The sequence below is a fragment of the Saccopteryx bilineata genome, chromosome 2, assembly GCF_036850765.1.
Source record: "Saccopteryx bilineata isolate mSacBil1 chromosome 2, mSacBil1_pri_phased_curated, whole genome shotgun sequence".
NCBI classification, from domain to species: Eukaryota; Metazoa; Chordata; class Mammalia; order Chiroptera; family Emballonuridae; genus Saccopteryx; species Saccopteryx bilineata.
This window is the reverse complement of record NC_089491.1, coordinates 384,218,495-384,730,232: the sequence shown is the minus strand read 5'-3', so window position 1 is coordinate 384,730,232 and position 511,738 is coordinate 384,218,495. Positions and strand designations below refer to the sequence as shown.

Sequence of the window (511,738 nt, the reverse complement as noted above, 5' to 3'; positions counted from 1 at the left end):
GGGATATAGCAGTGAATAAAGCAAAGTCCTTTTTCCATGGAGCTTAGGATCTAGTTGAAGGAGATGGAAAATAACTAGTAGATTTATATGTTAAGTGGTGAAAAATGCTACACATATATCACAGCAAGGAGGAAGAGGTTGGGTGAGGTTTCTACCTTATATAAAATGGTCAGGGAAGTCCTCTCTAGTAAGGTGAGCAGAGACTGAATAAAGTGAGGGAAGAAGTTCTTGGTGGCTTAGAGTCAGAGCATTCCAGGAAGTGGGAACAGTAAGTGCAAAGGCCCTGAGGCAGAATCATTGTCATCACACTCCAGCAAGGGCAAGGAGGCCAGTGTGGCCTGAGTGAAGTGAATATAAGGGTAAGGCAAGATCATGCGCACTCCTGTAGATCACTATACTCTATTCCTACTGAGAAAGGAAACCTTTGAAGTTTTCAGCAAAGAAGTGACATGACTTGACTTTTGTTATAAAAGACTCTATCTGCCGTTATGTGGAAATATCAACAGGGGAACATGGGTAGAAACTAGGAGACCAGCCAGGAGTTGCAAGTGGCTAGACGGGAGGTAGCCATGGAGAATTCAAGAAGCAGTCAGGTTCTGGACACATCTTGAAGGAAGAACTGGATTTGCTGATGGCCCGATGTAGGGCATGAAAGAGAGGCAATGAGGATGACCACAGTGTTTGACCTGAGCAACCGAAGTATGAGGTTGCCGTTTACTTGGGTGGGAAAGAGGGAGACGGGGGAATCAGAGCTCCATCTGGACATGCCAGATAGACAGCGGTAGGACCTCCAAGTGGAGATGGAGAAGAGGCTGCTGGACGTGCAAGTTCAGGGAGAGGAGGAGCTAGAGACATCAATGTGGGCTTCTGTGTATTGCAGTTAAAGTGTGGGACTGGTGGAAGTCATCTAGAGCAGGGGTCCCCAAACTTTTTACACAGGGGGCCAGTTCACTGTCCCTCAGACTGTTGGAGGGCCGGACTATAAAAAAACAAACAAACTATGAACAAATCCCTATGCACACTGCACATATCTTATTTTAAAGTAAAAAAACAAAACAGGAACAAATACAATATTTAAAATAAAGAACAAGTAAATTTAAATCAACAAACTGACCAGTATTTCAATGGGAACTATGAGCCTGCTTTTGGCTAATGAGATGGTCAATGTGCTCCTCTCACTGACCACCAATGAAAGAGATGCTCCTTCCGGAAGTGCGGCGGGGGCCGGATAAATGGCCTCAGGGGGCCACATGCGGCCCGCGGGCCGTAGTTTGGGGACCCCTGATCTAGAGAGTAATCTGGCCACTGAACCCAGGACATCCCAGCATTTAGAGCAGCGGTTCTCAACCTGTCGCGACCCACAGGTTGAGAACCGCTGATTTAGAAACTGAGAAGATGAGCATCCGGTCAAAGGTGACTGAGGAGGACTGGCCACAAAGGTAGGAGAAGAACCAGGGGTGGGTGTGAGAAAGAAAGTTTTCCAAGGGGGACGGAGTGGGCCATCAGCTCTGTCAGTGATGCTAGTGGTTGCAGTGGTGAGGGCTGAGAATGGACCGTCGGATGAGCTGTGTGCAGGTCACTGGTAACCATGACAAGAAGGGTAACAGTGGTGAGCACAGACACCCGATTGAGGGGGTCCAGGAGCTAACGAGCTAACGGGAGAGCAAGTGGAGTAGCTAAGCATATTTCAAGAAGTTTGGCTATATAGAGAAGGGAAGAAATTTGAAGTGAGGGATGTGGAGTCATTTAAAAAAAATTTTAAATTAAATTATATTATATTTATTGATTTCAGGCGAAGGGAGAGAGAGACAGAAACATTGATCTGTTCCTGTATGTGCCCTGACTGGGGATCGAACCAGCAATCTGCATATCAAGACAATGTTCAGCTGAGCTAGCGGCCAGGGCTGCTGCTGCTACTTCTCCTTTTTTTTTTTTTTTAGTGGGAGACGTTTCAGCATGTTTCTAGTTAATAGATGTGATCCAGCAAAGTGGGAAAGATTGACAGTGCAGGCCGGAACCTCCCCCACAGAACTCTCCTCCTTGCCTGTACTGCACAGCTTGGAGCATTGATCAATGCGCTTGGTAATTGCTTGTGGTTGATGTTTCTGTGAATGTCTCTGGCTTTTATTTCCCCTTTAGGCAAAGTTGTTTCTCTCAAATATGCCCATAGAACTGGATGAGATCCATTTAATGATGAAAATGCTTTGGAAGAAAAAAAAGACAAATCCCCTGACTTTTGTCCGTGAGACCTTGTCAGTATTCTCTTACCGCTCAGTTGTAGAGGTGCCAGCCGAATCAATAGTGACGGTTATTATTATTGAAAGCTTGCGCTGTTTTACATGAATTATCTCCTCAAAGCATCTCTGTGATACCCATCCTATTGATGGTCTCCCTTTAATGCTGAAGAAACCGAAGCTTCAGAGGTTAAGCCATATATACGCTCAGGCTCTGGCAAGCAATGCGTTGTGGAAGCAGATTTGGAACCAGAGCCCACACAATTTTTTTTTTCTTAATTGATCCAATTAAGGAACAAAAGAAGAGCGAGCGTGGGTTCTGGTTCACAAAGAGACGGAAAGAGAGAGAAGTATCGATTTTGTTGTTCTGCCTAGTTTGCACACTCATTGGTTGCTTCCTGTATGCGCCCTCACCGGGGATGGAACCTGCAACCTTGGTGGTTCCAGATGACGCTCTAACCGACTGAGCTAGCCGGCCAAGGCCCAAGATCCCATGCTCTTAACTGTGCCACCCAAGAGAACTGCCCCGCTCTCCAGAGGGACGCCACAGGCGGAGGTGGGCGCATCCTCCTACAGCCAAGTCCGCGGTGCCGCCTCTCTGTGGATGGCCCGCTCCGCCCGGGCGCAGCCCTGCCCGGCGCGGGCGCTCTCCCAGCCACCGGCTGCGCGACACCGGCTGGGCTTGGGCAGCAGGGGGCGCTGTCCCGTCACTAGAGACGGACGAGCCCGCCGCAGCTCCACACCGCCGAGGTGCAGGGAGGAAAAACAGGACTCCTATTTCACCGTCCTGGGTTCTGGGCTTTCCCCTCTGTGGCGCCCTTCTCATCAGAGCTGATCGCTGCTGCCCTTAGCAAAGCCATTTCATGGGAGCGGGAAGAACTTCTTTATAGAGGTTCGCAGAAAACCTCTGCGGTGGGGAGGGGCCCCGGGGAAGTGGGGGTGGGGGACAGAAGAGGGAGATGCTGGCCCTGGGCTAGCGGGTATTGATATTAAAATAGTGGGGCAGAGGGGAAGGGACCAGCAAGCTGAGGCCCTCAGCTCTGCCCTGGAGTCCAGCTCTCGGTGTCCAGCCCAGCGCCGGGACTCGTGTGCATCTGGTGCTTGGCAGGCACTCAACAAACACCAGCTTTCTTTCTCGAGTCCCCTTCTGAGATCCCAACCAACAGAACCTCTGAATTACGAATTCCCAGCTGGGAAAAAGAGTCCTATGTCTGCAAGGATGCAACAAAGAAAGGGAAGCACCTCCTGTGACTTTGAAGTGAGTGTCACAGGAAGAAGGGCAACGAGGGAGCAGGTGCTATTAACCCTTCCCAGCCCTCCTTTGAAGACCCCGTTGGCCATTTGCTGCTCTGATGGCAGAGGAGCAGCGGGCCCGGGGGAGGGCCAGTGTCAAAAAGGAAGCCATGTGGTGGGCGCCTGAACCCCGGCGCCACCGCAGCTGTCAGCTGCACGTGACTGCGCCTGCCGGGACCAGAGGCGCCCCAGGCCGCAGTGGGCGGGCGGGGACACAGCTGCTCGCCCTGGGAGCCGAGCTCCTTAGCCTTCTCTGGGAACCACTTAACCTTCTCTGGGACCCACAAGCCCGGACCAGGGAGCGAAAATGAGAGGGAGGGGAAGCAACCGGATACCCCACTTCTTAAATTGATTCCAGATTTGGCTTGGCTGCGTGCGGCCCCTTTGCCCCCATGCTTACTGAAGAAGCTGTGGGTGGCAGGAAGCAACCAGTGTTCTGGCATCGCCCCAAACACAAATCTAGCCCTTGATCTGGCAGCACCAGCTTACCCCCTTCCTCACAACTTGCTCAGAATCAGAGGAGCCACACTTTCGGGGCATAGACAGTAGACAGTCCCTCCCCTTTGTCCCAGAGCTGTTCTGATCTGTTTAGAGCTACAGATCATTCTATCTGGCCCCAGCCAAGCATGGCTGTGCTTTCTGTGGGCTAAACCTAAAGAAGCTCAAAATTCAAACGTGTGACAATTAAGTAGCAATGGCTTCCCGAAGAGAGCAACAGAGCAGAGACTAGAGGAAGCAGCTCCCCCTCAAGGGGCTTGTAATCTGGTTGGAGATGTGAGATGCAAACACGGGGGAAGTGCAGGACGGGGACAGTGTAAGGGCTTCAACTGCAGTAGAAGAGATGTCGCAGGTCCCTACATGATTAATTACCAGGTGAATGGCTCTGACAGTATTGCTCTCCTGGCTGGGGAGAGACAGAGCGCTGCAGCCCCGGTGGTGTGGTAGGGAGGGGCCACACCCACTGGGGCAGGTGGGAGGAGGCAGGCAGGTGGCAGGCTGGCTTTGAGTTATTTCTTGAAGGCTGAGTATATCAGCTGTTACTCAGAGAAGTCGTGCTTCTTTTCAGCTTTGGAAAAGATAGAGGACTAACCATCCTTTCTAGACAAGTGCCCGATTCCAGGGCACTGCTTCTCACATCTTCAGGATGCTCAGAAAATACAATTTGACAAATAAGAATGACCTTGTATGAGCTCCTGTTATGTATGAGCCAATCATTACATAGGGCACATTAAAAAAATTATTTCTGATATTTGCAACCACACTCACTGGAAGATCTTCTCCTACTCCAATACACAGAGCAAACAGGGCTCAGAAAATGTAGGTATCCTGCCCAAGGTCTTGGGATTAAACCAGAGCTAAGCTAAACCTCAGGATCTGAGGCCGATTCTCTCTAATTCTAAAACCCAGGAGCTGCGGTTTGCAGAAGGGACCCAGTTGGTAGCTGTTTTCTGAGGAGTTTCCCATATAAGTGCCTAATTGCCTGTCTTCAAGAAGACGTGGGCTTGGAAACTGAAAACACTGCGTGGATTGGGGACCCAGCTGGGGTATTTTCCCCTGCCTTTATTTAGGATAAGGGAAGAGGAGCCCAAGCAGATATTGTTACTGCTAAGAGAAAACAGAACCGGAGGGAGGTTTCCGAACTGGCAGAGGGTCTGAGCCAGAGGGAAACAGTCAGAAGGCAGGGAAACGGGCATGGACTCTTCTTCACCCTCACCTCATGCCTCCTGTCCACCCTGACTCTGTCTTCCTGCCCTCTCAGCCGACACCCTCGGAGGTGATGCCGATGAACCCGACTCCGGTTCCAGGAGGAAACTGGAAACCTCGGTCCTCGGAGTGGGGAGAGGTCAGCCCTCCAAGCCCCTTCCTGCCAGGTTCTCAGGGGCAGGGAGGGGGCAGGGGAGGTTGGCACCCAGGCACGCTGCCTACACAGAGCATCCCTCTGACCCCGCACTTGGGTAGAGTCAAATCTCTCCCCTCCCTCTGTTTTGCTTTCCTGACTCCAGAAACGGGGTGATTAACTCCCAGCTAGCTCCTCCTCTCTGCTCCTGGGGAATCTCAGGTCCACTTGGTTCACAACGAACCTTTCAGAAGACTCTCTTGTTTAAGATGATATACATGTTCCCTGTTATGAAATCAAAACCAACACATTCTAGAAAAAAATATACATGCATAAAGAAGAGAAACACGAATAATCCACTCCTCCAAAGATGACTACTGTGACATTTGGGTATGCCCAGGTGGTAATGTTACATTTTTTGACTATTGAGCCTTTTTTTTTCACAACTGCTTTCTTTTTAAATTCTTTTTATTTATTTATTCATTTTAGAGAAGAGAGAGAGAGAAAGAGAGAGAGAGAGAGAGAGAGAGAGAGAGAGAAGGATCAACTCCCATATGTGCCTTGACTTGGCAAGCCTGGGGTTTTGAACCTGCGACCTCAGCATTCCAGGTCGACGCTTTATCCACTGCGCCACCACAGGTCAGGCCTGGCTATAGAACTTTGAGGAAATTACACTCAACTTTGTGTACTATTCAGTTACTTAGATTTCCCCTGGATAACTTATAAATTTCTTTGTGAATGTTATTTTAATTACTATATAATATCCTATCATATGAGTGTATCCTAATTTATTTAACTTCAATATGACTGGCAAAACGGCTCTAGCTTTTTGCTACTCTCTGTCATAGCACAATGGACATATTTGTGCATGGAGCTTTTTGACATTTTAGTTTATAGCCTTAGGATGAATTCCCAGAAGTAGAATTAGAGGCCAAAAGTACAAACATATTTAAGGCTCTTGATGTCTTTTTTTTCCAAATTGCTTTCCAAAAAGGTTATATTAACTTATACTTTATTAGGAGTCTATAAAAGTGTTAACCATGTCACACTCTTTCCAGCAATCAATATACTCTGTGAAAAATTAGTTTTTAACTACACAAGGCTGTTCTCCTTGCAAAACAAAAATGTAACAGGATCAGGCTGATTTGACCTTGTCTTTGACCATATCCTCCCTCTGGTTTCTCCTCCTCTCTGCGTCGATCCTCAGTGCCAGCTGCTGGCCTGAAGGTCTTCCCGGTCTTTTCTGTAATCAGTGTGCTATTTGATTACATGCACCTGCTAAGATCTTCAAAAATCTGTTCCTTTCCCCTCCAGGAGCGGAGGTTGGCGAACCTTTGCTGTGCAGGGCCAGCGAGGAAGCAGTTTGGGCTCGCAGGCCACAGAGTGTCTGCTGCTGCTACTCCGCTCTGCTGTGGTAGAGCAAAGGCAGCCGCAGACAATATGTGGGGGAATGAGCATGGCCTTGTGCCAATAATACTTTATTGAAACAGCCGTTAGGCTGGATTTGGCTTGCAGGCTTTAGTCACTGACCCCTGTCCTAGATTGTAAATTCCTTGGAGCAAGAGTCAGGCAGATGTCCTGTATCCCTGGAATGGGGTTCTGCACAGTTAAGGGCTTGAGGATGCTGAGGTGGGAGGGTTAACGTTTTCAACATTGAACTTGAGGCTCTAGATGGTAGAAAGGACGGGAGTTGTCATTCCGCGTGACCTCCTCTGTACTCTCTGCACCTCAGCCTTTCTTGTGGGAAGAGGGAGAGGAAAATGAAGGGGCATTTCGAAGGCTCTTGAGTTCCTCTGGCCCTGGGAGTGGGAAGTTAAAGAGATGTACTGCGTGCAACCTTTCTTCACTCTCCTACCCTTTAGCTGAGCCCAAGCCCAATTCCTCCTCTGTGGTTTGACGGGCCAGCTACCTACCAGGTGGGATAGCAGTCAGCGGTCGATAATGTAACAACTGGTAGAGGAATAGCAATAGCCAGCATTTGGTGTGACTTAGCAAGCATGAACCAGAGCGCTGTAAGTTCTGCACAATCAATAATGGGACTGCCAATGATGTGGTCACTACTGTGGTTACCCCACTGTATAGATGAGGACAGGGGAGGACAGAGACTGGGTGACTTACCAAGGCTCTCACAGCCGGCGATTAGTGGAGCAAGGGGTTTGCTCCTGTGGCATCTGATTCCAGCACCTTCTCTCTAGACCATGTTCTGACCACCCCTGTAGCAGACCCTCCCATTTGCCGGCTGAACATCAATTCTACTCTTCTTCCCTAGTGTGAGGGCCATGGACAACAGTCCACCTGACAAGCTAGTTTCCCGTCTCCCGTGCAGCTGCCTGTGGTCAGTTAGATGTAAGTGGAAGCTCTTTGGCTATTTCTCTTTCCTGCTGCTTAGAATGCAAACATGATGGCTGGTGCTCCAGCAGCCGTGGTGAAGCCACCTCACAGATTGAAGCCACATGCTGAGGATGGCAGGACAGAAGCCTGGGAGAGCCTGGACACCACCAGATCAGCTCTGGGATGCCCAGTTCTGGAGTCTTCCCCTCCTTTCCTCCCCCTCTCCCCCTCCCTCCCTTCCTTCCTTCCCAACATGAGAGTATAAGTCTCTCTTACTCATCACGTCTCTCTTACAGAAAGATAAATGCAGTTCCTAAGTGTCAAAGCCTGGAGAAGTCTGTAGTTTTCAGGTCCGGTGACACACGGAGATTTGCTAAAAGGAGTCCATCTGGCAGGACCCAAACACATGCCTCTAGCCCATTCTCCAAGTCCAGAGTCATCAGATGTGATGGGACGAATGATCAGAGTAGGTGCCAGGGGTTGAACAGGACTGGCACCCAGGCTGCGGGAGGAGGTGCGCTAGAAGGGGGAGAAGAAAGAGCCCCTGGTTGGAGGGAAGGGTTTTCCTTGCCAACTTGGAGGGGTAGCCACACAAGGCCAAGAGCTGAGGCTGAAGGAGGGGACCCCAAGTTGTCTATTGATTCTAAGCAGGTCAGACGACACCCCCTGGGCCTGAGACAAGGGGCTGTTGTTTATGTGTTCCAGGTCCGCGTGGGCTGGCTGGCCACCAGGAACACGGCACCCTCCGTCCTTCCACTGTCCAGCCCACTAACAGGCTGCAGTTTGGTGGAAATGAAATCCGACCTGACCCAGCCTGAGGCCCAGCTGAGGAACATCCGTGCCCTCAGAGACGTGGTTCCGATCCATGTTGTATCAGAAGTGGGAAGCCTGAGGCTCAGGCGCTCAGAGTCAAGGCCATCGGGGGCCAGGTATGGGGGGCGAGGGTGAGGGTATCAGTAAGCCCACTCCACCAGTGGACACAGGCGCACTGGACGGTGTGTTTCCCCACGTAGACGAAGAGGAGGAGAAGTGGCCTGCACTGTGCGGCTAACCTTGAAAGAAAGCCGCTGACTGAGGTCACACACTTCACCCCGTCCCCCGACAGACGCGGCACTTCCCAATTTTCCCTCCCACGCCTCCCTATCAAGATCATCTGTAGATTCCCCTCCGCTGGGCGCACTGGCTGCAGAGATAATGTAGGTATTTCCAGGCAGCCCGGAGCAGGACAGATAAGGGAGGAGAGCTGGGGAGACTTGATCGAGTGACCAAGATAAATGTCCTGTACTGCAGGAAATCGAAATGCAAAAATATAGGATGGGGAACGTCTGAAATATTTAAAGAGCGAGAGAAGAACGGGCCCTCTGAGCCTCACCCCTTCATCGCCCGAGCTCCTGAATATTGCAAAAGATAATAGGGTGGAGAAAGTCCCGGAATAGAAACTGGCCATTAAGGGAGACAAAAATGACAGCGTTGGCTTACAAATGGGGTTATAATTAAGAAAGGAGGAGGAAGAAGAGGGGTGTGGGGTTTGATTCTTCACCTCTGGCCTCACTTAGGTTATGTCTCAGAGACAAGGCTTCCCTGGGTTGTGGTTTCTGCCGCCGAGAGGCCTTCGTCCTGCCCTTCCTCTCTGAGGACCCCCGACGGAGGCCAGAGCTGCAGCATTCTTGGTGGATGGGCACGAGGAGTGTATTGGTTAGAAGCAAGGTTTGGTTGCTGCCACCCAGAGGCCCCGGCCCAGGGGTACTTGTGTAACTTACATAAGGTAAACGTTGACTTCTCTGTGATGTCACAGTTTGAGGTGAGCCTTCAGTACAGTCAGAGGGACCCGAGGTCCTGCCAGCAGGCCTTAGTTTTGTCTACATGGTTGAGGCTGGGCATGCCTGGCTCCAGCGGCAGGGAAAGAGGGCGTAGAGGGGGCACACTCATGTGCCCCAAGGCTCAGGCTAGGATGTGGCACCCCTCAAGAGTGGAGTGGCTAGGGTGCAGGTGGGCAGCAGTGTCTGGTGGGAGGTGGCCGTCAGTCTCGGGCCTGGCCTTCTTCCCTCTGTCACGGATGTCGCTGGCTGAGTTTATTCCTCAGCGTCTCGAGGAGGGGGTCTGGCGGCAGAAGCATTCTTGGCAAAGGTGTGGCGGCCCCTCCTCCCCGTCTCCTTGCGGGTGATCAGCCCCCAGCCATCCTTGCACCAGACTGGGCTGCAGGAGGCCAAAATGCTCATTTCCACTAACTATGGATGAGAAGCATCATCTTTGTAGAAGGTCTTCCTTTTATCCCCCCCAAAGAGAATGAAATCTAGGCTGGGAGGAGGCCAATCAAACCACCGGCACCTAGCAGAGGGGTGGGACTTGCAGGCTGCAGGAACTTGCAGTCAAGAGCACCGAGCCCCTCCCGATCAGCAGCAAGGGGAGTGTGTCTCTCCTGGGCTGGAGACAGGGCCAGTGGTTCCATGTACTGGGCCCCGTCAGCCAGGAGCCAGCCTGGGCTGATGGCCGGCCATGGGCAACCTCTGGGAGCCAGTGGCTTTGGACCAGTGTTAAGATCTGTTCCCCAGGGTGCCGCCTCCACAATCTATATGAGTCTGTTGCCAGGAGTTGGCCGCTGGGTTTCAGTCTTCTCTCTCTTTTTTTTAAATTTAATTTTATTTATTTTTTGGTATTTTTCTGAAGCTGGAAACAGGGAGACAGTCAGACAGACTCCCGCATGCACCCAACCGGGATCCACCTGGCATGCCCACCAGGGGGTGATGCTCTGCCCATCCGGGGTGTCGCTCTGTCGCGACCAGAGCCACTCTAGTGCCTGGGGCAGAGGCCAAGGAGCCATCCCCAGCGCCCGGGCCATCTTTGCTCCAATGGAGCCTCGGCTGCGGGAGGGGAAGAGAGAGACAGAGAGGAAGGAAAGGGGGAGGGGTGGAGAAGCAGATGGGCGCTTCTCCTGTGTGCCCTGGACGGGAATCGAACCCGGGACTTCCGCACGCCAGGCCGATGCTCTACCACTGAGCCAACCGGCCAGGGCCAAGTCCTCTCTCTTTTTAAGGATAAAAATCTATGCATAAAATGCCAAGACAAGTGATTCAGAGGGCACAGTCTAACTTATGTATTTTTTTCCCTCAGATCATCCACTTGTCATTTGTTGAAACAACAAAACTATTTTCTTTCTTTAGACATGAAACCTGGCCTCAGAAACCTTGACTCACAATCAGGAGAGCTGGGCTGTCCTGGGGTCTCTATGCTGCAAGCAGTTCCCTCCTCGAAGTCTCTCTCCAGCATAACCTGGGAGCGGGCTGCACGGGCCTTGCTCGGGAATTTGCACGAAAGAGTATGTTTATGGCGGAAGAATACTCTCAACAGTCTAAAAATGCCAGCTGGCCTGACCTGTGGTGGCGCAGTGGATAAAGCATCGACCTGGATGCTGAGGTCGCAGGTTCGAAATCCCAGACTTGCCTGGTCAAGGCACATACGAGAAACGACTATAAGTTGATGCTTCCTGCTCCTCCCCACCCTGCCTTTCTCTCCCTCTGATATAAGTAAGTAAATAAATGAAATTATAAAAATGCCTGCTGCTCTGACTCTGCACCTGGTTCAGGGTGGCTCATGTATTCTCAGAGCCTGTTTCTTCGCTTGTTTCTGTTGAAACTACAGTCTTATTTAGATCCAAACCCTTGGAGGAAGCTACTTCCCAAGTTCCCAGAGCCCCCCTCCTCCCCTGCTGGTCAACCGGGCCCTTGTCAGGCAGCCTTCTCACTGATCTCAGCACTCCGAGACTTAGAGGGGAGAGCTCTTTCCTTTCTTTTTAAAAAAATACAGTTTTGTTTTTTTTTTTTTTTTTTTTTTTTACAGAGGCAGAGATAGACAGGGACAGACAGACAGGAACGGAGAGAGATGAGAAGCATCAATCATCAGTTTCTCGTTGCACGTTGCAACTTCTTAGTTGTTCATTGATTGCTTTCTCACATGTGCCTTGACCGCGGGCCTTCAGCAGACCGAGTAACCCCCTGCTGGAGCCAGCGACCTTGGGTCTAAGCTGGTGAGCTCTTTGCTCAAACCAGATGAGCCCGCACTCAAGCTGGCGATCTCAGGGTCTCGAACCTGGGTTCTTCCGCATCCCAGTCCGACGCTCTATCCAGTGCGCCACCACCTGGTCAGGCTAGAGTTTATTTTTGACTCTCTGTCTAGGTCATGCAAGGTCAATATAAAAAATTGGGAAACACGAGGAAGCAGGTGATTGAATGGATCGAGCTTGCAGGGCCCGTAGGAAGCAGCTTTTTCCTCCCTGCGCTGGTCCAGCACGCCGGCTCTGTGGGTTCGCCTCCCCTGTCTCTTGCTTTTGGGTTACTCCCAGGTATTCATGAAGAGTCTCCTTTCCTCAGGGAATAAATGTCAAGTCCTGTCTCATCTCAGACTCTCATGCTATTTGCAACTTCTCCCTCCCTGAGCTTGGCCGGTGGGCTCTGGGGTGTGGGCTGCCCCTTCTCTGTTTCCTCCCTTGTTCTTCTCCTCCCCCACTTGGCAGGCTCCTCCACTTCAGCCAGTGTGGGAGAAGGGTGGGGGTGGGGTTAAGGGGCCTGCTAGGTCTTGGTTGACTGGAACAGATGGTCCTCTGGTGTTCCCTGGGTGTGTTTCTCTTTGGGGGGGGGTCTTTGGAAACACCCGCTTCCCAGAGACCAGAGTCAAACGTCAACTCACATCTCAGAAAGCATCTCGAAAGGCCGAAGCTGGCAGTCTGTGTGCAGGCATGGTCATCCAACAGGGAGGTCTTACGGCAGGGACAGACCGTGGAAGCCGGCAAAGGAGATGGGCGGTCTTGGCCCACACGGGAGACTGTTCCTGTTGAGCCCAGGCTGGAGGTGGAGTATACGGGCAGGGTGTTTGAAAGGGGCCAGGCTGGGATGGACAGCATGCTGCTTTTCTCATGGGCCCTAGCCGCTAATGGTGACTCTTGCCGATCTCATCGAGGTCATTGTCTTCGTTGTTGCCATGATTATCGTTATCATCATTAACAATAGCACCCTCAAACAAGGGGAACAATGAGTTTCTTTGTGCAATTAAGAGACTCCTGGGAGGACCACCTAGACCAGTGGTCCCCAACCTTTTTTGGGCCACGGACCGGTTTAATGTCAGAAAATATTTTCACGGACCGGCTTTAGGGTGGGACGTATAAATGTATCTTGTGACTGAGACAAGCATCAAGAGTGAGTCTTAGACGGATGTAACAGAGGAAATCTGGTCATTTTTAAAAAATAAAACATTGTTCAGACTTAAATATAAATAACACGGAAATAATGTAAGTTATTTATTCTTTCTCTGCGGACCGGTACCAAATGGCCCACGGACTGGTACTGGTCTGCGGCCTGGGGGTTGAGGACCACTGACCTAGACTACATTTGACTGTTCCTTACTCTCTTCCTCTTGTTTTCTAGGGAGAACATTCTAGGCTCCAACTACTCTGCCATATGTTCTCTTCCGAAGACAGAGTGGCTGGAGCTGTCATTCCTGTTAGTCCTCGGGGTAGGGTTACCTTACCCCTCTTCTCCACCCCCTCTCCTGTAAACGGGAGGAAATAACACGTGAACCCAATACAGCATCATTTATAAGCCCAACTCACATTTTGCTCATTGCTCAAAAGGCAGAAATGCCTCTCTCTTCCTGCGTTGCCTTCTTAAAATTTTCAACTCACTTGATCAGGTCGATTAGGATTCCCCAAACTTTGAGCCTTAGGTAGGTAGCGACAAAGCCCCAACTTTCTGGAGATGTTAGTGCTCTCAGTTCAGAATTTTTCCTTTCTCTTTTTTCACCCAAACGGTCCAGGGGACAGACAGAGTGGGGATAGGTTAGGAAAGAGAGAGATCAATCTAAAATGCAGACCCTGACGGCTAATGGCCTTTAGGTGGCCAAGAACGGGTAAACAGATTTAGCTCACTGATTCAACATATTAATTGTTTGTTAACCTTTGCATAACCTTTAGGAAGCCTCTGAACGTGTGGATTTGAAACCCAGAGTACACTGGAGGTATTCCCACGGCACAACCCACTTTTGCAAGGTGTTAAAACTCATTAATTTTCTGTTGGAGCTAGGCAGGAAAGGAGGGTTTGGGGGACCAAAGAGTACCAAATAGAAAACTAATCAAGCAAGTTAATGCATGCAGAAGGCCCTCTCCCAGGCTTGCAGAAATATCCATTTGTTACCTATATAAGCTATAATTACACAAAATGCAAGCGACCGAGAGATGGAGTGTGATTTAAGGGTTGAGAGAGCAAACATAATAACAATAGCGTAATACTAATAGCCAGTCATCACTCTAATAATGTTGGCCCCCGGCTAATGCCCTTGTTTAGGGATCTCTGAGCATGTGAGCCACATTAATTAATCCTCTAGCTGCACGGGAGTGAGGGTTGTTCAGAACCATTACCCCTCTCCCCTCGGGTGGAGAGGAGGACATCAGAGCTGGGAAGAGGTTGTGAACTCAACTCCCCACCTCACTCCCCTGCCCCCAGGGCCCTGGAAAGCTCCGAGCTGGACAGGATCTGCCAGCCCAGCGTCAGGCCACGGTGCTGGTTCCGTGGAGCTTGGATGAGAAGAATGAATCACTGATGGTCTGTCTTGTAGTAATGGAATCCTTCATCTATTCACCTAATGCTCTTCAGGTTAAGAGCAACCCTAAGAGGCCCTCATGGTCCGCAGTCGCCAAACTTTCTCCAAAGGCCATTGGCTGCCTGTCCTTTAGGCCCTGGAGAAACAGATTGCTGTTGTTTGGATCCCCTGGGCTTCTCAATGTGACACCCGAGACTGTCTTTTTCTCTTCCAATCTAAGTCCTACAAACTGCAATCTTTTTATTTTTTTTTTAGTGCGTGTGAGAGACAGAGACAGAGAGTGGGACAGATACAGACAGACAGGGAAAGGAGAGAGATGAGGAGCATCAATTCTTCATTGCAGCACCTTAGTTGTTCATTGACTACTTTCTCATATGTGCCTTGATGGGGGGAGGGGTCCAGCCGAGCCTGTGACCCCTTACTCAAGCCAGTGACCTTGGGGCTCAAGCCAGCGACCCCAGCAACCTTGGGCTTCAAGCCAGCGACTTTGGGCTTTAAGCCAGCAACCTTTGGGCTCAGGCCAGCAACCATGGGGTCATGTTCAAGCCAGCAACCCTGCACTCAAGCTGGTGAGCCCATTCAGGGAGGGCAGGAGTGGGAAGCATCAACCAGGCAAGCCCAGGGTTTTGAACCGGCAACCTCAGCATTCCTGGTTGACGCTTTACCCCTGCGCTGCTGCAGGTCGGGCACCAGCTGCAATCTAATTTGGTCTTCATTAGCCCCTCCTCCTCAATTGCCTTGAGGCTGCAATTCCTCTCCCCACAAGGCAAGAAGTGGTATTCATACTTCATACTCTCATTTCCCTAAAGTTAACTGCTATATAATTAGCAATCATCAGGTTGTTTTTTATTGGCGATGGACATTTGGAGTCCGCACCACGTGATCTGGCTTCCAGTGAGGTCTCTGTTGTGTCAGATCAGCTCCATAACCCTCTCTAGTTGGTCATTCATCTTGATGAAAACCGTGCTTTTCTGAATGAGCCAACAAGGGCTTGGGCCACTTGCCTCGTGCGGATGGCCTGAGAGGGCCCCAGAGCCCCTTCCCGGCAGAAGCACTGTCCCCAGTCCCCTCCCCCTGTGGCCTTCTCTCCCTTCCTGCGCCTCCACGCAACACCTTTCATCAGTTTCCCGAAACCTGGTTCAGTCCTCTTTAGCTGCGTGACTTTGCATATATTTCTTATCCTCTTTCTGCCTCCTGCAAGACAAAGTGTTTGGACAAAATGGTTTCTAAGGTTGCTTTCAGGACACAGATTAAGAGGTAAGATGATACCTTTGTCCGGCCGTCAGGGCTCTGCTGTAGCGGCCTCACTCCCCTTAGAAGAGGTGGGATCTGGACTCGCACACAGAGTCCTCCGGACTGGCAGCAGCCACACGGCCTCCGCGTGGGGGCCACTCAGCGCTGCGTCCTGTAAACATCAGCACCTACCCCCCCTTTCCCTGCCCAGCTGGCTCCCAGGGTCCCCTTGAGCGTCCCTCTGCAGGATGACCTTGACCAACAGAAATGGTGGGGAGACATCAGCTTCTTAAAGGGTCCGCCCTGCCCCTTGGTTAGAAGCCAAAACAAACTAACAGCAACAACTAAGAGTGAAAAACGAAAGAGAAAACGAAGGAACCCACCTTACACAGAAAACACCGTTCCTTTTGCCTACACCCTCCAGAGGTAACCCTGCTTTGTGCATCAATGTGCACATATTTGCTCATGCACCCATATTTAGGTATTTATGGGGCTTTTTGCTATTACTGTTTTTCAACCAGTCTTTTTTCTTTTAACAATATGTGTTAAAGATCTTTCCACATCAGTAGGTGAAGATTCTCTTCACTGTTTTTAAATAATTACAGAGCATCCCACTGTAGGGATGTACCATTGATTTCCCTAAGGACAGATATTTAAGGCTGATTCTCCTTTTTTTTTATCATGAGCCTTGTTGCCATGCACACCCACACCACCCACGTCACATACATCTGTCATATTGCCATGGGGTCAGTTCCAGGGATCCTGGATCAAAGGGTGTGGACATTAACATTTTGACCAATGTGGACACATTGTTTTGAAAGAGCCTGTTCCCCCTCCCTCCCTCCAAGGGAGAATGCCTGTTTCCCCGCATCTTCACCAAACTTCTCTGTCTTTGTCTCCATCCCTTCTCCCACCCCATTCTTCTGCCTTACACCATCGCACCTTGAATTTCCTGTTATCCAGCCTTGGTGACTCTGATGTAGTCTTAGAGTGAGGTTGTCCCCTACAATGCAATCTGGAGACATCGCCGGCAACCACTGTTTAATATTATCGGGACCCTGCTGTGTGCTGAGCCCACACAGCAGCCCAGACCCTTGGGAAGAAAACATGCGGTGATTTGAAAGGCAGAAATTACTTAATAAAAAGTGACAGCCCCATCAGAGGCCACAGAGGTGCCACTGTTTCCCTGGGTGTCTGTATGTTCCCGGTGAAGCAGGTGGGAGGGGGCCCCCCTCGGAGAAGCCACATTAACATAGCAGCTGGTCTTCCTACACCATGTCTGCGCAGCCCCGAAGCAGGAGCTCATCACTTTTCGGTCTCTGGGCAATTGAATTGCACCAGGAAGCCCTGTATCTTTATATCAGCCCTCTAATAACGGGGGTGGGGGCAGGGGTGGCTACGGAGAGCCCACATCTGTGGTTAATTGGCAAAGTTATCACCTTTCTTCAGAGGCCAAACGTCCAGTACATTTCCAATTTCTCTCCTCTTGCCAAGGCTGGAAACCACCGGCTTTGTCTCCTGCCCGCACCTCTGGAATTAAATGTCATTTGCAAAGCCTGTAATTGCTTGAAGACACAGTTGCTTCTTTTTGTCCTCCCCAGACCGTGATACCTTTAACCCAGCCCACCCCCACCCCCCGCCCCGCAGACTTTTGTTTCCCCGAGTCCCACCCCAGGGCCTGTCAGATTATATTTTTTATTGCATGGAGACAAAAAGCCATCTGGAGCTCCCGCTCTCTGCTGTCAGTGGGCTGCCGTTCCCAGGGTCTCCTGCCAGGCTCCCCGATTAGGAGTCACCCCCCACCGGCCCGCTCTCTTTATTCCCCCCTTGCCTCTGCCCCTCCCCAGCTCTGGTGCCTGGTCCCCTATCGCTGGGATCGGCTACCTCGTCTTGGCGGAACAATGTGGGCTGTCAGCTCGTATTAAGCGTGTGGGGGGAAACGCCACAATTTCAGGGGACTGAAAGCTTACAGACTCTGCATTTAGTTCTACGAGCCCGAGTTTCTCTCCTGGTTGCTAATACACTTATTTTAGGCCTCATCTACTCCTCTTTCTTTTCCTCTCGGTCCCAAACCTAGTTAACACGAGCCTTTGTAAGGACGCGGGCATCAAGGACACAGCACAGAAACCGATGAGGTAAACTCCTCTCTCCTTGGCTCCTGCAGCCCAGCAGGGAACAGATCTGTGCGTGGAGGGGTGGGGTGGGAGTGGGGGTGGGGATGTGGGGTTAGGTGAGGGTGAGAAGGGAGGCCACCACCCCTCCCCCAGGCAGGTCAGGGCACCAGGAATTACATTTACACTTTAGGGTGCCTGTGTTGGGATTGCAGGGTGAGAACCCAAGGCCCGGTGACCTCTGGCATCCCAGTGCACAGAGAGAGACTCCCAGTAGGGTGCAGAGGCCTCTGCTTATAAGAGGGACTTTGTCACACCTGTCAGAATGGCTATCATCAATAAATCGCTAAACAGCAAGTGTTGGCAAGAATGTGGAGAAAGGGAACCCTAGTGCACTGCTGGTGGGATTGTAAATTGGTGCAGCCACTGTGGAAAATAGTACGGAGTCACCTCAAAATATTAGAAGTAAAACTACCATATGATATGAGCCAGCAACCTCACTTCTGGGTATTTATCCAAAGAAATGCAAAACACTAATTTGAAAAGATATATGTGTTCTTATGTTCATAACAGTCTTATTTACAATAGTCAACATATGGAGGCAACCTAAGTGCCTATCAATAGATGAGTGGATAACGAAGTTGTCATACATATATACAATGGAATATTACTCAGCCATAAAAAAGAATAAAATCTTAACATTTGCAGCAACATGGCTGGACCTAGAAAGTATTATGCTGAGTGAAATAAATCAGAGAGAGAAAGACAAATATCATATGATTTCACTTATATGTGGAATAAAAAAATATTTGACTAAAACAGAAACAAACTCTTAGATATGGAGAGCAAATTGACGGTTGTCAGCTGGTAGGGGAGCTGCAAGATGGGTGAAGAAAGGGAGAGAGTAAGATGTACAAATTGCCAGTTATAAAAAATGTATAGGAAATATAGTCCATATTATTTTAATAACTACGTATGGAGTCAGATGTGTACTAGATTTATCGGGGGGGTCACTTTGTAAGCTATTTAACTATCTATTCACTATGTTGTATACCTGAAACTAATATTGTACGTCAACTGTAACTTAAACACTAAAAGCAAAACAGTGACTCTGTTAGGCAGAAGGGAGGTTTTGCCCTACGATGGGATTGGGTGCAGGCATGGCTGCCAGGCTGGTCCCGGAAGAGCAGTGACAAGGCCACATGGCCAGTAGTTAGGAACTAGGCATCACTCTTTCACATGAGGGCTCTGCCCCTTGGGAACCAGGTGGTGTCGGGCAACAGGCTGGCTTCTTAGCGTTCTCAGCTAGGATAGTAATCTACTATCTCATGGGGTGGATGTGAGGATGGAGTGAGATACTGGTGCAGAGCTTTAAACAGCATGCTTAGTTTATAGTAAATGCTCAGTAAATATCGGCTGCCACGATTATCTCTAATTCAGGCTTTAGAGTCCGGGCATGTCGCTTCTCCGTTCCTACTTGGCGGTGGTGTCTTTTATCTTTGCACTCTTGGGGTAGATGGGAACTCTCCCCCAGAGCAGGAAAAACGGTATGACCCCTCTAGGACGTCGTCTAAAGCCCAGCACTTCACTCGACACCGGATGCCTAGGGAGGCACCGTGCCCTCCTTCCCCTCAGTGGATTGCTTCGGATGGTGGAAGGCTGTAGAAAGGTCAACAAACCCAGGGTCACGTGCCTAAACTGAAATTCAGCCAGGTCTCCAACCTCAGAATCCAGACTCGCTCCAGGAGCGTGGAAACTCTTATTTAAACACGTCAACAGTTGGCCTTTAGAACAGAAGCCCTAACAGAAGCATTAAGCATGAATGTATTCACTGTTCTCTCCTCTCACTGGAAAATGAACCTGAATTTGTCTCTGAGCTGAGTCATCCCAGAAGCTCACAAGGGTCCATATGAGTCACTCAGGGCGCCTGTCCAGGAATAACCCTGCCTTGTCCTCCTGTGAGCAGAAGTTCTATTTCTCCAGGGAAAACAGAAGCTCACAGCCTCCCAGTGCATACATATTTCTGTTTAATTCTCACAAAGTCCCAGGAAGTAGGTTTTATTACCCTCATTTCACATGTGAATAACCGGGGACTCAGAGAGTTTAAGAAACTAGCCCACGGCCTGGGAGCCAAGTGAGGAATAAAGGTCCATCTCCAAATCTATCTAGCACCAACTTTGGGCCTTCCATACAACACCAACCCCTCCAGCCATCTTGAATTAATCACCGAATGAAGACAGAGGGGACACCTGTCGGGTTTTGTCGGAGTTAATGCATCCAAGGGTTCAACTTTCACAAATGATCAACAGACAGGACCGTACACCACAGCGTCTTTGAGATTGACTTTGAGATTCAGCCTCTCACTAATGATCCCAGACTGCCCTGGGGAACAATCCTTTTAAAAAATGAGGCTGGTTGCAAACTTGCCTGGACACACACGGCCCGAGTTGTCTCACAAATCTTTCCGTAATGAGCACAGGAGTGGAGATCTTCTGCGAAGTCGACTATGCTGACGTTGAGGAGCTATTTGGGAGCCTGAAGGCTTATATGGCTTTGCTTTAAGCCCATTTATAGAGGAAACTTTTCTTATTTCCAATGAGGTCACCGTAGAAAAACGAAATGGTTGGCACAGGCCTATGGAAGTGGTCAAAAGCGAACCGTAGGTAGGAACGCATAGATTTTCTGTCCCACTGCAGAGAAGAGGCGCTTTGCCGTCTGTATACTTCGGTTTTTTCTCTCTCTAACATTAGACAATCAAACTAGCACGGTTTCTAAGGTTCTTTCCAGACTCAACGTCCTATAATGTTGTGCCTCAACACCAGGCACCATTGTGGATAAAATAAGATATGATTACATATTCTTTTTTTTTTTGCATTTTTCTGAAGCTGGAAACAGGGAGAGACAGTCAGACAGACTCCTGCATGCGCCCGACCGGGATCCACCCGGCACGCTCACCAGGGGCGAAGCTCTGCCCACCAGGGGGCGATGCTCTGCCCATCCTGGGCGTCGCCATGTTGCGACCAGAGCCACTCTAGCGCCTGAGGCAGAGGCCACAGAGCCATCCCCAGCGCCCGGGCCATCTTTGCTCCAATGGAGCCTTGGCTGCAGGAGGGGAAGAGAGAGACAGAGAGGAAGGCGCGGCGGAGGGGTGGAGAAGCAAATGGGCGCTTCTCCTGTGTGCCCTGGCCGGGAATCGAACCCGGGTCCTCCGCACGCTAGGCCGACGCTCTACCGCTGAGCCAACCGGCCAGGGCCATGATTACATATTCTAACAATAGCAGCAACAATTCACAGAGCCCTTGCCCTGTGGCAAGCTCTGTCCTTTGCCACTTCTAATCTTCACAGCAACCTCCTGAGAGAGACTTTATTATCATTCCCATTTTAAAAATGAGAAAACTGAGGCCCAGAGAAGTTGAGGAACTTGCTCGAGGTCACACAGCTAATAAGTGGCAGAACCAGGATTTGAAATGGGTAGTTTGGCTCCGAGCCCCAGGTTTTTGCTTTGGTCAAGCGGGCAATACACCCACACTGACCTCACAGCTCTCTCTGGCCTGCTGCCCCCAACCTGTAGCACCTACACAGTTAATCCCTCAGAGCTGGTTAGTCGGGCAGAAAAATTAAGTGACTACATTATCAAAGACATGGCAGCAGCCTCGTTCAGTCCCTTCTGTGATTTCAAGGTGAAGTTGTGGGTCGAGGCACTCCTCTTAATTCTAACCCCTTGTATTGGCCGTGAGTGACTATATCTGCTAATTGGTCCCTACGTGTTCACATATTCAGGGGTAAGGCAGAGCCCTGGTTTGGGAGTCTGAAGAACCAGGCTCTCCAACTGGCTCTGCCTCTAACCAGCTGTGTGACCTCTGCAGTTACAGCCTCTCTGGGCCTCCCAGTTCTTACTTGTATTGAGGCTAGTCGAGCAGATCTGTTTCCCACATCCCAAGTGTGGGGGTCAAATAGGCACAGCACTCTTTTTTTTTTTATTGGAATGAATTGCCAACACTCAGAATAGAGATTATTCACATAAAAGATCTAGGTCTCCTTGATCTCATGAGAAAGAGGAAGTTCTGGTGAATTGGCACGCCCCTCCCCACGCGGCAGTGGGCAGGGGCGGGCCTTGTTGCGCTGTGGGCGGGACTGTGCGCCTTCCAAACAGACGCGCCCTCAGCCTAGTTCCCTGCTTCCCTTTTTTTAATTGGTCTCCCGAGGCCTCTGGGTTTGAAGCCCCTGGGATCCACAGCAGCAAGGCCCTGTCCCATCCAACGTGGCCCAGTGTTTCACGTGCTCACCTGGTTTCTACCCTTCCAAGGGCTGGACCACGCCCCCTCCCCTCTGAGTCCCTGTAGCAGCCACACGGGGTGAGCTAGGCAGTTGTTCAGTGACCAGTGTGCGGCAGGATTGGGAGACATGGGGGCAGTTGTCTGCTTTGTGCGGCCGTGCCCTGGCTGGGTGTTTGTTTGTTTTAATTATTATTATTTCAGTTTCTCTAATGACTCAAATAAATCTTTTAGCTCAAATTTATTGGGGTGACATTGCTTAATAAAATCACATAGGTTTGGTTGTTTTGCTTGGTGTTGTTTGCTTGGCAGAAAGTGAGGAGAAGAGATTCTTTTTCATTCTTTTTCAGCACCAGGGCTCAACTTGCCTGTCTCGGAAATGGGGGCAGCTGCCCAGGCTGTGGCCAGACCTGGGGTCAGGCACCACAGTGCCTGGTTCTTTTCACACCGTCCCCTGGTCCTCAGGGATTAATTGTCGTCAGATGCAACGTATTTCTAATCCTTTCAGCCTCCGTTTAAAACCTTCTGCTTTATTTTTACTTTTTTTTGATAGAGTCACTGAGGATTTATTTTTTTCTTTATGGATTTACCAATGATTGTCCAGTCTGACAAATTGGATTCTCAGAGCCGATTCTTTGGAGAAAAGGGTGCTGTGTGACAAGACAAGAGACGGCTCATCCTCGAATCAGGAGGATAAATAAAAAAATAAAAGCCAGCCCATTCTCTGGCTTCCCTGTGACTCAAAGGGTGTCTCAGTTGTCACTGATAATCTAATCTTTCTATGATAGGTGAGGAACAGGACAATGACGACCCAGCCAGGCTGTGGGTGTGATAGGCTTCTGATTAATAGGACTGTTCAATAAGCCCCTAGCCCCCAGGAAGATGATTAATGACATTTGATGTGAACTCTGACCCCCCTCAGCAAGAACAGAGGGAGGAAAGGGAGCTGATCAGACTGGCTGGTATGTCCTGCAGAAGCTGATTGATTCCTGAAGGCTTTGTTGCTATGTGTGTGGGGGAGAATGGGGGGGGCCCTGGCACCCTCGCTGCCGTTTCTGGGCCCTGATAAGAGCCCTGGCCCAGCAGCGCTTTATCGTGAGCACCTCACCTAGGGACCAGCCTTTTAATTGCTCCCAAAACACTGTGTCTCAGAAGCAATGCTGTCTGGGCCTTGATCAACCTCTGCTGACCTGTCACCCCCACCCATGAGATCATGCTGACCCTTCCCCACCCCGAGTGCCCTGAATCAAAGCAAGGAGGCTTGAAAAGCCAGGCCTGTAAGCCATCCTTTCTACTCTGTCTCCTGGACGGGCCTAGCGTGGTTTAGAGTCACCGGGCTTATGGCAAAGACGCGTTTCTGTGGCTGGCAGGGAGGGCACCGAGTGAGGTAGGCATCTGAAAGGTTGGCAGTCCACACTCAGGGAGTGGGAGGAGACAGCCTCCTTGGCCCCACGGCGTGGTTGCAAGCCTACCTCAGTCTTAGCAACTTTTGGGTCTTCTTTGCTTAGCTCTGCAGATTCACTTCCCAAAATGTCTCCCCTGAGTAAGACGGCTATAAGATAGCTTTAAAGGTTTCCAATTTTGGCCTTTTCTGGCTTCACTGCTTACCCCAACTCGCATGTCCTTAGTAACAACCCTATGTCACTGTCCTACTGAGGGGGACTATTTGGTGTCTAGGCCTTGGTGGTCATAATGACCAAATGGTTATAGCCAAGAAAACTATCAATCAAGAGGTGAGTTGAAGGAGTGTGCAGGCCACTGGCCACCTGAGAGCTGGCAGTGTGTCTGCTGACAGGTGTGAGCAGACCCAGCGAGAGGTGAGCCCACCACAAAACCAGCGGAGGCGGGAGCCAGAGGCACAGGGGACCCTGACCAGAAGAGGCAAGGCAGGACTTGAGGACCACCCTCACTTTCTGACGATTCACTTCAAAACCCCTGGATGCCTTTCCACGTGCTGCCTTTGGTTTCTAGACCCTCAGCCATCCCCGGGAGCAACTCACTGGCCAATGGGTCAGTGTGGGCAACGTCACCAGCTTGGATCCTTTATCGGAAGTGGTGCAAGTGTTAAACTATATTCTGGCATTCTGGCCCTTATCTGATAAAGATGAGTGGGAGATGGACAGGAGGAGGCTACCACTGCAGAGCTCACACCTAATCCACCAGGGCAACGGCGAGCCCTGGTCAGCAGGCCAGGGCTCGTGGCTCTCTCCGCTCAAAGGGATAGTGCGCCTTACCCCCCCCCCCCCGCCAGGTGCGGGGAGCACCGCAGTCATGGCAGGGATTATTATTATTTCTTTATTTTTAGTAAGTCATTATTATTATTATTATGTTAACAAAGATCGGATGCTATATTTTTAAAATATTTTATTTATTCATTTTAGAGAGGAGAAAGTGAGAGAGAAAAAGAAAGGGGAGGAGCAGGAAGCATCAGCTCCCCTATGTGCCTTGACCAGGTATCCTCAGGGTCTCGAACCGGCAGCCTCAGCGTTCCAGGTTGACGCTCCATCCACTGCGCCACCACAGGCCATGCGGTGAGTCATTATTAATACTGTGATGCTTACTGCATACCCATTGGACAGTGTGCTCAATTGTGAAGAATAACAAAATTCAAGAGCACGTGGAAGACACTAGAAAGTAGTCAAAAGAGGAAGTGTAATTGAGCATGTATACTTTCTTCCTCCGCCGAGAATGGCCCCCCCTTGCAACGTGAGGTTCAGTTTCTGCCTGCTGGACTCTCCCCGGGGTTCTGAGTAACTCAGTATGTGGTGAGGTGGGGCACTACCTGGAGTCTAAGAGGCCAGGGAAGAGCCTCCCGGGGCGGGGGGTAGGGAGCCCGAGCAGCCAGGCCTCCCCTCTGCCTCTCCTCCCGGCCTCCCCTCTGCCTCCCTCCCGGCCTCCCCTCTGCCTCTCCTCCCGGCCTCCCCTCTGCCTCCCTCCCAGCCTCCCCTCGGCTTCTCCTCCCGGCCTCCCCTCGGCCTCTCCTCCCGGCCTCCCCTCTGCCTCTCCTCCCGGCCTCCCCTCTGCCTCTCCTCCCGGCCTCCCCTCTGCCTCCCTCCCGGCCTCCCCTCGGCTTCTCCTCCCAGCCTCCCCTCGGCCTCTCCTCCCGGCCCACCACCATACCGTGTGGTGTCTGATGAGTGGGTACTGATGGAGGGACGGAGGGTACAAGCGCTCACCCAGGACCACTGGGTCACAGGCACTGACATCCATTTCCGTCCTTCACTGCCCAGCCTGCCGAGTTCACTCCTGCCCTGAACGCTCCCTCCCTCCCGTCACCACATTACTATTTAATAACGGGCCAGGGCCTGACCTGTGCTGGCGCAGTGGATAAAGCGTCGACCTGGAACGCTGAGGTCACCAGTTTGAGAGCCTGGGCTTGCCTGGTCAAGGCACATATGGGAGTTGATGCTTCCTGCTCCTCTTCCTCCTCCTCTCTCTCTCTTTCTTACTCTATCTCCTCCCTGAAATGAATTTAAAAAAAAACCCAAAACAAACAAACAAAAAACAGGCCAGTAAACCTGACCAAAGCATTCAACTGATGCAAGTTTACCTGGGGAAGGAACTAGGCAGGAAGGAGAAAAATTACCAAAGGTGAGAAGACATACTGCTTTATTTTTCAAGTGATAAAAAAAGCGGGTCTGATATGGATTAAGTGTAAAGTCTCATCCAGAAGTTTTTGAGATCTGGTATTAGTCAGGGAGTCTCAGGTATTGATTAGCTCACTGATTCTTAAATGTTGGCAGTCGTCAGAGTCATCTGATAGGCTTGTTAAAGCACCACCTGGACCTGACCTGTGGTGGCGCAGTGGTTAAAGCGTTGACCTGGAACACTGAGGTCGCCGGTTCGAAACCCTGGGCTTGCCTGGTCAAGGCTCATACAACAAGCAATCAATGAAGAGCTAAAGTGAAGCAACTATGAGCTGATACTTCTCGCTCCCGCCCTGCTCTCTGTAAAATCAATCAATAAAACTTTAAGCAAACAAATCAACTGCTAGACCAGAGAGTTTGCATTTCTAACACGTTTCCAGGTGAGGCTTGCCGCTGGTCCCAAGATTACCCTTGGAGAACCATTGGATTAGCTAGGTTGGTGGGGAGCATCAGAATGGTTTAATGATTTGGGTTGCTTGTTAAAAAGACCCTAGATTAGGCCCTGGCTGGTTGGCTCAGCGGTAGAGCGTCGGCCTGGCATGCGGGGGACCCGGGTTCGATTCCCGGCCAGGGCACATAGGAGAAGCGCCTATTTGCTTCTCCACCCCCCCCCCCCCCTTTCTCTCTGTCTCTCTCTTCCCCTCCCGCAGCCAAGGCTCCATTGGAGCAAAGATGGCCCGGGCGCTGGGGATGGCTCCTTGGCCTCTGCCCCAGGCACTAGAGTGGCTCTGGTCGCAGCAGAGCAACGCCCCGGAGGGGCAGAGCATCGCCCCCTGGTGGGCGTACCGGGTGGATCCCGGTCGGGTGCATGCGGGAGTCTGTCTGACTGTCTCTCCCCGTTTCCAGCTTCAGGGGGGGGGGGGGGAAAGACCCTAGATCAGTTTGAGATTTCATGTAGTGACTCTGTGATGTCATTCAAAATGGTGGCTCTTTTTATCTGATTGTTCATCTTTAGCACGGCTGAATTTTTATCCTTAGATTTGTTGCGTTGTGATTACAGAACGGCTGCCACCCTTCCAGCTATAATGTTCTTTCGTGACTACATCCAAGGCATAAAAAGAGGCAGATTTCTCTCTCTCTCTTTCTCTCTCTCTCTCTCTCCCCCTTGCACCCTCTCTCTTCCTGTTTGTCTCACTCTTTTATATAATATGTAATATCTTCCCATAACTCTTCCCTTTACAACTCAGTGAAGTCGATTACCTGAGCAACAGGGAATGGAATCACTGAATGCACCCAGGTTCACCACCTGGGGCTGGGGGCGGGTCCGCCTTCCCGAGCGTGTTACTGCCTGATCAAAACAGGACCAACTCTATGACCCCAGGAAGGAAGGAATGTTATTGGGCAGAGACGAGTAATGCCTACCTGAGCTATGGGGATTTGTCCTGGATTTCAGAGACTGTCCTCACTTTAAAACGGAAAGTCTAACATCCCAGGGACCCCCTTGGTTTGGGGCAAATCAGTGGATTGGTCACCCTAACTGCAGTCTCCTAAGACCTTCTGAATTAGAACCACTTGAGGGTGACATCCAGATCTTAAAAATGATTTTTAAGTCTCTCCCAAGATGATTTATAATGTATGCCAAAGAAAACCATTGGGCTTCAGTTTTCATAGAGTCAAAACAGGGGGTTCAAGGTTGACAGCTCCCCAGCTAACCTCAGAACAAGAGGACATTCCAGATGGAGGGATATAGGTGTGACTCCAGAGATCAAGCCTTGAGGGGCTGGGGTCTTCCAATTCCACCCCCAGCCTGCTCCTTGTCCCCACCACCACAGGGGACAGTCTAGCTTAGCGTCCTCTACTCTGGGTGGTACTGAGCCCTGCACTCACCTGCGTCAGGCCCCTAAGCACAGAACCTGTGCTGCTGGACTTGCTGGGCTGTCGCCACGGGAGGTCCCAAGTTCTCTGAGGACAGAGACTCCAACCAAAGTGTTTTCTATCCTCAGCATCAAGCGCCATGCTGGCTCATCTTAATCATTTGATAAATGTGTGTTGGATACACGAATGAGTGCATGAATGAATGGATGAATGAGTGAATGAACAGGGAGGCTGCGCTCTTGAATAAAAACATAAACTCTGGCCACTGGAGCCCAAACCAACCCTTGTAGCAGCCAAGTGCCCAGAGCCTAGAAACCGCCCCACCTCTTCAGTGAGCGGCAGGACCCTGCGCAGGGAGGGGTGTGGGGTCGTGCTCCCCCGCAGGCCCTGGATGACTGTACCCTGTGTCCCCGGCCCAGGCTTCCCAGGCTTCCGTGGGAAGCTGTGTGCGTCCCCTCAGCACGGTGCTGGGTAACTTTCCGATGGTTGGAGATCATTACTCATCATTAGGAGTCCTGGTGTCTGGAGTTTTCCAGATGATCAAAGCTTCCCCGTCTGGAGCCGCCAGGCAGGCCCTGGTGTCTATCTCCAGTAATCCCCGGGCCTCGCCTCACCAGGCAGACAGTTAAGTAACCCAGGAAGAAGGGGATTTGGTTTTTAAACTCGCATAGTTCAGCTTGACACCTCGACACGCAGGCAGTGGCTCTGGCTCTGTTCCTGGCGAGAGGGATGCGGTTGGAGGGGGCGGCAGCTTGTCTCGTGGGGGGGGGACTTTAGAGCTGGTGGGTGCCCTTCCGCCCTGCTCTCCCCGGGAGGGCGGAGAGCAGGAGAGCCAGCCGCCTCCACCACACGGGCACCCATCGCCCAGCCCGCAGCTCTGTCCCCTCTGCTCAGACACCAGCCTCCAGGTTCTCTGCCCCCGCCCCTGCTTCCCCAGAACAGGAGCTCCCCCTGGGGCTCTGACTGGGCCCTGGTGTCTGGTTGGGCTCCGAGTTCAATCTGCCTCCCCAAACTCGTCAGCACTCCCCAAAATCTGTGTCATTGCACGGAAAATGTGTCACAGGTCTGAACTCCCGAGTTCTCATGTTTCAGTAAAAACCATGAATTCCTTCAAAGATGGAGAACAAGGATGCTTAAAAGAATTGCCTTTTCTGATTTTAAGAAAAGGTTGGGATGATAAACTTCGGCCTATCGTTTTTCTGATTTGACCTTTGTGCAAAAACACTTTCCCTCCCCCTCGCCCCCCCCCCCCCCCCCGAGATAAAGCAACCCCGCCTCCCGGTCCACATAGAAGGCGGTCTGAAGGAAGAGCAGAGAGCAGCCTTGGGGGTGGGGGGGCTCATTAGTCTTGGCAATAGCAATGGCTTTGCTAAAGAGTTGATATAAATATCCAGGTACCGGCTTCATGATGGGTCATTGAAGAAAATTAGTGTTGAGAGTTGAATAGAATATTCCAACTGCCGTGATGCCAGGCCCTTTTTGGCCTGCTCTTGGGGTCGCTGTGCTGGCCGTGGGCTTGCGTGGGTGTTCTGGCCCGGCTACGTTCCGGGCCGGAGCTGGCGGAGGAGCTGGGTGGACGTCACCGTGCTCTCCCTGCACTGGGGAAGCCTCCTGGCACAGCCTAGGCCCCCAGGGGTGTCTCGTGGTGGGGCTGCCTGCACGGCTCCTGTCCACCGACTGCTCCCGTGTCTTCAGAGCCACCCCCACCGGGATGTTTTACATATTTTAATTAAAGTGCCGCTCTGGGCTGGCAGGGCCTCCGATGGATGGCTCTCGGCCGAGTTGCACGGGTGGCAGTGGTGTGAAACACAGCATCCGATGTTGCGCCCCTGCTTTCCAGAATGCTTTGGCTGTCACCCGGGGGGTGTGTCCACTCAGGTTCCAGGAAGGGAGGCCAACCGGCAGCTGGTGGGCGGGTGGCGGGTGCATCAGGGGTGGCCAAGGCGGGGCCCAGGGATGGGGGCCGATCTCAGGTAGGAGAGCGATTCCCACAAACCAGCTGGCTGGCGGGCTGTGGACGAGTCCTGTTCTTGCAGACACACAGCTCCGTGGACACCCCTTATCAGTGTCAAATTATGATAAATGGCGACGGGGAAAGTTGCTGGGTGGCAGCTGCCGCCTCACGGAGGGAAGGAGGTATTTTTAGGACTCTGCCTTGGGGCCCTGGCTCTGGGTTAATTAATCACAGTGAGCAGCACCGAGTTTGGTTCGTGATCCTGGTGCCCCCCCCCCTCATCACAGCCTTGTCCCCATTCCCCAGACTGGAATACCAGCTGCAGGGGTGGTGGACATGCACAGCTAGAGTAGCGCTTGATAGCGCACTGGGGACACACTGAGGGTACCATCCCACGAGCCCCACGGCCTGGGGCCCTGCACCTCCCCCTTCTCCCCTCCGCCTTCCACCTTCCGGTTGCTTCCAGACTTCTGGGCCTGTTCCTGCCTCAAGGCCGCTCTGCTTGCTGTTCCCTTTGGAGCACTAACCTGGGCTGTCTTCACCGTTCCCGTCTCACCCCAGATGCCCTCGCCTCGCAAAGGTTTTCCTGAGCGCCCCTCCCCCAGGCTCTCCATCACCTCGTCCTGTGTATTTCCTCCAGAGCACTGAGACGAGCCCAACCCACCTCCTCTGCCGATTGCTTTACTTTCTTGTGTCTCCTTCTGCTGAAATGCCAGCGGCTTGAGAACAGGGTCCTCTCTGTCTCGTTCGCTGTCTTACATCCCCGTGGCTCAGTGTACACGGGGCAGGTGCTCCAAGAATGTCTTTGAATATGCGACCGGATGGATGGATGAGTGGGAGGCCGGAGGGGGGCACCTCCATGGGCTTGGATTTGAAGATGCAGTGTGGCAGGATTGCTCTTGTTGGTAGGGGCACATCTGGGGAGACACAGGCTGTGGAGCATCCTCCCCCAGGCCCAGGGGATTCTGGGAAGACACTATGCTGGGTAGGGCCAAACACCACTTTCTCTGCTTTGGAAATATCCAACTACACACTCTTTGGTGTTGGTGAGAAATTGCTTTGAATTCTGAGTGGTTTTTTCCGCCCATGATTTTCTTCTTGGATATGGAGAGAAATAGACCGTTTTAAGGAACTCCTAGAAGGCTCTGCTTGAAAGCTGACATTAGTGGTTCGTTTTTGGAGATTAAGCACGGTCCTTTTGCTGTGTTCTCTCTTCAGATAACAACTCTTCTTTGTGGAGGCCGCAGCTGGCTGCCTGTCTCTCCTGCTTGCTTGGGAGCAGAACCCCACTTTGGTAGTCACATTGGGAGGCCCAGCTCAGGCCCAGCAGGGGCCCCATGATTAGTCCTAGCCAACGATGGGACCTCCAGCCCCCTGCCAGTACTTGGGTCAGAAATGGGACCGTGAATGTGATTCTCACGGGATGCGAGGAGCTTTGGAGGGTTCCCCTCACTTTTGAAGAGGTACGTGAAGGAGCACACATATGCCATGTCCCTTTTCTTGATCCTAAAAAGGATCAAGGTTTATTTCACAGGCAGAGGCATGGGCAGGGGGCACATGACAGGAGTTGGGGAGGGGTGCAGACCCACGTGGACAGGAATGTCCCCAAGCTGGGACCTCCTAAAACATGCCTCCCTCCTGAAACCCTTCCCACTCAGATTGACTCTAGTTCTCAGGGGTGGGGTCTGGATCTCTGCGGGGTTGACATCTCCCTCTCGTCCCTCCACTATTCTGAGACACGGGGACCCCGTGAACTGTGGAAGTAGACCAGGGACAGAGAAAAACGCTCCGGACAGGGCCCCACAGGTGCCTTGCCACGAGAGATCAGAATTCCTGTTTCTTAACACCCCGAAGAGAATGAATAGTTTGCTGTCTTTCCCGGGATACAGGGAAGGAAATCTGTAAGGAAGGCACAGGCCTGGATGATGACCCTTCTAGGAGGTGAACGTTCAGAGCACGTGCCCAGCGGCGAGTTGCCCCCACTGAGAACACTGGGAAGGCTCAGGAGCCCCGAGCTCGGGGTCTGCTGTAGACAGAGGACCATCTGCTCTCAATCCCGGCCGGGGCTCAGGGGAACACGGGCCTCTCCAGCCAGTTCCGAAGAGGAATGAACTGAAACCTCATAAAAGAAGCACCAGGGAAAATAAGAAATCACTATTTCTGTTCGTGTGTTTTCTTTCTTTTTTTAAATTTTTTTACAGAGACAGAGAGAGACTCAGAGAGAGGGATAGATAGGGATAGACAAACAGGAACGGAGAGAGATGAGAAGCATCAATCATCAGTTTCTCATTGCGACACCTTAGTTGTTCATTGATTGCTTTCTCATATGTGCCTTGACCGCGGGCCTTCAGCAGACCAAGTAACCGCCTGCTTGAGCCAGTGACCTTAGACTTCAAGGCAGTGACCCTTAGGCTCAAACCAGCAACCATGGGATCATTTAGATTAGTGGTCCCCAACCCCCGGGGCCGCGGACCTGTACCGGTTCGTGGGCCATTTGGTACCAGTCCACAGAGAAAGAATAAATAACTTACATTATTTCCGTTTTATTTATATTTAAGTCTGAATGATGTTTTATTTTAAAAAAAATGACCAGATTCCCTCTGTGACATCCGTCAAAGACTCACTCTTGATGCTTGTCTCGTAAGTTCAACAATTATATTTAAAAATACCACAGCCCTGGCCGGTTGGCTCAGCGGTAGAGCGTCGGCCTAGCGTGCGGAGGACCCGGGTTCGATTCCTGGCCAGGGCACACAGGAGAAGCGCCCATTTGCTTCTCCACCCCTCCGCCGCGCTTTCCTCTCTGTCTCTCTCTTCCCCTCCCGCAGCCGAGGCTCCATTGGAGCAAAGACGGCCCGGGCGCTGGGGATGGCTCTGTGGCCTCTGCCTCAGGCGCTAGAGTGGCTCTGGTCGCAACATGGCGACACCCAGGATGGGCAGAGCATCGCCCCTGGTGGGCGTGCCGGGTGGATCCCGGTCGGGCGCATGCGGGAGTCTGTCTGACTGTCTCTCCCTGTTTCCAGCTTCAGAAAAATGAAAAAAATAAAATAAAATAAATAAATAAAAAAAATAAAATAAAAATACCACAGTTTTTACGCAGGTCGCATAATTTTATTTTGTGCATTTATCCGTCCCACCCTAAAGGCCGGTCCGTGGCCCCAAAATGGTTGGGGACCACTGATGTAGATGATCCCACGCTCAAGTCGTCAATCCTGTGTTCAAGCTGCTGAGCCCGTGCTCAAGCCGTGACCTTGGGGTTTCAAACTTGGGACCTCAGCGTCCCAGCTTGATGCTCTCACCACTGAGACCACTGGTCAGGTCAGGCTGCTATTACTTTTTAAGTTATGCTTATTTCTTTCATAGCTTTGGTTATGACTTCCGGCATTCACAGAGAACCAGTAAGTGTGTGTGTGTGAGCGCGCACACGCGGGGGGGGGGGGGGAGAGGGAGAGAGAGAGAGAGAGAGAGAGAGAGGCACTCAAAGAATGACAGAAACCATAAGAGACACAATTTTTTCTTTCACTGATTCAAAAAATATTTATTGGACCTGCGCACACACCCTAATTAACGCACCACAAGCCCGCAGGATTACTTCGAGTAATCCAGTTCCCATCCGGATCTTAGTCTGGGAATATGGAAGGTGCTGTTTCCGTTCAGACCAGTAGGTGTCATCATGTCAGAAGGAAAGACAGGGGGAGCCGCCTACAAACATAATGTCTATTTCTTCTAGTTTTCTAAGTGCCATTATGGGCAGGCCACCAGGCAGGACACTTGAGGGTACATAGGACGAGACATGCACAGTCCTCATGGACCTTACTGCGTCATCATGGGGTGGGAGGGGTGGCGGTGGACCTGAAAGGCCAGGTCCTCGGTCATAAAGGAGGGAGAAGGCGTTAAGTGCCCCAGGAGAGGTTCGGAAGGACTGCGTGGCGTGGATCTTAGACTATCAGAGACCTCGGAGACGTTGTCTCCCACCTTCTCCCATTACAGCGGAGGGAACAGGCTCAGTGGGGGGAGGGGAGGTGACCAGTGGCCCCACAGCAATTCCAGACACCAGATCTCCTGACTCCTGCAATAGTTCTCTTCCCACCAAGCATTCGGTTTCAATATTTAGAGTTGTTATCCCACCTTGAGATTCAAAAGTACACCTTAGTTTAGCCATAGACCCCCCTGCAAAGTGCCTTTTCTGATGCCCACGGCAGGGCACTCTAGGAAGTTCAATTGGCACCTCGGAGAAGGCAGCTGCCTTCATCACGGGCCCTGTGGTTCCAGAGTCGTCCCAACAGGCTCAGGAGGGCTGACTGTGCGCGCCTCTTCCCAGAGACATCCTGTCGGTAGCTTGAAATAAGCCGCGTTGGAAGTATTTACGCTATGAAAATCAGCAACAGCTATAAATCAGAGCTTTTCCTTTTTTCCCTCCCAGTGAGCTGCACACCACTGAACTAGTGTCCCAACTCTGTCGGTAAGGAGACCGGAGCTCACGGAGGTGAGGTAAATCTGCCAAAGAGACACAGCTCGTGGGTGGCAGAGCTGAGACCCCAGCCCAGGTGGTTGGATGCTAGAGTGCTCAGAGGTGGCGGGGTCAGGAGGACTAGGAGCCATCTGGCTGTGAAGGTCTAGGTTGACCCCATGTTCCTCATGTGGATGCTGGTGTGAGTGCCGCCCCAGGCTGGTGTCATGAACCTGATGGCAACTTTGGGACAAAAACCAGTTTGCACGAAATAGTGACCAGTCCAGCATTGGATGAACTGGATTCCAGGCACAGTGTTGGAGAGATGTTTAGAGTTGGAGGCCAGAAGAGAAGTCTGGGCAAGAGATTGAGCTCTGCTACGTAGAGGTTTGTTCTGGACTAAACCAGACGGAGGTCGGCTAGAAACATTTTCTTTTCTTCGAGTAATCAGATAAGTGTGAGATTCATCCCTGCATATATATGTCTCTTCTCATCTGTCAACATTCAGATGTGGTCTGGCAGGGCAGGGAATGGGGGACCCATCACTCCTGCTCACACTTGTTTCCCCGGTCCTGGTGCACAGTGAGCACTCGATGAATACTTAGAGAATAAACAAGTGTGACCTGATTTCACCCTGCACAGCCTGAGCCTGCACTGCTGGGACCACACATCAAAACCTCAGTACATTTCTTGCAGCTTCTAAGATTGTCGAGAATTCTGACATCATTATAAGAGTATGGATTGGATCAGAAATTACTTTTTTATAGCATTTTAGAGCTAGAAGTGGGATTAGGTATTATCTCTTATGATATATTTTTAATAGATTTTATTTACTGATTTTTAGAGAGAGAAAGAAAGGAAGCAGAATCAGGAAGCATCAATTCATAGTAGTAGTTGCTTCTTGTATGAGCCTTGATCGGGTAATTATGCCTGTGGTTTCAAACCAGGGACTCGGCATTCCAGGTCGGTGTCTTATCCACTGCGCTATGACAGTCAGGCTTTTACGATATTTTTGCTTCACCAATGAGGTACTGAAGCCCAGAAACCATGCCGAGACCCTCCAGGCCCCCTGCCAGTGGGGGAGGTCACCCAACCTCGGGGCCAGCAAGTCCGGCCTGGCCTGCTCTGGGCCTCAGCTTGTCTCTCAGGTTAAAGGAGAGATCGAGCTCTGGTTCTGGATGGGTAATGAGTTGATCAAACGATCAGAATCTACATCTCAGGAGCGACAGTTAGATACCTATACTTTTTGGATAGATAAGCAGACAAAGCTCTGAAAACCAATCAAGTGGACTAAAGTATGCAAATGAACGGATTGTGGTTTTTCTTCCTGATTGGCTGAAGAGGCCCTGATGTCACAATACATAGGTTTCCCCACTCCAGATGATTGTCTCTAGTCTGTACCCACCCCTCACCCCACCCCGCCCCACCCCGGCCCCAGAGAAAACCTGGCTGACCTGGCTTAGTGCCTTCCCTTTGTCCCAACAGGAAGAAAGACTATGGAACCACTCTACCAGGCGGGGTCCATTCTCATGAAGGTGAACACCTTACAAGGGAAGAAGATGGTGGAGAGTGGCCTCCAGTCCGGGGACTTTTCCCTCCCTGCGTCGGGTCCCTCCGGCCTCCTGCCTCCACCTGACTTGGAGATCCTGCAGCAGAAGGTGGCCGCCGTGCAGCGGGAGCTGGAGGACTTTAAGAACGAGGCCTCGAAGGCCATCCATTGCCTGGAGGACGCCTTCTGTAAGATGAACGCGGCCATGGCGCAGCAGGAGGAGCAGGCGGCCCGGGTGAAGCAGCGGCTGAGGGAGGAGGAGGACCGGGGCATCGTGCGGAACAAGGTCCTCACCTTCCTGCTGCCCCGTGAGAAGCAGCTCCGGGAGCACTGCCGGCGGCTGGAGGGCATCTTGCTGGGCAGGAGCCGCCAGGCACCCAGCCTCCCCAGGAAGGTCCGGAGGAACTGACGCCTCCGCCTCCGGGGGGAGGAGCCACGCTTCCCACTCAACAGCCAATAGATTTTTTTCAGTGGGTTTCAATGGAAACCCTAAGTGCCTCTATCCTTGGGACACCCTTCCCCCATTCCTATTGCTTTCCTTCCACCCAAATAACACCTTGCTGAGAGGCGAAAAGACCCGGTACGTTCTTTCCATGAAGCTCTGTTTATCCAGCATCGCCAAAGAAGGAGGGGCCCCACCATACACAGACACCAGTAACGTTCACCTTTAATGGTTTTCCTGCTTGTAATGGTAACAGTGCTCAAATGTATCACTTTTTTTTTTTTTTTTTAACTCTTCTTAAACTGATTGTGTTGTACAGATTTACCTTTTAATGCCTCAAGGCTCTCGTGGTTTGTTACTCAGGGCATGGTCTCCTGAGAGGGCTCAGCCGTTCGCCCTGGCACCGAATGGTCTCAGGTTGCCTTAGTTTTGCTGTTCTTGCTTTCTCCCAGCTCGCTTTTCTGTCTACTCGGACTGTTAGGCAGTCACCTCTCACTTTTCTTGGTGCCTTTGTCCAACTTGACCTCCTCTCCAGTTAGTCTGCAGACTGTCCAATCAGATCGACAGAGCTTATTAGGGCCCCAAAGGGCGGAGTCACACGAGCTCAGGGCACTGAAGTCACAGCACTTAGAGCAGGGGTCCCCAAACTTTTTACACAGGAGGCCAGTTCACTGTCCCTCAGACCGTTGGAGGGCCGGACTATAAAAAAAAACTATGAACAAATCCCTATGCACACTGCACATATCTTATTTTAAAGTAAAAAAAAAACAAAAACAAAATGGGAACAAATACAATATTTAAAATAAAGAACAAATAAATTTAAATCAACAAACTGACCAGTATTTCAATGGGAACTTTGCTCCTCTCACTGACCACCAATGAAAGAGGTGCCCCTTCCGGAAGTGCGGCGGGGGCCGGATAAATGGCCTCAGGGGGCTGCATGCGGCCCGCGGGCCGTAGTTTGGGGACCCCTGACTTAGAGGGTGGGGTTGTGAATAGTGAATCTGATCTCCACGTCTGACCCATGGAGCAGACATCGTTCCAGTGCTACATCGTCCACTCTCAGAATCTCTCTGAGCAAGATTTGAACACCTGGAACCCCCAAGGTGAACTTCACAAAAGGACCGTGCGACCCATCGTTAGTTGCATATCCCTCTATCAACCACCTCCTTGAAGGGCTGCATCCCTATTCTAAATTTAGGCCATTTCTCCCATCCAAGTACTAACCAGGCCCGACCCTGCTTAGCTTCCGAGATCAGACGAGATCGGGTGCGTTCAGGGTGGTATGGCTGTAGACTAAACTAATTTAGGCCATTTCTACTTTGGAAGATTTAGCCGAAGTGGTAATAATAAAACTACTAATATTACTAATATTATTACTACTGCTGCTACTACTGCTAATACTAGGTTACAGTTATCAAGAATACGATACAAGCCCTGGCCGGTTGGCTCAGCGGTAGAGCGTCGGCCTAGCGTGCGGAGGACCCGGGTTCGATTCCCGGCCAGGGCACACAGGAGAAGCGCCCATTTGCTTCTCCACCCCTCCGCCGCGCTTTCCTCTCTGTCTCTCTCTTCCCCTCCCGCAGCCAAGGCTCCATTGGAGCAAAGATGGCCCGGGCGCTGGGGATGGCTCTGTGGCCTCTGCCCCAGGCGCTACAGTGGCTCTGGTCGCAACATGGCAACGCCCAGGATGGGCAGAGCATCGCCCCCTGGTGGGCAGAGCGTCGCCCCTGGTGGGCGTGCCGGGTGGATCCCGGTCGGGCGCATGCGGGAGTCTGTCTGACTGTCTCTCCCCGTTTCCAGCTTCAGAAAAATGAAAAAAAAAAAAAAAAAAAAAAAGAATACGATACATTCTAGGTGCCGGGCTTGGCTCTTTGAAGGTAGGTTCTATTATAACCTTCACTTTAGGATTCTGAGAAAACTAAAAGCTCAGAGAGGCTAAGCAACTCGCCCAAGGTCACACAGCTGATAAATGGTAAGAGTTGAGATTTGAACCTAGGAATGTCTAACTTCAGAGGCTGTGCTCTTCACCATGATGTAGTATTTCTGGAAGCCTTATGAATGTCTGCTAAATATTACCCGAGTAGATAAAACATTAGCATGCTGAATTGCTGAGATGAGTTCCGGCAGAAGGAATTGCTTATTGTGTGTGTATGATTCCTAAACCTTAAACCTTGTAGGGGATGCCTGTGTATGTGTTTACAAATGTACCTTCGGAGGAGAAATTTTTTGGCCAACTATAAGAAGAGGTTCACAAAATCACCTGTCCTGTGCAGAGGAAACTGGACCTCATGCTGATTCATGTAGGAAGGACTTGTGTCTACTGCAGGCCCAGCATGGAATGACGGCCCAGACATGGCGGTGTTCATGGGAATTGGGAGAAGAGAGGCACTGTCTTGTGATTGGTGTGCCCCAGGCCACACCTGGAGTGGTCAGGTGCTTAGTTCTGGGCCAACATTTTAGAGGGTCCTAGACAGCATGCCCAGAGGGTATGGGCAAGCCAGGGAATCCTGAGGAGGGGGCGTGACCAAATCCTGGAGACCTTGGCCGAGGTGTTTGATGGGAAACCAGATCATGACCTTCCAAACACTGGAAGGCCTGGTTGTGCTTGGGGTTTGAGAGACGGACTAATGTCACCCTTCTTTTCCCCACCTCCATTAGGAACCAGCTGAAGAATAAACACAAGAGCCAGGAAAATGGCAACAGAATATCACCATTATTGCCCATAAAGCTGCTTGAGAAGGAGTTAGAATCTGTGAGCCACGTGGGCTTGCTAAGACTCACCCCTGAACCTGATGCAGTCTCCAGGAACAGGTGCGGGCAGTGATAGACAGCTGTTTCCATAAACCAGAGAGTGTGACTTCCCTACTGAGGGACAGCTCAAGAGAGACGAAGGGGTGAGCTATGTAAGGGCTGATCTTTCCTGCAAACCCACCAGAAAGTCACTCCCATTTCTGGGATCAGGAGTGAGTGAGGGGAAGGAGAACTCGTGATGCCGCTTGAATGGCGGTCCCTCAATAATGAAAGAAGAATGAGAAAGAAAGGTCCGCTCCCAAGGATTAAGAAAGAGGGTTAGCCTGACCAGGCAGTGGCGTAGTGGATAGAGTGTCGGACTGGGACGCAGAGGGCCCAGGTTCGAAACCCCGAGGTCGCTGGCTTGAGCGCAGGCTCATCTAGCTTGAGTGCGGGGTTGCTGGCTGTAGTGTGAGATCATAGACATGATGACCCCATGATCGCTGGCTTGAACCCAAGGTTGCTGGCTTGAGCAAGGGGTCACTCACTCTGCTGTAGTGCCCCCCTCATCAAGGTTCACATGAGAAAGCAGTCAGTGAACAACTAAGGAGTTGCAATGAAGGCTTGATGCTTCTCATCTCTCTCCCTTCCTGTCTGTCTATCTTTGTCCCCTGCTTCTCTCTGTCAGAAAGAAAGAAAGAAAGAGAGAAAGAAAGAGAGAGAGAGAGAGAAAGAAAGAAAGAGAAAGGAAGAGTGTCAGACTGAAGCCACATAATTCTATAGGGTAGTGTCAGCAACAAAAGATGGATGCTCGCGGGGCCGCGGTAAGAAACAGAAACAACACTGGTGCTTCTTCCGCGTCTGTGCAGTAAAGGGCTGACTCAGCAAGAGTGGGACGTTCAAATCCTACACGTTTCAAAGGGAGGCCCGGCTCCTGACCAACTCCTGGGAGACAGCCTCTAAGCCCTTGCAATATGCTGCCGGATGAGAGGGTCTTGGTTAACCCGGGGCGTGGGCCAAGCCAGAGAGTTTATTCTAACCATGTGATCTATGGTGGGGAGGCTGGGCCAGCCTGTATCAGTGTGACCTCTGGAGGGGCCGGAGACTGCGGAACTAAGGTCGGCCACGGAGGTGCTCTGTGCCCAGTTATATAAACCACCAGTAAAAACCCTGGACACCAAGACTCGGGTGGGCTTCCCTGGCTGATGGCACTTCATACGTGTTGTCATGCCTTGTTGTTGGAGAAGTTAAAGCATTGTCCCGACGAGACGGCTGGCAGCTTGTGCCTGGTCCCTCCTGGACGCTTTCCTCTGCCCCTTTTTCCCTTTCGCTGATCTTAGCCTGCAGCCTTCAGCTGGAAGAAACTAATCCTGTAAACAACAGCTGTTCTCAGTCTCTGAGCAGTTCTAGTGAATCACAATGTTTGAGGATGGTCCTGGGGACCTGTGATGTGGTGTCAGATGCACTTGACCTTTCACCCTTACTGTTCTCATAGTAACCGGTGAGCTAGGCACGATTATCCCCGTGACATGTGAAGAAACCAAGGCACAGAAAGGTTCAGTAACTTGCCTAGGAGTACACAGCAAGACTCCACAGCTCCCTCTCCTGGCCACCACCATCACCAAAGGAAGGGACTTGTCATGATAGGCTGGCCTCCTTTGCTTCAAGGCCCCATGGGGGTGACCCCAAGGCCCTCCAGTTTCTAGGAGGTGAGTCATCTTGCATGGATGATGATGAGGAGGAGGCGCTGGAGGAAGAGGCAAGAACCTTGAAAATTTCCTGTCTTGGCGAGCTCAGGTGCGCACCGTCCAGGCTGGGTTAGACCAGTGTCTTACCTGGAGACAGGGAGGAAGTCTAAGTGTCTCCTCAGCGGCAGGGCTTCGAGCTTCCTTCCTCTCTTCCGTCAAGGGCTTTTCGCTGCAAGCCCCAGGACACCTGTTTTGCTGACTTCTTTGAGGAGTGTTCTTTTTCACATAACCAGACATCTGAAGCGGAGGGTGGGTTCAGTCAACAGTGATGTGGCTCTGGTTTGGTTTATCTGTGATCCTCTTTCCTCCCTCCCTCACCACGTCCCCCAAGGGTCACATGATGATGGCTGCAGGAGTCCCAAAATGTGTCATTGCTCCGTGACTTCCTAAGCTAAAAAGAAGTGGCAGGCCTAAACCCTTTTCCAGAACCCCCCAGTAGAGTTCTCTGACACCTCCTTGGACAGACCTGCCTTGCTTGCCCACCCTAAACTAATCAAGAGCAAAGAAAAGAGCGATGGTCATAACTCAGCCCCTGGGCTGGGCACCTCAGTTACCCAAGATCTGAACAAAATCAAGGTCCCATTAGTGAAGTTGCCTGTTGGGAAGTAACTAACCCCAATACCACAACCTCAGTCTTAGCTTTTCTACTCAATTGCTACCAAGGGCCAGGTAGAAGGGAGCTCTGGGGGACAGCATGGCAGTGTGAGAAGCTGACACTGTGCTGCAGGAAGCATGGACTTAGATCTGGGAACTGAGGAGGTGGGCTGGGTGAGGTGTGGAGTGAATTTGGTGCTATGGGTGCAAGTCACCTTCACCTGCCCCATACCCAGGCTTCAACCTTGAAGGCTTCAGATGACCCAGATGGTGCCAGGGAGATTTTGTAACCTCTCAGTCCTTAAAATAGGCAGCCACTCTTAGAGAGGCTGCATGTCACCATCTAGACTGACCAACTAGTCCTGGTTTAACAAACTGTCTCTGAAAACTGGAAGTCCCGTCTGCCAGGAACCCTCAGAGTCCAGGGCAACTGGCATTAGACATAAACCACCTGGTGATGGCCCAGGTGAGGCTCTTAGCAGAAGGAAGAGCAGGAAGCATGGACGGTGGTAGCCCTCTCTGCCAGGCCGGTGCATCTGAGTGCCAACCAGAGGCGGCTGGCCCGCCCGTTCTGGGGCAGGAGTAGCTTACCCTTGACTCTGTTTCTCCTCTCCACCTTCAGGTCCTTGTCCACTGCGTCAAATTGGCCAGGAGATTTGAGAGCTAGGCCTTTCTGGGCGAGGTTTGAGAGCCATGTGTGGACAGCGGGGATTTCTGATTAGATCACATCTCACAGCTGAGACCCTATCCTCATCGTGGAGGACAGAGGACTCCATGGTCAATTAAAGAGCCCAAGAAGGGACAGCTTTTTGTAGCTTTGGAAGATGAGGTGCCCATTCCAACTCTTCTCTTGCCAACAGTGAACAATAAAACTGAGCAGCCCGACTGCTCACTTTCTTTGAAAGTCTAAGGCAAAGAGAAGGCAAAATAAACAGATGGTCCCCGCCCCGCCTCCCGTCAATAACCACAGTTCGCAAAGGTTTTCTCCAAGCTGCCACGCTCCACTGGCTCCTCTGAGCACTGCCTGCAGTCAGAAGGATGCCGAGATCTTAGACACATGGGTCCCTCGTGGGGCAACCACGGTGGCCACGGAGCGCTCCCTGGAACCCCATGTCTTACTCTGCTATGGGCTGGGCCGCCTGGGTGAGCAGCAAGGTGGCGGAGGGGCAGGAAAGCCAAGCACGGGGTACCCGGTGCAGGGAACACCGAACCTCAGCTGCCGTAACTCAGGCTTACCTTTTCTGCTGGCCTGACACCCAGGGCCGGAAAGCAAGCTCAGGGACGGCGTGGCTGGGGCTGGGTGGAGCTGGCGGGGTGGGTGGGGAGCGAAGGTTTGGGCCTCTTTCCACGCAGCACTGCCTCCCGATCTGATCCCATCCATTTAGTGATCCCCGAAGTGCCGAAGGCAGCAAGCCTCGGGCATCTTCCCCGACACTCACCAGGTGTCGGTCTTTCCTTGATTTTCCCTGGGAAAACAGTCTGGCAGTGTCTCAACCCACTGGACAGAGAGTTGCCATGTGACTCAGCATTTCTACTCCCAGGGGTAAACCCAAGAGAATCAAAAACACATGTCCACGCAAAGCTTGTACATGAAGCTTCTTAGCGTTATTCATAGTAGCCCCAAAGTGGAACAACCCGAATGTCAATCGACTGACTGATCAAGGATAAATAAAATGTGGTATATTCATACAATGGGATGTTATTTGGCAGTAAAGAAAAAAAAAGAATAAAATACTAATCATGCTACAATATACAATATTAGGCTAAGAGAAAGAAGCCAGTCGTAAAAGGCCACATAGTGTATGATACGACTTCTCCGCAATGTCCAGAACAGGCACATCTGTAGAGACAGAACACAGATCAGTGGGTGCGCAGGGCTGGGCCTGGGGTGGGAGAAGTAAGGAGAGTGAGTGCTAATGGGTGAGAAGTTTCTTTTTGAAGTGACACCAGTGTTCTAAAATTACTGTGCACTTTAGGTAAATTGTATGCTATGGGAACTATATCACAATAAAGGCACTTAAAAAGTGGAAGTTCAAATACACAATGGGGGAATAAACAAACAATGTTACAATTTATGATTTAACCCCCCTTGAATACTAAGAGCTACAAAGCAAGACTGAGTTTGTGTTGAATTGTTTTTAGTTTATGGTCATTCTGGAGACACGTGGGCCCCAGAGTTTATTTGGGTCAGATGGGTCAAAAGTGTCTGGCGCGTATTAGGCGTACCATAAATGATCATTGAATCAAAACTGTAAGTAAGGCACGAAAAGTTGTGGTCAGTGACCTTGATTGACCTCCACCATCTCTAAGAAGTCTGCAGAGAGTGGCAGCTGGTGTAAGACATTCTTTCGTGCCCCACTGTGTGCCGGACTCCCCTCTCCAGGGCACAGGTGATAGAGCCACTGGAGGGACATCAGGGCCTAGGCCTCCCTCCCGGCCCGAATGACATCTCTGATGGGGTAAGTAAGAGCAGCATCAGGAACATACTGCTCAAAGTGCTCTGGATAGCTGTCATGTGACAAGGAGGTGAGTCAGAGGTCGTAGGCTTCTCAGGTCTCTTGGCTGATGTGCCCTTCTAGAGGCTGCACTCTGGTGAGATCTCTTAGTTGACCTCATCTCACCTCTTTCCTTTCGGGTTCCTTTCAACAGCAGGAGAGAGCAGAGGATCGGCACTTAGTCTCTGCGGACAAACGGGCCTGGTTTAAGGACCAGGTCGGCCGCTCAGTTTCCCTGTGGTGGAGGAATGGGCTTTACCCCCTCACGGCACTGGCCAATAGACGTACATGTGATAGAGGGAAATGTTTCATAATTCTGAGCTGTCAACATTGTTGTGCTAGCCTCATGTGGTTATTGAGAATTTGAGATGCAGCTAGTGGGATTTAAAAACTGAATTTTAGCGCTGGCCAGTGGCTCAGTGGATAGAGCGACACCCTGACTTTCAGACATCCATCATCCTAGGAAAGGTTCTCAAAGATGCTCTGTCAGTCTGGGGTGACAAGGAGACCAAGACTTGGAGAAGGGAGAGAAGCTGGCTCTGGTGTCCTTGGCTTGTCTGTCACCATCCCGGATGGTTATCGCTTCAAGAGGGCCATGGCTCTATTTCTGGGTATGACAGTTCTGGTGGAGTCAAACTTGTCTCTACTAAATAAATTAGATCTCTCCAGGGCAGATCAATATTTAATGTGGGGTTTAAAAAGACCAACTCAGGAAATGAGTTTAAAAGTGGAGAATTTGCCTTAGGTGGCAATTTCTGAAATACAGTGGTATCAGGGGACAGATTATTCAAACCCAAGACATGGATAATATAAAAACAGTTGAACAAGCCGGGTTCTGCTTCCTGGGCACCGGTGACTCTGAATCCTTCAGTTTTCTGTGTGCTACTCACAGAGGTATGTGTCAAGTCGGAAGAGACCATATGCTATGAAAGCATCTCCTCCAGTGATGGCTAACACCTCCAGCTGCTTCAGCCCTCACCTGTGGCAGACCTTACTAATCAATCCCAGCTTTTTCCACCTTGAGTTAGTTGCAGATTCATACTTTTTTCCTAAATACTGTACCATACTCTAGGTAGTCAACATCTATCAGCCGGAGTGCACTTGATGTGAAATTTGTTTTCCCACCTCATCTAGTCCAATTTTTCATTTAACAGAAGAGAAGCTCAAGGTTACACAGTGAATTAGGGGCTGATCTAGGACCATGGCCCAAGTTCTCTTGCTCCTAACACATAACTTACTGCCCCCCCCCACATGAATGCATTAGAGGTTGGAGATTTATTTTATTTTGAGAGAGAGAGAGAGAGAGAGGGAGAGAGAGAGAGAGAGAAACAGAGACAGAGACAGGAAGGGAGAGAGATGAAAAGTATCAATTTGTAGTTGTGTCACTTTAGTTGCTCATTGATTGCTTTCTCATACATGCCTTGACTGGGGGGCTCCAGCCAAGCCAGTGACCCCTTGCTCAAGCTGGCGATCTTGGGCTTCAAGCCAGTGACCTTTGGACTCAAGCCAGTGACCATGTGCTCAAGCTGGTAAGCCTGCGTTCAAGCCAGATGAGCCCGGAGACCTCCAGGTTTGGAACCTGGGATCTCAGTGCCCCAGATCGGTGCTCTATCTACTGTGCTACCACCAGGGAGGCCACCAGGGATTCTTTTACTGTCCTTTCCGTGAGCAACATGGAGCTTTCCTTGAGTGACTTTGAATGCTTTGTTCTAGAGATAAAATTATGGAATTTCACATCTAGTGAGCAGCTTAGAGATTATCTATTTGAACTTATTCCACCAAGGGGAAAATAAAAATCAGAGAGGTTAAGTGGCTGGTCTAAAGCACACAGCTGGTGGCTCTCTTCTTGACATCAGTAATACACACTCCAATCCTAGTGCTCTATTTTTGAGGCTTGGACAAATTGTTCACATGTTCTAACTTACATTTTCCAGTTAGAATCTCAATACCTAAGAGCTGCAGAAGATACGTGTTTTAAGAAATGCACAACATCTATTTTTGATATATTTAATGTTTTCATAAAAAACCCTCAGCTTTACTTTTCTAATAATAGTTTGTTTGTACAGTGTAGGGAATACAGTCAATAATTTCAGAATAACTATGTATGGAGTCAGATGGTTACTAGTCTTATTGTGATGGCCCCTTTGTAAGGTATATAAATGTCTTAGTTTTTAAATTTTATTTATTTATTTATTCATTTTTTAGAGAGAGAGAGAGAAGAGGGTGGAGCAAGAAACATCAACTCCCATATGTGCCTTGACCAGGCAAGCCCAGGGTTTCAAACCAGTGACCTTAGTGTTCCAGGTCAATGCTTTATCCCTTGCGCCACCACAGGTTGGGCCATAAATGTCTAATCATTACATTGTATACTTGAAACTAATATAATACTATATGTCAGCTTTAATTAAAAAAATAATAATAATAGCTTGAAAAGCCCTGGAAAATAGGAACGATAAGGATAGAACTAGCCTTAATATATATCAAACATTCTATACAACAGGGGTCCCCAAACTACGGCCCGCAGGCCGCATGCGGCCCCCTGAGGCCATTTATCTGGCCCCCGCCGCACTTCCGGAAGGGGCACCTCTTTCATTGGTGGTCAGTGAGAGGAGCATAGTTCCCATTGAAATACTGGTCAGTTTGTTGATTTAAATTTACTTGTTCTTTATTTTAAATATTGTATTTGTTCCCATTTTGTTTTTTTACTTTAAAATAAGATATGTGCAGTGGGCATAAGGATTTGTTCATTGTTTTTTTTATAGTCCAGCCCTCCAACAGTCTGAGGGACAGTGAACTGGCCCCCTGTGTAAAAAGTTTGGGGACCCCTGCTATACAATCTCCATAAATAAAACAACGTGGTGCTGGAGCGTAAACAGACCGAGAGGAATAGAAGGTTCAGAAACAGGCCCAAGTACACATGAAAATACAGAATAGGATAAAGATGACGTCTCAAGCCTCTGTGAAAATGATGGACTCTTAAATAAATGGTGTTGGGGCAAATAGAAAGAGATATTTTGTTTGATACAAAAATTGGTTTGTATCCCCTAAATCAATAATAACTGGGACCCTAGATTTATGCTGGGCCATAGAAAGGGTCCATTTGGTATGAAAATCTTTTAAATGATTTTTTGGAAATGATGGTTTCTAAGATAGGAAAGAGATGGTCTTTGCCCGGGGTGGAGGGGCAAGTCAAAATTTAATGCGACTTTGGTGGCGTCTACTTCCTCATCCATAACATGGCAATAGTGAGTCCTGTCCCCCCAGCTGCACAGGCAGATGGTAAAGGTCAAATGGGATCACGTCTGGAAAGGAGGTTTGAAAAGTAAGGGATTATTGTGACAGGCAAAGGGGAAGGAGCCGGCAGATAGAGGTTCTCCGGGGTGGGGGGGTGGGGGGGAGATGCCGCCTTGGCATCGGAACACTGGCAAGAATTTTCATGCCCTCATTATACTAGGTGCTCCTGTCAGATTTAAAACCAGCCTCTGCTTCATTGCCCGAGACGCTGTGATATTTTAGGAATGGCAGTCCACGCTGAAAAAGGTCGCTTTCCTGAATTTGCTACTGGGTATTATTTTTATGACACCGTTTTGTTATCCAACTTCAAAATATACATCATATTTATATTGCCTCTGCTAAGCATATATTTTTATTTTATTGCTTACCATGTGGGTGACATTTGGTTATTGAATGTCTGGAGAATTGGACCCGGTGGTTGTGTTTTTTTGTGTATGTGTGTTTTTATTCTTTCGTGAGTGCCTGCTCTGATGTATTAATCTGTACAAAAGGAATGAGACAGGGAACATAAGCATTCACGCACACACGCACACACACACACTATAATCACATTGCCATTTTATCTCACTTTGTGGGTGTGTGGCTACATTTATAAGAGCAGACAGATCTGAAATAGGGGGTCTGAACTGATTCAGGTGGGGAGCAATGAAACCGGCAGCCTCCTGGGAGTCGGTTAAGGGAGGGAGGGAGAGAGCTTTTTGTTTTCTGTTTGTGAAGGACACACCAGGCAAGGAGCAACGATGGAGCCATTGTGAGTCTGAGCTGAAAGGGACCCTGGAGACATATTTATATGTCTATAAAAATATAGACATGTGTTTTATAGATATTTTATATCTTATATATCCGTATATCTATTCAGCACTTCACATAATTCCTGATCTTGGGCTCAATAGATGGTTATTGAATCAGGGAACAAAAAAAAATGGCTATAGAAACCATTTATTGAGATTGTATTCTGTGCAAGATACATTACATTACATGCATTCTCTTAACCTCCTAGCATCCTGCAAAGTCATTTCATCATCTCCATTCAAAAAATAAAGGAAATTGGGCTCCTCAAAAAGTTAAACATAGGACCCAACCTGTGGTGGCGCAGTGGATAAAATGTTGGCCTGGAACACTGAGGTCGCCAGTTCGAAACCTTAGGCTTGCCTGGTCAAGGCACATATGGGAGTTGAAGCTTCCTGCCCCTCTTCCCTTCTCTCTCTCTCTCTCTCCTCTTTAAAATTAATAAATAAAATCTTAAAAAAAAAAAGTTAAACCTATAGGATTGTCATATGACCCAGCATTTTCACTCCAGAGGAATTGAAAGCAGCTGCTCAAACAAATATAATATTTCTACAGGAATGTGACAGCAACAGTACTCACAGTAACCGAGAGGGACATGTCTCACATGTCCATCAACAGATGTGTGGATAAACAAATTGTGTTCCAGTCATACACTGGAATATTATTCAGCCACAAAGAGGAACAAAGTGCTGATACATACTACAACATGAATGTACCGTGGAAACATTGTAAGTCAAAGAAGCCAGACACAGAAGATCATCTTCCCTCCATATGAAATGTACAGAATAGGGAAAAATCCATAGAAACAGAAAGCAGATTAGTGGTTATCAGGGGTTAGAGGTGGAGTAGGTGAGGAATGATTCCTTAATGGATATGGGGTTTTATTTTGGGGGTAATGAAAATGTTTTGAAGCCAGATAGAGGTAATGATTGCACAACACTGTGAATGTTCTAAATGCCACTGAATTGTTTACTTAAAATGGTTAATTTTATGTTATGTGAATTTCACTTCAATTTAGGGAAAAAAAGGAAACTCAGTTTAGAGGGTGTGGTAGATGGATTATATTGGCAATCCTAATCACTCTCCTCCCTGCGTTCACACCATCTGCCCTGTAAGTTTATCGGCCTCTTCCATTCTGACTCTGGTCTTGGAGAAATGACTCTTTGGCCAATTGACGGAAGCAAATTTAATGGAGAGGCTTAGAAAAGCCCACATGTGTTTTTTACTCACTGTGTTGGACTTAAACCCCGCCATGAGAACAAGCCTGGACTAGCCTTCTAGGGGCTGAGAGACCATGTGGAGTAGATCGAAGTTCTCCCAGCCAAGGTCATCCTACACCAGCCAGCCCCCAGCCACCCTGCTAGCTGCCTGTAGATCATGTCTGACCTCGGCCAAGATCAACCAAGCCTGGCTCACATCAGCAGAACCACCAGACTACTCATAGAGTCATGAGAAATAATAACCGATTGTTGTGAAGTCAGTTAAGTTTTGAAGTGGCTTGTTTTATAGTAATTGCTAACAGATACAGAGAGGTTGCAGAACTTGCCTGAGGTCTCACACCTTGTAAGAAAAGGCAGCACTGATTCCAAAAAATGGTTCTAAAGGCACTGTTCTACTCACTGTCACTTCATTTTACAAGTGAAGAAAAGAGACTCAGAAAGGTTGAGGGGAGAAGGAGATAAATGCATTACCTGGGGGAGGTGGTGAGAGTCATCCTTCTCTGTCTTTGCCCATGAAGGGTTAGCACGTGTAAGCCCTCCCAGCCTGTACCTAACACCAGTGGTCCCCAACCTTTTTTGGGCCACGGACCGGTTTAATGTCAGAAAATATTTTCACGGACCGGCCTTTAGGGTGGGATGGATAAACGTATCACGTGACCGAGACAAGCGTCAAGAGTGAGTCTTAGACGGATGTCACAGAGGGAATCTGGTCCTTTTTTAAAAATAAAACATCGTTCAGACTTAAATATAACTAAAACGGAAATAATGTAAGTTATCAATATTTATTCTTTCTCTGCAGACCAGTACCAAATGGCCCACGAACCAGTACCGGTCCGCGGCCGGGGGTTGGGGGCCACTGCCCTAACACCATACACACATCACGCCTCAAGCCCCAACTCAACATTGCAGGAAGGTATTGAAATGCTAGTGTCGGTTTCCAAGTTGTGTTTCAAGCGATATCTGTAAATTTCCGTCCGGTTTTGGCAAGGCTGCTGTCCTGCCCTGCCTGGCCGCGGGCATGGCCTCGCTGGCAGAAGAAGTAGACAGATCGCTTTGCTCTGCGCTGTTCTTCTCTCTGAAGGCACTGCTCTGGCGTTATCATGGATCTTTAGAAGATGTTAATTTTATGAAGCAGTGAGTCGCTAGGATGATGGTCACCTGACCAGCTGTAGCGGCAGGGTCTCGGGAGGGGGACTTACGTCTCACACAGGCCACATGAGTCAGTGTGCCAGGGTCAAGATTTTCAGTGTGGTGCTATTCTCTGACAACCCTCTCATACAAAGAGAATGCTTAAATGATTAGTTTACCTCCCCCCTCAAAGAAATGATTCCTCTTGCAGGAAGAGAGGCCACACTGAGCTACATCATCAAGTGCTAAGGGAGGCAGGGCAAGGAGAGGGGAGGATTTCATGGGCTGGGATGAAGGAAGAGGATTTTCAGGGGGTCCAGCAGAGTCACATCTGAGCTGCAGGGTAAAAAGGGAGTAGATGGGAGAATGAATGGGCTTCTGAATTGTGTTGTTGGGGTCTATGGATGTGAGTCTTCTTCAATGAGTCAAGAAAGGCACCGAACTGTGTCCTTGGTCAGACAGTGCCCTGAGATTGAGCGCTGTGAGCCCGAACTGTGTAAGAGTCACATCAGGCGTGGGATAGAGGCCACTGTGAGCTGGACAGGATAAGTGGAAAGCCTGCATCCAGTTCACACTCAGGCCGTCATCCCGGTCACCTGGATTTGGGAAGATCCTATGAGGATTGCCCTCCCACCACCGGCCTATATCAGCAGGGCCCCACCCATTCCCAGGACTCTGTGCTCTCCTAACCGGCATTTCCAAAGCCGAGATCCCAGGTCCCAGGGCTTAGCAGCTGAGAAAACTAGGAGTCTGGCTTTACCTTGATGGGGAGGCCTGAGCCTCAGTTCTCCATTCCTGTGGCGGCTGCTTTGCCACCAGGATGGGGCTCTGCTGGGCTCAGTCTCACCGGCATGGGCACAGGCTCATGGAGAACCTGGGCTGAGCATTGAAGCCAGAAATGGAAACAGAAAGGACTTTCTCTTCCTTCATTATCATGTACCATGCTGGTCACCACGTACCCAGTGCCACCCATCCGTCACTGCTCTGTACCGTACACCAGATTACACAGGTGTACCACGTACCACATCCACCACAGATCATGTGCTACAACACAGCGCATCCTATACTTAACACACCACACAGCACATATCAAATACATGGCCCACACAGCACGCACGCAGCTCACACAGTTTAACACATTACACACAAACTAACCCGTACTTGTACTACCTGTGAACCCTGAGGTTAAAAAAAGACACTTGCTAAGAAGGGTTCCTGGTGGCTAACTGGACTCATCTGTTGCGACGCCGAGCCTAGCGGCCATTTCCCTGACAGCACCGGGGCCTGACCAGTGAGCTGCGCTGCACGGAGAAGGGGCACTGAGCTCCCGCCTCCCCCTCCCTGCAGAAGGCCAAGGTGGGTCCAGCTGTTTGGCCTGGCAAGAGGACGGTGACCTTTTTCTCAGTGTCTGGTGGCCAAGGACAGTGGCTGATACCACTTCCTCTTGCCACCTATCTGCGGGTCAAGAGGCAGGTTGGGTCCTGGCTCTACCAATGTCATTGGATGCCCTTGAGTAAGTCCTTTCTCCTCTGTCAGCAAGGGGGTACGACTCAATGGTCTGAGATGTTGTGATTAGAGTTTGTTCCATTGCCACTTGGGATGGGGAGTTCTGCTCAGAACTGGATAAAGCAGTCCCCTTCCTGGATGCTCAGTCTCACCGACTGAAGGCAGAGCAGCCCTGGTCTGCAGCCCCTGGTGCATTGCATCATAGTGCAGTGCTCTGCTGGGTTTCCGCCTCCTCCCCCCAGGCTGCCAGCTGTGCAGATCAAGCCCTGTCACTGCCCTAAGACCCCAGGCTCAGGAGACTCTGCTTTTCCACCATCCTGACCCCCAGCCAGCTCCTCTCAGCATCCCCTGGTGTTCCATGGAGAGCTCCTGCTTTGGGGACAAACAGCCAGCAGCTCCTTTGGTCTGGCTAAGCTAAGGATGGCTGAGACAGGTGGCAGCCCCCCCCCCCCCCCCCCCCCCCCCGCTGCAAACAGATGTGATCAAGCCATCAGTCTGTCTTTTTATTTTTTCTTAATCAATCCCCATGACAAATGGGTCTATGAAGGAGGACAGCCTCCCCCAGGCATTCTGTACCTCAGTCAGGACAACAGAAGGAGCTGGGGTTCATAAAATTATAATGCGCCATTTGAGCATATTTCCTAGTAACTGGACCCTCGGGCAGAAAGAAGGTGCCCAAGCCTTTCCTTCCATTAGTGGAGGCGGCTTAACCCTTCACCCCAAGTGCAGATGGAGTTGTTGCCTTCTCATGGGGCCAGGAGCAGGTTTGTGTGCTCAGCGTACTAGAGGGAATTTGGGGGTGGTACATTAGAAGAAGTGTGTGCAGCACTTGGTCATTGGGGAAACTCTGGGCTTTGACACACCTTCACCTCCAGTGGCTGTGTGACCTAACTTCTCTGGGCCTTCGTTTCCTTGTCTGTAAAATAGAAGTTGTAATGCTTGTTCTTTTGGCCACGAGTCATAAGCAAGATGAAGAATGTGAAACCTGGCACAGAGGGTGCTCAGTGAAACTGGAGCCAACACATCATGTGGGACCTTCCTGTGTGCATGGGCTGAGGAGGAGATCGGGAGCTGTCCCTTTGTCCTGACCACAAGTGAAAAGCTGAACAAACCAGAAATCAACAACTCTTAGATCTATCACAGAATTGAGGTCACTGGGAAAACCACTGCACCCCCCAAATGGGAAAGAGAGACAGGCAGATATAGAGAATCACAACTTGAGCAGAAACCTTGGAGCAGAGAGGTCCATAAAAGACATGCTGGGTAAGAAGGTTTGAGGTGTAATTGACAAATTGCTAGAGGCTTGGTGTGGACATGCCAGAGGGCTGGAAACTCCAAGGGGACCCAGCCATAAGGGCCCCACACTTTTATGAGTTTTGCCTCTAGGAGCTCTACCAAGTTCTTACAGTAAAGATGAGAAAAAACTTCCCCTCTTGCTTCCTGCAGGGGGAGGGGAAAGGGAACCATGTGGAACTACTTTAAAGCGCTCTGTTCTTCTTAACAATACCTGCCCTCAAGAGAAACTAGTTAACCAGAGCCTGAGCTGCTGGGGTTTTATCAGAGTCCAAGGGACCTGGGGAAAAAGAAATACCCAATTCAGCCCACTCTAGCCTTCCTGTCCCACCTAAGAGGGTGAAAAAAATTGAGGAGTACTTGTGAAGGTCAGGGCACAGGCTCACTCAACGACGGAGACCTAACCCTAGGGTATAAAGCACTCCCCCACCCCCCACCTCACTCCACTAAGGGTCTAGATGCACAGACCGGCTCCGTCCTTCTCACCATCCTGAAGCAAAAGCAGTCTTCCCCGCTGCCCAGATGAAGAAGCTGAGGCTCACAGGGGTGAAGGAACCGCCCAGGCTTCCATCACTAGCAGAGTGGGAAGCAGGACTTAGGTCCGACCATGACCCACAAGGAAGCTCTTGCACTTGCCCTTCAACCCCATTTGCTCTTGTCCCGAAGCATCTTACGGCTGAAACTTTGCTCTTTTCCCAAACCAGGTGGACACTCTGGCCACATTGGTAATCCAAAGTAGTTACCTCGCATGGCTTCGGGAAGCCACCGTGGGCAATCTAGTGGCCTTTGGGCACTGTTGTTGGAAAGGAGCTCATATGGCAGGTCGCACGCTATGCCTTACCAAGTCACATCTTCCCCAGGGAGCTGATGTCTCTCTCATTCCAAGTCCCTGAAGGGCCTAACCCTACTTCCTTCTGGACATCCAGCCCAAGACCCATGGGCTAAGGATGTGAAGACGCCCAACGGGACACAGGTCTCACGTGAGCTGCCTGGAGCCACGCCTGAGCCCCAGCCCTCCCTGCTGTCAGCATCTCATCAGGCCAACCTGCTGGGACAGATGCAAGAACACCCCTTCTCCTGGACCCCGATGCTGACCCCTCCAGGGCTCAAGGACAGCCGGTCTCCATGATGTGCCCTTTGTTGAATCCACCCAGAAACAACTTGTGTTTCCTGGCGGAAGCAAAGGGAAAAAACTCCAGGCCTTCCACCTGCTTATCTGGGGACAAGCATAAGGAGAGAGCGTGGGGACTGAGTGTGCAGGCTCTGCTATGGGGCAATCTGGATTCAAGTCCTGGATCCAGCTGCGTGACCTCGAACGCGCTCTCTGGCCTTGGGTTTTCCTTCTGAAAGGTGAAGGTGATAATTGTAACCGTCTCACAGGGGCTGCTGTGAGGAGGGGTTAGTTAGTGGGGCGGCTTGTCCAGAACCTCAACGCCTGGCACCTGGGGGTGATTAAACAAACTCTTAGCATCATTTTGGCCAGGAGCTTCCTTTCTGTGGGATCTTTTCAAATAAAAAGGAGTCGATAATAAAGCAATAATCATGGGTCTCCCTGTCCCACCCACGCTCCGCCCGGTGACCTTGAGCCAGTCACTTGGCCTCTCTGGGATCACGGAGCTTCTCTGCGAGTGGGAATGGCCTCTTTGATGGCTGTCCCACCCTGTCACAGGAGCGAGCTCATTGGCCGGGCCTGGGGGGTGGGGGAGGGCAGGGAGCACACTGAGCCCTCGGGAGGCAGTACCCTGCCACAATTCAAGATATTACTGTTTGTGAGTTTGAAATTTCCTGACAGACAGAACGAGCCATCTGAGGCGAGTTTCATTTCCGTAGCTGTCCGGCTCGGTCATCTCTTGGGGACAGTGCCTGAGTGACAAGCTATAATTAAAGCCTCAGCGTCAAGTCCAAGTCAGAGAAGGACAGTCTCTCAGTCCAGCCGTCCGCGTGACTTTGGGGGCCGCTCCCGGTTGCTTTGTCTGTCTGCTAGAGCGGGCAGCCCCGTCCTTGTGACCTTTACCGACCTGGCAGGAGGCCCCACCCACCTGCCCGTTGCCTAGAAACCTGTGATGCTGCATGGATGGTCTCTGGGACCCCACGGAGGCCTCTGTGCTGAGGTCCTGGGAGGCCACCTGCAGGGGGGGCACCGGGGCAGACTCCACCCCAAGAGCTCAGGCAATCTGCAGTGGACAGTGAGGCTTGGACCCGGGGACAGGCTTACTCTCCGGTGCTGTCTGCCTGTGCCTCTGGGCCATGCAGGGGATGGGGGTGCCACTAGACAGAAGCCCCCTCTCTCTATAACCGGAAGGCCCTGCAAGTTGACCCTGTCTATCTCCACGAGCGTCCGGCCTCTGATTCCCTTTTCTCAGGGCACTTCCTCCTGGACATTGTTTCTCTGTCTCTCCGAGGTCTTACTCTTTCATTTGTTCACCGCATATTTCGTGGGGGACCTTCGTTGTGCCCTGGAAATAGTGAACAAGACAGTCGTTCCCACAAGGTGCCAGGAGGGGGCAGCCGTGAGTGTGTGGAGAAGGGCAGCTCAAAGCCGGGCCTCCCAGAGCCTGCTGGGTGGGGCAACAGGGCAGCCACCTCCCCCGACTCCTGCTCGGTGTACTGCCCTGTAGTCAGGCTTCCTGCCGAGGGCCTACTCCCAGGGGCTTCCCAGCCCAGAGGGAATGGTCCAGGCTGTCCGGCCCAATGGACCAGGATCCTACCGGTGTCCTCCTTCCCAGGCCATCTTGTCCGCTGGCCTGTTTCTGATCTCTCTGCTCATTCCGTGGCAAGGAAGCAATATTCCTAGTTAACACCGGGGACAGCGAGGTGTAGAATGAGGCAGGGTGAGGAGGTGGCCCTGACCGCTGTGCCTCAGGCTAATCACAAGTGTATCCTTCTCCCGGGCAGTTATTGTATTTTGCACATGTTAATACTCCTGTCCATTTTCATGCAACTGTGGTCACCTCGTGAAACCAGAAGGTCCCCAAAGAGCAGAAACTGTTATTTCCACTTCTGTAGGGTTCTCCCTGAACTAGCCTGCGGTCGGGGTCTGTGCCGGAAAAGGTGGGGGGCTCCAGTTCCTCCTCACTCCATCCCCCATCCTCCCAGACCCAGGCAGCTGACTGTGGGCGTCAAAGGGCATCGCCCTCACTCAGCCCTGGGCTCCTTTGTAGGTTAGGCGGTTGGGAGACACTAGGGGAGACTTGAAGGGTGGGATAGAGGGAGGTTCTCAGGGCACTTATTGGCCACGCTCCCTCCTTGAGGGACAGTGCGGCGTAGTTGCTGGGTCACCACATCCATCAGGCAGCCCCTGTTTGTTTATTGGGTCCTATCCCGCGGGCCTTAGAGGCTTAGGGGTGCCGACGATTGTGGCCTCAGTGTTGTACTTCCTGCAGCTGCTGTAACAAAATTCCACCAGGTTTGCTGTAACAAACCAGGTGGCTGGAAACAACTGAAGTTTATTCTCTTCTAGCTCTGGAAGCTCGAACCCCGAAACAAAGTGATGCCTGGGCCAGGCTCGGCCTGGAACCGGAGAGAGCCTGTCCCTCCCTCCTGTAGCTTCCGGTGCTCTGTCTGCAAGCCCTGGTGGTCCTGGGCTGCATCCTAGCGGTGCTCTGTCTGCAAGCCCTGGTGGTCCTGGGCTGCATCCTAGCGGTGCTCTGTCTGCAAGCCCTGGTGGTCCTGGGCTCACGGTGCTGTATCAGCAAGCCCTGGTGGTCCTGGGCTCACGGTGCTCTGTCGGCAAGCCCTGGTGGTCCTGGGCTCACAGTGCTCTGTTGGCAAGCCCTGGTGGTCCTGGGCTGCGTCCTAGCGCCGCCGTCTCTGCCTCCACGGCGCAGGCTGCTCTCCCCTCGTGTCTGTGTCTCTTTTCTTCTGATCAGGACACCAGTCGAATTGGATAAAAGGCCTGCCCTTCTCCAGTATGACCTCATCTTTACTAATTGCATCGGCAATGACCTATTAACAAAAAAGGCTATGTTCTGAGGGTCTGGAGGATTTTGGGCTTCAACATATGATCTCTGGGGACACGGTTCAACCCATAACCCTCTGGGTTGCTTCCCGGTCCGTAGTTGTCGGTTCCTCAGCCCCGCCCCTAGTCTTTACAGAGTCCTTTCATTGACTCCTCTCCCATGACCCCTTTGAGCACCTGGGTGCTATTTGTTTCCCGCTCTGAAACGGATCCCAGCTTTGACCCTCACTATCTGTGTGACCTTGGGCAAGACATGCAACCTCTCTGAGCCTCTAAAGGGGACATAACTTTCATACCTGTTCTACCTGCTTCTCTGTGTTGCTGAAAGCTCTTGGCAAACCACAAGGGCCCATAGCACTGACTGGGATCATTACCCTCCTTTGTTTGTTGCAAGGCACTGTTGGGAAAGGGCTCTGTCTAGATTGCTCTCTTCTATCTGAGCTGAACCTAGTACCACGTACCAATACATGCTGAATAAATGCTTCTTGATGACATCAATGACACATCTTGCTCCTCCTGGCCCAGCCTTGAGAGACTGAACTCCGAGCTGTTCCCTGAATACAACTCATCCAGGGCCGGTTTCTTCGGGTGCTTTTGATTTGGACGTTGGCTGAACCCTGACATCGCAGGCTCCTCCATCACCAGTCCTTGGAGGAGCCAGCGTCCCCCGGAGTGGAGCCCTTACTCTTAGTGTGACAGCTATTGTATCCAGGCTGCAGGGAAACAGATATTTTCAGACGGGAGTGTCAGCCGGGGTCAGTTTCCCTGCTCTCACTCGCCGCCGCCAGGAAGAGAGAGGTTTCAGCTGTCCGGCGGGAGCCCATCAGTCGCTCCCGACAGCACTTAATCAGGCGAAGGAGCCCTCACCGCGGTGTTTCAGCGAGAGATACTATATTCTTGTCCACACTCAACAAATAATTTCGGGTGGGAGTTTCAAGCCTGCAAATAAGATTGCGTGTCTCTTTTCAAGTGTTTAGATCCCGACGGTAGTGGACGGGCCTTCCTCTCAAGTTTGAGTGTCTCCCACGTCTCTTTCCCACAGAACTCTCCTCTTGCCCAAAGCTGTTTTCATTCATTCATTCAACAAACACTCACCGAGCCCCTCTGGATGGCAGGCGTCTGTTAGGGGTTAAGGGCCGTCCTATCCAGGGGAGGGGTTTACGAATTCCAGTGCCACGTGAGAAGCACTCGAGCTGAGGTAGGTATCTAGGAGGAGGTAGGAGTGGCCAGCTCTCCCCAAGGGGTAGGTGGAGGGCCGATTCTCCACAAGGATGGACAGCTCAGGTGGGTGAGGGGGAGTGAGATGTGCCAGGAAGACGTAACGGCAGAGTCATAGAAGTAGGAAGGAACCACCAGAATGCTGAATGATTTAATAGGTGGGAAGTGGGAGGAGTTAAGGCTGGGGAGATAGAGGGCTCAACTCTGAAGAACCTTGTAAACTTGGTAGAGTAGAAGCTCTCTGAAGGCAAGCCTCTGGCCTGCCTCGCGTGGGGCTTCTGATTTGGACGTCAGCTGAACCCTGACATCAGGGTTTCCCCTGCACTCAGAACAGGGTCTGAACGTGGGAGACAGGAAACATTCACTGAACAAATAAAGGAGTTGTCAGTGTCTGACAAGGAGGCTGACGCTGAACCAATCCCTCCGTCACCCCACCTCCATCTCCCCATTCTCCAGTGTAAATAAATAGCTTTCAAGATTTCCATCAGTCATTCAGGAAAATTCATTTTCCTTGGCTGGTACCCAGGGCTTTATTTACTGAACCTGTCTCCCATCCCCTACTCCAGCTGGACGTCGGGAGCTGGTAAAACCCCCGGACAGCAGACAGGGGCCAAATCCGGCCCACCCCCTCTGCCGGAGGCGTTTCTATCGGATCACAGCCTCGTCCGTTAATTTACATATTGGTTGCCGCTGCTTTTCTTCTACAAGGCAGAGCTGAGTGAGTGGTTGCAGTGGAGACCTTCTGACCCACCAAGCTGAAATTATTTACTCTCTGGCCCTTTGAAGAAAAAAATTTGTGGACACCTGTGTTCTAGCTCTGTCTCCTAGAGGATCTCAGGGGGGAAAAATTGTATTGCTCTTCTAAATTGCTGCTTTCAAATATTTGAAGAACATCAGCATGTTCCTTTCCTCCCAAATTCTCTCTCCAGGCAAACTCTTCAAGTCACTGGGGCTCAGTGGTGGCCAGCGGGGGAGGGCAGAGAGGAGAGGGGGCCGTGGATGGCAGCCTCTTCATCATCCTGGTCGGGTCAGGTTTAGTCTGTGAGCCTAGCGCTCCACGTGTGACCATGTCTGGGCGGTAGAAGCACTTGGCCACGTGCATTCATCAAGATGCTTACAGGGAGAGCATGGCAGCACACAGAAGGGGCTTAAACAAATAGAGAAATGAAGCATCGCCCAAGGAGAAATCCTAAGATGGTGATGTTAGGTAGGGTTTGTTCAGCGGTTTGGTACAGTCATCAATGACCCGAGGCACTTCCATTTCTCCGCCCTTTACCCTCCACATTTGGGTGGTTTTCTAATGCTAGACTCCTCACGGTGCCCGGATGACTGCTGAAGCTCCAGACATCACATGCTGACAATCCTTATATGCAGAAGAGGGACAGGGGCTTCCGTTTCTAGGCCTTCTTTTAAAGAAAGAGGACAACTCTACCAAAATCTCCCCTGGCATACTTGCCCCCATGTCCCAACCAGAGCTGGACAATGTGCCATTTTCAAAACCATTACTGGCGAAGAGAAAGGAATCACTGCGATTAGCTTAAGTTAATCAAGATCCGCCCTCCCCCGCCCTGCCCCGCCCCTGCTACCCCCGACACCTCAGGGCCCGGGAAGGATAAAGCATTAACCTTAGAGACAGGAAGACCTGAATTCAAATTCTGTCTTCATTGCTTTGTAACTTGACTCCAGTAATTTAATATGAATTACTTAAAAGCTTGATATTAAACATTTAATTACTAATAACATTACTGATCCTCGGTTTCCCCGTCTGTAAAATGAGGATCAGCGATAGTGCCCACCCCACAGAAATGGTGTGCAACCATTGAAAGCATCTAGCACAGGTCCTGGTACACCAATAAATGCTTTCTCTTCTTCCTTCCTTCTGCTGATCCTGACCGCTAACCTTGCCGTGCTGGCTCCAACCGAGCTTTTTTTCTGCGTTTAAGCCCTGGGTCGCATGTCTGATGTTTATGAAACATTTAAAATAAACAAACAAACAAACAAACCTAAATGCAGGCATTTACATTTTATCCCTTTCCATGTTTTCAGCCCATTATTTCAACCTGTCAAGATATTACTGAATCTCAACGCTGCCATCCTATCTATCAACAATCCCTCCGGCTTTGTGTCAAGTGACAAACTTGAGAAGCTCATCTTCTGTTCGGCCTCATCCAAGTTGCAGAAAACGGCGCGGCGGCAGACAAAGTCCAGGGCTGAGCCGCGGGGTGTTGGCGGAGATGCCCGCGGGGCTGGCCCTGGGGCTCGGGCGGCTTCCACAGAGCCTCTGCCGGCTGGTGGGCCACACTCCGCCTGCTTACTCGGGGCCTCCGAGGCTTCGACAAATGTCTGACTCCAGTTACCGCATCGCATCCTTTGTCAAAAGCACCCCCTCATCCCCGCTGTCCTTGTTGTCCCCTCAGGACAGCAGATTTGGCCTGCCCGGCTCAGCCATGGTGAACTCAATGCTGCTCTGTCCGTAAGTCCTTCCACTCAGGAGTTCGCCGGGGATTGTCTTTAAACCTGCCGGCCTGTCCTTCCTGGGATTTAAAGTTTTGTTTCGTTTTTAACAAACCAGGATGTGGCTGTCAGGAACCCGGTGTTTCTTCGCTCTCTGTAATCCCTCCGAGAAGCCCGCCGGGGGCTCTGCTCGTTCTTGAAGTTCCTGCTTTGGACCCACGTGTCTGGACAACCAAGCTCCCACGGGACCGGATTCACTGTGGCCGAACAAATGCTGAACCCCGCCAGCTGCCTTCCCTGTCCTTCCCACTCTTGTCTCTGCCTGCCTGCCTCCCGCCCTTCCTCTCTCTCTCGCTTTCACTTCCTCCCTTCCTCCCCCTCTCTTTATTTCGTGAAATAAAATGTTTAGATTTTTTCCAGTATAGTATAATAAATACATATGTAAATATGTATTACATATATTTGTAGAAAATTTAGAAAATATCCACCTGTGAGATCTTATCCGATTTACAATTTAGTGCTCCCCGTCCCCATTTTCTAGGCATAGTGTGTTTGTTTTAGATCATGATAGGCATGATAATAGAATTAAAATAGATTGTATAGATATTTTGACATATTCTATGCCACAGTTTTCCTAATGTAGAGGAAACAGATGAAAAAGTAGTATGGGCTTTCAGTAGAAAATGTGTGACCTGTTTAAGCAACACTGAATTCTGTTGTTTTCACTTAGCGCGACAGCATACATTTTCCAGGATCTTACAGACTGCGGAGGGGTTTTGACGACTTTGTAGGGGTTCACAGGTTAGATGCCACCGAGCTGCTTAAACAGTCCTCTGGCCGGGCTCCTCCTTGACCTTGTTCCCGGTTTCTTGTTAACACCAAAATCTTTGTGCGTACCCCTATTTTTTTCTGTTTCTGCTTACTTTCTTTGCATAAAATCCCAGGAATGGGTCAATTCTCTTGTAACCGTGTTGGTTTGGCCCCTTTGGGTCTGAGAACCCTCCTCTATGGCAACTATTTCGTCACAAAAGAGTTGAGGTGCTGTGCTTTCTCTCTCCTAACTGGCTCCATCGCACCCTCTGCTCTGAGCTGGCAGAGTCTTCTTGCTCCCGTGTTGCTCAGAAGCTTCCTGGGTTGTGGACACATGGCTTTTGCATGTTTTCAAGCGTTCCTGACTCAAGTCTAGGTCCGTCCTCGTCCTTCTGATTTTATCCTCCATGAGACCTGTGCCAATAGGTCCTGTGAAGGCAGACGCCATCCTTTTCCTGTTTATTCCCAGAATTTCTCTTGCCAAAGCAAACAAAAATCTCACGAGTTTTCCAGAGACGACTCGGGGAGATGAAAGCTAATTGGAGGGCTCTCTAGCCCTGCCTCCTCTCACGGTGACTTTGTAACCTCAGGGGGAAGGTGATGCTGGGGAACCGTCCACGTGAGCCCAAAGCTAACCAGCTTGAGCCCAACGTTTGCTGGTGTGAATAGCCCACGGTTGCTGGCCTGAACAAAGGGACACTAGCTTAGCCCTGGTCAAGGCACCTTACGAGAAGCGATCAACGCACAACTAAAGTGAAAGCAACTAGGAGCTGGTGCTTCTCACCCTCTCTGTCCTTTCCTGTCTCTCTCGCCCTCTCTTAAAAAGAAGGAGAAGGAGAAGAAAGGGAGAAGGAGTAGCACGGCTCTCAGGTCCCCGTTGGAGGCTGCCCCCGGCCCCAAGACTCAGGAGGCAGACCATGCTCTGTACTGTAGACTCTCGGGGTGTTCACAGACCGGTTGGTTACCAGCCAGACGGCATTCTTCCTGGCTCGGCCTGGGCTCCCGGGCAGGACAGAAGGTAAAACGGAAACATAGGGAAGGCCAGCAGGTCTTGGTGGGGCTCTGGTAGAGGGGAAATGAGGAAGGAGGGGCGGTAAAAGGGAAATAAGGGACACCGACAGCGACCTACAGGAGAACATGGCGGACACCCCCTGGCCGCAAGAACTGCCCGCAAGAACTGCCCGCACCGGGTGGTGGCAGGGGAGCCGCGGCACCCGCCTGAGCTCTCACCTGGGCTCTGCCCGCCACCTGACTCCAGGCACATCCTTCCTTTCTCCAACCTTCAGTTTCCCCATCCCTTTGCAATGAGGAGGGCAGCGATGAGGAGGCTGGACCCGACAATCTGCAAAGCTCCCTCCAGCCCCATCTTGGGGTCTCCCATGCCTGGCAGTCCCCTCTCTCATGGCCGTGGGGGACAGCCTCCAACCTTACCAGGCCTGCAGTGACGGCTTCGGGACCAGCACCTCATTCCTGCGAGGAACTACCTATTACACGGGGCCGCTCTCTACCAAGCTGGGGCTCCGGCAGCTTTATTATAAGTTTATTACATGCTAATTCAAGCAAATAAATTTGCCCCAGCTGTGAAGCAGAGGAGATTAATAACCTCAAAGATTACTTTGCTGCTTTGATGAGTTTCTTGAGCAGAGTATATTTAGGAAGAACAACTAGATTAGTCAAAACCCCCTTTAATTATTAGCGACACTGTGCAAACGACTTTATATGACTGGAATACCAACTACTTAACTCCCCGACCTTCGTATTCAAAATAAACACATCTTATTATAGCAACATGCCTTCGAGTTCACCCACCATGGCAACTGCTGGCCGAGGACCTGGCAATGGGACGGCTGGCGTGTGGACACCATTAAAGGGGTGGGGATGACCGCCTTAAAGGTATATACATCCCCTTATTCCTATTTTCACCTTGAGCTGGCTCTGGGTATCCTGGAACTAGAAGAATCCGTTCTCAAATGAGAGGAAGCGACTTGCTCAAAGTCATGCAGTGAATTAGCCACATGGCCTCTCTGGCTTTGCCACCTGGGACTTCCACTCCAGAATCAACTCTGTGACAAGAGGCTGGTCTGCCTCTGGTGGAAATGGCGAAGGTGACCAAATCCAAGTCCACGGACACTCTTACCCCTCACTCTGGCTCAGCTCAGTGGTGCCTTGGTTTGGCCCCTCTGAGGACTCTTCCTCCACGAAGCCTTAGGCTGCTTGGAAATCCCACCTCCGCAGGGTCAGCGAATGAAGGGTAGAGGAGTCATTCAAGCAGGGGTGCTGGCATCTCTTGCCAGGGAAGGGGAAGAGTGCCCCTTATGTTGACCCCCTCCTGTACAGCAAACTCAGCACAAGTCCCAACCCTGAATTCCAACAGAGCTCATGAAGGAAGCTCTCTATCCCCGTGTCTTCTGGATGGAGAGACTCAGGAAGCTTCAGCAGCTTGCCCTGAAATGCTCACCCCCCACTTGCCTGCCTGGAACACACTCCCCGGTCTCCCCTGGCCCGACTCCTGCGTCACCAGCCCCCACCAGCCTCCAGCACTGGGTGCACTCCACGGTGCTGATTTGCTTATGATTTTTGTGTTATTTGATTGCCCTTTAAAAGCGAAAACTGAGTGTTTTTATCTTCGTGTCCTGCGTCATTTGGCAGAGAGCCTGGTCTCTAGTAAGCGCTCAACCAACATGGACAAAGACTTGAAATTGTTCTGGATAATCTTGGTCACGTGGACACTCTATGCAGTGACATCTGTCCCACGTTGGACCCTTCCAACTGATAGCTTAGAAAAAAAATAGCCGTAGTTCCCTGATTCTATTCAACAAGATTGTGTTCAACAAAAATTGTAGGGGTAAAAAAAAAAGTTTAATATATCAATAGAAAAGAACTAAAGAAAAGAGATAAACATATCTTTCAATCAAGTGTAGAAACAAAACTCAAATTCATACAAGATCTGTTTGACTATGTAAAATTATATGTATCTATTTTTAATAGGCTGAGTGTAATAGGTTCCTTTCCCATATTGTGTCTACATGTATTACTGGCCAACCACCTGCTTTCATCCCAAGCTTACAAAATATCACCAGATGAAAAATTTACTGGCAGAAATGCTTGGGTTAGTATATGCTGCTTTGGCTTATTATTTAGAGAATGTAGCAGAGACAGACTTCCCCCGCCTCAATATTTTATCTTCCCCTTCCCCTAGTTAATGGGAACCAAAATTTCTAGCTGAGCACCTGCTTTCTAGAATAATGTGACATTTCTCAATTTTCCATCAGCTAAATGGTCAATGAGATAGAAAATGGAAGTTGTGTGTGCAATTCTGGGTCTTGTCCTTAATGACAATTGGCCTTGTCTCCCGTCCCCTTCTTGCTGGCTGGCGCGGGACAGGTGGGAGGTGGCGACGATGGCAGCTCAGCAGGGGGTGTCAGAGCCTCACCAGGGTGAGAAGAGAGTGTCCACACGGCAGGGGCATCCAGGCAGGGTACAGGGGAGAGGATTATGGGCTGCAGGAGCCTGAGAGGGCAGACGAGGGCACCTACCTGGGGTAAATGGACAATGACCGCTAATGGGTATGGGGTCTCTGTTTGGGGTGATAAAAATAATCTCAAATTGGCTGTGTTGATCGTTATACAACTCTACGGAGATACTAAAAACCTTTAAATTATACCCTTTAAATTAAGTGGGTGAATTGTATGGCATATGAATTATATTTCAATAAAACTGTTCCCGAGCCTGACCTGTGGTGGCGCAGTGGATGGAGCATAGAACTGGAGCACTGAGGTCGCTGGTTCAAGACCCTGGGCTGGCCTGGTCAAGGCACGTGTGGGAGTTGATGCTTCCTGCTCCTGCCCCCTTTCTCTCTGTCTCTCTCACTTTCTAAAATGAACAAATAAAATATTAAAACAACAACAACAACAAAACTGTTACCGAAATAAATAAATGAGAAAAAGAGCAAACTGCGCCTGTATGATTCATTAACATATAAACTCTAGTATAATCTTAATCTGGTGAGATCTGTTTGGGAAAGAAAATAAGCCTTCCACCAAATTCCTTTAAATTCAATGCCTATTTGTTGAGTGCCTACGAAAAGTAGAGTTTTTTAAAAGTGAAAAGTAACCAGGCTCCGTGCTAGGAGTTTGAAATTTAGAAAGAGGAGCTCAGATGGTCAGCAGTTTTACCACTGCAGCCGTCTGCTGCCATGGAAGGGCGCACGGGCCGGTGCCCAGGACAGGGGCGCCCCCCCTCCCCGCCCCAGGCTTTCCTGGAGGCCAGGATGCAGAGCTGAGGGGAGGGGGCTGGGAAGGGTTCGCGGGGTGGAAGAGAGCACTGCGGGATGTTACGAGCAGACGGAGCAACCTGAGCCACAGAACACAGACCAGGCAGTGCACGATGTGTTTGGGAAACTGTGAGGAGGTGGTGGGAGGGGTGGGCGGGCGGGCAGGCACCCACAGTGGAGGCCCTCACGTGCCAAGGGCCAGGGAGGCCTTGAGTGGGCAGAATCCAGCTGGTGCGCAGGAAGACAGCAGAAGGTCACCTGCAGCTTCCGGAATGCTCAAGGGAGAAGGGAACTAGAGGACAGTTGGCGGCGCCCACTGGAACGGAGGAGCAGGACGCAGCCCCCTAGACCGTCCATCCCTCTCGGGGTTAACTGGGCCCGGCTGGGCTCCCAGGCCCCAAGGCTTCTCTGTCACTGTAGATCACTCCGCAGAAGTGGGCTCACCAGCTTGGTTCCCTGGAGTCTGGCTGTCGCTTGATTCCCCTGGAAGCCAGCTGCTGTGCGGTGGGGGGCAGGGGGGGGCAGAGCAGGGCTGTGAGCACTGACAGCCTTTGTGCGGACCTCATGTCCCTCCCTGCTCCAGATGGCGGTGCCAGCCCCTCCCTGAACGAAGGACAGACTCTGAAGCTGTCAGGCCCGGTTGGCTCACCTTGGAGACCCCTGGGAGTCAGTAGGGGAATATGGGAGGCAAAAAAAATAATAAAATAAAGGGCCCTTTGATTCCTTGCAGGAGCGCGGCTCAGTGTCTCGTGTCAGGAGAGGCGGTGGAGGCGAGAGCAAAGGGGGGCAGCGGGAGCTTGGATTTTGGGACCACCCAGTGGAAGATTCGGAAAAATACTTACCTTCCATGCCCTTTCTTCCTCACACAAAGCCTGTGGGGCTATAGAAAAATCTACCCTGCCTGGGGTATAGTTGGTGGCATAATTCCTAATTAACAGAAGGAGCAGCTGAGCTGGCACAGAGAGGTTAAGAAACTTGCCCAAGGTCACAAAGCTAGCTTTAGACCCAGGAATGCCTGGTTTCAAAGGCTGCGTGGTGCAGGGTATGAGACAGGACAGACTCCAAGAACCTCACGACTCTGCAGAAAGCAGGGAGGGGTCACGGGAATTCTGAAACCATCAGCGGGCCCTGGACCCGTCCGGAGATGCTTCAGAGCCGGTGGACCTGAGCTCCACCCCCGGGAGGGGCTGAAAGGCCTGGTGGTCCATTCACCCATTCATTCTATACGTGTTTATTCGGGGCCTGTCATGTGTCAGCAACTGTTCCCAGCTGGCCTGCATACGTGCAGGGTTCTAGGTGCTGGGGACACAAACTTGAGTAAGTTGTACCCGCCACCCGCCTTGAGCCTGGGGGGGAAGCAGACATGTCACCCCCAAATGCAAGGTGCACTGCTCCAAATGAGAGGACACGTGAGGTGGGGGGGCTCCCCTAGGGAGGTGGGTGGACCTCACAAGCAGGCATGCAGGGTCACACACCTGGTTTCTTTAGCTCCCCAAGACTGGACCTTTCTCTGCTCTTACACTGAGCACACAAACCGGACGGATGATTCCAGAGGGCCAGCTCATTGACATCATCCAGGACGACGTGGGAGGCCAGACTAAACCAGACGGTTGCCTGGCACGTTTTCAATCAGAACTAGGGGAGCTGGATGGAGCAAATGTTCAACTGCATCAAGTAGGGGGTTTGATGCACCTGTCTCTCAGCAGGGAAGGTGAGAGCGTGGGCGGAGAATGCTGGAAAGCCAGGGGCTCACAGCCTTGTACCAGCATCACCTTGCAGACGCCCTGCCCCAGGCTGCAACACCTGAAGCTAATTGTTTAAGAGTCCTCTTCTCAGGAGAGGAAGAGTGGCCCCTAGACTCCCCTCGGTTCTACGCTTCATGACTAAGTGATGCTTCTCCCTGCCCACTCTGCATCTTATAATTTAACTTCTCAAGAGGGATCTTGATTCTCTCACTTGTCAGCTCTCCAGGCAAGCCTTACAATGGCTCATCCTCAAATCAACACTCCCCATAACCAATTCATCAAAGACCGGCTTCACCGCACTCACCCAATCTGCCCGTCCGCACGCATTGCTTCGGTGCGGTCTTTACCGCCATTCTTGGTGGAAGAAGACTGTTGCACACCGGGTGCTCGACAGACTGAGCGTGGTTTTCATGACACGCTCTGCAGCCCCACGGGGAGGTGAGACCTACCCACAGAGCTTTCCATCAGTCCTGACTACACATTCCTTCCTTGTGCCTCTAACCGTGTGGCCCAGATGCCCTCCTCCTGCTCCAAATGTCCCCACCGCAGAGGACATCTCGCAACTGGCTCTCATGGAAGTAGCACCTTTGTTGCAAGTTTGAAGTCAAACTCTGACAAGTGGTTGCAGCCAGCTCATGTGAGAAGTTGCTTTCCCTTCCACCTGGTGGGTGGGCAGGCTCCACAGGGCTGCGGGGGGCCCAGCTCCAGGGTTCTCGGGCCCCAGGACTCCTCTCACCAGCGATGTGTGTGAATGGGCAAATTGGGTAAATGTGGTGAAATCGGTCTTGGATGAATTGCTTATGGTGATTCTATTCAAATTTTCTTTTACTAGAGAGAGAGAGCAGGGTGGGCTTCTTAGATCTCACCACAACCTGAGGCAGGTGCTGTTAATCTCATTTCACACACACACACACACACACACACACACACACACTTCACAATCATGGTGGCTGCCCACAAACATTCTCCACTTTCTCTTGAATTCAGCTCTGTGAGTGTTTGCCTTTCCCCTCCCCCCTCGCCTTCCATGTCTGTTCATTACTCTTTTACCTATTAAAGGGGATCATGTCCTATTAAAGGGGATCATGTCTTGGGCTCTTGGGTCTTTCTTGGGCGGGACAAGTCTCCCTGTTGCTCCAAATTTGCACAACTACGACAGAAACCTGCAAAGACCACTTTCTCCTGGGGGGGGTGTGTGTGGGAGCAGCCAGGGGTCAGGGAGAAAGGCTGACTCTTCATAAGGTCTTCAGTAACAGTGACGACATCTACGTCAGGCCAGACGTCTGACTACGCTTACACAGGCCCCCGGATCCACGGGGCTCTCACAGAAACGCCCATGTGTCCTGTTTCCCATAATGTCCTTCACCTAATTCTTTTATGGGCACTTTTATACTTCTTCAATATCAAGTTACGATATTCATAACCACGACTCTGATTAGTGCAGGACTTCAAAGTGCCTTTTGAATCATTAAAGAAAGATTAAATTACATTCAGGATGGTTTCAGCATTAAGTGTAGCTGAGCTAATTCAGAGTCTCTGAAAACTGGTAATATAATAAATTGCAACATTACACAGGCTGGAGTATTCAGATTCAACCCACCCAAAAGCTCAACTGAGCTAGGCCACTCCGGCTAGTCCATGAGTCCATAGAAACTCATAAACACAGGCACATCCCAGTAGGAAGCAGAGCTGATGTCCAACAGGGTTTACTTCGTAAATCTCCTGGAAATTCAGACAGCTGTCAATGCTGTTTGCCAACGTTGTAAGTGATGCTCTCAGAATCACTGCCATTTATCTGGGCTGGGCCACGGACAGGGTCATTTGGTTAATGCAGGATTCCATCTTCATTGCTTTGTAACTAGTTTTTAATCAGTGATGATTGCTGAGCTGGGATGCTGCGGGCCGGCTTGCCTGCCACCCTCCTCAGAGAGGGCCCATTGATAGGTCACAGCAATTAAACAGAGGCCTGCAAGAGGGGTGGCAAGGGCAGTAGGAGGTACCCAGGCTGCTGGGTACAGCCTACAGCTCTTTCCCTTCCCTGGGGGTTCTCCCTGGTCCTCATTCACCTTTGGAGGGTTGGTGGAGGACAGCTGCAGACGAAGGATGCATGCCGTCAAAGAAGCATCTATTTCAACTGTTGCTTTCTTCTTGCCCATCAATTTCCTCTCCCTGGAGGAAGAGGAAATGACCAGTCTAGCCGCTCTGAAATCGATTCTGATCATCAGCGAAGAATGGACTGGCTAACTGGCAATGATAAGAATCTCGGGGAGCCTGACAGGCGGTGGAGCAGTGGATAGAGCGTTGACCTGGGACACTGAGGTCCGAGGTTTGAAACCTCAAGGTCGCCGGCTTGGGCGCAGGCTCATCCGGCTTGAGCACGGGGTAACCGACTTGAGTGTGGGATCACAGACATGATCCCATGGTCGCTGGCTTGAGCCCAAAAGTCGCTGGCTTTAGCAAGGGGTCATTGGCTTGGCTAGAGCCCCTTGGTCAAGACACGTATGTGAAAGCAATTAATGAACTAAATCAAGGTGCCGCAACTACAAGTTGATGCTTCTCATCTCTTTCCCTTCCTTTCTCTCTCTCCTGCAAAAAAAAAAAAAAAAAAAAAAAAAAAAAAAAAGAAAAAAAGAATCTTGGGGAAAGAATCTTCTTAGTATTTTAGGCCTTCATACCTGAGGCAGAGAAAGCTTGGCACATGGACATATTTCTTAGACTTAAGGGAGAGAGATAACAAGACATTCAGAAAACAACCGACAGTCATTGCTTCCCGTTAGGAGACTCTGGAAGGGAGGGTGGCGTGAGGAAGTGGGAAAGCTCTTACCAGGCTCCTCTGAGTGGGCACTCTCAAAGGATCCTGACGGGGAAGAGAGGGTGGCTGCCCCTCACGACTCCTCCGGGGCGGCTGAACAAGCTTTCCAACAACAACCAAAACACCAGTTTAGCAGCAAGATGTGAGCACCCTTTTCCTCACAGCAACATAATGCCTTCTGCCAGACTGATGATGAGTGTTGCTGCAATTCTTATTTCCCACTTTCTTTGTGAATTTGAGCAGATGCTGCTTGTTTGGGGTTTGTAAACCGTTGAGAGATTTTAAGAAAGTCTGCAGCATGAGCCAAGACAGGACGTTTGTATGGAAATGTCACTGGAAGTGGATTGGGGTGGGCTGTATTTGGTTTTCCCTTTCTGCCTTTCTTTCTTTTTTTTTATTGGAATCTCTTGAAATTTCCAGGAATATAATCATATCTTTGTTTTGTCCTCCCGATGTTTAGATGATTTGTCTTACTGCTTTCTCTAGAACCTCTGAGATGATATTAAAGATTAATAGTGATATCAGCACCCCTACAAGTTCCTTATTTTAATTAAAATAGGTTTTGTGTTTAAGTATGTATTCAATAGAATATTCGCTGTTGGGTTTGGTAGTCTTTATTATATTGTATGTAATTGTTTTCTGTTTCAACTTTCCATGGTTTTATTAGGAATAACTGATGTATTTTCAAATACTTTGTGAGCATCTACTGTTGTGATCATGTTTTTCCCCTTCTTTAGTTTACTAATATCACAGTTTATGTTGATACATTTCTTGATATTAAAATATCTTGGATTTTTGGAATAAACCCTGCTTTGTCACATTACCTTATATACTTTTGATACCTTACTAGATTATCTTTGCTAAAATTGTATTTTGGATTTTTGCATCTGAACTCATAAGTCTATAGATGTATCTTTTGTCTTATTTCTGTATTGAGTTTTGACATTAAGGCTATGTTAGCTTTATTAGACAGACAGAGAGCTTTCCATATTTTTCTATCTCCTGGAATAATTTAAATCACGTTGGAATTAACAGATAAAACTCATTTATAAACCCATTTGCACCCAGTCTATTATTTTTATATTAAATCTTTAATTACCCTTTCAATATCTTTTGTGATTGTAAGTTTATTCTGGTTTTGACTTCTTACCAGTTTTGGTAATTTCTATTTGCTAGAAAATTCTCTGATTCCTCTGAATTTTGACTTGTTGCCATTGAGTATTAATTCTTTTCTTTCTGTTACTCGTGATTATGTCTCCTTTCTTGTTCCTTATAATGTATTTTTGTTCTTCCTCCATCTTCCTGTATTAGGGGTGATTTGTCTATTTTTTTAGTCTTTGTAAAAAAGTCCAATTTCTGCCCTGGCCAGTTGGTTACAGCATTGTCCCGATATACCAAGGTCATGGGTTCGATTCCCTGTCGTGGTGCATCTGAGAATCAACTAGTAAATGTGGGTAGGTGGAACAAATCTCTGTTTTTCTCTCCCTCCCCCTCTCTAAAATCAATAAAAAAATTTTAAAAATCCAGCTTCTATCAATTTCTTCTTTCTAATTTAGGTGCTGTTTGATACCTTAAGATGAATAGTATGTTCTTTTGGTGAAAAAAATTTTTTTCCACTGAAGGCATTTAAAGCTATGCATTTTCCTCAGAGTAAAACTTTTGCCATATGTTACAGGTTCATGTATGACATGTGCCTTTTGTTGCTTCTAGACAGTTTGTATTTTTTCAACTTTCCCTTCTGATCCAAGAATGTACAGAATTGTTTCTTAATTTCTGTGTAGTTATAATGGCTATAGACACATCTTAAGTGTTTCTAATTCTATTGATTATGATAACAGAATATGGATGACAAAATTGCTACTTCTTTCAATCCATCAAATACTGTTGCTGTTATTCAGTACTTAATCATTAATAATTAATATTACTTATTTTTGCCAAGTATTAGATTATTTTTTGTGTATGTTCATGGCTATACAAGAAAAAATACACGCTACGTATTTAAAGATCCTGTGTGTAGTCTGATGATCACTTATTAGTTACGTTATTTAATTCCTGCCCTTTTTTTGGTCTATTAAATATGTCTAGTTCTGAGAGAAGTGTTTTCAAGTCTCCATAATTGTATTTTAATTGTTTTTAAGTTCTCCTCAACATTCCAGTAGTTTTTTATTTAAATGTTAAGCTCTGTTAATTGAGGCATAGGGTTTATCATCTCTCTATTCTTGTCATTACAGAACAGCCTATTGAGTGCTTTTAAGGTTCAATTCTACCCTATCTGATCCTGACACTGGAATCGTTTCCCTTGGTCTGTTTTCTCTTTGCCATCCCCTTATTGTCAGCCTTATCACTTACGTATGCTTCCATAACAACACATAACTGAGCTGTGTTTTCTCTAAACACCTCTCTGTTTTATAATGGTAGAAAATTCTATCTGTTCCTATTTAGATAATGATGGGTCCCCTTGATAGCATTCCTTCATTCCTATTAATACTTTGCTTAGTATGCTCTGTTTATCTTAATGCTGTTCTTTCTTTCCTTTTCTTAGTTTTTGCCGATATTCCCTCCTTTTTCTGTTTCTCCTAGGAAGTTTGGTTTCTCTCTAGATTGATGTATTTCCGCCTCTTTGTGTACATTTTGTTGTCTTAGGTGAGCACTTAGGTTATATCAACCCCCCCCCCCCCCAGCCCCAACCAGGCACACTCAACCATGATGCTGACATTTGTCACCAGGCTTGAACCCAGGGCCAGGGTGTCCTGGAGTTGTGACCTCAGATTTTACCATTTAGCAGTGGTACACAGGCAGACTCTCTGCTCTCCTTGAACATGAAATTGGAGACAGTCCCACGTCCCACATCCCACGTAGGACTGACTGGACCCTGTGTGTGTGATGCGTCTAGCATATAGCTGATGCTCCTGTTGCCCACTGTCTCCTTGAGCTTCCGGAATGGTTCTGGGCCTCAAGTTCCTCGGGGCTGAGCAATCAGGACGGAGCGGATGGAGACGACCTTCTTCAAGCCTCGGACTCACTCCCCGCAGAACTCCGGGAAGGAATCCTTCTGGTCAGCTCTCGCGGGCCTCTCATCTCCACGGGGCGGCAGGGCCTGAGCTCCCTTGTCCTCGGGCCTCTCATCTCCACGGGCGGCAGGGCCTGAGCTCCCTTGTCCTTGGGCCTCTCATCTCCAGGGGGCGGCAGGGCCTGAGCTCCCTTGTCCTCGGGCCTCTCATCTCCAGGGGGCGGCAGGGCCTGAGCTCCCTTGACCTCGGGCCTCTCATCTCCAGGGGGCGGCAGGGCCTGAGCTCCCTTGTCCTCGGGCCTCTCATCTCCAGGGGGCGGCAGGGCCTGAGCTCCCTTGACCTCGGGCCTCTCATCTCCACGGGGCGGCAGGGCCTGAGCTCCCTTGTCCTTGGGCCTCTCATCTCCACGGGGCGGCAGGGCCTAAGCTCCCTTGTCCTCGGTCAAGGTGAGCACACACTGTCACGTGTGGATGCTCTGCCTGGGGACACACGGGACGGGAGCCTGAAACCCAGTTCTCCTGTCTCCAGACTCAGATAAAGGCAGACACCTCCCAACTTCCCCTCTCGGCCCTACGTGTAGCGCCAGTGCCCATAAGACAAAACCGGCTAAGCAGGGGACAAGAGAGAGGACGGGAGAGCCCAGGACGTGCCCTGGGCCCAGGGCTGTACCCACGGACACCTTCGGCCCGCCCCGCCCCGCCCCTTACACACCCCTCAGCCTGGCTCTTTGTCTCCAGGGCCTCCAAGTCGAGGAATCCCTCTGGTTCAGAGAATGGCTTGACAGCTGTTACACCCCCGGGTCTTGGGACTTGTCCTCAACGCACTGTGTCTCAATTCTCTTTTCTCACTTACTTGAGAGCCGGAAGATGGAAATACCATAGACAATGTATTTCTACACCTTTGACTTTGCGATTCTACAAAATTCTTTCCATCAGGCAAAACTTCAACCCTTTGAGTAGTATGAACGTTCAAGTACGTCTCGTGCCTCCTGACCATCCAGAGTGTGACCATACATGTACATTAAAAAAAGGCAAATGTGTGTTCTTCTTGTTTCTATAAATTGGTTATCAAACAAACATGATTTTAAGTTAATAAAACTGTAACTAGAACTAAATTCATTATAAAAAAACAAAAACCAACTCACTCCCGGGGGTCAGTGAGCATGAAAAACACTCACTAATCAAAGAGTTCAACTCCTTGAGGGTAAAGGCAGGGGGTTTCCTGATGCCCATTCAGACCCCCTACCCAAGGGTCACGGACTTGGCTGGATGGCTTCTCCCACAGGCTGTGGGTCACTAGAAAGGCCAGTACCCTGAGGGCCACTTAGCTCTGTCGGCACCCTTTGGCCACCTGGGTCCTGTGATCTCTCAGGACCTTTGGTGTGTGTCCTGGCCTTGCTCTCGTCACTTCATAAAAACAGCCCCATTTGCTCTCTGGGGATAGGGAAAGAGCTGGTTCTCTGCTGGAGGCCTTGCAACCATCATTCCGACTGAGGGGTGAGGAGACGCAGGTGTTATTGTGACCCCCTCAAACCAAACACAGCCCTCCCCAACTTGGGAGTGAAAGAACATCAAACAGCACTGTTCAAAACAGTTTATTTTCTTTTATTTTTATTTTTTTGTCAGACAAACACATTGATTTCTGGACCACAGTAGAGGATGGAAACCTTTCACAAACTTATTTATTTGAAAATACAAATATAAAATTATACTTTCCACATCTGTGATGTGAGAGACTGCCATCCACATAGTATTTTTTTTTTTTTACAACAGGGCTTTAAGAAAGCCACACACAAAGACCTGAAAGATGCTTGAGAGATATATATAGATAGATACATATATATGTATATATATATAAAAAAAATACTCACTACCAAAGTTGTCATCAGTTTCATACTAAAGTATAAAAGTAAGGGTGAGGTCAGCCACAGTGCTAGGGAAAGTTTTATTTAGATACATTTATGTCCACATGAAACGCTTAGACTTGCATCCTATTACATATGGAATTCCGAGTTTACAACACACCATGAACGGCAGATTGGCTAGTCCACGCTACGCAAGAGGACACTTAGAGGTTCCACACGGGATGGCACGGTATGTACAGATACAGGAGCAGAGCGCCTTCTCGGGCAGGCCCCGGAGCTTCGCGGCTCAGGCCCCACCCCTCCCTCCGCCATGTGCCCCTGCCTCCCGGGAATAACAATCCTGTCCCAGACACTTGTCCTGATTAGTTCCGATCGCCGAGTGTTGGGATTAAGGTCGCTCCCCCAGAGGGGTGGGTTTTATTCATATTTCTTGGTGGTTTAGATTACTCACTTATTTCAGTTGAAAAAAAAAAAGGAAAGGAAAGGAAAGGAAAGGAAAAGAAAACAAACATATTACAGTATTAAAGTATTGCTTAACATGCAGCTTTGGGTAGTGTCTGTTGTGCTCAGGTCCGGGCTGAGCTGACCCCTGCTGCTTTTCTGCTTAGGGCGAGGGCGAGGGGAAGCCGCGAGGGGTCCCTCCTCCCTGTGCTTGGCCTGTGCCTGTCCTGCTCTCCCTTGCCTTCGCCTTCCCTTCCTTGGAAGGTGGACCGACAGGTGAAGCACATTCAAGAAAAAGAAAACTCCTCCCCTCCCCGCCCCGCCCCGCCCAGTCTCCTTCTGTCTCTGCTTGCCTCTCCCAACCAATAAAGAGAAGTATGAGTTAGTGTTTCTTCTGTAAACAATTTCATATGCACTATAATACAGAAAGCATGGCTGACCGTCAGTAAGAAACGTAGGAAACTATATTGCCTTAGTTTGGGTGATGCCGCAGTGAGTGAATGGCAGGCTGAAGCGGTGTGGTGGCTACGTCCCTAGCCCTCGTTTGCACTAAAGATCAAAACAGGTTTTGTTTTTCTATTTGGAACCCAAGCAAATCTTTTTTTTTTTTCCCTTCAAAATCCCCAAATGAAAAACAATGAAAAAAAACAAAACAAAATAACCCCCCCCCCAAATATAAACAAAATGGAAAACAAAAACAGAACACCTTTCAGGTCATTAGAACCAACAATTACCCAATGATTTTTATACTAGTCTAGCAAGATGTGTGTAACATGCACTGGCTGTGCATTGCTGTGCGGTGACACGTTGAGTCGACAGCAATAGAGCCATGCTACCTTAAAGTCCAAGCTACAAGTTCAAATTAGGATGAAGGTCATGAAGGGCAGAAACGCAAAGGCCCATCCGGCTTCGTTTGACTCAAGCCAATGAGCGACGGGGACAGAGTGAGAGGCTGTCTGGTGTTTCCAGTGGGCACGAGGAAGGCCACGGACCAGGTGTGCGGCGAGACCGCCTGGAGAGGAGACCAACAGGGTGGTCGTCCCCGCCCACTCCACTCCCAGGTAGGACCAGGAATGGGCCCAGGAGCGAATGCCCCTCACTCTCCTCTGCTTGGGAGGAGAGGAGTTTGGGGGTCCCAGGCAGATGGATCTGGAAGCCAGAAAGTCACCCGGCAGCTTGTTCTTATGATTCCGGGGAAAAGCCATCAGCCAAGAGGGTTTCTCCCCCAGGGAAGGCAAAAGATGGCCCCCGTGTTCGCCAATGAGCTTAACTGAAACGAAGACAGGGCTGAACATCAGTGCGAACATGATTCACAGAAATCTTTTGAAATGGACTTCTAGATGAGTGGGGGTGGGGTGGGGGGGACTAACGTGAACTTTAACCTAGGTAGCCACATGAAAACATATCAGATTTCCACGAGATTTGTGCTATGGGCTACTGGGTCTCTTCAAAAGGTATTATAAACATCTAAAACATATTCACACAGATTATCAATTTCTTCTGAGCATTCTTAAAAAAATATTTTTTTTTCTCTTAGTAAAATCATTTTAATATACCATGCCTCCCTCTTTTAAAAAATAAATTAAAAAAATCCAGTTTTGCATATCTAGCATTAGCATTTAAGGTAGTATGGCACACCCCTTTACAGTCTGGGGGGGTGGGTGGGAGTCTGCAGAATGCCGTCGAATCTGCCGGCATGGGAACATCGTGAGACCTTGGGTTAGTGGAAACCACATCAGATCAGCAAAAGATAAAATTAAAACTTGAAATTGAAAGAAAAAAATGAAAAGGAAAAAACTGCCCCAAAATTATTAGCATTTTTTTTCCATAAATAAGAGAAAGTTCTATCCTTACTGGTCCTAAATCTGAATAACTATGTCTAAATTTTTAAACCTTAATTACGTTATACCTATCAATATGTACTAGAAGAAAGAGGAGAAAAAAAGTCACTACACTAGTACCAGAACAGCACGCTTACAAGATAGCCATTTTATACATTATTAACAGACAGTGATCAACAAAGGAGTCTTCTATGAGGTGACGAGGGCACAGAGGAGGGCAGGGTAGTACAGTACATCACCAACGTGGACGAAACAGTAATTAAATTCCCTAGTCTAGACACGGAATTTCTGGGAATTTACTGTCGCTTTTTTTTCTTTTTCTTTTCTTTTTTTTAAAATAAAATGTCTATGTTGTTATTTTATTACTTGAACAAGTTTGGAGATTTTTAAAAGCACCCAGCTTTTTACTTCACTTGGTTGTTTGGAAAAAACAAAAAAAAAAAAGAAAAAACAAAAAAAAAAATCTCTCACCAAACAACCTAGTATTTTATTGGAAAATCAAAAAACATGATTATTTTTAAATGTTGCTGTTTAATTAGAATTGAAAAAGGCTTTTTTTTTCTTTCTTGCTGAGTTAGCATTTTGGAGCCTTTTGTTTGAAGATGCATTTGCCCTACCAGGTCCGTGAATGTCTACATTAGTCTACTTCGTTAGTAAAATTTATAAAAATAGGAGTGCAGCAGCTCTTTATAATAAATGTCGCATTCAGTGTCTCATACTGGCTGTGCCTTAAGTACCAAATTTATAAACGTAACAATTTAAAAAATATTAATAAAACGGCAATATCACATTTTAAAAAAGAAAAAATATATATCCACACTACAATATGTTTTAATGCCATCTATTGAGTTGTACTTCTATAGTTGCTATTGCCGACCTATTACCAATATTTAAAAAAAAAAGTTAAATTAAAAAATATCCTTCATCATAAGTATCTTTCCCCAACTGAGGACCATATATTATAACAGCCAAATGTTAACATGTGCAAACAGGAAATTGTCAGTTTTTCCCACCAGTCACAGTGCAGCGATGTTTATACTTTTTATTTTTAAAATTCTGTTTACATCTACAATAAATTAAAAAAAAAATTCTTCCATAGCCTCTCTGGTGATACTTGCAGCACTGAGGTATTAAAAATAATATATAAACCAAAAGGTTGCTTTCCTAATTTGTAAATAGAAAGTGAATGGAGAAGGTTTTGTTAATGCAGGTTCACCCATTCCTGGCCTACGGGCCCCCAGAGCCGGGGGACGCAGGCGAAGGACAGGGGGAGAAGAGAGGCAAAGTGTCCAAGGGACCTTTGGAGGTGCTGAAATGATGGGACAATAGAAAATGGTCAAATATTTAAAAATTAAGACTGAAAAAGGATGTCTCAACACCCTTTCCCCACCCAAGCCAAACAGGTGTGCTTTGAAACTTTAAATATGTTAAATATTAAAATTGTAGCTTTGTATTTGTTTCTTAAAAAAGTCTTGGGAAAAGCGGTTTCTCATATTTTAAATAAAAACCTAGCTAGACGGTAACACTTGAAGCTGTGCACAGACGAGAGGTTAATATGCTGGTACGATACTAACAGAGCCTTGGGTCTCTCCCACAGACAGACAGACAGAAGGAGCTACACAGTGTTCTAACTCTCCCCGGGGTCGCCCTGGCCGCCCGGCTTTCCTCGTCTGGGCCACGGACTCGGCTCGCTTCCTGCTCCCTTCCCTCCTCCTCCCCCACAGATCATCAACTGCCTGGGGCCGACTCCCTCACAAAAATATTTTTGATTCTCTCTTTCTTAATAGTTTCTATGTAGTTAAGGGAATTGTATTTACAACATTTCTTTCTTTTTTTTTTCTTTTTTTTTTTTAGAATTCACCATTTCAAAAAACCTTATAATATCACCTCTTTCAACAGAAAAAAAAAAGAAGCACTTATAGAAAAGGAGGACACTCGAAACAGGGTCGTCCTTACCTTATTGCCGAAAATAGAGATACTCGGGTTAACAAAGAGACATCACAGAAAAGAACTGCCCTAGTCTGTTAGTAGCCTACTACATCTCACTTCTCGCACAACGCAGAGGAGAAAGCGACGCCCGCCTCCCTCCACACTTCGCAGCTGCGCGTCCCCTGCGCCCGGGCTGCGCCTGGAAAGTCGTACAGTCTCAGCACTGGTACCAGAACATTGAGAGTCACATTCCCATCTCAGCATCCTTCACAAGTGAGAACAGAATCAAAACAAGCAAAAAAAAAAACAAATTTCTTTTAAAGGAAAAAAAATATATAATACCTTAATATAACAATTATACTATGGTTAGCTTTTAACTAGATATTAAAGCTATATGACTACTGGACTAAGTCAAAATCACTACTAAATGTGATTCAAAGAGATTTAAAAGGAGAAGGGGCAAGAGAGAAGAGGAAGGGGGACCATCAAGAAAAACAAAAACAAAACAGAAGAAAACCAAAATCATGGGTTATATACACAGTTAAAAGCTGTTGTCTTATATTACAGCAGATTTGTGAGATGATGAGATGTAGTCAACCCTCGATCCGAAGTGAGCCATCTCTGGTAGGGATGGGGAGGGAGGCCGGTGGGGGTCCAGGTCTGATGACATCACCTAAACAAAGGGCCGCTCAGAAACTTCGCCCAGTCTTGCCTGGACATCCAGGTATGCTCTGCAGGATACGGAAGGTCAGGACGCCCAGAAAGAGAACATAGAAGTGGGGAATGGGAGGAGAAAGAAGTGTCAGGCAAGTATATGATTTATTCCAACTTGTCAACTCATGCTTTGCAATATGACAACGAGGGGCTACTGAGCATCTTTGATGAAAATGGCCTGGCTGACAGCTTGCTGGGGGCACAGCTTGAAGAACCTGACGCCTACGCCATGCCCGAGACGGGGGCGAGGGCAGCCCCGCAGCTCACTGTGCTGATTTGATCCTGCTGTAGGGTTCCTGAGGCCGTGGCGGGAAATGTGGCCAGCAACCGTAGTCCTGCCGGGCTCTGGCTAGCTCGGTGAGTTGCACGGGGACCGGCAATGCTTTCTCCAGTTAAGCTTATGCTCTCAAGGCCAAAACATTTTTTTTTTTTTAATCTGCTTTTATTAGCTACCCATCAGTGTCGGTCAATAACTGAAAATGCACATTCCCACTAAAAAGAATCATATTGCATACTACAGAGTCAAGGGCAGGGCACTTATTAAAACATGCACAACAAATAACTAGCTTTGGTTACGGGAAATAAAAACAGGCCCAGGAGTCACAGACTGGCTAACTGAGTCTCCCTGAATAGACTGGCAGCCCGGCGCTCGTTTGCAGATGGCTCTAAAGTGTGCGTTTTGGGGCAGCCACGTGACTCAGCTGGCCCACTTAATCCGTGTTGGAGGGGCGTGGGCCCTCCACTCTCTTGGTTATTTCATCCTTCTGTGGAAACTGAGTCACAGAGCTGGATGAGGGAGGATGGGCTGGGAGCAGCCTCGGCCCCCTCCCTGCCCCACAGACAGGTGGCTGTGGTCTTGGAGGGCCGTGGGGCTATGGCCAGAAGCCCGGTGCCACCCTCACTCTCCAGGGAGGGCGGGGGGGACGGAGCATGGCAGCCTCAGCCTCTGGCCTCCCAGGGAATCTGCTGCCCCTGGGGGCTGCTTAATCCCCTCACCATGGGGCTCCACAGAAGGCGGGAGCCACCGTCCACCCCAGAGTCCCCACCGTCCACCTGGCTTGCAGAGGGACCTTCCTCCCCGTGAGGTCCCAGCTCCAGCTTAATTCCTAGCGAGTAGCTCTCCTTCAAACGGTTAGTGGCCTCCAGCTCCAGCCAGCAACAGCTGGGTCAGTGCTCCGAAGGGCAGTGGAGGCAGAGGGTTGGGAGAGGCCACACACGGGTTTATTTGGTTAAGAGAAGTAGTTGGGTTAGTGGAAGTGATTCCTTAGCAGCAACGTTAGAGAAATCCAAAAGAGACTTATGGAGCTCAGCTCAACTGGGTCCCGCTCTACCAGAGACGTGCCCTACGGACCACAAACCAAACTGGAAAACCATCTCCAGCCGGACTTCTCCTGCGTCCCAAGTCACTCTGAGAGTGACAGGCACTCAAGCCTGGGATTTTCTGAGGGGGACCCGTCCCCAGGCGTCACTTTCACCAAAGAGACAGACCCACGTTTCAGCCCCCCAGAGCTAACGTGCTAGGGCGGGATGCACCGCAGCTTCCGCGGGAGGACCCCTCTCGCTTCCTGGTGCTTTCCCCAAGAATGACAGATACTCTCAGGTGAGAATATGAGAGGCTCCCTCACTGACGGCCCCAAGCTCCCCCTCCTCCACTCCACCCCTTCCAGAGCCCCGTCAAAATGATTTTAATATATATATATAATGTTTAATTAACTTGAACCCAGTTTAAAAGGTTAGGAAACTGGCAGGGATCCAAATCCACAGGATGCAGGTGATCGCGTTAATTTAATTTGCTTTTCCAGCGGTAATCTGGATAATTACCGGGAGCTCCTGGCAATAATGCTTTCTTTTTGCTAAAAGATGCAATATGGGTGTTTGACGGCAGGAACCCCCTTGGCTGAGGCCAGAGAGCTCCGGGGAGCCGACAGACCCAGCAGCTCACAAGGTCAGCTCGCAGGACCCTGGGGAGAGGCCGGCTCCTGCCCGACCCCCCCCCCCCAGCTGAGCACAACGCATGATCGCCTTCCAGTTTCCCACACTCTTGACTGCATTTCGAGACAAAGAAAGATGAGGAGTGGGGAAGATGAAGGAATTCAAAGAACCAAACCAAGGAGAAAAAAAAAAAAAAGACCAAAAATAAATAAAAAATAAACAAAAAGGGGCATGATTAAAGCTAGAGAAAGGAATGAAGGATCAAAAGACTGCATTCTTTTTGCCCCCACCCCCGTGAGGAGGGGTCCAGCAAGAGGAGGGAGAGAGATTGGTGTGATGAGCCCAGGGCCGTGCGTCTGGCAGGCACACGCGCGCACGGACACGCCCGCGGGGTGGGGACAGACGGCAGAGAAGGTAATACCTCCGAGTGAGATGGCAACGAAAGCACCTGCTCAATGGTATCCATTTGTAAAGGCCGTTGCAATCAAAGGTCCCTAAAATTGCACAATTGTTAAGGTCATCAGCACGCTATACATGGGAACAGATTGTCACATTCTGGGAAAGGAAATTACGGCTAGGGCTAGACTGTGGTTGCCAGCATGAATATGTAATTCTGAGACACTGTGCTCTGAGGGGCCGGGATGACATCTCCCCGGCTCCTACCTCACCAAGCCCCGCTCCCCCCCCCCCCAGCCTGTCTACGTGCCCGGGGCAGGGTCAATCGAGAGCCAGATTCAGAGGGGTGGGTGGGTGGGTGATGGGAACGGGAGGCTCATGCCCCAAATGAAGGGTGCTGTTGCCCCGAACCCCTGGAGGACAAAGATAACAGTGTCTCCGCCCAGAGTCCCAGCAGCTCCAACTGGGGAGAAAGCAAGCCCCGTGCAGAAAAAACGTGATGCTATGTGGCTGTCTCTGAAAACCTGCACAGCACCCGGGTCCAAAGACCCAGGTTTCCAAGGACAAGTAGGGCCTGTGTTTCTGGGCGCTGAGAATGGAAAGGAGTTGTGTTCTATGTGGTGGCAGACAGTCTCCCAAACGGATGCAGCTCTTCGCTGAATAGTAATGCTCGATCTGGTACTACAGCAGATCCGAGGGGATCTGACTCTCCCACCTACTACTGACTTCAGGGATGTTGGCTGGGGGTTGGGGCTGAACAGGGATGCAGACTGCAGGGGCCAGGGCTGGCAGAGGTGAGTGGCATGTGTGTGTGTGTGTGTGTGTGTGTGTGTGTGTTTTCCAATCCCGGTGCAGGAATCCAGGTGTGTGAGTGTGTGTGTGTGTGTGTGTGTGTGTGAGTGTGCAGGAGTGTGTGTCTGTGTCTGTGTGCGTGCTTCCCAGTCCAGGGGACAGGACTCCAGGGGGACTGGGCCCCAGGCTGCCTGCGCTTGCTCTGTTCCCCCCAGCACAGCCCCTGAGGTGGGGCTCTCCTGACAAGGACAGGGCCTGGGACAGCAGACACTCCCATCTCAGCTCAAAGCCATTGCCCCCAAAACGCGGAGGCTGGCTGGGGCTCAGGTTGGCCGATTTTGTTTCCCAAATGGAAGGACCCGCGCAAGTGAGTGGGCTCAGGCACATTCATGCTCACACACACCGGGAGAGGACAGAACAATACAATCTGAAAACAGCATGCAAATCTGTTAAGCAAATGTCTATGGCCTGGATTAGTCAGATTATAGAGCCACAGAGCATTACAAATATCAAATGCATCTGGCCTTGGGGGGCAGGGCACAGCTAAAGAATGCAAATAGGAACTTACTTGGTACCTGGAAGCTAAGAAACATTAGCAGAGGAAACTTCCCGGGCGGGCGGGCTTGTACCCACACCGTGTCCCAGGCACCGGCACCTGCCACTGGGCCTTAGGCGGGGGGACTCGACCTACTAAGGTTGCTACCCTGAGGTGGGGGTCTTCAGCTCTGAGGTCCCGGCCCACATGACAGTCTCCAGAGGGCAGAAATCAAGGACCAGGGCTGATCCTGAGAACCTACTACCTGCCACCAGGTGACATATCCTATCACCATTCATTCCCACCATCTTTTGAGAGAGGCATACTTATTCTTTGTTTTGCAAAATAAGTGACGGGCTATATAAGTGGCTCAAGGCTGCGTGGGCTGAAGGTGACGGGGCAGGTGCTCTGAAACGGACCTGCCACGCCCCTTCCACTCCATCACGTGGCCTGGCCCACAGGAGCTCAGGTAACATCTAAAGGGAGGAGCTTCAACCCTAGGTCACTGAAATGAACTGGAGGGGGACCCACCGCCCTCTCCTTGGCTCCCAACTCAGGGCTCTACCCACGCACCCTCCCCACAGGCCACAGAAAAGGGGCAAGAAGGAGGCAGAAGGGCGAGGGAAGGCAGATACTTACAGCTATGCCGTGGCTGAAGCCGGAGCCCGGCTGCGGGCTGGCCGCGCTTATGTAATTCCCCACTCCGGAGTCCTGGCTGGCAGGGCCGTAGAGATCGGCGACAGGTCCTGGGCTGTTGGCCCCCGGGAAGCCTCCGGGCCGCGCCGGGTTGGAGCCTGCCGGGGAAGCGGGCGCGCCAAAATTCGGTTGAGCACTGTAGCTATTCAGGACTGGTGTGCAGAGAATAGAGCTGGGTATGAGGCCAGAAGCCAGGCATGCACCGGTCATTACAAGCCAAACACTCGAGAAAAAACAGCTGAGGCCCAACTTCTAACACTCAACCAAGGCCATGCGAAAACATCAGCAGGGACTCAAGAATACTCAGCCCAGGCTACTACTAAGAAGCTCGGAGCTCCAAAAAATATAGAGAATAAAAAAACAACCATTCAACACACTACGGCAACCGACCAGAGGTGCCTCACTGCCCACCAAGTTATCACAATAGAAATAGAGATATATATGGAAGAGAGAGAGAGAGAGAGAGAGAGGTTTCTGTTCACATCTGGATTGATGCTCATGCAGTCTTGTCTAGATCTGGGCACGTTGAGACAGCATTCACATCCCATGCAAACTACAAAGGAACTAGTTTTAGACTACACATTGTGTTAATATTGATATTAAAACGTGACAGGAAACAAAGCAATTTGTGTCTAGGAAAAAAATCTTTAGGGAGGGGATTTTTGATTTTTTTTTTGTTTTACTTTTTCTTGTTTGTTTTTGGATCCATTAAATGACCAAATTTTTTTTTTAAAGATAAAAAAGATCTCCATTCTCCAGCCCCCTCCCCACCATCCCCCCTCCCCCACTGGCTACTTCCTCCCTCCCCACCCTTCCCATTGAAACCCCTGTATGAAAGTCGTCCACACTGAACGTGGTCGGAGGATGGGATATGTCATGGAAAATTTGGGCATCTTAACAGAACCGTAATGATGGTGGCTGAGGGTTCCCTCCTGGGGTGGAGAGCAGGGGATGGAGGGAGGGGATGGGGGGGGTGGAAAATCTGGAGGCGGGGCCGAAGCGGGGTGAATGCTGATGAAGTTCTACAGGACACCCACACACTCACCTCCTGCAGTAGAAGAAAAGGGGGATTTAAACTTTTTTCCCCTTTTGTTAAAAAAAAAAAAGACAAAGAAGTATGAATGCAGAGCATACCGACTGAACCAATTTATCTTAAAGCACATCTGACCGAAAATGCCTGCTTTGGATATAAACTCCAGACTGAGAAAAAGAGCTAGGAATGTACCTTTGCTACGAGTGGGGACTTCACGCCCACTGATTCCCAGAGTGGTGGGGGAGGGGCATCAGGAGGAGACACAGTCTGGGCCCCACCTTTCTCCTCCCCAAATTGCGTCATTCCCTTCCTACTGAGAGCCACAGCTGTGAACCAGGTGAATTTTGTCTCGTCTTCATTTCCCACTTAATTGCAAAAGTAAGTCCTCACTGATTTTTAAAACTCAAGGTGAGTCTGGGGCCGACCACTTCTGGGCTACAGCTAACCACCTGTCTCGAAGAAATCGAGCATCTGGGCGCCATGCACTTCCACGGCTCCGCGGGGCAGCTCCTCGCAACCGTCCTCTCCCATCTGCCCCCCTCTCTGCCCTGTGCCCGGCTGTCCTCGTGGCAGGAGAACACAGACACCTCCTCTCTTGGCCATGGCCGTGCCCTAGGGGCCTGTGGTTGTAGCCCCCCACTTCTGGTGGGCCTTGAAGAGCCAGAGGTGGGTTGATCTTGATCCATTTGTCACTGGGATGGAAGAGACTGACCATGCACCGCGCCAGGATGGTGACAGGTAGGAGACCCAGATGGGCGCAGGGAGATACAAAAGATGCCAAACCCAAGCCCCGCTGGCTCCTGACTCAGCAGAGCAGAGGGGAGCTGCCCCCTGGGATGCCCTCTGGGGCAGGGCGCCCCAAGCAGCCCCTTTGGAAGCTGTAGCAGAGAAATGAATAAACTGGCCGATGAAAAGAACAGGTTAAAGAGGGGGAAAACCTCACAGAAGCTTAGAGGAAATAAGTGGCTGATTCAGGAATGCTCGGGCAGACAAAAGGGACGGGATTTTTGAATATAGAAGATTAAGCTTGCAGATAACACTTGGCCTTTCTTATTCATGGAAGCAAATATCAAGCCGAGATGTTCAAAAGGCAGAATTATCTTGGTCTTAACACACTTTTTTCCTCTGGGCTAGGGAAAATGGAGAGAGCTCAGCCAGGGGACTCCTGGTTCACCCAGGCAGCTGACCCTCTTCCTATGCAAAGGAACTAACAGTGACTAGCCTGTTCTGTTTCAGGGGGTGGGGTGGGGTGGGGCACAGGGGAAGGCAGAGTTTTTGGCTTCCTTCTCCTCTTGGCTCGATGAGGCTCTAGGCCAGGGGTCGGGAATCTTTTTGACTGAGAGAGCCATAAACGCCTCATATTTTAAAATGTAATTCTGTGAGAGCCGTACAACAACCCATGTACTTTACGCATTATCCAATAAAAATTTGGTGTTGTCCCGGAGGACAGCTGTGATTGGCTCCAGCCACCCGCAACCATGAACATGAGCAGTAGGAAATGAATGGATTGTAATACATGAGAATGTTTTATATTTTTAATGTTATTATTTTTTTTATTAAAGATTTGTCTGCGAGCCAGATGCAGCCATCAAAAGAGCCACATCTGGCTCACGAGCCATAGGTTCCCGACCCCTGCTCGAGGAAGACAGCAGGCAGGCCCGCCTATCTAGAAGCCGGGCCGGGCAGAAGGGAGCTTTCGGTCTTAGCTCCTTCCAGCAGGGGGAGCACCACCCCGAGACTCACCCAGCCAGCAGACACAGCCTTGGAGGCAGGAGGCAGCGTGCCCCCAGAAGGATGCTGTCCAGAAAAGCCCCCTCAATACGCTCTGACGACAAGAGGGCTGGTGGCATTCTGCCCATCCCTGGCTACCTCTCCTTGTCCTGTGTGCCCGGGGCCTGGAGCTTAAGAATTGGTCAGCAGGAAATCTGACAGGTAGCTCTTTTTAGGCCTGTATTGCAACCTCCCTGCTTAGTCATCTTCCACCGAAGGACACTAAAAGCACCATGGAAAAGGCACTGTATTAGAATGCAGCTTTAAAGCCCCAAGTCCTCTGTTGTCACAAACATTGCTCCTCACAAACGCCTGAGCCCCAGCTCAGTCACCTGGCAGATATCCCCCAGCCCGGGGCGCAAGCCTGGGCCGCGGGTCCCCACCAGAGGGCGCCGTCGCAGGCAAGAAGCAGCCAGTCTGGGCTGGTCCCCTTGTTCCTGGCTTCTGGGCATGGAGGAGACAGGCCTGTGTTCCAGTCAACAAGTCCCTCTTTCTCTCTCTGGGTGCTGAAGACCCAGATCCCCGAAGGCACGTTAAAGTCCCCAAACAAGCCATCTGGAAACCTATACATCTTTGGAAAGGCTCAGGACAACCAAACCGCTCTGGCTGCTTGGGAGGGCGGAGGGGCCGCCACCGCGCATGCGCACTCACTTCTCAGTGGCTGTTCTTTCTGGGCGGAGGGGGCAGACCTCAGGGGCAATGTGGTTTTCTTTTGGGAAGTTCACACTGAACACTGGCCAGCTCTACAGGAAAGGAAGTTACCTGAGGACCCCCTCTCCCTCCAAGCTACGACGGCAAGGGGAGGGAGGCAGGATGAATGCACAATGCTGAGCTCCTACCCTGAGAGTGGTGCTCTGCAAGTCACCCTCAGTTTTCCGTCTTGATGGAGGGCAGCTTTCCCCAGGCACCGGGATTCCTTGTGAGGGGTCAGACCTGGTCCCATACACCAGAATCAGCTGGGAAAAGGGGATAGCACACCATCCTTAATGGGCAAGGGCTTGCCCCTGCTCAGCGAGGGTGTGTGTGTGTGTAGGGCGGGGTCTCAGTACATGTTGCTGAGTAAATACAGTGCTGAGATTCAGAAAGGGGACATTATGACTCCTGTCTCAGAGGAGGACAACAACAAATGCTGTGCATTTTTTTTTGTAGCGGAAGCTGCGAGTGTTCAGTGACCAAGCCCTGCACCGGTCTTGCGGTTAGGGGCTCACTGTGGGGAGAAGGGTCACTTCTCCATCAGCCGCTCTGCGCAGCACCCAGAGTAGCAGTTTAATCCGGGCAAGTTCCTCATCACCCCTCTGCCCCGCCCACCTGCAGCTCCTGCGCTTTACCCCTGGGGCTGGTCTGCTCAGGGACGCAGCTACAACGCCGAGGGAGGGAGCACTGGACTTGGAGTCAGAAGACCTGAGTGTGACCCCGGCCCCGACCTGGGGTAGCCCTTCACTCGCCCCAGTCCTCCTCTGTGAGTGCTGCCTGCTTTCGGCAGCCTGACTCTCACTGGGGAAAAGAGAAAGCTCTCCGTAACTTGCCAAATTTAGAACAAATACAGCTAGTTTTCAAACACTTGTATATGCAGAGGCCAACAGAGCAGGTACCCTATGTAGATTTAGGAAAATTGGATATAGGAAAATAAGTTCACTTCCCATTCAAATCAGGAGGCAATTTACAAAAGGATCCAATCTGTCCACCTGGTGCATTTAATCAGCTTGGATCTGAAGAAAGGACTCAGGGGGACAGAGAACAGGAAAGCAAGGACACTAAATCTCACTGAAGCCAGCAAGAGGAAATACATTTGAATTAAAGATGGAGGCGTTTTGCATTGAATAAAAGAAGGGACTTCTTACCCATCAAGGATAAAACAAAACAGAAAGAACACCCTGACCCAGTAAAGCCAGGAATCGTGTCCCTGAGACCCTGCTGAAGGTCTGCCCTGCAGGTTTAGACCCTCACCTAGACCCAAAGCTCTGGGCACCTTTGTCCTCAGGCTTTCAAGGCACACAGTCTGCCCAGCTGGGGTCGGAAGGGGCTGCGCTGAGCGGCACTAGCGAAGGGGGCAGGGAGGCCGTGGGAGGCGGCAGTGAGGCTCGGGACAGCCTCGCTTGGTCTAGGAAAGGCAGGGGATCCAGACATTTCTGTGTGACCTCTGAGCGCTGCCGCTGGACCCGAGGCAGAGAGCTAGTGCCTGGGAATGTGCAGGGCGCACCCCTGCGAGGGCACCCCTGGCTCTCAGGCCTAACAAGGGGATGGTGACCGACCCAGAGAAAGGAACTGTTGACCAAGTCCTTTCAAGATGAGCTCAGCCCACATATCTGGGACAAGCCAGGGCCCTGCCAAGTCCCAGCCTTCAACCCAGGTCCTCATTTGGCGAGTCTCACATTTCCCCAAAGGGCAGGGCCAGCCCTGGAGACGTTTCAATAGCCTGCTCTGTGACCGATCTTCTCGGCCTGCAGGGTTTCATCTCAGCAGGAGGCCCTGGTGGCCCCTGGCACTTCACTGGGATGAAGGATGTGTTGCCCAGGGCACCAAGTCCCATTCAGGAGATAATGTGCTGCCAAAATAGAACTCATTATGCGGCATCCAGGGCCAGGCAGCAGGGCGTCTGAGCTGACTGGTGTCACGACCCTATTCCCAACCCCAGCCCCCGTCACAATGGAGAGCAGCGAGCATAAGCCTGTGTGATTTTCTTAGAGGCCAGGGCTGGGTTAATTCACCATACTGGATTTTAGTGGGTTTTTTTTTAAGCATTTAAAAAAATTGCCTGAATAAAGGAATGAGTAAAGGGGCTGGTTGATAGGCTGAGGCCAGAGAAAACAGAGGTCAGAGTCCCTGTTCCCTCCAACACTGACCTCTATGACACTTCTCTCGGCCTTGATTAAAAACTCCGCAGCACAGAGACACTGTCTCTGCGTTAGGAAAGGACTCCTCCAGGCAGGGTGTGGACAGGTGGGGCGCCCTCAGGGTTCTCACGGGACCCTGTTCTCCAAAGCAAGAGCAACCTGCCTCTAACCCCCCACAATTCTGGGCCTCAGTAGACGCTAGATCCAGAATGCCAACAGTGGCGACCTGCATGCGCCCCTTTTTAACACCCAGCCGCTGCTCCTTGCTTGGGGGTCTGACGAAGGGCAGCTGGGCACCCAAGGGCCGTCCCGGGAACAGATCGGGGGCCCCGCCCTGCGGTTTCCCTTAGTGTGCCCTCTGAAGGTCGTACCCGCTATCCGTTCATACAGAGGATCAAATGGGAAAGGTCACCATGAAAAGATGACCTGCTCCTGATAACGGGAGGGGCAACACTCAGCTGTGGGTAGTCACAGCGTGTCTTGAGCAAGGGAGGATTACACCCCAGCAGTCTGCTCGGCCCCCTCGTCCTGGGAACCATTGGCTAACGCTTCCCTTCAAGAGCTTAGCCGGAAGGCAGGAGAGTGGGGAGAGAGGGGGAGAGAGAGAGAGAGGGCTGGCAATTACATCCAACCCGGGAAAACTGTATGACACACTAAATTAAAATCAGATCAGCTCGGAAACCCAGATGCAGGGGACAATCAATTTTTATACACAATCATTTTTAAAGCTCCGATGAAATTCAGTCTAGTTCAGAAAGGAAAGAGAAGAAATCTTTTAAAACAGAGCGAGGATTAAGAGAGTATCGTAATGGTACTATTTCTTTTTCCCTATCTCTAGAAATAGACAAATATGTTACTGAGAGGTACACAGCCCGGTGTCGACAAGTCCTGACACGTGCAGAGATGCGTGGCTTTGTCTTAGATACTGCACAGGACCCAGGGCAAGAGCTTGCTCACCCACGGGGCTGACAGGGAAGTCAGTGTGACATAAATACTGCGAATGCCTGTTGCGACGGTGCCCGTCTTAGAAGACTGCAGTTGGTTTGTTGTCTCGTAACCCAACCTGCCTCAGACAGCTCTGGCTGATGCTGCTGTCTGCCAGTTAACACTGGCATAACTCCAGTGGGGAACTGATGGGCAGTAAACTCAAGGCTTGGGACGAATAACTGCAGAATGGTCCAAGCTTCCGGTCAAATCTCACTCCCCTAAAGAGGTGACCCTGAAGAGGAGGCTCGAAAGCACTCACATCTTGTGTCTGTGGTGACGTTGGAGAGTCACACCACTTCTCCAATCCCTGGGGTGGGGTCAGGAGAAAGGTCCAAACACCCACAGTGGCCCCCCTGAGGAGGGCTTTGTGGTTGGGGGACTATGTACCTTACGTACAGGGACAGAAAACTGTTTCTTCTCTTTCCACCCTGACGCTGCTTTGTCACGGGCCCCGATTGGGGTCTGTGGGTGCGTCTCTCCTCAGAAAGGCCCAGGCCCGGCCGGTTGGGAAGGTGGTGAAGGGAGAGGGGGTTAGCGGTGGGCTGCCACCTGCTCCTGGTATCGGTTCTGGATATGGGGCAGCCGTCAACAGGCCTGGGCCCAGGAAACCAGGCTTTTGTCATGAGGGTGAAGAAGGAACTTTCTGGAGCCATGGTGAGGTCCCCCTTTCTCCCGGATCCCAGGCATCCTGAGGGGCAGACCTTGTTCGCACATGGGTCTAAGGAAGGAAGGAAGGAAGGCAGGGGACAGTGGTGCCCAGGAAAAGCAAGGCCACGATGTGAGGCTGTGAGTCACTGAGGCTTGGGTGACATTTGCTCTGTCAGTGTGAACTGTCTGCTGGTGGCAACAGCGTCACCCGTGAAGGGACCTCAGCAGGCTACGCCCCCTCAGGCCTCAAGTCTCAGAGGTGAGGTGGGGTGTCTGTCTGCCCTCCTGGGTGCGAATGGGCGATTCATTCAACAGTGCCTCCTCCGCCCCACCACTTCACGACTTGAGAGAGCTTGGGAATCCGAGGGGAAACGAAGCTGGAAGACAAATGTTTATGGTTTGGCAGGTGGTGGTGTGACACTCACATCGTGCTGCCTCTTCCCGAGAGTAGCTGGCTTCAGACTCCAAGCCCACACAGGTTAGACCCTGCAAGGAGCAGTGGATGGGGAGACCCCCCAGAAACCACCGGCAGCCATGCACCGCTGTCCCGAGCCGACCAGCAGCTGTGCACCAGCCCCGGGAGGCAGCCCCTGCCTCCGCCACTATGTGTCTACGCAAAGGCGGGTTGGGAGGTGGCGCTAGGCAGCAATGCCAGGGCCTCTGCTTCCTCATCCAGCCTCCCCAGCCTGAGAATCAAAAGGCAGGGAGTGTGGTGCCTACTAGTGACTCCCTTTTTCTCTCCTGAACGGTTTGGTGGCTCCCGAGAACGTCTGGTCAGGTGACTGCCTATGTCCCCGAGGCACATACACCTCTCTATCTCTTCCACAAAGAAACCGCTTTGGTTTCCCCACCTCTGCGCATGCCCAGCCGCCCCGCACAGCCGAGCTCACTCATCTCCGCCCTGCCCACCCCGGCCAGAGGGGCCAGGTCCTTGCTTGTGCCGTGTAAGTGACACTGCCGGCCCAGCTTACGGTTTCCGTACTATGTGCTACTGTTAGGCGAAAACACCATGCAATCCGGCAAGAACTGCCTACCAGACTGGGGTTCCCAGAGATGGGGACGTGAGCGCCCCATGAGACAGGGGACTGTGTCTCTCCCGAGGACCAGACCACCTTCCTCTGTGCCACATCCTGGAGAATGAGGCTGAGCCTCATTTTGATTCCCAGGGCTGCTGGGGTCAAGGGGAGGTGGAGAGGGCACTGGTACGCCTAAGCCCCCACAGGACCCCTCTAGCATGTGAGATCTTTCTGCAACCAGAGGGCTGATCTCAGTCCCGGAAGAGCACTCCATCTGCTGCGAGGAGTCTTGTGGGGAGCAGGAATGCGCTAGGACCCCTAAGTATTTACTGCCAATCACAGTGCGTGGACACGAGCGGCCTGGGCACCAGCGGGGGGGGGGGGGGAGGAAGCCCAAGGGGCCGCCCCTGAGGACCTGTACAAAAAGCTTTCCACTTGAGCACCCTGTCTTTAATGATCATGAAGGCCCAGGAGTTTAATCCATTTTTGATGTAAGCGCTAATAGCTCTGTGTCCTTGAAGTTCAAAGCAGGCGCATACATGTCACTAATTAGCTAAGTGCGGAGCCACTCAGCTCCCTCGCATGTTTCTAATTAGGTCTTTAATAACAAACAAACTCCGACCTTACAAAAAGGCCCCCATTCCTCAGACAGTCAAGGAGATGGCTGCTTCCCTCTTGCCGGTGGATCCTGGGCTGCTAGTTCTGTGAACATGCTTTTCCATTTCAGCCAGATCAGGCGGCCGAGGGAGAGGGGACGAGTCCGTCTCGGAGGACAGAGACCCTTTCAGCCCACCTAGGAGGTGGGGTGGGGGTGTTTCCGGCCTGGCTGGGAAATCCAGGGGCCCCTGGGTTCCAAAGCCTCCAGCTAAGTGTCCCAGACAGGCTTTCCCCTAGGTACCCCTTCCTGAGGGGAGGGTGCTGGTGACAAAGTCACAGAGCTGGTGTGAGGCTCTGTAACTGGCTACGACTTGGCGATACCTGAGCCCGCAGCTGTACTTGCCTGGGGAGCTTTAACTGTGACTGAGGCCTGGGGCCCGCCGCCGAGGGTTTTGATTTGAAGGGTCTGCAGTATGGCCTGGACTCGAGGAGTTTAACAAACTCCCCAGGTGAGTCTAGCGCGCAGCCAAGTTCAAGAGCCTCTGCGTGGACCCGAGTCCCAGAGCTGATGGGCTCAGCAGCAGCAGCTCTCAGCGGGTCCACCTTCCCTAATGAGCCATCCAGAGCCAAACCCTAAAGCTTTAATCAACCACACCCAAGGATGGAAGGCTAAGTGTGGGGTTTGTTGTTGTTGTTTGTTCTTTAACTAATACACAATTTTGGAATTAGTTCTGTCCTTCTCATTGACTTCATGCATTAAAAAAAAAAGAAGAAATAAGAAAAAAGCACGACTGACAGTTTTCCAGTGCATCCCCATCAAATTACCTCATCACTTGAAGTCCCTGGTTTTCTCTCTAGTCACTCCTCTCAGATCTTAAGGTACCAACCCTGCTGCCCCTTTCATCCCCGACGACAAGGGACCAACAGCTTTGGCAACAGAAGCAATGCAGAGCTACAGAACTGAACGGTGCCCTAGTCTGAAATCCCCCCCCCCCCCATCATCAACCTGTTGGTGGCAGAAGCCAGACTGGAACCAAGTCTTCCTACTCTTCCTTCTATGCTCTTACCTTCTCCAGCCCCTTCACCCCCTGAAAGGTGCTTATCATCCTAATCTGACTAATCTGCAGGTGCCCCCCCTCCTGGGAAGGGAAGGGATCTGAGGAAAGCCTCTGTGTCCACCCCCAAAGCCAGGGCACAGGAAGATATGGGCCAATCCCCGAACACTGTGTCACCTTCCAGCACGTCGTTTCCTGGCCTGATTTGTTTCTCTTCAAGCCAGCCCAGAAGGGAGACACCCCAATCTCTGCAGCTACCTCAGCTGAAGGTTTAAATTCCACTTTACATCCATAGAGCTAAATAATCTAGACCCAGAAAAGTCAAATACCATGACCAAGAATACACAGCAAAGCTGGGACGAAGTTTCTTCCACGTTGGCCCATGTTTTCTGGTCTTTCCTTTGAAGGCTGGGTGGCCAATGCCGGACCCCTCCTCCTGGATCAGTGCCCAACTGCCCTCTGACTCCAGGGCATCCTGGGTCCCCTGGAGCTTATAGGCTGAGGTTCTCTTCTTGTCCCCAAGGCCAGAAAAGCCAACCCTCCACAGGTCACAGTCAGAACTAACTTCCAGAAAGAGGGGGCTGAGGAGTCTTTGCCTCCCACAGCGAGCTCTGCCACAGGTACACAGGTTTGCATTAATTGTTTACCACAGACCTGGACAGACGTTTTATTAATATTAATAAGTAACTAGGAACAAAGGGCCCCTTTATTTTTAGCTTTCTCTAATTGCCTAGTAATTACTCATCTACAAAACAAATGAGCCCCTGCTCCTGGTTGCCATGGTACCAGGAGCCCAGCCTCTCTGCAGGACGATTGGCTGAAGAGCCCACTGTTCCCACCTCTGGCTGCACCCTTCCCCATCCATTGGCCCAAAGCAAAGCCCTAGCAACTGTGCAGCCAATCCCCTTCCAGGGCTGGGTTTCCCAGACACCTTCCAAATTCAGTCCTCACAGCTTACAGGAAGGGATGTTGACATCCCTATGGAGAACGTCTGTCCTGTCCAAAGAGGCTCTCCCTTGCTCCATCACCTAATTTCTCTTGGGCAGTGACTTACTTCCTTCAGCCTTGTTTTAGCTAAAGGCTCCTTTCAAATAATTACCTTCAGGCTGGCTCCCTCTTACCTGACCAGGCCTCCTGTGGACCTCCTTTGTCTGAAAAGACTCAGGGACCAAAAGTCAGATCAGAAATGTCAGCCAAAGCCAGACAGAACCATGACGTTAAGTCTGCACAGCAGAAGCAAGTGCAAAAAACACACATGCCTCCTGAGGCCTCGTGTCAATGATTTTGAGTTCTCTCCTCCCCCAAGGACATAGTGAATTGAGTCGATGGCAATGGTGGTTTTTTGAGCGAGTGTATGTTTTAAAAACGCTGAGCTTTGCTCTGGCATCACGGGGCTGGTGTGATGGGGCATCCACTGACAGTGGCCCAGAGCACAGATCTGATGAGATAGATCCAGACTAAAATCCTGTCTCTGCTGCCTCAGACAAGCTACCTAAGCCAGTAGGTAAATCCTTAAAATGGGAACGATAGTGCCCACTTCATAGGGTTCTAAGAATTAAATGGACTAAGGCAGGTGGGGGCTCACCAATAATGCATATAAGCTATTATTAATATATTATCATTATCTTATTAAAATGGACTGGGAAGTGTCTTTAACATTCTACCAACCACTTGCAAGATATCCTTTTCTTAAGGAATCTCCCAGGTGGGTGTGAGTTTTGAGATGCTGGCTGGGACCCTCCTATTCACACTACAGAACGGATTTCACCCAGCTCTCCCATCCTGTCAGATCTAATTCCAGCAGCCAATCACAGCTGTCCAAAAGCATTGTCTGCCCACCTCCAGTTCTTCAGGATCCCAAGGTAGAATGAGGAGACCTTTTTAGTAATGTTAATTAGCATCCAGGAACAAAGGGCTCCTTTATTTTCTGCTTTCTCTAATTGCATAGTAATTACCTATACTTAGAAAGAGGCTGACTTTGCCTCCTGAAGGATTACGCTTTATACTGCTGGGAAGACAGGCACCACTCTGAAATACTGGCAGAACATCTCCCAAGGACTCAAAACCCCACCCTTCCTTCAGGAGAACTCAGCAGTCAGAATGAAGACTGCGGACACAGCTCCTGTTGAAGAGTGAGAACAAACGTGGGGGAGCCCAGGTAGGCTTAATGAGGTATGGCTTCCTGGCAGTCTGAATCAGATTTTAACCAAGGGAGCAAAGACAAGAACAGAGGCAAGTGACCCCGCAGGAAGGGTGAAGCTGTTCAAGGTCACAAGCCCACCTCTGGCCCTGGGATTCCGGCTCAGGCTGTGCTCTGTGGGGCAGCTGCCAGGTTGACATTCCTTAGCTGGTTCCATTCTCATCAAGCTCCACTGCCATAAAGAATACGAACCTCTCTCCCATCAGTACGACAGTATCAACCTGGCTTCCAAGTTTCCTAGAATGCAGCCTGCCTACCTCTTCCTCGTCCACCCTCTGGCCTGCTCATCCCATCGCCACCCTTTGTCCCGAGTTCTCGCACCGAGAGTGTCCTCTCACCTTCCAATCCAAACCCTCCCAGGCCCGCTTCACGCCTCGCCTCCCTTCCGGGCGTCCGGCCTGCTGAGCGCTCTCTGGCCGTGCAAGGAATCCATCTCACTGCAGGCCAGCTCTAAGGTCGACGGTGTGCTGTGTCCTCCCCAAAGACCAGGAGCGTGTTGAAGGCAAAAGCCATGCCCTGGGATTCTACACCCTACTCCACCCCCCCAGTATGATGCTGAGCCCGGGATGAACAGAAGGAGCACTGAGGAGGGCGTGTTAGCTAATGGGAAGAGCAAAAGGTCCGCAGCACCTTACTGGGCTGCTACCTATGAACACTTATGGAGTGTTTGCAATGTACGTGAACTGCCTGTCACAGTGAACCTCCTGCCTTCAGTGGCGCTGATCTGCCCTGGACACTGCCATCAAGGTTTATCTAATACACACAGCTGATGTCGCATCCTGGTTTCACGAGGGCCTCCTGCTTTGGCTCTGCTCAACAATCTGGCTTTATTCCAGCCCCCCACCCCCACCCCGGCCCCAACTGCGTTTTATTCTCCAGCCACGGTGAACTATATGTAGGGGCTTCCAGTTCACACTACTGTTCTGGGTTCTGCTGGCTTTGCCCACGCTGTTCTCCACGGTCCCTTGGGGAGCTCACTGGAAACTCACTCTCCCTTGTGAAACCTTCCCTGACCTCCCAGACAAAGCCGATCACGCCCTCCTCAGTGCTCCTCGGTTACTGGGCTGACGGTGTCACAGTGTGAGCAGCCTCTAGTCTCCACACTAGGCTGAGCGACCCTGGAGGGCAGGGACTGAGCTCGGTATCTGTCTATGAGCTTCTAGGGCGGTGCTGGGCACCCACTGCTTGTCTGTCTGGCATCGTTCTCCCTTTCCCTCCTCTTGGCAAAATTCAGAGTCTCCTTTGGAAAGCCATCCTTCTCCCTGTGTGGCAGCTATTCAGATGAGAGGGGGTAGATCCCATCTTCCGTGGTTAGTTCTGCCTCAGCCAAGCGGCTGGACTTTTTGCTTGAATTCCGGACCATCTGCCCCTCTCCCACCCCTGCTTCTTCTAGACGGTGGTGTGCAGCAGGAAATGGTTGCAGCCATTTTGCCACCATAGGAAAGCCAACATAAAGACAGTGTTGAAGCAAGGAGAATTGTAGAAAAAGAGCCCTGAGCAGCCCATACATGAAGCCCACTCTCCCAAGGAGCTCCCTAGATGTCTGGCAATACATCCCTCCTCATATGTGACCAGGTTGTGCCGGGGTTCTGATATAGCCCAAAGCACTCGGATCCAAAGCCTAGGACACTCCATCCCTCCTCCTGAGCAGGCCCGAGCGTTGGAGGCCAACCAGCTGGAGTTGGGGTGTGTGTGTGTGTGTGTGTGTGCAGAGCACAGATGTGTCACCCACTGAAAGTAATTCCAGTGCTATAGAAGACCGTTAACATTCCCCCACTCCATCCACTTTAGGATTAACTTATACTTAGGTCTGGGCTTCACGGCTTAGTCGCTAATTGCACTGGAGTTGATTTATCAAGTGCACGGTATTTCTATTACAAAATTATTGATTAGAGTTGATGTATTTTATCCTCAATAGGGTTGGTCCAAAAGCCCTTGGAAAATGAATGAAGCTGAGGTCAGTGGCAGGTAGCTTTGCACATTATTATAAATGTACCAGGGTTACTGAAATCCAATGTGGGACTCTTTAAGGGGGAAATCCTGGCTCTCCCAGAAATGAAGATTTTAATGACAAAGTGAAGAACAAGGTGCCCACCCCCAGGACACAAGGCAGTGGACTGGGAGATAATGTGCTCAGAGGAGTCTTCCAGGTAAGTCCGGCTGGTCACAGCAGCTGGTCCTAACGAGTCACAGGTCTGCTCGCCCTCTGGGCTACTGCGCTGACTCTACTCCAGGGACACAGATGTGGTTCTATCCCAGCGAGAGGGCGTCCCCGTGACACTACCCAGAGACGGGCCATCTTGGGGTCAGAGCCCCCAGAGCATGCTTGCTGATAGCACAAGGGAGGCTGGGTGGGGAAGCAGGGGTGCTTCACAGCCCCCCACCCCCCTTCCTGGACACCAGGTCCTGCTGATGGAGGCGCAGCAAAGCCATCTTCAGCAGCGAAGATATTACAGTGATCTATTTTTCTGTTTTTAGTGAAGCCCACAGCGCCAGAAACAATGCCTCGCGGGGAGACAGGGGCTGTCCGGGGAAGGATGTGGGTCCTCCGACTACTGAAGGGAAGGACCGTCATGTGCCTGTACAGTCCTTGGTGCCTGGCACAGAGCCAGCCTTCAATGCATGTTTGTCGAAAACAACACGTGGGTACCTTAAAGCCCACGTTGCAACTGATGCACACAATTCCTGATTCTGCCAGCAGCTGAGGAGTGCGCGGGACACGACCGTGCACTCCCCTTGGCCCTCAACACATGCCAGGCAAAGGATGTCACTGGGGACACCGAGGACCTCGGAGACGGGCGGGCGGGCATGTCTGCTTTGTGAGATCTGCTCTCTTCCCCACAGCATTTTCTCTTATGGTTCAAGTTGAACTATTTATCCCATCTCCCAATTTTGAATTTTACTTTTGCTCATTTTACCTGTCAGATGACAACTAGGATATCCAGCCACAGGTCAGCAAACCCCAGAGCCAGGCCCAGGCTTTCAGCCAGTAGGGGAGATTGCCTGCACTGCCCCTCCGTCTCCACCCTCTTCTGCGCCTCAGCCCGGACTGCAGCTTCCGCAGGGAAGCCTCAAGGTTCCACATCTTCCCTCCGCCACCCCCGCGAAGGCCGACACAGAAGGCACCTCCCAGGTTTCCCTTCCTGGGCCTCGGGCCCCTCATTCTGTGGCCGACTGGCCTGCTCACCTCCAACTCCCTGGTCACCCTGACTGCGCCACCAACTGCCATAGCACCTCTTCTCTCTGTGAAACTACCATTTCACTGTCACTAAACACTCTTGGGGACTTCCTGGACTCTGGCCTCCTGGGCTTCTGTCTCTCATCACAGATTAGGGACATCTCCAAAAGTGCTAAGAGACCTCTGGCACTCCTGTAGGGCTTGTCACCACACAGACAGGGAGGACAGTGTCCCTAAAGACGACCGATGGCATGTGTCCCTGAGCTGAGGGCAAAGGCAGTGGGACCAGGCAGTCTTCCCAGGGAGATGGAAGGAAACGGGGTGTCCTCTCTGACAGTGCGACCCCTCCCCCCGCAGCCATGCCAACAGTCTCCATGGTCATCACTCCCACCCACTGTCCCCATCCCTCCGAGAGCTCATGGAAAGGCTTCCCTTCCCTTCACCCACCGTGAGAACCAGGGCTGACCCTCTCCAGGACCAAGTGCATTTCCTGTGTAGACTGAGGATCTTAAGATCTTCGTGCCTGTCCCTACCATAGCTCATGTCCCCTGCCCCCTGGGACAGGAACCACATAAGCAGGGCTGCCACACGGACCTGGCTCCTTGAAGGTCTGACTGTGAGCGGGCAGAGGAGTGGAGGGTTTGGAGGAGCCTGGCTGGCCGCCCGGAAGAAATGAGAAGAGGTCTGCTGTGTCCAAGGACCGTCCAAGGAAGACAAGAACAAGGAAGAACTTGAAGATTCCCTCCCAAATCTGGTTCCATTCTCTCTCCCTCGAGTTGGACACTATGATAGAGGCCTCAGTTGGGCTGGCTTAGAGCTGAGGGTGGTGACCCGGATCTGGACTGGCAGAGCAGGGAGTGTGAGGGGAGGTGTTGGTGGCTGATGGCGAGAACATGGATCCAAGCCCCTTGGCAACATTGAAAATATGGAGCCCCTTCTCTTCCTGGCACCCCACGCTATCTGGCAGCCAGCCGGCCGAGCCGGGCCGGGCCGGGCTGTGGGAGACCCTGTAATATCAACTCAACAATGCATGTTCTACAACTACGGCTACAGCTACCAGGACATCGACTACAGTGCATGCATTTAGTTCAGTCCCACAGATACATACAGTCTAAGAACAGGCAGGGCGGTGTGAAATGTTTTACTGGACAACAGGTGTTTTGGAGCTGTAACTAATAATAAAACAAATCGAAAACGAAAGTACAAAAAAAAAAAAAGACATTTCTCGAGAGTTGGATATGAGTTTGTTTCTGGAACTGTTTCATCTGAACAAGCAAAAACATGCAAACCAGCTGGTACTAACAGGAAGCTGGACACTGAGAGAGGATTAATAGGTGTGGACAAACCTTCCCGCTGAGCGTGCTCAGAAGAGTGTTTGAGAGGAGGTGTGCAGATCCTAGTGTAAGAGAGGCGGGAAAGTATGCCTCAGAGACTCATCGCAGCCCCAACCAAGCAAGAGAAAAGACAACAGAAAGGTGACTCTCACACTCACCACCACCATCAGGAGCTCATGTCACTACATTGGAATAAAGCTGGCAAGTATAAAGTACAGTAAGGGGTCCTGGCTGGGGCCGGACATGGGCTGGGGGGCGGGGAGGGGGCTCAGAAGCTTTAAGACTGATACACGGACCCGCCCGTAATGCCACCCAGAAATAAAATTGCCTGAAAATCAGAACCACTTCCCTCGCCTATGGAGGGGGTGGGGGGGTGGGGAGTCGTTTGCCAAATGGGATTGAGGTTTGGGTGGGACATGATGGGGCCACTGGAATTGAATGAACACGATCAAAATGAACAAACAAATCTCGACTGAGCACAAGAAAAGATGACATTTCAAACTACCAGGTGAAGGTAAAAGAAAAGTGACCACTGATAGTGAAGTTATCTAGGAGTCGGCAGGGACCTCCCCGGTGGGGTCGCCCGAGCCCTGCGCACCTCAGGTCCTGGGGGACTTAGGCAAAGGCGGGTGGGCTGGCCCAGCGGAGTGGGCGGAGGTGGCTGCAGAGCTCAGGGCCCCCTGGACCTCCTACCCTGACACCGGAGCCCTCACGGATGCGAGTCGCCAACCTGAGCAAAATCGAAGCTGCTTCCACCCCCCCGCGCCCGCGGCAGGCACTTCTGCCTCAGGAAGCTCCCCCAGTCCGTCAAAATGAAAGGAAAACACCTGAACAAAACTGTGGCACTAGACAAAAATGGAAGCCAAGAAAAGGGCCTTCCATCTGATGCCTAGTCCCTGACCCAGGCCTGAGAGCCCCTGGGGAGCAGAGCCGCCTCCCCCACTGCCTTGAGGCACCTGCCCGGCCGGGCGCAGTACCACGGCCCAGGCTGGTACTCCGCAGACTCTCTGGACCGGCTGCACCCTGGAAGGGAAGCTGGCTAAACCCCTGACTCCCTCCAATGGCCAAGGCTGCTGGCTCGGGTCTGGGAGGCGGAAGGCGCACCCCTAGCCCCTGGGAAGGAGCTGGGGTGGGGTGTAGGAGTATAGGGGTGCAGGGGTGCAGGGGCGGGTGAAGGTAGCACCTGACCGTCAGCCCTCAGTGAGCCCGTGCTGGCCTGGGCTGGCGCACAAACCCCAAGTCCGTGTGGCCCTCTCACATTCCAGCCAAAGGGCCACTGAGAGGCCACCACAAACGGGTAGATAATGGGCCCCCTCTGCCAGCCTCAGAGTCCAGAGCGTCTTCTCAAAGAGGGAGGGGTCAGTCCTCACAGGCCAACACTCACAAGAGGTCTTCCTCGACCTTGTAGCCCTGCTCCAGGTCCCAAGGTAGGGAGGGGGCGGGGGCCACCCTGTCTACACACGGGCAGGCGCCTTCCACCCGGGTGGGGTGCTGAGGTGCTGAGGCAGGCGGGCACAGTCTAGCCATCGCCCTCGGGCACAGCCCCAGCCCCTGATCCTGGCCACGCCGTGGGTTCCTGGCTGAGCCTGCACTCTGGAGGGTAACACCTCGGAGCTGAGGGTTTACTCCTGGCTCTAAGCAGGCTGGTGTGGGCAGGTGGTCTGGGGGCACACTCCTGAATAGAATTCACTAACAGTGCAGCGATGAGCATGGCTGACCTAGAATGGCCTGTGGGAGGGAGACTTTGCTCCCGATGGAAATGGCTACAAAGAAAACACCACTGATCCTGGAAAAAAAAAAAAAGTGTGGCTGGAAATGGCTCTGAGCTTTGGGGTTAGGAGTAAGAGGAGATGGGAGGGACTCCCACCTGGCTCGGGGGCCTGCGAGGGGGTGAGGGGGGTGGAAGGGGGCACAGACCACGGGGAGACCACTCTGACTCACAAAGAACCCCATGCTGCTCTTTAAACTTGCCATGAAGTCAGGGAGAATGGGGTGGGGAGAGAGGCAGGGTTAATTTTGGGTTAAAGTTTAGTTTCATAATCCAAGTTATCATAAAGAAAGAAACTGAATGGAGAAAACAAAACCAACAACACTCAAAAATCCCAAGTTTTCTTTTTGTCATCCCAACCCCACCAGGCACAGGTAGGACAAGAGGCTCATCTATAAAGCACTCAAGTTAAAAATCCAAATGGAACAGGGAGGCACGAGGCAGCTGTGTACCCCGTCCCCAGGGAAGGGGGGGCCAAGGAGCACTGGCCGGAGGGTGGGGGAGGCCCCTGGAGCAGGTGGACACTGAGAAAAGGCACCTGGCTCTCCGGACTGACAGGCCAGGCCAGTCTGCGCTGTTCTCTGGCGAGCTGCCCCTTGGCCCCCCCGAGAGTGCCTTGGCCCCTCTGAATAAATCCCCAGTGGCTGACTCGCAGGAGTGGATCCTTTGTAGCTCGAGGCAGTGCCAGTTTGCATGGAACGGATTTTTACTGACGTTTCTAATGGGCCTCACTGTGCCAGTTTCTTGTCACAGAGGGTTTGGGTTTTTGGCATTTGCCCTCTGGGCTTTTAATGCCCCATTGCCTGGTACCCTTGCCAGCACGCCCTTCCCCCGCCCTCCTCGGAGTCCTGTTACACCAAACTGACGGCTCCGCTGGATGCTCCAGCGCCCGGTCCACGGGCTGTGGGGGGAGAGCTGCGACCACGCGCAGGAGGGGCGGCCTCACGCAGCCCGTGGCCGAGGGGGCGGTGGGCAGGGCCTTGCTGGGAGCCCGGGGCAGAGCAGTGAGCATCTGGAGGAGACGGCCACAAAGTGCTCCTGGGGCTGTGACCCGGACGTGCCCCGGCTCCAGCGGACCCCACAGCGCCTCTGGGAGAACGTTCCCACCTCACTTGAGGGGTTCCAGACCTCCTTAAAAGGTTGGATGTGGAGACCCAGGAACCGGGGCAACCTCCTGGGAGAGAAAACCCCGCTTCCCTTGGCAGCCCAGCCGGAGTTCAGGCGCCCTCGGTCTCGGCTAAGAGGGCCTGGGAGGCTGCGGGGACCTCTGGAAGCTGCAGGTTATGCACTGAGGTCAGGGCTGGCTCCACGTTCGGCCTTTGGGAGCTCTGGGGTTTAGCCAGGTCAGCGGGAGCCGAGAGGACTGGTTGGTTGCGCTAAAGCTGGGAACCCATGGATGGGCTCTGAGCTTCCCTTTGACACCTAGACCTTTACTGGCTGGGTCTGAGACCCGAGGAAGGGAGCCTTGTGAACCAGCGAAAGCCAAGGAGGGGACTGATCACAGGTGCCCTGAAGCCAGCTGTCAGGTGAAGGGGCCGTCCAGGTCCAAAAGCAATCCACTTTTCTTTTTGTCAATGACAGAATAATCATCTACCTTTGGTTGGCAGTCTGGTGAGGGACCCCGGCTGGGAGGTGCCCTGGGGGGCAGGGGCTAGCCCGAGCCTCCCTCGTGCCCACCCTCCAGGCTGAGGGACAGACGCAGCCACACAGATCCAACAGGGCCTTTACCTTCCCCTGCGCACTGGGGCATGCCTGGCCGCCGCCTGTCCCATACACCTTCCTACCTGAGCCTCTCGCTGCCGCCACCGCCGCTGCCGCCACGGGTCCATACGCTGCTGCCGGGAAGCCTGGTGGGGAGAGCGGAGCCGCAGTCAAGGAGGGATCCGGAAGGGGCACAGACAGCCCTGACTCCCAGCCACCGCCCCCCCCCCCCACACAACGGACAGGAGGGCTTCTCCAAGGGGGCAACTTTCGGGGGGGGGGCATGGATCAGTGGCTCTCAGGCTTCTGAGAGGCACAGCAGCACCTTAGGGTGTGGTGTTGCTCACGTCTGTCACCCGGAAACTGGTTCTCCTAGGCATACCAGCAAATTCCAGAGGTTATAGGAGGAACCTCTCTCTCTCAAGAGAGACAGCCACCGGGGCTAGCTCTCTGTCACCTCTGCAGTGACACCAGGTAATTCCCCAGGACTCGTCCAGAGCAGGACCAAGCCCGGCCGGGGTGCCTGCAGGAAGTGGTCAGCCCTGAGCCGCAGGCGGGAGGGCGTTGGGATGGGGTAGGCACAGGAAGGGGCCCCTTGGCCAGGAGACAGCTTAACTCGAGCTGTTCTCCAAAGGCGCTGCAGGTTTGCTCGGCCTTCCTAGCCGACTCTGTCCTGTCGGCAGCATCGCTGCCCCAGGCCTACGGGCGAAGCACTCTGGGCGTCAGGCTGACTGCGTGCGCGTGAGGCCAGCTGTGGGCGGGAGTGTGGGACCTCCGTGGGGCGAGCCCTGTGGCTTCGTCTCTCAGGGCTTTAGTCGCCCGAGGCACCGGGGTGGGGACACAGAGCCGGCTCTCCTATCCGAGCTCCGCTGACCCTGATGAAGCCACTCGGCAGGGTCCCCCAGGGGTCTGGACCAAGGCTTATGCTATCTAATAATGCACCGGCGGCCAGTCTATCCCAGCAAGGGGACTAGAAGTCAGAAGGACAAGGTGGCCCAGTGTGGTGGCAGAAGGTCCAGGAAAGGAAGAGGTGGGCTTCCCTGGGCCGCTAACATGTGCACACACAGCCACACACCGGGACACACACAGATACACTTCCACACACATGAAACAAACACCCTCTCCATCCAGGAAGACCCTCGGAGGCCCGACACCATTTCCGATGCCCGTGGTTTCCAAGGACGTGCCAGGGCCAGCAGCATGGAGCCAACGGCCCACCCACTGAGCTTTCCAGGTGAGGACTTCGCACAGGACAGAGGGGAAGACATGCACCACGGGGGGCAGGGAGCAGGGGAGGGAAGAGTGGAGAGAAGAGCAAGTCCCAAACAGAGGGCACTAGAAGCCCACTAAACTCTAAGACTACCGTCCTAGCTACATGGAACTACGGGGGAAGAAGTTCAAAAGGGAACAAGCTACTCTAAGGTCAAGCTAAACTACTTATAATGCCAATGAAAAGAGACATACTTGCATTTAAATATGGTAATAGGGCTGTTGAAGGGGGAAAAAGAAAGATCCAGGTGAAATAAATGTACACGGCGGACCCCGGCCGCTTGGCCTGGGTCTCCAGCTCCCATGAAGACCGCGCATGCGCACACGCCTGGAGGCTGCTCCCGCCCCCAGCCGAACGCCAAGGAAGGGGACTGTCCCACTAAGTCCTCTCCCCATTTCTTCCAGACGGGATCTAGATTTCTGGAGATTTGGGTGCTGGCAGAATGTGCTGAAGGAACATAAGGAAGAAGTCAAGTTATTGCTCCCTGTCCCGAGTCTCAGTGCGCCAGGCTCCCCGCAGGCCCGGGGCAGGGCGGGGCCTGAGGAGGCGGCGGAGGGCAGGTCAGGCTACGCTTTGCAGGCTCTCACCTTCTACCTGAAGCAGGTAGCCTTGGACGCATGACAAGGCGGTGGTGGTGGTGGGACTGTGTGGAGGGGTGAGTTGGGGGGAGGGGAGTTGAGTTAATACAAAGACTTCTAACAAAAGATCTATTTTCTGGAGTTGACAGCATTTTGGACAAAAAAGTCCAAGAGAAAAAAGAAGGGGGAAAAAAACCATATCCAAGAAAATCCATTATCCTGAATCTCAGATAAAGGCTCATGCTAGAGATGGAGCATCCCGGCGCTGAGGGCTGGAATTCAATCTCAACCAGCAAAGCTAGGGGCTATGTGGAGTGACAGGTGAGAGGAGGGCGGGGGTGGGGGTGGGGAGGCGAGAGCCACCCAGCCTGCCCCTTGCAATGAGAGCCGCAGCCGCCACCACTGTCTCTCCTTCTGGCCCACATCCCCAGCTCCTGCCATTCACCTCCGGCCTCACTGGTCACCCCAAATGCCTCTCCAGATGACCTTGCGGATAAGCTCCTGATGCTACTTCCAGGGACATGGGGCTCTCCTTGGTAGCTTGTCGGGGAAGGGTGAGCACAGAACCAGGAAAGGGGTGTGTGTTTGTGGGTCCCTGTGGGGAGCCTGCTCCAGCCAGGAGCTGTCATGAACCAAACAAGCATCGTGACCCTGGCCTAACGCCATCTGATGGAATACAGCCCGCCTCCAGGACAGTAAGAGGGCCCCGAGGACCAGGAGGCCCCAGATCACGGACCCTGGTGGACACATGCTTTCCTGGGCGGGGTCTGGGCGAGCTGGGGGTGCAGGGAGCGCTTTGCAGGCTGGCCTCAGATCCCATTTTCAGCATCTCTCCTGCCCCCCGAGGAGCCAGGGGTCCCCTGTGGCGGGCTGGTTCCCTGTAAACCTCTTCTATTTATTTTTGAAGGGACCGGGTGTCTGGGCTGTCAAGGAGAGAACTGCCCCAGCAGGGGGGTTTAGAGGAGGACCCTGGGAATTAGGGACAAGGTCTGCCAGCAGGGGGGTTTAGAGGAGGACCCTGGGAGTTAGGGATAAGGTCTGCCAGCAGGGGGGTTTAGAGGAGGACCCTGGGAGTTAGGGACAAGGTCTGCCAGCAGGGGGGTTTAGAGGAGGACCCTGGGAATTAGGGACAAGGTCTGCAGGGCTCAGGGCTTCTCGTTGGGCTGAGGCCCAGAGCAAAGCTGCGGCAGAGCCCCCGCATCCATGAGTGCCCACAGCTGCCCAGCACTGCACTGCCCAGAGGGGAGATGACCACCCACTCTGCTGCTGGGAATGTGGAGAGGGGGGTCCCTCTTCAACACAGCCTGTCTGGCCCACACATGAAGGGGCAACCAGGTTTCTCCTGGTGAGGCAAATTAGCACAATAGCTAAGTGCACAGACATGGAGCCCATCTGGGTCCAAATCCTGGCTCAGTCGCTTACTAGCTGTGTGACTTTGGGCAAGTTGCTTAACCTTTCTGTGCCTTAATGTCCCCATCTTTAGAGGAGGTGACGATATTACTGCGGGATTAATAGATGCAAAGTGACAGGGAGTAAACATAAATGAGGTTGAGCTGACATGTTGATAAGGCCTATTAGACCTCTGCCCAGCCATCTGCCCGACCTTCAAGACTGGACTCTCCCCACGCAGAGCTGTTCCACATTCCCCATTCTGGGCCATGTGGTCAGAGGGTCACACGCACACAGGGGACCTTGAATTCCTTACTGATAACAGTGGTCTGTAATCCTTCACCATGACCCAACTTCATGATGCCATTTTAGTGGAGCTAAATTTCCAAAGTTCAAGATAAAACATGTGTTCTTCTGTTCGGCTCGAAGTTTGACCAGGCCAAGAGGGCTGGCATGACCGTAGTGGTCTAATCTTTCCATTTCTTAGCAGTAAATCAGACAGAAAGGAGAAAAATACTCTGCTGATAAAATCTCAGGGCCGGACAGGTCTAGGGTGCCTACCTGGGAACTTAGGTATTAGGAATGTAGTATGCGCCTCCTAATGGGGAACCCTGTATTATTCAGAGATGAAGTATCTGTATACAAAGGAATGAAGCACTAATGGTAGAATTCCTGGCATGGGCAGGTGCGTGCCTTGTAGAGCCTGTCATTGTTCAAGAGCAGTCAGCCCCAAAGACACAATATTTAGAGCCTGGAGCTCCTCTGCCCTTCAAGTGGAACAATGGGAGGCTCGCTGGGTTTGGTGTCAAAGCCTGGCCTCCAGCCTGGCTGCCTCTGCCTTGCTGGGTGACTGGGTCGTCACCTCTCTGGGTCCTGAGCAACCAACCGAGTCCTCCCTCTTGCAAGGACGGAGGGCTGGACGACCTCTAAAGTTCTGTCACCTCGGACCCTGCATGAGCCTATCTTTCTGTGTGAGAAGATGACAAACCCAAGTCCCTCTGTCCCTTGCGTTGGTGCTAGCACACCTCTAGGGTTAGCATCTCACTGAAGTGAAAGGTGTCACCATTCCACGGTCAGCGAATGAGACCCTTTTCTGGACTTCACTGAAAATTAGAAGTCAACGCCAGTTTAGGTTCTTTTGAGGAGGACTTGAGACCACGCCTACCCGTTTCTTTCTGCAGCAATACGGGTGTCTACCTGTCCTAAGCGGGTATATTCATGTGCACATCTTATTTCTCTGGCTGAGTGACAAATTCTCCTAGGGCAGGGGCTGAGTCACATGTCCCACATAGGACAGTCACCCTACCACCCTGTGGAAGGAAAGCCCCCCCCCCGAACAGTGGTGAACGAATCCTTGTGACCAGACCCCTGTGAGAACATCTGCACAGTCCCCATTCAGAGCTGCAGGTCTCTCTTCTGGTGGTGGTGGTGGGGCTTAGCAACCTACAAAGAATCGGGTGGGCCTGTATCTCTTTTTTTTAGTAACCTTTTTTCCAACTTTATTGAGGAACAACCAACAGATACTATATACATTTAAAGTGTACAATGTGGCGACTTGATACCCCCCCCACACACACATTGTGGAGTGATCACTAAGATCAAGATAATTAACACACTCATTACCTCAGTGTCAATTCATTTTTTTAATGGTGAGAATGCTTAAGACCTATGCTCGATAGCTTTCAAGTAAACAATACCATGTTACTAACTATACATGCCACGCTAAACAGAACCCCCTCAGAATTCATTCATGTATAACGGCAAGCTTGTATCCTTCGGCCTGTATCTCCCTGTGTGGAGGCAGAGGATCCCTGATGCAAGGGAGCCTGGGTGCCCTCAGTTTCAGGTAAGACACAGAGAGGGGGGCGCTGTCCTGTCCACCGTGGGGTGTAGGGTCAGGCACCTCTTCCTCGGCGTCCACTCCCCTTCTTGGTCTGAGAAGACGCCACCTGGGATACCCTTTCTGGGGCAGTTACTGCTTGCAGGGACCCTTGGGTGAGTTTGTAGGCCCTCGGTGCTTCTCCCACAAAGAGGAGGTGAGAGAATTCTGGGGTTCTCTATGGCTCCGGCGGGCTGTGACACTGAGGGGGTTTTATGAAACACTCTGGTAATGTGCATTACCGCCCCCAGTGGTCCATTATGAAGGACGATTTTTCCCATGTGGTGCCTGCCGAAAGCACCCCACTGCACTCCCCCCACCAGGGGTTTCTCTCGATGGTCCCCACATTCTTGGCTAAATGCAATGTTGCTTTACTGAGCCGAAATACTCAAAAATAGGCAACCAAAATAAATTGGTCACCCAGAACAGAGAAAACGTGTCCTAGAAGAGTTTAGAAACTCCACTGCCTGCGATCCGGCCGGCCTGGGGCCCTCCCCGCGTCCTGGGCAGGCCTGCCTGCTGTGACAGGGCTGGTTCTTTACACAGGAACTCCCTCGCTTTAGCTTGTGTGCAGAAAGAGAGCGCAGCGGCTGCCAGGCGCTAAGACTGGAAAAAGCCAAATGATACATTTTTGGAGCGCGAGGTCCCAGGGGTTCAGAAAGAAACAGAGGGCACGGAAAGGGACAACTGAAAACCAAAGGGACACAATGATGTGATCAAACTGTAAAAGCAGATATGTGTCCATTTGGGGGAAAACAAAACAAAACAAAACAAAACACTACTGAGTTCCTTACATTCAAAACAGAAATCTGATTTCCACATAGTGTCAGGAGCAAGCCTGGCCTTCACTGAGGACACCGAGGCGCCATTCCTGTGGAGACCCTGGGATGGAGGAGAGAGCTGGGTGCCGCTCCTGGGGTGCAGGAGAGTGTGGGCGGGAAGTGACGGTCACCTGGAGCCTGGCTAGTGTCCCTCTAGTGAGGGAGGCAGAGGAGCCAGTGAGGAGGCCAGCTCTGCCTGGGCCAGGGGGTGGGGGAGGGCCCACAGCTGGGGGCTGGTCCTGGCCCCTCCCTGCTGCTGCAGGGACGCAGAGGTTCCGGCCACGGCAGGAGGAGGGCGCAAAAACTGCCCCCAATACTTTTCAATGTAATTGCTGTTTGGCTTAATTTTTAGATAAGATATCATTCTTTAGACATTTAGATGGGGATAGAGGGAAAAATCTTTGTGGGGTTTTATAATGTTTTGTTGTCAGACAGCCCGTCTGTGGCCCTGGGGTTGTAGAAACGTAGAAACAGGGAGTCTGGGAGCATCCTCTGAAAACAAAAGAAAATTCTAAGAAAGAGGCAAATGCAGACCAAGGGTGCGGGGCCAGAATCCTCCTGACTCGGACGTGGTCAGGGAGCAGCGAGTACATGCTGCCACCATGCCCTGAGGGCCAGTGTGGGGTGAAGCCGGCTCCCCAACACCACGAGGCACCTTGCAGCCTCTGATCTGCTCTGACTGAGGCGGGACAACGGGCCTTGGTCCGGACCGGCCAGGCTCTGGGCCTGGCTCCAGCTCACAGCATGGAGTCGAGGGCTGCAGAGCGAGAGCAGGAGGCCCCAGCTGCCTCCTGGCCCCTTGGAGAGTGAGCGTCCACCACCAGGCCACAGCCCGCACTCCACGCCAACTCCTTAACCCATCCCCAACCCGCCTGCACACTGAAGTCCCCCGGGGAGCTCGAAAAACTCGGTAATGTGCATTACTGAATGATGCACCCCCTCCCCGTGCTGAACCACTCAGTCTGCCGTACAGCCTGGACAGTGGAAACTTTCCAAGCAGCCCCGGGGACGCGGGAAGCGCAGCCGGAGCTGAGCACGCGGCTTTCCGCAGAGGTCCGGGGCTGTCCCGGGAGGCAGGAAGCAGAGCGCTCTCTGGGGACTCGGGCCCAGCAGGCATCCTCTCCTTAGGCCTTTCTACCTCACAACGGAGAGCTGGAGCCGCAGCGCCCGCTCACCTAGGACTTCTGCAGGGAGCTCCGTAACTCGACTTCCTCAGCCCCCTGCCCACGCCACAGACATTTACTGAGTCCCTACCACACCCAGGCACTGTCCTGATCACCGGGCTTATGAACTAGACGCACTGTCTCTGCCTTCACGGAGCTTACAATCACGATTAGCCCCTGGTGACTGGGCTTATGAACTAGACGCACTGTCTCTGCCTTCACAGAGCTTGCAATCACTACTAGCCCCTGGTGACTGGGCTTATGAACTAAACGCACTGTCTCTGCCCTCACGGAACTTGCAATCACTACTAGCCCCTGGTGGGGAAAAGGCAGCCAGCTGGGGATCAGGCTGCACACACCAGCTCCTTGGGAAGGAGGGAGCATCAGTTAATGATCAGCAGTGCCCTGGGCGGCAGGGGAGCCGTGGCTCATTCTGCCAGGGAGAAGGGGTGGGTCTGCCTCAGGCCCACCGCCCGCCCGGGGAGCCAGGTCCCTCCCTGTCTGCTGTGGGGTCTCCTCATGGCTGAGCTAAGACCTGGGTGTGGCTATATTAAATCCTGCAGCAATCAGGTCAGTCCTCAGGGACGCCAGAGCAGAGGAAGTGGCCATTCTAACGAATTCTTTTCTCTGGGACCAAGGAAGCAAAGGGGCCTGACTGGTGGAGGTGCAGTGGGTAAAGCGCTGACCCAGAGGGCTGAAGCAGCCAGCTCGAAGCCCCAAGGTTGCTGGCTCGAGCGCGGGTTTGTCAGCACGGGGGTCACTGGCTCGGCTGGAGCCCCCTGGTCAAGGCACACATGAGAAGCAATCAATGAACAACTAAAGTGATGCAACAACGAGTTGATGCTTCTCATCCTCTCTCTCCCTTCCTGTCTCTCTCTCTTTCACTCTCTCTCTCTCTCAAAAAATAAGCAAATAAATAAAAGGAAGCAGAAGGAAAGGAATGGAGCTGTTCCCTTGACTATGATCTTGACCTAATCCTCAAGAGTTCTCACCACTACAATTCAATTCAGTTAAAAAAAAAATGACCAAGCCAGGCCCTGGCACGTACGCACGACCAAGACTCAGGTCTCTCAACTTGTTTTGTAGTCACTATCCACTGGGTTGGGGGCGGCGACCCGAGAGAGTTCCAGCTTCATGCAGCCTTGGCCCGACCACCCAGAGCCTTGGGGACAGGGCTAGGTTCCTCTGTAGTGCTGGCCAGGGCCCCAGCACTGGCTTCTGGCTCGATGAGGACACTGTCCAGCACCAGTCTCTCCCTCCGGCGAGACCTCAAGGACGAGAACGGCCACAGGGAGTTCACTGCAAAGTCAGCCCTTGCTGGCCTGCCCTGTGATGGCAGTTTGTGGCCCTGGATAACCCAGGAGCACCTGTGTGCCCACAGAACAAACAACTGCCCGTTTCTCTGAGACCAAGACCTTCAAAGTGAAGGGATTCCAGACCGCAACCTCTTAAGAAGACATCAACAAACTATTTTGAGAATTCCTCCTTGCATACAGTACCACCGCTTCTCCCCTACTCCTCATAAAAATGGCAACTTCTGCTTTTGAAACATTCTCCCGCCTACCACCAATGAAGGCAAGGACAAACCACTGGTCTGACTGGTCACTGGTCCTTCCAGAGCCCACTGGTCAGAGAGCTCTGTTCCCCAAATTTCAGATGTTGACTTGCCCGAGAAAGAGTCAACATTCTGATTCCTCCCCAAAGAGGACTCTTGATGAGCCATTTAAGTCTAAATGCTGCTGCAGGGTTCCAAGCGCGAGTCCGACAGTGCCCACCGCTGGGGACCAGGGTGCTCGTGTGCACGAGTGTCTGGTCTCTTGAGCACCCCAGACGTTTTGCTGAAAGACTCCAGGTTCCCACCCACCTTGGCCCCATCTCTAGCTCAGTGAGTAAACTAACACCTGTGCTCTCAAGTTCCCTCCCTGTAGAATGCAGATGCCACCACCTCTGGTCTCCTGAGAGAGGGCGGTCCAGGTGCTGAACGACAGACCCCTGCGGTGCTGGGCATCGCTGGTGGGCCTGGGCGGGTCAGGGAGTCCTGGGAAGGAGCACAGAGTGGTGGGAGAGGTGCTCTGAGTGCTCAGGGCAGACACTATTGACAACCAGCACAGAACTACGGAACATTTTTAACCGCCAGTGGACCACACACATCACTGTACACCAGCCCTGGTGGGCCGGTGAATGGTAGAAACTTGGCGGCTGTTTCCTCACCTATAAAGTCAGATGATGAGAAATGACTCGTGGGCTGAGGATGGTGATGGCAGCTACTGCTTGAGCACTTTCCACGGCCTAGGGACCTGTGTCACCTCGCTGAGCCCTCGCTGCTGCTCTACAAGCAGATTTGCTCGTCCACTGAAGAGGTGAAGGGCTCCAAGGTCCAGAGCGGTAAAAGGAAACTGTACACGACGTGGTTAAAAATGCCATCTCCCGGCCCTGGTCGGTTGGCTCAGTGGTAGAGTGTCAGCCCGGCGTGTGGAAGTCCTGGGTTCGAGTGCCAGCCAGGGCACACAGGAGAAGCGCTCATCTGCTTCTCTACCTTCCCCCTCTCCTTCCTCTCTGTCTCTCTCTTCCCCTCCTGAAGCCAAGGCTCCACTGGAGCAAAGATGGCCTGGGCGCTGAGGATGGCTCCATGGCCTCTGCCTCAGGCACTAGAGTGGCTCTGATTGCAAGGGAGCAATGCCCCAGATGGACAGAGAATCGTCCCCTGGTGGGCATGCCGGGTGGATCCCTATTGGGCGCATGTGGGAGTCTGTCTGACTCCCTCCCCGCTTCTCACTTAGAAAAAATACAAAAAAAAAAAAAAAAAAAAAAAAGGCCATCTCCCAACACTCCTTGGCTGTGCCACCCAAGACAAGTCCCATAGCATCCAGCTCGGCCTCATTCTGCTCCTCTGTAAACACGGTCCATGATGGCTCCTTGTCGGGCCACTGTGAAATTCAACGAGAGGACGCCGCTAGTGCTCAGCGCGGTTAATCTGGCGCTCGGTAACTGCTCAGTAAGTGGAATAACTTTTATTTCTATTTTTATTATTATTGCTCAAGGTAATAACAGTAGCAGAGCTGAGAACTCCCTTCAGTGCCTTCCTATTCTAAAGCCCTATTAATTTACATGACATTTCACATCCAAAGTGCTTTAATAGATAACATTTACAATTCACTGGTGAGTGGTTAGGGTGTATTTTATCGGCAGTGTAAGCTCTAAGTCTGGTGGAGGAATGTGATGGCAGGAGGCGAGAGGTTCTGGGGGCTGGGGAAGGCGTGGCTGGGCCAGCCGGCTGGGCCCTGTGACAGTGGTGACCGCAGGGGCGGACCTGGATGCTGCAGCCCCGGTGCCTGTGCTCAGCAGCTGGCCTTGTGCCGACATGCTGCTCACGGGCTCGTCCAGCACCTCCCAGGTCCCCCAGGAAGGGCACGGCCAGAAGAGCCACTTGGGGTCCTTCCATCCGAGTAGGACCCTGTTTGCTCGTCTGCCCAGCAAGTGCCCTATAATGGCAGCAGTGCGTCTGACTCACCCAGTGACCCCAGCATCTAGAGCAGCGCCTCTGACACAGCAGGTGCTCAATAACTAGGCACTCAGTGAGTCAAGAATGGAGGGGTGGGAGCGGGACAGACAGATGCAAGGGTGGAGGGGGAGGTGCCTCCCCCTACGCTTGGCCTTACCTGAGTCCTGGCACATTCAAGGCTGGAACCAGAGGTCAGATGAAGAAAGCCTGGGGGGGCCTTAGGTGGGCACCACTAAGAGAGCTGCTGGTCTGGTTTCAGGGGTTCCCCTGCAAAATCAGGGGTATGCTGGGCCCAGCCAAACCCCTGCTCAGGCTCGGAGCCGGCAGCGAGACCGACAGGGAGAAGCAGTCTGTGCTCCCCTTGCTCTCTGTGGTCAGTATGTCTGGGCAAGTCTCTCCACCTCCCATGGGCTCGGCTCGGCGGCGTTCACCGAGGCCCCAACAGGGACCAGCCTCCTGTGGCAGGGCGGGGTCGGCACTCCCGGTCCACAGCGCTCGCCCGGGACTCCCTGGGTCTGCGAAGAGGTGGCCTCAGTTTCCCAATGCCACAGTCTGTTGTCTAGCTGCCCCAGCCAAGGTTATATGACAACATCTGCCCAGATGGGGGCCACAGAATCCACAGAGCCGGGAGGGCAAGGGAGAGGAGGCGTGCAATGCTTGCGTGCCGTCAAGCCTGCCTGGCAAACTTCTCTTTGTGCTTCAAAGCCCCGTTCACATGTCGCCCCTTCCTGAAAACTTTCCAGGCAGAGTCAGGGACTCTTCCCTGTGCTCATTCTGCACACCAGGCAGACCACACCGAACGCATCGGGACCCGCGCACGGAGATGCCCCGTCCCCCGCCACGGACACTGGAGGAACGGGGAGCAGAGGAGGTGACTTTGCTGGGTGAGGTCTCAGGGGGCCGTGGGTCCAAGCCGATCTGGACTCAGGGAAAGAGCCTCTGGGATGGACTCCTCTCCATCTTTTCAGACCGAGGACGAGGAGGGCGTGGGGGCCACACCTCTGCCTTCCGGTCCGTCCTCTGCTGTTTGGAGGCACGTGCAGCTCCACCCTCAGGCCTGGCACGGCTGCCTGCCCGCAGTTCCATACACTGAGCAATTTATGTTTTGTTTTTTTTTAAGCTGTGACCTTTCACTTGCTTTTGCTGATGGAAATGAAAACCGAAGGGCTGGAAGAAAGGTGATTACATTCCTGCTGGCAGGCTCACATCGCGAGCCTGGTGGTCGAGACACCCAGAAGGTGTGAAGAGAGTGAGGACAGCAGGGCCACAGCGGCCGGGATCTGGCGAGAGAGCACGTGTGACGTCACGCCTCCCTCACCGCGGGCTGGGCCCTCGGCCGCTGCATGGCTCTACCTCCTGCTGCCCTTTTCCAAAGCACTAGGGCATCCCCGGCCCCAGGGACCCTCTCAGTAACCTGCGAGGAAGGGGCCAGCACAGGACAGGGATCAATAGCCCCATCTGACAAAGGGGGAAACTAAGGCCCGGAGGCGGCCTTCCTCTCCCAGCAAGCGAGGAGCAAGAACGCCATCTCCCGTCTCCCGAAGCCGCGCCGGAAACCGCAGTGTCCTGGGCTTCGGCGCGGGCGCTGAGCGCTTGGTTAGTCACATCTCTCTTCATTTATGCAGGAGGCACAGGAAGCTAATCGAAAGTGAAGCCCGCCATTCCTGTCAATTCAGATCGCTCCGACTCATTTCCGCAAACATTTATTAAATACCTATTGGACAGCACGCTCTGCTTCCATCTGGGGATAGCGTGGGCTCCTGATTTTCCGCGCAGGGGGGGGGGGGGCGGCAGCCCCTCCCGCCCACCCACAGCCCTGACTGTCCTCATGCCTGCCGGATTTGGGGCGTGCTGCCAAACTTTGCTTGTCTGTCTTTTCAAGTAGCAGAGAGCTTTCCCAAGTTTGTCTTTAATATTTCAACAAGAGGATAAGCCCCAAGTGCACACAGGGCCAGCGGGCAGAGGAGTGGGCCGGCCACGGGAGGGGCCGCCTCGTGATCTAAAGGCTGGCCTGGGGTCCAGTCTGCGCAGGGGTCCTCCCTGAGACGGAGCTCTGAGCTGAAGGGCCGTGCAGATGAGAGGGCTGGGGGGGGAGGGGGGGCTGCTGTGTCAGGAGGAGCCCCCAGTCCAAGGGTGCGTTTCGGTTTAAAGCGCGGGGGCACGCAGCTGTGGGCACCTGCAGGCATGGGCCCGCGGTTCTGTCAGCGTTCCTGGAGAGCCACCCGCCTGTCTGGTCGTGGCATTTCAAGATCAGCTTGCCTACAAGTGAGGAGTCAGCCCTCGCTCACCAGGCGGCCTCCGTTCTAAAACCCAAGCAGGAGCAACGAGCCGGGATCGTTGGCCATGCTGGTTTACCATGTCGGGGGGTCTGCCGGGGTTCCCCATGAGGGCATTTCTGGGGCAGAGGGCTGAGAAGAGAGCTCCTTACAAACATAAGCAGGAGCAAAGAGTCCTGCTTATATCTGAGCCACTGGTGCCACAGTTTCACTGCTGTGGTCCTGAAATCGTCCCTGACAAGGTCCCGGGGGCTGTGGAGGGAGGTCCCTCTCCCTCCTGAGTCCTAGGCAACTGGGGAGAGACCAAGGTAGAGCACAGCTCAGGTCTGGCCTCTCCCGAGACGGTGCGGCCCAAGGGGGCCTCTGCCATTTGGGTCGGCTGGAGCAGCAGGTGGACAGGCGGGCTCCGGCGACCAATCCAGGCAGGGTCCTGGGCCTTCGTGCAGCAGCGATCCGCAGGTCTGAACGCTTTACAAACGTCATACACAGACTGAGCGGGCAGGGTGGGCTCGGGTGGCTCAGGACGCAGCCCGTTCCTCAGGCCCAGGGCTGCTTTCCCCAGTCCCCGAGCAAGGCTCACCCTTCCCTTCTAGGAACTCGGGCTCCTCCACTTTGCTGTCCACATTCAAGCTACATCCTTCAGACGGGTCAGGCCACTAGGCCTCGGTCCTCGCTCAGACACCGAACCACCTGAACAAAGCCAAGCTTACCTGGCAGCAGCCCCTCTTGACAAAAGACTACAGGCTTCTCCTGCAGATACCTGGATATCCTCAGTCCACACCCCCTCCCTCTGCGTGAAACGGACGGCCCTCTCTAAGGGCCCACACATCTCCCGGCACCCACGCAACGCCACGACACCGGCAAACGTAAGACAAAGTGTGAGGCCAGAGGGCCCCAGTCCCCGCCCAGGAACCACACAGACATTGCTAACCAATCGCCGCTCCTTTCTGCTGAGCCAGAACTTGGCCTCCAAACCATTCTAAAGCCAGTGCTCTAGGAAGCCAGCGCCTATCAGTCAACATCAGCAGACAGGACCCGTTTCCCATCGCTGAACAGGAAGGACCCCAAACCGGCACTCCGAGAACTAGAGGCACGAGTCTCCCCGCCTGGGACCCGCACCCTGTTGCTCACACGCACGCAGCGTCCTGGGACGGAGGTGTGAGCACTGAGCTGTGGGGACGTCAGCCTGGCAGCCCCAAATACCTGTATCTGAGGACACCCCAGGAACTAAGGCTTGGCCTAGAAACTCAGTGGCGGTCGGGGTTCTATTAACCTTGCATTACCTCTCAGAACTGAAAGACCCCCAAAGGCGACCAGCCAGCCCAAGGCAGGGGTGAGCAAGGCAGAGGGTGAGGAGTGGAGCCAAGAGAGGGTGAGGCTGAGAGGAGAGGGGGTGGGGGTGCAGGAAGAAGGGACATTCTTCTGAACTCATCCTTGTAGTTTCGTTACGGGCTCCTCTCCCTCTCCCAGCCCCTGCTCTGAAACCTGATCACGCTGCTCCTCTACGTACAGTCTGATCTGGCCCTGTCTCACCTTCCACACCCAAGACGCTCCTGCAGGCTCCCCGCACACTGAACTGCTCATAATGCCAGGACCTGCAATCCTCCTCTCAGGTTTGTGGCAGGGACCGCAAAGTGTCCCCTACTACCTATTCCACTCCTCTTCTTTAGTATCAGAATGCTGTTTTCAGCTGGGCACACGGTCACCTGGAATAAAGATATTTCTGAGGCTTTCTTGCAGCTAAAACTGGCCATGTAACTAAGGTCTAACCAATGGGATCTAAGCAGAGTGTGACTTCTATGAAGTGTTATTAAAGGGAAGAGATGTGTTCTTCCGGGTGAGTATCTAATGATTGCAGCTCAAGCAACCTTTTTTTTTTTTTTTTTTTTTTTTAAATGAGAAAGGAGGGGAGATAGTGAGACAGATTCCTACATGTACCCTGACTGGGATCCACCTGGAAACCTCTGTGTAGGGCTGATGCTAGAGTACCAAGCTGCTTTTTAGCACCTGAGGCTGCCACGCTCAGATGGACCCACTGAGCTATCCTCAGTGCCCAGGGCCATGCTCACACCAATCGAGCCACTGGCTGCAGGAGGGAAGAGAGAGAGAAGGGGGAGAGGGAGGAGGGGTAGAAGCAGATGGTTGCTTCTTCTGTGTGACCTGACCAGGAATCCAACCCGGACGCCCATACTCCAGGCTGACCCTCTATCCACTGAGCCACCGGCCAGGGCCACAAGCAACCTTCTTACATCATGAGATGGAGTCTTATGTCAAAGAAGACAGAACAGGAAGATAGGAAAAACCAAGACCTGATACTATGAAGTTCTATACAGCTTCTTTTATGCAAAGAAATAATTTTCTTTTGTTTAAGCATTATTTTGCATTTCCTTCCTCGCTTTTGTATTTTCTTTATTAAAACTGATTCAGTGTCTCAGCATGACATTTCTCTGCCTGAACCATACTCCTGTCCCTTCTTTACTTAGCTAATTCCATGTGACTTTGCAAGGCTCACTCTGGTGTCCCCTTCCCTAGGGGCCATGCCTGGCTGCCCCAGGCTGGACAGGCAGCCCGCCTGTTCCCTGCAAGCCGAGCCAGGTCCCCTCTTTAGCTAGTCACCTGTCCTGTGACGCTCAGTGGGTCCGGTCTTCCCTTGGCTGGACTCTGAGTGTCTTGGAGGAGTGAGTCTAATTCACGTCCAGACTCTGATCATCAGTAAATAAAGACGGAGATGAGGGATGGGGCCTGAGGTTGGGTGAGGAGTCCCAGCAACCCTCTGGCTTCATTTAGAAACCCTGTACTCTTCTTTCAGTGACAAGCAGACCCACCCGCAGGCAGCTCCACTGGGGTGACGAGGAAGGAAACCCACGCTGGAGGGGGGACATGATGGGAACGCCAGGGCCCCGCCTCTAAAACGTCCGGTTGTAGAGCACTTACCAATTTACAAGGCCTGCTCGCCTGTACACACCACCCTACTCAGGTGTAACCACCTCGCTAACCAGGTGCCGTTATCATGATCCCCGGGGCGTGGCTACGTCACCTGCTCAAGGTCGGGGGGCTGTGTGCCTGAGTGAGCCTGGCAGCGAGAGGCTGGGGCCAGCTGCAGCCTGCGCTCTCCAGCCGGGTTAGGACGGCGAGCCATGTGCAAAGCGCTCGTGGGCCGGTGTGCACAAGCACGTGCACGAACTCACACACACCTGGTGTGCAGATGCGAGGGGCTCCAGATGTCCCCCTGGCATTCTCACTCGAGGGCAGGGGTGCTGGCAGCAGAAGGGGCACTGGGGCGAACCATGCAGCTGGCCATGCAGATGCTCTGTGTCTCTGCTCAAGGACACGACCGCCTTGAGCAAGTGCAGGGGACACGAGGAGGGGGGGGGGTGGAGGGGACAGGTGGCAGCCAGGGGGAGTTCGCATGCTTTCAGAAACCACGCTGGGCTGTCCCTGGGCCAGTTATGCGGTGCGTTCACCTCCCCCGGAGCGAGAACAGGACACTGTCAGGCTAAGAGACAGCAGCACACAGCACATCCGTGGTAAACAATTTATTTTTCTACCTCAGTTGCTTACAGGAGGGGGGAAATAAAATGTCATTAGGGAGAAGCACAGATGAACTCTTTACAGAGATGAACGAAATTCACAATGGCTAAAATGTTGGGAGGCAAGCAAACTAGGACAAGTTCACCAAAGCAAAGCAATTCATAGCAGAACAAAGTAAAGAGGAACAAAAAAAAACAAGCCATACAGATTAAAAAAAGAAAACAGCACTCATGAAGAAGCCTGTGGGAAAATAAAAGAACACTAACCAATGATTACATCAAGCATCTTTAATGAGATGCGCAGAGCCACGCAGGGTGTGTCTCAGGACATTGACGTTCACGCGTGGGCGTGCTCACATTGAATGCACCTGATGGGGGCACATGGGTCACTTCTCACAAACGAGGAGTGTGAACCAAGGGGCGACTCTTGAAGGTCCAACTGAGCTGCACCTCACTACTCCAGCAGAGTGGGGGGTTTCAAACAGGGAGGCGAGGGGGTCAGGATCATGGGAAAAGAAAGCTCTTTTGGGGGTGACCATCAGGGGTGCCAACGTAGTCAGGATGGACCCTCTGAGCTCTGCCACCTCCTTCCCCAGTGGGTTAAGAGGCCACCGACGCCAGCAGGCAAGGCCAGGCCAGCCCAGCCCGGGCAGTGGGGGTGAGGAAGGGGCGGCCCAGTCTGGGCTAGTGTCCACTGTGCCTGAGATGCGGCAGCACCCGGGTGACCCCTGTCCCTTCCGGCAGACAGGGCTGCTTATTATTCTGGCAACAGCCACCGAGGGACTGGCCCCAAGACAAAGACAACCAGATGACCTGGAGATCGTTATTCTTCCAGATTATGGAACTGTGTGTGTGTGTGTGTGTGTGTGTGTGTACACATGTTCACTTCCGGTACTGCCCACCACAGGACTCCAAGTCACCCGCCCCCAAACCCTGCGGCCCACCAGCACCAATGAGCCTGTCTGGTGGTTTTTTAAAAAGTAATTTGATGCCTTCTACCTGGATCCCCTGAGGAGGCTCCACCAAGTTTGTGAGAAGTTTCCCCTGGCCCCATTCTGGGGGAGGGGCAGGTGGGAGAGGTGTGGGAGGATGTTCACAGTGCGTACAGGAAGCAAAATGGGAAGGGATTGGGAAATAAACTTATTTTTAAAAAACTCTGTGAAGCAATGAGGACACAAGTCTTTTCCACGAATTAAAAATGCACAAAAGAGCATTCGTTCAAACAAGCAGCTAGGACAGGTCCAGTGGGCACGGCCAGCAGCCGGGGCGGCCCGGCCGGACTGTGGCCTCTCTCTAGTATTGGTAGCAAACCCCAATTGGTTATGCCTCTCTTAAGAGCTAGTTGATAAAAATTATGTCTTGTGAAATCGGCAAATAGTCTGCAAAGTGAAATAAGAACAGAAGTTAACAGATTAAACTGAGAGTCCAGGGGCGGGGAGGGGGGCAAAGAGAGGAGACGGGAGCCACTGATCAGGATCCCAGTGATTTGAGCCCACATTCTGACCTGCGGGGGGCTGGGTAGGGGTGGGGGGTGCGCAGGGACATCGGGGGTGGGGTGGCTGGGAGGGAGGAGTCGTTGCCACAGTGGTTGGTGGCCACCATTCAATCTTCCTAGAAAAGAACTACTCCCCTTCCAGCAATTACCAGAGGCACCCAGCGCTCTTTCCCAAGCACCTCATTTTCAGAGAGCCTGGAGGTGGGCAGTACTCGACTCCTACTGCGTGTCCCAGGAAGGTCACGCGGGTGACAGGGGCTCCACTGGGAGGGACAGCGGTCACCCGTGCAATGAGATGGGTCTTCACAGAAAGAGCCAATTCGGGTGAAGAGGAGGACCCTTGGTCAAGGTTAGATTTTACTCCCGGAAGGGCTGCGTGGTTGGTGAGAAATGAATAACCCCCGCCACTCCCGGGACCTGGGTGTCCTATTTCTGTCAGCTAGCCGTCTCAAACCGTCCCACTAGGAAGCAGTCGGAGAGGGACTGGAGGGAGGGGGAGCGGGATCCACACACGTCACAGGAGACTGGGGGGGACGTGGCGCACGGGGAGCACGTGGGAGAGAAATGCCAGAGAAGAGACATCAGGGCAGGTGGGTGGTGGTGAGACAGCTGCGCCCAGGTCCCCGACTCACAGGACCCCGTGGCATGGGGAGGGGTCGGCAGAGTCAGCCTGACGGGGGTCCCCGACTCTCAGGACCCCGTGGCACGGGGAGGGGTCGGCAGAGTCAGCCTGACGGGGGTCCCCGACTCTCAGGACCCCATGGCACGGGGAGGGGCCGGCAGTCAGCCTGACGGGGGTCCCCGACTCTCAGGACCCCGTGGCACGGGGAGGGGCCGGCAGTGTCAGTCTGACGGGGTCCCCGACTCTCAGGACCCCATGGCATGGGGAGGGGTCGGCAGTCAGCCTGACGGGGGTCCCCGACTCTCAGGACCCCGTGGCACGGGGAGGGGTTGGCAGTCAGTCTGACGGGGGTCCCCGACTCTCAGGACCCTGTGACACGGGGAGGGGTCGGCAGTGTCAGTCTGACGGGGTCCCCGACTCTCAGGACCCTGTGACACGGGGAGGGGTCGGCAGTGTCAGTCTGACGGGGTCCCCGACTCTCAGGACCCCGTGGCACGGGGAGGGGTCAGCAGTCAGCCTGACGGGGGTCCCCGACTCTCAGGACCCCGTGGCACGGGGAGGGGTCAGCAGTCAGCCTGACGGGGTCCCCGACTCTCAGGACCCCGTGGCACGGGGAGGGGTCAGCAGTCAGCCTGACGGGGTCCCCGACTCTCAGGACCCTGTGACACGGGGAGGGGTCGGCAGAGTCAGCCTGACGGGGGTCCCCGACTCTCAGGACCCCGTGGCACGGGGAGGGGTCGGCAGAGTCAGCCTGACGGGGGTCCCCGACTCTCAGGACCCCGTGGCACGGGGAGGGGTCGGCAGAGTCAGCCTGACGGGGGTCCCCGACTCTCAGGACCCCATGGCACGGGGAGGGGCCGGCAGTCAGCCTGACGGGGTCCCCGACTCTCAGGACCCCATGGCACGGGGAGGGGCCGGCAGTCAGCCTGACGGGGTCCCCGACTCTCAGGACCCCATGGCATGGGGAGGGGTCGGCAGTCAGTCTGACGGGGTCCCCGACTCTCAGGACCCCATGGCATGGGGAGGGGCCGGCAGTGTCAGTCTGACGGGGTCCCCGACTCTCAGGACCCCATGGCATGGGGAGGGGTCGGCAGTCAGCCTGACGGGGGTCCCCGACTCTCAGGACCCCGTGGCACGGGGAGGGGTTGGCAGTCAGCCTGACGGGGGTCCCCGACTCTCAGGACCCCATGGCATGGGGAGGGGTCGGCAGTCAGCCTGACGGGGTCCCCGACTCTCAGGACCCTGTGACACGGGGAGGGGTCGGCAGTGTCAGTCTGACGGGGTCCCCCACTCTCAGGACCCTGTGACACGGGGAGGGGTCGGCAGTGTCAGTCTGACGGGGTCCCCGACTCTCAGGACCCCGTGGCACGGGGAGGGGTCAGCAGTCAGTCTGACGGGGGTCCCCGACTCTCAGGACCCCGTGGCACGGGGAGGGGTCAGCAGTCAGTCTGACGGGGGTCCCCGACTCTCAGGACCCCGTGGCACGGGGAGGGGTCAGCAGTCAGCCTGACGGGGTCCCCGACTCTCAGGACCCTGTGACACGGGGAGGGGTCGGCAGTGTCAGTCTGACGGGGGTCCCCGACTCTCAGGACCCCGTGGCACGGGGAGGGGTCGGCAGTCAGCCTGACGGGGGTCCCCGACTCACAGGACCCCGTGGCACGGGGAGGGGTCGGCAGTCAGCCTGACGGGGTCCCCGACTCTCAGGACCCTGTGACACGGGGAGGGGCCGGCAGTGTCAGTCTGACGGGGGTCCCCGACTCTCAGGACCCCGTGGCACGGGGAGGGGCCGGCAGAGTCAGTCTGACGGGGGTCCCCGACTCTCAGGACCCCATGGCATGGGGAGGGGTCGGCAGTCAGCCTGACGGGGGTCCCCGACTCTCAGGACCCCGTGGCACGGGGAGGGGCCGGCAGTCAGCCTGACGGGGGTCCCCGACTCTCAGGACCCCGTGGCACGGGGAGGGGCCGGCAGAGTCAGTCTGACGGGGGTCCCCGACTCTCAGGACCCCATGGCATGGGGAGGGGTCGGCAGTCAGCCTGACGGGGGTCCCCGACTCTCAGGACCCCGTGGCACGGGGAGGGGTCGGCAGTCAGTCTGACGGGGGTCCCCGACTCTCAGGACCCTGTGACACGGGGAGGGGTCGGCAGTGTCAGCCTGACGGGGTCCCCGACTCTCAGGACCCCGTGGCACGGGGAGGGGCCGGCAGAGTCAGTCTGACGGGGGTCCCCGACTCTCAGGACCCCGTGGCACGGGGAGGGGTCGGCAGAGTCAGCCTGACGGGGGTCCCCGACTCTCAGGACCCCGTGGCACGGGGAGGGGTCGGCAGAGTCAGCCTGACGGGGGTCCCCGACTCTCAGGACCCCATGGCACGGGGAGGGGCCGGCAGTCAGCCTGACGGGGTCCCCGACTCTCAGGACCCCATGGCACGGGGAGGGGCCGGCAGTCAGCCTGACGGGGTCCCCGACTCTCAGGACCCCGTGGCACGGGGAGGGGCCGGCAGTCAGTCTGACGGGGTCCCCGACTCTCAGGACCCCATGGCATGGGGAGGGGTCGGCAGTCAGTCTGACGGGGTCCCCGACTCTCAGGACCCCATGGCATGGGGAGGGGCCGGCAGTGTCAGTCTGACGGGGTCCCCGACTCTCAGGACCCCATGGCATGGGGAGGGGTCGGCAGTCAGCCTGACGGGGGTCCCCGACTCTCAGGACCCCGTGGCACGGGGAGGGGTTGGCAGTCAGCCTGACGGGGGTCCCCGACTCTCAGGACCCCATGGCATGGGGAGGGGTCGGCAGTCAGCCTGACGGGGTCCCCGACTCTCAGGACCCTGTGACACGGGGAGGGGTCGGCAGTGTCAGTCTGACGGGGTCCCCGACTCTCAGGACCCTGTGACACGGGGAGGGGTCGGCAGTGTCAGTCTGACGGGGTCCCCGACTCTCAGGACCCCGTGGCACGGGGAGGGGTCAGCAGTCAGTCTGACGGGGGTCCCCGACTCTCAGGACCCCGTGGCACGGGGAGGGGTCAGCAGTCAGTCTGACGGGGGTCCCCGACTCTCAGGACCCCGTGGCACGGGGAGGGGTCAGCAGTCAGCCTGACGGGGTCCCCGACTCTCAGGACCCTGTGACACGGGGAGGGGTCGGCAGTGTCAGTCTGACGGGGGTCCCCGACTCTCAGGACCCCGTGGCACGGGGAGGGGTCGGCAGTCAGCCTGACGGGGGTCCCCGACTCACAGGACCCCGTGGCACGGGGAGGGGTCGGCAGTCAGCCTGACGGGGGTCCCCGACTCTCAGGACCCTGTGACACGGGGAGGGGTCGGCAGTGTCAGTCTGACGGGGGTCCCCGACTCTCAGGACCCCGTGGCACGGGGTGGGGTCGGCAGTCAGCCTGACGGGGGTCCCCGACTCACAGGACCCCGTGGCACGGGGAGGGGTCGGCAGTCAGCCTGACGGGGTCCCCGACTCTCAGGACCCTGTGACACGGGGAGGGGCCGGCAGTGTCAGTCTGACGGGGGTCCCCGACTCTCAGGACCCCGTGGCACGGGGAGGGGCCGGCAGAGTCAGTCTGACGGGGGTCCCCGACTCTCAGGACCCCATGGCATGGGGAGGGGTCGGCAGTCAGCCTGACGGGGGTCCCCGACTCTCAGGACCCCGTGGCACGGGGAGGGGCCGGCAGTCAGCCTGACGGGGGTCCCCGACTCTCAGGACCCCGTGGCACGGGGAGGGGCCGGCAGAGTCAGTCTGACGGGGGTCCCCGACTCTCAGGACCCCATGGCATGGGGAGGGGTCGGCAGTCAGCCTGACGGGGGTCCCCGACTCTCAGGACCCCGTGGCACGGGGAGGGGTCGGCAGTCAGTCTGACGGGGGTCCCCGACTCTCAGGACCCTGTGACACGGGGAGGGGTCGGCAGTCAGCCTGACGGGGTCCCCGACTCTCAGGACCCCGTGGCACGGGGAGGGGTCAGCAGTCAGCCTGACGGGGTAGGTGGAGGACGAAGATGTGGGCCGCCCCCTCTGGGCCACCCCCCTGCACCCCAGCCCTCTCTGCCAGCTCTGTGAGAAACATTCCCGCTGGCACGAGGCTACAGACAGACGCCAGAGCACCGCACAGCCTCCCGCCCCAGGGCCCGGGCTCCAGGACGGGCGAGTCGGGCTCTCCAGGGAGATTCCACATCAGGCGGTCTCGACTGGGGCTTCCCAGGGACTTCCCAGGTGGGTGGTCTAGAACCACACACTGCTGGGGGATGTGCTGGGAACAGACAGGGCCATCTCTGCACAGGGGTTCCTCCAGGGGTCAGCAGGGCACGGACTCTGAACCAGCCTGGCTCCTCCCGGAGGAGGGTGGACGGCTAGGTGCAGCCACTGGGCCACCCCCTTCCTGGCCCGGGGCCATGCCACACCTTGACCCTCTCTGAGAGCGGGTGGCCTCACTCTTGGGGCCACTGAGGGCCACTGGTGAGGAAAAGCTAGAGGCTTCCAGGATTCAAGTGGGATGGGACACGGAGTGTGGTGGCTGAGAAAGAAGAGAACAGCCCTGTCTCGCCATCAGGGAGCTCTGTCTGGAAGTTTTAATGCCTGATTTCTCTCTCATTCAAACCCACAAGATGGTGTTCAACTGTGGGAGCTAGTGACAATGATAAACAGAGGGGCCCTGGGCACAGTCACTTCAAGCCCATGCCACGCCCTTTACCACCGGGGAGCCCATCGCGTTCTCTCAGCTGGTCACTTTTGCATCTTTGTCTCCTTAGGGCAGGTCCCCGAGCCAGGCCAGTGTTCTACCAGACATTCTGTGGGTTGGCTCATGGGACTCTGAGGGAAGGCTCTCCAGGGATGAGACAGGGGCCTTAGCAGGGGGCCCACTTTGTTACCCCCACCCCCACGTTAGGATCCCTGAACTCTGTCCTCCTGGAACTAGTGCTGCACCAAGGGTGCAATGGCAGCCTGGCCGTGGCGAGAGGTGGGCTGCGCCAGGTGCACAGAGTGCTGTCCTTGAGCCAGGACGTGGGAGCCTGTGTGTCTCCTTGTCCTTGGGGAGGAACCTGGAAGGCTTCCCTGAAACAGCCACCAGCCTCGGGGCTGAGAAGGATGGCAAAGGAATGGAGAACAGGAGTGGCAGCACTCCAAGTCTCTCCCTGGGGAGGACAGTGCACACGCGTGTGCACCTGTGTATGTGTGGACTGTGCTCTCCCACCACCATACACTCTTCCTTCACGATCCAGAATGGCATGCCCAGCAGAATTTCCTGTCGTGATGAAAACGTTCTGTGTTCTGTGCTGATGGTAGCCACTAGCCACACGTGGTGACTGAGTAACTGAAATTTTGTTTAAATCTAAATTTTGGTAGCTGCCCAAGGCTGGTGTGATCATACTAGACAGATGGATGCCAGAGGGAGAGTGGGGTGGCACAGCAGGTTCAGGCCATCGGGGCCCAAACCCTGGCCCTGGCCCCGGAACAGGGCTCCCTGCCACTCTGGGCCAAAGCGTCCCCCTCCATAAATGGGGAAAATCTAAAGGAGGCTCGGGCTGAACTGTTCTGGCTACATATGTGCCTGTTGTCCTGCGGAGAGGCCGCGGTCACTGAAGTGGCCACCAGAGTGGCCACCTGCGTAGAGAAGCGGCGGGCGGGCTTCCCGAGGGCAGGCAAGGATGCTCGCTGAGGCCTGCACTCAGCAGGGGAAGCTGCCCAGCCCCAGGGGACGAGGGCACACTCACGGGGAGTCCCCCATCCAACATGCCTCCATCTGGAACTTCTGCTATGCGGCCTCTCCCCTCTATAATCAGAAAGGTGTACCGACCTCAACGAACACTTTGCACAAACCTCCGCTTTATGGAAGACAGAAGTGACACCCAGAGATTTAGAGGAACCTGCCGTGGCCATGGACAGCCAGGACAAGAGCCTACGGATCTGTCACGAGGTGAGGGACCTATCTCTCATAAGGCCTGGCTCTAAGTGTCCCCAATGCCTCCTGGCCTGTCCCCCACATGCCTGTCCTGCCCCACAGCTCAGCCTGAGTCAAACGCCGGGCCCATCGTGCACACAGCACTTACACCGCCCTCCTCAGGGGCTCAGAACACTGTTCTCCTGGCCTGTCCCCCACATGCCTGTCCTGCCCCACAGCTCAGCCTGAGTCAAACGCCAGGCCCATCGTGCACACAGCACTTACACGGCCTCCTCAGGGGCTCAGAACACTGTCCTCCTGGTCTGTCTTGCCCCCTCTGCATCTCAGGCCTGAGGGCCCCAGGCCCCTGGTCTCGGCTGGATGACCACGCAGGAGTGAGACTGCCTGGCGCGCAGCTCCCTACGGAGCCTCCTACCCCAGCCCGAGCCCGACAGGACAACGCTCTGCTCCTCATGCATTCTCCAGGAACCCCAGCTCTTTTCTGCACACGGACACCCCAACACCTCAACAGATTATTGTGTACTCCTGCTTGGCGGGCCCCTCAGGGGAAAAGCCAAGCATCAGAAAAATCTCACTTTCTTTAGTGCCCTTCCCCCATCCTTACAAGATCATGCCTACCCTGTTGCCCACCTCGGGTGGGGGGTCCCACCCTGCTGCCCACCTCGGGTGGGGGGCCCCACCCTGCTGCCCACCTCGGGTGGGGGGCCCCACGCTGCTGCCCACCTCGGGTGGGGGGCCCCACCCTGCTGCCCACCTCGGGTGGGGGGCCCCACCCTCCCACCTACATGGGAGCTGTAGCATCCTGGGCATGTCACCGTGGGCTCTGCCTCGAGCCTCTGATGCCCACACAGAGGGGAGGGAGAATGTAAATATCCCCACTGAAGACGGACAGTGAACCCCAACCCTGACAGCACGCCCAACATACACAGCACGGAGCTGGGGGAGGGGAGGACGGATAAGTAGGGGGGTCAGCAGGCCGGGTGAGAAAGGCGGGGAAAGGAAACCCTGCCTGCCAAGAGTCCAGTCCCCAGTGACAGCCCCCCCACCCCCAGGCTTCAGAGAAGGGAGGGTGAGCAGAGGGAGGGCACCTGCCTCAGTCCCGCCCCTTTCCCCCCAGGAAGCTGCCACTCAAACCAGTGCAACACTTCAGTTAATCACAGACTGAGCTGTGCCCTGATCCTGGAGTGAAGTGGGTTTGAAATTGAGCACCTGCTGTGTTGTTTCTTGAATGGCATATGCATGAGTTGTATTCTCTTTAGGGGCCCCCTCCCGCCACCCCTGTCACCAGCCCACGCACACCCCATGTGTCTGAAGCCTCCAGAGACAAAGGCACTCACCTGGGAACTGGTAGCCGTAGCTGGGAGCAAATCCGGGGTAGCCGCGGCCATAGGTTGCCACAAAGTTGGGGTAGCCTTGAACAGAGAGAAAGTGCACAGTCCTGTTAGTACAGCCTCCGGTCCGGGTGGGGGGCCCAGGGGCCGGGGGGCGGGGCAGGAGAAACGGCCAGAGTTATTTTCTTCCACAAAATGAGAGGCCTCCCCCGAGGGTCTTCACCCTGGGCCTGGGCCACCTCTCTGGCGTGGCTGGGGACGCTGCTGTCAGCCTGCCGATAACTAACCCGTATTTGGGCAGAGACCCCCAAGGCCCTGTGCACTTTTGTGACCTGCAGAGTAAATGCCACGTATTAGCACTAAACACAGGGCCTGGGCCTGGCTCTGACATTTGGAGAGCTCACAGGAATGTGCTTTACCTTAAAGCTATTGACAGTGGGAGATTAAAGTCCTTGCCGGCCCCCTCCCCAGACAGTGGCCAGCAGCGCTGACCCCCCGCCGAGCAGGAGTCCTCAGGGCCCACCGCTCGCGGGGAACCCAGGGCTGACCCTGCGCCTCGGGAACAGCATGGGTCTAACCAGCAAGCCACGATCCACAGGGGTGGGTCCCAGGGGCCACGTCTAAGCACGCACACTCCACAGGGCAGCGGAGGCTGTGGTGTTACAATGTGTACCACAAAGCACAGCCCAGACCCAGCAGCCTCGTGCCACGTGTTCTGACAGGCATTGCATAACAAACATGTATTTTCTAGACACCTGTCTCAGCGAGTAATGTAAGGGGGTGATCAGGTAACTGAGGGGTGCTTGTGAAGGCTGCCGCTGGGCAGGGCACGGGGCGCACAGAATCGGGGGGTGAGGCGGCCTTCTCCCGTCTGTTATGGAAATGCCATTGAGATGTCACCTCAGCTCTCAACCCTCTGTTGTGTCCACTCAGGACATTTGCTCTTTTGGTCCGTACCCCTTGATCCAGGCTACGGAGAAGGTGGGGGCAGCCTCTTGGACTGAACTTCCATTGGCCTAGGAGGCCCATTGCTCCCCCGTTCCCACCCTGCCAGGCTCACATGGGAGTCTCAGTAGAAATGCCACCGGCCAACCTACCACCTGCCCTGCCACCTCTACCAGCCTGACTTTGGCTTTCGCCTGTGAGATGGTTGTTTATTGGCTGCCCAGCACCTGACGGCCCCTTCTCTGGGAGTCCCGGAGAGAGGCTTGCCTCCCACCACGGAAGCAGGAAAGACCTCTGTCCTGTTCTCAGAGCCAGGCAGGCGGGAACCCTGGGAACAGCCAGTGGAAGCCTTCCCGGGATCCACCGCTGGGGCTGGCGGGGCTGAGGAGGAGGGAGCAGTTCGGGATTTACTCTGGTGTTAGCAGCGCAGTCCAGCATCCTGCGGTGGCAACAGCAGCCCCTGACCACCGGGGTTCCTGGTTCCTGCCCGTTCTCCGGCCTTCCTGGCAATTCTGTGTGCTGCCCAAGCCCCTCCAATGGTCTCCCTTGCCGCTCTAGGCAGCCGGAGTTGTTTCTGTTGCTTGCCACCAAAACACTGGTAGAAAACTGCTTTGGGTTTATGAGTCACCATACCCTCCAGCCATGACTCTGTGGTTCTAAACAACCCTTTAAACACCCCTAAACACGGGCTCTGGGGTCTCATTGTCCAGGGACAGGATCATTCATTAAGTTCCATCTTGCGTGCACTCTGGCACCATGAGTTCAAGTTTGCTGGTCTTCCAGCTGCCCATTCATTGAGCTTTCATGCCTCAGTGGTCCAGACACAGGACCCCCCTCCCTCACTTCCCTGCACTTGTTGATGAGTTCATGGCTTCTGCCACCAGCCCAGAACAGGAGCTTGCTGGCCTGGACATCTGATGACCTGGGTTTCAGTCCTATATCTGACCCCAGACCACGCCCGTGGAAGGGGGAAGTTCCCTTTTCTTTGGGAGCCGGAGCCGTGCCCTCTGTAGAAAGCTGTGCGGGTCCCTTGCAGCAACGCTGGGCCCCAGGTCTCAACTGATACCTGCCACGACGCCTCTGCCACACCTCAGCAGAGCCTTTCCAAGTCTGCAGTCACAACCCCTTGGCCCACGGACCTGCTTCCGCCACAGAAGAGTCTTGCCACCTGCTCCTTCCCCGCGCGTTCGCTTCCCAGCTCTCGCCGTCTTGTTGGCAGGAGGCTGCCCAGACGAGACCGTCCGACCTGCAGCTGTGCACTGACCGCTGAGGAGAAGCACTCGGACCAGATGCGGAGAGAAGAGGAACAGAGCGACAGAGACCAGGGACAGAGACCAAGACTTGGTTGCCTGAAGTGGACACACCGTGGTGACTGCTCCCTCTGAATTGATTTCATGGCCAGACAGCTCAGTTCTCTTCTAAACGAATCACCTGCGATCACATCAGATCTCTCGGTACTTGGATTCCTGTACCGTTATTTCAACAATACTGATAAACAGATTCTATGCAAGCAGCCGAATCACTGCCTTCCTCATGATAAATGACTCTTGTCTTCTAACTTCAGGGCCGGGGGGTGGGGGTGGATCTTAAATATTTCAGTGTCAATCTGACAGCAAAGGTGTAAGCCCGTGTCACCTCTGAGACTTCCTGGGTGGTGGGGGATGGACCGCCCAGTCCCCCCTGATTCCGGCCACCAGAACGATTCCATCATCTCTGTTTTCTTCCTGCCATACTCGAGAATCTTCAACAAGAAGGAAGAAGGGCACGGCCAAGTTCACCTTAGTCTGGGGCCTTACTCCTGTCTTCCTGAGGATGTCAACATTGTCCCCTGAACAACAGAGGTGAGAATTTGGCAGCTGCCAGAGGCAGGGGGGGGGGGGTCTTATCTCAACACTCCCCACCCCAATGGCCAAACATCCTCTGGGTCGGGCAGATGAAATCATAAATTTATAATACAACATTACTTCAATTTTCCTCTTCATTTACCGCTGTGCAGCCCAGCTCTGCTCGACCGGCTCCCGGCCCCAGCCGCGTGGGGAAATCGGCTGGCTGCATATCAATCGCACATTACGGGGGACCCACGCGAGGGCTCCGTCAGCCCACATTACGGGGAGGTGACCCAGCCACCACTTCCATTAGCAGCCGGGCCCCTCCCCCACCAGCTGCTGCACAATTTATTTGCTCCAGTACTCTGGACACCTGATCAATCCCACAGTAATTATCTCCTGTCACTAAAGAAAAAGCCCAGCCTTCTGCTTGGCTGGCCACCTCTCCTACAGATAGGTTTTCCACTGGGGGGGGGGTATCAGAAATAAACAACAGAATTTTGAATTTGCCAGTCAGCTTATTTCAGGGCCCGTGCCCTTCGGGGGGGTGCTGCCGGCAGAGTTCTCAGAAGCGTGGTTCTAGATCCTTGCTCTGCCCCGAGAAGATGTCTGCACTCTCGATGGGCACATGACTCATCCGCTCCTGGGCTCCACTGCTCAGCTACTTGGAGGCACGGACAATTGTTCCCACCGGACCCTCGACCTGAAAGAGACCAGGGAACTTGGGGTGTGCAGAGCACGGCCTGGGGCACCACACTGGCTACGAGGTCTGCACACTGAGAACCGGTCCTAGGCAAGATGTCTGCAAAGATGCCCGGCCCCGGGATCTGCCAGAATCACGGGCTCCTCCAGACCAGCGCCGTCCAACTTCACTTTCATTTAAATTACAGACAACAAAGTCTTCCGCCCCTGAGACGCGCGAGCCCCGTCTTCAGTGCTCAACGGCCGGGCAGCTCACGGTTGCCCACCGGGCGGCGCAGACACGGGCCTTCCTGCCACCGCGGGCGGTTCCGGCGGACCCGGTTCTGAGGAGGGAAAGGTGGGGCTGAATCGTCAGTTTCCTCAGTTTACCGGGAAATACTTGAGCAAATGGAGATCTGCCCTGGGAATGACCTCAACAGTTATTTTTGGGAAAGACAAATCCCAGTTGAAATGACAAGAGAGTCCAGCCATGTGGCTCTGAGGTCCAGCCCGTCTCCACTTGGCTTATTTGTGAACGCCAGCGGATTACAGCACCTTGCTCCTTCTCGATCATTTTATTTGGGGGGGGGGAGGCTTTCTTTTCAGGGAACGCCAGGTCAGAATGAGCACGGATAAGAGTGCCTCTGGCTTTTCTTCAGCTGCTCAAGTGTCTCCATTGCTGGGCCCGCAGGGGGAAGCTTTTCAAGGCCTCAGCGACGAGGTCTTTCTCTAGCACCGGTCTCAAACCTGTTAAGTAGTGTGTGCCCAGCGAGGTCGAGAGGGTGAGAGGCAGTCGGGTTGTGTGGCAGAGAAGGCCAAGCGGAATCAGAGACATCAACAATAATCACGTTGGCTTTTATGAAGTCCACTTTCGTTAAAAAAAACCAGAGAGAGTGCGTTGAGCAGGATCACTGTGGGCGCCTCTCGGCCACCGCAAGGCAGGGCAGAGGAGTCCGAGGGCTGCACAAGCCGGACCCTCCTGTTCTCTCCTACGTTCTTTTTCAGGAGGTCCCATTGGGCCGATTATTCTGATTCTGTCAGAGGCTGTGAAAGCTAAAACCAGCTGCAGGATCCCCCAAGGACGTTTGCAGCCACACCAGAGCGACTCAGAAAGAATAACTGTGCATCCGTACGCCCATCAGCCTCCCTTTGATGAGACCCCCACAAGGATGGAGGAATCTTAAAGGATATTTAAAAATCAGTTCCGCAGCTTCCTGGCCACTGACAGACCGGTGTGTCCGCTGTCTCACCAGAACGTCAGCTCCTGAGATTGGAGGCGGCCCCTCCGCTGCAGCCTCAGTGTCTAAAACAGCGCTTGGCCCTCAGCAGGCACTGAGTAAAGATCTGCTGAATGAATGCACTTGAAAACTTCAGTGGAATACACCTCATTTCTAAAAAGCCCTAGAAGTGCCTTTTCTACTCTTTCGACAACAACCAGGAGAAAGTCCAAATCACGGAACTTTTAAAAAATGTTCCGCGTGAGCTGAGGTCACAAGCCACATAGCTGTTGGTAGTGATGGTCACGATTCCAGGAGAGATACGCAGGCCTAGCGCACCGGGGAGGGGGCGGCCCAGGTGACGGATGGGGACATGCCAGGCCATCCTAGCAAAGGGTCAGACTCCTCTCAGTGCTGCCACTTTGGAGGGAAGAAGGTTCCAGTCACAGCACACCAGGTGGCACCCTCCTCGCCCAGAGGCCGGGATGCCAGGGGGCGGAACGAAGGGCAGCCCCGGGCGTTTCTGGCAGGGTCACCCGGGGAGCCTGGGTGGAGACTCCATCCTGACTAGGGGGTCAGCAGGCCAGCCAGACTGGGAGACTCTGCTTGTTCCCCGGGGTCTTGTGCCCGATTCACCTCTTCCGCCGGAACCTAGGGCCGAGCTGGTCCCCGGCTGGGGGCACAGTTGGGGACCTTTGGGAGGCCCATCTCACCAGGTGTCCGGATGGCCTCACCAGAGAGTCTGGGGGATTCGGGAGGCCCCGAGGGCAGCACACGGACTTTTGTTGGGAGGTTAAAACTCAAAGATAATCCAACTCATTGAGCTGGGGGTGCAACCTGAGAAGGAGGCTACAGGTGACCTAGCACAAATCACACCTGCAGGTCTAGCTATGCTCTTCACTGTGGGAGAAGGGGGACCCCGACTGGAAGGGTAGTGGGCACCTGTAATTTGCCCCAGGCCTCCAGTACCAATAGCTCCTGGTTTGAGTACATACTGTATTTTGTTGACCTGAAGACACATTTTTTTCCCACGTTAACATCTCCTGAAAATGGAATTGATCTCACCATCAATGTGTTAAGAAAGCACAAGAGCAGTTTAATTAACAGCACATATTTTTTCTTCCTGAATGGTTCACCAGCTGCAGCAGGGCAGACTTCACGGATACGGCATCGGCTGGGCACAGTGTGGGTTCATCTACCCTCAACCACCCCGTGAAGCGAGGGTCCCCAGCACCCTAGCTATGGTCACTGAAGAACAGAGAGGCTGCCACTTGTTCCAAGTCACAGAGCTGAAGGGGTGAGGAGTCCAGATCTGATTCTGAAGTTGAGCTTTTCCTCCTGGCTTGTGACCTCAGCTCAAGCGGAACATTTTTTAAAAGTTCCGTGATTTGGACTTTCTCCTTGTTGTTGTCGAAAGAGCAGAAAAGGCACTTCTAGGGCTTTTTGGAAATGAGGTGTATTCCACTGAAGTTTTCAAGTGCATTCATTCAGCAGATCTTTACTGAGTGCCTGCTGAGGGCCAAGCGTTGTTTTAGACACTGAGGCACCAAGCCCCCTGGTGGAGGCCGGGTTGACACCATCAATTCTCCCTGGAGCCCTCTGCTTGGTTTGGGGGGGTGCGCCTCTGGGACCTTGAGCAGTCGCATTCTAGGGGTTCTTCCTGGTGGCAGTATCCATGTGGAAGCCTTAAGCAGCCGGGATGAGGGAAGAACTAATATTAACCACAATTAAACTAACAATTACTGCTTTACTGGGGCTCTGGGGCTCAAGGAAGTCACACTTGAGAATCGAAAGGAAGGGGGAAGAGTTAGGACAGAGGAGTCAGCAGCTGGCATTCATCACATGCCCATCCCTCATTGAGCGGGAACCAATCAAATGGCAGCTGGAGAAGCCCAGGGAGTGTTCGGATCTGCACATCACAGCCAGGGTCAAACCCAATCCCTGAGCCACCTGGCCACCCCTCCTCCTCCTCACAGGTGCCCTGGCTGGACCTGCCCCACCCGCCAGGCCAGTCGGCTTTGGGGGCTTCACACTAGGACCCTCACGTCCCAAGCCTGCTCCTTCTGTCTGGATGGCCCTTGATCTACTCATTCTTCTCGTTCTCGCTAAAATGTCACCTCCATAGGAAGGTGCACCCTGATTCCACAAACTAGTTTCTACTCTTCCCGTGCTCTGAAAGCACTCTGTAGCTTTCTCTATTATGATCACTTATGTATCTGCGTCACTGGCTATTAAACATCGTCTCTCACTAGACCATAAGCTCCATGAAGGCAGGGTCCACACCTGTCTCCCAGGGCTAGCCCAGGGCTGGGCACACAGTAGGTATGCAGGGACCCAAGCCATTCAACAAGGCCCCCCCTGCCACGGCTCCCATTCTGAAACCACTGGGTGCCCTCTGTTCAGGGGTTGCGCTTGGGGGGTGGTCTGTGGAGACGTGACCCTGAGCCCTCGCCGGGCATAGCTGCTGGACCATTGCTCTTTGGCAACTGACAAGAATGGACTGGCCTCTCTCCACACCTCTGCTTCTCCCCAAAGAAAATCCAGTTCATTCTTCGTGCAGGCAAAGGGCATCAGCTTAGACTCAGAAAGATGGGGGCAGTCCCTGAATATCTGGATCCTGGAACAGTCTCCCATTTTATGCCCTGAGGCTATAATATAGGTACCAAAAGCCAGCAGGTGGTAATGGGCTCAACTCATTATGGTTTTTAAAAAACTTAACACGCCCAGTGCTTCCTCTGGCCCACAGCACAGGGGAAAGACCAAATAAAAATGATGATGGTTTTAAATGAGAGCCACACAAGTGCCTTACAATCAAGCAAGAAATACTTCTCGTTGATTTCTAAAAACGATAATAATTACCCTCTCACATAGATATAGATTTACTTCCGGTTCTTTAACTTTTCCCATTAACAAATGCATTCTTCTATACCACAGTGTTTAATCACTGTAGTTCTGTGCTATGTTCTGATATCAAACTAGTCTTTCCTCATTTCTTCTTTAAAACATTTTCTACTTTATTCTCAGTGTTTCTTCTTCCAGATAAGTTTTAGAATCATTTGCCTAATTTTTAAAAGAGTGACAATAGGGTTTTTCTTTGAAATTGTTAAGCCCAAAACACTGATTTGAGAATTAGCATCTCAGCCATTTTCAATATTCATGGCATCTCACTCCATTTTAAATTCCTCGAAGTTAACTTTACCTGCCCTTGCTACTTCCTCAGAAAAAAATTATTTTCAAGAATTTATAATACCCTGGAAAGTTTTATAAATTTAAAACTAAGCCAGGAATAATTTCAACAGCAGCAAATCTGAAAATACACAAAGTGCTTATCAAACAATGTAGAAGAGGGACTTTTAGCCAAACCAAATGAAAACCCATTAAAACTAGACACTCATGTGCCTGAATGGGATTTCACCATTAACTACCATTTATCCCATTTAATTAGTATTTTCCCGACACACAATAACTTGCACTAGAATACCGTTCTCTCGCCTTGAAATTTCTAATTATTGTTGCGACCCACACCATTACGCTTCTCCACATCTTTCTCTATCTTTCATGCCATTTAAGCAGCAAGATTTTCAATTATCTACGCAGGACGGACAGAGATACCTTTAAGGAAGGGGCATAATATGCAACTCAATTTCTCTAAAAGCCAGGAGAGATCATTTTTCGTCAAGACAAACACACTTTGTCTTTCATCATCTACTTTTTTTTTTTTTTTGCAAATAAAGAATAAAACAGGCTATTTAAAACATCCATTTAAATGCAAATTTTGATATCCCAAGAGAAAAATGTTAATCATTTAAATAGACAGGATTATCGCCCACCCTTTCCACTTCCCCTCCTCTCTCAAGTTTAAGATGATGTAGCCTTTGTCCACACAAGTTCAGCCAGCCCAGAGTCCTTAGATCCTTAAAAAGTCTCAGTCAGGAGAGAGGGCTGGGGCAGAGGGAGGGACTGACATTTCCCTCTTTTGAAGGAGTACCTCCTATAAGCCAGGCGTGGTACAAAATGATCATTCATCCATCTATCCATGCACCCATCCACCCATCCATCCATCCATCCATCCACCCACCCACCCACCCATCCATCCATCCATCCACCCACCCACCCACCTACCCACCCACTCACCCACTCACCCACTCATCCATCCACCCACCCACTCATCCATCCATCCATCCATCCATCCATCCATCCATCCATCCATTCATCCATCTTCTCTGCTCATTTAATGGTCATAATTTCCCTGCAAGGGAGATTATCATTCTCATTACAGTCAAGGACACTGAGGCTCAGACAGGTAAAGCAGCTTGCCCAGTGGGTAGGTAGCCCAGTTGGGTGTACAGGCTTCCAAAGCCCCAAGTCCATGGTGACTCTGCTGCTCCCCCCCCCCAGACTCACCCAGCATCCCCATGCCAAGCATGAACGCGTCCATGGTGTAAGGCAGCCCCCGGGCCCGGCCTCTTGTCCCAGGTGGGAACATGACTTCTTTCGGCTGAGCTTTCTTACATTCTACCTGTTAAACAGAAAGGCGAACAAATGAGATGCAAATGAATTCCACATAAATGTCAAATGCAGAACTGATCTGGTTACGAGCTGGGTTATTTTTAGCCTTGCTCCTTACTCACTGTAAAAATAGCCGTGCCGAGTAAATGGCCTGCAAAATAAATATTTAAGAAAACACACCACTTGCGCAAATCCTGCTTCAGAAAAACCTACAAGGATGAAATTGGGTTTGGAAGGGCGGCAAGGACGTAAGCTTAAGATACACACATGTGGGTTGGGAGCTCAGACTGTGCGGGAAGTGTGAGCTTGAGAAGGCAGCGTGGCTGTTTGTGGTGTCTATGAATAGTGACAATAGCAATGGGGACAATCCCGTGTGATTGAAGGGCCCTTTGCATATTTACAAATCTCTCCCAGGTTCCCTCAAGTCCATAACTCTTCATGTGGGGGGCCAGCTGATTCCACGTCTTACTAAACAGAGAAGCCAGTTAGTCTTAGCTCCATTTCACAGATGAGAAAACAGCATTAGGAGACCTGTGTGGAGGGTTGTAAACCATGTCCAGGGCTGGGCACACAGTAGGTACGCAGGGACCCAAGCCATTCAACAAGCCCCCCCCCCCCGCCATGGCTCCCATTCTGAAACCACTGGGTGCCCTCTGTTCAGGGGTTGCGCTTGGCGGGGGTGGGGGGTGGTCTGTGGAGACGTGACCCTGAGCCCTCACCGGGCATAGCTGCTGGACCATTGCTCTTTGGCAACTGACAAGAATGGACTGGCAGGGGCAGACCTGGCAGCCGGGTGTTTTAAATGTCTGGGTCAGTAATGCCCCCGTCCCTCTAAGGAAACCTGCCCGGCACACTGCCGAGGGCAACAAGAAGGTTAAACACTGGGTCTGTTTATCTGGATTATTGGTTTCTCATGTTGCACCTGCATCTTCAAGGGGTTGATAGTCGTTCCTTCCTGTCTCCCTTCTGCCTCCAAAGTTCTGTAATCCTATTTCGCTCACACACCCAGACGCCAGTTCTTTAACCACACATACCTATGCCTGTCTGTCTATATCTGTACAGTATAAACAATATAGAGTGCAAACCCCAGGACGTAAGGGCAACGGTCGCCTGCCAACGTCCCCACAGTGTTGCCACTGGCGCTCCTCAGCGCAGGCCCTGTGCGGTGCGTACCTGCCTCCCGTTTACAGACAGTCTGAACGAGCACTGCCGCCAGTCAGCAGCCCTGTCGCTGATGCAGGCGGGATGTCGTGGGTAAGGCAGGGGTGCTCACAGTAGACAAAGTAACTGCATGCCAGCCTCGCGGTGATGGGGTGAGACAAGAGCCGGGCCACACGGTAGAGCAGCCGAGACTCTCTGCAGCTTGACAGGTGCTGAGGATATCGCTCTCGCATAGAAAAGGACCACGGTTCATGGCACGTCCGAGCGAAGAAGAAAAAGTTAAATTGTGTGCAGTATATACTTTGTTTTAAAAGGGACCCACATGGGTTGCCCATTTTGGAGATAGTCTCATCCCAAATACGCTATTAAAAAAAATATTTTGGTGCTTAAGGCTGGGAGAAACTTTAATTACCTCAGATATTAACCCTTCTTTCTTCAAAGTCACTGGATAACAAGTATCACTCTTGTTCTTTAAAGAATGATCACCACACACACACTTTCAAAAAATGGACAAGATGGTTCGCCCTTCATGACTGACAGGCTTAATACAAAGAGTTTTTCAAGATTAAAAGGAAAGTGATGACATCTCGAGAAGAGACGTAGGTGAAGGACTCAGACGGGCAATTCACACACGGCTAATCGAGGAGCCCGCGTCCCATGACGAGACACAGCTTTGCCCGTCAGACTGGGTGTGATAAAAGGGTTATTTGATGTTGCGTCCCCGAGAGCATGGGCAGGCAGAGTGGAAATGGGCACATATTTTCTGGAGAACAACCGGACAAAATGTCAAAGCCACACAGGCTCACAGCCTTTGATCTAATAAATCCGACTTGTCCTATATGTCACCTGAAAGGACATATAGATGAGACCACCGACCACAGCATTAATTATCATTCAAAAAAAGAAAATGTCATTAATGTCCAAGAATGGGGAGTTGTTCAGGCTGAGTTTGGCTCATTCAAGGCGACCGAGAGTACGGATACGGGGAAGCATGTTGATTACCAGATGCCCCGGTACTGGGAAACCCTCAGTCCCGGGCAAACCAAGGTGGTTGGTTGCACACCCTAACTGTAAGCGAGGAGAAAGCCAATCAGAGAGGTTTTGTGGAAAGTAAACAAGGGTATATGTCATATTGGGAAAAAACATGGAAAAGACATAGCAAAGTTGTCTGCGTGACTTTGTTCTATAATTTCCATTGTGCGTTTTGTTATTTTATATCCCCAGTTTTCTTCTTGAAATATTACTGTTGAAAGTAAGGGAGGTGGTGGGAAGAGAAGGTGATTAGAAAGAAATAAATTCACATTTTCCTGTAAGTAGCCTGTGACCTCTGAAAATGGTTCGCCATTCCCTTGACTCAGAAAACCCACAAAATCATGCAAATCAACAGGTTCAAACCTTTGTGTTCACTTTAAGAACACACATGGAACTGTCCAGGGCGTCAAGGATATATTCAAAAAGCCACCAAGTATCTGAAGGATGTCACTTTACAGAAGCAATATATGCCCTTTGTCATTACAATGGTGGAGTTGGTAGGTGTGCGCAGGCCAAACACTAGGACTGGACACAGGGTCGGTGGCTCAGAAAGAGCTCTGAATTCTGGCTGCATGTGTTTAAAGATGCAGAGAGTAAGGCTGAGTAGGGGTTTAGATGTAGATTCTTTGGTCATTGAGCACATCCAGGTGAACAAAGCTCCCAAGATGCGGTGTTAGGACTTACAGAGCTCACGGGCGGATTAATCAGACCGCAGCTCTCCCTGCTGCACGGAGAGGACCTAACTCAGAAGAGCAGGTGGTACCTAAACCAGGTGGGGAGGTTGCACAGAAGAAAAAGACATCCCAGGAGAAACTGAAGAAACATAGACTTATGGCCCGGGAGTAAGTTAAACAAACAAACAAAAAAGACAGGAAGAGAGAAGGAAATTCATCAGAATTGGGTGTACAGATTTGTCCCCCAACCCAGGGGTGACAATTTGCTCCTGGACTCCAGATCCCACCCCCAGGACTCAGAAGCGGGCTGAGAAACCTCAGTGGCAAGAGCCTGCCCAGTGGGAAGATGGGTGTGCCCTGTGGGGGCAGACAGATAACTACCCCACGGTAACATCAGGATCCCAGGCAACCCCGCCGACCAGCTCACTTCCCAACGGCCCTGTCCGTGACAATCCATTGCACTGTCTCAGAAAAACCTGCTACCTGTTTCTAGGCAACGTGATCAATGAAAACTTCAGGTTTATCCTGTTTTCATTTCGGGGACATAAAGGTTAACTGACTGTAATGGGAATATTTTAAACAAACCCACCCACTCGTCATCTCGCTGAGAAGGGCTGGCAGCTCCTTTGCTGTCTTTGCTGGGGCTGTGTGGGCGGCCCCGACTGCGTGGGCTGTCAGCCCTGCTGTGTCCCCAGGAGTGCTCCCCGAGGCCAGGGGCCATGCCGTGTGTACTGTCTGGGGGACCCTGGCACGTCCCAGGCACCTGAGTGATGGAAAGAGGTAGCAGTCGCAATAGGGAGCCTGCCTGGCTGCACGAAAGGCTCCTGGGAAGGTTTCTCAGGACCAGGAGGCCTGGCCGCCCAGCCCCTGGCCCCACGGATGACATCACAGGAAGAAGACACAAGAGGGGAAAGCGGCGTGGCCGCTCTCTGTATCTTGAGATCTCCTAGGGAGCTTGCTGGGTGGCTTGCTGAGGATGCAACGGTGCCCTTGCCGCACCAGCCTGGAAGACGCCTCGTTCGTCGGCCCTGTCGGACTGCTAGGTCTTGGAGCAGGGACCAGGCTCAGCACCTATCTCCTCTGGCTCCCCCGGCCGAGTTCCAGAAGGATCATGGACTGACTCCGTGCTTGTTAGGGTCAAGAAGACCCTGTCTGTTTAATCCAGTGGTGCTGAGGACCTCCCTGCGTCTGGCAAGGTCTAGGCAGCAGGGGAGGCGAAGATGAGGCCTCCACCTCTGAGAACACTCGGTCCATTACCAAGACAGACTCTAGCCTGCTCGCCTAACAGCAAGGCAAGTGCTCAAGCTTCCATCTGCTTCTCATCAGTTCTGGGCCTGTCAGCCTCTGGAGCCTCGAGTTGAGTTAAATAAACCACGTATGGCTCACCCCCACCCCAACCCTCCACTTGCTACCCTCCCAGGGGGCCCCGCAGACACCAGGGAACTTGGCATCAACAACCCGAGTGACAGAACCAAGACGAGGGAGACCCGGCTTGTCTCTGCAGCTGCAGCGACGCACTTGGGTCATCAGGACACACACTGTGTCCCAGTCAGCTGTGCAACCAACTACCCCACACTTAGTGGCTTTAAGCAACAATTTATCATTCTTTCTTGTGGTTCTGGGAGTCGAGTGGGCTCGGCGGGGCCCTTGCTTGCTGTCTCCCATGTATTTGTGGTCAGAGGGGGCTGGGGCTGGAGCCAGAGAGAGTCTGGAGTTGGATGGAGGTCCAGGATGGGTTCTTCCTTCACATGACAGGCAGCTGAGGCTGGTTCGGCTGGGCCTGCCCATGGGGGGCTGGGCACCTGCTCATGGCTTCTCCATGACACCCCGTCTTCTCACAGTTGTGGCAGCTGAGTCCAAGCACGAGTGTTCCAAAGGACACGGCAGAAGCTGCGAGGTTTTAGAGCCCGGTCCTGGGGGGCACACTGGGGGGTGATGTGCGGCTGGGCTAGACTGAGTGTGGTAGGGGAAGACACAGGCGTGAACACTAGGAGGTGTAGAGCACGGGGCCATCTCTGGGGACTCATCACCAACGTGAGATCAGTGAAGAGCCGTGAGCAGACAGGACAGTGGGAAATAGACTCCTCCCGCGCTTGGTGTCCGGCTGGCTGGGCTCCTGGGGCAGAGGGCACTGAGGGCTGCCTTCACTGTGGGCACTCCTCACCCAGCGAGTCTCGTCTGGCTCCCCAGGGCAAAAGCAGCAACCTGGAAGAGGTTCTCCTGGTGATACGACCTCCTGTTCCAGCTGTTTCATACACAGGCGTCCATATTGAGTCAGTGTTCCCACCCTCCTGGGCTGCCGGGGCGGGGGCGGAGTCTGAGGAAGGACCGTCTCCACGTCTTGCTCCGTGAGTGTCCTCAGCCAACATCTCGGACCCCCCACCTCTGCAGCGTCTCACCATGGCTGCCTTTGCTATTGTTTTGGACAGCATGCAGGAAGACCAGTCTGGTTGGCGGGGCAAGAGATTTAGCAGTGCTGGGCAGATAAAACATATTATGCTCACTTTGTTAAAGATGGCGCTGCCCACGTGGAAGCCCATCTCCCAGGTGATGATATTAGTTGCCCTTCCTGCTTGGGATGGGTGTGATTATATTAATGTGTGTTGGGGGCAGGCTGTGGGCAGGCAGGATCCTTGTAGCCTGGGGCTTTGTTTTAGGACTAAACCTTTCCCACCCTTTTTGATGTGGGGTGGTGCAATCCCATCATGTCTCTGATAGTGACTTTTGTATTAGAGACTTCCCTATTTTGTACATTAGATTAAAGGTTTTGATTTCTGCACTTTTATAAAATGGGGGCAGAACGGGAGCTTGCTCTCTTGGTTCCTGAGCTTAGCATTAGAGAGCAGAGCAGAGAAAGGCCACGTGGAGGAGGCCAGGAGAAGCAGCCAAGATGGCGGAGTGTTGAGTGAGAAGCCAGTTTGTGCAGAGTTTGTGCAGGGAGAAGGAAGGAGATGGGGAACAGAGGTGAATAAGTCTGGTGACTAGAAACCTTTGATTCTAGGAAACTCGGTAAGTCAGTAGCTTTGTGAGCACTGAATGTGAGTGGGTTTTGGAGCCCAGTGTGTGTTTTTACTTGCCCGCCAGGTGCAAGCTAGGATTAAAGATGATGGCCCATCAGTTTTTGGCTCCGTTGTTTCTTTACCGACTGTCCGAATCCAATGCAAATCTGCATGGGCCAGGCGGCTGTGATTATGGTGGTCCTGACTACTGGCTTCACACTAGGAAACTCGGATAAGTCAGTGGCTTTGGGAGCCCTGAGTGGAAAGGGAAGTGTTTTCCCACCGTGTGTATTTCTTGCCCGCTGGGTGCAAGCTAGGATTAAAGCTAATGGTCCACCAGTTATTGGCTCTGTTGTTTCATTACCATCTGTCCGAATCAAATGCGAACCTGCATGGGCCAGGTGGCTGTGATGGTGGCCATGGCTACTGGCTTTACAAGCAGGAAATGTCATTTGGGTTTGTGCTTGCAAAAAGCCTCCGGGGATACTTATACCAGTTTCTCACACCTGGAAGACGAGGGCTCCCACTGTCAAGTTTCATGGCTGGCAAAGCCAAGAAGAGGTCCCACACCAGAGGCCAAAGACCAAATCCCCAAAGGTCCTGGGACTAGCTTTAGAATTTCAATCTCTGAATATGCAGCTCTGCTGGGCAGGAGGCCCTGGAGGAGAGGGTGTGGCTTCCTCTGGGCCCCTGGGTGATGGGTTGAGAACAATGACCTCGCAGAGTCCTCTTTAAGGATGTTGCTGAACAAGTCAGAGGCCTGATGTGAGTGTGCACGTGTCTCCTCACCCTCTGTGCTGGCTGCTCGTTGGGGTGGGCGCCTCTTCCCATCACGGTCCAAAGTGACTCAGAGCGACTCAGCAAGGGTTGCGTCTAACTTTCTATTTAGAAATAATGCCACTTATAGAAGAGTTGCCAGGACAGCACAGAGACACCTGTATGCCTTTCCCCAGACCAACCCATTGCTAACATTTGTCACTACTGCTTTGTCACTTGCACACTACAGTATATCTATATCTATGATTTCCCCCTGGAACCATTTAAGAGTGAGTTGCATACATTAGGGTATGCCTTTCCTGAACATAAAGGCACTTTCTTACGTAAGCACAGTAGTTATCAATCTCAGACATTTAACATGCACACCATAGATCTAATTTACCTTCTATAATCTGCTTTGTCCCTGGACCCACTAAACACCCTTTATCACTCTCTATCCACCTTAGAGCGCAGAAAGCTAGGGCCCAGGGATGTCAGACACCTCGTTTGTGGTTGCAGACCCCGTCTCTGGGTGGCAGGGCTGGGTCTGAGTCCACTACTGCCTGGTGCCGTGGCCCACCCTGGGGGAGTGGATCCTTCGCCTGACCCTACAGAGGAATGCTGGGCACTGGCTTTCGGAGGAGGTGCTGGGACTTCTGTGGGGACGCCTTCCCTGCAGCCACTCTGAGTGGCGGCCCCACCCCCGGAGGCCAGCTCCCTGCTGGCACCTTTTGGAAGAGGAAGAGGCTGTCTGAGGAGGTGCTGGGACTTTTGTGGGGACGCCTTCCCTGCAGCCACTCTGAGTGGCGGCCCCACCCACGAGGCCAGCTCCCTGCTGGCACCTTCTGGAAGAGGAAGAGGCTGTCTGAGGAGGCGGCTGAGGTCTGGGAAGTGAAAAGGCTTTTGATATTTTTCCAGGTTTCTACACAAATGGCCCCAGTCAGCATGCCCCAGGGGCTGGGAGGGAAACCAGAGCACGCCCCGTCTGGGGAAACCGAAGCCCTGCACTTGTGGCCTCGATTCACAGCCCAGGACAAGGGGACTCTGTGTGGCCTGAACAGGCCAGTGTTTGCAGGCTTGGTCCTCACCCCGACAGGTCCTGTCAGAAACAGTTCACTCCTCCAGGGAGGGAGGAGCCTGTTTCTAAGGCTCAGATCCGCCAGGCTCAGAGATGGGCTGGACTGGCTGGCTGGTGGGATGGGATGGGGACAGAGGGGGCAGGCAAGTGCCCAGGAGGGTGACTTGTGGCTTCCACGGTGGGCACTGTCCTTCTGTGGAGCTTCTTGAAGACACCCAGGCCTGAGCTGGCTGTGCCCCGTGCTCAGCGACCCTCTGACTCGGGGCTGTTCCTCCCCAGCCAGGATCAGGTGGAGTCCAGACCAACGCTACTTCTCTGAAACCCCACGGTGACCATCCCCTTGTCCACTCGGCCCACACAGGGAAGGGGAGATGGCACTCCAGCGTGAAGATTCCTGGCAGGCAGGAGGGGTCAGCTGCACCCTAGGGACCACCCTTAGCTCCCCGTTAGCCTTGCGCCAGTGCCAGCCCGAGGCCACGCCTTTCTTCCTCCTGCCCACCGCCCTGTGTTGCCCTCTCTGCCAGTCACAGCCTTCCTGGAGACGCAGAGGGCAGGGCCCTTCACGGGGCTCTGGCAGGCCCATAACCGGCATTCGGAGGGATCTGCTCTCAGGGAACCCGCAGAGACAGCCAGCAAGTCCTGCGTGAGGTGAGCGCCTTGGGGAGGAACCCAGGCTCCACTGCCCTCAAGCACAGCGACAGAGCGTGCCAGGAACACCCTGAGTGATGCAATGGAAGATGGGGCGGGGGGCCCCTCGTTCAACAACTGTGAGGAGTTCCAAGCGGGCATCAGCAGAGCAGCACAACGAGGGCCCCGTGAGCGCAGGGCCTGCGCGGCCCTCCAGGCGCATGCCCAGGAGGCCGCCCGCTTGGGACAGATGCTCAGTGAGCTGAAGAAGGAGCTTGTGAGCACCAGGGTGCAGATCAGTGTCCCCAACCCCCGGGCCGCGGACTGGTACCGGTCTGTGGGCCATTTGGTACCAGTCCGCAGAGAAAGAATAAATAACTTTCATTATTTCCATTTTATTTATATATAAGTCTGAATGATGTTTTATTTAAAAAAAAAATGATCAGATTCCCTCTGTTACATCCATCTAAGACTCACTCTTGACACTTGTCTCGGTCACGTGATACATTTATCCGTTCCACCCTAAAGGCCAGTCCATGAAAATATTTTCTGACATTAAACCGGTCCGTGGCCCAAAAAAGGTTGGGGACCACTGGTGCAGATGACAAGCATGCAAACAGCTCGCCCAGAGAGGGCAGGTGGAGGGCAGGCGGGGCCCAGCTCTCCTCCGTGCAGAACTTGCACCGGAGATGGACCTGCCGGGCGTCTCTCTCTGAGCGAGCTCCAGAGAATCAGGTCCCCTCTTTGTGGTTCTAATGTCCATTCCAGGGTCCCCATTCTACTGAGTCATTGTGTTTATTCCTGGCCAGCAGCACTGCTCTGGGGAGGAAGGCACATGTGTGTGTTGAGCACTCCCCATATGCCAGGCACGGTCACAACATCCTCGTGTGTGTGTATGTGTGTGTGTGTGTGTGTGTAAACATATAGAATGGGTAGTATACACACATAATGACATACAGACTCAATGTAGGTAGAACACAGTACCCAACAGAGAAGTCACCATTTTCAAACCTTCATCAATCAACTCATTTCCTCTCAGTTGTCCTAATTAGCCCAGTCACATATAAAGGGAAACTGAGGCTCTGGGAATGATTCGTCAAGGTCACAGAGCCAGGTGTTGACACTGCCAGGAGTCCATCCTGGGTCTCCTGCTTCTAAGCCCCGGTTCCCCAGTGTTGTATGAAAGGAGAGAAGGTTAGCCCCGGTTCCCCGTCGGGCCCTGGTGGGGCTGCTCAGGCCCAGCCCTCACACCCCTTTCCTCTCTCCGGCCTCCAGGCCCACTTGGATGCTCTTTCATCCCAAGGCCGCCCCGATCTTAGCGCCAGAATGACGTCCCCCACACTTCCAGGATGACTTTCTCCGTGTGTCCCTCTGCCCCGTGTTCGGCTAAAATCAGCGAGGGCAGAGGGGAGGAGGTCGCAAGCCAGCACTGTCCGCGTCTCCGGTTTAGCGGGCAGGGCCGGTGCCTTTGGCTCGGGCTCCCCTCAGAGGTGGTCAGATCTGGGGCACGCGCCCACTGACCACAGCCTCCCACCCGGCCCGACGCGGGGGCAGGCGCCTTGGCCTGTCCACCGCCGTCCAGCCCGAAGGCTGAGGCACCTGGCTTTAAATCGCCGCTCCTGACTCTCCTGTGCCTCCATTTTCTCAACCGTAAGACACAGTAACAGAAGGGCCTACCCCACGGGGTGGCAGCGCGCTAACAACTGAGCTGGTGCTGGACAAATGGGGCTGGGTTTGGGTCACTCCTTCCTCTCCCCCACCTGGAGCCTGGGTGAGTGCTTTGCTGGTGATAAAGTCCGTTCATGTCCCTGCAGAAGTAAATCCCAGAGACTGGGGAGCAGAGAGGAAGTGGCTGCCCCCGCCAGCCCAGCAGGCTCCGAGCGGGCGGGGCGGGAGCTCACGCACTGCCCTGCCTCTCCCTAACCTCCCCCACCTGCCGCCAGGTGGGGCCCGGCTTCCTGCCTCCATCAGCAAGGTGCACAGAGGAGCTGCACAGGCTGCACTATTTGGGGAAAAAGCTGATGGTGGCAGCAACAGCTGTTCTCCTTTTCCTCTCCGGGAACCGGCAAGGGCATTTCAAAGTGAGAAGAAACCTCAGCCTCCAGCAGGTGCCCAAATTCTGCCAACAGGCCGGGCGCTTCCCCGGGGCTGGGGTGGGCTTTGTCAGTGACCCTGCCCTGATGGCACCGAACTCAATTTCTCTATTTGAGAGCCAAGGGAAGGTACGGCACCTCCCGGGGAAGCCAGGCAAAGAGCAGCCCAACAGAGACAGGAGGTGCGAGACGGGAGTAGCCTCAGCGGGGTGGCCTGGCACCCCTCCCGTGGCTGGTGCGCAGGGGACAGCACACGGGGAAAAGCCCAGGGTTGAATGAGAAAGATGCTCACTCTCCCCACTCCGACCCCTGCGGTGACCTCCCCAGAACTCAGGAGACTGGGAGGCCCCCTCCTCTCCGGCCACGTCATTCTGCCTAAAGGACAGCAAACATCTTCCCCTGACCACCTGGCCTGGCCTCCCACCACTGCCCGCCCCTTGCCCAGCACACTGACCCCTCTGCCCCATTCCACGGAGCGGGACACGATCACGCGCGTGCCCGCGCACCACGGGGGTGCAGGGGAGAGGCAGGACCGCTCGCTCTCCACGGAGACGCGAGATTCATTTATTAAGTGCCTCACTGGCATTTCTTTTTTTTTTCTCCCCCTGCCTTCATCGTGCTTGTTTAATATTGCATTTGACATTCTCATTTTATAAATGGTAACAGGAGCGGAATGGATGGCTAAAATTAGCTTACGAGCGAGGATGATGCTACAAATAGGAGGGTGAACACAGAAGCCTGTTAAATCCACCCACAGTACTCCCCTCCTCCGCTTCTGGGCTGCTTCCCGACCCAGCTCAGCTTCCGGCTGAGGAGGAGCCGCCGGAGGGAGAGGCTGTGTGCCCAGGCGCCGGGCACTCTGCCAGGTGGCAGTGCCCCATGCTCACCCCAACCTGGGCCCCTGGACTCCGGGGCCGGGCCCAGCTCCGCAGCACTGGGCCCCTGGACTCCGGGGCCGGGCCCAGCTCCGCAGCACTGGGCCCCTGGACTCCGGGGCCGGGCCCAGCTCCGCAGCACTGGGCCCCTGGACTCCGGGGCCGGGCCCAGCTCCGCAGCACTGGGCCCCTGGACTCCGGGGCCGGGCCCAGCTCCGCAGCACTGGGCCCCTGGACTCCGGGGCCGGGCCCAGCTCCGCAGCACTGGGCCCCTGGACTCCGGGGCCGGGCCCAGCTCCGCAGCACTGGGCCTCTGGACTCCGGGGCCGGGCCCAGCTCCGTAGCACTGGGTCCCAGAGGCTGACCCCGGGCTCCCCTGCTGTCTTGTCCTCCTGCGCCCTGCCATCCAGGAGGCCCTTCCAGGGTAAATCCTGGGGTGCCCTGGACTGCAGGCAGCAGGCTTCGCTCTGAGCAGTGGGGTTTTCAGGACCTCCCCCGAGGGTGCTTCAGCTGCAGGGCCTGGGCCAGCCTCCCCGGGACCTCCCATCCGTGCCCCTTGCGCTGCTCTGCGGGCTGAGCCCCTTCCCCTCAACCTGGGACCACCTCCTGGCCACAGCCCAGAGAGTGCCCACCTCACACCTCCCGCCCTGCCCTGGAGACTCGGGTCCCAGGCCTGCTCGGGTCGGCATTTTTACTGACTGGTAATTCGTGCAGAACCATCTCAGCCTGTGATTATGAATTTGTCCAATAAAATGACTAAAAATAACGCCAGTGATGACGATAATAGCGGAAAGACCTATCACTTCCGTAGAGCGTGCTGTGTCCTGGCACAAACCCTTCACGGGTCCTGCACCCCAGCCCTCCCTGGGGAACGGCCGTCATTACCCTTTGGACAGAGGCAGGAGCCCCGAAGCTACAGAACTTGCCCAAGGTCATCAAGTGGCGTCAGGAGTAGCTGCCCGTGGGGTTTGGGGCGCCTTCTGCTGAGAAAGCTCCTTGGGCTGAGCACCCACTCTGAGCGCCCTTCACCCCCATCTTGCCTCACCTCTCCCCCTCCTCAAGGCAGAAGGCCCCAAACCCTCCTGCAGGCTGCTGTCCTAAACCTAAACTCCAGGGTCTGTTGGGGCACCCCTGGCCCCCACAGTCTGCCCCTGACCAGTAAAAAGCAGCCTTAGCAGCGAACCTGGGTGACCTCTCGGCGAGAAGCCCTTCTAGGGGCCCCTGAGGTAAGCGGACCACACCTGCTCTGAGCTCCAGTAGTTTGGGGACAGTCAGAAACTACAGGCTCGTAGGCCAAATCCAGCTGCTGGCTATTTTTGTAAATAAGGATTTTATTTTAATATAGCCACGCCCACTCATTTACATACTATTAGCAGCCACTTTTGCAGCAGAATGGCAGAGCTGAGTGGTTGTGATGGAACGTAGGGCCCCTGAAGCCTAAAATATTCACTATCTGGCCCTTTACAAGGAGTTTACTGGCCTCTAGCTCTAGGCCAAATGGACAAACGTGCAGTCACCAAGGGGGCTTCCTGGAGGTGTGATTCCTTCACAGCTAGGACAGGGAAGGCCAAGACCCCCAGGGCCGGAGACCATACAGGCCCTTCCATAAGCCGCAGAGGGCCCTGGCGGGCGTCCTTTCCACTGGACAGAGGCGGCAGGTGCAGGCAGGTGGGTGCTTCCTGGTCACAGGACAACCACGGGTGGATCTGGGATTCGGGCGTGTTCCAAAGTCCCAGGAGCCTCTAAATGACCCAGACGGCACCAACGGGGAGACAAGGACATTCACAGGTCACTGGAGGATCCACCTCTCAGCCCGGTGATGTGCCCGCAACTCTACAATCAACGCTCCGAGACCCCGCAGCAGCAGGCAAGGTGGGGCCTCCTCAGGGAGGGGACTCCGACTCTGATCGCAGGGGTAGGGGGGGGTGTTGAGAGCCCCAGCCCGGCCTGGGGTCCCGTGACCAGGACGGCAGCGTCTGAGCTCTGAGCTCATGTGCCCCATCTATAAAACGGGACAGTGACCCGTTCCTCAGGACACAAGGAGACTGTGTGTCCTCACAGCTCCGCCACAGTGCCTGGTAAATAACGTCCCCAACAGCTGGATCAGGTGTGGGAAAAGGCTCTACCTGACGTGCTCTTGCCCAGACACCTTTCAAACTGCACCCCAGCTTCTCCCCAGCGAGGCTGACGTCACCTCCCTGACTCCACTTGAGGTGGGGACTGAGCCAGGCCTCTGAGCGAGCCCAGAGCAGGTCTTTGTCAATTCCCGCCTCCCTCCCCACGGCCGCCTCGCTCGCCGCCCGCCTGCCCGCCAGGAGGCCCCTGGGAGGCTTTGCCGGCACTAATCAAGCAAGCGTCCCTGCTGCTCGGAGGCTGCTTCAATCAGGGCGCGCGGCGGGGGGCGTTATTAGCTGTGCCCGCGCCTGGGCTTGCGGAGTGGCCCGAGGTGTCCCTCTCCGGAGGGTCACCACGTGGCTCTGCATGTGCAGGAGTGTTTACTGAGAACGGGCCGTGTCTGTGCTTCACTCTGACCTTTGCCAAGACGCCGGAAGGGGTGGAGCCTTGCCTCTCGTGGGTGCCCCCCACCCCCGCTCGCCAGAACACAGACCCATCGTGGCTAACAGGGACCACCTATACTCAAGCTTAGCCCTTCTCCCCAGCAGGGAATCAGGCCCCGAGTGAGCCCGTGTCCTTCGCTTTCTCTTAGGGGGACACAGAACCACACGGGCCACTGCCTGGGAGGCGGACCAGCCGGATGACCTTCCAGCCTTCCAGCCTGGAGACGGGGAACAGCCCACTGGGTACGAACATCAGCTCTGCTAGCTTTCGGGGCTTGAAAGCCAGTGCCGCCACTCCGTGACCCGGTGGCCCCAGGCAAGTTGCTGAACTTTTCTCTCTGCCTCAACTTACTTATCAGTAGAATGGGGGTAATAATTAGCACCTGCACCAGAGCAGCCGTGATAACACCCAGTAAGAGGAGGTACACAAAGCAAGAAGATCCCAGCAGGGCATGAAGTTAGCACTCACAAGTGCTAGCTGTTCCGGGATCTCTGTGTGGGAGGGCTCCGTGTGGGGTCCTCCTGGCCACCTCCCGGCCCCCACCCTAGAGGTGACCTCCTGCAGGCAGGGCCTACAGGGGTTGGGAGGCAGAGTTCCCATGACCCCAGCTCCCTGAGAGGCACTCAGGCCTGCTGCTGGCTCTCCAGGATGGGGTGGGGATGGGGTCATAGACAGGCTTGAGGGTGAAGGGCCCTCCCTCATTTTTTAAAATGCCCAGGAGACTCACCAACCAAATTAGATGGGAAATGGCTCTGAAAATTATGTGCCTCACGGTCACGGTCCCTCCTCTAAGCCACATTCTTTGTGCGATTATTTATACAGGACATACTGAGTGCCCGCACGGGGTACTGGACTCCCCCGACCACTGGGATTCAGGTCCTATCTCTGGGAGTGGGGTGCCGCCCCCGCCTCTCCGGGGACGAGGAGAGCGTGGGCGGCAGGCACGTCCGGGGGCGGGGCTCTCTGTTCCTGCTGGCTGCACAGGGAGATTGCCGGGTCCCAGGAGATGGGTCTGTCTGTACAGCCTCGCACACGGTCCAGTTTACAAAACACTCCCCCGGACACTGTCACCACCGCCCACGTTTCTACCTGGCAGTCCCGAGCACTCGGAGTCTTTCCAATCTCTCATTGGAATTCTGCCCATTGCACTGTTTCATTTCCTTTTCTTTGGGCCTCAGAAGTAGACACCAGTGTCGCAGAATGCACAGTGGCTCAGGATTCCTCTCCCAACACCCTTCAGAGGACGGGAGTCTGCTGGGGAAGCCCTTTCCACGCTCGGCCTCTGCCCATGGGATGTGCCCGGGCCCAGCAACCCTACCAGGCGGTGGTCACAGGCCGGGCTAGACTCGAGTGCGAGGAGGTGACCCACCAATGCCCTCTCCCTGTGGCTCCAGATTTTCCCTTAGAGCTTGGAAGTGGTGGGGCCGGATAGGTGCTCGCAGGACACCTCTGAAGCCTGTCTATGACCCCACCCCCACCCCACCCCACCCCTTCCTCTTGTACACTTCCAGTTTTTGCTTACCCTCTTAAAGAGCAAGCACCAGCCTCAGATTCGAAAGAGCACAGAAACCCTATGCTGTGAACACAGTTCCCTGCCCCGCCCCAGTTGGCCTCCCCCTGGCTAGAAAAGAGGGTGACGCCTATGAAATGACTGAGGACCACAGCTACCAACTTCTGGCTTCAAGCCAGCCCAGGGCTTTCCTTTCTGGGGCGGAAACTCTTCTTTCTGACGGCCCCCTGCCTCACCTGGGGACTCACTCCCCCACCTCAACAACTGTCTAGTTCAGGGGTCCCCAAACTTTTTACACAGGGGGCCAGTTCACTGTCCCTCAGACCATTGGAGGGCTGGACTATAAAAAAAACTATGAACAAATCCCTGTGCATACTGCACATACCTTATTTTAAAGTAAAAAGACATAACAGGAACAAATACAATATTTAAAATAAAGAACCTGTAAATTTAAAACAACAAACTGACCAATATTTCAATGGGAACTATGCTCCTCTCACTGACCATCAATGAAAGAGGTGCCCCTTCCAGAAGTGCGGCAGGGCCGGATAAATGGCCTCAGGGGGCCGCATGCTGCCCGCGGGCCGTAGTTTGGGGACCCCTGGTCTAGTTCATCCAACAGCCAGTAAGCTCAAGACCCGTGTTCCTTCGCTACCCGCGTGGCCCTGGCGTGGAGCCCCCGGCCCTCGCGTCCCCACTGGAACACTGGAAGGAACAAAGCCCTGTCCCACCTGGGTCTCGGGTTTGTTTCAGAGCCAGTGAAGGGGGACAGGCCACACGTGCGTGTTGGAGGCAGCACACAACGGGGTCTCTTGCCAGCCAGTGCGCGCTGGGTCCTCCCGATGAGCCGGGAAGTCCTGGCAGGACGGGCAGTGGTGTCTGCTGGTGCTCCGGCCCGTCCTCCACCCCCCGCTGCCCAGGGTGCTTGCCTGGGGCCGTCACAGCACACCTGGCCAGGACCAGCACATGCCTGGGCCCCAGGGCGGGGTTCCTTTGAAGCCTCCTGTCTCTCTGGGTTTAAGAGTAGCGATTAGGAACCTCCTGAAAGGGAGAAGAATCAGCTGGGAGGGAGCCTGAGGCGGGCCCCCGTGCAATTCCCACCCAATTATCTGCCCTGCGCCGTCTTCATGCCTGAGCTGCCGCCTCCAACCTAGAGCACGCAAAGAACCGGTATTTTCATTTCAGATGCATGTGATGGCCAGGAACAATACCAACAATATCATTTTAGTGCCCTGGGAAAAAATTAGCAAGTCAAATATCGAATCAGGCCTGTAGCACCACATGCTAAGCAGATTGCTTTGATCTTATCCACACTAAAAGCTCTATTATTAAATTTAAAGTCGGGAACACATATCAGACCAATAGACAATGAATATCTGAATGCATGTTCCCAAAGCAAGGAAGAGTCCGACTAAAGGAAGAAAATATCGAAGTCACAGCTGCGATTAAAACACAAATTAGCCCTCCTTCTTCTATGGGGGCTGGAGGCTCTGCTGGCCAACCGAAATGTTCTGGCTCGGAAGGACCTGCGGCTGGCTCCAGACACAGCTGCCCTGCTCCCATTTTCTGCAACCAGCAAGGAAGGGGTTTCTCCCCCACCTACTCAATTCGAAGGCCAGAGTTTGAGATGGGAAGGCAGGCCAGTGTGTGCCTTCTCTACATGGTCTGGCGCCCTCTGGTGGCCATTTCTCTGGGAAACCTACCTGGCTCCCCAAACTTCAATGATTGCACCTTCCTCTTCTTGTTGAGGGTGCCCCCCACTGCCCCCCAAGAGAAAAGGAGCATTAGAGAGGGAAAGGGAGGGGCAGAAGCAGCTGATCATGAGGATAAAAACTGAACAGTCGACAGGACGTGGAAAATGTTAATCACACAGCAGGGCCCAAAGACAGACATAACTGGGTGGTAACATTCATATCTAGGATAGCCGCCCCCCTCCCCCCCCAGATGCCAAGCTAAGCAGTAAACGCACATCCTAAGCCAGCGTTGGCAAACTCTTCCCTGCCGACCAAATTTGCACCCCTTTCCCCGCCTTTGTACCTCCCAGAGTTAAGAACGGTTTTTTACATTTTTACATGGTAAAAACAAATACTTGACAACACAGGAGAATTACATGAGATTTCCTGGTCAGCGTCCTGCTTGTTCACGTACGTTATGTATGTCTGTGGACACTTTCGCGCCGCGACGACAGGTTGGAGGACCCGTGACAGCCAGGTGTACGGCATGCAAAGCTGAAGATACTATCTATCTGGCCCTTTATTTCTGCGCCCACAGGGCTGGACCCTCTCTCAGCGTCCGGGCCCCTTGCCCACCCTGCAGCGTGGTGACCCAGCGGGAGCCGTCTGCGAGGCAGGGTGTGCAGGTGGGAATGGCGGCGTCACATCGTGGTGCCACTCTCTACAGACTTACCATTTTATTATTGATTTCATGGAAATGAATCTCACAGACTTTCTCCACAACGTCTTCGTTCTCAAACGTGACGAAGCCAAACCCTGAAGGGAGAGGAAAACAAGAACAGAGAGGCAGGGTGAGTCCAGTTCAGGCCGGCCCACGGGGTCTTCCTTGCTGTCCTAGGTGGCGACAGCCTGCTGGTCTGGGAGGGGTGGGGGACGGGCAGACTCCCTGGCTGAGGAAATGACTTCTAATTTGTACGGAGCACCCTTGCTTGCAACAGTGAGGAGAAGTTAGTGATTTTCCCTGCGTGCTGCACGGTTTACATCTGCCCCCAAGCACACAAGGAATCTCCTTGTCTGATATTTACAAGGGCCGAGCTCCGTGGTGGCGGGCGGGCGGCAGCCCAGAGCGCAGGGCCCACAGCGGGCCACGCTGGCCCTTTCCGCACTGGAATGGCCAGCCCTCCGGTCGGCCTCCAGACGGGGGTGGTTATTTGTCCTTTTCTTCCTGAATTACTTCCTCTAATACCTCATCAGGACATCCTGAGGCCTGGAAGAAACTATTAAAAGTTTCAGGCCTCTGTTCTGTGCAGGCATCCTTTTTCTGCTGCGGCTTCAAAGGGGCTCCAGATTTGGGGCAGTTTAAGAGTGTTTGATACCTGCTGTCAGCCTGCCGGCTATCTGTGGCATTTTCTCGGCTGGAGACCGCCTTTGCTGGGCAGCCACGCTGAAGGGTTTTGGCAGGCAACTACAGCTCCGCTCCCCCGGCTTCCCAAGTTCCTCCTGCTACCCTCCGCCCCCTGCTCTCTTCTCTTCCTGCCCCGGGCAAGGTCCTCAGCACGCAGCCCCACCCCTAACGCACGGACCCACGTGTAGGAGGGCACCCTACCCCGGATGAAATGCAGCTGCAATGTCAGTGCCCACGCCACGTGGGAACACAGCAGAGAGAGAGCACAGACAGACCCCAATGGGGACGCGGGGGCCTGGGCTCCCCTTCCCACTTTGCATCTGACTTAGGTGTCATCCGGGAAGTCCCTTCCCCTCTCTGACCCTGGAGTCTTGCACCCATGGATTGCGGTGGCGAGACAGGACACTGGGTCCCACAGTCTAAGTCACAACCCAGGTCAGAATTTGCAAGGCTTTCCGCCATGAGCTGAACGTTTGCGTCCCCACCCTCTCCCAACTTCATATATTGAAATCATAACTCAATGCAATGGTGCTGGGAGGCGGGACGTGGAGGCGGCATTGAGGTCATGATGAGAGAGCCCCTCACGAATGGATTAGTGCCCTGGAAAGGGACCCAAGAGAGCTGGCTTCTCCTCCCTCTGCTCTTCTCTGCCACGGGAGGACACGGCCAGGAAGCCGGCCTTCACCAAGAACCTGACCACGCCGGCACCCTGGTCCTGGACCTCCAGCCTGCAGAGACGTGAGAAACACAGTTCTGCTGTTTCTACGCTTCCCTGTCAGGGGTACCTCACAGCAGCCGCCTGAACGGACTCAGACACTCTCCTCCCCAGAGACGTGACCCGGGACATACCCACCACGAAGATGCAAGTCAGAATGGAGTTTTCTGTATTAAAATAATTAGTGTTTTCTGTTGACAAGTAAACATACAGATGCTTCCATTTCAAGCTCTGCATCTATTTGGGGTCCCAGGAGCCCAAGGTGCAGAGACAACCTCTGACGCCCCCATTTCTCCTGCCACCTTCTAAGGAATAACCGAGAACAGGCAGCTGACACACTGAGTTTCATGTCATCATGGGTCCTGCAGGGTCTAGAAGATTCCTAGGGAAAGAGATGACATGGGCCATTCCCTGCTCTCAATCTTTTATCAGACAGAGAGCCGGGACCACCCTACAAATGACAACTGTGGTCTTAATTATGATATATAACTTACTATCACATACCAGTTACGGGGCCGATGTTCCTAGCCCACACAGTCCAGCCCTTTATAAACACTGGTCAGAACACACTAGGGGGACAGGAGCCTCTGCTGTCAGCGCTCGAAGCCAGCCAGTTTCTCTGTTTCCTGGGAAAGTGGGCCCTCAGACACAATGAGATTGTTTGAAATGAGGTCCAACAAAGATCTCCGACCAGGTGTACACAGCCCCTCTCAACCAGGTCTCTACGGAGAGCGACAGCTTGTCCTCTGGGTTCCCCGTGCATGGTGTCTCCTCCTCTTTGGCCCTTGGTGGCATTTATTATGTGCAGAGTTGGACAGGAGCCACACCCAGAGGCAGTCTCCAAATGATTTCTCTTTGGGCTTTGGTGTGGTGCTCGCCCTTTAAAACCATCAGTTATACCTCTCAGCCAGGCAGGGGCCCCTTCAGCACAGAGTGGGGGTAAGGGGACCTTGCATCATTATGGTTAATCCCTTCCTTCCTGCCTACCCTCCAAGAGCTCATATCCTAGAGGCCCCTCAAGAAGGGACTGAGATGCAGATCCCTTCAAAAGTCCTCGGGGGAGGACAGGTGGCCCAGCAGAGGACGCTGGGACCTGCCAGCACTGGCTTCGGGGAGGAGGGCAGGGCGGGAGCCTTGTGCACTCCGAGCCGCCGGGAGCCCCGACACCCAGACAGTGCCGAGTGGCTGCCGCTGAGTGAGTGCCTGAATGGGCATTTCTCCTCCACCAGGGTCTGAGCATCTTGTTAATCCATCTACGCCCCCGCCTCCCGACTCAGCACTGATTTGGTCCTTACTTCTCCATTTATCGGCTCCCACCTGTGCATGGAGGATGCAGAGGTCAACAAGGCAACGTCCCTTTTAAGCAATTTCCTTCCTAAAAGGCACAAGTCAGATGTTCCCACTCTAGGAGTGCAGCTCCCCTGTACAGACCTCACCTTCCCTCATGACCCTCACTTCCAGCCTGTGGGTTGGTCACTCTGGGTCTCATTTGTCTCTGATGGTCACCTGTCTAGCCTAGACCCCAACCAGGCAACATGTTAATCCCTAAACAAGCCAGGACAGGTCAGTTCTCGGGGGAACCGCACTGCTAATTAGAATGAGTGTAACGGGCTGAACAGAGCCCCGCCCACTGTATCCATGTCCTAACTCCTGGAACCTATAAATATGACCTTATTTAGAAAAAGGTGTTTTGTTTTTTTTCACAAATATAATTAAGGGTCTTCAGAATTAGGGTGGGCCTTAAATCCAAGGACAGGCGTTCTTACAAGAGAAAGGAGAGGCAGACTGGAGACATAAAAGGCACAGGGGGAGAAGTCCACAGGAAGAAGGAGGCAGACACAGGAGTGATGCGGCCACAAGCCAAGGAATGCCAGGGCCACCAGAAGCTGCGGGAGGCAAGGAAGGATTGCCCTAGGACCTTTGGGGACACTATGGCCCCGCTAACACCTTGACTTTAGACTTCCGGTCTCCAGAACTGCGAGAGCATCCATTTTTGTTGCTTTAAGCCACAGAGTTGGTGGTAATTTGTGATGGCGGCCACTGGACACCATACAGCAAAGGTACAGGCTTTGGCTGCCCCTACGTGGGGGGGGGAGTCACCCATGAGCTCCTCAAGCCAGGCCAACGGCTCGATTTGGGTGGAAACAGGAGCATGTGGTTGAATGAACCAAACCCATCTGTGCCATCAGAAGAGAGTGTGAGGCCAGGGCTGGTCAAGGCACCATTCCACGAGCCCAAAGACAGGCCGGTTTAAAGCTGGCTTGCTGCTGAGCACACGAACTTGATCCTGGGTGAGTCAAGTCACCAAGGGGGTCATGGGTTGAGTTCACTGTCATGGACGCTGCTTTTCTGCTGCGACCTATGCCCTCCTGGTCCACCGAGCAGATAAACCACTGTCTGAACGCCAGATGCAATGCCATTGAGGACTCGTGTTGCCCCAACCTCCCCCTCTGTGCCACCACTCAGGGACAGGAAGAGGTGTGACGGGAAGGAGCCAGGAGCCAGAAGTCACAAGGTAGACCGTGCACTGGGCAGGGCAGGGGCAGGACTTGCTGTGTCCTGTGTCCTTTCAAATCCTGACTCTGATCTCCCTGCTGGTCCCTTCCCGAGCCCCATGGGCAGGACTTGCTGTGTCCTGTGTCCTTTCAAATCCTGACTCTGATCTTCCTGCTGGTCCCTTCCTGAGCCCCACAGGATGCAAAACTCGAGAATCACAAAAATGACTTTCCTGATCAAAGGAGAAAGCCTGGATTTCAAGCCTATACACCTTGGAGGCATCACAATTCAGCGATGTCAAGATTCATTCACAGTATTTTAAAGAGCTGTATCATTTCAATATCCCTGTCTGTTTCTCCCAAATAGAGAAAGCAAACTTGGTTATGTCTAAAGTATTTACTTAATCCATTGGGAGAAAGCAAAGAAACAATTATCAATAAACGTTATTCCTTAACATATCATTTTTATCCCACAGGTGCCTTATCATTTACATTGGAATAGTAACTCCATGGTGAACAAAATAAACTGAGGCGTGAAGGACAGTACAATGAAGTCCGAAATTTGGGGAGTGGGTTGGAAAAATCCTTTTTTGGCATCAAAGTATTTTTGAATTTTTTTTTTTTAGAAAGAGAAAGAGACAGACAAGAAGGGAGAGAGAAACACCAACTCATAGTTGCAGCACTTTTTAGTTGTTCATTGATTGCCTTTCATACATGCTATGACCGGGGACTCCAGCAGAGCCACTGAGCCCTTGTTCAAGCAAGCCAGCGACCCCACATTCAAGCTGGATGAGCCCACGCCCACGCCAGTGAACTCGGGGTTTCAAACCTGGGACCTCATCGTCCCAAGTTGATCCTCTATCCATTGCGCCATTACCAGTCATGTTAAAATACTTTAATCGGTGAAGTATATGTAACAAAATTTACCAGTTTAACCATTTTAAGTGTACAGTTTACTACAATATTGTGCAACCATCGCCACCATCCATTTCCAGAGTTTTTTCACCATTCCACACTGAAACTCTGTACTGTTAAGCAGTAACTCTCTGTTCCTTCATCCCTTGGTCCCTGGTAACCTCAGTTCTGCTTCCCGTCTCTACGACTCTGACATCTCTAGGTTCTCACGTAAGTGGATCATACAGTATGTGTCCTTTCGTGCCTGGTTCATTTCACTTAACACAGTGTTTTCAAAGGCATCTCGGTCTGTCGGACCATCTGCTGGGTGTACAGATTCTACGGAGGCCAAGTCTTCCCAACAAGGGGCAGGAAGAACTGGTCAATTTCCTCCCATTTCCCCAAAAGAGAATGCCCCGCAGAGAATTAGAAATGGGACTCAGGCAGGAAAGCCGGTCAGACAAAGGCACAGCAGCCAGGCGGAAGAAATGCACAACTCTTCTCAGTCCAAAGAGGCAAGAACCACACAGTAAGCTGTGTGCCCTCGGAGGGTCCCTCCACCTCTGGGCTTCTAGAAGAAGCAGGCAGAACAACAGGGTAGAGGGTGCATGAGGACTGGGGGTCCTGCTGCCAAGGTGCATCTCTAAGAATGCATGTGCCCCCCAGCCCCTTTGGGCACCTCCCCCCATGAACACCCACACCCTGTGCTCAGTTTCTCCTCTCCCTTGGTCCTAAGGGGCACCATTTCGGGGCTGCAGACCTCCTGTCAGAGGTATTTAAAGTCACTCAAGCTGGGCCCTGGCCAGTTGGTTCAGCAGTAGAGCGTCAGCCCGGTGTGTGGAAGTCCTGGGTTCGATTCCTGGCCAGGGCACACAGGAGAAGCGCCCATCTACTTCTCCACCCTTCCCCCCCTTTTCTCTCTCTCTCTTCCCCTCCCACAGCCAAGCTACATTGCAGCAAAGTTGGCCCAGGTGCTGAGGCTGGCTCCATGGATTCCACCTCAGGCACTAAAATGGCTCTGAATGCAGTGGAGAAACACCCCAGATGGGCAGAGCATCGCCCCCTAGTGGGCATGCTGGGTGGATCCCAGTTGGGCACATGTGGGAGTCTGTCTGACTGCCTCCGCCCCCCCCCCTCACTTCAGAAAAATACAAATAAATAAATAAAGTCACTCAAGCTGCCCTTCAGAGCAGAGCGGAGCCTCAGGACTGACACCCGGGAGTAGCAATGTGAAAGGGCCAAAACTTGGGAGGACAACAGGCTAGTTCACCAAGAAATCTCCTCCCCTGTCACCTGCAAAATGACACCTGCCCAGTCTCTCCTAAAGTCCCTGCCTTATCTGCACCCTGGGCTCCCAAGGGGCTCTGGGAGATGGCAAAAACCGGGACAAAGAAGGTGGCAGGAAGGTTAACCCTACACAAAAAGGGATTTAAACTCGGACATAAATAGGGTAGCATTTAAAAATGAAATACAACAGCATTCTCCTGAATGAAGCTATTATTGGAAACTAACAGTAAGCTCTATTTGATATAAGCATTTAACAGTCAAACCATTCTTCTTTTTATTCAGATGAACAAAACTGAATATTCGTCCCAATAACACAAAGCTAAATATATAAATATATATTAAAAAAAACAACCACCACACACACAGAAGTGAACAGAAATCTGAAAACAAGACACCTCAAAATTAAAATGACCTGCTCCAAACGCAGTCACCGAGGAACCCCCGACAGTTCATTTAACAGAGTTCTTTTTTAGGTCAGGGAGGGAAAGAAGGGAGCGGTCTCCTCCTAGCCTCAAAAATCATTTTCTTCTCTTATCATATAGGTCAATGAACACTAACAGGCGATCGGAGTCGAGCTGAATGCGTCTTCAGTGAAAATCAATGCAAGTCACTCGGTTAATGGGGGGAAAAACAACGCGTGATTGTCGAGTTTTTAGTGAGTTTATCCCATTAGGAATTTAAGGTATGTGGACACAAGTATATTTATAACTCAAGCAACCTCCTTCTCCTGCTAGTAATTCAGTGTCGAGGGGCGTGGCCGTATTTGGAAACTGCTTTCAGTATAAACATGGGAGACCTGGGTTGGGGCGTGGGGAGTACTTTCTGGTTTCATAATGTTTCTCATACATCAGGCATCTGACCGGGTCCCCAAGGCCACCCCGTGAGAGGCAGGGCAGGCTCTGCGTCCTCACTCTGCTTAACTGCTAGTGGTGACACGTGGCCGAGAGCCCAGAGCAGGGCGGCAGGGGCTTTCTTGGGTCGGTAAGTGTTCAAAGACGAATTTGGTGACTCGGTAGCCCGGAGAGGGTCAGAACCCGGGCCATGAAACATGGGGGCCTGTGGGCTTCGTCACTGAGCTGTGGGTCTCCTAATGACATTTCAGCTTGGGCTGCCCCCTCCCCCAACTCCAACTCAGAGCATTACTGCATCACCTCCATGGGCGACAGCGGGTTTGGCAGACTGGTTTCGTGTGCCTGGCTGGGTTTTCCCGGAATCCCGGATGGAGACAGTCTCAGACCCCACCCTGCAAGTCTGTCTGACAAGGAGAGCAGGGGTGAGCAGTACTCACAGGTGCAGAGTGGGAGGGGGTGGCTTCGCCAGCTCTGAATTTGCTCTAAAAGTATAACTCAGAAGATCGATCAGCTTCAAGAAAAAACCCGAGCTGCCTTTCCGAAGGGAACGCGTTCCCGGTTATGGTTTGCCACTTCGGGATGCTCCGTGCACATCACCTGCACGTTAGTGGCATCTTGTCTGCGCTGCCAGTCAAGCTTCCTGGACATTCTCAGACTTTAGCTATTGGGCACGAGGTGGGGCGGCAGTCCCAGCAGCGCCTGCTCCGTTCCCGGTGGTAACGTGGACATTGGCCGATAACAATCTCATTTCCCACCAAGACACGGATGGGAGTCCTTCAGTTATTTCTTTTTAAAAATGTTCTTTCATTCCTTTTTTTTTTTTTCTTTTTAGAGAGAGTGAGACAGAGAGAAGCACTGTTCCACTTTAGTTGTGCCACTGATTGCTTCTCATGTGTGCCCTGACTGGTGCTTGAACTGGTGCCCTCGGGGTTGATCTGTCACCCTCAGGCTCCAGCCGGTGTGACCTCGGCGCTCCTGGACAACACCCGATCCACTCTGCCAGTGGCCGGGGCTCTGTTTAGTTATTGCCCACGTCTGGTATCCTGATGGTGGTTATGTATTCTCAGTTCCCATTCTAATCATCATTTCAAAAAGAGGAAGCTTATCTACATTTCTGGAGCATCCATTCTTTACTCCCCCCCCCCCCCCCCGCACTAGAAATGACCGACCCCGCTTTATAAATGAAGAACTGCAGCCCCGGCGGGAGTCAGCGTTCCACCACGGCCCACCTTCTTCACGGGAAGGGGAGGGAGTTCTAAACCCTCTCCCTCCCAGATTCTAAACTTGCCCCACAACCTGGTTTGGAACCCTGTCCTGTCACATTTTCCTGCAAGAATCTCTGCAGAATGGGGAGCAGCCCCTCATCCTGAGGACCCAGCAGAAGCAGGGCAGGGACAGAGAGGGGTAGGGCTGCTGGTCTGTGTCGCTGAACAGCTTCCCTGCTGCCCGATGGATCCGAGTCCTTCAGCACCACGAGGGCAGCAGAGGGGATACTGGGGCTTCCAGAGACACACAGGAAAGACGGATTTTATAAAGAAAACGACAAGAGCACGTCCTGAGCCAGTCTAGCCTAGGACGGGCACAGGGTGAGTGACTGCTCTTGACGTTCCCAGACTCCAACCACAGTCGTGCCTGCAACGGGGCTGGGTTATCACACATGGTGTCCGAGACCTCTTGCAGGAAACGGGCTGACGAGTCAGCCACTCTGGAGGGAAAAGCAGAGAAGCGCTCACTTCCGTGGCCTTATTTAGAACAAAGAACAAGGCAGACACGCTGACCCGTGATGCACACAGGACACAGCTCAGGGGCTGGTCGGGACAAAGACGCCTGGGCCAGGAGGCCCCCAGAGGCAGACGCTTGCTACTACCCTCGCTGGGGCCCAGCGAAAAAGCCTGTGATGACTCCAGGGTCTGTAGAAGACCACCCTCCCCCCCATTGTAGCATCCTTCTCTCCTCCCCCAAACCTTTCTCCCTCCCTGACTCCTCCTGCCCTGTCCCCTCCGGGGCGCACTGCAGCCCCCCACGGCTTCCTGTCCTGTCCCCTCCGGGGTGCACTGCAGCCCCCCACGGCCTCCTGTCCTGTCCCCTCCGGGGCACACTGCAGCCCCCCACGGCCTCCTGTCCCCTCCGGGGTGCACTGCAGCCCCCCCACGGCCTCCTGTCCCCTCCGGGGTGCACTGCAGCCCCCCACGGCCTCCTGCCCTGTCCCCTCCGGGGCATACTGCAGCCCCCCACGACCTCCTGTCCCCTCCGGGGCGCACTGCAGCCCCCCCACAGCCGGCCGCAGCATTCATGCACCTGCTTCCTCGTTTACACCAGTGGTTTGGCAGCTGGTTGCTGTAAACTATAATAAAATGCCTTTCCAAAAAAATGAAGGAATGTGACCAGACATGCCAGACATCATGATATTAAAGCCGTGTCAATTAATTTCTCCCCCTGCTTGATAAACGAGCCCCATTCCATCTCTTAATAATGAGGAGAGAAACAAGAAAAGTTGACACTTAGTTTAATTTATTTTCTCAACTTGCCTGGTCATATTTCTTTCTGCCTTGCAGAGCTGGCGGGGGCTGTGGGAATTGCAAGTGGCTGGCGCAGGCCAGGCGCAGATCGGTGCAAACTGACGCGGGGCCCCCTTATCCCCACACGCCACTTACTCAGGAAGGGGGAGCGACTCAGCGCCAGCTCACACCTGCGCCTCCCCAGCCACCTACGGGGGGGGGGGGCTGGGGAGAGTTGGGGACAGGGAGGGGAGCAATCTCAGGTGTGTGCAGAATCAGATAACAGACATGACACTATCAGATTTCCAATCTCGTGCAGAGGAACAGCACAAGACCGCATTCCCTAAATTAATATTAAGCTACGTTGGCAGCATTTGCCAGAGGGGAGTCAATTTCTCAGCCGGAAAGGTGCTTTTCTTTCCTTGTCAGCCTGGGGGACGCTCTAGCCACCACCACCCGACCTTGAGATGTGAGCTTCAACCTTCTAAAAGTCAGACACCAACCGTGACCCAGCAAGCGTTTCATTAAGGTCCTAGTTAAAGTCACACGGCCGCCACAGCTTCAGGACCGTTTATGGAGGTCAGACCTTGAACCAGGCTGGGGGGTGATGAGGAGTGCTTCTAAGCCAGTGTTTCTTGGAGGGTGGTATGGCCCTCCCAGGCGGGAGGGGCTCGTTTAAAATGCAGACCCGGGGCTCTGCCTGCCTCCTAGCCTGGGCCATGTGGATCTGGTAAAATAAAGAATCCAGAACATTCCACCCTCATCCACCACAGAGCCTGCTTCCCTCTCACAGGCTCAGAAAAGGTTCAGACTCCAGTTCATACTCAAGCGTAAACGACTGATTCTGTGTTCGCTCCCAGGGGTCTTAGTGGTTTACCTGCATCAAATCCTTCTGCAAAAGCAGTTCAGCTTTACTTTAGAATTCCAAACCTTATTCAGGAGGTGAGAGGCTTTTTTTTTTTTTGAACTGATGGGAGGCACTTCCTGCATCTGTAAAATCAGATGAGGGTACAAAGAGCTCTACAATGGGATGGCGGAATTCTGAAAAATCCACCCAGGAAGGAAGGGGGAGGAGGGTAGAAAGGAAAAGAGAGAGAAAGAAGGAGTGAGCGAAAGAGGTTCAGAGAAGGAGGTGGGGTGGAGGGAGAGAGACTTCCAACCATCCCCAACTATTTTTCTAAGAGAGAAATCTGTCATGAATACTGATCGTGTGATTTGAAAGCGCTGTGGCCGCAGGGAGATGGGTGTCTCATCCCAGACTCTTGTTAACCGAGGGGGAAAAAGCACCTGTGATCCAGGCCAGACAGCCCGAACCTCATTTCATTCCGAGGACGCTCCGTAGCAGTGATTCTGTGAATGACACTTGTCAGGGCAGCAGATTAGTTCGCAAACCTATTTTTTTTTTGGCGTATGGTGTTCCATCTTGGTTGGGGAAAATAGTTCTTGGCGAGAGAGACACACATTACTGCTGTTAAGTGCCAATATAAACTCTGGGATGCGGTGGTAAATTCACCAAATTAAATTGCTAGACAACTGGCTCGGATCAGGACCCCGGCAGAGGGTGCCTGGGCTGACGCGCTTGCCCAGCGGGGCGGAGAAGGCCGAGGTCGTGCGCGCTGCCGGGGCAAGGGCATGAGGACGGGCGCTGCCTCCACGCCATGGAGGGAGCCCGGGGCGGGCACGAGGACGGGCGCTGCCTCCACGCCGCCAGGGGAGCCCGGGGCGGGCACGAGGACGGGCGCTGCCTCCGCGCCGCCAGGGGAGCCCGGGGCGGGCACGAGGACGGGCGCTGCCTCCACGCCGCAGAGGGAGCCCGGGGCGGGCACGAGGACGGGCGCTGCCTCCGCGCCGCCAGGGGAGCCCGGGGCGGGCACAGGACGGGCGCTGCCTCCTCGTCGCCAGGGGAGCCCGGGGCGGGCACGAGGACGGGCGCTGCCTCCATGCCGCCAGGGGAGCCTGGGGCGGGCACGAGGACGGGCGCTGCCTCCACGCCGCAGAGGGAGCCCGGGGCGGGCACGAGGACGGGCGCTGCCTCCACGCCGCCAGGGGAGCCCGGGGCGGGCACGAGGACGGGCGCTGCCTCCACGCCGCCAGGGGAGCCTGGGGCGGGCACGAGGACGGGCGCTGCCTCCACGCCGCAGAGGGAGCCCGGGGCGGGCACGAGGACGGACGCTGCCTCCACGCCGCGGAGGGAGTCCGGGGCGGGCACGAGGACGGACGCTGCCTCAGCGCCGCCAGGGGAGCCAGGGGCGGGCACGAGGACGGACGCTGCCTCAGCGCCGCCAGGGGAGCCAGGGGCGGGCACAGGACGGGCGCTGCCTCCACGCCGCAGAGGGAGCCCGGGGCGGGCAGGAGGACGGGCGCTGCCTCCGCGCCGCCAGGGGAGCCCGGGGCGGGCACGAGGACGGGCGCTGCCTCCACGCCGCAGAGGGAGCCCGGGGCGGGCATGAGGACGGACGCTGCCTCCACGCCGCGGAGGGAGTCCGGGGCGGGCACGAGGACGGACGCTGCCTCAGCGCCGCCAGGGGAGCCCGGGGCGGGCACGAGGACGGGCGCTGCCTCAGCGCCGCCAGGGGAGCCAGGGGCGGGCACGAGGACGGACGCTGCCTCAGCGCCGCCAGGGGAGCCCGGGGCGGGCAGGAGGACGGGCGCTGCCTCCACGCTGCAGAGGGAGCCCGGGGCGGGCAGGAGGACGGACGCTGCCTCCACGCCGCGGAGGGAGTCCGGGGCGGGCACGAGGACGGACGCTGCCTCCACGCCACGGAGAGAGTCCGGGGCGGGCACGAGGACGGGCGCTGCCTCCACGCCACGGAGAGAGTCCGGGGCGGGCACGAGGACGGGCGCTGCCTCCACGCCACGGAGAGAGTCCGGGGCGGGCACGAGGGCGGGCGCTGCCTCCACGCCACGGAGAGAGTCCGGGGCGGGCACGAGGGCGGGCGCTGCCTCCACGCCACGGAGAGAGTCCGGGGCGGGCACGAGGACGGATGCTGCCTCCACGCCACGGAGAGAGTCCGGGGCGGGCACGAGGACGGGCGCTGCCTCCACGCCACGGAGAGAGTCCGGGGCGGGCACGAGGACGGGCGCTGCCTCCACGCCACGGAGAGAGTCCGGGGCGGGCACGAGGACGGGCGCTGCCTCCATGCCACGGAGAGAGTCCGGGGCGGGCACGAGGGCGGGCGCTGCCTCCACGCCACGGAGAGAGCCCGGGGCGGGCACGAGGACGGACGCTGCCTCCACGCCACGGAGAGAGTCCGGGGCGGGCACGAGGACGGGCGCTGCCTCCACGCCGCCGAGGGAGCCTGGGGCGGCCCCGTGGGCTCCGCCAGCAGGAGCGTGTCCTTCAAAGGCTTCTAAACCCTGGGGCTCTCTGAGGTCAGGGGCGACAGGGCACCAGCTGGAAGCCGAACTCTGCAGAGGTGGAAGTTTGGGTTGGGGCCGCCAGACTCTCCCCCAAAAGTGGGTTTCAAACCTGTCACCTTTCCCCAGCTCACCCTCCAGCCCCACCCACGAAGCGAGCATTCTGGAAGGTAAGAGCAAGTTTCAATCGACCTTGGTGGCCCTGCTGAGGTGACGTGCATGCAGGCCTGGACTTTGGAGCCAGAGAGGTCTGGGCTCAAATCCTGCCTTCAGCAGTGACGGGTGTGTGACTCTGAGCAAGTTACCGAACCACTCCGACCTCTGTTACCCTCCTTTGTGGGACACAAGTGACCAAACCAACCTTGCCAGACAGGAGGGTAACTTGCAAACACTTGTGAGGGGTCAGCTGCCCTCTCCCACCCACCAAATGAGACTTCTTTCGGCTTCTCCTCTGCCCCACCCTCCAGGTCCACACTCGCTGACCTCTAGCCTCTGCCTTGAGCCTCACTTATTAAAATGGATTCGACCTGTGTCACAGCAGTTGCCACGGTGCTTTACCCACGCTCACGGTGGGAACAAAGCTGAGGACAGGGAGCAGTAAAATAAGTCACATGGTAAGTCCTATGCAGCCTTGTTACTTAAAAAGACCCTACTGTGCTTCTTTTTGCGTAAAAACAAAACTCATGTCCTGGTCCTTGCGCGTCAGGCCCCGCGCTGGTGAGCAGGTGCGCCATGCTGGCCGTACCCTGACTGCGGATGCTCGGCCAGCAGCCCGACGTCTGCTGCAGTGCGGGCGGTCCGGCTGCTGGTGCAAAGGCCCCGGGGTCCTTCAGGAGGACACCGGAAGACAGAGGGAACCAGAGGGGGAAGGTGGGGAGGCCACAGACCAGAAAACCTGCTCTGCAAGGGAGGGTCGGACGCAACCCAGGGCGGAGCGCGGACCCCACAGGAAAACCACCGCCTCGCCAGCCGCGTCTCAAGACGCCCACTGGCCTCCCCTCTAACAAGTTGTCGGGGAATGGTTACCGGCCTCAGATAAGGTTCCAAAACTCCCATCAAAAAACCACTACTTGGAAGCCGGCTTTCAGCACTGCCACAAATTATATGACTTTTATTATGAGGTATGGTTTCAGAATGGTCCCAGCTGACAGAGCCCTGGCCGGACGCCCACCACACCCGCCACCCCTCCTGTGCTCCCTGCAGGGGGCGGGGCGGTTCTGCTGGCATCTCGGTGACTGCAGCCAGCCTGCCCTGAGTTGGGGGGGCAGAGGGCTGCCAATCGCCCATTGCAATGCCTCTGCTGGAAACATACTTGTTTATTCACCACGGGGGTCTGTGTGGCCCATTTTATTTTACTCCCCCGGGCTGTTAAAGGAACGGTGCCTCACATCTGGAAGCCAGATCTCTCCGAGAAGCTGAGACCAGCAGCTCGGGCTGCCTGGTGGGGGCGGCAGCTCCGCTGACATCTAGCTCCTTGGCTCCCCACACGATGTCCGGGGTGGAGAGGGAGGAAGAGGACAGAGAAGCAGGGGCGGGGGCAGCACAGTCCACAGACTCGTTACTCGGGGTGTTCCAGCTTACTGCAAAGGCAGAGTCTCGGGCCCTGCCCGGACCTCCTGAGCCTGAATCTGCATTTCCTACCAATTCCCCAGGTGATCTTTATGCAAATTAAAAGTTGAGAAGCACTGGTATGAAACAGTGACTCTCAACAGTGATTCTTACATCAGACTCACTTAGAACACATTTCTAAAATACAGATGTCTACGCACCACCCTCAGAACGGAGTCTGGCAGAGGTAACACCTCGGCCCCTGTATGTTTTAAAATCTCCCCAGGGGATTCAGATGTAAGGTGAGGGTTAAGAAACATTGGGGAAAAGAAAAAAAAATATAAAGTCTGATTTTTATGTTTCAGCTATAATAATTTCAGCTTCACTAATATTTAATGTAGAGACTGAATGGCCCTCTTGCCCTTCCGTGCCATCTGTCAGATAGATACTTGTCTCGGACGGTATTTTATAGACCCCTGAAGGAGAAGAGGAAATGCTATGATGGGGGTGCAGGCAGAGGGGCACCTCTTTCATCCACCTGCTGCAGGCACAGCTAGTACCTAGTGTAGATGCATGTGACCAGTAAGTCAATGCACAGATGATGTGACCTGTTTTTCTTTTTTCTTCTTTTTCCAAGTGAGAGGAAGGGAGATAAGAGACACACTCCTGGATGTGCCCTGACCAGGATCCACCTAGCACCCCAGACTGGGGCTGATGCTCTGCCCATCTGAGGCCATCTTCTCAATCGAGCTATTTTAAGTACCTGAGGCTCCATGGAGACATCCTCTGTGTTTGGGTCCGATGCACTCAAACCAATCAAGCCATGGCTGTGGGAGGGGAAGGGGGGGGAGGAGAGGGGGGAGGGGGAGGGGAGAAGCACATGGGCCCTGACTGGGAACCAAACCCAGGCATCCACACGCTGGGTCGATGCTCTACCACTGAGCCAACCAGCCAGGGCCGTGATCTGGCTTTAATTAAAGGAGCCCTCACAAAAGGGGCACTACAAAGAAGACCGAGACTGCAGGTAATATGATACTAATGATACACGCACACGCCACTATCAGGAAAGGTGACCGATTCCTCTTAGCATGACGCACTCAGGCGCACTGTGCCCCCAAACGTGTTCTGACCAGGTGGGGCAAATGTCAGTCAGGTGAGTGGGAAAGAGCCCACTTTTCAACAGAAACTTGTTCTATAAAAGAAATCATTTGAAAACAAAATATTTCTAAAATACGTCTACTGTCCTGTGATTTTGTTGTTTAAATTATACAACTGGGTTATCTACCAAAGCTCCCATATCTGCATACTTTTACAAATTGGAAATAGAACTATAAAACTCAATTTTAAAAAAAATGAACATTTCAGTGGATTTTGAACCCATTTGTTAAAAATATAAAAATGCAATACTCGATTAGTTTGCATGAAAAATTGATTGGCAGCAGGGGACATGGAAGTTTACAAGCAGAATTTTACAAAATCTTTTGCATATTTGGAGGATGGGAATGAAGACTTAGTATCATGACTCAGTCAGCAGAGTGAATGAGCTTCTTCCACTGAGGTCAGTGCATGTCTAAAACCAAGTATCAAAATAAGCTAGACTTAGAATCCAAGCTTTAGAGCTGGATCACAAAGGGTTAAATCAAGATTACAAATAATGTTTTTAAAGAAGTATATTGATAATAGCCATAATGATTGGCTGTTATCAACAAGACAGGTATTAAGTGTTGGAGAGGCTGTGGAGAAAATGGAACCCTCATTCACTGCTGGTAGGAATGTAAACTGGTACAGCCATTATGGAAGACGGTATGGCGGTTCCTCAAAAAATTAAGAACAGAGCCACCATATGACACAGCAATCCCTCTACTGGGTATCTACCCCCAAAACTTGAAAATGTTGGTATGCACAGACACATGCACCCCCATGTTCACTGTGGCACTATTCACAGTGGCCAAGACATGGAAACAACCAAAGTGTCCCTAGGCAGAGGGCTGGATGTGGTACATGTGTACAATGGAATACTACTCAGCCATAAGAAATGATGACATACTGCCATTTATGACAACATGGATGGACCTTGATAACGTTATACTGAGTGAAATAAGTAAATCAGGAAAAGCTAAGAACTCTATGATTTCACACATAGGTGGGATATAAAACTGAGACTCATGGACATAAACAGAGTGGAGTGTTTACCGGGGGAGGGGAATTGGGGGAGGCGAGTAAAGAGGGACAAATACACGGTGACAGAAAGTGATTTGACTTTGGGTGGTGGGCACACAACACAACCAACAGCTCAAATGCCATAGAGATGTTCACCTGAAACCGTGGTACTCTTATTGATCAATGTCACCCCTTACATTTAATTTCTGAATAAAAAAATTTTTTAAAAAGCACATTCAATCGCATTGCTCTCACTAAAAGTATTTTAATTATTAGCAAATAAAAGTCTAAACATGGATTATTTTAAATGTTTTCTACCTAATTGTATTACTATTAATTAGTGCATGTTTTATAATAAACATGATCTATTAACACAGTGTACACATACAGAAATTAAAATTAGATATTTGGGGGGGGGAGCTAAAAAAAATTTTTCCCCCCAGTTAAATTTTTGGAGATTCCTGCTCTGGAAGGAGGTCCTAGCCTCTGGTTCTGAAGCCGTACCTTGGTCACAGAGACTCCTGAAGCCAGAGGAGAGGGTGGCAGTGGGTCCTCAGGACTGCCAATGGTGTGAGCCCTGCCGGCTCCCAAGGAGGGGCCGCTGGGTGGGATGTCCATGAGAGTCAAAGCCAGCCAACTCCAGGGCCTCCTCCCAGGCCGGTGCACAGAGTGATCAGAGGCATTTTGGAGGGTCCAGCCAGCACACTGACCCTCCTGCCCCCTAGATTCTAACGGCAGCAATACCTGAACTCGTCCTGATTCACTTTTCATGGTGTCAGATCTTCATTAAAATTTCACTCTGTTAGCATTCTGAATCCAAACCATTAAGTACATAATTGCTAAAATATGTGTTAAGCGGCGACTTACAAAATGCCGGTTTTATCATATTGTTAATTAACAGAAAAGTGGGATTAATACATTCGCGGGTCCTCAGGAGCACCCAGTTCAAGCTCCGGGCTCTTCAGCAGGTGGGGCGGTGCGAGTGGGCAGCCCTGAACATGGACCACAACGGCAGAAACGCTCTTTGTGGCCCACCCTCTGCCCTCTCCAGGTTCCACGAGCCATGTCCAGGAGGAGAAACCAAGAGACAGGGACTCGAGGTCTGTTCTGCCCAAAGGAACTTATTCTAAGAACTGATGTCACTCTGTGCAACCTATTTCAAAGGCAGGTGTGAAAGGGTTTGCGGGGAAGGGATAGAAAGAGAGCAGGTTCTTGTCACTTGTGCACCACAGGGAAGGTTCCAGTCTTGAGCCGGAGGGTGTGGCTGAAACCCTGGCTGCACTGCATGAGCGGCTGTGTGACGTGGGGCCAGCCATTAACCTCTCTGATCTGTGCCACCTCTGTAAACCTCACAGGGCTGGCTTGCAGATTTGCTGAGATAATGCACACTCCTGTGATCATCCCTGCTCCAGTCTGGAGCTTTTATTTGAGGATTCTGGGCCTAATGCTTGAAATAAGTGGGCTGCCAACTGAGACTTGAAAATAATTTCGATATCAATAAATGGTGTCTGCAGCGGGGGTGGGCTCCAGCAGGGTCTGTCCTGAGGTGCCAAAGCTGAGCAATCTGGAAGTGAATTTGGACTCACCTTGCCATCATCTCCAATGGAAACCGGGTCACAGCCTCCCCAGGCCAGAGGGGTTTACTCAGATCTCTGCCCACCCTTGTCCTGGGAATTACAGAGGTATCCAGGCATGAAATGGACTAAATGTCTTCTCTTTTCCCAGCTGTCCAAATTGCTTTAGCCTGGCCCTATGGTGGTAGTCCCAATTCTCCATGCTTAATAACAGTCGGCTGGGCCGGGCAGAACCGGAGGCCAGCCCTGGAAGCCAGGACCGAGGAGCCACAGCAGACTGGGTGGAACAAGGGGGCAGGCAGGGCTCCCCTGGGATGTCCTGGAAGCTGGGGGCAAGGCAAGGCCGAAGTCAGAGCCAGGGGTCAAGGTGGAGGCCAGGGGCAGGAATACGGGAGCAGCCGGGAAGAGCAAGCAGGGTCTGCCCTAGCCTTCGTCAGCCGACCTCAGCTGGGCAGGAGCCCTCCCGCCCCCGAAGGAGATCAGGGCAGGACCGAGGCGACCTGCGAGTGTGCTCACCTTGCCGGAGTCAGGATACGAAACCCAAAGCTAAGGGGAAAAGCGAAAACTGTCATACACACAGGTCAGCCTCTGCCAGGCGCAAGTGGGAGGGGAGAGAAATCACCTAGTTGCATTTTTTTCCGGAACATTCTTTCAAGGCCCTAGCTGCTTAGTGAATTAAAGGTTTCCTAGGGTGAGGCTGTGGGACTGTGTGGGTTGTCGTTTGTGCACTGAGAATGAAAAACAGCTGGGCTTTGGCTCCAGACACGGGTTATAGAATATAATCCCAGTTCCACAACCGATCAGCCGTGTGATGTCTCTCCGCACCTCAGTTTTCTCATTCATAAAACGGGGATAATAGTCTTGTAAGAGTGTAGAGCCTCTGAACGAAACTAGACAGTGCACACGAAGCCCGGCCCCGTGCTAGCCCTGACCGGCTTCTGGAGCACTCGTGCCCTTCTGGAGATCTGGTTTTCTACTGCGACTGCTGGCCTATGTAACAATCTGACTCTGTGGCTCCAGGAAAGGATGTGAGGGTTCTCGTGCTTTGGGCATCACCTTCCCACTGACCAAACGGGGGCCACGAGGGCAGAGAGTGGCTGCGCCGTGACTCCCCCAGGGGAGAACGGTCCTCAGGGTGGCTTGGCCTGACACCTGACAAAACATTCCCTCCACAGGGGGCCCGGCCCTTCCACTGCCCAGAACAGTGGATGCACCACAGTACACCTCCAGTCCAGGGAAGAAGGCGAGGCCTAGACCTCCACCGGAAGCCACCACTGCGTCCCGCTGTCAACCGCGAGACCCGGCGCCCTCTCATTCCCCGGGGAAGGCAGGCGGGAGACAGGGCCCGACTTGAGCGTCCTGCCAGCCATGTTGTGACCATTCTGCCTCTTGGCTGCCGAGACCCGTAACTTCCATTTATTTGTGTCTGGGGCCTTGAAGAACCGCAGCTGCCATCCCTTCCTAAGTTTATTACCAAATTTCTAAAATATTACATTCTTTATTATATCCAAATTCACTTTATTGCACTTGACAATACAGATAATCACATACCATATGCTCTAATGTTTTGAAACCAATGCATGTTGACAGCGGTTTTTATTCATGATGCATAATTCCATCCCGGGCTCACAATGAGCCCTCTGAGCACCCGGCCTCGTGCTAAGGCTCTTGCCTAATAACAGATTAACAAGACAGCAAGTTTCCGAGACGCAATCCGTTTCCCGCCATTCTCTATTGACAATGGAGGACGTTCCTGCGCGGAGAAGATGGATTTACGGAAGAGAAGGGGCAAACCCCGCCACCACCCACCCGCCCACCGTGCCGTGCCCGGAGGGCTTCTCACGATGTGTTCTTGTTCCAAGCTTATGAAACTTGATATGGAAAAGAGGGATTGGTCTTGTGCCAAGAAGCAAGGCAACTCATCGCTACGGCCCCCACGGCTGGCCCCGAGAGCTCATTAGGAGTCTCTCTTGTTTTGATTCTTGTTTTGCTACAAGCAAATATTTGTTGCTCATCTACCTTGATGAGACCGCCCCCCCCCCCACCTCGTTCCCTTGTCCCAATCCCCCAGGCATCCGTTCTGTTCCCAATTAGCCTCAAGCTCTCCTGGTAACATGAACAGCTGGGGAGGAGCCCCGCGTCCTGGCACCTGTTGGGCAGGAAGGGCCTTCGCAGCTCCTTCCGCAGAGCCCCGTGTCCTACGGCGGCTGACGCAAAGGGGTGGATCATTTGGTGATCCTCTGGCTTTGCCAAGGCGCCCAGAACAAACAATGCCACTTCACGTGTCCCCTAACTAAGAGCTTTCATTGGCTTTGGAGAAAACACTCAAACAACTGTACACCCATTAGATCATGTCAGATGTCGAGGGAAGAGCTTGGACTGTCACCAGCAGAGAATCAACGCAGATTTATAGATCCTCAAAGCATGAATATATAGATCTCCGTCTTCCCCCTGCAGACAGACACGGGGACCAGGGTAGCAGAGGAGGGAGGGACAGCTCCCAGCTCAGCTGCAGACAGACTGGAGTTTCACAATCATTCTCCGGGATGATGGGATTTCTCAACAAGAGGAGGGGGAGCGGGGAGGGAAGGAGGGAAGCTGGGCCTTTTCCTTTGCTGAACGCTTAGCAATTTTTCCGAAGCTTTGCTGTGGAGTCGCGGGGGTGAAGAGATGCCATCGTCCAATGCCTCTGGAGCACTCAGTGACTCGGTGACCGGGGAGGGGGCCGGAGTCGGAAGGGGCAGAAACACAGCCACTCACACGAGAGGCATCTTATTCCGTGTAATCGCTGTGCTCCTTAGTGACTGAAGTGATCACTCTTTTTCATAAACAAAACCAAGTTTCCCTTTGGGCTGACATCAAGACGCCAAGAAAAGCTCTTCCTTTATTTCTTAATCATCTCTAGCAGGCAAGGGGCTCCTCCTACCACCACAGAGGATTCGAGCTGTTCTTCATTCTTTGTGTGCTTTTCCCTGGCTCGTCTAGTACATCTCAAGTATGGAAGTAACTAACTGGTCACCAAACCGGCATCTACTACAGAGACCGGAGCTAAAGGACAGTTTCATAAAGAGCCCTCCTGAGAGATGACTGGGTAGGCAGTCTCTACGGGTCTGGGAACGAGATGGTTTGGGCAGTTCATAATTTAGCAATATATTTTCCGATGGCTTTAGGTGACCCCTGTGTTTTGGTCGTTCGACCCCCGCCGGGATCGCAACCCACAGGTTGAGAACCGCTGGTCTAGGATGAGCCACATTCCTTTCCCACCCGCCTACTTCTTTTCATTGGGTCCTTGTCACTGTCATCGCAGCTACCGTTTATCCTGTATACAAGTATACTGGACCCTTTCATATACATTGTTGCTAATCCTTCTAACCTCAGGGCAGGTAATGTTATCCCAGTTTGATAAATAAAAAACCTGGTGCTCAGTGAAGTCAAGTCACTTGCGTGGCCTCTCTCCATCAGCCCCTGGAAGGGCAACCAGAAGAGACGGAAGGTTCGGTGCTAGCAGAGCTATCCTTGCTGAGTACGTGCGCTCACCTGGGATGCCCTGGGGGTCTGCAGGGATGGGGGACTGACCCCTGACCCCACCCTCATAGGTGGTATCATGTTGAGTGACTCATGTGACATTACAGACTCCGCTTCCCCATCAAGACCTGAGACTCCAGTCTGCACCGTTCACCACCGAGGTCCCCATGCCTAGAACTTGCACTCCATAGAATTTGTCAAGTGAATCTGAAACATGAAAATCCAAGTAACATCCCCCCGACCTGTGCTATCAACGAGATAACGCAGATCACTCTGCACCGAGCGTGACACACCCAGGGACCAATGAGCAGGAGCTCCTGGTTATTATTATTGCTATTACATACTTTTATCATAATACTATGATTGCTGCCCAAGGTTTTTACAGGATCCATGCATTCGCAAAGTACAAACGTAAGCCCGTGTTTTTGCAATACACGGGCAGCAATGCGAGGCGGGAAGGGCAGACGCTGATCAGTGGTCAGGGTCAGCACAGCAGGGGCCGGCACAGACGCGCCCAGAGGCTGCCTGGCATCTCCACAGGGGCGTGTGCAGCCCAAGGAGGGGAGCTCCCGCCCAGGCTCTGTCCCGGGTCACTGTGCCCGCTGGGCTCCTCGGGCCGAGTTTCTAGGCACGTCCACACCTACACGGCCATTCCGGTGACAATGCTCCCGTTACCGCTGCACAGGTCACCTAACGCCTGTGAGTCACAGCCACCTCGGCCAGCTCTCTGCTCAGCTTAGTTAAAAATAGAGTTTACAAGAGAGGCCTAAATCCAGACTCCTCTAAATCGGGGCGGCGGGGGAGCAGGTGCTGCCTAACACGGCGCCGTGCTGACGCACAGGGGTGGCAGCCTCACGGAGCAGCGCCAGCCCTGGGCCACGGAGGGCTCCTTACGCAGAGGGGACCGCGTTCCTGCCGGAGTGCCGGCCCCCTCTGGTTCACGCAGTACTGGGTCAGCACCCGCCTACGTGCCAGGAGGGACCCGAGGCTGAGTCAGCTGTGCTTCAAGGTGACAAATGGGCCCAGACAAGCAAGCATGGAACAACTCTAATTCAGGGCCGAGTTCCTTAAGGAAAAAGGTCAACAGCTTGGTCTCTTAAAGGGCAGCTCCTCAGAAGCTGGAGCTCCGGGACTGGGTCTCCCCAGAACCGGTGGCCAGGCCGGGGCTCCGGAGCTCTGCAGAGCCCTCTGACCCCGGCGGCTTCTAGGGCAGGTCCTCCCTCTTTTCCAGGCTGCTGGTGCCAAATACCAGCTTGCTTAGTAAACCCAACATTTCTGGGACAGGGAGAAGATCAAAATAGTTCTCACAGCTAAACTCACTGGGACGTAAATAGCCTTGCTGATTAAACCTCTGCGTCTTTACCCGAGCCTGTGACGTTCCTCCTCCGTGATGCCGAGCCCTTCACTGCTCCCCAGCCGGCCCAGGCCGAGGGCCAGTCCCGCCGCACACACCCCTTAGGGTCACCGCCTGTCACCGGCTCCAGGCCGCTGTTTGCGCTGTGGGACCGCTGGCCCACGTTCGGCTCCCCACCACCCACCAGAGCAGGGGACCCGCTGGTCGGCCTGATTACACCGCACCCTTCTTTGAGATTCTGGGGAGTAAGGGTGGGGGAGCAGAGGATGAGATGACAGAGGAAAACAGGCCCTTGCAGAGAGGACCGGGGACCCTCTCCGGATGTCAGGGGGCTGAGGCCCACGGCAGCTGTGGAAGGTACTGACTTCCCCGTGAGGTTGAGCCACCCACCTGCAGCTGGAAGAAGACAGAGCGGGCGTGTGTCCACATGGCCCTTCACGTGCCGTTACTGTCACTACGGTCATTGTTTCTCCACTGTCTGTCCCAAACCACTGCTGTCGGTGACTTCCCTCTGTGGGTATAACCACCCAGGGAAGGGTCTCAGAAGGGATTATTATTCCCATTGGAACCCAACAGGAAACTGAGGCACAGACTGGGTGAGCCCTGACATTGGCTACACCGTGAATCAAGTGATAAGGACAAGAAGAGGCGACCCCGGTCTGGCTGGCCAGATACGTGTTGTCCGGAGGCATCTGAGGTTAAGGCAAGGTCAGGAACTGGCCTCCCGGACAAGGCAGGGCAGAGCAGGCCCGGGCCCTGGGCGGGGGCTGGGGGAGGAGGCCGTGTCCCGCAGAGGTGGGGCTCTCCCCTCCTCTCCCTGCGTCCCCTCTCAGTGTCACCGTCAGGCCACTCAGCCCGTGACTCGAGGGAGAAGGTTAACAAGCCACAAAAGCTAGTGGATTGAATCTCCCATGGCCAGGGGCGACCCGTCCCTCCTCCACGGTGACAGGCAGTAAAAAGTTACTGGCAGGGTCCCTGCCGCTGGCTCCTCGGAGCTAAATGATAGAACGATGTCAGGACTTGGCGAGAGCTCGACTCCTAGTTAGTCAGAGCCGCCACAGCTCCAGAAATGAAACACTGCTCAGCATCCTGCCTTCCGCTCCAGAGCTCTGAGCGGGACCAGATACATCAGCGAGGCGGCCAGTTCCAGCTGACTGTGCGTTTCTGCCCGGGTCCTCGCCAGTGCGACAGCAAGCAGGCGGCCACCGGCCACAGCAGGCGAGAGGCCCCGGACCCGCCCTGGGCTCATGCTTCACCCTGACCCACAAGGAAGAGACTGTATCTGCTGCCCTGCCGGCCTGTCCCCTGCCAGCCCCAGATGTCCCGGGGAGGAAAGCTAGGTCAGACGAGTTTTCTCTACCTGCTGACCCGCCGAGGCCATAGAAACCGCACCTTCATGTCGAGTTCGCATCGCAAGCTGCCCGACTCTGGTGCCCTGGACATCCCCATGCGAGCAGGAAGCACTGGGGACCACGCTGGGTCCCCCTTTGTCTGAACTAGGTTGCTTTTGGTTGTTTACCTTTTATTTTTAACTTTTAAAATCTTTATTGATTTTAGAGAGGAAGGAAGGGAGAGTCAGACAGGGAGACGGAGGGAGAGAGACCTTGATTTGTTGTTCCACCCATTCATGCATTCACTGGTTGATTCTTGTCTGTGCCCTGACCGGGGATCAAACCCACAACCTTGGCATGTCGGGACAAATGCTTTTAACCTAGTGGTAGTCAACCTGGTCCCTACCACCCACTAGTGGGCGTTCCAGCTTTCATGGTGGGTGGTAGCAGAGCAACCAAAGTATATATAAATTATTTTTATTTATTCATTTTAGAGATGAGAGAGAGAGAGAGAAAGAGAGAGAGAGAGAGAAGGGGGGAAGGAGCAGGAAGCATCAACTCCCATATGTGCCTTGACCAGGCAAGCCCAGGGTTTTGAACCAGCGACCTCAGTGTTCTAGGTCGATGCTTGATCCACTGCGCCACCACAGGTCAGGCCCAAAGTATATATAAATAAAAAGATTTAACTATAGTAAGTTGTTTTATAAAGATTTATTTTGCCAAACTTAGCGAAAATCTGACATAAAGTACCTGGTAAGTAATTATTATTATATGCTTTAACTTGCTGTAACTCTGCTTTATAAATTTTATAAAGTAAAGTTACTTCCCTACTTTATAAATCACCATTACTGTGGAACCGGTGGATGGTTAGAAAATTTTACTACTAACAGAGATACAAAAGTGGGCAGTAGGTGTAAAAAGGTTGACAACCCCTGCTTTAACCAACCAACTGGTTGGTTGTTTTCTTGATGAACATTCTGAACAAGCATTATGGCCTCATCACTGAGCAGACAAAAATATATGCCCAATTCAACCGCATCTCAAGGACCCGAGACAAGGAGGAAGGGAAGGGGGGTTGCAGAGAGGGGCCTGACTTGGGTGTCCAGGACTGCCCAGGGGTCTCAGTCTAGTCATGGCTCCCATGCTGCCTGCAAAGCCTCGGCCACTTCAGAAACGACGGGGACGCAGACGCAGACGCAGACCCCATCTGTAACTACTCCGCCAGGGAAAACCACTGGCCGGAGTCTGGGGAATTTCTCTCCTGTGACGAATGAGGCTCTGACTGCAGTGAGGGCCAGCCCAGGCTGCACACCCCACTCGCTGGGAGCTGGGGAGCTGGGAAGCTGGGGAACACCCGGCACGCAGCCCCCCGCCCTGACGCTCTGATTTACTGCATCTGAGGTGGGGCCTGGGAGCTGCTACTCCGAGAGCTCCCCAGCGGATTCGAGTTCTAACGTGATTTACAGGGTGTACAGGAGCTTTTCTCATGCAATATTATGTCATCAGCATTCCCACATGTCATTTAAAAACTCCCTGTAACATCGCTTTAATGGATGTGTAATAATCCATCACACGGACGCCCCATAATTTCCTTTCAGTCTGCTCCCGCTTAGTAAGTGTTCCCCCGAGCGCGTCGGCAAGTGGCTTGGGCCCAGACTGAAGACGTCCCCCCGACTCCCCCGGACGGGCCCAGGGCGCACCTCCTCCCCCAGACGGGCCCAGGGCGCACCTCCTCCCCCGGACGGGCCCAGGGCACACCTCCTCCCCCAGACGGGCCCAGGGCGCACCTCCTCCCCATCCGGCTCTTCCCGAAGCGTTGGGCTCCCAGCGGCCCGACGGCATCGCCACTCAGAGACTCGGGGCCGGGCCTCTTGCGCTGCCATCTTGGGGTCCTCCACTGCACCCCAGAATTCTTTACCAGCTGGGTAATCGGACCGTCTCTGCCGGGAGGACCACCGTGTTTCCACGGGGAAGGTATACCCAGAAGGCCCTGAATGAAGGGGGGTGAGGTGCGAAAGTTCCCAGAGGCTCACTGCTTTAGGGCTCACCACCTTCACAGGCATTCTGGAAGCGCCTTTTCACTTAAGACCAGAAATGTGGTCAGGACCTGACTCTACATCTGTTTCTCTGGCTGCTGCTTCCTCTGAGCACCCTGAAGCACCTGCATCTCTCCAGACAGAGGTGTCTTACTGGCCCAGGTGTGCACGAAGCCTTGTTAGGGGTGCCTCAGGCTCAGACCTCCAAATTCAAACTTTGAGACGGATCAGGTCCTGGAGAAGGAGGGGCCGCTTAGAGCATCTCCTGGCTCCTTTCCCAGCCAGAATGTCCAGCTTTCCGAGGACCCGCCAGCGAGACAGCAGACCCCAAGGTTTCGGGCTGGGGCAGAGACGCTCTCCAGCCTCTCCCTGCCCGCTCCAGATGTTCTAGGAAGGAGCAAACACCTGGCAAGCAAACTGGGGCCCACTTCCAATTCTAAGCTACTAGTTCCCCATCAGGGAACTCTCAGGCAAGGCCCTCTGCTTCCCTTTCTGGGAACATCTGGCAAGTAGATGATTAGAAGCACATGCTAACAGTTACTAACATGCTTTCCAGCGAAATCTAAGCTTAGTCCCAGGAGGCCTATCTTCCCTCCTCTCTCTAATCCGCCATCCCACTCCATCCCCCTCCTGGTCCTAGCTTTGCTGAGGTTTACTGCAAAACAGATGTTGCACCTGACCCAGGATCTCCCAGGCACATGGCCAAAAAAAAAAAAGTGTTTTTTTTTTAAACAGCGCCGCAACATGAAACACTCTTCCCAAGTCCAAGACAGCGCGGTATAGGTTCTGTGCTCCGGCCTCCATGACCAGCCAGTTCCAGGTGCGACTCCAACCTTTCCTCTCCCCAATAAACACCCTCCTGGCTCCCCGGCTCCCAGAGGCCAGCCGGGGCGTCGAGCCTGCCATTGCCACTCAGCAGGCACGGCGATAACCAGGCCCCAGCGACTCCCTGTGGTCGCGAGTCTGGGTCAGGTTGAACACGAAGGAATGTGCCGAGAAGGACCCTCCAGGAGTCCCCTCCCTCCTCTCCACACACCGGCTTCAGTTCGCAGGCGTCTGTCAGGGAAGAAAGCCGCCACAGGGAAGAAGGGAAATTAGAGGCTGGAGCTAGATGTGAACAGTTAGGGCTTGAGCCGTTAAAAGCCGCTAAGAAAGTTCTAGAATCAGAATGATTTAACGCCCTCCTGTATGGGGCCCCTGGGAACTTTGTACCCTAAAAGCGAGGGAAACTTGGCTAAGGAGGGGGCAAGACTTGGGGGCCGGGACAGGTCCTCCCGAGCATGTCGTTATCCCACTGCATGGTCTCAGCCTTGGGTCACTGCCTTGTGTCCTATACCACATTATAGATCATCCTGACTCAAACCCCGAAGTCCAAAAGAACAGGAACATGGTGATACGGCAGAGAAACACCTGAAGTTTTTTCCCATCCAGTGGCCCTCGTGAACCCAGACATCCTCCCAGAATGCCTGGGGTGGGGGAGTAACGGGGTGATAGTGACGCACTCTCCCCTCCCCCGAGCAGGGACTCCCCCAGCCGGCTCCTTTGCCTTTCCCTGTGCGCAGCCTGTCTCCCCAGCACGGAAACCCCAAAAGAACACGGGCTTTGGGGGCGATCCCAGAGCCGCCACTCACAGGGAGGCTCCCGACATCTCACCGTGCCCGAGCACCTCCGTCTACAAGACCCGGACGGTGGCACTTCTCTTGCAGGGGTCCAGAAAGGACTCGGGGAAGGTATTGGTTGTAACGCTGGGCACGCAGCAAGGTGCCGGGACCCCTGCTTCGTCCTCCCTTCCCTTCCGACAGAATCTGTTGATCGTAAAGGCTTGTGTGTGTGTGTGTGTGTGGGGGGGTGGCCGTGCAGAAGAGGAACACGCTCATCCCACCCTGTCCTGGCCACTGGGCAGTGGCTCATCCCCGAGGCGCTGGTCTCACCAACGGGAAGGACACCCGCGTGCCAAGGGCTCGGCAAGCCTCGAGAGGAGCCCTTGCCGTCCGGCATCCCCGTGGCACAGCCCTGAAGCAGGAGGCGCGCGCACGCCCTGCCCGGGAGAGGGACTGGCGGCCGCCGGTTCACTGCCGGCAGAGGCAGCTGCTTTTCACAGTAACCCAGCATGGACAGTGCTATGAATGACGCGCGCAAGCTGCCAGCCGGGGACTCATTACAGTCAAGGTACAACACGGCAGCCTGCCAAGCCCCCGGCTTTCACACTCGCTACGCCAGAACATCCACACACAATTTAATTGCATTATAATTTCAAAAGTGCTTTTCAAAGTGGAAAAAGGCATTCCCTGATTAACCAGCGAAGAGCAAAATTGTTTATGAAATTGAATACAAAAAGCTACAGAAATGTAATTGGGTCGTTCTAGCACCTAATTTTCAAGCCATTTTCCCCACTTATTTAATCACGAAATACAAAAGGAGCGACTGAATTGACTTCATACTAATTAGATTACACCCTGCGATACTCCGGGCCTCTATTCCAACCGGTTGATAGTCGTGTTTTCGACGAGAACAAAAATGGTGCCGCAGCTCGGCGGGACAGAACGGCCGGTTCCGAGCAGAACCCTCGGTCCCTTCCGTAACGAGCACCCGTTCCTGGGAGAAACTTCACCCTCCAGGGCATCGCTGGGAAGAACCCTCGGGTCCTTGCTGAGGCTCCCTAAAGAATGGGTTTGAGCGTGCCCCTTCTATTAAATCCTGCCACCTGCCCAGCGGGGTGCAGCTGCCGCGGAGACAGGCAGGGAGAGCCACGTGGCGCCTCTCCTAATTGGCAGCTCCACGCCCTCGGTGCACCTCGAACACTCCCTTTCGTTGCTTTGTAAACTGATGGGGGGCCCCCACCTGGCAGCTGGCAGCCTCACGGACAAGCCCGGCTCCCCCGAGCTCTCTTCTCACCTCTGCCCTGAGCTTTGCGAGCACGGCCACGTCCTCGCTCCCTCGGTTACCGAGCGGATAAAGACATTTTCCTCTCGGAAGGCAAAGCTCTGCTGCATTTTCCGTGTGCGCTGCCCTCTGGAAACACGGGCACAGTGAGGGACGAGGACTTCTGCGCAGGTACGCAGAGCAGCCGCCCTGCCGTCCGGCTCCAGGTGGACAGGGCTCCCGGACGTCTCTCCGGAGACCTTCTCCTCGGGACGTAGGGTACAGCCACCTCGTGGCTTTTTAGGCTCACTTTAAATTTTATTAGGAGCAACATAATTTATTATAGACTCAAATGTACAACATACGTTATCAAGATATCTCAGCACTTCACAGACCATTCAATCAAGATATCTGGGGCCTGGCCAAGAGGAATTAACTGACACAAAGCCTCAAGTACGTATTATTCTGCTGCCTTCGTTTCCACGTGGAAGGCGGGACTTGCTCCCCGGAAAGCAGAGCGTACCCTGTGGGACAGAGCTGTAGCCACGCTCAGCCCGAAGGTCCTCTGTGCCACTTCCTGACTTCTCCAAACGAGGAGAAGCCCCAGAAGGCGGCTCCACTCCGAACCCCATCTGCTGACGTGAGCTCTTCACGCAGCCCCCGGTTTCTCGCGTCTGTGAGGGTGTCTGTGGGGACGTGCCCGAGAGCCCGGCACACGCAGGCGGCTGAGAGACCGAAAGGGGTCTGTGCTGCTATTCGCTCATCCTAAATTGCTACTCTCCCTGGGAAAGTAAACAGATGCGATCCAGGAGGCAACAGAGGTAGCTCACGACTACAGTTAATTTTCATCAAACCCAGGGAGCCGGAGGGAGGGGGGAGTCGCGAGAAGGGGTCCAGGGCCCGAGATGCCTCCCCTCCTCTGCTTTCAAAGCCAGGGTTAGGCACGGCGTCAGCTGCTCTGCGGAGCTGCTCAGACAAAGCCATTCCATCAGCTGCCGTCTGCGGAGTCTGGCCCACGGGCCGGGCGCAGTGCTGGTCCTGGGGGTGTAGCAAAATAGGTCCCCGTCTTCAGAGAGATCCCTGCCTTTAGCAGGAGAGGGACAGGCAAACCTCCCAACACAGAACCACCAGGGCTGTGATGGTGTTGGGACTGTGAGATTGCGGGAAGGCTTCCGGGCAGGTGGTGCCGTCTGTCTGTCCACCATCCCAGCGGACTCCTGCATGGGAAGATGAGGCTTCCAGGCACTAACGGGCCAGAGAAGTGCATTCTGGGTGGAGATAAAGGCAGGTACAAAGTCAGGGTGGTCTGCGTGGTGTGCCGGGAACCAGCACGTAGGACGATGTGGCTTTGGAGCCAGGGGGCGGCACAGGCGAACTACTGTATGAGGAGCCGAACGCCGTGCTCCAATATTCAGCCTTCATCCTACAGAAAATGGGGGCTCCATCGTGATCTCTTCCATCTCCGGAAATGCCATCGTGCTAGATATCCTGAGAAGTATAGCGAGGCAGCACGGGCCCCCTTGGGTGAACAGTGTGTGGGCGTTGGCACGTAACTAACTCTCTGAGTCTCAGTTTCCTCGTCTATCAAAGAAACTCTGCAAGAATCAAGTCAGGCAACTGACCCAAGGCACCTTGGGACAGCTACGTGCTCAGTAAACAGCTGTTGGCAAAGGAGGTGAACCAAGACACAGGACGCGTGGGCAGCACGGTGACCACCAACCCACAGAGACGTGCTGGCACCAGGAGGCTGTGCCCCGTGCTGGTGAGCGGGCGTGCGTGATGGTATGACGCAGCCCCTGCCGTCCCGCGTTCGACCACTTACTGAACGGACGAGCAAATGAAATGAAACAGCATGCAACTTAGCACTAACCACCTACTTACTGAGACTCTGAGTTCTGGAGGCGAGGACCACACTTGGTACCGCTCTGCGCCTCACTGGGCACCGGCTACGAGCCCCCCCTCAGGGCAGAGGCTCTGGCAGTGTGGTCTCCGGAATCCCTCCCAAGACTCAGGGTTCCGACAGAGACTTTCAGTACCCACAAGAGGCTCCACCCTCAGATCCCCATCACCCCCTTCAGTGCAACCTCCGGTGACTTCCCGGCCACCCGGCTTGGACCCACTGAGGCCCCAAACATACCCCAAGCAGTGGAAGAAACCATATATCCAGAAATTCCACAGTAAAAGGTAAATAAAGAAATAAATGAGGCATCGAAGGACACGGGGACAAGGGACTGCAAGTCAAAGCCAACCCAATCTATGATAAGATCAGAGCAGTCACGATACCTGTCACAGGTGACCTTGTAGGCCATGCCTGGCCAATGGCCACCAATATGTTAGCTCCCAGACAATTCTCACTTAATAACTGCTCCGCTCCAGCCTGACCTGGGGTGGTGTGGTGGACAGAGCCCTGACCTGGAATGCTGGGGTTGCCGGTTCAAAGCCCTGGGCTTGCCAGGTCAGGGCTCAATGAGCAGCTCAAGTTAAGCAACTATGCCTTGTGCCTCCCACTCCGCCCCATGGAACCGATAGTTAACTGCTCCACTCCAACCCAGGCTTCTGCGCCCGTTCCAGCAAGAGACCCACAAGCACGCAGCACGGCCCGTGCCCGGGCAGGAGGGGTGGGCAGCAGCGACACGGGGTCTTTGTGTCCTAAGCACAACGGACCAGTTGTACAGCTAGGAGTATGCCCAAGGGTCCCGGCCATATAGGACGTGCTATTCATCGAGCGGCACTGGGGCAATGTGACACACGCTGGGGCAGGCGCCCCGGCCCGCTGTGGCTCAGGTGGGCTGTTCCGCCCAGCGCGTACCAGGCCAGACAATGGGATCATTGCAAACCTCTTAACCACAGCGCCCCTGGAGGGTGGGGGAAGGCCTGGGGGCCGGGAGGGGGGAGCTGAAACCAAAGTGCAAAGCCTCCATTTTGGGGGCTGGGGCCATCTGCACACAGGGGCCTCTGTGTGTGCACATCCCACCAGCAAGTCGCTGTTACTGATACGTCCAGGTCCGAGAGCAGGGCGGTGCAGGCGGAGGGGAGGGCTCAGGAGCACGGCGCTCACTTCCCGGCTTCGCTGCTGCCCGGCCTGGGATCTGGGACAAGAGGCCTCGCTGCTCCCAGCTGTCCCAGCTGTCAAAGGGGTCCTGTCTCCCAGGGCTGTGTGGAAGCCCAACCAGGCAATGCCTGTGATGTGCCCAGCACAGAGTCGCGGTCCCCTAGCGCAGGGCTGGGTTGGAACAACTTCCCATGGGAAACAGCAGGAGGGACCACGAACTCACCAAAGAGAACAAGCGCTGAGACCTGCAGCCTTGGGGCACAAAAACGCCGCACGTACAATTCACAGAGCAAGGCTTAGCTCTCCATCCGTGCGCGCCCCGGGCCCGACCTGCTAGCCACCAGTTTGCCTGACAGCCCCCGGAGTGACTGCATTTCTTGACGTTGGTGAAATAAGAACAGGTGTGTTTTCCTTCCCCAACACCACATTTTTAAAAGACGTCTCTCTTCCATCCTCTGGAAAACTGACCGACATCTGGGGCAGTGGGTGCGTTCCTTTGATCGGAAAGCTGGTGTCATCGTCATCTGCTGTGACAGTGCCGATCTCAGGAGGGACCGCATCACCAGCTTCATACCTCTGCTCAGCTGGAAGAGAGGTCCTGGGGTCCAGGCCACAGGCAAAGCCAGTGGGGACGTGGGCATCCCCTGGCCAGTGTCCGGGGAGGGCTGGCTTGGGTCCAGTAAGTGATGCCTCTTGCTAATGGGAGAATGGGAGATCGTCCCCTCTGGATACAAAGGACCCTTGAGGGGCCGGGGAGGGGTGTGACCTCAGATGTCACCAGACCACAGAAGCTCCTGGGACAGGACCCATTCCCAACCCTGCAGGAATGTGAAAGTGCTTGGCATACAGCAGGGGCTCAGTCACTGCTTGACGGACGGGAAACCGATGCCGCTTGCTGGATACTCCCGCGTGTCGGGTTCTTGATGGGTGTTTCCTCATTTAATCTACAGCAATCACCAGCTAAAGTATCTGCACCCTCATTTTACAGATGGGGAAACTGAGGCTCGGAGAGGCTGAGCAGCTTATACAGACAGTAAGTGGGAAGAACCACCTTGAATTTGACTCCCGGCCTGTCGGATGTCTGTGAACGCTGTAAGTTCACATGATGAACGAGCCTACCCTCTCTGGCCATCAGCTTCCTGAGCTACAAAACGAGGGCCCTGCCAGCAGCCGGTGCCCAGGAGGGCCACTTCCAGGTTCTAAAGTTCCTATCAAACCTGCAGGCTGCCTGCCCTCCCTCCCGGGATCGTGGGTCAAGACAGGGAAGACTATTCTCAGGGTCTCAGGCGTCCAGCGTCCGAGGGCCAGGCTGTGGCGTCCCCACCTTTCTGTCCTCCCCACAGCGCCCCACCCAGGGACACGCCCAGGGGGGCAGAGCAGCACCTAAGCAAAGTGCTTGTACTGCTGCTTGTCTGCAGCTTGGACGAACGCCGTCTGTGTGGGGTGGGGGTGCGGGTGGGAGAGAGCCCGTGATCCACCGGTTTAAGCAGCTCCTGTGGGATTTCCCAGAATCGGCTGCCCAGAGATGGACATGCTGGGCAAAGCGGATAGACTGTGTTTTTCATAAGGCAGGCAGGCAAGAACAAGTGCTTCACCCAGTGCCCTGTCAGGGCCTCCTCCAAAGCGCCCAGCCCGCCCCCACTGGCATCTGGTTCTTCCTGGGCCGTGGGGGCCTCTGCCTCATCGCTCAAGAGCAGACCGTGGAAGAACCAGCGTTTCTGGACTTGGCTCCCCAGCCACGCAGGTAGGGCGGCTGCTCCTCAGGGCTGTGTCCATCCACCCGGCAGGGCGGCGGCTCCCGCGTGGCCCGGAGGGCGGCGGTGGTCTTCCCATCCTCGCACGTCCTGGTTCCCGCGGCACCACCACTGGGGTAGGGCTGGGCTGCCTCCTTCCTGGCGTGCTCAAGAAATAGAACCCCACAACCCACCCGCTGACAGAGATCAGGTAACCAAAACCCCCCTGCCAGGCACACCTGAACCGGTAGGCCTGCTGAGAGCTGTGCAGACCTCGTCTGAATGACACCTCTCTAAGCTCTGGGTGACGCTATCCCATTTTGCAGAGGAAGAGCCTGAGGCCCAGGGAGGCTCTGTAACTTGCCTATGGTGGCTCAGCAGCACGTGATTAGATGCTGGGATTTCTGGAGCCAGGCAGTCTGATAACAGAGTCCTTGCTTTCCCATCACTCTTTTCTCCAAACACGGCTGTTTGGAGCACGTGGGAGGCGGCAGTACACAGAGAGGACACCAGCCATGAAGCAACCGTGCACATCCCTGCCAATCCCCGTGAAGTCTGCTGTAAGTCCCCCCCCCCCCCGGCTTAGGTAGAGGGGTGCAGGACACAAACAGTCTCCCCCCTCACCACTACCCCCAAAGTATTTTTAAAAAGCAAAATTTCCCTCCAAAGACCATCGAGAGAAGCCAGCTGGCAGGGCAAGTTAAGAAGATGTCATTCCGCAACGAATCGCTTCATGTTCCGTAACAGCCTCTCCCGTCCGCTACTGTGTCGGGAGGAACCGAGCAGCCACTGCAACTGTCTCCGCCGCCGCCCCACCGCTGGCCTTCCAGAGTCACACGTGTTTCTACTTTAAAACCCGTTAACACGGTGTGTTCAGAGCGCAGATCCAGGTGGCCGGGGGCCCTCAGGAAACCTGCTTGGCATCTTGCAGAACTGCCTTTGTGGCCCTGCCTTCTCTCCGATCATGGCTGAGGAGTCCCACTGGGAAGGGGGACCGCGCAGGCCTGTGTCCTTGCTCCCACTTTACGGAGCTTCCGCGGGGGTGTGGGGCCGTCTGGGGGAGACGCTGAGCCCCGGCCACGGCGGCCAAACTCTCTCCCGCTGCCCAGCTGCCTCGGCAAGTGGGCAGACACCAGCGGGCGCCAAGCAGAAGCCAAAGGGTGTCGCCTGAGGGGCGGGAGCAGGGACAGGCACGCTCCGGGCTGTCGGCTGTCACCAGCGCGTTGGTCCTGCACGGTCCCTTCAGTTCCCCTCCGCCCAGGGCCTGCATCATCAGCGACCCTTGACCCTGACCGGTTTACCACCCGGGTCCACGTGGCTGTGGCTACAGGCAGGAACACCTGCATGACAACGGGGCCACTGCAGGTCCGGACAAATGAGCTGAGGGAGGCCCCTCGTTGTCAAGAGAGGAAGGGGCGGGACAGGAGAGGGGGAGAGGGGGAGAGGCCAACGGAAAGCACAGCAGGGCTGTTATCTTTTCCCCAACGTCCTTCCTGTTCCCTCAGCCGAACGCTATCTTCGGGGGGCCGTTGTTCAGCCCGAACATCCCCCTCTCCGCAGGTGGGGCAAATAGTCACACTCTGTGGTTCTGCTGATGGACGTGCCCCTTCTGGCCAGTCAGTGACGCTCCTGCTGCGATGTTGGTGTAGACTGGGTAGGGATGAACGCCGCATCAAAGAGCGTCCGCGTTCCTGACCCACGTCAGCCAAGCCCAGGAGACCCGGGAAGGTTCTGTGGCTCAGAAACTCCACAAGGAGATGGTGTGACCGGCAGGCTGGCCTTCGACCTCGGCAGGGCTGCTGGGTTCCTGCTGCTGGGAGGCCTGCTCTGGGGCGGGGCACGTGACAAACAGCGGTGGCTCTCTTCTCAGGAAGGTATGTCACTAGAAGCAGACGGTGAGGAGGTCGTTCAGGTCAGCCTCCCCATCGCTGTGCAACAGGCTGGGTCTTCCCGGCACGCCGGGGGTCCCCAGGAATTCAGGGTTTTGGGGGAGACACCAACACTCCTGCCCCCAAACTTCCTCCAGGACACACGATGCCCCAACGACAGAGCCCAAAGTGGGAACCGACTATCTGCAATTTGTTGGAAAGACACTATTTATAGCTGCAGAGCTTACGTGACTTTTAAAAAAGACTGTAGTCGGGGCCACTTTCAGAGCCCACCCTCCCTCCATGGCAGCGCCGACTGGGTGTCATTACAGAGGCTCCTGACACGCCCTGACCGTAACGGCCAGGGGCTCCTCTTGGTAGTCTGAGCATGTCCTTCTTCCCAGAGCCCTTGTTTAAGTATCTTGTCAGCCCCCCTTGCCAGCAGCAGGCACACTATGCCTCCAGCACGCTCGGATCATGGGTGGGGGGTGACTGTGAAGAATGCCACTCCTCTCTCTTAGCAAAATAAGCCATAAAAACAATAAAAGGGGTGTGTGTGGGAGGGCTGGATTAGCTGCGGTCTGGGGGTCGGAGCAGCACCCGGGGAGACGGCACTTTCTGCAATGCTGACAATCCGCTGACTAGGCTGCCCTGCTCCTGGCCTTGAACGGTGAGAAGAAAGATTCAGCACCCAGGAAAACAGCCCTGCTGTCTCACCCCATTAACTCTGACCGAAACTGGGGCTGCCGCTCTCTCACCGATGGTGGTTCGAAAATCAGGGACTCTGCGCTCCCAAGAGACACTCAGGGTCTCCCTGCTCCCCTTTCCAAACAGCAGAGGCCATGCCTTGCAGGGGGCAGGGCCAGAGGGAACACCCTGCCCAGGGCTGGGGGACCAGCTGACACCACAGGGAGACAGTCTGTCCTTAGTCCTTTGTCCTCCCTGGCAGGGCTCTCCTTTGGTCAGCCAGGCCTCACAGAGTCTACAGGGAGAGAAAGTGACTTAGACGGTGCTGGCATTACTGAATCCATTCCAATCACATTATGCACTAGAGTCAGGAGCTGGAGGAAACGGGACTTGGGCCCAAGGGCAGAGCCTTGAGACTCCTTCATGACACCGTGGGAAGAGCCTGTAGCTTCTCAGTGACTCCCTGTGTTTCTCAGGGACACTCTGGCCTCCTGTTGCCTAGAAAGAGGGGGCACGACACAGTTCACAGTAACGAGGGAGGAATGCACTGGGCAGGCAACTCTTTCTCCCTCTTCAGAGGTGGCCTCTCATGGGAGGTTGCCTGAGCTGCCCCAGGCTTAAGTCAGCCCACTACAACCTGCCGGTTCAGCCTCACGCACGACTCACGCACGACGGGTCTCTCCCCACCGCTGGGCTCCAGCGGCCTGTAAGCAAGACGTCAAGTGAGGTGGGACGCGAGTGTGCACCTGACGTTCTCACTGTGTTCGGCCCTCGGGATGCTATTTATGGGGCACACTCATTATCCCAACTGTGGGGTCCACCCTCCAGCCACTGAACCATCTTGGACAAGTCTCTCCATCGGTGACACAGGGAAATCAAACACTCTATAGACCCACTCTAGAAGATGCCCAAGACAATGAGTATTACCGAACACCAACTAAGCATTACCTACCGTAGGTCTATTAATTTGGGAGGGTAAATGTAGAAGCTAATTTGATTTTTTTTTTTTTTTTTTTGCCATAATAGTACTGCTGGGAAGAGCTCACGCTATTAAAATTGGACAGGTGGAAGGACTCTGTGGTAAAACTCCTTAAAGACACAAGCTAAAGAAACAAAGACTCTCATGAGACACAGATGTGAACCACTCACACCCCTGGAGCAGTGGTGGGATTCAGCCGGTTCGCACCGGTTCAGCAGAACCGATACCTAATTTTTTGTGGAGTTCAGCAAACCGGTTGTTAAAATGTCATTTGTAATCAGGGTTCTCTCTAAGGTGGGCACCTGGGCAGCTGCCCAATGTGAAAATCACAAATTCATATTCCTTACTCTTTTATAACATTCATCCGTGCAACAGCATATTCTAAGCGCCTGTAATCATGTTCATTCTGTCCATAGGTGATAAAAAATTGCAAGTGAGGACACCAATCAAGAAGCAATATGGAAATAGCTTAAATAACAGATTTATTGTTTTTCATGTATTATTTAATATTTTTCATTAATATCTTAAAACTTTATAACAATCTCATTTTGTGTACCTCTTTTATTGTTCTTATTTAAGTATTAAATGCATGAAATAATAAACTACCTTTCGGTATCCTGTTTTTTTATACTTAAAGCAATCATTAGGGCAGAGAATCAATTGTTAGATTATTTGAATGCCATCACTGCATCTGAGTACCTTTTTACCCAGTAGCGCGCCATCAGTCCACCTGGGAGATAGATCGATCATATGACCTTTGTTCCCAGAGGGCCACATGGGACCTGAGCCCGGGACCAGGAGGCCACGCTGTTGCAGGACACCCTGACCTCCCTCCCGATGCTGGGACATGCGTGTTCCGCTTCACTGCCCACGGCCCTTATCTGTCCACCTCAAGGAAGATGTACCCTTGCATTTCTAACTGATGTCTCAAGGAAATAATTAGATGTCACTACTCCAACATTACGTTACAACTTCCCCGCAGATCTGGGAGCAGGGGAAATGAGTTACAGCGAGCAAACCAAGCTAAATACAGTTGGTAATTGAAAAAGCCGCCAAGGAGCTCGGGAGGGGAAAGGAAGCAACTCAGACCTAAACAGATTATCAATCATTTCCTTTTAGGGCAAGCTCCATTGCACCTTAATCAATTGCTATTGCTTCCCAGATTCAATAAGAAAACTGATACTGTGGGGAAGGAGGAGGGGGAAAAAAAAGGTAAATGTTTACCAAATCATTCTTGATGGGTACTGGACAACACCCCACATCCAGCTGCAAGTTTATCATCATAAAAGAAACTGACGAGTAACAAAACTCAGATAACATGTTACCATGATGACCAAGGCTGTCAGTGTCTAAGGCATGGTCTCCAGGAACCACTGGGAGGGACATGCACCGAGTTTAATGGTCACAACAGGATGGGTGGGTCTGACGCTGGGCAGCCCGTCTAGCAGGGTAGCGGGGTTTGAGGTGCAGCTTGAGAAGGGTCGTGTGTAACCTTGGGACCTCTAAGGTCCGAAGTCCCTTGATCTCTAAGGCCTGTGGAACCTGCTGCCACTGTGGATAAACACTCCTCTGGTTAATGAGTGGTGTCCCAGGTACTGGGGACACCAAGAGGAACAGAACATCGTCTCCTCCTTGTGATGTCTCTATTATTACTAAGGGGAGCAGTGAGCAGAGGTTGACAGGGGGATTCTCAGCGGAACCAGGAGAGAGGAAGAGGTACCCGCCCAGACTAGGGAGGGTGCAGGCAGAGCCCTGGAGGCCCTCGGGAGAGTCAGAAAACGTGGATGGGGATTAGTGTGTGCAAAAGCTGAGAGACACCCTGGTGGTCAGGAAACCGCAAGGGCACAGGACATACTAAACAGACACTCAGTCAAGCAATGCCTTGGAGGTCACATGAGGCACTGGGCTGGGAAGCCACCAAACTTGGCATGGTCAGACCCACAGTTCAGAATAATCCGAGTGGGTGAGAGGGGAGGGCCTGCAGGCAGAAGTCTCCAGAGAGAGGCTGCAGGTTCCAGGGATGGATGTGATCGGAGCGTGCAGCAGGCATGGCAGTGGATACAGAGGACAGGGTAATCCAGAGGTGCGTGCACAGACTGGCCAGGTGTGGCAGGGGGCGGGGCCCAGGACTAAGTCCCGGGTTTGGCTCAAGTACCTGGCCACTGCTACCCAGGAGGGGGTGGTCAGTGGGGCAGACTGGGCACCTAAGCCTAGCGACCCTGCCTCCCACAATGCCCTGCTTCTCACTCACAGTCACCAAAATTTAACAAACTATAGAAATGATCCCTGAAAGTATAGTCTTACCAAAATTTAAAAACACACACGAGAAGCATGACCTTCTCCAGAGGAGTTCAACATAGTGCCCAAACGCCACGGAGGGAAGGAACAGGAGAGCCAGTCCTAGGCTCTGGGGAAGTCTTGGAGGGAAGTCTGGGCAGGAGAGCCAGCAGGGGCTGCGGGAGCTAACCACGACTCAGCAATGAAAATCCCAGCAGCAGGTGGAGGGCTGTGAGCAAGGCTAGAAGGTAGGGTTCAGGGGCTGGAAGCCCGGTCTCTACCGCCACTGCTGGTTCAAATCCCAGTTCTGCTCCAGGTTGGCTGCATCCCCACGGCTGATTTCCTCAGTCCCTTAGTTTCTCCACCTGAAAACTGGGCACAATAACAGCTAGGCCTCAGAGGGTCAGTAGGGAGGTGCAGAGAGATAAAACCAGGGAAGTCCTCAGCCAGCGCCCAGGCTACTAAGACTTACTGTAACTATCATTGTCATCGTTGTGATAACTAGAACGAAGGCAGGTGTACAACATTTCCTCATTACCTATCAATAGAAAGGTGGCCGGAGACAGCGTTTTAACACTTCCTGAACAGGGGACTCCCTGCGGAGAAGCAGGCAGAGGGAGGACGGGCTCCCAGGACACTGGCCCCAGCCTGGCCCGAGCAGCCAGCAGCAGCCGGCTCTGAGCCGTGATGCCACTCCCGGCGCCCGGCGGAGGGAGTACTCTGCACGAACAAGGTCCTCCAGCCGTGCGCCGTGAAACTATACATTTACTTGGAGAGCACCGAGGCTAATTACCTTGCCAAGACTCTCTGCATTTTTAAGAACCTTTTTTTGTTCCCCCTCCTTAAACTCTTGATCATAAGCACTCTTGTTAGCAATACTCAGCATCGTTCTTGTTTTGCCCGTTGCCGTGGCAACAAAGCAGTGTTTACCAGCCTTTCCAAGCTGGTACATCTTTATTAGAGCCCGGATCCCGTGAGGAGCAGGAAGCAGTGCAGAGGTTTAAAGACCATTAATCCCCTTAAGCTTTGCAAACCTCTCTAGTTAGGGAGCCCGTGGGGGGGGGGGGAGGTTGAGGTCTCTGCCATGTTCAGGGGCCCTATTCGGGTTGTTAAGCCTCCGTGAAGCACCGAACTGAAAAAAAAAAAAAAATCTTATCTCTGCGGAGCTTCATTTTAAATTTCTTCTCCTCTTGAAAAAGACAAACTTGTGGGCTGTCTGCGCTTCACAGGAAAAGTTTGCTCCCATCCATCAGAGGAGGGCCGTGGGCTCTTTCCGCGCCGCTCTCTCCTGATAAACACGGATTTCAAACACTTATATCTCCTGGCCAGGAGGAGAGATGGCCACAAAGGGCCCGGGCCGGCCACCCGGGCACCCTCCGCTCCATCCCTTCCGTGATGAGAACCGACAGATGATTCCAAGCCTTGACAGATTTCCAGCGTATTAAAAAAAGAAAGAAAGAAAGAAAACCCTCAGAAAGCAGCTTGAGAAAGTGCCCTGTATCTCAGCGGCTCTAGGAAGGTTTTTCAAAGTCAGCACCAGAGCAGAAGAGGAGAAGGAAGAAGAAAGGGTTTCTTTACATCATTTAAAAGCAGTTCAATGTCCCCAATCCCCATCCTACCAAATAAACGTCTCTTTCATCTTTCATCCCAGCCCAGGAAAAAAAAAATTAAAAAAAATCAAGCCCCGGCTCGGGCCCAGGAAGACCTGTGGCCACCTTCTGAAAACTGCACGAGTGAAAGATGACACCAGCATTTCATTCTGGCTTCCAAACAGCTTTCAAACGGGCAGTTTTGAGCTGGACGAGCCCTGGCACCGTCCACGGCCCCCTGTCCAGCGCTCTGTGCCCACCAGTCTGCTTCAATCAGGGCCGCTCGGCTGAGACACAGGAGCCGTTAAGCGCTTGGCCTTGAGGGGCGCATGCCGGCTGCGGGACAGACAACAAAAGGCGACGTTTCCAACCCAGCAATTTCTGAGCCTACTTTCGGTCTACTAGGCAGCTCCCATTATTCCCGAGGGTGCTCAGAATTCTTCAAACAACAAAAACAAAAATGTGTAAGTCATTCAGACCCTTTTCCCTTTCTTTTTTTTTTTTTTTTTTTTTTTTGCGCGATAAGAAGTTCATTCAAAGACCACTATCAGCCTTTCAAAAGAGAAGACACCGCAGACCAAGCTGTGTCCGCACGAAGGAGTTGGGGCGATCGGTGCCGTGACTCCGTGAGTCTAGGTGGTCGGCCCGGCAGTCCTGGGATGACTGAGTTATTTTTACCCCATGCTCCTCTGTCTTTTCTGAAGGCACTTGAGGTGACTTCGAGTTCTCACGCACGTGCAACACTGGACAATATAAACACGAGTAGAGGCTGTGAAAGATGAGCTATCCCAGAATAGTACAATGGTCACCCACGTTGGGGCCAGATCACCCAAAGGCCTATAACTGCTTTTGATTGTGGAAAGGCTGGCAACACCAAGTTCCTCTATGAACCCAAGGAGACACATGAGAGTATCTTTAACCTGGAGTTGTCACTGAGCAGTTGGGCTTAAAACGGACGCTCAGGGCTCAGGGGAGCCCACCAGCCAAGACCTCCGGTGGCCAAGGGAGGACCAGACTGACGACACCTAGTGTCTGGCCCGAGTACTGCAGGCTTAGGCTTGAGAGCACCCAGAGGCAGACCCAGGTGTGGAGGCAGCAGGGCTTTGAGTTCGGGGGCCAGGACAGGCCTCAATGCTCAGACATAAAGCAGACAGAAAGGTAGTTCAAGACCAGTGAACAGGACTCTGAATTTTAATTAAACTGCTCAAACTCCCCCATGGGTAATGCTGGCTATTCCCGGGCATCAGCAATAAAAACCTCAAGGCCAGATAGTGTAAGGAATGGCCTGAGGGTCCAGTGAGAAAGTAGGGGAGGGGATGGACAGAGGCCCAGTGTGTAGCCAGTTCTGGGACAGCAGGAGGAGAGGCCCCCTGAAGGTCACATGCAGGGCCCAGGGCACTCTCCATCAAAGCTCAGCCCCTCTGCAGCACGTGCAGGGGGCGAGCCAGTCCTTTCGGAAGCTGAAGGGTCTAAGGAAGGTCAGGCTGGCTGGCCTAATCCAGATGGTGAGGGAAGAAGGTTGGGGTGGATGGGTTTTAGAAGGGGGCGGACAGACGGACAGACAGGAAGGGAGAGGGATGAGAAGTATCAACTGGTAGTTGCATCACTTTTTTTTTTAGTTGTTCACTGATTGCTTCTCATCCGTGCCTTGACTGGGGGGCTCAAGCCAACGACCATGGGATTGTGTCGGTGATCCCACACACAAGCCAGCAACCCCGCGCTCAAGCTGATGACCCCTGCACTCAGTCCAGACTGAATAAAGCCTGGGCTCAAGCCGGCGACCTCTGAGTTCTGAACCTGGGACCTCAACATCCCAGGTCAACGCTCTACTCGCTGCGCCACCACCGGTCGGGCTGAGCTGCTCTTTTTACAGAAATGGTCAGTGTATACCTCCCAGCCAGCCCTTCCCCCAACGGTGACCACCACTGATTCCAGCGTTGCTGCCTATGGCCACTGTAAATCCTTTCCCTTTCTCCGGAGTCCAACAGGAAGCCTCTCAAGGTCTCGCTGTCAACGTCCCTCCACACCCGGACCTGAAAGCTGACTTCAGCAGCAGGTGGGGAGGGGGGGGTCTGAGAACACGCTTGTGCGTACATGTGTGACCCCAGGGTACATTCAGGATCACCAGACTTAATACAGCAACCAGTTTGCTTTGCACACCTGATTTCTCCCGGTGGCTGATCACCATTTTCTGGTCGAATTGCCACCTCTTGCCAGGCTGCAGACAATACACCTCCTCCACCCACCTGGATTGGCTGCTCCTGGCCCAGCAAGTCCGGCCCCTCCCCCCCCCCCCCTGGCATGCAGCGAGGCTCACCGCCAGGTTAGGAGTCCGTGGCCAATGGTAGGCTCCAGCCCCCCCCCCCAAGTCCAATGTGGTCAGTCCGAGGGAGGACAAACTAGCAGGAGGAATTTAGGATGCAGCCGGGACTGGGAAAGCGAGCCCTGTACACTCAGGTTAAGCCTCGAAAATGGCGGCTTTATTCAGTCTGAGAGATACGATTGTTCTTTTGCTCCTCTACCCACCACCTACAGGCACCCGAAGAAGAGGACTTTGTTCCTTCCCATCCCCTGGCCTGCAGGAGCTTGGCGCTCACCGGAAGTGAGCCATTCTGTAAGTCCCTCACCACTCTGAATAAACCAACAAAAACTCTTACAAAAAAAAAAAAATCAATGGGAGGTCATCCATGTGAACAATAAGCATTCTTTCTCTTTAATCAGTATAATAAAATTTTAATTATGTCTCCCAAGTGCACCCTCCTTCCCCTATCAGTTCCCACTCTGCTTTACTAGAAGAATGGCCGCTGGGACATTCTGGAGGGCGCAGCGGGGGGTGGGAGACGGCTGCCGTGTGGGCGCAATCAGGCCAGAGACGGAAGGGTGCGCGCACGCCGGTGTTCACAGACCTCAGATGTGCCGATTTCCTAACCCTGAGGAAAAAGGTGCCGAATGGCCTCCCTTCCCCAAGGCTGAAGATTTCCAAAATCTCTGTCAGACGTCAAATATCAGAGAGAGGAAAACAAGAGAAGGGCGGAGTGAGAAGAAGGATGAATAAATTTGGATTTCTGCCCAACTTTTGTTTCTGTCCCAAACATTCCTTCTAGAAGAGAAGAGAAGGTAAAAAGAAGAAAAAATATTTAAAGAAAAGAGATAAAAACAGACATCGTGTTCTTTCCGCGTGACCCCCAACACGCCAGCTGCACTTGGCTATTTTAAACAATGGAAAGTACACTGTGTGAGGAACAGCCTGGAAGAGCTGGAGCCCGCACAGTTAGACTCAGGGTTCCGAGCTAACTCGACTTTTAACGTCTCTAAGCACTTTGCAACAAACGAGGAGAAAGAGGAAGAGGCAAGGAGATCCACTGTCCCATGGTCCTGACGGTCGCCCCAAGGAGCTCCCGGCCCAGGCTGGCCTCCAGGCCTTGCCAGCCAGAGTCACCAAATGCAGTTCTAAACACATTTCTGCAAGCCCCCCGCCCCTCCCGCCCCCACAAGGATGGCGCTTAGAGTCTCCAAGCCGAACTCCTTTCTCCGCTCGGTGGGGCCTTGAGCCACAGCTAAAATATCCTTGCCTAGAGCAGCTGCCTTGCTCCTGAGCACAGATGCAGATCCTACCTGGGGGTCAAGGTGCTACTATCAAACAGGAATCCTGGGTTCAAAGCCCATTCTATCCACCTCACACTGGCTGGGTGACCTCTGTCAAGTTACTTAACCTCTCTGGGTATCAATTACCCATTAGGTAAATGGTGTGTCTGGGCAGTAAAACAAAACAAAACTCCGAGAATACACAAAGAAACCTCAGCAGTACCTGTAAGAATGACTACTATCATCATTCATTCATTTACTCAGAAGAATTCACCTTGCCCTTAGTTTTAAAAGGTGAGTGGTTTACTGAGGATGAGGTGAAGGGGAGGTGGAAGGGAACACAAACAGCGATCACAACAGGGGACCCAGGGTGGTGAAACTATTAGAAATAAAGGGAAAACCACGATCCTTTCCTCCACACACAACCTAGACTATTTGCTGGATGAAGCCCATGGCCGGGCCCAGAGGCGGATTTAACGGAGGGTGTATCGGGCGCGCTCCCTGGGCCCCGACTTCTGAAGGGCCCCACAAAACCCCAACGTGACACTTTTTTCTAATGACACCAAGTTTGATTTCATATGTGCAATTTTAACAATAGTACATAATATTTTTTTTATTTATTTAAAAATATAGTTAACATGTATTTTTATTTTCCCCGCCTTTCTTTTTTAACGGGCAGATATTTTCTTCTGTGCCCCGGGGCCTCAACCGTCCTTAATCCCCCTCTGGCCAGGCCCGCGCAAGGAACCCCAGTTGTTGCAAAAAAAGGAGGTGAGTTTGCTTTTCCAGAGCTTTCGTTCTAAATCCCTGCGGGGGAGGGGCCAGGCCCGCATAACCAGCCAGGTCTTAGAGGACACCCCTCACAACAAGGCGCTTAGTATGTGCTCTTTAACAACTCTGTCTTTGGAAAAGTCAGAAGAGCTGGGGTCCCATGCTGGGCAGGCAACTCCCAGAGCTGGAGAGGACAATGACTGTGTGTTCCGATGTCTATTTCAGTGGGAAGCGACTTTTTTCCTCCCTCCCTCCCTCCCCACCCCTCCCTCCCTCCTTCTCTCCCTCACTCACTCTCTCTTTCTTTCTTTCAGCAAACAGGAGACATACGAGGGCAGGAGGCCAATGCGGGCAGCTCCCTGAAAGCACTACTCCCTGGGGCGACCTCGGGGGGGGGGCCCTCTGAGTGAAGGGGGTGAGCACTGACCCAGGGAGCGCTGGGCCCCGCAGCACAGCACTGGGAGGTGCAGTCTGAGAGGGACCCTTCTCCGTCCCCACCCCCACACCCAATGCAGCTGGCCCTCCTGTTTACAGCTCCCCGCATCACAAATCTTTATTTCCTGTCACCCACTGGCCAGAGCTGCCCCCACTCTCCCCGTTTCTCCCAGACAAGTTAATAAGACCGAAGGCTCCCTGGAGGCCAGGAGCCCATGACCATTATCACTGGGAAGCAAGGCAGAAATCCTGACACATCGGAAATGACTCTAAGCCTATTAATTACCCTTTCTTCTGTGGCAGATCTTTTGAAAGAAAGCTTGACGAATCAAAAGGGAGGCAAACACTGCCTCTCCGCCCCTTCTAAGCCCCACTCCCAGCCCAGTAACACAAATTTGATTTCTGCTTTCAACAATTAATTTGTCAGGCTGAACCCAGCCCAGGGAGTCCCACCTATGAGCTGCACGGTTAGGGATAGCAGGGGTGGGCCCATCTCTGTGGGCTGAGTCTGTGAAATCTAAGAGGTCTGGGGGACGGGGGGCAGGGAGGGGTCAGGGCTGAGGGTCCCAGGGACATTCATTCACCAGGAACCCAATCCCTCAAAACATACTCGGAGGAGAACCACACTGGGTCCAAGGAGCACCCACAGGGTCTCTCACTGGTCCTGATACAGTGAGGCTCTGATCCGTGGATGCTGTCCTTTCCGGAACCCTCCAGATGAATCACCGACAGAGAAGCACGGGGCGGGGGTACTGCTGATGCCAGAAAAGCTGGAGTGTTAAGTGTCGAGTCACTTCAGGTTCCATTGTCAACTGTACTGACATTTACTAGGGGTTCCCCCAACCCAACCCCTTCCTTAGTGAGATTTATGCAAAAACAACTAGGTAGGTTATCAGAGACTTGGTTTTTGGTACATTTTTTGTATATCCATCTATGCAACATCACCAAATGGATTCCAGTGGGAACTGAAAACCACTGTCTCCTAAAGTTGTCCCCTTATTATTGGACAGAACCGCCATCCGTCTTGAGCTACCCAATCCAAAGAACCCACAGGGTCAGCCTAATTCCCTCCCCCCATAGCCCCATCCAACCTATCAGAACACCTTATGTCTCATCTCCAAAAACATATTCTGGCCCTGGCCGGTTGGCTCAGCGGTAGAGCATCGGCCTGGCGTGCAGGGGACCCGGGTTCAATTCCCGGCCAGGGCACATAGGAGAAGCGCCCATTTGCTTCTCCACCCCCCCCCCTCCTTCCTCTCTGTCTCTCTCTTCCCCTCCCGCAGCCAAGGCTCCATTGGAGCAAAGATGGCCCGGGCGCTGGGGATGGCTCCTTGGCCTCTGCCCCAGGTGCTAGAGTGGCTCTGGTCGCAACAAAGCAACGCCCCGGAGGGGCAGAGCATCGCCCCCTGGTGGGCAGAGCGTCGCCCCTGGTGGGCGTGCCACGTGGATCCCGGTCGGGCGCATGCGGGAGTCTGTCTGACTGTCTCTCCCCATTTCCAGCTTCAGAAAAATAAAAAAAAATAAAAAATAAATTAAAAAAACCATATTCTGAATCTCACAGCCTCGCTGTCTCACCCAAGTCACCATCAGCACTCACCTGCCCTTTTGTAGCGAGCCTTCCTGCTGCCCCAAGCACAGCCCTGCCATCAGTCCTCAATTCAGGAGCCAGGGGGATCTTTCTAGAGCACACATCATGTGTCTCTGCCCTTCTCATCTACTTCCAGCGGCTCCCGTCCACCGAGCCCTGGCTCACACCCCCTGCGGGACACAGCCCTACCTTCACACCCACTGCCTTCCACCCATCCTTCCAACACAACAGATCTTTTGATTTCTTCAGAACACTTAGCAGGACCTGAAACTGTATGACCGAGGCTTCTTCCCCGCAAAGAAGGAGAGCTCAGGAGGGCTAGGATTGGGTTTGCCGTGTTGCTAGCATTATTTCTAGTGAACAAACAGCTCCTGGTATCCAGGACCTACTGGCCAGAAGACTGGAGCACGAAGCCTAAGGGCCTCAAGTGTGGGGTGTGTCTGCTGGGACAATGGGGTTCACTCGGCCTTGGGCATCTGGAAAAATCCCACCGCGAACACATGGCTGGATCAGCGCGACCCAGCCTGCAACTCTGGAATGCCAGCTGCACTCCGCCCCTCATCGCCTGCCCGCCCCGGCACGGGACGGACCACCTCACTTTGTCCATGTGGGCTCCACCCAGCCTTCCAAGGGCATTTTGGGTTTGAATCTCCACGGCTCGGTTTGATAAAGGCAAGACCACCCCATCCACCAGGGCCCTATCTTTCTGGTACGTTCCCACCATATCTCATTTTAAAACTCAAACAAAAAAAATCTTTAAGCCATTACCCAGGAAATCATCATTAAATCATCTGTTCGGTTTTATTAGTGCTGCTGTAATTAAAGAGAATCATATTTCCGAAATCTTCAGCCGCACTTATCAAAATCCACCCTCCAACCAATCAATTAGTATTACAATAACCGCGGTCCCTTGTTGCCGGCGCCATTAGCATTTTGATTGAATGTCTGTTGGAAAGTGACTGGTAACAGAAGATTGTGTTCAGAAAGTAATGTTTTTTTATTCGTTACCACCGAACCTTGTCTGGTTGTCTCTAGTCTCGACTCAAAAGAGACAAGACAGTTTCCAACCGCAGTCCTTTTTGGTGGCAGAGTGTATTTTCACGAGGTGTGTGATAAATTGGGGACAATGGCAGTGGCGTGGCCAGCTACCCACAGGGGCCTCCCGCTGGCTGTGGCCTCAGCACCTGGCAGCTGTCGGAGCCCTGATGGGGTGACCTGGGTCCCTGCTGCTACACCCTCCTCCACCCCAGTGATCTAGGACAATAAATACCGGGTCTTCACACATGGCACTTCAGAATAAGGCATATGCCAGGGGGCCAGTGGCCACCGTGATTCCTGCAGAAGATCATCATCATTACACACCCCCTTCTCTGCCAGGCAGGAGAAACCTGTTATTCTAACATAATAAGTTCTTCAGTCGTCGTCATCATCATAATAAAAGCACCAGTCAGTGAAGAGATGGGTTAACAAGCTCCATTATGGGGAGAGAATGGCTGTCTTCTCCACATCACAGGAATTAAAGGCAGGAGTTCATTAAATCACTATATTAGAATTTAAATGACCTGCTAATTCAGACAGCTCTATTTACTGATGCCCCCCCCAATCACTGATGCCTTTTGTGGCTAAATGGGGGTCTCCAGAAACACGACGCAGCCTAACAAAAAAAGTTCCCATCACAGCACACACTCCTCCTAGCAGTCGGCCGCCACGGCCTCGGCCTCGGCCTCGCAACCAGAGCGGACGCTGCTCTGACCTTTGACGTGTCCGGAGCTCGGACGGGCCTGTGTTCCCTCCCGCTGTGGACACGGAGGTGGGTAAATGCCATCCAGCCGTCTGTCCGCCCACCGCGTTTCAATCCACAGCAGAGGTGATGCATGAGTCTGGTCTTCCCCTTAGGGTCCCCTTGGCCGCCCAAACCCCCTCACTGTTACTTACACTCGCCCACAGTTCACCGCGCAATAGCAAGGGGCAGCGACAAGTATTGATGAGCCATTAAAAAAAAAGAATTTGGGGTGTGTGTGGGGGGGAAGCACTATACAGTTCCTTTAAAAATCTTTCCTTTCTCCAACCAGCCTTCTTTTTCTCCTCGCAACTTGTTTCTCCCCTGGAGTGAAGTTGTGATAATAGTGCCAGTCAAGTTGTGATAATAGTGTCAGGTAGCAATTTCACTTTTAAAACGCTCTTATCAAGGATTTAAGGTGAAAGATAAGAACAGCCCAGTAAATCATCATAAAGGCGTGTGGTGTGAGGCAGAGTATTTTACACATCAAAACAGTTAACCAAAAGGAAAAGACAAAGACAGGGAAACAAAGTGAGTTCAGGCACCGTCTGCGAGGGGGAGGGCGGAGGCCAGATTAACTAGGGAGAGCAGCCTTCCCATTTCCCGGCTCCCTTTGGTAATGGGCTCGGCTAACGGTCCAATTTCCATTTTAAAATAGGATGTTTTTAGAAGGCCTATGTATTATCAAGCCGTTACACACACCGGGGGCTTTCAGCGAAGGCGTCTGACCTGCAAGCATGTGCTGCTAATATCACTGCTTTATTATTTATCAAATCAATTTCTTCACGGGATGACTGATAGCACGGCCACAGCTGCGCTCCTCTTCCGCCCCCAGCTGCGCCCCCCCCCCCCCCCGGGCAGCAGGTCCGGCTAGGCTGCCTGCGGAGCCCTGCCCCCCACCTTTTCCTAAAGAACCTTATGAAAAAGAGAAATAAGAAGTGAGGGATCCATGGGGTGCCATTTAGGATTCAATCCACTTTGTGGAAGCTGCTATACTAGCCAGGAAAGTTAATACCGCTAATTAGCCAGGCCAGGGCACAAGTCCCTACCGGGGGATTTTAACTAGTTCCACAATAAAGGAACCGCGAACCTCAAGTAAAATAAAATAGATACAAGTACCCACTTTCCTATTTCGATTCTTTATAACAGTGGTCCCCAACCTTTTGTGGGCCATGGACCGGTTTAATGTCAGAAAATATTTTCACGGACCGATCTTTAGGGTGGGATGGATAAATGTATCACGTGACTGAGACAAGCATCAAGAGTGAGTCTTGGCCTGACCTGTGGTGGCGCAGTGGATAAAGCATCGACCTGGAAATGCTGAGGTCGCCGGTTCGAAACCCTGGGCTTGCCTGGTCAAGGCACATATGGGAGTTGATGCTTCCAGCTCCTCCCCACCTTCTCTCTCTCTCTCTGTCTCTCTCTCCTCTCTCTCTTCCTCTCTGTCTCTCTCTCTTCCTTTCTCCTCTCTAAAAATGAATAAATAAAATAAAATAAAAAATTTAAAAAAAAAAAAGAGTGAGTCTTAGACGGATGTAACATAGGGAATCTGGTTATTTTAAAAAAATAAAACATCGTTCAGACTTAAATATAAATAAAACGGAAATAATGTAAGTTATTTATTCTTTCTCTGCGGACCGGTACCAAATGGCCCACGGACTGGTACCGACCCGTGGTCCGGGGGTTGGGGACCACTGCTTTATAACACCTTTGATTGCAGTATGTATTTAAAAGTCAGCCATGGGCCACATCCAATTCAAATGTGTAACACACACACACACACACACACACACAGCTGTGATGTCCATGTGTATGCAACCCAAGAATGACAACAGAGTTGACTCCACATCCCCCCCCCCAAGTCATTAAGGTGTTATCTTAACTTTTTTAATATATGGTCACCAATCTCCTCTGGGGCCCACCCAAAATTTTACAATAAATAAAAACGTGCAACTGGCTGACTTCCCATCTGCTAAGCAAAGATTCAACTGTCCATTCGAAGCTAGTGTTCTAAAACTACATAAAGGGAAATTACCAGGTATTGTTGACACACATTTCTGTCGTAAAACAGGATTAGTATTACAGGCAAAATACAAAGCTGCTTTTGTAAATTTCACCCATTTTTCAAAAGGTAAGATGGCATGAAGGAGGGAGCAAATTAAACTGTAATTTTCAGACTGCGTTTCCTTATTGTCACTCAGAAAAACTGCCAGGTGTTTCCGGAGAGGTTTATGTATAAATATAATAGCTGAATCAGGAAATCTTTCCAGGGCAAATGAATCAACTTAATTAGAAGGAGACGTAAGATGCCAAGCCTAGTGATTTTTGGAAGAAGGGAGGAAACTTAGAAATCTCTAAGTACCCTCCTCCCTCCTACCTGGCCTGACAGCCAAGGACATATAGCACTTTAAACCCTGGTGCAGACAGACCCCTGGCTGAAAAGCACCTCCCCTCCCACCCACAGGCACCCCCGACATCATGGGCTGGAGGTAGGAGCACAGGGCCGATTTTACTTTGAAAGGAACTGATATTTTCAGTCTTTCTTCCAAACCAGCTCTAAAGGACAGCTACGATGACACAAAGGCCTTGTCCCCCTTTTTAAGAAAGTTTGCTGGGTAATCGTTTCTTCTGTAGGTTCTGGAAAGAGACAAGTGTGCCCCAGTCAACTCTGCAGTCTCCAGAGCCCAGAGGCAGCCGCATCTCCGACACCGTCCTCTGGACAAGGCAGGAGCACCCCCACTGGCTACAGTGGGTCTTGGCCGGCCGAGGGGCGCCCACAGCCGAGAGCTGAGATGGGGAGAGCGAGCAGGAACCTGTTTTCAGTCAAATGTGAACAGAGACCAAGGCCAGGAGGACCTGTCTGCCTGCCACCCACCCTCTTATATATTTGAACTACTTCCCCAGCTCTGGGGACACAGATAAGAATCAAATAATCCAAACAAATAACCATCATTAAGAACAGGTGTGCCATGAAGGAAAATGACGCGGGGCCATGAGCACAGGCAGACCACAGATGGAGCTGGCCTAGCCCGCGGGTCTGGGGAGATTTCCCTGGGGAAAGGACATGTACGCACAGGCATGAGTAGCTGGTAAGTAGGAGTTGGCCAGGAGCAAGAGACATGCTGTTCCTGGCAGCCCAAGGAACAGCCTGTGGGGGTGGCCCTGTTCAGGAAATGCCCAGGAGGTCAGTTCGGCTGCAGGGAGCATGAAGGGGTGAAGCTGGAGAGCAGACAGGGGCCGGGCATCAATGGCTCTCGGACCAGACCGGTGCTGACATTCAGGCCTTACCCTAACAGCGGTGGGAAGCTAGCACGGTGTTTCCGGTGGGGGTAACAGGTTCCTCACCAGCACAGAGTTATACCGCTTACTCCCCACGTGGGTCACCAAAGGCCACTGACATGGAGAAGCCACCCCCTCCTGCCTAGTTCTTAAGCACCAGGGCACACGCCAGGGGGCCTGTCTCACTGCCCACACACAGGGCAGGGTCAAAGCCAGCCCGCAGTGTCACCTTGGTGGGTTTTAAAGCCAGAAGGGTCCTGGGAGATCATCAGACCCAGCGGGTCCCAGCCCTGATGGCACATTAGCTTCAGCTGCGGGACACTAACACTTCCCAAAACCGGGGCTCCGTCCCCCAGGTCTCACTTAATTGATCTGGGGTGGGCCCCCGGCACTGGTATGTTTTAAAAACTCCCCAGGTGATTCCAATGTGCACCGAGGGTTGGAAACCGCCGAGGCGTCCAGACCTCTGACGTGACAGCAATCATCCATCTCACGGGTGACTGACGCTGGGCTGTGGGACGACGCATGTGATCCGGACCTTCCCAACCAACCCTGTCACTGAGACCCGAGTTGGCCACAGGAGTTAAGCAGCAATTTGGGTTATGAGGAAAATCTAGGTTTTGACTAAAGGAACAGGGGAAGAGGTGAACTTTGAGGAAGTTCCCGTCTCTGCCTTATTTGTGCAGCTGCTGCCACGGGGCCACACGTGTCTGCCCTCCCGCTAAGGAGATGCTTCTGATGGGCTCTCGGGGTGCCCATATCCCACTCAGCAGGCACGCGGAAACTGGGAGTGAGACAGGAGGGGGCCTGCGGGAGACACACAGAACAGGGCCACTGCTGCTTCTGTGTCTATTCTGGGCCCAGGATGGATGATGTCACCTCCAGCGGCAGTGACAAGCGGGCTCATGAATCACCCACGAACCGGCCTCCGAGATAATAAATCAGATGTCAGCAGTGCGTACTTTGCAAATCTGGTGCAGAGGCGCCAGCTTTGCCCAGGGTGCTGGAACACAGGCACCGGCGCCGGAAACATTCGGAGGGAAGGAGGTGCTTTCAATTATCTCCTGATGCCAAGAAGGGGTGGCACGCTGGGACGAGGTGTCAGATCTGCAGGCAGTGCTCAAAGGCGTGCTGGCTTGGGTCACTGTAAAACCATGGCGGTTGTTTCCGCGTGCTGCCGGGTGTGCCAACCAGACCCGCGGCTCCCGAGGAGCCCATCCACATGGTGCTCCAGCTCTCAATTACTGCTGCGCCCACCGGCCCCTGGCGGCCAGAGGCCCGCACGTGTGACCACGTTGACCCTCAATTGCTTTGATTTAGCTCAGAAACTCACTCTAGGATTGAATTTGGCAAATGTTCCTGCCTGGAAGGGTTTCTGGGACAGCAGAAAGAAATCAAGGAGTCTGTTAGGCGGGTTCAGTGTGTCTGGCTGTTTCCTTCTTCATTTCCAGGGCGGAAGGCGGGGCTGGTATGTAAGGATGGCAAGGTCTGGGTTGTCGTATACATGAGCTCTCCCGATTTCCTTCTCTTTCTTCTCCTTCTTCTTTGCTTCCTCCTCCTCTTATTTTTTTCTTTTCTTTTTGGCCTTATTTTTATTTCCTTAAACAGCTGAGTTAAATGAGCCAACCGGAAACACCGACTGTGGTTGGCACTCTTGGAGCTGGGAGTTTGGACACCTCCTAAATGTACTGGATATTCCCTGGCTCATAAAAAAAAAAATTGACTGGGCTCTGAAAGCTGCTAAATGAACAGTAAAAACCTCAAGAGTTCTTCAAATTTCTCTGGACCAAAAAGTATCTTTAACATCCTAAGGTCCCTGGCTAAATTAGACTTGGTCAAGGCATGAACTAGGTCAGGACTTGGGGGCTGTGTTCTCAGTTGGGAAAAAGGACGTCTCCCTCATTTCCCTCGCACACAGTCTTGCTGAGGAGCAGCTGCGACGTGGACAGGAATGTGTAGGGGGAAGGCCATGCTCGCCCACCGGGACTGCAGGCCAGTGCTGAGCAGGGGGCATGTCCAGTGGACGGCACTGCTTACCCCGGAACAAACGCCACGAACTGGGGGGGCCTAAGACAACAGAAAGGAATTCTCCTCAGTTCCGGAAGTCTGAGATCAAGGTGTTAGCAGGCCCACGTTCCCTCGAAGCTCCTAGGAGAAAACCTGTCCTGTGCCCTTCTCCTAGCTGCTGGTGTTGCCAGCCATCCTAGGATCATACCTGCATAACTCCGATCTCTGCCTCTGTGGTCACATCACAGTCTCCCTGTGTGTCTCTCTTCTCACATCCTCCCTCTTCTTAGAAGGACACCGGTCACACTGGACTAACTTATTCCAGTATGACCTCACCTTAACTTCATTATATTGGCAAAGAACCTATTCCAAATAAGGTCACATCCGGAGAGACCAGAAGGTAGGACTTCAAGATATCTTTTGGGGGAATATAATTCATCCACCCTCCCACCTTGGACCATTTCATCTGCCAACCACCATCTAGAGCGTTAACATTTTCTCCAATGAGCAAGCCTCAGCCTTCATTCCCCAAGGAATGCCAGGAACAGTATTCGTCTTACCAGTAACATTACAGTCGTTGTTATAATAATCAAGTTAAGTTTATGGTCTCCTAAGCACCAGATACTTCCTACAGATGATCTCACTTAAACCTCACAAGTCCGTGGGTTAATATCATTGGCTTCATTTCACAGATGAGAAAACTGAGGTTGTGACAAGTTGTGTGACTTGCCCAAGATCACACAGCCCATTAGCAGTAGCTCTAAAATTTGAACCCAGCAGCGTAACTTTAGACCCAAGCTCGCGCCTGTTGGTCACGTGGCCCAGACACCGCACAGACTTCATGACTCGACGCTGAAGCTGTAAGCAACAGGCCACACTCGCCACATTGTGCGAGGTCCCACATATTTGTTAATCATAACTTGGGTTAGGAAAATGCTCTTAACTTTTTCCTATCGAAGGAAAAAGCACTCTGAACTCCTATAATGATGGGTCTCCCCATCTGACCTCTTGCCCCTCTGGTCTAGAATAAACTCAAGCAAACCAGTTTCTTTTCAGACCCGGGCCAGCCTGGTTGGTCTATTAATAGCACGCTGTCGGGGAGGGGCAGAAACGACTCAGAAAATCCCCATCTATCAAGCTGACTCTCTGTTTATGGAACAAGAAGACAGAGGCGACTCAGAGGCAAAGGACTGTCGGCTGCATCTGCTCACGTCTTGGTTTGGAGCTCCGTGGTCCCTCTGAGGAACAGCTGAGGCAGACTCATAGCCCATTCCCCAAAATCTGAGACACCGCGTGTCGTACTGACCCCATAATTACAACCAGTGTTTAAGAATATTTACATACAATGGCAGAAACAACTTAGAAGTGACAACAGTCACTGTGTTAGGGATGAGGTGACTTAAAAAAAAATTTCCCGTTGATTTCTGAGGGACAGGGAGGGAGGGAGGGAGAGAGAAGCATCAACTCATTGTTCCACTTAGTTGTTCCCTTTAGTTGCGAACTCATTGCTTCTTGTATGTGCCCTGACCAGGGGTCGAACCTGTGACCTCTGGTGTGCCAGGGCGACCCTTTATCCACTGAGCAATCCAGCCAGGGCTAGGATGATATATTTAATACTCGTGTTGTTATATCATTACACTTACAATGAATTTTAAAAGCTTGCAAGAAGAAAGTAAATGTTTGAATAGGTAATAAATCTGCATGCTACAAAAATTCAAAAGGTAAATGAATATGCAATTAAACATTTTCCCGCCTCTTTGTACCTCTGGTCCCTTAATCCTCTCCCCTAGAAGAAGCAAATGCTGTTTTTTATTTGTGTATATTTGCAATCTATGAATATATGCACCTGTGCATAAAACACATCCGAGTACTTACCAGGGCCAGAGCCGTAAGCCTCAGGCTAACCCGGTATCATCATTCCTATTTATAGATGAGAAATCTGAGTCACAGACAGGTAAAGTAACTTGCCAAGGTCACACAGCTATTAAGTCAAGGAGCTTAGATTCAAATACCAGCTGTCTGGCTCCAGACCTCTATGCCATTTAACCCTTTGTTGCCAGTTTTGTGGGTATCCTTTCTGAAACAGACTATGGACATGCAAGCCTGTATTTTGTGTGAGGAGAAGGGAACCTTATTTTTACAGACTAGAGTCTTGAAAATGCAAACAGATTTTAGTCGGCCTAAAGAAGTTAAATCCAAGTGTCTCCTCTAAGTGGGGAGGGAAACAGCTCGGAGGGTGGGGCCAGGTAGCTCGGAGGGCGGGGCCCTGGCCCCTCGCTGTGGACCTTTCCCAAGCGAGGTCGCTGACCTCTCGCAGAGCGGGTGCGCTGCCTCCACGCTGAGCCGCATGGGGCTCCGTGGGGAAGCTGGGCTGTGAAACCAGGTACACCAACTCGAAAACTGCTGCTCTTTCTAGGGCCCCTGCTGTGACACAGCACCAGGTGAGCCCCAGGCTTACAGCAGAAGTTCAAGGTCAGAGCTGCACAGCAACCTGGGATTCTCTAGCAGCCATTAGTCCCAGCAGGAGGCCACCACCCCCGCCTGGTCCCCCTGGGCCACCCTGCCATGGCCCCTCACGATGCCATGATTCTAGGAAAGGGGGTGCTATTAATCAAGCCACCGAGCCAAAGGCTCCTTTCTCCTCAGGCCTCCAACTCTTCTCTCACTGAGATCTTAAAACACCTCGTGAGAGTCAGAGCCTGAGCCTCTGTGGGAACACGGACGAACAAAAGCCTCATTGTCCCTCTCTGCAGAGAATCATTTCTGGGTCAAGGAAGTTGCTGACCCGGGCCCACTCCCTTTCTGCTTCCCTGGGCCACCGCCAGAGGGGAGGCAGGAAGACTTATTAGCTCTCTGCCCTCTCCGTGCCAGGGCTTTTATGCCAGAGGAAAGAAGTTTAAGATTTATACTTGTGCTAAAGAAAATGCACAGCGCCCGGGCTGCCCAATCCCCCTGGGTTCCCAAGCTCCTCAGCGCTGGGCACCCTGTCCCCAGCCCACTGCCCGCGAGCTAAGGGTTCTGTATTCCTCCACATCTACAGAGCAGAGCAGGTGAACAGGAACCAAGCTACTGTGTTGATTAATATCTCAAGAGACAGCTCCGGAATGGGCGCTTCCGGAATTTAGTTAGCTCAGGGAAAAAACCCAGAAAACTTAAAGCGCATTCCTAGCTTTCCTGTCAGAAATAAAATTAAGGTCTCAGATTGATGTCGCCAGGGCTGGGGTATCTACGGGAATCTTTAATGGCCTCCTCTCCATGTTTTCAAATTCACATTCCCTTTCAACCCTGCCCTTTTAATTGGTTATTTGCAAGGTCATGTTTGCACCGATTTCTCGGGAAGGCTCATGGTATTTATTTAATGAGAATATAACACGTGCAGACAGCTCCAGGGATTGGTCTCTGAAAGAGGCTCTGGGTGGGGGCCGTGGCTCTTCACGCCCTCCCCTCCCTCAGCCTCCACTGCTGCCCGTTCCTCACAGACTCCTTGTGGGGTCTGGAAGAGGTCCTGAGATGGGTCAGGTGACAGTCCAGGCCTTGAGGGACATGTGCTGGGGGCAAAGGGGTGAGGCAAGATTACGGCTTCTGCACGAAGCCCCACAAGGACGCGCCCTTGGAGGGCACACAGCACGTCTACCCCACTTAGCCCGCTCGTAGAATGAGAGCGAACGGAAGCACGGAACCTCGGGTTCTGAGAATTTAGTGGCGAGGGAAGAGGCTGACATTCATGTCCTGTGGGACTTGTCAGTTCTTCCTCATTCTAACTCAAGTGTGTCCAACTTCAAGCCTGCACGTGACTGCTTTCCAACAGACTCTCTCCAAGTGCTCCAAAGCAGCAGTTAATGTCCACATCACTGCCAGCCTCCTCCCCCGGTCTCTCCTATCTGAGTGGACTGGAGGAGACTCAATAGTATTGAGTTTCTACCCCATTCCCAGTCTGTCCTAGAGCCTACTGTACCAGTCTCTTTCTTAAATATAATAGATACACTGACAATAGACAACTCTGGGTATCATCACCTAACCCGATTTAGTCATCAACTTACATTAAAGAACCCAAGAACGGCATGCTTGATGGCCACACAGTGTACTGCGGGCCAGATGGAGAGCTCTGGATGGCCAGGACCTTGTTGGTGTTAGTGGTCTACAACGGACCAGGTTTCTTGTCAGCTGGCTTCTCATTCAGGAGCAGAATGGGACCAGTACCAACAACGGGCCCGCTACTGGCTGACAGGTTCCCAACAAACCGCTTACTTCGCCCGTGTCTCAGACTGGGGCTGGGGTGTAACGGTTGCCTACAACCACCAGGAACCAGCGCAGGGACAGGAGCAGATCTGAGAGGTGGGGAAGTAAATGCAAAGGCACAAGCCCCCTGGGGCGGGCGGACCCGGCAATTCTGGCTCCAGACCCCAACCACGGGCACCAGAATTTTGCAAGATGCCCTCTTGGCACAGCAGCACCAGTGTCATCACCAGACCCCGCAAACCCCAATCCTGCTTTCCACCCCATCCAGCGGCCCTTTCCCACCCCGAGGGGGCGCGCCATCTGTCAAACACACCTCTTCCCTCGCACAACGTCCTATCTACAGGTTGTCGAGTCCTACCCCTCCCCCTCGGTCAACAGTCAGAATACTGGGACCCGTTAGGGAGAACAGGAATGCACTGTCTCACATCCCACGCCTGCAAATGAAGCGATGCTGTTTCAGTTTTAATTGAAAGCCTTGGCGAAACTCTTTTCACATGTACTCCCCCACCCCCCGCCATGGGAAATAGGCACCAATACTCAAAAATAATTACGGTGTGACTCTTAATCATTTTAGTGTACATGAAAGAGTCAGTGTGGACTTCAGAAGTCAATTTCAAAAGTGAGTGCCTGGCAGGTAGTCAGGACATTAAGGGCGGTTTTCCTCCTTAGAAAAGCATTATCTCCTATCCCAGTTTCGGCTCCATCTTACTGGCACCGTTTTAATAAATAAACTGATTACACAAATGATGAAGGCCTGCAACTCCAGCCAGCTCCCTTTCGGAGCCGAGAGGTTGTGCAAGGCTCATGCGAGAAGCCAAGCTCTGTCCGCCGTGGAGTCCACCGCCTTGCCTTGTGGCAGCGCGCCCCGCCCCTGGCCACGCGGTCCACCGCTCTGCACTTCCAGCCACCCTAGGAAGGTGGGAGAGGACAGTCTGCGGCTCACAAAACCACTCTAGGGCTGAGGTCAGGACAGCGAGGGGCCCTGTCGGGAGGCCGGGGGCTGTGTCAGAGCTGCTGTTCCTCTCCAAAGCCATTAGCATTGCACTTAATAAGCGCCTGCTAACAGCTGGGAGAGGAGCCATCCATCACACTGATCTTGATTTTTCTCACAGTGTATCCTGTTCCGTTGCCTCGGGCGCCGTTCTGGAGCAAACAGACCCGCTGGGTAATGGAAGCCACAGGAGGGAGAAGGCCCTGTGTCTCCTCTGTCCTCGCCAGACGCCACTCCCTATCCAGCTGACCCTCACCAGGCATCCCATACGCCTCAAAGACACCAGGCTCATTTTCCACGGGGCCCCCGACCACCCCGGTTTCCCCTGAGGGGTGAGACACATGGGGGGACCCAGCAGTGAGGGTTCATGAACCTTGAGCCCTGGGATCCAGGGGAGGGACAGCTGAGGCTCCCTGCGAATGATGCTCGTGGCGGGGCTCCCTCGCCCCAGAGGAGGTGAGTGTGAGAGGTATTTCAGCAACCCGCTTGCCTGCGTTCCATGTGCTCAAACAGGGCTGATGTGGGGAGAGAGGGGACAGAGAGCCAGACCACGGTCCTCCCTCCTTTCCTCTGGCTCTCAACCTCTCAGCCTCTGCCAACCAGAGAGCAAAACAGAGCAGGCAGCACCTTCCGGCTTCACCCCCACTCTGGGATCAATACCTAATGCTGAATCCAAGATCTTATCTGAATTTTGCAAGGATAAAGCAACAAACTCTCCCTGCCCCCCATGATTAAATCCTTTGATGATCAGCCACTATTTTTTCAGGCCACCTCTAATAACTTTCAGAGAGCAAATGAAATGACTCGGAGAAAACTGGGAAGCCACCACTCAGATGACCTCCTGGAAGGCCAGGCAATGAAGTGCTGGGCGGGGCTCAGGAAGCCCCCCCCATCCCCCCCATCCCCCGCCCCGCTTCTACCAGTAGCTCAGCCCTTGCCTGGCTATAAGAACCTGCCAAGGGGCATTCCAGCACCTGACGTGCCTCGGTTTCTCCGCCTGGAAACGGAGGTGCACTGTGGACCACCAGGAAGAGTAGGCGCAAAGGCGGTCTGAGAAAGAAGAGACCCTCAAGCCCTTCACAGCAGCAGCTCTCCTGCTCTACGCCGCTGCCTAGCACAGTGCATGCGGAGTGGCCAAGAGCACCGGGCTCTGGTCAGACAGGCTGGGGGGACTCGGGGCAGGGGGGGTCACCTGTGACTGGCTGTCCTAGATGCAACAGCATGTGCGCATACTGTGCTAAGTACTTGGTATGTAAGTGCTAGTGGACCCACGGGACCACCCTAGTGTGTGCTATGACGGGACACCCAGACCCTCCCCCCTTCAGGGTCCACTGGGAATGCTGCTGGCAGATGCCCCCCCCCCCACTGTGATCCACCCCCCTCCAGGATTTCCTCAATACAAGCCCAGGGCCACATCTGCATCCAATGACTGATCAACATACAGGCATACAGGGGGGCCCTCTCACCCCAACCGGGAGCAGCTCCGCCTCCAGAAGTCCCCAGCGCACAACAGCCAGGCTTCCCCTCTGCCTGCTCCTCCTCGGGAACTCCCTGGATGCTAATCCTCACCTCAGGGACCCAGCCTGTACCTGCTCACCTCCCTCCTCTATTTAGGAAAGTAAAAATTTAATAACAAGAATTAATCTTAGATACTCTCTCTGTTAAAAAGCTAAAAGCCAGAAACATACTTTGGGTCCTGGAGTTCCTTGATCCCAGATTCCGTATTTTTCAGAACAGGAGTTAGGTGTTCAGAGTGGTTATGACAAGTACCGCTCACTAAACATCAAGGGCAGAAGCCCAAAGGGTGTCACTTGGATGAGAGAGGTGGGAAGACTCCACATCCTGGAAGGGCTCACTGTCCCCTGTCCCCCAACTCCTTCCCCACAGTGCCAGCAGAGCCACATGCAGATATAATACAGGAGGGGACACAGGGTGGTGCTTCTGGGAACAGAAACAAACTTCTGGGCTGATGTCACTGAGGGTCACCCTTGTCCCCAAAAGACCAGCAGGGAGGGGATGGGGGCAGGAGGTGGCCACTGTGGGGCAAGGAGTGGAAATTCTGCCCTGACCTCTGTCTCATGATGACAAGTATGGCCTGCAGGGTCCCGTGACCAGGCCAGGCCTGGGCCCGTGCAGTCTCCCCAGAGCAGCAGCTGTCACAGCTCCAAGGACACACAGATGGTTTCCAAAAAGCCTGGGGCTGGGGCTGGGGCAGCGCCCCAGCTGCCTAGCGGGCCTGGGTTGGAGGTTCGCTGCGTGCTGAGTGGGCGCCGTGACAGCACGGAGAGGTCAATAGATGGGGCTCTGTCAGAGGCACACTGGAGGCCCGCCCGCCTGAGAGGTGCCCTCGACTTCTGCCAGCACAGCACTTTCCTCCTGATAAGACAACGGAGCGCAGGGAGCCGCAGGCCACGGGAAGGTTGGGGCAAGGTGGCTGCAGGAGCGCTGCAGTTTCCTGTGCTTATCACCTGAGGCCCATGCACACCCCGACCAGCCAGGGAGCAGGCCCGCCGCCCCGACCAGCCAGGGAGCAGGCCCGCTGCCCCGACCAGCCAGGGAGCAGGCCCGTGCACATCCCGACCAGCCAGGGAGCAGGCCCGCTGCCCCGACCAGCCAGGGAGCAGGCCCGCTGCCCCGACCAGCCAGGGAGCAGGCCCGTGCACATCCCGACCAGCCAGGGAGCAGGCCCGTGCACATCCCGACCAGCCAGGGAGCAGGCCCGCTGCCCCGACCAGCCAGGGAGCAGGCCCGTGCACACCCCGACCAGCCAGGGAGCAGGCCCGTGCACACCCCGACCAGCCAGGGAGCAGGCCCGTGCACATCCCGACCAGCCAGGGAGCAGGCCCGTGCACATCCCGACCAGCCAGGGAGCAGGCCCGCTGCCCCGACCAGCCAGGGAGCAGGCCCGTGCACACCCCGACCAGCCAGGGAGCAGGCCCGTGCACATCCCGACCAGCCAGGGAGCAGGCCCGCTGCCCCGACCAGCCAGGGAGCAGGCCCGTGCACATCCCGACCAGCCAGGGAGCAGGCCCGTGCACATCCCGACCAGCCAGGGAGCAGGCCCGTGCACATCCCGACCAGCCAGGGAGCAGGCCCGTGCACATCCCGACCAGCCAGGGAGCAGGCCCGTGCACATCCCGACCAGCCAGGGAGCAGGCCCGTGCACATCCCGACCAGCCAGGGAGCAGGCCTGTGCACACCCCGACCAGCCAGGGAGCAGGCCCGCTGCTCCGTAGACACGCTGTGCTTCTGCTGCAATGTGTTCTTTTGTTTTTAATTCTTCCCTCCCCTGCCTGCTCTGACTCACTGAAGTGTCACCCAGCTTCAGCACCCAGTTCTGGGCGAAACGCCTCCTCAGCTGCTCAGAGGGGCTGGGAAGGGGGTCCGGACTCCCCCCTGCACAGCCGAGACACGGAGGGAAGGGAGGCAGCGAGGCAGGGCCTTCCTGTCGCCCTGCCTGACACCGTCCCCGCCGCCTCTCTTCTCCGGCCCCAGCAGCTTCAGGCTGGGCCCCGCCGGCTGCACCCACTTCAGCCGTTCTGTGGGGGGGCGGCCTGTGCAGCACACACGGCCCCCATGCTCAGAAGTCCCCACTTTGGGTTGAATACTCTGCTGTCATCTAGAAATTCTTAATAATTACCGAAAAAGACACCCCTGTCCTCTGTCATCTTGTTCTGGATCCATAACTTATGGAAGGGGTCTCTGAGCCTCTACCACAGGGCCCTGGAACTCTGGCAGGGCAGGAGGAAGGTGGCCAGGGCAGTCCTGCGTGGCTGAGGCAGGACCATGCGTGCCCAGGGCCTCTGCCCACTCCCCACCTGCCCAGCCCCCCACAGCCCAACGCCCCCACCTGCCCAGGCCCCCAGCCCCACGCCCCCACCTGCCCAGCCCCCCCATCTGCCCAGCCCCCCCAGCCCCACACCCCCACCTGCCCAGCCCCCCCCAGCCCCACGCCCCCACCTGCCCAGCCCCCCCGTCTGCCCAGCCCCCCCAGCCCCACACCCCCACCTGCCCAGCCCCCCCCAGCCCCACGCCCCCACCTGCCCAGCCCCCCCGTCTGCCCAGCCCCCCCAGCCCCACACCCCCACCTGCCCAGCCCCCCCCCAGCCCCACGCCCCCACCTGCCCAGCCCCCCCCAGCCCCACGCCCCCACCTGCCCTGACTTGGGAGAGAGAGCGATGACACCCGTGCAGCTGCTCTGAGAACTGGGCTCACGACAGGAACCGCTTCCCTCACCCAGTCACAGAGGGACCGCCACCCCATCGCTGCACCCAGCACCTTTGGGAAAAAGGGAAGTGGCGTCACCCACAGCAGGAGGTGACTGGGTTAGAAATAAGGGGAACCTGGTCCCGGCACCTGGGAGCCCAATGCCCCGAGGGTGGCTCCACATCTGTCCATTACTAGACGCTGAGAGTCACCGCCCTCTCAGGTCCCTCAGAGGACAAACCTCTACCCCTGCCCAGCGGTGAGCGTCCGGTGAGATGATTTCATCTCTGCTCCAGCCCAGGCCCTGACACAGAGCGGGAGGTTAAAAAGCCTTTTCATTCACTGATATCCCAAGACAGATGACAACCATGCCGCCTAGGAGCCACCGGGAACCTTCCAGGCTCGCCAGGCTCGCACGTTCTAACACTGAACACCAGACTAGTGCCACGCTCAGGTGGGCCCTGCTCACCCTGGAAATAAACACGGAAAAACATTCTCAACAAACCCGTCCCCATGTGGAGACAACAGAAAGAACAGCATCTGACACCATCAGCACTAGGTTTGAGTATCTGCTCTGACCTTGAAGGTAGGCATTTACCCCTCCTGGTTATCTCATCGACACAATGGAGACGATGACGACAATTTAGTAAGAAGAATAAGAATAAGAAGAGCAGTTCCATCTGCACAGCTGACCATAAGCAATCCTATAGGAAGCACTAATGTCATCCCCATTTTACAGATGAATAAACTGAGGCACAGTGAAGTTACATGATTTTCCCAAAGATACGACAACCCTCCTGAGGCTGCTGAGACGCTGTGATGAGACAATACACGTGGAAACCACAAAGACAGATGCGGCCGGGGTGAGCACACAGGGTGTCTGTGGACATCGCTGTCACTCTCTCGGCTCCCACTCCTGAGCAGTGCAGGGGACACAGGCAGCCATTCTAGACCTGTAAGCTCTTCTTTCCTCCCGTTGCCCCGCCTTACTCCTCACCCACCACCCCCTCCCCAGCCTGCCCCAACATATACACCATCGACACCCCGGTTTTCTGCCCTATTTCCCATTTCCTCCTTTGAGGACGCCATCGATGACGCCTAGGAAGTCGACTCCCACACACACTCAGGGCACCCCCACCTTCTCCCGCCCCTGCCAACAAACGATGCCCACTCCCTCCCTCCCTTTCCCTCAGCCTGCCCGCTCCCAACGGAGAGACAGACAGTCCGCGCTGGGTAACTGCTTCTAATCACAGGTGACAGCAAGAATGTAAACAACGCAAGAAACATCTAAATGCAATCCAAGTGGCAAGGAAACACCGCTCACTGGGCGCCTCTCAGGAACACCGCTTCCTGCCGCCCTGCCTCGGAAGCTCTGCTCATGAAGGCCCCGTGAGTAGGAACCTGGGAATGCCGGAAGCTTCCGGAGGACAGGAGACTAGAATACTGAACCTTAACCTCTGACCCTACTTCCTCTGGGGTGGATTTTTTTTTTCTAGATTCATTCAATTTTCTGCTTAAAGCAATCATTTTAACCTGTTCTTCTTGGAGGGAGGCTGGGGAGACGGAGGTGAGAGGCCCCTTGGAGGATCTGTTCAAAGCTAGGAGTACTCCCCCAAGAAAAGTGCGAACATAAAACATTCTGGATGTCACTGCAAAGGTTCCCAGACCCCGAGCTGAGACCTGTTTTCTGAAGCACGGATGCACTGGAAGAGCACAAGAGAAAATTCGAGTGCAGATGCACGCTAAACATCCCAGAGGCACAAAAGGACATTCATTTCCTAGTCCCCGCCGGCTTCGCGCCTCAAATAAACCTACAGGGCTTTCCTTTAGTTATTTATTTATTTTTCCTGTTTTGGCTCTTCAGATTGACAGTGTGATTCTACACCACCTCCTCCAAAGCAAATTGGGAACTCGACTAAGTAATTACTATGAATAATTTCCCCTTGGCTCACTGAGTGCTGAGGTTTAGCAGGGACTAAGCAAGCCAGGATTAGAAAAGTACATCTGAACTATGTTGGGTGTGGCTGCTTATATGATATAATTCCTTCTGACAAGCCAGAAGGAAATGGTTTTTTGCACTGCTGGGAATCTGGGCTCTTTATGTTAATTGTGACCCTCCATTAATACAGAGCTTCAGCAGAGGGTCAACGCTACCTGCTTAATGCCGGAATAGTCACTGAACCTTTTGTCTGTGGAACTGGGGTGAGAAGCAATGGAGAGCCAGCCTTCGTAAACTGGGGTTCTTACCTCTGTGCCTGTTGGTGGTCTTATCAAACATCAGCATTGCATCCTCAACCTGCAAAACAAAATACAGAAGAGAGCCTGCATTAGGAATTTTAACAAAATTCACACAAAAGAATTATATGCGGAGGGTTTCATTACAGAGGTCACAGTTGCTCATTAAATAGTATTTGAAAATACAAAGACTTAGGGGGAAAAATGACTTGTCTTTTGGTCTTTCTACCTAGCATGATCACAGCTGATATCTGGTATATTTATTTTCTTATATTTTTGGGGTTTTTAAAATTGATAGCTATTTTAATCTAGTTTCAATCATATGCATATGAAATTTTCTCTTGTTCTTTTTGACATATAACACTACAATAATGAAAACGAGTCCCAGATTACTACATTATCTTTTATCCCAGTGTTTTTTTATTATTTTATTATGGTAAAACATAACAATTGCCATCTTCACCATTTTTAAGTCCCCAGTTAGCCCAGGGGTGTCAAATACACCCGCGATGCTGTGCGACCTTCCCCACCATCTGGCTTCTGAGCCCTCCAGCTTGTGGAACTGAAACTCCATACCCACTCAACATCAACCCCCATTCCCTTTGTCCCCTCGGCCACTGGCGAGCACCACCTGCTTCTTGCGCTGTGGCTGTGACTGCTCTGAGCACTTCACCTCCGTAGGATCACGCAGCATTTGTCCTTTTGTGCTTGGCTTCTATCACTTAGCGCGGCGTCCTCGAGGTTCGAACAGACCCCCCTGTGAGCATACACCACATTTATCTTATCACCCGTCCCCTGACGAACACTCAGGTTCGGCTACGGTGCATAACCTGCTATGAGCCTGGGTGTGCAGATACCTTTTCAAGCCCCTGCTTTCTTTTCTTTCGGGTACACACCCAGAAGCGAAATTGCTACATGATATGGCGATTCTATTCTGTAAGACTTTTTTGTGGGACTGCCACACTGCTTCCACACCAGCTGTACCACGTTACATGCACACTGACGGCACATAAGGGCTCTGGTTTCTCCACATCCTGGCTGACACTTCTTTTCTTTCTCTCTCTTTTTTTTTTTAAAGAAACAGTAGTCATCCTAATGGGTGTGAGGTATTGTGAATACTATCTTGATTGCTGCATAATATTTTATAGGCTGAGAAGCTATAGCTTAATTATCCTTATGATGAATATTTAAATTGTTTCTAGTTATAAACAATGGAACTTGAACATCTTGTAACGGGCTGCATTGTGCTCCCCCCCACCCCCATTCACAGGTTGATGTCCTAAGCCCCAGTATCTTGGAATGTGGCTACATTTGAAGACTGGGTCTTTAAAAAGATAACTAAGTAAAAATGAGGTTAATTAGGGTGAGGCCTGATCCAGTACAATCAGTATCCTTTTAAGAAGAGGAAGTCTGCCCTGGCCTGTGGTAGCACTGTGGATAAAGCGTCAACCCAGAATGCTGAGGTTGCCGATTCAAAACCCTGAGGTCACTGGCTCTGAGCACAGGCTTATCAGTGCAGGGTTGCTGGCTTGAGTGGGGGATCGTCCTCATGATCCCAAAGTTCACCAGCTTGAGCCCAAAGGTTACTGGCTTGAGCAAGGAAACACTGGCTTGGCTCCGGTCAAGAGAAGCTCAGTGTCCAGCCAAAGTGAAAGCAACTGTAAGTTGATACTTCTCTCTCTCTCTCTCCTCCTGTCTCTTGGGGAGGATGGAGAAAGAAGGGGAAATCTAGAGACAGTCAGGTACAGGGTGAAGACAGGTGGCCATCTGCAAACCACGAAGGCCTCAGAAGAAACCAACCCTGCCTCGATCTGGGACTCCAGCCTCCAGAATTGTGGGGAAATGCACTTCTGTATTGTAGGCCCTCCCTCTGTGCGACTACATTGATGCAAGGACACTTCTCAGAAACGCCCCAGAGAAGAAAATAGCCAAGGCACCCTCTGCCTCTCCTCCCAGTCCCTTCCCAGGTCTCCCACAGACAGCCCTTTCGGACATTTCTAGCCAAAAGATTTCCGGATTCACACTCTGTTCCCATGGAGAGCTTAAGTAACTCACCCTTACTGAGCTAGACTTGGCTCTGAATTCCACTTTTTAACAAGTTATGATCCAATCCTTGACTTGTTCCACAAGTGCAGATGTTGTCCTAGCCAATCAGCTAGTCACCTGGGGACTCTACCTGGTTTGGCCAGGTGAGCATTCATTTTGTGCCCAAAGCTGGTAGTAAAAATTCCACCGAAGCTATGTGGTTTGTGAGTGGACAAAGGATTGGGCAGAGGGCTCTGTGCCTGGAGCCGTCTCAGTGGGTGTGGGCTGAGGAAGGACCCACTGTTCACCGGAGCTCAAAGGCTCACAGATGAGCTTGGGGTCTGAGCTGAGCAGGCGGGAAAAGAAATCATCGGTTATTCATTCGTCACTCCTCCCAGACAATCACCTCCGATGGGGGGGAGGGGGAGGGGGGAGGACACTGGGTGAAGCAGTACAACTAGAGTTAAAATAGTGCCTCCAGACAAACCAAATCCATTTTTTGCAGATGCTATCAAATATAATAAGGGAAAAAGCAAAGTCAAGGGAAGAATGGAAGAGGGGGTAGGCAAGCCAGGCACAGGCCTTGGAGGGTCTGGCCTCACTTAAAAATCTCTTCTGGAGTCAGGGCCCCATTTTGTTGCTAAGCAACCAAGCCTGAACAAACAGGCTCCTGGGGCCTTTCCCTTCTGGTCCCCATTTCTGAAGTCAGTTACTGGGCGGAAATGGCCTTGCCTGGTGACTGCTCCCCTGGCAGGCACCTCCCTCTCTCTCCTGGGCACCAGGCTGACCGGGGTATGCAATGCTAGTCTGGGGGAAGGATGCCCTCGGCAGACCCATCCCGGGCCGGAGGCGTGACGAGTCCCCCACGCGCCCGCCAAAGCCGTACACAACGCGCCGTCTGTCTCCCGAGTCCCACTCAAGCAAAACCACCAGAAGACCAACGGGTCTGTTTGTACACAGAGCAGTCACAGCTGAGCATATGGTGTTACAGATTCAGACCCTGGGCCTCGATCAGAATTCCGATGCCTGGGGTGTGGGTGGGTGGGGGGCGAAGCCTGCTGGGTATCACCAGGTAAATGTGACATCTGCTTCGCACCCATCTCCATATTTTCTGAGATGTTTGCCAAGTCGTTATTTTGAGCTAGAAACGTCAAACAGTCAGAAAAAGACACCTCCCTTCTGTGTTGGCCATGTTTTGGTACTGAAACTCGGATCCCCTTAGGAAATAAATATTTTGAATTTTTAAAATCATGTATGTTCAACCCCTTTTTCAACAGTGCATAATTGGCTCCCTTCTCTTTCTCCCGAGTCTGGTCAGCTCCTGACGCTGCCCTCCCGACATTCGCGTTTGCTCCACCCTGGTGAGCGACGGGGAGGAGCTGTGTATATTTTTTAGGGCAACCATTGTTGGAAAGAATAGAGCTCTTTCCTCTATAGTCCAGTCGTACAATGGGACCCGCAAAGACCCCCTGAATAGATAAAGTGTCGAGGCGAAAGAAAATTTCTATTAACACTTTACAAAATAAAACATCTAAGAAGTAGCAAGAGAGGAAAGAGAAAGGGGGAAAAATCAATCTGGTAAGTCCCGGCGCTTCGGGGGAGAGAAAACTTTTCACCGATTGCAAAGCACATTAATTCAGAGAAGCCATCAATGCAGTGGAAATCTGGCAGAACAGCAAGAGCCAGGACGGGGGAATTTGAATATACAAAGATTGAATAGAATGAAAAACACGGCCTTACGTACGGGCTGTTTCTCACGGTTCTATGTGAATCAAAACAGAAGTGGCTTGTGGACGTCTGCGTCGCACAGAAATGAGGGCGCAGTCAAGGTAACGGGTATCCAACCCGGGAGCCAGCCAGCCGATACCTCTGTGGGTCTGTCTGACGTCTCTGTCTGTCTGTCTCTCTCACACTCACACATGCACACGAAGCCCAGATGGGTTAGTAGGCTGTACAGAGTCACCACCTTCAGCATGTAGGCCAGGCCTTACTTCAGGTGCTACAAGTATACAGAGACTTGTGGGGCTGGACACTGGTTCTTATGACCTCAGCCCACCAACCCTTAACTTTTGTGAAATGCGTCCTCAAGGGGATACCACCCTTCTTGATCAAGATCAGCACTACTATTCATTTTGGGTTGACAGCACCCTCCTCTGCCTTAAAGATTTCTTTGTACCCAAGTTGGGGGCCCACGGGCCCTGTTGTCTCACGACCCCTGGAGAGAGCGAGGAGAGGAGGTGCCTGGACGTAGGCATACTCTGTCCCCACATCCTGGCACATGCCTCGTCTGTTTTGAGAGGAGAAACTTGTTCCAACCTCGAGATGCGCCTGCTAACGTCAGGCAGGTTGCAAGTGTGGCTCTGACATTCTTGGAGGTGTACCTATGCAAACGACTAAGCCAGAGAAAGTCTGTGGGGCGCCTGGGGCACCCCATCCTGCTCTGAAACACCAGCGTGTCCTGAGCGTGTTTCTGCCTACCGCAAAGTTCAGACGACGCCACAACATCCTCAGAGGTGTGTGCCGGGCAGACGCCACACTGGCGGGTCCATAGTGGGAGCTGTAATGTCCGCTCTATCGCCCTGGGGTGCTGGGCAGGGTTTCTCTAACTTCATCCGCACCAGAATTACCTGGAGAGCTTGTTAAAGCACCCACCCACCCGAGAGTGTCTGATTCAGTAGCATTGGCATTTCTCACAAGCTCCTGGCCCGTGAGCCCACTTTCCACGCTCTAGGAGATGAGAGACAAGGGCAAAGGCCAGAGACCCTGGGCAGAGCCGCTGCTTCCCCTGTGCACACCCTCAGCGCTCAACACAGCGAACAAATTTCTCTTCCAGGGGCAACTGATACACTTCAGCTTGGCGACAGTTCTCCCCTCTTGCTTTCCCATCTCTTGGACGTTTATACTCTAAGGTCCTGAAACAGTGACAGTAAAACCACGATGGAAAAGAGGACAAGAAGAGGGCCTTTTTCATGGAAACCGAGCTGTCCCTCTACCCAACACAGGAAAATTCGGATCCTTCTAACAGATAAGAACCAGCTAATGTCTACATCACTCAGCCAACTTAACCTTGATTAGAAAACCTAGCTAATGTTAACTTTACTTCCTTCTGTGCAACATGTATTTATTAGGCACTCACTGTTTGCAGAGCGTCAGTCTAAGAACAAAGATGAGGCAAATTATATAGATCGCTCATAGACGAATTGCCTTAATGATCTCTCATCCTTGACCCTGTAATTTTACAGTTCCTCTCCCCAAAGAGGCCGAGTTTATCTCCCTATCTGAACTGGACTTGTTACGGCCAATAAAACGAGGTGAACGGAATGGTGTTTCCAGCCTTCCAAGGGACTGCCTATTTCTGCTTGTCCTGTCCTGCACCTCTGCCACCACCAGGGGAGGGGCGTGCCCAGGCTAGCCTGCTGGAGGATGGCAGATGCGTGGAGCAGGGCCACGTCCCCTCAGTTGCCCCAGCTAAAGCCAGCTAGATGGGCTGACAGTTTGTCAACCCCCAAATGTGCAAGTGAGAACAGCCAAGATCAGGAGAGCCACTCCTAGTGGATCTAGACACGTGACATAAACAGCAATGGTCTATCACTGAGGTTTTGTGGCTATTTGTTACACAGCATTTTTATAGCAATTGGTAACTTGTACATGGTCCCTATTCTAAAAACAAAGTGCTTTGAATCTATCAGAAGATACACAGACAGTCTTAGTGATACTAGACAATGAACAAGGGTGGAAGGAGGTAAAATGCAGGACGTGAGCTGGGTGTTCAAGTACCAAGCCCCAAATTCTGAGTGGAATATAGGTGTTACGGTAGGAAGGGACCACTTCTAAATCTCACCCCACCAACACGGTTGGAGACAGAGATCCCAGAAACGCCAAGAGAAATTGGCAATGTGTTCCTCCCTAAAATGAGCACCATGAAAATCAGCAATAATTAGCACTCAAGTCAGTGGGTGAAGCCTCTCTAGTCCTAATTCATTTAATGAATGAGCGAACCCTCTTTATAATGAATCAAAAGATTTATTGTGAGCCAGACATTCTTGCCGGGTGATTTTAGAAGAGTCGCCAGATGGGATTGACCATATCCAGAGGTGAGACTTCAGCCAGCTCATGTGCTCACTGAAGAGGAAACCTTTCATGTCACAAAGCAAAGGACCTCCTGAAAGGCGGGAGCAGAAATTAATTCTGTCTGTCAGGCTGGCTGGCCAGAGACTGGGACCCAAGGATCTTCAGCAAGACCGCTGCCCCTCCTCCTGCCATGGCGGCTCCCCGACTACTCAGGGAGTGAGGGATGCTCATTCGGGAGCAAAGGTGACTTGCTCCCAGGACGCAGGCAGGATCCAGGGACGACCATCATGTCCACCAGGATCTCACTGAGGACAGGCCACCTCCCATCTCTATCGTCTAGTTTCTCATCTTCGAAAGGAAAGAACAGTAGGAGACGGTCCCCCTAAGATCCATCCGTAAAGACTCTACTGAGAATGCTAACACAGGCTACAGAGCCCGCTGGAACCACATCTGGGAACATTAAATTCGCCACCGGTCCTCTGCAAACTCTGCTCTATGAGGACGTCCCAGAGCTTTGCTGTGGCCAACGCACCCTGAGAATTTCCTGCTCCTCTCGGGATACAGATACACATACCCACACACCATACGTATGGAGAACCCAGCAGGAAATGGCACTTCAAATGATCTTTAAATTGTCTGGCCAGACACAAGGAGGGAGAGGAAAAAAGAAAAAAAGAAAAGAAAGAAAAGCAGCTCTTCAAACGCCCCCAGAACAAATGCCCTTGAATTTCACTTCCTGCTCCCACTCAAACGATTCGAGTGTGTTAGTTTAAATAAATGCTCGTAAAAGCGGCAGCATGATACTGTAGCGTGTAGGGCTCCACAGGCCTTACTATGCTCTATAAACTCCAGGCACTAAACTCGCAAGTGTGTAGACGCGTATAAACGAGGAAGGACTGCCCAGGGTACGGAGGCGGCCTCAACGCCCAGGCTGCCTCAGAACGGGGACGGCGCTATTCCCCACTTCTCCCCAACCCATCTGCGGACAGACACAAAATCTGCACCCGCCCCGAAGCCCCGTTATGGTGTCTAGTTTCTAGAAATAAGACTGTTCGGTAGACCCCATCCCCGCTAAGGGTGAGGCTGGTCTATCTTTAATCACTGCCCAAGGGGAGAATGGAGGAGAAGAGGGAGCAAACCGGAAAATCCCATTAGCTCACACCGAAATCTAGATCAGTGGTGGTCAACCTTGACTGCTCGCCGGAATCCCCTGGAGAACTTTTAAAATCCCTGCTGCCGAGGCTCCACCCCCGCCTGTTAAATCAGCACTCTGGAGCAGGGACCCCGGCCGAGGGGTGTCTAAAGCTCCCCAGTGATTCCGGGGTGCGGCCCAAACTGAGAATCCTTGTATTCCATGGCTGGATACTACTGCGTTGAGCCTTTATCACAGCAGAGGTGTGTGGGAATGGGCCCTGAATGATGGGGAATTACATGGGCCAACGGCTGCCTACACATTAACCCTTTATCCCCTGCCAGAAGTCAGGGTCAGTGGGCCCTTCGCTGCATGCTGCATTTGGGGGACTCGCTTCACCTGACCTTGGTCTTAGAATAAGAGAGTCCAAGTTCTGTCCTGGAAGAAGCTCAGAAACTGAACCCAGGACTTCAAGAAAACATAAGGCCCTGGCCGGTTGGCTCAGTGGTAGAGCGTCGGCCTGGCGTGTGGAAGTCCTGGGTTCAATTCCCGGCCAGGGCACACAGGAGAAGCGCCCATCTGCTTCTCCACCCTTCCCCCTCTCCTTTCTCTCTATCTCTCTCTTATCCTCCTGCAGCCAGGGCTCCACTGGAGCAAAGTTGGCCCAGGTGCTGAGGATGGCTCTGTGGCTTCTGCCTCAGGTGCTAGAATGGCTCCAGCTGCAATGGAGCAACGCCCCAGATGGGCAGAGCATCGCCCCCTAGTGGGCATGCCGGGTGGATCCTGGTCCGGGTGCATGTGAGAGTGTGTCCCTCTGCCTTCACAATTCTCACTTCAGAAAAATACAAATAAAAAAGAAAACATAACAAAACCATTGTTTTCCTCTCACCACCACCACCAATGTTTTCACATATATCATTTATCGTTTGGGTCCTCACAATGACCCCAGGAGACAGGGATGGATACAAGTTCTCTGAGCCTCAGTTTCCTTGTTGGTCATTCTGGAGCTGGCCGGGGCTCGGGCTCAGCTGCTGTGTCTCCTGAGTCACAGCTCACCCGGCGAGCCCCTGCTTGCCTTCGCCGTCTGGGGTTCCTGTCACCCCTGCGCTGCAGGCACAGGAGCTGCTCGGCCACCCCGTCTCCGCGCACGTACCCCTGGCAGGAGCTTCTCGGCCACCCCGTCTCCGCGCACGTACCCCTGGAAGGAGCTTCTTGGCCACCCCATCTCCACGCATGTGCCCCTGGGAGACCGCGGTGAGGGCGCTCTCAGAACCGTCGGGTTAGACGCTTCGGTTCTCCACGCCGAGACTCAAACACTGCCAGTGTGCACCCACCTGAACGCTTAGCTATTTTAACTCACGCCCACGCCTTTAATTGAGTAATGGGAAATAGTTTGCTTAGTTTCTTCTCCTGGTTTTTTATTGTAGTAAAATATGTGTAACAAATTTCAGCATTCTTTAGCATATACTTGGGTGCATTGAGTATATTTTCCTAAACTCTTTACAGAAGGCCAGCATAACCCATAGGCCAGACTCTTCTACACGGATTCTTTTTTTTTCTTTTAATTTTTAAAAAATCTTGTGGAGTCATTCCTTTCCCCTATTAAACTTAAGCACCAGTGCTCATCAGATAGCAGTTATCCAGTTAACAAATGGACACCTGTCCATAAGAATCGATGGGTGTGAGGTCTCCAAACAGCCTGATCCTAGAGATGCACACCTGCTCCTTACCTGAAGGCACAGCCTCCTGTTCAGTTTCTGATTCCACAAGTACATATCAGACTCGAAGTTATGAAATGTCTGTATCTGAAATGATTACTGTAATAGCCACCATTTACTGGAGCTTAACAGGCAATTTGCAAAGCTCATTTAATTATCACAATAGCCCTGGGGCTGATACTGTCAGACCCATTAGACAGGGTGGGGCAAAAGGAGGTTGACAGTTGTGAGTACACGAAGCACAGTGTATCCTTGTGTTACTATTTATCAATTAGCGTATTATTTTCCATACGAATAACTGCGAACCTCCTTTTTGCCCCCGCCTCATCTAGGGGAAGAAACTGCGGTCAGGTGACTTGCCTGTGCTCACACACGAAGTAAACGGGTGGAGCCAGGATTTAAAACCAGACCAAGTCCCTCTGTCTTTCTGCTGGTCTCCCTCCAGTATGATCTATTGTTTTGAATCCCTAGGGCTCAGCGTAGTACCACTGTCTCCTAAATGAACCAACCAACAAACATTGCCTTAAAACCCTACCAAGACGTTGAGAGGTGATGGGGTAACCAAGGAGAGAGCATTTATTGCCTCTGGTGGGCTCGCAAGTGGGAATGACTAAAGAGGCAAAGTGGAAAGGAAAATGGAGAGGGCCTTTTCCTTTTAGAAAGATGAACTCTACAAAGCCCAGAGATCACTCGGCTTCTCCACGGTCCCAGAGCAAGCTGGCAGAAGAGGTGGAACTGGCAGACGGGTCCCAGACATGCCCAGGGGTCGGCCCGTGGAAGTCCCTCCTATGTGTGGGCACTCAGAACGCTGAGTGTGTTCCCCTTTCTGGAGTCGCCAGGAAGGCTAGTGAGTGTCTAAGGCACAAAACGCCAGATGCTGTCTCGGGCCACCTGCCCCACCTCTGACAACTGCCTCTCGGAGCCAGCTTAGCCGAGCGCGCCCACAAACATTCTGCACAGGCGCACACACACTCCAGATGTAATTAAGCAGGGAGCTCCACCCAATGCAGTTTGTCTTCCACTGCAAGTGAGTCATACCAAAGGACAGCCACTAACGGAACCAGCCTGTCCTTGGGGGGAGCAGTCCCAGGAGGCTCCATCTCAAAACTGAGCAAGTGAAGTGTACTGTATGGCGGGGGTGAGAGGGTGAGGGTGTGGGGCCCCCTTCCGACTGAGCAGGCCAAGCACCTGCCTGGAGGGTGAGGCAGAAGGCGTGCCCTGGGGATCCCTGAGCAGGGGCTTGAACAGGAGGAAGGTGGTGGGAGAGGGACACCAGGAGAGGCCGGCATGAGCTGCTGGAGGAGAAGCAGTTGGTTCCGGCAGGCTTGACAGCTGTCACATGGAAATGGCATCTGGCCTAACGGCCTCTTGTGTGAAACGCCTTCGAGTGGCGGCTGCTGTGCTCTGGGAATCCACGGCCCATTGACAGCATCGGTTGCGAGCACATGTGCATGTGTGCATGCTCACATGCGTGTGCTGGGTGGGGGGCGGAGGCGGGCTGCCTGATGCGCCTCTCTTCCCCCTCCGGCCCTCCCCCCCCCCCCGGGCCGCCACCTACCCTGAGAAAGGCCCAGCCCGCCAGCTCCAGAGGAGACGGGCGCATCGTCAGTGGAACACTGATGTGCCATAACACTCTCTTGCATTCCCATTAAACAAATACTAAACTGCTAATTGCCAAAATAGATCTCCACGACTCTGACCGAACAGGGAAAGGGTTTATAATTACCAAGTGTGAAAATGTGCAGCCTGTAAATAACCAGCTCATCTGTCCTAATACGCGCTGATATTGATGGGCATGAAATAAACATCAGGACCAAATGGAAAACCATCCACGTCTCCTGTGGCCACTGCAATCTCGAATGGTGACAAGCGTGGCTGCAGCCTCTCCCCGGAGCGGGAAGAGGGGAGAGGGGTTCTGTAGGCCTGGATTTCAATCCCTTGGGCCATTTGCATGTTCTTTCTGCCTGAGAAAAAGGGGGCAGATCGATGGCATGATGTGACGATCGGACGGAAGGCTCGTCTGTACCTCGGAAAGCCCAAAGCCTCGGGAAGGAAACCTGTGGGTGCGTGACCCTCCGGGGCAGCCTCTGTCTGGCCCCCTTTAACAGACTGGCTGGTGAAAATGAAGAGTGAGTGAGCGGGCGAGCTTTGCCAAGGTGTCACATCTATTCATTCAAATGACATTTATTAAGACTCTCTGCCCAACACAGAGTTGGGTGCAGAGCACAGATGAAATCACCTCAGGTTTAGAATGACTCTTGGGCTTTCTGACACCCTCCTGCACAATGTCTCCCTGCCCCCCCACGGCCCCCTGCACTGGGGCGGGAAGCAGCCTCTCTAGCAGGTTCCAGAGCCCACCTGTCCCCTGGTGGGGGAGGGGATGTGCCAGAGGCCAGAGGGACCTCCAGAGCCCCACCTGTCCCCTGGTGGGGGAGGGGATGTGCCCGAGGCCAGAGGGACCTCCAGAGCCCCCGCCCTCCCCTCTCCACCAGCCTGTGATTCTGAGGAACTCAGCCAGGTGTTGGAATGAACGTTGGTAACTGGAGGAGAGAAGGCTCCGGCAGTCTCAGAATCACAGACTCGGGAGTTAGGGAGAAGTGACTCAGAGATCCCTCTCCACTTCCCACCCAGTGCAGGAGTCCCTGCTCCCGGGGCTCCACTTCCCACCCAGTGCAGGAGTCCCTGCTCCCGGGGCTCCTCTGGAGTCCTTCTGGAGCTCCAGAAACTCCGTGTCTCTGCCCCACCCCCTGGATCCAGCTGCTCAGGCCCGACTGCAGCGCAGGCAGCACTTGCGTGCCCGATATAGCAGCTGCCTCTGAGCTGAAGCCCCATTCTGACATACGGCAGGATCCTGTGAACTGCGTGGCATCAGGCACCGGAGTCAGAGAACCAAGCACCACCTACCCCAGGCTTTCCTAACGGGGCTCTAATGAGACCAGAAGAAGCTCCTGCTCCTCCCTTGTAGGGCAACCTGACAGCCAATCTCCTGGGACCCCTGTTCCCTAAAGTCATCCCCAGGGCCCTAGGTCAAAGACCCCACGTGGTGCTCAGTTCATGTCCTGACCCAAAGACCTTATCAAATATCAGCAAAATGAAGGAAGGTCTGAACCACAAACTATTGTTAAAGGAATCCTACTTGGTTACTTTTAAATTCCCAAAGCATCTTTCAGTGATGGCTAACGAAACAGCCGCTGCGAACAAAGCTCAAATGCGGCAACAAGCAAAAGGATTCGGTCACTGGCAGCTACTTCTTCCCAGAGATCATCAAATATCTGAGCTGGAAAGAACCAAAAAGCTGCAAGTCCAGCCCACTTGTTCTGCAGAGGAACCAGCTCTCTGAGATTCCACGGCTCCGGACAAAGTCGGAGCAATCAAGTATAAAGAGTCTGCAGTGGCTCAAAGTCCTGGTTTCAAATCCTGCTCCCACCACTTCCATCTGCACACAATCTCGGGCAGGGCTTTCCAGTGGCTTAGACTCCTTCTGGACAAAAGGGATGATGGTCCCTTTTAACCCTCCCCTCAGCCTTGAGAAGGAGAAGTTATATACAGGAAGGCACTTGCTACGGCCAGTCCACAGCAAACACAGGCGCTCAGCAAACGTCTGTTAGACAGAGTAACGGACTTTGTATCAATTACCACAAATTCCAAGTTGGTGAAACCAGGATGGATGACTGAGGTTCACCCTCATCATGGTACCTTACTTTATGCACTGTGCTGTGCTGTGCTGAGTCGTATGCAGATCTACCATATTTCACAGAGTACGGGGGAAGCAGATCATTCCAGAGTGGAATACTGCTCGCAGCAGAAAGAAACAAACGATTCCCGGTACACAACTTGAATGCGTCTCAGGGGAATTATGCCGACTGAAAACCTCCATCTCAGAGGCTTATTTCATACTGTATAAATTCCATTTCTGTAACATTCTCGAAATGACACAATTATAGCGGGGGAGAACAGATAGGTGGTTGCCAGGGATTGGGGCGGGGGAGGGAGGTGACTATTGCATAAGGAGTTTCTTTTCGGTGTTGGAAAAGCTCTGTGTCCTGACTGCGGTGATGGTCACTTGAGTCTAGACAAAGGATGCAATTTCAAAGAACTGCGCACGCACAAGCCTGCACACACACACATGCCTGCCTGCTAAGAGCGATGACGTACCAGCATCAGCTTTCTGGTTCTCACAATGTGCTAAGAGTCCGGGAGATATTATCATCGTGTGAAACTGGGTGAAGGGTACACAGGAGTTCTTTGTACTTACTATTTTTGACAACTTTTTTTGTGAATCCTACATGATTGAAAAATAAATTTATAATAATAGTTTTTAAAAACCACAAGGGGGCTCATTATTTCAAGAAACTCAGTAGCAATCAGTTTATAGTCCAAATAATCCCGCCCTAATTTCTCTTGATTTGGTTCAGTACGTATAAATAAGCGTCTTTCTAGAGTAGAAGGACACATCCCTTACCGGTGTCTCCTATCCAGCACGGGCACATCATACTCTGAAATATTATTCTGTCCCATGAATATCTGTGTTAGCAGCACCCCCCCCCCCAATCTCATCCTCTTCCCTGGCCCTCAGGAAACCTAACAGGCAGCTCTGCAAACCTGTAGGACCTTGTAGAGTAACCAATACAAAAATGAATGCATAATAAGCGTTTGTTGATTTTTCAGGAAGATTTTTGCAGGATAAAGAAAAAAAAAATCCGATACAATAGAGCTTCAAATCCAGTGATTTCCAACTTTTCTTTTTTAAGCCATCAAGGCCCACCTCTTTCACTGAATTTTTGAAACACAGATCTCATCTATTTTGAGACATTTCATACACCAAACAAACTGTGATTTCTGAAGCATGGAAATGGATTTGTCAAGACATCGTAATTGTAGGCTGGAACTCCTGGCAGCATGGGGTGACCTGGGCAGGGTGGGTTGGGGTACTCTGTCTAAAGCAAGCATTACCTGGACATTTTAGTTGACTCTCATGCTATTTGGGGTGGGGTAACCATGATGACTAATAAGCCGTGGGTTCAAATCCCGCCCCCCACCACTTCCAGCTGCACAGAATCCGGGCAGGGCTTTCCAGGGTGGCTCAGCCTCCTGTGTGCACAAGGGGTGATGGTCCCTGTTAACGTTCCCCTCAGTCAACCTGAAGACCCCACATTCTCTCTGTTGACCCCCAGGTTGGAAACCTCTGGCCTGCTCCCAATGTCAAATCACGACTCACATCTTCGCAAATGAGGACTGACAGGAAAACCAACCCTCCCACATAATCCCCAAGCCACACGACTCCCTAAAGGGGAAAGACGGAAGAGAGAGGGGGAAAAACCCTTCAGAACAAAAGGTACCATTTCAAGCTGCTTCAAGACCCAACAAGCATGTTTTGCTTTCATTTATTTCTATATCAACACCCTGAAGGATAAAGATCTTTCTCATTTCAAGAGCTGTCAATTGGCTTTAGTGCCATGTTTCTCATCTGTTTGCGGTAAAGAGGAATTACAAAGCAGGCAAATGAAATAATGCACTGCAATCTAACATATTTTGGCAATTCAGATTGGGACCAGGGAGAAAAAGGAAATGAAACGAGGCTGACAGGCCACACAGCACACCTGCGTTGCGCCCCACGGGCCAGCCCCTGCCTTCCCTCCACTCACCAACTTTAGGATTTGATGAAGTCTTCAGTTCTTTGCTGAAAAGTGTAGTTTGCTGCACCCTAAGTTTAAAAATCATTTATACAAGTTGCACCACTCATACGATATTTTGCTTTCTGAAGCAGAAAAACCTCTTAGCCGCTAGGACCCTGTCAGGTGCTGTTACTTTAAATACCCCTGGTGAAATGGCACAGAAGGGAGCAGCACGCCCTCCCCCCCACGGACGGACTGCTCTTCCCCAGATAAACTAACAAAGACAAATGCCTGCCACGGGCCAGACTGAGCAGAGCCCCCGCCCCAGAGCGAAGTTAAGGGTTCCATCGCGACAGAGCTTCCATAAGAGGCCCCTCCTCTGCCAGTGACACTCCCCATGAAGATTTTTGCCTAATTCATTTACAATTCTTTTTGTTTTTAATTAAATTGCTCCTCAGCTGCTCAGATCTGTACATTTTTCCCCCCTCCTTTTAAGTTCCAGGGCTGGGATTTTTGCAAGAATGACAAAATTCCCAGGGCCGTGGTGCCCTAGGGGACGTCAGGTGCTTGCTACATGGCACACAGGTACCTTGACCTTGACCGTCACAGGTGAAGCACAGGGGCTGGCCAGAGGTTTGGGGGTCCAGGAGATCAGGGCCCTGTGAGATACTAAAGAGGACGCCCTGTTCCTGGCTCTCCAAGTCCCTTCGCCACCACCACCAGCCTGAAGTCCAACGGAAGCTCGAGAACGAGCCTGTGTGTACGGTACCCTCTTTTGCAGAATCCTGTCTGCCTGTGGACACTATCACCATTTTCCTGCCGACAATGCATGCATCCGCGGTGTTTCCTGGGGCACCTGGCCAGGGACCCCAGCTCGGCTGATGCAACGCATCTCAGCAGTACCGATGAGTGGGAAAGGCCAGAAGCTCTGGGGACAGGCTCCCCGGGCTCAGACTGGCTCTATCACTCACTGGCTGTGTGACCTTAGGCAGGTTACCTAACCTCTCTGTGCTTCCACTACGTACCCTTTAAGTTGGCACTTACCTCCCAGTGCCGTTATGAGCACTAGGAAAGGTTAATTCACATACAGCACTCTGGTAACACGGAAAGCTGAAGAGCTGCCATCCACCATTATTACCACCTCAGCGAGCTGGTCAGGAGAGGCGCCTCACGTGCGCATTATTCCCGGGGCCCTTCCTATTTCAACTGTTAGAGTGTTGACGCCAAGTGGAATTAAAGCTGGTGGAGAGGCTGACTTGACCCGAGCAGGCAGCAGGGAGGACGAGAGGGTGTGCGGGGCTGGCCGCCCTCTCTAGCATCCGTCCAGCCCTCCTTGCCCACGCAGGGGTGGGGGTAGGGCTGTAGTCTGGAAAACCAACCGAGCGAGACCGACAGGCTTGTGCTAGCAGGAGAGCACTTCTGCTGCTCACCACCACGTCTCCACGAGCACCTTCTGCTTCTGAGCTCCGTGGTGAGGACATTAACTCGTGGGGTCACTCCTGCTGCTCCCCGGACCCAAATCTGAAGCCTAATGCTCATGACAATCCTTCGGTGCCCAGAAAGATTCAGTCACACCTGAAGAGGCTGCTTTAGCCGGGTGTCAACAGGTGACAGGAGAGTCAGTGCCAAATCTTCCGTCCTAGGCCACTGACAGCCCTACCAATGGGGATGGTGACTTGCCTTCATTTAAGCACACGAGTAGGTCCTAACGGAGAAAGAAATATGTTTGTCACGGGCAGCGGTGCTGCCTTTAAAGTTCATACATTCTTTTTTTTTAACAATCATTCAGACAACTCATATTTAGTAAATGTCTACTCTATCAGGGACAAAGATTTTAAAATTAGGAAGACTCGGTTCCTGCTCCCGAAGCCCAGGGGACAGACATAATCACCTCACGATATGTGACAAGTGGTCCGAGAGAGGTGTTGTCCCCTGCAGGGTACACACAGACATTCCGTAGTCTTTAATCATTCATCCGTGCCTTCTAGGACTCTGAACACTCATAGTAAAAATGACAGTCACTTGGCCAGAGGAGTTAGACAGTTTGTCATGGAAGCGGCGGGAGAGATTTTAGGCTAAGAGGCACCATGGGCCTGGCGCTGAGCAGCAGGCCTGGGGTGACATCGAAGCCGAGGGAGCAGGTCAGGGAAGTCCCCAGAAAGCCCAGGCTGCCATCAGTGAGGGCCTGGCCCACGTGTGCCGTGGAGGGACAGGGCCTCCATCTGAAGGGGCCGTGCTGGCTTTTCAGAAAGGAACCGAAGGGCCAGGCTGTGCGAGCAACAGAAGTGCCCAACAATAAACGAGTGAATTAAAAAAGCTGTGGTACATTTGCACCCTTAGAATACTACTCGGCCACAAAAAAGAAGGAAATCTCACCTTTTGAGACAGCACGGATGGACCTAGAGGGTAGTGAGCTAAGTGAAATAAGTCAGACAGAGAAAGACAAACACCACATGATTTTACTCATATGTGGAATCTAAAGAACAAAACAAACAAACAAAGTAAAAACAGACTCAGAGAACAGATGGGCAGAGCCAGAGAGGAGGGGGCTGTGGGGGCCTGGGTGAGAGTGGCAGAGGGACTAGGAAGTACAAACTGGTAGTTACAGAACAGTCACAGAGATGTAAGTTATGGCACAGGGACTATTGCCAATAATATCGTATTAACTACAATATGTATGGGGGCCAGGTGGGTACTTGAGATGTTGGGGACCACTCTGTAAAGTATATGATTACCTAACCACTAGGCGTACACCTGAAACTAATGCAGAATACTGACTGCCCACTGCAACTGAAAAAGGAAGGAGGACACAGAATGGAGCCAGAGGGCCCACACTGTCTTTGCCGAAACCAACCTCTCCAAATGGGCTGGGGCAGACCCAACGGGGCCCCGTGGAGGCTGGGGGGCGGGGCTTAGTCCTGCGCTGCCCACAGAGACACACTGGGTCCGAGGCGGAGCTGGGCTTGACTGCACAGCCCCCGAGAGCAGCAGCACCAGGAACAGGAGAACAAGGTGGGAAGGAACCTGCCTCCACAGGACAATGCCAGACCCAGCACGGAGCAGCCCTTGTGGGATAAATGATGTTGTTCTGAGCCAACAAGACTGGAGCCCCAGGGCCTGCAGTGCAAAGGAGTCCCCCACTCCTGCAGGCCGCGCCTCACAGCACACGCGGCTCCCTGCCAAGCCAGTGCCAGCTCAAGGAGCCTTCCCCGTCCCCGGGGTGAGTGGGAGACGGTCCATTCAGCACAGCTGAGTGAGTGCACTACCACTCCACCTATGTTCAGTCCCTTCTCGCTCTGACTGTGTTGACGCGCACGCCTGTCCCACAGATCTCTGTCCTGTGTCTGCACTGACCAGGGTGCGTTCCGACCGGAGGTACGCTCCCTGGGAGAGGAGTCCTGACTTCTCCACTTTCTGGGCTATTCCCAGGGCCCCACTCGGAGGACTCAGGGTGCCATGCTGGCTGACCCCCTTCTGGGGTTACACCAGGAATCAGTGTAAAGCCTGTGTGTGGTGGTGACATCCTCCAAAGGGTCAAGGCTGAGCAATACCCCGGAGTTTCTGGTCACCAAAAAAGGGGGGGGATGCTACAGATACAAGCCTCCGTCCGTTTGCTGGGGGCGGTGGCAGGCACACCCCCACCCCCTCCGGGAGAGCGAGCTGGAGATGGCAGAAGCCAGTACGGCTGACCCCGGGGGATTTAAACGGCCTGCTCCTAATCCAGTTTACATGCTGAGAGCTAGAGCCGGAGGAAAACGCAATGTGCCATAAACCTATTTTTAAAAAGGTATTTCCAGATGCATGTACCTGCCCCAGCCGGCTCCGGCAGCCAGCAGAGCCCGTACGGCTTTTAAAACAGAGACGCGGGTGGAGTCGCTCAGCATTATTTATGACCTCATGCCAGCAAAGCCAGAGCTGATTAGTATCTTGCTATAAAGCATCAGGGTAGGAAGAAGTAGGATGGCTGTGTGGGTGTGGGGTGGGTATGTGTGTGGGGTGTGGGGTGGGTGTGGGTGTGTGTGGGGTGTGTGTGGGTGTGGGGTGTGTGTGGGTGTGGGGTGTGTGTGGGTGTGTGTGAGGTGTGTGTGGGGTGTGTGTGGGTGTGTGTGAGGTGGGTGTGGGGTGTGTGTGGGTGTGGGGTGTGTGTGTGTGGGGTGTGTGTGGCTGTGGGGTGTGTGTGGGTGTGTGTGAGGTGTGTGTGGGTGTGGGGTGTGTGTGGGTGTGTGTGAGGTGGGTGTGGGTGTGGGGTGTGTGTGGGTGTGGGGTGTGTGTGAGGTGGGTGTGGGTGTGGGGTGTGTGTGGGTATGGGGTGTGTGTGGGGTGTAGGGATGGGGCTTCATACAGAAGGCCCCAGAGACCCAGGCACCCTCCCCACCCAGGGCCGTCCACACCAGCCCTCAAAGAGGTCTAAAGAAAACCCCACCAGCCAAGAGGCTGCAAGTCCCATGGGACTGAGCCAGAGGAAGGAGAGAAGCCACAGGGAGCACAGCAGCGGTGCTGTAGCCCAACTTAAGAATGACGGACAACCAGCAAACATGTGGCAGGAACATGTCACCAAGGTACTGTTTCTGCCCCCCATACCCCAGCTGGAGAAGCAAACTGAAATAGACATTTTAAATCAAAGGTCCAAAACTGTGATTGTTGTGGCAAAGTGAGGTGTTGGAACAAGAAGTCGCCATTGGGCCAAATCTCCAGGCATGGCTTCCCGCAGAAGATGCCGTGAAGCTGGGCCTTGAAGGGTGGCAGAGTGAGGGACATCCAGGGAGGACCTCGGGGAGTGTCCGCATGGGGGGGGACTGAGTTAATACTGGTGGGGTTTCACTTGGGTGGACCAGCCTTGGGTGTGGACTTAGAGAAGGAGCAAAGGACAGCAGGGGACCCCAGGGGACCCCAGGGCCTCAGGCTTCCTGGCGTGTGGCCCTGACTCCCATCCGTCCCTCAGTGGGCAGGCACCTGCAGGACTCCGCTCCTGCGCCCTCCCCCTCCGTCCGGCTCCAGAGTAAAGCCTGTCCGCGGAGCCCTCTCTCCACAGCGGGGACTCCTCCCTGCGCCCTCCCCCTCCGTCCGGCTCCAGAGTAAAGCCTGTGCGCGGAGCCCTCTCTCCACAGCGGGGACTCCTCCCTGCGCCCTCACCCTCCGTCCGGCTCCAGAGTAAAGCCTGTCCGCGGAGCCCTCTCTCCACAGCGGGGACTCCTCCCTGCGCCCTCCCCCTCCGTCCGGCTCCAGAGTAAAGCCTGTCCGCGGAGCCCTCTCTCCACAGCGGGGACCCCTCCCTGCGCCCTCCCCCTCCGTCCGGCTCCAGAGTAAAGCCTGTCCGCGGAGCCCTCTCTCCACAGCGGGGACCCCTCCCTGCGCCCTCCCCCTCCGTCCGGCTCCAGAGTAAAGCCTGTCCGCGGAGCCCTCTCTCCACAGCGGGGACCCCTCCCTGCGCCCTCCCCCTCCGTCCGGCTCCAGAGTAAAGCCTGTCCGAGGAGCCCTCGCTCCACAGCGGGGACTCCTCCCTGCGCCCTCCCCCTCCGTCCGGCTCCAGAGTAAAGCCTGTCCGAGGAGCCCTCGCTCCACAGCGGGGACCCCTCCCTCGCGGCCCCATCGGTGACTCCTCAGGCCGCTCGCTTCAGCGAGGTCATTTTCAGGCCTCCACACGCAACAGTCCACACGCAGCACTTCACGTTCCTCTCCCAAGCAGTTTTCTTCTTTTCTTTTTTAACTGAATGCGTTGGGGTGACATCGGTTAATAAAATCAGTCAGGTTTCCGGTGTGCGGTACTTTATTGCATGTTAGTTGTGTGTCCACCGCCCGACGCCTAGTCTCCTTCTGTCGCTGTTTACCCCCCTTCTGACTCTGTCCCTCCCCTGTCTGTAGACATACTGCTGTCTATGTCTATGAGGTGGTTTTTGGTTTTTTTGTGGGTTTTTTTTTTTGCAGTTTTCCAATGTTAGCTCATTAGTCCTCAACACTCTACAGAAGCGGTGCTTCAACCCATTTCTCAGACTGGGAAAACAGAGGCGGGCTGCCCCAGGATGCCTGCCGATGTCTGCAGTGACTTCAAGCCAGTCTGACCCGGGCGTACTCCCGCCTGGACCCTGGACACCGTTTTCCACTGAAGATGACGCTGTGTTCAGGATTTAGGACTCCGTTTGAAAGGGCCAGAGGACAGCGCTGAGGCCGGGGCCACTGAGTGCCACACGTGCGAGAACACAGCTGCTCAGCACTCCCGCCAGCCAGGTGCAGGCCCTTCTCACAGGACATCAGCGGGTGTCCCATGTCTCTTCGGTCTCAGCCACAGCTCAGTGGCCGCGCTGGGCTCATCTGCACAGCGGAGTCGCACCCTTTCTCACGTCACATTAGTCACCCACAGCTGATACCATTTAAAACAACATCACTTTCTGGGACAAAACACGGGCTTCTGGAAGAGCTTTGGCAAAGGGGCTTCTGCCCCGTGTGGTAGCTTCTGTCCTCTCCCTAAAGGAGACACCGCCCCTTCTTCACGGCCAGCATCAAACCCTCCTGGCCCTATCGAGGACCCGACCTTCACTCTTAGATGAATTTTTGCACTCATCACTTCAGAATGAGATTTAAGGTCTTGTCCTTTGAGTGAGCACTTTATTGGCCATTTGTGGAGCAAATGGGTTGCTTTTCCTGGGGCGAGGGTAGGAAAGAATAGGCTGCCAGTGCAGATAGCTCAACTTGTGTGCATTCTCAGAGCGGGGAGTCTGGGGCGTCTGTGCAGACGAGGGCAGCAGCTGAAGGGCAGTGTGGCCCCAGAGTGTGGCCCAGGTGGTGGACACTCCAATCAATGCAGAACCGTATGCCCAGCCCGCTGGGATGGCCTTCTAACCGCCCACAGGGGAGGGAGGGAGGGAGGGAGGGAAGGAGGGAGGGAGGGAGGGAGGGGGGGAGGGTGGATGCAGGAGGCTCCTGAACACAGTCACTGCTGACCGCAGCGGGAGGTCCAGAAGGACAAGTTCTGCTGCCCATGTGCTCACGCTGGGTCATCACTAACTCGTAAATGACCCTGGCCTGGCCCTTTATCTAGCGTCATCTGCTTGATCCGATGCCTAATGCACAGCAAGAATTAAATAAAATATACCCTCTGTCTTAGTGCTTGATAAATGCACACACCAGGATGGACACCAAACGGTCACTGTCCCCTTTGACTTACCGTGAAAGGCCCTGTCTTATCTAAGACTTCAAGTATTTTTTTGAGATTTGGGGGAGGGGAGCTTAGGAGAGGGGAGGAATTCCCTCTAGTCCGTTCCCAAGTCATGCAAGACAACTAGTCTTATTATTTTATAGTCCTGCTGCATTTTGGTCCAAAAACAGCATAATCAATCTTGGCCACAAGTCACTTGGAGCTAAAGCTGGTGATGGTTTCCAAAAATCACATCCACTTTCAAAGGCCAAAGATTTATCACCAGTGAGGATATTCAGAAGAAAATGCCACAGAGTTTGACTATGAGTTCACAGTGAACGCTTTGAAAACGCTCAGAGCAAAGGCGAGATCTTTGGAAGAAGTACACAGACTCCTGCTTTGAAGAGAACACATTGCATTTGTAGGAAAAAGTCCTGTTCTTCATGCTTCTAGTCACTGTGGGGAGGGCGTGGGGGAGGAAGAGAGACAGAGAAATACAGGGGGACACTGTAGAGACACACACACACCCCCACACAGAAATACAGATGGGGGAGACAGAGAGACTAAGAAAGATTGATTCATCACAAAAATCTTGGAAGTGAAATAAAAAAAAGAAATAAGAAAGGATTTTCCTAATACCAAATGAATTACGGATCCGACTGGAAGAAGCCATCCGCCCTCTCATGTACCACGTTAGCGTCCTCAGGAGGTTGGTGAGTCTGGGCTGGGCCCACGCTGGCGTGAAAATCACTGCAGATGCCCCTCCCCGCCCCGACACACACCCTTTCCACGCATTTTGTAGCTGTCAGAAATGCGCCCTCCCCTGCCAGCTGTCCAGGCGAGCCCTCGTGTCCCTTAGCTTGTACACGAGGAGGACCAGAAAAGGTGTTCCCTCAGCAGGCAGGAAAACAAGCTGCGGTTCGGCTCCCCTCTGCTCAAGCAGGCTGAACCCATCCAGATGTTCACGCAGCTTGGGAAAGCGTGGCAGAGCTCCCCCCACCCCCACCCCCCGGGCCAGGAGAAGGCCTCTTCTTGCAGGATGGCTGCTCCTCAAGAACAGTGTAATGACCACTTGAACTCCCAGGGAGCGTGACGTTAGGCACAAACCCACAGAGAGAGTCCCCGCAGCCAAGGAAAGAAGCGAGGCTGGTCCACTCCTCCTGAGACAGCTGGGAAATGGAAGAGGCTGCAAGCACCTTTATCACATCTCTGTGCCTCCAAATACACGACGGAGAACTACAGATTCCTCTCATCTCCCAGAGGCACCATGAAAACCCCACAGGCTCCCCCCACGTCCTCAGGACACTGCCTGTGTCGTTCATCACGAGCGGCTCGGGGCTCGAGCCCAGCACCAGCAGAAGGCCTCTCAAACAGAAGGCCCCCGCGTGGGGCTCGAGCTCCGGACAAGGCTAATTGTCCCGGCAGGTTCACGCTCAGGACAGACCCCGGTGAGCATGTCTCAAAAGAAAACGTCCAACCTCCCCTCGCTGCGGAGATATCGGAGGCTCGCCCACTGTCCTTTTGTAAGTGCCTGCTGGGTACGTGCGGAGATAAGGCGAGTGTTACATTATGATGCTTCCTCATGCATGAAAGTCTATTTTAAAGAGAGTCTGGAGCAAGGGAGGGGCCCTGCAGGACGGGCAGGCGGCCCAAGGAGAGCAGGTTTTACAGGACGGCTGCTTTACTTAGAACGGTCTCCGCCGCAGACCAAAGCCATGCTTTACCTGCAAAGGAAAACTCATTAGAAGTTCCTCTTTGGTTCCGAGTAAGCTGCAGCCTCAGAACTCCAGAGACGCGGCTTTTATTTCCTTATTTGCTTTTCACCTTGTGGCCCCCCCTCCCCAGGGACATATTAATTCTTGAATAAAGATACCACACCCCCTACCCCAAGCCAAGATGCCACCCAACCATACCCAATTAAGTACGAACATGGCATTTGCTTTAAATGTCATTCCGGGTTTTACCTCCCCGTGCATAACCGCGCACAGGCCACAAAGTGGCATGAAGTCTTGTTTGAGAACTCTGCTCGTGAATTCTTTTGGAAAGCAAGGGATATCCGCATAGATTAGGGAATGCCGGTTAACTCTTAATTTATTCAGCTAAATCTGAAGGCCTCACCCCCTTTTTTATTAAATAGGAAAACTCAGGACCCGCTCAAACTCTATCCCTGCGTCCTGCTCACCCGACACCCTCGCTCCCAGGGTTTCTGGCACCACGTGCTCTGCTCCTCCCTCTGTAACTTTCCCGGGCTCCCTTCCTTTTCCGGACCCATAAATCTGCAGGTTGTCGTCCACCCCCACTCTCTCCATCTAAGCCCTTCTCCATGCAAGAATGTAACTTCCACAGTCATCCACCTCTCTGGGGCCCCTCCCATGCCTGGCCCCAGAGAATGCCAGCCTCCCTTCTCCGCATGCAATTGGTTTCCTGCCACGTGGATGTTCTGGGACCCCCCGAACTGACACATCTTAACAAGGATATAGATGCCTCCCTCCCTGGCCCACCACAGCTCCATTTCTACCCGTGGACCCTCACATCCCGTGGGCTGAAAGCCTGGTGCCCATCACTGACCCCTTCCTCTCCCAAAGCCCTGGTCCCGTTCTGTCCTTCCTTCCTTTGATGTCACCTCCAGCCCATCCTTTCTTACTTTTTCAACACCCCTCTGGTTTTCAGGACCCGTCACTGTAAGTCTGGACGTACCACACGATGACCTGGTGATCACTGACAGGTGATCTTGCTCTCCTGCCCTCACTGCCACTCAGTTTGGCCTGATCACTTGTCCTGAAAGACCGCTTGCACCCAGGGCCCCAGGGAAATGCCCAAGCGCTCACAGCCCAATGCCAGCTGGCCTCGGCTCTGCCTGCCAGCCTCACGTCTCTGTCTCCACAGACACATGCCCCCAGGCCCAGTCCCCTGGTGAACCACTCTCGCCCGAATTCCTCCCAGCCTCTTTGCTCGTGGGGACATGGCTTCCTCCACCCTCCAGAGTGGGGAGAACAGAAGAAAGAGCACGAGGAACTCCACGAGGAGGTTCCTTGTGGATGTTTTGAGGCCATGACGGCCGGACGCACAGGCTTGGGAGGGGACGGTGCAAGAGGCAGCAGAGGGCAACACCCCCCGCCCCAGCCACACTGTTCCCACAGCACGAAGCTGAGAAAACAAAGGCTCCTCCCAGGCCATCACAGAGGTCAGGGCCACGGTTCAGGGAAGAGAAAGTTTCAACAGAAGCCTCTGTCCCCAAACCACGAGCAGCACCTTGAGAACAGAAACCACACTGGGTGCCTTCTCTGCCCCTCACCGCAGCGAGGGATCCTGACCCGTCCTGATCGACAGACAGACTGAGGGCCGCTCTGGGGACTGAGCAACTGCTCCGGAACCTTCAAAACCAGGGCTCTGGCTGGTGTGTGGAATGACCTTGGGCTAGTTGACAAATGGACCGCGCCTAATCTGTTATAAAGGAGGGCTCGCAAAACATTTATTTTTTTAATATATGCATTACATGTATATAGCGGGAACTGCCAATGGGCAAAATACGAAAATACAAATCACTATTATTAACATCTTGCTATTTATTTTTCCTAGCTAAATGTCTATGTGTCTGTGTGTAACAACACTTTAATTTTTTTTTAAAAAAAAGGAATTAATAAGGAAATAAAGAATACTTATTAAAGTAATTTGCCAACTCTCATGTCCTAAATTCTTGAGAATTCATCCCCAAGTATGGCAGCTGAATCTAACAAAACCCCCAGTTAGTTTTCTTTGATTTCTTGGACTCACGTTGGTCTTGAAGCACCCCCCACCCCCGAACTGTGATTTATATGACAGCTTGGGAAAAGCCAATTGGGGACAATCAATGGAACAGACGGAGACAGGTCTGGTGAATGTGCATGAATTAATAGGAAAACTCCATTGTAATAGGAACAAGATTCTAATCACTACACCTAATTACAAAGAGGAGTAAATCACTGAAAAAAAAATTAAGTGTCTCATACAGAACAAACAAAGCAATTAGTCATAAACAGAAGCTCAGGGTTTGGCGAGCACGCAGAGCCCAGGACCCAAGCCACCAGCTCACATCTGCTCCGAGGGCCACATCGGGGCGGAGGGTGAGCTGGACGGTCAGAGCTGGGGCAGGGCGGGCGGCAGCCTCCCCATACCCACACGCCACACTCCATGCACACACGGCCCCGTCAGAACTCTGACCCCAGCAGTGACCCACCATCAGGTGCTGGAAGGCTTAAGCCTGGAGCCCAGATTTTTCTGGAAGGCAGAATACGACAGGCAATTTAATAGGACAGAACTACCTCTTCATTCTCTGTCCTATCCCTCAGGCTGTTAATAATAATAATAATAATACTAAACATAAACCCAAGCACAGCAGTTCAGTCTTATTTCACAATTCCTGCATACCCAACACCATGCTAGGCATTTCGCGGTGTGAGCTGGTTTAATGCTCACGTTAGCCCTTCCAGGGAGCTGCTGTTAGCCTCGCCTTCATTTATAAACGAGGAAATGGAGGTCTAGGGGGTTGACCAATTTGGCTAAGTTCCCCCCACCTTGGGAGGAGCAGAGCCTAGATTTAAGGTGTGCAGCGGATTTCCAGGCTCACGCTCTTCAACTCTGTGCCACGTGGCCTGTACAAAATGGCAAAAGACGTCCATCTCTCCAAACTGAGGTCAGGATCGAGGGGCCAACTGTGAGGTGCCTGGTATCCCAGCAGTGTTCACCCTTTATTCTTCCGGCCCCACCCTCTCTCTCTCTCTCTCTCTCACTCACACACACACACCGCCTCCCCTTCCTGGCGGCCCTCCCTGGGGCAGTTCCAAATCCACTCTGCCCAGAACCTCCCTGCCAAACCTCCTTCCTGGTAGGCATGGCGCCTGCGCCTGTAGGGGCAGTTTTCTCGAAGGGTCTGTGGAATAAAGCTTCCAGGAGTCGGGGCCCCCCAGGTCCATCTCGTTGCAGGAAAGCCAGACGCGGGCTCACCCGAACGGTCGTGGCGGTAAATGAATCAGCAAATTCTCACTCAATCATTCCAGAGTTCTTCTCCCAGCCCACCAGAATCTGCGTCGGGTGCTGAGAGATCAGGATCATTTTGGAAGATCAATCTAACCGCCCGGGAGCCCAGGCTGGGGGTGGGCAGCCTGGGGCAGCATCCAAGAGGCCTGACCTGGAGCAGCGGGAGGGGCAGCGGCGAGAAGAGTGAGTCGGGTCCTGGTTGATGGAGCTTCGCCCCTCACCTGAAACTAGATGATACAGCGGGAGCTCCCGGCTGAGCCTGCGAGGCAGTCAACACGGGAGCGTGTTTGCTTCTGACGAGTCTGCAAAGGGGCTCAGGTCAGCACAGCAAACACCCCGTGGCGGCCTCAGTCCAGGCGGCCTCAGTCCAGCCGACCTCTGCGCGGGGCCAGCCCCGGCCAACGCGGACACCAGCAGAGTGGTCGAGGGCATGGGTCCCAGGGTCCCAGAGGCTTGGCTTCACATTCTACCCTCAGGAAGCACAGCAACAGAACCTTCGACAAGCAACAGAACCAGTTCCTTAACTCCTGGAACCCGAGTTAACAGACTGTCTTAAGACGGTGATGAACTGGGACCTGATGGAAGGTACATCTGCACACATGGAAACCGCCAGGCGTTGGTTTCTGATGCTGCATTATTATTATTATTATTATTATTATTATTATTATTATTATTGAGTAGTGTTTTTAAGGGTGCAGCTGAACTTGTCCTTAGTTGAGTGCACTCACCAACAGAACTGACAGGACAGAGCTCGGGGTGACATCTGGCCATCTCACATGCTGACACACCCAGGTGGCCTTCCTTGGCTAACAGGGGTTGCCAAGCACAGGCTGTGCTACCAAGAGGGCATCTGCCCACCCTGCCAACGAGAGGTGAGGTCTCCATCCCATTCCCTTTACTCTAGGTGAGTCTGTGACTCACCTGTGTTCTATGATTTCTAAGGTCAGGTTAGAGAAAGTGAAGCCACTTCTGCCTTGTCCTTTGGAAGACTAAAGGCTGAGGCCCCAGAATGCTGTATAATGAGTTCTGCTGCCCTGAGGCCGCCATGATGTGAGGAAGCCCAAACCAGCTTCCGCAGGGAGACGACACGGAGAAGTCCTGAGACCACACGAAGGGAGCGACCCTGTCAGACCTCCACAAGGGAGCCACTGTCCAACTGCAACCTCAGGAGACCCCCCTCCCCGCCAGAACCAGCAGCCAGCCCTTCCCAAATTCCCAATCCACAGAAGCCACGAGAGATATTACAGTAATTGTTGTCTGAAGCCAGTAAGCTTTGGTGTGATTTGTTATGCACCAACAGATAACTGGAACACCACACATATGAAAACATGCTGTAAAATGATGGGTAAACATTAAGAATGAAAAATGCTATATATAATAAGTCTTATGATCATGTCCTCTTCATGTCTGCCCTTGATTTTGTCTTTGGAGAAATACAGGTGTTAGGGATGGGGGTTAAGGAGAGTGCTTATAGATTTGCCTTTAGCTTCTGAGAAAAAGGGTCCAATCGTCACCAAATGACTGGTGTCAATATGCAAAATGGCACCTCAATTCACGTAGTGGCATCATTTAGAAAACAAAGCTTCTATATACCAATTAAAAAGTGACTTGCAACAGGGGTATTTTCCCCAACAAAGCCAAGGTGATTCTATGCAAAGACCCTGAAAAGCCATGCACCCTGTGTTCCGCGGAGGAGCTGGGTGCCCCCGGTGCAGGAGAAGAACCCGTCTGATCTGCTCAGCGGCAGAGAGGGGAACCCTTCCAGACTGTGTAAGAATGTCGGCCCTGAGTCTGGCCTCCCTCCCCACACTCGGAGCCGGGGTGGGGACATGTGTCCCAGCAGCCACACAAGGAGCGTGCCGGGCTGGCCAGGTGCTCCCCGTTCAAACCACAGCTTCCGTGTTCCCGTCGCTGCAGTTGTTGGGAGCAAATTGAGATCGTAAGGCCGTCAGCGGCCTGGGCGCTCATCAGCTTGACAGATACTTAGCTATTTCATTTAAAAACAAGCAAGAGAACAAGCGTCAGCTGTATTTTTTAATTACTCCTGGATAGGACTGGGAATGCTTTGGCATAATTGGGGTATTGAGATTTTTTTTCCCCTTTGAAGGCCTTGTTGCTTTAAGATAGATCCTGTGTTTATTTTCATTACAACCGCACCACTTCTAAACCGTCTTAGCCGTGGAAGGCAAAGGGCAACGGGCGTTTATTTTCTATCGGGCAGCCGGGGGAGAGGCATCAGGACCAGCTCCGTCCGTCTGCCGTGGACGTGTGTCCTTGGGCATGGAACTCTGCTACTTCAAGTCTCAGTTCTCTTGTTTATAAAATGGAAGATGTGAAGAAAGTCCCACAGGCCTGACCTGTGGTGGCGCAGTGGATAAAGTGTCGACCTGGAACACTGAGGTTGCTGGTTCAAAACGCTGGGCTTGCCTGGTCAAGGCACATATGGGAGTTGATGCTTCCTGCTCCTCCCCCCCTTCTCTCTCTCACTCTATCTCCCCTCTCTAAGATAAGTAAATAAAAATCTAAAAAAAAAAAAAAAAAGAAAAAGAAAAAGAAAGTTCTACATGGTCCTTTGGCTCTAATAAATGTGAGGTCACCCTCCCACTTCCTGTCACCCCGCCCCATGGAGTATAATGTACCACAGACCAGCCATCCTAGTATGGAGAGGATTTCAGGGTTCAGCGCAATGGCTTCCAACCATCTGCGTGTACGCGGTCACCCAGTGCCCCTTGTTCAATGCACAGCCCCAGCCACTCCTCCAGGGTGCACGGTTCAGTAGCTCAGGGGTGGTGCCCGGGAATCTGCGTTTTGGATAGACACGAGTCTGGTTGGAAAACATGCCTTTGGGACTCAGAGGGACCCAGGGTTGTCCTGTTGACTTCCCAGCCACGTACCCCTGAGCGAGGCTTCCCACCTTGCTGGACCTCTCTGTTCCGAGGAAGCACAGCCTCGGAAAGTGACCTGAAGCCCTGTCCACTTCCTGCCTCACCCAGACCCGCCCGTTTTCCACTCTGAAGTGGGGCACCTCACAGAGGCTGTTCACACAGCACCAGAGGGACAGCCTCCCAGAAACAGGTCAGGCAGGAAGAGCTACCTGCCCAGGCCCACTGCCCAGGCCCACTGCAGCACGCTGGCCGTTGAAAACAGCCAAGTAGCTCACGGTGACTAGCAACCCCCGACAGAACGAATTGCAGTCATACACCTGGCAGCTGGAGAATGCCAGGATGAAAGAGGGTCATGGTCCCTCACACAGAGATTTCTACCGCTCACAGGGCCTGCCCTGTTCAGCGCTGAGCGAGCCTGTTCCCATCCCTGGCTCCTCAGACCCGACTCAGCCCCCAGAGGGATACAAATGCCCTGACTGGGCGCCAGAGCCGGGGCAGGGGGCCGCCCAGGACTCCGCTGCCCCAGGCTCTGTCCTCCGGGAGCAGATGGGAAAGCGGTTCACCTGAGCACGCCCACGTGCGGCCAGACAACCCAGGCCAGCCACGCTGGCCTTTGCGACCAAAGGGCTGACCAAGCACATCAGCTCACCTCCTGTGCTCGTCACAACAACGAGGCTCCGGAAGGTGGCAATGGCACTGTGGCTGAGAAAATGTAGTGTGTCTGCCCCTTTGTCACCCTCATGACCAGGGATCCCCAAACTTTTTACACAGGGGGCCAGTTCACTGTCCCTCAGACTGTTGGAGGGCCGGACTATAAAAAAAACTATGAACAAATCCCTATGCACACTACACATATCTTATTTTAAAGTAAAAAAACAAAATGGGAACAAATACAATATTTAAAATAAAGAACAAGTAAATTTAAATCAACAAACTGACCAATATTTCAATGGGAACTATGCTCCTCTCACTGACCACTAATGAAAGAGGTGCCCTTTCAGAAGTGCGGCGGGGGCCGGATAAATGGCCTCAGGGGGCCGCATGTGGCCCGCGGGCCGTAGTTTGGGGACCCCTGCTCATGACCGTTCAACAGGGCCGGGTGGGCAGGGGACCTGCATGGGGGCTGGGGGAAGGCACAGAGGACAGGACTATCTGCCTTGGGACATAGGAGTTCATTAAAACCACCCATCAGAAACATTATAGAACCTGGAAGCACCACACGGCCAGGGATGGCAGAAGGTCTCGGTCTCCGTGGAGCCTAGGACAAGTGGCCAGCGCTGTGCTCAGGAGAAGGGGCGGGAGTCTGGGCAGTCAACGAGTGATTGACAAGCTGGCCCTCCTGCACCTCTACTCTGCTCCAGTAACTACCTCTATTATGCCACAGTGACACGAGCGACAATAATTAAGCCCAGATCTCTGTGGATCGTTCGCAGTGATAATTCCACCTTTGCAATTCAGTTTCAGATAAACCCCTTTTGTTCTGCCTTATAACACCGACTCTAGTATCATTCAAGTATATTAACTGTAGCCTATTACTGTCACAAAAAATGCTCCCTGAGCCATAGCAAAAGACTCCCCAGACAAAACTTTATGTCATGTTAATCCAAGCTTTAATAACTATGAGGATATATAACTGTATTCTAATTGTGCTCTGCGTTCCTGCATACAAAAACAGAAGATATCAAAAATGACAGCCGCAGATCACTTCAAATAAAACACATTAATCCCCCACTCGGGGTGCTGGGATGCTGGGGTGAAGGGTGCGTGTTTAGATGGGGAAGAAGCGGCACAGGACTTCTGAGGGCAGGGAAGACTTTGGGGCTGGCACGGTTCGCCACCAGAAATCAGCGTCACCGGAGGCTGGAGACGGTGGGAAGCAGTCATTGCGCTCGGGGGTAGAGACCAGAGAGTGGCCAGGAGAACAGAGCTGTGCTGGGGAAACAGAGAAGACTAGTGGGACTGACTCAGCAAGGCAGTTATGCGAGTCCCCCGGTCTGGATCCTAAATCAGTGCCTGACCTTAGCCAGGTCATTCCCACGCCCTGAGCCTCCCTCTCCTTCTGAAAGGAGGGCGTGACGTCAGACCTGCGTGTGGATCTGGTACGGCTCCCCCCACCATCCGGGGTCAACGGGACTAACTGATGTAAAACCAGAACCCACTCCAGGTGCCCCCAATCTCCTTTCCCTGCTCTGTGTTGTTCCTCTGAAACGTTATCACTTTCTAGCACGCTATGCGATTTACTTATCACGTTAGTTCTTTATCGTCTGTCTCCCTCCACGTGAAGTCTGGTCTACAGGGCCTGAGCTCCATCCACTCTGTTCACTGATGTGTCCCTGGTGTCCAGGGTGGAGTCCGGCACACAGCGTGTACTCCGTGAATGTTTGCCAAGTGACCGAGTGGCCCTACCCTGAACCAGGTGCGTGGCCCAAGACAAGTTTCTTCAACTCACTGAGACTCCGTTTCCTCAACTGCAAAAAGAGGCAGAACCCCACTTCCCAGTGCTGCTGAGGGGTTAAAGAGCGGGTGCAGAAGCCGCCGGCATGGCGACGGGCACAGCAGGGGCTCTCAAAGCGGGTTAATTTCTAGAGAAATCAAAGTCCCCTCTGAGAGGCCATTTTCACTGCTCAGATCCCAGTCACTGGTCCCCTTCCCCTCACAACATAAGTGGCCTCTAGAACCCCCACTTCCTCTGCTTCTGCAGCCCCCACCTCTCTCCACGTCCATAGATGGGCGACTTTTCTGGCACTTGGGAGAGGACCAAAAAGCACCAGGCAGAGGGGCACTGTTGCTATGGAGACTTCTCGGCACACAAAAAAATCTGAGCCAATCACAATCTTCTTAGCCCTCCAGTTGCCTTCTCTATAAAATCAGGACACTGTCTTTTCATGGATTGCACGAACTGAAGGTGGTGAGGATGAGATGTGACCACGTGGATGAATGTGCTCTGATAAGTAGAATGATGACTCTGTACTTCACCTCTCTGGGCCTAGTTTCCTCATCTGTAAGAAGGGAGATGACCTTAAACCTCACCACCACGTCTCACGGGATGTGCTCTGTGGAGGCCTCTGCGATTTAGAGAGTGACCAGCGGCAGATGGCAAGGGGCCGAGAGCACGCTATTTGTGACGGGAGTGTGGACCTCCAGCGTCAGCTCCTGGGTGCATGCAAACCATTTATCTTCTCCAAAGGACCCGTTTCCTCATCCGGGTAAGGGGGATTCAGCATTCCCTGCTCCACCCACCTCACGGTCCCGGGTGACCACTGGGATGGTGGGTCCTTCCCAGCCAATCACTTTCATAGCCACATGGACACGGCATGAAGATGCCCCCAGGAAAGAGAGAGCAGGGCTACCTCCTCTCTGCCCCTCGGGCAGCTGACGAAGGTTTTACTAAATGTAGCACATAGGAAGATCCAATAGCTAATATGTCTTCCCCCTAGAAGACAGATCTTCAGTCAATTAGAGACTATTTCCCACCTGACCTGTGGTGGGGCAGTGGACAGAGCGTCAACCTGGAATGCTGAGGTCTCCGGTTCGAAACCCCGGGCTTGCCTAGTTAAGGCACATATGGGAGTTGATACTTCCTGCTCCTCCTCCCTTCTCTCTCTTTCTCTCTCTCTCTCTCTAAAATTAAAAAATAAAAAACTCTTTTCCACATAACTTGGCATCTTGAATGAGGGAAGGGACTGAGACAGCAGAGGAAGGGAAACCCCGTCGCCCATATTAGGACAAAGAGTCGTGCCCAGCTGGACCGGGGCTCCACCCTGTGAGCACTGTCCCCAGCTGGACCGGGGCTCTGCCCTGCGAGCACTGTCCCCAGCAGGACCGGGGCTCCGCCCTGCGAGCACTGTCCCCAGCAGGACCGGGGCTCCGCCCTGCGAGCACCGTCCCCAGCAGGACCGGGGCTCCGCCCTGCGAGCACCGTCCCCAGCAGGACCGGGGCTCCGCCCTGCAAGCAGCGTCCCCAGCAGGACCGGGGCTCCGCCCTGCGAGCACCGTCCCCAGCAGGACCGAGCAGGTGCTCCCTGACTGAGACCTGAACCGCCAGCCTCTTTATTGATATTTTTGCTGCATTTAACAACCAAAGAATAAGAGAGTCAGAAGGTGGCAAGTGAGCCCAGTGATTTCATTCATTTCTTTCCTCTTTCTTGGCTATAGATCGACGATGCAACCAGATTTTATCACGAGACAGATCAGAAATCCCCAGTGGATCAGCTATCACTCTCACCTTCCTTCTAACAGATGCAGATGACATCACCGCCGGAACGCCTCCTCCAAACTCCTGAAGACAACCGCCGGGCAGAGTGTGGAGGACTGTGGCTGCTCGCCGCGTCTCCACGGCGCCCACCTGGCTTTCCGAGCCCATCGGCTGGGGCTCAGAACGGTGGTGTGGCTGGGCCAGAGCCCCGGAGTCCAGCTCAGGTGTCCTCCTTCGAAACAGGAGGCTGAGTCTCCACTGTGCCAGCAGGGCCTAAGGAGGGCACCGTTCCTCCACCTGTCCGAGGCTCCCTCCCATTCTAACTTCGGCTCCCCAAAGTGAAAACCAGCAGAACAACAAAGACGCCCCAGAGACGGCCGGGAGGTCCCACAGGCGCGACCACGGTGCCGCTTCCTCAGCGGCGCTGTGATGTGATGTCGTCAATACCTATCAACAAGGATTTCTCTTTTCCCTTGCCTACCCAGCATTGGCTGCCAAAGACTTACGTATCTATCTGAGGACCTGTGTATTGATCAGGTCAAATGTGACCAGGTTTTTATTTCCCGATCTCTTGACCTTCGAGGCTCCCAGAGGGCTGACCGACTACAGTCACGCCGCGGTGAAGGTAAGTGTGGGGAAGGAAGGTGCTCGGTGATTCACGCCGTCCTGGTTTCACTCGTCCGCGAGGAGTCTGTCTCGCAAGTCCCTCTCCCGATACTCGAGGGGATTACCGAGACCCCGACCACGGAGCCGCGTTACGAGAGAAACACAAACAAAAACCTAAAGCAATTCAGATCCCATACATCAGAAATGATCCTTCTCACCTCTGTTAACATGTGAACTCCAGGTGGGAAGCCTGCTTTTGTGTTTTTTTAAAGCTTTAATCACAACAGGGTTAGGTGGTATCAAGAGCAAATTCCAACACTAATACAGTCCTCAGAGGGAGAAAATTAAGTTTTAAAAGAGCAAAATGATGACTTTCAGAGCCATGTTCAGTCTCCTTGTGGGCGTTGTTATAAATTCATCATTCAGAGAGAAAAACAGAGGGAAAGCCACTGGGCTAGAAGGACCAACTGCATGACAAACTGTGGCTTCATATTGCTATCATTAGATCAAGTCCTTTGAAAAACTGCCATCATCATCATCATCATCATCATCACCTTCATCATCATCACCACCACCATCATCATCATCATCACCACCACCACCATCATCACCACTACCACCATCATCATCATCATCATCACCATCACCACCATCATCATCATCACCACCACCACCACCATCATCATCACCACCACCACCATCATCATCATCATCATCACCTTCATCATCATCACCACCACCATCATCATCATCACCACCACCACCATCATCACCACTACCACCATCATCATCATCATCACCATCACCACCATCATCATCATCACCACCACCACCATCATCATCACCACCACCACCATCATCATCATCATCATCACCATCATCATCATCACCACCACCATCATCATCACCACCACCACCATCATCATCATCATCACCATCACCACCATCATCATCACCACCACCACCACCATCATCATCACCACCACCACCATCATCATCATCATCACCATCATCATCATCACCACCACCATCATCACTGCCATCATCATCATCATCACCACCACCATCATCACCATCATCACTACCACCACTATGGTACTTGGGCTTCCTCGGCTGGGATGTTCGGTGATTCCTGAGGGGACCAGCACTGGTTGTCCTCCCTGCCCGCCCCCCACAGCCTTGTAGGAAATGAACTCAGTCCCTCCACTCCTGCCCTCACCCAACACACACCTTCTCTGATGAACTCAAACCCAAATACACCCCGATTTGACTCCCACACTCTCCCAAAGAGCCCCCAAATGGCTAGGACCCTCTGGCTACTGGAGTTCTGTGTCAGGAGATAGGCCATGCCTACACTTAACGGATCCGGGAGTCAAACCTTCAACCCCAGGCTGGCTGTTCTGCCCCAAGCACTCTCCTGGTCTGCTGTGCCGCATCCCTGTGAGTCTGAGTTACTGCTGACGCCAAGGTCAACCTTCCGCTGAAACACAGTGACATGAACGTGATACTCTTAGAACAAACACCCCAGAATCTCAGACTTCCTGCACCCATTCACACCGTGACCCTCTTTCCCCACCTCCCCTGCTAAGCTCTGCGCCCGCACGGGCTCCGACAGAGGCCTCTAGCCAGGTCCTGTTCTGGACAAAGGAAACAGGGAGAAGCAGGCGCACTCCCTCCACAGCAGAATCAAAATAAACTGAATGATGTGGGTGCCTGGCAGGACGACTGGCGAGGTCCCGGGGTTGAGTAAGTCCTTTATCCTGGTGTCTGGACTTCACGGGCTGTGAGCACAAAGGCCCAGGAGGGGCAGGGTGGCTCTTCCATCTGCCCACTCCCCCATCCGGGCCAGGTGCTTGGCTGACGCTGTCTGCATGCACCTCGGCTCCAAGGAGTCTGAGCCATTCTAAGTTACAGGTTCCAAATACTAAGTTGCTGCAGCTGGCTAAGAAGAAGGGGGGGGAGAAAAAGGGGGTGTGGGGGGGTAGGGGGAAGAAATGGAACCAAAAGAAAAGGCAAGACAACACACCCCCTGAAGGCATTTCAGCCACTGAGAACAGTCTGGGAGGCTGGAGTTGGGATATGGGACAAACCAAAATTTTCACCTAAAGGTCTTTCCTGCTGTGACCCACTTCTGCTTGACAGAAACAAAATATCGGGCACCTCACCAAGATCACGGTCACTTCTGGGCCGCTGAGATCTTGAAAGAAGAGCCATGGCATCCATTCCACGCGGCTCCCCTCTGGCAAGGGCCACCTGTTTGCTTGGCACCAGGACTCACGTGTGGCTCCACCTCAACCACTGCCCCTTCAAACTTCTCGCTGGCCTGTACTGACGCCCTCTCTGGGCTTCCCGAGGGTGGTTTCCAAAGGCAGAGGGCTACTTCGGGGTGAGGGGAATTTTAAATGGCCCCCAATTCTCCAGGCTGTAATTAGAGGGTGTCCACAGAACTCTCGCCGAAGCAGACCTGAGAAGCTGAAGACACGGTACGCGCCAAGGGCACGGATTCTGACGTGGTGGCACCCCTAGGACACACGACAAACTTCATCAGGCCTCCACAACAGACCCAAACATATCAGGATTCTGCTGTGGTGGCACCCCTAGGACACACGACAAACTTCATCAGGCCTCCACAACAGACCCAAACATATCAGGATTCTGCCGTGGTGGCCACCCCTAGGACACGCGACAAACTTCATCAGGCCTCCACAACAGACCCAAACATATCAGGTTCAAGAAAACAAAGGGGTGGTCCCTCCGGTGCCCCCAAAGGAAAGCCTGTTGTTAAACATCCAAAGGAAGCCACAGAGAGAACTGGATTTTGAGTGCCATGCATTTATGTCCGTTACTTCATTCATGTCTCCACTGCAGCCTTTCCAGATGAGCTTGAGACCCTCCACTTTGCAGATGAGGAAACTGAGGCTTGGGGAGATGAAACAGCTTGCCCTGGGAAAGCTGCAGCATCCATGATCTTTCTGCCTTGGCTTGCCACCATTAAGGATAGTTCTTGAAGTGGCAGATGAGAGGGCTTTTCCAAAGAAGTTCTTATATCTCTGAGTCTCCTACTAGATAAACTTGTCTGAATCTAAAACAAACACAATTGGTTCCTCGGGTTCCATCCCCAGGGCTTTCCAATCGCCCCCTCTTCATCCTCTGCTCGCCCCAATCCCTTGCCCTTTAAATCGGATAAGCAGACGCATTTCTTGCCTCTGTCCTTCTTACCCACGTCCTGTTTCCCACCAGAAGTTTACCATTTGCAGAATGGAACTCTTACAGAGCAGAGCCAGCAGCCTCTGGGTGTCCCACTCCTGCTGGGTTCATGGCCTCCCTAATGGGAAGCAAAGTTAGAATGGCAGGTGATGGGGGGGGGTAACCGGGGTAAGGACCACACGACGGCTGTCGTCACCAGTGTCCAGCTCTGCTCCAGGCACACCGTGGGCTCTTCGTCGATGAGCTGCTGATCGATAATTAAGAGGAAACTGCAGGTGCTAGGGAAGAGTCACAGGGACGACGGCGCAGAGGATGGAGGAAGAGGGAGTAATGCTGAGGGCGTCTGACCAGGCACTCGAACCACAGTGGTTCTGGGAGAGCCGCCGGGTGGCGCCTGCTGGCTGCACCGGCACGCACACACAGAGGCTCTGTCCACTGGGAGACTGACCGGGCGGGCGTCTCCCTGGCCAATGTGGGGTTCCAAAGCTCGTGCTCAGAATCCCTGAGCCATCTGGCTCAGGCTCGGGGCTGCCTCTTCCCTGCTGGGCAGACCTGCCCTTCTCCTCCGTCCCCACTGCCCTGCCGTCCTCTCCTCCCGCAAGCGCCCGAGAGCACCTGTCCTTGGACCCGCCGAGTCACCTCTCCTTCCCCTGGCTGCTGCTCACCTCTCAGGGCACCTGCTCCTGCAGAAAGTTCCACCAGGCCCCACCGCCAACCCCACACTTGGGTTTCTCACAGACGTGTGGAGCCGGGAAGCTGGGACGGCCCCAGAGAGCTTCTCCAGGCCGCTTGGATGGCTCAGGCTCCCGGGGCCCCGGGGCCCCGGGGCTTGCCCACGGCCACACTGCAGGCAGGCAGCAGAGCTGGGACCTGAACCCAAGGGGCCACACTGCAGGCAGGCAGCAGAGCTGGGGCCTGAACCCAAGGGGCCACACTGCAGGCAGGCAGCAGAGCTGGGGCCTGAACCCAAGGGGCCACACTGCAGGTAAGCAGCAGAGCTGGGGCCTGAACCCAAGGGGCCACACTGCAGGTAAGCAGCAGAGCTGGGGCCTGAACCCAAGGGGCCACACTGCAGGCAGGCAGCAGAGCTGGGACCTGAACCCAAGGCTCTCAATGACGCTTAACAACTCTGAAGATGCACAAACAAGCATGAAGGGGCTGCATCTCTGGGCAAGAATTAGGAGTGAAGACCTCGGGCCATTGCCTGGCTCCGGGCAGCGGGCTCCCTCGCAGACCGCGTGGCCGTGTGGGAAGGGCACTTGGCAGCTCTCTGCCAGCGCGGCTCATCTTCCCTCTCGCCATGTTTGCGCACCGCCAGCTCTAACGTGCAGTCATCTTAGGATCTGAGCACGTTTCTGAGCTGTGTTTCTGGCTCTGAAAGGTGTAACGTATGCGCCACTGCACCCCAAAACACTAATGGGGAGAACAAGTGAGCCCCTAGACCACAAACAGAGCTCCAGAGGCCCCAAGGGCTAGGAGCAAAGGACCTGCCCAGGGAGAGGAAATTTCAACCCTCTGCTAAATACCTTTCACCACTGAACCAAGCTCCTGAGGACGCTGACAGGTGGATGTTCAGGACGCATGGAAGTCTCATCCCCTCCTGGGGCAAGAAAGGGGGAGGTGGCTCGTTCTGTAAGCACGAGTTGCCCCCTGGTTTTCTGCAGCCATCTCAGGGCCACCCCCAGGAGAGATGAGGCGAACTGGGACGAAGACCATCAGGAAAATGAAGGCGGCTGGGCTGCCGCCCTGGGCTTCAAATGGGCCCTCCTCTCTCCCGTTCTCTCCTTCTAGTCCCTCCCGCTCACGCTGCACGGAGGTCGACGATGGCCTCCCAGTCTAGTGACATGGTGAACAGGGAACAAACCCAGTGGAAAATGTATGTGGATGGAGGGAGGGAGACACACAACCAAATTGCCCCGGAGGGGAGGAGGGGGCTGGCCCGGCCTGCAGAGGTCTGCTGGCTGAAGGATGGACGAAGGGGGTGCAGGATAGAAGGAAGAGAGCTCCAAGCAGAGGACACGGCCCAGTTAAAGAGACAAAGGACAGAAAGTGCTTAGGGCATGCAGACTGGTGTGGCCCAAGCTGAGCGTGTGCGAAGGCAGAGTCAGGGAGGGCGGAGTCAGGGAGGGCGGAGTCAGGGAGGGCGCTCCCCGGAGAGGGAGAGCCGTGGAGGGCCCCCTCTGCCACACCCAGGAGCGGGCGTGGCTCGGGAATGAGGGGGCCCTGGAAGGGCGTCAAGCAGGAAAGGACAGCCGGCCCAGCCCAGCCTCTCAGCATCCTCCTCCCGCAGGACGGCGAAGACGGACCAGAGGACCACGCTGAGGTCAAGCGGAGGGTTTTGTCACGGGGAGGAGTCACACAGATGAGTGACGAGGGAACAGCCAATGGCAGAGCAGTTGGAGAGAGGCGACGGTCCAGCAGCGTCTTTAGGAACGGGAAGACTGATGGCTGTAGATGTGGGGGACAGGGAAAAGGGCAGGTCTGGGGAGGCCTCCCAGGCTCCAGATACCACTGAGGGGGAACACACAGGGATAGGATCCGACCCTGCCCCTCACCTGCTTGGAGCACCCTGATGGCTCCCCACCGTGCCATCAGAGCCTTGCAACTTGGCACCAAAGCCTACGGCTATCTGGCTTTGCAGTTCCGAGTTGGTGCCACAGAGCAGTCTTGTTCGTCTCTCACTGCCCTCGTCAGGTGCCCAGCACCTCCCACGCCCCATCCCCCGTCTGCTGAAATGCATCCTGCCCTCATGCCCAGCTCCAGTGTCAGCTCTTCCTCCCCAGCCCTCTGAGAGTATCTACTTCCTTGACTCGGCAAGCAGCCAGTACTCCCCTTGAGCTGTGGTGTCTGCCACCGGCACCCCCACCAGACTGTAAGCTCCCTGCGGGCTAGGCCCGGTTTAGCTCTGCGGTCCTCATGGGCGCTGGACACATTAAGTCCTGAGTCTGGCGGGACACTGAAACATCATGGACAATAAAACGTCTAGGAGCAGAGATGAGGGAGCTCTCTCAAACTGACTCTCATCTCCACACTCAGGATGGGCTGCCACTTACAACCCCCCTCCCCCAGATCTGAATGAGCCAGGCAGCTGGGAATTTGTTTCCTGAAACAGTGGTTTTCAACTGGGGCCCACAAACTGGGGCCGGTCAGCCAGAAATTCTGTTGAAAACCACTGTCCTAAAAGACAACACAGGAGGAGGAGAAAGAAGCAGCCTGCTCACCTAAGAATAAGCTTTCCAAACACACATATGCAAACAGTGGGTTGGACAAAAGTGGGCGATGTGAACCCCATACGTTATTTGCATATAACGTGAAAAATCATTTTCAGGTTTTCTGCAAGAGAGAGGTTACATAAACCCCTCTTCTTCCATCGCCCCAATGGCCCAGACCATCTTCAGAACCCGTTCCGGCAGTCAGAAGGCTGCATGTCGGCCGGGCTTTTGCTTTGTTTCGCCCTTCTCCGTGGAAAGGAGAGAGACACAGCTCATTGGGATGAACTGAGGTGAGAAGAATGCAGTGTCTCTGCTCTAATTCCGCAAGGCTAGAAGAGCCCCTCAGAAACCCACTCCTGGGAGTCATAAGACACATGCGTGTGAACCTGTGATTAGAGGAAGGGTCTTGGGCTGTGGTCTGCTGCGAGAGAAAACACTGCTGCGACATCCTTCCTTTGTCAACAGGACAGCGAGCACGCTAGGCCCAGCCACACGGGTGGGAACAGCAGAGAGGAGTCTGCATGAGGGGAGGAAGCTCACTCCAGAGGCAGACAAGCTGTGCTCTGGCCCACCACCCCCGGGAGGCGACAGAGGGAAGAAGCCTGGTCAGAGGGACGGACCTTCTGTGCCGCCACGCTCTCCCGAGCTCTGAAGGAAGGAAGGTGAGTCTGGTGTGCTCACGTGGCACCAGGGGAGGGGGTGCAAACGTGGAATGGGCTTAGAACACAGTGCAGGCTTTGTTGCCATGACCTCTGAGGCCTCCTCCACCGGGGATACCCTTGCCTCCAAGGCCAGAGAACGAGGGCTGCATGGAGCAGGTGGCATTAGAATTGGGTCTTACAGCCCTGGCCAGCTGGCTCAGTGGTAGAGCATTGACCCACTGTGTGGAAGTCCTGGGTTCAATTCCTGGTCAGGACACACAGGAGAAGTGACCATCTGCTTCTCCACCCCTCCCCCTCCTTTTTTCTCTCTCTTCTTCTCCTGCATCCATGGCTTGATTGGTTCAAGCAAGTTAGCCCCAGGCACTGAGAATGGCTCTCTGGAGCCTCCACTTCAGGCGCTAAAAATAGCTTGGTTGCTGAGCAACAGTCCTAGATGGGCAAATCATTGCCAGTAGGGGGCTTGCCAGGTAGATCTGGGTCAGGCACATGTGGGAATCTGTCTTTCTCTGTCTCCCCCTCCTCTCACTTAAAAAAATTAATTAAAAATAAGAATTGGGTCTTCAAGCAAGGGAAGAAATGGTGAACAATCATGAGCAATCTGGGAGTCACTGGAACAAGTCAGAAGAGCCAGCTGTAGCCCACGGGGGCTGGAAAAGTTGTAACTATAATAGGGAGGGGAGAGAGGAGATCTTCTTCTAAGTAAGGACCATGCTCTCTGAGAAGCCTCACCTCTGTTCAGGAGCCCGTGGGGAACCAGCAAGCATTTTCAAGCAGAGAAATGACACGAACAGTGTTTTTAAGGCACATTTCTCCAATCGCAGTTTGCTGAATAAACCAGGTGAAAGGGAAGTACAGAAAGAGGGCAATAAGTTGGCTACTGAGCCAATCCAAGTAGAACAAACGTACTCAGAATCTGAAATAATCGGGTGAAGGAGCTTATGAAGCTGATGGTACCAGAGCCAGAGAGAGAACTGGAGTGCAGAGGGAGAGGTGGTTGCATTAAAAAAATTAATTTGGGGGGGGGAGGAAAAAAAGCACAGTCCGGGGTACCAGCACAGATGTGGCCCCGTTCACATAACGGAAATGCGGTAGCTGGAAGTGCAGGGCTGGAGCCCTGAGGACAGCTATCATATGGGAAGGGAAGGAGAAGCAACCACCCCTGGAGGCCAGGGACAGTCAGAGAGGCGAGAGGGAGCCAGTGAGACCAGCATCCTGAGAGACGGGCTGGTGGAGGTGACAAGGGTGGGCCAGCCTCAAATCCTGGCTCTGCCACCTACTGAGAGAGACCTTGGGTGAGTTTCTTCCTTCTCTGTAACTCAGTGTCCCCGTAAATAAAACTGGCTCTCAGCTGCAAATGCACCCGTTTATTCTACTCTGGTTTTGAGGCTAGAGCTGGGACGCTGCAAACCACAGACATTTCCTCCTTGCCTCTGGGTCTCTGATGGGCTCTGCCAAAAGGGGGCGCTAGAGCCCCTAGGGCTGGAGGGGGAACAGGGACTTGCCTCTTCCCGTCTGCTGCCTGGGGGCTTCCTGTCGGCTTCCGGTCCCCGTGAGCACCACCCCAGCACTGCTTCTCCACCCGACCAGCAGAAGTGCCATCCTGCACCAGCTGCCGAATCCAGCTTGCAGTGTCTCCTGACACTTGTCCCCTCCCATCCCTTAGGGACAACAGCACCAGGGGCCAAGACCCCCTCCTCGGAGGCCTGCTGTCCTCCTCCTCCAAACATTTCATTTTCAGTCACTCTCAACTCGTCAGTCCTAGAGGTGGTGCCTTAGCACAGTGTTCTCCCCAGCCAACACATCAGCATCACTTGAAAACTTATTAGAAATGCAAATTTTAAGGCCCTACTCCAGACTGATGAATCAAAAACTCTGGAGTGGGGCCCAATAATCTTTGTTTTAATAAACCCTGCAGATGTCTGACACACCCTAACGTTAGCAACCAATGCCTCAGGATTTTCTTTTCACCTTTTTCTCCTATTAACAATTCTTGAACTCTCCCTGCAGAAATAACTGGTGTGGCTTCTGTCCCCTGACTAGACCATAACTCATGCAATGGGGTAATGACACTAATACCTATTATCACTAGTATATTAGGCCACAGAAACCAAAAGCAAACTTAAGAAATGTTATGGTTAATTGAATCAAATATAAAGGGATACTGGGCTGGGTTGTTATTAATGCCTTTTCAAAGCAAAATTTTAAAATTTGATTGAGCGGGGAAAAAAGCCTAACATACACACACAGCCAGACCTTCTTAGAAAAGACTTCCTTCTTAGTCAATTCCTACATGGATGCCATGCAAAACCATCCCATCGATCAAGCTGTCAGAATGAAGTGCAAAATTCTTAATAGTCTCTCACACAAAATGTCCACATGGTCCAATGCATCTGGGGGTCTGGTCCTAACTTGCTCAGCGCAGGCACATTCAGATGGCTTTCAGACGTCCATCTAATGGCACTGCTGTTCACAAACAGGGCACTAATACAAATCATTGGCAGAGCCTCTAGGTGTCAGGGAAGGAAGAGACCACCCAAATCAGCCCACCCAAATCCCCCACGCTTCAGATGAGGATGCTGAGACCCCAGAGATAGAGAGACAGACGCGTCCAAGGTCAAACAGCGACCAATGTCCAGAGGACACTGGTACCAAGTTTCCCCAACCCCCCCTGCACCCAAACTCCCTTCAACTCCATCAAGCAGGAGTGACAGGCTTGGCCGTAGCGTTCTGTTTCATAAATACAGTAATCTCACAAGCAGCAGGAAACCAAACTAGACGGGGAGAGGAGGGCTACAACCGCAGGCTGGGAAGAGCTCGGGAGGCAGCACGACTGTCGGCAGGCAGTTTTCTTTGCCCATCAAAATAATAAATGAAGTCAGGCGTTTACAGTAGTGCGGACGCCAAAGCAACTGTGAGCCCACGGTGTTTTCAGCATCTCAGGAGACAGGCCAGTCACTCCAAGACAATGCATTCTTAATGCGTTCTTAAACAGATTCTGACTCAAACCCTGAGACAATTGGGCCTCTTCCAAGAAGTGTTAGCCTCTGTGAGATATCTCTTTCAGTTCTCTCCAGTAGATCTCCTTGGAATTTGCCAGATAAAGAGGCAATTTATCATGTGGCTGAAGGTTGTACGTATTGCATTATCTGCCTTCCACCAGGACTTGTGTGTGTCTGTGGACGGCCCCTGATTGGGTCGGACGACTGATTCGCCTCCATCTTGAGGTGCCATAGCAACATGAAATCAACAAGGAGAGAACTGTTAAATGAATAATTTACTGATTTCATAAGAACCTGTCTTGCAATTTATAGTTCTATTATCTTTCCTACCCATGTCTTAACTCCTTTGTATAAAAGCTGCAATCAGGCTGAACAACATTTGAGAATCTCATAAGCATATATCTCCCCCTCCCCCGGACTCAACCCAACACGTACAACGGATAGGTTCTGACAGCAGTTAAACTCCTTTGAGCCCAAGTCTTACCACTGCTGCCTCTGCTTCACCCCTTCTACACAGGGATAAAAGTTAGGGAGCAGACAGATGAACTCCAATAAGCTTTATATTTTCAAATGAAACATTTTCCCTCCCTTGGGATATTTGGAGCCAATCAAGGCAGAGTTGAGTGGCATTCAGAAGTATTGTGTCGGAGAAATATCACTGGCTACCATCTACCAGTTGTCACTTTAAAAATTCCCCAAAGAGACCTAGTTACTAGCAAGGAGAGGGAGAAAGCCAAGTGTAGCTTCAATGACAATTGTGGTATTTAAAAAGCTCTTCCAATATCACCAGTGATAGCATTTCAGCGGCACAAGCACATCTTGTCACTCAGCCTCAATTGAAAGAATATTTATGAAGAAGACAAATACAATGAAAGCAGACTTATTTGCTGACTTATTTATTTGGGTGGAATAGGTGAGAGATTATTTTGGCGCTGTGCTTTTCAGCAGAACAGATACACGCTGTTGCAATGCATTACCTGCCACCTGCTTCTCTCCAGCCTCCTGAAGGATGTCACCTCGAGAGGCAGCAGCCTCTCGCCAGGGGCAAAGGCAGGCTTTAGCACCTTGTCACTGAGAAGCCAGCTTCCCCTCAGCCCGCGTGGACTCCAGCCTCGGGGAGATCAATGCAGAAGTGCATAATTATCACGAACCCAGTGGAAGTGGGTCTCCCTCTCCTTCCCCATCACCCTTTCCAGGGAGCCACTGAAATGCTATCAATTTCCTGTTGAATGTCATCCCCGGCCCACCAGTACTCGTGGTCACTGGCGGTCCACAGCCAGCCCTTTCCCTGAGCATGCTGCTGAGGAAGCAGTTCTAGAACTATCTTCAGGATGTTGAGGGCAGGGGCTGAAGTGACCTCCCTGTCGCTCACCCACCACTAAGGAACCTTGCTTCTGTGATGGAGCATGAGCTGGCAAGAAAAGGAACTCAGACAAGTCACTTTTGCAAACTTCATGGCCCCAAGACTAGGACAGTGGGGCCCAAAAGGCAGAATGTGGCATTTCTGAGAACACAGGATTTTTGTGCTAAATCTCTTCTCCTCATCTATTTTTAGTGTGTCGTCACTATGAGCTGAGGTCTGAAACCCGGCCAAGCACAGGCAGAGGTAGGCCTGTTAAGTCCCGATCACGTGACGCAATCTCGAAATTCTGAATATATTACTCAAGGGCTTGAGGTAAGGCAGATCCTCGTGTGAAGGTGACGAGAAACCTCTTCTCCAGCTTCTGAAGCCACGCTGCTGGCTGCAGTCTGACCCCTGGCTGTCTCACAGGGTCCTGTTCACTGGCTTCTGAAATAGTCAGGAAGTTACACTTCTTTTTGGTTTTATTTTGTTTTTTGCTTTCACTAGTTACATTGACAAGTGCTAGTATTACCTCTTTGTATTTGACCTTGCTCGGCTGATATTTAACATAGCCCTTTCTCCCGGCGGCTGGACTTTAGTGAGCTGGTCATCTGAAGTAAAAGGGTTACTGGCATTTCAGTTGTCTGACCCGAGCTTCAATGCTGGTGGGTCCGTGGACACAATACACGACCTCTATAAGCCTCAGTTTACCCATGTGTAAAAAATAGGTTCTCCTTGTCAGGCCAACCATTGAGGATCAAACAGTCACGTGTGCAAAAGGTGCCTGCCCGGCACCTGGTCAGGCTCAGGAATGACAGCTCAGAGGTGGCCACAGGGTCCCTCGCCGGCCTGGTGACACCCCATCACAAAGAACAAACCAAAGTTCTCAGGCTCCGATCAGCGCCGACCTGCCTGGCCCCTTCGCCTCCGTTTCTCCTGCACGTGGGAACCAAAGCTTCTAATCCTCATACTTCGGACGTGTCCTTCCTGCTCTTTTTTTTTGCAGAGGGGGTGGGGTGGGTGGGGGAAATGTTGAATTATCCATTATATACCGTTTGGGGTTAAACCTTAAATGTAAAAATGAGGCAGTGGGGAGGTCCTATGCAGAGCAGGGATGAGGAACAAAACCCATTCTGGAGGAAACAATCTAGTCAGGGTCCCTATCCGGAGAAGAGTGGTTGAGACCAAAGGCCGGGGCTCGGGGGCCTGGGAGGAGCTTGTGCTCCAGGTGGAACTCCCTCCTTATCTCCAGACCCACAGTGCAGGAGAGAAGAGGGCCTGCCTCCCTCCTGCCCAACCCCCACTCACTGGCTTGAGGCTGCAGGACTAATCTCAGGGTGCCCTTTGTCCCTGCTGCCATCAGTTCCCCAATCCCTGGCCAGCTCAGGGCTCCCGGTCACTTTAGAGCAGGGGTCGGGAATCTTTTTGGCTAAAAGAGCCATGAACACCACATATTTTAAAATGTAATTCCACTTGACCAGGCGGTGGCGCAGTGGGTAGAGCATCGGACTGGGATGTGGAAGGACCCAGGTTCGAGACCCTGAGGTCTCCAGCTTGAGCGTGGGCTCATCTGGTTTGAGCAAAGCTCACCAGCTTGGACCCAAGGTCGCTGGCTCAAGCGGTGGGTTGCTCGGTCTGCTGAAGGCCCACAGTCAAGGCACATATGAGAAAGCAATCAATGAACAACTAAGGTGTCGCAACGAAAAAACTAATAATTGATGCTTCTCATCTCTCTGTTCCTGCCTCTCTGTCCCTATCTATCCCTCTCTCTGACTCTCTCTCTGTCTCTGTAAAATAAATAAATAAACAAAAAAATTTAAAAAAAATGTAATTCCGTGAGAGCCATACAACGACCCATGTACGTTAGGCATTATACAATAAAAATTTGGTGTTGTCCCAGAGGACAGCTGTGATTGGCTCCAGCCACCCACACCTATGAACAGGAGCGGTAGGAAATGACTGAATTGTAATACATGAGAATGTTTTATATTTTTAACGTTATTATTTTTTTTATAAAAGATTTGTCTGCGAGCCAGATGCAGCCATCAAAAGAGCCACGTCTGGCTCGCTTGCCATAGGTTGCTGACCCCTGCTTTAGAGGGCTCCCCAGACCAGGCAGTGGTACCCCGGCCCCTGCCCCATGGTGTTTGCCCCCCCCATCCCCATCGGGCACACATGGTCGTCTCCGTGTCTGGGTGGCAGGCAGCCTGTCACCAGAACAGAATTGCATGAGGATGGGGCTCTGTGTGTTTGGTTCAGCAGTGCACCCCAGGGCCGAGGACACCGGAACCCAGCAACTACTGAGTGAACAAAGGAGCAGCAAAGAGACCACGCAGCCCTGCGCTACAGCGTTAGACAGTGGAGTCCTTGCCTGGTTTCTGAAGAGAAGAAATCTGTATTTCAGGGGCGGGAAAAGGGACGAAAGCAACAAGTCACTGGGCTTCCTGCCCCAGGTCAAAACAGGACTGGCCTCCACCGGAACCAGTGCAGGAGCCGGAATGCCTTCCGCCTCCGGGAACAGCACTGTGCCGGCCCAGGGCGGTCGGGCCTCCCGGTGGCCTTCCTCACGTCTCTGGCTCAGGAACACGAGAACGCAGGGCCCCAGTGACATAAGCGCTGGCCTTGAATGGAGCAGCTAGACGTCAGTGAGACCTCCCTCCCTGGGTTCTGGGAGGCAGACCGTGTTAGAACACGTGCTGCAGAGGCCTGTGGCCTTTGCTTTGTTGAGAAAAACTAAAATATTTGACAGTGAATCCTAAAAGCTTCAAAGCCTGTAACTTGAAACAAAACACAAGAATTAAGTAATAAGCAAAGGCTTCTCCATTAGGCAGGGACCTGTACTCTGGTGTTGGGACACAGGTAGGAGCCAACAGGGCGCTGAGGATGCTGGAATCTGGAGCCCACTAGGCACTGTCGGTTCTGACTTGCTGACTCTGATAAATGGACCTTTCTCTCCAGCAGGGGCCAATCTCCCCAGAGCTCAAGGGAGGTCATTTGGATAAGACTTTGCTGGCTCTGGCCTGCCGCCAGTGGGCCCATCACGGACGTGCCTGGGCATGGCATACCCCCTGCTAAGAGGCTTCAGAGCCAGAGAGGAGAGGCCAGTAAAAGCACCTCTGGGTGGGCAGGTCCCCAGGACCAGGCTGGGCAGGTCTGGGCCCCACGCTCTCTACGCACTGAGCCTCCCCCATGCCCCAGCGGCAGGCGGCATCTTTGCAGTGAGGAGAACGGAGCGTGACTGTGGCTCCCTCTGTGCCCAGGCTGCTCTAGGAGGGGTTCCTCTGATGGACTGAAGCCACAACTGTGACAGTCTCTTGCTTTCAAGCCTTTCAAGTGCCTCCCACTTATGATCGCCACATGCTCAGGAGACCAGGAATGGCCCAGGAGAGACGGGGACACCAAGTCCCCAACAGCTACGGAGAGAAAGCTTTCTCCAAGAGCCCGAGGACTCTCAGGGGCTGTTCTGTCAGCAGCCCGCCTCCAGCACCCCCAGCACACAGAGTGGGGCCTCCTCCTGGGACCCTCCCTGGCTGTTGACTCCCCTTGGAGGGGTTGACATCAGAGCCCAAGCAGAAGCCAACCCCGAGGCCGTCCGGGGCTTTGCAGGACTGTGCGCAGCCCGCAGGCCTGGGGTCGGGGGGACCTTAGGAGATGCTCAGGGATGGGCTGCAGTTAACCATGTCTCTGTTCGGTCAAGGCCAGCCTGGCATGGCGCAGGGCTCAAAAGGAACCCCGTTTCTGATCAGCAGTGTCAAGTGTTTGGAGCATCCCGGCTGACTGGCGGTCTGCTTTCTGCGGAACCGCCAGACTGAATCCATTAACGGGCAGCTGTGTCAGGAGAAAGCCCGGCTTGTCAACAGACGCTCCTTCCATGGAGCCCACATACTGCGCTTGTCATTCTGAGTTCGAATAAACAGCCCCCCTTCCCTATCAGCCCCCGCCCCACCACACACACCCGAGGCCACGGGAGTCCCAGTCTCTGCACCTAATAGTCTCAGTTTGGTGGGATTCCTCTGCCCTTCCCCTCGGAGCAAAGTCCCGTATCAAAGACCTGCCGAACTAGTCGAGAGAGCCACCAAACAGCTGACCACATGGGGGTGAGGCCAGGGGGGAAAAAACTTGTTTTTCAGCCTTTAAAGGGGAAGAGGGGAGAACCAGAATTTTCCTTACTTGGCCCCTATGTGACCCCAGAAAAATGACTGAACCTCTCTGCGCCTCAGTTTTCTCATCTGTAAAATGAGAACACTAGCATCTTCTGAGAGCTGGGGGTGGGAGCAGATGAGACCACGCAGCCTGGGCCCTTGCTTGCGACAGCAACCCGGAGAAGGCCCTTGGGGCCTCAGCGCCACGGTGGATGTGGGTTGGCTCCCCGGATCGCTGCCCGGGAGGAACGCCAACCAGGAACCTCCATACTGGGTTGCTAAGTGAGCAAGAAATACAATTCCATTGTGTTTAGCACCAAAATGTGGGGTTTTTAAATAATTTCAGCAGCTAGTGTGACCCTAACTAATACAGGTAGCAAGAAAAACAGCTTCTTGTTTGGGATTTGAACCCAGCTAGGCGACTCGAGGTCCCCCGCCCTTCACTCCTATGAAACAGCTGACCAGCTGGGGCGTCCACCTGTATGAGAGACCCCCTCTGCACCCGCCCTGGCGCCTGCTGGGCTCAGAGGAAGGGGCAGAGAGGTTCTAAATGCTGGGAATGCAGCGAGGGTGCCGAGGAGGTGAAGCCTCTTCCCCTGGCTTCTGCTCAGGGTCCCCAGGAAACACCGGGCTATTAACCAGAGGGAGCTGCTGATACAAATCAGCTTGGAGAGCCCGGGATGTGGTGAGTGGCAGGCACTAACCGTTTGCATGACAAACCTCCTGCAAGATGCGGGCTAAACTGCCCTTTTGTGCCAATTAAAGATTCTCCAGAACACCAAGATTACACACCATTCTGCAGCGCTGACAACAATGAAACAATTTTAAAGGCTATTCAGATCTTCAGTTCACAGCTGACACTGTCGGGAGGGGCAAATCGGCGGCGGCTTTGTTCTCTGTTGATGTTGAGTCTCAAGACTTAACCAAGGATATTTGGGGGAGGCGCGGAGGTGGGCAGGCAGGGGGGTTTCCAATGCATTCTTGGTGTTTTTAAAGGAGAAAAACGAACAGCCTGATGTTCTGCTCTTGTGGCTGTGTGTGTACATAACCGTGGACGCACACGCGTGAGCCGACACGCTCTCTTTCCCACTGGCTCCTCCCCGGGGGCCTTGGAAACGACTCCCCGGGAATCCTGTTCTTTCTAGGGGTCTGCTATACCCTGAGATACGCTGTTATGGGTGGCGCTAGCAGATATTTTTAGCACCAATTAATTGAAACTACAAGGGCAAAGGGCCAGGAGCGGTTCCTCATGTGTTTGTTTTAAAGGCAAATTTCCAAAACAGTGGAAAAAATAAAAAGTCGTAGGGTTTTCAGAGATGAAAACTGTATACAGGCTGTCAGGTAAAACAAAGCAGGTGGCTGACTGTAGGGGCTTATTGGGTCCTGATGAGGAATGACCGGGAGCCCTGCAGAGGGTCACACAAGTTTTCTTCTTCCCGCTCCTGAGTGCATGGACGTGTCCGTGGGACGCACTCACCCGAGGGCCTCCCCATCCGGCCGTCCAGACGCAGGGAGAGAGGCTCTGTTACCAAGCAAGCCCGCGCGGGCACCACCGACCAGGACTCTGTGAAGACGGGGAGGCTCTCCCGCCCTTTGTGATTGGTCCTTTGTCTCCTGGGCACGCAGACGTGCCTGCCGGAGGCTCCCTCCCAGCCGACCACCTTCCAGGCCCCTGCACACGGCAGCAGCTCAGGAAGCAGTTACTGGACATGTGTAGGCAAATTTGGATCAGGCGCCTCAGATTCAAGAGTACATAATGTCATGTCCCCACTCAGAGCAACAGGGTGTGGGGCAGGCACTGGGTAGAAGAAGAACATAGTTTCTAAGCCATGATGTCTAGAGACAGTTTTGATTGGTACGGCAGGGGTGGGGGGGGTTGCTACTGGCATCTAGTGGGTAGAGACCAGGGATGCCACGAAACAGCCCCCGTAACAAGGAACCACCTGGCCCAAAACGGCAGAAACGCAGCAATGGAGAAACTGGCTTCCAGTGAGGCCTGCCTGAGTCGGACAGTCTGCCGCTTGGAAGCTTTGTCATTCGGGGAGGGACCTTTGATGCCCCTGGAGCTTGCCTTTCAGGTCTACAGAACGGGGAGAGGTGCAGCCGGCCTGCAGGAGGGTCGAGGAAGATGCTGAATCAACGACCATTCTAGCACCAAGAAGCCAAGGGCGATCAGGACTGGGATGTGTCTGGAGGCCTCAGAACACACTGCTGTTGGCCCACGGTCAGGGCAGGAGGGAGGGGGCAGCGTGCCCTTGACGCGACCCACCGGCAGATACCGCCAGCCTTGCGTGCGAGCCCTGTATCTCTTCATCTGCCTCTGCCCTGAACTCTATCGCCCGAAGCAAATTCATTCATAAGAGAAACATTTTCCCCATACAGAAGAGGAGGAGGGAGGAAAAAACAAAACCAAGAAAAAAAACAAAACAAAAAAAACCAGTCAAGTCATAATACGTCTGAGTCGGCTCCCATCAGCTGCTTATGATCAAAACCATATTCACAATCTGTCTGCCGGGGCTCAACAGGCTTCCGAGCAGCTCCGGAATGTCAGCCCCAGTGCCAACACCCCCCCCCAACCGCCCCACCCGATGTTGACGAAGAGCCGCTTCCAGAGGGCCAGGGAGAAGGCGCTCCCCCTCAACTCCCCAGGGTGTCTGCCCAGACAGGGGGGTCACAGCTGATTCCAGGAGCATCCAGCCAGCCTCCTGTTCTCAAACGGCCCCTTCCTCCCACGCGTTGGTGGCCAGAGGAAGGTTCCAGAAGAGAGGCCAGTGCACAACCTCTGCCCATACTCTCCCCACAGAAACAATCAGAACTTAGGCCATGGCTGCCAAGCTCCTCCGTCCAATTTGCTGGATATTTTACTCGAGGAGGAGAATTCCCAGAGCCCCCACCCCCCAGCCCCACCAGCGGAAATGCCCCATGTCAGGGAACGTTTGTTTTCATTTCCTTTCGCTGTCAATGAATTCTACTCATGGCTGCGGCTTGGGGCTGGATCCAATCCACACAGAAGCTAACCAGAAGCATTTGTTCCCTGAAATAAATCTCTCTTTGGGGAATGAGTTATATATACATCTGTGTGGGGGGACTCCGCACACGTACTCACACACGCACGTATATTATGCATTACAGACCACGCGCACGGGTGAACGCGCACACAGGCGGCCCGGAGCCTCCGGGAGGCGGGACTATCCGCTGGTTAGCTGCGAGGGACGTTCAGAGAGACCTGGCTCGATGGGAACCGTGGTGATGGACGGTGTCCTGTGAGCAGGAGAAGGTCCACGAAAGCAGCACCCTGTCGCGACGCAAATAAAACAAGACCCACAGCCATGTCGGGCTCAACAGGCCACAGGCTAAGTACTTCGCTCCGGTTCCCTTTCTTCCACCCCACAGTGACCCGAAGACAACAGACATTAGTATTACTGCTACTGAGGAGCAAAGCAAGGCTCAGAGAGATTGAGGGGCTTGCTGGAGGTAATAAGGCAAGGAGGTGGTGGAGCCAGGATTTGAACCCAGATGAGGCAGGTCCCAAGCCCACTTCCCAACCTGAAGACACAGGGAGCCTCTTCCCATGACATTCGACCAGAGGTCTGAAGGCCAGCCCGCTGCGGCTGGGTCATTTGTCTTCTGGGCCACTGGCCTCTCACCACGCCCGCGCTAACGGGGTCCGCAGGGCTTCTCCGGGAACAGCCACCCCGCACTGTGCCGCCTCCACCACAGGCAGGTCCGGCGCCTACGGGCGGAGCACAGAGCTCCGGCCGGGCTCGTGCGAACCGGCTCTCATGCTGGACACTCGTGAGGAGAGGTGACAAGACATTTCAGGAGATGATAATCCTCACCTGATTTGTCTTTTGTGGGCCTCTGTCATTTCTGCGCCCCAGCTTGCTTAAAGCGGGGTCCGCACGTGGGCAGGAGCGAGAAGCCTCGGCTCTGCCCTGAGTTATTCCCCGCCCACCTGCTCTAGGCCCCGGCGGCCTCTGTCCATGAGGCGCACAGCCTTCCAGGAAGCCTGTGCTCCCGCACACGAGTGGCCCTTGGGGCTACGGGAGAGCTAGGAGCTGTGAGGGTGTCTGACCATCTGGACTAGATAAGCCATTTGCTCCCCAGCAGGCCCAGGCGGGCCGGGGGGGGGGGCGGGGGGTCCACAGCTGCATCCCCTCCTGCAGCTGCACACCCTGAGCTCCTGCTCCCTGGCGCGAGTTCCTCATCTGAATAAACAAGAAGCATGCCAGCCTGGCCCACCTCAGGGGTGAGGCAGCACATCAAAGGTGATTTTTATGAGACGCAGGTCATCCTGAGTGCAGCGCTGCACGCAGAAGGCGCTCCATAAATGCCCCGGGTGCACCGGCTGAGTCTACAAGGCCAGCCGCGTCACTGGAGACGCCTTGATGAGCTAAAGGCCACTGCGGAGGTCACCAACCCCAGCGCCTTGCAGGCCAGGCAGGTGGCACCAGTGAGACAGCAGGGTGGCGGTCCCTGGGGTGACTTGCCCAGAGGTGCAGCCACCATGCAGAGCGCCCACTGTGTGGCCCACATGTGCAAACACATCCCGCAGGAGGCCCCTGGCCTCTACTCCAGGCAAGGGCCTCGGAAGCGCCGGCAGCGGCCCCAGGGCAGGGCGAGCAGAGCACAAGCTCGGGAAGGAGAGAAGGACAATGACAGCGTCCCTCCTGCGGTGGTCACTCGGTACCGGGCTCGGCGCGGGGTGCTTCACAGGACTGTTGGGGACCGTGCCGCACGTTAGTCCTCTTCACTGCCCTGTGGCCTGAGTACTGTTAGTAGCCCCATTCTGCAGGTCAGGAAACAGGCACACACACCTGCAGGCGTGGCCTCGTCGCAGAGGCCGGGCTGGGAGCTGAGCCCAGGTCTGGTCCCATGCCCACAGTCCTCACCACCTTGCTCTGCTGCCTTCCAACCACAGGAGCTGCTGGCTGCCGGGCACACTGCCACCCCCGCATCCCCGGGGCCAGCAGGGCTGACCCCACCCCGTACCCCCACCCAGGTTTGGGGGCTCCCTTATTCAGTCTACGAATACTCACTAGGAAGTCATCATCTGCCCAGAGCGGTGCCCGGCACCAGGACAGAAGGGGAACAGGGGCTGCCCTCACGAAGCTTACACTTCCCTGCAGCAGATAGACCAGGGGTTACCGCACAGCGTGGCGGCACTGGAAAGGAGAAAACCCAGGTCAACATGGAACGGATGTGCAGCCAGGCTCTGGGGCAGGGTGGGCTCCCTGGAGGAGGCAGCATCTGAGCTGCATCCTAGAGGATGAAGAAGGGACAGGTGGGAAGAATGTTCTGGACAGAGGGCATGATCTAGCACGGCCCGTTCCGGGAATTGCAAGAGGGTCAGGGTTGGAGGAGCAAAGAGGTCAGGTGGGCCCCACCAGGGGTGGGCCGCTCGTGCTTGTCGGGGCTTTATCCCAGGACCACAAGCAGCAGAATGCAAAATCATACGTGCGCTTTAGAGAGATCCCCGAGCGTGGCCCTGGCCAGGTAGTCAATTGGTTAGAGCATTGTTGGACACATCAAGGTTGCGGATTCGATCCCCAGTCAGGGTGCACACAAGAATCAACCAATGAGGGCATGAATAAATGGAACAACAGGTTGATGCTCCTCTCTCTCCCTCTCTCTCAAATAAATAAATATTTTTTTAAAAGAGAAAAGATTCCTGAGCAGAGCCGGTGGAAGAACAGGCTGGAGATGGGGAGACTGGAGATGTGACACGTCCCACCAGTTTAAAGCAAACCTGTTACCCTGACCCCCTCACATGGGTCCTAGTTTCTCAGCAACTCTTCCCTGTTCCCCAGTCTCCCAGCTCTGGACACAGAGGGTCACAAGCTGGAGCCTAAGATTAAGATAGCTCTAAAGCCGAAGCGTGACCCCTGGGTAAGAACCAACATCTCCTGCAAGCCGCCTCCACCCATTCCTCCCCTCTGACCACGGTCACACGCTCCCCCAGCACCCGAAACCAGCTTGGGCAGACCAGGGACGGCCCCCTTGTCATCTGTGTCTAAGGGTAATGGGAAAAACGGACTGTTTGCTTGGTGTGATAGGGCATGACACTGTTTACGCAGAAATAATAGCCCAGCTGTGATGGAGTCTAAATCTCCATTACAGTGAAAGATTTGAAGGAGTAAAGCAGTTAGAAAAATAATTGGTTTTCTTGTTTAGTTTAAAAATCCTTTATGCTCACAGATCCTGGACTTGGTACCTCCCTTCGGAGGTGCTTTAAGATAGAAAAGGGCAGGCGTGAGCAGGTGAGGCAGACAGTCTAGAGCTTCTGCTTTTCTGGAAGGCTCTTGGGGGCCGACAGGGCCAGAGCTGGTCTGGATGCTGGAGCACAGAGGGTCGGAGCTGGCTCGGTCTCCCGGGGCTGTGGCCAGGCTGAGCACAGCCTCTCCCTGCGGCAGACGTGCCGGGAGCGCCGGTTCTGCACGCTGACTGCAGGGGCGGAGTCTGGGGATTCGGCGCTCAAGGGAGGAGCCATTGCCAAAGGGTCATTTAAAAGAACAACAGGAGAAGGGAGAGAATTAGGGCCCCAACAACGAGAGGTCAGCTAAGGACGCCCCTGAGCTACCTTAGAGTATCTTTCCAGAGTTCGTGAGCCTCAGCTGTTCTCAGAAACGACAGTGCCAAGAAAGACACCCAGGTGAGGTCTGAGAGGTCATGTTCTGAGCACTCACTGTGCTAAACAGATCGCGTCTCCCCCCCCCAGCTCTCGAGGACACCCCAAGGTACTTCAGCCCCAAGGTACTTCAGCAAGCTGTGAGCCTGAACAAGACACGCAGGCTGACGGTGGGAGCCGTCATCTCCTCAGCCCAGGAGTCTCCTCATTTGTTCCTCTAAAGACGGCCGTCCTCCCGTCCCCTGCAACGACACCTGCTACACACACCGCATGGGGCAGGTGCCACCTGCCGGTACCGCGTGTTTAAGGACGCTGTGCATCGCCTATCACATCCTCACAACACTGTTAGATAGAGATGATTTCCCCCATTTTACAGGTGAGGAAACTGAGGCTCCAGAGGTTACACCACTCACCTAAGATCACACAGGTAGCAGGCAGTGGTACCAGGGATTTGAACTTGGCTCCACCTGCCTCTAGCCTGAACTCTCATCCACTATGCTACACCCCTGTGCTTGACACAGCTGCTTTAGTTAACAGATCACAGTGCCAAGGGAGTGGCATTGGCTGGCTGGACCGGAGAGGACGCATGCTCTTCGGCAGGAGACAGCCAGATACCCCAACCGTGGCCAGAGAGTGTCGGTATGTAGGGCCTGCAGGACGAGGGAAATGCCGGATGGTGCTCAGGGTGTGTAAGTGCAACACTACCTTTCCAAGGGGGAAGAGTCTACGAGAATGGCCTTGGGAGGGTCAGCGAGTAGCGGGATCTCTGAGTATTAACGGAGGACAAGATGTTGTAAGGGTTCCTTGGTACCGGCATTCCAGATCACCTCTCCCCGGCTCTAGGAGCAAGCCCAAGGAATGACCTAAATTGAGTACAGCATGAGAAAACAAATACTCAGAGGGAAACTATCCTTCCATCCATCCATCAGTCCATCCATCCACCCATCTATTCATCCTGCATCTCTCCTTCCACCCACCCATCTGTCCTTCCTTCCTTTCATTCATCCATCTCTCTATCCATGCATCTTATCAACTGTCCCTCTACCCATTCATCTGTCCTTCCTTCCATGCTTCCTTCTATCGTCCCCTGTTCTCCTTCCTTCCATTCGTCCATCCATCGCTCTTCTAGCCTCCCTCCCTTCCTTCTATCCATCCAGTACTCATCAAGAGCTCACATGTCCCAGATTCAGTCATCTTTTCCTGGCCCGGGACTTCCAGGAGACCTAGAAAGCATCCCTAGTGGAGAGTTCTTCCAGGAGGAGCACTGCCTGTCCTCAGGGGTGAGGACGGGGTGGAGCTGAGGTTCCTCTAACCTGTGTACCCTCATCCCTCTAAGCTTCTGGCTAGTCAGAGGCCTGACTCCCTCTCTCCCTTCTCAAAGTGAGTAGGGAGGTACTGACGGCCCAGTCCTGTCTGATCTAACGTCTGGAAGAAGATACACAGTGACTCCTCGTATAAGTCACCACTCCCTTTTGCTTACAAGATAATAAACCCTGGCACTGGCCTGTTGGCTCAGCGGTAGAGCGTTGGCTTGGCATGTGGATGTCCGGGTTCGGTTCCCTGTCAAGGCACACAGGAGAAGCAGCTATCTGCTTCTCCACCCCTCCAGCCATGGCTCGAATGGTTTGAGCAAGTTGGCCCTGGGCGCTGAGGATGGGGCTCCATGGTCTCACCTCAGGCGCTAAAATAGCTTGGTTGCAGAGCAATGGAACAGCGGGCCCAGATGGGCAGAGCATCGCCCTGAAGGGGGCTTGCCAGGTGGATCCCTGGTTGGGGTGCATGCGGGAGTCTGTCTCTCTGCCTTCCCACCTCCCACTTAATTAAAAAGAAAAAAGATAACACACCCCTGTGAAAAGAGTTAATAGGATGAAATATCATAGCAGCTAAGATTCATTACACCACAGCCTCTCGTTACACTAAAGGACAAAGGGCACAAAACTCGGATGAATGAAAAAAAGACTTTAGTTTGGTCTGACTTAAGACCAGTATTTCAAATATGACTTATATTTGAAATCTGGACCTCAATGTTGCCAATAGCTACCTTTGAAAAGAAAAATTCAATAAAGAAAAGAGGAGATAAGAGTATAGCGAGAAAAATGCAGACAGTTATGAGTTCAAGACCCTGTGGGACTCTCCTGAATATTTTAAATATCTTTGGGAGGGGGAATGAAAACAGCTTCTCCCAACTTAGCCGGAGAAGGGAGTCTCTTTCTAGTCTGAAAATCCTTTGAGGCAATTCTTTAAATTATTTACCAACTTTTTGATTATATTTTATGGCGGGGTAGGTGGCAGGGGAGGAAGGGAGGGAAAAAAGACAGCCAGGCAGGAAGTAACTGAGAGAAACCCGCGCTGACATTTCCAATATCTGTCTGGAATATTTTGAAAGCTGCCTGTCTGTTTGAAAGCGCACAGTCTCCAGCAACAATGGCCTACTGCCTTCCTACTTCTTAGGTCATATTTGCATACAAAAGACCAGCTGCTGAGCAGCTATTATGCCGTGGAGCCACAGTGGGCCTGGCAGAAGCCAGGTTACTCTGGAGAGCTAAGAACCCACAGAGACCCCATTAAATTTTCAGGAATTGTCAGGCCCTGGCCTTTTTTGAAAGGCCAGTGGGGAGACGTTCCAGTCAGAAGTCTCCCACAGTTGCTGCCACTACATGTTGGGTCCAAATTGGAAAATGAAGAGTGACAGGGCCTCTCTCCCCTAATGAGGGGAGCCGGCCACTCCTGAGGGCCGTGGCCGACCACGCCTTCGCGGGTGGGTGCGCGAGCCCAGGGGAGGAGCTGCTGTGTGTGCACCCACGGCCGGCTCTCTTCAAGGACCAATTTCAGGAGATTTATCCCCGTTGTAAGCCATCAGGTGCCAATATTTCAAATCAACCTTATGAGTCCACAGCCATGAAAGCGCTTGCCACCTAATAGACTTTGGAAACCTTCCACGGGGCTCAGGGCAGCAACGTTCTCTGAAAGCATCGCAATAAAGCCTCAATGTTCTGCCGCACTCTCGGGTCTTAAAAGAAACCGATGTGCTGTTAAGTGCAGCTCGGCTTTCCTGGCCCTTCCGCCCCACAAAGGTAGAGTGGAAAGGGTGGGGTGAGAACAGGCTGAAACCCGGGGGCGGGGTGGGCTCTTGGCATGCTCAGATTTCCCCCCCACACTCGGCATTCCCCACCTCCCAGTCTGCAGCCCCCTGTAAAAGGGAACAGACAACACTTGCCACCCACGGGCTGGGGATCAGGTCTAAGTGACGCGTGTACCGCTCTTAGCCTACCTCCTGGCATGGGGGGACCCTCTGGGCATATGGGCTCCTTCCTCCCTTCCCCCACCCTCCACCCCCACCCGGACCCCTAGGTCCAACACACGTTTAGATCAAGAGTTTACATCACACTCCACGGGAAAGAAACAAAAGGAGCTCCTGAGGAAACCCAGGCGGACGATCTCATTTCCTCTGCCCGAGAAGCAAGCCCAGGAAGCCCGTCGCCACGGAAAGGGGCGTGTGCAAAGCGCCTGGGGACAGCGCTCACCTAAGCAGAACGCCTCCTCCCTGCTTTGATTCAGGTTTTCAAAACAAGTCACCGACTCATGTCTAACAGAAATATGACAGTGACGAAAAGGATCATCATACTATCACATGCCTAAATTTATTCTAGGTGCTTCCATCAAAAAAACAAACAAAACCTTTTTTTTCCAGTCTATGGGAAACAGCAGGCTGGTCCAAGACTGGGGGAGGAGAAGCATCTCGGAGGGTCGGAACAACAGGGACAGAGATCGTCCGCGTGAAGCAAGGACGCCACACTGCTAATGGGGAGGCTGCCGCATGCCTTCACGGACGGTACCTCGGGCCAGGTGCGCCTCTGTCGTTTCTGACACTACAGAGGGACTGCTTTCCACTCAGGACTGAGGACGTTCCAGCAAGGTCAGGCGTCACCCTGCCAAGCTGAGCAGGAGGCTCTGCGGGGTGCCTGCTGGACCAAGCTCAGGAAACGAGGAAGCGACAGGAACAGGCTTTCTCAGGATCCAAAAAGTGTATCAAGGGGGACTGGTGTGGAGGGTGGCCTGCCTGCCCCCGGCCTCTCCTTCCAGCCACGGAGGCTGGCCCACAGCCAGGGGATGAATCAGCTGTCCCCATTCGTCCTTCCTTCCTTCCTTCCCCTTCCTTCCTTCCCCTCCCTCCCTCCAAGAAACAGATTCAGCCATGTCCCTCGCCTTTCTGACTAATGAGGTCTGACCACTTCCAGAACAACAGCCTGTTTCTAACACCCTCCTGAGACAGCTCTGCTCCACCCCAACCTCACGTCTCCCTTACTCACCCGCCCTGCCCAGGCCACAGGGAATCAAGGAGTCACCAACATATTGAGTCCAAAAAAGCGGTTTTTTGGACAGTACATGTTTGTTACACTGAACCAAACTAAACATGCCAGCAGATGAGTTCGTGAAGAGGAAAGGAGAGAAGACACTTTGGGGTTGACAAACAGAAGACGCTCAGGACGTCATCTACTCTCTATGGAGTGCTGCAGTCTAAGCATGCAGGACACGGCAAATAAACGACACGGAGGAAGGGTGGTGGACAGACCGGCGTGGAAGGGGGTGGAATCTGACTGGGTGGAGGGCGTGGGGACCATGGCGTCGGAGCAGCGAGCCCACACTGTGACGCCGACGGAGACGAGGGTGGACAGTGGGCGGACCGCACTGAGAAGGCTCCGGCAGACTGGGCGGAGACACACTGGGACCTCCGCGAAGGCAGTGTTCGTGGAGCGGCGAGGCTGCGGGAGGAGACCGGGTCAGCCGGAGGCCGGGCGCAGACCCTGGGCTGGGGGGTGGTCAGGGTCAGGACCGGAGCCGGCCTCCATGGGCAAGAGACCAAGGTTGAGCGCGGAGTGAGTTCGCAGGCGGGAACAGATGACGGTATGACAGTCAGCTGATTTCTCAAAACCTCGCGCATCCTCTAGGTTTTACTCATGCTGGAAACTCCCCAAGATCAAATTTTTTCAAGTCATCTCAAAACTCTTGCTGTTAAACTCAGACAAAGGTGCTCCCCACTCGGCCGGCCACCCCCGCTCCTACCTACACACACAGTGCTGGGGGCTCCAGCCCTGGCCCACCCCTCTCTCTCATTCTGGACAGAACGCAGTGCATCGTGGGGACCCGAGCAGGCCAGGGTTCCAGCAGAGGGGACAGAGCAGGCAGGCAGGGGTCTGTCCGCAGCCCTCCGGAGCTCAGACCCCTGCTCCACCAAAACGCAAGCAGGGAAGCGGCAGGCCCCAACCCTGAGGCCTCACGGCGCAGGCCGAGGCTGAGCCAGAAGGGAGGCCGCGGGCCGAGGTCCAGCTCGGAGCCCCTCCACACACGTGCACAGGGAAAGAGGGTGGGGGGTCTGGGGTCTGTGTGCTGGTGGGTATGACACCAAGCGACTCATCCCCGCGATTAGCAAGGCAGGCAGGCAGGCAAGCCGCTACCCAGAGGCCTCAGCCACATTACAGGCTTAATGGCCCATAATGCTTGGGGGGCCAACATGCCCCTCTGGTTGAATTTCAACGCGGTGAGCTTTGCACTCTGCATGAATTGATCGCCTTGGAGGAGGAAATGCTTTAAATGATGAGGCTCATTCAGGGGATGCCCCAGCCCTGAGCTGGAATATTCTCTGATCAATAGAAGGAAACTCTGTCTCAAATGCAAGCTCATACAGGCCCACTTTTTTTCCTTCCTGCCCCTACCCACACACCTGCTGCTTGGAACTGAACCCTGGACAGGGGCTTCTTCAACCTCCCAGAAGGAAAGTTTTGTCTGAGAACGGCAGGAGCCTGGTGGCTGCACGGTGAGCTGTTCTGGGCTCAGGAGAGCACGACACTCCCCTCTGTAGACAGTGGGGGAGGGAGCCCCGGTGGGAGCAGGCACACCAGAAGGCATCGTCCGTTTCTGGTAGATGCATGCGACCTGAATATTAATCATGAAGGGCTATGGCGGAGGAGGTGACTCACAGGGGGTATAGAGGGAGAGAGAAAGGTCAAAGGGAACAGAGAGATCGAGAGAACAAGACAGTGCCAAGGCAGGAAGGAGAACACTAGGGAAGAGGAAAAGGCGTTACAGGTAGAATCATGTCCCCCTAAAATTAGTATGTTGAAGTCCTAACCCCCAGCACCACAGAATGTGGCCTTGTTTGGAAACAGGGTCACTGCAGATGTATTTAGCTCAGATGAGGTCACTAAGGTGGGCCCATAATCCAACACGACCGGTGGTGTCCTTATAAAAAGGGCAGATGTGGGCACAGGCCTGCAAACAGGGAGAACGCCACATGAATGTGAAGGCAGAATCAGGGTGATGAGCCCACAAGCCAAGGAGTGTCGAGGGCTGTTGGCAAATCACCGGCAGCTGGGGGAGCGCAGGGAACAGCCTCCTTCCTCACAGCCCTCGGAGGGAACCGGCCCTGCTCAGCCTGGATCTCAGGGACCAGCCTCCTTCCTCACAGCCCTCGGAGGAACCGTTCCTGCTCAGCCTGGATCTCAGGGACCAGCCTCCTTCCTCACAGCCCTCGGAGGAACCGGCCCTGCTCAGCCTGGATCTCAGGGAACAGCCTCCTTCCTCACAGCCCGCGGAGGAACCGGCCCTGCTCAGCCTGGATCTCAGGGACCAGCCTCCTTCCTCACAGCCCGCGGAGGAACCGGCCCTGCTCAGCCTGGATCTCAGGGAACAGCCTCCTTCCTCACAGCCCGCGGAGGAACCGTTCCTGCTCAGCCTGGAGCGCAGGGAACAGCCTCCTTCCTCACAGCCCTCGGAGGAACCGGCCCTGCTCAGCCTGGATCTCAGGGAACAGCCTCCTTCCTCACAGCCCGCGGAGGAACCGTTCCTGCTCAGCCTGGAGCGCAGGGAACAGCCTCCTTCCTCACAGCCCTCGGAGGAACCGGCCCTGCTCAGCCTGGAGCGCAGGGAACAGCCTCCTTCCTCACAGCCCTCGGAGGAACCGTTCCTGCTCAGCCTGGAGCGCAGGGAACAGCCTCCTTCCTCACAGCCCTCGGAGGAACCGGCCCTGCTCAGCCTGGATCTCAGGGACCAGCCTCCTTCCTCACAGCCCTCGGAGGAACCGGCCCTGCTCAGCCTGGAACTCAGGGACCAGCCTCCTTCCTCACAGCCCTCGGAGGAACCGTTCCTGCTCAGCCTGGAGCGCAGGGAACAGCCTCCTTCCTCACAGCCCTCGGAGGAACCGTTCCTGCTCAGCCTGGATCTCAGGGACCAGCCTCCTTCCTCACAGCCCGCGGAGGAACCGGCCCTGCTCAGCCTGGAGCGCAGGGAACAGCCTCCCTCCTCACAGCCCTCGGAGGAACCGGCCCTGCTCAGCCTGGATCTCAGGGAACAGCCTCCTTCCTCACAGCCCTCGGAGGAACCGTTCCTGCTCAGCCTGGATCTCAGGGAACAGCCTCCTTCCTCACAGCCCTCGGAGGAACCGGCCCTGCTCAGCCTGGATCTCAGGGAACAGCCTCCTTCCTCACAGCCCTCGGAGGAACCGTTCCTGCTCAGCCTGGATCTCAGGGAACAGCCTCCTTCCTCACAGCCCGCGGAGGAACCGGCCCTGCTCAGCCTGGATCTCAGGGAACAGCCTCCTTCCTCACAGCCCGCGGAGGAACCGGCCCTGCTCAGCCTGGAGCGCAGGGAACAGCCTCCTTCCTCACAGCCCTCGGAGGAACCGGCCCTGCTCAGCCTGGATCTCAGGGAACAGCCTCCTTCCTCACAGCCCTCGGAGGAACCGGCCCTGCTCAGCCTGGATCTCAGCCCTCTGGCCGGGAGAACTGAGAGGAAGCAAATGTCCCTTGTTGAAGCCACCCAGGTGGTGGACCTAGTCCCAGCAGCCCTGAGACACCCGTCCAGAGGGGAAGGGAAGGGGACAGAGAGTCAGAGGAGGAAGTTGTGCAGCCCCGCCACCTCTTTCTTAAAGTCGACGTGACTGAGTGGGGGCTCACTGCTGCGCCCCGCTGCCCCCAGCTGCGGCCCAGAGGGGCCACTTCCTCGTCCAGCTCTCCACCTGCCTGTCCTCCCAGCCCCTCCACTTCCCTCGGCCAGAGCTACCTCTGCGGAGGATTAATTTTTAATAAATCAGCACTCTGTTTTTCTGTGCTTATTAAAATTTAAGACAATGAGTCATGGAACCTGCAAGGCCGGAGCTGACTAATTACCGCTGCACAGCTGCCTGGGATGACCGTGTGGCCCTGGGGAGCAGGTGGAGAGCTGTCGGCGTGCGGCTCCGCCGGAGGCCGGGGACGCTCGGCCCCCGTGTGATTCGTGCCGTCCGCCGCGCACCAGGGTCAAGGGCAGAGAGCTGTCAGCCGGCCCTGCGGGCTCACGCTCAGGCATCTCGGCCTGTCACCAACCTCAACACTGCAGAGGAAATGAGGGGCTGAGGTAAGGGGGGCTTCAGCCCCTGCCACTGGCCTGCGGGACGTTCAGATACAACTTTTACTGATGCACCCCCAAAAAAAGAGGGGTGCAACCTCTGCAAAGAGAGTCTCGGCGTTGAGTGACACAGTGCACGAGACATGTAGCCCCTGCCACACCTGTCACTCAGCCAGCACACGTCCTGCACTGGCCACCCTCCCTGTGACACACCCTACCAACCCCACCCTCAGACCCAAATGCCCTTCTCTCCCCCCCCTCCCCACCCAAGGGTCCCTCCCCTCCTGAATAAGGGACAAGTTTCCCACTCCAACAGGAGCTCTGAGCCCCGGCTCCAGCCCTGGGCCATCTTTCCTGACCTCCCTTCCGCAGGCGCCGGCAGGCGAACTGCTTCTGGTTCCCCAAACTCTACGCTGTGTCACCTCTCTCAAGGTTTTTTAGGGAGCGGCTCCTTCTATCTGGGACCCCAGCCTCCCCTGTCTATTTGGTGGATCTTATCCTTCCAATCCCTGCTCAGGCCTCCCCTCTGACTTCCCCAAACAAGACTTTCCTCCTGTCTTCTCACAAATGCTTTCTCCACCTCGCACTTGTTTTTATCATGGCACGTGTCACACTGGACTTTAATTACTTTCTCTGCACAACTGTGGCTCAGCAGCACTCCTCAGGGGCACAGGGGTATCTACCCCCAGTACCTAGTGCTCGCTCTGACCCCTGGGACACACACACACACACACACACACACACACCATTCACTAAAATAACTCTAAACTCTAAATCAAGTCTGGGGGTTCCAGCCTAACCAGTCTGCCTTTCCCTGGAGACCATGGGAAACTTATGGACCTGGAGCCAGGAGTCAAAGGGTCAAAGGCCCAGGGCCTTGCATCATTCTGACGTCAGAGGAGCAGAAGTCACAGCAGAGCTCTACCTGCCCGTCACGATGCCCTTTTCTAGAAAAGCCTGACCACGGGCAACAGTCTGCATTATGGCCCCTGGTCCTTTCTTGCCTTCTCTCACCTCACTCCTTCCCCACTCTTGCGCCCCAAAATAAAGCAGGGAGCACTTCAAAAGAAAGTTGACCATGACCCAAGTTGAACACAAAGGTAGTCTTTAAAACGCCATGAGGATGTTTGTGAGACACGTTGAGCCCGAGTCCCCAAACACTGCGAACGGTTTAACTTGTGTGCCACATAAACACCCTGAAACTCCAGTTTTACGTAATGCTCACTCAAGGGGAAGAAAAGCATGAAACGGTATAGCTCTGCCATCGCTAAGCTCTGGCCCAGCTCTTACAGAGGCAGGCATTCTGCTGAGCGACGCTGCCCAACAACCAGTGCCAAGACTGGGCTGGAATCATCCGGCGGCCATTAAAAGGAGCTACCATAGATACCCAAGCAGGCAGCCCACACGCGGCCAAGTGCCCAGCAACCAGCAAGCGGGGCGGGGGTGGGAATGCTCGTATAGTCTCCTCATGGCCTGTAAGGCCTCCCCACACACCAGCCTGGCTCAAGGCAAGGGGCCATGAGACATTACGGGTCCAGTTATTCCCTGGAGTTCTACAGTGGCTCCTCAGAGTTCTGGGCTAAGCAGCCAGGCTTCATTCTGATCACTTAGCAGCGAGGCACAGACACTGTCAGGGTTGAAGTGGGCTCCCTTCCACTCATCCAGGGCTTCCCGATCACAGTCCTTGTATTTCTAGAGATGGCAGCAACAATGAAGCTTTGCCGGCTTCTGGAAGTCAACTGGAAACTGCGCACTGACCCGAATTTCCTCACTTTTAACAAAAGAATGACAACGGCATTGGCCTAAAGCTCTGATGGCCACTGAGAGACTATAATCGTGTGTGTGTGTGTGTGTGTGTTATTAATATTTACAACATATTATAAATTATAACTTATCACATATCATATATATACTATATATCATATAGTACATCATAGCACACATATAAGATTGCATATCTGTGTATATAGATATATACACTGATACATATGAATGTATATATAAAATATAAGTTGATACATTTTTAGTGATACATATTCTATATATGCAATATAATGTCTGATAGATCTACATCAACCTGATATATAAATATATATCTAACTTGAACCTATCGAGTCAAACTTCACCTGACTTCTCAATATTTATTCATTGATTTTTAAGGGAGAAAAATATTCTTTCAGGACCTGGGGTCCATAGGAGAAAACTAATTTTAAAAGACATGAAGACGTTAGAAAACACTGTCTGTCACTTCACAGCTGAGGAATCTGAAGCCCTAAGGGGGGGCATGACCTGGGGAAGTTTCTCAAAGAATGCTCCAAGAGGCATCAGTCCTGTGAGAAGGTCCTTAAAATAAGAGTCTATCTCCGCCTGACTAGAAAACCGGAAGACTCGCGAGCAAAGTAAAGGCTCTGAGAAGTTCTGCATTTAGGGAACATTTATTCAGCAGTGGCTCAATTTATTTACACACAAACATCTTTGGCCCGAGAGTCTTTGTGCCTCCTGACATTTCACACTGCCCTGGGGAAATGTGGCCCTAGGGGGCCATGTCCAGTCTCCCCCATCTAGAATCCAGCTCTGCCCAGAGGAGCGGTGAACTTGGCAGGTGTGGTCAATCTGACCACACATTAAAACTCCAGGCCTTGGAACATGACACAGTGAAACTTCTTGCTCCCCTTCCCTCCCAATAGCCAGGAATTTTCCAAAGGAGTTGCCAATAAAAACACAGGGCCCAGGGTACACGGATGCTGGGCGGGGAAATAGCATGCCTCGTTCCCATCTCAAAGAGTCTTGGAAGGTTCAGGTAAGTCTCCTGCCAAGGGTACTTAAATGGTTGAGAATGACCTAGAAGGCAATCATCTGCCTAAAATAAACCCTGAGATGAAGCAGCCCTGGGAACCGCATCACCCTTCTGCAGCAGAGATCTGCTGACCCACAGGCAGCAGGCCCGGGGTTTAGCCACCAATCCGGTCCTGACCATGGCCCTTGACCAAGGCTATAACTCTGCACGCCCATCTCCAAAACAGGGGGGTCAGCTCGGGTGCTTTCACTCCCTCTTCGAAATGCTGTGCTGCCGGAGGGAGGTGCAGACAGAAGTGCTCCGGACTCAGCCCTCCCCGTCAGTCTGCCCTGCCCGGGGAGCTCCCTGCCAAAGGCAGGAAGTGTTCTTCACCATCTTTGCATCCCCAGGAACGAGCTCAGAAATGTCGATCATTGCTACTGTTACACAGTAGCGGGTGACAGTTTCATTCTGCTGCCTAGAAATCCCTCACCTCTCTGCTGTCGGCTCTGGGGGAGGGTTCGACCAGGGCTTCTCTGCAGGGCAGCTGCGCCCTCTCCACACGCAATAAGGCACGTAATAACAAGCTTCCAGGTGATGTTTCTTCCACCTCTCTCCCCCATTCATCTTCAGAGCTTTGTCCAAAGAGCCCAACGCCCTTTCAGACCTAGACTCGAGCAGAACATCTGCCAATGAGCATCGGGAGAGCCGGGGTGTGTGTGTGCAAGTGACTGTGTGTGTGTCTGTTGGAGAGGGGGCAAATCCAAAAGTTTTCCCAAGGTCACGCGGCAAATCAGCATGTGGCAGGTTCCGCTGAGCACTCCGTGCTGCCCTATTTCTCAGAATCCAAACAGGAGGCCGGGCATGCAGAGCCGCAGCCTGCCCCCACCCCACCCCGTCCTCCACGCTGCCCCAGTTCTCCCGCTGTCTCGGGTCCCCGGTCATCACATCTCCCGAGAACATCTCTGTTTGTTTTGGACTCACTCTACACGAAAACTTAAAACCCTGGGGGGTGGAGGGCGGCGCAGGAGAGGGAACTGCGCTTGTTTAAAGATGATCTCTTTTTAACAGCTGTAATCTTTAATTCATAACGGTCCCATGAACCAGGCCAGCCGCGGACAAGGGCCGGGGGCCATCCCGTTCTTAAGGTTTTTAAACACAAGCGGCTGTACAGGAAGTTACTTTTCACAAAAGCAAAAGAGAAAAACATGCTAATTTATAACCAATGCTTCATCCTCCCCCCCCCCCACTCCTCTCTTCTTTTAAGTCTTGTTATTGTTGCCAAGTGGTCCGACCCCTGACCACAACTCCTCGTGTCTGAGCTGGGAGCAGGGGCTTCATTTCATCATTCGGGAGGGGGACCACAAAACCAGCTTTTGTGCAGTTCCCATAGAGAGAGACAAGTCTCATATGAGTGGCAATAGACAGCTGGCTGCACTCTGAAGGAAAAGGAAGTTCTAACACAGACCCCAGGGCCACATGAAGAGGCGTGAGCGAGAACTCGCAGTCACAAGCAGCTACCACGGCCCTGAACACATGCGAGGTGCGAGGTGCTCCGTGGCAATTTATAAGGCAGGTGGGGAAACCCAGGCTCTCAGAAGGTACTGAAGAGTCTCGAGGTCATGAAACTAAGGCTGACAGGGGCAGGGTTCCAGCCAGGCCGTCTGATGGTCCGGCCTGCGGGAGTGGCGACAGGCAGGGCCGGGACAGAAGATGGGTCACAACTCCCAGATGGAGCCATGCTAGCGACCCCCTCCTGGGCAGGGGGTGCTAGTGTCCAACTCTGCTGCCTTTGCCCAGTGAAGAGTCCAAGAGCCACATGGGCTACTTAGCTATGAAGAACTATTCTATTCTGTGGCCACAGTCCAAAGCTGTAGGCCAAGGCTGAAGTAGATAGATCTCTAAGAAGCTCTGCCATTGGCGGCTCTAAGAAGCAGGCAAGGCCGGCTGAGAGCGTTCAGGACGGCCCTTGAGCACAGGACATGGGTGCACGTGGCCACCCAGTGTCGACATCCTGACACACAAAGGAGGGGTCTCAGCCATCCACAGTTCCTGGTCGTCCCAGAGGCCGGCAAACGTCTTCATCATTGCTCTGTCCGAGGCTCCTGCCACTCAGAAACACACTGAGGGAACATAGTCAAGATCTGAAAAGAACTCCTACAGGGAAGCAGTCCTCTTCACGCAGCTCCAGGGTAGCTGCTTATGTCGCTGAGCGCTACGCCCTGTGAATGAGGGTTCCCTTCCAGGTGCCCGCCAGGCTGCCAGCTGGACAACAGAACACCGGGTCGCACGGCCCTCTCTGCCCAGAGCAGGAACTCACCCAACCAGTGGTGTCTGAGGAGGATGATAAAGGCGTGAGGCCTGGGATCAGACTGAGTCCTGGCTCTGCCAATTTTCAGCTGTGTGACCTCGAACAAGTCACCTAACCTCTCTGTGCCTCCATTTCCTCATGGGTAAGGAGGGAATAAAGGTTGTGGTTCAGAGTAAACAAGTGAATACAGAGGAGTGCCTGGCACAGGGGACCTGCCGACCCAGGTGAGTGGCTATGTCTGCCCGTGCTGCCATTCTGACGTTGAACTTAAGCTTCTTGCTTTGCCTTCTTGACGCTGAGATGGGCAAACGTAATCGAGTGATACCACTGACTCCTCGCCACCTGGCCAGCTTTAGGGATATGGCTTAACCCCAAAGTGCCAGGTTACATGTGGGACCCGTGCTGCCCGACACCTGGACAGCAAGAGCAGAGACAGCGAGCACCACAGAGGGTCACGAGATGCCTTGAACACCAGGAAGGTGGCATCACGGTGATTACGTGCACAGGCGAGAAGCCCTCAGCCGGACAGGGCCGCTTGGCCGGGGGCTAGGCAGGCGGCCCTGGTCCCCTCCGCCACGTGGACGGCCTCTCCACACTGAGGTGAGACCTGCATCCAAACCCACTTCCCACCTCCGCACTGCGTCACCGGGCGGCACACGAGTCTCTCCAGCTCTCCTTTACAAAACACAGACGACGACAGCACCACGCACGTGAGGAGGGCGGGAAAAACGGGCGAGGCAGGAACAGGCGAGGCGGGGCCCAGAGAGCGCTTCACTCAGTACCTGGCACAGTACAGGTGTCGAGTTAAAAAATAAAGGTAGCTATTCTAACTGCAAAACTGAGAGAAATCAGATCAGAACCCTCAGAGACCAGCATTTTCAAATGTCCCTCCCCCCTTTTTTATTTTAAGTCCAGAAAACAGTTCGTGTTTAGCACCCTCATCTACAGAGAAGTGAGCCAATGGATGGAGAGATGGCTGCAGCCACCTGGCTGTCCCCGAGAGCCCGGGACGCACAGGCCAGGGGTCTCTGCCCAGCGTGGGGCACACAGCCTGGAGGCAGAGGTCTGGTTTCTTGGTTCTGCCACTGGTGGGCAAGGCGGTCCTGGGCCAGCTGCATCCCCTCTTTGAGGACGCACAGGGGTCACAGGGTCCCTCAGAGCCGACAGTGTGTGACCTACTCCCCTCTGGAGGAATAGGTCCCTACCCTCCCGGTGAAGAGAAGGAGAGAGTTGCAGGCCACACTGCCCAGAGCCAAGAGGAGGACGGCTGGACCCTGCCAGCCACTTCTGTCCCTCATACCAGCTGGACAAACTTCCGCCACATTTCTGGGGGAGTCACTAACCTGGTTTACCAGGTGCTGGAGTTGGAAGGCCTGATCATGTCGTCTAACCGGAGACTGATGACTGAGAGTGTGGTCAGAGAGCCCGTCTTCCGGCCAGGCGGACGTGAGCACATGGGAGAGCTAGGCTCCAGAGAGGAAAGAAGGGCTATCACTCGTGGTCATGTCCTGGTCAGCGAAGCTTGCGGAAGTCAAGGCTTCGCTGACCAGGACCATTTTCACATCTCCCTGATCCCCCGGGCTTCATGTTTAGGGCTAGAGAGCCAGCTGATGGAGGTGACCGACCGAACCCCATCCCTTCCCTCTTCCCGAGGGGCCCAGGGTGGCCCTGCAGGGCAGCAGCTGTGAAGGGTTTTAAAGACTGCAGCCTTACAGGAGGCGAGCAGGAGGCGGCCCGCCAGACGGCCGCGCCAGCTTCACTGCTGTTCCCGAGTCACACGCCTGCCTCCCGAACCTCCACATCTTCAATCTCCGGGAGCAGCGAAACACCGAAGCGGATTTCTCCGCTGGCCTCACAGCAGAGGTACAAGCAGGTGAGAATGAGATTAGGGACCCATTCTCTGTGCAGGCCCAGCAACAGCTCTGGGGCCTCTGCTCTTGGGAAACAGAAGTGTCTCGCCGTCCAGAGACTCTCGCGAGGCCCAGGCTGATGCCTCTGCCGCAGAAATGTCACGGGCGGGGCAGGATGCAGGCAACTCCTTTCAGAAGGTCTTCCAGAGCCCAGGATGGGCAGAGAGGCCCGCTACTTCAGAATGAACAACCAGTTCTTCGAAGGTGCCTTTCTCAACCACCCTCACTCACGTCTGTGCACGTATTTAGCGAAGGATCTCATTTGTACATTTCAGGACCGGATTCTGTGCCGCAGAGATGAAGGCTTCTCCACGAAACTCCTACCTTCAACGAGTGTCCGTGGGCATGGACACACCCATGCTCACGCATTTACATGCTCACAACCACACAACGGACACTCGTATCCGGCCCAGTGTCAGGCACTCCTGGTGAGAAGACAGTCCGCATGGAAAGGCAGAGCGAGCTCAGGGCTAGAGGCCTGGCCCTCAGTCGCCCCTCAGCACTCGTTCCTTCCAGACACTTACCTGCACCCTCCAGCCTTCCATCTTCCCGATCTTAACCTCGATTATTTTTTTAAGTTGCTTTTTTTTTTTTAATGTTTTGCTTTATTGATCTTAGAGGAAGGGAGAGAGCAGGAAAGAGAGAAGAACACCTGTTTCTGCACGTGCCCTGCCTGGGCATCCAACCGACAACCTCTGCGCTTTGGGACGGTGCTCTAACCCACTGAGCTACCCAGCCAGGGCCTTAACCCTGAGTACTAACAACTAAGAAACCTTCCAGAGTCCGAGGAGAATGAAGAGGGTAGAAATACCACCACTACCTACCTGGCCGTCCAACCCCTACACTGATCCACCCAACCTCCCCCTTCTCCCAACCGAGTCTCAGGAAAGGATAGAGGAAAAGGTGAAAAGTTTGGGGAAAGTGGGAAGCCCGCCCTGGAAGACAAAGCAATCCTCCACTGTTTACTCTGAGTACATAGAAAAGTATACAAACGCACAGGAAAGGCTCTGATGACTGTCCACCAAAGCGAGAGGACCGAGCATGGGTATGGTGTCGGGGGAGGGGTCAGGAAGAGGAGCGACTTGTCCAGGGGACTTCGACTTTTCTAGGGGTTCTCATTTTTCCCAAGGAGACCGTCTTCCTGTATCACTGCCTGTGATTTAACAAAGCTTCTTTTCTTTTCTTTTTTTAACTGGGAAGTGCCATTTCCAATCTCGGCTCTAGGTACAGAAGAAACTGTATCCTTTTCCTCCTCCTCATTTTTTGTTTTAGAGAAGGAAAAGAAAACTCTCTTCCCTTCCAATGTTGAATTTGCTGAAGGTCAAATTCTAGTGCCTATAAACTTCAATAATGTCTCCATAATTTACTATTTTTTTATAGGCTCTATCATTTTTAACGGCAAAAGCCAGTGATTTCTCACTGTTCATTTGCAGCACGGGAGGGGTAAAAGAAAAATCTGTTGTGTCTGATGTGTCTTAGCTAAAGCACTTCATTTTCCTTTCTGGTCAGTACGTAAGCTAAAAATTACCTCTTGCTAATAGAGGCACGTGTCTCTAATGGACATGCAACGTATGCGCCTGTGATCAAGCCCAGGGCAAAGAGAGTAAAATGGAGACAGCTGCCCAGAGCGTGGTCCACGCCATCCGCTCACAGAGGTTTTCTCTACTAAATGTATCTGTGTTTGAGAAACCGCTGGTCTACAAGGTCAGAGATTTCTTAGGTCATCAACCAATTACAAAACTAAATTCCAAGCAATCCAGGTCCTTTATATGTGCGAAGACCATTTGGAGCAGATCTTTTATTCTGGGGCTATAAACCAGGACACGCCTGGGAAGAGAAAAGGAGACTAAGAGCAAGCCTGGCGGTCCAGCCCCCTGGAGAGGGGCCTCACCCAGATCTGGAGCTGGCTGGCTGAGCCCAGCACCCACCCAGGCCTTATGTGTGCCTTCCTATCAATCAAGAATTGTGCTGGGGGACTGGGTGCGTCTTGGCACTTCGTGAAAAGGGCACGGGCCAGGGAGTTAGATATCTGGGGATCAGCCCTAGCTTGGCCTCCAATCAACAACCCAGTGAGGCCCTTGATGGTGACAAAGACTATTTAGTGCTGACTACATAGACACCAGGCAGTGCACAAAGCACCCTGTGTGTGCATGATCTCAGGCGACCCTCTGATTCTCTACTCACTCCTAACCATTATCCCCATTTTGCAGATGAGGAAACCGAGGTTCAGAGCAATTATATAGGGACTAGCCCAAAGTACAAGCTAGTAAGAGGATAATGGCACCATGACAGTTCTCCCTTACACTCTCTAAGTTTCCTTTTCTGCTCCTCACCTGGTTCTGAGGTTCCCAGAGACAACACAAAAGAAATTCCTTATCAAAACAGCCAAGGAGTGCCCGGAAGAGCGGAACGCCCCCTCGTCAAGCCACGAGTCCTTGGAGGTCGATCCAGGAGAACTGTGGCTCTGTTCCGATGATGCTAGAGCCGAACAGGTCACAGATAGCTACCCTGGACCCCACACAGACCCATTCCTCACACTTCCACACAGCCCTCCCTGGGGAATCCGCACGGGATTTTTGTTACTAACAGTTTCGGCAGAAGTCCCGCTTCCCTTCCCGGCGTGGTTCTTACGTGGGTGAGGGGGATGGGAGAAGACACCTGCTCTGCACACCCACGGGCGGGCATCTTGCCAAACGCCGCCTTGCGCTGTCTTCCTGTTCATTCTGCCTCACGGATGACTTTTAAAGCTTTTTAATTGTCCTTAATAGATTACCTACATGTGTGCAATTGTTACAATCGTTTCATTAATTTTTCTCGGCGCATCTAAGCTGTTTATCACAGAAGCGTTAATGAAGGAAAAAAAAGCATGCCAGTCAGGATCTTTCTCACACACTCTGGGCTCGGACAAATGTTTGTGGGGCTGTCTGCCCACACCACAAACGGTTAGGGATGTATTATTTATTTCACCCTAGCCAATCGCCTTTCCGCAAGGCCAGAGGGAGCGTGCCCACAGAGAGCCCCAGAGCCCGCACTGTGGACGCGCAGCGCATGCGGCGCATGGCGCCTGCCTGCCTGCCCCGTGTTGGGTAACTCGTCACCTGATCTCCGTGCTCCCTCGGCTGAAATTGACACTCCGAGTCGTCGGGTGCTCGCAACTTGCCCCACACCAACGAGGAGAGAAATGTCAGTGATATTTCAGGTAACGTGCTACTTGGCATTTGAGGCTTTCAACCAGAAGTAAATTACTGGAGGGTGAGGAGGGTGGATACACCGTGATGGCCAAAAGCGACATTCTGGAAGCCAAGCGTGTAGTCTGAGAACAAGCAGCAGCGAAAGCCGGCTCTTGGGCCCAGCAATCGACAGGGGATTAGTTGGCTTCCCAGGCGCTGGAGCGGAAAGGGGCTGCTGGAAGTGTGGCTCGTAGAACCTGAGCCTGCCCGAGCCACTCCATATACCCGCCATCTGACCACAGGCGTGGTGGCCAGGTCCGCTGGGCCTTCCTCATGTGACCGCAGGAGCCCTGGGCTCAGGCAGAACAGGGACTGGGCCCTCCACAACAGGGCACTCTGTCCAGGGAGAGTCTTTCCAAAGGAGAGAGCATTGAATGTTAAAACTTAAACTCTTGCAGCTGGCATCAGAGTTGTTGAGGCTGACGACTCATCTGCTTGGAGCAAACGGGATTATTTGGACTCGGCTCTTACGAATCAACCCGGCATCAAAGCGTACGTGAGTGCAAATGATACATAAAGGGCAAGCCTGACCCTAGCTCCTCCTCCCAAAAGGCTCATTTCTAGCCACACTGGAGTCTTTGGATTTTCCCTAGCACACTTTTTACCCAAGTGGGTTCTCTTTGTCAGAAAAGTTCTTCCCGTTTTCACATTTCCTATCCAACTCCTACTCATCCTTCAGAGCCCATACTTTTTGTCCCCAGATGGAGCCATGCAGAATCAATGATGCTCCTTCAGCATGTGGATGAATCTCTTTTATAGCCCAGCAGACACTCAAAGAATATTCCCTGAGTTGGATGGGTGGTCAGTCTTTAACTGGTGTTCCTCAGATCCAGAAGGGGGAACCCTGACTGAAGGCACCTCTGCTGGGGCCTAAAAGGCTTGCCTCGGGTGAAAAAGCCGTATTCTCTGTGGTTGTCACCTTTGCCGTGAGAGCAGGGAGCAGAGAACTCCAAACCGGCCATCTGGGCAGGAACAGACAGATCCCTGTCCTTGGATCAGGTCCCTAAACCTCTAGCTTCTCAGTCCACAGAGCACAGATCCTACACCCACCTCTCCAAACTCATCTCCCATCACCCGCTCCCTTGCTCACTGTCCTCCAGCTCCAGCGTCCTCCCTTCTGTTCCCTGAACTCACCAAGATCACCTGCGCCTTGGACACCACGTGGCCCGTGGCCCGTGCCTGAAAACCTCTGTCCTAGGACAGCCCGATGGCCGCAGAGAGGCCTCTCCGCCCACTCTGCCTCAACACACCCCTCACAGCCGCTTCCCTGCTCCCTGGGGCCTCTTCCACCCGACAGTCTGGTATTTCCCTCTTTGTGCTGGTCAGTATCCGTGAGTAAACTGTTCATTCATTTGTTTTCTCGTCTCCAGCCTGACTCCCCATTAGATTACAAACTCCATGAGAGTAAAGGGCCGGCTGTGTCATTCACATCCACATCCCCAATGCCCAGGACAGTGCCTGGCACATGGTAGGCACTCCTAAATACTGGCCTTACAGATGCGTAAAACTCATCTTGCTGCAGAACAAAATCTGGTCCCCTAAGCCCCTAGAAGAAAGGCTCCACATGCAGGAAGACAGCCCAGTCGGCTGAAGGAAGTCTAGGAAGCAGAGACCGGAAATACCGTGGAATGCGGGGAGACACCTCGGGGAACACTGGTAAACACTCAGCAGGAACAAAAACTAGTTGCGCGTTAATATATGCTGCCTCTTCCTTAAACAGCTTATGAACACTATAATTTTCTTCACTAAAACGCTGTAACAGAATCGACTCCCCTAATTACAGATGTGTGTATGCATTATAATCTTTTACACAATTAAACCTACTTAAAAGAATACGTGATTAAATGCCCTCCCCCTGCCCTGTCACGAACCCATCCCTCCCCTAGCCACCACCACCCAGAAACAAACAAATAAACAAATAAAAATGACAGAACAACAACAACAAAGTGCTGAAAATATACGAAGCTGAGTTGCAGACAGACAAAAAGCTCCAGGAAATTGAAATTCGGGCCGACATGGAACTTTGTGGCTCCGGGGGGGGGGGGGGGGGGGGGGGGAGTCAGCTTCCCACTCCAAACCCAGCATCGAAGAGCTCAGCATTGGACCGTGATGTCAAATTAAAGGCCTGCAAGTATCACACAAAATGTCTCACTTCAGGAGCAAACCTCTTCCCTCGCGCTGTTCATCTCCAGACAATAACACACGGTTTGGTGACCGCAAGCTGGCAGCGGCTTTTCTGGGATCATCTCTTGATGTGTTCACAAACGCATTCCTGGCCTGGGGATATTTACCAGGAAGTCGGGGGGCACTCCTCTGGAGCCAGGCAGGTTTAACTGATAAATCTTTCTTTGGGACGCTGGCTGTACATCTCGGGGGGCGGAGGGGACATCCACCATGGAATTTTTATGAAAAACGCCCAGAAGTAAGAGACTCACTCGAGGCTAACGCCTCACTTTTTAAAAATTCAGCATCATGGGGAGCAAGGGGGGCCTGCTGAGGGTTGAAACGGATCCTCCCGTTTCAAGCACTGAATGGGCCCTGAGCACAAAGCCGTGTTATCTGAACCCCTCAAAGGCTGGGGCTTGAAGTGGAGATCAGGCAGGGAGGTTTAATTACAGCCACGGAGGGGACTCGATCCTCTGGGGCCCTCTCATTGCTCCAGATGTGCCTCAAAAAGCCCTCTTTTCTGCCTGGGCCACGTTCAACGCCAGGCTGCACCAGATGTGGATTCTGGAGGGCAAGCCAGGGATAATCAGAACCATCTTCCTGCTCTTCCGGGAACAAAGCTCAGCACAGAAGCAGGGCACCTCGCTGTACGGTCTGGGCACCGTCCAAGGTGCGCTTGTCCGTGCTGAGCGTCCAGAGGGCAGGGCCAAACCGGGCCCTCCAGCGTTGACAGTGTCCTGCAGCAGCCCTGGGAGCTGTGCACGGCAGGCAAAGGACGCCTGGCCAGGTCAGGAATGCTATAGGATCGCTCGAGCCCCTCGAGGCTGTTCTATGACTGAAAAGGAGAGAGTTTTGGGGAAGAAGGAGAAGGCCAGGAGGAATCAGCCGGCCCTCAGGGGGGGGGGGAGTCTCTCTCTCTCTCTCTCTCTCTCTCTCTCCTCTCTCTGTCTCTCACACGCACACGCACACGCACACACAGTGCACCTTGCCAATTCTCTCCCTGGGACTAAGCGGAAGGCAGCTGCAGTTCCTGGAGTGTCCACTAGGGCACCACCAGCCGCCTGGGAGGCACTCACACATCTGCCCTGTTTGTCATGGAGGAAGACAAGAGAGAGGCGATGCTGGGATGTTTCCCTGGGCTCTTGTTCTGCCCTCACAACAGGCCTACTAGGTGGGAACACTCATTATCCCATTTTGCTTCTGAGGAAACTGAGGCTCAGAGAGATGAAATGATTTGCCCAAGACCCAAAGACTCACAGCTACTGAGCCACTGTTCACGGCACACCGCGTGATACAAACCCTGTAAAGGTGCAGCAGCCTAATTCAGAGGGCAGAGAGGAGACATCATTGTAAGTGTCAGCTCAGCCCCTAACTTGCCCTTTGACCTCAGGAACCCTCCTAGCCCCCAATTCTCTGCTCTGCACAAAGGATCGTTGGCCCTTCCAACGTGGTTCCGTGGATCCGGGCGTCACCGAGTTAGTTCCAGGGCCTCCCCACGCCAGCAGCCTGCTAAGCCTGCAGACACTGTCCTCAGGCCCTTGTCAGGTGCCTGGGCTAGGGCGGGCGGTGAAGGGAGGCGGTTCCCCCGGAGCCGGTGCCCAACGCAGCTACCAGGAAGTCTCATCAGTCAGAACCAGCAGCTGCTGCCGCCGCAGACCACATGGCACCCACGGGCTGCACCCGGGACTCTGATCAACCGTGGGGGCGGCTGGGAGCGGGGCAGCCAGGGAACGCGGGGTCCCAGCGCCTCCACGGCTCCTGCGTGGGCTCTCCTCATCCACGGCTCCTGCGTGGGCTCCCCTCGCCCACGGCTCCTGTGTGGCTCTCCTCACCCACGGCCCCTGCGTGGGCTCCCCTCGCCCACGGCTCCTGTGTGGCTCTCCTCACCCACGGCCCCTGCGTGGGCTCCCCTCACCCGCGGCCCCTGCGTGGGCTCCCCTCACCCGCGGCCCCTGCGTGGGCTCCCCTCACCCGCGGCCCCTGCGTGGGCTCCCCTCATCCGCGGCCCCTGCGTGGGCTCCCCTCATCCACGGCCCTTGCGTGGGCTCCCCTCGCCCATGGCCCCTGCGTGGGCTCCCCTCGCCCGCGGCTCCTGCATGAGCTCCCCTCACCCGCGGCTCCTGTGTAGGCTCCCCTCATCCACGGCCCCTGTGTGGCGGCCCCTGTGTGGCTCTCCTCATCCACGGCCCCTGCGTGGGCTCCCCTCATCCACGGCCCCTGCGTGGGCTCCCCTCATCCACGGCCCCTGCGTGGGCTCCCCTCGCCCGCGGCCCCTGCGTGGGCTCCCCTCACCCACGGCTCCTGTGTGGCTCCCCTCACCCACAGCTCCAGCCAGAACGCCCGAGCTCCCTCCCACAGGGCAGGTTCCCTCAGCCCCAGCTATGGGACTGGCTGGGCTCCCTAGTCAGACGTGGGCCCCTGGCATCACCAACCAGGGAGACGGAGAGGTCAGAGGCAGCAGATCGTCTCCACGGGCCCTGAAACCCTGGCCACCCTGTTCTGTCTCCCAGAGCTGGGAAGGAGCCAGTCAGGCAAGATGGTTTGAAAGTCTTCCCCCATCACCGCCTTTCCTCGTCCCCCCAGATTCTAACAAGAGCAATTTTGGTCAGCATTCCAGTGCTCTCCTGTCCTTGGAAGGGTCTGAGCATCAAATTTCCGGCACTGTCTACCAGAGATAGTCCAGGCCCCATGAAAGCTGGCAGGAGACGCCCGTCTATACACCTGTCAGGAAGAAAGGAAGGGACCGTACCCGCCACCCCCACCCACCCGCCAGAGTCCCCTTCCGCGCCAACCCCTCACCCCATGCTCTGGCCGTCCAGGGTCTTTTCAACATTCTCTCTCCCTTTTCAATCAGTCCCATCTTGGGCAACAGAACCTGGACGGTGGGCCGCTTCCCACGAAAAGGAACACACCAAGGAGAGGCCGACAGAACAAGACCCCCAACTCCTCTGGGCCGCAGGGCGGTGGCTGACCGCACAGGCTGCAGAAAACCCTATGGAAGCCGGCGAGCCCCGTGCTGTTTAAGGAATAGAAATGTCCAAACAAAGACCTCTCCAAGTTCTGAGTCTTACAGCAACTCTCCTGCAGGGAAAAAGTTACTCGTGCTCAAAAAGGTTAACGTCTCCAGAAGGCTCATCGAAATAGGAGGTGCGGAAGTACAAGGCCACGAATGTGGGGTAGGGCCCAGGTTCAAAAGCGGAGATGTTAAGGGCCACCGTGGGGGCCGGGGGAGGGGAGGCCTCACTGAGAACCCCCCGCCTCGGCGGGCTCCCTTGGAAGCCGCCGAGCGGTCAGTGGCAGGGATCCAGAAACGAAAGACAGGTGTCCCCTTCGTCCCAGACAGACAACTCTAGAAACACCGGCTGCTGTTGCTGTGGACCTACTGTGGGCCAGGGGACCTGCTAAGTACTTCTCAAGTCCCAACTAGCCAACATTATGCCCCTGACGAAGTTGAAATTACATGAACAAGTTTAAATAACATCGAAAGGAAGGAGGAAAGAGAAGAGAAAAGGAAGAAATAAAAAGAATCAGAGAATAAGAGAAAGGGAGAAAGAGAGCAACCCTGATGGGACAGGTCTCCCAGGAATCACGCAGGGACTAGGTCTCAGAGGACCCCTCCCCCTCCGCTGAGCACGACGGGGCTCTGAGAAGTCCACAGGTGCACCACATCGAATCCTGGGGCTGAGATCCGAGCCAGCCCCATCCTCCGGCAGGTCTGTCTACACGCTGACAGAACCTTTACACTTCCCAACACCACCACCTTCCCGCAGTCGCAGGCACGCCAGCCAGCCCGGCGCAGGCCGCGGGGTGTGAGCAGTGACAGCGCCCGGGGTGCGCAGGGCACGAGGACACTGCCCAAGGGGGGTCTGGACGCCCTGCCTGCCGGACTTCAGGAGAGGCCAGGAGGGAGGCCGGACTTGACCGGTACTCAGAAGCCTCAGGGCTGAAATAAATGCCAAACGTCCTAAGAAGTATCAGCCCCGGGGCCTTGGAGAGGTCGGGCGTCTCTCCTTTAACGCAGACCACTGGTGAGAAGCTCATGCGTGCGTGCCCATCCTCTCTGAGTGGCAGGAGGCCTTCTGGGGGCCCCTCCCCCTCCCTGGTCAGCCATCTTGTGCTCATGAATCACCAGGACCAGGCAAGGGTGTGGGTGGTTCTGCAAACCATCCCCGTCAGTGGAAACAAAATACAAAGACTCTGTCCTCCCGTTCGCGAAGCACCGGCGTCACTGCCTCCTACAAAGGGCCGTGCTGCCTGAGCCTGAGGCTGGAGCCCGCACACACTTCCTTCGGGGCTGTGAGGTCCCCGCCGCCCTGGCAGAACAGCAGGGGGCAGTGTTGTCTGGAGCAAGCTGGCAAGAACCACAGCCCCCAGCCCAGATGGCCCCTGACCTGAGCTTGATCTCTGGGCTCTGCTCCCTCGGTGGTAAAGAGACAAGGTCCAAGCCGATTCCCTCGGAAGACTCCCCACAACCCAAATGCCAGAAACACCAGCTCTCCAGGTAACCACGGCCCCTGTCCTGCAGAGCCTGCGCCCCCACATCCCTCACCCCTCGCCCTGGGCAGCTGGGACGTCAGCACCACACCCCTGGCCCCCCGGCGCATGAACGGACTAGCACACCGAGTCTTGTGCGTGAGCGCCTGCACAGACGGCCATTCATTAAAGTCCTTGGCAACCGTCCAGGTTATAAATAGACCAGCTCATTTTTAAGATGACCGGCTCCTCGGCAAAGTTCTCTGGCCCTTAGCAGCGGTGTGAGCCCTGCCTGCTCTTAACCTCTTTCAGCTGCCGAGTGCTCGACCGAGAGCCCAGTTCCAACCCAGCCCGGCCGGCCAGCACAGCCGTGCACGCACTCGCGTGATGAACCTCGGCTAAGACTGTCTGACAAACAGGGTCTGACTGATGCTGAGTCCAGAGATACAGGGTCCAAAGAGGTCTCGCAAGTCACAGGAACGACAAACACAAAGCTGTTTTAAAAAGAACGAGGGGCACGGCCTCTCGAGGCCAGGCCAGCGCGCGGCAGCGGGACCAGCTGGCTCTCGGGCCCCTTCTCAGACCTCCGTTCGTGCCCGGCGGACCCATCAGCGCCTCCTCAGCTCACAGTTCATAGCGGGCCCGGCCTTCCCACCCTCCCAAGCCCAGTGCAAAGTGCCTTTGTGGCTTCTCAGCTGAAAACACCCAGAGGTGATCTGAGGCTGCAACGACCACCAGCCCTGGGAGACCAGACAGCTGACAGCCTCCTCTCACCACAAGCCATGACCAAGGAGATGCTACTGGTATTGCGTCTTAGCCAGGACAGACCCCTCCCTGGCCCCACCCCAAGCATCGCAGACACCGGTTTACCGTGTGGCTTTAATTACAGGAGCCAACACACGCCTTCCCACAGTTCTTCACTCAACCACATTTATGGTAGCAATCACACATGGCCAACATTTATATTCCAGGGAGCCAGGCATGCAAGGACCCCTTTACTTGCTAGGTTATTATTACAGACTGGATATATGTGCCCCACCCTCCAAATTCACATATTAAAGCCCTAACCCCCACTCTGATGGTATTTGGAGGCAGGGCCTCGGGGAGGTAATTAGGTTTAGATGAGGTCATGAGGGTGGAGCTCCCATGATTTGATTAGCGCCCTTATAATAACAGGAAGACATTGGAGCTGGCTCTCTCTCTCTACCCTGTGAGGACACATCAAAGAAGGTGGCCATCTGTAACTCAGGAAGAGGTTCTTCACCAGAACCCAACTCTGCACCCTGACTTCAGACTTCCAGCCTTCAGAACCACGAGAAATGGATTTCTGTGGTGTAAGCCACCGGTCTAAGATGTTGTGTTATGGCAGCCCAAGCTGCCTAAGGCAGTTGCAACCCTCCAATTTCTCCTCACTGCTTCCACCTCCCTCTCTAGCCCTCCAACACTAAACCAGACTTTGTGCCAGAAATGTATTCACTCACCAGATGCTTAGGAAATGCCCAACATCTGGGCCTTCTCCTGGCTGTGAGCTCCTTCAAGATCAAGACCACCTCACTCCCCAGTGCCTAGAACTTGACCCACCACAGCCACCCTTCAATTTATGAACGAAAGTCACCTCAGGGGAGGTCTCATGGTCCTGGTGAGGAAGGCTGGGTTGGCCTAACTCTTCCCTCCACAACATCCAATCTCTCCCATCCGCCAAGGAGGCGCTTCTGCGCCCCCCCCCCAACACCCTCTGGGTCGGGCCAGGCCAGAGTTGGACTAGAAAACTCCACGTCCCACGTTAAATGCAAATTCTTCTACAGACCTACAGACACCTCTCAGCTCCAGTCTGGAAAATCTCATGAAGAGCACAGGCTTGGTCAGGGCCACCAGACGTCCCCGGAAGAACCAGGGCCTCTCCACGCATCACCGGCAGGAGGGAGGGCTGGGCCTCAAGCTGTGTGTCAGGAAACTGACCTCGAATGTCTACGCACTGACACTGACAACTAACGGACACCTACTGTCTACCTCCACAAGTCTCGAGGGATCAGCTGCCCAGATACACGACTCAATTCTCTAATGGAAAAGCCCACATTCTCGGCCCCCGGAGCGGGATCGGGTTGGGCCTTCCATGGTGGTGACTTATTCTGTCTTCCCTGCTCCTCTGATTGAACCCCTCACTTAACTGGACCCAATTCTAATTCTTCCCCCTAAAATATTCTAATTTCTAATTCCTTGGGGAAGGTGGTATTTTGTTTTCTTAACTGAACTGCGGCTTTCAAAACAGTCCTGACCTTCCTGCTCCCCACCCCCTTGTCACAGAGCAACAGAAATGAAATAGATTCCTGCTATCAGCACTCTGCATCTCTCCGATTATGCCCGGCCACCAGAAGAGCCAGCGCTCTGCTCCACGCCATGAACAGGAACCCTGTTGCTAAATCCAACCCCACAGGCTCAGGAAGGAGGTGATGGAGGAAGAGGGGGTGGCCGAGGGGCACAGGTAACAATTTATGGTCCCCTTGTCACTGTGGTCTTATCTCTGCGGCCAGCCAGCCCCTTCTGAGAAATGGTGCCCGTTACTGAATGCCTGTGAGGGCTACCCCCCGGGGACCCAGCCGTTTGGGACAGGTGGCCCAGCTGGGGAGCGGGGAGCGGGAAGATCCTGCCCTTGGCCAAATCCACCTCTCCTCCGCATGCCACCACCAGGCATCCCGGCTCCAACTGCCTCTGAGAGGGCGGAGCAGGGGGGGAGAGGCTACAGTGAGGGATGAAAGCTGAGGAGTTCAGAGAGGCCCTTCCATGGCCACCCAGTCCGGGTGAGGCCCCCTCTCCCTCTCTGCACTTTCCCCAGAAAGCACCCACGACAATCTGTAACTGCACGTGTGCACACACATGCGTGTGTCTTTCAGTTTCGTGTCAGACTCCCCCACTGTACGAGGTCCCCTGGGACCCAGACCATGACCGCCTTCTTCCCTGCAGTAACAAGCACTCAATAAATATTTATTGACTAAAGAAGTAGAAAAAAGAAACACTTTGCCACAGGTTACTAGAAAACAGGATTTGAACTTATTTTTGGTTGGGCCTCTTGGGGAATCATTTTGGTCCACAGTCCAATGCAGGCAATAAACTACACGAACTTCTAGGGTTCTCATTTTTTCCTTTCCTGGTGCCTCTCATTTTTGACAAGGTCACAGGCCAGGAAAATGTCTCCCTGACCCACTGAAGAGACGCAGACAGAGCCCAGGACAAAAGTTGCAAAGCGGCATTGCAGAAACACTGCTAATTCTACCCAGTAACCCTTGAGAACACCCTTTCCTTCCTCTCCCCCCCCCCCCCCCGATTTCCAGTGCATTCCACCACTGAGCCCTGGTCGCCAGGAACAGCAGTCGCAGGGCCGAGCCCCTCCCTGAGACGGAATTCGAGTGTTGACCTGACTCAAGTGCGTTGTTGGCATCTAACAGGTTTGTCTCTGATGGCCTAGGAGCAAAAGCCCAGAAACTCCATTTATTTATTTCTGCCTCACTTTGTTCCAAAAGTGATTGGAGATGTCTTATAAAAATACCTCTAGCATAATAAAAATACATCAAGATATGAATAAGGATGGGAAATAAATATAAAAGTAAGGTTACTGCCCAAAAGCATGCATCAGAATTGATAAAGGCATTCCCGAGACATGAGCTCCAAACACCTCCCTTCCCAAATTCCGACCTCCACAGGAAGATGGGAAATATGTCTGCTCATATCCAGCAGACACGCTGCCCGCCCTGCGGGCGCCTGGGCTCAGCCTTGGGGAGTCCCCATCAACGCACACACCAGGCTCCAGGCTGCAAGTGCCTCCGATGTCCTTGAAGCCCGTGTCAAACGCTCTCAGCTGGGGAGAGGCGGGTTGCTGGAGCCAACCCAGGAGGAGGGACAGAAAGGGGCAGAGAAACGTTTTCTTCTAAAACCTGGGCATGTCAGCACTCGCCGCTGCTCGCAAAATAAACCCCGTCTGACCTTGGGCAGGACTGAATGCTCTGCTCGGTCCTTCAAAGTCTAAAACGTTTATGACTTTAAGATTCACGGGAGCCAGAGGGGTGGTTATACCGGACAACCACGGGTGATCTTTCACTCACTTCCACGTATGAGCTCGGACTCAGCTCTGAACCTCTGCCCGTTCTCACTCCTCTGCCTCTGGGTGAGGGTGGCTGCCAGCACCCAGGGGCTCCTCTTGTCCCAGCCTTTGAATCTCCCCACTCCCATTCCCGCACCTGCCAACACACACCTCAGCAGAGCAAGGCCCGTGCTGATCTCTGCCCCTGCATTCTCCTAGTAGGTCACCGGCTTTCATTTGTCCAGACTTTTCAGAAAACCCAATACCCAGAACACAAGTACAACAGTTTTTTCCCCCCAGAAAATCTGTACACATACATTCTTCCTCCTTCTGTTATCTGTTCCCAGTTCTTGTCATAACAGGAAATATCTGCTGAGTGCATATCTGTGGCACACCCTGTACTGAGCCCCTTAAGTGAATTCTCTCATTAATCCTCACTACCTCCCAGTAATGCAGTTGCTTTATTATTTTTCCCATCTTACAGATCAGCACACTGAGACTCAGTGAGGTCAAGTTACCTGCTTCAGACCACGCTGGGGCTCTACCCCAGGGTTAGCTCAATCCAGAACTCTTAACCACAACACCATCCATTCGGAACATTTCTCATTTAAAAAAACAATTTTTTTTTACAGATTTTTCAGACATGCATTCATTCCAAGAGCTAGGACGCCACTTGTAGGGCCTTGGGTTCATGGTCCTGCCAGCCGGGCCTCTGAGCCTTATGCGAGGTCCCACAACTTCTCAGAGTTTTCCATTTCCCAAGTGTCTGGTCGAGCCAGTGATCCCCCAGGTCTGCTCAAGCCACACCGTGGTTTCCCTGCGAGCGTGGCCGCTCCTGCACAGATAAACACCACCAGGAGGGACACACGTACCCGTATGCTTTGGACAACTGCATATAAAACATGAACTCTCCACTCAGTCCCATATGAAGAGCAGTGAGGCCACCACCACCACTGACACTGGGGTGTTCCAAAGGAGCCAACCGCCTTTAGCTGCCCCCCACCCCCACCCCGGCGGGGGGGCCCCTTTCACACGTGGGAACGATTTTCTAATGAAGGGATGAGCATGTCGTACTGACTTCAAGTGCAAGAGTGGCCCAGGAGAGGAAGACCATGGAGGAGAGGACCACGAGAAAGAAGTCATAGCACAGAATCCAGGCCAGATCACCTTCGATGCTCCCAGCTCCCCGTCCAGCGTCTACAGGGTAATGTTTAATAACACCGACCCTGAGCCTGACCTGTGGGGGCGCAGTGGATAAAGCGTCAACCTGGAACACTGAGGTTGCCAGTTCAAAACCCTGGGCTTGCTTGGTCAAGGCACATATGGGACTTGATGCTTCATACTCCTCCCCCCTCCTCTCTCTCTCTCTCTCTGTCTCTCTTCTCTAAAATGAATAAATAAATTTTAAAAAAATAAATAAATAACACCGACCCTGCATGGGTCTGTGATTTCGAAGGCTTCCCATGGCACTCAGAACGAAACGCCAACTTCTCTCCGCAGCTCACAAGGCTCTGAGTCACCGGCTGCCTCTTCTCCCCGCTCCGGGATCCAGCACGCTCACAGCCTTCCTTCTGGTTCCTGAACCGCCGAGCTGAATCCTGTCACAGGGCCTTTGCACTGCTGTTCCCTCCGCCAGGAGGGTCAGCGCCCAGACCCGCACACTCTGGGCCCCTTCTACTCAGGCCTCGCTTCGAAGCCATCTTCAGAGAGAAGCCTTCCCTGGCCACCCAATCAAAAGCAGCCCCAAGCATCCCCTCTCTCACGGTACCCCATAATATCTTCTTCTCACAACCTGATATGGTTGCTGTTCATTTGCTTGCCATTGGAACGCCTTCCCCTCAACCATCCACCGAAATGCATACCCTGTTAAAGTAAGAACCTTGTTCGTCTTATACCCCCCACCCCAGGATCTAGTCCAGTGCCTGGCCTGCCGTAGACAGCCAGTAGAAACCCCTGGGAGACAAGGAGGCGGCGTGAACAGCAGCACAAGCCAGGGGCAGGAGGACCGAACGAGACGTGCCCCTCTGGCACTGATCCACTCCAGAGGCAGGTGCCGGGTAGTCATCGCAGTTAACACTTCACAGGGAGGGTCTCATCAGGGAGGGCGGTGCGGCCGGGGGTGGGGACTGGGTACAGGAAGATCTCTGTGGACTCAAAACTGGGGGACCTGGTTTCAAGACACACTGTATGAGGCGTTTCCCACTGCATGAGTCCCTAGAGCTGCAATAGCAAACACTAGTTGTAAGGCAAACCAGAAATAGTACATACTCGCACGGTTCTAGTGCCGGAAGTCCGAGACACAGGTGTCGGCCGGGCTGGGTCCCCCAGAAGGTTCCGAGAAAGAACCTACCCGTGCCTCTCTCGCAGTTTCTGACGGCTCCCGGCAATGCCTGGTGTTCCCTGGATTGTAAACATGGCTGCCATCCCTCTCTGTCCCCCCAGGGAGTTCTCCCTCCGTGCAGGCTTTGTGTCTAAATTTCCCTCTTCGTATGAGGACGCCGGTCATTGCATTAGGGCCCACCCTAATCCCGTGTGGCCTCCTGTTGACTAATTCTACCTGCCCGGACCCTACTTCCAGATCAGGCCACACCTGAGGTTCCAGGTGGACACCCGAGAGGGAGGTGGCGGGGTGGCTTGTGACACCTGTCCCATCGGAAGGGCTGCGTTTGGCGGGAAACAGGGAGTCACCGCAGGCTGGGGAGCCGAGGGCTGCGCGGTGCCGGTGGGGTTCAGGGAAAGCGGGTGCACCACAGATCAGAGCGGGGAGGACCGCGGCGTGAGGACGCACACGCGACTCAGCCCGGCCTGGGCGGGGACAGCGGGCAGGAGGGAGAAGGGGAGAACGAGAAGCCTCTTCACAATGATCCTCCGTTCTGAGGAGTGAGTCAGGAAGAGCTGTCAGGAGCACCCCTGTTCCCCCAGACGGGAATTCTGAGCGGCAGGCCAGCGCGGAGTGGCTGGGACCAGGGTGCGGAGGGGGGAGCACAAGATGGACCCGGAACACCGCGACGGGAGCGCCCAGCGGCCGGGGGTGCGGGCAGAGAGGCGAGGACGGGCCTGGGCTGCAGCTGCAGGGGGAAACTGGAGGCTGACAGGGGGCAGCAGGGCTCCAGCCAGCAGGGACCGAGGGTGTGCACTTCCAGAGGAGGGACCCAGGGAGAGGACAAGGACAGGCCTGGGCTGCAGCTGCAGGGGGAAGCTGGAGAGTGACAGGGGGCAGCAGGGCTCCAGCCAGCAGGGACCGAGGGTGTGCACTTCCAGAGAAGGGACCCAGGGAGAGGACAAGGACAAGGCCTCCCCAGGGCAGACGGCCTGAGTCCAATCTGGAAGGAGCAGCCTCTTCAATGACTGGACATGGCTGTCTCCACCTAAACCCCGCTCGAATGTAGAGACCTCGCAAAAGCACACGGCAGAAACCTGTGAAGGCTGCTCCTGAGGACAGAGCCCCGAGACAGGACGCGGGGGGCGGCCTGGGGGACAGAGCCCCGAGACAGGACGCGGGGGGCGGCCTGGGGGACAGAGCCCCGAGACAGGACGCGGGGGGCGGCCTGGGGGACAGAGCCCCGAGACAGGATGCGGGGGCGGCCTGGGGGACAGAGCCCCGAGACAGGACGCGGGGGGCTGCCTGGGGGACGGAGCCCCGAGACAGGACGTGGGGGGGGCGGCCTGGGGGACAGAGCCCCGAGACAGGACGGGGGGCGGCCTGGGGGACAGAGCCCCGAGACAGGATGGGGGGGCGGCCTGGGGGGACAGAGCCCCGAGACAGGACGGGGGGGCGGCCTGGGGGACGGAGCCCCGAGACAGGACGCGGGGGGCGGCCTGGGGGACGGAGCCCCGAGACAGGACGGGGGGCGGCCTGGGGGACAGAGCCCCGAGACAGGACGGGGGGGCGGCCTGGGGGACGGAGCCCCGAGACAGGACGGGGGGCGGCCTGGGGGACAGAGCCCCGAGACAGGACGCGGGGGGCGGCCGCTGTCCCCCCCCCCCTCCCGGCCCCGCCTGGAGCCCCAGCACCCTCTGCCGCAGAGGCGGAAACCAAGCTCCCTCCAGATGCTAATACCGTGGCTCTCATCCACCAAAGCCACATTAAATGCCTGGTAATTCAATAATTCAATTAAGAAAGCTCAATTTTAAAAAAGAAGGAAAAAAGCTTAATATTTAATGGAAGGGTTATGAAGTACGACACAACTCGGGTGATTAATAGTGACAATTAAAGGCTGAACGTGCTGAGGGGAGAGAAGCACAGCTCAGCGGGAGCACATCTGTGCTACAAGGCTTCAGCACGTCACACCCAGGGACTGAGACGCCTGCTCTCCATACTGCACACCCAGCTGCTCGCCCAGCGGGGCCTGTGCTCCTTGGGGGGCCGGGGGGCTGTGTACAGTTACCTGGCAAACCCACCAGGTGCCACCGGACATGACATGGAGCAGAGCACCAAGTGGGGTCCCTTCCAGCCCCCAACCAATCAGAGCTGGTTTGTTGCGAAGCCAGAACGAGGTCCACTCTGACCCACAGGCCCATCCTCTTTCCATGCAGTTCAGTCTTCCAGCAGGCAGGGAGGGCAGAGAAGAAACGTGATTGGTCAGACAGGGAGAGGGGACAGCTGAGCTCTGACAACCTACCCAGAGGCCTGGCACCTCAGCCTTGTCCTGTCAGGGAGACCCTCACTCCTAGACCACAGGGGCCTCTGGCCTCCGCCCCCCCACCAGGCAGAGGGTTCATGAGAGGATGGGCCCCCACTGACCACACTGTGACACCTGGCCTTGAGGCCCCGAGCCTGGCTTCTTGCCCCAGCAGCTGCCTCTACCTGTCAACTCGAAGAAAGACGTGACGCTCACAGTGCAGGACTCTGGGGCCGATGTCAGCTGTGACCCCCTTCAGATCTAAGGGGACTCCCAGGCCAGGTCGCCGCCTCAGCCCCAAGTGGCTGCTGCCACGCCACAGCCTATGCGTGGCTGCTTCCAACCACAGGCCTCTGATTTCTTCCCCCAGGAGCGCCTGCCTCTGAGCGTCGGGAGAGAGGGACGGGCTGACCCCCCAGTGCAGCCAGGGCCCCCAGGGGAGCCTGTGCCAGTGACAGAGGCCCGGCCTCGGAGGGATCGCCTCCTCACGGGAGGGTCACCCTGTGCCAGTGACAGAGGCCCGGCCTCGTAGGGATCGCCTCTTCACGGGAGAGTCACCCTGTGCCAGTGACAGAGGCCCGGCCTCGGAGGGACCACCTCCTCACAGGAGGGTCACCCTGTGCCAGTGACAGAGGGATCGCCTCCTCACAGGAAGGTCACAGCGAAGAAACCGGGAGGAGACGCGAAGCCAGTGGTTCTCAAAGTGTGCACCAGGGCGCACTGGTTGTGCCCTAGAAGATTTCCAGGTGTGCCCTGTGGCAGGGGTCCCCAACCCACGGTGCCAGTCCGTGGGCCATTTGATACCGGTCGCAGAGACAGAATAAATAACTTACATTATTTCTGTTTTATTTATATTTAAGTCTGAACGATGTTTTATTTTTTAAAAATGACCAGATTTCCTCTGTTACATCCGTCTAAGACTCACTCAACGCTTATCTCGTAAGTTCGACAATTATATGATATTTAAAAATACCACAGTTTTTACACCAGTCACATAATTTTATTTTGTGCATTTATCCATCCCACCCTAAAGGCCAGTCTGTGAAAATATTTTCTGACATTAAACCGGTCCGTGGCCCAAAAAAGGTTGGAGACCACTGCCCTATGGTATTCCAGAGAAATATGTGCCTGTTGGGGACCAAAACACCAACAGGGATTTTGGAGTTTAGATTTTTAGGGGGCAAAGGTGTGCGGAATTGGTTCTAAGCTGACATCTGCCCAACCCCCCACCTCACTTGCCTCATTAGGTTGGAAAAGGCTGTTAAGCTGTGGTGCTGGATGTTTACACTACCCCCCATGTTCCCCAGAAAGACTAGAGGCAAGTTTCTTCTAGCCTTTGTTTGGTGTCAAGTTAAGATGATACATATGGTAGTGGTTTTCTGCACTCAACACAATTAAGAGTAAAAAGAAAGGAGTTCTTCAATGTACTGACGAGGAAAGGAGAGTTCACCTTTCAAATATACGCCCAAACATTGAAGAAATCGCGAGGACACGTCAGGCTCATGTTTCTCATAAACACAAGAATGAAAAAACTTAACATATTTGTGCTGGAACCTGCCGAATTTACTAAATCTTACTAAGAATGTATCTATATATATAAAAAGATAAACTTTCTTGTCATTTATTAATTTTTAACCCCTCTTTTTTTACGAATTCTAAAAAGCATAACAAAAAATGTAACATAAAAATGTTTTTTAATGTCAGAATAAATTTAATTTTGTTGTATTTATTTTGTTTAATTACTATAAAGGCATGCTTGGACTTTATTTTTTTCTTTAATATTTGACTTAATTATTATAACATATTTCTCAGAAATTTGTATATAGTGTGCCTACAATTATTTGTAGGATTTTAAATGCACCCCGACTTCAAAAAGTTTGAGAACCACTGCACTAAAACAACGCCGAAGAGCCTAGTGAGTTGTTATGTCTTAATACGAAGACATCTTCCCCTCCGAGCCGATGGGAGAAAGCCACACCATTCTTGGGGGCACCTGCCGTGGGCCCATGGGGGACAACCTGCAGGTGTGAACGGCCAGAGTCCATGCCGCGGAGTGCAAAGCAGGGTGGGCGGTATCAGTGCTGCCTGGGGCTGGTGGGCTCACAGGTGTCAACCTCTCGACCTTTCACTGACTCAAGCGAGGCCAGTTAGCATTATTATAGCATCGGGGAGGCCAATTCTAATGGGTGAGGAAGCAAAGGCTCCACCCTGCGGTGGAAACTTCTCAGGAAGGCAGTAGGTACCGGGGGTCCTCAAATGCTCCCGCGATGACTGATGAGAGGCGACGTACTGATCTGTGATGTACCAGGGGCTGGGCAGGGACTCTGTGTAAACCTCTCTTTCAAGTCGGCCTGCCGCCATGGGAAGCAGGGCATTCCACTCTCACGTCTCAAAGGGGAGCAACCGAGCGCAGAGGGTTCAAGGAACTTGCCCGAGGTCCCACAGAGCCCCGTGCTGGTCCAGACCCAGGTCTGCCGACCTCAGAGTGTGAGTTCCAACAGGGTGAGGTGAGGAGTGAAGACAGCCAGGCCCAGGGCAGCTCACAGCGACATGCACGGCTGTCATCTCCCCCTTGCAGCCCGCTTTGTGGCAGCACCTCTCCCGGCCCTTGTGGCTTAGCGTCCTCCACCAGCAGGAAAGGGGACTGCCCTTGCCTACCCTCTGATGTTGAATGGGCTTCAGGCACTGGGAGCCTTTCATCTCTAACACTGGAATATAAGCATGGTTTTCAGTGAAAGGCTTTACAACAGATAAAGGTAGAGTAAATGGTGTTTCCATTTGTTTGTGGCTCTTGGAGGAGCCTTCTCCATGTCCCTGAGATGCTAACCAGGGCCAAGTCCAGGAAGAAGGGGTTGGCAGGACTGCCCACCCAGACCCTCTGAACAGCTAACGCCTCTGCACCTTAGCAGCCAGCGACCAGAAGCGCCTCTTGCTCTCAACTCTGACCCCTCCACCCTGCCACCACCACAGCCTTGTCCCACTGCCCCTACTTGTCCCAATGTGGCATAGCCACCTGACAGGTGAGAGGGTGACCCTCAGGGCGGCCAGCACACAGGCCAATGACAGAGGTGAGTGGACACTCAGAGACCTTCCACTCTGAGGAGCAGATAGACAGATGGACTCTACTGAGGGCAGCCTCGAGCCTCTTGCATAGCCAGGTGAGGGGTGAAAGGCTGAAAAAAAATAATAAACCCAGGGGAAACAAGACTGCTGCCTTTAGGGGGTCGACGTGTTAGGTGAAGGCTTCTGAATGAGTGAGTGACCAAATGTCCTGGATCACGGACACGTCTTGTGCTCCACGCACCAGGCATTCGGGGTGCAGAGAAGAACCCATTCCACCAGGTGCACACCCACAGGGGCAGTGCCAGCAGGGTTCTATTAACACCACAGAGAGCCCCAGGCAAAGAGAAAGCAAGCGAGCTGGGTTTGGCTGAAAAAAAGAATTAAAAACAATACTAATTAATTATAATCGCTGATGTGAACTGTTTGCCATTCATGCCTAATTACTGTGCAGCAAAACAATGGTGTTGACCATTAAAAGCACATCACGCTTTTAACTTTGGGGCGAGTTTTCTTCGGTGGCAACAGAATTTTCGATGAATAGGCAAATGTGTGTTCGCGGTTGTCCGCTAACAACTTTCAGACGCTGGAGGAAGTCCCGTTTTCATAAATGATCACGCGTGTGTGACTTAAACGGACGTTGTATGGAGCACTCACTGTGTGTGGGGTCCCCAGCTGCGGCCGTGCATGCTGCTACCCCCTCTGAGGTTCCCAATCCCATCAGATACGTTCCACGACAGCCCCACATGACAGATCAGTTAACTTGCCATTCCAATGTCACACAGTTGGGAAGTCATGGGGCCAAGACCAGCAGCCAGGCCCACCGCCTCCAGTCCGTGTTCATTGCCGATCTGACAGCCGCAGAGCCAACGTACAGAGAGCAGGTCCGGAGGGCGCACAGCACACCACAGAGAACAGCGGCTAGCTCTCAGCGATGAGGCTCTCACACCACAGGGAACAGCGGCTAGCTCTCAGCTCTCAGTGATGAGGCTCTCACACCACAGAGAACAGCGGCTAGCTCTCAGCGATGAGGCTCTCACACCACAGGGAACAGCGGCTAGCTCTCAGCGATGAGGCTCTCACACCACAGAGAACAGCGGCTAGCTCTCAGCGATGAGGCTCTCACACCACAGGGAACAGCGGCTAGCTCTCAGCTCTCAGCGATGAGGCTCTCACACCACAGAGAACAGCGGCTAGCTCTCAGCGATGAGGCTCTCACACCACAGGGAACAGCGGCTAGCTCTCAGCTCTCAGCGATGAGGCTCTCACACCACAGGGAACAGCTGCTAGCTCTCAGCTCTCAGTGATGAGGCTCTCACACCACAGTGAACAGCGGCTAGCTCTCAGCTCTCGGCGATGAGGCTCTCACACCACAGCGAACAGCGGCTAGCTCTCAGGGATGAGGCTCTCACACCACAGAGAACAGCGGCTAGCTCTCAGCTCTCAGTGATGAGGCTCTCACACCACAGGGAACAGCGGCTAGCTCTCAGCTCTCAGTGATGAGGCTCTCACACCACAGGGAACAGCGGCTAGCTCTCAGCTCTCAGCGATGAGGCTCTCACACCGCAGAGAACAGCGGCTAGCTCTCAGCGATGAGGCTCTCACACTGCAGGGAACAGCGGCTAGCTCTCAGCGATGAGGCTCTCACACTGCAGAGAACAGCGGCTAGCTCTCAGCTCTCAGCGATGAGGCTCTCACACCACAGGGAACAGCGGCTAGCTCTCGGCGATGAGGCTCTCACACCACAGGGAACAGCGGCTAGCTCTCAGCTCTCAGTGATGAGGCTCTCACACCACAGGGAACAGCGGCTAGCTCTCAGCTCTCAGCTCTCAGTGATGAGGCTCTCACACCACAGGGAACAGCGGCTAGCTCTCGGCGATGAGGCTCTCACACCACAGGGAACAGCGGCTAGCTCTCAGCGATGAGGCTCTCACACCACAGGGAACAGCGGCTAGCTCTCAGGGATGAGGCTCTCACACCACAGGGAACAGCGGCTAGCTCTCAGCTCTCAGCGATGAGGCTCTCACACCACAGGGAACAGCGGCTAGCTCTCAGGGATGAGGCTCTCACACCGCAGAGAACAGCGGCTAGCTCTCAGCTCTCAGTGATGAGGCTCTCACACCACAGAGAACAGCGGCTAGCTCTCGGCGATGAGGCTCTCACACCACAGCGAACAGCGGCTAGCTCTCAGCTCTCAGCTCTCAGTGATGAGGCTCTCACACCACAGGGAACAGCGGCTAGCTCTCAGCTCTCAGCAATGAGGCTCTCACACCACAGGGAACAGCGGCTAGCTCTCAGCTCTCAGCGAAGAGGCTCTCACACCGCAGTGAACAGCGGCTAGCTCTCAGTTCTCAGCGAAGAGGCTCTCCTTCCTTCTTCTTGCTGGACTACGTCTACGTCATTTTTAAAAATTCTAAAACCAAGCAGGATTTGGGGGGAGGGGTGGAGTACTATTTTGTCAGTTTGGTTTTTTTAGGACTACAACCACAGGTGACGACCATCCCTACCCAGAAGCCGCCTCGGTGGTGGGGAGCGGGAGTCCGGGCACGCAGGCACGAAGGACCCTCGCTGGCCATCCAGACCAACCTTCAGAGCGCCGCAGACGTCCTTGCTATCTGGCCCTGACAGATGGTCCCGACTTCATCACAGCCTCCCGGATGCCAGGAGAGGATGGAAGCTCCAAACACATCCAGCCGGGAAGGAGCTGCCAGCCGATCAGCACAGTAATCGTTCTACGAAAACGCCTTTCCCAGAGTCTGACGGCACACAATCAGCTTTTCTTCCTCTTAGGAGGAGGACAAAAGAACTGAAGTTCATCTCGGAGACAAAACAAAAACAAAAATGAAAACCTTCCGGAATCAAGGCCAGCCTCTCTCCCAGTGATCTCGGAATAATGGCTACTTCTCTGGTGGCTGAAAGGCAGGGCTAACCCAGGACAGCCCAGGTGCCGTCCAGAAGGTCCTGCCCACCTGCAGCCAGGTCTGCAGAAGTCTACCCTGGTCAGACACCGCTCAGAACCAGGACTGGCTGCTCCCGGTTTAAGAAAGAACCAGAGCCCTGGCTGGTTGGTTCAGTGGTAAAGCGTCTGCAGGCGGGTGGAAGTCCTGGGTTCAATTTCTGGTCATAGAACACAGGAGAAGTGACCATCTATTTCTCCACCCCTTCCCTTCCTCCTTCTCTCTCTCTCTCTCTCTTCTTCTCCCATAGCCATGGCTTGATTGGTTTGAGCAAGTTGGCCCCGGGCGCTGAGGATGGCTCCATGTCCTGCCTCAGGTGCTAAAATAGCTCAGGTGCCGACAATGAAGCAACGGCCCCAGATGGACAGAGCATTGCCTTGTTAGGGGGCTTGCTGAGTGGATCCCCATCAGGGTACATGCAGCAGTCTGTCTCTCTGCCTCCCTGCCTCTCACTTACTTAAAAAAATAAAAAAAGAGCCAGAAAGCCTGAGAAAGACCTCAGCAGCGGCACAGGTAAAGCCTGTGTCTAAAGCATTATGTTTAGGTTGGGAGTTTTCTGGACGCTCGATTTCCAGTGCCTAGCTCTGTGCCTGACTGATTCTCAAATACATTCTGAGAGACAAATATGTTATTACTTAAAGAGCAGAGGCCACTCACGATCTAAGAGCAGGAAGAACTGAAGCAAGCAGGGAACGTTTATCGATGGCGAGGCTGGAAGACAAGGGGGAACCGCGTAATTGTGCTTACACGATTAAGCTTCCCGATAAAATAGACAAAACATGAGATTCGAAATTAGAACACCTTGCTTTGAGACCCGGCTTTCTGCTACTCAATTAATTTTGTGTGCCCTTGCAAGAGTGATTAGCATTCTAAATATGGAGACAGGTGACCAATAGTTCCTGATCCTACAACACATGAGAACTTTTTAAAAACAGATGCTTGCGCCCACCCCCATCCTACTATCTGATCCCCAGAGGTGGATGAATGTGTAGTTTTTTAAATGCTCTTAAGTTCATCCCAACCCACAGTAAAATTTAAAAACCACTGACACACATATATCAAACCACTAATATATTTATAAAGTACAGCTATATTTATAGCTAGATCTATACATATTTAAAAACTGTTCAAAATGCCTTAGGTGCCGAGTTCCCCTGCGCAGCTCAAAAGCCAGAATAAGAAAGCACGGGCTCCTCAAGCAGGGAACAAGCTCCCCCTGGAAAGTTCCTCCCTTACACCATGCAGAGCCCCTCAGAACGGGAGTGGGTGCCTGGGGAGGCTGAGATACCTAACCAATCAGACCTGTCAGGACGGTGGCAGGAGAGACGTCCACATGGATTAGGTGGAGAGGGTGAGCTAAATAACTCTTTAATTCAATGTGTTACTAATTAATGGCACCATAAGTGTATTAACCCCTACGTGGTATCTGGCAAGCTACAGATGTTGCCTCGCTTCATTCCTCGCACCCCACCATGAGGAAGGTGGCTGCTGGGGACCTTCCACTCAATGGCGAGGGCACAAGAGAGGAGGGGCCCGTCGCAGCCTCCACTCCGGCCAGGCTGTTCCTCCGGGTCGGTGAGGTTCCCACGCCTTTACCCCCCGCCGGTCCCACCTGAGAGAAGTTGGGAACTTCTCTCCGTCAGAACCCGGCAGGCGGTCACGGAGGTTTCTCCCGGGTGGTCCTGGTGGAGCTGTGGGAGCATCCAGCACTGCGTGCTTTCCCCTTGGATGGGAAGGGTCAGCTTCCTCTTAACTCCTTCCCCACACACTCCTCCCCCGCCCGTGTTTAACTAAACCAGACCTTCACGCCAAGGCTGGAGGGCAGAGGCCGCCATTGGAATGAGGGTTCTGCGGACTCGGGCCTTTCTCTGGAGAAGGCTTTTATGGGCTGCAGATGTGAGAGGTAACGGAGACGGGGAGGCAGCCGGCCGCAGCCCCAGGCCCGCGCTCCTGTCCCCTCACAGCACCACCAGCACCACCGGCGCTGCGCTGAACCCTTTCCGCTCTGTGTGTCGCTCCCGTGAGGACCGGACTTTGTCACCGCGCCATCACCTCGGCACCTAGTCTATCAAAAGCACTCAGCGACCATATATGGAATGAAAGAAATAAATTAAAGTGGGCAAAAGATCAAAAACCTGTCGACAGTGAGGGAAACTTGAATCGCAGAGACCTTCCAACGCTAAAACTTTGTGATTGGAGAAAAGTCACAGAACGAACACTGGGCATCTACTGAGTGCAGGGCACTGTGCCACAGGGGCCGGGGACACAGGGGGCTGGGGGTGCAGGGACCAAGGGCACACACACGGGCAGCCATCTGCCATCCCCACTGAGCTGGAAGGCAAAGATAAACAGGTAACCAGCTGAACCTTTATCTTAAGAGAGCAATGCGAAATTTAAGTAACAATGGTAATGCTTTCGCAAGGCAGGATGGAATTGCCCCATACAGTAAAAGAAAACAAAGTCACCATTTGTCTTCAGCTGTATCCCTTCTAGGACAAAACTGGCCCATGGGCAAGGAGCGGGGTCACAATCCACTAAAGATCACGTGCACGTGACACCCACGTGGAACATTTGCTCTGCCACCATTTTTGTTTCAAGATGACGGCCTGAAACACACTCAATGCTGGGGTCCACCCGAGACCCTGCCGATGTACCCCTTGGCCGCAGTAACTCAAGACTTCAGGGAAGAGACGAGCTATGTAAAGCATTTAAAGGTCCCAGCGAAACAGACTCCTCACCCTTCTCTCTGTCTTTCTTCAATTTTCCAAATGACAAGTTTCAGAGAAATGGAAGTTTTCGGAAGACTCCCATACCACACGCGGAACACCAAAGCCCAGGATCGCGCTCCGAGGGCCCGTCGCGCTGGGGTGGTGTCAGTCAGTGCGCCCGCCCTGGGAAGCGGTCTGGCAACAAACAGCAAACCGTAAAACATGTTATTTATCTCTTTACTGTCAGTTCCTGAAAGCCGAGCTGTTGGGTCAGTCCGGGACAGCGCTGGGCTGCAGCACCACGCCGTCCTAACGATACCGAAAACGAGCGAAACATCCCTCAGCGTTCACATCTCTCAGAGCACATCGAGATCACAGAGACCAGGCAGGCACCGACTCTGACCGCAGAGAGCAGGACGTGGAGATTGCGGAGTCTATAATCATGGGGTCTAGCCTCCTCATGCAACATCAGGGTGGTTGACTCTTTCACGGACGGCACAGAATTTCTGGAGGACCGGCACCGGTCCCTGGACCAGCAGTTGGAAAACACTGGGCTAGAGCGTACTGGGCTAGAGATGTCTCAGACGCCTCGTTGAACGGGAGAAGGCAATCCAGAGAACCACAGAGGAGCCTGTTCTGCACGTGAGCACAACCACGTGTTTATGGTGAGTGTGCGAATGGGTTTCTGAGAAGCCGCGTGCAAAGTGAGCGCGGGTGATCTCAGGGCAACGACACACCAGGGGAGCTTTTACTTCCTTTTTTTTTCTTTAGTTTTTACTTCTTTGTGCGCTTCTGCATGTAACTTTTTCCAGTGTGCCTTCAGCTTTTAAGCAAAATCACAAGGCATTACAGATCATCCAGTTCAGTGCAGAGTGTTGCACTGGCCTCACCACGGATCCTAGCAGCTGCTCCCCCCTGCTCTGGTTCTGGAATATTCCAGAACACCTCCTTGTGACCCAACGGCGAGCCCGGCCCTCCTGTCCTCAAGATGCTAAGTGGGATTGAATGTGAGGCTGATGCCACCCTGCCGCCCTGGGGAGAAATGTGTGCACCAGGCAGCCTGCCTCTGAAACCACTGTCGGTACTTCCTGCGTGTGGCCCTGCCTCCTCAGGGCCGGTCCTGCTGGGTGCCTGGCCTTGCCCAGGAGGAAGAGGGGCCCAGCTGGAGCCCAGGAGCTGAACCTCATGAAATGGCAGAGATCAGGTGTCAGTTCCCAGGCACAGGCTCCAGCACACCCCACAGGCTCTGCCGGGCCCAGTCCTGCCCCTTGGTTCTAAGCCCCACCGCTTCTGAGCATGGGGACGCTGCTGCGAACCTGGAGTCACCGGGAGGGAAGCCAGGGACAGCTGCAGGGGGTGGCGGGGCCCACTGTCCCCCACAAGAGCACTTCCCGGAAGACACAAGAGACCCAGACCCGCAGGCTGGGAACCTCTACAAAGGGGTGTTACTGACCCCCAAGCATCACACCAGGAGGTCAGGAGGCAGATCTGTCTTCCGACTTCTGGGGCTCGGAGAAAGGTCTTCAAAGGCTCCTCAGAAGACTGGGAAGGAGGAAGCCTATACACAGAGCCCCCACTCTGTGCCAGGTACAGGGTCCTCTCAGCAGGCCCACGGCACAGAGAGCAACCCCCACGTAGGAAGCTAAAGCTGAGAGACTGGCTCAAGGGCATGGAGCCACCAGGTAGAATATATCTCTTGATTTTGATCTTTACCCCACAAGACCGCCTTGCATTATCGGAGGGACCACATTTGTCTCCTCCCAAATCACTTAGTCATTCTTGGATCTGAAGAGTTTTATAGAAGATGGCTTCCACACACGGCTCTTTCTTTCCATGTAAAACCGAGCTCTGAGAGAGAACATCCCGAATAGTTCAAGGGTCACGTTGCCCCCCTCCTCCCAGGATCTGTGAGAAGAACTGGCCCTCGACACAACCAGCTGGAGCATCACAGTGACGGCCCCTGCAGGAGATGTAGATAATAAAAATTGAATGCTGCAGCATGAACTTCATACGTACTTGTCCTCTTGGTTTATTCATCAGAAATAATTATCTGTGCTTGCTTTCACAAGAGCACATATTTTATAGGGTACATTAAAATTTAATGGATTTTTAATAATATTGTAACTACCGCAAGAGAAAAACTGGAGAAAGCCACAGCACATGTCTTTGCTGCGTTTTAGTGGTTTGGCCCTAGCGTTGCAAAGGAAGGACTAATTTGGCGTGCAGGCCGGAGAGAACGAAGGCGGGGGAGGAGGGCCAAGGCTGGGCGGGCAGGAAATCGTCACAGCCAACGACCGGACAGCAGCGCTGTGGTCAGGGAGCAAAGCCAAGGAGGAGAAGGGCCGAGTCAGCATGCGACCCTCGACGGTCCATTCTGCTTGGTCTGGCCTAACTCTGGGCAACCTGAGGCCTCAGTTCAGACCCAGAAAGAAACTAGCAACGGTCATGCATAAAACAAGACACTTCAATAGCGGAAACGTCACATGTGGGTCCCAGTCCGTAGAACACAACGCTAGGGCTAGAACAGATGCAAGATGTCGTTTAGTCCGACTTTACAGAAGGGACAGCCAAGGCCCAGAGGAGGCCAGTGCTGCCCACAGCCTCGAGAGAAATTAATCAGTAGGTAGGCTCAAGTTTCTGGGACTTTTCCCACTACTTTGCATGGCCCCGGTTAGAAGCATATATGTAAAACGAACTTTGATGGCAAAGATGAGGTCCTCAGATCAATAATCACATTCTACATTTTCAGCCGTTTCTGAGAACTTACAATTTTTCACAAGCCACCCAACAGTTTTCATTTTGACATACATCACAAAAGATGGCTCTGTTTTAATCTTTCGGGAAATGTGTTCTCTCTCCCAAGCAAACGCAAGCCCACATTCTCTGAAGGACTCTTTACAGAATCGTGTCCTGTTTGGAGGACGTGATGGCCCCTCCCTGAGTGCCTCATAGGAAGTTCCTCCCACAAAGTGCTCCCTGCAGCTGTCCAGGGCCTCCTGATGTGTCACCGACAGACACCAATATCTATTTCTGGCCGAGGAAAGAAACACACAGTATCCTTCCACCAATGATACATACACAGCCAGGCTGACTCACCCCCTTGTAAGCCCACTGTCAGAAATAACACCTTGCCAATATTTTGTTTCCTAATCTTTGACAAAATAATATCCAAATTAAAATGAGGGGGAAAAAAAGGCTTAAATGTCAAGGATGATGCTGATTGATCTTCTAACTGATTTATATAACGCACCACATCTCGGATGGGCGGATTTTTCCATGACATCAATTCAGGCAGCAAGCTGGTTTAATGACAATGACAAGCAGAGAATGAGCACGGACTTGGAGGTCGCTGGTCTGGCGGCTCTGTGCTCCTGAGCACAGACCGCGGTGCCCGAGCCGAGCCTCCCTCACCTGTGGCAGTGCTGTAAGAGTACCTACCTGGTGAGGGTACGGTAATAATTAGGCGTGTATATGTTAATAAAAGCGATCAGCATAGTGCCTACTACACAAACTCAAACCCAATTAGTGACAGTTGCTATTAAAAAGACTTCGTATTTAACTTATCACTAAATATGACTTTAATAGGTGGACAGTGCCTTCCGACTTACCTGCATGGAGCTATCACATAAAAATGTCTAATATTAAACAACATTAAATATTAAACCACTATATAATATTAAAGCCCCAAATATTGACTATTGCAGCAGTAACTGCCTGAAGGACCTCTGTGTACCCTTTAACTGACCTGTAATTTTTACTTGTTTTGTTTTATTTTAGTTTGCAATTTTTATTGTTGCAGAAACATAATGTGCCTTCTTAGGAAGTAGGAGGAAAAACAGAAGATGAATGAATGGGGAAAAGGAAGAGGAGAAGGGAGGAAAGCCAACAGTATTCTAGAAGAGTCTATGAGTCCAGGCCTTGTCTCTCACTACTGCCTTCAGGGAGAACCTCTTCTCCCACACGACCCACGTTCACTCCCTACACACACACACACACACACACACACACACACACGAGGAAGAACCTCTTCTCCCACACGACCCACGTTCACTCCACACACACACACACACACACGAGGGAGAACCTCTTCTCCCACACGACCCACGTTCACTCCACACACACACACACACACACACACACACACACACACACACACACACACATGAGCCACAGAACTATCTAGAGCTGGAGATCAAGTTCAAGTAATCACATGACCTCCCGGCATCCACAGGCACCTCGACAGGGTGAGAAGGACTGCGCTGGGCCATTAAGTGGGGACATTAAAAGCGTTGATGTAGGTAAAACGCATTAACCTGTAGAGGAAGCCAGGCTATAAGCTGCTGCTCCGCCGACATCGTAAAAAGTAAAGAGGCCGCCGTAATGGAACCAATATTACAGCCATTGATATAAATTATACCTCAGAACAGGGGAGAAGGGGGTGGGATGTAAAAATGGAACAAGTTCAAACTTCTTTTATTGTAATAGTCTCCAGTTGCGCATAATCACCAAAGCTACAGTGCAATACGATTGCCAAAACTAGACAAACATCTGTGAGATGGATTCATCTCAGAGGGGGGGCCAACAGCTTGTTATCATTAAAGCGGCGATGCTCGCTCTGCGATTGAACTGCAGGCCGCCTTGTTACTGTGTTTGCGGAGGCAATTGTACCAGATGTTGGCAACTATCTTCAGATAGATGACAGGCACCTGCTGTGGAGGAAATTTAGCTCCTCGTTGGCCTCCCTGATTTGGGGGCAGGGAGGGAGGGGGCAAGAAGGAGTGACCCTTTCTGATGCCCCACGGTGAGGCTCTCACCAAAAGTGACCAAGAGGGCAGCTTCAGCTTGCCAGATGGGGGCTCGCCCATCTGCTCCCACTCAGCTCCTTGTGCCAAGAACCTAAGAAGGACCCACAAGGTACCAGAGGGAAGATGGAGACAGAGAGGAGGTGTCTAACCCTGGCAGGAGAAGCACCATCAACGCCCTCCACAGGTTGCTCTTGGTAACGGTATCCCAGACTCTTCAAGAGATCCTATATTTGAGACATGACTACGGACATTAATCATCATTAAAAGGCAAACAGGCAATTTTCAAACCATGCCATGCTGACTCAGACGGAGATAAAGGCTCTGAAAGAGGGAAGAGCAGGGACAAGAGAGATAAATACCACCCGGGCCACCATGGACAAATCAGAATCATGAGAAGCCATAATTCACTTTTCAGAGAGCCCCTAACATCAGTCCTAGTTCCTAGGCAGAAATGATTCACTCCCAAGTTGGCAGGGCTGACCCAGCTCGACCTTGCTCAGGGACACCACGAACTGCAACGCAGACATCAGACAGCCCGGAGAGGCAACCCGACTCCCTGTGTAGCGGAGGGTGGTCGGCAGAGTCACCCACTCGGGGACTCCGCAGATGGGCTCAGTCCTGCAGGGCCAAGGTCCTGCTGATGAGATGAAGTCAAATCATGTTTGCCTTGGCGAAAATGTTCCCATGTGGCCCCTCAGCTGGAATCAGAGATGACTTCTGAGCACGTGATAATTCTCCTTCCTCTTGGGTCATCTCAGTTGAGCCAGGATACCTCATACCTGACTCATTCTTGCTCCAGTTGCTGAGAGGGGGACACCAGATACTGACACTGCCCTCAGAGACAGGCAGCAGCTGGGCCTCGGTGGCTGAGCCCAGTCAGGGCCCAGGGTGTCCTGGGAGAGGTGACCACGGTCCCAATGTCACTCTAGGCTTCAGCGTTCCCATCTGTGTAGAGGTCCCCACCGCCCCTTCCAGGGCTACACAGATGAGACCTAGATCGTTCTAGCCATGGCCAAAGAAATTAAGTGGCTTGGTCCAGATAGTTGAAAAGTGTAATAGACATGGGAAGTTCTAAGTTTTCCATATCCACTGCTGGCCTGGCTTGGGTTTACTCGAATATTTGGCCACAAAACAAAACGAAACATGCCGCTTAGTCTTTAGCCTGTAATTAGGTTGTTTCATGTCTTTAACCAGTAAGAGCTTCTTTGCAAAAAAAAAAAAAACAACCCAAAAAAACATACTTCAAAGTTCCTAGGATAGAAATGACAAATTTCCAGAGAAACACTTACTACAGAATACAGAAGTCAAGGCATCAATTTAATTTCACACTCTACCTGCCTTGGACTAATTTGTGTAAATTACATTTCATACTAAGAACCTCAGCCCACGTGACCACAATGGAGAAATAAGCAGCTTGCATCAAATTGGGTTTTTTTAGGTATAAATACATCACTCTTTTTGGTGTGCGAATGTTTAGCTGAAATTTCAATGCAGGGTTCCTATCAACATTTCCAAGTGTTAATTTCCACATTTTCATCCACACATCCATGTCACGGGGTTTTTTTTAGAGACCTCAGGAGTGCAAATGAATCCACGTGGATCCATTTTATTTTTCTCCTTTTAGAAAAATAATCATAGCCAAATTCTCAGCTCCTGGGGGTGAGTCATCCGGGTAAAGAATGCAAAGTAGGAAGGTGCACGGAAGTTTCCGTTTCGGCCTTCCGCGTCCAGGGACGTGGTCGGGCAAGCGGCGCACGACAGGCAGACCTTTGCTCCCACCTTCTCCGGGGGAGTCCTCTAGCTGTGTCTGTGCAGCACCCGTCACAGGCCAGCGGCATCAGCAGAAGCAGCGGGACTCCGGGATCACGCCTCCCCTGTCCGCCATCACGCTTCCAAGCTGTGCTCCCCTCTCGCCGGCCTGACAGTTGCAGCCCCTTACTCTGAGGGCCTTTCCCAAACGGACGGGAAGGGCAGCGTGAGACCACGCGCGCAGTGTGCCTTTCTGGCGCAGGTCTACCACCAAGGGGCCCTTCTTCCCAACCAGTCCGAGGGTGCCTCCTCTGCCCCCAGATCAGTTTATGACTGACCCTAAAAGATCCACAGTTCTATGAAATTGTTCCTTTCGTCGAGACTCAAGTTGAGGATGGGAATGTCTACAGCAACGGGTGGCAACTTACCGCCCACAAATGCAGCCGCTGCCAGTTTTTGTAGATCACGTTTTACTGGAATAGAGCCAGGCTTGCACATTTCCAGGCTGTCTGTGGCGGAGACTGCAAGGCCCACAGAGTCTCAAGTAGTGTGCTCTCTGGCCCCTCCCAGGCCGCCTGTCGACCCTGCTCTACGCGGTGCTGGGGAGGAGAATATGAACAGGAGAGCGTGATCCCGTCATCCCTGGAGGCTCAACACATAGGAAAATAAATGGTGTATCTTCTTGTTACCTTTGTTTAAAAAAAGCATCTAGAAGGAACACAATCTGGAACCCTTTATACAAACTTCCACTCTCGTGGTTACAAGTTGTGAGCTTTGTATAAAAACAACTAATTTCTATCACTTTTATCCTAGGGGGAGTCATCTTTGTCAATTTTCTTGAGCTGCCAAACCCACTGGCCAGCAGGGCCCAGGTTAAACACATCTGGGAAGCAAAAACGAGACTGAACAGACCTGAGACACCCTCATTCATGCGCTCTGAGGTCCCAGCACTGAAAATAGAGAGGCACAGACTGCCCCGCCCAAACGGCAGACCAACCAGCTTGGCTTGTCGCTTCTGGTGGGGTTGAAGAGCAAGGTCTCAGAGAGGAACCTGGAACTCGGCAAGAAGGATAGAGTCTTTAAAATCCCGGGCACACCCTCAGCAGTGAATACACTTGGTGAATGCAGGCATCCACCTTGAACTCTGCCTCCGGCTGATGACCAAGTCAGACTCCTCCCAAGGTCCCCTGAAGTGCACACTCTCCATCAGTTCTTTCCAAAGTGGGCCCAGGCAGGGCTGTTACATCCGGGATAAGACATGCTGTGGGCTTCCTCCTACCCTCCACACCAACTCAGACGGGACCCAGAGTAACTGCCTATCAAGCACTCTTCCAATGGTGCTAAGCAAATGAAGGTATGACCGTCCACCCAAGGCTTCCGAGGGGCATAGGCAAGATGGCAGGTGTAAAGCGTGAGAGGCACAAAGGAGGCACTCAGCATCAGCCACGACCATCGCCTCCTGTCAGTGGTGGTTGGCACGGTCCTGGCCTCCCCTCTCCGCCCTGCAGTTGTTTACGGCAGGGGTCCCCAAACTATGGCCTGCGGACCACATGCGGCCCCCTGAGGCCATTTATCCGGCTCCCACTGCACTTCCGGAAGGGGCACCTCTTTCATTGGTGGTCAGTGAGAGGTGCATAGTTCCCATTGAAATCTGGTCAGTTTGTTGATTTAAATTTACTTGTTTTTTATTTTAAATATTGTATTTGTTCCCGTTTTGTTTTTTTACTTTAAAATAAGATATGTGCAGTGTGCATAGGGATTTGTTCATAGTTTTTTTTATAGTCTGGCCCTCCAACGGTCTGAGGGACAATGAACTGGCCCCCTGTGTAAAAGGTTTGGGGACCCCTGGTGTACAGGCATCTCCTCTCCTGCCTGTACGCCCTTGGTGGCAGGGACCCTGCCTCACTGACCTCTATGATCCCAGCAAAGTGCCCAGGACCTAGTAGACATCAAAAATCGGCTTACTTTATGAATGAATGGCTGAACAAGCCTAGCCGTCCTCCTGGCCCAGCCACAACAGCTAATGAAGACCCCTGTCTCCCCGCTCCAGCTCGTCCCACAGTCCTCAGAGAGCCAGGCCCTGCACCCTCAGAGCTCCTGAACACACCGTCCAGCCCTGCAGGAACTCCCCCACTCGCCGAAAGGTCTCCCTGAGAACGGGCCTCTGACGCAGACCAGATACTTTGATTCCCCTTCAGGAATCAGCATTAGCCTCCCCCCCCCCCCCCCCCCGCAAAAAAAAGACAGCTAAAATCTGAGGAGCTCTGCAAGGGAGTGGCGCTCAATTCAGTGTGATCAGACATGCCCTTGGCGAGAAGGTGTGTTACAAAGAGACAGCAACTAGAAGAAAACCCCAGTCCATGAGAAGGCAGAAATCGCTATCAAACAGGCCTTTTTTGAAATAACTTGCAAGTGAATTACAGCAGCTACTTCCTATGGGAGGGGAAATTATTTTAGGCGGCTTTCCAGCCCCATGTGCTCCTTTAATCTGAGTCAGACGCAAGAAGTATTTAGCAGGGTGGAAGCCTTCCCCGTAGGTGTGTTTGAAGTGCAGGCCACGCTGGAGCCCTCCAGTTCGCTCCAGGAAGCTGCCTGGAAAGAACATTTTTAATGCACGGTCTCTCTTGCTTTAAACTGATTTCTCATTGCAAGCAAACAAATCTCCCACAAATATCTGCTCTCCCGCGCCGCGGCCTCTGCGGCCGGGCTTGCGCTGAGGACGCGGGGACGCCGCCATTAAGATGGAGGTTTTCAACAGGAGCTTGGCATTTTCATAGTGAGGGCATTATCTTCTCAACAGCAGCTGACAATTTGTCCTATTCCTCCCTCGAGAGAATCCAGGGAGATCACATTGTCTTCCCCTGCATGCTGTTTCTCCTACTACAACATCTCCTTGCCTGAAAAGAAAATATTGTGACTCCTTGCCATATTCACTTCATTAGCATAAGAGGGGGGGAGCCAAACCCTCCCTCTGCCCCCCCCCCCCCCCGGGAGTAATTGCAGCTGGGTTAACTCAAGCAGGATCTTAGATGCAGGACTTCTGTGGCTCAGGATTTGTCTGATGGTTCCAGAGGGATGGGGACAGAGACTGGGAGGGACCAAGACTCTAGTTCCTTAAATACAACAATCCTTTTGGCATAGAGGAAGTACAGTGTGCCAGTTAAGGTTGGGCATTTTAGGAGAGGGGTGAGCTTGGTGGAAGTCACTAGTTTGGGACTTTAGACACGTGTGTATGTGAAGAGGAGAGTCTATCTTTGAGCACCCACATGGCAGACACACAGGGCAAAGGTACCTCTTAATTCTCACAAACCCTCTATAAATGAAGTTGTACCCCCACTTAACAGGCAAAAAAGAGGCTCAGGACCATGAAATCAGCAGCGCAAGGTCCCAACGCCAACAGCAAATGCTGGCACCAGGATTCCAGCTCAGGTCTATCCTGATTCCAAAGTCTAGAATCGTTCAACTTCATCCCCTGCAATCAGGTAGTTCCCGAGAGCTGGCAACAAACGCCAATGATGTCCTTCTGTTCTCTCGAGGGGGGAAACGTGCCCACCATTGAGCTCTCTCTGGCCCCAGTGAGACTTCCCGGTCTGGCTTCATGTGGCTGGACCCACTTTCATTCCCCAGTTGGTGCCCACAAAGCGGCAAGGCTGGGGCAGACGGGGGCAGACCAGCGCCTGCCTGGTGCCCGCACCCTGGGAGCACCCAGGCCCCTGAGCCAGGATGAATCAGGGCTCCCACCGGTTTCTGAAAACCCCCAGACCCTACTGAACACGTCCCGCTCAACAGGTCCATGCTTTTCTTAAACTAAAGACAGAGAGAGGAGCAGGGGAAAGGTGGCCCATGAGAAGCGCCCCATTTTACCCTCGTGCCATTGTCCTTCTCCAGGGCAGCTCTGGGCCTACCTGTGACACCCAGGCCTGCCCGAGGATGTACCTGTGGCAGCAGAGGCCGCGTGACCAGTCCCCTCTGCCCAGATGGCCCCTCAGTTCTAGTGAGCTTGCACTGCAGGGTGGAAATAGCTCCTTTATCCCGGGCTTTGGGCTTCGGGGAAATGATGGGCTGGTTCCACACAAGGAAATGCTCCAGATAACTGAATAAATTCTCCTAAAGCCCCCTTTTTTTTTTTTTAAGAAAAGTCATAACTTCACCATTTCAAACTCCTTCTCCAATGACAGGCACAGCCCTGCCCTCTGACACAGAGGGTCCATTCATCCCACCACTATTTACTGAGTGCCAACTATGGCCCAGGCGCAGGGCCAGTCCCAGCGCTCCACAGTGAGTAGCACACCCTCGATGGCATTTACAGTCTTCTTGGGGCGAAAAGGCTACGTGCGTTGCACTTGAAGCCAGTGTTCTCTGCAACTGCTGCTCTGTGAACCAGAGGCAGTGCACCAGGAACTCCATGCCGGCCCATGAAAGCGTGAGCCCCACTGACGCTGTGTGAAGATCACAGACCCAGCGATCTGAGTCGAATTCGCTTCTGCTCGGGGTGATTTCTGCCTCAGCGGTCCCTGAGATCATTCTCCTGTTTTCACCGGTCCCAAGTGTAAAACAGGTTGAAAAGCACCGCTTGAAACCCCAGTTCCCTCTTTCATACTCCCATTCCGGATTCACTCAGCTCTTGGCTTGTTTTCTTTGAGACAATTTGTAATTATTTTTATTATTTACTTGTTTGCCCTTGGCTGGTCCTCCCCAACTTCATCCTAAAACTTCAGCTACAAGTAAGCAGGGATCTTGTCTTGTTTCGTTTGCCGATTTGCCCTTGGCTCCCAGCTCAGTGCCTGGCATTCGGACGACGACCAAGCCCTGGTGAGTGAACCCCTGAACAACGAGCGGGGCAGGAGGCCGGCAGTGGGGTGCCGCTGGACCTAATGAAGAGGGACGGCTGCCTCCCTGCACTAAACGGTCCTAACCTTGCGGGGCTTTTAAAGATCAAAGCCCTTCTGTTTTTATAGGTTTCCCTCCCTCTTGCTTTACATCTTTATTAACATCTTCCCACCACCCTAATATTTGCTATAAATTCAAAAACCAGAAAGCCAAGCTTATCAGAATCATATGTAAAGGAAAAGGAAAGGCAACTTCAACGAGGATATGAAAACCTCTCTCAGGAGCACAGATAAACTCAGTAAACAGATTAGTGGATCTGTGTGTCTGTCTATAAAAATGTGTTTTAATAAACATAAGCTAAATGATCTTGAGACAATTTCCAGACACTATCCCTTACCCACCCACCCCTCAGAAATGTTTATTTATTCAAATGAGTTCAAAAAGTTCATCAGCAGGGTCCAGCCAGAAGAATTCCTTTGGACCACATCAGTTCATGTTGCCCGAGCAATCTGAAGTCAACTCGAGACACTGGAAACTACAGCACACCCGGGTTCACCTTGGGGAACACGCCATCGAAAACAACACACAACCGGCTCTCCCTCTTAACGCTGAGAGGGTCCAGGAAAGACTTCTCAGCCTGTGTTATCCCCCAAGGTGGGCGGAAGGAACGAGTGGTGAGCCCACGCAGAGGCCGGATGGGAAGACGGAAGAGTCTGTGGGCAGAGGGGGAGAGGGAGACGGAGACAGAAAGAGACAAGGGGTGTGTGTGCGTCAGGACTGGTGAGCGACCTAGAGGCTGCAGTCTGGGTCTCAGAGGATGAGAGTAACAGCAGCTACCGTTTCTTATGTCTATTAAGCACCTACTACTCTGTTGCTAGCAAGATGCTAAGAACTATAGTTGACCCTCAAATGACATGGGAGTGAGGGGCACTGACCACCCCCTAATCCCGCAGTCGAAAATCTGTGTTTAACTTTTGACTCCCCCAAAACTTAACTACCGTCACCCTTTGGTATCCATGGGAGATCAGTTCTAGGACCCTAGTGGATAACAAAATTTGCAGGTGCTCAAGACCCTTATATAGAATGGCTTAGAACAATGCACATAGTTGGTCCTCCACATCCATGGATTCCCAACTGCAGACTGAAAAGAGCTTTTTTGATTCATGGCTGGTCGAATCCAAGAACATGAAACCCAGGGATACGGAGAGCCAACTGTACATTTATTTTAAAAGATCATGTGTAAGTGAACCCATGCAGATCAAACCCATGTTGTCCACGGGATATGCATTAGTTTGTTGAATTGTCATGAAAATTCTATGTGATAAGTATCACCCTCATTCCCATTCCACAGATAAAGGTAGAAAGAAGTTAAATAACCAGCCCAAAGTTACAGAGCTAGTAAATAAATGAGCTGGATTTGACACCAAGGTATTTAAAAAAAAAATCCATGCCCTTATTGTCAGGCAATACGCTAACCCAGGGAGTCAGCAAACTATGGCTGAGGGCCAAATCCAACAGCCTTCTGATTTTTTTGTAAATAAAGTTTTATTGGAACACAACCATAACGGTACATTCTCATACTGTCTATGGCTGCCGTCCTGTTATAACAGCAGAGTTGAATGGCTGAATGAGCCCATCTGGGCCACAAAACTGAAAACAGTTATTATCTGGCCCTTTATGGAAAAAGTATGCCAACTTCTATGCTAAACAGTACTGATTCTCAATGTTTCTACCCAAGAACTCTTCGTGTTCAAGTAAATCATGGGCCAGCCCAGAATGATGGGAGACAGAGACTAATGTAGCCAGAAGCTATTCTGAAATATCTCCAGGTCTCATGGTTTCCCAAAAACAATTACACATATTTTCTATTCTGTGCCATAATCTCTGTTCTACTATAATAAGTTTTAAACAAACAACCATAAAGTCAGAGTCAGTATCTGGACAGTGCGCCCCATCAATCCTGCGGTGCGCTGCTGGCCACAGCAGCCCGTGCACCTGACGGCAGTGGTCCCAGCCTGAGCTGCTCTGTTGGAGCAGTATACCCAGGACTTCTCACCAGGGCTCAGGACTGGCACCTGGCACCCACCAAACTGGCTAAGGCATCCTGAGCAAGTCGTGTCTGCTGTCCCAGCCGTACACTCCTAACTTCAAAATGGGGACAACCCTCCTACCTCGCAGGGCTGCTGGGACCATCGTAAGACAAAAGACCCTGGAAGGTCTGGGCTAACAGGCGTCTCTGAACCTGAACACCGCTGCCAACTTAGTTGGAATGGAGGGCTGTGACATCAATAAATCCCTTATTCTGGCCACTGAAACACGTTCATCAATGAAGGAAAGGGGGCGGTCTTTTTGAAAGATAAACTAGAAATATTTTTTCCTATCAGAGACCCAGCTGGCTCCCTCGGAAGCTCCAGCACTCGCCTCTCCGGGGCTTGCTCAGCCTCTGCCATTCCCTAAGAAAGCTGGGAAGCAGATCAGAAGATTGTCTCCGCCCGGCGTTCCATAACCTTATCTCTATTTCTGTAAGTGAAAAGCACCTCAACTTGCCTTTTCTTCCCTAAACACTAACGCTCCTCAAACGATAAGCAAGTCTGAAAACACGCACCTCCACCGCCAATTATAACAGACCGTGTGAGCGGCCGCAACAACCAAAAATCTCTCATTTACAACTAATCCGATTCCACAGATTACATCTTCTGTGACAGACCACCCCAAAACGACTTCCTGGACACAAACCACTCTGCTGGGTTCTTAAATCTAATTAACCCCTTATTTTGCGCTTTGACGATAAGAAGCTTGCTTTTTGCTACACGGGGCAGAAATTTTTATTTTCAAGAGACATAGAAATAATCCCCAAGTAGGAGCCCCAGGTGGTCCTACTCCCCAGCCCAGCGGCGAGCGGCCCCTTGCCCAGGATGCGGATCTGCCTGCCTGCCTGCCTATCTGTCTGTCCGCCTTGCCTGCCTGGGCTACGTGCCCCATTAACACCTGCCTGCCTGCCTGTCTGTCTGTCCGTCTTGCCTGCCTGAGCCGCGTGCCCCATTAACACCTGCCTGCCTGCCTGTCTGTCTGTCTGTCTTGCCCGCCTGGGCCACGAGCCCCATTAACACCTGCTGGCCTGCGGGTTCTGTGCTGGCTCCTGCTCCCAGTGGCCAAGTCCAACCAGGAAGACGGCCTGTAAACAGGGAGGAAGCCAGTGCTCTAGAACACAAGGAAGGGATATTCAAGTCCGCCTCTAGGTCATCAAGGAAGGTTTCGCCCATTTTAGGGTTTCAGGCCAAGTGTCTCCACTTTTCCCACCTTCTGTGAATGTGGGGTGGTCTGCAAGCCCAAGTTCCTAGAAACCCCTCAGTCCTGAGGAAATCAGAACAGCTGGTGACCCGACCTTTTCCTGCATAGCTTTTCTCTCTAGGCTCAGGAACCTGTCCACAGTGTTCACTGCTGGCCTGCTCTGTCTTCTTTACGCCTCCTCCCCCAACACTGCCCGCCCCAACTTCCTCAGCACTTGCAACAAGCAATCATCTCCCTTTCACAGTCACAGCCCTTCCACCCAGATTCTTCCATCCTGGAAACATCCCGGCCACACAGATGTCCCGCGAGAAAGAAAGGGCCGTCACCCAGGCGGCGGAAGGTATGCGGGCCTGACGCACGCGGGATCCCACTCTGCCAGGAACACGCCTGCTAGGAAGACACAACGCAGTGAAGAAAAATGCACACGCAGAGTCAATCTATCACACCTCCTATTCGTTTTATGCAAAGTTTCTCTGGTGCTTATTAATGCCAGCTTTCTCTCTGCCATTTCATCTCGGCCCCCACGCCGTTCTCGGGGGCCTGTGATTACTCTAATTCAGCATTTGGATGACTTCATTTCCGCTCAAGTACACCCAGGTCAACTTGGAGAGAAAAGAAAGAGGAGGAGAAGAAAAATAATCAGCTAAAAGCTATTAAATATCAGCCGTGTGCCTCATGATTGGGTTTAAAGGCAGTGGCGAGGTTAGCAACAGTCAGAAACTCAGCCCTTCTGCCTCTCCCTGCATATTAACATCTTTCAGGGGCCCAGGCTCTTGTAGCTTCGAATGCAAATAAAGGGGCCGACTGGCAGCCCACTTTTAGCTAATTCACAAATACCAAGTCTGAATACACAGGGCTGTAAAAATTTAGGGGATGGTAACTTGACAGATCTGGCTATTCTATGGAGAGACTATTTCTCAGAGGACGAATGAAGGGAAGAAAAGAGAGAGAGAGAAAAGCATGCGCGACCCATGTCATGGGGTGTCCTATTGAAGGGTGAGGGGACGGGCAGGAATCTCCATATCAATGTTCACTCCACAAAACAATGGAATTCGATTTCTCTGCCAAGTCTAAATGAACTGCGCTTTCTCTTCCCCAAGAACCACTCCTGGCGCCCACTGGCACAAGCTTGAACCGCGATTTCTCAGACACTTTCAGTTCCCACTCAAGTATAGCCAGGGGGGAAGAAAGGGTTTCTTTCTCATGCAAACAGCTCCATTGTAAGTGACGTCCTCAGAGGCAGCCAGGAGGGCTCCCGGAAGGTGAGCTGGTGCAAGGGCCCTGCGGCCCCTCCCCCCCTCCCCCTCCCCCCTCCCAGGCCCATTAACTGCTTCCTGCCCAGGGGCGCCCCTGCCTCCGTCTTTATGGCCTCCTAGAAGAATTAAATCACGCTAAACCTCGCCCGGAGACAGAGCTCAGTGGTGGAGCTGGTGCAGCCGCAGCGAGTTGGGGCCTTTCCCCTCTACCTGCTGTTGGATACGCACATGGCATTTGATTCGGGGCATCTCCAAGTTTTCCCAGCTTGTTCCCCAGAAGGCGTCCGATTTTTCTACTGGTATTTTTTTAAAACACGGTTAACGGAGCAATAATAATGTCTGATGCATTTGCCTAACAACAGCTGGCTATATTTTATACACTAAAAGGGAAATGGGAAGTTTTCCTAGAAACTCACTAAGCTATTTCAGGAACTCCTTATTTAAGCGAAAAAAAAAAGAAAAGAAAAGAAAAGAAAAAAATGAAAAAGGGGGGGGTTCAGGAGAAGTGGGGCTGGGGTGCCCAGTCTACCGCCAGCTCCGTCCAGCAGCTGCAGGGGCAGGGCTGGGGGGAAAAGGCCACCTGGACCCACGAAGCTGCCTGGCAGGAAGGTTCACCTGCAAAGCCAGGGCGTGCATCGCTGGCGTGTCGCTGCTGCCTGGTGGCAGGGCCACCGTGGTGACCCAGGAGGCTGAGGCCGGCCCAGGAGGCGGATCCTCCTGCTGGCTAACTGCAACACTGTGCACTCAGTGGCTCTGCCAGGGGTCAGAGGGCAAACAAAGTCCCCACCCCCGTATGACACACTTCCGAAGGGAGAGACTGACACAAACCAGACAGAGAATTAATAAAACATGAGGACAGTGTTGGCCTTGTTCTGGGCTATTACAGGAAGAAAATCTAAACACAAAAGTAGCCTTCAGCCTGCCAGCCTGGAAGGGGAGAGGCCCACGGTCCTTCCGGGTCCACTCTGCCGACATCAGTCAAGGTCTGAGGCCGTCCAGGCCCCCGGAGAGCCAGGACGAGCAGATGACAGGCACGGCCCGGGCCCGCCGGCCGCGTCCCAGCCAGTCCACCTGCACAAACCACTTCAGAGGACAAACACCTCACAGAGGCTTTGATGCCCACAAAGGACACCAGGACTCTGTCCCCCACGCCCGAGCTGAGAGCCATGCTCCGCCCAGAGCCTGGCTGCTCCACGACGCACACTTGGAAGTGAGCGGTAGCACTTGACCTCAGGATCACAGCCCACTCTCCACAGTGTGGTCACACGCTTATTTATTTTCTCACGGACTTCGCCTTCCCGATTTCAAAGCCTTTCTAACATTTTTTATCCGGGACCCTAACTCGCCTCACACAGACAGCATCAAAAGGAGTATCTGAGCAGCGGCCGAGGGCACCCTCATCGTACCTGCACCCACACCTCGAGCTGAAAATCAGAGGTGCCAAGCACCTCCTCGGAGGATGGCCCCCCGCACAAGTGAAATAAATGAGACCTCATTATATTAGAAAAGTCTATTCATTCTGGTTTTCAATTTTTCTCTTCCAAAAAGCATCCTGCACCATTCTCTCCAGCTCAAGGGAACTTTCTAGGCCCCACACGACCCCAACCCAACAGAAAGACTCCAGGACCCTTTCCACCCCTCCCCACGGGGCTCCCCTTCAAAGGGACCTGAAGAGCTGTAACTCTCCAGTCGCCTCCTCCTCGAAGGCCCCTTTCTCCCACCCGCCACAATGAGGGGCTGGCCCAGGAAGGGGTTACAGCCCGCGTGTCAGGCCACAGATTCGGGCGCTGGCCCAGAAGGGACATGGGAACCGGAGCAGCCGGGCGATAAAGGCCGGATTGTAGCAGCCCACTGAATTGGAAATGACTTGGAGGCCTAATGAAACAGAACTTTGGCAGTCGAACAGAATGAGAGGAATGAGACAATAAAGGGCTGGAACAAAGGGTGCAGAGTCGTTTCAGCTTAGCAAAATAAGCTCACTTTGTTGGTGGGGAAAGCCAAAGCCGATTAGGATAAACCAATGACTAAGCGTAAGTCTTCCAAACTAATTACACAGTTCACCATGTGAAGTATAATTGGAAGCCTCCAGATGCGGGCCGCTCTGCTTTCACGGGAGTGACATGAAGTGAGAATTACCTCCCGAGTCCGGCGCAGAGCGGCCCCAGCATCGAGGCAAATGGCAGAAAGGAGCCGGACCGCTCCGTCCGGGACGAGGCCGAGAATTCATTACGTGCGAGGGCCTCTTTTTGATCTCCAAAATCCTATAAAGGGAGAACTTAAGAAACCGGTACTTGCAGGAGAGGCCTACAGGGGACAAGGAGAAAACCCGTGAACGCGGACTGTCTTTGATCCCAGGACTTTCCAATTACCGAGCTGGGTGTCTCGGGGTGGTGGTGTGGGGAGCAGAGAGGAGGACAGGCGATGGATTGTCAGGGTCTGTGCGTGCGTATTTAGAACATCATTTACGTGCCATTTTGGGGAATGGTCCGTATACATCATTCCTGCATGCACGAAATCATGAATGCAGATAACGTCCACTAGGAAACCCGAAGCAGCAAAATAAATTACAATATAGCAACAGTCTTGACAAATGAACAAAACCTGCCCCCCTCTGAGTACCGGGCTGCTTAGCAGGAAAGTGGGAGGTCGGTGAGGTTTAACACAGAAAGAGGCGAGGGCTCGATGGTGCAGAAACGAGAGACTGTCCATCCGGACTCTGCCCAGCGTGGGCCGTGTGATCCTGAACAACTTCCTGACCTTTCTCAACATTCGTTTTGTCACTTACACGACAGACATTCTACATATCTTGCCTGACTGCCTTGAGAATCAAAGTTTAAAATGCATTAAAAAGCTTGGCACCAAGCACACGTCTCTGTAATTCAGAAACAGAAACTCAGAGGCTCTTCATAGTAGAATCTGAACTCCACGCGTTCTGAGTCTGTGTTAATTCAGATCTAACAGAGGTAACAGGGAACCGGAGATACTCGACAGTGTCGCCTGTTCTTACTCCCAGGATGAAGACTCCAGTTTACAAACAGTAGCCTTTTCCAAATAGAGACTCTTCACTGTCCTTGCATCTTGAAGTCCAGAAATAAAGTCTACCACAGTTACGACTGTTTTGCTTATTATATCACGCTCATTACTACTGATAATATGTTGTTTGGTTATAGTCAAGGGATAACTTAGATATCTATCTAGCCACCTATGTGTTTTTACACTTTCTAAATTATTGAATTTTCAAGCTTGACACCAACCTCAGGAAGAGTTTAGTCCAGGGGCTGGCCAAATGCAGCCCACCACCTGTGTTTGTAAATAAAGTTTTATTGAAACATGGTCACACCCAATGGTTTGCTATGGCTCTCTCTCCATACAGCAGCAGAAGTGAGTAGTTGTGACAGAGACTACATGCTTTCCAAGAGCCAAAAATGTTTAGTCTCTGACCTTTACAACTCTCTCAATCCCTTCCCTGATGACAAACCGAGGCCGGGAAAGAAATGGCTCGTTACGGGGTCACGGTGGGGTCAGACCCAGTGTGAGGGCCTGGACTCACTTCGACCTTCCCTCTGTCCGACGACAACACCAGAACAGCTACCCAGAAGGTGGGGATGGCCATTCAAGTCAGACAAGGCCTCATGCCAACGGCCACACTTCTCATCTTAAATATAAACATGATCTCATCTAAAATATAAACAAGGCATGACATCCCTAACCTGAGCTGGGGGTGGGGGAGTCTTCTGGGAGAAAGGTAGGAGAAGAGCACAGAAGGGTTCACAAACCTCCAATCTGAGTTATTTAAAGCCCTCGGTGTGTCATTCCGCACCCACTCCACTTCCAGTAATGACATATTTAAACTCCCTGTGCTCAGCCCCACGACAGCAGTCCTGCCTACCTCGACTGCCACCTGAAACAAACAGCTGAGGCAGCTGCCACCTCGGGCGAGACGGGAGGAGGGAGGGGAGCGGGGAATGACAGCCAGGGAAACCTGCAGGGCGGGTGGCGAGCCCTGAGTGGAGACTGGAGGAGGATAGAAAGTTCTAGACTTGGAGGAGTAGGAAGTCAGGTAGGAATTCTGACTGCTATACTGCCTTGTCTGGGTGACCTGAGCAGAGACGTAACCTCCCTGACCCTGACTGTCCACCTTCCTCAAATGGGCTGGAGATACCAACAGCGGCTGAGCAGATGGAATGAAGCGACGTGAGTGCAGGTTCCGGCACGGTCCGGACCGCGTGAGGGGTCGCCCTCTTTTCCCTTCCTCTGCATCCTCCGCTCCCTAAGTCCGTCCTGTGGTTCAATCAGGAGTTGGAATGGGGCCCAAGTTCACGGTCTGTTTTCAGACAAGCCTGGAGGGGGAGTCTGCATCCTACTTTATCTTTCAGGGTGTTATGACCTTGAGTCAAAGATTTAACACTTTATAAAACGGGCAGTACCTCCACCTGCCTCCCAGAGAAGAATTACATGACGTAATGTGCGTCACTGGCTCGACCCAGTATCCAACATTTGGGACGCACTCCTTAACTAAAAAAATTATGCCTCACTAATGTGCAGTAAACCAACTGAAAAGAGCCCCAAACAACTTGAACATAGTCAGGAATGTGTGAGTACATTACATGCAAGTGTGTGTGTGTGTGTGTGTGCGCGCGCGTGTCTGTTTCCTTCATCGCAAATATAAACTACTGAAGGGTAGAGTCAGTTTGTCAATTTATCTGTTACCTCCTTTCAAGGCTGCTGGATTTACTTTTTGCCCCTAAGGCCCCAAGCAGAGTCTCTCCTCCTTTGATCATTCTGGAATCAACTGACTTATACCAGAATCCTGTAAGGTGATGGGGCCCTGCCTAAGGGGGCAGAAATGTAACACTAGCCACCAGCCAAAGGAGGAATCAGCTATCCTGAAGACAGACCCAGATAATACACAGAGCATATGTAACAGACAAGCTCCAAAAACAGGAGCGCAGAGACTATTATGATTTTGATACATTCAAAAGCCCCCCTTGTCCTTTAATAAAACACTTGAAGAGTTGAACCTATCCTGCTGGAATCCACAAACGTTACTGCAAAACGAACTGAGCGGCCTCAGACCCAGCTAGGGCCATGCCAGGGAGGGCAGGCGGTGACTGCCTCCCGGACAAGGGGACAAGTGTTCTTCAGGCAGCAATGGCCGCCGCCACCGCCACGGTCCCGGCCAAAGCTTGCAGAGCCTCCCACTGCTGGCATACCAGGTCACAACTGTGAGCGTTAATGAAAAACGACAGAAAGACACAGAGAGAGAGTGGAAGAAAGAGAGAGAAACCGCGAGCTGGGAATGTGCAGAGACGTGGCAAGTACAAGCCTGTCTAGAATATGCTAACAGCCCATCCGGGCAGCGTCAACTTCCCTGACACCCTCAAATAGGCCCTTGAGATTCCAAGGCAGGTTATGGCTCGAAAAAGAAATCCCACCTCATGTTTGCAAACACCACCCCTGGCCAGTTCTGAAGGTAGCAGAAAGGCTCACAGTCCGGAGCCTTCCATCGCGGCAGCTGGACTTGTCTCTTTTCATTATTTCCAATTTCTCTCCCCCAGGCAGGGTGGGGCTGGGCGAGAAACACCCCCCCCCCCCCAGTGCTTTCAGGCTGTCTGGAAGGGAAGTACGATTACACCCCGGCCGGGTCACCATCGCACTCAGCCCTCCTTCAGAACTGGCCAGAACGAATCAGCCCCGACCGGCAGTGCAGCCGGTGCCGCGGGGAAGGCGTCTCACGACCGACCTGGAAGGGCAGCTGAGTGCCGTTCTGAATGCGAGGCTGGGCTGGAGGAAGACGCGTTCCCTTTGTTGCATGTTCTCCCATCCATGCAGAAATTGATTAATACCAGAGGGGGGAAAAAATCTCCATTTTGAGGCTAAATGGGGGTCAGGGCATTCTTCCCAGACAGTAGCTCACAATGGGATACACCTGGGGACAGGGACACAGCCATCCATCGCCTTGGGCAAATGAATAAAGCACAGAACCTTCAGACTGGGCAGTGGGCACAGTGCCTTTGTTCCACCCAAGACGGGCATGACAGCGGTCACCGGGTGGGTGGGTGCGGCGACAAAGCTTAGAACAGGTGCGGGATCTCCTCAGAGGACATCACCCTGTGCCGTGTCAGCCCCTCAGCAGGCGTGGGGGGAGCGTGGGGGGAACGCAGACTTCTGCAGAAGGAACCATCCCACACCTGGCTCCCAGGACAATGCCCGCAACTACTCAAGGATATAGGAACCAGAAAGCTCAGACACTCGCCTGCCAGCCTCCAGGGGCACAGCAGCTGGCAAGGGCCAGTCCCCCACAAGCTGCCCTGTTGGAGCCTGGGGCAACATAGTCATCTAAGGAATGTGTCATCCTCAGAAAGAACCTTCTCTCCAGAGCCCCCTCCACCGACTAGAGAGGCTGAATTAAACACCTCGCCCACAGTCACACATCCGGCCGGCCGGCTGGCTGGCACACACGCTCACACATTCCGCGTCCCGACCGACTCGAGGCAGTCGGTGCTGCGCTCCGCCCGCCGCGGCAGCAGAGCCCAGGGGACAATTTAACGCCTGTCTCGCAGACACTGTGACAGGTACAGGCCCAGCAGCCTTCCCGAGTTTCCTCGGGCATTTGACGGGAGAGGGTTTAGCAGCACAGGGTCCCAGGGGGGCACCTCTCTCAACCTTCTCCCCAGAAAGGCACAGAACGAGGCCCAGTGCCAACTCACAAGAGGCCTCTGGCAGCTTCTGTGGGAGCTCCCGCACTGTGACTCGGTCCCCCGTCCCTCCTCTGCCGCTGCCACCGCCAGCTCCCAGGCCAGGCCCTCGTCGCCAGCCAATGCCAGCACCACCGTGCTCAAAGGCCACGCTGTCTGCTCCTGCGGGCACGGGGGGCGCCATGCCCACCACACACAGGGCTCTTCCATCTCGGCTCCTGACAAATCTCACTTCCATCTTGACACCCAAGTTCAAGGACACTGTCCTTGGGGACACAGCATGGCAAAGGCGGTGAGGCCACGGCAGCCACTTCAAAGGTCCGATCGGGCACGCGCTCGCCACCCCATGTACCGCTTACCTTGCCAAACTGCTCGAAATATTGCTTTACGTCTTCCACCACCGTGTTCGCAGATAATCCGCCTACAAATATTTTCTTTGTTCTTGTGACCATCTGCAAGAGACGACAGGAGGAAGACATGGGTTAACCGGGTTATCAGCAACAACGCTCGCCAGGATGCGGAAACGTCCGCATTTCCCTAGGAGGGCAACTTCAGACAGGTTCAGGCTGCACGGAGGGCGCCCTGCAGACGACTCAGGGTGCTGCAGACAGCCACTCTGGATCAGGCCTCAACCTGAAGACGCGACTTTCCACCGACCCAGGTGGACTTCAAACCTCTCTGGCCACAGGCACAGCTCCATTCTGAGGCAGCAGCACCAAGAAAACAGTCGCATGTCAAAGCTGTTTCAACCTAAGAGTCATGACCCAAACAGAACTCCATGCATAAGAACCTGCTGCCCAGGCCCTGGCCGGTTGGCTCAGCGGTAGAGCATCGGCCTAGCATGCGGAGGACCCGGGTTCGATTCCCGGCCAGGGCACACAGGAGAAGCGCCTATTTGCTTCTCCACCCCTCCACCGCGCCTTCCTCTCTGTCTCTCTCTTCCCCTCCCGCAGCCAAGGCTCCATTGGAGCAAAGATGGCCTGGGCGCTGGGGATGGCTCTGTGGCCTCTGCCTCAGGTCCTAGAGTGGCTCTGGTCGCAACATGACGACGCCCAGGATGGGCAGAGCATCGCCCCCCCTGGTGGGCAGAGCGTTGCCCCTGGTGGGCGTGCCGGGTGGATCCCGGTCGGGCGCATGCAGGGAGCCTGTCTGACTGTCTCTCCCTGTTTCCAGCTTCAGAAAAATGCAAAAAAAAAAAAAAAAAAGAATCTGCTGCCCAGAAAGTATCCATAAAATCCGTCAATAAGAAAACCACACGTAATTTAAAACTGTGTGTGGACTATCTACTCGAAGCTGTTCTTTTTAAAAAAAATTTTTTTTTTTTTTATTTATTTTGACTCAGTGGTAGAGCATCGGCCTGGTGTGCGGAAGTCCCGGGTTCGATTCCCGACCAGGGCACACAGGAGAAGCACCCATCTGCTTCTTCACCCCTCCCACTCTCCTTCCTCTCTGTCTCTCTCTTCCCCTCCCACAGCCAAGACTCCATTTGAGCAAAGTTGGCCCAGGAGCTGAGGATGGCTCCATGGCCTCTGCCTCAGGCGCTAAAATGGCTCTGGTTGCAACAGAGCAACACCCAGATGGGCAGAGCATCACCCCCTGGTGGGTGTGCCGGGTGGATCTCAATCGGGCACATGCAGGAGTCTGACTGCCTCCCCGTTTCCAACTTCAGAAAAATAAAATAAATAAATAAATAAATAAATAAATAAAATATTTTATTTATTTTTTAATTTGAGAGAAAGGATAGAGAACATGTGAGGGGTTGGGGAGCAGGAAGCATAAACTTGTACTTGTTTCCCGTTTGTGCCTTGACTAGGCAGGCCTGGGGTTTCGAACTGGTGATGTCAGAATTCCAGGCTGATGCTTTACCCACTGCGCTGCCACAGGCTAGGCCCCACTGTGCTGTTCTGGGGGTGGGGGGGTGGTACATGTCTGCCGACAGGACCAACACTGGCCTCACACACAAAATACCCTCCGAGCTCAGCCCAGGCCCTCCTTCCTCTCCTGATTTCTCACGAGTCACCGTGATTCGTCCTACACTCAGTCAAGCCGAGCTCTGACCCTCGGGTCTCCACACCTCCGTCCATAAAGGCGTCCCTCCCTCTGGAATGCCTCCCCACATCTCAGTCTCCCATGGCAACTTGTGAGCAAGATCTAACGACCTTTTCCCTAAGTCAAGACACCTCTAGAGTCGCCCCACCCAGAAGCGTTCTTCCCTCTCCTGAACCCCCCAACACCGCACGCAATGGCGTCTCCCAGCGCTCCCCACTTTCTTGCCGGTCAGCAGGAACCCGGTTCCCTCCTTCCTCCCCCAGCAGGTGGACTCCTGGTTCCTCTTGGTATCCCCCCCCCCGCCGCCCACCACACACACACACACACACACAATGCCGCGCCCACCACACACACACACACACACACACACACACAATGCCGCGCCCACCACACACACACACACACACACACACACACACACACAATGCCGCGTACTGGGCCAACCAGGCACGTGGAGCCAAAACGTTCCGTGGATGCAAAAGTGCCTGCGTGGCCCGGTTTCAGAACTCCACCGGGTCCAAAACAAAGGAAGGCCAATGACATAAACTGTTCAGAGCCAGAGACCAAAAGTCTTACCACGTAGGAGCCAAGAAGAATAAAAGTTTTATTCTGGGCCCTGGCCGGTTGGCTCAGCGGTAGAGCGTCGGCCTGGCATGCGGGGGACCCGGGTTCGATTCCCAGCCAGGGCACATGGGAGAAGTGCCCATTTGCTTCTCCACCACCCCCCTCCTTCCTCTCTGTCTCTCTCTTCCCCTCCCGCAGCCAAGGCTCAATTGGAGCAAAGATGGCCTGGGCGCTGGGGATGGCTCCTTGGCCTCTGCCCCAGGCGCTAGAGTGGCTCTGGCCGGGGCAGAGCAACGCCAAGGGGGTGGGGGTGGGGGGGAGGTGGGGGGGGGACCCCTAGTGGGCAGAGCTTTGCCCCTGGTGGGCGTGCCGGGTGGATCCCAGTCGGGCGCATGCGGGAGTCTGTCTGTCTCTCCCCATTTCCAGCTTCAGAAAAATACAAAAAAATAATAATAATTAAAAAAAAAAAGTTTTATTCTGAAGACTGACTTTAGGCTACCTGGGTGTTTGAGGCTTATTTTTTTTTTATGTCAAATAAATTTAAATAATCTGTGGGTACAGGCCTGACTAGTTTGACTGCATGGAAGGAGAAGCGCAGTGTCTCGCCTGGGGAGGAATCAGTCACAACATACCGGGGGTCCTCGGGTTACGACAGTTCTGTTCTCACGACAGTGGCATAACCCGAACTTTGGTGTAGGTCGAAACACACCCTAGCCTAAGACAAACGGAGCACTTGTACTTTTAACAGTCCAACACGGTGTCGGTAAGCGTGCTGGGAGACGCCCAACCCCAGTCCGACGCGGTGTCGGTAAGGTGCTGGGAGACGCCCACCCCCAGTCCCACACGGCGTCAGTGAGCGTGCTGGGAGACGCTGACCCCCAGTCCCACACGGCGTCGGTAAGGTGCTGGGAGACGCCCACCCCCAGTCCCACACGGCGTCAGTGAGCGTGCTGGGAGACGCCGACCCCCAGTCCCACACGGCGTCGGTGAGCGTGCTGGGAGACGCCCACCCCCAGTCCCACACGGCGTCGGTGAGCGTGCTGGGAGACGCCGACCCCCAGTCCGACGCGGTGTTGGTAAGCGTGCTGGGAGACGCCCACCCCCAGTCCCACACGGTGTCGGTGAGCGTGCTGGGAGACGCCCACCCCCAGTCCCACACGGTGTCGGTGAGCGTGCTGGGAGACGCCCACCCCCAGTCCCACACGGCGTCGGTGAGCGTGCTGGGAGACGCCCACCCCCAGTCCCACACGGCGTCGGTGAGCGTGCTGGGAGACGCCCACCCCCAGTCCCACACGGCGTCGGTGAGCGTGCTGGGAGACGCCCACCCCCAGTCCCACACGGTGTCGGTAAGGTGCTGGGAGACGCCCACCCCCAGTCCGACGCGGTGTCGGTAAGGTGCTGGGAGACGCCCACCCCCAGTCCGACGCGGTGTCGGTAAGGTGCTGGGAGACGCCCACCCCCAGTCCCACACGGCGTCGGTGAGCGTGCTGGGAGACGCCCACCCCCAGTCCCACACGGCGTCGGTGAGCGTGCTGGGAGACGCCCACCCCCAGTCCCACACAGTGTCGGTAAGGTGCTGGGAGACGCCCACCCCCAGTCCCACACGGCGTCGGTGAGCGTGCTGGGAGACGCCCACCCCCAGTCCCACACGGCGTCGGTGAGCGTGCTGGGAGACGCCCACCCCTCCCTCACGAGCCGCTTCACTGCGTCTTCTTCCGCTGCGCGCAGCCAAACTAGTTCGCCCACATAGTCCTTAAGTACAACGCTAACGACGTAAGCCGAAACACTCACGTCTCAATTTTTTTAAGTTTTTATGGGAGTGAGCATCATAAACTCAAAATGTTGTATGTCGAGACCGTGGTAACCTGAGGACCCCCGTACACATATATCAAATCACAATGTTGTACACTGTAAGTACCTGACAATTTTATGGGTGGATCACATCCCTATAAAGCAGGGGGAGAAAGGTTTGACAAGGACAGACAGACAAAGAAAAGCACGACTGAAACCCCAAAATAAAGGAATAAGACAAATCTTGGAGCATATTTAAAAAAGAAAGAAAAAGACCCCCACAATGCCGCAAAGGTCAATTATAATTCAAGACGAGATACCGAAGTCCAGGGCCCACGCTGCCTGGACCACTGTCACCAAGGTTCCTAACACCGGTGCTGAGAGTTTTGAAAGAAAAAAAAAAGAACAACCAACACACTTCCAACAGCAGAGCCTCAGCTGTCACCACGGGGAACATGGCCCCTGGTCAGCTCTGTGAGGAGTATCCAAGGTCCTAGAAACCTGCTCTGTGTCTCCATCTGGGTGTGACCCTGGACAGGACGCAGCCTGAGGCCCGGGTTCTGTCCTCTGCCCACTGCAGTCCCTCACCTCCCCCTGAACTATGAGCATGATGGCCCCGGCAGAGGCAGCTCCCAGGTTTCAAGGGGCTCACGCTTGAGCTGAGGGGTTCCCAGGGGACACGTGCCACTGCAGCCCACTGATGGAGCCCAGACTGGAGTATCCTTAGAAAATAATGGACTTCCTGCACAATTTTGAGAGGACACTGCCCTAGCAACCTCCTGCTGGCTGTGAGGACCATGCAGGGGTTTGTCCTTGTGTTTCAAGCTACGATTTACTGCGTTTTGTCTCTTCCAGATGAATGGGAGGGAAGACCACGCACAGGAGCACAGTCCACGAAGATCCCACCAGGGTGCACACCGCCAAGCTCCGAGGACCTCGCGGTAAGTGACGGGCATCTTATTCTGCTCCTTGTGGTCCCTCTTCCTTCTTACCCGTTCCCTAAGTCTCTCCTGGGGTCGCCTTTGTGCTGAGGCTCCAGCAGGCCCCCCGCTGAGGCGAGTCGCGCCCTGCACACTCGCGAAACGTCCGATTTTGCTGATCCGACATCCTTACTGCATTCGTTCAACAGCGCTATCCAGTGCCGGGGCGGGACCTCACAGTCTGATATACTCTGGGGCCTAATCCACTACAAAATGGAGAGATCATAATTAGCCTGCCACCACGCCAGGTTCCTATTGGGGACAAATTAAATAACATGTGCCAGAGGGCCTGGGACACCCGGGAGATGTTAAAATGCACGGTCACTGTAACTGAATCCTGACTCAGTGGTTACACTCATTCTTCAAGTTCGGAACCAATGTGCAGCGGAACGACCTCGCGTAAGGAACACGTCGATAAGAGCCCCTTATTGCTCCGCTCTCTCCCACCATCATTTCAAATACACTCTGCTGCATCGCTACACAATTTCAGATGGGCAGAGTCCTGACAGTTTCATTTTAGCTTTTTCATTCCTTTGTTTTTTGGGTTTTTTTTTTTACCCCAGCCAAGTAATTAAATATCTATAAAGAAACGCTAATGTGACTACAAACACACACAAGTGGAGTTTCCAGCTGAAGCAGCTCTGGAGAGGCATTCTGGAACGGGAACCCCACACCCTCCCTGACACCCCCTTCGGAGCCAGGCAGGTGGAGATCAGGCCTTATGTACATTCCGAATGTTCACAGAGACCCTGAAAACGAAATGACCAGCGTGCCTTTACTCTGAATAACCGGAGTCACCGAAACGTTCACTCCCCAGTAACTGGTTAAACGGAAGAGCCCCCGTGCACCCTCCCCCTTTGCCTTAGAGTGCAAACTTGCCAAGACGGAGCCCTAAAAACTGAGCCAGACACCCAGCTATAAACTTACACAGTCCCAAAAAAGTATTTAAAACAATCTTAGAGAGAAAAAAATGAAGGATGAGAAATCCCAGGCCCTAGACAAGGAGCCAAACTGTCCACGTTACTAAAACATCCTCTCCGGGAACCAGCTCAGTCAGATACAAGGACCATCCCACTCCAGCAAACACTAAAAGGAAACTGGCTTAATCAAAGCCTTCCCAACGTGGCCAGGCCAGTGGGAAGATGTGCCACACTTGGTTAGCTGCTCACTGATGTCTGGGCCGCAGGGGAGGGGGACGCGGCTGGGGGCCGTGGGGCTGCACAGTGACCTCTCCCTCCGAGGGTGCCCTGTGGAGGCCGAGGGTGATTTACTTTGGGAATCCTGGTGGCATTACTGCTCAATGGACTGTGGGCTGCGTGAGGATTTGCGTTCTGGAGAGGGAATCGGAAACCGGCAGAAGATTCTAGAAGCAACATTTCTCCCTCCAACTCCCTCGCGTCTCCATGGCTGCTGCAGAGGGCGGGGCAGGGAGGGGACAGGGCAGGGAGGGGACAGGGCTGGGACGTGGAGCCGAGGCTCTCAGGAGGACTAAATAGAGATCCTTAGATTACAAAAGTTTCTGTGTATGGGGTACGTGCGCGAGCGCACGCGTGTCTCTCTCTCTCTCTCTCTCTCTCTCTCTCTCTCTCTCTCTCTCGGAGGGGTAAGGTAACTCTAGTCCCAACACTTGAGTACTGGCTTCTATTTGCCCTGGGCACCATTTGGTTGCCTTAGAACTTTAACCCTCCTCTGATCCTCGGTCCCCTGGCTCCATGGTCTCCGCATTATAAAAAATCCTCTCCCGCCACAATGCAGAGCACCTGTGTTTTCTTCCTGTGTTAGGCCCGTTGGGTAACAGTTTCCTAAGCCGCAGCCTTCACACGGAAGCGGCACTAACCACACAAGGCAGGGGAAGCCAGCCGCTGCATGCCCGGCCCGCTCAGCCAGCCGGCTGGGCCCCCAGGGTGCACCTGGAGGAAAGAGCCACCCATCTGTCCCAGGCAGAGCTCGGCCCTCTGGTCCATTAGGAAATTAATCTCAAATTTCCTTTGCTTGATGTGTTTAGTGGGGGGGTTGCAGAAAACACTTTGGTGTGTGAATACTTTCTACCCTTTGAGACACCAGATACCCACCGACAGCCCTGCACCACTTGGGGGACAGTCCGCCTCAACAGATGCCCCCCTTTTATGGTTAGGGGCAGCACTCTGGGAAGTGGGGGTCAGGGGACCTGTGTGTGTGTGCGCACGTGTGTGTGTGTGTCTCACACATAGGGCCGCAGGGAGTGTTCAGACTCTCAGAACTCAATGCAGCAAAGTCCTGCATCCAGACCTGTAATTTACCTAAACAGCTCTCTTCCCACAAGCCTCCTGGCTCCACAGAGAAAGCCCAGCACCATTCCAGTTCGGAAAATTGCTGTTTACACGTAAGGGCTAGCCAAAGCCAGCTGCTAACCGGAGCTGCAGAGAACACTCCACCTTCCTGCCTCTAACCCGAGAGCTGGCTTTTTTTTTTTTTTAAGTTTCAAAATTCCCTTTTAAAAAATGTGTCGCTATCTGAAGTGGTCACGCAGAGCGGGGCCACTGGTTGCGTTTTTCTGAAATAGGATAAAGCAGGTGTGTGTGTTGTTCCAACAACAGCACTGGCCCGAAAGTATTTGTTGTTGTACATGAAAACAACAACAGATATTTCTGACCGAGGCATGGAAAGGCAGGCACAGCTCTGAGGAGCCCGACTTGGGTGCGAGAGAGGCCTGGAGAAATCAGGTCAGCTCCAGCCATCATCACGTTCCTGAAAGGAGTTCCAATTCCCCCAGGTGAGAAAAATGAGCCCTGGTCACTGCCCAGGAACACAGGGTCGCTGACCCATGCCTCTCGTCTCTCATCTGTGGGGCCCCACGGTGAGAGAGCCCAGGATAGATGTAAGAATTGCGACACTGGGTGGGGTCTTGCAAACGGGACTGTCCATCGCCCCCTGATGGAAAGGTGGAAAAATAAAGTCCCAGGGGGATGACTCCTGAGATAGCTAAAGCCAGGGCGGGTGACCAGGGCCAGCTGATCAGTTGGCAGATACCACACGATTTCATCCCAGACTCTGACTCTGGTGGGCACTGGGTTCTCCTGCGCTACTCTGCATCTGCGAACTAAGCCGGGTCTTTGTGTGGCAAAGAAGCTCTCTCAGGACTGACGGTGGTCACAGCAGTCCTCGACTACAAGGACCGGTTCCCGAGGGTGTTTCCTCCACGGGACCTGTCCTCTAAAAGCCCTAAGTTCTCTCGCTCCCTTCTCCCCTCCCCCCAAACCACTGCCTTGCCGTCCCCGCCATCACACCTGAACCCAGGGGCAAAACGCACTTAGCAAACAAAACCAGAATACAGGTCAGGTACTGGGGACTCTTTTCCAAATGTTTCCAGAACCACAGATGGAAAAGAGACTTCAGTGAGCTGACAAGAGTCCCCTCCAAAATCAGTGTTCCCCCAGAACCTCAGAACGGGATCTCATCTGGAAACAGGGTCACTGCAGATGTAGTTAATAAAATATCTTGAGATGAAATCGCCCTGGATATAGGGTGGGCCCTGAATCCTACGACTGACTGGTGTCCCTGTGAGAAAGAAATGGGACGTGAAGAAGGTCATGTGAAGATGGTCGCAGAAACGGGAATGATGTGTCTGCAGACTAAGGGACACCAAGAACTGCCAGCAGCTACCAGAAGGTAGGAGAGAGGCTCGGGGCCAGTATCGTCCTCGGAGACTCCAGAAGGTTCTGCCAGCGCCTACGTTTCAGACTTCAACTGCCTCATGCCTCACTGCCTGCAAACACATTTCTGCTGTTTAGCCACCCAGTGCGTGGGCCTGTGCTACCACAACCCTTGGAAACTACCAGAGAGCTCCCAGGGAGACACCCCAGGACCCCACGGCCTCCGCCTCACCTTTCCTTGGTGACAGCAGACTGAGATTCCCATGGAAACCTCCCACTGACCGTGGGCCGGAGGACGTTACGCCCACCCATGTGACAATCTAAACCTGCCCTCCCACGACTGGCAGGTCACACTCATCACTGCCTACCCACTCCAGCAGGGGCCACAGGGACAAGGTGAGGTGACAGCCGGTGGGAGGTGCGGGGGTGCAGGGAGCGAGGCCAACGCTAAGGAGAAGCAGCCCATGCTTCCCAAGGGTTCCTCTCCTCTGATCAAACCCCTCAGAGAAGGAGGGCCAGTGTCCACGTGGGCGGGTTCCCACCTGGTAACAACCAACAGACCGGGAAAGGTCCTCGCCCCCATCAAGGGAACTCAGGCTCAGAGACGTTAAGTGTCCAAAGTCACCCAGCACCAGGGAGGACAAGGACGGGAGTCCAATCTTGCCCTGTCTCTTCACCAAAGCCTCCTACAGCTGCATTTGCAACTGGCTCGACTTCTTTCTTCCCGGCAGGAAGGCAGCTGGGGGAACAGAGACAAGGGGGCCCGTGAGGAGCAAGTCTGACTGTGCCCTTTCTCAGTTCTGAAGCACAGAGGTGACAGGACAGGCGGACACTGGGGGGGGTGCACATGGTGCGGTGACTGGAAAACAGCCCGCAGCCCCTCCAACAACAAAGCACAGAGCTCTCAGATGACCCTACAGCTCCGCTCTTAGTACATACCCAAGAAATCAGAACGCGCATCTACCCAAAACCTTCCGCACAAAATCTTCGCAGCAGCACTGATGAGCACGGTCAAAACGCCGAACCACCCAATGCCCATCAGTGGGCGAAGGGCTACATTAAATGGGGTGCATCTGTGGAACAGAGTATCACTCAGCCGCAAAGCGGAACGGGTTCTGATCCGTGCTGCCACAGGGCCGAACCTCAACAACGTTGAGGAAAAGAAGCCAGGCGTCAAAGACCACGTGTCACACGACTCCATTCACGTGACAGTTCCTAATGGGGAACCCCACAGAGGCAGAAAGTACATCAGTGGTTGCTCAGGGTGGAAGAGAGCAAGGGGGGGGTGGCTGAAGGGGGCGGGGCTTCTTTCTGAGGTGATGAAGATGCTCTCAACGTGACTGTGGCGATGGGTGACACATCTGGGAATACACTAAGAACCCCTGAACCTCAGACGCTTTACATGGGTAAACTGTATGGCATGTGAATTCTATCTCAATAAAGTTTTCTAGTTTTTGTGTTTTTTTAATAACAGGCCAAAAGGATCCCTAAGCTGAGAGTCTGGATGCAAGAAGAACTTAAAACAAACCCAAGTGCCCAGGACAGTGCTAACTCCGTGGGTCTCAGTTCACCCACAGTTGACCACTGGACAGAGTGTAAAATGGTATCTGATGATGCCAGTTGCAGAAATCCGTTTAAGTTCAGAGGAAACCAACTATAAGTATAGCGGCAAATGCTTCTCAGCGCTCTCTCTCCCCGTCTATAGCTATTAGCCAGAGAGCACAGGGGTTCGGGCTGCAACTTGGCAGTCCCTCTAAATAGCTTTAAAATTGAAAGGGGGAAAAAAGCCTCCTTCTATGTGGGGCTAGAATATAATTTACACACAATTATCTGACATAGTCAGGTTACATTACCTCTAGTTAAAGCCACGGTAACTCACAGAAAAGGGAAGGTGATCTTGTAATGCAACATTCGGGCTGCCTCAGCAGGGAGCTCAGACCCCTCCCCCCCCATCTCTGAGCCCTCTGCCTGGCTCCCTCCTAGGCTAATTTAAAAAATACTACTTCCTCTTACCCTTGGGGGGAAAAGTTGCAGCTGGCAAGGCTGACCTGCCCACAGATTGGTATCAGAGAGTAATATCCTAGACTGTGCCACTCAGACTGGGGGCTGGAGGCGGTAACAGAAAAAGGTGCGGAGATGGAGTGTTGCCTTAGAAAGCACAGGAAATTAAGAATCGTGACCCACGCATCAACTGATACGAGCGAGGTGGCTGGCTGGCCATGGGCCCGATCACAGGCACTGAGCTGCTCTGCCTCCACAGGTAATTTTTCCATCACTCCTTCCTTCTGGGAGCCCACGCTCCCCAATATTTCCCACAGATGAGCTGCACTCACTACGAGAAAGGCCCCAGAGATTCTCACCAGCGTTCCAACGATGACCAGCCTGTAGATGCAATTAAAACCCGTAATCTGCGCAGCAGCTACGGTATTAAGCGAAATTAAGTACACTTGACCATTGTCCCATGTGCCAGGAAGCTGTGCCTTTCTGCACACAAAAGAGACGCCTCCCAAGCCCCCAGCAAGGGAGAGGCGGCCAAGGCCAATTCCTAGTGAACCTGGGAAAGAGGTGGGGAGGGGGCCGGACGGAAGGCGGCCGCTGCGAGCCCAGGCCCTTCCATCTGTGCCGGTCACTCCGGCCATGGCGTCCAAGTCGCCTAGCCAGGGCGCAAGGCTCCGAAAGACGCAGAGGATGACTCACGGTGAGAGGTCTCAGGCCCCCTGGCTGAAGCATAGGTCCAAGGTGACTCCGTCTTAACAGAAATGATCAAATGAAAGAACAAGTTTAAAAGATCTTCTGTCTGTCCAACAGAGTGTGTATTTTCAAGCCCATCTGCGTGTGTGGAGACACACTAAATAAACAACTGACCCTGGTCGGGCAGATGGAGCTGGGTCAAGCCTCTTCACAGCTCTGGGCTTCGCTTTTCCCCCTTTGAAATACGGGCACAAGACCCTGGCCTGACTAAAACAGAGACAGCAAGTGTGAAATTGTGACTCCAGGAGGTCCCTGTGTCCTACAACACAGGCACTAAGGAAAACCACCCCCAGAGAGCCTGAGCCTGCGACGCAGACCTTCCCGCGAGCTTCTCCCTCCGGCTGGAGCCCCCCCACCCCGCCCCGGCGCCTGGTCCCGGCTGAGGGGCGTCAGAGGCCCTTCTCCTGGGCCGTGGTCTGGGTCACCCCGTCCGTAGGCCTATGAACACGCAGCTGCGGTGATAACTTCAGAGCATGCCTTCCTACTTCCCAAACATTCTTCCTAAAACATTTCAGGTCACCTAGGTAGCAGCGACCAGGGAGTGGTTCCTACTCGGAAGTTAAGTGTTTCAAAGTTTCTGGGAACGTGAACTATACTGCTCACAAAAATTAGAGGATATTTCAGAGTGAATATGAAGCAATAAAAAAAAGCATTTGATTTTTTTTTATTAGATAGGAACATCAGAAAAACAAACAAGTCAAAAAAGGTTGTTTGATTATGCAAACGAGATGCAAAACCAACTTTTATTTCCTTGGTGAAAATGCACTGTACACAAGGCTGAAAGTACCGGAGCAGCTGCACATCCCCGACCCCCTCGTTTCTGTGAGCACTGTAGCTACCTGTCCCTGACCTGCCACCCTGGAGGGGACTCTGCGTCCTCCACATGACGTGAGGGAACCCCTAGGACTGGGCTGAGAAGCCGTCAGGAAGGACGCACTGTACAGGCCCTGGGGAAAGGAAAGCCCAGCCTTGGGGGTACCACTGTATCCTGGGGAAAACCACCCAGGAGATGGCTTCTTAGAACCCCACCCCTCTGGTAAACTGGGAGCCACCGGCGAGATGAAGCCCCTTGTCATCAGCTACAACTAACGGGCTCTTCTGAGGAGAGAAAGGATCCAAACTTGGCTGGCAGGCAGGCAGGCTGGGAAGCCCAGGCACCCCGCCCCAAGCCCTCCAGTTGATTTCATGAAAGGAGAATGAAATGGCATCCTTAACCCTTAGCCTTGATTACCTCCATTAACATATTTTAGATGCACATGGCAATCAGTTTTTTTGTTTTTTTTTTTTTACAGGGACAGAGAGAGAGTCAGAGAGAGGGATAGATAGGGACAGACAGGAAGGGAGAGAGATGAGAAGCATCAATCATCAGTTTTCTGTTGCGACACCTTAGTTGTTCATTGATTGCTTTTTCATATGTGCCTTGACCGGGGGGCTACAGCAGACTGAGTAACTCCTAGCTCGAGACAGCGACCTTGGGTCCAAGCTGGTGAGCTTTTTACTCAAGCCAGATGAGCCTGCGCTCAAGCTGGCAACCCCAAGGTCTCGAACCTGGGTCCTCTGCATCCCAGTCCAACGCTTTATCCACTACGCCACCACCTGGTCAGGCGGCAATCAGTTCTTGATGAGCAAGGTTTACCTCCTCCACGGAGCCCAGCCAGGCTGCGGCCTCGCCGACACTCCCAGGGAGCAGAGCGGCGGCACTCGGCCCTGCCTGCACCCCGAATCACCCAGGGAGTCACCGAACCCGGCACCAGGCCCCACCCTCAGGGAGTCTGACTTCACTGGACCATGGAGAGACCCGGGCACCAGGATTTATAAACATCCCCCCAGAAGATTCTAACGTGCAGTCGGGGCTCTGTGAGAAGTAGCTCTGCCATCCTAAGGGAGAAAAGGGGAGGATGGAGACCTCAACAGAGCAAGGATTCTTGTTCATCATCCCAACACTGAGCACGAGAGGGGGAGAGAGCCACGGAAGAGTGTGGAGCCAGGGATTAGGGCCGAGTCCTAGCTCAGCCACTTCCCTACCTGTGGGATTTTAGGCAAGTTGTGTGTAAAGTGGGGGTGGCGCCTATCTGTCCCAGAGCTGCTCTCAGCATCACAAGAGACAAGCATGGAAAAGGTGCTCAAAACAATGTGCGCTGCCCCAGCCAGATAGCTCACTGGGTTAGAGCATCATCCCAGTACACAAAGGTTGTGGGTTCAACCCCTGGTCAGGGCACAAACAGGAACAGATCGATGTTTCTGTGTGTGTCTCCGTCTCTAAATTCAATCAATACTTTTTTTTTTAACTGTATGCTAAATCCCAGAAGAAGAAGAATGAAGATGAAGAGGGTAAGAGACCAACTGCAGAGGGTGAGCCCTCCGGCAAGTCCTACGCATTCACTGTTCTCTCATCAGACGTGTCCCGAGGACCTACTGTGCTCCAAGCGCCGTCCGAGGCTCTGTGCACGTTAGTGGAATAAAACCTGGTTTCTGTATCAAAGGTGCTTTCGGTCACGTGAAAAGTGGTGTGACTGTAGTATGGTGGGTTTGGGGGCACAGGGCTAGGCGCGACTCCAAGGGGGCTTGGCAGTCAGCAGGGCAGCCAGGGAGGGGTGCGGGGGCCTCCCAGCAGAGGCCGCAGCATCTTCTATGCTGGCTGAAGGGGTGCAAGGGGATCTAGAAGACCAGCACAAGGCGCTGATGGGACGCAAGGAGGAGAGGCCACACCAGGCAGGCCTGGACAGGGAGGTCACACCAGGGAGGCCACACCAGGGAGGCCACACCAGGCAGGCCTGGACAGGGAGGCCTAGACAGGGAGGTCACTCCAGGAAGGCTTAGACAGGGAGGCCTGGACAGGAAGGTCACACCAGGGAGGTCACACCAGGGAGGTCACACCAGGCAGGCCTAGAATGGGAGGCCTGGACAGGGAGGCCACGCCAGGAATGCCACACCAGGGAGGCCACACCAGGGAGGCCATGCCAGGCAGGCCTGGACAGGGAGGCCTAGACTGGGAGGCCACTCCAGGAAGACATGAGAAACTTCCCCAGGGTTCACAGAAGGGAGCAACTCATCAATCAGGTCGTTAAAAAGAAAAACAGGGCCACTGGGGGCTGGGGGACAACTGGGCATCTTAATACTTAGATGTCAGCAAGGGGACACAGGCCAGAGTGGTGACAAAAGCATGAACCGGGAGGAAGGTACCTGAACACCAGTTTCAGTGACCAGTGTGTGGCCTGGTGTCAGCACCCCCCCCCCATCAGCAGGTCCCTCCCGCTGTGCCATTTACTATTCCAGCAACACCCATGGGGGGGGGCAGGTGGGGAAGGCACAGGAGAGATAAGCACATTGTACCCTTGGTGTGGGTGCCTTTGGAAACACTCAGCCATCTGTTAGGTCATAAATTATATTTGTCAAGAAAAATGTCAAATGCCCCCCAACCCCAGAACAGGCTGGTCTGGCCCCCTGCCTCCTGCCACAGACTTCCTTTGAGGGGGGGGGACCCAGAGAAGTGTTTGAGAGGCAAGAGGGAAGCCAAGACAATCGCAAGCAAGCCTCCACCTTTTATGAAATGCCACTCTTCTCAAGAGATCCAAGGTGATCTATCTAAATCCTAAATCCAAGAGGGCCCGAAAGGCTGGAAAGAGCGCCGATCTGGAAATGCTGGAGCCGAGCGGACCAGGTTCCTGTCCCAGCACCTGACGCTGGAAGGGGAACGAGGAGAAACCCAGGGATCTCAACTCTGTCACGGACACCCCAGGTGACCACGGCACGTGACTGAACACCTCTGAACTTGAGTTCCTCCCTCTACAAAAACGGGATCAAAAGAGCTAACCCATGGAATGTGCTCAGCACAGAGCTGGAATGACAGACACACCAGGCTCCTCTTCCCCCTCCTTGCCACCTTCCTGTCCCCTCCTGTGACTGAACCTCGGTCTGTCTGTGCATGGGGATCAAACCTTCCCTGCCTGCCCAGCAGACTAAACACCCGAAGGAAGAGGCACGAAGCACACGCCATTAATTTAATGACTAATCATTATCGAATGTGCTAGTTATTATCAGCGACTCTGCTTCCCTCGATATTTCAAGGGTTGAAGGTGCTCCAGCAGAAAGGATGCTACCTCAATGCAAAGCAGTGTTTTTACCTTCCTTAACCTAGGCGGCCCCTTACTGATGTCAGTAACATTGTTCCAAATGAGAAAGGCCGTTCTCTAAAAATGATGAGGCCATCCATGACTCAGAGGTAGTATTTCTCTGCTACGCCAATATCCTAACATATCTGTGCTCTCCTCCTGCCGGTAACATAGTTCTATAAATCGTCACATAAAAGAAAACTTTATTTTCCAGAGGGATCAACAGGGGAGGGAAATGAAACAGTTGCCTCAAAAACATCACCAATCAAACAGAACTCAGGCTGCCGGGAACTTGACTAAATGTGTAACATTACAGATGTTTTATAGCCCTGATGTCTGTTCTATTTAAAATACTTGCACTAGGGCCACCAAACACGGGAAAGAGAGAAAGAAAAGATATGTTTTCCAACGCGCCCAACCCAGCTAACAGGTCTGGGCTGGCTGTTTACTGAGGCAAAGCGGTGACCGGGGACCCGCAGCTGTCAGCTGAAACGCGGAGGCCTCGTTCTGTAGTTCGCTCTGGAGGGCTGTCAAATCCGCCACACGGCCCAGCAAATGGCGCACGGTCTCTCTGAAGGGCCGTTCCGCCTGGAAGCCCAGCCTCTTCTGTGGGGAAACTGCCTTGCACCTGGCAAGGGCTTAATCAAATCTAGTTCCCTTCCCTCAAGGAAGAAAACTATGCCCGGTTAAACTTATTGTCCAACAACACTCATTTATTCCCTCAACAAACATCTGCTCAGTGCCTGCTGGGCACAAGGTACTGAGTTAGGGACTCGGCTCAATCACCCGTGGTCCAGACGCCCCGCCCCCCAGCCAGAGTGGAAGCCTCATAAAGGGAAAGACTGTCCTCTATTTTGTTCACCACTGTACTCTTAGCACCTAGAGGGGTGCCTGACACACAGCAGGCACTCCGTGAGAAGGAGTTGAGTCAGTGCAGCGATATTTCCTGCTGAATTACCCAGCTTGCGGATGACCCAGGAAGGTCCCTGGGCACCCCCCTTGTCTCCTCTCTTTCCCTTTGGGTAATTCCAAGGAGTCCTTGTTGCTAAGCTGCCACGAGCACAAAGAAGATAAAAGGCCTGGTTGCTGAGAAGAGCAGCTGCTCAAAGTTCTGTCCGAGGCCACAGAGCACACACTTACATAGCGTTGAAGGGAAAGGTCCGGTTGCATGGAGTCAGACAAACCTTCCCTCCTACTTGGACAAACACAGCTGGGGGGTGGGTAGGGCCATCTTTATATACAAAAAGGACCACTGGAGACTCTTGATAAGAAACCACTTGAAAGGCCCAGGGACACAGGGAGGGGCCTGGTCCGGATCACCTACCCCTGATTAACTGCGTTTGACATCAAACAGAATGACTACCTAGTCCCCAGCAGGATGTAGAAGCCCAAAGTAAACGAGTTTGTTCTCTAACGTTCAAGATCTCACAGGGTCCTGATGAAAACACAGAGTGGCAAAAGTACAGCAAACAGAGGGAAACACGATGAACCCTGTCAGGGTGGTCAGAGGAGGCTTCGAGGAGGAGATAACTAACTAGGGTTTTCAAGGATCAGCAGTTTTTCAGAAAGAAGGGCAAGCAGAGTCACCGCGGCATGAAATAGCATTGTTTGTTTCAGGCACTGGGGTTGGCCCTGCCAGAAACCAAGCAGAAAGGAGTGTTTGACGGAGGAGAAGGAAGGAGACAAGGGCTAGATCCCAGAGTCCTGCAGACCGGTGGTTTTCAACCTCTGGTCTGCGGACCAGCCAGAAATCTCATGGTCTGCAAAAAGAGTTAACCACCCGACGTTGTATGAAGATTTAGAGTCTACAATCATTCACTACAGAACAATGATAATGCTAACACTACAGTTAGGGCATTTCAAATGGAAGGCAACGGTCAACAGTGTCCAATAGCATCAAGCTGTTTAGAAAGGTGAGGAGGAATCGGTTCTCAGTGTTACTGGATCCAGACCTCAGCCACACGCTTTCCATGACTGGTCTTGGTGTCTGCAAGGCCAACCTCTCCTCAGCGAACTCCATGCTGCCACGTGAGCAACTCTCTCCCAGACAGGCCCAGGGTGAGCCAAGCCCTGGGGTGACGTGGCAGTCTGTGATTCACTGTGGGTATCCACTGGGGGAAAACCTTACCCTGATGGCAGCTGGCACCGAAGCTGTACCCATGACCATGATAACTGCCCCACCACATGCCACCCTGTGTTTGCTGTGGCCAACCTTGCCTTTAGAAAAGTGGAAGTCTAAAAAAGTACATTGTTTTTTGTTTTTCCTGGAGAAAAATCAGTATTTCCCCCAGTCACTGACATCTAATGTGTTTATCATTGTAAACATCAGTAGTGGCAAGCCACCTGAAAGCAGGCTGATCAGCCATCTGTTTTAAAAGCCCTTCCTTGCCCTTGGCCAACGGCAGTCCTTTCCTCGTGTGTGAATCTGGATTTTTAGTACGCAGGGTCCATCTGAAACTACGATCGCCTTGGACGTCTGTTTTCCGAGCGGCATCTGCAGCTCAGGGCACCTCACTGCCCGTCCAGCCATCAAGTGTCTCCAGTCTTGCTGGGAAAGGTGGCATTCCTCTCACTGGCCAAAAACCCTGTCCCTCTAGAAAGGGTTTCTTGGTCCTCCCCTAAGTTCCTGTTACTCACACGTCCTGGCTCTCCTAAACCAAAGATGACCCAGTTCAAAGGAATGTGTTAACACACAGGGACGGAGCCACCCGGGACCCTGCCGAGCACCCGGTCTGCACAGAGACCTAGAAATGAAAGAAGACCCACGGTACAATTAGCTCAGACTTGATCTTATCAGACCTTTTTTTTTTTTTTTTTTGCAAAATCTCATCAAAGAAGATTCAGCTTAGTTTGAACTGTCCTTCAATCAACACAATTTCTGAGCAGCTCCTTGGACTGAAACCTTGTGGGAAGAGAAATGAGAAGTAAGAACTGGAACCACTGTCCTTGGGGTGGGGATGGAGGGCTGATAGTGTAAGCAGGGAGACAGGACATCTGCAGAGACGTCAAAAATCAGTTTTCAAGGTTCCCACCTTTGTTACCAGGGTCCAAACTCCCTCTGCGGTCCTGCTTCCAGTTCGTGCCTCTACAGCCCGTGGTCCAGCCACGCCACTCTGACCAGTGCGTGCAGTCCACACCCCGTGGTCCGGCCACGCCGCTCTGACCGGTGCGTGCAGTCCACACCCCGTGGTCCGGCCACGCCGCTCTGACCGGTGCGTGCAGTCCACACCCCGTGGTCCGGCCACGCCGCTCTGACCGGTGCGTGCAGTCCACACCCCGTGGTCCGGCCACGCCGCTCTGACCGGTGCGTGCAGTCCACACCCCGTGGTCCGGCCACACCGCTCTGACCGGTGCGTGCAGTCCACACCCCGTGGTCCGGCCACGCCGCTCTGACCGGTGCGTGCAGTCCACACCCCGTGGTCCAGCCACGCTGCTCTGACCAGTGTGTGCAGTCCACACCCCTTGGCCTTCATCCAAGCTGCCCCTTCACCCAGGAAGAGCCTTCTGCTTTTTTTTTTTCCCTATCCTGAGTCTCCAAACCCTCACACCTCAGTCCAAATGTCCTTTTCCCTAGTCCTTCCGTGATCAACTTACTTAAACACCACAACCCCAAACTACACCCCATCATGCCTTAGACCTTCTCCCAGCTTCCCTTCTCACACACTCTATGATTTACTCACTTCGTTTAGCATCTCTCTCCCTCCCCCCAGAAAGTAAGCCTCGTGAGGTCAAGAGTTTGGTCGGTTTTGTTCAGATTACAGTCCCAGGACCTGGGTCATAAGCGACGTTCAAGAACTATGCTGAGCCCTGGCTGGTTGGCTCAGCGGTAGAGCGCCGGCCTGGCGTGCAGAAGTCCTGGGTTCGATTCCCGGCCAGGACACACAGGAGAAGCGCCCATTTGCTTCTCCACCCCCCCCCCTCCTTCCTCTCTGTCTCTCTCTTCCCCTCCCGCAGCCAAGGCTCCATTGGAGCAAAGATGGCCCGGGCGCTGGGGATGGCTCCTTGGCCTCTGCCCCAGGCGCTAGAGTGGCTCTGGTCGCGGCAGAGCGACGCCCTGGAGGGGCAGAGCATCGCCCCCTGGTGGGCAGAGCGTCGCCCCCTGGTGGGCGTGCGGGGTGGATCCCAGTCGGGCACATGCGGGAGTCTGTCTGTCTCTCCCCGTTTCCAGCTTCATAAAAATACCAAAAAAGAAAGAAAGAAAGAAAAAAGAACTATGCTGAATGAATGAATGAATGAATGTGCCACAGCATTCCCGCAGCGCCCTCAGGCACCGTGAACGACTGCTTTCTGTACGCCTGCGCAGGACGTCAACTGTTCCTGAGCAGTGGCACTTTGTTCATTCTGCTTCCCGCTGTCCCTGGATATTTACCTACTAGGCTCCCGTTCCTTGCAGGAAGAGACCATGTTTATTCATCTTTGTATCCCCCAAAGCACTGGTGGTGCTCAAGTATACAACCTACTGAATCTAACTTCAAAATCAAATTGCGTGGAAAATAGGCAAAGAACACACAGCTAATATAACCATATACTAGGTGATTCCCACTGCCTTCCTCACTGCTTATGAGGTTTGTCGTGTGTGCAGAGCACAGCGCACGGGCTTCTGGAAGTATCAAGATTATTAAGATACACGCGTGCGGTGTCCCCATACGACAGCTACCAGCCACCTGAGGCCACTTCAGCATGGATTAGTTGTCATTAACCACTGAGCTCCTCAGTCGCACTAGCCCCGTGTATGCATTGGACAGCACGGGGCGTACACTTCCCTTGTCACAGGAAGTTCCACTGGACAGCAGTGACACCGACAGGCCTTGCCCTCAGCGTCTAACCTTCTCGTGGGGCACACGGGACAGGAACAAGAGGGCCCAGGAGGAACACTCTGTTAGCCAGCGTAAAGGAAGCAGCGAAGGGCTGGGTGGAAGGGAGAGGGAGGCCTCGAGGCCAGAGTAGAGATACGTGAGCGGACCCTCTAAAAACGGGTGGGGTTTCCGGGCCAGAGAAAGAAGGTTATTCCACACTAGACCAGGGTAGAATCCCACTCAGGGGGCTCAGGGGCACGCTCCCTGCAGCAGAGACCCAGGGCACCTGTGTGGCGTGGCTCAGGGGCATGCTCCCTGCAGCAGAGGCCCAGGGCACCTGTGTGGCGTGAGGCTGGAGTGCCGGCGAGGGACCACAGCAGACGCCCCGGGAGCTGGGAGCCCGGCACGTGTGCCTGGACCGAGGGAAGTCAGGAGAAAGCCACAGCAGAACGAGATGAGACGTCCTGATGGATGACGGCAGCGTGACCAGAAACCAGGTAACACACGTGCCAGCAGCAGGTATGTGACCAGCCACCAATTAACGTTGGTGACAGAATGTTCAAATCCAAAGGGTCGGGGTGCTCATAAAAGCAGAATCCCCCTTAGACTGGAGGCAACTAGAAGGGAAAACCCACGTCCACTGGGGTGGGGGCTCACGGACTCACCGGGCAGGCCGCCAGGTTTCCCCCACCCCACAGGGCCTTGACCTGCGCCAGTCTGCCTGGAGGGCACCCAGGTGCTCCTCAGCTCACTGCCACTTCACCCTCCCTGCCAGGGGCCTTCCGGGCACCCGCCGTGCGGCCAGCACCAGCCCCACCCAAGGGGCCCGACGCCTCTGCCTCAGACCCCGCCGCTGTGAAACCGAGGGGTCCACGCTCTGCTCAAGTCCGGCAGGCCGGCTCTCCTCGGTCCCTCCCGGCCACCACTGCGCGTTAACGACCTCTTTCTGCACACGCTGGGGGCTCAGCACAGAACACTTCCAGACACAGACGCCTAACCAGGTGCTTAAGATGCAGGGCACAACCGGCTGGTGCCAGCGGAGGGCTCACAGACCGGATGCATTTCGGCAAACAGCTAATAATAAAAGCAGGGGGGGGGGTGAGGTGGAAAAAGTCAACCGGGCACTTCCAGGGGGTCATCCCCCCCCAACCCCCACCGCCACAGGCACCTTTGTGACAACTTGCTTCTCTCTCCAATTAGCCTATTTCCAGCAGCCAGTGCCCAACATGCTAGGCCCTCTATTCGAGAGCCTTTTATCTAACATGCACATACTTTACAGAAAAGAAAAAGACCAAAAAAACAAAAAGAAAAACAAAAAAAGGGAAAGGATTTCTAAAGTGGCCAGGCCAGAAAAACTAAGAGGATTGAGGGTACTGTATTCAAGAACAAAGAAAATTCTGGAAACCTCCTGAAAGGAGCCAGCTTGCCTCTTCCTATTAAGCAATCAAGAACTGACAGAGAGCTGGCCACGCAGCCGCTGAGGAGCGCAGCAGGCCGAGGGCCACACCGGGGGCCAAGCTCCGCTCCCCACCCGGGTAGCATTCCCCTTATCGCCGCGTGCAGGACGGAGCAGGGCCCCTGCCTGTTTAAAGGGGGGGCGGTGGGGAGGGGCAGAAGGAGAGAGAATCCAACCCGACGATTAACTTCCTGACAGGCCGACAGCTGACATTCTTAAGTGAACACAGGACGTGCCAGGAAATGGCCAGGCCTGGCTTTTCTCTCCCTGATAGATGACCAAAAAAAAGGAAAAAAGAAAATAAAGGCAGAAAACGAAAAAATAACCAGTCATCCATATCTCATAAATCATGACTTTTATTGAATGCCTCACCACATAATAGCAACAGTCAAATTGAATAAAGACACCTTTCTGTAAAGGAACAAGGAGAGACCGGACATCGCCCGCGGCTCGGTTTGGGCGACGGGGAAAAATAACTTTGAGAGAGAAAAGGGTTTGGGGAAAGCAGACTGAGCAATGGAGACAGGTGGTGGGCTTTCCCTGCGGTTCTCAAGACACGAGCCCCTGGCGGCTTGGAGACCTGGGGTGACCGGAGAGTCAAGTCAGAAGAGAAATGCGTGAGTGAAGATGTCAGGTCTTGACCTCAAGGGTGTGAGGGTAGGTGTATCTGTGAGGAGCTCAGGAGAGAAATAAGTACCTAGGACAGGGGTGCAGAAAATGTGGGAATGAGTGAAAGCAAGATGGCGGAGCCCCAGCAGAGGAACGCCAGGCTGCGGCCTGCGGTTCATCACAGCGACAGTGCGCTCATGAAATCAGCTCGGGCACTCACCCCAGGTAACACTGTGGGCCCACATCGTGGGGGAAGCATGCAGCTCCTACTCATTCTACTGTCTCACTTGCTCCAAGTTCACTGCAGGGTCAGGGAGAGAGGCCTTTGGTTTGGGGTAAGGCCTTCCTTACCCATGGGAGGCTGGGCGGCTCCGGAACCCTCTCTCCACGTGACCCACTGACATGCCAACGCCCCTAAACTTGATGAGCTAAGTAAGAACCTAAGAAAAGAACTAAGGAAGATATTCCTCCAATGTCTCAGTCAGTGAGGTGTGAGGGGTGGTAGGACGTGAGGTCTTCATCTAATTCTAGCCTCTTCTCCGCCCTGTTCATCTAAACAAATTCGCATTGTGCGTTTTTTAAGTATTGAAAAGCAAAACAAGATATTAATGCATTTCTTTGCAAATTGTGTCACTTGCAGAATCCAGAAAAAAAAGATTTGTGGGCAAATCTGTTTGAGTGCTTGTAGTGAGATGACGACCTTCCCAGGGCAAGTTCCCACCAAGACGAATGAGCCTAAGGCTCAGACCACGGCCAGCGTTCCACAAACATTTCCTGGACGGGATCGTACGGGCCTGGTCACCTGGCCACGGCCCCAGATTCCCTGTCCTTTGGCCAACGGAGACTTTCAACTGGGGAGCCAGCCACCATAACACAACCGGAGGGAGTGATGATGTAACAGCCCGGGAGCATTTCTGAGCAAACGCCACGGAGAACTGGACACCCTGACTTCAGTCAGAGTTAAAACTTCGGACTACAGGTAGGCTTGGGCTACCACTTCCTTTTCTATCTCCAGCACCTTAAAAAACGCACTTATGGGTCAAAATGGCACCCAGAATGACCGTGGGCCCCCCTCAGGGGTGGGAAGCAGTCTGGGGAGGGTGGACTCTCCCTGGCACGCCGGTTTGAGCAGCAAGGCATGTCATGAGGCAGAAGGCAGAAATTCCTGATTGTGGAAACCAACATTTTTCCCAAAGATTAAGACACTGTTTCTGGAATGTTAATGTTTAACCGATCAGCTGCTTATAAACAGACCAGGCTTCCAGCGGGTTAGGAAGACAGGGTGGGTCTCTGAGTTCTTTATTTCTGCTGTCTAAAACTCAAGAAGAATTAAAATTCACAGACTGGAAACTATAGATGGCCAGTGTATTCACCTAACAAAAGTTGCTCCGAATCCAAAACACGGGGTCACGGAGAGGTCAAGATGTCCCGTGCGCTGACGTGGTGCCTTTCGGTATGGCTCCCACCTGGCCCACCCAGCGTAAGGAGTCCGAGTGCCGGCAGGTGGGAAAACCACCTTGTGTGGCGGTGATGTGTTGTGCTGAAGCCGCGAACACAAAGTTCAGAACACAGTTGTTGACGTGAACTGAACCAACAGGGAAGCCTTGTTGAAAACCAAATCCAAATGGACCCTGGCACGACCCAGAGGAGGGCGCAATGAAGATTCTGATTCGACTCCCAACTCTGTCACCTGCTGACTGTTTGACCCTGAGACAGACGCTCCATCTCTTGGGGCCCTACTGTCCCCACCTATGGGATGGACTAACATTCCCGGTATGTTCCAGCATCACTGTCAGGATCGAATCAGATCATACGCGACAGTGCTCTGTACGCCGGCGAAAGCACTGCAGATGGCAATCTCGCAGAAGCACCCATCGCTCACATAAACACCTCGTGGCTTTTCCATCTCAGCCGCCCAGCAGCCCGGCAGCAGCGTCTGGGGGAGAAAGGGAAGCAAAAACTCGAATCTCACATTGGCGTTAACAGCCAGTCACCTGAAAAGAGGAATCTTCTCTCAGGGAGATAAGGGAAACCATGTGTTGTCTAATTTAAGCAGGCAGGCAGCGCAAGTTCAAGGCCGGACGGCCTGACTCAGCCGCCAGCTCCTGGGCGGCCGGGGCAAGAATGGGCAGACTGGGCACAGTGTGCCTTTGCCGTAAGAACGGGCAGCTGGGAGGGCCACCCGAGTAGAAAGGAGAAAGAGAGGGAAAAGGGAGCAGGGCCACCCCTTATCCCTAAATGGACCCCCTATTTGTGCCCTACACCAGCTCCCCACGCCCACCAAGCTCTGTGTCCTGGGTGCCCCCACTCACCCAGAGTGGCCTCTGTACCTTTATCTTGCTGGGCACATCGTAAGTACATTGCCTTCAGTCCTAGGGAGGTCTTATGTTGGAGGGTGTGACAAAGTCACCCCGTCGTGCTCTCCTCTTCATCAGCGTGATTAGCTAACGCCCTTGGGCCCTCACTCTCTGTTGGACCATTTCTACAGGCTCAGAGGTCGTTTGCTACCGGGGCTCAACCACCTGAATAGGAACACTAAAGTCCCCTGGACACAGAATCATAGCTTGCTTTCTTAGGTTTCCTCTTTCCTGCTCCTGGCTCTCTACCACAGAGTAGAATGTTCCACAAACAGCCACTCCCTACGGGGTGCTGACCTACCTGACCAGCTCAAGGCCCAGGAAGGCTGCTGATCACCTGCTGCCAGGGATATACATTTGCTGACCGCTAATACTCCACGCCATCTCTCTCGACATTTTAACCCTCTATTTCTCCTTCTCTCTTCTCCTTTTCAACTGAATCATGCTGAATGATCTTGAATAAACCTCACTCAATTAACCCAGGCCAATCTAAACTCAGAGCTGTGTAAGCACGAGGCACCCAGCTGCCACACCTTGGCCATCACCAAGGACAGCAAAGAATGGTGTCTGAGCTACAGGGGAATCATGAAGACCTGGTGGAGATACTGAAGATAAGGAGACCGGGACGATCCTTCCAACAGCGTGCAGGACCACTGTCTGCCGTCTTCCTCGTCCTACCTGAACCACTTCTCCAACGGCAGCTGTGCACAGAATGATTGCCAAGTAGTTTTCCTGGCTAAGGGAAACGCAGCGTTCCTCAACAGTATGAAGGGAATGATGCCAGAAAAGGGGCAGGAAATACATAGTTAGGAAGTTAAAGACTTATTGACAAATATCAGGATACAAGTTCAAGGACGAGATTGGAAACCTTTAATCCAGAGGTTGAATCTAGACTTGAAATTAATGTCAGTCATGTTGAATCCTAAATTCCCACACGCCATTTATGCCTATGGTTGCAAACACACACTGGAACTTCAAACGGCATCTCTCACAACACAAGACTGTACTGCTACCCCCAACATGTTGCAGCATAGCTTCTTTTTCTGTCTTTTACATGTTGTACAATTCTCTTGCTTTTGTTTTTGCTTCTCTGCTACTCTACCTCCTGTGACCATAACCAGAACTCAAGCATGGCCTGACCAGGCAGTGGCACAGTGGATAGAGCATCAGCCTGGGATGCAGAGGAGCCAGGTTTGAGACCCTGAGATCATGGGCTTGAGCGTGGGCTCATCAGTTTGAACACAGGATCAGAGACATGACCCCATGGTCGCTGGCTGGAGCCCAAAGTCATTGGCTTGAGCAAGGGGTCACTGGCTTGGCTGGAGCCCTGCAGTCAAGGCACATATGAGGAAGCAATCAATAACTAAGGTGCCACAATGAAGAATTGATGCTTCTCATCTCTCTCCCTTCCTCTCTCCCTTTAAAAAAAAACAAAAGAACTCAAAGCACGCTTCTTATCATCTGAACTGTTTACTAGTTGCTGAGGAGACGTGGTAAATTGGGGTCCATCATCCATTCCAGTCTCCTCCTCCTAAGCCTTCCTCCTACACAGGAACTGGAAAGCTGAGGGTTCCTTTTTCAGACTCCCTTGCAGCTAGGTGTGAAAGGTGAAGTGGTAGATTCCGTGCCTCCCTGGTTCGCTCGGGCAGCCCAGCCAGGGAGGCGTCTGGCTATTCCACGGCAATACCCCGTGCCTTGGCTGACTCCTCATGGAGAAGCTGTCTATCTTCCTGAAGAAGACTGGGGCAAGACAGTAGTAGCAATAATGGTGCTTCCTGACCAGGCGGATGTGGCAGTGACTCTATACCCTGCAGTGTAGTGTCAGCGTCCCACTCTGCTGGGTGGCCTCCAGAGGTCAGAAGAGGCGACAGCTTCTTGAAGTCCCAGATCTGCGGTGTGGCTCTGAGAGTTGTTTCTGAAAGCAAAGCCTAGGAGGCCTTTCTACATCACCTAATGATTTCTAAAAGCATTTTCATGCCCTCTGACAAAGTCCTTTCTGCTTCACCTAGATAGGAGAGGATTCAGTTCCATGCAACTGAACCCAGAGCCAAAACTTGGCCACGGCTCTTATTTTTAAAAGTAGATTAACAGCTTCATTTAAAAAGAAGAGAAGCATGCACCAGACCCTTGAAGTTTCAGTTGTTTCTAACTGGTGGCTGACCTGGGACAAGATGCTTGCTAATGGTCGTCGGGCCTCAGTGTGCTCACCTGTGAACCGAGAGGGCACAACCGGACGACGTCCGAGGTTCCCGCAGGTCTGACATTCGGGGACTCGAAACCCACGGGCCCTTTCCTTTCATCATCCTTCATTTACATTGCAATCAACAAGATCAATGCCCCTCAGTAGGGAAAAAATAAATAAAAATTCCTCATTCTTACTAGAGTGGTGGCTTTCAAATCATGCTCCGGAACACCATGGCTCCAGGCCAAGCAAGTCAGGCTCCAACCCGGAGCTGAACATGTCCCCTGTGGAACGGGCCCACCCGCAGAGGTGGGTAGTCTCTTCTAGAAAGGGATGTGGTGGTATTGGCCTCTGTATTGTTTACATATTTTACAACAGAAAGTCCTCATTGATTCTTTATATAATTAAATAAATAGGAAACAGGCCTAGCAGGCTGTCAAATATTTATTTATCTGTATGTACTATTCCCCCCGTCCCCACCCCCACCCCTCCCTCCAAAAAAGAAATAGGTTAGTATATAAACCATGTTCATCTCTGTACAGGGACATTTGTTTTAATTTTTATAGCTTTGAACGTTTCCCAAGTTGGCCATATTTAATAACCCAGTGGGTTAAAAAGATAAAAAGATACGGAAGAGCCTCCCGCCTGCCCCCCATTCCCACGTCTGGGCAGGCGGCTTCCTGGACCGGTTACGCCGCAAGTTCTGATTCAGAGAAAAGCTATTTCCATCCCCAAACCCGAATAAACGTTAACCCAGGATGACAGACAGGTGGGCAGGTCGGCCTGTTAAGATAAGCAGGTAGGTAAACAAACTCCAAAGTGAGAGCTCTGCCAAACTGCACTGAAAGAAAGGGGAAGTTTAAAGAATACATTTCATCCAAGCTGAGCCAAGAGTCACCGGTCTTTTAAACATTAAGCCTGACCCTGCAGCACAAATAAAAATGTTTACCATAAACACATACCGTTTTTATAAAAACTAGTTAATGTTTTAAAATAAGCTAATCTCTCCGACAGACCTCTGGTGAGAGGGAGTAAAAGAGGGCAACCTCCTTAGAGGATCAATTACGATAAAAATCTGTTTTATAAAGATGTGTGTGTGTATGTTTTATAAAGATGTAAGTATCCATTACGGATTCTTTTAAAGATTTTACATATATCACCTCCTTTAAATACCTGAAAATTTAACCCCAAAATTCCACTTCTAGGTATATGCTGTAAGAAGGCAATCGAAGATGTTAATGAGGAGTGATGTACAAGCACATTCACCACAGTGTTAATTATAATTCTAATAAATCATTAACAAGCTAACTATTCGACAATAGACTATGGTAAAAAATAAAGTATACTTAATAAGTCACAATACCAAGCAGACAGCGAAAACCACGCCATGAAAAACAGTAAATTCTGATATAATTCTGATATAATTCCCCCTTATATTCTAACATCGTTATAAAATCAGCTAAGCAAATAACATTTGTGTGTATGTGTGTGTATTTTGCCATGAAAAAAGGATGGGCCCTGCCTGGGTAGCTCGGTGGGTTAGAGCGTCGTCCCAACAGGCAGAGGTTGTGGGTTCGATCCCCAGTCAGGGCACACACGAGACACAACCAGTGACGGCATGACTCCGTGGGGCAGCAGGTCAATGTTTCTCTCTCTCTCTCTCTCTTTAAAAATCATTTTTTTAAAAAGATGGAAGAAAATACACCAGAGTATTAACAATGGCCATCCATCTCTAAATAATAAACAGAGTTAGGGAAATGTTTACTTAGTTCTTGTGGTTTTCCACAATTTCCCCAAGTTTCTGTAATTGGAGGCGTAGGGCAGAAGCAGGAATAGGAGTTCTAATGAAACCAACTACCCAAGTCTCTCCTTTCTGTAAACATCCAAGGTGGAGTCAAAGAGTTTTTTAATCACAGACCAATCTCGTAATTCTACCCCATCAGATGTCTGAATGGAACAACATAACTCACTTGCCATGCCTGGGACTGGGGTAGTGTTTTAGTGTTTTTAATTCATTAATTTGAATCAGAAGCATTTGAAATAAGACTTTTATGGGGCTGAAATGTACAGTTATCTCCCTTTTTAGAGCCCATTTAGCAAATTAACGAGAAAACAGCAATACTCAGGAAAGTTACCGCACCCACTACCATGTGTCCTATATAAAATAACTACTACAGGATTCTCAGGAGGGTGAAATGAGATCGTCTTATAAAGAATGCTGGGAGGACCCGGCCGGTTGGCTCAGCGGTAGAGTGTCGGCCTGGCGTGTAGAAGTCCCGGGTTCGATTCCCGGCCAGGGCACACAGGAGAAGCGCCCATTTGCTTCTCCACCTCTCCCCCTCTCCTTCCTCTGTCTCTCTCTTCCCCTCCCGCAGCCAAGGCTCCATTGGAGCAAAGATGGCCCGGGCGCTGGGGATGGCTCCTTGGCCTCTGCACCAGGCGCTAGAGAGGCTCTGGTTGCAAGAGAGCGATGCTCCAGAGGGGCAGAGCATCGCCCCCTGGTGGGCAGAGCGTCGCCCCTAGTGGATGTGCCGGGTGGATCCCGGTCGGGCGCATGCAGGAGTCTGTCTGACTGTCTCTCCCCATTTCCAGCTTCAGAAAAATACAAAAAAAAAAAAAAAAAATACTGGGAAAAATAAAATGCTATGTCAGGCATAGTGAGATACTATTACTATCCTTTAAAGTTCTGCTGTTTTGAGACTTTGACACACGGTTTCTTAATTATTAATGAGGTCATGTCCGAGCACCAAGGGATCTGTGGGTCCCAGCTCTCTGTGCAAAGAAAGCTCCCTGTGATTGTGGCAACAAACATCTCCCTGAGTAAAGGGTCCCTACCATCCCCCGTGGGACCCATGACCTCAGATAAGTTAGAAATACAGCTCACAGAAGCAGAATCGATGGAGCTGGTGGCAGGTGAGTTTATCTGAAATCAAAGTGTTTAATCTATAATCAAAGTTCTTAATCTATAATCAAACCAGGTCTGGCAGGGTCCCTCTCTACTTAGAACCAAACAGAAACATCTTGTGGTCAGTTGGCCATCACAGAATACCCCAGAGGTCTCCAGGCAGAGCAGATTAGTTTAGGGCTGAATCCTGACAACATGTTTCCCAGGACCTTGCTCTCTTTGGGCTGAAAGAACACCCAAGAGCCATAGAGGTGCAGGTGAGACGTCAGCCTCAGGTCACACACTGGGAGCCAAAAGGATGTTTAACAAGGCCCTTTCTCCCCCCCCCCCCCCCACTCCTTGTTACTATGTCACCCAACCCCTTCCGGATTCCAACGGCCCTTTCCCACAGCGTATCTGAGTTTGTGAGGTCTGCCGAAATGCTCAGGATGTGTCAGATACACCTGAGAAAAGGCAGTGCCGTGCGCCCTTGAGCACCAAGTCAGGCCTGAGCAGGAAAGGGCACGCCAGCTCCCCTTCAAGGCGGGCGGCCTTCGGGTGGCTTGAAATTAACTCGCTTGGTTAATAATTCAAACCCATGGTCTGGGCAAGTTTTAACGTTTCGATGTTGGTTTACAATTAACCCAGCAACAGTTTTCAGGCTTTTGAGTTTTAATGAGTCTATTGATTTACCAATCTGACTCCCGTGCCCTTCATTCTGTCTTCCATCCTTATGAAGAAGGAGTGATGGCTGCTGGGGCCCTTCTGTCCCCCCAACAGCCCCAGACTGTGGCCCTCTTCCTCCCCAGGGGCTCGGGATATGAAAAGCCTGAAAGCCTGGATTCTTTGTGGCCTTGAGCAAATTAAGGTGTCCTGTCCATGGTTCTGTTTCTTCATCTATAAAATGGAACCACAGCACCTACTCACAGGCCTGGGGTGGCTATTTAATGAAACGATTCACAAAATCCCTCCGATGAGCGTCTGACACCGACTCAGCGCCCAGAGCCCGGGCCCCTCTTTTCTCTTGGTGGTTCAGAAGCTGTCAAAATTGGTAATCCGAACCCTTTGTTGCAACATCATCATTAGCAGTTCTGAGAGAACTGGGGAGGTGGTGTGTCCCAGGTGACACTTAACCAAGGACAAAATCAGAATGAAGTGTATATTTATCAACAGGAGGGTCCTTTCCACTGGCAGATGTAGGCATGCTTATTTAAAAAGGTCTGTCCGACATGCTTTCCTTCTAGGGGAAGGACAGACTCCGAGACGTCAGAGCCCTTCTCAAAGTCACGCCGCTTGGAGGTGAGAGGCAAACACGTCCCCGAACTGACCACCCCTCCTAAGCATCGTTGTCATCTGCTTCCAGGCTGCGGGCTACGGGTGACGTGCGGAGGAAATGCGCGTGTCCCGTGACCTGCTGCAGTTCTGCGCCAGAGCCAACAGGTGGCATGACCTCGGCTTGCCGCGGGGACAACTGTGATGTCATCTCAGCAGAGCAACTACAAACGGTACAGAGTGTCTGGTGATTCCCAGCACCAGAAGTCAATCAACAGATCAAAAGCAGGCCTGGAAACCAGCGTCATCAGTTCTCCCGTGAAGCTCACAAAGTAGTTCGGAGTTGCAGCCTCGTAAGTAAATGACGGGCAGAGGAAATCCCCCGGGGAGGGGACAGTCTGAAACTGTCTCTGCCCCACACACTGGCGAGGAGAGGCTGGCAAACCACGATGTTTTACATCCCCGTTCCTTCAGAGGTGCTGCCCCTTCTTTCTAGAATGTTCTTCTCTCCCTCATCTATCTAGAGACAGACTAAACTCCTACTCATCCTTCAGAACCCAAGTGAGAAACCTCCTCTTGAAAGCCTTCCCTGACAATCCCCTCCCCGGCTCACCCACCAGCACCTGGTATCTAGCCCTTGAGCTGTGCCCACCACATACCTTCAACCTAGAGTAGTAATTCTGCCTAGAATATTAATCTACCTAAAATATTAGTTCTAATTCTGTGGTTCTCAAACTTGGGGGTATTATGATACCTTTATCCTCTTAAAAAGCCAGGAACACCCAAAAGCTTTTGTTATGTGTGTGTTAGCTATCAGTGTTCATTATATATGAAATTAAAACTGAGACATGTTAAAACAGGGGGAAACACCATACCATCAGCCATCAGAGCCAAAAACATCAACAGAGGCCATGGAGCCGTGGAAAATTCCACTGTACATTCATGAAAGGAGGAGAGTAAAAAAGGAAAGTAAATACTTGGAGTTGTTCCAAAAAGAAAGCATTTTGTTATCACAGACTCCTTGAAAGGGCCTCAGGGACACCGTGTACCCCCAAAGCACAACCTGAGAAGCCGTGTTCTAGCTCACTGGTGTGCACGTCCGTATTCGCTGGACTCCGGGCGCTGCTGAGGGCAGGGTCTGTGTCTTATGTCTCCCTGTGTTCCTGACGCCCAGGCTGCAGAACTGCCTTTAACATCTCCCTCCTGAACCCACCAAAGGCCCAGGAACCCCACCAAACTAACTGTGGCTCCCTCTCACGGGAGAACTTACTGTCCACACCATCCTCCACCCGGCCTCCAGGACCCGGCTCAGCTGGAGGGGACTGGTCTGGCGGGGGAACGGGCCTCTGCGCCCAGGACTACGCTACGGGAGCCCCGCCCTCCCCCAGGGTGCGCTCTCCTGCAGATCAGCTACAGGAGCCCCCGCCCTCCCCCAGGGTGAGCTCTCCTGCAGATCAGCTACAGGAGCCCCCGCCCTCCCCCAGGGTGAGCTCTCCTGCAGATCAGCTACAGGAGCCCCCCGCCCTCCCCCAGGGTGAGCTCTCCTGCAGATCAGCTACAGGAGCCCCCGCCCTCCCCAGGGTGAGCTCTCCTGCAGATCAGCTACAGGAGCCCCCGCCCTCCCCCAGGGTGAGCTCTCCTGCAGATCAGCTACAGGAGCCCCCGCCCTCCCCAGGGTGCGCTCTCCTGCAGATCAGCTACAGGAGCCCCCGCCCTCCCCAGGGTGCGCTCTCCTGCAGATCAGCTACAGGAGCCCCTGCCCTCCCCCAGGGTGAGCTCTCCTGCAGATCAGCTACTGGAGCCCCGCCCTCCCCTAGGGTGAGCTCTCCTGCAGATCAGCCACTCGGGGATGAGCACTCATGCCGTTCGTTTATTTACAGAGACTGCTCCTTGGAGAATGCGGACCTTTCAGGCAGGGATTTCAACCTTCTGATGTGCTTTCCACCGAGCCCCTTAACAAGCCTCCGGGGAGGGACCCAGGAGGTCGGTTCCATGGTTCCCAACTTACAGAAGCTTGAGGTGGCACTGAGGACAGGGGCTGTTCTGGGCTACGTGGGGACAGGCCACGGCTTCTCCAACGCCCCAGAATCTCCCCAAAGCTCAACAAGGCAACATCCTCACTGTGACCAGTCCTCCTTGAAATGCCCTTGAACAGAGGCCCCAAACTGTGTCTGCTCCACCCCCCTGCCTCTTCCAGCGCTCCCCCACCTCCATCTACTACACACGGAGTAGTTCCCACCAGCCGCTAGCTTCTCGCTTTCTCTCCTCGCACAACTTGAAAAAAATCACGATTCAGGAAAACGCCCACACGCCTTGCTCGTGGAGCACGGAGCCATCCCTCTCAGCACGGCACTGTCTCCGCTCTACAACTGATAGTGGAGGAGGAGAAGGCAGTTCCTTTTTAGACCAAAATGCTGCCTCATGCTTCCCCTCCCAGGCCCCTACCTGGGCGTGCATTTGCAAATCTACTGTTGATATCACTATTTGAAGGCGCGCTGGGGCCCGGAGAACAAGCCAAGGGCTCAGAGGATCCAAGGCCAACTCCATCTGACAGCCACAGCCTGAGTGCTGCCAAGTCTGACTGACTCGCGGGATATATTTAGATGTGGGGGCGGCGGGGGGTGACACACTGTTGTGCGCTGAACTCAGGAACGCTGTGTTGGTAACGACAGACTAGCAAATAAACAGCCAACAGCCATCCGACTACATCATCTGGCATCCCGGGCACAGAACCCTCGCCTCCGTAAACTACACAGATTTCAAAAGCCACCCACACGATCCTGGTGTAAAAAAAAAAGCAATTAGAAAGACTTCTGCAGGGCAATCCCCATAATTCTTCTTTGGAAATAAACAAATAAGTAAATATATCTGTTCCTTGGCTCTCCTCTACCTGCCCCCCATTCCTCCCCTCCACCTTTCTGGTCTAGGACAGAGTATCGAGCAAGAACAAGGCTAAGCTTGTTCAGTCAAGCCTGCAACAGGTTTTGTTTTAAAAATGGGCCTCCCCACCATTAGCTACTACAAGTGTGGAAATAAAAGGTAGCGGGTTTTATTTTTATTTCTTCTTTCGGTCAAGAGATGGAAACCCGAGCGCTGGGGGGTGGTCAGAGTTACTCATGACTGACCCCTTCACCAGGTGATCCATCTTTAGGGGAGGGGCGAGGGGCGGAGAAGGACCCAGGTGAGGTGTCAGACAGACACCCGCACAGAGACCAACCCTGCCAGAGGTGGGGACCTCGGGCACATGGATTTATACCCTATTGGTCTCAGTTTGCCAACTAACTGCGAGGTCAAGAAAATAATACCCATCATCGGGAGAATTCAGTCATTCATTCCACAAACATCTGCAGAGCTTCTACTGTGCACCGGGTACTGCGGAAGAGGCTGAGATACCCGCAGATGAAATCTAAAGTGGAGGACCAGCTGCATGTAGCTCTGACCACCACCGGAACATAGTAAGTGCTCAATGCGTGGGGGCTCCTCTGCCACCAGGACCAGACCCCTCCGTTTGCTCATCTGCAGCCTGTCCCACGTCACTTCTTCCCTCACATGACCTTTGGTTGGCTCCTCTAGCACACTGAGATTTTGAGCAGGCTATTCCCCCCCTCTGCCCAGAAGGTTCTTTCCACTCCTCCTGACCTCACTCCATTCATGCTAAGTCAGCCCTGGCTCCCTCCCAACAGACGCCCTTGTACCATGCTCTCCGCCTCCCTCTCCTCTTGCCCAGAGCGCTTATCACAAGTTACACTGATGCATCTATTGGTGGGGTTGTCCGAGTGTCTCTCTCCCTAGTTTCCTGTCAGCTTCGTGCAAGCAGACGTGTCCTCTTTCACCTCTGAATCTCCCCTTAGCACCCAGAAAAGTACTAGCAGGTACCTCATGCCTGTTGTTGGGATGGAAGGAAGGATGGATGGATGGATGGATGGATGATTAAACGGATGGATTACTGGACGAATGGATGGATGACTAGACGGATGGATTATTGGACGGACGGATGGACAGATGGATGGATGATTGGACGAATAGATGGATGGATGGATAGATGGATGGATGAGATAGTACAGATGATTGTATGGATGACTGGATGGATGGAGGGGCGGGGGGCAGGCGGATGGATGATTGGGTGGATGAATGGATGGAGAGATGGATGGATGGATGGATGGATGGATGGATGATTGTACAGATGATTAGATGGATGGAGGGGTGAGCGGGCAGGCAGATGGATGACTGGGTGGATGAATGGATGGAGAGACGGATGGATGGATGGATGGAGAGACGGATGGATGGATGGATGGATGGATGGATGGATGGATGATTGTACAGATGATTAGATGGATGGAGGGGTAAGCGGGCAGGCAGATGGATGATTCGGTGGGTGGATGGATGGATGGATGAACGGACGGATGGATGGACACACGGATGGAATAACCACTTACTGGAGGTAGCCCAGATGTCCTCACAGGCCTCTCCTCTACCTCCAGACACATAATTCCATGGGATTAGTCCCCAGGCATACACAATCGCTGTGCCTCAATTTTTTCATCTGTAACAGGAAGTACTAGGAAATATTCAAGACCTTCAGGGTTTTGTCTTTTTTTTTTTTAATTGTCTCAATACAGGATACATTTCTCTGAACATGGCTACATCTTTAGTAACAGCAAATTCTTTTATGAAATAAAAGTAAATTAGGTATACTGTTAACAGACAGGAAGTGCCATAAGGTCCTGAAAGCAGGGGTTCCTTTTTTTTTATTTTTAAGAATACACTGAGACTTTTGTTTTGGGAAAAATGCTGGACTATGAAGGATAAAAGCCAGCAGTACAAAAAGGGAGAGATAGATTGATAGATACAGAGATAGATACATAGACAGACAGACAGACAACCTACGCAGGCATCTCTGAGCAACACATCAGGTTAGAGCACCAGGAAGGTCACTCATGCCCAGAGAAGTCCTACAGTTTCTGTTTTTAAGATCAGAGTCATCCCCAAGGGGAGCTTGGGATCACAGTGACAGAAGCCAGGGTTCTTTCACACCACATACTCAGGGCCCATCCTACAGTTGTCATGGCCCCTGCCTGCAGGGGTGAGGGAGGCCACGGTTCTTGTCTGGGTGGAGCACGGGCTTAAATGCAAGCCCATTAGAGAAGCAGAGCCTTAATTTATCAATTAGACACCATCTGTGGATTGTGTTCCTTGAAATAATTGTTGAATCTGACAATGCGCTGCGGCTTTACAAAGTTTCTGCCATCCTTGATGCGGTTTAATTAAATTTCTGCACTTAACTTTGATTGCGTCGAAAGCGCTGATGCCTTCCACAGATTGAGTTCCTTGGCCACCTGCTGTGACGGAGCCAGAAGTCTCCCCAGAGCAGGGGAAATATGTATTTTCTCTTATTTTTCAGCCTCGCCTTTTCTCAGTCTTCACCCAAAGGGAATCGAGTCTCCTGCTGCCCAGGGCGGGGTAGGGGGGGAGCAGGACGGGGCGGTATCTCTAAACCCAGCCCGCAGAGAGCCCTCCGCCCCACGCCACCCACACAAGGTCTTCCTGTTCTTTTATTGTGTCTCACTGAGTTAACAAAACAGAATCCCGGACCGTTACCAAATGCAGAGAAGTGGCTTAAAATAGAACACACAATCACGGTCACAGGCGGCGACCAAGAGCACAGGGTTCAGGTGGGAGCTGCTCTGGCTGTTAAGTCCCGCCCCCCAGAAGGAAAATGCAGGTCAGCACAGGAAGGAACCCCCACACCAGGAGGAGGCCTGCGACAAGGGGTCCACGTTAGCTGGTTAATCTTGATAGAAGATCCTGGGCCATGTCGTTATTTTCCAAGCACATCTGGAGGGCTGTTCCTCACCTGCCTGGTCTGAGAGACAAGGACCCCACCCACACAGGACTTCCCATGAGCCTTCATTCATTTACTCTGCGCATACGTGATACAATAGACATGACTTAAAATCTGTCTCTTATAAATTTGATGACCCTAGGCACCTCTCATAAGACAAATCACATAATATTTCTCCTTTCAGGACTGGCTTATTTCGTTTAGCATAAGGTCCCGGGGTGTATCTGTGTTGTAGCACGGGTCAGAATCCTTTCAGGACTGGCTTATTTCATTTAGCATAAGGTCCCCGGGGTGTACCTGTGTTGTAGCACGGGTCAGAACGCCCTTCCTTTTTTGAAGGCTGAATAATACTCCATTCCGTAGACACACACTCTGTTTATCCATTCATCCATCAATGTACATCTGGGAGGTTTCCACCTCCTGGCTACCGTGAATAATGCTGCTACAAACACTCTTGTAAAAATATCTGTCCAAGTGCTCACTTGCTATTCTTCTGGGTACAGAACCAGATGTGGAACTGCTGGGTCATGCAGTATTTCTATGTTTCATTGTTGGAGGAACCGCCATACTGCTTCCACGGCAGCTGCGACATTTCAAATTCCCACCAGCAACACACAAGGGCTCCGTTTTCAAACGGAAACTTTATAAACTAGAATTCACGCGCCTGGGTTGAACGCTGCCCTCTCCAGACTGTTCTCATACAAATATACTAGGAGTGGTATGACGTAAAGGCGCGCTCTTGGGCATGGATTTTTCTTTTCCCCAAGTGGGAAACATCAGAGGGGTGGACCGTAAAGAAAGAAAAGAATGAGGGGAAGGCCAGGCGAACAGGTGTGAAAAATAAACTTGGCACATTTTCCCCCCAGGAGCCACATGGCTCCTCTAACTCAAAACCTCAAGTTCAAATGATTTATGGACTACAGCTCCAGAACCATAAAATAAAATTCTCCGGAAACGCAGTCACAGCAGGCGATGGATCATTACGAGGGCCACTTATGCAAACCGTAAACTCGCGGGGCAACCAGAACTGGGTCAGATATTAATTTCCACGGAGGGCAGGGTAACTACCGACGAGCTACTCCACCGTCTCCCTCTCCAGATGGCCCAGTGTGCGTCCCTCTCCAGGCAGCCAGCGGACCGTCAGGTTAGGGGGTGAGGCCTGCAGCCCCCTCCCCCAAACGCCAGCCCAGACTTCCCACACCCAACCCTCTCACAGAGCAAAATTAAAATAAAAATGTACATTTCCATTTGATTTCTGTTTGTTTTTTTTTTGTATTTTTCTGAAGCTGGAAACAGGGAGAGACAGTCAGACAGACTCCCGCATGCGCCTGACCAGGATCCACCCGGCACGCCCACCAGGCAGGGGTGACGCTCTACCCACCAGGAGGCGATGCTCTGCCCCTCCGGGGCGTCGCTCTGCCGCGACCAGAGCCACTCTAGCGCCTGGGGCAGAGGCCAAGGAGCCATCCCCAGCGCCCCGGCCATCTTTGCTCCAATGGAGCCTTGGCTGCGGGAGGGGAAGAGAGAGTCAGAGAGGACGGGGGGTGGGGGGGGGTGGGGGGGGTGGAGAAGCAAATGGGCGCTTCTCCTATGTGCCCTGGCCGGGAATTGAACCCGGGTCCCCCGCACGCCAGGCCGACGCTCTACCACTGAGCCAACCGGCCAGGGCCTCCATTTGATTTCAATGTCTGATCACAACTCTACTTTCTGCCAAAGACAGTTGGGTTTCTGTATTCATTCTCTGACGACTGAAAGCCTGACTATGTGTACAAATCCTGCCACCACTGGTTTCCGGGTGGCTCCACAGGTCAGCCACACAGATCTGGGGCCCACGTAGAGATCCTTACGCTTGGTACCAGAAGGGAAACTCAGTATCACAGGTCACCAAGGGGTACCTGCTTCCTGACAACCAATTATCCCAACACCAGAGATAAATTCTGGCTTTTCCAAAAATGCTTCAAGTTGAGGCAATCGTTAGCAAAGACCCTTTGTGGACTACACGAGGAAGTGGAGGTGTGCTGTTCCATCCCGTCAGGCTGACCACATACATATGTAAATCAGTTAACACGGGGAGGGGCCTTACGGTGGACCCTGTGTTCCGATTCAAGGTTCAAAATGTTGCTTAAGTGATCCCAGCATACACCCCATCAGGGCGGCTGAGCTCCCTCAGAAAGTAAGCAACGGAGATATTCCAGACCTCCGCACGCACACATGGTTAATAGTCCGCCTGTTACAGTCTGTAGCACATTTTATGGACATGTTATAAAACCATCAGAATTAAGCAGTTCACACCGAAATCTACATCTTCACCTTAACCGTGCGGCACCTTCGCACCCTGTAATTAGCCGCCGCCGAGCGAATATTGAGTGTAGAGCGGTGAGGGGTCAATTACATCACCGAATGAAGAAAGGAGAAGACACCTGTCTTGGCCTCCGGTTCTGTCTTAAATTAACTTTTAATAGGAAACAAAATGCTATATTCGCTTTTCCTGCATTCTAAAATTTTTCTCCTGCAGAAGCAATAAGATATTTTTAAAATTCAGGAGAGCCGAGAAACCAAAGAGGAGTCACTCCATAGGCACAAAGCTCAGTTCTGACATTTTCTCTTCATGGGTTCTCACGGACAAACTGAAACAGCGCCAACCCAAGTGCTACTAGATGAAGCTAATTGGGGCCGTGCGGCCCCCACGGGCTGGGGGAGATTCAGGATTCAGGGACGAGGGGCCGGTCGGCTCTGCCACTCAGAGCCTCTGCACCATGTCCCTCTCCATGCCCCCCCACACCCCTTGTCATTCCCCTCAGAGAGCCAACCCCAGCCGGCGACAGACCCTCCGCCTACCACCGAGCGGCCTCTCCTAGAGATGAGAGGCTTGAGAAAAAAGTAGGAAAAATCAAAATTGTTCAAGATAAAAATGTTTCAACTCTTGCACTAAAACCCTTCCTGAAGTGAGGCAGGCTATAAATGCCACCAATATACAATTAAACACGTAAGCCCCAGCATGTGACAGCAGCCTGGGCCCTTCCCTGACCCTTCGGTCTGTGGCTAGCTCCACGTGGCCGCCGGCACCTCGCTCCTGAAGTCCCGTCCTCACAAAACTGGGTCTAACTGCCGGCTCCTCTTCACTTGCTTCAAGAGTCCACCTCCTCACCACGCAGGGCAAAGAACTTTCTGGAAAAATATGTCTCTCGCACTTCTCTGGTCCTGAACCCTGGAACACCCCGAGGGGATTTCTTAAGAGATAAGACAGGGGGGCCAGGCAGCCTGAGTTAGCTGCGAGGATGTTTCCGAAATACCTTGAGTCTCAATTCAAAGAGCTAAGTGGGAGGCTTAGCATAGGGGTGACTGGATATGGCAGTGACTAGAACAATAATAAAGGAACTGAAAATGACATTCAGTGCAAAGGAAAGCAGAGCCAGTCAACTGCAGAGAAAAGGGCGGCAGGGGCCGCCCCTGGCCCAGCAGGGCTTGGGGCGCCCCGGGGATTTCCCAGGGACGGACCCAGGCCCTGGCGACCACAGCCATGCAGTGGCAGGTACACTTTCCCCCATCCACCCTGCCATGAATTAATGTTAATAATGCCACAACCAGCTTTTCTTGAGGGCTCACTCATATTACCTGCGTTGGGAGGGGCAGTATTGGGAAGGCCATTCTACAGATGAATAAACTGAGGCTCGGGCAGGTAAGTCCCTGCCCAAAATTACAAAAGCTGGTACCTGCATTTGGAAACCTTGTCTTTCTGACTTCAAGGCAGGCCCATGTACTTACTGATCAGCCCATTTTATCTCCCTTGTCACTGGATTCCAAATAACATTTAAAATACCACAGTGAGGCCCTGGCCGGTTGGCTCAGTGGTAGAGCATCGGCCTGGCATGCAGGAGTCCTGGGTTTGATTCCTGGCCAGGGCACACAGGAGAAGCACCCATCTGCTTCTCCACCCCCCCCTCCTTCCTCTCTGTCTCTCTCTTCCCCTCCCGCAGCCAAGGCTCCATTGGAGCAAAGTTGGCCCAGGCGCTGAGGATGGCTCTGTGGCCTCTGCCTCAGGCACTAGAATGGCTCTGGATGCAGCGGAGCAACGCCCCAGATGGGCAGAGCATCACCCCCTGGTGGGCATGCCGGGTGGATCCCAGTCAGGCGCATGCGGGAGTTTGTCTGACTGCCTCCCCGTTTCCAACTTCAGAAAAATACCAAAAAAAAAAAAAATACCACAGTGAGTCAGAACAAAAAGTTTGCCACACTGGGGAGCTGAATAGCTTTTGACTGGGAGGCTCTCAGCAGAAATCCCCCCACCCCCACCCCAAGCAGTGTGAACTCAGCTTCTGGGAACTGTGAGCGGTGGGTAAGAAGCAGAACCTTTGTTCCAGGGATGATAGGAGAACTGAAGGTCAATGGCTCTGGGATGGCAGGACCCCCTGCCAACCTGGTCTGAAGGCCCATCCTCCTGCCCAGGTCCTGATGGATGGCAGCACTGAGGAACTTATGTGGGTGAACGGGGTTGCCCTCCACAAAACCAATCTCCAAGTACTAACAGCCTCCCTCACAGGACCCTAGTAATGTGGGATGCATTGTCCCTGAATTCACCTACGCTGTTCTTAAGCATGTTTACTCTCCAATATGTACAGCTCTTCAGGTGTACAACTAACTGTCAGGAGTGCTAGGAAATTTAGTACTTCTTTTATTGGCCCTAAAATTACTTTCCTCAGCCTTGTACTTCTTGTATTCAGGGAGTCACAGTGTGACTTTTCACCTCTCTGGGCCCATTTACCTGCACAATGAGAGCTTTGACCTTGAATCTCCAAGGTCCCTTCCAAACTCTGGTAACATCAGGATCCTATATTAACCTTATGATTTACCACTTGGTTGTTCAACCCAACCCAACCTCACCTTTCCAAAAGATCCTTGTACTTAGGTAATGTCTTTCTAGGGTGACCACTATAAATTCAGCCTTGCCTTGGAGCAAAAGGTGGCTTTCACTCCACAGCTGACAGAAACCTTGTTCAATGAACCACCCGAACAACTATACCTGGCAACTTTGTATCTTTCCATTGAACATTACTAGGACCTTACTGCTAGTCAATTCTGCCACCAACAACAGTGAAAAGAACAACTAATATTTGTTGACTATATTATACATATCATGCAATGTGTAACTTTTTTGCTTTAAATGCTATTGAATAGACCTCAAAAATATTAAAGCATATATGGACACTGTAAAAACAATGCAATCAACAGCCATATACCTATCTGCCAGTTTAAGGAGGGGAATTAAATGTGCCTTTTCCTAATCTCACCCCCTCTTCCCTCCTTTCTCAGAGGTTACCATTATCCGGGACTTGGTGTGTCCCACTGCGCTTTTCCTAGAGTCTAGCCAGTATTCTGCATATTTCTGAACTTATGCAAAAGGCATCATGGTGTAAGTACTCCTCCATGCCTGCTGGTCTCTCTCAGTGTTGAGTCTGTGAGTCATCGGCACTGCTGCAGGCAGCTATGGTAACGGAGCAGGTGCTGCAAGCCGTTCAACAACGACAATAGGAATACTGATAGCTCCATTGTACAGATGAGGAAACTGAGGTTCCAGGAGGTTAAATGACTTACCCAAGGTCACATGGAGGGTTAGTGACACCTCTGGGATTCAAACACATTAATAATGCAACCGGTATAAGGCTGGCAGTGTGGCAGAGGGGAGAAGGTGAGTGAGGCGGGCCCAGCCCGGCCAGGAAGGCACTTACAGTCACAGGGCTGACCCCACACGATGGACCGCCTGAATGCAGAACCCGGGTTCTTGACTCCCAGGGAATGCTTCGTCCCACCTGTTTTAGGAGCTGTAATCAGAGCTGCACCTGAGCATTCTGTGGCAGAAACGCCTTCCACGGCCAGGGTAGACCCCTTCTAAATTCTGAAAGTGATTCTGGACACCACTGCATTCTTATTCCAACATTTAAAACACACACACACACACACACACACACACACACACATACACACACCAAACTCAGAAGAACAAATACCCCACTTAACGACTAGCTCTGAGTTTCTAAGAAAAGGCAGGCTGTAGGTGACGAGGTTCCAACTATGGATTTGAGTCATTAAACATGTTACCTAGCAGACACTGAACCTTAAACATCATTGCAGACTTCAGAAAAGCCGACTGGAACCATCCTGGAGAAAAATGACCGAAGGAGTCAGTCTGGTTTTACAGGTACAAACTGCTGGCCAGAAAAAGAAAAAAAAGAAAAAGGAAACCCACAAAGGCTTTCCTGGCTTCCCTTTGCCCTCCATTTTTCACTAAAGCTTTTCCTTCAGGGGCAAATAGACTGCTCACAAAAATTAGGGGGGATTTCAAAATGGATATGAAGCAATAAAAAAAAGCATTTGATTTTTTTATTATTAAACAAGAACATCAGGAAAGCAAAGAACAAGTCAAAGAAAGTTATTCAATTATGCAAATGAGATGCAAAACCAACTTATATTTCATTGGTGAAAACACACTACACAAAAGGCTGAAAGTACCGGAGTATCTGCACGTTCCCTGATCCCCTCAATTTTGTGAACAGTAGTTGCCAAGGGCTGTCACTGGAGAGCCTTGTGACCCCTTGGAGGCCCAGCCCACCAAGTGGTGGGTCCCTGACAGCAGCCCCCACAAGCTGCCTCCTGGGGTTACACAGAAGTAACCCTCCAGAGAAAAGGCAAGAAAAAGCACTAGCTGACCGCAGATAGGAGATGGGCATGGACAGGAATCCTGGCTGAGTTATCAAGTCGGCCAAGGGCAAAGGTAAAGCCAAACACAGGCTCAATCAAGAGAATCAGCAAAATGCCTTTGGCTCAAGCCAAAAAAAAAAGATTAATTTATTAATCTGGACAGCAAGCATTTCTCCCTTGAGCCTTTTCTCTCCATATTTACTGATCGAATCTTTGTGAATGAAAACACAAGCCTCTGAGTGGATAAAGAAAGACACACATACAAAAGCCCCTCAACTGAAAAATCAAGTCCGGCAGGGCGTGATTTCACCTCTGAGTGAACAGGACACGGCCACAAAGGGCTGGAGGGGGGCTGGTGGCACGGTTCCCGCTGGCATCACCGTTAATAAGCAGGCAGCAGCGGCCTGTGCAAAGCTCTCCTGGGCCTGGCAAGAGCACTGCCGGGCTGAGCGGGCACCACCCACTGCCGCCAATGAAGCCCAGGGTCCTGGGGTGGGGGCGGGGCAGGAGAGAGTGGGGGCCCAGGCACTGCCCAAAGGCTGCTACGGTGGCCGATCCAGCTCCACGCCCAGAACCCTTGACCAGCCACCCACTTCCTAATGACCTCCCCACCAGTTGCAGACCCTGACTCTGGCCTTGGAGGGTCCCTGAGCTGTCACTCGGGAGACCAGAAGCTCAGAACTCTAACGAGCCTGTAGGGGTGCAGCCTCCGGGGCTGTGGTTCTTGGCTGCTCTAAGAAGGGCGACTATATCCTCACCATGGGTCAAAGGGGGCCTTTGTGGCCATGAACAAGGCTGTCCTCACGGGGAAACGAGGCCAGGCCTGCTTTGTTTCCTGGGGAAAGCCCGAATCATTAGGGACAGAGCAAGCTCTGAGCACGCTGGCCAGCCGGGGGACAAGTCACCCTGCAGAACTGGGGCAGGGTCCCTCCATGGGGCGGGCGGCTGGCCGGCCGGGGGACAAGTCACCCTGCAGAACTGGGGCAGGGTCCCCTCCATGGGGCGGGTGGCTGGCCGGCCGGGGGACAAGTCACCCTGCAGAACTGGGGCAGGGTCCCTTCATGGGGCGGGCGGCTGGCCGGCCAGGGGACAAGTCACCCTGCAGAACTGGGGCAGGGTCCCTCCATGGGGCGGGCGGCTGGCCGGCCAGGGGACAAGTCACCCTGCAGAACTGGGGCAGGGTCCCCTCCATGGGGTGGGCGGCTGGCCGGCCGGTGTGCAGAACTGGGGCAGGGTCCCCTTCATAGGGTGGGCGACTGGCCGGCCGGGGGACAAGTCACCCTGCAGAACTGGGGCAGGGTCCCCTCCATGGGGCGGGCGGCTAACCCCCGGGAAGTATGAGAGGTATGCTGGTACATCTCAACTGCTCCAAATAACCACACTGATTTGCACACGAAAAAGCAAACACACAAAAGAACACCCCAAAGTGAGGATATTCAAAACCGAAAGCAGCTGCTAATCACCTGCTTAGGTTTTTTTTTTTTTCCTTAAATTAGCTGCAACTAAGAATTTTCCAACTCTCAAGTACAATACACGGCTTAACATTTTCATACACCTGTAAAACCACTAAGTTAAATCCCATTACAAAAGACTCCAACTTATAAAGAAGCAGTTCAAATACAGTTCTTATCAAATACAAACAATGGAAAATGATTTAGGCAGAGAACATCAGACACTAGAAATTAACATTTGAAAAAAATTTTTTTACATAAAAACCATCTGTGTATTGAGATGGTGCACTCGGCAGAACCACAGGCCTAATTAAGGAACCAGGAACCCAGGCCTTACAAGGGTAATGCATTAAGTTTTGTGTTTTCTTCTGAGTCTTGCTAAAATCTTATCAGTATGGAACGTGTTGTTCTTTCCTCTCTTAATCGAAAATGTTGTCTATGTCACATGGTCCAGACCACTGCGGCCGACAGACAAAACCCGTCTCCTTCCGGGCCAGCACCCCCCACCCAAGGATGTCTGCCGACCAGTCCGACCAGGGCATAAACGTATCAAGAAGATGAAAACGGAGAAGCGTGCCCAAGCGGAAAGAGTTAGGCGAAGAGGGAGAGCTGGAATGTGTGGGCAAGAAGGTCCAGAATTAATATATAACACCTTCCTTTCCCTCATCTCTCTCTCTCTCCTGGGCGAAGGACTAAAAAAGACCAATTAACAGCTATCACCAAAATGGCACTTGACATCTTACAAAGCGCTTGGTGGCTATCTTCGTTGATGCACAGAGCAACTCAGTGACCTGCAAATAAGGAAACGAAGTCTCAGAAAGGTTAAGTGGTCCACCTGGGGTCACAGAGCTGGTTAATAAACGACAGGCCAGAGCCTGGAAGCCAGGTCCTGCCAGCCTCATGGCCTCTCAGAAGAGCGTCATAAAAACAAGAGGCTGAGGGGAGTTGGGAGCAAGAGAATCTGTGGTCTGAATGATGGTCACCAAGAAATGGCATGTGATTGTGCTTTTTTTTTTAATTTTTCATCTATTGATTTGCGAGAGAGAGAGAGAGAGAGAGATCAATTTGTTGTTCCACCCATTTATGCATTCATTGGTTGACTCTTGTATGTGCCCTGACTAGGGATTGAACCCGGAACCTTGACTTATCAGGACCACGTTCTAACCAACTGAGCTACCCAGGTAGGGCTGTGATTGTACTTCTCTTCATGAGGCTGTGCTTTGAAGGTAATGACACAGTTTTCACTTGAGTGTTTGCATGCTCCCCAATAGAAGGGCCCCAGGAAGAGCAAAAAAGGGAGACAGAGAGAACAGACCATTATGTCGTGGACACATGGTGTTTTGTGTGCTCCGCACCCACCACTGGGGAACCACACCTCCCTCACTTCTAATGGGGCTGTCAATAAGATATGGCGTCTGTGACCTAAGCAAGGCAGATCGCAAGTGACGTTAGGATGCTGGTAGACTGCAGGACCATTTCCACTGGAACTGCCAAGCTCACATGTGAATCCAGGATCCTGACGGCCCTCTTATCCAACTCATGGAAAACATTTATCTACAAAAGGAATGAATGAGGCCAGCCCAGAGACGGAGGACCGGGGAGAGATGACATACGGAGGCAGACATGATGACATCATTGAGCCCCTGGAGCCAACAGTGACAAAGCCAGGAGAGCTGCCGGACTTGACAGTGAATTGGGCCAATACAGCCCCTTTTCTCCTGGAGCTTGTTTGAGTAGGGTCATCTGAGACCACAAGAATGCTGACTGGTGACACTTAAGACACTATTAAATATATACTGACCACCAATTCCATGTTTTTCAGACTCTATTTTGTGGCCCCATAAGAACACTCCCACTCCTGTCTGTGAATCTGATCCTGTAGTCCCCTTCAACAGTTAATCACGTCACATCCTCTCCGACTCAAATCCTCCCCGTGGTGGCCTATCACAACCTCTTTTTCGTGGACTTCAAGGTTCCTCTTATCTGGCCTCTGCCTCCCTCCTCAAACGCACCCCCCCTCTCCCATCATACCCACTCCTCCCCCACCACTTGGCACAAGCTCGCTCCTGCCTCGAGGCCTCCAGATGTCCACATTCTCTGTCGCCTCTCCCAAAGCCCTGTGCCTCCTGCCTTCCCTTCATTCATATCTCTAACCAAGTATCACCTCTCCAGCATTATCCATACTCCTTTATCTCATGACTCTAATCCCCACTGCCTGGAACTGTATTTTACACTTATTCATTTGTTTACTATCTCAACTCATAGGTTAGAGTGTCAGTTCTCTGAAGGCAATGAATGGCCTTCATCATGTCGTTGCATCTGTATCCCCCGTACGTCTCTACCACTATGTACTGAACACATAAACAAAACCCCCACACCGCGGCATCCACACACCTCCAGGTACACAGGGCCGGAACGGACTGCTGGGCCATTCCATGGCTTCGCGCTTTCCACCCCAAAACTAAGAGCACCAGACTGCTGACCAGGGCTTGGCGAACTATACAGCTTGTGGGCTAAATGCAGGCTAGTGTCTATATTTATGTAATCTGTAAACTAAGAATGGGTTCTACAGATGAACATTTATAATTGATTTGATAATGGAAAACAATAGCTTTAAACAGCAAAATGTCATCCCCCCCCAAAAAAATAATATCCATTTTTCTCATTAGTAAGTTTGTATTACAAAAAAACTGTACTCAGTTATTGTCATTACACTTTGAATTTCAGCAGTAAAAAAATTCTGTATAAATATTTCTGTTTTGTTATGTAAGTACTTATATAAATATTCTAGATATTATATTGCTTCTTGACCCGCAAAGCCTAAAATATTTACTGTCTGGCCCCTTTACAAAAAAAAGGGAAAAAAGTGCCCACCCCTGTTATCAAGGGAGGAAAGGAGATTTAGTAGGTCAGTCTAACCCCAGCACCATCCAAGACTGGTTGTTAATGAGGAAGCAAGACCATGTTGTAAGTTCCTCTTAATGCCCTGGGACCCAGAAAAAAATAATCAGATTAAGTCTCCAATCTACTGAAAACTCTTAAATTCAAAGGCCCTAGACAGGAAGCAGATACTCTGGTTCAGCAAATACCCCTACAAGAGAAATGATACCAGCACTTGGCCCACCTCCAGCTCCACCCACCTATTAAATACACAAGGGAACGTGTTTCACCTTGGAGTCCACCTTAGAATCTGAGAGGAGCTTCTCTATTTGTTCTAACTGAATGTGCATCAGTGCCTTGAGTCTGCCTTTAGCCATATGCTCCTTGAGGTCCTTCAGGACAGAGGTCCTGGGGACAACCCCAAGAGAACCGTCCTTCGGAACCACATCAAATCAATCAAAATGGCCCACAGTTGGTCCAAGGATGCCTTAAACAGGAACATTAGCCAAAGGCAGAAACCACCCCCCTCCTGGCCAGCAGAAGTCCAGCAGTGGTCTGGGAAGCACGGGAGCTCAGACTCTACTGGAGTTGCCCGAAGACTGAAGGAAAGAAACGTGCCCTCCCCTCCTCTCCCCCTCCCCACCCCCAAGGGAGCACGATGACTGGAGCGCTGGGGGGGGGGGGGAGCTGTGGTTATTCAAATCATCACTAAGTGACTCAACTCTCCAGAAATAAAAGGTGTCACAGTGGGAAATTCTCCATCCTGACTTTGCTTTTTGGCTTTAGCAGAATAAAGCTGCTGAGCAGAGAACCAATTAATTTTTAAGCATTTCTTTAAAATGACAAGAGTCAACCTCACCCAGTCCAGTCATTACTAATTTCCTGCTTTCCACACCCGGACCCTTAACACCGCCCTGTGAAACTGCTCTGGGCCTGGGCGCAGAGGCTACGTGTAGGAGGGCCTCCGGGCCAGAGCACACTGGGCACCTGAGGGACTCCATCCAAACGAAAGCCACGTGGCGAGAGATGGAGACTAAAACTCCTTCAAGAGCTAGAACCTAATCCAGGTACAGATTCTGCAAGGTACCGGTTTATTCCACTAACGTTCACCCACTGACCTGCCTCTTTGTCCTGTGTCTCCCCCCCCCCCCGGGGCCCTCCACACCACCTCCTGACATTACAGACCCGCGTGAGCTGGCAGAGCAGGAAGAGTGGCAGCTGCGCGTGCTGAGCAAGGCCACCTGCAAGTGTTCACATCGGGGACGGGGACGAGGGCTCGGCCACCACCCAAGTCTTCAAGGCTGGGTGTCTCCCCTCCGTCCTCTCCACAACAAGAGGACGAAGTGAGAGCCCTCCATTCAGAACTCTAAAGGCTAAACCGGCAGGGCAACCACAGATGTCTCTACTTTGCGGCCTCAGGTTCCAAGCGTAAGAAGGTGGCCCCAGACGTCCTGCACGGGGTCACCTCAGAGGACAATGCATTAAAGAAGAAACCGGTCAGGTTGGTGACTTAGCATCCAGATCGCTTCATTTCACAAACAGTGGTTGAGTGCCTGCTCCGGGCAGGCACTGTGTTGGGGACACAGAAATCCCTCCCCTCCGAGGACATAATCCTACTGCACGCAGGTGTTTGAAAGGCGGCAGAGAAGACAGCCCAGCTCACACTCTCCCCTCACACACAACTTACCTTCTCCTTCACTTGGTGTCTCACTCACCCAGCCATCGGCCCACTCATTCATCCCATCAAACAAGTATATGTTGAACACAAACCTTAGTCAGGCATGGAGCCCGCTCAGTGGAGACGCCAGAATTTAGAGATAGAAGGGGTTCGGGAGCAGCGACCTTCTAAGCGGGGGAGGGGGATGTACAGAAGCACCCAGTTTCTGCTTAGGTGGCGTGCTCATTGGGGTGTCCGGGAGACACTGGTGGAAGAAGACAGAGCCCCAGTTCCAGCCCGCCACTGTGACCAGGCTCTGGGAAGATGGAAATGAGGAAGCTGTGGCCGGAGTCCTCGCTGAGACTCCACTCCCACGGGATGGATGGATGGATGGATGGGTGGATGGATGAATGGATAGATGGATGGATGGATGGATGGATGGATGGATGGATGGACATTTGACCCTTCAGAACCACTGTCTGCTCCCTTCCTCTCCGCTCCATGCCTGGCAAGACTGACCTCTACAGAATGCCTCTCCTGGGCTCCTGTACTCTCTGGCTTCCGGTTGGCTTTGGCCAATAGAAGGCACCGTCAGGAGAAGCTGGGGAGGAAGAGAAGCCGGGTATGGCCCCAGCTCCGGTCCCTGTACGCCGGGCCTCATTCCTCCCACTCTGCAACAGCTCCTATCCGGGAGCCTCGCCCACAGCTTCATGCCTGCATCAACGCCAACGGACAGACGGACCAGGGGCCTTCCAGCAGCTCAGGGCAGCAGGGCGTGAGGAGGACAGGGATGACGCTCAAGAAGGACCAGATACTGGCACACTTCACAGCCACGCTGAGGCGTCTGGACTTCATCCTGAAGCAATGGGCCATCTCCAAATGCCAATCACACGGCGATTCCACCCAATACTCCGTTTCCAGACACATCCCTTCCGTGGGCACACTGAAAACCGGCCTTTATTGAGGACGAATAAACATAATCCCTAAAACGGCTATTTCAGAGCACTATGTCTGGACTCTAAGGCCAAAATAGAAAAGCTATCAGACCATGAAATACGGTTCACAGTAACATCTCTCTATGAACACACACACACACACACACACACATACACACAGGCTTCGGAGCATTAACGATCTCAGGTGAAAACACACTAGTCATTAACAACAGATTTTGAGAAGATTACAACCTAAATAACTATCATTGGAACACGTAAGTTATTTAACATAAAGTGGTTTCATATGGTTCATTTATAACTCGTGTAGCACCGCGTGTTATTGGTCAGCAAGAATCCATTCAGGTGACTGCCACCAGAGTCCCTCGATGTCCTGTTATTTTTCCAAAAGGGCAGCAAGGAAGGGTGTAATTATGGATTTCTCAGGGACTACTGGATTAAACAATACTTCTTGACTTCCTGCCCCCCCTTTGGGTTTTCAGGTGTTTATATTCCTGAAATTGGCTTTCAAAGGTTTCCAGTAGAATGATTTTTAAAGTCTCCCTGCTTGATAAGCTCACCATAACCGTGTTTCCACCCTCTTTGTTGTTCCTGGGTTGTAAGTGCAGGGGTTGGAACATAAGCACACAGGTGTCCTAACTGATGAGTAATAAGAATAGTAACAGTAACATATTACTCTGAGAAATAATGCTGCTGTTATTTGATACACGGTACTGGGACACCGATGTACACAACTGATGCTTCGGAAGCAGGTATTCGAACATTTCATCTTCCCTCCCCTTTCTGCTTGCTTCTTCCTCCAGGACGCGTAACGGGCCCAGCTGTGGAGAGCTCCCCGTGTTCCTTTCATCGCTGTCAGCATGGCTCACAGACCTGAACGTGACTCCCGACCATGCCAAATGGAGAATCTCGGAGTGTCCTACGTGCTCCCTGTGAGCTGTCGTCCCCAGGTGCTTCCATACTCTCTCTAAGGAGCTCATACACATGCGTGCACACACACACACACACACACACACGCACGCACACACACTCAGCTGGGTCAGGAGTCAGGCAGCAGTGATCGCCACAAGGGAGAGGACGGTGGACAGAGGGAAGCCCACCAGTGGGTGGGGGAGGAGGGACAACAACCTGGACCCCTCAAGCCCAGGCCTCTTTACCAGGGACACAGGAACCTGGATGGAGAGCCAGCCCAAGACTGGTCTTAACTTCAGAAACGTCAAGAAGCTTTCTCTGTGTCCTCAGCATCCCCTCGGCCTGCTAGCCAGGACTCAGAGCCTCTGACCTAGAGGCAAAGCCTTCCGGTCCATAACTGGAGGTAAAGGCGTGGCTGGGAGAGCTCATATGCACAAGGCTTAAGGATACCAGATCCTTCCTAGTTCTTAGATGAAAACTAAGAAGCCAGAATACCCCGAGAGGGGATGTGACTTGGGGAGAGAGAGACACCAACTTAAGCCTGTCACCATTCTCCCACAGGTGGTCTTTTATGGGAACAAAAGTGAATGGAGCTTTTGAATTCCTGAGTCTCTGTCACAGCCTCTAGTCCAGGGGTCCCCAAACTTTTTACACAGGGGGCCAGTTCACTGTCCCTCAGACCGTTGGAGGGCCGCCACATACAGTGCTCCTCTCACTGACCACCAGTGAAAGAGGTGCCCCCTCCGGAAGTGCGGCGGGGGCCGGATAAATGGCCTCAGGGGGCCACATGTGGCCAGCGGGCCGTAGTTTGGGGACGCCTGCGTCTAGTCCAATGGGGCTGCTCAGGGCCCCATCACTACCGGCCCCTCCCTCCCAAACCCCCATCTCAGCCCTCTCATCTAACAGTCCTCTCATCGGCACCACACGTGTGATCACGCCATTGTGAGATGTACTGCAAGTCACCTGTGCCACTAGCAACATACAGAAGCATGCTAAGAACTTAGCATTTAGGAAGGCAGAGACACGCCTGACCTGTGGTGGCACAGTGGATAAAGCGTTGACCTGGAACGCTGAGGTCATCAGTTTGAAACCCCGGGCTTGCACGGTCAAGGCGCTTACGGGAAGCAACTACTATGAGTTGATGCTTCCCACTCCTCCCCCTCCCCTCTCTCTTAAAAAAAAAAAAAAGGAAGGCAGAGCAGATTCTAGATTCTTCCTACAGTTTCATCTGTCACCTCTCCTACTGCAATGCGAGCACCCACGAGCGGAAGAGAAAGGGCTGGATGCGCAGCAGAGCACAGGGAACTGTGCCCACTTCCCGCAAGTGAGCAGTGAGCTCCCAGACGAGCTCATGGGGCTCACTGCTCCGCCCTCACCCTGGCCCGGCGTCTGGCAGAGGGCATCGCCTCTGCATGTTGGTTGGTTCAGTGAATAAGGGAAGAAGGACCAGTTGGACACGTTGGAACCCCAAGTTCCTGGAAAAGCCTGAAGGATCGCTTAGAGCACTGGCTTTCAACTGCTGGTCTGGGGACCGCTGCTGGTCTGCAAAAGAGTTAACCACCGGATGCTGAATGAAGATTAGAGTCTGTAACTGCTGGCTTAGACAAACTGAGGAGGAACTGATAACATCTGTTCCAGCTTATTCCATTGAAGCAGGAAGTGGGGGACCTAGAGACAAGCCTATCTGGGCATGAGGGAGACCCAGGATGAAAGTGGGGAGGTGACCTCACGTTCCCAATTCCAAAGAGAGAACACCTCCAATAAAAGAGCCGTGCGGTTAACACGCGTGATGCTAACGTGGGAACAGGACAGAAGACCGCACACCGGTCGTGAGAGCCGTGCGGTTAACACGCGTGACGCTAACGTGGGAACAGGACAGAAGACCGCACACCGGTTGTAAGAGCCGTGGGGTTAACACGCGTGATGCTAACGTGGGAACAGGACAGAAGACCGCACACCGGTCGTGAGAGCCGTGGGGTTAACACGCGTGATGCTAACGTGGGAACAGGACAGAAGACCGCACACCGGTCGTGAGAGCCGTGGGGTTAACACGCGTGATGCTAACGTGGGAACAGGACAGAAGACCGCACACCGGTTGTAAGAGCCGTGGGGTTAACACGCGTGATGCTAACGTGGGAACAGGACAGAAGACCGCACACCGGTTGTAAGAGCCGTGGGGTTAACACGCGTGATGCTAACGTGGGAACAGGACAGAAGACCGCACACCGGTCGTGAGAGCCGTGGGGTTAACACGCGTGACGCTAACGTGGGAACAGGACAGAAGACCGCACACCGGTCGTAAGAGCCGTGGGGTTAACACGCGTGATGCTAACGTGGGAACAGGACAGAAGACCGCACACCGGTCGTGAGCCGTGGGGTTAACACGCGTGATGCTAACGTGGGAACAGGACAGAAGACCGCACACCGGTCGTAAGAGCCGTGGGGTTAACACGCGTGATGCTAACGTGGGAACAGGACAGAAGACCGCACACCGGTCGTGAGAGCCGTGGGGTTAACACGCGTGACGCTAACGTGGGAACAGGACAGAAGACCGCACACCAGTCGCACCGCAGCATCTACGCAGCTGGGTCTACACAGGTGGGGACAGGGCTGGAGGACACGGAAGCCCTCAGGGAGGATGCTGGGCAAACTTTTTCCTTCTCTGAGAATCCGAAAAGTGCTGCTATAACGTTACATTTGTTATTTAAAAATCAGAATGGTTAACATAAGAGCTATTCTGGAATAAATGCCTCATAATTCAAATTTCAATAGGAAGGTAGTAAGTACACCATTAATTCCCACTTCCTTTCTAGGATGCAAGTCCAGAACACGTCACATCCTTATTATCTACGGTAATTTTAGAACAGGTAGGGAGGGCCGCGACGGTCATAGCTCATTTCCAGGAATAACAGTGAATGGGAGTATTGACTATTGGGCCACTTAATTGAGAAATCTGCTACAGCAAAATGCTGGCAGATTTTCCATTTGTAACTCCATGACTCAGACGGAAGCATAACTGGTACACACTCGCTATGGCGAAGATGTGGCCCGGAATCTTTAAGTCATTTTCCTAAAGGTAATCAAAGTAAATTTAAAGAGCACACACACAGAAACCTATATTCATTCTGTACCACTCTTCATAGTGTTTAAATTTTGTATAAGTGGAAGGCTTTATAAAATGTTTAACGTTCAAACAACAACAAGAACAACAACAAAGAAGGAATCCTGGGTCTTAAAAGCACTGAAATCATTCAGCCTAGAGCAGGGGTCTCAAACTCAACTCAGCATGTGGGCCGCAGAGCAAGATCACAGCCGTTCGGTGGGCCGCACTAGGTCTACAAAAGGCAACTGTTACACAACACTTTTCTCACTGCAGTTGAAAACAAAAAAAAATCAGTACAACAAGCACAATGGTACATGCAGTTTACTCAGTGTCACAAAATGACCAGAAACTGTAGTTCACATCACAACTGCTGTTAACTAAGCTAATATCTAGCTAGGATGCTAGAGAAATGAAAAATACAAGTAGACCCCTAGGCTTACTTAATTTTATCCAAAATATTTTGAACTTCGTGGGTTAGTCTGCGGGCCGCACAAAATTGTTCGGTGGGCCGCATGCGGGCCGCGAGTTTGAGACCCCTGGCCTAGAGTATAGGTATTCATGTTTTTTACTTTATTCCTAAGAGACAGCTCTTTGTCAAATCCCCTAAGAAAGCTCAATCTCAGTTTCTTACGTGTTAGATCAATGAGTTGGATCCATGAACTCAACAGGTTTGCAGCTTCATTAAGAAAAAATTAAAGAGGAGGAACGGGGTTCGATTCCCGGCCAGGGCACATAGGAGAAGCGCCCATTTGCTTCTCCACCCCTCCGCCGCGCCTTCCTCTCTGTCTCTCTCTTCCCCTCCCGCAGCCAAGGCTCCATTGGAGCAAAGATGGCCCGGGCGCTGGGGATGGCTCTGTGGCTTCTGCCTCAGGCGCTAGAGTGGCTCTGGTCGCAACATGGCGACGCCCAGGATGGGCAGAGCATCGCCCCCTGGTGGGCAGAGCATCGCCCCATGGTGGGCGTGCCGGGTGGATCCCGGTCGGGCGCATGCGGGAGTCTGTCTGACTGTCTCTCCCTGTTTCCAGCTTCAGAAAAAAAATATATATATACAAAAAAAAAGAAAAAATTAAAGAAAAAAAAGAATATTATTAATTACATGTTTCAAGCCTTGTTAAGAATAAATAGTAGGGCCTAACTTGTGGTGGCGCAGTGGATCAAGTGTCAACCTAGAACACTGAGGTTGCCAGTTCAAAACCCCAGGCTTGCACATATGGGAGTTGATGCTTCCTGCTCCTCCCCGCTTCTTTCTCTCTCTCCCCTCTCTAAAATGAATAAAAAAATAATAAATATTAGAAGTGCTTACTTCACTTGCTAAACTTTTCAAACTTCAAAAGGTTGATTTTCACACAACTCTCAAGAAATACAAGTGGACAAGTAACAAATAATTTATGGTGATGATGTAACGTTTTCTTAGAAAATGTCCTTATGGGGAAAATAAATCAATAAATCAATATAAAGAAAAGTATTAGTTAAATAATACATGTAGCATGAGAATATGGCATAAGGAATCATGAAGGTGATAACATTTGAAGGATACAGAGCTAACATTTTTTATCTATCACCTTTGACCTTCCTTTTTCTCCTCTTCCTCTGTCTACCACCTATATCTTTCAAAAAATAAGATACAATTGTCACAACCAAGGGGAGCCTAGGAGATAGGACTACTGAATGTAATGCAGTGTCCTGGGACAGATAAAGGGCAGTAATGCCTGACTGGTGGTGGCACAGTGGATAGAGCATTGACCAGGACACTGAGGGCCCAGATTCGAAATCCCACGTTTGCCAGCTTGAGTGTGAAATCATTAAATGATCCCATGGTCGCTTGAGCCTAAAGGTTGCTGGCCTGAAGCCCAAGGTGGCTGACTTGAGCCCAAGGTCACCGGCTTGAGGGTGGGGTCGCCAGCTTGAGCATGGGATCATCAACATGATCCCGGGGCCACTGGCTTGAGCCTAAAGGTTGCTGGCCTGAAGCCCAAGGTGGCTGACTTGAGCCCAAGGTCACCGGCTTGAGAGTGGGGTCGCCAGCTTGAGCATGGGATCATCAACATGATCCCGGGGTCACTGGCTTAAGCCTAAAGATTGCTGGCTTGAGCCCAGGGTCATTGGCTTAAGCAAGGGGTCACTGGCTCGGTTGAAGCCTCCTGGTCAAGGCACACAAGAAGCAATCAATGAACAACTAAGGTGACAAAACTACGAGTTGATGCTTCTCATCTCTCTCTCTCTTCCTCTCTGTCTCTCTGCATCTCTCTCTCTCTAGGAAGAAAAAGAGGAAGAGGAAGAGGTAGAGGGGGAAAAAGAGGAAGAATAAAAAAAGGAAGAAGAGGAAGAGGAAGAAGAGGGGGAAGAAAGAAAGAAAAAGGGCAGTAAAGGAAAGTTAAGGAAAATAGAATAAAGCAGTGTTTTTCAACGGCAAAAGAGTTAACCACCCTGAAGAGTCTATAATCATTGGGTGTATAATTTTCATACAACATCAGGGTGGTTAACTCTTTTGTGGACCAGCACAAAGTTTTTGGTGGAGCAGCACCAGTCCACAGACTGGCAGTTGAAAAACACTGGAATAAAGTATGGACTGTAACCTTAAAAATAGTATAACACCTTAAAGAACATATACTACGACATCTTCTGTACGAGAAAGAAGGGAAAATAAGAAATACAAATATTTGTTCATCTTTACAAAAATACAAGAAAGACAAACCAGACAATAAGGAAATTGGTTACCTCTCAAGGGTTGGGAGAGAGGGGTAGAGGGCTAGCAATATGGGAGCAGTGCTTCTCTAAGTAAGCTTCAAAGTATCTGTGAATGTCCCATATAGTAAATAAAATTCAATTCACAAGGAAGGGAAGCAGGGGGTGGGGGGGCATATGAAACTGAAGGCAAACCGTAACCACACAGAGGGTCAGCAGAGCAAAACAAATAAATAAATAAATAAATTCTTGGGATGCGGAAGACCCAGGTTCGAGACCCCAAGGTCGCCAGCTTGAGCGCGGGCTCATCTGGTTTGAGCAAAAATCTCACCAGCTTGGACCCAAGGTCGCTGACTTGAGCAATGGGGTTACTCAGTCTGCTGAAGGCCCACGGTCAAGGCACATATGAGAAAGCAATCAATGAACTAAGGTGCCGCAACAAAAAACTGATGATTGATGCTTCTCATCTCTCTCTGTTCCTGTTTGTCCCTATCTATCCCTCTCTCTGACTCTCGCTCTGTCTCTGAAAAAAAAGACAAAAAGAATATAAATTCAGAGGGTCAGCAGGCAGAGGGAGAACTATCCAATCAACTCATGCACTCAGAATGTGGGCAGACACCCTCAGTTCTCAGCTGGGGTAGGTGGGGCGGAAGGGGAGAACTGACGGCCGATCCTGAACCCTTTTTAATAGGTTTGGATTTTTTATAGTGGCACGGACAAGCAACTCCGGCTCTATTTTACATGTATTACAGGAGTGAGCAGACTCATAGATGTGCTGATGTTGAAGGCCAGGGTCCTCACTGGGGAAGAAGGCCACACACACAGAGTGGGGGAGGCGAGACAGAACACTGTACCGATGGGCTGGAAGGAAGGACGGGGTTATGTCCATATGTATGTGTGTGTGGACATGCGTTACGACACTCATTCGTGTGTTTCCTAGGTGTCTCCACTGAAATGACCTAGAAGCAACACCCCAATGACAATGAGTGAAGACACTTCAGTGGCAGTGAACATCCCTACACTCAGCTCTTGGTCTCTAAGTCCACTCCCCAGTGAAAGATACCATCTCCGTGGAGAAATGACTAACTTCAGGGCTGGGTTGAGGTTGGATGCAAGAGGATCCTGGACCATCTTGTTCAGCCAGAAAGTAAAGAAATGGTCAAAAACAATATTGGGCCTGACCTGTGGTGGCGCAGTGGATAAAGCGTCGACCTGGAATGCTGAGGCTGCTGGTTCAAAACCCCGGGCTTGCCTGGTCAAAGCACATATGGGAGTTGATGCTTCCTGCTCCTCCCCCACATCTCTCCCCCCATCTCCTCTCTCTAAAATGAATAAATAAAAATCTTTTAAAAAAAGTGTTGGAGCCCTGGCCGGTTGGCTCAGCGGTAGAGCGTCGGCCTAGCGTGCGGAGGACCCGGGTTCGATTCCCGGCCAGGGCACACAGGAGAAGCGCCCATTTGCTTCTCCACCCCTCCGCCGCGCCTTCCTCTCTGTCTCTCTCTTCCCCTCCCGCAGCCAAGGCTCCATTGGAGCAAAGATGGCCCGGGCGCTGGGGATGGCTCTGTGGCCTCCGCCCCAGGCGCTAGAGTGGCTCTGGTCGCAACATGGCGACGCCCAGGATGGGCAGAGCATCGCCCCCTGGTGGGCAGAGCGTCGCCCCATGGTGGGCGTGCCGGGTGGATCCCGGTCGGGCGCATGCGGGAGTCTGTCTGACTGTCTCTCCCTGTTTCCAGCTTCAGAAATATATAAAAAAAATAAAAATAAAAATAAAAAAAATAAAATAAATAAAAAAAGTGTTGGGGTGCATGTTCTAAGGAGCCAGAATGAAAGGCCTCCCCCACTGGCTAAATCTGAGATAACTGGAGCACCGAAAGAATGAAATACAGTGATGAATTATAAGCCATGGGGGGGGGGGGGGATAGGACTCCGTATGAGTCCATACCTGTAACTAACAGGTTAACAGATTCAGTGGAAGAGAAGGAAGGACTCCCGCTTACAGTCGACTGAGGGGAGTGTGGGAGTTTTGCAACCACCAGAGTCAAGACTAGATCAGGAGAAAGGTCAGTGGAAGTTAACTCTCAGTGGAAGTTGTGATGAGAAGCATGGGCTTCAAGTGTCTCCCCACAGACTGCTTATTGGGTACAAGGGGAAACAGAACAACTGTCCCGTGGAGAGAACCAAACAGCGTCTTGACCAAGCAACCGAACTGACATCGTCAGCAAAGAGGGGCAGACGGGCATCGAGGGTCTCCAGATGTGACCCAGAACATTTACGGAGCATCCTGGCCACGAATGCAGAACACAAATCTAATCATAAGAAAAGATTAGACAAGAATGTCTTCCTGGGGGGAAAAACGGGGGTGGAGGGACTATATTCTTTATGAATACCAAAGTCATGAAACACAAAGAAAAGCGGCGGAAGTGCTCGGATTAAGGCAGCCTAAAGAGACATTAGAAAACTGAAGGTGATAACTGAGCCCGCGTGGTGCCCTGAACTTGAGGGGAAGAGAATGCTACAAAGGACGTTTTGGGTCAACTGACAAAACGAGTACGGTTAGTAGATGACATAAAAGCTCATGTTGATGTTAAATTTCCTGGCGTTTACACTGTACTCGAATTAGGTACAGGAATACCCCCATTCATCGGGACACGAACGTATCATATTTCCGAGTGAAGGGTCATAATGTATACAATTACAGGGGGCCCTCGGGTTAAGACAGTCTCGACGTACGACGTTTCGGGTTTATGACGTTCACTCCCATAAAAACTTTTTAAAAAATTGGGACGTGAGTGTTTCGGCTTCACCACTAGCGTCGTACTTACCAGTGCTCCATTTGTCTTAGGCGAGGATGTGTTTCGACTTACACCAAAAGTCAGGTTACGTCACTGTCGTAGGAATGGAGCTGTATCATAACCCGAGGACCCCTTGTATTCCCAGACAACTCAGGGGAAAACAGTGTGTCTAGAGAAACAGAGAGCAACTCCCAGGGCATGGGGGAGGGAGAACGCTCACAAAGGAACGACTGAGTGGAAGATACATGGGCTGTTCTCCACATTTATTCTTAGAATTTTTTCTGTAAATTTTAAGTTATTTCCTAACGAAAACAAGGGGAAAGGGAGGCAAAGGGGAGGTGCTGAATTTTTTGCAAATCCAGTGACCTCAACAGAGGAATCAAGGTTACAGAACTCTATAACTGGTATTACTAAATAAATATTTGCCTAATCATAATCCCCAAAGTAACCAATATATTCCAGGATCATTTCAAAATATGTGTGTGTGCATGTGCGCACAAGCATGAGAGAGAGAGGACTGTGATGGCAAAGACCGGGTAACACACTCAAGAGATGTGATTATAGCTCATTCTTCTCTCCTACTTTTCCAAAGTTTATTAAAGAGTGTTATTTTACTTTTTAAAATTTTTTAAAGTATTTTTGTGGTCACTGAAACATTTCTTAAAAGTCTTCAAATTTCACTCCATTTTCACCACAAAACTATTGATTCTCTCAGATGCCGGTCCCGAAGGCAGAGAACGTAACTGTGAGTTGACAAAGCCTATAAAATGCGTAGAAAACGCGGAACGGGCAGTCCAGGGGTTTTCGCCCGACACGCTGCCCATTTCCTAAGCCAGGTTTAGATCTTCTCACTCTGACGAAGAGAAGAAGTCACGTTCCAACTCCACTTCATGGCTAAAATGCTGCAAATTAATGACTGCATTTTTTTTCCTTTAATTTTCATTGAGGTTCCTGGGGTGACACTGGTTAATAAAATCCGATGGGTTTCAGGTGTAGGGTTCCATAACACATCATCTGTACACTGTGCTCGCCACCCCAAGTCAAGTCTCCGCCCACCACCGGCTCCCCCCCCTCTGTCCTCCTCCCCCTCCCCCTCCCCCTTACCCGCCTATCATCTCCACACTGTTTTGTCTGCATCTATGTTTTTATTTCTTTGCTTAATCCTTTCTTCACTAGAAGTCAAACACAGCCCAGAGAGTTTCTACTCAACTGTGCCCTACAGAGCTCCCCTCAACAATACGCACCGGCTTCCTCTGACCCCAGAGGACACAAGCCCAACCAGAAAGTTTGGAGAAAGGTCAAAATCTTGGGTGGCCCATCGGAGCCGGAGCATTCAACTTGGAAGGTAAACTGAGTTTCAACGCCACCTCTTACTGCCCAGTCCTCCCACGATGTGGGGACAGGATGTCCGTGTCCCAAGGAGGTGTTTTGCCAACATGCCTCACATCCACATCAAATATAATTTTCAAACCAATTAGCTCAAAAGCATCACAACCAAAGCAGTATCTCCCCCATCCTCATTACAGGGGCCATCCTATTCAATTCCTAATGAGAGGAAAGACAAAGGCGGCAGATGCAACAGGGTCTACTTCAAAAATTCTTTTTCTTTGAGAAAAGAGATCCTCTTTTGTTCTGGTTAAACACCAATTACTCTGCTCTCTCTAACATGCAAATCAGCTGAAAATAGGGCAATACTGTAGCTCATTCCGGTTCCACTGCAAGTTTGAATGAAGAAAAGAGAAAGAGGACAGGGAGGGAGAGGGTGAGAGGAGAGGGGACAGGAGGAGAAGAAAGGGAGAGAAAAGATGGGGGACGGAGGCAGATCCCTGGGGGTCTTCAATTCCAAGTACTTTGTGCTCAGATAAAGCTTTTTTCAAAGAGCTTTTTTATGTTATCTGCGGCTGGTGCCTACAAGCGGTGATTTTGTCATCATCCATAAAAAATAAAGCAAGAAAAGAAAAGGCACACCCAGGTCTACAATATAAGCAAGGAAAGCAAAAGTGGCCAGTGAAGCTAAACACCCACAGCTCCCACTTGCTACAAACATTGTCCCCAAAGGACATGCCATTGTCATCATATAGCAGGGGAAGGAGAACAGAAAAGAGTGGATGGAGAGATAGTGTGCTGGCTTTAAATGGTGAATGTCCCCAGCCAGGTGACAGTGTAAGGGTGGCCTAAGTCGGAAGCACCCAACTCCCTCTCTCACTAAAAGCATCAGGTGATACTTTGTTTCTCTTCAATTTAGTTTCACTGAACTGGCCAGACAGTTCAATCAGTTGGATTGTTGACCCAATGCACCAAGGTTGTGAGTTCGATCCCCGGTCAGGGCACATACAAAAATCAACCAATGAATGCATCAATAAGTGGCATATCAAATCGATGTTTCCAAGTCATTTTTAAATAATAAATATGTTATTAATTTTTTTAAAAATATAGGTATGTGAAAGGGTATAATCCTAGTTCCTCACAGCTTCAGAGAAAGTCTAAGGTGTGACTCTTGGACCTTCCTATGCACAGGAATCACACAGGGAGCTTAAAACGCAGATTCTGACTCCAAGGTCTAGGGTGAGAGCTTTACTTCTACATTTCTAACAGGTTCCCAGCCGACACTGAAACCCCACTTAGCCAGGTCACCTTCCTGCTTCTTCCCCTTCCAGACCTGTCTTGACTTGACCTCCTTCCCTGACCCACCTTGGCCCCAGTTCTGAGTGGGGAGTCCCTCCCCGAGCTCCCACAACATTTATGTTCTAGAAGAATGAAGACAAGGGCTGGGAAAAAGCCAAACAACTTCTCAGACCAGGACTAGAACATCACACTCCCCCCGCCCAGGAAACACGTGAATTTCTCTGTGAGGGACCCGCCAGAGCTATCCTCCCAGCTGGGCACCCATGGGTCAGAACGAGATACACAGAGAGCAGTGCGAACCCGGGTTCGGAGGAGAACGCTATTCCAGCTGCGGCTCCTTCCCAGCAGAACGGGGGCACAGCTGCCAAGGGGAACGGCCCAGGATGGAGATGATAACCATCTCAGGTTTCTCTGACTCATGAGTGTTTGGTCCACTGGTCATCTCCGCAGAGGGGCACACAGTCAATCTGTGGGGCCCAATTCTAAGGCCACCCAAGTCAGGAGACAAGCACTCAACCTCCACCCCAATTAGACTCCAGTGACTCCTGGCTGCCACTTCCTCTTACGGAGGCCTTTCCGGGAAGTGTCCCACTGCCCACGCGTGCCCCAGGACTCAGCGGGCCAGCGCTGGGAAGGCTTCCATGCTGAAATGACCCGGCCACAATGCGGAGGATCCCCCACACTCTCTCTCTTTCCGGTCCTGCCCTCCTAACAACCCCGCTGCCAAGCTAGGCTTGAATGTCCCTCTGTTTCTCATGCCCTACCCCTTGGCCCGGAGACACAGAAGAAAGGAGCTGACGTTTGCTGGGCTCCTCCTATGTGCCGAAGACCAAGGAACCGCGCAGTGCAGACACTGGGTCTCCGTCCCACAGGGGGGAACAGGGGCCAAGGGCAGCCTCCTGCTGGGCTGTTGTCAGAGCACAGCAACTAGGGCAATGCGGTGTAGTGTGGTGAGGGTGTGGGATCTGGAGGCAGACATCCGGGGTTTGCAGAGTGGCCCACCACATCTAGCTGGGTGAATCTGGGCCTCAGTAAGCCTCATCAAGTGGAGTAAGAATGAACCTTTCTCGTGGGGTTGCTGTGAGGACTAAATGAGGCACAGAGATGAGGGAGCCTGCAGGGAATAGTCAAGAAATACAGGTTGTTATCAGTCAAGGTCAACGTGCTAAGAAGGGGTTGGGCATAGGGAGGCTGGGTTCCAACACCCTGCTGTACACCATGGGCTGCCCGGCTTCAGGCAGGCCTTGCAATCGCATTTTATTTTATTTTACTTTATTATTATTATTATTATTATTATTATTATTATTTTGAGAGAGAAAGAGAGACAGGAGAGAGATGAGAGGAATCAACTCGTAGTTGCAGGACCTTAGTTGTTCATTGATTGCCTCTCATATGTGCCCTGACCAGGGGGCTGCAGCTGAGCCAATGACCCCCTTGTTCAAGCCAGTGACCTTGGGCCCAAGCCAGCGACCTTGGGCTTCAAGCCAGCAACTTTTGAGCTCAAGCCACAGACCCTAGGATCATTTCCATGATCCCGTGCTCAAGCCAGCGACCCTGTGCTCAAGCCGGCAACCTCAGGGTTTTGAACCTGGGCCCTCAGTGTCCCAGGCTAATGCTCCATCCACTGCATCACCACCTGGTCAGGCAGGCCTCCCAATTTTAAAGAGCAGAATCCCATTTACTCTTGGGGGCTCCTGAGGACCACCACACAGGGGCCTTGGAGAAGCGCTCCCAGCTGGAAAAACCGCGTTCCAGGACCACGGCCAAGAACACACACTGAGCACCGATCATGGAAAGTTGGGAAAAGCTCCCGGAGTGATGAGGTCTAAAGGTCCTCAGCCGGCCATGGACAGCGCTGCCGGGACACAGAGCACGTCCTCGATTACTGCGAGCACAGGCAGGCCCGGCTCACATCCCCAAGCGCTGACACACGGATCCTTCCTGGGAGGGAGAACGGACATCCAGGCATCACAGTGCGCTGCGCAGGGGAAATGCTGAGAAGCCAAACCCAGCCACTCTCCCCCACGGGCTCAGCACAGATCGCACAGGGCACCAAAGGAAGAACTGGACCCACCAGACCTGCCGGCCCTCAAACCAGGAGAGAGGTGATCGCACAAGTGGAGGGAGAGGCTGGAGGCTGGTCAGTGCAGCTCAGACACAAGAAAATGCAAATGACTTTTACTTTCTTAGGGGTGCACGTAAGATGAAACACTTGGAAAACTATTAATAGTTGGCTTTGAAAACGATCCTGAATCGATCCTGGAGACAACAACCCAATAAGCAGTCCCCCTAGCGGTTGCCGGAGAGCAAAGCCGAGCGGCGCTCAGCAAAGCGGACTGCGCCTGCCTGCCCACCCCTCCCAGGAGCGCCGGTGTGACGGACAGTTCTAAGGAATACCCTATAATCTGCATTTATGCCATTTGTCTCTTTGATACACAAAATATGATATTTGCATCATTTATTCTAACATGCGTGATTTTCTTCTGAAAGCCACAGGGAGAAAGTCTGATCCCCCACCCACCCCCTCGACCCTCACCTTCCCCCTTCTCCTGAAAACTTGGGCCCGGACCCCCACACACACACACACACAAGCCAAACGGGTCTGGAAACAATTCTCAGGGGCCAGTGGCCTTATCAGAACCAATAAAGGGCTCCTCTGGCAAAGGAGACAGGAGGACAAGGGAAGCCACGGGCCTCCTGCAGGTGGCAGCGGGCAGGTCTGAGGGAGCGCAGGCAGTCGCCACGTGAACTGACCGTCCCACATTATCTGCCTTGTGGTAGAGCCCAATTACACACCCTGAAACCGCAGCCTTGAACAAAAAGTCAAACGAGGGGCCAAAATGAGGAAGAGAGGTTTCCTCACCAATGGGAGAGAGAGGCCTGCGGGCGGGGACAGTGGCCCTGGGTCCCTGGATACGGGCCAGGGGCTGCTCCAGGCAGAGCCCGGCTCTGAGTCACGCAGCCTTCGGGGGCCCCGAGCAACGGGGAGCAACAAGTGTTGGCGGGGTCGCCCAGCCACTCGTCTTTCTTTGTGCTCTCCTGGACCCCAGCATAGAAATACGGGCGCGGAAAGGGCCCCGTGCCCCGTGGTTCACCGCCCACGCGCTCCAGAGGCACCAACGTGGATGTGTGGCCAGCGCATCTCCTCTGCCTCTCCCCGGGCCCCTGCAGGAGGCCAAATTATAAGACCCCCCTTACTCCTGCCAGGCCCCAAGGACAGCAGGAAGCACAGGCCTGAGGGCCCTGCCCCGCCCCCCGCAGGGCGAGCTGATCACACTCCCTTGTCTGAGGAGCAGGACGAGGCCAGGGCGGCTGACCACGGCACCTGTGTCCTGCTCACACCTTCCGGGCATCTCACTTCAGTGGCCTCTGGTCTAGCCGGTCATTTTTCCTTTGGATATTTTCCTTTCCTCGGCCACTCCTCTGACCCTCATTCATCAGGTATCTACCCCACAAAGAGCAGCACCCCAGGCACTGGGAACAGGTGCGAGCCAGACCGCTGAGGGTCCTCCTCTCACGAGGCGACCGTCAAGGTAGAGAGGGACAGTAGAAGGAACAAACTGAATGGAGCCGGTCCAGCGTCGCACCGGGAGGACACACACGGAGACACGCCATCCCTCAGCAGCAGCGGGAGCTGAGACAGGCTCGCCCTTCCCGACTCCCCTTGCCCCGCCACCCGCATCCCTGCCATCACTGTCCCCTCCAGAGAAACCCAGCGCGACACACAGGTGCTGGGCATGCGTCACAGGACGCTCCCCATTGTCGAAAGCACCCCTCACACAACCGCCAGTCAGGAAAGGCTCTCTCTCCCCCCCACCATCAAAACTTCCCGGGGCCACCTCCATCCCCTTGGCTCTCTGCTCTCCAGGGGACCACCATCTGATCTCCTAAGATATCTCTCTGACCGCGTCCCACCATGCAAACATCATCTCCTTCCACGGGTCTTCTACAGACAATTCCCAGGGCAAACAAACATGCAAGAACTGTGGCAACGGAGACACAAGTGGGGGACATCCCAGTGACGGACACGGATGAAACGGAACCAGGAGTCAAACAAAAATAACACAACTTGTACTTTATGAAAGATCTACATGGACTTTTTCTCATTTAATCATCACAACTATGAAATACATAATGTTGTCCCCAAGTTACAGATAAGGAAACGGAAGCTCAGAACGTAGAAAGTGTGTCGTGGTGGCAACACTGAGACTCGGCCCCAGACCGTCTCACGCCAAGCAGCGTCCCCTCTCTGCTCCGCCCTGTGCTACCCCGTGTGGTGGGAAATTACAGCCGTACAGACCTTGGCAGTACGGTGTATTTAAAATATGCCTGTATTTCACATTGAGATGATGGACTGTCATGCAGCAATTAAAACCCGTGTTTTTACGACCATCTAATGCACATGTGAAAATCAGTACAAAGCACTATTACAGTAAAAAAGCAGAATACAAAACACACACACACACACCGTGATATGATTCCAATTCTGAGTTTTTTCCAATTCTGTTTTTAAATATACATATGCACACAAAAGTGATAATGCACCGGAATGTTAAACTGTTGTTATGTCTAAGTACTGGCATTACAAACCTTTGTTTCCTCTTTTCTCTATGTTTTAAATCTTCTGTACAAAGCAGGCAGGCAATTTCTAATTTGGAGAAAAAAGACTAATACGTAACCATCACTGGTGGAAAGGAGGGGCCACAGTTTCTACTTGTCAACAGGCCAATCCACAGCACAAGGGAGGACCCGCGACCTCGGTCACTGCCCCACCGAGGACCCAGAGTGATGCCAACACCAGCCGCCTGTTGCCAAGGGGGCAGCCACCATGGGAACCGCCATGGGGATTCTCAGCGCCCCTGAGCGCCACGGCTGGCCCTGGCCGGTGACCCAGAGGCGGGCGCCTGCCCGGAGGACGAACCTAGCCTCTGAGACGCCCCAGCCGGGAGCGCTGGAGATAAAGGAGAGAAGCTGAACAAAGGTGGGGAGAGGGCTGAAGACAAAATGAGTCTCAAAAAAAACAATACGAGGATTAATTTTTTAAGCTGTGATTATTAACATGGACCACACAACACCATCAAACAGCTGAAGCGAAACATTATGACCCCAAAGGGGCTCCTGGCGTCAGTCCTAGATCGCTGCAAAGGAGCAACACGAGCGACCCTGTGGGGCCTTAGAAAAGAAAATGAAGTGGGAGTCCACCTTATTGGGCACGGTGTCCTGATCTAATCGCTGGTTTCTGTGCATCGAACCTCTCTGAGCCTCAGTTTCCTTATCTGGAAATCTAGGGTAAAATGCCAAGCAGGAAAGATTATTTTAAGAGCTGAAAGAAATTGTGGTTGTTAAGCCTGGGGTGGGGGGAGTCAGCTGCAATATTGTGAAGATGCTCAGGTGCCTCCAGAGAGGTCCACGGGCAGAGGAACGGAGGCCCCCCGCCCACAACACGTCAGCGAACTTGAGAGCAGACGGTCCAGAGCCAGTCAAGCCTTCAGATGATGCTGGCCCTGACCTTGTAAGTGACCTTGAGCCAGAACCACCCGGCTAATCCCACGCCAGGTTCCTGAGCCTCAGACACTCTGAGATAATAAAAACTTGCTATTTTAAGATGCTAAATTCTGGGGTAATTTGTTATGCGGCAATAGGTAACTCATTCAGATTCTGGTTTCTGGCACATAAGAGTTCATAAGATGGTTCCCTCAATATTTCCTCCGTCCCGGAACATCAAGAAAACCATAAGATGCAACACTGATTACTAACAGCTTTTTCAAGAGAAAAGAAATGCCACCTAGTAAACTTATGCATTGATTCTAAGACGCACCCCAAGTGAAAAGGTCTCCAGTGGCTGGTTTTCACCTGCAAAGCTGTTCCTGCCCGTCTGCCCCATCAGAGGAAGCAGACTTCCAGTTGCTCAGGCCACAGGCCTGGGACATCTTGAGTCGCCTCTCCCCACATTCCCCACATTCCCCACATCCCGGTCTGCAGCAAATGCCACCTTCTCGCCGCCACCTGGTCACTGGACCAATACAGCAACCACCTAACTGGCCTCCTGACTTTCTTCGCCTCTGCTCTTCTGCCATCTTCATGCCACAGAACTGCCTGGTGGTCCTTTCAAGATGCCAATCCTGCGCTTAAAAACCCTGCCATGGTGGCCCCTGGCGCAGTAAATTCCACGTCCTTACCAGAGTTTTATGTGAGCAGGTCTCCCTGCCTACCCATCCATGTTTCCTCCTGCTACTCAGTCTGTAAGGATCTACCTGCTCTTCCTCACACAAGCAAGCTTCTCCCTGCAGGCCTTTGTCAGCCCTGAGCCCTCCACCTGGAACACTGTCCCCGAGAGCGCCCACAATGGCTTCCACACCAATGGCATCTCCCAATCAAGGTCCTGCCAGGCCATCCTATCTGAAATAGCACTCTCCTCCCTGTCTCAGGCTCTCGGCCCGTACTCGGCTTTATTTTTTCCATCGCACTCCTTGCTTCAACCCCAGTGCTAAACAGCTCCTGGAACAGGGTAGGTGCTCATTACATACGTCAACAGTCAGCAAACTTTTTCTATAAAGGGTCAGATCATATATTCCTTAAAGTCTCTGTTGCAACTAATCAATTCTGCTGTCATGCAATCAGCCGTAGGTGATACAAACGAGTGTGTCTGGATTCCAATAAAACTTTCCTTATAAAAAGAGGTGGTGGGATGATTTGATTAATGGGACGCTGACTTCTTTGATTAGTTATTTAAAAATATAGTTGCCTCTCGCCTGGCCTGTGGTGGCGCAGTGGATAGAGCGTCGACCTGGAACGCTGAGGTTGCTGGTTTGAAACCCTGGGCTTGCCCAGTCAAGGCACATGGGACAAACAGGCTAGGAACAACTAAAGTGAGGCAACTAGGAGTCGATCCTTTTCACTCCCCCCTCTATAAAAATCAATAAATAAAACCTTTAAATATATCTATATCTATATATCTATGGCTATCTATATATCTTTAAACTATATATACAGTCGCCTCTCCGATATAATAAGACTGTTTTCCACCTTCACGCTGGACAATACAGGGAAGGATGGATGGCAAACGCATCTCTGAGGACTCTGAGGTTCACAAGAACCTCTCTCGTGGGGAAATGGTTGATAAGAACCCAAATGGGCAACAGGCTGTCCCAACATTGTCTGGGGTCTTTCAGAACAGATGAGACGCTCTCATCTGGCTCAGGAGGCAGAGCGGTGGGCAGGCTCGCTGCCGTCACAGGCCCATGAGGCCGCAAGGCGGGTACAGGACCAGGATCCTAATGTCCCACTGTTGGGATCAACCAGTTACTATTATCCACTTCAGAGGAAAATCGACAGTCACGCTTGCCGACTTCTCAAGGACGGAGATGGGGCCGAGGGGGGCGAAAGTCACCTACAGAGCCGGAGAGCGTCCGGAGAAAAACAGCCCGACGCTGACAGGTTCCTGGGCTGTGCAAACGCAGTCGGGAAAAAAAACATACGCAACCCTGGCAGCCGGGTGACTCGACAAAGATCATGCTTGTTTAAAATTAACCACCAAGAACAAAGGTGGATAACTACAGGGCACTGTTTAAAAAAAAAAAAAATCACACGCTCAAGTCTTCCTGCTTTAATTGCCCTTAAATTCATAGCTCAGTGTCTCCTTACCAGCCTTCGCTTGTTTCCCTTCCCAAGCCCTTTGGCTCCAGCGCGGTCCATTGGGGGAAGCATTTTAATGAGACCTTGAGGAGCGATGCGTTCAAAGCCGCCCCGCCGGTCCTCAGCCCACCCCGAAAGCCGAGCCCCTATGCGCGGTCACCTCCAGCGCCACCCCAGACAGCGCCCTACCCCCACGAAGCGTGAGGCTTGCCATTTTTAATCACCACCTACCCAGATGGCAGGGGACCCTGATGCGCTGTTTCATTCCGCCCAACTCTCAGATTTTATCAGCATTTTGCAGCTGTCAAAGCTCAGGGAAGAAAGAGGAATCAGAGACCCTTCCATTTGAGGGTGCTTTTGACTTTCTCAACCCACTCTCGCTCCGGTTCTCATTTCAAACTCAGGAGAAACGCACAAGGCAGCAAAGCAGAGACCAAAATCTCCGTCCATCCATGTGTGCGGCAAAGACCTCCTGAGTGGCGGGAGTGGGGCGAGGAGAAGACAGAGTCCTTGCTTCTCTGGGAGGTAACAATAGGGTGGAACAAATCCCCCGGGAACAATAGGGAAACTAAGGCACAGAAGAGGAAAGTGACCTTCCAAGGTGAAAGACCGGGGTGAAGCCCTTACCACTGAGCCAAGAGACAACATCAGACAGGTCAAGCCACACAGCAGCTCCAGACAAGAGAAAGGACTTCATTTTTCCTTTCGTCTTCAAGAAAGTGTGCCAATCTCAGAGGTTAAGATCTTATATATATATATATTTTTTTTTTCCCCTTCCTTTCTTAAAATCTTTTCTTAAGTTACAAATCACACATTGGCTAATTACACCAGGACAAATTTGGCTTGTTAGATCAGGTATTAGCCTGCAAATAAATAAATAAATAAATAAAAGTCAGAGTTACAGGAATGGAAGAAAAGAGATCAAATGCTATTGTGGAATTTCCAAGGGGGTAGAAAAAAATGCCTGAAAATTGTCATTTGCTAGCAACAGAGAAAACTTACAGGCTATTTACCTGTGCTAGGCACAGCTTTGGAAGTCTCAGGTAGTGACTCTGTCATCTAATCCTAACTGCAACCCTATGAGGAAAATGACATAAGCATCCCCATTTTTGCAGATGAGAAAACTGAGGAACAGAAATGTTAAATGATTTGTTCAGGAAACACAGCCAAGTGGTAAAGCCAGGATTTGAGCCTTACTCCTCAGTCTCTGCTCTTGAATACTATACTAATCAGAGCCAGCCTGTCTCAGTCTGTCTGTCTGTCTAGCTGTCTCTCTCCCTCTCAGAAAGTTTCTGTATTTTTCCAACAGCATGAAATCCTTGTGATTTCCCTTTTATTTACTTGTGTTTGTTTTTAAAATACTCGTAACCCATCTCTTTGCACAAAGGCTCTGAGGTGACTGACAACAGTGGGCATAAAACCAACAATAAAATTAAAGATCATGATGCCCATAAAAGGGGGGGGTGCTTTTAATACACCAGCAATGAGGTCAATGGCTCTTCACATCACATCTGGCTCTAAGCTTCCTGGTGGCCCAGCTAAGAAAAGAGGCTCCATCCCCAGTTACAGAATTTTCTTTATCAAAAGGAGAAAAGCTTAGCCCTGGCCAGTTGGCTCAGCAGTAGAGCATTGGCCTGGTGTGCGAGGGAACCGGGTTCGATTCCTGGCCAGGGCACATAGGAGAAGCTCCCATTTGCTTTTCCACCCCCCCCCTTCCTCTCTGTCTCTCTCTTCCCCTCCCGCAGCCAAGGATCCATTGGAGCAAAGATGGCCCGGGCGCTGGGGATGGCTCCTTGGCCTCTGCCCCAGGCGCTAGAGTGGCTCTGGTCACGGCAGAGCGACGCCCCAGAGGGGCAGAGCATCGCCCCCTGGTGGGCAGAGCCTCGTCCCTGATGGGCGTGCCGGGTGGATCCCGGTCGGGCGCATGCAGGAGTCTGTCTGACTGTCTCTCCCCGTTTCCAGCTTCAGGAAAAAAAAAAAAAAAAAGAAAAGCTTATCAGTTTCGCAGAGAGAACCAGTCATTTCTGATTACTAAATTTCCACCCCATTTTTTTTCACTTAGTAATAAGAATGCAATGAGGTGATACACACAGGTTCTCATTGATTTTATTTTTAGTATAATTTTAAAATCAAAGTTGTAATAGTTATTAAAAGCAACTCAAGAGAAGGCAATTCTATAAAGAGCTGGGTAATATCGTCCGAGTGTGTAGCCTTCTGGTGGGACAAGATTCGCTAAATGTTCTATTAGTGCAAAGTTGTAAAATAGAATTACAAAATATATATATATATATATATATATATATATTTTCCTCTAAAGTAGGAAGATCCTTAGGGTAGCCGATACAACCCCCCTTGCTCTAAACAGCCTGAGGCACCTGGGACCCTGAGGTAGGTGACCAGAAAGGAAGGAGGGTCACGCACCAGGCAGTCACGTGGCACACCCAGGCGGTCACGTGGCACACCCAGGCGGTCACGTGGCACACCCAGGCGGTCACGTGGCACACTCAGGCAGTCACATGGTATGCGGGTACAGGAACCTCTGCGGCTTCCACGCTCACGTCTCTGCACGGATGCGACTCTAAGAGCTTTCCAGCCTCGTTCACAGGTTGGGAAAAAGAAAGCCACAGTCGTCTGAATGGCTTATCCCACGTGGCTTACCCACAGTACTCCTCTCACACACTCCCACTCTTGACATCTCAACCCTCCTCCCAAAGAAGCGACTGGAAACCCAAGCTCCTGCCCGCTCCGTCTGCCCCCTCCTCGGCTCGCGAACCTAAAGGAAGGCAGAGTCTCCACTTGGTGGAGGGTTCATCAAGGAGCCCCGTGGAAATGCAGACCAGAAGAACAGGCAGTGTGTCCTGGGTCAGTTCTTTAAGACAGTGTCCTTATTTAGTTTAAACCGCTTTGAGACACAAAAGAACAAAACCTCTTTGAGTTAGGAAAGGAATATAATCCAATCCCTCACTTGACCAAGAACAGAAATCACAGTCTTATTCAAGGTCACGTGCACTAGAAACCTGAACTCCAGGGTCCTGCCCCTGGCCAGGGCCTCCGTCTACGGCAGTACGATGCACCCGTGGAATAGACAGAATGAAACCCGAGTGTGTTGTCAACCATCCACCTCCTTTAGTGCTCTGTTAGGACACAGACAAAGGGCTCCTGGGGACTGTGGACAAGGAACACCTGAGACAAAGTCTTATGAGCATCGGAGTCATGCAGGTATCTTTATCCTGTTTACAAGTCAGAAATTAATTAGAGGCTTTTTGGAGTAAGGGAGGGGGGGGTGGAGAGACAGGAAAACAACCAGGAGACACGGGTTCACTGTACAGAACAGTGACCAACCCCAGCGGCACTGAACGCTCAAACCGACTGCTTTCCTCAGGACAGGCCGCCTCTGTCCACTTCGCTGACTGAAGGAAGCTGGAAACTCTACCGTCCACCCACCCAAGTCATTATTCAACAACAAACAGGAGTTATTTTTAGAACTTTTTCCATGAAGGCACCATAGGCCAAGGCCACCAACCTCTGAGACACACAGAGGTTAAATAAGGCTATCTGTCAAAAAAAAAAAAACCCTACAAAACTTCAATAGGCATATTCATCTGCTCAACACAGCTTCTAATTTTATAAATGGACCTTAAAATTAACAGGAGGACAGGCAGCTTTTCCCAGGAGCCTCTGTGTCAGTTCTGCAAAATGACGTAACTCAGGAAAGCAGTGTTCTTGATTTGATTATGCCCACTGCGTACATCAGCTCCATGCAAGGGACCAAGAGGGGTTACCCGGAGAAGGTAAGCAGGAGAGGGACATTGGACAAAACCTTTTTCACTAATGCTTGTAAATAAGTCTTTGAGAAAACTCTGTATGCCCTCAGTGATGCCCCCTCTAAACACACACACACACACACACACACACACACACACACACACACCCTTCCTCCCCACTCAAACTCCTCTCTGGGTTTCTGGCCCACCCAGACTGGGTAAGAAATCACACATTTCGGACCTTGGGTTTACCATGTTGTCTGCCCTGAATGGAAGTTTATACAAGCCTCCCACATAGGGGCATTGTTAGAAGGAATCAAATAATTGTTGATCACTCTGAGTCTAAAGGACAGGACACGCTCTTGGGAATGCAAAATATTACCATTTATTTACCTGTCTTTTAAAAAAAAATGTATTGACTTGTCTCTCACAACTAAGCCTAACGAAATATGGCTTTTTCCAAATGTCGTTGGAAATGCTGAAAACCTCTTCTAATAATCCTATTTCTACAAAATGTAGAGCTGTTTTGCAGGGAGAAATTCAAACAAGCCCCTGTGGAATGCTTTCTCCCTGCCAGGTGAGGTAACACCCTCTTCTCGGGTATCTCATTTCTGGGGTACCACCCACAGCACTGCCTCTGGGCGCACACTGGCTGCTGTCCCACCACCCCCCTGCCCCCCTGCCGGGAGAGAGCTACTTCCTTAATCATTCACAAATATTTTAACGAGTTTATATTCCTATCAAAAAGCCCTGAAGCCAACTGAGTGAGGAACCAGCAAGGACTAAAAATTCAGTCATATAATTTGGTAAAATGGATCAAAAGCCCACACACACACACACACACACACCCCAAAGAATACACAAACTTTAACCCAGCAGTTTCACAGAGAGGAATGTCTCCTCGGGCAATAATCAAACAAGTGGGTTTAAAAAAAAAAAAAAAAGGCTATTCAAGGATGTTCACTGTCACACAGTTTACACTAGCAACGGTGAACCACACAGCTGTCCAACCGCAGAGGATTAGTTAAATGGGTTTATATCCATACAATGGCACATTCTGTTACCACTAAAAATGTTGATGTTGAGGTGTGCACCCAGAGCGAAAAAGGCATTCAGTCAGAAAACTGTGTGCCCACAGTAACGAGATCTAACTTTTTAATGAGAAAATACATGCATAGGACTAAGTAAGAGGAGCCAATGTGAGAAGGCTACGTACTGGATGATTCCAACTCTATGACACTCTGGAAAAGGCAAAACTGGGAGACAATGAACAGATCCGTGGTTGTGGGGGGGGGGGTGAACAGGCAGAGCACGGAGGATTTGTCGGGCAGTGAAAACACCTCGTGTAACAGTGTATGATAGATACATGCCAGTAGGTACAAAACCACAGCACATGCAACACCTAGAGGGAACCACGATGGAAACTATGGACTTTGGGTGATGATGACGTCAATGTAGGGTCATCCATTGTTAACAAATGTCCCACTCTGGTGGGAGCTGTGACACTGGGGGAGGCTGTGCAAGCACAGGAGCAGGAGGTATATGGGAAATCTATCTTCCTCTCAATTTATTATAAACCTAAATCTACTCTGAAACAATAAAATCTTGACATTAAGAAAAAAAGGAAACGGCCCCGGCCGGTTTCTTCAGTGGTCAGCAGCCCGGCATGTAGATGTCCCAGGTTTGATTCTCAGTCAGGGCACAGAGGAGAAGTGACCATCTGCTTCTCCACCGCTCCCTCTCCCTCTCTCTTCTCCTCCCAAAGCCATGGCTTGATTGGTTCAAGTGCATCAGCCCCAGGTGCTGAGGATGGCTCTGTGAAGCCTCTGCCTCAGGTGCTAAAAATAGCTCAGTTGCGAACATGGCCCCAGATGGGCTGAGCATTGGCCTCTGACGGGGGTTGTTGGGTAGATTCTAGTTGGGGTGCAGGCTAGAGTCTGTCTCTCTATTTCCCCTCCTCTCACTTGAAAAAGAAGGAAAAAGAAATATCTATGCAAAGTTATGTCTACTGTTTCCATTGGAAAGCTTGGGAGAGAAACAGCAGACAGTGAGGTAGGTGGGTAGATGAGAGGGATGAGAAAGAGAAGTTAATACTGGTGTTTTGGGAGACCTTATCATTAAGCAGTACTTATAGCCTGACCAGGCGGTGGTGCAGTGGATAGAGTGTCAGACTGGGATGCGGAGGACCCAGGTTCAAGGCCCTGAGGTTGCCAGCTTGAGCACAGGCTCACCTGGTTTGAGCAAAGCTCACCAGCTTGAGTCCAAAGTTGCTGGCTTGAGCAAGGGGTCACTCAGTTTGCTGTAGCCCCCTGGTCAAGGCACATATGAGAAAGTAATCAATAAACAACTAAAGTGCTGCAATGAAGAATTGATGCTTCTCATCTCTCTCCCTTCCTGTCTGTCTCTATCTGTCCCTCTGTCTCTCTCTGTCTCTGTCACACAAAAAAGAAAGAAGTACTTACATTATTTTTAAGCCTAGTGTATTTTGCTTTTAGAACATTAACTTTCTAAAAAACACAAGCAATATATTTTTTTTTAATTTTTTTAATTTTTTTTGTATTCTTCTAAAGTGAGAAGCGGGGAGGCAGAGAGACAGGCTCCCACATGCACCTGATCGGGATCCACCTGGCATGTCCACCAGGGGGCGATGCTCTGCCCATCTTGGGCGTTGCTCTTTTGTGGCCAGAGCCATTCTAGTGCCTGAGGCAGAGGCCATGGAGCCATCCTCAGTGCCCGGGCCAACTTTGCTCCAATGGAGCCTTGGCTACAGGAGGGTTAGAAAGAGAGAGAAAGGACAGAGGGAGGGGTAGAGAAGCAGATGAGCGCTTCTCCCATGTGCCCTGACAGGGAATCAAACCCGAGACTTCCACACACTAGGCCAACGCCCTATACCACTGAGCCAACCAGCCAGGGCAGGAACACAGGCAATTTAAAAGTTAATTTAATTACTAAGGAAAATTAGTAAAGAAAAAAATTCTGTGCCCTGTCCCCCCTCCCCTCCCCTCCCCAGCCCCCAACAGCAGAGCCTTTACATTCTGAACTCAAAGGGGCAGAGAGAAAAGGCTGACTTCTCCCATTCCTGGAGAAAGCAGTTCCCCTCCCCCAGGTGGAGATGGAAGGATTATCGAACAGGACCGGAGGTAGAGGCCTGGCAGTGGACTCCCGGGTACATGAGCAGCCGAGGGCAGGTCTCCTGCCTGAGCAGAGAGCAGCCTGCGTACAGGAGGCCCTCTCTCCCCTGCCGTCACTCATGAACCAGGGCCTCCCAGCACAGCCCCATCAGCCAGTGACCTCGGGGAGTCTCGCAGTGCCTCAGTCTTTAGGACAGGACTGGAAAAGCGGCCACCACTCTAACTGTTGGAATAGACCAGGCGTCCCCAAACTGCGGCCCCCCGGAGATCATTTATCCGGCCCCTGCCGCACTTCCGGAAGGGGCACCTCTTTCATTGGTGGTGAGAGGAACACTGTATGTGGCGGCCCTCCAACGGTCTGAGGGACAGTGAACTGGCCCCCTATGTAAAAAGTTTGGGGACCCCTGGCATAGACACAGCCAGTCCTCAGTTCTGTCTGCACAAAGCTCAGAGAGCAGATGGAGGGAGTGGGGGGACTCTGCGGCCCTGACCCTCAACACTGAGGAGGGCATGTACTGAGTGGAACACCTTGTCCTAAAAGTTTTGTCTAATACGAATCCACAGGTCACGTATTCAGCCAGTAAGCAACCAACCCAGGTAGAGTTTCCAGTGTCTGGGCTGAAATCCACACAACTCAACCTTCATCCCCAGGTCTGTTCCTAAGCAAGAGAAAGGCGACCGGTGCCCAGTGAGGGGTCTCCGACTGGAGTCCCGGCACCGTACACTGGCTGTGTGACCTCAAGCAAGTCACTTTACCTCTCTGGGCTTTGTGTCTGCCATCTCCTGGATGCTGGACAAGATGACTGCAAAAACAGTGGTTGCTCTGGATGGCTGTTTCTGTAAGTGCCGCTTCTCTCTGGCACTCAGTAAACACTCAATGACACAACCGTTGTGACTATTTTTTTTCTTTTTAACTCCCACATCTAATCATTTTATTATCCTATCAAAAACACACTGGTGGTGAGTGGTACTATTCCGACTCTGTGACAGCAAGAGAGCACGGACACATCGGCAGGGCCACGCGGAGTCCTTACAAGGCGCCGCCTTCTCCGCCAACTTCGCCTGAACGTCTCAGCACAATGCCCACACGTCTCCACGGAGGCAGGACTGCCCAGTGGTTAAAAACCAGGCTATCCGAATTCAAATCCCACATCTCCACGTCCTGGCCGGGAGGTCCTGGGCAAGTTTCCTAACCGGCAGCTGCCTCGCTTCCCACCTATGAGACGGGGATGAAATGAGGGCCCTCCAGTCGGGCTGTTGTGAAGATTAAATGAGTGAGGAAAAGATTCGGCACGGAGCCTGGCACACAGCGAGCCCACAAGGAGAGTACAATCCATTCATGCAATAAACTCTCGCTGGGTATTTATTCTAAGAGTGCCAGTGACTCCTGAAAACGCTAAGGAAATGCAAAAATGTGGAACAGGACATAATCCAAGACCCTTACTGTCCAGTGGGAAGATGCCAACTCGAACCACTGAATACAGGCCCATGATCCCTTACCCAAAGCCCTTGGGCCAGACAGGCTTGGGTTTATATGTTTTGGATTTCAGACACATAGCAGGTACATGTCCCTTTATGACAAAGGCTCCATCTCCTGTCCCCTCCTCCTCTTCCCCTCCCAGGGCCTGGAGCAGGACCTGTGGTCAAACAGGTTGGGATTTCTTCAGCAAAACCCTCGTCAAGCCACAGGAAGTACGACCAAGAAATACCAAGAGAAGTTTCGTGACAGTTCAGGTCAGACTTTGCAGCCAAATGAGTTACCAAAAAAACAAGCCAGAAAACAAGGTTTCCACTTTTGGATATCAGGACTGCAGATCAGGGACTGCAGACCAGACCCCTGTGGTCACAAGGTGTTGGGGGTCCACAGAGGAAGCAGCAGCAAAGTACCACACGGGGGTGATAGAAGTTCCCCACAAAGGCACCGTTCAGGCTGACACCCGGCCGGGAACGGGAGCCTCAGTGAACAGGGAAGGTGAACGCCTCTGGCAGAGGGTGGGGGTGGGAACCGGCAGGGAAGGTTCAGGAAGGGCAGGGGCCCCAGGGTGCAACCTGAAATGTGTGTAGGGAGTGGCAAGAGGAGCCACCAACAGGGCCAGGGGCAGACCTTCGGCCAGTGAGCCCTCAGGCCTGCCCGAGAGCCCACACTGGGCAGGTCTCTGCATTTTCCTAACCCCCACCCCCACCCCGTGGCCACCCTGTAAGAGACAGGAAGGGAGGGAGGGGGGCCCCAGCTGGGACGCTGTGTCTATGGTCAGGGAAGAGATGTGATAATGATGCCAACAGAGGCAGCGGAGGAGGGAGGAAGGAGGGACAGCCCCTGCAAGCTGGGGTGGCTGGCGCACCCACTGGACCTCACGCAGAGCCGAGGACAGTCCTGAGGGCCACACACAGCCTGCACGTGTCACGGTTAAGGTCTCGTGTGTGCCTTTCCTAGAGGCCACTTTCTGAACTGCCAATCACGAAGCGCCTACTTTGACAGCCAGAGAACCTGAGTCCTGCGGTCTCCTTCCTCCCTCCCCCACCCGCTCCCCCTCCAGGTTACAGCCGGTTGGCAAAGGTCACAGGTACATGTGACCCAAATCAGCCCCGGCCCTGGTGGCTCAGAGAGCACGCCTGAGAGGACGTAGCAGTGGGTCCCAGAGGTGGGGACAGCACCTGTCACCCATCCTGCTCAGCCCCAGGGCTGACACTAGATTTACCGAGCAGGGCGACCAGGAGAACCGGAGGAGGTTAGGGTCCAGCTCGGGATGAAGTTGGTCTCTGCCAACTCACGAGGATGATATACAACCATCTATTCTGAAAAAGGTCACCACTCCCCTTTATTAAAAGCAATGTCAACTGAAGCAAATGCTAGCATGAAGCCAGGGCAGAAGGGGAGTTATTTCAGGGTGACAAGATAGATCTAGTGTCCACGGGGCAGGGGGCATGGCCATCAGGGTGGGGGAGGGGGTGGGCAGCTGCTCTTCCCCCACTTACCTGCAGATTCCTCCAGGAACGGAAAGGCCAGGGGCTACAAAGGAAGTGGCCAGTGTCACAGGACAGAGGGGACATGACCAGTTGGGCCAAGGAGGACCAGCAGGACCACCTGATGACTCAGAAGACCACCAGCACCTGTGCCCAGGTCTTGAACATTAACAGCTACAGAATAACTATCTGATACATCAAGCCATCACCACAAAGAAAAACACGTCCCAAGGACCTGTGGGGGAAATGGTCCTCACAGAGCAGCACCACGAGGGCGGTGAGTCCGTGACAAACTCGTGCAAGAGTCCGAAGCCGAGGAATGACTCCACACTGGCGAGTGTTGATGCCCTAAAGAACCTCCTCGCCAGCAGGCCTCTCCTGACCCCTGCAGTGACAGAACGTTCACCTGCTCACATCCCTCTTGCTCTGCCCATCTGGCAACGTGGAAAAGCCCCCCCGTTGAAGTCACAAGGTGCTACGCTTGAACAACTGCCCCTCCAGGTCGTGGGAGCCGCACAGCAGTGCCCGTGTAGACTTGCAGCCCCTCTGGGGCCCCGAACCCTGGCACTGCCAGCAAAGAAGGAACTCATGTCACAGAAGGGGGTGGAGCACTCGAGGGACTGCTGGAACTGGATCCTGGGTCTTTTGGGAGCGTCCATCAAGTGTCCGGCTGCGTCGATCCACATTCCCCTGGACATCACTGGGCTCCATCAACACTGGGGGCAGGGAAGCCCCAACTGCTCTGAGACAAGGCTCTCCAAAGCCCAGGGGGACAAACGCTCTTTGTCTAAACCCCCCAAAGTCTCACTTTTCCCCCATTTCCACGCAGGCTTTGGGACCTGGGTTTTTGTATATAGCATCAGTCTGTGTAAAACAGATGAGGAAAGAGATCTACTCTGGATACAAGGCGGGGGGGGGGGGTACCCGAGGGGAGGTCTTAGGGTCACCTGCTTCTGCTATTTTTTTCTCTTTTTTTGTACTTTTTCTGAAGATGGAAACGGGGAGGCAGTCAGACAGACTCCCGCATGCGCCCGACCGGGCGGGATCCACCCGGCACGCCCACCAGGGGGCGATGCTCTGCCCATCCGGTGCATCACTCTGTCGTGACCAGAGCCACTCTAGCGCCTGGGGCAGAGGCCAAGGAGCCATTCCCAGCGCCTGGGCCATCTTTGCTCCAATGGAGCCTCGGCTGTGGGAGGGGAAGAGAGAGACAGAGAGGAAGGAGAGGGGGAGGGGTGGAGAAGCAGATGGGCGCTTCTCCTGTGTGCCCTGGCCGGGAATCGAACCTGGGACTTCCGCACGCCAGGCTGACGCTCTACCACTGAGCCAACCGGCCAGGGCCAGCTTCTGCTATTTTATGACCTTTTATTGTGGACATTCGCAAACATTCACAAAGGTACAGAGATTACTCTGACACCGCCCAACCCCCCCAAACCCCCCAGCATCAGTCATTGTCACCCATCTTACTTCCTCCATCCCCACCACTCCCCTAGCAGATGAGTCTAACCAACTGCTTCTTTCTCAAACTGTTTCTAACCAACACAACACACAGGTCCAAACGGGCTTCGCTCCCTGCTCTGCATCCCTGACATTTTCACCAAGAGACTCCAGGTATCCAGCTAATGCCAGAGACCACGCAGCCACCACAACTGGGTCTTCCAGCTGCAGGCAGAGAAGGAGGAAAGCCCAGTGCAGCTCCCTCGTCACGCAGAGTTCTTATGGGCGGGGGGAGGTCCCGCGGTGGGCTGTTCATGTTTGACTATGGGCTGGTTTATGTTTCCTGGGGTGGGGACGGGGAGGGCGTTTTTATTTCTGTGCTGTTATTTTACCCCTCAAATTTACAGTCCAGAATTCTTCCACCCTGTTTGAGTCAACCCACCTCCTCCTCTTCCTACTCTGTAAATGGCCAGAAATAGTTACCATTGTCATTGACTTAAATTTCCACTTTGATGATGGAAACAAATATTTTTCTCGCCCTTTCCTGAAACAGGAATAAATTTTTCCGTTCAAGTCAGATTCTGCAGGCCAACCCCTGAACAGAAAGTGCAGAGAACACCAAAACAGACAGGACAGGTACGTCTCAGTCTCACCCCTGGCGCCGAGGGGGCTGACACCCCCTCCACACACCCACACGCACACGCACATGCACACGCACTCCTGCTTCACAGCTACAGCTCCCTGGCTCCCTTCTAGAATTCCGGAATCCCGCATTCACAGATGTCCCCTGAGCTTGGTCTGGGGTCTGCAGAGACCCCTGTGAACAGACAGGGCCTGCCCTGCCCTCACAGAGCTTAACGTTTCAAAGGACGGTGGAGCTGCCCCGCCCGGCACAGAAGCAATTCCCGGGGGGCTGTTTCCCTACCCTGGCAAGCAGGCACGGCCAGCAGCAGCCTGTCCCTCCTAGGACCACATCTCCCCTCCGGCTCACCTCCTCGCCTCTGTGCTGCTTTAGCACAAATCTGATGGCTCCCCGGGGGAGCAGACACAAGCCAGGAGACAAATCAGCCCCGAGGCTGCGGGCACGGCTGCGGGCCTCACTGGGGGGCAGCACAGAACAGACTCCGGGGTGTCCGGGGTGACAGAGCTCTCGGTCTCCGGAGAAGCGGCCATATTTCTGTAACAAATATTCTGAAGTGCTAGCATGCCGGGCGATCACGGGAGGGCGGGGTGGTGGCTTCCTCAGGCCAGTTTTTTCTCCCTCTCTAATTCTGATCTAATGTTCTGAGTCACCTTGCCAAGCGAGGCGAATGGCGGCTCTCAAAGTGTTGATAATTACCGTCGCTATCTGCTCAGTGGTGCACGGTAACAACGGAGCAATTAGGCCTGGAAGCCATAGAAGCGAGCGCCACAGACTCAGCAGTTGAAAAAAGAAGCTCCTGGCCCCTCTTCCCAGCCTGTGTGGCCAAGCCACGCTTAGAGGGTTCAGGGGTACTCTGAGCCAACGGGAAGCAGCCAGAACCCCCGCCCCAGAGTCCAACTCCACGGCTCCCCATTACAGCCCGAGTACGAGAAAAGCCTCCTCCCCTCGGTCCAGGTGGGCAGTGCTTAGTGAGTCAGGGGGGGCGGAGGGGGCAGAGGGAGCGCAGGGGACCCCGATGGAACCAGGGCAGGCAGCGGGCGAGAGGGAGACTTAGGTGTCCTTGTTTCGTCTCTGTGGAATGACTGCAGGGCTCAAGCACCTGTCAAAACCCCAGTGCCCCTTCCTTCTCCCCAGCGGGGCCACCCTCTTCTGGAACACCCTCCCGGCTTGGTTACAAAGACAACCAGAGTGGGCTGAGCACTTCTTTCAATCTGCACCTTAAAATGGAGGGGCAGAGGCATGTCGAGGCATCCACATACATGCCGCCTATTTCAACAAGAAAGCAGAGAGGAAAGCTTGGGACTCAGAACTCCGGAAGAATTATTCATCCCCTTTGGGCGTCACTTAGCTCTTTGATGAGACTCTGAGGGTAGGAACCTCTGACCCTCCCAACTGCCTTAAAATATCACCTTCAAGCGCTCTGCACACTGACGAGGAACATCTGACGGTTTGTCCCCCTCGGGTCCTCTCCCTCGAGAACTCAACAAACAAGCCAGGCATTCCTGACAACCCCCTCAGCTACCTTTCTACAAATTGGCTCACACCTGAAAGAGGTGAGATCTCACCTCTGCCCTGAATTCAAGCCCCCACATTAATGCCCAGCATATAACGCTCCCCCTGCCCAAGAGAGGCGAGGAACTGACCATCCCTGTCCCTGCGACAGAGCCAACACCCTATAGATCCTCCTCCACCCACAGATGGCTCTCCAGTCCTCTCAGGAGAGGCACTCCAAGCGAGTATTGAGCAAGAAGGCAGACTGCAAGTGTTCGCAATTGCCCTCAAGTCTCAGAGAGTAATTGTGTTTCTTTCGATCGGAACACAGTTCAGCAGCGAGCGTCCAGAAAACTTGCAGGCGACCACTCAAAGGAAGAAAGTGGTCTCGTTCCGGGGAAGCTGAGCGCGAGAGGGTGCAGAGGGACGGGCCTGGCGGAGAGGGGCCGAGGACTTTCCCCATCAGCCCATTCGAGGCTGGCACCGAACAGTGACAAGGTCTGAGCGCTGAGCGAGCCCCCGCTCCCTCCTTTGGAAGGGCGACGCCCAGAGGGGCGCACTGGGCTGGAATCCCACCCTACCACCGGCCAGCAGTGTCACCCGGCAGGAGATGAGTTTGGTTTTGGGGGATGATTCCCTCACCAGAAATGGGCATTAAAAAAAAAATCTCTACTGAAGGAGGTTTGGTCTTGTTTGGAATTAAATTAAGCAGACTTGTCCAAAGAGCCTGCCCAGTGCTCCTCAGAAAGCAGGCTCTCGCTGAACAGCCCGACCCTGTCTGACTGAACCCACGGGGATGATAAGGGCCACCATTCTGATTCAGTGTTCTCCATCCCGATTTTCAAATGCAGATGTGAACAGAAATGCACCCTGGACTGAGGAAATACGGTGTTTCCAGTGGGATCTGGAGGTTCAAGTTCCCGTCCTGGCTGCTGCCTAACCAGTTGTGTGACCCTAAAGTCATTCTGCCTCTCAGAGTCTCAGTTCCCCCAGTGTGAGTTGGGGATGAACCAGATAACCCTACAGCCCTAAAAATGTTCATAAGCATCTGCAGTCACCGGCAACAGCACAGGCTTTGCATAATAACTCTGAACACCTCCTTCACATCCATCTAAGGAAACACCTCGGCCGCTCGCTACTGCAGAAGGTCCCTGTTCTGCATAATCACCCAGCTGCCGCATCTTCCCAGCTTAGAAGAAGGCAAGACCAAGGCCACAGCTCCTGTGCCCGCTTTGACCTGGACACAAGAATTGTCCTTCCAGGACCCACGGCCCCAAGTCACAAGCCAAGGCTGGGGAAAGAGGCACGCAGAGCTCAGTCTTGGTCCAGGGTTCTTCACGGCTGGCCCTGGGGCCACCTGCATTTGAAGCCAAGTGGAGAGAGATGTTTCCCCAGCCAACCTCCCCGCTCCTCTCCTTCACCAGCTCCATAACCTACATTAGGAAATTTACATTTAACAAATCAGCCACAGAATCCGAAGGAGCACAGATGTTCCTGCTGTGCGGCATCTTCTTTGCACTTAAAAGGCAAAACAACACAAGAAAATGGAAAAGAGAAACTTGCAACTCAGACACTCTCTTTTCTCTAAGACCTGGATCCAGGGAGATGCTGTAAGTGCTTTGACACCTGGCCACCTTTTCTCCTCCACAGCCCTGCAATCCAAGACCCCAGGGACACCATTTTCCAAACCGGGTTTAGACAGGGGGTCCCCATGTCCTCCTCCAAACTAACTTCTCGTGAACATCATTGGCACCCCCACCCCAGTCCCCACCGCCAAGTTGTCTGGCTCACACTAGATCCTCCACGGTGACGTGGCCACCCTCTTGGTAGCTCAGGCGAAGAAAATGAAACTGGTGCAGTCCACAAGGCCAGGGCCCAAGGGTGACGTCAGAGGTAAGGCAGGGCCCTCAGACTATCATTCAGAATGTGTCTCATGAGGAAGACTCAGACAGAAGCCGCGAAGAATCTAGAATGGGGAAAGTCTAAATCCCATAAAAGAACTCCCAGAAGAGAAAGCCACCGAGCAGCAATGAAACCCCCCCACTGCGCCTCCTCCCCCATCTCACGGTCCTCCTCGCCCATTCCTGGGCGCACTCACCCTTGCTCACTCTTCCAGCCCTGCTGTAGAGCCTTCCCTGGGATGCACGACTGTGGCTGGGGCCCCAGGACCTATGAATGCCTTGGCCTCCAGGTTTGCCAGCCATGTGGCCTCAGGAAGTAAGTCCCTCTCTCAGGGTCCTGATTTCTTTTTTTTTTTTTTTTTTTTTCTTTTCATTTTTCTGAAGCTGGAAACAGGGAGAGACAGTCAGACAGACTCCCGCATGCGCCCGACCGGGATCCACCCGGCACGCCCACCAGGGGTGACGCTCTGCCCACCAGGGGGCGATGCTCTGCCCATCCTGGGCGTCGCCATGTTGCAACCAGAGCCACTCTAGCACCTGAGGCAGAGGCCACAGAGCCATCCCCAGCGCCCGGGCCATCTTTTGCTCCAATGGAGCCTTGGCTGTGGGAGGGGAAGAGAGAGACAGAGAGGAAAGCGCGGCAGAGGGGTGGAGAAGCAAATGGGCGCTTCTCCTGTGTGCCCTGGCCGGGAATCGAACCTGGGTCCTCCGCACCTGATTTCTTTATCTGCCATGTAAGTTCATTTCTGTCCTATGCACTCCAGGTCCCAAAGTTATAAAATGGGATACAGTGTTAGAGGGCAGTGACTACTACATTATGCTAATAATGCTAATTGAGGTTGTTAAGAATCTCTAGGCAGTAAATCCTCTTTGTGCATATGTTCTTCCTCCCTGATGGGAGTGTAATTTCCCCCAAGGACAGAGGTTATGTCTCTTTATTTTTTCAAAATGCCTAAAATAGGATTCTCCACATGCCATAAACTCAGTTGGTGGTAGAGGCCAAGCCATGGCATTGGCCAGTGAGCACACCCCCACCCCCACGCCTGGCCCTTGACAGGCATGACTAATCGAGTGCACACTCCGCCCATTGGTCAACAGCACTCTAACAGGTAAGGCATTTCCAGTCGATCAGAGATGGCAGTGGGGAAAGCAAAAGGAAGCCAAGCCCTGAGTCTGGGTGGTACCCATGATCTCTGACAGACACAGGCGTTGGGAAAACAGGCTTCCGTGAACAGTGGAGACAAACAGCCCGATTCTATCTACCTTGGTCCCCTTTCTTTTTTGCTGCTTCAAAAGTCTTTTGAGAAGATCAGCGGGATGTAAATTATTAAATTATGGCTCCCAGTGTCACATCCCTAACAAGTAGCCTAGACTCTCTGGCACAGAGAAGGGGAACAAAGGACAGAATTTGTGATGAGTCCATAAAACTGGACCCCAAGCTGTCACCCTGTTCCTCTTGTCGGCTCTCAGATATCCACGCGGTCCGATTAACCTCCCTCGCTCCTCCCCATCCATCCAAACCCGGATCGGGTGGGGCGCGGAGACAAGTACACATGGAAAAGGAAGAGAGGCATCTGATATTCCAAACTCCGAAGCCTCAGAATGACCCTTGGCCTCTGTCTCCGGGGCCTGTGACACGAGGGACGGGCTGACGACCTCCGCAGGCCCCTCTAGGTTCTACGAGGGCTGGGGCCTGTAGATTTATTGCTTTGCATTATCCACGACTGGACACTCTCTGAAGAGACTTCCCTTCTCGTTAACATCGTAACCCGGAGCTGACGAGGCACAGGTCCCTGGCTTGGATTTCCAAGCCGTGTAAGTAACGAGGCCTCTGTGTCACGGCGTGAGGCCCTTCCTTTAAGAAGCACCTCTGTGCGCCCGGCAGGCCATCAGACATCCCATAATAATGACGATGACAAATGGCGACTTCAAGGAGCCCCCTGGTTACCTCTCCAGGCCTCTCGGTACCCCCACACGAGCCCCTACTCACATATCCCGGGCACCCCCTCTGCCGCGGCAGAGACCTAATTTAGACAGAGGCAAATTAGCTCTGTGGGGTGAAATGCATTAACCAAGCCTCCCAAACAGCACAAATCTAATTAACTGAAAATCAAAATTGCAAAGCTGCCGAAAAAGATTTCCACGGAAGAAGTCTCCTAAGGATTAAAGGAAACTTGTGGGCCATGTGACCTGCCTAATCCAAGTCTCGTCGCTAAACGGGGATAAATGCTGTCTGGGTGTTTGGGTCTGTTTGCTTTTGCATTGATGTTTGTTTTCTCTCGATCACCTTTATCAGCAGTGGGCTTTAGGGAGCTTATCGGGTACAGGCCACAGCCATGAAAACCACCCCTTCCGAGGAGTGGGCCCAGCCTTCAAGAACCTTCGGAGCTCAGGGAAATAAGTACTGTTCCCAGAAAACCTGGTGGGAAACTCCTCCCTACTCCTGCACATCTGCCTGCCTCCCCCATCAGAGGCTCCTCTCCACCCGACCGTCACCCAGAAATGCTGGCAGCAGTGGGGGTCAAAAGCCCCCCAACCCCCACCCAGAGTCCTTGAGATGACTGAGTCACATTCAAGTCAGGATCCCATGTGGCAGGCAGGTGAGCGGGACCTGGGTTTTGTCACTCAGTCCTCTGACCTGCCGCGGGCCTAAGAGCAGGACAGTCACTGGGGTAAGAAGAGCTCCTTCTAGCTCCTCAGCCTGCGAGCTCCTGCTCTGGGGAGAGGGCGACTGAGACGGTTCCTGGGCCTCCTCCCCCGCAGCACACCCTGCTCACTCTCTCCATGGCGCCCCCCTGCCCAGAACAGTGCTTCTCAACCCTGGCTGCAATCAGAATTCACTAGGGGAGCTGTAAGAACAAACAGAAACAAAAACAAACCAGCAAACAAAAACGCACAAAGCCCAGGCCACACTCCGAACCAAGGACATCAGAATTTTAGCAGGAAAAGTTCCAGGCAACCAAAGCTGGGAACCATGGCTCTGGACCAGTGTTTCTCAAACTTGAATGTACGTGTGAATTTCTTAGCAATCTTGTTAAAATGTAGGTGCTGACAGAGCAGGCCGGGAGCAGGGCTCCCTGCTCCCTCGACCAGTTCAGAGACCACTCTGAGCCACGAGGCTCTAAGACCGAAGTCCAAGCTCTGTGGCTCCAGACACATCCGGTCTGACCCATCCCCTTCCGCTTGTCCAGCTCTTGCCCCTGTCCAACTCCCAGACCCCAAAATCCAGACTGCTCCCAAGACACGGTGCTACTTCTTCTCGTGGTAGCTGGGCACCGGCTACTCCCCTGGGTGGGAAAGCCGTTCCCATAATTACTTCATCTCCCTGGAAAACCCCTACCACCCGCTATGGGCTAAACGGTGCCTTGCCCCAGATTCACAGGTTGCAGTCCTAAACACCCCCCAGCACCTCCAAATGTAACTGGTGAGAGAGAACGTCTTTACAGATGTAATTACGTTAAAATGGAGTCATCAGTGCGGGCCCTAATCCAGGATGACTGGTGTCCTCAGAGGACAGAATGTGGACAGCCGTGCCCACGGGCACCTACAGAGAGGAGGCAGTACTTAGACAAGGGAAGAAGATGACCATCTACAAGCCAAGGAGAGGGGCCTAGAACAGATCCTTCCCTCCAGAGCCTCAGAAGGAACCAACCCCGCTGACCCCGTGATCTCGGACTTCTGGCCGCCAGGACTGTGAGGCTATCAGTTTCTGTGGAAACCAGTGCCCAGGGCGCGGCACCTGGTAGGCAGCCCTGGGAAGCAAACCGGCCCCCCTCAAGGCCCAGTGCAGGCCCCGCCTCTTTGGGAAGGTGTCCAACCGGCCCCAGCAGACCCAGGCTCTGGCCACTCTTTGTGCCCCCAGGGTGCCGGGTCCTGCAGTTACCAGTTCATCCAACTCCCAACTAACTACCTGTGAGCTCTCGGAGGGCAGAGACTCCCTGTACCCCACGTCTGGGGCTACGGCCCCTCTGGCCCCTCGCACGGAGCGTGGCACATGGAAGGCGGCCTCGAACGTCAGCTGGGTTGAATTTAAGGAAAGCAGCCCCCCCTCCCACGCAGTCACTACCCACCCCAGGGCACTCTGCGGCCTCCCCTGCTCCCGTTTCCCGCCAGGCACCCAAGAATGACCACTGTTCTGAGCTGGGTTTTGTTTTTATTGTGTGTTCTCAACCACCATATTGAAATGCAAACTGCCAGGTGTTCCGAATGCAGCCCCAAGCCATAGGGGCAGCTGGTTCCTGCAGACCAGCATTGATCACATTTCAGTAAATACACAAAAGGTCCTCAATTCAAAACCAGGAAGAGAAAGTAATTCTTTTGTCAAAAGGCATTGGTAACTAACCCAGGGAGAGGGGCAGATTTAGACTGTGGCTTCACCGTCCCCTGGGGCGTGGAAGCGTTTTATGATGGGAGAGAAGACCAAAGAAACATTTGGAGCAAGTTAACTGTAGGACCAAGCGCTTTCCCAAACCCCTTGTGTTTAAACTTCCCCTAAAGGAGGGCTGAGACGGCAGGGACAGGAATGCCCACCTTTGCAAAAGGGAAATCTTAACCCCTGTAGGGAGCTAAGATGGTGCCTGGAAACTCGTGCTGTAGAGAAAGAAAGAGGACCCAAAAAGGCCCGTGAATTCATACGAACAGAAGATATGCAATCCTTCGTGTTCAAAGAGCAGAGAGGAGAGAGTCAAGTTAAAAGTTACAGTGCCTCCGCGCCTATGAAGAACAGCCCAGACATCTTGGTAGATTTTTTTTTTTCCTTTTCACACAGAACCTGAAATATGAAAGGGTCACTTTCTATTTGGGGTCGATTTATATACTCCCTGGACTGCAGGGTTTGCTCTTTTGAAGGTTATGAGGCTGGCCAGCCTTGAAACTCGAGCACACACAGGGGGCTTATCCCTGTTGGGGTCTCCCCGGGCAGCCCGGGGCTTGGACTGCAGAGGTCTGCGCCCCCCCCCCCCCGGAGCCCCTCAACCGCCACCACACCAGGTTTCCTCCACCTGGGGGTCTGGACAAGAACAATTCAGAACGGGGTACAGAGGGTAGGCAGGCACTGCTACAGAGCCCAGCACTGGCTTTAGACTGAAGGCCTCGCTTCCTGGCACAGCTGGCTGCAGGCACCAAGAAACCGTCAGAGTGCGTTTGTTTCTCCCGGAGACGATGCTCCCGGTGACTCTCGACAGCCAAGCCAGGGGCCCCTCCCCCAGCACGCTGCCCACCCCGGCTGAGGGGACAGCTGCGACCACGTGCTCCATTCCCACCAAACTCCACAGCCGCTGTTCCAGATGTGAGCGTGGGGGCGTGTCCCTCGAGAAAGCAGCTGTCAAAAATATCACTAGGACTTGAGTTCTCTCCTCGAGCCTTCCCAAAGCTCTTGAGCCACGGGCGTAACTCCACCCACCCTCAGGGGTGAGGGTCCCTTTCAGGGACCTCTGAGAACAGTGACGGTCTCTTATGGCTCAGCTCAGCTCGTAGAGCCACTATGATTTCCCTCTTTTATCTCTTGTCCTTTGCATAATGGGATTTGAAAATCCAGGGTACCCTGCTCCTGGCAAAGAAGCATGCACAGCCCAAAGCTGTGCAAGGACCCAGCACCCCTTTGTCATCTGCTCAGACGTCACCACAGACATGATGCGTCCCACATGCCCACAGCTGGTCTCAATGGGCAAAGCCCCCCACCCCGCCTGCAGTTTCACTGAATCTCACGAGCTCCCTGCCCCAGTCGCCAGCGGAATGAGCCTGCAGGCCTGACTTCCCAAAAACTGTCCCCACCACAGTAACAGGAAGAGTCACAGCAACGAGGGCCATGGCGCATTGAGCATCTGCTGTTCTGGGCACCAGCGGGATTTGAGAAGTTACACAGAACTTCATGGAAACCCTCCAGCATTGTCAAGCGGGTGTCACCATCCTATTCAAAACATTTTATTCCTCCTCTCACGCTGATAAGAAAACTGAGGCTGAGAAAGAAAGAGCAGCTTGCCCAGGGTCCCCGGAGAGAGAAGAGGCAGGAAAGGACTTGACTCGGGTGTGTCTGACGCCAAGGCTCCCCCCAGTGGTGTCACGTCGCCTACAGAGACTGGGGCCTCAGCTCACCTGGCTTCCATCCACACGGCATCCAGGCGGGGCCCTCATTGATATCCCCATTGCACTGGTGGGTAAACTGAGGCCCAGTGAAGAAGCAGAGTGCCCCTAAACCTTCGTCGAGGGGAAGAAAAGTCCCTTCCTGTGCTTCAGACACGGAAGTACAGGCCAGCAGACACCCAGCCTCTCTGCTGAGCTCCACTCTCAGACCTGCAGTGGCTCCCAGGTGCTGCGTAAGCTCCAGCTCCGTTCTGGGGGCCGAGCAATGTGCCAGCTGCCCCCCCACTCCCAGGAGAATCTCCTCAGGAGGCAGCCCGGGACCCACAGCCATGATGGAGAAGCAGGATGCAGGTCAAGCGGGTCTGCTGGACTGGGACGGAGGACGGCATCAGGACCATGCGGGGGTTGGCTCTCTCAACCCAGCCTCTGGGCCTGCCCGCCCCGGGCGGACCGCCACAGACCATGCGGGGGCTGGCTCTCTCAACCCAGCCTCTGGGCCTGCCCGCCCCGGGCGGACCGCCACAGACCTCCTTCCAGGTGACAACCAACTCACAGACGCTAGATCCTCCACCTGCTGCCGCCCAGCCCCTCCCACCCCCCACCAGCCTCTGCCAGGAGGAGGCCGCAGCCTGGCGGGCAGAGACCAGCGGGCCAGCCTGCCTGAGTCTACTGATTACTAACAGCACTTAACTCCGGCCTCAAGAACCCTTCTGCCACCGAGTCGTGACTTCCTCTCTCCTCCGCTCTGGCTGTCGTGCAGCGAGACTCCCCAAGCGAGGCCCTCCCAGCCTCCCCTCCCCCGCGGTCCCTTCTCGAACTCAAATCTCAGGGAACTGACACGTGACCATCTGGAGCCCACACCTGCTTCCCTGAGACGGAACTCCCCTCAAGGACAATCAAGTCACAGGGACTAAATCCACGTTTATTTGTGCAAACATTTCCTAATATTTATAAGCACATGCTTTCCTTGCAATACCCCACACATGCAATATGCAAAACATGGCTTTATCCTCCTCTCTTCCCCATGTCGGGATCTAGAGCAAGCGGCCGTCAGAGGTTCCAAACCGCTGACTCCAAAGCCCCTCCTGGAGGCTGGCTGGTGGCGGAGGGAGACATACACTGTCAAAGGCCCAAAGCGATTTCAAATAAACTGGCACCAGGACTAATCCCTGGTGAACTTGTGTTCCAAGTGCGAGGCGGGGCCTGCTCTGAACACAGCTGCCAGCTTGCGGGGAACAGGGATGCTCACAGGTTCCTGAGCCCAAACTTGAGGCTATGATTCTCTGTGATGATTAAGCCCCGTAGCACAGACGATCTGTAGACTCGCCTGTGTTCAAAGAGTCTCTGTGCAGGGCATTCTCACTTATTAAAGAGCGTGAGCACGACTTTTCAAAGGCTCCCTCCAGTTCACAGAAAACCTGGGCTGACATGCCCCGGAAGACCCAGTCCCGGCCGGCGGGCTCGCAAAGGCTCACAGCCCGGGTGTGATCTCCCCACACCAGGATGGCCACACAGGCAACCCTCCACTTGGGGGCCTGCCAGGTGACACAGGGTGCCTCGGCCAGGGCACTTAGCTAAGCTGCAGTTCCAGTTTCCTCGACGGCACCATGGGACCAACCATACCCGAACCTCTGTCATCGATGACATGTCCTCCTCCTGGAGCCCGAGATGAACAATGAACCTCCCAGCACACACGTGGCTCAAGGGCCAGGCGGAGGCGGGAGCCCGCAGGACACGCCTTCCTGAGGAACCAGCCTGGGAAGAACCCCGGTGAGCAGTGCGCGGCGGAGTTAGGGGAGGCCTGACCCGGCTGACCCTGGGGGCCACAGCGAGGAAGGAGTGCCAAGAAGCCTCCAGGCTCCCTGCGACGAGGCCCGAGGATGTCCTGAGTCTGACGTCACCCCATCCGACCACGCTGCATTGCCAGGGAAGAGGGTCCTCCTCCCCCCACCCCCCCACCCACCGAAACCCATGGAGCCGTACAATTCCCCGTCACACCAGCGGAACAAACGGTCAGAGAGACCCGGGCCTTGCGGGCTAACTGAAGGGCTGAAGCATTCCTTCTTATGCTGTTTCCACGGGAATCCTCATTCCCATTCCCAACACCAACTTATAAAAGACCTTCTGGAGTAAAAACCACCCACTCTTCAGTTTGGGGATGACCAAAAAGCCACGCAGACGCATGGAGCGGCCGGATGGTAACAGAACTGATGGAAACGGAATGATGGGGTGAGGGGCAAACGGGGGGAGGGACTATGGGGGGGGGAGACATTACATCAGCCTCCAGAAGTCACACACCAGACAGCAAAGAGGGCGGCAGGGGAGGACCCCCTGGGGGTCCGAATCCCAACCACAAAGCAGGCACACAGTATACAGTATTTGCCTACTGAATGTGGGGTAAGTCCCTTACTTAGCTCCAGCTTCAGTTTCCTCATCATTAACATGGGAAAGTTTTATTTCACAGGGTTTAAACAGAAATTAAATGGAATGAAAATATGCATATAAAAGAGCCTGGTGCATAGAAGAAAACCAGCACTGTGACCCTCAATTACGTGCTAGGAACGTTCTATTCATCATCCCACTGAGTCCTTGAAACAGCCTTGGAAAATGGTGGTGGTGGTGGCGCTATTCCTGTTCAGTCTACTCTGGCTTAGAACCACCACATTCCAGGAACATCATCTCATTTAATCCTTGCTTGGGGGACAGATACTATTCCCCCTCTGTTACAGAGCAGGAATGTGTGATCCAACAGCTATTCAATGGCGAAGCCAAGACTGCAACTCAGGTCTGCCTGACCACAGAGGCAAAACCCACTGCCTCCCAGTGCACACAGACCCCTTCATTCATTTAGGGCACAGATGCCTCCGTTCATTCTCCGTATCGTTGCTAACCCTCTCCTGTGCGTCAGGCTCTCTGTCGGGCACTTGAAGCAGAGCAGTGAACAAGACAGACACTGTCCCTAATGTCCTGTAGTTCATGGTCCAACAGGGAGAAAAATACAATTAAGCAAGCAATTACTAGGAGAAGGGTGGGTTAGTCAGGGTTCTCCAAAAGAACAGAATCAACAGAAGATATGAATGATATTAGAGAGAGAGACAGAGAGAGGGATATTTATTTTAAGAGATCAGCACACAATTATGGGCGTAAGCAACTCAGGAAATCTTACATTCAGTAAGAACTGATGCTGCAGTCTGAAGTTTGAAGTTGGCAAGGCAGACCAGCAGCCTGGAAACTCACAGAGGATTTTCTATGTCACTGTCCCAGGATAGATAGAATTGCTTCTTCCTCCAGAAACCTGTCTTTGCTCTTAAAGTCTTCAACTGATTGGATGAGGCCCACCCACATTCTAAAGAATAATCTGCTCTACCTAAACTGATTATAAATATTAACCCCGTCTGCAAGTGCCTTCGCATTATACAATTTCTAGTCTAGTGTTTGACCTAAACAACTGGGTGTCATAGCCTGGACCATTTGATACATGAAATTACCCATCACAGGGGGCATATGGAGCGTTAAGGAAACACAGAGAAGAAACCTGAGGATTTAGCAAATGGAAGGCCTGAAGAATAAGCAGGCATCAGAAGCTCAGAATGTTCCTCAAAAACTATGGAAACTTATCTATCAAGTCCTCATATAAATGGGGTACCAGAGACACCCCAATTAAAGGTGCCCCAGTGAATCCTTTTGAGAACCAAATAACTATTAGTCCATCGGCTTGCTTTTTAATATGATATGGGGGGAGGGGTGTAGTCTTAACCACATTTTCATGACACAAGTGACAGGTGTGTACGCCACAGCACAGGAAGGCTGGCAGCAGGCTGTGTGAACAGTGATGAGCAAAACAGAAGGGCATGTGTGTGCCTCTGTCACCAGGTGCCCCGATTCCTGGACACACGGGGGGTCAACAGAACCTCCCTCCTGTACTGCCCATCCATTTAGGACAAATGACAGTGACCCAGTTGACCCTTCCAACTTCATCCTCATTTGAGGCCGCTGCAGAAGCCGGTCCGGAAGTCCCAGCTCTACAACCGAGGGTCGGGAGGACAACGGGGCGGGGAAATGTGTCCCCCGAGGAGACATGCAGAGGCGAGCAGGGCTCTGTTCTGTCCCTCAACCGCCGTAAGGTCAGCTGTTTGGTGAAACTACAGATGCGTCTAACTTTTTAACGAGCAGTCCCGGTGGAAAAGTGCTCTGTCTCTCTCATTAGCAGGCAGGCAGGGCTCTGCTCTGTAGCAGCAGGGAACTGCCAGCCCCAGAGGCCTGTGGGTGGACGGGGACAGGCAGACTGAAACACAAGGGGCAGCGCGGCGGGAGCAGCTCGTCCTCGTGGGGCCGAGGCCCAGGCAGGACCTGCCGTGGTCTCCCCAAGGCCGCCGCGCCCCCACCCCGCCCCACCCCGAGAAGGCAGGAACCAGGCTTCCTCTACTCCATGTGGGTGGCCAGAAAGAAAGCCCGCCAGGTCGGGACCCCTGTTGGCTTTCCTCACACAGCAGACACCCAGTAAATACCCGTTGAATGCGTGAGGGTGTCCAGACCTCAACACAGTATCAGCATCATGTCCTCTTTCAACAGAAACAGGACAGGTGTTCGGAAATGCTTCTCCAGTTGAAGGTGACAGTTCAGAGCCTTTGACACTACTGTGTGGGTCGTGCTACCCATTTATAAAGAGCCGGACGAGGGGACCAAGGGGAGGCCATCCAAATGGTGGACAAGGAGCAAAATATGCACTGCTGACCGCCATGTAATAGCAGCTCTGGCTTGAGCAGGGACCCGCCTTCCCTAACACCTCTCTCCACCATGTGTCTGAGTCCCCGTCGGTATGATGGGACTGTCTCCTCCCTGACGCTGTGTGGTGAGGGCCCGCTCGGACCCCCAGTGGCTGCCTCCCTCTCCCCGAGATGACCACATGCTACCCGCCGTCCGAGGCATGGAGCCAACTGCCCGCAAGCTCGTCAGCAACAACCACACACGATTACCAGCGTGTGTCTGACGACAGCGGCGAGTCCCGGCCCCGCAGCTGCAGACCTCGCCAACCCAACGGCTTCTTCCCCCAGAAGACTTATCTATTGACGCTTCCGGAAGGCTGTTTGTTTGGAAGGACGCGCAGCCAGGTAAGCGGGTGTTGCTAAGAACAAAGGCCCAGAAAACAGGCCTGCTCTCACCCTCAGCCTCCAGTGATACCTGGCTTGCTCTGAGCGCCTGGGCTCGCCCCGGCCCGGCAATGGGCAAATTCACGACACACACGCAGGTCTCTTGGGGGCGTCCCTTTGGGATTCAGCACCACCTCACCTGTACCCTGAATCCTAACTGAGGGGGAGCTTCCTGAGGACAGAGACCCGGCTTGCCTACTCCCGCTGCGTCCCCAAAGCCGCACGCAACACCTGGCACGCAGTGGGTGCTCAATACACGTTTGAGACACTGAACTGGGGTTCCCAAGGAGGGGCGACAGGGAGTCCTTTGAGACTGCAGGCCCAGCCCTCTGTGTGGGGCCTCTTCTGGTCTGAGGGCGTGTGTCTGTAACCACGTTGCTCAGAAGGGGGTCCAGAGGTGTCATCACATGCTTAACGAAGACCCCACCAGAAACGCCTAAGCCTACTGACACAGGGTGAGCTCTCAGAAGAGACAGTGGGAGGACTGGTAACCGTCACCCCTCATTCTAAGAGTCCATGAGTCTTCAGTGGCCTCTCCCCTTCAGATGAGGCTCCCCCTTCCCACTTGCCTCTATTTACTCAGCCCTTCCCATGCTTCTGGAGCTCCCTAAAACCACCTCCTCCAGGAAGTCCTCCAAAAAGCCCCCAGTAAGAGCCTGTACTACTGTCCTCCTACACTGGCAATGGCCAGGGTGCCACTGCACATGACGCCCATTACTCTAGTCAACCATGTCTTACTTACTGGCTATTTACCTTCTCACATCTCACAGGAGTTCGTAAGCACAATACTTTGTAAGCTTCTGAAACACAAGAACTAGGGTCTTCTTCCTTGACCTGCCCATGATATCAGGAACTCAATGAATAAATACGCCAGCAGGCATTCAGAAGGGTGTTTTAACAGAACATCGCCCAGGCCAGACCGTTTCATTCACAGTAAGAACACGAGCCTTCTGACAACACTCTCCCACCCCCCACACAAAGGCAGTGAACACTGCATTCCCCCGCTCCCTGTCTGACCCTGTCCACAAGCACAGGTAAGATTCATAGACTTGTATTCCTAATATCAGTGCAACGTTAGCCTCAATATTTCCCCCTTAACACTGTGTCTCCACACATGCTTCCACTTGGGACTAGAAGCCTGCGTTCTGTCCCACAGTTTTTCTCGTGGGGTTACTACAACCAGCCCAGCAGAGGTTGAGCCGTGCGATTCCATTCTTTCGTAACAGAACGGGGCTTTTTTTTCCCATAGGCAGCTCTCCTCCCTGGGTGTTAAAGCAGATTTTCTTTCTCATTCTCCAGCACATCAAAGGTCTATTTTCACATGAAAGCGCTCAGCTGAACAAGTAGTAAAACACGCCGCCCTCTGACAGCAGCCGCAGCCACGGCAAGGTCTCCTCGGCCAGCGGGTCCTTCAAGCAGATCTGAGAACCACCCCACGAATTCAGGGGGACCCTTGTCTCCAGCAGTCCTGCCCATCCCCTTCTGGACCCCCGACTGCCCCCTGGGAGCCTGGTCCCTTTCCCCTGGCCTCTCCACACTGCAGATGTGTTAGCTCTCCCTTTCTCCTCTCCCTTACAAGACAGCCAGCCAGTCGCCACCTCCATCGCCGATGTCTGCATCGGGCTGTCCCCAGTGCCGCCCCAAAGCCACTCCTTGGCCCAGGGTCTGCTGCCACCAAAACACCTCGGGGACCTTGCTGGAACTCTCATTTATCTGCCTGTTTACATGAAAAGAAACAGCAAGCTCCCTGCACACATGGGGCTTACTGTCAACCAGGGACTTTTCATAAAATAAAGGGTCGAGTCCGGGCATCACCTGGGTTCTCCAGACACAATACACAGAACCCAAGTAAAGAACTGCAAGCTGCCCTGGCCGGTTGGCTCAGCGGTAGAGCGTCGGCCTAGCGTGCGGAGGACCCGGGTTCGATTCCCGGCCAGGGCACACAGGAGAAGCGCCCATTTGCTTCTCCACCCCTCCGCCGCGCTTTCCTCTCTGTCTCTCTCTTCCCCTCCCGCAGCCAAGGCTCCATTGGAGCGGAGATGGCCCGGGCGCTGGGGATGGCTCTGTGGCCTCTGCCTCAGGCGCTAGAGTGGCTCTGGTCGCAACATGGCGACGCCCAGGATGGGCAGAGCATCGCCCCCTGGTGGGCAGAGCGTCGCCCCTGGTGGGCGTGCCGGGTGGATCCCGGTCGGGCGCATGCGGGAGTCTGTCTGACTGTCTCTCCCTGTTTCCAGCTTCAGAAAAATGAAAAAAAAAAAAAGAACTGCAAGCTAAGAGATGCTCCCCAAACTCCCACAACAAGTGAAAAAAATATGTCTGACTCTGTCCCCAGGCAAGAAAACACCATAAGGGAAGACCCAGCCAGCCTACCAGAGCAGTGGTTTCCGTGCCACTGAGTAAGAAGCACGTCCCAGCGTCCGGACCCCTTTCCCTAGAAAACAAGTGTGATGTCCAACCTCATGGCTGATCGGGGAGACGCAGATCATAATGAGATACCAGCAGCTTGGCAAGAACCTGTCAGTCTAATACGCTGGTGAGAATCTGAGCGATGAGAACTCCTACAGAGTACCAGTGGGGCTGCCCCTTCAAGAAAGGATCTTCAGGACATAGTTCTCGCAAACTTAAGTTATACATCCCCTGTGACTCAGCGAGTCCACTCCGACCTGTGTATTTTGGTGAACTCGCACATACATACAACAGGACACATGTAAAAGAATACTCACAGCAACACTGAGTGGACAAAAAAAAGAAAATGAAAAGAGAACTCAAATGTCCACTGAAAGGAGAAACGACCTATCGCCACTATGGACACGACACAGCACTGAAAACAAACGAACGACAGCCACAGGCGACAGGAGTCAGTGCCAAGGGCATCAAGCTGAAGGATACAAAATATTCCCGTATTCCTGTGAGGGTGGAAAGCGGGCAAAGCTATACCTGGTGGGTGGGCGGGGCTTAAAACCGGAAAGAAACACACGGGTGTGAACGATCCTGGTAACCTTCCACGTCTAAGCCACGTGGTGTCTACGTGGGTCTTTGTTCACTGTTGTTCATACTTTACATGTGCGTTTCACATGTTTTTGTATATGTGTAATATTTTATATGTGGGGGGGGAATTCAATGTAACCTAAGTTAAGCACCTCTCCTGTCTGTGGGAACCCCTTCCCTGTGGAACCTCTCGTTCTCTCCAAAGGAATTTACCTGTTAAGAGCTCTCAGCACTTACTAGCACCCTTTTCCCTTGAGTCAAGTCAAAACTCTAACGAGGAGATGCAAAACCGAAAGGGGAATGAATCTTCATGCCACAGAGGAAGATCTACAGAAAACCTCTTCCTCCACAGCATACATTAACGGGGCTGCAACGGCGCAGTGCTTCCAGATGTCTTCCCTACCAAAGAGGACCCCACTCCTGGGCATGGGTGTTGCTATGCCCCCCGCAGAGAACTTCCCGGGACCCAGCAGGCCCAAGAAGACTGCCTCCCACCACGCCAGCACAGAGCACAGGATCTCTCCGAGACAAGGCTCACAGCTTCCTCCCACAAGTTTCTCCTGTGGGGCTCACCCCCTTGTTAACACCAACAAATTCCTCACCCTCTGCTCAGTTCACCCTTTAACCAAGCAAAACCTTCTCTGTATTTTCCCCTCTGCTCCCAGAAGCCCCAAAGTTACTGGTGGCCAGACGCTGCCCTGCCCACTCTCAAACTTCTCCCTTCCGCACTTTACCCCCCACTCCCTGCCTTCTGCCCATCTGGTTTACCTGATTCACACACCACCTTGGCTATCCTACACCTCAAAGCCATCTTCTTCAACTCCCAAAACCCAGCCCACATGCTGCTTGCTATCTTTGCTTCCACCAAGCCAAGTAATAGGGGACTCTGTTTCTGTTCTTCCCTCTCCCAACTCACTCTCCCACCATGGGTTACGCTCTATCTCCTGCAGGTCAAAGGAACGTCGTATCTGTTCAAGGGAGCTGACCCAGGTGCAGAGCAGATAAAGATGCCTCCCTCCCAGCAGACCAGCAGAAACAAAGCAGTATCGCCAACCACTCCTGTACCCACCTGCACCTTCCTCCTCATCCAAGAGGGCGCTTGTACTGTGCGTTCTGAGTCATGACTTAATCTAACATAATAATACATAATAACATAAACAGTAACAATGATACCTACTGCATGTTTACAATGTATCTTACAATGTGCTGGCCAGTATAGGGGGTATACAGAGAGAGAGATGCAGTCCCCATATGCACAGCCATGCACGAAAGGATTTTGTTAGAGGCAGACTGCAAAATATGTATAGCAGGATCTTGTATTTGTAAATCTGAATATATATTTGTGGTATACACAGAAACAAATATGGAAGACTACACTAATTCAAAAACAACGGTAATGGTGAACATGGAAATGGCCCTACACGGAAACTTTCCTTTGGATGCCATAATTTTACATATATAGAGGGGAGGGGGAGAGAGAGGGAGAGGGAGAGGGAGAGGGAGAGGGAGAGGGAGAGGGAGAGAGAGAGAGAGAGAGAGAGAGATGCATTGTCATGTTGTCATGTGATGGGGAAACTTTTTAAAGTAAATTCTAAGAGAAAAAGAGCAAGGCCATGGCCGGGTGGCTCAGTGGATAAAGCAGTGACCCGATGCACCAGGGTAATGGGATCCCCCAGTCAGGGCACATATGAGAAGCAATCAATGAGTGCACAGCTAAAGGGAACAACTAAGTGAAAAGACGAGTTGATGCTTCTCTCTCTCTCTCTCTCTCTTTCTCTCTCTCTCTCTCTCTTTCTCTCTCTCTCTCTCTCTCTCTTCTTCTGCCTCTCTCTCTTTCCCCTCTCCCATCCCCAAATCAATGGAAAATTTAAGACAAAATTCCAGCTCTCAGGAAGCTTCCAAGTTGACTGCTCAAGTGAAAGTTAACGCACCTGGACGGAAAGTGAACAAGACTGCATAAAAATCCAATTACCAGCCCCTTCTAGGAGGACAGGCCATCAAAAGATGCCAGTCTCCCATCTCGGGCCACAAATGCCAATGGAAGCAGGAGCGACCTGCTGACCACAAGTCTGCAGAAGGCTGTGCGGGCAGAGCGGCGTGTGCTCCATCCCTGGATGGACAAGGGCAGGAGTGGACGGTGCGGGCAGAGCGGCCTGTGCTCTGGCCCTGGATGGACCAGGGTGGGAGTGGACGGTGCGGGCAGAGCGGCGTGTGCTCCGTCCCTGGATGGACAAGGGCGGGAGTGGACGGTGAGGGCAGAGCGGCGTGTGCTCCGTCCCTGGATGGACAAGGGCGGGAGTGGACGGTGCGGCAGAGCGGCGTGTGCTCCGTCCCTGGATGGACAAGGGCAGGAGTGGATGGTGCGGGCAGAGCGGCATGTGCTCCGACCCTGGATGGACAAGGGCGGGAGTGGACGGTGTGGGCAGAGCGGCGTGTGCTCTGTCCCTGGATGGACAAGGGCGGGAGTGGACGGTGCGGGCAGAGAGGCATGTGCTCTGTCCCTGGATGGACAAGGGCGGGAGTGGACGGTGCGGGAAGAGCGGTGTGTGCTCTGTCCCTGGATGGACAAGGGCGGGAGTGGACGGTGAGGGCAGAGCGGCCTGTGCTCTGTCCCTGGATGGACAAGGGCGGGAGTGGACAGTGCGGGCAGAGCGGCATGTGCTCTGGCCCTGGATGGACAAGGGCGGGAGTGGACGGTGAGGGCAGAGCGGCCTGTGCTCTGTCCCTGGATGGACAAGGGCGGGAGTGGACGGTGAGGGCAGAGCGGCCTGTGCTCTGTCCCTGGATGGACAAGGGCGGGAGTGGACGGTGAGGGCAGAGCGGCGTGTGCTCTGTCCCTGGATGGACTAGGGCGGGAGTGGACGGTGCGGGCAGAGCGGCGTGTGCTCCGTCCCTGGATGGACAAGGGCGGGAGTGGACGGTGCGGGCAGAGCGGCGTGTGCTCCGTCCCTGGATGGACAAGGGCGGGAGTGGACGGTGCGGGCAGAGCGGCGTGTGCTCCGTCCCTGGATGGACAAGGGCGGGAGTGGACGGTGCGGGCAGAGCAGCGTGTGCTCCGTCCCTGGATGGACAAGGAGTGGACGGTGCGGGCAGAGCGGCCTATGCTCCGTCCCTGGATGGACAAGGGCGGGAGATGGACAAGGGCGGGAGTGGACGGTGCGGGCAGAGGCGTGTGCTCTGACCCTGGATGGACAAGGGCGGGAGTGGACGGTACAGGCAGAGCGGCGTGTGCTCTGACCCTGGATGGACAAGGGCGGGAGTGGACGGTGCGGGCAGAGCGGCATGTGCTCTGTCCCTGGATGGACAAGGGCAGGAGTGGACGGTGCGGGCAGAGGCGTGTGCTCCGTCCCTGGATGGACAAGGGCGGGAGTGGATGGTGCGGGCAGAGCGGCGTGTGCTCTGACCCTGGATGGACAAGGGCGGGAGTGGACGGTGCGGGCAGAGGCGTGTGCTCCGTCCCTGGACGGACAAGGGCAGGAGTGGATGGTGCGGGCAGAGCGGCGTGTGCTCCGTCCCTGGATGGACAAGGGCGGGAGTGGACGGTGCGGGCAGAGAGGCGTGTGCTCCGTCCCTGGATGGACAAGGGCGGGAGTGGACGGTGCGGGCAGAGAGGCGTGTGCTCCGTCCCTGGACGGACAAGGGCGGGAGTGGACGGTGCGGGCAGAGCGGCGTGTGCTCCGTCCCTGGATGGACAAGGGCGGGAGTGGACGGTGCGGGCAGAGGCGTGTGCTCCGTCCCTGGATGGACAAGGGCGGGAGTGGACGGTGCGGGCAGAGGCGTGTGCTCCGTCCCTGGATGGACAAGGGCGGGAGTGGACGGTGCGGGCAGAGCGGCGTGTGCTCCGTCCCTGGATGGACAAGGGCGGGAGTGGACGGTGCGGGCAGAGCGGCGTGTGCTCTGTCCCTGGATGGACAAGGGCGGGAGTGGACGGTGCGGGCAGAGCGGCGTGTGCTCCGTCCCTTGATGGACAAGGGCAGGAGTGGATGGTGCGGGCAGAGCGGTGTGTGCTCTGTCCCTGGATGGACAAGGGCGGGAGTGGACGGTGCGGGCAGAGAGGCGTGTGCTCTGTCCCTGGATGGACAAGGAGTGGACAGTGTGGGCAGAGCGGCGTGTGCTCTGTCCCTGGATGGACAAGGAGTGGACGGTGCAGGCAGAGCGGCGTGTGCTCCATCCCTGGATGGACAAGGGCGGGAGTGAACGGTGCGGGCAGAGAGGCATGTGCTCCATCCCTGGATGGACAAGGGCGGGAGTGGACGGTGCGGGCAGAGAGGCGTGTGCTCTGTCCCTGGATGGACAAGGGCAGGAGTGAACGGGGTGAACAGGGGACCAGGCAGGCACGAAGGGCTCCCGGCTAGTCTCAGGCCTCAGTTTCCCATCTCCAAAGCAGTAGGCGGAGCATTTTGAATGCATGTTATGTCAAATATGATCTCAGCCAAGCCAAAACGTATGCCACACCAATAAAACACTTATTTGGTGAACAATATAAACACAATAAATACAGACTCATAGAGAAAAGACTGAGAGCTGTCAGAGGGGACGAAGGTTACAGGGCTGGGTGAAAAAGGTGAAGAGATTAAGCTAAAAAAAAGAAAAAAGAAAGAAGGAAAAGAAAAAAAGTCAAGACACAGACGACAGTATGATCACCAGAGGGAAAGGTCTGGGGAGGCAGAGGAGGGGTAAATGGTGATGGAAGGGGACGATCTGGGGTGGTGAGCACACAGTACACGGACACTGTATTATACAACTGTACACCTGAGACCTATATAACTTTATTAACCAGTGCCCCCCGTCAAGTTCAATTAAAAAGTAAAATAATAATGATAATAATAAAAACACTTATTTTAAAATAATTTTAAAAGAACAGGAGGGATGCAATGATAATTTGGAGAGTTCCCCAACACCCTTCACCCACAGCTTCCCCTGGAACATGAACTACTCAGCAAACTAAGAAACGACCGCTGGTTCAATACCATTAACTGAACTACAGACTCCTTTACTGCCTCTCGCCAGTGCCTCCGCTGCTACCCTCCTCTGTGCCAGGAGCCCAGCTCGAACACCACAGTGCATTCAGTGCAACTAGTTTTTACACAGGCAAACATTTTATGGTTATTTATTCTCTCTGGGTAAGAAAAGGTCCTGGCACTTGGAGCAAAGGCTTGGTCCTTCTCACCACCCAAGGAGCAAGCAGTCTTTAACACACACTGCCAACCTCCAGAAGGAACGGAATTGGATCTGCAGGGAGATAAAAACGCAGACAGTGACCAAACCTCTTAACCCTCCATAAGCAGCGGCAACCCTGGCCTCTCTCCGCTGCAACTAACCGGTATTTAAAAGTAATTTATGTTAATTGCAATCGAGCATATATGTTACAAAGCAAGCTGGCTTCGAACAAAAAGGCTCCAGAGGAGCCTAACAAAAAATTAATTTTGTAAAAGACCTATTTTTTTATTCCAACTTGTTTTTAAATATATGTTCTGAGTCACACACCATTAACCATCTCAATTTATTAATAATCTCGGGGCAACCAACTATCTCAGGTCATGCAAAGATGAAATCTTGCATAGAAAAGAAAATGAAATATCTACACACAAACATTAAGCAGGTAGTCAGCTGTGAGGACCAGAGAGGATTATTATTACTTTTTAACCAGAATTTGTGGTAGGGGAGAAAAGAGGAAGGTTACGTGAACCGATAACTCAAACTTAGAAAAGAAATTTTTTTCTCCTCTGAGCTTGACATTATTTTAGAATCGGCCACTTCAAAGAAAATTCTCTGGAACTCCATCCTCCTCTCCCCGTAACAAAGGTCTGTGATGGGAGGGGAGAAGGCCCCGTGTTGTCAAAGGCCCTCCTTTCAGCTAAGGAAGTGACGGTACCATTTTGGCATTTTAAAGCCAAGAACAAATACTTTAGCTATAAAATCCACTTCATAGATTGAATCAGCAAGACAGCTGTTTATACAGAAACCCTTTCCTCTCTCCCTCCAAGCCCCTCGGTGATTCATATCAGTAATAAAACACTGGCCAGAACAAAGAAAAATCGAGTTTGAGAGAAAGAGAAAGGCACCGACAGCAGCCCCTCCAGTTTAATCCCAGCTTCGCCCATTTCTCCGAATGACGCGTCTCAACCGACCCCACTTGTAAAAGGGAAGAAAAGGAAGGAAAAAAGAACTCTCTCCGAAGCAGACAAACTTTGTTACAGAGCCAGAAATTAGCTTCTTTGTGTAACACGCTCAGTGGGTGTGACACAGTTCATCACTGAGAGGCCCTAAGCATTGAGGTTTGATCGCTTTTTAGTCACTAAACCTAGATGACTCACCAGCACCCCGCCTCCCCGCCTCTCCCACCGTGAACCCCCTTACTAAGCAAGCAGGGTGCGGGACCACCAGATCAATGCCCCTGAGTGTCAGAGGCTGGAGGGGGTAAGGCGGGACAGGAGGACACGTGACCATCCACCACGGGAAACAAACGACCCCCAGAACAGTGTTCCCCCTGAAGGCTGGGCACTCCCCTACCTCCCTTCCCTCCCGTTTGCTCTTCAAAACCCAAATCAAACGTCACTTGCTCTGTGAAGCCCACACTGCCCCCCGCAGTGGGCCTGTAACACACGCACCTGTTGACTACCTGCTTGCCCAAAAGCACAGTGCACACTCAAGGGCAAAGAAGGTCGCTTCCTCATCTCGGTCACCCTATGCCAGGCCTGCCCTGCACCCGGTCCAGAGCAGGGAACCAACAAATGTTTGTTCAGTGAACGAACACAACTCAACTACCCCCAGAAACCACATTACTAAATGCTAATTACCACTAGCTGCATGAATAATGAACGAGGAGATGAACGAAGAAATGTCTCCTTGTTTGCCAAGTTGCCAAGTCCTTCGGGAGCACAAAGGCGGGATCAGCTGACTTGTGGCTGCGGAGGAGGGTGGTCCGGACATAAGACAACTGGTCTAAGGAGCCACGAGAGGCCCCGCCCCGAAGCTGGCCGGGCCGAGATTTCACCGGTCTGGTTCGCTGCTGCACCTTCCCCACGCAGCGAGCGCCTGGAGCCGGCTGGTGGTCTCCGTGTGGCACGCTCGGGAATATCACAGGACGGCCAGGCTGCCCAAGGACAAACTCACGTCCACCTTCTCCCACCAAGCCCACTCCAACAGGGTCACGCCTTGACTCACTCCTCTGTCACACCCCCTACACCCACCAGTGAAACCTGAAGCCAGATGCTCAGACAGCATCCGACTGGACTGCTGGCCCCGAGGAAGCAGCAGCCAGGCAAGACTTTTGGTAAAAGAGGCACGGCTCTCTTCCCTCGCACGAGAACAAAAAGGTCATGAGAAGATATTCAATTTGGTGCTGGTCAGAGCTGGATGCTCCCAACTCTAGGATTCATTCTACCCGGGGAAAATACACCAGGCTCGGAACACCTCCATTAGGGTCTCCTGCAGGGCCCCATCCACACGCCACCCCCACCCCCACCATGCCAGACCACTGGGGACAGGCAGGACCACAGCGACAGGAAGCACTCGAGAGTTTCCCTGAACAAGCCTCAGAGAAAAGTAAACACGCACTGCCTATCCATCTCTGACACCTCGCAGGCTGTGTTCCTTTAAAACTGTAACAATGGAGGCACTGATTATATATTCAGAGGATGTGCTATATATCCAGGAAAAAATAATGATTAGACACTTGAGCCTTTTCTAATTCTGCAAATAATCAAGTAGTAGCAAGGTACACCGAGCTCAGTCCCAGCTCCAGGAGGAGGCAGAGACGGAAGGAAGGGATCCACCGGGCTCCCAGGGCCCAGGAGCTCACAGCAGGCCCGCCCAACCCCCCTTGGTCCAGGGGCTGAAATGTGCCCTGGACATACACACCTCTTTGTGCTTCTGCCCTCCAAGCCTGAAGCAGCACATGTCATGGGAAGGTCCTTCCAACAGTAGGACCCTGGTCCCTCCTCCACAGCCTCACCTATGGCCCCAGGCTCTGGGGCGGCTCTCAATGCCACTGATCAAGTAGACGGACCTTTTTTTGGGGGGTGAGGGGTAACCTTGTGCAGCACAAGCAGTAACTGGTTCAAGTGCCCTCAGTTTCTGCACTAGAAGCCCTCTAAAAAGAAAACAGTATCTTAGATTTTGGTTCAAAAGAACAGTTCATCACTAAAAGGATATTATTCTGAAAACCCAGGTGCCGGGAATAATTTTCTCTCCTCGACTCAGCTAGCTCCAGAAGTCAAGGTTTTTGTACAGTGGGCTTTCTTAAAGTGGGGCACTCCACTTCTCAGTGTGAAATGGTACAGTGCATGCCCTTCAGCGCCCTAAAATCCAGAGCCCCGAAAGCAATTCACAGAAAGGCTACAGGAGCTGTTCCATCCTTCTTTTTTTTTTTAACATTTTTTTAAACTATTTTTTTTTCTTATTCATTTTAGAGAGGAGAGGGAGAGACAGAGGGAGAGAGAGAGAGGAGAGACAGAGAGAGAGAAGGGGGGAGGAGCTGGAAGCATCAACTCCCATATGTGCCTTGACCAGGCAAGCCCAGGGTTTCAAACCGGCGACCTCAGCATTTCCAGGTCGATGCTTTATCCACTGCACCACCACAGGTCAGGCAGTTGTTCCATCCTTCTTGTCCCCACACCAGCTCCTTCTCCCAACATTCCTAGTGCAATAACCCACTCGGTCCCAAGGGAACCCTGGGGCCGCCCCTCCAGGCGAGACCAGGTCCCCAGGCTCAGCATGCCTTGCAACCAGGGGACCTGGCTACATCCAGTCCCGATACAGAGAGAGCCCCAGCAATGTGGAAACCCCAGGGACAAGGGACCCCCACCTCCGTTTCTTACAAGCACCCCCGGGGGGCTCTCTCACCAGCATTGTCTCAGAATTGTCTCCCTCTCTCTCCCGGTACGCCCACCTCACCTGCTGGAGTCACCAGGCCTAAGGCACAGGGGAAATTTCAATTCTCCACACCCGCCCCCAGTTTTTCATACCCACTTAGCTCCTGCCCTATCCCAGCCCTATTACTCTCTTAGGTAGCTGGGCTCCCCCAAGCCAAAAACCAACACCTGCCACGACCTTTCTTTCTCAAATATGAATCTGGTCCTACCACAGCTCCCACGCCTCCGGGCCTCCAGGTGGCCTTCTGTATGGGCTCAACTGTATCTTGGTTTGAAATGCAAATCTGCCCTGCCCGTGCCCCCAAACCACCTGTCCAGCCTCCTCTCCCACCCTCCAGCCCTGCCCCCGGGCTCATGTCCCACCTGCCTGTCCGTCCATCCATCTGGTCTCCACTCTCCCACCTCTGCCTCTGTCACGACAACCCCCCACCCACCATCCTGTGCTCACACCAGCTTCCCCCTCTACTCCCCTGAGGATGGGGGCTGTCTCCGTCCCAGCACAGCGCCTGACCCATGGCGGAGACCACCAATCCGTGAGCCGACCCTCCGGTGCCTGAATGGGTGAGTTACCAAGCACAGGTGCTATGCTAATAAGGCCAGGTCATGAGTTCCAATCTCCTCAGCTCCCTTGCCCTTCACTCAAAAAGGCCCGTTCAACGACCGGCCACTGGGCTGCTGGCCACAGGAGGGGCGGGGCCAGAGCGCATGGGCAGCTCAACACAGCCCGGTACCGGCGCAGGGAAAACCGTGCCAGTTCGCGCCCTGCTGAGAACGGCCCGGTCTGCCCTCTCCACGCACAAGGAAACGCGGGGGCGCTGGCCCATCGCTCAACATCCCCTAATGTTACTAAGCAGCGTGTTTAGCTGTTATTTCAATAAGCCTTATTAAGACCCAATTTTCTTGGGTCTTCTTTCAGGTTCTGCAGCATTAAAAGCCTCGCTGCTTAATTACATTAGGAGCACCTGTATATATTATGTGCAATAAATCAACTTTAATTTACCACCACACAAGGCTATTCATCTTCTCGGGGTTATTTATTGCTCAGTATTATTGGTGCTGAATTGTATCCTCTCCGTGGCGAGAAGGAACAGTTGGGGTAAGAAAAGCCGAAACGCTCCAGGATGCTCATCACACATGTACACAGCAAAAAAGGAAAGAAAAAGAAACATATAAGTGAATCTTGGCAATCTGCTCCTTGCTATTTTCCTAAAACACTCCCCAAACATTTTGATGTTTGCTTCTGCACACATGCACACACACACACACACCAGCTATCCACCGACACAGCACACCCTGCAGATCAGGCCTGCTGCTCTCTCAGCACCGTGAGAGCCGGGTGCGGGGCGCTGGCTCAGCCGGGGACAGGGAGCCCCGGGGGCCAGGCAGAACGTGCTCCCCTCACCCCGCTGCCACTGGTGCTGGCCCAGCCCAGGGACAACGCAGGCCGCACTGACCCACGGGCGGAGATGGGCAGTGTGCAGCCATCCGCACGCACCACGCCCTCCCAGGGCCCAAATCAGGCAACTCGGAGAAGGCAAACCGTTTTCCAGGAAATCCGAGGTGGTGAAGGACATTGCGACGACACTGGGGACCCTCACTCCTCGAGACTCTGATGACTGTTGCCAGTGAGGAGTCCCAGCGGTCTCTGTGAACCCCCCCGCCCGCATCGGCAGCTCCTGGGGTGTTAAACGGAGACTCCGGGGCTCCGGGGCTGAGACCCCAGTTCCAACGCGTCCAGGGGAGGGCATGCGACTTTTCTGCACAGTGAAGTGTGAGAACCCCTGTGGCGAAGCCTCGGGGCAGGGCTAGCCATGCATTCCAGGATGACATGACCCTAATAATCCCATACGAGTGACTTCCTTACCCCTCGCCAGGCCCCAGGCTCAGGCCTTTCCTCCGTTAACTCCTCACAACCACCCCAAGGAGGTGCTGTAACTCTCACCCCCTTTTATCGACGAGGAAACTGAAGAACAGAGAGATTAAATAACTCGCCCCAAGTCCCACCTTTATGCCTGGCGGGCAGCCTAGTGCTTGTATCTGTGCTCTCAACCACTAGGCTATACTACCCCTCCCAGCCCAGATTCCCCACACCCTCTCCAACTGGACAAGAAGCACCTTTTGTTCTAAATAAAAAGGAGGCAGAAATCACAGAGACATCACGGGCCCCCTTTCCCAGCCCATAAAGCCATCTGGTTCCCCCACGCTCAATAGCTAAAGCTACTGCTTGGCAACTCGCTGGCCAACACCCAGGTCTTGCCTCTGAGCTTCCCACCAATCAGTTCGCGAGCTTCTCCCTCACTCGCTAACCGAGAGCTGGAAAGCAGGATCGCGGGACACTCTGCCGACCAGATGCCTTCCTCCAGCATGGCAGCCAAACCATTGGGAACTAAACTAACATCGTGAAGTACTTCCCAGCCCTCCTCCTTCTCACCAAGGGAGCTATGATGGATTTTATGGCGCACAACTGACTTTTTTACAAGCACAGCAGCAACATCCAACTTCCATTTGATAGTTTGCCTTTAATCAGGGCCTAGAAAAGCCCGGCCCGCCCATCTCACCAGAAGGGCTGCTTCAAGGCTCATCTTACAGACGGCAGAGGAAGAATAAAGAGAAGACGGTAGCCGAGTCCTGGAGAGCAAAACGGGTTTTTTAAATGAATTCATTTCAAATAAAAGTCCATTTCGTGCATGCAGAGGAGCCCATTCACGGAAGCAAAGGATGTCAGGGCAGATCAAACGTGTGAGCTTGTAACCCAACTCCTAAAGCCCCAAACACGGAACCACAGAGGGCCCCGGGGCACAAAGTCACACTGCCAAAAGCAGCAGGCCCCCCATGAAGAGCCCCACAGAGAGGCTGGCCTGGGAAAACGGCCCTCACCTTGCCCTTTCACTGGACCACACAAAGGACTGTCAGGGGCCAGGGCCAGGACAGGTGACTTCTCTGGTTGCCTTCCTGCTCTTAGCTCCCATGAATATTTCATGATCCAGGGTCCCACCCACACAGACCAGAGCCTCAGAACATACACAGACCTTTACCCACCTTCCTGTAGGAAGCCCCCTGCGGACTAGACCAGGGATTCTCAACCAGGGGCAACTGTGCCCCCAGGAGACCTATGGCATGACATCTGGGGACATTTTTATTTGTCACAATTGGGGAGTGGTGCCATTGGCATCTAATGGTAGAGATCAGGGGTGCTGTTAAGTCACTTACAATACACACAATGCATGCCCCCTGCCCCACCACCTCCTCACCCCCAGCCCCCACTCCAGCAGCAAAGAATTTTCCTGCCCAAAATGTCAACAGTGCCAAGGTTTCGAAAGCCTGGGCTAAGGCACTGAGAGTAATTAACATTCACCCTCACACAGTCTTCCCACAGCCTCCGTTCCCATAACCACCCTCTCCCACCATCCCCCTAAATCAAGCAAGAATGAGCAACATAACCGAAGCGATCTACGACCTGGAAGCTCAGGTCCAGCCTCTGCTGAGAGCTGAGGGTCTACCAGGGGTCCCCAAACTTTTTACACAGGGGGCCAGTTCACTGTCCCTCAGACCGTTGGAGGGCCGCCACGTACAGTGCTCCTCTCACTGACCACCAATGAAAGAGGTGCCCCTTCCAGAAGTGCAGGGGGGGGGGGTGCCGATAAATGGCCTCAGGGGCCACATGCGGCCCGTGGGCTGTAGTTTGGGGACGCCTGGTGCTGATCAGAACCACGTTCCTCATCTCTGGCGCCAGGTGCCCTCACTCAGGGGCCCGAGAAAAGGAGGCTGACCCACAAGAAGCCAGGACTCTGTCCCCAGAATGACCCAGAGGCTAACCCTCAATGTGACAGACCCCTCAGGGGTGGGGAGAGGGTAGATTCTGCAAAGAAGAAAGGAGGACAACACTAACCTTCTAGGGCCTGGAGCCTAAACAGCACACTGTGGCCCCTTGATCCAAATCAGCAGAATTAACAGACTGGTACGAGGTCTAGTGATGGCACAACCTCCTCTCTGTGGCAGCAGCTGGATCCAGCCCGGCTGAATAACCGGGGCTGAGTAAGCACCTACTGGAGCCAGGCATTGTGCCCAGTGCCAGGCAAGTCTTACTATCTTCATTTTATAGTCGAGGCTCAGAGAGGTTATGTCACTTGGCCAGGTCACACAGCCAGGATTCAACCCCAGCGCTGTCCTTAAGAACCAGCCTTATCTACCATACCTCACTGCCTCTCTTTTCCCAAACAGCCCGCCACATAGGGACAGAAGCCCCAAATCCGCCAAGGCTTCTCCTGTTGCTCTGGGCGCCACCTGGACCAGCTCGCCTGCATCTACCCTGCTGCTATCTTCAGAAGGGGGTCTGCCTTGTCTACAGGGTCCCTTTAGGAAGGAGGATGGCTGAGCACAAGCCTCACTCGTTCACACAAGGCACCGTAAGCAGGTGCCCTGACCTGCTACAGAGCAGGGGGAGCCCAGGACTGGTTCCACTCACAACCCACTGAGACCCACCTCCTGCCTCCTCCTAGGCAGCGCCTGGGGGCGGGACCCACTGACTGCTAGCAACTTACAGAAGGAGGGCTAGGTGCTCTGCTGGCCGCATATGCAACTGGAAGGTTTCAACGAGGCTGGAAAAGGGCGCTTTCCAATGCCCCAGTGACCAGCAGAAGGGCTGAGAAGCACCAAACTAAAGCCCCAGTGCCCAGTCCCTGGTGTGTCTGGATGCCCAAAGCAAAGCAGAACATCAGACACAAAACACAAACCAACAACTATGTGCGGTCAACCAAGTCCAGGAGAACCAACACTCGAGGCCTTGGGGCCGAGGAGCCGTGTCCTGACTGTGATGTATATATACGTCTATACACTGGGGACGGTCCCTAGCACGCTCTCCTGTCCTCGTCACACACGGTCCCCAAACCTGGCCTCAAGCAATCTGTGGAAGCTAACAGATCACACAGAACCAAACTCAGGTACAAGGAGGCCTCTGAACTCACCGGCCTGTGAGCACTCGGCGGGGGCCACCTGCAGGGCTGGGTCTTCACTGAGGGATGCAGTCTGGTGCCCCCTTTTCTCAGGGCTGCGTTAATTTCCCACACTAACATTGCAAAGAGGCATTCTTGGGCTCCTCCTGAGGCCCCTGGGAAGGGTCTTATTATGAGGCTTGGCCAAAAAGAAAGAAAAGAAAGGGCTTTTGGAGACCACTTACTGACAGAGTCCTATAGAGACCATGAATGTGGAGTGAATGGGGTTGGTTTGTTTTTTGTGGGGTTTCTTTTTTTTTTTCAATTTCCAATGCCAAGAGAAATGTTACTTCAAACTCTCTGCCATTTCTGTCGGGGGCAGTCCCCCTCTGGGCCTCCGCTTTGTTCCTGGGCCCGCTGTGTGCCCTGAGCATTACATCCTAACCTGCACGACCCCCGCACTCCCTAATAAACCCAGCCCCACCGTGGCACGTTAATGAGAGCCCGGACGCACCTCCATCCCCATGCGGCCTGCGCTCTGCTAGAACACACCTTCCCTAATTTTGTTTGTTCACTCAAGAAAGGGGGGGGGGCAGGTTTACTGGGAGGTCACTTTGCCTTAGGAAAGGTACAAATTAAGTTGAGGCCCACACGGTTGGCTGGGGAATACACTCTCCAGCAGACAAGCGACCTTGGGCAAGGTCGCTGGCAACCCCTTGTTCACGGAGTCCGGATGCGGCAGCGTGCTCACCTCTGAGAATCACAGCTAGCAACTGTGGCACGCCAGACTCTTTTATTGGGCACCTCTTAAACACTCCAGAAATCCACCCAGTTCCTTGCAGAAGAGCGGAAAACAAAAGTGCTCTCAGCAGGAGGGGGAAGCCAGGACTCATTAGGAGCAATTAGTGGATCAATGATTCTCAGGGACACTGATTTAGGCCAGCAGTTCTTATTAGCGACCCTTGAGGAAAAAAAAATAACAAAAAAACCGCTAAAGCACACAGCTTCCAGGGGAGGGGGAAAATCACCAGTCCCCACCTTCAGGGTTACCCCCTCAAACACATAAAACCCGTGCTCAAGCTAAAAAACAATCTATTTGATCCATTTGTGAGTTGTTTCCTTAATTCCCCCCCTAAAAAAAAGAAACTACAGCCACCAGTTGGCTCACATGAAATCACTCTCTCCAAATCCAGGAACCGGACAAAGAGTTGTTATCCATCAAAACAAAGAGGAGAAAGGGGAGAAGGGAGGCCGACCCAGCAGGAGGGGAGGCTAGGTGGCCAGCGTGAAGGCCAGCACCCTCTCCTGCTCCTCGTCGGGAAGGTACGGAGAGAAGACAGAGCGGGTCCCACTGCCAGGCATGCACGGAGGATGAAAAGGTATCGATTCATGTGACAAAAAGTCTCCTCTGGTATTTTCCTTCTTACTGTAACCCCTCATCCATCCAAACACCTGTCCAGGAAGTCAGAACGACAAGACGACACAGCACCAGGAGCCCCGCTAACGGATGGGCCACGAGCAAACAAAACATTGCTAAAATATAATGATGCTTGCTGGGCCCCTTTTACTCAGAAATTCTCAGGAATAACTCTTTGGGGAGATGTTCCTGTAACTGCTGTTAAACGTTCGGTCTAGACCGCAGAAATCAGAACGACTAAGCACACAAGCTTCCCAGGCACAACCGTGCGTGCCCGGATGGTCCACAAAGGACTCAATGTGAAGGATGCTACCAGCAACCAGCTACGCAAACGTCCCCCGGGCCCCCAACCACAGTCCTCAAAAGTGTCATACCCACCCCCTAATCTTCATTTTCTTCCCAATTTTCAAGCCCCAGGAGAAACCCTCAGAGAATGGGGGTCACGTGAAAAGACAGACATGCACACTGGCCCCCCAAACAGCCTTTTCCACGTCCGCTGCAAACCTCTGCAGTTGTTCATCTGTTCGGTTTCCTTTGGTTTTAGCCCGTCTGCTAATCTATTTACTCGAAGCAGTTGGAAGAAGACAGCAAAAGAAAACAAAAACAAAGGCTTTCTCCCTAGGAGGGTTGAAAAGAACGGGTGTCCTTGAACTCAAACAACTCTCCCTCCCCTTGATACACCTCCCCCGGAAGTCTGCTGCTCCCTAAGCGTGGAAAGAGAGCATGGGGAGGCCCTCCAGCAGCGCTCGGTGCTTGGCTCCGACAACCGGGTTGGGGGGCCCTTATCTGAAACGGGGAGTCCCAGCTGAGGGATGTGAGCCATTTTTCAAAAGCTGAAAAGAAAGTTCTGAGACAGGAAAGCTAATCTATGCACAGAATCCTCCCTTTCTCCTCCAAGGTTTCTAGAAAAGGGAGAGGGTTAAGGCAAAAGCAAATCCAGCCCTGGCCCTGGCCGGTTGGCTCAGTGGTAGAGCGTCGGCCTGGCGTGCAGAAGTCCCGGGTTCAATTCCCGGCCAGGGCACACAGGAGAAGCGCCCATCTGCTTCTCCACCCCTCCCCCTCTCCTTCCTCTCTGTCTCTCTCTTCCCCTCCCGCAGCCAAGGCTCCATTGGAGCAAAGATGGCCCAGGCGCTGGGGATGGCTCCTTGACCTCTGCCCCAGGCACTAGAGTGGCTCTGATCGCAACAGAGCGACGCCCCGGAGGGGCAGAGCATTGCCCCCTGGTGGGCAGAGCGTCGCCCCCTGGTGGGGGTGCCCGGTGGATCCCGGTCGGGCGGCATGCGGGAGTCTGTCTGACTGTCTCTCCCCGTTCCCAGCTTCAGAAAAATACAAAAAAAAGCAAATCCAGCCCTGATCAGTTGGCTCAGCAGTAGAGCGTTGGCCCTGCATGTGGAAGTCTCAGGTTCGATTCCCGGCCAGGGCACACAGGAGAAGTGCCCATCTGCTTCTCCACCCTTCCCCCTCTCTTTCCTCTCTATCTCTCACTTCTCCTGCAGCCGAGACTCCATTGGAGCAAATTGGCCCCAGGCACTGAGGACAGCTCCATGGCCTCCGCCCAAGGCACTAGAGTGGCTCCGGCAGCAACAGAGAGACGCCCCAGATACTCAGATGGGCAGAGCATCACCCTCTGGTGGGCATGCCGGGTGGATACCTGTTAGGCGCATGAGGGAGTGTGACTGCCTCCCCACTTCTAACTTCGGAAAAATACCAAAAAAAAGCAAATCCAAGAAATGTCACTGCTCTCAGCTCAGTAGCTTCAATAAATGGTTACCAACTTGCCTCCAGAGGCAAAAAAAAAAAAAAAAAAAAAGGCAGTTTTAATTCCAGCTGACTGAGGACAAGGGAAAAAGCCAACTTAACCTCCTTTCTCCTGTCTGCCCAAGACTTAGGTCTACTGCCCCACCCTGGGGGGAGGGGGGAGAGAAGGTGGCATCCTTAAGCCCCAAACTTCCTATCAATACAGTGACAAAAACAGACAAAAGACTACATTAGGATAAACAGGAATCCCAAGCTTAAACTTGCTCCTTCTCAATAACTGTCTTTGACAGTATTTCATCTAAATGCTTTCTTTAAAAAGCGGGGCCAGAGTGTTTCATGAGTACCTACAGTGACACCACCCCAGCCCATCTCCCCTGCCCCAGCAGCGTTCTCAAAAATCCCTTTCCAGATTTCAAAGCCAGATGTGGCTGCACAGAGTCTACAAACTTCTCAGGAGAGAAACACACACACCCAGAACACATACAGGGGGCACACAGGTTTGCTTTTTGTTTGGAGAGACCAACGCTGTGAGTTCCCGGCCAGCAGCTGCACTGCACACGTTGGGGGGTGGGGTGGGGGGCAGACCACAGCCACAAACGGGAGCCTTCAGGACAGTTGAAACGAGGCCACCGTGGCACCTCTGAACCCTGGCGTCACCCGGACAACCACACAGGCCGACCGGGCACTCTCATGCAAGAAAAGAGTGTGACGGATGAATAAAAACCAACGCCCCAACCTTGCTCAACTCCACCGGCCCTCTTCTAGAATTGAAAAGGAAAAGGGACTCTCGGGCCTGGCCGCGCTGACCCCACAGCACTGAGCCCTGGGCTTCCCCGAGGAGAGCCTCCCGCAACAACGCGCTTCCGGCTCCTGCGGTCGGTCGGCTGTCTTTGTTGGCACCACGTCCCTTTAAAGATTGTTTACAAATAGAGAGCGATCGATATTTCTCAACCCGGGGGTATCCTGGATGGAAACCCGGGCCTGCCGGCACAACGTGAAGCTGCCCGCACGTCCCCACCAACCTGCCCCCTCCGCTGAGCCTGAGCCCGGCTGGCCCCTGGACCCCGGGAAAGCACCCCACGCCCATGCTTCCGGGGTGACCACGTGGGTCCCCCATCCTGTTCTCCTTTTAAATATCCTCCACCAGTTTTGCTGACGCTGGAGCCACATCTCTCCCCACACTCTCTGAGGGCCAGGATTTAGAGTTTTGTTGTTGTGTGTTGCCGTCTCAGACTTTTATTTTATTTATTTGGGGAGTGGGTTGTTTGGGGGGAACCTGGCAGAACCTCTTTCTATCTTCCTTTCTTTTGTATCTAAATATATTTTCGTATGCTCTTTAAGTGGCTTAGGGCTTGGCATCCATCTCAAACACATCTATAATGGATCAGGAGCCAAAATCTGCTTCTGATTATCGCAGACAAATCAAGCCCCCTGAAGTGCGGGGGCGGAGGGGGGAGGAAAAGATATGGGCTCTTGAAAGGGTCAGGGACAGAAACCGACTCCTGGGGTCTGCCCACAGAGGAAGCACTTCAGCCCAGGGGGCTGCTGTTACTAGCCAACCCCCCTCAGCCTTGGCTTATAAACTTCCCCACCACTCACTCCAGCGAGTTTATGGGTGGCGAGTCCACACCTAGCGAAACGGTGCTTTCTTGAGACCCCTGCAAGTTTGAAAGGGGCACCCCAGCCCCCTCTCCCACCAAACGGGGCAAGCCCCACACAGAGAACACAGCTGCAGGAAGATGAAAAACATCTTAGTGTTTAAAGAGTAACAGAGGGTTGCTGGACATGGGCAATTTCAAATTAAATACAACTCCCGTCACAGCTGTTTGCAGTTAAAGGTGAACACGTTGTTTTAAAAGCAAGCTCATTCTGCCAGAGGGCTGCCTTCCACTGGGGGACCCAGATGCCGCCTCAATTATTAAAACTTTAAAGGCCGGCCACCCAACTGCCCAGCATGGCAAGCCTCTTCCTTAGACGTATTTTCCGGGAGGAGGGGAGCAGGGGGGGTCTTGCCCTCTTCCTCCCTCCACAGAATGTAAGTCACAGCTTCAGAGAAGGTGCGTAACATCTTGTTGCTGAAGTAAAAGACTCCATTATAAAACCTTTGGAAGGATTCTAAGGAACATCTACCTACTGTGACACCGACCGTATGCAAAACCAGAGACACGCTAAAATATTTCCCCTTTCCCCACCCCCGACCTCCTCCACCCCCGCAAACAGGAGAGCCGAGGGGGCGGCCGGGACATGGGGGAGACGCTGTTACAAAGCTTCGATTCTGAGAGCTGGACACTCATCGGACAGAAAGCCACGTCCTCCAGTCCCGAGAGACAGGCCCGGCCACCCACACTCTCCTTATCACCTGGGCAGGAATGATGGCTCAGGGGCCAGAGCTAATTTTAGTACCAGATTTACTATGCGGCAGGAGGGCAGTTCTGCAAGCCTGTCCCGTCTGTGCAGAAGCAAACTGACTTCAGGATGGCGCCTCAGAGGAGCCGCAAGACTAACAGATAGAAACTTCTAGACTCCTGAGAGCCGCAGTCCTTGGAAAAAAACAGGGGACTGGCTGTCCCGGCGGCTCGCCCTTTCAGAGTGCTTTCGGGGCGTTTCTAGGCACTCCCTCTGCCCACGAGACCACTGCACACCTCACGGGGGGTGTCTGAAACGAACCCCGGTCACCTCGAGCAAAAAAGACATTGAAACCCAAGGTCACAAAGCAAGGGACACCACCAACATAGCCTGAAACCGAGTCCAGGAGCGGCAACTTCCAGTCTCCCCTGCTTGGGCGTCAAAGGAAGTAAAGCCGGAGATGCCGAAGCAGGGGACACGTGCTCGGTGCTGGTGTTCTTGGTGAGCCACTTCGCTCGGGCTCTGCCAACGTCTGGACCGTCCAGACCGGAGACACGTTTCCAGGCTGTTTGAGCTGGCTCAGGCTTCCCCGGCTCTGGCTCTGGGCATCCTTCCGTCCACGGCTGGCCCAGGTTTCTCTGGAGTCATCCCCCGGAGCAGGGCTGTCCCTGGTCCTTCCGTCCACGGCTGGCCCGGGTTTCTCTGGAGACATCCCCCGGAGCAGGGCCGTCCCTGGTCCTTCCGTCCACGGTGGCCCCGGTTTCTCTGGGAAACATCCCCTGGAGCAGGGCCGTCCCTGGTCCTTCCGTCCACGGCTGGCCCGGGTTTCTCTGGGGACATCCCCCGGAGCGGGGCCGTCCCTGGTCCTTCCGTCCACGGCTGGCCCGGGTTTCTCTGGAGACATCCCCCGGAGCAGGGCCGTCCCTGGGCGGCTCCGGCAGCGGTCAGTCAGCCCGAATGCTCCAGTCCAGAAGGTCCTTTTCACACGAAGGGCCTCATTGAGGTAGAGAGGCTTGGCTCTGAGGTGCGCACCTTGCACCCCTGAAAAAGGCCCGCAGGCCTCTGCTGAGCGCCCTGGGACTGAAACACAGTCTGTTGGAAAACAAGGCTCTTGAAAGCACTTTCTGGAAGGTGAGATCCTAGCTTGGGTTCGGCTCAAAGGAAGAGCTAAACGGGGTGGGCTGGAACGGAATCAGCCCCCCCGAGAACCCAGCAGTAGAGAGAGAGCAGCTCGACTAGGCTTCTGGGAGGGGCTGGCAGAGGAAACGCAGAGGAACACCTGGATTGCAAAGACAGGACAATTCACTTGCATCGTTTTCTGCCTTTGGAGTTGGGTAGGAAGTATCATTACCAACCCACCAGACAAAAGGAAGAGGCCCAGGTGGGCTTCGATTGGTGGGGGTGGCACTGCAGGTAGCCAGAATATACACGCCTCGTTCACTGCTCTCTATGTAAGATCCGCTCTTTCATGGGCCACTGTGGCCTTCAGTGCTCTGGATGGATGGGACAGGTTCCCGCTGGACCACAAAGGACTAGGCCTCGTCACACGTTTCCGTGGACCGAGCACACACAGACGAGCTAGCACCAAGCCCCAGGACACTCTCACACACCCCCTGTGACACTGGCAAGACCGCTTCTGGGGGGAGGTGACACTGCAGTCCTGCCCCCACCTCACTGGTCACAGGTGGTAACAAGTCTAGGTGGGCCCCTCCCCATGGGCCCCTGGCCTGAGCCAAACTCATACAAGGACCCCTGGCTTGAACATGCTCTTCCCCCCAACAGCCATCTGCCCAGGCCACCTCTACCTAAAACTCATTAATGGCTCCCAGTGACCTAAATCTATGGTCCCCAAAGCAGGGTTTGGGAGGGGAAAAACAAACTAGAATTTTTATTTGTGTTTAGGTTTTTTTTTTCATCCTTTTTTATTTTTCATTATTTGTCTATGATTTAGAACAGGGGTCCCCAAACTACAGCCCGCGGGCCGCATGCGGCCCCCTGAGGCCATTTGTCCGGCCCCCGCCGCACTTCCGGAAGGGGCACCTCTTTCATTGGTGATCAGGGAGAGGAGCATAGTTCCCATTGAAATACTGGTCAGTTTGTTGATTTAAATTTACTTGTTCTTGATTTTAAATATTGTATTTATTCCCGTTTTGTTTTTTAACTTTAAAATAAGATATGTGCAGTGTGCATAAGGATTTTTGTTCATAGTTTTTTTTATAGTCCGCCCCTCCAACTGTCTGAGGGACAGTGAACTGGCCCCCTGTGTAAAAAGTTTGGAGACCCCTAATTTAGAGGGTACATAATGTTTTAGCACAGTAGTGTGTCACTTATAAACAAGTAAGTCTACAAGTACACACTCCCAGAATAGTTTGCCCATAGGGATACTTCACTAAAACTGTGCAGACTTCCAGCCAAAGGGGTAACTTCATCCCCCTCAGCCAAGCTCATCCCAAAGTGTGAGCTGGGGGCTATGTCCACAAAGAGGACAAGCCAAGCTTGCCTGTCCCTTGAATACTCCCACTCAGCTGACCAGATCACCACACTGCTGCTCCAATTTGCAAACACCTCAAACCCATCCACAGGTCTCTGGTGATCCTTTACCGATCCCCCCACATCTTCCTGGGGCTCCTACAAGTTGTTTTCCACATGGACTGTCAGATGATCTTTTCCAAACCAAAACTGATCATTTCCCATCCTTCTTAAACCCATAAGTGGGTTCCTTGACCCTCTCAGGGCAAGATAAACGCAGGGCCCAGCCACGCCTGCCTCCTCCCGGCCCTCTGCACTCCAGAACACAGAAAGCGCCTGGATCCTCCATCCCAAGTTTACACCTATGTTCACCTTTCAAGCTCAGCCTCCACGGACTTCTCCAGGAAGCCTTCCCAAAACCCCACAGGAGACCTGGTTTCCCTGTGAGGTGATGTGATGCTCCCTGAAACAGCCTATGCAACTTTGTAGCATGTATGGGAACAATTCTGCAACAATGGGTCCCACACCAAGTTGCTTCATGAACAGGTCCATCCATCGCCAGTGCAAACCCAGGAACCGCATGGCCCTCATCACAGCTGCACCCCCTCTTCCAGCTTCGGGCCTGGCTGAGGATTGAAGCCCCAGAAATTTGCTGTGTGATGAGCCGATCAATCAATCTCTCGCCCCACCCTCCTCTGTGCTGATAGGCCAGCCCATGAGGAACAAGTTGCCACACCCCCAAGAGCCATGCTGCCTAACTGCTCGCTCCCACCGTTCCTTTGACTTGGAGGCTCTCCCCTCTCAAGATTCGAGCTCATGGAAGGCCTCCCCCGTGAGCCCTGCCCTACCTGTCCCCTCCTGTGTCCCACTGGGCATGGTACAGACAAGCACGGCCACTGCCCCCGCATGGCACACTGCCTTGTTCATACACCAGTCTCCTCGTCAGCCTGGGAGCAGCCAGAGGGCGGGGCCAAGTCTGCATCTTTGTCTCTATAGGGCCCGAGAGCCGCCTAAGCGACTTTGTCCAATGCGTGGCCTGCTTGGGCTCATTTGCATATACGTATCCCCTTTCTTCCTGAAGATGCTTTATTCCATACTTCCTCTAAGGGAATAACAGTTAATAGTAGAATATTATCACCGCCCAGGGCTTTTCCCACCCACAACACCCTATCAGGCCTGCCCCTCAAAAAGAGACCAAGATGGAGCCAAGTGGCCACATGAGGCCAGGGCCCACAGCTCTACCTCGGCAGTGGCCAAAAGGGGCAAGTACCTGCCCCCAACTCAGACATTCCTGCTACATGAGAAGCAGGTCCTAGGGCCGACTTAAAACCATCTCACCGAGGAGGCGAGGACGGTGGGAGAGGAGGCAACCAAAACACAGAGCTCTGTCTGCCAAACATCCTTAAGAACATTCCGAAACGCGAAGGCCTTTGATCAGCCGGCCTCAGTCAGGCAAGGCTTCTGAATTGCAGATAGTACCAGGCACAGGTTTCCAAGAACTGATGTGGGTCTCTACACCGCATGGTGAGTGGATCTCCTCCTCTCCCTCCTTCCCTTCTCCTGCTGCAAAGTGGCTAAGATGTCACGCAAAGGGAGACCCAGTCCCTATCCCCATGACGTTGTCTGGTACCAGGGACGTTGCAGCCCCCAGCTCGGAAATGCCGGCAGGCCCACCCCAGACCTCTCTCTGCTCTGCAAGGCCCACCCGGCAGCCAGGGCACACCCCCAAAGTGACACTGAGCCCCTCTGGCCACAGAGCCGGTCACCACTCCATCATCTAAGCTCCAGACCAGGCATCAGGCAGGCCCTACCTTCTCGGCCACCTATCTCTCCCTGTAGGAAGCTCTGCCCAACTCAGAAAGCCAATCTGTGCAGCTCAAATATTTTCTTGATGAGGCCCAGGCTTCACCACACTTTGACTGTTTCAGGAACCTTCTTCGGTCAGGACACTATGCAGCTGGTAACAGTAAAAACAGCTCACACATATACAGTGCAAAACACCCCCAGAAACAGTGCTAACTCTCTATGAACACTGCTGCATGTAATCCCACAATGCCCCTGTATGGTTAATACTTGTATTATATTATCCCACTTCACAGATGGGGAAATTGAGGACTAGCAAAGTTAAGTGACCTTCCTGAGGTCACCCAGCGAGGTATTAGGCCAGAAACAAAACTCTAAGACTGCCTGCCTTCTAAGCCTATTGTCTTAATCCCTACACAGTGCTACTTCCCACCGCTTACTCCTCAGTCTACAGAAAGGGAAACTGAGGCAAGAAGCCACGAGGCCGCTGGCCTGAGTTCACATTCTGCTACTCAGCACCAGGCTGAGAGCTGGAAGCCAGGTCTCTTCTCCTGTGCCCGGAGCATTCACACCCACAGGCAGCCACCCTCCCTCCTACCCCACCCCCCTGTCAAACACACCAACCCAAACCCAGAGGCCAGAGACAGGTCCTCACTGTGATGGAAGCTCAGGACAGCAGGCCACATCCTCTCGGGGGCTCCTGCCTCCTACCTGTGCCGTGGACCTCACTGGCTCCTCATCCTTCCTGCCACCCGCCCCCAAAGGTCTGCGTCAGGCTTGCACTCAAGGACCCGGAGCCTCAGCACAAAATGAAGTGTCTCCCTGTGACCTGCACTTCTTGGGGACTCGCCTCAGAGAAAACGGAAGCGTCACCCAGTTCGGAAACCAAGGAAGAAAACTTGCCCCTTTTAGGAAGCTGAAGAAAGAAATGACTTTCAGGTACACAGGGAGAAACTGAGGCAAAGAGCAGCGACAGCAAGCTGGTCAAGGCCCCACACTGCTGGGGGGGGGAGGATGGAGGGAGAACTTCCTCAGAACCCAGACGGCCCTGCCCTCTCGTCCCGCTCCCGTCTGGGGAGCTAGGAGAAGGGGACGGCCCTGCCCTCTCGTCCCGCTCCCGTCTGGGCAGCTAGGAGAAGGGGCTCCGTATCTTTAGGAGTCCAGCCGCATCTCTTTCTCTCTCTCTATTTTGTTCCTTTGGCTTTTAAATCCAGAAACTTCCACAGACACATACACACAGAGAAGCAGGCTAAGGCAAAAAGGAGCCATATTTGTCACCACAGTGGAAGCTCCCTCATCAGCTACCGAGGTCGAAACCAGCTCCTAATTAATATTAACCCTCCAAATCAGAGTCATGCTCAGGAAACCTGGGTTGAAGAGACACAGGACGGGAGGGGACTTGCCAATTTTCTTTTTACTTCATCTGGAAAATTAAGAGCACCGCTAATTTGAACGAGAAATCATCAAGGAAAGTAATCAGAACTCGGCACGGCCCAGAACGTGGCGGACTTGGCCGTGGAGCCTGCCACTTCCGTGCGCGGAAATTAAAATGACTGTGGCAAGAATAGCAATGATGGCGTGGGTCTGTCCCTCCTCCCTCACCCTGAGGACACACAAAAACCCTTACAGAAGACCCTGATGGCGATCGGACAAGGTGCCCTCCGAAATTATCTGTTCGAATAAACCAGCAGAAAGCTGGGCAAGATTCCACCTCAGTCCTACATGTGAGGGTGTCCCCCCTCTCCCCCAGACCCCTCACCTCAAAGGACCCCAGAGGGGCAGTGAACGTGGGCACGGAAGGGGGAGGGGCGCCCGGAGACCCTGCACTCCAAACACAACACGTATTTGCTGTTTCTGCATTAATTACAATAAACTGCTTCATAGCCTAGCGATCACTTAATGGAGCAGCAAATAGGGCTTCTTCCCTATAATTAGTCAATGTAATCTACTATTTCCCTCCTCCCGGCCACCCCTTCCCAGCCCCTCCGCACCACCATTTTTACACATGCCCCAACCCCTTCCCAGGATCCACTTATAATCCCAATCTTGGTCCACAGTCCCCGCACCACCTGGTGAACTCCGTGAGGCAGAGGGGACTAATGCGGAAGTGGACGGGAAGGTACAGACAGCCGCAGGTGTGCGATGGTGTCGGGAGGCTTTCCCAGGCCGACGGTGGATCTGAGGGTCGGGGATCGACCAGGCCTACAGCTGGACTGTGGGCACAACCTGGAGCTCCGACGAACTTGTCCCACTCACACGATCGGGCTCACAGGGCTGTAGTTCCAAACCTAACGTTCTGCGTCCCCAGGGAAAAGGCTCTGTGGTCCCAGCATTCTCCCTCCCTCCTGACTGGGAACCTCATTTCCTCCCTCTAAGCAGCTCCCAAACCTCTCCCCCCGCCCAGCCCTGCACCTCCAGCACCAAGTGTCACAGGCACAACCCCACCTTCAAAGGCACGTGGACACCATCTGCGGTTCCTGGCTACATAAAAGTATTTCTCTACCTTTGAAAATACGGGTTTTGTGAAATGAAGCCCCTAAAACAGCCTTAATGCATGTAGATTAAGGATAACAACACCCCTTCTCATGGTCTGCTTTTCTCTACTCCTCCATCTAAGGACTTGTTAGCTAACTGCAGACATCCTTATCTCCAGCCAGAGAAAAAGACTGCATCTTTCTCATTTTCCAGATACAAAAAAAAAAAAAAAAAATCCCAAACTCACAACTCTATTATCCCCATTTTTTAGGTGTAGAATCGAAGCTCAGAAAGGCTTTAACAGCTTCCTAAAGTCACAGAGGAAGCACCAAGATTCAGATGAGGTCCCTCTGAGCCCAGGCTGCGCTCCTGTCCTACCACACACTCCACCGGCTACAGCGTCCTCACGGGGCTGAATGCGGGGCTGAATTACACAGCAATTCCACCTGTCGTATCTAGTCACACACCCACACACTGTGTGGTGTGTACATATACTCTTTGTATTGCTCAATACATAAGAAAAAATAGAAAGAGAGAGGAGCAGATTCCAGCACTAAAAATTCTCCGACCACCGAGGAAGGCAGGCAGACAGCCTTCGGCCACATTAGCATCAGAGGTCCCTCTTCCTAACACTGTATTTCCTAACAATACTACAGCTCACACACACCCCACTCTTCCTGTGTGCCAGACATCCTTCTGGCATTTTATATGTCAATTCCTGTAACACTCCCCCCACAGCAAATCCACGAAGGAGATACTATTATCATCTCCATTTTGCAGATGACAAAACTGAGGCACAGAATCCTTAGGTAACTACTCAAGGCCACACGGCTGGTAAGTGGCAGGGCAAGGATTTACCCTGAGACCGCCCGGTTCCAGAGCCCCTGCTCCACCACTGAGTCATCCCACCTCAATGGAAAGTAAGAAAATATGATAAAGTCAATGATTAAATGCAAGCGAGGGGATGGGGTGGGATCGGGCCTACATTTGGAACTTCTTTTCCCATTTACAGCGACTCATTCACAAGCTGGTTTCAGGACTTCTCTGTCGCGAACAATTGTTCAATTCAAGCTCTCTTGTCAATATGTGAGCCGAGGGCCCACAAGGCCCAGAGAGCTGGTCTCCAGGCAGCTTTTAAAGCCCCTGCTCTGAGAGAGATGTCTGAGGCTGCTCGAGTTCAAACCCACAAAGCACTTCCCCGACACCTGGGGTATCGTCTGGATGCCCTGAAAAATGGTCATTTCCCATTAACACAGCCAGTCCTCCTCCTGAGATGCCCAGGGGGTCGGCTCATCCTCTCTCCCTCATCTCTTGACAGCCTGGGGAAGAACTCGGGCACCGGTCTCCACGGCCCCTTCTGCTCTAACCCACTGGGGTCGTGCTGGAAAGGGGCAGCCGGGAGAGCTAGTGCTGTGCACGCACACGCTTTGCAAACAGGATGATGTGGTGATAACGGCAGGCCCAACATGCTAACGTGGCAGCGTGCCAAGCACACGCCGCCCGGGCAGGACTTGTGCTCAAAAGGACTTTAATTGAATTCTTTCAGCAAGTGCAGCAGAAAAATTCATAATGAGCTCCCCCCCAACCATGTCAGTCAGTACTACAGTTGTGTGGGTCCAATGAAAAATCACTCTGAACAGGGACATGGGACGTGGACAGACCTGAACAAACTGCACAGCAGGAGGAAACGATGATCAAACTCACGGCTCTTTCTTTTCAGAGCAACCGAGTCTGTGTACTACCCCTATGGGTACAGGAAAACAAGGTCTGAGCCTGGCTCCCTCGTGAAAAATGCAAAATTTGTATAATTAAAATTATACTTGTGAAACTCAAACACACTTTAATTTCCTAAGGGCCCCCTCATCAAGTCAGAAGTTCCTACTAAAACCAATTATCTGCTTTAAAAACAGAGGAAGAAACATATCCATGGAGCAGTCTGTGGAGGTCCACAGCCCAGTTTTCCCTAAGTTCAAGCATCCTTTTTTCCCCAGGCGGAAAAGACGGTGAACCCACTGGTTGGTTTTTAAGTGTTACGTGTGTACGTTGAAACATTTTTGTTTGTTTGTTTGCCTTTAGCTACAAAAATGACAAGTTTGAGAGCTCTCCCAGAGGGGACTGAGTTGAAAAGGATTAATATATATATATTAATATATATATATATATATATATATATACCTCAATAAACACACACTGTATTTCTACCACCTATCTCACTCCACGTCCCATCTACATTTTGTCTTAGGATCTCACAGCAGTTTTTAAACACTTGTCCATTACTGTTTTAAATGCTCACTCCAACGCCATTATGAAAAACAACAAAGAGACCAGCCTCGTTTCTAGGACTGATGGGGCCAGGTACTTACTCCCCAACATCCTGCCCAGGAAAGCAGCAATGCCGAGGCTTCGTACCTCCTTACCAGGTTAAATACTGCTCACAAAAGCTAGGGGATATTTCAAAATGAATACAAAGCGATAAAATATCCCCTAATTTTTGTGAGCAGTATATATTCCCCAAAAGCTGCAGCTTTTCCGGAATGACAGAAAATTCTTGCACAAGAGCAACATGAAAATAGGGACTATTCTCCAAGGCACTAAAATATTTAAGAAGCCATTGTCACAATGTTTCATCTATACCAACAATATGAAATGTTATCAGGCCAGGGCCTTAAGAAGAAGAAAAAAGGAAGAAGCAGCAGTTATGCACCAACCGGTTTTCTCTTCCCACCTCCCTGGAATCCATTTCAGAGACAAGGATATTGACTTTTCACACTCAGGGGCTTTGGTGTTCCAACAGCGCCCAGCTTCCTGATCTCCGCTTCCCTTGCCACCCACCCAGGCTCCCGCAAAGTCCCTGGAAGGTAAAACAAAATGCCTCCCCGTTTAAAACTTTACTTTTCAGTAGGTGGGAAGAGATGGGAGAGTACCGTGGCAAGCGGAGCAGAGTGTGGTGTGAAAACTGTCATGGGAACACGTAGCAGCAACGCGCGCAAGTACGCAAACATACGGGCGCCCGCGCATGCGTGCGGAAGGAGCCGGACTTGGCTGCGAGCAAGACGTGGGAACTTCCACTGGCAGGGCTCCTTGTGCCCCTCCCACCAGAGCGGTCACCCTGTTATCGGCCCTCTGCTGCGCATTTTGCTACTCTAGGTCTTTCCTGCACTCTTCCTGCGGGTAGCCGGCTTCCACAGCATCCACATCCATTCTTTGGGAGATTATCAAAAGTTTTGATTTGGAGAAAAGAAAAAACTTTGATAGAGCCTCTCTGCTCACTCTGTCCCCTCCTTCAGTTTCTTCTTTGGTGCTCTATTCAAGATCCCGCACACAAACCATGCTCTGAAACCCATTTACAACACGCCAGCATAACAACAACAACAAAATCTAGTAATTGTAGTGGCCCATCTATTTGCAATTGTCCAAAGAGAATAATTCATTTCGGTGGAGGATACAGCTGAAGCCCTGAATACATTCCAACACTGTTTTCTGCCCTTCAAAACAATAAAAATGTAAAAGCCCAGACGAGAGAAGGCCCCGAGGTAGCAGGAACGGGCTCTCTTGACCCCTGAGGAATGTCTTCTCCTGGACCTTCTAAAGCACTCTCTCCCCAGAATGCATCATCAAGACCATTTTATTAGATTTTTTCTAAACCCTTGGAATTGTCACATAATTGAAACAGAAACAGCAATTTGGAGCTCTGAATGGATTTCTTAAAAAGAAGAGAGCGCCCTTGCCCCCTCTCACCCCTAACCTAAATTTAAGGCCCTTACACACAAAACCCTATTTATCTTTTAAATCCTCCCCGACCATAAAAGTTACACATTCCCCTAATGCCTTCGATTTCAGGGCATTCGGGAGAAACTCATCCCAGACAACAGGCTAAAAAAAGAATCCATTAGCATTAACTTGCCTGTCACAGCCAGTGACAGATAAATGAATGTGATGCTTTCAGATCAGTCATTGGTGGAACTACCCCCAGGCAGATAAAGACCGAGACCGGGAGAGAGAAGGCTCACGGGGAGACCTCTCACACAGCGGTGTCTTCGGTGTCTTCGTTGTCCCCTAGCTGCGCCCCAGGACTTGGCTCTCAGAGGCAGCAAAAACACAGCATCAGATACGGAACAGGAAATGAATTCCCAACGGCCACTGAGCAGCTCCAAGATAAAGGATGCATGCCATCTCCCCTCCAAGAGCCAGGACCCCAGGAGCAGGCCCAGCCACTGACACATGCTGTTCTATCCATCACCCCTAGAAAGTGGCAACAGTACCATTCAACTCAGGAGTTACTAAGTAAGGGCCTCCAATGATTTGGGCAGTATGTGGACCCACTACGTGTAGATACCACCCAAGGCCCTTCATTTAATCCCCTTAACAATTCAATAATGTAGGTGCTATTTTAAATCCCCATTTTACAGATGAAGAAATAGAGGCACAAAACCATTACTTGTCCGAAAATGTGACTTGTCCAAAAGTCCATAGTTGGTAAGTGGCCTTTAACTATGCTAAACAGGTTCTTATAGAACAGGCAACAGAAACTAACCTGAAGCTTCCCGGCCAGAGGATAACCGAGGTTATTCCTCAGCCTGAGCATTTTACAGCAGTCAGGCAAAACGCCAGAGCCTACCCAGTCCTGTTGGGTGTAGCGGAGCTTAGCGGTTAAGGGAGCCAGGATATGGGATTCAGATAGACTTTGGTCCAAACACCAACCCTGACCATTACTGGTTCTGTGGCCCCAGGAAAGCTGTTCACCCTCCCTGGGCCTCAGTTTGCCCATCTGTGAAATGGAGATGATACCCACAAAGGACTGTTGTAAAAATAAAATTAAAGGAGGTTGAGTATATAGAGGCTTTATAGTATGGTGCCTCCAACAAACGGATTCACAGTCAGTGACAGCCGTTATTTTGAGTTAGACTTTCTCTTTTTGATGATTCAAAGTCTCAAAAGTAAAAGAAGTATGGAATCCAGGAACCCAAACTGGAGATTAACTTTGCAGCTTGACGCCACCTACCCTTGAAGGAGACGGAGAATGGGGACCCCTTGTGTTTGGACTACCTGTTCCAGATGGACCAACCACCCTAGGCTATTGCTAATGTACCACAGGGTGCTCAGTCCTAAGACCACAGGGTTCACACCTCTCACACCACACAGAAGGCAGACATTGCCCACAGGCCGCCACTCACTCCAGGGTGGCCCCAAGCAGACACCACTTATGAAGTCACACAGCCACAGGGTACAAGCATTGGTGTCACACAGACAACCTGTGATTTCCCTACCAAGAAATGACATCGCACTGTCTACATACAGGAAAGTCAAGATCACTGCTTGGACAGGGACAGAGTACCGGACTTTAGAATTTTGTCTGTGTCATGCCCGTTGTTAGGGAGGTGGAGAGGAAGATAGAAACAAGAGAATGACAGAGCCTTTTGTAGCTGCCACACACCCCAAAATAGCAGGGGTGCTATCTTCCGAGAACATCACTCCCAAAGAAGGGGCTACAGCCAGAGAGAATGTGGTATGGATTTCGCTAAAGGAACAAGTCCAGGACGAGTTCTCCATGAAATTGCATCGGCCATAGTCCTAGCTGTGACCCCAGCTTCTCTACTGATCCCCAAGAGCTCACAGCATCATACGGAGCATCCCCGTGATCTTGCACGCGCACACAGGTTCCCTGGCACCTGCCAAGTTAAGGGACGAGCTCGTCTGCTCCGCCCAGCCTTCAAGGCCTCCCCCCCCCCCCCCGCCCCAGCCTACTCTCCCAGCCTCACCCCAGAGCATGCTGCAGCACACACCCTGTGAGCAGCTGCGCGCCCTGACCTCTCCTAGCCCCCGTAGGAAAAACTGCATTCCTGCCATTCTTCCTTGCTACCTGTTGTTCTTCAGGATGTGGGCCAAAGAGCACCTCTTCCAAGGAGCAATTTTCACTCTTCCTCCCTCTTAATGCTGTTCCTCCCTCTCCACCTGTACTGAGTGTGTCCTTTCCTGTAGCACAGACAGCTCCCCTCCTCCCAGCAGGGAGGTAAGACCCCTGAAGACAAGAACGGTGTCTCCAGTGTCACTCTGCTTTCATTCTATCTAAGTGGAGATCCAAGGTGTACAAAAGAGCAGTACAGCATTAAAAGCAAAGCAGTATTATTATGATTATATTATTATTATTAAAGTGAGAGGTGGGGAGGCAGAGAAACAGACTCCCACATGCGCCCCAACCAGGATCCACCTGGCAAGCCCCTACTGGGCAATGCTCTGCCAATCTGTGGCTACTACCCCATTGCTCAACAACCAAGCTATTTTAGCACCTGAGGCAAATCCATGGGGCCATCCTCAGTGCTGGGGGCCAACTTGCTCAACCATTTGAGCCATGGCTGCAAGAGCAGATGAGAGAAGAGAGAGAGAGAGAAGGGAGAGGGGGAAGGGGTGGAGCAGATGGTCGTTTCTCCTGTGTGCCCTGACCGGGAATCGAACCCTGGACTTCTACACACTGGGCCAATGCGCTACCACTGAGCAAACCAGCCAGGGCCATTTTTTTGGTTTTTTGTTTCTATTAGCAAAATAGGCTTGTACCCTTAGAGTTTATTGTCCAGTGGAGGCAGTAAGGCATGAACCTAAATAACTGTAAAACTCGGAATGAAGCGCCTAACGCAGTCCCAGGAGCAGAGAAGAAAAGGGGTAAATTACTGAACACTGAACGTAGTAACTGACTGTATGAAAACATACGGCCCTGCCCCACCCCTCCTATCACTCTCTGCGCACTTCAGCTTTCACACGCATCAGCATGTTCTGGGCGTGTCCCTGGACCCACTGCTCATTCCCCCACTTGAGTAAAAGCCCCGTGAGGACAGGGGCTTTGCCTTACTCCCCACACTGTCCGCGGAACCGCACACAGGGGGCGTCCAATAACGTCTGCTGAATAAATAAATGAGCGAGTGCCAAGCACAGTGCCTAACGGATGTCTTTGCTAATTTATGATTGTCGATGGGGTCATAACTGAAAAAGACGCAAAGCGCAGTGGAAATCCAGAGGAAGAAGTATGATGTCCACGAGGGGGCAGGGACAGCTTTGCAGACAAGGTAACGATGACGCTGGGCCCTGTAAGAGGGGTCCGTCTTCTACAGTAGAAAGAAGGAAGGGCAGAGCAGACAGGGAAGACAGGGAAGAGAAGAGAGACAGTTTCAAGGCAGAGAAAGTAGATGAGTCAGGGAAATAAGCTGGAAGAAGATCCTCGCCCCTGCCCCTGCCTCAGACAGATCTTGAAGGACGCTCCCCAGTCAGGCTAAGAAGTTTCGACTCTGTTCACAGGGCACCAGGAAGCCATGGAGGGTGTCCTGAATCCCCCCAAACGTGGGTACACACAGAGTCAGCAGTTAAAAACAGCTAAACGAGCTCTTAGGAAGCAAATATGCCAGATCATATAAGAGGACAGAGATGATGAGCTACATCTCCCTGTGTGTTCCGGTGCTATCGGTTTAAAAATACAAAACAGGACAGGAAGAAGGAAGGGGGTGCTGCCTCCTGGGGCACCCAAGATGCTCAGCTGGTTCCCCGGGGAGTGCCTTCCTCTTCCTCCTCCCTTCCTGAGAGACAGAGGAGTCTCACCTGTCTGCCAAAAAGCCCTGACACAGAACACAGGAGACTGACCTGAGCGTTGAGACAAAGGCCATGTGAGGCTAGGCAGAATCCAGGAAAAGGACATTTGTAGGACGAAGCGCCCCTCCTCCTGAGCTGACACCTGCTGCTGACGGGAACTCAGGAAGGAGCTGCTAGCCCCAACAAGACAGAGGCTGAGCCGCTACTCCCCCAGGGCCAGGCCCTGGGGACAAGGGCTGCAGACACGCCAACCCCCTCCCCAGGGCCCAGAAACCCACTGGAGGTCTGTGAACTGGGGCTGCCGGGATAACTAACAGCTGCAGATCATCCAAGATGGCAAGACGCTAGAATGACCCGACCCACAGCAGCCTGGGAAGGCCAGATGCTGAAAACTCACCCCGCCCCCCGCCCTTGAGAAGCTGTCAAGAAGGCGCGCCCCTGAGCAGGAGGTGCGTGTGTGAAACGCCCGGGCTGCGCTGCACCCGGCTGGATGCTGCGTGACAGACCTTCGGGGAACACAGAAACCTGGCTGCCGGCTCAAGCTTGCCAGACTCAGCCGTGGCACCTGCGGCAGTGACCAAACACACCCCTGGGTGTCAGCTGCCTCTACTGTACAAAAGGCAGGCTGGATTCAGCACACGCATGTAACAAATAGTTACCCAGGGCCAACCATCAACGGCCCCCTGGCGTCAGGGGGCAGACATTCATTCCAGGGACGATTTTTCTTAGGTTATTTTCACCATCGTAATTTTTTCTTAATTCTGCAAAAATAAGTTAATAATAACAGTATCGGCAGACATTTCTGTCAGGCAAAGACCTCTTGCATTCGCCCTGGAAGCAGCTGCAGAATGAGCACTACACTGTCCCTGTTTCATTTATTAATTTTTTTTTTTTTTTTTTTTTTTTTTAAGATTTTTATTTCTTCATTTTAGAGAGGAGAGAGAGAAGGGGGGAGGAGCAGGAAGCATCAACTCCCACATGTGCCTTGACCGGGCACAGGGTTTCGAACCGGTGACCTCAGAGTTCCAGGTCGACGCTTTATCCACTGAGCCACCACAGGACAGGCCTACGCTGTCCCTGTTTTAAAGAGAAGGAAGATGAGGCGAGGAAGGGCTTAGGTTGTAACTCACCCAGGGTCACCGGCTGTGACCGAAAGCGATGGGAAATAGGCCCCCCTTGATCAACAGATATGGTTCTGGCCTCTAAAACTTCAGGAGCAAAATGGCCACAGAAGGGGGGGGGCTCTTTCTTACACACGAGGATAATTAAGGCAGATGAGTTGTGCCCAGAGTCACTCTTGCCGCAAGATGCCAAGCAGTCTCTGGGTTTCTCCGCGCAAGGAAATGAACCCGCAAGCTTGAGCAGAACTCTTCCAGGCAGCCAACCATCTGCCCAAAGGGACGGAGGCTAGATGACATGATTGATCCCAATCATCCCCGCCTCTCCCCCTAGCTTCAAATTAAGTCATCTTCTCAGAGGAGCACGACCATTTTAATTTTTAAAAAGACGGAGGGTGGGGGGAGGACTCTGACATATTTCACAAAATGAAATAATCATCCGGAGAAATAGAGAGCTACGGAACAGGCTGATCTCCTTCTGATCAAAATGTACTTCACTAATTAACAGCCACTAGTCTCCGAAGAGTCGCCCCTCGACTCCCTTCATAAAGCCCCATTCCGCTTCACTTGAGACGTGAACATTTACATTGCAAAGGGAAATAAATGAACCTCAGGATTCAAAACCCTTCCTTGGGTCACTCGTTAAAATTTTGATCAAAACAGATTTTTATTTATATGATACATTCAAGAATATTATGATAGTGCTTTATACGAAATCTATTCTTCACTGCCAGGGATTTCTCTTTCATATTAAGTTACAGTTTCTTTCCACTGGTCTTGTTTTAACACCTCCACGGAATATTTCTCCTGCGAGTGTTAGCAAGGAGGAGCAGCCACAAGGCACTGAAATGAATTTTAACTGAAACAGACACTGACATATCATTTACAAGCTCCTCACCCAGCCAGTGAGGAGGGGGTGCAGTTCACCTTGCCCCTGGGACCCTAATGTACACACATACACAGAAGTTTCATTGAAGGGAGATAAACAATAAATAAATACAGCTTGACTTAAAGTTCTCTGTTCCTGCCAGCCAGCCGGGTTTTGGCCTCCAACACAAATGTCAGTCTGAAATCCCCGTGGCTAGGCTCAAATTCGATCAGAAGAGAACTGTGGACAAAGAAGACACTTTCTCCCCACCCTGCCCCAGAATCCCAACCACCAGGCATCTTGCCAGTTCTCCGGTTCCCTCCCTGAGGTTGAGCAACTCCAGAACCACCTGAAAAGAAGCCCTGAGGGGTCAGATGGATTGAGGCTCCCGGACAGTGTCCCATAATGCAGCGGTTCTCAACCTGTGGGTCGCGACCCCGGCGGGGGTCGAACGACCAAAACACAGGGGTCGCCTAAAGCCATCGTTCGACCCCCGCCGGGGTCGCGACCCACAGGTTGAGAACTGCTGCCATAATGGAATGATATAGGGATAGGGCTGAGCACCCAACCGTGGCACTTCAAAGATGCTGGCTGGGCCCTGGCCGGTTGGCTCAGCGGTAGAGCGTCGGCCTAGCGTGCGGAGGACCCGGGTTCGATTCCCGGCCAGGGCACACAGGAGAAGCACCCATTTGCTTCTCCACCCCTCCGCCGCGCTTTCCTCTCTGTCTCTCTCTTCCCCTCCCGCAGCCAAGGCTCCATTGGAGCAAAGATGGCCCGGGCGCTGGGGATGGCTCTGTGGCCTCTGCCCCAGGCGCTAGAGTGGCTCTGGTCGCAACATGGCGACGCCCAGGATGGGCAGATTATCGCCCCCTGGTGGGCAGAGCGTCGCCCCTGGTGGGCGTGCCGGGTGGATCCCGGTCGGGCGCATGCGGGCGTCTGTCTGACTGTCTCTCCCCGTTTCCAGCTTCAGAAAAATGAAAAAAAAAAAAAAAAAAAAAAGATGCTGGCTGGGGTTCTACTCCTCACAGCCTGATGACCTGGGTCACCTCCTCTTTCCTAACAGAGAGGTGACACAATGCTACCTCCTCAGGCTAGTGCACTGGGAGAGGACCCAGGCCAGGTGTCCTCTGAGTGGGTCCGTTGCATCACTTCTCAACCCATTTGTAACTTGGGCTCCTGATCTATAAAACTGAAATACTCCTCTCCACTTCCTAGGACAGAGATGAAGAGCAGATGAGTTAATACACATGGTGTCCCTGCCGCCATGCCTGGCCCTTCCAGTCCCATGCACACGACTAAAACAGCAGGTGACACAGGCATTCCAATGCGCCAGGGTGGTTAGTTTCTCCAAGCATTTTACCTGCATTAATGTATTTAATCCACACAAAAACTCGATGACATGGGGAAACTGAGGTTCAGGGAAGTTCAGTGATTTGCCCAAATCCACACAGCTAATGAGGGACAGAGCTGGGATCTAAAGTCAAGCTGTCAAGCTTAAAAAAGATCAACAACAACGAAAAGTATTAAACCAACCACAATGGTGATAAGGGTGGTGGTCATGAGTTCAAGGCCCTCCCCCCAAGCCAGGCTGTTTTATTTGTCACAACAACCTTCTGAGGGAGCTATGGTCATTGCTCCCATTTACAGACGAGCAGACTGAGACTGAGAGAAGGTCATTTGCTCCATGTCACAGCTCCTGGGGCTCAGATGGAGATGATGGATGGGAAAGTCCTTTGTAAAGTATATCGTAAAATACAAAGTATTGTTATGAAACCTGTACAGTCCCATGGAAAGATGTCCTCCCCCAGCTGGTTTAATGTTAGTCCACATCTAAAAGTGTAATGATTCAGCCCTGGCTGGTTGCCTCAGTGGATAGCGTGTCAGCCTGGCGTGCGGATGCTCCAGGTTCAACCCCCAGTCAGGGCACACATGGGAAGTGACCATCTATTTCTCTTTCCCTCCCTCTCCCCCCTCTCTCTCTCTTTCCCTCTTGCTGCCAGTGGCTTAACTGGTTCCAGCATTGGCCTCAGACACTAAGGATAGCTTGGTTGGTCCAAGTATTGGCCTCAGGCACTGAGGATAACTCTGTTGATTTGAACAGTGATCTCAGACAGGGGTTGCTGGGTAGATCCCAGTTGGGGTGCATGTGGGAGTCTGTCTCTCCATCTCCCCTCCTCTCGCTTAAAAAATAATAAAATAAAAAAATAAAAGTGTGACAATTCACATAAAACATCCCAGACTCCAGGTTGGGGGGTAAGGGTCGGGAGGGTATGTGTGGTACACTTTGACAAGTTTAAGAAACACTCTCTCGTTTTCAAGTTGAATGCATCACTGAAAAACCTAATACCATGGTATATTAAAATAAAATACTGCCTCCTTTCTTAAAAAAAAAAAAAGGGGCGGGGGACAAGTAGAAGGAGAAAACAAGTCAAGCCCATGGTCTGACCAAGTCAGGGACTTTTCCAGTTTCCCTCGAGGGTGATCTGATCCTTGTTGTGGGTGATCAAATGACTAACCTGGAAATTTGAAGATTCACACTTACGGAAGAAATAGCAATTCTTCCAAACCCAGGAAGTACTGCTCATTCTGGAAGCCTTCTGAAATGTCAAGGACCACAGAGAATTTGGAAAGCAACCTTGAAACAGTTAAGACAGTCCCCAAGTTTGTGCTCAGTACAGAAATAATCTAACCTCTTTAGCTAATTAATTTGTCTTATTTGCTTAACATTGGTGGGGGGAGGGGGATGCCTTAAGAAAGTATTTCACTATATTGACTTAAGGGATTTGTGTTCCCTTAGAAAGAAAGGAAGAAAAGAAAGCAAAAGAAAAAGGAAAGAACTGTATGGAAGAAAGAAAAAAAGGAAAGAAGAGGGGGAGGGAGGACAGGGGGGTCACATGGCTGAAACAGACTGGAGAGTCTCAAAAAATCGTCCACAATTCCAACATTTTCTCCATTAATGCACAAAACCATTCCTCCCTTTACACAATGACAAGGTTCCGCTTCGGGGAGGCCGTCTGAAACACAGAAACTGAGCTGGTTTAAGCCACAGCCCGTTTTCTTTACAAGCTGCAATCAGAAGCTTCACCTTTTTCCCTTTCCTTAAAAGAATGCCAAGGCCAAGGCCAGGAGGCACAGATAAAGTCTTTCTCCCAGTGGTAGACAGGAAAGAAAAAAGTACAATGAAAAAGTACGAATTCCAACGTAAGCCATCAGCCCTCCCTTCAAATTTCACCCCGGGCCGGGTAGCTGTGTCCCCACAGCCACACCTGGCAAGCTCAGGGACAACTATGTTAGCTATAATACACATCAGAAACCGTGCGGGCCCATCTCAAGCCTTGAAGCCAGTCCCACTCCAACAAGTTGGCAACAGTTTCAGAAGCTCCCACCCAGGCCCCAGCACGTGCGCGAAACAGCTGCACTGTGGGCTTCAAGTGTGTCCTGATTTATCTGACCAACCTGAAACCAAGGCCTCCACTGACTCCTCTGTCACACGGAGGGCTTTTTATGGGCCTATGAAGTTGTTTTCCCCAAGAAAACACAAGCTGTGTGCTCAAATTCTACTCCTCTCCATAAACTCCAAGTTGTAAGGCCTCAAAAGAGTATCCTCCAAAAAGAGTCACAAGGAAATGGACAACTTTTCCTGATAGCATCTCGGCAAGGCTTAAAAAATAAACAGAACACTTGCTTAAATGTTGCAACACGCCGAGCCATGTCCTCCCACTAAGGATCCGGCTCCTCTCCGCCTAGCTGTCTGCTTAGAAGCCTGGGGGGGGGGGGCTGACTTACAGACCCACGGTTATCTCGGCGAACCGGCCTGGCCTGGCCCCTCACAGCCACACGCAGTCACCCCAAAGGGACCATGTGCACCAGGTTTCGATGCTGCATTGCCAGTGCTCTGTTTGAAACCTGAAATCCTTGGCAACCACCTCTGGGCGCTACAACCCTATTACCAAGTCTCCTACTTACCTTGGGTTGCGCTCGGCGAGGAAATGCAACTTTGGGGTCAATCTGGGGAGGAAAAGAAATGGGAAAGTGGAAGTCAATTACAATACTTTGAGGAGAGAGAATAAAACGTGTATGATTAAACACCTAATTATTAATCACTCATTTCTCAGGCTTATAACCCAGCTTTTAGTAACTTCTCAGGCAACCCAAAAAGTTTTTGAACTTGGATCCAAACATTGACAGGTTTCTCCCAAAATGTCATAAATAGAGCTAGCCTTTCTGAATTGTGCTACCATGTATCAATATTTCAATGTGGGATGCTGTCAAACCAGATCTCGTGTGTTTTCCCTCAGGCGGGGGCCTCTCCTCCACACACACTGAATGGTAAACGGTACCTGCATCTATCTGATCTGATGCCGGGAGAAAAGATGGAAAAGCATCACTGAAAGAATCATAACCTGGGCCCTGGCTGGTTGGCTCAGCGGTAGAGCGTCAGCCTAGCGTGCGGAGGACCCGGGTTCGATTCCCGGCCAGGGCACACAGGAGAAAGCGCCCATTTGCTTCTCCACCCCTCCGCCGCGCCTTCCTCTCTGTCTCTCTCTTCCCCTCCCGCAGCCAAGGCTCCATTGGAGCAAAGATGGCCCGGGCGCTGGGGATGGCTCTGTGGCCTCTGCCCCAGGCGCTAGAGTGGCTCTGGTCGCAACATGGCGACACCCAGGAGGGTCGCAACATGGCAACGCCCAGGATGGGCAGAGCATCGCCCCCTGGTGGGCAGAGCGTCGCCCCCTGGTGGGCGTGCCGGGTGGATCCCGGTCGGGCGCATGCAGGAGTCTGTCTGACTGTCTCTCCCTGTTTCCAGCTTCAGAAAAATGCGAAAAAAAAAAAAAAAGAATCATAACCTGACAACTAAAAGAGTCTCTAAGAAGTGGGTCGCTGGATGGTATTTCTTCTCCCCAGTGAGGACTAAACAACACAGGAGGGGCAGGGGATTCCAAAACACTTTTTAAATCAACACTATCCAAAAGTTCCCTAGTGACATCCAACACAGTGCTCCGCTTGAATTAATTCACAGTTTCACAAGCCTAAGATCAAAGGAATAGTTCATTCTGTAGTTCTATCCCAAAAGAAAACAGGTGTCAAAACACTTTGGAGCCTGAACTTGGTTCTTAAAATAGTAATAATAATAAATTAAAATAAAAGGAAATGTGTGAGCTAAATCCACCTGGATTTTAAACATCACAGGGGGATAAAAAAAAAAATCTATGAACAACCTAAACCCAAATTAGAAAAAAAAAAAGCCATCAAGGGGAGAGAGTTTTAAAAAATTACTAAAAAAAAAGAAGTCAGAATATAGTATAACAATCAGGGTATTCCCCTACCCTAACCCCAATCCCAGTGGAAAAGGCCCTCTACCCTGGGGTTAGGCCATTCACAGAGCACAGGAGTCTCAATCAGGGACTGCCTTTCAAATTCAAAACAATTCCCAGGGAAGCATTTGAATCTAATAGGCTGGGGAAAAGTTGTTGAATAGAAAATATGAGGGAGGAAAGGAATAAAAAAAAAATATTCCCATTGTTGGTTTTCATTAGATCTCTAAATGTCATGCGTCTTCAGGTAAAATTCAACGTGGAGTGTCACGAATATTGCTGCAAGTTAGTTATTTATAGGCTTTGGCTCTCATATTAAAATTTTCCCCTTTTAAAATGTAAATCTGAACCTTGATTTCAAGTTCTGCCATGGGGTTAAGAAAGAAAAAAAGAGGAATGTTCTGGGGAAAAGCACAGAAGGAGAAAAGGCGATTAATTCTTGTTCACAGACTTACGTCCCTTTGGACCCCAGGGGTAAGACATACAAAGATCTACCACTTTTATTTCGGTAGTTTAAAGACCTAACAAGTCTGCAGCATGTTGGTTTTCTACCTTTAAATATCACCTGAGAAATGAGAGATTATTTTTCAAAAACTAAGAGACAGAAATCTCTGATCTAGAAAACTATCCTTTCATCAAGATTAACATTACCGCATCTACAGGTGTATTCAGCACTGACTAGAGCTGTCTACAAGAGAAATACAACAGGTGTGGATTTCCATTCTGTTGACCAACGTAGGACAGATACGTCTACACTCCCAAAGGCTTTTTTTTTTAACTGACAGGCACACAATTGCAATAATAAGTCATCTTGTTTGTCGGGTAAAAGGTGAGGGATGTGTTAGGGAAGAGGCCAGGAGCTGGAGGGGGTAGAGAGCAGTGAAGAGAGTCAAGTGCTTAAAAGGTGTATGTCTAAAAAATTACAAAACTCAAAGCCAAATCGGACTTCCTGCATTGTGTGTGGGGACAACAGCAGTTGTATGTGTCACAATGAGAGTTCTTCAGTGTTGCTGAGATCTCTAAGGGAGAGGGCAGGTCAAGGTACGTATGGCAAATCCCAACCTTTTGCACGTCCCTGTCAACTATTTAAAAAAAAAAAACAAACAAAAAAGAAAACTACCAAAAATTAAAACATTAGTTAGTTAGGTACAGCTCTACTTACTGTAGCTACAAATCCTCTAGGAAAAGACTAGGGTACTATTTTGGACATGAATGGCCATTACCTAAACAAAGCTTTTAAGGTAACGGTAAACAAGATCCTCTGTTTCCAAGTCAATAAACCAACCGCTTCTGCCTCCTGCACTGAACGGTTGAAACAAAGTCAAAAGCTAGGTTATACTAAATCATGATGACTAAAACATGTCTACAAACAATTAGGAAAGGAAACTGCTGGTACTGAGAGCTATGACCCACCAGCCACTGTAGAAAGCAAATTCTATTTCTCCTGCCCAGGGTGGAGCAAGGGGATAGCTAATATATTCCGAATCTGCTTTGAAATATTTGTTCTAAATTTTACTAGCTATTTGAAATGTCTAGCCAAATAGTCAAAGAGTAAAGAAAAAATTCTTCAAATGTCCATTATTACCCTACAAAGGATCATCCCTGAAATTAGATGACCTAAAAATGCAAAAAGGTTAGGCTGGGGGGTATGAAAAATCCAGTACAATTAATAAATCAACTTAAAGTGTGTGGGGTCTTTTCTTGGAGAGGGGGCATGCACCTGACCTCTGATCAGAGAAAGAAGATAAATCTGCAGTCAGTGCAGGGGCACCAAAAGGGTCCAGTTTTTTGTTTTTCTTCTATTCCATGTTAAAGTCAAAAGGGACTTGGAAGATCACCTTGGCTCCATTCCAGAGAACTTTCCCAAGTTCGTGAGGGGTGGCTGGGACTAGGACCCCGCCCCTTTCCTTGTCCCACTACCTCACTAGAGAAGTGAAGTCCCAGGCAACCCAGCACTGCAGCCCAATGTCACCTCAGGGCCCCTGCTTTAGCAGGTGTATAAAAACTGTGGGGAAATTCTAGAAGACATAAACAGAAGGGAGGCAAGCACAGAGCCAACACAGGGGTCTAAATAAAACATTACACATACACCCCTCCCCAGTAAATGTGTTCTCATACACTGATACTCCTTCTTTCCCTTCCTCTTCTGAGCTCTACCTAGAGACTTCCCCCTCCCCACGTCTCAACGGGGCTTTAAAACCTTCCAGTGCTCCAACAGCACCCACACTCAGAATAAAGGATCTGAGAAAGAAAAAGGAAAAAATAAAATAAATCACTTTGAAACCCGGGGCCTTATCAGCCTTAGATTTCACACCATCTGGAGTCACCCACTGGATGCCCAGCTTGGCCCTAGAAACGTCTCCTTTCCTTCTCCAACCCGACTCCAAGGCCGCAGTGCCCCAAGAGGAAACCTGTTGCCTAGACCTGGGATTGGCGCCCCCACGAGTGCTCCTGCGCCCTGTCCCCCTGAGCCAGGAAGCCGTGCCTTCTGGAAGCCAGTTCCCACAACTACGGTTGGTAACCACGCTGTGCTCTCTGACAAAGAAAAGTTGCCTTTGCTCCGTGGTAGTTTCTTTACTTGGTCCTTTGGCCCGGAAAATAGCGCCCCCCAACAAGCCGACCCCTCCCCCAAGCATAAATTGGCAGCAACTGGAGCTGCTGCGGGACCTGCTGGGGGAAAAAAAAATCCAAAACCCAGTGATGGTAGCAAACTTTAGTGCCAACTCGCAAGCTCTGCTTAAAAGTACCCAGCTCTCAGCACAGAAGTAAAAGAAGGCACTGTCCCTTTAAATGAGGCTGTCAATGCCCAGATCGGTCCTGAAAAGGGGCGAACAACAACAACATAAAGCAACCTACCGTCTTGGAATCTAACTCATGGTGGGGCTGCCCTAATACTTTATCTACACTTGCTGGGTCTGCGAACGTGACGAAACCGAAGCCTCTGAAATGAGACAAAGAGGGAGAAAAACAAACAAGAAAATGTGACACCATTGAAAGCAACAGGGAGTGAGCCCTACTGCAGAATGAAGAACAAAAGTTGCCCCCCACACCCCCCACAGTCCTCTTCCAAACCCCCACCGCTCCGCAGCCCTCCACCTCTTAAGAAAATACACCAGGTTAATGGGAGAAGTGGAAGGGGGCAGGGCTGGTGGAGGTAACTTGGAAAAAGCTGGTGTCTCCACTCTTTCGCCACCTCAGTTTCCTCTCCTCCTCCTCCCCTTCCCTTTTTTTTTTTTTTTTTTTTTAACGCTTTCTTTTATTCCGATGAAAACCCGGCACTTAGAAGCGATTCATCCAGCTTTCTAAGAGGGGCTTAAGAGTTTGGGGAGCTGGGAGTGGTGAGAAGCATACATTAGAGGGGGAAAAAACTACGTGGAAAGTGAATGAAGCTGAATGTCATTTTAGACAGGAGAAAAAGAAGCGACGGGAAAATGACTTAAAGCGGAAATATGGGTATCTCTGTACCCAGACAGAGATCAAACCCCAATTTATAATAACCTTTGAGGTTATGGGGGGGTGGAATAGAGCGACGTTCGAAACCAGCCACATGCCTGAGCCCCATTCTAAATCCGCTTAGCTACTTCCGAAGACACCTCCAAAAATAACACTTAAACTTTGTTCTAAAATAAAGACAAAATCCAGAAGGGAATGGTTTACCTGGAGCGTTTCGTAGTGGGATCTCTCATGACCATACATTCTCTAATTTCTCCAAATTTGCTAAAATAGTCTCTAAGGCTATCTGTAGAGAGAGAAAGAGAGAGAGATGGGGGGGAGAGAAGGTGTGGGGAAAAAAGCAATGCAAATTTTGATCAAGGACAAAAACCAAAAGTAGTTTTCTGTTGATATATTGTTTTGTTTTTTCATTTTTTGCACACGCGGGGGAAATTCGGCAACAGAGGTCGCGTAGAGGGCTTGGAAAGGATTTGCTATTTAAAAAAATAACCTTGTACAGGAGAAGTGGGGAGTCAATGGCGGGGGGGGGGCTCCTACACCGGGATAACAAAGAGCAATAAAGAAACCAAGAAGGGGGGGACCCAGGCGTCCCCCCCTCCCTCCCTTACCTGGTGAGGTCTGCCAGCTCAGTCCACCGATAAACATTTTACTAGAGGGAGAAAACATAACAGAAGTGAGCACCGATGTCAGATCGGCCATTTTGACGTGTAACTTACAAAAGCTAAAAGGAAAGCGGGGGGGAGCGAGCGAGCGAGAGCCGGGAGGTGGGGTGGGGGAGAAGGTGACGGCGAAATGCAATCCAAAGGTGTGTAACTTCCACGGGAGGGGGGCGCGCGGGAGGGGCGGGGGGGCGCGGAAGATGCGGGGCTCCGCGCACCGCCGTCCCCGCCGCTGCAAGGAGAGCGAGCCCGAGGCGGCGCGGTGGGCAGCGGCTGGAAACTTACCCGGGGTCGTGCTGGGAGTCGTTGGCGCTGCCCGAGGTGCCTTGGCTCCCATTTGCCTCCATATCTGAGCCCCCCCGCCCCCCCACCCCCAAAAAACCGAGCCCCACAGCGATCGGAGCGGAGCGGCGGCCGACTCCGAGCCCCGAGATCTCCCGCTCCCTCCTCCCCCTCCTCCTCCCCCCCGCCCGGGCTCCTCCGAATCTCTCTGCGAGCAGCGGAGCCGGGGCAGCCGCGAGAGCCGTCACACGTGGGCTCGGCTTAGCTCAGCCCTACTGCTCGCACACCCCCCCCGTCCCCGCCCCCCCCGGCCCATCCCCACCTCTCCCCCTCCTCCTCCCCACCCCCATCTCCTCCTCCTCCCCCTCCTCCCAGGCGCACGTGGGGCGGAGTTCTATAACGTCGTGTAACCAATGCCGGTGACGTCACGCACCCCGGTGCGGCCCCCGCCTGCCCGCGCGCGCACAAGCGGCCCCCCGCGGCCAGACCCACGGGGGCGGTGCACGAACCCCGCGGCCCGAGGGGGCCCCGCCTCCAGGCGGGCCGGGCGTGGGGCGTTAGGAAGCGCACCCCGACTTTTCTGGGTCACGTGGGCTGCGAGGAGCGGATGGGTCGGGGGAGGGGGAGGCGCGGGAAGCCAGCGGCCGAACCCTAGTCGGGCAGGGCAGAAGACGCCCCCCACCCCTGTTAGTTCGGCCTCGCTATTCAAGTTCGCAGGCCGCGGCCGCCGGGATCCGGGCACCAGACGCCCGCCCGGCTCTGCGCCCTTTTTCCAACCACCGCGCAGAATTTAGGTCAAGGACGTCGCGATCAAACCCAAACCCTGGCGCTCCTCGGGCGGCCCCCGAAATCAATCAGGATCGGGGGTCTTCAGGATGGCCGAGACCCTCTCGCACAAACACCAGCCACAAGTTTTATTTTCCTTTCGCGCTGGAAGTTCTCTTTGGCTGTCGCTCCACACCGGCACGTCCTGCGCGGCTCCCCGCCCTTCCCCGGCAGAGGTACGAATCCGTGCCCGGGAAAGGTTATTTTGGAACTTTGAGAAACTGACACGATTTGAGCAATGAGAAAGCCGAAGAAAGGGTTTCTGCATTAATCAGGCACCATTTTAAGAATAATAATGAAATAGGTTTATAGGTGTCAAGGTCAAATGATTGGGGTTCAAAGCAAAATTTTGTATATAGTGAAAAATAGTTTTGAAGAGCCTCTGGAATGACTGGGAAGGGTGGTTATTTCAGGAAACTCCTCTCCAACTCGTCCACTATACTTTTAGTATTTCTTTATGGAGATAGTAAAATGCTTGTGGTTAAAATAGCCCAAACCCCGCCCCCCACCACCATCTGGGGAGGTAGCTCATGGTAGCTTCAGAAACCCCCTCTCACCTCCCCCACCCGACACCTGTCACTAGGAGCTGTGTGGTGCAGCTGCGGGGTCTGGCACACAGTAGGTGCTTTATAAATACTGGCTTCACTCCTTCCCGCACTGGCAACTCCAAAACTACGATGTTTGTAGCTTTCCAAAGGCATCTCACACTTCTCCAGCAGATTTCAGGCTGGCTAAATTCAGGCTGGATTCAATTTATGGGGTATTTAAAACAATTATCTTTATTGTTTTAAATTATTACAATAAATTGAGTTAATATGGCATGAGGGGCAACAAAGTTGTGGTTCATCAAATACTCAGATTCGTGTTAAGCATGAATTGATGTCCAGTTAACACTTTTCCATTAAATTATCATAGGATTTATGGAGACAATGGAATACACTCATCACCAACACTGTACCGAATCCACTGTGGGTCTTGGGAAGGGGAAGATTTGGAAAATCTCAACACCAGCCAAAGCGTTGGGTGATCAGACTCTTAATCTGTCTGTCTCCTAAACTGGGATCATTCCTCCCTGTCAGGATTGATGGAGTGTGAGGAGAGAGTGAAGTGAGCATGTATACAGTCCCTTTTTCACTGTAAACCTAGAAGGGTCATGCTTATTATCAATCATTACTTCATATGACTTTTAGAAGGCACTTTAAAAGCTCTATATTGCAAGCCCAAGCGTTTTCTGTTACTTCGAGCTGCTTCCCAGATCATCTGGGGTCTAACACATTGAAGAGCCAGTTGTTATTACAGTAATTGTTTATTATGATTATTCTCAATAACAAAATGCAGACAGCAGAGCTAATTGGACTGTATTTGGATTTTTATACTAGACCTACAGACCATCAGAGGTAGAAAGGCCTTTGCTACAACACCCTCATTTTACATCAGGGTCCCAGAGGAGCCAAGCTCGCCCCCACCAGTCAGTTCCTAAAAGGGGTTCTGGCCATCAGTGCAATGCCCTTTGGCTCTGCTGCCTGCATATTTATTCTGTCCTTCACGAGGCAGGCAGGCGAGAGTAGGGTGCCCTTGTTCCCTGTTGTAGACTTCCACAAGCTGACAGTGAGCTGAATTAAAACCCCGACAGGGGCCAGCACTGCAGTTACAAAGTCAGTGGGAGAGAGCTAGATCTGAAATCTCTATTACTACATTGTTTCTTACTTACTTATTTTTAACTTGGATGCAGTAACATATATTCTTTGTGGTCTGTAATTCTATGAGTTTTGACATATGCCTGGAGTCCGGTAACCACCACCATAACCAAGATACAGAAGAGTTTCACTGTCCCCCAGAATTCCCTCCTGCTGTCCCCTTCACTACATTAATTATAATAGCTTATTATTATTATGCATTTCGTCTCCAGCTCACTCACTTACTGTAACCCCTTGTCAGGAGAATTCCAAAGCACAATGTCAGTCCTCCACCCTCTTAGGATCTCCACACCCGTGACACTGTTGAACACTCCCTTTTGTAACTCACTCTTCCCTTGGTATCCTTGAAGCCGACATTCTTCTGGTTTTATCTTTGCAGCCATTCCTTCTCTGTCTCTGTGCCCTGACTCCTCCTCCCCTGCCTTTCCTTTAAACATCGGTGTTCATTCTCTGCCCCCAGCTTCACAAGCTCTCTGGGTGAGCTCCTCTGGGGATGGGTTTAAATACCACTCACATGCTGATGCCACTCAAAATCTTCAGCCTGACCTCCCCACTGAGCTCTGGGGTCTGCTTCATTTCCTATTCAGTTAGCCTTCCTAAAGGTCCCCCAAACCCAACATGTCCATAACCTGGCTCCCCCCCTCAAATGCGAACCTCTTTGAAAGTTCCCTCTATCATCCTAGAAACAAGGTTGACCCCTCTTTGGGTTGACCCCTTCCCATAGGCAATCCATCACAAAGGTCTTCTGTGGTATGTGGTCTTTAAGGTCTTCCTAAATATCTCTCAAATTCATCTTTCCTGCTCCTGCATCACAGATCTCTCCCTTGAGCCCCTGCAATAGTCTCCTGCATTCTTCCCACGCCCATTCCTATCCCACCAGTGTGTCTGGGAAGCTCTCCCTAACCGCTCTACCCAGGTCAGATACCCCGTGGCATGCACTGTTATTATCCTGCCAAAAAGTCCTCCGTGCCCCTAACCCTGTGTGATCATTTGCTTTATTGCTCATCTCCTCCCCCAGGCCCTAAGTTCCCGTCCATTTCTGCTCTCCAGGTATTAGCAGTGCCTGTTGGTGCATGGTGGACGCTCAATAAATATTTGTTGAACAACTGAAAGGATGAATGAATGAATGAAGGTCAACATCTAATTTCAGTGCAGGATTTTTTGTTTTGGTATCCATTTCTGTGAGTCCAATTGGCTGTAATTTTCCCTTCCCGTACTGCCTTTGTCTGGTTATACTGGCCTCATAAAATGAACTGGTAAATGTTCCTTCCTTTTTCCATTTTCTGGAACAGTGTGTATAAAATTGGAATTATGTGTTCCTTGAATGTTTGGTAGAACCTGCCGGTAAAATGTCTGAGTCTGGGATAAACATTTCCTAGGTTGGTTTTTAACTACCGATTCCATTTCTTTAATGGCTGTGGATCTCTTTAGGTTTTATATTCTTCTTGAGTCCATTTTTACACATTAGATTTTTCAAGGAAATTATTCATACCATCTAGGTTTTCACATTTATTAACAAAATGCTGTTCATAGTTTTCCCAATACATTTCCCCTGCTGCATCTGTCCATAATGTCTATTTTCTCATCCTAAATATTTTTGGATATGCCCTATCTGGATCGTTTGGTTGGTTAGAGCATCTTCCTGAAGTGCAGAGGTTACCAGTTTGATCCCTGTCAGGGCACGTACAAGAACAGCTCGATGTTCCTGTCTCTATTTCTCTCTCTCTCTCCCTTCCCCTCTCGCTGAAATCAATCAATAAAAAATAAATATATACTATTGAATATGAATCTTCTCTTTTATGGATCAGTTGTACCTAAAATCTCCCTTTATTTTTATTTTTTTTTTTTACTTTTATTGATTTTAGAGAGGAAGGGAGACAGGGAGAGAGAGAGAGAGGGAGGGAGAGAAACATCAACCTGTTGTTTCACTTACTTATGCATTCATTGGTTGGTTCTTTTTTTTTTTTTTTTTTTTACAGAGACAAAGTCAGAGAGAAGGATAGATAGGGACAGACAGACAGGAACGGAGAGAGATGAGAAGCATCAATCATCAGTTTTTCGTTGTGACACCTTAGTTATTCATTGATTGCTTTCTCATATGTGCCTTGACCACGGGCCTTCAGCAGACCGAGTAACCCCTTGCTTGAGCCAGCGACCTTGGGTCCAAGCTGGTGAGCTTTGCTCAAACCAGATGAGCCTGCGCTCAAGCTGGCGACCTTGGGGTCTCGAACCTGGATCCTCCGCATCCCAGTCCAATGCTCTATCCACTGCGCCACCGCCTGGTCAGTATTGGTTGATTCTTGTATGTGCTTTGATTGGGGATCGAACCCACCACTATATAAGAATTGACTATATAAGAATGCATACCATATTTAAGATATATAGTGAATCTTATTAATATATATCTGCTTTCTTTGTGTTTATTCTGTTGCCTTTTTAAATTTTTCTTGAATTGGTGGCTTAAGTAATTAATTTTCAGCCTTCTCTGTTTTTATCTTGACACTTAATGCTACAGATTTCACTCTGGGTACCACTCTAACTGCGTTCCACAGAATCTATACAAATTTTATTATCATCCCAGGCAAAGAATATTTAGATTTCAAAAATGATTTCTTCTTTAGCTCACTACATGTGTTTTTTTACATTTCTAAACATAACTTTTTTTTTCCCAGTTATTCGGGTCTAATGTAACTGAATTCAGGCCAGACAAGGTGTCTGTACGAAGCAGATAGACTGTTATTTGTTGAAACTTGCTTTGAGAAGTGGTCGGTTTTTTCGTAACTGTTCCATATGGTTTTGAAAAATATATGTATGCCTTAATTGATAAATGTGACATTCTATATAGGTCTATTAAATCAAGCTTGTTAATTATGCTATCCCAATATTCTATAGCCTTGCTAATATTCTGTCTTCTTGATCTATAGCTTTTTTATAATGATACACGAAAATCTCCGTACATGACTGTATTTGCCAATTTCCCCTCTAAATCTCTCAAATTATCCCTCGAGAAGACAATTTTTTTATTAATTTTTCAATTTTTAATTGATTTCATTGGAGAGGAAAATAATTTTTAAAGTATGGAAGGGCTGTTAAAATCTATGTGCATTTTTATATATTTTTTGTCTTTTTGCTTCATATATTTTGAGGCTATGTTAGTAGGCATATACAAGCTTAGATTTACTATGTTTTCAGAGTGAACTGTTGTTTTAATATATGCACAATCTTTATTTACCATTAGAATTTTTAAAAGTTTTTTTATTGGTTTGCGAGAGATATAGAAAAAGGGGAAGGAAGAGAAAGAAACATTGATTTGTGGTTCCATTTATTTATGCATTCATTAGTTGATGCTTGTATGTGCCCTGACCAGGGATCAAACCTTCAACCTGACATAGTGGGTCCATGTTCTAACCAATGAGCTTTAAACCTAGTGCTTTTTTGCTTTAAAGTCTACTTTGCCTGTGATAAATATAAGTACTTAAACATCTAGTTAGTATTTGCCTGGCATATCTTTTTTGTATCCTTTACTTGTTATATCAAGTTTTTATCACACACTTGTTTTTGGGTTTTGTTGTTTGTTTTTTTTTGGGGGGGGTTCTGTATTTTTCTGAAGCCGGAAACGGGGAGAGACAGTCAGACAGACTTCCGCAAGCGCTCGACTGGGATCCACCCGGCACGCCCACCAGGGGGCGACGCTCTGCCCACCAGGGGGCGATGCTCTGCCCCTCCGGGGCATTGCTCTGTTGCGACCAGAGCCACTCTAGCGCCTGGGGCAGAGGCCAAGGAGCCATCCCCAGCGCCCAGGCCATCTTTGCTCCAGTGGAGCCTCGGCTGCAGGAGGGGAAGAGAGAGACAAAGAGGAAGGGGAGGGGAAGGGGTAGAGAAGCAAATGGGCACTTCTCCTGTGTGCCCTGGCCAGGAATCGAATCCGGGACTTCTGCACGCCAGGCCGATGCTCTACCACTGAGCCAACTGGCCAGGGCCTATTTTTGGTTTTTTTTTTTATTTATTTAGTGACAGAAGGGGAGGGAGAGACAGACTCCCGCATGCGCCCGGACTGGAATCCACCCAGCAAGCCCTCTAGGGGGCGATGCTCTGCCCATCTGAGGCATTGCTCCATGGCAACCAAAGCCATTTTTTAATGCCTGAGGTGGAGGCCATAGAGCCATCCTCAGTGCCCAGGGCCAGCTTGCTCCAATCGAGCCATGGCTGCAGGAGGGAAGGAGAAGAGAGAGAGAGAGAGAGAGAGACAGAAAGAAGCAAGAGGGAGAAGAGTAAAGAAGCAGATGGGCACTTCTCCTGTGTGCCCTAGCCAGGAATCGAACCCAGGACTTCCACACACTGGGCTGACACTCTACCACTGAGCCAACTGGCCAGAGCCTCACACACTTGTTTTAAAATTTTATGAAGAATTTTTGAGGCTTGATTTTTACTCATCATGGTATTAAGCTTTAACTAGATTGTTGCAACTGGTGATAGTTCATTCTTTTTCATAGTTGTATAATATTTCATTGCATGGCTATGCCACAGTTTAGTTCGTCCATTCTCTTGTCATAGACCTTTTCTTTCCTTTATTGAATTTATTGGGCTGACATTGGTTCATAATATCATAGGCTTTTGAGTTCTCTCTTTTTGCTTTTACAAGCAGAGCTGTCATGAGCATTCTTCTCTCCTGCTGTATGTGGGCAAGAATTTCTCTCTGGAGTGATTCCTGGGTCGTAGGATATGTGAATGTAACCTTTACAAGATAGTGCTAAACTCTATTCCAAAGTGCTCATCTAATGTGTATCCCCAGTAGCAATGTTTAAGAGGGCCTATTGGTCTCCTAATTCCTGACATTTTAAAATTTGTCTTCTTGCTCATTGTACACGTTATATGCATTCTGCTTTCTCTAAGGTTTTTGTTTATTTCTGTTCTTCTCCTCTACTGAATTGATCAAGAATTTTTTGTTTCCCTCTCTTCTTTAACTCAGAAGTTACAAGTTCTGTTTCTATTATCTTAGTGATTATGCTTTTTAACCTATACACTTGATCCAACCTCTCTAAAACTAGACAGTAAGCTAAGAATGATCCGACTTCAATCACGTGCTTGGTTTTACAGGTTCTTGTTGCTAGCTATTTGAGACCCATCTGCTTTTTATAGCCTTAAACGGAATCACGATGTCATTTTAGTTTTACATAATCATTGGTCAGATTTATCCATGTTTCCCAATGTACTCACCTTTGTTTCTAGCCTACTGTTCCTTTTCCTCTAGGGACCAGTCTTTTTCCCTGAGACATGTCTTTTAGTCATTCTTTCAGGGAGGTTATGTGAATGACATGCTTTCTCCATTAATATTATAAAGTTATCTTAATTCGCTCTTACCCTTGAATGATGATTTCTCTGGGTATTGAATTCTAGATTGAACGTTCTTTTACCTTCAGCACTTCTTTTGTTTTATGTCGTGTCTTTTTATTGCCGAGACACTTGCTGTCAGCCCAAATGTCATTCCTTCGTAGGTAATCTGCCTTTTCTCTCTGGTTTTGAGATGTTTGTCTTTGGCGCCCTGCATTCTTACCATGCTTGTGTTTAGGTATGAAGTTGTTTTCATTTACCTGGTTCAAGATTCATTATATAGCCACAGTTTCAGGATTCCTGTTTGTTTTGTTTTGTTTGTTTTATCAAATCTGGAAAACTTCCAGTCATTGTCTCTCTTAAGTCCTGGGTCCCTGATGTCTCTCACGGCCCTCCTCCTGGTAGTTGGGTGTATAATGCACCTGCCGCTCAGACTTCCCTCACTTTGTCTGTCTGTGCTGCTTCCTGGGCCATGTGCTGTGAGCCATCTGCCGTGTTTTCTTCGGCCCTGTCTAACCTGCCACGTAACTTGTCTGCTGTGCGTTTCATTTCAAAGACTGTGTGTGTAATTTCTAGAGGCTCCATTTAGCGCTCTCTCGTACCCACCTTTTCTGCATAGAGGATTAGGCCACTTCCTCGGGGTTTCAAATGTTCTTTCCTGTCTTGAATCTCGTTTACCTCATTGGATGGTCTGTCCGATAGTGCTCAGGTCTGAGGTCCCTGAGACTCTGGTGTCTGCCACACTGCAGATATGGTGGACTGTACTCATGTCAATGTTGTAGTCTGGTGCTGGGCCTGTACTCCTGGATTCATTTTTCGGCTTTGGGGTTCCTAGACCATACAGGTAGGGTAAATTCCAGCCCCGAGTTTACATGCAGGCTGGGCGGTAGTCCCAAAGTCTCAACAAAGGCTTTTTTTCCTCCACTTTCAACTCATGCCAAGGCAGTTCACTTTTCTTGTCTCCCTGTGCCACCGGGGAGATGTTTTTCCAATGAATTATTGCTATAATGATTCACCCTTTGGTGGGTCCCCGCCTATGCGCTGATCTCAGTCCCGTCTCCCCGTATTTTAACAGGCCCAAACCACAGTCTCTTTTCCACTCTGATGCCCAGACTTCAGGCTTGCGAGGCCAGCGGACCTGCCAAGACGGGCTTGCTCGCTCACCGTGCTCACTGGCATCACCTCCTGCTTCCTGCCCTGGGGGCCTTTCCTTACTGTCCCCGGAGCTTATTTCAATGGCTGTGCATTGCATTTTGACCAGTCTTTAGAGATGATGTAGGATGGGAGGATTTTTAAGTTATTTAGTCTGCCATATTGCCAGAAACAGAACTCACTTCCACTTTGAATGCATTATTTTTTTTTCCTTAGAGTGCTGTGGCCTCTAAGATTTCTGAATAATTTTGCTGCTGAATAATCTTTTATGGGTAAGGCGGCATTGGAATGATCTCAAGCGAGGCAAATGCAGGTCCATGAGGCTATATGTTACATTTACCTGGGAAACTGAAAAAATAATGACACTTAGTCCCACCCCCGAGATTCGGATTTAACCTGTCTTGGGGACAGTCTGGGTAGTGGTCTTTTTTAAAACCTCCCAACTTTTAAAACTAAGGCTGCACAGAATCCTTTTCAAACAAACCAATGGACGTGATCAAGCCATGATGATCACTGGGCTCTATCCCAGAATGTCTGACTTGCTTTGCTTGGGGAGAGACCCCAGGCATCTTTTTTTTTTTCCCCCTGATGATGAGTTACCTGGGCACACCCAGTCGGGAGCGATGTTCAGATAATATTAGCGCTGGAAGCTGAGACGTCACGTACCCCAGCGGGTCATGCTCTCTGCCTAGCGGTCCATCAGACTCCGTTTTAATTATGCAGATTCCTGGAGGGTGGGAGTGGAGAGAATGTAATGGAAGGCCCGTGAGTCTTTTGTTTCTCCAGAGGACTGTGACGGGCAATCCACATTTGGGAACCACTGGGCGGGCCCCTCTGATCTCACAGAGGAAGACACCATCACTGAGACAGGTGGTGTTTCCTCAAGGTCACGGGGCTGAGAGGAAAGCTGACCCCGGCCTTCCGGTCTCGTGGCCAGTGGATTCGTTGCCCAACACAGAGCCTCCTGGTGGCTTTTACAGGGTCTCGGCCATTTTAAAGAGGTGGGTTTGGATTTGTGTGCAGTGATGTCAGGAGTATGAGGTTTTCTGTTTCGCTTTATGTGTAGATGGCACGACAGAAGGGAAATGAAGCAGCCCGCTGCCCTGCGTGTGGGTCTTGCCAGTAGCTCAGTGACCTGGAACTGACAAACCACCATCAGTCTCAACTGTCCCATCTGTAACTAGGGGGCTTGGCGGTCTTAAAATACATCCATAAATTCTTGGTACTCCTCCAAGATGGAGCCTAATTCCCTTCCCCTGAGAGTGGGCTGTACTTAGTAACTGGCTTGCAATGAACAGAAAATGGAGGAGATGATGGTTGGTGACTTCGAAGGCTCGGTCATAGAAGGTGTTGTGGTGGCCGCCTTACTATCTCTCTTGGATCCTGCTTTGGGGGAAACCAATGCCATACCCTGAAAACACTCAATTAGCCGGATGGAGAGGCCCATGTGGAGAAGAATGGAGGTCTCCTGTTGATAACCTGAACCAATTTGCCAGAATTGTGGGTTAGAGACCTTGAAAGTGGGTCTGCAAGCTCCAGCCAAGCCTTCAGATGACAACAACCGCTGCCCACATCTTGACTACTTACTTTGTGACAGACCCTGAGCCAGCACCTTCCAGCTAAGCCACTCTTACACCTGACCCTCAGATACTGTGTGAGATAATAAAAATACTTGCTGTGTGAAGCTACTAAGTTCTGGGGTAATTTGTTACGCAGAATAGATGACGAATACAAAGATGCTACACCATGCACTAAGATAGAGCTGCTTGCCTTACAGGTTTGCAACAGGATTCATAGGCTAACATTTAGAGAGCGCTTTAGGTAGACCCTGGCCAAATGAACTGCGTATGAGATATAAAGTGGAGATTGCATATTATTAATGTTATCAGATTGCAACACATTTCATGTTCAATTACCTCCAACGCTGTTCCCGGAGCACCTCTCTGCTCTTCCTCTTATCCCCGCTGCACACTTAGAAAAGGTCACTGTCAAGATATAAAAGTATATATGTGATTTAAATGTCTTGACTCGGTTACTAACAACCGTGAGCATGTTTTCAAATTGGAGAAGCAAGATTAATTTAAACCTGCTCTTTTCCACACAACGCTCTTTGTTTACTTTTGGGTATTGCTTTCCCCCGCTGCACGGAGCGCCTAGCTGATGAAAGAGTCTGTTCACTTTATCTGTCTCCTGGAGTTACCAGCCTTACTCTTAAGGACAGACATGGTGGACTTGGCACCAAAAAAAAAAAGCAAACCATATTTTTACCAGAAAATAATTAGTGAAATGAATTTGTATTCATGGAAATTTCAGCGAGGGTAGGTATGCTCTGTCCGCATAGCTCGGTTGGTTAGAGTATTGTCCGGAAACATGAAAGGTGGTGGGTTTAATCCCCGGTCCGGGCACATACAGGAACTGATCAATGTTTCTGTCTCTTTCTCTCTCCCTTCCTCTCTCTAAAATCAATCAATAAATTAACACTAAAATAAAACAAACTAAAATTTCAGCAAGGATAAATTCCATGTCTTAAAGTGCTGGGCCTTTGTATTTCTTTTAAATAAATCAATAAAGAGGTCTTTCTTCAAGAATTGTGACTGTTGAGTGTGCTTTTAAATTCAGGGCTAGTTTGGTTTTTGGGGTTTTTTGCAAGAACTAAAAACTAAGCATGTGTGTGCAGATCCCGGTTAGTCCTTCTTCTAGGTATTGTATGATATGGGAAAACTGAGATGGTATCTTTCTAAGAGTCATAACTGGAGGTATAAATTATCTGGGAAGAGAAGGATCTGGGGAAAATGTGTGAGGCTGACAGGAAGTGAAATTCTAATCTTTCAAACACTACCGAGCTAATATACGGCTACCTTTATGCGGAGTGTGTTTCCTCCTAACAGTGTTTGATATATGTAGGGAAATTAAAAGTTTTTCTTAATTTAAATGATGGAGAAAAGGTTTTGTTTTGTTTTTATTTATTTTCCAAACCCGAGAAGGAAATACAAAAAGCTCCCTAAAGGAGGAAAAAGTTAAAACGTATTGAGCCAGTTTCCTTTTGTATCTGTTTTCACACTGGCTACAGCCAGATGCCTAGTGTAGAGCTGAAGAGTTTTGCCCCCTTTTGTGCCCTCTGCTTTCCTCTTTCCTCGTCTCCACCTCAGTTGGTATCACACTCAACCAGGGCAAACGCTGCCTCCAAACCCAGCTGAACAAGAACAGGTCAGACTCCTACTTAATATCAAACTCACTGAAAGCCCGCAGCCCAGGATCCTTCTAGGTGCGCTGGGGACAGGGATGGGAAATCTTGCATCTCCAGGAGTTACAAGAGGTGCAGGCAGCAGTTTGGAGCTGGGAGTGAGTCTGGCTTCAGCCCCTTGGGGTGGCAGGTTCCTGCAGGGGGTGCTCGATGCCATCCTGGTGAGCCCCTCCCCGACCAGAGCTCTCTCCTATGAGCGTGGGTACATAACAGCCGCAAGAGAGAAGCCTCGGTAATTAAACAGAAAAGTTACCATCCTCATTAAAAATATCCCCGAGCTGCTCTCCTGCGCACCTTAACGCTGTTTAACTGCTGCCTGTCATTCTGCCATCATTATTCCTGTACACGTAGGTAAATATTTTATTAAACATCTTCCCTGCCTGGCAGTTGGGAGCCGTTTACCTCTCGGAGCTGGTGGTCGCCCAGCGCTGCCTGGGCGGGTGAGGGGACCTTGGGCTGCCCGAACGCCCGGCGGTGTTAATGGAGTAGCCGCCCTTGCCACCTGGAAACCATTTTCTCCTCGGGCCTCTCGGGCTTAATCTTCCATTTCTTCTTTTTTAATCAGTTACCAACTTCGTCCTGATGAAAGGCACTGGGGCCCCCAGAAGAAAATGGCTGTGCCTTTTAACTCCACCTGGAAACGGTTGACTTGGTGCCTCTGTCACCTTCCCTTACGCCTCTCCGCACCCACTTAGGAGCTGGCCCCCATCCCCACCGTGACCTGCCTTTGCCAAACAGAAATCTAAATGTCACAGCTGGAAATGTGCAGGGCCCCTCCACCCAGACCCCCTCCACAGCATCTGCAGCTTACATCTGTGACCTCCCACCATTTTCATGGTCATGTCCACCGCCTGGCCTCGTGGTCCCATCCGCTGGCTGGCTTCCCAGCAACACACCCATTACCCTGGATCAACGTTGGGTCTGCTTCTTCAAAATCCTTTGCTTTTTACCACTTGCACACTGCTGGAAGTGGCCAAGGCAGCAGTCGTCACACGACTGTAAGTGTCATCTCATCCTATCTTTGAGTCTTCAGGAGGCCACCCAGAGATCTCTTTTCTGTGAGAAATTCCAGCGTTGGAGGACTGAGGGTATGACGCCCTCTTCTGGTGGATGGTGGGAACGCCTCCTTGTGCGCATGCATTTTAGTGCCCTCTACTGGCGGAGGGAAAGAGAAGCTGACTTTCAGCGGGGGGGGGGTGGGGGGGGGCGGGGGGCGGGGCAGCGGGCGGGGGGGGGGGGGCCCAGACGTCAGACTTCAAATCCCTGCTCTCAAATCCCAAGCTCCAAGCCCCACAGATCCAGAGGTTTCCTAGAGTTGAAACCAAGATCCACTACAGTGGCCCTCACTGCAATTTCTACAACTACCAACTAATTCCCAACAGCTGCAAAAAAATTAATGCAAGAAAGTGGGGACAGAGAGGAAGCACTGTAATGTCTTGGGGGGGGGGTTCAGGTAGGTCGCCATGATATTAACACAGGCAGAGAGACGGACGGAGGAAAAGAACAAGAGAGGAGATTAGATGTGGGGACAACAGAGGATGGACTGGAGAGCGGATTGCTGACTGAGACACTCATGCTAGAAATAATACGGCACGGGGAGCGCATAAGAAATAAACTGTGGCCCTGGCTGGTTGGCTCGGCGGTAGAGCGTGGGCCTGGCGTGTGGAAGTCCTGGGTTCGATTCCCGGCCAGGGCACACAGGAGAGGCGTCCATCTGCTTCTCCACCCTTCCCCTCTCCTTTCTGTCGTCTCTCGCCTCCCCTCTCACAGCCAAGGCTCCATTGGAGCAAAGTTGGCCCGGGCACTGAAGATGGCTCCATGGACTCCGCCTCAGGGCTACAATGGCTCCATTGCAGCAGAGCAATGCTCCAAATGGGCTGAGTATCGCCCCCTGGTGGGCATGCCAGGTTGATCCCGGTTGGGCGCTTGTGGGAGTCTGTCTGTCTACCGCCCCCCCCTTCTCACTTCGGAAAAATACAAAAAAAAAAAAGGGAGGGAGGGAGGGAGGGAGGGAGGGAGGGAGGGAGGAAGGAAGGAAGGAAGGAAGGAAGGAAGGAAGGAAGGAAGGAAGGAAGGAAGGAAGGAACTGTGGCTGTGCCCATGGGTGGGAGGGACAAGAGGCTCTGTGTATAACACTCAGAATCAGAACACAATAAAAAGGGACCACAATCCAAAAGAAGAAGGGATGAATGTAAGAATAATTTGATGCGAACCAGAAATTAATTTCATCACCATCCTCTTGCTTTTGTGGAAGGATGGTGCCAGAGGCCTCAACAGTGACTGGCTAAGCCTCTGGCTTCTGAACTGGCCCCAAGACCCCTCACCCACTCAGCAGACGCCACCCAAGAAAGGAGGGCAAGACCTTGTTGTGTACCTTCTCATCATAGATAATCATGAGCATTCGAAAAAATCAGTTGCCCCGGTGGCTGATGGGGAGGCCCGGCTTGACGGAAGGCTTTCGTGAGGAAGACCCGGGGAGGGTGGGGTGAGCTGGTCACAAGCTTGGTGTGAGCCTACAGCGCAAGGAGGCTGTTGAGAACCCTAATGCAATCTTAGGCTCTATTAATAGAACAGCGGAGTGTGGAAGGAGGGAAGCGATAATCCCAGTGCGTGATGGCGGGTCAGGCCGCATGCAGTTTCATGCTCGGTCCTGCGGGCTATATTTTAAGAGAGGCACTGGCCAATTTAAGGCTGCTCAGAAGAGCATGAAAAGGATTGGATGCCGGTATTTCGACAGCGTCGAGATTAGCTTGACAGCCCTTTCACTATTGGCACTGTCAGAATGAGTATTGCATTGAAGACAGAGAATCTCAGTCACCAGCACCAGGAATCATGTTTTCCATGTTTACTTAGCGTCCCTGGCCTTTTTTTTTGGGGGGGGGTGTCTCTCAATATAACAGGGATGATACTCTCTATCCAATCTACCTGCTAGTGTCGTTTCCGGAGAGAGTCTGTTCGTTTGGGCTGGCTTGTGCTGAGCATCTAGCTGCTGGCTTTGTGCCAGGCGCTGGGGCTCAAGAGGAGTTGAAATCTAGGTGGACAGAGAGTCCCATAAGCAGGTACTTTGCATACAATGTGACAGATGGTGACAGATACCCGCACTGATTTGAAATGCGATGCAATCCATTTCTTATAGGGGAAGAGGGGCAGGAGAGGAACACGCTCTTTGTGGAGTGCGTACTTGCAGATGCAGATACGAAGGAACCACGGGCGGTTAGGGAGGAAAGGTTAGAACCAGAAAACTTCAGTCACAAAAGACCGCAGGAGGGTCTGATGGTATCAGATGCCACCGAGGAGCCCAGGAGTAGGATCCATGAAAGCAGAGACCAAGAGCTCATCCTTTGTGATCCGAAACACACATCAGGAGAATGACGGAGGCAGAGACAGACCTCATTTAGGACGCTGGTGGACAGATGCATTTTTTGGACACCTACCTACCTAGCACGGTGCTACACACCCTGGGAGTTCAAGAAGCATAAGCCCACTTCGATCGTGCTGGGTGGGTTAAGACCAGCACCTGTACGTTCAGTAGGGAACCGTAGAAGATTATTATGTGACTTGTTCAAGTGGGTGAGGTAACGGATGATGGTTCAAGGGGCCAGCTGGTCGACCCAAGACACTATCCTTATGCTCATGAATGTCAAAAGAAAAAAGGATGGCATTGGTGCCCTTCAAATATGGTCAGCCTGATCCTAGCTTCCCCTTTCCATTTCTTGAGACGTTTCCTTTCCCAGAAGTGTTCAGAAACACAATACTCGTCTTAACATTGCTCGTGTTTACTCTTGTTTTGTTATTTACCAGTGAAATTAATATTAGGCCTTACCCTGCTCGTATTCTAGATCCAGCATGTGTGTGTGTGTGTGTCAGTGGGTTTGTGTTTGGTTGATCAGTTATTTATGTATAATGTAAGATGACAAGAGCTATAATACAGAGCAATGATTATGGAGAATGCAGACGTACAGCTCAGGAACGAGCTTCTGTTTTTCTTTGTGTGGGGGGGTGGGGTGGGGTGGGTAGGCAGGTTAGTAAGGCATTTGGATTGCTTACAGATGGTTGAAATTCTCCTCTTACCAAACTGGTGACTGAAGCAAAATAGGGGAAATTAAACTAAACGTTGTTTGCCGCACATCCCCTCGGGCTCCTTGACCCAGTGGTCCCCAACCCCGGAGCCGTGGACTGGTACCGGTCCATGGGCCATTTGGTACCGGTCCGCAGAGAAAGAATAAATAACCTACATTATTTCCGTTTTATTTATATTTAAGTCTGAACGATGTTTTATTTTTAAAAAATGACCAGATTCCCTCTGTTACATCCGTCTAAGACTCACTCTTGACGCTTATCTCCTAAGTTCGACAATTATATTTAAAAATACCACAGTTTTTACGCCAGTCACATAATTTTATTTTGTGCATTTATCCGTCCCACCCTAAAGGCCAGTCCGTGAAAATATTTTCTGACATTAAATTGGTCCGTGGCCCAAAAGAGGTTGGGGACCACCGCCTTGACCTGCGCTGCTCACTCTCCCAAGCCACCGCCTTACCTGGGCGTGCGTGCCTCCCCACTACACACCACGTCCAGGGGGCCTTTGTGTGTGTCGGCTTCTTTCATTGGTTACATTTTTGTAAGGGGAATCCACCCTTTAGACTGGCTTTTCCTCCAGCTTGCCCTCCGCGACTCCCCAGAACGTCTTTCCCGCATTGTAGGCGGAGCGGTCTCTGTGCGGTGCCGACCGGCCCCCCCCCACCCCCCCACCCCCCGCTGCGCTCAACCCCTTTGGCCCTACATGATATGATCTTGGCCTGCTTTAACAACCTATGCCATGCCACCATCCCTACCATTAAAAATGATAATAATAATAATAATTCCCCTCCTTAGACCCTTGGCATATGCTGTCCTTTTATCCTGGAATTTCTTCTCCACTCTCTGCCCTGCTATCTTATTAATCTTTCCAAATCTTAGTTCCAATACCCCCCCTCTCCTCAAAAATGCTTTTTCTGACCAACCTCTGAAGTCGCCTCCTCGCCCATTGCTTTCTAGTTCGCTGCCTGATCTATTTCCTGCTGGGGTCTCAGCTGCGGGCCAGGACCTGCGCAGTTACCCTGACTTCCTGTCTTCCCAGGCGGCAGCGTGGGCTTCCTCACAGCGTGGAAGCGGCCGTCCAAGAAAAAGGAAGCAGAAACACCAAAAATCTAAAGTATTCCCCACCTACCTGTCCCCAAATCGTTTTCTAACACGTTATCTTGTCTTCTTCTCAGTGCTTCTGGTTCCCTGAAATGACTGTGCTAATTTGTTTCCTTGCTAATTGCTCGCTCCCTCCCCCCACCCATGAGGATGTATGATCAATGAGAGTTAGAAACCTTGCTGTCTCCTTTCACCGCACGTGCATGTGCAGAACAAAGGAAGTACCCAGGAAACACTGGTTGAAAAAAGTAAATTTTAAATGTTATCGAAATAAAGAGAATCAAGATGCATGTGAAATGCAACGAAACACACAGACATACACGTGTTCCCCGAAAAACCCGCCCACAGAACTTTTCAGAGGAGAGCTGAGGGCGGAGAGCCCCCCGACGCAGGGAGCCAGGCATGAGGGACCATAGTTGCTGTTCCTGCCCTCCACCTCCTCCTGCTGTCAGAACTCCTCTCAGAGTTGGACAGGGAAGGTGGTGACTCAGGCACAGAGACCCAGGACACATAGGGCCCTGCACATGACCAGGATTGGAATGCAAAGCTGGATCTTAAGGGGAAGTAGTTTGTTCCCAGACGTCACAAACCACCAGCGGGACAATGGCAGGGACAATGGCAGTAACGATTCCCTGGCAGTAACAATTCCCTGATGTTCTGGGCCTGGCACGGAAGGCATTTGGTTGCTGTCTTTGAACCTAAGCCGGAAGAGGAAGATGACTTTGGTTTAATCCAATCAAATAGGCACCGACTGTGTGAAAAACCCTGGGCTACACGCCGTGGGCAGTGGAGAGGTAAGAGGCCTGGGCCATACAGGACCCAGGCATGTCCCAGGCCTCTTACCTTATGCTGAATATGGCATATTCCTCTGGACGGATCAGGCCAGTGCAGAGATGGCTCCTAAACAGGATGGAGGGGTTAAACGGCAGGGGAAGGAGGCCAGCCGCCCCAAAGTTACAGACCAGGGAGAAGCAGGCCCCCCGCCCCAGGAGCTCCATCAGGCTGGGTAGGGTCTGTAGGGCATAGAAGAAAAGCAATTTACTACCAGAGTGCCAGTCAAGGCCCTCGGAACCAAGTCCTGAAGCCACGGCTGCAGTCACGGGCTGCGCGCAAAGGAAAGGTGGGCTTCCGAGTGGGAGGCCGGAGAGCGGCTTTGAGGGGTTATTAGAAGCCGGGGACGGAGTGCTGAGCGGGCAAAACCACAGGCGGCGCTGCAGGCAGTGGAAGAAAGGTCCAGAAAGGCATCCGGGCCGTGTTGTGATGGAACCAAACAATATGTGACTCTTGGGAGGTGTGTGGATAGAGGGGGCATGGCGGGTGGAGGGATGGTAGAGGGTAATTATAAAAGCAATACAAAGATGTTTGGTTTGGACTCGAACGTACTAAATCTGAAACGAATGTGGAGGACACCCATGATCATAGCAGCATTGTTCTCAAGAGTCAGAGCTCGCACACCACCCAGAGTCCATGGACAGACGCACGGATCAACAGAATGTGGCATCTACAGACTTCCGAATTTTATTCATCTATAGAAAGGAATGAAGAAATGATACATGCTACACCAAGGATGAACTTTGAGGACATCATGCTAAGTGAAATAAGCCAGACCCGAAAGGACAGATATTGTATCATGCCATTTATTTGTGGTACTTAGAGGAGTCCAACTCATAGGGGCGGAAGGTAGAACAATAGTCGCCAGGGGTGGGGGGGAGGGGAGAATGGGAGTTATTGTTTAATGGATACAGAGTTCTGGCTTGGGATGATTAAAAAAAATTCTGGAAATGAATTAAAAATAAGCTCTGGAAATGGATAATGGTGATGTGAATGGATAATGTAAGATGTACTTAATATCTCTGAATTGTACACTTAAAAATAGGTAGATGGTAAAGTTCACATCATGTATATTTTACCACAGTAAAAATATAATAATAATAATAATAATAATAAGGAAAAATAAACAAGCCGAGAATAGGCAGGATCGTTCTGAGAAAGGAAAGCGATGAGGAGATGAAGCCTACCAGATAGTAACACAAATGATAAAACCTCTAGAATGAAAACAGTGTGGCACTTGGCTACCCAGACAGACAATGGGAATGAAACGTCCAGAAACAGGGCTTCATTCGACACTGGCGCACACAGGAAAGTGGCCCCTGGAGAGGCAGGGCAACAGTTCTGGGCGTGACGGAGCCGGCAGGAAGACGGACGTGGGGTCCTTCTCTTGCAACTTGGGGTTAGTCCTTGAACCTCTCTGTGCCTGTCTCACAGGGGAGCTGTGAGCACTGTAGGAGTTAATCCACACAAAGCACTTGGAATAATTCCTGGCACACACAAAGGACCCAGTAGATGACCACCATCCCTATCGCCCTCATCATCATCAAAAGAATGAGGACTTTTTTAAGTGGTTATGGACAAAAATGAAGATATGTTATTAAGTGAGGGAAAAGGCAGGTTGCAGAGCAGTGTACACAATATACTGTCCTTTGCTTTAAAAGGGGGCATTAGAAAAATACACACATGCACATATAAATGTGCATCTGTGTGTTAAGTGTATATTCACACACACAAGAAACATTTTTTTTTTTTTTTGTATTTTTCTGAAGCAGGAAACGGGAAGAGAGAGTCAGACAGACTCCCGCATGCGCCCGACCGGGATCCACCCGGCACGCCCACCAGGGGCGATGCTCTGCCCACCAGGGGGCGATGCTCTGCCCCTCCGGGGCGTCGCTCTGCCACGACCAGAGCCACTCCAGCGCCTGGGGCAGAGGCCAAGGAGCCATCCCCAGCGCCCGGGCCATCTTTGCTCCAATGGAGCCTTGGCTGCGGGAGGGGAAGAGAGAGACAGAGAGGAAGGAGGGGGGGTTGGAGAAGCAAATGGGCGCTTCTCCTATGTGCCCTGGCCGGGAATCGAACCCGGGTCCCCTGCACGCCAGGCCGACGCTCTACCGCTGAGCCAACCGGCCAGGGCCACAAGAAACATATTTGGTCAGGCTGCTGCATTGCACCAACCCAGGGGGCACAATTTCGTTGTAGTCCGTGTCGGTGGCATCCTAGGAGCTTAATGTAAATACTGTCCCTTGCAGTTGTGCACCACGGTGGCCCTGCTAACCTGTTGCACCTGGTCACATATCTCTGGAAGAACACAAAAGAACCAAATGACACCGGTTGTCCATGGAGAAGAGACAGCGGTGGCTTGGAACAGGTGGGAAAGAGACTTCCAACAATGCAGCTTTTATTTCTTTTCCATCTGGAACTACGTACAGGTGCTATGGAACACTCCTCCCCTCAGAAAATAAACAAACAAAAGGAGTTGTAAAACTAAATGCACACATATAAAACTAATGCATAAAAATGATAATACAGCCTGACCAGGCGGTGGCGCAGTGGGTAAAGCGTCGGACTGGGATGAGGAAGACCCAGGTTCGAGACCCCGAGGTCGCCAACTTGAGCACGGGCTCATTTGGTTTGAGTAAAGCTCACCAGCTTGAGCCCAACGTCGCTGGCTTGAGCAAGGGGTTACTCGGTCTGCTGAAGGCCCGCGGTCAAGGCACATACGAGAAAGCAATCAATGAACAACTAAGGTGTCGCAACGCGCAACGAAAAACTAATGATTGATGCTT

The 511,738-nt window shown here is 52.8% G+C and overlaps 2 protein-coding genes and 1 long non-coding RNA gene across 11 annotated transcripts; 2 read left to right on the top strand and 1 right to left on the bottom strand.

Annotated features, from left to right (window-relative positions):
* The first annotated feature begins 35,260 nt into the window (after positions 1-35,260).
* On the top strand, positions 35,261-35,722 carry CCDC182 (coiled-coil domain containing 182). Its single transcript, XM_066255516.1, has one exon. It carries the CDS (start codon positions 35,261-35,263, stop codon positions 35,720-35,722), a length of 462 nt encoding a protein of 153 aa, XP_066111613.1.
* Positions 35,723-74,493: 38,771 nt separating this feature from the next.
* MSI2 (musashi RNA binding protein 2) lies at positions 74,494-490,811 on the bottom strand. Of its 9 annotated transcripts, none has more exons than XM_066264022.1 (15): positions 490,695-490,811; positions 490,359-490,399; positions 489,955-490,036; positions 489,154-489,238; positions 484,952-484,993; positions 345,493-345,585; positions 223,260-223,308; positions 156,788-156,870; positions 138,913-139,027; positions 129,846-129,920; positions 105,562-105,585; positions 104,181-104,243; positions 83,920-84,128; positions 81,979-82,051; positions 79,504-79,642 (listed from the first exon to the last, which is right to left on the bottom strand). In XM_066264022.1, exons 1-14 carry the CDS (start codon positions 490,754-490,756, stop codon positions 82,010-82,012), a joined length of 1,065 nt encoding a protein of 354 aa, XP_066120119.1. In that variant the 5' UTR covers positions 490,757-490,811; the 3' UTR covers positions 79,504-79,642; positions 81,979-82,009. The 9 variants fall into 9 exon arrangements, with proteins under 9 accessions (XP_066120126.1, XP_066120127.1, XP_066120120.1 ...); XM_066264025.1 differs by having other exon boundaries at positions 83,920-84,074; XM_066264023.1 differs by lacking the exon at positions 81,979-82,051 and having other exon boundaries at positions 79,461-79,642.
* LOC136323646 (uncharacterized) lies at positions 367,667-378,867 on the top strand. Its single transcript, XR_010728995.1, has 3 exons — positions 367,667-368,852; positions 376,660-376,921; positions 378,449-378,867. It is a non-coding gene; the product is annotated as an uncharacterized lncRNA (long non-coding RNA).
* Positions 490,812-511,738: the final 20,927 nt, after the last annotated feature.

Excerpts from the sequence above, each read along its gene's own strand:
- CCDC182 (XM_066255516.1), top strand. The coding sequence starts at position 35,261 with ATGGAACCACTCTACCAGGCGGGGTCCATTCTCATGAAGGTGAACACC.
- MSI2 (XM_066264023.1), bottom strand. The coding sequence starts at position 490,756 with ATGGAGGCAAATGGGAGCCAAGGCACCTCGGGCAGCGCCAACGACTCC. Across the intron at positions 489,239-489,954 it reads CCCACTACGAAACGCTCCAG|AGGCTTCGGTTTCGTCACGT; the intron begins GTAAACCATTCC and ends GTCTCATTTCAG. Across the intron at positions 129,921-138,912 it reads GCTTGGCATGGGGATGCTGG|GCTACCCCAACTTTGTGGCA; the intron begins GTGAGTCTGGGG and ends TCTCTGTTCAAG.